The sequence below is a fragment of the Thalassophryne amazonica genome, chromosome 10, assembly GCF_902500255.1.
Source record: "Thalassophryne amazonica chromosome 10, fThaAma1.1, whole genome shotgun sequence".
NCBI classification, from domain to species: Eukaryota; Metazoa; Chordata; class Actinopteri; order Batrachoidiformes; family Batrachoididae; genus Thalassophryne; species Thalassophryne amazonica.
In genome coordinates this window covers 25433528-25967083 of record NC_047112.1, presented here as the reverse complement: position 1 = coordinate 25967083, position 533556 = coordinate 25433528, and the positions used below count along the sequence as shown (strand labels likewise).

General features: G+C 41.6%; 6 protein-coding genes and 1 long non-coding RNA gene across 7 annotated transcripts in view; 5 read left to right on the top strand and 2 right to left on the bottom strand.

Annotated features, from left to right (window-relative positions):
• The first annotated feature begins 28905 nt into the window (after positions 1 to 28905).
• Positions 28906 to 32051, top strand: LOC117518472. Its single transcript, XR_004562996.1, has 3 exons — positions 28906 to 29067; positions 29187 to 29193; positions 32041 to 32051. It is a non-coding gene; the product is annotated as an uncharacterized LOC117518472 (long non-coding RNA).
• A 15878-nt stretch (positions 32052 to 47929) lies between these two features.
• On the bottom strand, positions 47930 to 53942 carry ptgs2b (prostaglandin-endoperoxide synthase 2b). The gene is made up of 10 exons (XM_034179599.1): positions 53792 to 53942; positions 53568 to 53684; positions 53334 to 53477; positions 53102 to 53245; positions 52737 to 52918; positions 52566 to 52649; positions 52233 to 52479; positions 50851 to 51137; positions 50612 to 50759; positions 47930 to 49024 (listed from the first exon to the last, which is right to left on the bottom strand). Exons 1-10 carry the CDS (start codon positions 53850 to 53852, stop codon positions 48615 to 48617), a joined length of 1824 nt encoding a protein of 607 aa, XP_034035490.1. The 5' UTR covers positions 53853 to 53942; the 3' UTR covers positions 47930 to 48614.
• Positions 53943 to 54971: 1029 nt separating this feature from the next.
• On the top strand, positions 54972 to 76646 carry LOC117519484 (cytosolic phospholipase A2-like). Its single transcript, XM_034180814.1, has 7 exons — positions 54972 to 55289; positions 63537 to 63624; positions 66043 to 66124; positions 68479 to 68627; positions 70698 to 70811; positions 72029 to 72066; positions 76271 to 76646. The coding sequence occupies exons 2-7, from the start codon at positions 63607 to 63609 to the stop codon at positions 76581 to 76583; spliced, it is 714 nt and encodes a 237-aa protein (XP_034036705.1). The 5' UTR covers positions 54972 to 55289; positions 63537 to 63606; the 3' UTR covers positions 76584 to 76646.
• A 15268-nt stretch (positions 76647 to 91914) lies between these two features.
• LOC117518469 (cytosolic phospholipase A2-like) lies at positions 91915 to 164035 on the top strand. Its single transcript, XM_034179598.1, has 18 exons — positions 91915 to 92005; positions 94411 to 94492; positions 96841 to 96989; positions 99059 to 99172; positions 100387 to 100424; positions 104617 to 104761; positions 112165 to 112301; positions 113239 to 113461; positions 116364 to 116478; positions 126296 to 126433; positions 126523 to 126612; positions 133788 to 133853; positions 144725 to 144855; positions 146731 to 146842; positions 147937 to 148121; positions 148205 to 148394; positions 154818 to 154975; positions 161421 to 164035. The coding sequence occupies exons 1-18, from the start codon at positions 91988 to 91990 to the stop codon at positions 161574 to 161576; spliced, it is 2247 nt and encodes a 748-aa protein (XP_034035489.1). The 5' UTR covers positions 91915 to 91987; the 3' UTR covers positions 161577 to 164035.
• An 11227-nt stretch (positions 164036 to 175262) lies between these two features.
• arpc5b (actin related protein 2/3 complex, subunit 5B) lies at positions 175263 to 186402 on the top strand. The gene is made up of 4 exons (XM_034179596.1): positions 175263 to 175521; positions 178248 to 178320; positions 181846 to 182022; positions 183857 to 186402. Exons 1-4 carry the CDS (start codon positions 175382 to 175384, stop codon positions 183917 to 183919), a joined length of 453 nt encoding a protein of 150 aa, XP_034035487.1. The 5' UTR covers positions 175263 to 175381; the 3' UTR covers positions 183920 to 186402.
• hmcn1 (hemicentin 1) lies at positions 186116 to 463100 on the bottom strand. The gene is made up of 107 exons (XM_034179597.1): positions 462610 to 463100; positions 421365 to 421435; positions 417019 to 417177; positions 416806 to 416928; positions 413817 to 413988; positions 412370 to 412476; positions 397106 to 397226; positions 396729 to 396992; positions 395904 to 396048; positions 395705 to 395826; positions 391116 to 391385; positions 382524 to 382665; positions 380519 to 380646; positions 379916 to 380029; positions 377520 to 377678; positions 375345 to 375536; positions 375144 to 375239; positions 374846 to 374973; positions 371387 to 371531; positions 365191 to 365303; positions 364473 to 364632; positions 358776 to 358938; positions 349706 to 349833; positions 348930 to 349181; positions 347609 to 347704; positions 347266 to 347460; positions 344345 to 344475; positions 340013 to 340160; positions 337566 to 337689; positions 337316 to 337470; positions 335301 to 335579; positions 334744 to 335025; positions 333057 to 333165; positions 332812 to 332981; positions 332464 to 332618; positions 331390 to 331513; positions 331187 to 331288; positions 330559 to 330735; positions 330212 to 330363; positions 329875 to 329998; positions 326397 to 326572; positions 326139 to 326235; positions 324315 to 324437; positions 324016 to 324171; positions 321800 to 322081; positions 316356 to 316523; positions 313732 to 313845; positions 309909 to 309995; positions 309628 to 309819; positions 309360 to 309533; positions 309174 to 309287; positions 307440 to 307585; positions 307131 to 307281; positions 306681 to 306878; positions 306485 to 306598; positions 306207 to 306394; positions 304956 to 305052; positions 304580 to 304741; positions 303365 to 303478; positions 303059 to 303261; positions 297581 to 297662; positions 297347 to 297478; positions 295443 to 295592; positions 295127 to 295286; positions 292566 to 292690; positions 292277 to 292460; positions 261188 to 261285; positions 260662 to 260940; positions 260361 to 260557; positions 260165 to 260246; positions 257721 to 257857; positions 257358 to 257499; positions 256816 to 256960; positions 255097 to 255224; positions 254860 to 255016; positions 252085 to 252206; positions 248913 to 249077; positions 247872 to 247979; positions 245248 to 245385; positions 244880 to 245014; positions 238475 to 238744; positions 233568 to 233758; positions 233247 to 233460; positions 232987 to 233121; positions 232669 to 232859; positions 226206 to 226287; positions 225837 to 226106; positions 213254 to 213424; positions 212989 to 213159; positions 211623 to 211793; positions 211191 to 211361; positions 210933 to 211103; positions 209610 to 209780; positions 209380 to 209526; positions 209098 to 209235; positions 206349 to 206470; positions 205826 to 206063; positions 205298 to 205360; positions 204606 to 204725; positions 203924 to 204058; positions 203687 to 203800; positions 200940 to 201065; positions 200733 to 200861; positions 192676 to 193032; positions 192445 to 192564; positions 190979 to 191105; positions 186116 to 187484 (listed from the first exon to the last, which is right to left on the bottom strand). The coding sequence occupies exons 1-107, from the start codon at positions 462863 to 462865 to the stop codon at positions 187118 to 187120; spliced, it is 16857 nt and encodes a 5618-aa protein (XP_034035488.1). The 5' UTR covers positions 462866 to 463100; the 3' UTR covers positions 186116 to 187117.
• Positions 463101 to 532205: 69105 nt separating this feature from the next.
• Positions 532206 to 533556, top strand: part of ivns1abpa (influenza virus NS1A binding protein a) — a 15338-nt gene continuing 13987 nt past the window's right edge. The window contains exon 1 of the mRNA XM_034179595.1: positions 532206 to 532384. The gene's annotated coding sequence lies outside the window, so the exon portion shown is untranslated. The remainder of the gene's footprint in view (positions 532385 to 533556) is intronic.

Below are 533556 nucleotides of genomic sequence, written 5' to 3'. Positions count from 1 at the left end.
GTGAGCAAAACAAAAGGGGCAAACCTAAGAACTAACATGACAGGTAAAAAAAGGGGAAAACAAGAAAACTAATGATTATAACTAAAACTAGAATGGAACTGTTACAGAAAAGTGAATACAATAAAAATGTTAAAACTATTGGTTAAACAGAGAATAAGTGATGAACAGAAAACAAAACCAGTGACTACTGAATAATGCAATAAATGACAAACGGAATATAATCTGATGAGCAACACCAAAGATAAATAAAAAACAAAAACCTGTGACTAAGCATTATACAATAAATGTGATAAACAGAACTAAACTAAGACTAAAGTAACTTAAAGGACCCAGAGTGAACAAATACAAAAACAAACTACACAATAAATGATAAGCAAAGAATCAACCAGTGGTGAAAGTGTAACACAAGGAAAAACAATGAATAACTGAATGGCTCCAAATTAAATGAGGTGCTGAATGAAACCAGTGACTAAATAGTAAACAAAGCAAAACAATAAACAGAACCAAACAGAGACTAAAATGATAATATATATACGATGTCTGTTAGAAAAGTATCCGACCTTTTTATTTTTTTCAAAAAACATATGGATTTGAATCACGTGTGATTGCATCAGCCAAGCTTGAACCTTTATGCGCATGCGTGGGTTTTTCACGCCTGTCGGTTGCGTCATTCGCCTGTGAGCAGGCTTTGTGTGAGCAGTGGTCCACCCCTCTCGTTGTTTTTGTATTGCGAATAAATGTCTGAACGATTTGGAGCTTTGCTGCATCAATTTTTTTTCCAGAAACTGTGAGAGACCTCCAGGTGGACACCGTTCCGAAAATTAATATGGCTTTCAGGGACGATTTTATGGGGATTACACAGATTAAGGAGTGATCCAGACGGTTTAAAGACCACCCACAACTGCTGAGAGCGCGCCACACTCCGAGCGCCGATCGACAGGCTCAAACCCCGCTGAAACAACCAGATCATTTCCAACGTGAAGGCTTTGTTGATCCGGGACGTCGTCTGACTTTCACAAAAAGGCAGAAGGCGTGGACATCAGCACTTTTTCGGCACATTCCACTGTTACAGGAGTTTTTTCATGGAACGAAAAGCGGAGGGACGCGCCACAGAGCCGTTCATTACGCGGCACAAAACCACCTCCGTGTTGGTCTCACAGGACGGCTTTCAGGTGGATTTCAGACGGCTGTCGGTTGCTTTTCAGTCGTGTGATTATCCGAGAAATTGAGCATGAACTGGACATGCCCCAACATGTCCTGTGAGGCTTCATCACGGCGTTGCTTTGCGCCATGCGGCTCCACCGCGACACGCGGAATTCCGCTCCTCTTTCCATGACAAAAACTCCTGTAACAGTGGAATGTGCCGTTCATTTCTAAACTGGACGCTGTCTTGATCCGGTATGTCGTCTGACTAGCACAGGAATTGTGAAAAGATGTGGACATCAGCACTTTTTCGGCATATTGAGACAGATGTGCGGAGGAGTTCCGCGCGTCGCGGTGGAGCCAATGAGCAAATATTTGCACAAAACAATAAAGTTTATTAGCTTGAACGTAAAATATCTTGTCTTTGTGGTGTATTCAATACAGAATATATTGAATATAGGTTGAAGAGGATTTGCAAATCATTGTATTCTGTTTTTATTTACATTTTACACAAAGTCTCTACTTCATTGGAATTGAGGTTGTATCTAACTGTAATTAGGATGGGTCAAATTTCATTGTATGCATGTATATATGTACAATGACAATAAAGGCTCTATTCTATTCTATAGTTTCTATTCTATTCTTTCTATTCTTAATTGTTAATTTTATGAATTGGTTACAGATACACCTATGGACACTATTAAACGAATATGAAGCCGTTTATCACATTTCTGTTGCTTGCATGACCTTTGGCCTTGGAAGGTCAAACTCAGGGTTGCAACTGTTTAACTCAAACAGTTCGGAGCCAGTATGGACTGTGTTACAGTCAAGAATGAGGTGCTTTACTTTTGGACAGAAGTGATCAAATGTCGTAGCCACACATAACTTTTTACAACAGGAACACTGAAATTATAAAGAATGAATTTACATGAATCTGTGTTAAAAGTATAAGGTGCACACACTGGCTGGTAAATGTGTGACCATTCACACTATTAACACAACAACAGTCAGCAGACAATCACTGTTGTGCTGGCAGTGAAATTTGTCTAATTGCCCCACGAGTGTGGCTTTGGTCTGTGCACTGAACAGACAAGGGGTGTGTCCGCTGACAGCAGTGGCTGTGGAGATCTGTGGTTCTGGACGTCAGCTGGACAACACGCACTGTGTTTGGACGGACATGGACTAACAACTGCCCACTGTGAAGCACGTGTGTCTGCTTGATGTCATCATGTGGGCATAAATAAAAACATATATCACTGTGGCGATGGGCAGCAGCAAGCACGCGCATGCTGCGGCCCATTGACTGGCTGCCCCTGGGTTGAAACGGACTGTCAGATCATAACACGCAGCGAGTGATCTGACTGTCACGTCACCCACGTGAGCTCTGCTCCACATGACCCAGTGTCAGTCCTGTGGCACACCGGCAGGACACACGTGCGGGCCAGCGAGACACGAGCAAACTGCTTCTCATTCATGTCATTTCATGACTGTGCATGCATGACCATGGGTCATCTATAGAGGAAGAGACGGATCATATTGTTATTGCCCGCATCATAAGAGGGATTAAATATCATGCAATGTTTTTATATGGTATGTGATTTTTTTTTTTTAAATACGTCCATGTCCTTCCTGATATCAAGCATTTTTCTGTACCTTTTATAGGCCAGCAATGGTAGCTCAGTGGTAAAGTTTCTGACTGGCAACCAGACCTACTGGAAAGTGTGTGTTTGAATCCCATGGGTGACATGTATTTTTTTTTTCACAGCAGCTGCGCGATGTGGTTACACATTGCACTGATGCTCGCATTGTGTTCCCACGTGCACGAACCGTCACACCGGCATCGTGGTGTGCTCATACGAGCTTTACCTCCGTGAGTTGCCCTGAGTTGTACGTATTTGCACTATGTGTGAAGGGGCCCTTATGGAGTTATGGGGTAAAAATCGCAAAGGTGACCTCCACATTAGAGATATTATGAGGAGTGCTTTCTTTCAACTGCGAAATATAGCGAAGCAGAAAGTTTGACCACATTACACCCATTTTGGCATCCCTTCATTGGCGTCCTGTCCATGTGAAATCAGATTTTAAGGCTGTGCTACTAACCTATAAAGTTGTTCACAGACTGGCACCTCCTTACTTAGCTGACCTAATTAAACCCGATGTACCAGCCCAGGCTTTGTGTTCTCAGGGTGCAGGACTACTTTGTCTCCCTAGAGTGAATAAAACGTCTGCGGGTCATAGATCTTTCTCTTATCGTGCCCCTGTTCTTTGGAATGGCCTCTCTGCGTCAATAAAAGTCAAATTGTCAGACTTGAGACTTATTTTCCCTTTTGTATGGCTAGCATACTGGCATAGTACGTTACTATGTTTTTTACCCTTTTAAATTCATTTTATTAGGAAATGGAGTGGGCCGCGGCCTCAACGTTTTCTAAATTCTGGGTCTTTTAGTGAAGCTTGGGGCTAGTGGCCAGCGATCACCTTAGTATTTCTTCTGTTTTTCTTGTAGCTTAATGCTGCCAAATTATACTGTATTTGTTGTCTTTCCGATGCCTGATTCTGTTTTTTCTCTCTGAGGTGCGGCTCCATTCAGTGATGGGAGTGGTGTCTATTTCTGCAACCTTCCCATTCTGCCGGCAAACTTTCCTGTTTACTTGTTTTGTAAATTGTTTTTGTAATTTGTGTCTGTAGCATGGCCCAAGCAGAGGGTCACCCCTTTGAGTCTTGTCTGCTTGAGGTTTCTTCCTCAAATCATCAGAGGGAGTTTTTCTTTACCACTGTCGCCTGTATACTTGCTCTGGGGGTTGGTAAGGTTAGCCCTTACTTGTGTGGTGCGCCTTGAGGCAACTTTGTTGTGATCTGGCACTATATAAATGAAATTGAAATTGAAAGGTGACAAAGGTCAATTCAAGTTTGTACAGGTTCAAAAGTTAAAGTTGCTCCAGTTCTGGTAAAAGTAATGCAACTTATTGGTTGAGCTAATGGAATTAATAAATGGAATAATTTTGACTATGTTGAAAACTTGGCCTCCAAAATAATGGTCAAACAAGGTTAACGTCCATTGGAGTCTATGACATGATGTGACATATGTTACCCCATAACATGATAACTAAGCATGACACATGGTGCAAACTATTCCTTTTTAAAACCTTATTAACTCAGCCAATAATTTGTATCACTTTTTACCAAAATTGGAGCAACTTTAATTTTTCACTCCTGTACAAACTGAAATTGAACATTGTCACCATTTTTGCTGTTTTTACCCCATAACTCCATAACATTCAGTCATGGATAGCTCATACTGTACCATTTAGGAATTTTTTATGGTCAGACAAATAATATGGTATACCTTTCAATATAATTGGAACATTTTAAAATTTGACCCCTTTGTAATTCTTCATTGACCCATGTAGGTCATAAGAGGTCAGCTCCAGGATGCCTCGACATCTGAAATAAACATTAGTTAATTTAGAATATGCGTGCCAAATTTGGTGCTTTTATGACATAATGAACAATTTCAATTTATTTTCATTTATATAGCACCAAATCAAACACAGTTGCCTCAAGGCGCTTCACACAAGTAAGATCTATCCTTACCAACCATACCAACAATTGTTATGGAAATTTTACAGTTGTTGATACTTTGCGTCTGGAACAACCTGGGAACCCACCAGGAGGACAAACATCTCACGATTGCCCTTAAAATGTAGCAGCTTCAGTTTAAGACACCCGGTATAGTCTAGAATCAAAGGCACTCCTTCAGAAGACTGAAAGCAGCATCCACACATTCCAGCATAGGAGGTGCGTCACACCTAAAATTTCATAAACCTTTAAGCCGTGCCCTCCTTTTCCCGCAACCCAGTGAGCTCAGGTGTAAAAGTAGGCAGACCTCCAAATGGCAGCCAATTTAATGGGCTCCATTCCATTCTGCTACTGCCTCTTCCTCACCTTTCCCTCCTTCTCTGGAGGCTCTTCTGAGATGCTGAGGCCACAAAAACAGATATGAACCCCCCTGGTGGTTTCTTTGATCAACATATAAATCAATGTTGAACTTACTAAAGAGCAGATCTGCTGCTTCAGTTGCAAAATTTACATCTGGATTTCATGGCTTAAAGCAGAGAGTGCATGTTCACTTTTTGAAGCAAGCAGTGATCAAAGGCTGCAAGCCCTGGTGGAAAATGAGGCTGCGGTTAATTTAATAGAATGCTTTCTCACACAGAAGATGATGTTTGTGAAGGTTATTGCGTGCTGCGTGTGTACATCTGCCTGAATGTCTGCATGTGAGCACTGGGAAATGCACGGAGACCCGTCTGGTCTTTTGGTGTAAATGAGAAAATAATCTGTTGTTCCTTCTAAAAGCTTCATTGCGGGTACGACTTTTTTCTTTCTTTCCGAAAGGTTCCCCCTGTGTGTTTAGTGGCATGAACATCCTGCATGCGACGTCAAGGCAAGGTGGCAAAAGAGCAAACCGAGAAAAACACCCCATCACTATGCATCAGTAAACAGAACCTCTGAGGAACTAAATAATGGGGCTTTTTTTGTGCATGAAAAATGTATTTATTGTCTTTTATGTTGACTCACTGGTGTGCACATATGCTTAAAAAAATGTTCTTTTTAAGGGGATAGAAGAAATCCTGGCAGTTGTGATTACCAGAAAAATACCTTTACAACAACAGAACAACTTGTAAATTTTACAAAATAAACTGCTGTAATTTGCAAACTATATAAATTACATTTTAAACAAGTAAATCCAACAGCCTTTGTCTGTTGGATTAACATGATCCTGCTGCTTTTAAACTAATTATTTCTGCACAATTTTAATGCAGCAGCTGTCACTTATTGTACATTGAATCCTAATCAGTAAGATTTTTTTGGGCTTCTTTTGCTCTGGGTCTGTCTGTTATTAGATGGTTGGTAACTTTTACTGAGTAAACAATCTCAACTGAGTAATATGAAAGTAACTGAGTTGTTTAGCGTAACCAAGGGGCTAATTGATCCTGATTTCTTTGGTTTTGATCCTTCCTGCCTGTCTGTCTGTCTGTCTGTCTGTCTGTCTGTCTGTCTGTCTGTTATTGGATGGTAGATAACCTTTACTGAGTAAATAATGGTTAGTAATTAAGACCCATTCAGACTGGAGTTGGCAATGGTTTTTTTTATTTTATTTTCTCTTATTAATCTGAACAGAAACATGAAATCAGATTTAAGACTGTTTACTTTCTACCTGGCTCAATCTACTTTCAAGAGTTGGGCTGAGCCAGATTTGAGCCGGATTCACCAAGGTCTGAACGCAAAGGCAGCTAGAATCATGGCGTCAAACGTTCTCACTAGGTCCATGTGCCCACAGCATCCTCTCCTCTGTGAGAGGATGACCAGCCCGAGTCTGAAGGGGGTCTAAGTAAGTACCATAAGTAAGTATTGTAAGTAACTAAATAAGTACTGTGAGTAATTACCGTAAGGCAGTATGTAAGTAAGTATGTAAGCAAGTACCTTAAGTAAGTACAAAAGTCAATAAGTACTGTCAGTAACTACATAAGTAAGTACTGTAAGTAAGAAAATAAGTACTGTAAGTAAGCACAAAAATAATTACAGTAAGTATTTATAGGTAAGTACTGTAAGTATGAAAATAAGTACTGTAAGTAAGCACATAAATAATTACAGCAAGTATGTAAGTAAGTACTGTAAGTAAGTAAGTACCATAAGTAAGCATGTAATTACTGTAAGTCAGTTTGTAAGTAAGTATCGTAAGTAATTACCGTAAGACAGTTTGTAAGTAAGTACTGTAAGTAAGCATGTATGTAAGTATGTAAGTACTGTAAGTAAGTACCAAAGTAAGTATGTAAATGAGTAAGTTAGTAAGGACTGTAAGTACATACTGTAATTAAGTACCGTAAGTAAAATTTATTTGTATTGTACCCTTCAAGATAAAATCACAAAAGTCTATACAAAAAACAAAGAAAAAACTAAAACAAAACAACAAACAATAAAAACCACAACCACATAAAACTAGTTATAAATAAAAACCAAGCTTGCCTGTACCAGTAGGTTCTTAACAATGTAACCAGTAAGTCTTAACAATGTCCACAGATCTCAAATGTACTGGAAACACATTCCAGAGTTTGGGAGCTACAACCTCGGAAATAGTTTCCTTTGGTTTTCAGTCTGGACTGAGGAACCAGGAGGTGTTTGACCACAGAGAGCTCTGAAAGTGATCCCCAAAATCCTAAACTGAAGTCTGAACTTTACCGAGTGATTGAGTCATTTAAAGTCATTGTAAAGTTGTAGAAAGTGAGTGAGTTATGGGACAAATAAAAGTACCAAAATAACTGTAATTTAGTGAAGAAACAAATGGTGCGGGTAAGTCACTAAATAACAGATTTGTGTAATTTCATAGCAATTAAGTGATTGAGAGAAACAGTATCTGAGTGACTGTAATTGATTAACCTGTAAGTAACTAATAGTATAAATGGAACCTAATCCTGATCAGGATTTGGATTAAGATCACATGTCGTTAATCCAGATCAACGATCAGCGATCATTGAGAATGTTACAGAAGACATCATATAAGTTAATCTCACATCAAAATAAAGTGGTGAGTATTGGTCCTGAAGGTGGGTCCGTTGGACCTGAGTGGTCTTGTAGTTTTCCTTTGTCATCATCATCATCATCATCATCATCATCATCATCATCATCATCATCATTATTCATCGTGTTGGGAAAGAAGAGAAAGTTGTGACATAGAACGATGTGCAATTTGTGGTTGAGTGGTTTAATATCTACACAGGAAACCCTGATTCACACTGTGTGTGTGTGTGTGTTTGTTTTTTACACAACACCAAAGTTGACTGTGGTAGCAACAGAAGTGCAGGACAGCCGGAGACAGCAGTCACTCACAGCTGCTATCCAGACTCATTCACAAACATTGCTCATCCAACAGCAATGTTTGTCTTTTCAAATCAGAGCCTTCCTCGATTCAATTCTGATTCGAGTCCAAAGAGGAAGAAAATGAGGCTGGATAGGCATGTTTGACATGCCACTAGGAGGCGATGTGGGAACACAGAGCATATGTAATTTCTCTGCATGTTACTAAACTGCAGCAGCTCAATGAGCAGGTGAACTTGACTTATTCTTAATTATTCTCTTAAGGAGCTCTACTTGGATTTTCAAAAGTAAAGCTTTTTACATTGATGCTATCCATCAGGAATTAATATTGGAGGATAATAATAATAATAATAATAATAATAATAAATGACAGCATTACTGAATATGCTTGTGCACACAGAGACTCTGTCCTGATCCTGCCTTTAACTATGTAATTCATAATTCATAATTTGATATGAATGTACAAGGGGCAATTGAGAAGTTTTGACTTAGGGCATAGGTGTCAAACTGATTCCAGAAAGGGCCAAGAGGGTGCAGGTTTTCTTTGTAACCACCCACTGCACCAGGTGATTTCACTGATTAACATCACTTTGAGCAGATGGAATCAGTTAATCAGTGAAATCACCTGGTGCAGTGGGTGGTTACAAAGAAAACCTGTACCCTCTTGGCCCTTTCTGGAATCAGTTTGACACCTATGACTAAGGGCGTGGTTCTCCATCTTTAGCATTGTGAGAAAGCAACATTTCTCAACATTGCACCCCCGTGTTCTCCAGAAATGTTAGTTTCTGGGAATGCAGAAGATGGAGAACCACGCCCTACTTTCTTTGAGTCAGACTCAAAACTTCTCAATCGGCCTTTGTATATCACCAAACTGTCTAGTAGGTGACAGTGTACAGTGTAACAACTTCAATTTCATGCAATGTTTAAAAAAATGTTTGAAGCACAGTTGTTTCTAAAGATTTGAAATGTTTTGAAACAGTGTTTCAACAGATAAAATATTTTGGCACCATCCCCTGCCACACCTTCTATCTACTCTATAATTTCAGTTTTACATCAAGTTTCACCCTCCACTTGCTAGCTCAACTCTGCTCATTAGTTGACACTGAAGTGAGGTGTGGAGCAGACACGTCACGGGGGGCTGGAGCCTATCCCAGTATTCGTACATTGTAGACAGACCGCCAGTCTATCACATTCACAATCTCAGTCACGCCTGCAGTCAATTTCGAGTCACCAGTTCACCTATAGTGCAGCAGATAACTGGAACCTGAAAATGGTGATACAAGCACCAAAGTCAGCACAAATACGATTGGCCACTTGAATTTTCAATAGGGGCCAGGTAGGGGTCAGATGAAGAATTACACAGGGGTCAAAATTAAAAATGCTCCAATCAAATTAAAAACTACACTACATTATTTGTCTGGTCATAACAATTCGAAAAAAGGTATAGTTTAGACTATTTGTGACTGAATGTTCAGAGGTTATGGGGTAAAAACAGCAAAAATGGTGACAAAGGTGAGTTTCAGTTTGTACAGAGGTCAAAAGTTAAAGTTCCTTCAATTTTGGTAAAAAGTGATGCAAATTATTGGTTGAGCTAATAGGATTAATAAATGGAATAGTTTTGACTGTGCTGAATGTCTCTAAAATAAAGGTCAAACAAGGTCCGTGACGATTGGATTCTATGACATGTGAAATATGTTAACCTGTAACATGATAACTAAGCATCATACATGGTCCAAACTATTCATTTTTAAAACCATGTTAACTCAACTTATAATTTACACTACAATAATTTATAATTTACCCTGTACAAACTGAAACTAACCTTTGTCATCATTTTTGCTGTTTTTACCACAAAACTCCAGGACATTCAGTCACAGATAGTCCAAACTGTACCTTTTTGGAATCATTATGATCAGACAAATAATGTAGTGTAGTTTTCAATTTGATTGGAGTATTTTTAAATTTTGACCCCTGTGTAATTCTTCAATTGCCCCCTACCTGGCCACCTATTGAAAATTCAAGTGGCTAGTCGTTTTTTTTTTCAAAAGAGTAGTGTCTAAGGAGTATTTGTGCCAAATTTTATGCTTGTATCACCATTTGCAGAATTTTGCTCTAAATATTCTCTTATCTGCTGCACTACTAACGTGCATGTCTTTGGAAGTGGGAGGAAGCCGGAGAACCCAGAGGGACCCGAGGCAAACATGGGGACAACATGTAGACTTTACCCAGAAAGCACCAGTTCGGAAGCAAACTTGGGACCTTGTCACTCCGAGGCAACAGTGCTAGTCACTAAGCCATTATGCTGCTCATTGTCACGTAATGCAAGAGGGAATCATTTTAAGTTTGGCTAATAATTTGACACAACTTGTAAAAGTATTTGTAACGTATGTTGCTGGGGTACACTAGTCTGGCCTAAGTCTTCTGTTATAAAGACTGCAGCAAACCCAGGAGAATTTCTTGTCTCTTTTGATAAATCCACACTATGCAAACCATACAATGGTTGAAGTGTTGTGTCATGGTTTTCTATAACAAGTCAAATATATACATAATTAGTAAAGAATATAAATCAGTGTGCAAATAGTAAACATCACTGATAATTAACACTAAACCATGTACTGTATACAATCAAACCAATACTGGCCAGATAGAAGCCACTCCTTAGTAAAAGGCACATGGCAGCCCACCTGGAGTTTGCCAAAAGGCACCTGAAGGACTCTCAGACCATGAGAAACAAAATTCTCTGGTCTGATGAGACAAAGATTGAACTCTCTGGCAGGAATGACAGGCATCATGTTTGGAGGAAACCAGGCTCCATCCCTACAGTGAAGCAAGTTGGAGGCAGCATGCTGTGGGGCCGTTTTTCAGCAGCAGGAACTGGGAGACTAGTCAGGATTGAGGGAAAGATGAATGCAGCAATGTACAGAGACATCCTGGATGAAAACCTGCTCCAGAGCGCTCTTGACCTCAGACTGGGGCGACAGTTCATCTTTCAGCAGGACAATGACCCTAAGCACACAGGAAAGATATCAAAGGAGGGTTAAATGCACTGCGCTGCGGTGGTTTGAATCATATTTGTCTAATAGATTACAATTTGTTCATGTAAATGGGGAATCTTCTTCACAGACTAAAGTTAATTATGGAGTTCCACAAGGTTCTGTGCTAGGACCAATTTTATTCACTTTATACATGCTTCCCTTAGGCAGTATTATTAGACGGCATTGCTTAAATTTTCATTGTTACGCAGATGATACCCAGCTTTATCTATCCATGAAGCCAGAGGACACACACCAATTAGCTAAACTGCAGGATTGTCTTACACACATAAAGACATGGATAACCTCTAATTTCCTGCATTTAAACTCAGATAAAACTGAAGTTATTGTACTTGGCCCCACAAATCTTAGAAACATGGTGTCTAACCAGATCCTTACTCTGGATGGCATTACCCTGACCTCTAGTAATACTATGAGAAATCTTGGAGTCATTTTTGATCAGGATATGTCATTCAATGTGCATATTAAACAAATATGTAGGACTGCTTTTTTGCATTTATGCAATATCTCTAAAATTAGAAAGGTCTTGTCTCAGAGTGATGCTGAAAAACTAATTCATGCATTTATTTCCTCTAGGCTGGACTATTGTAATTCATTATTATCAGGTTGTCCTAAAAGTTCCCTGAAAAGCCTTCAGTTAATTCAAAATGCTGCAGCTAGAGTACTAACGGGGACTAGAAGGAGAGAGCATATCTCACCCATATTGGCCTCTCTTCATTGGCTTCCTGTTAATTCTAGAATAGAATTTAAAATTCTTCTTCTTACTTATAAGGTTTTGAATAATCAGGTCCCATCTTATCTTAGGGACCTCATAGTACCATATCACCCCAATAGAGCGCTTCGCTCTCAGACTGCATGCTTACTTGTAGTTCCTAGGGTTTGTAGGAGTAGAATGGGAGGCAGAGCCTTCAGCTTTCAGGCTCCTCTCCTGTGGAACCAGCTCCCAATTCAGATCAGGGAGACAGACACCCTCTCTACTTTTAAGATTAGGCTTAAAACTTTCCTTTTTGCTAAAGCTTATAGTTAGGGCTGGATCAGGTGACCCTGAACCATCCCTTAGTTATGCTGCTATAGACTTAGACTGCTGGGGGTTTCCCATGATGCACTGAGTGTTTCTTTCTCTTTTTGCTCTGTATGCACCACTCTGCATTTAATCATTAGTGATTGATCTCTGCTCCCCTCCACAGCATGTCTTTTTCCTGGTTCTCTCCCTCAGCTCCAACCAGTCCTAGCAGAAGACTGCCCCTCCCTGAGCCTGGTTCTGCTGGAGGTTTCTTCCTGTTAAAAGGGAGTTTTTCCTTCCCACTGTCGCCAAGTGCTTGCTCACAGGGGGTTGTTTTGACCGTTGGGGTTTTTACGTAATTATTGTATGGCCTTGCCTTACAATATAAAGCACCTTGGGGCAACTGTTTGTTGTGATTTGGCGCTATATAAATAAAATTGATTGATTGATTGAAGGAGCGGCTTCAGGACAACTCTGTGAACGTCCTTGAGTGGCCCAGCCAAAGCCCAGACCTGAAAGCGATTGAACATCTCTGGAGAGATCTGAAAATGGCTGTGCACCGATGCTCCCCATCCAACCTGATGGCGCTTGAGAGGTGCTGGAAAGATGAAAGGGTAAAATTGCCCAAAGATAGGTGCACCAATCTAGTGGCATCATTTTCAAGAAGACTAGAGGCTGTAATTGCTGTCAAAGGTCCATCAATGAAGTATTGAGCAAAGGGTGTGAATTCATACGTACATGTGATTTCTTAGATTAAATTTCAAAAAACAAATTTTATGTTGTCTTTATGGGGTGTTGTGAGTGGAATGTTGAGGGGAAAAATTAATTTACTCCATTTTGGAATAAGGCTCTAACGTAACAAAAGCTGAAAAAAGTGAAGTGCCATGAATACTTTCCGGATGTACTGTAACACCGTAATGGTCCCACTCTTGACACAAAAGGCTTTCTACCTGCCTTGAGGTTGCATCAACACCGAATGTGTTTACATGCAGTCGCTACACAACGCCTCTGCCCTTCATGACTCATCCACTAGAGTCATGCACGCAATTCCTGAGGGCTTAATTAGATCATCATAACTTAACCAGAAGACATTCCTGAATCACACTGCTAAATATATTACAATAAACACATGACCTAAATAGTACTAAATAGTACTATAGGCTTGCCTTTTGGAAATTATAATATGCACATCATCATAATCCCCAGTGAAACCTAAAACTAGAAGGTGCTCTCAAGGAACACGTTCTTTTGCCAGGTTAATTACGTACATCCAACCACTGACAACAGAGGGATTTAAAATTATATTATGATGCGCAAAAGAGTATGTATAGACTAGAGCTTTATAATAACATAACGGAAATCATCTCTCACAAAGCTAAAGAAAAGATGAGTTGAGTCTTTTTGCAAACTCTATGCAATTATAGACTTTTGATTTTGATGTACCCATGATTATGTGGACCTGTTCAGGGTGGGGTTCACCGGTGAACCCCACCCTGAACAGGTCCACAAGAGTTTGTCAAACATACTAAAAGTGAAAAATCAATCTCAAGTTTCAACTCTTTATTATTACTGTCATACTGCACCGTCATCCCTTCGATCAACTGGAGATGCCTGTTAAGTCCGTGACGAAGAGTCATCAGGCTTGTTTTCTTATAAAGTTCGCCATTCGCCTGTATAGCTTCCGCGTAAAATCGACCGAGTACTCCGTCAAGCATCCGTCTGTCATAAGTTTCAAAGTTGGGCTTATGTCCCTTTTCAGTGACTTATTTGCGAAACAGGTTGGCTGCTGACTGTGTATGTCTGCGGGTGTTCTTCGCATCTTTTTTGTGTAAAATTCGTTTTAAGTCAGCATCACTAACAGACGCAAGCCTGTCTTCTGCCATCTTGTCAACAAACTGACAGCCAAAGTAGGCGTTGTATCTGATTGGTCGTTATTGATAGGTGTCGCTCAATTAGCTATCTCTACACTGCGCACGAGGTGTGCTCGTTTCACGCACGCGGTCTACTCGGCTCCACCAGCGGTCAACTCCGCATGTGGTACAGCTCAGAAAGTGACGAATGGGCCAATCAGAAGTTGGCAAAATCACTTACCATATAATAATTCCCTGAATTACCTTGGGTGTTTGTTTTACTGTGTGCACAACTCAAAAGGTGTCAATGAAATTTTGTGGATTTTCCGGTCAGGCTGGGATTTGAACCAAGAATCTTCTGATCTCAAGCCCAACGCTTTAACCACTAGATCATCACCTCCCCAGCCATCAGAAGTGTACCTCTATGCGGTGAAAGTGTTGAAACATTCACATATCTTGACAGTAACACTAAGTCCTCAACCTTAGAGATCGAGAGAGGCCTAGGAAGAGCTTGTGGAGCCATAAGATCACCACTGATGTCTTTGCAGGAAAATGAAGGTGCTGCCAGTCTTACTGTATGGTTGTAAGACTTGGATGCTAACCAGTGACCCAAGGTAACAACTGCATGTCTTTGATCCTTGGTCTCTTGAGTACCACTGGAATATCTTTGTACCAAACAAGCAGTTCCTGAGGGATACTAAGATGAGGAGTATCGCTTACATTGTGAGGGAGCGTCAGCATAAACATTTTGGCCATGTGGTGCATTTCACTGTGTGTGTGAGATCCAGCACATAGGCGCCTGAGTGTTGAGCACCCCAGTGGCTGCAAAAGGCCAAGGGGGTGTCCATGTTTCACCTGGGTGCAGCATATAGATGGTTATTTTACGTATGCACACCATCTAGTGGTAGAACAGGTAACCTGCTAATAAAACACTGAGCATGCAACCTCATATCAATAATTACACGATTAGTAATTATGTCAAGTTAAAAACAGACATGCAGCCTCATTAGTGCAAAAGTGAGTCCCTTCGGCTTCTCCTTTGTTTTATTCACTTGGGGTCACCACAGAAGAGGTGGGTCTGCATGTTGATTTGGCCCAGGATGCCCTTCTTGACGCAACTCCACGTGACATGGAGAATGGGCAGGAGTGGTCTTGAACTGGGAACCTTCCGCAGTGTAAACATGCCCACTTAACCGCTTTTTTGACCGAGTTTCATTCATGAAGTCAGTGGTGCTGGTGCACATCTCTGTGTGAGCGTGTGACTGTGAGCGGCACAGCACAGGTCATTATAATCTACGAGCAGTGGCTCATTATTTTAAGGTGCAAATTAAAAAACGTTGGTCTTTTCGAACAATTTTAATCACTAACGACAAGTATTCTAACTAGATATCGGTCTAGCAGGGGAAAATATCAACTAGACATAAAGTAAAGAGTTAATGGCCCGTGTCCTCGAACGACACAAGGCACGGCAGGCAACATACACCTGTTTATCGACCAAATGTCACGGACAAAGTGACAAGAATAACCAAAACCACTTACTTATGGAAGGAAATGTTGTCTTCCTTGTTCCTCCGTTTGTGGCATTGCCCTCATATTCCATCTGTTTCTTGACTAGACTAATTGAGCGTCTCTGGGCGCTGCCTAATGACTTGCCCGGTATTAAAATGGCAACCACACCTCCTTGCTGGGACACGGCTCAGTGTGAGTGTGGCCTCTATAGTTCTCATATATAACCTCTTTGGTTTTATGCTAGTTCTTGTGGTGAGCTTGTTAAAACTATGTCCATGAGTGACACACACTCACTCACACACACACACACACACACACACCTTCAACCGCCTAGTCCAATTGAGGGTCGTGGGGGGCTGGAGCCTATCCCAGCAGTCATAGAGCGCGAGGTGGGGTACACCACAGGGCCACAAACAGACAAACAAACACAGTCACACACACACCTACGGACAATTTAAAGATTCCAATCCACCTAACCTGCATGTCTTTGGATGTGGGAGGAAACCGGAACACCCGGAGGAAACCCATGCAAACACGGGGAGAACATGCAAACTCCACACAGAAAGGCCACAGGCGGGAATTGAACCCATGATCTTCTCGCTGTGAGGCAACGGTGCTAACCACTAAGCCCCATGGATGACAGTGATGTCTAATTTCAAAAGCAACATGCAATGCCGTGAGCAAATGATCATTCGGTATTGTTGGGTTCCAAACAACTGGTGGGCACATTGCTGCCACTCACTGCTTTTATTTTTGTGATTCCACTGCTATGACAACACATGACACACACATTTTGTAAAAGCTGATTTTCTTCTATATTTTTTCCATTATTCCAGTGAGAACACAAGCAACGCATGCTTTTTAAATGGATGCTTTATTACCATGGTTACTTGAGGACATTTCTGAATGCAAATGACTGTGAACATGCATGAACATCATAGGTTACAACATGTGGAATTTATCAACAGCTGATACTTATACGACCTGATTTTTTGTACTTGCATGCATACGAAATCTTGTTTGTACGCCAACATTTAGAACCTTTTCTACACATAATTTGATAAATGAGTATAAGTGATGGCGCAGGACTCCAGACATGACCATCTATGATAAAAATCAACACAATTACAAGCTCATTTGTGCAAATTTTACAAAAGTCACCAGGTTTTGTGAACAGTGGTTCGAACTTCCAAAACAAAAGAATCAGAATTAAAATCTGTCAAAAACTGAGGGACAGATTTCTGAAATGTGGACGCACGATGCATACCTTATGACGGTAACAGCTCATTTGGCCTTTGGCTCAGGAGGAGCTAAAAAACCTCTTGACGTTGAGAATATGAGAAGTGATCAGTTAACAGGGTCTCTATTGTCTTTAAACCAACACTGACTGAGGTAAAATAAAGAAGTATATAATTGTGCACTAATGACGTACTTTGAGCAGAAAGGACGCCACTTTGTTAACAGTCTGCAGATGCTGTGACAACACATTACACCTGTCATGGAAGCTTTTGTCGCAGTGGTAAACTGTATTGCAGGTAGAGTCTCTGTGACAGTTAATTGTTATGGAGTAAGCCACGCCCACCATTACCTGTGTGTCTTTAGGACACATATGAGGTCTGTTAGAAAAGTATCCGACCTTTTTATTTTTTGCAAAAACTATATGAATTTGAATCACGTGCACTTGCATCAGACAAGCTTGAACCTTCGTGCGCATGCATGAGTTTTTTCACGCGTCAGTTGCGTCATTTGCCTGTGAGCACGCTTTGAGTGAGCACTGGTCCTCCCCCCTCGTCGGATTTTCATTGTGAGGAAAATGTATGAACGGCTGGAGCAGCGCTGCATCAAATTTTTCCAGAAACTGTGAGAGACAGCCAGGTGGAAACCATTCGGAAAATTCAGATGGCTTTCAGGGACGATTTTATGGGCATCACACAGATTAAGGAGTGTTACAGCTGGTTTAAAGACGGCGCACAATGGCGGAGGGCGCACCGCGCTCCGAGCGGTGATCGACAGGCTGAAACGACCAGATCATTTCCAAACTGAATGCTGTGTTGATCCAGGACGTCATCTGACTACCAGAGAAATGGCAGAAAAGGTGGACATCAGCACTTTTCTGGCACATTCCACTGTTAAAGGAGATTTTGTCATGAAAACAGGAGCAGAGGAATTTGCCACGGAGCCGCTAATGGCACGGAACGAAAGCACCTCCGTGTTGGTCTCACAGGACATGTGACATGCGCAGATACTCACTTGACTGAAAAGCCACCCAAAGCCATCTGAATCTTCCAAATGGTGGAAGAGCTGGGCATGTCCCGTGAGACTTCCAACACGGAGGTGCTTTTTGTTCTGCGCCATTACGCGGCTCCGTCCTGATGCGCAAATTCTGCCGCACGTCTTTCATTACAAAATCTCCTGTAACAGTTTAATGTGCCGAAAAAGTGCTATGTCCACCTTTTCTGCCATTTCTCTGGTAGTCAGACGACAACCAACACAGCCTTCAGTTTGGAAATGATCTGGTCATTTCAGCCTGTCGATGGCCGCTCAAAGCGCGGCGCGCCCTCAGCCGCTGTGGGCCGTCTTTAATCCAGTTGTAATGCTCCTTAATCTGTGTGATGCCCATAAGATCTTCACCGAAAGCCATCTGAATTTTCCGAATGGTTTCCACCTGGCTGTCTCTCACAGTTTCTGAAAAAATTTGATGCAGCGCTGCTCCAATCGTTCAGACATTTTCCTCACAATGAAAATCCAACGAGGGGGGTGGACCAGTGCTCACTCAAAGCGTGCTCACAGGTGAATGATGCAACTGACAGGCGTGAAAAAACTCACGCATGTGCACGAAGGTTCAAGCTTGGCTGATGCAAGCGCACGTGATTCAAATCCATATGGTTTTTGCAAAAAATAAAAGGTCGGATACTTTTCTAACAGACCTCGTACATATCTGTCTTTGTGCAAAGGACATATTTCTTCATGTTTTTTTCCCCTGCTGTTTATTACATAACAGTAAAAACTGCATTGCCAGGTGAGTTTTGGGCTCCTCACACTTTCAGAGTTTGCTGTTCAAATTCCTGAGAAAATATAGATGTCATTTGACATATTATACATTAAAATAAATACATTTTTCATTGATTATCTTGTTCTCATGCAGCCATTTTCAGAGGAAGTGGGCTTCTTTTTAGAGGTATAAAACATAGATTTATGTCATTTGACATATACTCAACAAAAATATAAACGCAACACTTTTGATTTTGCTCCCATTTTGTATGAGATGAGCTCAAAGATCTAAAACTTTTTCCACATATACAATATCACCATTTCTCTCAAATATTGTTCACAAACCAGTCTAAATCTGTGATAGTGAGCACTTCTCCTTTGCTGAGATAATCCATCCCACCTCACAGGTGTGCCATATCAAGATGCTGATTAGACACCATGATTAGTGCACAGGTGTGCCTTAGACTGCCCACAATAAAGGCCACTCTGAAAGGTGCAGTTTTATCACACAGCACAATGCCACAGATGTCGCAAGATTTGAGGGAGTGTGCAATTGGCATGCTGACAGCAGGAATGTCAACCAGAGCTGTTGCTCGTGTCTTGAATGTTCATTTCTCTACCATAAGCTGTCTCCAAAGGCGTTTCAGAGAATTTGGCAGTACATCCAACCAGCCTCACAACCGCAGACCACGTGTAACCACACCAGCCCAGGACCTCCACATCCAGCATGTTCACCTCCAAGATCATCTGAGACCAGCCACTCGGACAGCTACTGAAACAATCGGTTTGCATAACCAAAGAATTTCTGCACAAACTGTCAGAAACCGTCTCAGGGAAGCTCATCTGCATGCTCGTCGTCCTCATTGGGGTCTCGACCTGACTCCAGTTCGTCGTCGAAACCGACTTGAGTGGGCAAATGCTCACATTCACTGGCGTTTGGCACGTTGGAGAGGTGTTCTCTTCACGGATGATGCGAAGGAGATGTGTTGCACTGCATGAGGCAAATGGTGGTCACACCAGATACTGACTGGTATCCCCCCTCCCCCCCCCAATAAAACAAAACTGCACCTTTCAGAGTGGCCTTTTATTGTGGGCAGTCTAAGGCACACCTGTGCACTAATCATGGTGTCTAATCAGCATCTTGATATGGCACACCTGTGAGGTGGGATGGATTATCTCAGCAAAGGAGAAGTGCTCACTATCACAGATTTGGACTGGTTTGTGAACAATATTTGAGGGAAATGGTGATATTGTGTATGTGGAAAAAGTTTTAGATCTTTGAGTTCATCTCATACAAAATGGGAGCAAAACCAAAAGTGTTGCGTTTATATTTTTGTTGAGTATATGACCCTTGAGAGTGGTTTTGTCACCAGTGGGTGCCTTAACAGTTAACATTCAGGCCTCATCTATAAACTTTTCCACATGACATCTGTGGCAGTGTTACCTTGTTCAAATTTACAGAAATAACTCCTAAGTGGTTCTACACTTAGTGTGAAAATTGTGTTTATAATTGAAAGCACAAAAATTTGGCATTTTTGTACATTACAGGATGTCTGCCTATAAAAAAATGTGCATCTGTGACTGAGTTTAAATTCACTAAAACAAACAAAACAAAACATAGATATTATTTCCTGGTGGTCAGAACTGTTTAGAAAGTAATTACCTTTTTTCATATAAAGTTTATGCCTATATACAAAATAGAGTCTACATGGACATAAGATTCTTTCCTGCTTAATTTACACTGAGATCCTGATTTCATTTTTTTATGATTATCAAAAAGTGACCTCTAAACACAGTTGATCCTTTGGGAAATAGTGTCCCTGTGTCATCCATTACCTCATCTGGTAAGAAAATAGAACTTCCACATGTAACTTTGAACAAGAAACAGTCATAGATTGAGTTAATTGTGGGATAAACTGCTACTATGCTGTCCTCTGTCCCTCTCAGTTAGATCTTTTTTCTTCTCCCTGTAGTCCGGCGGCTAAGGGACAAATTCTAGGGGAATCATGCACTTTTTTACAAAAGCGCAAAAACTTTATCAGAGGTACTTTATAGTGTCCTGAAGTATATAAGATCGGGAGACATTGAATCCATAAACGTCTACACTCTAAAAACTTGGGTTTAAGAGAATAACCATTTTTAGCCTTCTACAGCATATAATTCATGACAAATGCTTACCTAAATGTCTATTTAAGTTTATAATATAAACTTGAAGGTTATGAAAAATGTATTAAGGCTAAGTAGGGATGCTTCGAAGTGACTAAATATTGTATTACTCATTGTGAATTGTTGGGAAAGTGTAAGACACGGACCCACACAGGGGGCGTAATTGAACGGACAATAGAGATGCCAATAAATACAATTTAATATTGCAAATGTGCACCACAGGTCAAAAACTGCTTTAGTCTGTCAATCAAAGTTCCACTAAAAGGTGAAGTGTGGGCAGGCCCGAGGATAGGAGACGCCTGTCCAGAGAAGAGCCAGGACCCACAAGGTTCCACCACCAATGGAGACCTGCAGTACACTGGAGCCGCCAAATTCCGAGTCCCCAGGTGGCCACTGCTCCCAGCTGTCAGACCCGGTACTGCTGGCAGGGAAAACAAACAGGTTACGGTGGGTGTGTGTACACCCAGCAACAGTCAGCAAAAAGTTCAGTTCCTCTCCTGAGGGAAAACTCCACCACTCCCAGAAAACAGGAACACTGAAAACGTGCAGTACCAACAGTATACTTTAGAGTTAAGGAAAGTGAGGAGTGGAAACACCAACTCCCTCCAACTTCCACAAACCCAGCTCCAAGCTGCAAGTATACCAAAGGTTTACTTTCTGCAGAAATCAGAAGCAATAAATGTGCGAACGGCACAAAGCAGCTGAGTAGGTTACTTGTCTGGTAAGCTGATAACTCGGCAGGGTTCTGATGATTCTCCCAGGCTTTTATGGTGGTGATGATGATGACGATGATGACTGACAGCTGTCAGTGTCGGTGCACCTGGAGCTCCTGTGAGGCGGCTGCGCCCTCTGGTGCCTGAAACCCGACAACAGGCAGGGCGCCCTCTGGTGGTGAGCCAGCAGTACCTCCTCTTCGGGCGGCCCACACAACAGGACCCCCCCCCCCCCACCGGGTGCCTCCTGGTGCCCGACCAGGCTTGTCGGGGTGTTGTTGGTAGAAGTCGGCCAGGAGGGCCGGATCCAGGATGAAGCGCCTCTTCACCCAGGAGCGCTCTTCAGGGCCGTACCCTCCCAATCCACCAAATACTGGAACCCCCTTCCCCTCCGGCGAACATCAAGGAGCCTTCTCACCGTCCATGCAGGCTCCCCGTCGATGATGCGGGCAGGAGGCGGCGCTGGTCCGGGGGTGCAGAGGTCGGATGTGTGGCAGGGCTTGACTTTGGAGATATGAAATACCGGATGGATCCGCAGTGAAGCTTAAACTCCCAGCTTCACTGCGGCTGGACTGATGACTTTGAGGATGGGAAATGGTCCGATAAATCTGTCTGTCAACTTTTGTGAGTCTGTGTGCAGAGGAATGTGCATCCCTGACGATGTTTTCCACGTCCCACGTGAAGGTGGCGACGATAGTGGACTCCGGGATGATGGTGTCAGGTGGATCCGACAGCTCTGTTCTGACCTCCTCTTCATGCATCTTAGACACTCCCAGTGGCAGGTTTCGCTCCATTGAGCCACAACCCCAGTCGGCCAATCGATCCGGGGATTGTGCTTACTCATCCATGGATAACCCAAAATGATTCTGGAGGTAGAAGGTGTTACAAAAAACACAATCTCCTCCCTGTGGTTTCCAGACACATCCAGTGTTAAGGGCTGTGTCTGGTGTGTTATTAATGGAAGAAGGGTGACATCTAGTGCCCGTACCTTCAAAGGTGAAGGAAGGGCCTCTAGAGGGAGCCCTACTTCCTTCGCCCATCTGATATCAAGCAGATTCCCCTCTGACCCCATGTCGATGAGTGCTGGGGCATGAAGGGTTAAATCCCCACAGAGGATCTTGACTGGGAATCGTGCAGATTTTCGTGCATTTCCCGCGTGTGTGTTATGGCCCACCCTTAGCCCAGTCTCTAAGGGTGAGCGTTGGTGTTTAACCGCTTGGGGCAATTCTTCTGCAAATGCTCACTCGAGCCGCAGATAAAACACTCTCCGCGGGCCAGCCTCCTTTGTCTGTTGGCTGATCTCATTTTCGCCCTGCTCGTGTCCATAGCTTCGTCAGCAGGGGAAGCTGTCGTCACGCGGAGCGCTTTGGCTTTGGAGCGTGGGGAAGGCGGCACTGTTTCGGACCTGGAAGGGAGAGCCGGCCACGCCCTTCGTCTCACTCCCGTCGTCTTTCCTCTAATCGGTTGTCTAACCGTATAACGAGGTCAATAAGCCCGTCTAATTCCCACAGCTCATCCTTAGCCACCAGGTGCTCCTTAAGGACCGGCGACAGTCCGTTTACAAAGGCGGCGCGGAGCGCTACCGTATTCCAGCCGGCTCTCGCTGCCGCGACGTGGAAGTCGACTGCATACTCAACAGCGCTCTGTCGCCCCTATCGAATCGACAGCAGCAAGTTGGAAGCAGTTTCGCCTCGGTTCGGGTGATCGAAGACCTGAACTCCCTCACAAACCCAGTGTATGTCGTTAGGAGCCGTGAGTTCTGTTCCCAAAGCACCGTAGCCCAGGCGCGTGCCTCACCTCGAAGCAAATTAACGACATAAGCCACCCGGCTGGAGTCTGATGCGTACATAATGGGGCGTTGTGCAAAGACGAGCAGGCACTGCATTAAGAAGTCCACGCACGTCTCGACACAACCCCTGTACGGTTCCGGGGGGCTAATGTAAGCTTCAGGGGATGGGGGGAGGTTCGTTGAACAACCACTGGAGGTTCTCTGTTCAGCAACAGGTCCGCAGGAGGAGGAGCTGCAGCCGCGCCCTGTCCGCGCGCTATCATATCATGATGCTTGCACCACCATGCTTCACTGTCTTCACTGTGAACTGTGGCTTGAATTCAGAGTTTGGGGGTCATCTCACAAACTGTCTGCGGCCCAAAAACAACAATTTTACTGTCATCAGTCCACAGAATATTCCTCCATTTCTCTTTAGGCCAGTTGATGTGTTCTTTGGCAAATTGTAACCTCTTCTGCACATGTCTTTTATTTAACAGAGGGACTTTGCAAAGAGATTCTTGCATAAATTAGCTTCACACAGGCGTCTTCTAACTGTCACAGCACTTACAGGTAACTCCAGACTGTCTTTGATCATCCTGGAGCTGATCAATGGGTGAGCCTTTGCCATTCTGGTTATTCTTCTATCCATTTTGATGGTTGTTTTCCATTTCCTTCCATGCATCTCTGTTTTTTTGTTCATTTTAAAGCATTGGAGATCATTGTAGATGAACAGCCTATAATTTTGTGCACCTACATATAAGTTTCCCCCTCTCCAATCAACTTTTTAATCTATCTACGCTGTTCTTCTGAACAATGTCTTGAACGTCCCATTTTCCTCAGGCTTTCAAAGAGAAAAGCATGTTCAACAGGTGCTGGCTTCATCCTTAAATAGGGGACACCTGATTCACACTTGTTTGTTGCACAAAATTGACGACCTCACTGACTGAATGCCACACTACTATTATTGTGAACACCCCCTTTTCTACTTTTTTTTTAATAATAGCCCAATTTCATAGCCTTAAGAGTGTGCATATCATGAATGCTTGGTCTTGTTGGATTTGTGAGAATCTACTGTATCTACTGGTACCTTGTTTCCCATGTAACAATAAGAAATATACTCAAAACCTGGATTAATCTTCTTAGTCACATAGCATTACTATTATTCTGAACACTACTGTACATACAGACATACATGCATATGGCTATACATGCATTCATACATACAGACAGACATACATACGGTACAGACATACAAGTAAGTCCCTTCAGCTGCTCCCTTGTTTTGCACTTGGAATTGCTACAGTAAATCCGAGGTGGAACTGCATGTTGAATTGGCAGACGTTTTATGTCAGATGGCCTTCCTGACGCAACTCCACATTACATAGACAAATGTGGCAGGGGTGGGGTTTGAACCAGGAACCTTCTGCACTGAAACCAAGCGCACTAACCACTTAGCCCCTACCCTAAAGACATACGTGCACACAGACATATATATGGACATACATACTGCTGTCTTTAATATATGATTTATTATGACTTACGGTATCCTTGTGACTAATGAATCGAGGCAAAGTTTAAAGGTGGTAGAGAGAGGTTGAATGGGGCATTAATCCTTGTTCTGTGATGTGATATGTATCCCAAAAAAATTTGGTTGGGTCTGTAATGGCGCAGAACCTTCCTAAAAGGCTCTCTGAAACAGCTATGTTACTATGTTGGGTTTAGAATGCCTCGTTTGCCCTTAATGGCGTCGTTTCGGAGCTTATTTGGCAACCTCATTATGAAATGCACGTAGGTGTTGGCGCTGATCGGTTGCCGTTGTTTGACTGGCTGCCCTTGCTCTCACTGAAAACCCTGAAAACCACTCTGAAAACGAGACGACAGTAATCTTCACTAACTTCACTAACACAGATCACGTTTCATCATTGCTGTTGAGTGATAAATCTTGTTCCTCGCCCACCAACATGAAGTCAGCCAGAGGCTGACTGTGACATAAAGTCCAGTCACAAAATAATAATGATACTAAAAAAACACCTGTAGCTCGCCATTGCTCCAATGGGTGGGCACAACCTTATGAATAATTAATTTTGAAGGGGCATGTGTGAAAGGGGGTGGGTGTGGGTATGTGTGTGTGGGGGCTATTGGTGAAAATGTGACGCAATGTTTCCCTCAAACATGGATTGGCCAATTTTCTGGCGGCAATTCAAAAAAGGAGAAATACTTGAAACAGAGGTTCTGACACTTGCTGGCACTTCGTGTGTATTCCCCACAGCGGGGAGACTCTGAACTAACACCAAAAACATGAAAAAGATGATTTTGATTCTCTATCCCCTTTAAAGGACCAGTAGTAGAAGACCAGTAATCATGTATAGGGCTGAGACATGGGCAGTGAAGGGAGTGCAGGAGAAGTTGGGTGTTGTGCAAATCAAAGTGTTGATATGGATATGTGCATTTACAAAGCAAAAGAAATGAGAGACTCAGATCTATAACAGAAGAAGGAGAGAAAGTAATGAATAGAGATAAGGAGTACATCAATAAAACAGCAATGCATAGAAGTATAGCGTAAGAGGAAGAGGAGAAGGCCAAAGTGGATGTGGGCAGACAGCTTGACAGAAGAAGAAGAAAAAGAAAAGGTGCTGCCAGTATGTCCAGATTGCTGCAACCACCCATTTACTGTTCACCCATTACCCCACGTATCACATACCAACGGTTACCTTCAGTGTCAGTATGAAACGCCATGGGCGCTGACAAAGCCTCATGATTTCACACTTTGGGAATGACAGCAAGCAAATACTTGAGTCTCTTTCATTCTCCAGCAGACATACATAGACTTGTTAGTTTACTATGTGCTCATGTGGGTGCTGCTCTTATTAGGTTTGTGAATCATGCACAGACTATTTCACGTACTGTCATTACTGTACCAACTACAAAAACTTCTCATCAATGCTTGCATTTTGATTTGATCCATGATTTTGAAGGGCACTAGGGTTGATAGTCAGCCCTCCATCTATTTAACAGACAGGCCCAAAGTGACTAGCTGCCATTCATTTTCAGTCTTTGACTTTGTACTTTGTAAAAAGTAATTCCAGATGGCGGAATACTCTCCTAGACAGCTGTATTTTGATATAAATCTAATATGTTTAGCATATTTTCCCCCTTAAATTTGATTAACATCTTTCATTATTGATTGCCGTGCCGATGTAGAGTATCACTGTCCATGTGAACGTAACCTCCAGGAAAAACACTAGTAAGTGGCAATAATGTTTGTTTCACTCGACACCTGGTTCCACCTGTGTTCGCTCCCTCTGAATCACCTGGTTTTATTCCTAGTAAGTATGCCCCTTCAGGTGCTCCCTTGTTTGTACTTGAGGTCGCCACAGCAAATCCGCCATGCCAGATGCCCTTCCTGATGCAACTCCAGTGGAGAAATGGGGCAGGGTGGGGTTGAAACTGGGAACCTTCCACACTGAAACCAAGCACACTAACCACTTGACCACCACCCCTGCTCACTAATTTTATTCATACCAAGTCATAAACCGCAACCTATTTTTGCAATGATTTACTAGTGCAGTCTGTTTGGCTGAGACTCTGATCTTTGTGTCCCGGTTGTCTTTTCATCCAGTTGTTATTGTGAACACTGGACTGCATACATTTGCTTAGCAGCATCATCTCCGTCACTCTATGTTCCGACGTTTCTTTGTGTTTTTATTTGATTTTATTAGTATAGCCAAAGCAGATGGTCATGACACTGAGTCTGGTCTGGTCTAGTTGAGGTTTCTTCCTTAAATTTAAAAGAAAAAAAATACCAAAAGGCTTTTTCCGTATCACTGTCACCAATGTGCTTGCTCAGCGGATGGGCAAGGATTAAACTGTGCTCTTGTGATGCACCTTGGGGTAACGTATGTTGGAATTTCATGCTCCATAAATAAACTGAAATGAAAATAATTTGTTTTATGAATACATGACAGAGGTGTCAGAGGTAGAAAGCAGGGTGAGAATAGTGAAAGGGCTGAGAAAATATGTAACAGGTAATACAGGGTGTGTCAAAGGTATGACAAGCACGGGATATCCTGTTACTAAAACGGGATACATGGGAAACACCATCGTAAATAACAGATATTTTGCAGGTCAGTTATATTCTGTTAGTCACCACAATGATGTATGAGAATGGCATTGAACATGCCCATACCTGCAACTGCAGGTGACAGGAAGTGACAATAATCCCTGCTGGCATGAATGATTAGAGTCATATATAAATGGGAAATGTCCTTATTTGGAAGGACAGCAGTGAGCGCACCTTAAATGATCGCATTCCTTCCACTGCATGTCAAACCTATGACTGCAAAACTCACACTACCTTATTTCAAAATAGTCTTTACCACTGAGGAGGTTGTCATCAAAATTCAAACTTCTATCTTTATTGACATGATTCACCTTAAATAAAAACAACTTAAAACAATTACCTGCTATTTTCTTCCTTTTATAACTACTTGCATTATTGGTGTGAGGTGTGGGTCAAACCTTGGAATCAAATTTTGTTCACACAGATGTCCAGTTTACATACAGTTGCATACGCTAGTATTCTTGTCTACATCTCTATTAGAATATTCTTATTCTTTCAGTTGTGTATTTATGGCGTTTTTCTGTAACGTATGAAGGGCTCAGATGCAAAACCCAGTAAGTCCAGTTATTTAATGGAAAATGCATTAGAAAATGTCCAAATTTCCATAAATAAAATGAAAACGGTATGTTCAAATTTATTAATATTTTGCACAATGGTAGTTCCAGGCTTTTCGCACTTTTATTTTTGTGATACCGTCACAAAATGCGTCACATTTTTGTGACGCGGTCAAGTTTATTTCATTATTTTTAACCCTACTCATAATCCTAACCGTAACCATATTCCTAACCCATCCCCTCTCCCAGTGTCACCCCACCTTTCATGATACCATCATTAATTAATTTTGTGATACCGTCATGAAATTGTGACGCATTTGGTGACACTATCACAAACTAATAGAATAAATCACTTTTCATGATGCTATCATGAACTGGCATGACATTGGGTTGCAGTCAAATGCATCTTGGTCTCAACTAAAAAATGTGGTTTTGGACTAAAGACATTTTGCATCAGAATTCTTCATATGCTTCTTTAAAAACAAACAAACAAACAAACAAACTATGCCTTAATGTTTACTTGTGACTTTTAGCACACATTCATCTACTAAATGTATGCCCCGTACTGTTTGCAAAAGAACTGAATCATGCATTAACTAGCTCATTGTTCTCAGTTTGCATCAACAATAATCATATTTACTCACAAACAGGCCTAGTCTTTGGAAATAAACTGACAATCAATCTAATTCCAAGCTACATATAACTTCCAAACTGAAGAAGGCACTTGTATAAGTGATGAAATGTCTTGAAGTCCAACAGAAAGCCCATTTGCTGCGGCGTAAACTTTTAGGTTTCTCTTACCTGGGTGACACTGAACTTTCATCAACCATTAACAATAGCATTCATTGTTTGGAATCCATAGCAGTTACTCATCTGATATGACATGCAAATTTAGAAAATTTATGATAGCGCAGTGGTAGAACAAGAGAGAAACTACACGTAACACTAAATGACTCAGGGCAGACACTTCTCTCCTTTAGGTGAGGCCATTCTTTATGGTTTACCCTCTCTGAATGTTGGACTGACTGACAGGTCATTGCCCCATTTCTCAATTCAACAACACTGTGGTTCCTTTTCTAATTACACTGGTCTACAAATTTTAAGAAGTTGTCTGCTTCAGAAATATAATGTGCTATTTACGATGGATTCTACGATTGATTACACTGTTCTACAGATTTTAAGAAGTTGTCTGCTTCAGAAATATAATGAGCTATTTATGATGGATTTTGGCATGCTGAATTCAAATATGACAATAAAAATGACTAGTTTGTTACTGTTTCTAAGATATTTAAGTTTTTACATTTTAAGTCTACATAATTATATTGTGATGATAGTAGAGTTTTCATGATAAATCGTACATATGTTTCTCTGACTGTTCATATAATAATATTTCACCTGTTTTTTGTAACACTTTAAAAATCATCAAAAGGTAACCCTTAGTAGCATAGTAGTAACATATCTTAAAACTAGTCAACCATTTCAATTTTTCATTTTCATTCTCAGTGGCCCAAAATTAGCAAAGTTTGACTGCATTTATTTTAGAAGCATTTCGGCTGTAGACCAGTGTTATGCTTTTGCTATTATAAAAAAGCAAATTTAATACTGGTAACGGGGGAAAATCTTGCATTATGTTAGTGTTGTGAACTGGTTCAGATGTTGCCAGAGCAGCACACAAACAATATCTGAGGGGTACACTGCAAAAACTGACATCTAAGAAAGTAAAAAAAAAAAAAGACTTATTTAAAGAAAATTTGGCTTAATTTTTATCTAAATAGAAAAATAATCTTGTCAAGCATTTTACATAAGAAAAAATGTCTTATTTTGGGAAAATGTATCTCACTTTTTCTTAATACTTTTTTCCAGCTAATATCAAGCTGTATTTAACCAGTAACAAGGAAAGGCAATGGATTTCAAATATCCAAGCAAAGCACAAGATTGTTTTCCTTATTTTAAGACAGAAGCTAATCTTAAAATAAGAATTCTGTCTAGTTTTAAGGCACATTTTGATTATTCAGTGCCTAGACATTTTGCTGGTTTTGAGAATTCTAAGCAGGTAATTTTTTTCTTACTCCATTGGCAGATTTTTTTTTGCTTAATACAAGACAATTTGGCTAGATTTTGGATTTTTTTGGCTTATTTTGAGAGGGACAGTTTTTGCAGTGTACTGTGGAAAGTGGGGTTAATGGTGGTGGTGATGTGAGAAACTGAGGATCCAGACCTTGGATTTTGATTGGCAGATGTCAGTTTTCTTGGGTGGTTATGGTGGGTTACTGAAGTCCTTGGAGGGGCTCGAACCCTATCTTAGAGGGACATGTACCTCCTTTGTAACCATTGTGAGATAACGCTCTTCTACATGATGGCAATCAGGGTTGGACTGTTGCTGCTTTTTAACTTCTTTGCCAAGCTCTATCCTGCTGTCTGAGGATCAGTTCAGCAACTCTCTAGTTACAAATCCCACTCCACTGATCTTAAAGCTGCGACTGGCCAAAACTGCCTTGTAGTTTGACAAAGCGCTGTGCACATGTATTAGCAAACACAGTAGGAAATTGTGGTGAGATGATTGTTACTTGTTTGAGTCTAACAAAATGATAAATTAAAACTTCACACTTCTGCCAAGGCCAAGCATTTCTCAGTCGGTCACTGGGTAGTGCCACGTCTCTTTTCCTGCTGATTTGATGTTTCTTTCCAGCTCAGTCTAATACCAGTGAGATACTAATAGATTCTTTTCTGACCCAATGATGTCTTGTACAGAGACACAGACAGGAGATTATACAACCTGACTGGCAGAGGCCATAAAAATAAAAGTTCAGTACTTTAAATACACACTGTCTAACAACCCAAGTGTAAACTGAAGCGTTGGCACATGAGGAAGAAATGTCTAACATAAAACAGAGACCTGCATGACTTTGATTAACAACGGTCAGTAGATAATGACGCTCTAGTGAGTGCAAATCCTGCTGCCATAGGGATACTGGATCAGTGGGGAAAGTGTATTCTGCTGGGTCTGTCATTCAGTATGTTCAAAGTCACACAATGTCAAACTAGAAGTTGTATAATACACAAATTAAGAATCTTTATGGCTGCAAGGGAAATAATATTTGCTCGAGCTGAAAGACGGAATGTCCCATTCAACAAATTACCAGCTGTGGTAAGTTGGCTGGTATGTTCCATCGTTTGGTGAATGAAAATAGTCTATCCAATGCGCAAATAGAAAAACATTCATTATTTGTTTTATGTGACATTTAAATGATATTAGACAGGTTTTTCTTCTCAGAGCAGGGAGCGGAAAACAATGCTGCCCAGAGCCATCTGTGTGTCTGCCTGGCAGTTGACTCTATCCTGCAGGCAACTTGTTAACATACATGGGGGAGGTGATGGTCTTGTGGTTAAGCAATGGGCTTGAGACCAGAGGATCCTCAGTTCAAATCCCAGCCTGACTGGAAAATCACTAAGGGCTCTTGGGTAAGGTCCTTAATTCCCCTAGTTGTGCCCGGTGAGTAGTGAGCATCTTGTATGGCAGCACCCTGACATAGGGGTGAATGTCAGACATGATTGTAAAGTGCTTTGAGCATCTGATGCAGATGGAAAAGTGCTATATAAATGTGGAAACACTTGTTTGCTTTTCTTTAATTCAAAGTGCTTCTATAGCTGCTGAAGACATCCCCGCAAACACTGCAGCTAGTGGATTTAGCTTCCTTGTATGATGGAAGTATTTTTTGAAAAGCTAATGGAGGCATCCAATAGAGCAAAACATATGGGAGAAAAATGCATGGTAAATAGAACAGTGGGACAAATAATGAATGTCACATATCATACAATCCACAAGTCAAATGACAAGGATTAATGCTTGGGTGACCTTGAGTGTGACATTCAAGGCCACTCAAGGTCAAAGTCAATGGTGTGTTTCAAAAGGTTATATATGGCTTCTTATCCATGTCTAAGTGTGGTTGTGGGTCTATCTGACACCGTATGGCCACAACGAACAAACAAAGGTTGAGCTGCCTTGATTGTGACCTTTCACAGTTTCACTCAAGTTGAAATGTGGTGGTATATTTTGAAAGGCCATATATCACTTTCTATTTATGTCTAATAGTAACAATGGGCCCATCTTGCACTGTTCAGCCACTATAAACTATCAAACAATCACAATACAATGACCGATTCATGTCTAATAGCCTCAGACAAGACTTAAACCCTATTCTCATTGAGCAAAATTTTGACATTGTGCTCTGACCTTGACCTTTGACCTTTGAACCTGAAAAGTTAATACGTTCATCTTTGGGCAGAACTTAATTAGTGTTCAAAATTGTCTTAAAATTATTTTTAACGGACGCTCACTTGCATTATTATTTATGAATTATTATTTATGAGCAGAGTAGCTACCTAAACTCTGTAAGGGAGTTAGAGTATCTTGTCAATAGTTTTACATCCTCATTGAAGACAACTTTGGATGCTGTAGCTCCTCTGAAAAGAGAGCTTTAAATCAGAAGTGTCTGACTCCGTGGTATAACTCACAAACTCGTAGCTTAAAGCAGATAACCCGTAAGTTGGAGAGGAAATGGCGTCTCACTAATTTAGAAGATCTTCACTTAGCCTGGAAAAAGAGTTTGTTGCTCTATAAGAAAGCCCGTCGTGAAGCTAGGACATCTTTCTACTCATCACTAATTGAAGAAAATAAGAACAACCCCAGGTTTCTTTTCAGCACTGTAGCCAGGCTGACAAAGAGTCAGAGCTCTATTGAGCTGAGTATTCCATTAACTTTAACTAGTAATGACTTCATGACTTTCTTTGCTAACAAAATTTTGACTATTAGAGAAAAAATTACTCATAACCATCCCAAAGATGTATCGTTATCTTTGGCTGCTTTCAGTGATGCCGGTATTTGGTTAGACTCTTTCTCTCCGATTGTTCTGTCTGAGTTATTTTCATTAGTTACTTCATCCAAACCATCAACATGCTTATTAGACCCCATTCCTGCCAGGCTGCTCAAGGAAGTCCTACCATTATTTAATGCTTCAATCTTAAATATGATCAATCTATCTTTGTTAGTTGGTTATGTACCACAGGCCTTTAAGGTGGCAGTAATTAAACCATTACTTAAAAAGCCATCACTTGACCCAGCTATCTTAGCTAATTATAGGCCAATCTCCAACCTTCCTTTTCTCTCAAAGATTCTTGAGAGGGTAGTTGTAAAACAGCTAACTGATCACCTGCAGAGGAATGGTCTATTTGAAGAGTTTCAGTCAGGTTTTAGAATTCATCATAGTACAGAAACAGCATTAGTGAAGGTTACAAATGATCTTCTTATGGCTTCGGACAGTGGACTTATCTCTGTGCTTGTTCTGTTGGACCTCAGTGCTGCTTTGATACTGTTGACCATAAAATTTTATTACAGAGATTAGAGCATGTCATAGGTATTAAAGGCATTGCGCTGCGGTGGTTTGAATCATATTTGTCTAATAGATTACAGTTTGTTCATGTAAATGGGGAATCTTCTTCACAGACTAAAGTTAATTATGGAGTTCCACAAGGTTCTGTGCTAGGACCAATTTTATTCACTTTATACATGCTTCCCTTGGGCAGTATTATTAGACGGTATTGCTTAAATTTTCATTGTTACGCAGATGATACCCAGCTTTATCTATCCATGAAGCCAGAGGATACGCACCAATTAGCTAAACTGCAGGATTGTCTTACAGACATAAAGACATGGATGACCTCTAATTTCCTGCTTTTAAACTCAGATAAAACTGAAGTTATTGTACTTGGCCCCACAAATCTTAGAAGCATGGTGTCTAACCAGATCGTTACTCTGGATGGCATTTCCCTGATCTCTAGTAATACTGTGAGAAATCTTGGAGTTATTTTGATCAGGATATGTCATTCAAAGCGCATATTAAACAAATATGTAGGACTGCCTTTTTGCATTTACGCAATATCTCTAAAATCAGAAAGGTCTTGTCTCAGAGTGATGCTGAAAAACTAATTCATGCATTTATTTCCTCTAGGCTGGACTATTGTAATTCATTATTATCAGGTTGTCCTAAAAGTTCCCTAAAAAGCCTTCAGTTGGTTCAGAATGCTGCAGCTAGAGTACTGACGGGGACTAGCAGGAGAGAGCATATCTCACCCGTGTTGGCCTCTCTTCATTGGCTTCCTGTTAATGCTAGAATAGAATTTAAAATTCTTCTTCTTACTTATAAGGTTTTGAATAATCAGGTCCCATCTTATCTTAGGGACCTCGTAGTACCATATTACCCCATTAGAGCGCTTCGCTCTCAGACTGCGGGCTTACTTGTAGTTCCTAGGGTTTGTAAGAGTAGAATGGGAGGCAGAGCCTTCAGCTTTCAGGCTCCTCTCCTGTGGAACCAGCTCCCAATTCAGATCAGGGAGACAGATACCCTCTCTACTTTTAAGATTAGGCTTAAAACTTTCCTTTTCGCTAAGGCTTATAGTTAGGGCTGGATCGGGTGACCCTGGACCATCCCTTGGTTATGTTGCTTTAGACGTAGACTGTGTTTCATAATTATTGTATGGCCTTGCGTTGCAATGTGGAGCGCCTTGGGGCAACTGTTTGTTGTGATTTGGCGCTATACAAGAAAAAAGTTGATTGATTGATTGATTGATGAATGTATTTTCATGCCGATAAACATTTGTTTACCTGTGTTGTGTTTGTAAACAGAGAATAGTGTATTTTCGTGTGACGTTATAAGTGAAACACAGGTCAGACGATAAAGCGAAGCAGAGATCATCTGTAATATGTCTGGTATGTGATGCCATCATCATCTGCTTTAGGCTCTCACGTGGTTTTGTGTAATAATGAAACTAATATGTACAGCTGTTTCATCATAAGTGGCACTTTCAGCATCACACCTGTTTCTTTTCTCAACTTGTCACACATTTTCACAGATTCCCTGGCTCTTCGTGATATCACAGATGAGTCGATTCTATCTGTGAGATGCCCCTCAGGGTGAAAGAACCGGCTCTGCAATGATATAAATATTAAATGTAGATCAAAAACAGGTTTTCAGTCTTGGTCACAAAGACACATCCAAGAAAGGAAAAATACCCAAAATTCTCACAGCATTATACTATTTTTTAGACATCATAAAGTTATAATCAAATGTACTTAAATTCACTTTTGATACAAAATAAAAGTATTCATGCATCAAATTGATTTTCAAAGTGTAATTCTAACCCATTCCTCTACTTTGGCAAAGGTGAGTAGAGCATCCATTAGGATTTGAATGTGAATAAAAGAAGTGGACTTGTCCTCAACAAAAACAGCCTCCTTGGTTTCATTTTGACCCCCCCGGACAGACCATATCTGGCACGGATCTGGGACAGATGTGGACCGCATCACAGCACCGTGGCAGGAACATGGGGCATAACGATAAGCAGTTTTATCTGCACTCGGTAGAAACTATCCATTAGCAGTTGTAAACTCTGTACTCTGTAATCGTGATCGTCACTGAGGCTTTTTTAAATGCTTATTGCAAAGCGGTTTGTTTCTTTACGACAATCAAGTTTTATAAGTCCAGGGACACTGATGTGTGTGTTATAGATACAAATCAGTTTCCTCGGATCCATGGAACTTACCCCTGTAAAACTTGTTCCTGCCACGGTGCTGTGATGCGGTCCACATCTGCCCCAGATCCGTGCCAAATATGGTCGGTAAACAGTTGGTCTTTTGCAGATCCAGTTCAGATCTGGTCCGGATCTGTTCCAGAACTGTAAAGCGGAGCTGTGCCGGATCTGGGCCAGGGTGCAAAAACTGTCTGGACCGGATCTGTTTTCAGGATTGGTACCAGATGTTGGACTACATCTGGTCCGGATCTATTTGCTGTCTGGGCAGGCAGGTAGCCCCTTGAAAGGTTCCTTAATCATCCCTGAACTATGTCAATTGGTCAGTCAGACACTTTGTGGCAACATGGTGGTGCAAAACTACTCCTGTCTCTCAGTAAGCAGGTCCTGGTTTCAAAGTTCAGTTTTCCTTGAATATTTGGAGTCGTGGAGAATCAAAGATGTGTGAGGAATCTGCGTGTCTGGGTTGGTGATTGTCCTGGATTGGGAGTAAGATCCAGGCTTTCAATGACTTCCTGGACTCAGGCAGCAGAAGTGTATCTGCATGTGGTGAAAGCGTTGAGCTTGTAGAGGCATTCACTTATCTCGGCAGTGACATTCTTGTCTCTGGCTCCCTGGCCTTTGAGATCTGGATTCACCTGACAAAAGCTGATGGAGTCACGAGGTGTTTGTCGATGCCTTTATCTTTGCAGGAGAATGAAGGTCCAAGTCTTGAGGGTCCTGGGGCTTCTTGTGTGTTTGTGAGACTTGGGCACTAAGTAGTGACCTAAGTTGATGACTAAAGAAGAAGGTCTACATTGCCATCTAGCAGATACCTCACATTTTCTTTGCCAGCCAAGCTTGTACCCATTTTTACAGATGGGTGGACAATGCAGATTAAGGGCACAGACAGATACCATGAGCAGGATTCTAAATCAGTTATACATATTGGCAGACCATCTCCTCATCCACTGAGCTACCTATTCTGTAACTACACGGGATGTCTTTGGTACTAGATCTCTTCAGAGAACACTTGGTAGCACTGGAATGACTTTTTGTCAAATGAACAGTTACGTAGGGAGATTCAGATGAGGAATATCGCCCTTTGGCTTCTCCCTTGTTTCTCTCAGGGTCACTACAGTAGATCGGAATGTTGAATTGTTTTACAGTTTTATAAGAGATGCTTTTCTCATCACAATTCCACATTACGTGGAGAATGGCCAGGTGGTCTTGAACTGGGAAATGGCACTAGAAACAAGTGCACTAACCATTTGGCCACCACCCCTAATTGGCCTATCACATGTATTGTTTCATAAAATGGAATATCTGCAATATTAGAAAATGAAATTTGAATGTTTCTAGCTGGTTCAAGGTGCATGTAAACCTAGTCTTTATCTGCACGTATTGTATTTTCAAAGAATGAGATTTCCTTTCTTTCTTTCTTTTTTCACACACATAGCTTCTGTTGTTGTTGTGGTGGTGGGTATTCCCTTCATCACCTACTTCCTGATTCCTGATCCTGATTGGTGTCACACATTGTGTTTATGTGTATTTTAAGAACATTTATTGTTGTCACGATAATCGTGATGGACTGCATGAAGATACACTCTTTGATTGGCAGACTTTCTTTGATTTAATGTTCATTCTTGCCTGACGCTGCCTGGAATGCCACAAAGCAAGGAAACATAAACGGGTGTGAACAGGTAGATAAAATGACTCATCAAATTTTCTGCTTCCTTTTACAAAGACAATGTTTCTTTGTGTGTTTACTTTAATCCTTTGCCTTTCATTTCCTTCCTGTGGTGATTTATGAAAATAAATTAAAAATCTCATAAGCTTGCCTCATTGGTGCATAAGATTTACTTCTGGTTTTCTTTCTTCCTTCTACAGAAAATTTACTGTATGTGTTAACAGTAAAATATGTGACCAGGTAAATTAAAACCAAAACTATGTCGAAACTGCATGAACACATTATGCAAGGTCACCAGTATCTGTCGTTTGGCAAAAGCAGTATTGTGTCTCTTACAGAAATCCTCAGCTTGCAACATGTTTTCACTCCGATGTATGTCCGCTTGGACTTGAACACATTTGATGATCTATCTGTCTGGAGTAAATACCATGTGGCACTCTCACGGATGTTCAGCGCCACTGGCGTGGCTGAAATGTTGAAAACGTTTGCGCACACAGTGCTCAAGATAGCTGTGGACCATTGCATTATTGTTATGTGAAAGAGGTTGTGAAAATTCCCCGACTTTCAGCAGAAAAATCACAGACATTAATAATTAAATACATAAATAAAAATAAGAAAAGCATGAACAACCACAACCAGGGAGTTCATTGCTGCAATTTTTTGGTTTGTTCAAAAATCAAGCAACGCGTGGGTGCTGCCCTGCAACTGAGGCGAGGGGACAGTGAAAGGCTACGAGCCTCGTGCTGAACTGTGCGAATTTCCTTGTGGATGCCGTTTGCAGGCCGTTGCAGCCCAGCGAGATACTAGCCTAAGTTATCCCTTTCAGCCTTGTAGGTATCATATCGTCACCTTCCTAAAATAATGGCCTAAGTCATATTTTCCAAAACATGACCTAGGCCATTATTTTAGGAAGGTGACGATATCAAAAATAACTCCTCCTACATCTTCTCCACTTAGGCCACCCTGCACACATTCCCTTCTTCACTTCTCTACCACACTCTCAAGGACTTGGAGCAGTAGATACCAACTCTTTAAACCAAGCTACCTTCACTACCTCTGCTCCTTGTAATATGACCATTTTGCCGTACTCTGTCTCATTCACATGGATGTACTTTGTCTTGCTTCTCTCCCAGTGATTTTCATTCCCATCCTCTCCACAGCATACCTCCCCTTCTCCAGGCGTGCCTCACTCTACTCTCTACTTCCACTAAACTTAAAAATGTCATCTGCAAATACCAGGATAAACGGTCAAGGCTCACAATTAAAGGTCACGATCAGGTTTAACTTGTCACTCAATGTGAACAGAAAGTTTTTTTTTTTCCCAGAAATGTTTCTTTACCACAGTTACTATGATACAAACAGTTATGGCACATGCTATGCAGTCAGTGACAAGTGGTATGAATGAAATGCTTTTAGTGTGAGTGTGTCAAGAGTCAAGTGAAACCATGATCATTTAGTAAGAATGACATCAGTGACATGACAAATGGAGCTCTTGCCTGTGGCAATATGATCACAAGTTACTACGCAGCAGTAACAAAAACACACATCATCAGCATAGAGTCTCAGCGTTAGACATATTGGCCATAAGAAATATCAGTGACAGCGTATGTTTCTTGAATTTCTGTATTCTTGCACAATAAGTTCTATATGTGGACAACTGCTTTTCCTAATTGGTATCAGTTTTTTCTCACTGGCAACATGTTACATAACGCCAGAGCAAGTCAGCATAGCAGGAGTCTCATGAAATATCCTGGTCTTCATCAATACTGCACCCTGCTCATGCTTATCACACAAGCACAATGCAAAGTTTTTTCTCTCTCTCTCTCTCTTGTACATTAGTTTTACACACCTGAAACATTTCTATACAGAGAAACAACAACGCTCAGCCTCAGGTGACTGACAGGATGGAAGTAAATTATGTGCACAAGTATTTAGGTCTATTTCATGCCATAATGGACCTCTGACAGGCAATCCTACACTCGCCTTTTGAGGTGAAGGGCTAACATTATGAGATAATAACTGATGCACATGACTTAATTAATGTAATTTCCTCAGTTGAGTGCCTGCTTTTGTGAACGTGGATGTTCTTTTGCCGTAAGGAATGTTTGAACGGTCTATGTTTAGGAGAGCCAATGCCTGGAGCCCTGAATCATCGCTCGCTGTGCTGCCAGTCACGTCAACATTTTTTTCATCTTCTCTCTTGTATGTTTCTAATCCCCCATGTTTACTTTGGACTGGGCACCCACAGTCAGTCCACACCAGCCTATACCGCTGAGGCACGGTTTCCTGGTACTGTAGCTCTAGTATTCACACCTCATATAAAATGGCCTTTCTGTCTCTCTCTGTGTGTGTGTGTGTGTGTGTGTGTGTGTGTGTGTGTGTGTGTGTGTGTGTGTGTGTGTGTGTGTGTGTGTGTGTGTGTGTGTGTGTGTGTGTGTGTGTGTGTGTGTGTGTGTTTCCCGTCAGTTTGGAGGTCAAATAATGGAAATTCTTTATGTGTCAGTTTCATCTTCTCGCTTCTGATGCAGGCCATTGAGTGTGAGAATCACTCAGAAGGTTTTCTTTGGCCATCACATTCTATTTTTCTTCCAACATAGTCTTACTTTCCTTCAGCGACATGGTCTGATAAATTCATTCCTGTAATTGGTGCATCACTGAGAACGGGAAGGTTTCAGCTAAACAGGAAGGTTTCAACTCCACCTAAACCAACATCTGAAGGCTGTGAAACAGAAACTCCTGCTGTTTTTCTAGAAGCACAAGTGTCAGCATGTTTCACTGTATATGATGTGTTGAGAGGTGAAATCTCTTCAGTTCCAAGGGACTATCTCATTTATTCATCTGTTTGAAAATACATTTGTGCAGATTTAAAAAAAACAACAACCCCAAAACCAGATAACTGATTAAGGTAAGGTGCCTTTGTAGCAGTTTTAAATAATAAATTAGAAGGTCTTCAGACTTTTATCGCATTCATCAATATTATTTCAATTTCAATTTCAATTTATTTTCATTTATTTTATTTCATTTATCACAACAGAGTTGCCTCAAAGCGCTTCACACAGGTAAGGTTAGGGTTATGGTTAGGAGCAACAGTGATAAGGAAAAACTCCCTCTGAGGAAGAATCCTCAAGCAGACCAGACTCAAAGGGGTGACCCTCTGCTTGGGCCATGCTACAAACATAAATTACAGAACAATTCACAGAACAATTCATGGACGAATATACAAGAAATGCTATTGGTGCACAGGACAGGAGGATCGCCAACACAAATACAACTCCCATCTCTGGATGGAGTTGCGCCTTAAACAGAGAAAAAAAAACAGAATCAGGCATCAGAAAGACAAAAAATACTGCATAATTTGCCAGCATTAAACAACAAGAAAACAGAGAAATACTAAGGTGATCGCCGGCCACTAGCCCTAAACTTCACTAAAAGACCCAGAATTTAGGTAAAGTTGGGGCCGCAGCCCGCTCCAATTACTAATAAATGAATTAAAAGCGTAAAACAAAACTGTACCAGTATGCTAGCCATATGAAAGGGAAAATAAGTGCGTCTTAAGTCTGGACTTGAAAATCTCCACAGAATCTGACTGTTTTATTGAGATCATTCCACAGAACAGGGGCACGATAAGAGAAAGCTCTGTGACCTGCAGACTTCTTATTCACCTTAGGGACACAAAGTAGTCCTGCACCCTGAGAACGTAAAACCCGGGCCGGTACGTAAGGTTTAATTAGGTCAGCTAGGTAGGGAGGTGCCAGTCCATGAATAATTTTATAGGTTAGTAGCAGAACCTTAGAAAAGCATGATAAAAGCATGATTATCATGATAAATGTCTCTGACTTTTTTCATAAACCTCTATGTAATCCTGTGAAATGAAAGATTTCACGTTACCTTCACTTTGTGAATGATTCTGTGGTCTTTATGGAATCAATGAATACCCTGACTGTTGCACTTGAGAAGCTGAGTGAGGAGACGGGACATCTGAGTTTGCAATATTCATGCATCAATACTAAGACAGTGACTCACTGGACTCAGCCAATAAATGTATATCTGTTTGTGGTGAAACTGTTGAACTTGGAGAGAAATTGAGTTATCTTTGTAGTAACATTCGTATCTTTGGGTCCTTGGCTTTTGAGAGTTATAGATGTCTGAGCATATGGAGTCATGAGGTCACTGGACAGAGATGTTTTTGCAATGCTGATAACTATGCAGAAGAATGAAAGTTCAAGTCTTTAGAGTCCTGGTATTCCTGTATTCCTGTATAGTTGTGAGACTTGGATGCTAATCAATGATCTCAGGCAATGACAAGATGTCTTGAAACTAGGTTTCTTTGGATGAGCCCTGGGTACTGCTGGAGTGATTTTTTTTGTGAAGCAAATGGTTGCTAAAAGTAGCACATTCTCACGGCCACCTTGTCATATTTTTGCCCTTGTACAGTGTCCCTTTCCATTATGATATGACGAGTTACGTAAGCTAAATTCAATTAAGCTAAGATAATCCTTTAATAGTCCCACGACGGGGAAATTTAAATGTTACAGCAGCACAGGAACAGTCACAGAACAACAGTGCAAGTATGCAAAAATAAGGTAGAAGAAAAATTATTACCAAAATACAGAAGTCATGTTCCGTGCGGAATAGCAATATATACAGTAGAATATAGTATACTATGTACAAGCAGAAAGAATGTTTCATAATATTGCACATGAGTGTTCAAGTGATGTTGTACACGACTGTACAAGTATTACTGCACAGAATGTGTAGTATTATTGCAAATGGCTGAAAAAGGTAGCCCCACTGCGTCATTTAGTGATGGGTGGGGAGATCCATTTTTTGACAGCTGCTTCATTTCTCTCTGACAGTGCATGGAACGACTCAATTGACAATTTGTATACTTGCATTGTGAGAGAATGTCAGCAATGACATTGTGTCCATGTGGCATAGTGTTGATACATTGTTATCACAAGGCCACCAAATCCCTGGTCTAAATTCCATCACAATTTTCCTGCTATTCTCATGGTACAATATTTAGATATGCCTTACTTAGATGGATTCATGCAAGGAAACGACAGTGAAACAAAATAACATTAAATGCTAATGATGAGACAAAACTTCACCTTACTGCTTCACCTCAGGGAGCTGTGGTGGCTGTTCTCTTCTCACACTGTGATGATGTGCACAGAGATCCATTAACTCACCAGAAAAGCTCCCAGTTGAGTTTGCTTCTAAATAACAAAGCACCAGGTTCTAGTTGTACCCTGGGGATGCACCAGAACATCAAACAGGATGACAGATGACAACCTGATTAGCTTAATTTATGGTAAAATGACTACTTATTCAACTCTTTTTGTTCCATGCGCTTTAATTTGCACATCATGGGCCTGATGTACTAAGATCCAGGATAATGAAGACAAAATTGCATGGGCATTCTAAAATTTTGCACAGTGGGTTGGTGAACATTTTGCAGATAATGTATGAAAAATAAGTGTGCAAATATGTGGTAATATGACAGAAACAGGAGTATGTCATTGACGATTTTGCCTGTGTTAATGGTCTTAAGGGAAAAAACAAATTCAATACGCCTCTTACAGGTATGCCTAAATAACACAAACACACACTTTATTATTTATTGAACAGTTACCAAATCAAAAATGATGGTGCCTTGGTTTTTTGCTTTTTCAAGGGAGGTGCAACGTGTGTGGCACAGGTCCAGATTCAGCATCTCTGCCACAGAAGCTTGAAACAGTCAGTTTAAGGAGACAATCTTGAAATGCACCTTCCCACAATGGAGGTGTTTTTCATGGCATGGATACAGACTCCAATGTTAATATATTGTCTTAAGTTCACATAACTGGAGGGAATATGTGGGAAGATGGAAATCACATACATTGGTATTTGGTTTACTTGTAGGTGGAGCTAGAACAGCAGTTTCTGCTGTTGTTGCACATTCTGTTGAAGGAACATGGAGGTCCCAAAAAGGTTTAGCCTCCAAAGAGAAAACCCCAAGGGAAAGGGAACACTGGCACAAAAAAAAAACAACAACAACAACAACAAAAAAAAGTAAGAAAGATATGATAAATGTCACATTTAATTTTCTTTATGCTGTGGATGTTTAATTACTTTTCTTTAAAAATAGGCTGCAATAAATGAATGTTTATTGTGTCTTCTGTGTGATTATTAAATGAAAATAATGAATTGCATACCCTAAACAGCTCAGGGTTACTTTGAATCAGATTTATGTGTGTCTACAATCCTGCAGCACTCTGCACCCATTTAGCACCCTGCTTTCAAATGTGCAATCCCTCTCGGCATCCGTCCGTCTCGAGAGACGATGGTGTAGACCCTAGTTGGTTCCTCTGCACTTTGTGGCTGTGAAGTCCGATCCTTGAATGGCAGTCTCTGCCACACCTGGCGCAGGCGAAGTGAGTGGGTTTCTGGGGCTCGTGTTGGCGCTCTTTCCGCTTTGCTCTCTTGTTGATGGCGACTGATTTCCGTGTTGCCTCCGAGGCTTTTGTGCCCTGTTTGATAGAAAGACGCCAAGCGGGGCGGTTGTCTGCACAGCTATCCCACGTCTGGACATCGATGTTGCAGTTTTTCATGTCTCTCTTGCAGATGTCCTTGTAGTGCAGTTTTGGGCGCCCTGTCATCCTAGAGCCTTCTGCCAGCTCGCCGTAGAGGAGGTCTTTGGGGATGCAGCCTGTGTCCATCTGCCTGATGTGGCCGAGCCAACGGAGCCGTCTCTCACAAAGCATGGAGTGTATGCTGCCCATGCTGGCACGTTCCAGCACCACGGTGTTGGGGATCATGTCTTGCCACTTGATCTGGAGGATGCGTCGCAGGCACCTCATGTGGAAGCTGTTTATTTTCCGCTCATGCCTTGCGTAGGTGGTCCATGACTTGCTGCCATAGATGAGAGTGCTGAGCATGCAGACCCCGGTAGACTCGCATCTTGGTCTTCTTAGTGAGGTTGGAATTGTTCCACACTCGCTGGTTCAGTTTGGCCATAACTGCTGCTGCCTTGGCAATCCTGCTGTTGATTTCTGCGTCAATGGACAGTGTGCTACAGATGATAGATCCAAGGTAGATGAAGTTGTCGACCACTTCCAGGGTGTACCCGTCAATGGTGATTGCTGGTGGGAGCTGGGCACCCTGTGCCATGACGTTGATTTTCTTGAGGCTGATGGTCAGACCAAACTCCTTGCAGGCGAGAGAGAGGCGACTGACAAGCTGCTGGGGGCCGTCTACTGTGTGTGATGCCAAGGCTGCATCGTCAGCAAACAACATCTCACGAATGAGAACTTTGATGACCTTGGTCTTAGCGCGGAGTCGGGCGATGTTAAAGAGCTTGCCGTCGGACCTGGTATGGATGTAGACACCCTCGTTGCAGTCTTGGAAGGCAAACTGGAGCAGCATGGAGAAAAAGATGCCGAACAGTGTTGGTGCGAGGACACAGCCTTGTTTCACTCCGCTGCTGACTGGAAATGCCTCGGACATTGCGCCGTTGTAGCAGACCATGCTGTGCATGTTCTCGTGGAATGACATTACCACTGCAAGCAGGTGTGGGGGACAGCCAATCTTCCGAAGCAGGTTGAAGAGTCTGCTGCAGCTGACCAGATCAAATGCCTTTGTTAGATCAATAAAGGTGATGTAAAGTGGCATTTGCTGCTCCTGGTACTTCTCCTGCAGCTGGCATAGCGAAAAGATCATGTCCACTGTTGATTGACCGGCCCTGAAGCCACACTGGGACTCGGGGAAGACACGGGCGGCGAGAGGTTGCAGGCGCGCCAGCACGACACGGGGCAAATGCTTTGCCAACATGCTGAGGAGGGAGATGCCCCGGTAATTGTTGCAGTCGCTGCGGTCTCCTTTGTTCTTATACAGGGTGACGATGTTCACGTCCCGCATATCCTGGGGGATGTAGCCCTGTTCCCAGCAGAGGCAAAGTAGGTCGTGCAGTGGCTGAAGCAGTGCAGGTTTCCCGCTCTTTGAGGCCTCTGGTGGTATGCCATCGCTTCCAGGGGCCTTCCCACAAGCAAGGCAGTCTATAGCTTTACTTAGCTCTTCCACAGTGAGTAGGGTGTCTAGCTCCTCCGAGACCGGCATGTCTGGGATGGCATTGAGAGCAGTGTCTGTAACGACATTCTGTGTTGCGTACAGTTCCAGGTAGTGCTCGGTCCACCGCTGCATCTGCTTCTCCTGGTCGATGATGACTTCGCCCATCTTGGACTTAAGGGGAGCTGTCTTGGTGGGTGCTGGGCCCGTTGCCTTCTTTATGCCCTCGTACATCCCTCTCGCGTTCCCTGTGTCAGCGGCGGATTGAATGCTGCTGCAGAGCTTCAGCCAGTAGATGTTGGCGCAGTGGCAAGCAGTCTGCTGAGCCTCTTTCTTGGCAGTTCTAAGGGCTTGTAGAGTGCCGGGGCTTGGCTTGGATTTGTAAGCCAGGAGGGCTTTCCTTTTGCTTCAACTGCAGGTTCCATTTCCTCCCAATGGGCCTCAAACCAGTCGGTGCCTGTCCACTCTTTCTTCCCGTAGGCAGTGATGGCAGAGTTGTAAACAGTGTCAATGAAGGTGGGACCAGTTGGAGTCAATGGTGTCGTCTGTAGGAGTTTTTTCAGCCAGCGTTGCTTCCAACTTGCTGACGAACTGCTGGGCTTTTTCTGGATTGCTTGCGCAGCGAGTGTTGATGCGGGGACAACCCTTCTTCCTGGAGTGGTGCAGCTTCTTTGGTGTTACACACACCTTGCTGGCGATGAGGGCATGATCCATGTCGCAGTCTGCACTATGATAGCTGTGGGTGAGGAGCACACTGGCGAGGTCCGAACGCCTGGTGATGACTAGGTCAAGCTGGTGCCAGTGGCGGGAGCGCAGGTGCCTCCAGGACACCTGATGGATCTGCTTGCAGTTGAAGAAGGTGTTAGTCATGCATAAGCCATGAAAGCAGCACGGCTCCAACAGTCTTTGTCCATTCTCGTTGATTTTTCCCTTCCCGAATCTTCCAAGGCATGTAGGCCAAGCCTCGTGATCAGCTCCAACTCTGGCATTGAAGTCTCCCAGGAGGTAAAGGCCTTCAGCGCTGGGGATCCTAGATATAACTTCATCCAGAGCCTGGTAGAACTGATCTTTCACCTCGGGTGTGGCACAGAGGGTAGGGGCGTACACGCTGATGATGTTGACGGGGTCTGAGGATGTTGATAGCCGGAGGCTGAGGATCCTCTATGAGCCTGCTACTGGGGGCTCGATGTAGTCGACGAGAGAGTTCTTCACAGCAAAGCCCAGAGGCTTCCCTTGCCAGTAGAAGGTGTAGTTTGCTTCCCTGATGATGCCGTTGTCTGCCAGCCGTGTTTCCTGTAGGCACGCGATATCGATGTTTAGTCGTGCAAGCTCTTTATCGATGACTGCGGTCTTCCTTGCATTATCAATCTGTTGAGGGCCTGTGGAGAGACCGGGACACATTGTCCTGACATTCCAGCTAGCAATGCGGAGTGCAGGGGACTTTTTGTTGTTGTTTTTTGTTGTGCCTGTTGCAGAAGTTTTTGGCCCACTTGTGGAGGAGGTTCTCTAATCTCCACGCACCCAGTGGAGCAGGTGAGCCATGGCGGGACAGCACCTTACTGGCTGGGGGCTGCCCAGCTTAAAGCGGGCGGTAGCTGTCCAATGAGGCGCGATGACCTCTCCCACCGTCAGAGGTAACCCCTGGCGCTCGTTTCCTTCACCAATCGGATTGATCTTATAACCGGTGACTGCCCCCTCCCGTGTTGTGCTGGCATCTGGCGATGTCGCTGGAGTGACCTCTCCAGTGGGACTACAGTAGCCTGGGCGGGTATGTATGGAGAGTCAGCTGTCGCCCAAGCAGCAAACCCCCTTCTCCATGCAGCTGGCAGATCCAAGGGAGCGAAAGAATCGATACAGCTTGGCACCAACTGCGTCGCAGGAGTTGCCGGTGTTGACGATACAGTGTCAGGCCGCCTTAGGAACTCCAGCTCCTGATTTTCTGTTGGGGTTTACTCCCTTAGCCTTCCCTTGAAAGGGTATGCCTGCAAGGCAGCGGGGGTTTGAAATCAGAGTTGCCTTCTCCTAGATGGGCTACCGCACAGAGTTAACGAGCCCCATCTACCCGAAGCAGCTGGTTAAGGCGCCAGCGGACCGCCTTTGCCCCTTCTCCTGTCAGTAGAAACAGTTTCGCCGGACTTAGAAGCTAAGTCACACTTGAAGGCCAGGAGCTGGACTTAGTTGTCAGAGGCTTTTTGAGACACACGCCTTGGGAGCATTTTGTAGGGAGTGGGAGCTTATCCCCACTACCACCCCCGGCTTAACAACCTTGAAACCAAATGTGCAATATACAAACCCAATCACGAGCTACTTAAATTTCTTTTGGGCTTGACAAATCATTGCATGTGCTAAATTAACCAAATTAACCTATTGTATGTTCGCCGAGTATTTGGCACTCAGGTAGACACACCCTAAACTGCATATTCTTTAAGACAAACATATTAAATGGACATCTTATTTTGCTAATTTGAAAGATGCAAACCTCTGTGTACACATTGTTTTTTACCCCTGGGTGATATGGATTTTGCATATTTTCATACACGCAAACCTTTAGTAAATCAGGCCCATGTAAATAGCAAAGTGGCATGCTTCAAATACACCATGCTTGAGACTGTGTACCACATTGTCAAGATATGGCCACATTTATGTTTTCCTTTTATTCATACACTTTTTAGAAACTAAACAATACTCCACAATTTTGCTTTGACTCTTCAATGAAAATTCAGAAACTCAAGCTCACTGATTCCACTTGAATTACTATGTGACATAAAAGTTACTTAGTAAAATCAGACTCTGTTTGTGCTTCTCCAAGAAAAAGCACATTTTTAGAATTCACTCTATGCAATGAAGCAATCATCCAAAAGGTTCAATAAAAACAGTGAGAACATTGTTTGAAAAAAACGTGCATCAGTTCCTGGTCCGTCCCATTTATTAGTAAAATATTCCTGCATGAGAACAGGCATTTCCAGCAGAGTAAGGAATGGTTTCATCACAATCATACAATATATTTCTCTGTAGGTCAAAAATGAAGTTCTGAACAGAAGTGCAGTTGACATGTATATTGATGACACAGCCGACAAGTAGAAAAACAAAAGCAATACTGAAGAAAGAATCCACTTTGAGCATGTGCACTGTGATTATTGTGAGTATTAATGTGTTAATGATGTTGGAATCGAAGATTGCTGTAGTGTAGTTGTACTATATAACAGTCAGACAGTCATTTCATGTACACATCGTGAAAATGAGCAGCAATTTTTTTTTAAGGCAGCACAACCAGTAGACTCTATATTTAGCTGAATCTGTAAACTAAATTTCAAGTATCGTGTCGTAGAAAACAATAATAACAATAACAACACTGCATCGACTGAGATTGCCAGTTACTGTACCAACATAAAACATACATACATACATAAAATATTTCAATAAATAAAAAACCTAACATATTTTGTCTTATTAATCAAAAAATATATAGTATCCAATATTATTAAAAATTACATTAGCACTTTTCCATTATGTTATAAATAGAAAAATAAATAAAATAAATAAATAAATAAATACATTATTATTTTAAAAAGTTATAGCTCAGTCCTTTCTTTCAGAATGACTGTGGGGTTGATGTCACCTCTTTGGGACTGGGATGTGCTCGAGTTGATCACAGTGGAACCTGTATCATTAATGTCAGGCACGTGAAAGGACGCCACGGGACAGGGGCCTTGCACGTTATTGCAGACTAGCTTCTGCAGGGAGGCAGTGTTGACTATGTCAAAACCCACACTCCCACCAAAGGTGCTCGGTTTCCAGTACTCTGGCGAGCAGATGGGGTTTCCCATCAGGCCCTTGAGGGAGAAAGGAGCTCCCATCTCCACCATGGTCTCCCCAAAGATGCCGTTGGTTCTGGGTTTCTCCACCAGCAGGCCCGGGTAGAGTTCCACGGCGTCTACGTGTCCGTACAGCTCCTCCAGAATGGCAGCCATTTCTTTCTCTCCTGAGCAACACAGAAAGCAGAAAAAGTTAGATTTAACATCACTGTGGGTTTTGTCACCAGCTTAGCAGCTTCCTTCTCTTTTTCCGGTGCGTTTTACAATTCATTCTTTAAAAGGGTCCTATTTCTGCAAAAGCAGAAGTAGGTCCTATAGGCCCCGAGGTCCATCGGTGCAGCTGCTTCTCCCCAGATTACGCATTGGCAAGCAAATAAGAATCTCCAACTCTCCATGGACAGGTTGCCAGTCCATCACAGGTTACTTCCCAACCAAAGCTGGTACCCATATAGAGCTGGGTGGACTAGAACAATGCAGATGAAGTGTCTTGTCCAAGGACACAGACAGGTAGCACAACTGGGAATCAAAACCAGGTCTTCATATTGGCAGTGGTACTTGCTTCAACAACTGTGAATCTAACTGCTGAAACATTCAGATATAGCTACTGCTATTGACCAACATTTATTAAATTAATTTAGTTTTTGGTTTGTTTTTATTTGGAGGGGGGTGGCTCTAAAACTCAGATAAACAGACATAAAATACTGAAATTTTAAAATGTTGTGATGTAAACATGGAGGTCCCAAAAAGGTTTAGCATGCCAAGATCAGATGATGCTCATGATGAAAATGAATGATTAAATGAACAAATTTAATTAAACAGTATCTTACATTTGAGATATGAAAAATAATTTTTATAATATACTTGACCTCCTGTGTCTGCATCCTCTGGAAGTGATGCATGTTACATTCATGCAATGTGTCAATTTCACTTATTGGATTAGCATATGAGCTCCAAAAGGAACAAACATGTATGAATTTAGGATTTACTAATTAAGCTAATCAGCTAACAAAAGCGTTAGCTTTGCTAATTAGCTGTTAGCTTAACTGTGCCCACAACCACCAATATGCAGTGGATGGCACAGTTCGGCTAATTAGCTGATCGCTAATTAGCAAAAATTAGCTTGGTAGTCCAACTCCTTAATCACTTAGCCACCAGAATTTTTTAAAAATCTGTTTTAGTGTCAAATATTTGAGATTTCATGTTTCATTTCTACAGAAATTAAGGTAAAAACTAAAATGTAATGGGTCTGTGTTACGTATAACATCTGCACACTCTAAATCAATATGCACATAAAAGAAGCTATTTCTGAGACAGTAAGAAGTGTATAAAATAACAACTTTAAAAATATTTCAATCTGTTAGTTGAAATCCCTTGCTGAAAAGCAGGACTTCTCTCTCTTTCTGTGTGTTTATGCCTCACTCTTGTGTCATGACAGCCTGATTACACTATGTGGAGCTAAATGGAACATTTGTTTTTCTTTAAAAAAAAAAAGTTCCAAACCTCCCACGCTGCAGGGACTAAAACATTTCCTCAATAATAACAAGCACGTTTCATTTTATCTTCAAATCGGCAGCATTTATGTTGCTTAAGCTTAAATCTAATCAGCCCACAACAGCGTCACCAACACGTCCATAATGACCGTTCTTGGCCAGAAGCAACATTTTGTGTCATGTTGACGGATTGACAACTAATCATGAAATTGGCTCTGTTCAACCTTACAGGAGCAATTTGAAGTAATTTTCACTTTGTCTCACCTGTGAGGTCTTCAAAAGAGCTGTAGGGCTTCATGGAGAATCGTTTCCTGTAGGCGTTTAGAGACTGGTAACGCATTTCCCTGCTGTGCTCTATGGATTTGATGGACACGTACACGATAGCTCCAGGGACGTTTCGACCACCAGCAACCTGAAACAGTGAGAAAGACGTCAGTCAGTGGCGGGCGCCGTAACAAATAAAAGCTGTGGCGTTAAGGCTTTCAAATGCCGCGGTAACTTACCCGTCCAGCTATCTGCTTGGTGAAGGACTCCACCAGGTTGTTGATCCCGTGCTCAGTCACAACAGAGGTGTTAAAGACAAACTGTTTGTAGCTGTAATCCGTCTCCTCAATGCGGAAAGAGTCAGGCATCAGCGGGTGCCAGTGGTACAGGGTGTTAAACTCGGATGCAATGCGGTTCTGATACTGGAATTTCTGGTTGAACAGCAGCTCGGGGTCAAACTTCAGCTTGAAGTGATACCCGCTCAAGTGCTGCACGTAGTCCTCAATCACGATCTTAATGGTCTCTCCTACAGGGGAGAAAAAAAAAATCATGCATTCCCATTTAATGAAAACGAACAATTAATGCAGTTACTTAATAAATATGTAATTACTGCCAGCATGATCTGGGCCCGGATAAGCAGTAGAAAACGAATGAATGAATAATTAAGAGAAGCTACAGTATTCTGCAGTATTCTTTTGCATGTGCAATCCCAAAATAAAACAACTTCCTCTTTTCAGCAATTCAAATGGTTTACTTATTAAAACTGTGAATCATAGTTTGCCTGTTGGAAATTTCACATGCAGCATGGTGACGTTGCCCCAACAGTAACCTACAACTTCCTCCTTTCATACCTCCTGTGGTTACTGCAGAAGTACATCAAACTCGTGGTCCGAGGGCAGGATGAGTCCACAAACAGAAGATTGTGGCCCCTGACATGGCTTATCATTTATTAATATGGCCTCTGTGATAACTATCTTCCTCCTTAGCTATTGCATGAGAGGACTGGGCAATAATGGAGAGAATATCAGAGTTGCCCCTTAAAGAGAAGTAAATGTAAGACCTATATATATAGACCTCTTCCCAGATTCCAATTGGTCAAAAATATTTTACTGAAAAATGTGAGCTTTTGATCAAATCTCTAGACACACTGGTATCAGCAATATTATGGTATTTTTTTTTTGGGGGGGGGGGGGGGGGGGGGGGGGGGGGGGGGGGGGGGGGGGGGGGGGGGGGGGGGGGGGGGGGGGGGGGGGGGGGTGGGGGGGGGGTTATGTTATCCTTGACCTTGACCAATCTGTTCCAAAAGTTAATCATGTGGAGGCACGAACCCAAACAATATTCCCCAACATCTTTAGCGGAAATTTTCATGGCATTGCACAGGGTATTGAATTATTCCAGAGGAAACATTCAGCAGTCCACTTTAAGGAGTTGAAGTAGTGGTGCTGAAATCAGCTCACTGGGTCACTACCTCAGTTATACTTTTACAGTAAAATCATTGTGCTTTTGCAGTAAAAATACATGCAAAAAATACAATGTTTTTGGAATACTTGTAATTTCCTAGAACTGGTTTTGCAGTTGCTTAAATGTTGCACCAAGGGAGGGTACATTCTCATGAACTCACCAATCAGAATGAGGCGTGTGGTCTGGAAGAGCCGCTCATCATCCCAGTCAGGGTGGACCTCCTTTAAGACGTCACACACCCGGTTGTGTTCCCGCAGCCAGATGGTGGCGTACATCATCAGACCAGGCACCAGGCCGAACGCCTCGTGGCCCACTGCAAAACGGTGCGACTCAGGGACGTGGGGAGGATAGTGCATTTCAATGTCTACGTCCTTCACCGTAGGGGGGTAGACCTCTCCATCACGAATCTGTGTGCAACATGGGAAGCAGCTGTCAGACACTTTGACACGAGAAGCATTTGAAAGTCTACAAATTTGTCTGTTTCATCATGTACCTGATAGCGAAGCTTGCCATCCTTAAACAGGCGGAGCTTGTGTTGTCTCTCCAGGTCATCTCCATAAATGTGGCTGAGATCCACCTGAGATAGAAGGAAAGGAAACAGCACCATTAAAACGTGTTTAACTACATGGGATGCACAATGAAATTAAGGTTCAGGTTTGCTTACCCCGTGACCTTTGGCTTGAGTGAAAGCGGGTCCTTTCTTGAAGTCGGTTTTGAAGAACTGGTGGGTAAAGTGCTGCGCGAAGAATGCAAACATCAGACTGGTGCCCTGAGGGTCGGGGATGAATTTTCTCCTCATCAGGAGCTTCTCAGCCAACACCTTAGGATCTGGCAGCTCCTTTTTACCTGCGGATGCAAATCAGAGTGTACAGTTTATAAGTCGGGTTTTGGCTTTGATTTTGCTTTTTCATGCACAGTGACCAATTACACTAAGTGAGCGGGAAGTGTAACGTAATGAGGCCAAGCCTTTGCTTGGTATTGAAGAATCTGAAAAAACAGGTTTCCTGAAGACTGGGAGTGTTCTCTCACCTACTACTCCCATAGGTGTTGGGCAATCCTGCGGCACAGGGGGAAGGGCGCGCGTGTAATAGGAGAGGTTGGAGTAGGCTTCCCAGCTTTTGTAGCCATAATCCGCATTGAAAGTTGGAGGGCTGTCAATCAGGTGGGATCGAGCTACAGAGAGAAAGAAGACAGTGTCATTCCTTCACGGTTAAACGCTGCGGGTGTATTTTTTGACAGAGGTATTTTTTTCGGGTCTTACATATCAGCACGTATCTCATGATGGCATCCCTGAGAAACGAGATGCTGTTGATGATGTTCCAGAAGCCCTTGAAGTGAGTGAGAAGGTAGTGGACAGTGCTGGGCGTTGGCTTCAGGGATACTTTGATCCATGTGAGGAATTCCGCTGTGACGGTCAAAGGGGAAAATGAGTCCGTGACGAAAAATAAATACACTTGCAAAGAAACCCCAATGTGTGGCTGCCATGAGTACTCACGTGTTGTGCAGTTCTGCCCGTAGTAACCTGTACGCGTGCAGTCACATTCGTAACCATCTGACCCGAGCGCTGTGCAAATGCCTCGGTTCTGGCATGGCTCTGAGCAACATGGGTTACCTGGAAGACAATGTCAGGCTGCATTACTATTCACACAAATCACAACCTCACAATGCAATTTTTCCATCTTTATGCATTATTTCTTGAAAAATAATGCCCTTGCTCACCTCCTTCGCAGATGAGAAAAGCCAATGCCAAAAGAAAAAGAGTAGCTGTGCTTCTGTTCATGCTCTTCAGACTGTTGGGGAACTTCACCTCTTCCTGATGAACTGGCTCTGAGGCTGAAACTTGAGTCTCCGGGATCTGGTTCCGGGCTGCACGTTTTTATACCCTGCTCTGATCTGACGTGGGATGATGTCATGTAATAGCAACCCCCCCCCCCCCCTCCCACACGTGCCCCACTCAACCCCTCCTCCCCTCACTCCGTAATAAGTGCAGCACTTCCGCCCGCTGTGGAATCTTATTTGTTTCACAATCTATTTTCTGACATTGCTGTTAGGGGTGTCATCACAACCAACGGATGATTTTTGAACGTGGAATTAAAAAAAAAAAAAATCTATTGGGGGGGGCTTACATGGACATGGGCTATTTCTATTGTTTTAAAACATTTTCCAATGTTAAAAATAGCAGCACTCATCTCCCTTGATGTGAACAGATTTAATTTCTACATTGTTTTATGTATTTTTTGTGAACATGTACTTTTATTGCCAAATAAACCGAATCCCATATAATGCACACACAGACACTATATATATAGGAAGTAAGTCCCTTCGGCTGCTCCCTTGTTTGCACTCGGGGTCGCCACAGCAAATCCAAGGTGGATCTGCACGTTGAATTGGCGCAGGTGCCGGATGCCCTTCCTGACGCAACTCCACATTACATGGAGAAATGTGGCAGGGGTGGGATTTGATATATATATATATATATATATATAATGGATTGCATGTGAATTTAAAAATAATTTTTACAAAGAAATTAATAATAATAATAATAATAACAACAACAACAACAGCACCAACAACCCCGCGATAAACTAAATAGATTAGTTGAAATCAAAAGTATACAAAGGTCACTTCTCTAATGAGTCAGTCATCATGCGTTCGTGTGTTTGTAATGACTCCATACTTTCTATAGGACTTTTTTTGGGAATATGATAAAAAATGAAACATTTGTAACTGCGCCAGGCTTAAAAAAAAACATGAATCCCAAAGTGTTTGTCATAGAACCCGCAGCGGAACCGAACTCATCGAAGTGAATGAAAGGAAATTTTTAGCTTTTTCTTGCGTCCAAAGTGAGACGTCAAAGCTGCGTCACGTCCAAAAGCTCCTGGTTTTTTTTTTTGTTTTTTCTTTTTGCGCCGTCTGGTGGACAGCTGTGCGTACTGGTGGTGCGCGTTTGGAAAAGTGTAGACGCACCGCAATCACTGTGTGATTGATTCCTGCGCGAAATATCGCCAATCCGTGTTGCCTGTCGAGTACTTTGTGCATCTTCTCTCGTGTTTTTCGTCGACTTGTATTTTTCGTGCTTGTTGTGGCGCGCTGTCTGCTGTGCGCAGCGCACGGACGAACTGTAGCACCTCCTCCAGCGACGCTCTTCTGCTGCCGACTCTCGATCAGCATGGCACAGTTTTCAGACTTTGTGAGTTGATCGCACCTTCCTGCTCAGGTACGTTGCCTTTCTTTTAAAAGTTCGCTGTAGATTTGCTGGTCAATAGGCCTGAAGATGAATGTGGATCGAGATGAACCAGCGCCAGGCGCGCGTCCGGCGGCTGCGCGTCTTCGAGCTGCTGAATTTACGCAGACGAGGAAACTAACTTTCACTTCAGAGATCACTGAATGAATCGAACCTGAAGTTTGTTTGTACATGATGGGCAGATCAGTGCTTTTCGCACGGAGGAATCAGTCTGCAGCAGACAGATCCACCTTAAATAACACAAATAAGATAATATTATTGCAGCAGCTGTAGTATCTTTACTTTGTACTCCGTCCTTATGGCACACACTCATCATGCCACCTTGTTGCACATCTGTCCAGTCAATAAGGAGCAGAGAAAACCACGCGCAACAAACCACCCATGCCAAATCAAACTGAGACTGTTACATTTTAATATCATAATCATCATACATCTGCATTTTAAGCAGAACGTCTTTATAATGCATTTGCATTATGTTGTGTATTTCTTTGTAATGGATCATATGCACAAAGAGAGATCAAGTATGAGTTCTATTTGTAATCAAATGATCATACTGTTGTTTCTGGACATGATGCACTCAAAAACTGACTCATTGGATTGCATTTCCATCGAATAAATATATGTAGTCCCAACTAAATTTAATTAAATTGTCTTGCATGGATTTTTTTTTTTTTTTTGAGTTGGGGCTACATATATTGATTATTAGATGGAAATCCTGCACTGAGTTCATCCAATGAGTCATTTTGTGATCATTGTTTCCTCTGACGTTTTTATATGGTCGTGGCTTGACTGTTGTTGGGTTTTTGAGTGCCAGAGAGACAAAACAAAACTAATATCCAACTCCCCCCCCCCCCTTTTTTTTTTATTCATTTGAGATTTTGTCATGTTAAATCTGCTGCATCATAGTGTTAAATCAATTACAGTCTTTTGTTCCAATCTAGAGTTGATTTCAGCCCAAAAAAGCTTTTTAGAGTGGGCCCAAATGTACTCCCTGCAGAGTTAATTATACTTTGCAAAATGTGCATTGTTCAAGAAGAGGGAATTAACACTGTAAGGAGGTGTACATGGTCCATTTCAAAATAGTGTTAAATCAAGATGTTAAGAGTACACTGTACATGAACACAGTACAGTACAGTGTTCATGTACCATTCTGGTGTAGCAGCCGTCCAATACTTTTTCACCTTGCTTGATGTATTGATCTGGGAAGTGCTGAATAATACACCTTTTTTATGCCCTGCGCAGCACTTGCGCTGCGAGGCGGGGCATTTAGCATCTGAGTTGTCCGTCTGCAATTCGTTTGCCGCAACGTAGCTCGGCACCTATTGCTCGCAAAAACTTCATATTTGGTGGGTACATGCCTTGGAGGAGTACTTCACATGGGTTCCAAGGCCGGTGACCTTGACCTACTTTTCAAGGTCACCAGTGGTCACAACTGTCAACTCCTTCGCTGCAACGTAGATTTGCACCTATTGCTCGCAGAAACTTCATATTTGGTGGGTACATGCCTTGGAGGAGTACTTCGCATGGGTTCGAAGACTGGTGTCCTTTGGTCACCAGTGGTTGCATTTGTTTTGAAGGCTGGCGACCATGACCGACTTTTTATGGTCACTCACTGTTTGTCACATCCTCTAAATAAATATTATGCCAATCTCCAATTTTTTTCATTGTATATCCCAGTTTACATCAAACACATAAGGCTTCAACCAAATACCCACCCCATACAAGTACATGTTAATGCACTTTGCATGGAAAATAATACTGCGCGCGGGGCATTTTGTGATGAATGTCTCTAGTTTAAGCTTGTTACAGGCTTTGCATACCAAAGCTTTTTTTATTTTACTTTATTGTTTTAAGGTGCTTTGACACTTGCACAACTTTGATCCGCACACTTGCACGCACTCTGCTGTGCAGGAGCAACCTGGTCTCACAGCAAGTTGTGATTCAGCAGCATGAAATGTACATTAATCCATTGGTTTGAAATTGTGACGAAAAGCGCCTCATTTTCATCATGGCAGCACAAATTCATTCTAATTCATTCCGTGATGGCTGCAAGAAATTAAAAGTGAAGCAGGGGGTGGGGGGGTCGGGGTGGTTAAGGTTAGGGTGGGGGGGAAGAGTAACATTAGGTTATGGTTAAGGTTAGGGTTGGGGGTAGGAGTAGGGTTAGGAATAGTGAGTTAAAAAAAATCCTGTCACGAACATTTGACTCAATTCATCACGGGAGCACAAAAAAAAAAAAAAAAAAACATGACTGGGCTGGCAGGAGAGTAAACTCATTGCAAACCATTGTAAACCATTGCAAACTGTATGTGGCTTCATGCAAGTGCGCAAAGAAAATTTTGAAATGTTCAGAATCTCCATCATGCATTAATCATGTGGACTTCATGTGAACATTGCACAAACAATTAAAAATACTGCGAGTGCGAGTGATTGCGTCAGTGCACCGCATCACAGCACAACTCATCTGAAGGATTATAACAAGATGTTAAATCTACCATAAACATAATTTTACAGCTACTTATAAGGCGGAATGAACCTTGCAACTGTTTTACCAAGCTATTACAATATAAACATTACATATAATTACCTTTTAGGCAGTTTCAAATGTGTTCACCTCATGGTGCGCATGAGAGGGAGAGAAAAAAACTGCAGATGAAATGGTCTCCTCTGTGATTCCGAACCTGATTAGAGGCGTTTTCAACAGCCAACTCTGTGAGAAAATGATTAATCCGCTACGAAATAATTATTTTATATATGCAGCATACAGCGCACAAAGCGCAGCGTCCAGTGTAACAAAGCACGGCGTCCAACTGGGAACACAGCGGGTGGGATCTTCATGAGGAAATGTGTGCAAGTACGCGGCTCAAAGTTGTGCAAGTGTCAGGGCACCTTTACTCACTCTTGCTTACCCAAGATCCCAAATATCTGAACCTTGATCCTCAAGTGAGCTGCCATTTTCTGCTTGGATTCCAACTCTACTACTCTACTAGTACTCTACAGCTACTACTACTACTACTACTACTAGTAATCTATTAGTGTTTATCAGCTCAATTTAAATCTGTAATAGAGCTGTTTTAACACTATTCTGAATGGGACGTTTTTCATTCACTGCAGTGTTAATTTAGCACTGTCAGGTTTACAGTGCACCTCCCATCACAACCAAGGTACCAAGGTGGACGAGAATATCACATCCACAACCGCCTCATTAGAGTTTTTGCTGCGTTGACTGACTGGAATGATTCACTTGGTTCCTCATTCACTGTGTATTGATGTGAAGATTTTGAGTTGTGTAGATGGTGCTGTGTCAGCACACACTAACAAACGACACTCATTGTGAGAAGTTGGACTATGGCTCACGCTACGTGACCAGCGCTGTGAACGTTCAGACTCTACGTGCTTGCCGTCCCCTCAGTAATGACACGCTTTGCTAAGCACAAGAGCCTCACTGACCTTGATGTGCGACTGCACCGCACACATGCAGTACGTAAATTTTTCACTCATAATGCAGGCGTAATGCATCCAAAAATAACATTTGCACAAACAGCACATGCACACTTTATGATGCATCTGCAGCCAAACACAAGTACACATGCAAATGTTGTGTGTTTGTTAGGTTCTGTCGGAACTTTTCTGCTTCGGAGTGTTTACCCTCGCGGTCTGTGAATTTCAAAGCCAAGTATTTTAAGAATGCTGCTGGCACAGTTTAATAGAATAAAAGTGTTTTTTAACTGCAGTAACTTTGCTCTCTCTTGACTAAGTCATTTGTTGTTAAGCTGCATAGATTTTCATGTTGCAGTGGGTATACATCATCCCGGACTCTCTCCATTTAAATGTGTGTCTTGTCAGGTGGGTAGCAATTTTTGTTTTAAAAATGACAGTAGCTACTGTTAGGGCAGCCTGGTGACCAAGTGGTCAGTACAGTTGCTTCCAAAACAGAAGGTTCACAGTTCAAGCCCATTCTCTGTGTAATGTAGAGTTGCGTCAGGAAGGGTGCAGGTCTGTAGTGGATCTGCTGTGGTGACCCCAAGTAAAAAGGAGAAGCTGAAAGGATGAACTATATAATTGTTATTGTTACTTTTATCTGTTGTGTATTGTTTGTGTGAATTTATAAAATGTATGTAGCAGCAGGCACCTGAAATTTACTAAAAACTGCATTGTCCCACGACTAAATATATATGCAGGTATCTTAGTGACCTGCCATTATGTAGGCTTGGGTTCAAATTTTGTTCACGCTGCCTGTCTGGGTAAGTAGCCTGTATCGAACTGGTGTCCAGTCCAGGGACTTTCTAGACTCTCAACGGCTTCATGCTAAAGAATCCGGAGGTAAGCACTTGCACCAAAGAAGGGAAGAAGGGCCTTTATGGTTGACATATGGTTGACATCTACATGTAACCCATCCTAATTACCGTTAGACATAATCCCACTACTAGGAGAAGTGGGTAGCCACAGTCCGGCGCCCGGGGACCAGCAGAAACACTGCCTTGGTCAAGGGCAGAGAAAAAAGCAAAACCTAAGGAGCATGTTTTTGATAGTGGGAGGAAACCAGAGTACCCAGAGGAAACCCACACAGACATGGGGATAACATGCAAAGTCCTTACAAGGAACTGGGCATGCAGGGAATTGAATCCTAGACCTTCTTTCTGTGATACAAGAATGCTGGCTGCTGAGCCACCGTGGACCAATGGGCCTCTGGGCCTATATAGGGCTTACTTGACAACTAAATAATCACTCCCACATGCAGGCCAAGTCCAGGTCCAGGAGCATGCCTCAATGCCACGCTTCACAGCATCCACCACACTAGGAACCACCCAGGCAGGCAAAAGATCCACCTATCGAAAGTAGCCATCTAGTAAGTAAGTCCCTTCGGCTGCTCCCTTGTTTGCACTTGGGGTCGCCACAGCAAATCCAAGGTGGATCTGCATGTTGAATTGGCACAGGTTTTACGCCGGATGCCCTTCCTGACGCAACTCCACATTACATGGACAAATGTGGCAGGGGTGGGATTTGAACCCGGAAACTTCTGCACTGAAACCAAGCACATTAACCACTTGGCCACCAGCCCTATCGAAAGTAGCCATCTATAGTAGAGAAGCTTGAATCTTCGACTGGACTGGGTTGCTTGACGCGAGGAAGTTTCGCTTCAAATCGCAAAAGCTTCATCAGCTAAAATTCTTGCTCTGGTAGTCTGACTTCTGTCTTGACTCTTGTAGAGAAGAATAAACAGAAGCCAACAAAAGCTGGAGTTTTTTTAAACCTAACCAGACCCCTCCTACCGGGAGGCCGACTGCTATAGGCTAGTGACTAAACAATAGCTCTAATTAGCACCTATTGTGCTCTAGTTAGCACTTCTAATGACAGGGCAGCTGTCCCTCCTAATGATGGGACGGAAGCCTCTCCTGATGGCTCCCTTGACGACTCTCTTGATGACGTGAATGACTCATTACCATGAACAAAAGACTGAAACTGCTTTGACCTGAGTACCCCATTGTAAACAGGGGACAAAGCGTGTCTCAGACCCCCTCCCCAGTTAAGGCTGGGTTTCAACTGTTTCACATAGAATGCTTCCTTGACACCTCTCTCAAACCATTTCTTCTCTCTGGCTAAGATTTTAACTTCCTTGTCCTCAAACGTGTGGTTAGTGTCTTTCAGGTGGAGATGAACTGCAGACTGAGGTCCATTTGCGCCCTCTCTGCGGTGCTGGTATAGCCTTTTGTGTAAAGGTTGCTTAGTCTCACCTATGTAGTGTTCATTACAGTTTTCCTGACATCTGATATAATACACTACATTGCTCTGTTTGTAACTAGGGATCCTGTCCTTAGGGTGAACTTTCTGTCTCAAGGTGTTAACCGGTTTAAAGTAAACTGGGATTTTGTGCTGTCTGAAGATCCTCTGTAGTTTTTCCCCTACTCCTGCTAAATAAAGGAGAGACACTCCTCTTCTTCTTGTCTCCATCTCCTGTCTATCTGGTCTCTTTGTTTTCTGGGACTTCAGCACTTTGTCCAGGGACCATCGTGGGTACCCACATACTGTGAGGGTCCCTGGGTGCCCACGAGCGTCCCTGGACAAAGTGCAGAAGAAAAAAAACTACAGAAGAAAAACTACAGAGGATCTTCAGTACAGTTCAGACAGACAATTGAGCTTTTCTTTCAATTGCAGCTATAATTATTTTCAACCAATTCTATAAGTGCTAAGATCATTGAGATCTGAATCCATAGTTTTTCGCTAATTAATTTACAATGTTTCTCTAAAAAATTGGTTAGTTTTTGAGTGAACCATTTTTCAAAAACTTTAGAAAACTGTGAGAGCTGCGAAATTTGTGTTCATGCCCATTTTTGAAGATAGCGATTACTTTGGCAACTTTCATTTCTCTGGAAAAACACCAGTTTTTATGGAAAGATTACAAATGAAGGTCAGCAGTTTAACAATACAGTCAGTGGTTGCTTTAATAATTGTCATATCTAGTCCATCACTGTCTGTAAATGTTTTACTTTTACATTCCCTTAAAATAGATAAGACTTCCTGTTCACTGACTTCCCCATAAACATAAACTGCATTATTCTACTTCCCATTTCAGATGTTTTCTTTTGGTTAATTGCATTCAATGAATTTGCAATATTAGCTCCAATATTTGTTAAAAAGAAACAAGTTAAATTCATTAGCAATATTTTTGCTGTTGATATACACAAAATCATTCTCAATAAAATAATTTGGTAGCTGTTTGTGTTTAGATTTCAGTCTGATTGCTTTATTTAATACATTCCATGTCTTTCATATTTGAGAGCGGTTATATAGGATGGTATCCTTTATCGACTGACAAAGTTTGGTCCGGATCTGATCCAGATTACAGATTCTGGGGCCATTTAAATTTAACATTGAAAACCCCATTTGATGTATATTTTAGACAACCCAGTCTCACGGCAGTTCATGTTGGCATTATGAAAAGTACATTAATCTATTGTTGGTTTTTATTCATTTAACATGCTTTAATTTAAATTCAGTTCAATTTATTTCATTTATATAACACCAGATCACAACAAAGTTGCCTCAAGGTGCTTCACACAAATAAGGTCTAACCTTACAACCCCTAGAGCAAGCACACAGGCGACAGTGGTAAGGAAAAACTCCCTCTGATGATTTGAGGAAGAAACTTCAAGCAGACCAGACTCAAAGAGTTGACCCTCTGCTTGGGCCATGCTACTTGACAATACAAATACTGAGGAAATTGTGGGAGTCCATGCTGGTGTCCAGGACGGGAGGCTTGCAGAAGAAGATATCCACTCCCACTTCTGGATGGAGCCGTACCACAAGCAGAGAAAGAATAAAAAAAAACAGAATCAGGCAGCAGAAAGACAACAAATAAGGTATAATTTGTCAGCATTAAGCAACAAGAAAAACAGAAGAAATACTAAGGTGATCGCCGGCCACTAAGCTCTAAGCTTCACTAAAAGCCCCAGACTTTAGATAAAGTTGAGGCCGCAGCCCGCTTCATTTACTAATGAAATTAATTTAAAAGGGTAGGAAGCATAGTACCATACTATGCCAGTATGCTAGCCATACGAAAGGGAAAATAAGTGCATCATAAGACTGGACTTGAAAGTTTCTATAGAATCTTACTGTTTTATTGATGCAGGGAGATCATTCCACAGAACAGGGGCATGATAAGAGAAAGGTCTGTGACCCACAGACTTCTTATTCACCCTAGGGACACAAAGTAGTCTTGCACCCTGATAACGCAAAGCCCGGGGCGGTACGTAAGGTTTAATTAGGTCAGCTAGGTAGGGAGGTGCCAGTCCGTGAACAATTTTATAGACTAGTAGCAGAACCTTAAAATCTGATCACACTGGGACAGGAAGCCAGTGAAGAGATGCCAAAATGGGTGTAATGTGGTCAAACTTTCTGCTTTCTGTCAAATGTCTGGCAGCAGCATTTTGAACCATTTGGAGAGCCCTAATGCTGGGCTATAGTAAACCAGAAAACAGAACATTGCAGTAGTCCAATCTAGAAGAGAAAAATGCATGAATCAGGGTCTTAGCATCAGCCATAGACAAGATGTGGCTGTATTTATTACAGTATTTATAAATACATTTATTATTATCATTTGTGTCAAAGACTCAAGTGCATTTCATTTTAATGTCCTACCTTTCTGAAGTGCATTTTCTTGTGTAAAATGTTAAAAACTGTAAATGCACTCACATTTCTCACATTTGTGTCATTGTGCAGGATACTACATTGAGATGTCTTCTTGATTCTACAAAGACTTTGTTGAGAAGTTCTGTCCTGACGACTTATAATGGCTTCTAATATCATTGTGAGTATTAATGTGCAGCTTTAATCCTGTGTGCACCGTCACAGAAGTGAAGAGATTCTAGTTGTTTAGGCACAATTTAGTCTGTCATGCTCAGTTTTGTTTTAAGTCAACTGTAAAACTGAAGTGAAAATGCTTTGGAATGCACTTCTCACTCACTTCTGCTGAGTTTGGGCGTTACTGGGTCAAACCAAAAGCTTTCCGGAAGATTTATCAAGGTTGTGTTTTTTATCACTGCAAGTTTGCAAATAAGAGTGTGACAAGAGTTAATGTGAGGATGTTTTTTTAGGCAGCACAGAGAAGTATGATGTCAGTGGTACTGTTTTTTTAAAACATCTGTGAGTCTTTATACTGCAGCGGATAAGTGAAAAAGTCTTTCAAATGGTGATGCAAGCATCAAATATGGCACAACAACACCTTAGACATTGCCCTTTTGAAAAGGCAGGGTATCCACTTGAATTTTTAATCGGCAGCCAGGTAGGGGTCAATATATATATATATGATATGTAATATATGCATAGCCATGCCTATGTTTATATATGCATTGTTGTGGTTAGGGGTCTGGACAAGACCGGAATGGCTCAGGTGATAGACTCAAATGCTGGGAGCAAGGATGAGACAGGAGTGAACAAAAGGAGATTTATTTACAATAATGGATTACCAAAGGAGTAAATAGTGCTGAAGCTGGAGCTGGTGCCTGCAGAGCAGAGACAGGGCTTGCTTGTAGCGGTGGAAAGCCAGGAGCTGCAGTGCACACGGAGCCATGCTTGAGAGTTAGTGAGTGGGATAAAACCCAGGGGTGTGGTACTGGAACCGGAGCCAGGTGGGACGCTCAGAGCTGAGGATGGAGGAACGGTCTGAGAAATGAGGAGAACAATGGTGAGTGATTGCACTCATAACACTGGAAGCCTTTAACAACAGAATGTTCACAGCATAACTGAATGCAGGAATGTTCACAGTTCAGGAATTGTTCACAGAGGTCAGCAGCGGTGTGTCTTATGACGCAGTTCAGTTAAGCTTGACTTGGCTTCAGGAATGACTTGGAAGTTCTTAGTAGTTCTGCATAACAGTTCATACCAGATTATCTTTGAGGGGAGCTGCAGGAAGCTCAGACGTTGCACAGAAGCATCTCAGTGAATCTCTCAGAAGACAGAGCGCATGGAAGCATCAGAGTCGAAGTAACGGTATCTCAAAGTAGTATCTGCCCATGCAGACTGAGAATCTGATGTAGGCAAGGTCATGAAGGAATCTGGCAAAAACTGAGCTCAAAGCCGGGGTTTAAGTAACCCGCTCCTGATCAGGAGCTCATGAGCCTCAGGTGCGAGGAGATGATGAGTTGCAGGTGCTCCTCGACTCTGCCACCTGGAGGGAAAACAGACAAACAACAGACAGGGACAGACAGGGCAAGGACAAAGGGCAACCACAACATGCATGGGGATAGTACTTCAAGTCGAGGTGCACTAATTCTTTATTTTTAAGGGCTGCAAAACCGATGGGCCATGGGTCAAACCTAAATGTTGATGTCGTGAAGTACATACGTACAAGTACATTATATTATAATTTTGTGTATTATTTTGTCACGGTGGTGCAGCCGTAGTACTCTTGCCTAATAGCAAGAAGGTCAAGAATGATAAATGGACTGCATTTATATCACACTTTTCCATCTGAATCTGAAAATCAAACTGCTTTACAATGATGCCTTGCATTCACCCATTCACACACACTGATGTCAGGGTGCTGCTATGCAAGGCGCTCAACTGTACACCGGGAACATCTGGGGTGGTTAAGGACCTTTCCCAAGGGCCCTTAGTGACTTTCCAGTCTGGCAGTGGTTTGAATCGAGGATCCTCTGGTCTCCAGCCCACTGCTGAACCACTAGACGATCACCTCGAAGGCTACTTGTGCCCTGATCTCCTTACACATGTGCAACTCCATCAGAAAAACTAGAGGCAAATCAACATGTGGATCCATACCAGATCAACTGCAGTTGACCCCGACCAAGATTTGAGTTTTTAATCTGCTTAATTGGTTATTTGTTCATTTTCAGAGACCTTGCCACTTGCTGTGGTCCACCAAAACAAAAAGAAGGTGGTCCAGATGTGGCCCGAGGGACCCAAATCGAGCTCCCCTGTTATAATAAGAAGTGCATTTTTTTAAATCATTTTTAGCAGGAGTCTTAATCAGTTTAATTTCCCAAGAATTATGAGTATTCATGGCTAACACTCTAAAAAGAACAGTGATTTGCATAATCTAGTTATGTCTCCTTACAGTTTGTTATAATTAGCTTTTACCATTTAAACAAATAGCTGACATAACTCGATTCGGTGAATATAACATTTCCTTTCTTAGAATGAATGTGAATTTACTGTTGTAAAATTTGTTTTTGAATCTGAACCAAACTGAACAAATTTTGCTTTGCAGGTGGAGCAACAGTTTTCACACAAATTCACAGTGACGGTAGTTCAAGCTGAGCGTGTCACCAAGGGAGCGCTGGGTGACCTGTGTGAGTCCAAATACGTTACATGTTTTATTTTACCTGTGTTAAAAGTGAGCATTGAGAAGAAGCCAGATCAATGCTGTGTGGGACTCAGTCAGGTAAAGTATATGTTAATTTACAAGTAAAATTATTTTACATTGGTCATGAAAACAAATATTTACTGGTCAGACGATACGGATCCTAACTGAATAGTTTCTTGGGTACTATGCAAATACATTTTGTTTTTTTTTTTTCTGCCACAGCATCCAGTTTGTGTTTCTTTTTAAAGTATGAAAATTTACTCCAAAGGTGTAGCTGCAGGGGGGTTGTTCAGGTTACTCCCCCCCCCAACACACACACCTTCCCCAGTTACTACACAAATACTGATGATATAAACAAGACCTTTTGAACCAAATCAATTTGTTGGTTCAGAAACTGTTTCAAAAAGCTCAACACTAAGCAAAACAATTATGTCAGAAAATGGTCCACTGTTTCAACGCACCCAAAACACAAATTTAAGGAAATACTTCAGAGCGTGGTTTATTGTTTTGAAGCGTGTACAAAGCACAGAATGAAGTGGCTTCAGAAAAATATTTGTTGCTTTAAAGCGTGCAGACGTCTATGATAGCAACATACCCAGAATGTTTCTTTTGTGAGGTTGAGTTTTTTATTTTTTTCAAAAACCATATGGATTTGAATCATGTGTGATTGCATCAGCCAAGCTTGAACCTTCGTGTGCATGCATGAGTTTTTTCACGCCTGTCGGTTGCGTCATTCGCCTGTGAGCAGGCTTTGTGTGAGCAGTGGTCCACCCCTCTCGTCGTTTTTTTTATTGCGAATAAATGTCTGAACGATTTGGAGCTTTGCTGCATCAATTTTTTTTCCAGAAACTGTGAGAGACCTCCAGGTGGACACCGTTCCGAAAATTAATATGGCTTTCAGGGACGATTTTATGGGGATTACACAGATTAAGGAGTGATCCAGACGGTTTAAAGACCGCCCACAACTGCTGAGAGCACGCCGCGGTCCGAGCGCCGATTGACAGGCTCAAACCCCACTGAAACAACCAGATCATTTCCAACGTGAAGGCTTTGTTGATCCGGGACGTCATCTGACTTTCACAAAAAGGCAGAAGGCGTGGACATCAGCACTTTTTCGGCACATTCCACTGTTACAGGAGTTTTTTTCATGGAAAGAAAAGCGGAGGGACGCGCCACGGAGCCGTTCATTACGCGGCTCAAAACCACCTCCATGTTGGTCTCATAGGATGGCTTTCAGGTGGATTTCAGACGGTTGTCGGTTGCTTTTCAGGCGTTGCTTTGTGCCATGCGGCTCCACCGCGATGCACGGAACTCCTCCGCACGTCTGTCTCAATGTGCTGAAAAAGTGCTGATGTCCACGTCTTTTCACAATTCTGTGCTAGTAAGATGACATACCGGATCAAGACAGCGTCCAGTTTTGAAATGAACGGCACATTCCACTGTTACAGGAGTTTTTGTCATGGAAAGTGGAGCGGAATTCCGCGCATCGCGGTGGAGCCGGATGGCGCAAAGCAACGCCGTGATGAAGCCTCACAGGACATGTTGGGGCATGTCCAGCTCATGCTCAATTTCTCGGATAATCACACGACTGAAAAGCAACCGACAGCCGTCTGAAATCCACCTGAAAGCCGTCCTGTGAGACCAACACGGAGGTGGTTTTGTGCTGCGTAATGAACGGCTCCGTGGTGCGTCCCTCCGCTTTTCTTTCCATGAAAAAAACTCCTGTAACAGTAGAATGTGCCAAAAAAATGCTGATGTCCACGCCTTCTGCCTTTTTGTGAAAGTCAGACGACGTCCCGGATCAACAAAGCCTTCACGTTGGAAATTATCTGGTTGTTTCAGTGGGGTTTGAGCCTGTCGATTGGCGCTCGGAGTGCGCCGCGCTCTCAGCAGTTGTGGGCGGTCTTTAAACTGTCTGGATCACTCCTTAATCTGTGTAATCCCCATAAAATCGTCCCTGAAAGCCATATTAATTTTCCGAACAGTGTCCACCTGGAGGTCTCTCACAAAAAAATTGATGCAGCAAAGCTCCAAATCATTCAGACATTTATTTGCAATAAAAATCCGACGAGAGGGGCTGACCAGTGCTCACACAAAGTCTGCTCACAAGCGAATGACGCAACCGACAGGCGTGAAAAAACTCACGCATGCGCACGAAGGTTCAAGATTGCCTGATGTAATCACACGTGATTCAAATCCATATGGTTTTTGAAAAAAATAAAAAGGTTGGATACTTTTCTAACAGACCTCGTATAGTTTTATATATACTGGTATATAGTTTACATCCCATAATCTGAATCCAGACAGAAGAAACCTGATCGGTGCATTGTGTCTCTGCAGTGGACACCCCAGATCCATATGTGGAGCTCTTCATTCCCACGGCCCCAGAGAGCAGGAAGAAGACCCGACACATCGACAACGACATCAACCCAAAATGGAACGAGACCTTTCACTTCATCTTAGACCCAAACCAGCAGAACGTCCTGAAGGTGAGGATACTTGAGTTTTCTAGTGTACTTCCATCTACTACCTAACGGGGCACTCAGAGTGCATTCCTCCTGTGGGAACCCATAGTCCCCTTATATTTAAGTCTCAAAACATAGTCCAAATTAGTGGATCATCTCTGTCCAAAACCACATTTTTGTTCACCAGATCCAGTTCACTATCGTTTTTAAATTTATTTTGGTTCAGGTCACTATGCGGATGTGGAACAAAGTAAAGTAGTGGACAGACAATCGTGGAATTCTCAACATCCACCTTTTACCCGATTGTGAATTTAACCCTGATGTCTCACTTTTGTTTCTGAATGCTGACCTGTGATATTGATCTTTGATCCTGATGGCCTGTCTGTGAAGCTAGTATGTGTGTCGAACAGGTAGCTCAGTCAGGAAAGCAGTTGGACTAGTGATGTGTGGGCCTTCAACTGAGTCCCAGTCATGCTACTTGTCTGTGTCCTTGGACATGGCATCTTGCAATGTGTTAGGAAAATTACCTAAAAACACTGACACAGACCACAAATGAGACACCGGGGGAAACAGGTTTCAGTTTCTAAGCTCTTTCTTCATTTAAAGCTTTAAAGGTAGATGTCATACAGAGTGCAACGTATGAAAGACAAATATGAGTACATTCAGTTTTCATGCCACTTATATACAGTCCCAATGTGTTACAAAGTCCATTCAGTTAATCATTTGATAGTATAAGACAGTCACTCTCAAAAGTCCGTTCCTTGATCGTATATTATACATGGATGAAACATTGTCTCCTCTCATCACATAGCATAAGACAATCAGACAAAATAGTCATTTCCTTCTTGCTCATCATGCACTGTTGAACGCCTCATCAATCTTATCTGTGCCCTGTGTACACTTCCTCTTCCATGGCATTGTTCAATCAATTACTAAGACAGTTATAATGGTAAATATACTTGACAGAGCTTTGACACCATGAACTTTTCTAACATATTGTCTTTCATAAATCTAGCAGTAAATAGGTACCACTTTTGGCTGGGAATTAACGTTTGTTGGACTGGCATCCTGTTGAGGTGGAATCATAGACTTTCACCTGCTTCATTCTCTGGAATTTGGAGATAAGCACCAGTGCCAACAGACTTGAGGGCCTATATAGGGCTTCCTCATCTGTGAACCTGATTAATGATCTTTCATTCTGACTAGTCATTTTTGTAACTGGAACTTCATCTTTGATCATAATATTGGTTCTCAAATCCTCATCCTTGGCCCTGATCTTTGAACCTGAACATTGATTTTTGATCCTGAGTTCTGACCTTTGATCATGATCACTTATCTTGACAGCTGACCTCTGATGCTGAAATTACAATTTGGGGCTCTACAACCCTGTTCTAGGAGATCACCTGCCCTGCATGTTCTCCATGTCGACCTGCTCTACTCACACCTGATTAATTAACTCGGGCATTTGCCAGTTCTTGATTGGCTGGGCACACCTGACTTTGTTAATTTGCTGTGGGTGGATGGAATAGGGACAGATGGAAAACATACAGGGAATGTGGTCCCCAGGAACAGGGTTGGTGATCCCTGTTCTAATTCCTGATTGCTTTGATACTCTAATCAAGATTAAAGATCAATGGCGGCATCAGAATCAAAGCTCAACGGCAGGATCTTGTCATTGATCCATATTTACATGAAAATTTAATGGCTTCTTTCTTGGCCCAGGGTCTAGTTTTCCATCATTTAAAACAACAACAATTAAAAGTATTTTTTAGATATCCTGCTGATGAACAAACACACATACATATAAACAAACAGATAGGCAAACATACAGATAGTGAAAGAGAAACAAAAATACAACTCCTTCATACATTTAAAGTATTCAACACAGATAGTATGAACAAAATCAACGAGATCCATTAGGGTCACTTATGGCAAAACAGATATTTTTGGAGTAAAGATTTATTTATGGCTGCTAGTTGTTTAACTTATTAAAAAGATAATGTTTATTTCATTACTTGACTGGCTGTTAATGTCCTGGAATAACAAAAGTGTTGCTCTATTTCACTGAGAACTATTGATGTTTATTCCAATTAGATAACATTAATGGACGCCAATTATGTGATGGATGAGACTCTTGGGACGGCTTCCTTTGAAATCTCCAAACTCAGTGTGGGCCAGAAAAAGATGGAGGCTTTCCGCATCGGCAAAGTAAGAGACTCGTCATGGACATTAAACATGTCAATTTGAATTACATTGACAAATGGAAGAAAAGATGCATAAAACATACCATTTCCCCCCTCATTTTATATAATGGTGCAGCGGAAATTATCCTAAAGTGTGTGTGGACAGTACAAGTCCACACTTGACCTGGTGGATTCGAGTTTGTCCTTTCTGAGTATTTTATTACAAATATCTGAGATCATATAACTTGCTGAGCAGTTAATAGGACTAATGGACCATCTAAGAAATCTGTTTAGCAAAATATTAGTAAAATTTAATTTATATGTTAGCACCATTAGCACCAGGTTAACACTAGTTAGCAGGTAGCTTGATGACATGAGATACACTGATGGTGCAATGGATACTAAGGCATGTGGTGGTCATATGTTTTAATATGGGTGGCACTGGGATCCAAAATATTAAGGGGCACATAGTAAATTTTGCAGAGTAAAATCTACTCTGCCAGGATAACATTTGGTCCTAGTCCAAATAGAGTTAAATAAACTCTATTACAGAGTGAAATCAGCCCTACTGTCTTGTGAAATCAGATTTTCCAACTCCAATAAGAGTCATTCACAGCATGATAGAGTTGATTTTACACTGTGATAGAATTGATTTAGCACTGTGATAGAGTATATTTAACTCTATTTGGACTGAGACCAGATGTTATCCTGGCAGAGTATATCTTACTCTGTAGAATTTACTGTGTAGGTGTATATAAGCTTTTGCTTCTACCTACACCCTTTCAGTTATTTAGGTTAACTGAGAAATCAGTTTTGTTTTGAACTGAATAGTTTCTCTTTTTTTTTCTTGTACCAAAATAAACTTATTTATTAATTCATTCATTCATTATAATGAGATGACATTCATATCTGTATCTGCCAACAGCAAATTTGGCCAGTTTGGCCAGTTTCAGACACTATAACCGACTGTCAAAAATTAGAATTCCTCGCCAGACTGAAAATCGCTAGGGTCCCATGGGTGAGGTCTTTAATACGCCAATTGCTTCCAGCTTGCAGTTGAGCGCAGTGCATGGCAGCGTCCCTGACTATATGGGTGAATGTGAAGCATCATTGTAAAGTGCTTTGAATTTCTGATTCAAATGGAAAAAACTCTACAGAAAGGCAGTCATTTTACTCTTCCTGAATGCATCATAACCGACAACTGCTTTACTACAATAACTACATATTCCATTACTTTTACAGGCAACCAAAGTGTATTTAGAGATGTCCCTGGAGATCTGGTGAGTATTCCTTTCAAACCCACCTCTTTAATTATTATAATTTTATTTTAGTGTTAGGTTGTACCAATAACTGTTATGTGCCGACGCGGGTTGAGGAGCGGACCTGCGTCTGACTGAACCCAGCGCTAAATAACCAGAAAGCGGTTCCAAAAACAAAACATTTATTTCCCTTTCGTGCAATAATTGTGTACAACATAAAAGTGCGTTTGTCTGGCGGAGTGAAGGACGGCGCGCTCTCCAGCGCCCAAAGGGATCGAAGCCCGGCGCTTCTGGACTCAAGTTCACCGCCAAACACCCCCCAGGTGGACACAACAAACTGACTCTGTGAAGAATAGAAGAGGTGAGGTAAGTCAACCGCTACAACTAATATCCTTCAAAGGCACACACTATCAGCAACACATTCAGGTCTGATTTTAAGCTTTATGTAAATGAGCAGCTTCTCACAACAGGTGGAGGATCATCAGTCCGCACGCCACGGCCGTGAGAAGCGAGCTGCACTATTCTCATCAATGTTCAAATATACTGCGTAACAAAATACCAAATTACTATTAACACTTATTCAGACAATCAATCACCTCTGATGTGTGCTGACAGCATGTGTCCCTCACCCGTCCTCCTTCACAGGCACGATGTGTCAAACCCAGACGCGGTCCTCAGCGTCTCACAAACGAACGTCACAAGGTCGAGTTCCCGGCAATTCTGCTTGAACCACTCATGGCTTAAATGCAGAACGCCATCTAATTATCTGCTTCAGCTGAAAGTCCTTAAGTCCGCACGTGAGCATCATCCACAGGTGCTGCGAGTCATTAGGCCTGCACGTGGACATCCTCCACAAGTGCAGCCAATAATGTTGATGAGGGTGAAGGATTCTTCTGCCAGCACCTTCTCCACAGACAAAAACCAGTTTGCATACCACCTGGAGAGCAAAGAAAAGAAAACAACACAAAAACATCCAGCCAAACCCCCCAACACACAACAGTACCCCCCCCATCAACGGGAAGCCTCCCGGCGACCGAACAGACCAGGCCCGAGAACAGCACCTCCCTCTGGGGTCCATAACAGCAAGCAGACGGCGTAACGCTCCCAAGGTCCACAGCAGACAGCAGGACAGGGCACCGTGGCTGGAAGGCCGGCTGGCATCAACAAAACCCCAAAAAAAGACCCATATACAACCCAACATACAAGAAAAACACAAAACCCACCCAAAACCTCCCCAGGGGACCGTCCCATCCAACCCCGGGAAGAAAAAAAAACCCCCAAATGCAAAAACCCAACACAGCCCCAACAACACAATACAAACACAAATTCACAAAGAAAAAAAACAACCACCCCCCCCCCCCCCAGAACGATATGCAGAGCCCAAACCCCCCCCCCCCCCCCCCCCCCCCCCCAGAAGACCTTTACCGCCAGTTCCAGGAGAGACAACCAAAGCCGGAATCCTACAGAGGTCCCCAGGTTTACATGGAGGAGCAGCGCCCCCCAGAGGACCGTACCATCAACCCCAGGAGGCCCCCACCCCACAACCCAGGAACCCCAGACCCGACCACACTTGGTTAGTCGGCACCACAATCAATTCCCCCCCAGAGGACCGTCCCATCAACCCTGGAGGTGGAACCTGTAATGAAGCATAAAAACACAAAAATCCAACCCCCGGCGGACTTCATTAAAACACCCCGGGGGTAAATAAAACAACTGGAAAACCCTGTTACCTCCCCCAGCACCCCGAAAGACCCCAGATCACTCCCAGAGCCAGTCGTTAGCTCCATTTTGGCGAAAGGCACAAAATTACTAAGCCGGGGAAGGAAACAGGAAAAACTAACCCGGTCCCAACCCCGAAGCGCAGCGGAAAACCGGAAATACGTCCGGTGCCCCTACCCTACCATACCACCAGCCTATCGGGAGGGGCGGAACTACCGAAATGGCGAACGGCAACAGATCGGCCCACCCCTCCGACTGAGGTATGTTTCCGCTGCACCACACCCCGGTAAGACCAATGACGAACGGTCAAAGGCCCACCGAGGCTGGAGTGGAACCGGGCCCTAACCAAACCCAAAAAAATGCCCCTGACAACCCCCCCCCTAGGTGCAGAGGTCTTCTATGAGAAACTCAGCGTGACCAACCTGCACCACCCCACAACCCACAAGACGAACGGTCTTAGGGCAAGTGAGGTTGGGGTTAGGGAAGCAGGGAAATAAAAAACAACAAAACAAAATTACCCAATCCCAAACAGAAAATACCTAAGTTCAAATGATAAAAACCAACGATTGGCTGAGTCCAGCCGAGCTCCGAACCGCCAGTCGTTCACCTCCACCAGAACCGCCTCTAAACACCCAAACAATTTATAACCCCTTACAAAAAAAAACAAAAACAGCCCAAATAACTAATTATGTTTTTTTTTTTGTTTTTTTTGTGTGTCCATTATTGTGCCTGTCCAAGAACACCTGGAGATATACTTAAGGATCCTAACAATGGAGAGTCATTACTCCACAACGCAATGCAGTGACCCAAGCTAAGGCGTCACCTCGGAGCAAATTTGTCACATATGAGACACGGCTACCATCAGAAGAGAAGGAAGCCGAATCTCTGGGTGACGGAGTTATCTGCAACGGTATCGATAGTGCCGCAGCTGGAGCAGCAGGAAGCGGAACGGCTTGCACTGCAAGCTCCGTAGTGCGAGCATCTGTTTGTTTAATTTGATTTACAAGAGGCCGTAATTGCTCCCATATCTTCTCCAAGTATTCTTGAACTTTTTCAGCAAGAGGAACCGCTTCTGCCGCTGGGTCCATTTTGGAATGGCCGGGAACTACTGTTATGTGCCGACGCGGGTTGAGGAGCGGACCTGCGTCTGACTGAACCCAGCGCTAAATAACCAGAAAGCGGTTCCAAAAACAAAACATTTATTTCCCTTTCGTGCAATAATTGTGTACAACATAAAAGTGTGTTTGTCTGGCGGAGTGAAGGACGGCGCGCTCTCCAGCACCCAAAGGGATTGAAGCCCGGCGCTTCTGGACTCAAGTTCACTGCCAAACACCCCCCAGGTGGACACAACAAACTGACTCTGTGAAGGATAGAAGAGGTGAGGTAAGTCAGCCACTACAACTAATATCCTTCAAAGGCACACACTATCAGCAACACATTCAGGTCTGATTTTAAGCTTTATGTAAATGAGCAGCTTCTCACAACAGGTGGAGGATCATCAGTCCGTACGCCACGGCCGTGAGAAGCGAGCTGCACTATTCTCATGAATGTTCAAATATACTGCGTAACAAAATACCAAATTACTATTAACACTTATTCAGACAATCAGTCACCTCTGATGTGTGCTGACAGCATGTGTCCCTCACCCGTCCTCCTTCACAGGCACGATGTGTCAAACCCAGGCGCGGTCCTCAGCGTCTCACAAACGAACGTCACAAGGTCGAGTTCCTGGCAATTCTGCTTGAACCACTCATGGCTTAAATGCAGAACGCCATCTCATTATCTGCTTCAGCTGAAAGTCCTTAAGTCCGCACGTGAGCATCATCCACAGGTGCTGCGAGTCATTAGGCCTGCACGTGGACATCCTCCACAAGTGCAGCCAATAATATTGATGAGGGTGAAGGATTCTTCTGCCAGCACCTTCTCCACAGACAAAAACCAGTTTGCATACCACCTGGAGAGCAAAGAAAAGAAAACAACACCAAAATGTCCAGCCAAACCCCCCAACACACAACAATAACTGTATGAGATCACCTTGAAAGCTCTTATCTGACAAGGAAGTCTTGGTAATTGTGAAAAAAAAAAATCAGTCACATGTTGAGTTGTAGGAATTCACCTGATGCTGCACAGAAGGTAAAATTAGAATATACAACTAAGTGTGTTGTTAATAATAGGACATTGTTGTAAGTTAATATCAGGTGGAAAACAAACACAGTGGCCATGGTGTGACTGTGCAGAGGTGAGTGGGAGTTTTAGAACCTGCCAAGAATTTCTAAAGAAAGGTGAGTAAAAAGGGAGAGGCCATGACAGTTATTCTGTAAATACCTATATGTCTACGAGATTGGTTCACCTGAATACATATCTTATCACACGTAAAGATGAACAGTTTCACTGTGTATCATCCAGGTTTCATGATCAGTTAAGAGAGCGCGTCATGTCTCAGAAACAAAAGGGTAAAGAGAATTTACTTCATGTTTTATGATGTTTGCATTGTTTGTACCTGCAGTACTAAACTGGACCTGCGGTTCAGCCTGGCCCTGTGTGACAAAGAGAAGCAGTTCAGACACGATCGCAGAGAACGAGTGATGCTGGCCATCAAGAAGCTGTTACACATGGAAAAGCCTCGCTTCCTCCCCAGCTCACCAGAAGAGGTGGGAAAACTCAAACCTGTATTTTTTTTTCTTCCATTCATTCATTTCGACAAGAATCACTTTTTTCTCCATCAATTTCAATTTTTTTTCTATTTATATCACGCCAATTCGCAACAACGTCGCCTCAAGGCGTCTCGCACAAAAGAGTTTAAAGACAATGTAAAATAAAATTAAAACATCAAAAGCACAATTAAAAGTAAAAAAAAAAAAAAAAAAAAAAAAAAAAAAAAACACGATAAAGAGTAAAAGAAATTAAAAGAATTTAAAAAAAGATGCTAGTATAGGACTGGGTAAAAAGATGTGTCTTCAGTCTTTCTTAAAAGTCTCCACAGAATCCGAATGTCTCACTGAGGCTGGGAGAGCATTCCACAAAACAGGAGCATGGTACGAGAAGGCTCACTGTCCCGCAGACTTTGTCCTCACCCTTGGGACACAGAGCAGTCCTGCATCCTGTGAACGCAAAGCCCGGGTCGGTACATAGGGTTTACCTAAATCAGCCAAATAGGCCAGTGCCAGTCCATGAACAATTTTTGAATTTTGAGTTCCACCTTGAAAATTATGGAGTTTTTCAGAGACCCATAATGTAACACGTATTTAGAATAGAGCTCAACAGCGACTGCCAACGTTTTTAAGGGGCCCATTCCCCAAGTAAAAATCCCATTCATTTTTTTCCCTTGACATTTAAAAAAAAATCATGATATGAAACATTTTAAGCACTGAACCAAGCCAGTCAGCGACAACCTGAGTCATGATCAAAAAAGTTTTGATCCAAATCAAAACTTTTATATGGTTAGTAATAGTTTTGTATATATTTTATGGTTATGTTGTGTGTACAGTGCTTCGACTGTAATCACTGTTTACATCTACGTCACAGCAAAAACTTTTGTCACCTGGTTCGTCATGCACTCATAAACACATTTCTGCTCACTGCCAAGTCGCATACCACATCTTCGGAGGTGATTATGGTTGTTTAGTGAGACATGAATTACAAAGATGACAAAAAATGTCAAAATGAACAAGCTTGTTGTTGGAATTCTGTAAACTTCTAATGAACTAGATTCAAACTTAACACAGCAAAAGCACTCACATGCACACCAGCTCCTCTGCTCTGCAAGGTGAGCCACTGAGCTGCGCATTTTAACAGCGTTTCCCATGTCTTATTAACTCAGTTCACCAGCAGCAAAACAACCAAGCCCGGTTTCATAAAGCAGTCTAATCTTATTGTAGTTGACAAAACGTCAGTGTCTTACCTTAAAAACGGCGGCTGTCATGTACCACCACTTGATGGAACACTCAAGAGCACTCCTACGTCGCTCGTATTCCTCCAAAAGGAGAGCTTCCTCCACTTTTGGTCATGGTTGCTGTAGACGACTGTCATGATGTGTTTGTGACAGTTCTCACATTAGCCACCAGGTGCCGCTATTACGCTGAGCAGTGTTGTGTGCACAAAAAGGCTTGACGGAAGTGTAGAAGAAGACCTGCTAAGCTAAGAGCTAATCGCATCGTTCTGCAGTTCGTATGTGTCTGTAAATGTTAATAAAGCCAGTTAATGAAACAAAGGCTGGACAGTTCATGACAACGATCAACTCCGAAGTAAACAAAACTGTCACACATTGGAGGCGTGAAAATCGTCGACTAACATAAAACGGCTAATCTATAAGTTTAACCGTTGATGTGAAACGGTGATTAGAAGAATAATGTTGGGTGACTAACCGTAGTCAACTAAGTAAGTTTAATAAAAGACTGGACTGCTTTATGAAACCGGGCCCTGTTTCTCCTGCAGTTTGCAAGCTTTAAAAAAAAATGTACTCTAACAGCGACATCCACCAGTCATCCACCATTGCTGTTTCAATTATAGATTGTGGGTAGTGGTATTTCTTTTTGCTGACATCACGAATAAAAACACATTTTGTTAAAATAAGGTTAATATCACACAGACTTGTGGGCTCTAAAGCAGCACAACATTGTCCTTAGTTAGTCGTTTGGATAGGTACGGTCACACTTCCGCTTAGGGGTCAAAAGTTGAAGTTGCTCCAATTTTGGTAGAAAGTGGTGCAAATTATTGGTTGAACTAATACGATTAATAATGGAACACTTTGACTGTGCTGATGCTTTGTCTGCAAGCTAAAGGTCAAACAGTGTCGATGTTCATTGGATTCTGTGGCATGTGACATACCCTGTAATGTGATAACTAACTATAATAACTGTGTGATGACACATGGTGGAAACTATTCCTTTTTAAAACCCTATTAACTCAATCACGTTAAATACTGTACAGGTATATTCAGGGTGTTGGCATTTCACAACACTTTATTTAGAATTCAGTTGGTCTGGTGATGATGTTTGCCATTATTATGTGATCTTGATTTGGTGATGGTCTTTTTTAATTACCTTTTTTAGCTCCCAATTGTCGATTGGAACACAAACCTCCAGGCACTGCACTAGTTGTATCAAATTACCGTGAAGGATCTGGAACATTTACAAAAACAATTCTGGTTTCATTTTTATTCCAGTAATTATGTCAGTTGGTTCCGTTTTTTATTTTAATTTCCTTCCTTTCCTTTTGTTTTGTGTCTACATTTGCTTGGGCAACACAGTGTGTTTCTGATTAGTGAACCTGACTTAGATTAAGAACAGGTTAACAAAGTGGAGGAAGTTTTGCTGCAACAGTTGACACCAGTAGTGAGTGTAAATCCATTTCAAATAGTGTATTTTGTAGCTGAGGATGAATATGATTGATAGTGTGAGTCAGCTCACCATCCAACCATTATTATGAATGATGGTAATGTGTTTTTATATTATTTTTAAGCTGTAGGAAGTAGGTGATATTCATTAAACACAATTTAAGTACACTGAAAAAGTGAAACATCAGTGCACTTCATTCAAAGTACTTATTTACATTGGTCTAATGGAAAATCATGGTTTCCAGTTTAAATCTGCTGGAATCACTTTACAAAATCATAAATATACATTGTGAGAAACTAAAAAATAGCTGTAACAAATTACATCAATTTTTTTTAAGTTGAACCAAAGTATCTTTTTTTCAGTGTAGATGGGTAGGATCAGCCAATGGTTTGTTACTTCAGCACTCCACTTGAACTGACACAGTCTTTAATTTTGGACAATATCAAAAAGTGACTCAAGCGATCAATGTACTCAAGTCTTGACACTCAGTGTGATGTGGTCATCCATGAAGAGTCAAAAGATGTTCCAAGTGCCTACCTGCATGATCCGATGAGGATTGGACTTGGACTCTGCCATGTAGGGGATGACATCTGAGCACCACACCAGTGTAGTGTCCTGTGGCTTCAGCTTTTCTGCAGATGAGGCTCCGCGTGGGTTGCCATGCTCCCGTGAAAAGTGAAACTGAGCTTGATGAAGTATTCACAGTGGTTGAAGTGCCATTCCCAAACTAAACCCCCCCCCCCCCCTCAAAAAAAGTGGATGGAGGACCACCCCTCTGCCTTCTGTGCATGCATCATTTCAGAGCGTCAGCAGTAATTCACCAATTATTGACTTGTTTCTGCTTAAAACTGCACTCCAGTCATCTTCTATCTCAGCGACAGATATCTGAAGCATCTGAATCATTTCCACATAAATTCAGCATATTTCATAATAAAGATGGGAGAGTGATCAGAGCACGACAGCAGCACGTCTGAGTCTGACTCTGAGTCTGACTCTCTACACCCAAAGTGATCAAAGGGAATAATGTGATTATTAAGCATCAGATGACAAAATAAAACCTCTTAAATCATTCTAAAGTCAATTTGATCAGAAACGAGGCGATAATCGGTGAATCGTTGCTGATGCTCCGAAATGACGCATGCACAGTGAAGGCAGGGGGGACCGACTTTTAAGGGGAGACCGTTCGGTCGGCGACACTGGCTCTTCTGCCAAGTGGTTTCATAGTGTAGTGGATATGGTGACGTGTGACTCCCAACGTGAGCTCCCAGGCCTAATCTGACCTCAAACCCATGACCCTGACTATCATTCTGAAACAGGTTCAGTGTGACCTACTTTGTAAATGATGGTATGTGTTGCATTCTTGTTATCATGTGGGTAAGATAATTATCTCAGCGTGTGTTTAGTTCCCATGTAAAACAAGTCATTGAGTGCCAGCAGGAACTCTTTTGATTTCTGCGTGTCTTTCTTATCATTTAATAAATGTGCCATGTTTAGTTTACAGTGAGGTCAAAGTTATTTCAGCTGTCGTATTTAATGAAAGGCATCCTGAGATGTTTCCATGTCTGAGAGCTCATGGTAGTTGTAGTGCATGCCAGCTTTTGAGTGTGCACATTGATTTAATTGATGATCAAGATGTTTATGTTCAGAAAACATGTTTTTGCTGCATGTTTTTTTTGTTGTTGTTGTTTTTTGTTTTTTGCCTTGTCCTTTGTCTGATCCTCTTCAAAACTTAATCATCTTGAGATGTCTGCCCGACTAATATTAATATTCCCACCAAGTTTAGTGAAAATCCATCTATTTTTTTAGTTATCTTGTTCACACACACACCACACACACACACACACACACACACACACACACACACACACACACACACACACACACACACACACCACACACACAACTGATTGAAGTCTGCAATGGTCAACTCTGGAAATTTGGAAACTTGAACTGTTCCAATAACAGTCATCTAGGTAGTCTGTTAAAACTGCTGGAAAAATCTCAGGAAGTCAGCAGGCCGGGGTGTCGATCTACAAGAGACAGGTCCTGAGAAAGGCTAATGCAATTCTGGATTGTCCTAATCACCTACTGAAAAAAGAGTTTGGGCTTTTACCCTCAGGCCGTCATTTTAATGCTCCTATGAGGAGGACTAAAAGATTTCAGGTCTTGTTTATCCTCAATGCAATTTTATGACTTAATGGCAATTAGCCCTTAGGTGAGCTTGTCTTCTTGCACTACCATTTCTTATTTGCACATCCACACATTGTGCTTTTGCAATACTTTGTAGTTTTGGTTTTTCAGTTTTGGCATGAATTCTGGATTGAACATTTGACATTTGATAGTGATTTTGTGTATGTGTATGGTGCTTTTTAATATTGTATTGTTTTATTATGTCTGATTTTAGACTTTTAATTGGGTCTTATTTTCACTGTCATATTATTGTCTTTGTGTACCTCGTCTTTTGTGTGCTCCTGCTGCAACACTAATTTCCCTTTAAGGGACAATAAAGAAATTCTGATTCTGATTCTGATTCTGATTCTGATGTAGCCATAGCAGATGTTTTGATCATTTGTATAATTCTTGCAACTGATTTTTTTTTTGTCTTAATATTTATTTATTTATTTGTCTTTACAATTTTTTTTATTGTTTTTGTCTTTTTAGCATGAGTTTTCTACAATCATATGAAATTCACAGGAATATACAGTAGTGTTCAGAATAATAGTAGTGCTATGTGACTAAAAAGATTAATCCAGGTTTTGAGTATATTTCTTATTGTTACATAGGAAACAAGGTACCAGTAGATTCAGTAGATTCTCACAAATCCAACAAGACCAAGCATTCATGATATGCACACTCTTAAGGCTATGAAATTGGGCTATTAGTAAAAAAAAAAAGTAGAAAAGGGGGTGTTCACAATAATAGTAGCATCTGCTGTTGACGCTACAAACTCAAAACTATTATGTTCAAACGGCTTTTTTAGCAATCCTGTGAATCACTAAACTAGTATTTAGTTGTATAACCACAGTTGTTCATGATTTTTTCACATCTGTGAGGCATTAATTTTGTTGGTTTGGAACCATGAATTTGCTTGTTTACTAGTGTGCTGGGGGTCATTGTCTTGTTGAAACACCCATTTCAAGGGCATGTCCTTTTCAGCATAAGGCAACATGACCTCTTCAAGTATTTTGACATCCAAACTGATCCATGATACCTGGTATGCGATATATAGGCCCAACACCATAGTAGGAGAAACATGCCCATATCATGATGCTTGCACCACCATGCTTCACTGTCTTCACTGTGAACTGTGGCTTGAATTCAGAGTTTGGGGTCGTCTCACAAACTGTCTGCAGCCCTTGGACCCAAAAAGAACAATTTTACTCTCATCAGTCCACAAAATATTCCTCCATTTCTCTTTAGGCCAGTTGATGTGTTCTTTGCCAAACTGTAACCTCTTTTGCACATGTCTTATTTAACAGAGGGACTTTGCAGGGGATTCTTGCAATAAATGAGCTTCACACAGGCATCTTCTAACTGTCACAGCACTTACAGGTAACTCCAGACTGTCTTGATCATCCTGGAGCTGATCAATGGCTGAGCCTTTGCCATTCTGGTTATTCTTCTATCCATTTTGATGGTTGTTTTCTGTTTTCTTCCATGCGTCTCTGGTTTTTTTGTCCATTTCAAGCATTGGAGATCATTGTAGATGAACAGCCTATAATTTTTTGCACCTGCGTATAAGTTTTCCCCTCTCCAATCAACTTTTTATGAAACTGCACTGTTCTTCTGAACAATGTCTTGAACGTCCCATTTTCCTCAGGCTTTCAAAGCGAAAAGCATGTTCAACAGGTGCTGGCTTCATCCTTAAATAGGGGACACCTGATTCACACCTGTTTGTTCCACAAAACTGACGAACTCACTGACTGAATGCCACACTACTATTATTGTGAACACCCCCTTTTCTACTTTTTTTTTTTACTAATAGCCCAATTTCATAGCCTTAAGAGTGTGCATATCATGAATGCTTGGTCTTGTTGGATTTGTGAGAATCTACTGAATCTACTGGTACCTTGTTTCCCATGTAACAATAAGAAATATACTCAAAACCTGGATTAATCTTTTTAGTCACATAGCGATACTATTATTCTGAACACTACTGTAACTTGACCACAGAAAGTTTTTCCATTGACAAATGTCCACATTATCTTCTGCTGCTCTGAGACAAATAGTTTTATTGTCTTCTTGGAGTGGTTTTTTTTTCCGGGCACCCTCGGGGTTAGCTGAACACTCGCTGTAATCTCCGACCAGTCCTGTTTTATGCCATTAACATTTCCTGGAAGCTTGAAACCAGCTACTGCATGCATATCAGTTCACTTTCTACTATGTTACACACCCCAAAAGCACTGCCCTGGAGGACTGTCATGGGACTATGTCTGTCACAACACTCTTGAACTGACCTGGAGATAAACACAGACCACAGACGGATGTTACTCAGTGAGAATTATGAAATAGGTGAAAATTCTCAAAGCACAAGTTTAAAGAAGCAGGTGTTGCAAATGTATGACACAAGTGGCCTGGCATCCTCGCACCACAGAGAGCAGGGGAAATTGCTCAAGCCTAAAGAATGAATGTAATATGTGTAATGATGCCATAGCACGCCAGCATTTCTCCGTCGTCCTATGCTGGCTTCACAGGTGCCAGTCATGCCATAGCCGGATCAGGAGGTGGTTTTCCGTGCCATGGGTGGGCCTTCTCAGGCGTGATGAGGCTCTGTTGAGTCCCGGGTCCTGACCGGTGCTACCTATCGTAGCTGGCCTCATCTGGTCCAACGGTCAATCATTTATTTCTATCACAGTCTTTATCCACGACCTCTTGTATTTCTGATGTTTATCTCAGCTTACCCCTGTTACTATTGTTGTTGTTTTGTTTCTCTTCTGTAACCTGTCTGTGGTTATTGTCATATCTTGACGCATTTGTCCACCACACAGAAAAGTCTGAGGCCTAGTATGAACCCAGAACCCTTCTTTTTATGAGCAGTAGACCGAATCACTTGCATCATGATTACCGCAGCATCATTTGCAAAAAAAAAAAAAAAAAAAAAAAATCAATCTACGCTTTCAAATCCCTTACATTTAAGCATCTTTAGATATAATAATAAGTTGTATGAAATTGTGATGTACTTGAAGCTCAAGATCTTACAGTAGTCCACCATTGCCAATTTTTGACACTCAATTGTGTATGTTTTTGACTGAAAAGCCCAAACAAAACACCATTTACCCAATCAGGGCTTGAAACAAGTGTAATCTGTGGTAAAAGTAGTGTTGTAGAATATTGTGAGCAATCTCAAAGTTAAAAAAAAATTGTCACATTAGGATAAATCTTGATCCACACAACATAAAGAACCAAATTTAATTGATGCCATTTGGGGGTACAGGTGTGTAAAACAGGTGAAAGTGAACAAGCAGGGACAATCACAGCTTTCTGGTCTCTGAGCAGAAGTCTCCTTCTGATCCTTCTCCACTACGGGAGACCTATGAAAACATGCCATGCTCTTCAGCAGAAGACAGCTTTGAAATGATAAGAAAGACATTTAGCTGTTTGGAAAAGTGTGGGGGGAAATAAGGAAATAGTATGGGAATCGTGCATACGCTGTGTTTTTGTCAATACTCAAATGTAAGTGTGTAGTAAGCAGTGTTTTGTCTTCAGTTTAGATGGTTTTTTAAAACCTTTTCTCTGCATCTCCTTTTTTTTTTGTTTCTATAGGTACATGTCCACTCTGTACTCCCACCCAGACTTTCCAACAAAGGGCCCAAAAGAGATCAACCAGGAGCTGATGAAAGAGTTAGCAGTAACCCGCTGAGGCTATTGCTGCCCAAACACATTACAAACTACATCCAGGCCCTGTGGACCAAGAAAGCCGCAGGGCAGCCTGTTACCTTTACTGATATCTTTGGTATGCTAATAGGAGAGACACTTATACCTGCGGTAAGACGCACATCACTGCTACATCAATCATCTTCCATTCAGCCCATCTTTCATTTCCTCTCTTTCCTGCTTTTATGTCCATTACACACTGACATTCTACATCATAGAAATTGTACCATAGTCTCATTGAACCCTGCATGATATTGCGGGATTTGACCACTTACAGGGTCCTCCGCAGCCATTGCGCAATATATACACAGCATAACTTATGGATAAATGGTGTACTGTTTTGTTTTCGGCTGTAATCACAGAAGCAGTGATGAAAAGTGTTTTTTTTCAGTTCCCAGTGGAGAAGGGAAGACAAAGCGAGTGGGAGACATCATGTCCGTATATGTTAGCCTACACAGCTAACCAGAGTAGCGCCATTCTCTCGCCTGCAAAACTGCCTGTTGAGATCTCTGGTTCTGGATGTCCCAGCTAGAGAACATGTACTGTGTTTAGACGGACATGAACTTACAACTGCCCACTGTGACACGTGTGTCTGCTTGCTGTCCTCACGTGGGCATACATAAAAACATATATCGCTGTTGCGACGGGCTGCAGCGAGTGAGCGCACGGCACGCACATTGACAGGGTGCCCCAGGTGATACGAACCGTCAGATCATAACACGCAGCGGACAATCTGAATGTCACACCACCCACTTGAGCTCTGTTCCACATGACACTGTGTCTGTCCCATGGCGCGCCGTCCAGAAGACACACGTGTCGGGCCGGACATGTGCGCTCGACCAGTAGGTGTGGACATGATAAGAGCACCCTGCTTCTCATTCATGTCATTTCATGACTGTACGTCTGTGACCATAGGTCATCTACAGAGGAACAGACGGTCCATACTTGTATTGCCTGCTTGATAAGAGGGATTCAACAAAATGCATTTTTTTTAATGGTTTGTGATTTTACTTTTTTTAAATACATCTACAGTGGTCCCTCGTTTATTGCGGGAGTTACGTTATAAAAATAACCCACGATAAGCGAAATGCAAAGTAGTCAGCGAGATTTTTTGCAATTATAGATGTTTTAAGGCTGTAAAACCCCTCACTACACACTTTATATATTTTCTCAAACAGGCATTAACATTTTCTCACTTTTCTCTCCTGTGTAAACATTGTCTTTTTTCTTCTGGGCGAGAAGATTATTAACAGACACATGCAGAACTCTCCCTTCGCTCACTGCCTCCAGAGGTACGGATGCGGGACCTGCAAAGAATCTAAGTCCTCTCAGTGGCCACGGAGCTCTGCTGCTGCGGTCAACATCCGCATCAAAACAGCGAGCATAGTCTCTGGACTTGTTGCCAGATTTGGCGCAGCTCCGCACAGCAGACAGGAGGCGGTGTGAGTGGCCCGCTGCTGCCTTTACCAAGCCCCAGACTCAGTAAGTGCATCGGAAGCAGTGAGAGCAATCACGTTGATGGCGACCGGTGCCGTGACCGGCCCGCCTGATAAGGACGCAGAACACAATGCGCTGTTAAAAAAAAAGCATGCAAAATTGCACTAAAAATCCGCGAAACTCTGATGCCGCGAAAGGTGAACTGCGTTATAGCGACCACTGTATCTCCTTGTTGATTTCAGGCATTTTTCCACACCATTTACATTACAATGATGGTAGCGCAGTGGTGAAGTTTCTGGCTGGCAGTCAGAGCTTTTGTTAATTGCAGGTTCGAATCCTGTGGTTGGCGTGTATTTTTTTCACAGCAGCTGCGCGATGTGGTTGCATCTGAAGCAGTTGCTGCAGCTGCTCGCATTGTGTTCCCATTGTGACTGTGTCGTGCACAAAACCATCGCAGCAGGATCGTTCATGCCTGCCCGTTGGCTCAATGTTTTTGTGGTTCGCTCATACGAGCTGTTCTGCTGTGATTCGCCCTGATTTGTATTTATTCGTACTATGCGTGAAGTCAACTAACATTGTTTGAATAAAGTTTTATGGTTAAAACATTTGTAAACCCTAAAATCGTACATTTTCATTCCTGTTGGAGCTTATACACTAATCCAATAAGCAAAATTGACACATTGTGTGAAGGCAAGAAGCATCACCTCGAGGAGATGAGGGAGCAGGTCCAGCCAGAGTAAATGCATTAATTATATTATAAAATTATTTTCTGAATGTGTTTTAAATTTCTTAATGTTGTTTGTTTCATACTTTTGTACTGTGAAGAAACTATATGTTGATGTTGGAAACTACTGTTTAATTTCAGTTGTTCATTTAATTATTTACAACTTGGATCTTCATCTGATTCAAAGTTGTAGGACTGGGTTGCTTGATGCAAGGATGTTTCGCTTCAAATCGCAGAAGCTTCCTCAGCTAAAATTCTTGCTCTGGTAGTCTGACTTCTGTCTTGACTCTTGTAGAGAAGAATAACAGAAGCTAGAAAAGCTGGAGTATTAAACCTAACCAGACCCCTCCTACTGAGAGGCAGACTGCTATTGGCTAGTGACTAAACAGTTGTTCTAATTAGCACCTATTGTGCTCTAGTTAGCACTTTCCTAATGACAGGGTAGCTGTCCCTCCTAATGATGGGACTGACGCCTCTCCTGACGGCTCTCCTGACAGCTCTCCTGAAGACTCAAGCAACCCAGTCCCATTGAAGATTCAAGTTTCTCTACTATGGAAACCACCTGGGCAACTGAGAGCCTTCACAGAAACCCAAGCCAAAGTTAAATTCATATAGTAAAACTTAGCAGTTAGCTTCAGCTACATGTTTTAGCAGTTTATTGGTTTTGCATTATCGCTGTCAACTTTTGAGGTAGTGGATTTGCGGTTATTGAAGCTAACTTTTTATGTTATTTGTGCGCACCCCTGCATATTGTCAACAAAGGGTTCTGACAGTGTTACAATTTGACCACCTGGCAATAAATGACTGAAATAAAATAATACATTGTCTTTTGACAGAGGATGGACCTCAAGCTAAGTGACATTCAGGAGAAAATTAACCAGGCTCAGAGTCCACTTCCTCTCTTCACATGTCTCCATGTCAAGCCAGACGTCTCTGAGCTCATGTTTGCAGGTAAATGTCTCTTTTTGCATCATTTCTAAGTAATAAGTATTGCATGTTCCTCTGTAGGCTTTGCAGAACAATTTTACACATCTAAAAAGAGGTGAGCAGATAAGTTTGGACATTTGAAAAACCACCACAGGCCACATGTTTCCTTGTAAAGTTCCAGTTTTACTCTCAGAGAGGATGTGTCGTGACACGATGGGCTGCTGTGTGGTGCAAGATAACAGCTATACTTTGTCCAGTAATTGTGTATCTGCACAAGTGACAGTGATAGACCATGTCTAAGTCCTCACCCTTACCAAAAAATAGTACTGATAAGTATATAAAAAGTAAACTAGAAGTATACTTGAAACATACTTGCATGTACTACTTTTTGGTAAGGGCAGTTCATCAAATATCAATCAATCAATCAATCAATCAATCAATTTTTTTATATAGCGTCAAATCACAACAAACAGTTGCCCCAAGGCGCTTTATATTGTAAGGCAAGGCCATACAATAATTATGTAAAACCCCAACGGTCAAAACGACCCCCTGTGAGCAAGCACTTGGCTACAGTGGGAAGGAAAAACTCCCTTTTAACAGGAAGAAACCTCCAGCAGAACCAGGCTCAGGGAGGGGCAGTCTTCTGCTGGGACTGGTTGGGGCTGAGGGAGAGAACCAGGAAAAACATGCTGTGGAGGGGAGCAGAGATCGATCACTAATGATTAAATGCAGAGTGGTGCATACAGAGCAAAAAGAGAAAGAAACAGTGCATCATGGGAACCCCCCAGCAGTCTACGTCTATAGCAGCATAACTAAGGGATGGTTCAGGGTCACCTGATCCAGCCCTAACTATAAGCTTTAGCAAAAAGGAAAGTTTTAAGCCTAATCTTAAAAGTAGAGGGTGTCTGTCTCCCTGATCTGAATTGGGAGCTGGTTCCACATGTTGATGGTTTGGATGAAGTAACTAATGAAAATAACTCACAGAACAATCGGAGAGAAAGAGTCTAACCAAATACCGGCATCACTGAAAGCAGCCAAAGATAACGATACGTCTTTGGGATGGTTATGAGTAATTTTTTCTCTAATAGTTAAAATTTTGTTAGCAAAGAAAGTCATGAAGTCATTACTAGTTAAAGTTAATGGAATACTCAGCTCAATAGAGCTCTGACTCTTTGTCAGCCTGGCTACAGTGCTGAAAAGAAACCTGGGGTTGTTCTTATTTTCTTCAATTAGTGATGAGTAGAAAGATGTCCTAGCTTTACGGAGGGCTTTTTTATAGCAACAGACTCTTTTTCCAGGCTAAGTGAAGATCTTCTAAATTAGTGAGACGCCATTTCCTCTCCAACTTACGGGTTATCTGCTTTAAGCTACGGGTTTGTGAGTTATACCACGGAGTCAGGCACTTCTGATTTAAAGCTCTCTTTTTCAGAGGAGCTACAGCATCCAAAGTTGTCTTCAATGAGGATGTAAAACTATTGACGAGATACTCTATCTCACTTACAGAGTTTAGGTAGCTACTCTGCACTGTGTTGGTATATGGCATTAGAGAACATAAAGAAGGAATCATATCCTTAAACCTAGTTACAGCGCTTTCTGAAAGACTTCTAGTGTAATGAAACTTATTCCCCACTGCTGGGTAGTCCATCAGAGTAAATGTAAATGTTATTAAGAAATGATCTGACAGAAGGGAGTTTTCAGGGAATACTGTTAAGTCTTCTATTTCCATACCATAAGTCAGAACAAGATCTAAGATATGATTAAAGTGGTGGGTGGACTCATTTACTTTTTGAGCAAAGCCAATAGAGTCTAATAAGATTAAATGCAGTGTTGAGGCTGTCATTCTCAGCATCTGTGTGGATGTTAAAATCGCCCACTATAATTATCTTATCTGAGCTAAGCACTAAGTCAGACAAAAAGTCTGAAAATTCACAGAGAAACTCACAGTAACGACCAGGTGGACGATAGATAATACAAATAAAACTGGTTTTTGGGACTTCCAATTTGGATGGACAAGACTAAGAGTCAAGCTTTCAAATGAATTAAAGCTCTGTCTGGGTTTTTGATTAATTAATAATGGAATGGAAGATTGCTGCTAATCCTCCGCCCCGGCCCGTGCTACGAGCATTCTGACAGTTAGTGTGACTCGGGGTGTTGACTCATTTAAACTAACATATTCATCCTGCTGTAACCAGGTTTCTGTAAGGCAGAATAAATCAATATATTGATCAATTATTATCATTTACCACAGGGACTTAGAAGAGAGAGACCTAATGTTTAATAGACCACATTTAACTGTTTTAGTCTGTGGTGCAGTTGAAGGTGCTATATTATTTTTTCTTTTTGAATTTTTATGGTTATGCTCCATCAACATGTTTATTAGACCCCATTCCTACCAGGCTGCTCAAGAGCCCTACCATTATTTAATGCTTCGATCTTAATTATGATCAATCTATCTTTGTTAGTTGGCTATGTACCACAGGCTTTTAAGGTGGCAGTAATTAAACCATTACTTAAAAAGCCATCACTTGACCCAGCTATCTTAGCTAATTAGGCCAATCTCCACCTTCCTTTTCTCTCAAAATTCTTGAAGGGTAGTTGTAAAACGCTAACTGATCATCTGCAGAGGAATGGTCTATTTGAAGAGTTTCATCAGGTTTTAGAATTCATCATATACAGAAACAGCATTAGTGAAGGTTACAAATGACTTCTTATGGCCTCGGACAGTGTCTCATCTCTGTGCTTGTTCTGTTAGACCTCGTGCTGCTTTTGATACTGTTGACCATAAAATTTTATTACAGAGATAGAGCATGCCATAGGTAATTAAAGGCACTGCGCTGCGGTGGTTTGAATCATATTGTGTAATGATTACAATTTGTTCATGTATATGGGGAATCTTCCTCACAGACTAAAGTTAATTATGGAGTTCCACAAGGTTCTGTGCTAGGACCAATTTTATTCACTTTATACATGCTTCCCTTAGGCATATTATTAGACGGTATGCTTAAATTTTCATTGTTACGCAGATGATACCCAGCTTTAAAGAAATACTAAGGTGATCGCCGGCCACTAAGCTCTAAGCTTCACTAAAAGCCCCAGACTTTAGATAAAGTTGAGGCCGCAGCCGCTTCATTACTAATGAATTAATTTAAAAGGGTAGGAAGCATAGTACCATACTATGCCAGTATGCTAGCCATACGAAAGGGAAAATAAGTGCATCATAAGACTGGACTTGAAAGTTTCTATAGAATCTTACTGTTTTATTGATGCAGGGAGATCATTCCACAGAACAGGGGCATGATAAGAGAAAGGTCTGTGACCCACAGACTTCTTATTCACCCTAGGGACACAAGTAGTCTTGCACCCTGATAACGCAAGCCCGGGGCGGTACGTAAGGTTTAATTAGGTCAGCTAGGTAGGGAGGTGCCAGTCCGTGAACAATTTTATAGACTAGTAGCAGAACCTTAAAATCTGATCACACTGGGACAGGAAGCCAGTGAAGAGATGCCAAAATGGGTGTAATGTGGTCAAACTTTCTGCTTTCTGTCAAATGTCTGGCAGCAGCATTTTGAACCATTGGAGAGCCCTAATGCTGGGCTATAGTAAACCAGAAAACAGAACATTGCAGTAGTCCAATCTAGAAGAGAAAATGCATGAATCAGGGTCTTAGCATCAGCCATAGACAAGATGTGGCTGTATTTATTACAGTATTTATAAATACATTTATTATTATCATTTGTGTCAAAGACTCAAGTGCATTTCATTTTAATGTCCTACCTTTCTGAAGTGCATTTTCTTGTGTAAAATGTTAAAAACTGTAAATGCACTCACATTTCTCACATTTGTGTCATTGTGCAGGATACTACATTGAGATGTCTTCTTGATTCTACAAAGACTTTGTTGAGAAGTTCTGTCCTGACGACTTATAATGGCTTCTAATATCATTGTGAGTATTAATGTGCAGCTTTAATCCTGTGTGCACCGTCACAGAAGTGAAGAGATTCTAGTTGTTTAGGCACAATTTAGTCTGTCATGCTCAGTTTTGTTTTAAGTCAACTGTAAAACTGAAGTGAAAATGCTTTGGAATGCACTTCTCACTCACTTCTGCTGAGTTTGGGCGTTACTGGGTCAAACCAAAAGCTTTCCGGAAGATTTATCAAGGTTGTGTTTTTTCACTGCAAGTTTGCAAATAAGAGTGTGACAAGAGTTAATGTGAGGATGTTTTTTTAGGCAGCACAGAGAAGTATGATGTCAGTGGTACTGTTTTTTTAAAACATCTGTGAGTCTTTATACTGCAGCGGATAAGTGAAAAAGTCTTTCAAATGGTGATGCAAGCATCAAATGGGCACAACAACACCTTAGACATTGCCCTTTTGAAAAGGCAGGGTATCCACTTGAATTTTTAATCGGCAGCCAGGTAGGGGTCAATATATATATATGATATGTAATATATGCATAGCCATGCCTATTTATATATGCATTGTTGTGGTTAGGGGTCTGGACAAGACCGGAATGGCTCAGGTGATAGACTCAAATGCTGGGAGCAAGGATGAGACAGGAGTGAACAAAAGGAGATTTATTTACAATAATGGATTACCAAAGGAGTAAATAGTGCTGAAGCTGGAGCTGGTGCCTGCAGAGCAGACAGGGCTTGCTTGTAGCGGTGGAAAGCCAGGAGCTGCAGTGCACACGGAGCCATGCTTGAGAGTTAGTGAGTGGGATAAAACCCAGGGTGTGGTACTGGAACCGGAGCCAGGTGGGACGCTCAGAGCTGAGGATGGAGGAACGGTCTGAGAAATGAGGAGAACAATGGTGAGTGATTGCACTCATAACACTGGAAGCCTTTAACAACAGAATGTTCACAGCATAACTGAATGCAGGAATGTTCACAGTTCAGGAATTGTTCACAGAGGTCAGCAGCGGTGTGTCTTATGACGCAGTTCAGTTAAGCTTGACTTGGCTTCAGGAATGACTTGGAAGTTCTTAGTAGTTCTGCATAACAGTTCATACCAGATTATCTTTGAGGGGAGCTGCAGGAAGCTCAGACGTTGCACAGAAGCATCTCAGTGAATCTCTCAGAAGACAGAGCGCATGGAAGCATCAGAGTCGAAGTAACGGTATCTCAAGTAGTATCTGCCCATGCAGACTGAGAATCTGATGTAGGCAAGGTCATGAAGGAATCTGGCAAAAACTGAGCTCAAAGCCGGGGTTTAAGTAACCCGCTCCTGATCAGGAGCTCATGAGCCTCAGGTGCGAGGAGATGATGAGTTGCAGGTGCTCCTCGACTCTGCCACCTGGAGGGAAAACAGACAAACAACAGACAGGGACAGACAGGGCAAGGACAAAGGGCAACCACAACATGCATGGGGATAGTACTTCAAGTCGAGGTGCACTAATTCTTTATTTTTAAGGGCTGCAAAACCGATGGGCCATGGGTCAAACCTAAATGTTGATGTCGTGAAGTACATACGTACAAGTACATTATATTATAATTTTGTGTATTATTTTGTCACGGTGGTGCAGCCGTAGTACTCTTGCCTAATAGCAAGAAGGTCAAGAATGATAAATGGACTGCATTTATATCACACTTTTCCATCTGAATCTGAAAATCAAACTGCTTTACAATGATGCCTTGCATTCACCCATTCACACACACTGATGTCAGGGTGCTGCTATGCAAGGCGCTCAACTGTACACCGGGAACATCTGGGGTGGTTAAGGACCTTTCCCAAGGGCCCTTAGTGACTTTCCAGTCTGGCAGTGGTTTGAATCGAGGATCCTCTGGTCTCCAGCCCACTGCTGAACCACTAGACGATCACCTCGAAGGCTACTTGTGCCCTGATCTCCTTACACATGTGCAACTCCATCAGAAAACTAGAGGCAAATCAACATGTGGATCCATACCAGATCAACTGCAGTTGACCCCGACCAAGATTTGAGTTTTTAATCTGCTTAATTGGTTATTTGTTCATTTTCAGAGACCTTGCCACTTGCTGTGGTCCACCAAAACAAAAAGAAGGTGGTCCAGATGTGGCCCGAGGGACCCAAATCGAGCTCCCCTGTTATAATAAGAAGTGCATTTTTTTAAATCATTTTTAGCAGGAGTCTTAATCAGTTTAATTTCCCAAGAATTATGAGTATTCATGGCTAACACTCTAAAAAGAACAGTGATTTGCATAATCTAGTTATGTCTCCTTACAGTTTGTTATAATTAGCTTTTACCATTTAAACAAATAGCTGACATAACTCGATTCGGTGAATATAACATTTCCTTTCTTAGAATGAATGTGAATTTACTGTTGTAAAATTTGTTTTTGAATCTGAACCAAACTGACAAATTTTGCTTTGCAGGTGGAGCAACAGTTTTCACACAAATTCACAGTGACGGTAGTTCAAGCTGAGCGTGTCACCAAGGGAGCGCTGGGTGACCTGTGTGAGTCCAAATACGTTACATGTTTTATTTTACCTGTGTTAAAAGTGAGCATTGAGAAGAAGCCAGATCAATGCTGTGTGGGACTCAGTCAGGTAAAGTATATGTTAATTTACAAGTAAAATTATTTTACATTGGTCATGAAAACAAATATTTACTGGTCAGACGATACGGATCCTAACTGAATAGTTTCTTGGGTACTATGCAAATACATTTTGTTTTTTTTTTTCTGCCACAGCATCCAGTTTGTGTTTCTTTTTAAAGTATGAAAATTTACTCCAAAGGTGTAGCTGCAGGGGGTTGTTCAGGTTACTCCCCCCCCCCCACACACCTTCCCCAGTTACTACACAAATACTGATGATATAAACAAGACCTTTTGAAACCAAATCAATTTGTTGGTTTCAGAAACTGTTTCAAAAGCTCAACACTAAGCAAAACAATTATGTCAGAAAATGGTCCACTGTTTCAACGCACCAAAACACAAATTTAAGGAAATACTTCAGAGCGTGGTTATTGTTTTGAAGCGTGTACAAAGCACAGAATGAAGTGGCTTCAGAAAAATATTTGTTGCTTTAAAGCGTGCAGACGTCTATGATAGCAACATACCCAGAATGTTTCTTTTGTGAGGTTGAGTTTTTTATTTTTTCAAAAAACCATATGGATTTGAATCATGTGTGATTGCATCAGCCAAGCTTGAACCTTCGTGTGCATGCATGAGTTTTTTCACGCCTGTCGTTGCGTCATTCGCCTGTGAGCAGGCTTTGTGTGAGCAGTGGTCCACCCCTCTCGTCGTTTTTTTTATTGCGAATAAATGTCTGAAACGATTTGGAGCTTTGCTGCATCAATTTTTTTTCCAGAACTGTGAGAGACCTCCAGGTGGACACCGTTCCGAAAATTAATATGGCTTTCAGGGACGATTTTATGGGGATTACACAGATTAAGGAGTGATCCAGACGGTTTAAAGACCGCCCACAACTGCTGAGAGCACGCACGCGGTCCGGCGCCGATTGACAGGCTCAAACCCCACTGAAACAACCAGATCATTTCCACGTGAAGGCTTTGTTGATCCGGGACGTCATCTGACTTTCACAAAAAGGCAGAAGGCTTGGACATCAGCACTTTTCGGCACATTCCACTGTTACAGGAGTTTTTTTCATGGAAAGAAAAGCGGACGGGACGCGCCACGGAGCCGTTCATTACGCGGCTCAAAACCACCTCCATGTTGGTCTCATAGGATGGCTTTCAGGTGGATTTCAGACGGTTGTCGGTTGCTTTTCAGGCGTTGCTTTGGTGCCATGCGGCTCCACCGCGATGCACGGAACTCCTCCGCACGTCTGTCTCAATGTGCTGAAAAAGTGCTGATGTCCACGTCTTTTCACAATTCTGTGCTAGTAAGATGACATACCGGATCAAGACAGCGTCCAGGTTTGAAATGAACGGCACATTCCACTGTTACAGGAGTTTTTGTCATGGAAAGTGGAGCGGAATTCCGCGCATCGCGGTGGAGCCGGATGGCGCAAAGCAACGCCGTGATGAAGCCTCACAGGACATGTTTGGGGCATGTCCAGCTCATGCTCAATTTCTCGGATAATCACACGACTGAAAAGCAACCGACAGCCGTCTGAAATCCACCTGAAAGCCGTCCTGTGAGACCAACACGGAGGTGGTTTTGTGCTGCGTAATGAACGGCTCCGTGGTGCGTCCCTCCGCTTTTCTTTCCATGAAAAAAACTCCTGTAACAGTAGAATGTGCCAAAAAAATGCTGATGTCCACGCCTTCTGCCTTTTTGTGAAAGTCAGACGACGTCCCGGATCAACAAAGCCTTCACGTTGGAAATTATCTGGTTGTTTCAGTGGGGTTTGAGCCTGTCGATTGGCGCTCGGAGTGCGCCGCGCTCTCAGCAGTTGTGGGCGGTCTTTAAACTGTCTGGATCACTCCTTAATCTGTGTAATCCCCATAAAATCGTCCCTGAAAGCCATATTAATTTTCCGAACAGTGTCCACCTGGAGGTCTCTCACAAAAAAATTGATGCAGCAAAGCTCCAAATCATTCAGACATTTATTTGCAATAAAAATCCGACGAGAGGGGCTGACCAGTGCTCACACAAAGTCTGCTCACAAGCGAATGACGCAACCGACAGGCGTGAAAAAACTCACGCATGCGCACGAAGGTTCAAGATTGCCTGATGTAATCACACGTGATTCAAATCCATATGGTTTTTGAAAAAAATAAAAAGGTTGGATACTTTTCTAACAGACCTCGTATAGTTTTATATATACTGGTATATAGTTTACATCCCATAATCTGAATCCAGACAGAAGAAACCTGATCGGTGCATTGTGTCTCTGCAGTGGACACCCCAGATCCATATGTGGAGCTCTTCATTCCCACGGCCCCAGAGAGCAGGAAGAAGACCCGACACATCGACAACGACATCAACCCAAAATGGAACGAGACCTTTCACTTCATCTTAGACCCAAACCAGCAGAACGTCCTGAAGGTGAGGATACTTGAGTTTTCTAGTGTACTTCCATCTACTACCTAACGGGGCACTCAGAGTGCATTCCTCCTGTGGGAACCCATAGTCCCCTTATATTTAAGTCTCAAAACATAGTCCAAATTAGTGGATCATCTCTGTCCAAAACCACATTTTTGTTCACCAGATCCAGTTCACTATCGTTTTAAATTTATTTTGGTTCAGGTCACTATGCGGATGTGGAACAAAGTAAAGTAGTGGACAGACAATCGTGGAATTCTCAACATCCACCTTTTACCCGATTGTGAATTTAACCCTGATGTCTCACTTTTGTTTCTGAATGCTGACCTGTGATATTGATCTTTGATCCTGATGGCCTGTCTGTGAAGCTAGTATGTGTGTCGAACAGGTAGCTCAGTCAGGAAAGCAGTTGGACTAGTGATGTGTGGGCCTTCAACTGAGTCCCAGTCATGCTACTTGTCTGTGTCCTTGGACATGGCATCTTGCAATGTGTTAGGAAAATTACCTAAAAACACTGACACAGACCACAAATGAGACACCGGGGGAAACAGGTTTCAGTTTCTAAGCTCTTTCTTCATTTAAAGCTTTAAAGGTAGATGTCATACAGAGTGCAACGTATGAAAGACAAATATGAGTACATTCAGTTTTCATGCCACTTATATACAGTCCCAATGTGTTACAAAGTCCATTCAGTTAATCATTTGATAGTATAAGACAGTCACTCTCAAAAGTCCGTTCCTTGATCGTATATTATACATGGATGAAACATTGTCTCCTCTCATCACATAGCATAAGACAATCAGACAAAATAGTCATTTCCTTCTTGCTCATCATGCACTGTTGAACGCCTCATCAATCTTATCTGTGCCCTGTGTACACTTCCTCTTCCATGGCATTGTTCAATCAATTACTAAGACAGTTATAATGGTAAATATACTTGACAGAGCTTTGACACCATGAACTTTTCTAACATATTGTCTTTCATAAATCTAGCAGTAAATAGGTACCACTTTTGGCTGGGAATTAACGTTTGTTGGACTGGCATCCTGTTGAGGTGGAATCATAGACTTTCACCTGCTTCATTCTCTGGAATTTGGAGATAAGCACCAGTGCCAACAGACTTGAGGGCCTATATAGGGCTTCCTCATCTGTGAACCTGATTAATGATCTTTCATTCTGACTAGTCATTTTTGTAACTGGAACTTCATCTTTGATCATAATATTGGTTCTCAAATCCTCATCCTTGGCCCTGATCTTTGAACCTGAACATTGATTTTTGATCCTGAGTTCTGACCTTTGATCATGATCACTTATCTTGACAGCTGACCTCTGATGCTGAAATTACAATTTGGGGCTCTACAACCCTGTTCTAGGAGATCACCTGCCCTGCATGTTCTCCATGTCGACCTGCTCTACTCACACCTGATTAATTAACTCGGGCATTTGCCAGTTCTTGATTGGCTGGGCACACCTGACTTTGTTAATTTGCTGTGGGTGGATGGAATAGGGACAGATGGAAAACATACAGGGAATGTGGTCCCCAGGAACAGGGTTGGTGATCCCTGTTCTAATTCCTGATTGCTTTGATACTCTAATCAAGATTAAAGATCAATGGCGGCATCAGAATCAAAGCTCAACGGCAGGATCTTGTCATTGATCCATATTTACATGAAAATTTAATGGCTTCTTTCTTGGCCCAGGGTCTAGTTTTCCATCATTTAAAACAACAACAATTAAAAGTATTTTTTAGATATCCTGCTGATGAACAAACACACATACATATAAACAAACAGATAGGCAAACATACAGATAGTGAAAGAGAAACAAAAATACAACTCCTTCATACATTTAAAGTATTCAACACAGATAGTATGAACAAAATCAACGAGATCCATTAGGGTCACTTATGGCAAAACAGATATTTTTGGAGTAAAGATTTATTTATGGCTGCTAGTTGTTTAACTTATTAAAAAGATAATGTTTATTTCATTACTTGACTGGCTGTTAATGTCCTGGAATAACAAAAGTGTTGCTCTATTTCACTGAGAACTATTGATGTTTATTCCAATTAGATAACATTAATGGACGCCAATTATGTGATGGATGAGACTCTTGGGACGGCTTCCTTTGAAATCTCCAAACTCAGTGTGGGCCAGAAAAAGATGGAGGCTTTCCGCATCGGCAAAGTAAGAGACTCGTCATGGACATTAAACATGTCAATTTGAATTACATTGACAAATGGAAGAAAAGATGCATAAAACATACCATTTCCCCCCTCATTTTATATAATGGTGCAGCGGAAATTATCCTAAAGTGTGTGTGGACAGTACAAGTCCACACTTGACCTGGTGGATTCGAGTTTGTCCTTTCGAGTATTTTATTACAAATATCTGAGATCATATAACTTGCTGAGCAGTTAATAGGACTAATGGACCATCTAAGAAATCTGTTTAGCAAATATTAGTAAAATTTAATTTATATGTTAGCACCATTAGCACCAGGTTAACACTAGTTAGCAGGTAGCTTGATGACATGAGATACACTGATGGTGCAATGGATACTAAGGCATGTGGTGGTCATATGTTTTAATATGGGTGGCACTGGGATCCAAAATATTAAGGGGCACATAGTAAATTTTGCAGAGTAAAATCTACTCTGCCAGGATAACATTTGGTCCTAGTCCAAATAGAGTTAAATAAACTCTATTACAGAGTGAAATCAGCCCTACTGTCTTGTGAAATCAGATTTTCCAACTCCAATAAGAGTCATTCACAGCATGATAGAGTTGATTTTACACTGTGATAGAATTGATTTAGCACTGTGATAGAGTATATTTAACTCTATTTGGACTGAGACCAGATGTTATCCTGGCAGAGTATATCTTACTCTGTAGAATTTACTGTGTAGGTGTATATAAGCTTTTGCTTCTACCTACACCCTTTCAGTTATTTAGGTTAACTGAGAAATCAGTTTTGTTTTGAACTGAATAGTTTCTCTTTTTTTTTCTTGTACCAAAATAAACTTATTTATTAATTCATTCATTCATTATAATGAGATGACATTCATATCTGTATCTGCCAACAGCAAATTTGGCCAGTTTGGCCAGTTTCAGACACTATAACCGACTGTCAAAAATTAGAATTCCTCGCCAGACTGAAAATCGCTAGGGTCCCATGGGTGAGGTCTTTAATACGCCAATTGCTTCCAGCTTGCAGTTGAGCGCAGTGCATGGCAGCGTCCCTGACTATATGGGTGAATGTGAAGCATCATTGTAAGTGCTTTGAATTTCTGATTCAAATGGAAAAAACTCTACAGAAAGGCAGTCATTTTACTCTTCCTGAATGCATCATAACCGACAACTGCTTTACTACAATAACTACATATTCCATTACTTTTACAGGCAACCAAAGTGTATTTAGAGATGTCCCTGGAGATCTGGTGAGTATTCCTTTCAAACCCACCTCTTTAATTATTATAATTTTATTTTAGTGTTAGGTTGTACCAATAACTGTTATGTGCCGACGCGGGTTGAGGAGCGGACCTGCGTCTGACTGAACCCAGCGCTAAATAACCAGAAAGCGGTTCCAAAAACAAAACATTTATTTCCCTTTCGTGCAATAATTGTGTACAACATAAAAGTGCGTTTGTCTGGCGGAGTGAAGGACGGCGCGCTCTCCAGCGCCCAAAGGGATCGAAGCCCGGCGCTTCTGGACTCAAGTTCACCGCCAAACACCCCCCCAGGTGGACACAACAAACTGACTCTGTGAAGAATAGAAGAGGTGAGGTAAGTCAACCGCTACAACTAATATCCTTCAAAGGCACACACTATCAGCAACACATTCAGGTCTGATTTTAAGCTTTATGTAAATGAGCAGCTTCTCACAACAGGTGGAGGATCATCAGTCCGCATGCCACGGCCGTGAGAAGCGAGCTGCACTATTCTCATCAATGTTCAAATATACTGCGTAACAAAATACCAAATTACTATTAACACTTATTCAGACAATCAATCACCTCTGATGTGTGCTGACAGCATGTGTCCCTCACCCGTCCTCCTTCACAGGCACGATGTGTCAAACCCAGACGCGGTCCTCAGCGTCTCACAAACGAACGTCACAAGGTCGAGTTCCCGGCAATTCTGCTTGAACCACTCATGGCTTAAATGCAGAACGCCATCTAATTATCTGCTTCAGCTGAAAGTCCTTAAGTCCGCACGTGAGCATCATCCACAGGTGCTGCGAGTCATTAGGCCTGCACGTGGACATCCTCCACAAGTGCAGCCAATAATGTTGATGAGGGTGAAGGATTCTTCTGCCAGCACCTTCTCCACAGACAAAAACCAGTTTGCATACCACCTGGAGAACAAAGAAAAGAAAACAACACAAAAACATCCAGCCAAACCCCCCAACACACAACAGTACCCCCCCCATCAACGGGAAGCCTCCCGGCGACCGAACAGACCAGGCCCGAGAACAGCACCTCCCTCTGGGGTCCATAACAGCAAGCAGACGGCGTAACTCTCCCAAGGTCCACAGCAGACAGCAGGACAGGGCACCGTGGCTGGAAGGCCGGCTGGCATCAACAAAACCCCAAAAAAGACCCATATACAACCCAACATACAAGAAAAACACAAAACCCACCCAAAACCTCCCCAGGGGACCGTCCCATCCAACCCCGGGAAGAAAAGAAAAACTCCCAAATGCAAAAACCCAACACAGCCCCAACAACACAATACAAACACAAATTCACAAAGAAAAATAACAACCACCCCCCCCCCCCCCCAGAACGATATGCAGAGCCCAAACCCCCCCCCCCCAGAAGACCTTTACCGCCAGTTCCAGGAGAGACAACCAAAGCCGGAATCCTACAGAGGTCCCCAGGTTTACATGGAGGAGCAGCGCCCCCCAGAGGACCGTACCATCAACCCCAGGAGGCCCCCACCCCACAACCCAGGAACCCCAGACCCGACCACACTTGGTTAGTCGGCCCCACAATCAATTCCCCCCCAGTGGACCGTCCCATCAACCCTGGAGGTGGAACCTGTAATGAAGCATAAAAACACAAAAATCCAACCCCCGGCGGACTTCATTAAAACACCCCGGGGGTAAATAAAACAACTGGAAAACCCTGTTACCTCCCCCAGCACCCCGAAAGACCCCAGATCACTCCCAGAGCCAGTCGTTAGCTCCATTTTGGCGAAAGGCACAAAATTACTAAGCCGGGGAAGGAAACAGGAAAAACTAACCCGGTCCCAACCCCGAAGCGCAGCGGAAAACCGGAAATACGTCCGGTGCCCCTACCCTACCATACCACCAGCCTATCGGGAGGGGCGGAACTACCGAAATGGCGAACGGCAACAGATCGGCCCACCCCTCCGACTGAGGTATGTTTCCGCTGCACCACACCCCGGTAAGACCAATGACGAACGGTCAAAGGCCCACCGAGGCTGGAGTGGAACCGGGCCCTAACCAAACCCAAAAAAATGCCCCTGACAACCCCCCCCCTAGGTGCAGAGGTCTTCTATGAGAAACTCAGCGTGACCAACCTGCACCACCCCACAACCCACAAGACGAACGGTCTTAGGGCAAGTGAGGTTGGGGTTAGGGAAGCAGGGAAATAAAAAACAACAAAACAAAATTACCCAATCCCAAACAGAAAATACCTAAGTTCAAATGATAAAAACCAACGATTGGCTGAGTCCAGCCGAGCTCCGAACCGCCAGTCGTTCACTCCACCAGAACCGCCTCTAAACACCCAAACAATTTATAACCCCTTACAAAAAAAACAAAAACAGCCCAAATAACTAATTATGTTTTTTTTTTTGTTTTTTTTGTGTGTCCATTATTGTGCCTGTCCAAGAACACCTGGAGATATACTTAAGGATCCTAACAATGGAGAGTCATTACTCCACAACGCAATGCAGTGACCCAAGCTAAGGCGTCACCTCGGAGCAAATTTGTCACATATGAGACACGGCTACCATCAGAAGAGAAGGAAGCCGAATCTCTGGGTGACGGAGTTATCTGCAACGGTATCGATAGTGCCGCAGCTGGAGCAGCAGGAAGCGGAACGGCTTGCACTGCAAGCTCCGTAGTGCGAGCATCTGTTTGTTTAATTTGATTTACAAGAGGCCGTAATTGCTCCCATATCTTCTCCAAGTATTCTTGAACTTTTTCAGCAAGAGGAACCGCTTCTGCCGCTGGGTCCATTTTGGAATGGCCGGGAACTACTGTTATGTGCCGACGCGGGTTGAGGAGCGGACCTGCGTCTGACTGAACCCAGCGCTAAATAACCAGAAAGCGGTTCCAAAAACAAAACATTTATTTCCCTTTCGTGCAATAATTGTGTACAACATAAAAGTGCGTTTGTCTGGCGGAGTGAAGGACGGCGCGCTCTCCAGCGCCCAAAGGGATCGAAGCCCGGCGCTTCTGGACTCAAGTTCACCGCCAAACACCCCCCCAGGTGGACACAACAAACTGACTCTGTGAAGAATAGAAGAGGTGAGGTAAGTCAACCGCTACAACTAATATCCTTCAAAGGCACACACTATCAGCAACACATTCAGGTCTGATTTTAAGCTTTATGTAAATGAGCAGCTTCTCACAACAGGTGGAGGATCATCAGTCCGCATGCCACGGCCGTGAGAAGCGAGCTGCACTATTCTCATCAATGTTCAAATATACTGCGTAACAAAATACCAAATTACTATTAACACTTATTCAGACAATCAATCACCTCTGATGTGTGCTGACAGCATGTGTCCCTCACCCGTCCTCCTTCACAGGCACGATGTGTCAAACCCAGACGCGGTCCTCAGCGTCTCACAAACGAACGTCACAAGGTCGAGTTCCTGGCAATTCTGCTTGAACCACTCATGGCTTAAATGCAGAACGCCATCTCATTATCTGCTTCAGCTGAAAGTCCTTAAGTCCGCACGTGAGCATCATCCACAGGTGCTGCGAGTCATTAGGCCTGCACATGGACATCCTCCACAAGTGCAGCCAATAATGTTGATGAGGGTGAAGGATTCTTCTGCCAGCACCTTCTCCACAGACAAAAAACCAGTTTGCATACCACCTGGAGAGCAAAGAAAAGAAAACAACACCAAAATGTCCAGCCAAACCCCCCAACACACAACAATAACTGTATGAGATCACCTTGAAAGCTCTTATCTGACAAGGAAGTCTTGGTAATTGTGAAAAAAAAAAAATCAGTCACATGTTGAGTTGTAGGAATTCACCTGATGCTGCACAGAAGGTAAAATTAGAATATACAACTAAGTGTGTTGTTAATAATAGGACATTGTTGTAAGTTAATATCAGGTGGAAAACAAACACAGTGGCCATGGTGTGACTGTGCAGAGGTGAGTGGGAGTTTTAGAACCTGCCAAGAATTTCTAAAGAAAGGTGAGTAAAAAGGGAGAGGCCATGACAGTTATTCTGTAAATACCTATATGTCTACGAGATTGGTTCACCTGAATACATATCTTATCACACGTAAAGATGAACAGTTTCACTGTGTATCATCCAGGTTTCATGATCAGTTAAGAGAGCGCGTCATGTCTCAGAAACAAAAGGGTAAAGAGAATTTACTTCATGTTTTATGATGTTTGCATTGTTTGTACCTGCAGTACTAAACTGGACCTGCGGTTCAGCCTGGCCCTGTGTGACAAAGAGAAGCAGTTCAGACACGATCGCAGAGAACGAGTGATGCTGGCCATCAAGAAGCTGTTACACATGGAAAAGCCTCGCTTCCTCCCCAGCTCACCAGAAGAGGTGGGAAAACTCAAACCTGTATTTTTTTTTCTTCCATTCATTCATTTCGACAAGAATCACTTTTTTCTCCATCAATTTCAATTTTTTTTCTATTTATATCACGCCAATTCGCAACAACGTCGCCTCAAGGCGTCTCGCACAAAGAGTTTAAAGACAATGTAAAATAAAATTAAAACATCAAAAGCACAATTAAAAGTAAAAAAAAAAAAAAAAAAAAAAAAAAAAAAAAAACACGATAAAGAGTAAAAGAAATTAAAAGAATTTAAAAAAGATGCTAGTATAGGACTGGGTAAAAAGATGTGTCTTCAGTCTTTTCTTAAAAGTCTCCACAGAATCCGAATGTCTCACTGAGGCTGGGAGAGCATTCCACAAAACAGGAGCATGGTACGAGAAGGCTCACTGTCCCGCAGACTTTGTCCTCACCCTTGGGACACAGAGCAGTCCTGCATCCTGTGAACGCAAAGCCCGGGTCGGTACATAGGGTTTACCTAAATCAGCCAAATAGGCCAGTGCCAGTCCATGAACAATTTTTGAATTTTGAGTTCCACCTTGAAAATTATGGAGTTTTTCAGAGACCCATAATGTAACACGTATTTAGAACAGAGCTCAACAGCGACTGCCAACGTTTTTAAGGGGCCCATTCCCCAAGTAAAAATCCCATTCATTTTTTTCCCTTGACATTTAAAAAAAAATCATGATATGAAACATTTTAAGCACTGAACCAAGCCAGTCAGCGACAACCTGAGTCATGATCAAAAAAGTTTTGATCCAAATCAAAACTTTTTATATGGTTAGTAATAGTTTTGTATATATTTTATGGTTTATGTTGTGTGTACAGTGCTTCGACTGTAATCACTGTTTACATCTACGTCACAGCAAAAACTTTTGTCACCTGGTTCGTCATGCACTCATAAACACATTTCTGCTCACTGCCAAGTCGCATACCACATCTTCGGAGGTGATTATGGTTGTTTAGTGAGACATGAATTACAAAGATGACAAAAAATGTCAAAATGAACAAGCGTGTTGTTGGAATTCTGTAAACTTCTAATGAACTAGATTCAAACTTAACACAGCAAAAGCACTCACATGCACACCAGCTCCTCTGCTCTGCAAGGTGAGCCACTGAGCTGCGCATTTTAACAGCGTTTCCCATGTCTTATTAACTCAGTTCACCAGCAGCAAAACAACCAAGCCCGGTTTCATAAAGCAGTCTAATCTTATTGTAGTTGACAAAACGTCAGTGTCTTACCTTAAAAACGGCGGCTGTCATGTACCACCACTTGATGGAACACTCAAGAGCACTCCTACGTCGCTCGTATTCCTCCAAAAGGAGAGCTTCCTCCACTTTTGGTCATGGTTGCTGTAGACGACTGTCATGATGTGTTTGTGACAGTTCTCACATTAGCCACCAGGTGCCGCTATTACGCTGAGCAGTGTTGTGTGCACAAAAAGGCTTGACGGAAGTGTAGAAGAAGACCTGCTAAGCTAAGAGCTAATCGCATCGTTCTGCAGTTCGTATGTGTCTGTAAATGTTAATAAAGCCAGTTAATGAAACAAAGGCTGGACAGTTCATGACAACGATCAACTCCGAAGTAAACAAAACTGTCACACATTGGAGGCGTGAAAATCGTCGACTAACATAAAACGGCTAATCTATAAGTTTAACCGTTGATGTGAAACGGTGATTAGAAGAATAATGTTGGGTGACTAACCGTAGTCAACTAAGTAAGTTTAATAAAAGACTGGACTGCTTTATGAAACCGGGCCCTGTTTCTCCCTGCAGTTTGCAAGCTTTAAAAAAAATGTACTCTAACAGCGACATCCACCAGTCATCCACCATTGCTGTTTCAATTATAGATTGTGGGTAGTGTATTTCTTTTTGCTGACATCACGAATAAAAAACACATTTTTGTTAAAATAAGGTTAATATCACACAGACTTGTGGGCTCTAAAGCAGCACAACATTGTCCTTAGTTAGTCTGTTTTGGATAGGTACGGTCACACTTCCGCTTAGGGGTCAAAAGTTGAAGTTGCTCCAATTTTGGTAGAAAGTGGTGCAAATTATTGGTTGAACTAATACGATTAATAAATGGAACACTTTGACTGTGCTGAATGCTTTGTCTGCAAGCTAAAGGTCAAACAGTGTCGATGTTCATTGGATTCTGTGGCATGTGACATACCCTGTAATGTGATAACTAACTATAATAACTGTGTGATGACACATGGTGGAAACTATTCCTTTTTAAAACCCTATTAACTCAATCACGTTAAATACTGTACAGGTATATTCAGGTGTTGGCATTTCACAACACTTTATTTAGAATTCAGTTGGTCTGGTGATGATGTTTGCCATTATTATGTGATCTTGATTTGGTGATGGTCTTTTTTAATTACCTTTTTTAGCTCCCAATTTTCGATTGGAACACAAACCTCCAGGCACTGCACTAGTTGTATCAAATTACCGTGAAGGATCTGGAACATTTACAAAAAACAATTCTGGTTTCATTTTTATTCCAGTAATATGTCAGTTGGTTCCGTTTTTTATTTTAATTCCTTCCTTTCCTTTTGTTTTGTGTCTACATTTGCTTGGGCAAACACAGTGTGTTTCTGATTAGTGAACCTTGACTTAGATTAAGAACAGGTTAACAAAGTGGAGGAAGTTTTGCTGCAACAGTTGACACCAGTAGTGAGTGTAAATCCATTTCAAATAGTGTATTTTGTAGCTGAGGATGAATATGATTGGATAGTGTGAGTCAGCTCACCATCCAACCATTATTATGAATGATGGTAATGTTTTTTATATTATTTTTAAGCTGTAGGAAGTAGGTGATATTCATTAAACACAATTTAAGTACACTGAAAAAGTGAAACATCAGTGCACTTCATTCAAAGTACTTATTTACATTGGTCTAATGGAAAATCATGGTTTCCAGTTTAAATCTGCTGGAATCACTTTACAAAATCATAAATATACATTGTGAGAAACTAAAAAAATAGCTGTAACAAATTACATCAATTTTTTTTAAGTTGAACCAAAGTATCTTTTTTTCAGTGTAGATGGGTAGGATCAGCCAATGGTTTGTTACTTCAGCACTCCACTTGAACTGACACAGTCTTTAATTTTGGACAATATCAAAAAGTGACTCAAGCGATCAATGTACTCAAGTCTTGACACTCAGTGTGATGTGGTCATCCATGAAGAGTCAAAAGATGTTCCAAGTGCCTACCTGCATGATCCGATGAGGATTGGACTTGGACTCTGCCATGTAGGGGATGACATCTGAGCACCACACCAGTGGTAGTGTCCTGTGGCTTCAGCTTTTCTGCAGATGAGGCTCCGCGTGGGTTGCCATGCTCCCGTGAAAAGTGAAACTGAGCTTGATGAAGTATTTCACAGTGGTTGAAGTGCCATTCCCAAAACTAAACCCCCCCCCCCCCCTCAAAAAAAGTGGATGGAGGACCACCCCTCTGCCTTCTGTGCATGCATCATTTCAGAGCGTCAGCAGTAATTCACCAATTATTGACTTGTTTCTGCTTAAAACTGCACTCCAGTCATCTTCTATCTCAGCGACAGATATCTGAAGCATCTGAATCATTTCCACATAAATTCAGCATTATTTCATAATAAAAGATGGGAGAGTGATCAGAGCACGACAGCAGCACGTCTGAGTCTGACTCTGAGTCTGACTCTCTACACCCAAAGTGATCAAAGGGAATAATGTGATTATTAAGCATCAGATGACAAAATAAAACCTCTTAAATCATTCTAAAGTCAATTTGATCAGAAACGAGGCGATAATCGGTGAATCGTTGCTGATGCTCCGAAATGACGCATGCACAGTGAAGGCAGGGGGGACCGACTTTTAAGGGGAGACCGTTCGGTCGGCGACACTGGCTCTTCTGCCAAGTGGTTTCATAGTGTAGTGGATATGGTGACGTGTGACTCCCAACGTGAGCTCCCAGGCCTAATCTGACCTCAAACCCATGACCCTGACTATCATTCTGAAACAGGTTCAGTGTGACCTACTTTGTAAATGATGGTATGTGTTGCATTCTTGTTATCATGTGGGTAAGATAATTATCTCAGCGTGTGTTTAGTTCCCATGTAAAACAAGTCATTGAGTGCCAGCAGGAACTCTTTTGATTTCTGCGTGTCTTTCTTATCATTTAATAAATGTGCCATGTTTAGTTTACAGTGAGGTCAAAGTTATTTCAGCTGTCGTATTTAATGAAAGGCATCCTGAGATGTTTCCATGTCTGAGAGCTCATGGTAGTTGTAGTGCATGCCAGCTTTTGAGTGTGCACATTGATTTAATTGATGATCAAGATGTTTATGTTCAGAAAACATGTTTTTTGCTGCATGTTTTTTTTGTTGTTGTTGTTTTTTGTTTTTTGCCTTGTCCTTTGTCTGATCCTCTTCAAAACTTAATCATCTTGAGATGTCTGCCCGACTAATATTAATATTCCCACCAAGTTTAGTGAAAATCCATCTATTTTTTTTAGTTATCTTGTTCACACACACACACACACACACACACACACACACACACACACACACACACACACACACACACACACACACACACACACACACACACACACAACTGATTGAAGTCTGCAATGGTCAACTCTGGAAATTTGGAAACTTGAACTGTTCCAATAACAGTCATCTAGGTAGTCTTGTTAAAACTGCTGGAAAAATCTCAGGAAGTCAGCAGGCCGGGGTGTCGATCTACAAGAGACAGGTCCTGAGAAAGGCTAATGCAATTCTGGATTGTCCTAATCACCTACTGAAAAAAAGAGTTTGGGCTTTTACCCTCAGGCCGTCATTTTAATGCTCCTATGAGGAGGACTAAAAGATTTCAGGTCTTGTTTATCCTCAATGCAATTTTATGACTTAATGGCAATTAGCCCTTAGGTGAGCTTGTCTTCTTGCACTACCATTTCTTATTTGCACATCCACACATTGTGCTTTTGCAATACTTTGTAGTTTTGGTTTTTCAGTTTTGGCATGAATTCTGGATTGAACATTTGACATTTGATAGTGATTTTGTGTATGTGTATGGTGCTTTTTAATATTGTATTGTTTTTATTATGTCTGATTTTAGACTTTTAATTGGGTCTTATTTTCACTGTCATATTATTGTCTTTGTGTACCTCGTCTTTTGTGTGCTCCTGCTGCAACACTAATTTCCCTTTAAGGGACAATAAAGAAATTCTGATTCTGATTCTGATTCTGATTCTGATGTAGCCATAGCAGATGTTTTGATCATTTGTATAATTCTTGCAACTGATTTTTTTTTTTGTCTTAATATTTATTTATTTATTTGTCTTTACAATTTTTTTTATTGTTTTTGTCTTTTTAGCATGAGTTTTCTACAATCATATGAAATTCACAGGAATATACAGTAGTGTTCAGAATAATAGTAGTGCTATGTGACTAAAAAGATTAATCCAGGTTTTGAGTATATTTCTTATTGTTACATAGGAAACAAGGTACCAGTAGATTCAGTAGATTCTCACAAATCCAACAAGACCAAGCATTCATGATATGCACACTCTTAAGGCTATGAAATTGGGCTATTAGTAAAAAAAAAAAGTAGAAAAGGGGGTGTTCACAATAATAGTAGCATCTGCTGTTGACGCTACAAACTCAAAACTATTATGTTCAAACGGCTTTTTTTAGCAATCCTGTGAATCACTAAACTAGTATTTAGTTGTATAACCACAGTTGTTCATGATTTTTTCACATCTGTGAGGCATTAATTTTGTTGGTTTGGAACCATGAATTTGCTTGTTTACTAGTGTGCTGGGGGTCATTGTCTTGTTGAAACACCCATTTCAAGGGCATGTCCTTTTCAGCATAAGGCAACATGACCTCTTCAAGTATTTTGACATCCAAACTGATCCATGATACCTGGTATGCGATATATAGGCCCAACACCATAGTAGGAGAAACATGCCCATATCATGATGCTTGCACCACCATGCATCACTGTCTTCACTGTGAACTGTGGCTTGAATTCAGAGTTTGGGGGTCGTCTCACAAACTGTCTGCAGCCCTTGGACCCAAAAAGAACAATTTTACTCTCATCAGTCCACAAAATATTCCTCCATTTCTCTTTAGGCCAGTTGATGTGTTCTTTGGCAAATTGTAACCTCTTCTGCACGTCTTTTATTTAACAGAGGGACTTTGCAGGGGATTCTTGCAAATAAATGAGCTTCACACAGGCATCTTCTAACTGTCACAGCACTTACAGGTAACTCCAGACTGTCTTTGATCATCCTGGAGCTGATCAATGGCTGAGCCTTTGCCATTCTGGTTATTCTTCTATCCATTTTGATGGTTGTTTTCTGTTTTCTTCCATGCGTCTCTGGTTTTTTTGTCCATTTCAAAGCATTGGAGATCATTGTAGATGAACAGCCTATAATTTTTTGCACCTGCGTATAAGTTTTCCCCTCTCCAATCAACTTTTTAATGAAACTGCACTGTTCTTCTGAACAATGTCTTGAACGTCCCATTTTCCTCAGGCTTTCAAAGCGAAAAGCATGTTCAACAGGTGCTGGCTTCATCCTTAAATAGGGGACACCTGATTCACACCTGTTTGTTCCACAAAACTGACGAACTCACTGACTGAATGCCACACTACTATTATTGTGAACACCCCCTTTTCTACTTTTTTTTTTTACTAATAGCCCAATTTCATAGCCTTAAGAGTGTGCATATCATGAATGCTTGGTCTTGTTGGATTTGTGAGAATCTACTGAATCTACTGGTACCTTGTTTCCCATGTAACAATAAGAAATATACTCAAAACCTGGATTAATCTTTTTAGTCACATAGCGATACTATTATTCTGAACACTACTGTAACTTGACCACAGAAAGTTTTTCCATTGACAAATGTCCACATTATCTTCTGCTGCTCTGAGACAAATAGTTTTATTGTCTTCTTGGAGTGTTTTTTTCCGGGCACCCTCGGGGTTAGCTGAACACTCGCTGTAATCTCCGACCAGTCCTGTTTATGCCATTAACATTTCCTGGAAGCTTGAAACCAGCTACTGCATGCATATCAGTTCACTTTCTACTATGTTACACACCCCAAAAGCACTGCCCTGGAGGACTGTCATGGGACTATGTCTGTCACAACACTCTTGAACTGACCTGGAGATAAACACAGACCACAGACGGATGTTACTCAGTGAGAATTATGAAATAGGTGAAAATTCTCAAAGCACAAGTTTAAAGAAGCAGTGTTGCAAATGTATGACACAAGTGGCCTGGCATCCTCGCACCACAGAGAGCAGGGGAAATTGCTCAAGCCTAAAGAATGAATGTAATATGTGTAATGATGCCATAGCACGCCATCATTTCTCCGTCGTCCTATGCTTGCTTCACAGGTGCCAGTCATTGCCATAGCCGGATCAGGAGGTGGTTTCCGTGCCATGGTGGGCTTCTCAGGCGTGATGAAGGCTCTGTTTGAGTCCGGGGTCCTGGACTGTGCTACCTATGTCGCTGGCCTCTCTGGATCCACCTGGTCAATTTATTTCTATCACAGTCTTTATCCACACCTCTTGTATTTCTGATGTTTTATCTCAGCTTACCCCGTGTTACTATTGTTGTTGTTTTGTTTCTCTTCTGTAACCATCTGTCTGTGGTTATTGTCATATCTTGACGCATTTGTCCACCACACAGAAAAGTCTGAGGCCTAGTATGAACCCAGAACCCTTCTTTTTATGAGCAGTAGACCGAATCACTTGCATCATGATTACCGCAGCATCATTTGCAAAAAAAAAAAAAAAAAAAAAAAAATCAATCTACGCTTTCAAATCCCTTACATTTAAGCATCTTTAGATATAATAATAAGTTGTATGACAAATTGTGATGTACTTGAAGCTCAAGATCTTACAGTAGTCCACCATTGCCAATTTTTGACACTCAATTGTGTATGTTTTTGACTGAAAAGCCCAAACAAAACACCATTTACCCAATCAGGGCTTGAAAACAAGTGTAATCTGTGGTAAAAGTAGTGTTGTAGAATATTGTGAGCAATCTCAAAGTTAAAAAAAAAATTGTCACATTAGGATAAATCTTGATCCACACAACATAAAGAACCAAATTTAATTGATGCCATTTGGGGGTACAGGTGTGTAAAACAGGTGAAAGTGAACAAGCAGGGACAATCACAGCTTTCTGGTCTCTGAGCAGAAGTCTCCTTCTGATCCTTCTCCACTACGGGAGACCTATGAAAACATGCCATGCTCTTCAGCAGAAGACAGCTTTGAAATGATAAGAAAGACATTTAGCTGTTTGGAAAAGTGTGGGGGGAAATAAGGAAATAGTATGGGAATCGTGCATACGCTGTGTTTTTGTCAATACTCAAATGTAAGTGTGTAGTAAGCAGTGTTTTGTCTTCAGTTTAGATGGTTTTTTAAAACCTTTTCTCTGCATCTCCTTTTTTTTTGTTTCTATAGGTACATGTCCACTCTGTACTCCCACCCAGACTTTCCAACAAAGGGCCCAAAAGAGATCAACCAGGAGCTGATGAAGAGAGTTAGCAGTAACCCGCTGAGGCTATTGCTGCCCAAACACATTACAAACTACATCCAGGCCCTGTGGACCAAGAAAGCCGCAGGGCAGCCTGTTACCTTTACTGATATCTTTGGTATGCTAATAGGAGAGACACTTATACCTGCGGTAAGACGCACATCACTGCTACATCAATCATCTTCCATTCAGCCCATCTTTCATTTCCTCTCTTTCCTGCTTTTATGTCCATTACACACTGACATTCTACATCATAGAAATTGTACCATAGTCTCATTTGAACCCTGCATGATATTGCGGGATTTGACCACTTACAGGGTCCTCCGCAGCCATTGCGCAATATATACACAGCATAACTTATGGATAAATGGTGTACTGTTTTGTTTTCGGCTGTAATCACAGAAGCAGTGATGAAAAGTGTTTTTTTTTTCAGTTCCCAGTGGAGAAGGGAAGACAAAGCGAGTGGGAGACATCATGTCCGTATATGTTAGCCTACACAGCTAACCAGAGTAGCGCCATTCTCTCGCCTGCAAAACTGCCTGTTGAGATCTCTGGTTCTGGATGTCCCAGCTAGAGAACATGTACTGTGTTTAGACGGACATGAACTTACAACTGCCCACTGTGACACGTGTGTCTGCTTGCTGTCCTCACGTGGGCATACATAAAAACATATATCGCTGTTGCGACGGGCTGCAGCGAGTGAGCGCACGGCACGCACATTGACAGGGTGCCCCAGGTGATACGAACCGTCAGATCATAACACGCAGCGGACAATCTGAATGTCACACCACCCACTTGAGCTCTGTTCCACATGACACTGTGTCTGTCCCATGGCGCGCCGTCCAGAAGACACACGTGTCGGGCCGGACATGTGCGCTCGACCAGTAGGTGTGGACATGATAAGAGCACCCTGCTTCTCATTCATGTCATTTCATGACTGTACGTCTGTGACCATAGGTCATCTACAGAGGAACAGACGGTCCATACTTGTATTGCCTGCTTGATAAGAGGGATTCAACAAAATGCATTTTTTTTAATGGTTTGTGATTTTACTTTTTTTAAATACATCTACAGTGGTCCCTCGTTTATTGCGGGAGTTACGTTATAAAAATAACCCACGATAAGCGAAATCCGCAAAGTAGTCAGCGAGATTTTTTGCAATTATAGATGTTTTAAGGCTGTAAAACCCCTCACTACACACTTTATATACTTTTCTCAAACAGGCATTAACATTTTCTCACTTTTCTCTCCTGTGTAAACATTGTCTTTTTTCTTCTGGGCGAGAAGATTATTAACAGACACATGCAGAACTCTCCCTTCGCTCACTGCCTCCAGAGGTACGGATGCGGGACCTGCAAAGAATCTAAGTCCTCTCTCAGTGGCCACGGAGCTCTGCTGCTGCGGTCAACATCCGCATCAAAACAGCGAGCATAGTCTCTGGACTTGTTGCCAGATTTGGCGCAGCTCCGCACAGCAGACAGGAGGGCGGTGTGAGTGGCCCGCTGCTGCCTTTACCAAGCCCACAGACTCAGTAAGTGCATCGGAAGCAGTGAGAGCAATCACGTTGATGGCGACCGGTGCCGTGACCGGCCCGCCTGATAAGGACGCAGAACACAATGCGCTGTTAAAAAAAAAGCATGCAAAATTGCACTAAAAATCCGCGAAACTCTGATGCCGCGAAAGGTGAACTGCGTTATAGCGAGGGACCACTGTATCTCCTTGTTGATTTCAGGCATTTTTCCACACCATTTACATTACAATGATGGTAGCGCAGTGGTGAAGTTTCTGGCTGGCAGTCAGAGCTTTTGTTAATTGCAGGTTCGAATCCTGTGGTTGGCGTGTATTTTTTTCACAGCAGCTGCGCGATGTGGTTGCATCTGAAGCAGTTGCTGCAGCTGCTCGCATTGTGTTCCCATTGTGACTGTGTCGTGCACGAAACCATCGCAGCAGGATCGTTCATGCCTGCCCGTTGGCTCAATGTTTTTGTGGTTCGCTCATACGAGCTGTTCTGCTGTGATTCGCCCTGATTTGTATTTATTCGTACTATGCGTGAAGTCAACTAACATTGTTTGAATAAAGTTTTATGGTTAAAAACATTTGTAAACCCTAAAATCGTACATTTTCATTCCTGTTGGAGCTTATACACTAATCCAATAAGCAAAATTGACACATTGTGTGAAGGCAAGAAGCATCACCTCGAGGAGATGAGGGAGCAGGTCCAGCCAGAGTAAATGCATTAATTATATTATAAAAATTATTTTCTGAATGTGTTTTAAATTTCTTAATGTTGTTTGTTTCATACTTTTGTACTGTGAAGAAACTATATGTTGATGTTGGAAACTACTGTTTAATTTCAGTTGTTCATTTAATTATTTACAACTTGGATCTTCATCTGATTCAAAGTTGTAGGACTGGGTTGCTTGACGCAAGGATGTTTCGCTTCAAATCGCAGAAGCTTCCTCAGCTAAAATTCTTGCTCTGGTAGTCTGACTTCTGTCTTGACTCTTGTAGAGAAGAATAACAGAAGCTAGAAAAGCTGGAGTATTAAACCTAACCAGACCCCTCCTACTGAGAGGCAGACTGCTATTGGCTAGTGACTAAACAGTTGTTCTAATTAGCACCTATTGTGCTCTAGTTAGCACTTTCCTAATGACAGGGTAGCTGTCCCTCCTAATGATGGGACTGACGCCTCTCCTGACGGCTCTCCTGACAGCTCTCCTGAAGACTCAAGCAACCCAGTCCCATCGAAGATTCAAGTTTCTCTACTATGGAAACCACCTGGGCAACTGAGAGCCTTCACAGAAACCCAAGCCAAAGCTAAATTCATATAGTAAAACTTAGCAGTTAGCTTCAGCTACATGTTTTAGCAGTTTATTGGTTTTGCATTATCGCTGTCAACTTTTGAGGTAGTGGATTTGCTGTTATTGAAGCTAACTTTTTATGTTATTTGTGCGCACCCCTGCATATTGTCAACAAAGGGTTCTGACAGTGTTACAATTTGACCACCTGGCAATAAATGACTGAAATAAAATAATACATTGTCTTTTGACAGAGGATGGACCTCAAGCTAAGTGACATTCAGGAGAAAATTAACCAGGCTCAGAGTCCACTTCCTCTCTTCACATGTCTCCATGTCAAGCCAGACGTCTCTGAGCTCATGTTTGCAGGTAAATGTCTCTTTTTGCATCATTTCTAAGTAATAAGTATTGCATGTTCCTCTGTAGGCTTTGCAGAACAATTTTACACATCTAAAAAGAGGTGAGCAGATAAGTTTGGACATTTGAAAAACCACCACAGGCCACATGTTTCCTTGTAAAGTTCCAGTTTTACTCTCAGAGAGGATGTGTCGTGACACGATGGGCTGCTGTGTGGTGCAAGATAACAGCTATACTTTGTCCAGTAATTGTGTATCTGCACAAGTGACAGTGATAGACCATGTCTAAGTCCTCACCCTTACCAAAAAATAGTACTGATAAGTATATAAAAAGTAAACTAGAAGTATACTTGAAACATACTTGCATGTACTACTTTTGGTAAGGGCAGTTCATCAAATATCAATCAATCAATAAATCAATCAATCAATTTTTTTATATAGCGTCAAATCACAACAAACAGTTGCCCCAAGGCGCTTTATATTGTAAGGCAAGGCCATACAATAATTATGTAAAACCCCAACGGTCAAAACGACCCCCTGTGAGCAAGCACTTGGCTACAGTGGGAAGGAAAAACTCCCTTTTAACAGGAAGAAACCTCCAGCAGAACCAGGCTCAGGGAGGGGCAGTCTTCTGCTGGGACTGGTTGGGGCTGAGGGAGAGAACCAGGAAAAAGACATGCTGTGGAGGGGAGCAGAGATCGATCACTAATGATTAAATGCAGAGTGGTGCATACAGAGCAAAAAGAGAAAGAAACAGTGCATCATGGGAACCCCCCAGCAGTCTACGTCTATAGCAGCATAACTAAGGGATGGTTCAGGGTCACCTGATCCAGCCCTAACTATAAGCTTTAGCAAAAAGGAAAGTTTTAAGCCTAATCTTAAAAGTAGAGAGGGTGTCTGTCTCCCTGATCTGAATTGGGAGCTGGTTCCACATGTTGATGGTTTGGATGAAGTAACTAATGAAAATAACTCAGACAGAACAATCGGAGAGAAAGAGTCTAACCAAATACCGGCATCACTGAAAGCAGCCAAAGATAACGATACGTCTTTGGGATGGTTATGAGTAATTTTTTCTCTAATAGTTAAAATTTTGTTAGCAAAGAAAGTCATGAAGTCATTACTAGTTAAAGTTAATGGAATACTCAGCTCAATAGAGCTCTGACTCTTTGTCAGCCTGGCTACAGTGCTGAAAAGAAACCTGGGGTTGTTCTTATTTTCTTCAATTAGTGATGAGTAGAAAGATGTCCTAGCTTTACGGAGGGCTTTTTTATAGAGCAACAGACTCTTTTTCCAGGCTAAGTGAAGATCTTCTAAATTAGTGAGACGCCATTTCCTCTCCAACTTACGGGTTATCTGCTTTAAGCTACGGGTTTGTGAGTTATACCACGGAGTCAGGCACTTCTGATTTAAAGCTCTCTTTTTCAGAGGAGCTACAGCATCCAAAGTTGTCTTCAATGAGGATGTAAAACTATTGACGAGATACTCTATCTCACTTACAGAGTTTAGGTAGCTACTCTGCACTGTGTTGGTATATGGCATTAGAGAACATAAAGAAGGAATCATATCCTTAAACCTAGTTACAGCGCTTTCTGAAAGACTTCTAGTGTAATGAAACTTATTCCCCACTGCTGGGTAGTCCATCAGAGTAAATGTAAATGTTATTAAGAAATGATCAGACAGAAGGGAGTTTTCAGGGAATACTGTTAAGTCTTCTATTTCCATACCATAAGTCAGAACAAGATCTAAGATATGATTAAAGTGGTGGGTGGACTCATTTACTTTTTGAGCAAAGCCAATAGAGTCTAATAATAGATTAAATGCAGTGTTGAGGCTGTCATTCTCAGCATCTGTGTGGATGTTAAAATCGCCCACTATAATTATCTTATCTGAGCTAAGCACTAAGTCAGACAAAAAGTCTGAAAATTCACAGAGAAACTCACAGTAACGACCAGGTGGACGATAGATAATAACAAATAAAACTGGTTTTTGGGACTTCCAATTTGGATGGACAAGACTAAGAGTCAAGCTTTCAAATGAATTAAAGCTCTGTCTGGGTTTTTGATTAATTAATAAGATGGAATGGAAGATTGCTGCTAATCCTCCGCCCCGGCCCGTGCTACGAGCATTCTGACAGTTAGTGTGACTCGGGGGTGTTGACTCATTTAAACTAACATATTCATCCTGCTGTAACCAGGTTTCTGTAAGGCAGAATAAATCAATATATTGATCAATTATTATATCATTTACCAACAGGGACTTAGAAGAGAGAGACCTAATGTTTAATAGACCACATTTAACTGTTTTAGTCTGTGGTGCAGTTGAAGGTGCTATATTATTTTTTCTTTTTGAATTTTTATGGTTATGCTCCATCAACATGTTTATTAGACCCCATTCCTACCAGGCTGCTCAAGGAAGCCCTACCATTATTTAATGCTTCGATCTTAATTATGATCAATCTATCTTTGTTAGTTGGCTATGTACCACAGGCTTTTAAGGTGGCAGTAATTAAACCATTACTTAAAAAGCCATCACTTGACCCAGCTATCTTAGCTAATTATAGGCCAATCTCCTACCTTCCTTTTCTCTCAAAAATTCTTGAAAGGGTAGTTGTAAAACAGCTAACTGATCATCTGCAGAGGAATGGTCTATTTGAAGAGTTTCAGTCAGGTTTTAGAATTCATCATAGTACAGAAACAGCATTAGTGAAGGTTACAAATGATCTTCTTATGGCCTCGGACAGTGGTCTCATCTCTGTGCTTGTTCTGTTAGACCTCAGTGCTGCTTTTGATACTGTTGACCATAAAATTTTATTACAGAGATTAGAGCATGCCATAGGTATTAAAGGCACTGCGCTGCGGTGGTTTGAATCATATTTGTGTAATAGATTACAATTTGTTCATGTATATGGGGAATCTTCCTCACAGACTAAAGTTAATTATGGAGTTCCACAAGGTTCTGTGCTAGGACCAATTTTATTCACTTTATACATGCTTCCCTTAGGCAGTATTATTAGACGGTATTGCTTAAATTTTCATTGTTACGCAGATGATACCCAGCTTTATCTATCCATGAAGCCAGAGGACACACACCAATTAGCTAAACTGCAGGATTGTCTTACAGACATAAAGACATGGATGACCTCTAATTTCCTGCTTTTAAACTCAGATAAAACTGAAGTTATTGTACTTGGCCCCACAAATCTTAGAAACATGGTGTCTAACCAGATCCTTACTCTGGATGGCATTACCCTGACCTCTAGTAATACTGTGAGAAATCTTGGAGTCATTTTTGATCAGGATATGTCATTCAAAGCGCATATTAAACAAATATGTAGGACTGCTTTTTTGCATTTACGCAGTATCTCTAAAATCAGAAAGGTCTTGTCTCAGAGTGATGCTGAAAAAACTAATTCATGCATTTATTTCCTCTAGGCTGGACTATTCATTATTATCAGGTTGTCCTAAAAGTTCCCTAAAAAGCCTTCAGTTAATTCAAAATGCTGCAGCTAGAGTACTGACGGGGACTAGAAGGAGAGAGCATATCTCACCCATATTGGCCTCTCTTCATTGGCTTCCTGTTAATTCTAGAATAGAATTTAAAATTCTTCTTCTTACTTATAAGGTTTTGAATAATCAGGTCCCATCTTATCTTAGGGACCTCGTAGTACCATATCACCCCAATAGAGCGCTTCGCTCTCAGACTGCAGGCTTACTTGTAGTTCCTAGGGTTTGTAGGAGTAGAATGGGAGGCAGAGCCTTCGGCTTTCAGGCTCCTCTCCTGTGGAACCAGCTCCCAATTCAGATCAGGGAGACAGACACCCTCTCTACTTTTAAGATTAGGCTTAAAACTTTCCTTTTTGCTAAAGCTTATAGTTAGGGCTGGATCAGGTGACCCTAAACCATCCCTTAGTTATGCTGCTATAGACGTAGACTGCTGGGGGGTTCCCATGATGCACTGTTTCTTTCTCTTTTTGCTCTGTATGCACCACTCTGCATTTAATCATTAGTGATCGATCTCTGCTCCCCTCCAGAGCATGTCTTTTTCCTGGTTCTCTCCCTCAGCCCCAACCAGTCCCAGCAGAAGACTGCCCCTCCCTGAGCCTGGTTCTGCTGGAGGTTTCTTCCTGTTAAAAGGGAGTTTTTCCTTCCCACTGTAGCCAAGTGCTTGCTCACAGGGGGTCGTTTTGACCGTTGGGGTTTTACATAATTATTGTATGGCCTTGCCTTACAATATAAAGCGCCTTGGGGCAACTGTTTGTTGTGATTTGGCGCTATATAAAAAAAATTGATTGATTGATTGATTGATTGATTAAATAGATTTTTGCTGGTTATTGGTAGTCTGGGAGCAGGCACCGTCTCTACGGGGATGGGGTAATGAGCGGATGGCAGGGGGAGAGAAGCTGCAGAGAGGTGTGTAAGACTACAACTCTGCTTCCTGGTCCCAACCCTGGATAGTCACGGTTTGGAGGATTTAAGAAAATTGGCCAGATTTCTAGAAATGAGAGCTGCTCCATCCAAAGTGGGATGGATGCCGTCTCTCCTAACAAGACCAGGTTTTCCCCAGAAGCTTTGCCAATTATCTATGAAGCCCACCTCATTTTTTGGACACCACTCAGACAGCCAGCAATTCAAGGAGAACATGCGGCTAAACATGTCGCTCCCGGTCTGATTGGGGAGGGGCCCAGAGAAAACTACAGAGTCCGACATTGTTTTTGCAAAGTTACACACCGATTTAATGTTAATTTTAGTGACCTCCGATTGGCGGAACCGGGTGTCATTACTGCCGACGTGAATTACAATCTTACCAAATTTACGCTTAGCCTTAGCCAGCAGTTTCAAATTTCCTTCAATGTCGCCTGCTCTGGCCCCCGGAAGACAATTGACTATGGTTGCTGGTGTCGCTAACTTCACATTTCGCAAAACAGAGTCGCCAATAACCAGAGTTTGATCCTAGGCGGGTGTGTCGTCGAGTGGGGAAAAACGGTTAGCGGTGTACACGGGGCTTCTGTTTAGGGCTACGCTTCATCCTCACAGTCACCCAGTCAGCCTGCTTTCCCGGCTGCTCGGGATCTGCCAGGGGGTAACTAACGGCAGCTAAGCTACCTTGGTCCACACCGACTACAGGGGCCTGGCTAGCTGTAGCATTTTCCACGGTGCGGAGCCGAGTCTCCAATTCGCCCAGCCTGGCCTCCAAAGCTATGAATAAGCTACACTTATTACAAGTACCGTTACTGCTAAAGGAGGCCGAGGAATAACTAAACATTTCACACCCAGAGCAGAAAAGTGCGGGAGAGACAGGAGAAGCCGCCATGCTAAATCGGCTAAGAGCTAGTAGCTACGCTAAGCTAGCGGATTCCTAAAAACACGCAAAGTGAATAATGTGTAAATAATTTAGAGGTGATTCAGCAGAAGGAGTGCTTTAGTTAAGGCACGTAAAGATTACACTGGGAAACAAATCATAATCTAGATAACTAGATCAATCTAACTGCGCAGATTAAACAGCTAACAGATACAGAAAAACACCGCTGTGCTCCGGAACAGGAAGTGATACAATACCGCAGTGAGAGCCAACCACCAGAATATCTACTACATTGTACTGGAAATGTAGAAAATTGTCTTTTTTCCCTGTTTTGTCTCTTACCTGTCTTTTGTTTCTGTCTCAAGCACAATTTAGGTTTGCACCTTTCACGATCCTTATCTTTGTCACTGTTTGTTTAATGGTGGTTCTGTGTGTCACCCCTTTAATTTAGGTAAAACTAAGGGGAAAGCAAATTGCTGTTGCCATATTAAAACTGTATGAATACTTCATGGTATGAGCTGTCTGTGACTCACACTTAAGTGACATCTACAGACAAGGGGTTAAAAAAGGTATGGTTTGATGCTTGGATCAGTAGAATTTCCGTAGCCATCTTGGAAAATGGCTGCCTTTTTGAATGGGCTTTTCCAAAGTCGTATCTAAGGAAAAATAATTTATTTATTTTTTGTCAGATTTGGTGTTTAACCACCATTTGAAAGATTCCCCTCAAATACTCTGCTGTCTGCTCCACTAATCAAGTTCTTACAGAATCATACAAGAATTTCTGCACATTTACGGAGTTTTTGAATTATTGTCCAGACATCATACAAAGGGTTAAATTATATTTTAAACATGACAGTGTCATACACAAACTACAAAAAAGTAAACAAAAATGGTCTTGATCCACATATGAATCCAATTCAAAATCTTTCTTGAGGCAATGACTATGTCTTTATTCACCAGTTCAAACTTTTTTGAGGTTTTTTTTTTTGTTGTTGTTCCTAAGACAGAGGGATACAATCAAACCGAAAAGATTTCCTCCTTGGCAGAGTTAGTAATAACACTTAGAACATCTGTAATCTTTCTCGTGTAGGGTGGAGTATTTGACAACAGTTACAAAAGTGTAGCTGGGTTTTTTTTTCCTTTCTTTTTTGGTGAAGAGCCACTAATGTGCAGTCTACTTTTAGTGGCGCCTCACTTTGATATACTACCTGAGGGTGTGGCCGAGCTTATTGTTCCCAAGTACCTTATCTAGAATATCATGGGGTTTTTATTCCATTGTTAGTTCTCACGCATGCACTATGAAAAGTGACCTTCAGGTATGAAATAAAAACTTGTGCGTCACTCAGAATATGAAAGAACTTGCTTGTGTCTATTTGTGGAGCTACTCTTGGTTTAAATCCCCAGTTTATTTATGGCCAGGTTCAATGGAAAATACCTTGTTGTCAACAGAAAGTTGTTATAATTGTGAGCTGTTGTTGGCCAAACCGAGGCAGCACGGTGGATTAGTGGTTAGCACTGTTGCCTCACAGCGAGAAGGTCATGGGTTCAATTCCCGCCTGTGGCCTTTCTGTGTGGAGTTTGCATGTTCTCCCCGTGTTTGCGTGGGTTTCCTCCGGGTCCCACATCCAAAGACATGGGGGTTACGTGGATTGGTTAAGGTTTAGGTTGGGGGTAGGAGAGTTGGGTTAGTAGTGAGTTAAAAAAAATTACCCTGTCATGAAAATTTGAATCATTTTGTGACGGGAGAACGAAAAAAATGTGAGACTGGGCTGGTTTTAGTATGTTTCTAAATTGTTCTATTCTGTTCCCCTCATTGCTGTGTTCCATGTGCCAATTGATTTGATTGATTTGATTTGTTTATTTAGCATAGAATAAAACTCATACAAAAATAATGTATAAACATAAAACAATAAAAGTGAGAGAGAAAAAAAATCCAATATGAGTAATGTGCAACTGAGTGGTGGAAGCCAAAAAGGCTTATCGAGAACCCACTCCTGAACAAAACAAACACAGCAACAGTATATGACAGTATTATTTTATCATTTTATCCAGATTTTAAATACTCCTGCAGGATGTTTGCTTTTAGTCTACTTTTATATCTGTATAAAATGATGGATGGATTTACAAGATGTACTGTATCATTCCAAGATTTAACACCATGATATCTGATGTGACGCTGATAAGGATTCACTCTATGAAAAGGTAAATGCAAATGTGCAGCCTGCCTGGTCGGATAATTATGAATTTGATGGTTATGCACAAAATAATATTTGATGAAGGAAGGCCACTTAATATCATAGAGATCTCTGAAAACAAAAGTCCAGGTCAGGAAAATATTTATATGGAAAATATTTAAGAGCTGCAATTTCAAAAACAAAGGTGCAGGTTTTGAACGAGTAGTTATTGAAACAATTTTTTTCTGTAGAAGAAATATTTTGTTTATATAAGTTGCAAAGGTACATCCCCATACAATATTACAATGAATTAAATATGGATAAACTAAACTATAATATAATGTTAAAAGACATTTGTGATGTACTAAATGTCTTATTGTGCTTACAACCCCTGGCAAAAATTATGGAATCACCGGCCTCCGAGGATGTTCATTCAGTTGTTTAATTTTGTGGAAAAAAAGCAGATCACAGACATGACACAAAACTAAAGTCATTTCAAATGGCAACTTTCTGGCTTTAAGAAACACTATAAGAAATCAAGAAAAAAAGATTGTGACAGTCAGTAACGGTTACTTTTTTAGACCAAGCAGAGGAAAAAAATATGGAATCACTCAATTCTGAGGAATAAATTATGGAATCACCCTGTAAATTTCCATCCCCCAAACTAAAACCTGCATCAAATCAGATCTGCTCGTTGACATTAACCCTATGCCATGACATTGATCCTATGTGTCTTTTTGCAAGGAACGTTTTCACAGTTTTTGCTCTATGGCAAGATGCATTATCATCTTGAAAAATGATTTCATCATCCCCAAACATCCTTTCAATTGTCCAAAATATCAATGTAAACTTGTGCATTTATTGATGATGTAATGACAGCCATCTCCCCAGTGCCTTTACCTGACATGCAGCCCCATATCATCAATGACTGTGGAAATTTAGATGTTCTCTTCAGGCAATCATCTTTATAAATCTCATTGGAACGGCACTAAACAAAAGTTCCAGCATCATCACCTTGCCCAATGCAGATTTGAGATTCATCACTGAATATCACTTTCATCCAGTCATCCACAGTCCACGATTGCTTTTCCTTAGCCCATTGTAACCTTGTTTATTCTGTTTAGGTGTTAATGATGGCTTTTGTTTAGCTTTTCTGTATGTAAATCCCATTTCCTTTAGGCGGTTTCTTATAGTTCAGTCATAGACGTTGACTCCAGTTTCCTCCCATTCGTTCCTCATTTATTTTGTTGTGCATTTTTGGATTTTTGAGACATATTGCTTTAAGTTTTCTGTCTTGACGCTTTGATGTCTTCCTTGGTCTACCAGTATGTTTGCCTTTAACAACCTTCCCATGTTTTTTGTATTTGGTCCTGAGTTTAGACACAGCTGACTGTGAACAACCAACATCTTTTGCAACATTGCATGATGATTTACTCTCTTTTAAGAGTTTGATAATCCTCTCCTTTGTTTCAACTGACATCTCTCGTGTTGGAGCCATGATTCATGTCAGTCCACTTGGTGCAACAGCTCTCCAAGGTGTGATCACTCCTTTTTAGATGCAGACTAATGAGCAGATCTGATTTGATGCAGGTTTTAGTTTGGGGGATGGAAATTTACAGGGTGATTCCATAATTTATTCCTCAGAATTGAGTGATTCCATATTTTTTTCCTCTGCTTGGTCTAAAAAAGTAACCGTTACTGACTGCCACAATCTTTTTTTCTTGATTTCTTATAGTGTTTCTTAAAGCCAGAAAGTTGCCATTTGAAATGACTTTAGTTTTGTGTCATGTGTGTGATCTGCTTTTTTCTACAAAATTAAACAACTGAATGAACATCCTCCGAGGCCAGTGATTGCCAGGGGTTGTATGATTCCTATTGACTTGGCTATTTTTTATTTTTTTTTACAAACATGATCAATATGTTCTTCCAAGACAGTTTCTCATCTATCCACACACCCAGTTGTGAATGAAATCATTCAGCTTCTGAATTTTTTTAAGCTTTTAATGGGTAATTTCGTCAGCAAAGATGAGTTTTATTTAAAATGGTAAATAGACTTTTTATTTATTTATATAGCGCTTTTCCATCTGCATCAGACACTCAGAGCGCTTTACACTGAGAGCAACTAGGGGATTAAGGACCTTGTCCAAAGGCACTTAGTGATTTTCCGGTCAGGCTGGGATTTGAACTGAGGATCCTCTGATCTCAAGCCCAACACTTTAACCACTAGTCAATCACTTCCCCTAATTTACCATTATTATGGAGGTACAAAAGAGTTCTGTACAACTTTAAATTCATGAATATTGTGTTGATTATGTCAGCTCAACATGTTTCTGTTGCATTGGCATGTTTATCCTGCAGACTGGGTGGAGTTCAGCCCTTATGAAATTGGGATGGCAAAGTATGGCACGTTCATGACTCCCGACTTGTTTGGAAGCAAGTTTTTCATGGGAACTGTGGTCAAGAAATGTGAAGAAAACCCTCTCCATTTTCTAATGGGTAAGTAAGACATTTTTTTTTTATCATCTATAACACCACAGTCTGATCTTTTTTTCCCCGATAGTGATGGTGTGTTTTTGTTTCCACAGGTGTGTGGGGCAGTGCCTTCTCAATTCTGTTCAACAGAGTGCTGGGGGTGAAAGACACAGCAGGTGGCAGCACTATGGAGGAGGAGTTAGGTAATTTTTCTGTTATACTTTGTGTTTTATATCAGGCATCATTATCGTGGCAAACATGATGTGATGAATACACATAATTTGTTTTAGTGATTCTAAATCCAGATGGCACCAGCACTGCATGCTGTGCAGCAGGGACAACAGTGCAATCAGTGTTCTAATGTAATCAATTCAAGTCACTTTATTTAGAAGACAGCAAACTAAAAACATGTTACTTTAAAGCGCTTTACATGAGTGATGTCCCCTGTGAACAAGCACCCCGCTGAGAGTGACAGTAAGGAAAAACTCCCACAGGAGGAAACCTCAAGCAGACCAGAATCAGTGGGGTGACCATCTCCTTTGGTCAAACTAAGAAATAAAACAAAAGCACAACAAGATCAACAGAACATACAATGACAGAAATGCTGCAGTTAAACAACCCTTACTCGTGATTAACCATAAGCCCTATAGCTTGATGTTTCTTCCCTGTTTAAACAGTGTAGAATATCAGCACATCCAGTGCAGTGGGTGCAAAAGGCTGGGATAAAATGATTGAGTTAATAGAGCATTTTTTGAGACTCCACCTGTAATGGAATGTCCTTTGTTGACAACCAAACCTCCTGCCCGGGCTGGTATGCAGGGGCTGGGGATCGCCGGCGGTCTGCATGGGCCTTGGCCCTCGTCCGGGCTTTGAGCAGGGCAGAGCGGGCAGAGCGCCACACCCGACGGCACCTCCTCAGATGGGCCGGGACCGAGGGCACCCCGACCTCTCCCTCCACAAGCGGAAACAATGGGGGCTGGTACCCCAAACATACTTCAAACGGGGAGAGGCCGGTGGCAGATGAAACCTGGCTGTTGTGTGCGTACTCGATCCAGGCCAGATGGTTGCTTCAGGCCGTCGGGTGCGCTGAGGACACGCAGCGAAGGGCCTGCTCCAATTCCTGGTTGGCCCGCTCTGCCTGTCCGTTCGTCTGGGGATGGTACCCGGACGAGAGGCTCATGGTGGCCCCCAGTTCCCTACAGAAACTCCTCCAGACTTGCGAGGAGAACTGGGGACCATGGTCAGAGACGACGTCGGATGGAATCCCATGCAGACGTATGACATGGTGGACCAGGAGGTCTGTGGTCTCCTGGGCCATCGGGAGCTTCAGGAGGGCCACGAAGTGGGCCGCCTTGGAGAACCGGTCCACTATCGTGAAGATGGTGATCATGCCCTGGGACGACGGGAGGCCTGTGACGAAGTCCAGGCCGATGTGGGACCAGGGGCGGTGAGGCACAGGTAACGGCTGGAGGAGTCCCTGTGCCCGTTGGTGGTCAGCTTTTCCCCTGGCGCAGGTGGTGCAGGCCTGGACGTACTCTCGGATGTCGGCTTCCACCAGAAGCGCTGCCAGACCACTGCCACGGTTCTTCGCACCCCTGGATGACAGGAGAGCTTGGACCCGTGACAGAAGTCCAGGACTGCAGCTCTGGCTTCTGGTGGGACATAAAGTCTGTTCTTTGGGTCGGTCCCCGGGTCCGGGTTCCGTGCCAGGGCCTCCCGGATGGTTTTCTCCATGTCCCAGGTGAGGGCGGCCATGATAGTGGACTCTGGGATGATGGATTCCGGTGGATCTGACAGCTCGACCTTGACTTCCTCTTCGTGGACCCGGGACAGGGCGTCAGATCGCTGGTTTTTGGTCCCGGGGCGGTAGGTGATCCGGAAGTCAAAACGCCCGAAGAACAGTGACCAGCGGGCTTGCCTGGGGTTCAGACGCTTGGCGGTCCGGATGTACTCCAGGTTCCGATGGTCCGTGAAAACCGTGAAGGGTAACGTTGCTCCCTCCAACAGGTGTCTCCACTCCTCAAGAGCCTCTTTCACCGCTAGGAGTTCCCGATTGCCGACGTCGTAGTTCCGCTCTGCTGGGGTCAACTTACGGGAAAAATAGGCACAAGGATGGAGAACCTTATCAGACTCCCTGCTCTGGGACAGCACAGCTCCTATCCCTGAGTCAGAGGCATTCACTTCGACTACAAACTGGCGATTGGGATCGGGCTGCACCAGAACGGGTGCAGTCGAGAACCGACGTTTCAACTCCTTAAACGCGGCTTCGCACCGATCCGACCAGGTGAAGGGACTTCAGTGGAGGTTAGGGCCGTCAGGGGGCTAACTACCTGGCTATAGCCCTTTATGAACCTCCGGTAGAAATTTGCAAAACCACGGAACTGCTGTAATTTCCTACGGCTTGTCGGTTGGGGCCAATCCCTCACCGCCGCAACCTTGGCCGGATCAGGGGCGACGGAGTTGGAGGAGATTATGAACCCCAGGAAGGACAAAGAAGTGCGGTGGAACTCGCACTTCTCATCCTTCACAAACAGCTGGTTCTCCAACAACCGCTGCAGGACCTGACGTACATGCTGCACATGAGTCTCAGGATCCGGGGAGAAGATGAGGATATCGTCCAGGTATACGAAGACGAACTGGTGCAGGAAGTCCCACAAGACGTCATTAACCAACGCTTGGAACGTCGCGGGCGCATAGGTGAGGCCGAACGGCATGACCAGGTACTAAAAGTGACCTAACGGAGTGTTAAATGCCGTCTTCCACTCGTCTCCCTTCCGGATCCGAACCAGGTGATACGCATTCCTAAGATCTAGTTTGGTGAAGATTTGGGCTCCATGCAAGGGCATGAACACAGAATCTAGCAGAGGCAGCGGGTATCGAGTGCGAACCGTGACTTCGTTCAGCCCTCTGTACTCAATGCATGGACGGAGTCCGCCGTCCTTTTTGCCCATGAAAAAGAAACCTGCACCCATCGGGGAAGTGGAGTTCCGGATCAACCTGGCAGCTAAGGAGTCCCGGATGTAGGTCTCCATTGATTCGGGCTCAGGACGAGAGAGATTGTACAACCTGCTGGACGGGTACTCAGCGCCCGGGATCAAATCAATGGCACAATCATACGGACGGTGCAGGGGAAGAGTGAGTGCCAGATCTTTGCTGAAGACGCCAGCAAGATCATGGTACTCCTCAGGCACCACCGACAGATTGGGGGGGGCTTTAACCTCCTCGTTAGCTGTCACACCGGGTGGAACCGAGGATCCTAAACATTCCCGGTGGCAGGTGTTGCTCCACTGTGTCACTGCCCCAGACGGCCAATCAATCCGGGGATTGTGCTTAATCATCCATGGCAATCCCAAAATCACTCGGGAGGTAGAAGGTGTTACATAGAACACAATCTCCTCCCTGTGATTCCCAGACACCACCAAAGTCACGGGTGGTGTCTGGTGTGTGATTAATGGGAGAAGGGTGCCATCTAGTGCCTGTACCTTCAATGGTGACGGTAGAGCCACTAGAGGGAGCCCTACCTCCCTGGCCCATCTGCTGTCCAGCAGATTCCCTTCAGACCCCGTGTCCACCAGTGCTGGAGCGTGAAGGGTAAGATCCCCACTCAGGATCATCACTGGGATGCGTGCGGATCTACGGGCTTTCCCCGCGTGAATGTTATGACCCACCCTTAACCCAGTCTCTAAGGGCGGGCGTTGAAGTTTAACCGCTTGGGGCAGTTTCTTTGTATGTGCTCATTCGAGCCACAAAAAAAAACATTCTCCACGAGCCAGCCTCCGTTGTCTGTCATGTGATTTTACTTTAGCCCTGCTCGTGTCCATAGCTTCGTCAGCAGGGGGAGCTGTTGCCCCACGGAGCTCTCCGACTGTGGAGCGTGGGGACGGCGGCAACCTTTCGGACCCGGAAGGAAGAGGGACGGCTTGCGCCCGGCCATGCCCTTCGCCCCGCTCCCGACGGTGTTCTTCTAACAGGTTGTCTAACTGTATGACCAGGTCGACAAGGCCACGGCTCATCCTTAGCCAGCAGGTGCTCCTTCAGGACCGGAGACAGTCCATTTACGAATGCAGCGCGGAGTGCAACGTTATTCCAGCCGGACCTCGCAGCCGCGATGCGGAAGTCGACTGCATACTCGGCTGCACTCCGACGTCCCTGTCTCATTGACAGCAGCACGGTCGAAGCGGTCTCGCCTCTATTGGGATGATCAAACACCTGTTTAAACTCCCTCACAAACCCAGTATATGTCGTTAGGGGCCGTGAATTTTGCTCCCAGAGCGCCGTAGCCCAGGCGCGTGCCTCTCCTCGAAGCAAATTAATAACATAAGCCACCCGGCTGGCATCTGACGCGTACATAATGGGACGCTGTGCAAAGACGAGCGAACACTGCATTAAGAAGTCTGCACACATCTCGACACAACCTCCGTACGGTTCCGGAGGGCTTATGTATGCTTCAGGGGATGGGGGGGGTTCGTTGAATCACCACTGGAATGTCTGTATTCAGTGCTCGGTCAGCAGGAGGAGGTGCTGCAGCAGCGCCCTGAGTGCGTGCTTCCACCTGGGCGGTCAGAGCCTCCATCCTCCAGTTTAGTATAGCGTTCTGCTCGGTTACCAAGTCCAACCGAGCAGTGAAGGCAGTTAAGATTTGCTGCAGTTCACCTAACACGCCTCCTGCCGACGCCTGTGCACCCTGTGTTTCCATTGGTGGTTCACTCTATGGTTGACGCCCCTCGGGATCCATGAGCTGGCCGAGAAATCCTGTTGTGAAAGTGTAGGTACACGGACCCACAACAGGGGGCGTAAATGAACGGACAATGGAATAAGCCAAAATATAACAATTTAATGTTGTGAATGTGCACAACAGAACAACATACAACACAATTTAGATTAACAGTCAATAATTCACAGTAACGTGTGGGCAGGCTCAAGGATAGAAGACGCCCGTCCAGAGAAGAGCCGGATCCCACACGCTTTCCACTGCCACCGGATCTGAAGCACCCCGGAGCCAGTACCCTTGGGTACTGCTGGCAGGAAGAACAGACAGGTGATGGTGGGTGCGTGAACACCCAGCAAACAGTCAGAAAGGGTGGGTAACACCTCCACCACTTAAGCACAGTCACGCAGGAACAATAACGTGCAGCGCCTGAAAGACTACTTATCCTAGGAGTGAAGAGCATCGTCTCCTCCCAGCTTCCAGCTGCTGACCAGTCAACAGGAATGCCTGCAAATGTTCAGAACGATTGTACGGCACAAAACTACGGCTGAGTGTTTACCTGATTGGTAGACGATTTCTCGGCAGTGAGGTGAAGATGCTGCCCGGCTTTTATGAAGATGTGGTTGTGGTGATGATGAGTGACAGCTGGTGCTGGTGATGAATGCCAGCTGCCACTCCCGGTTGCTCCGGCGCCCTCTAGTGCCTGAAGCCCACACTTCAGGCAGGGCGCCCTCTGGTGGTGGGCCAGCAGTACCTCCTCTTCAGCGGCCCACACAACAGCATTGCCTTTAAGACAGTAACAAATATCAAGAGTTTAAGTGTGAGGTTTTCTGACAAAGGAATGTTTTTGTGGATATATGGAGCAGGCAAAAGTAGCACAAAAACAGCAAGAGTATTGATTGCAATGACACATGGAATAACATGTTGCCTCCACTGCTATGTTCACTATCCAACATGCAGTGATTGAAGAGAAGGAACAAGAAAATGCCATGTTTCCTTCCTGTAAGTCTGTAGGTGTTTTTCCATCAGATGGCTTCATGATTAATCAAACTTTTCACAGCAACAGGTTCTGCAAATAACGGCTGATTACTTTATAGAGTGAACTAAAGTGGTTTTTAAATCTAGGGTAAGTGTACCCATTAAGCCCACCACAATTTAAGTTTTGCCATTTTTCCTATATATTGACATAATTTATAAGTGACATCATTTGTTAAAGGGCAAGATTTACCTTTCATTTGAATATTTAATAATTAGTTGATATACAATTCAGAGGTGGTGGCAAAGTGGTTAAGGCACTTGGTTTCAGTGTGGAAGGTTCCTGGTTCGAATCCTACCCTTACCACATTTCTCCATGTAATGTAGAGTTGCGTCAGGAAGGGCATCCGGTGTAAAATTTCTGCCAATTCAACATGCAGATCCACCTTGGATTTGATGTGGCGACCCCGAGTACAAAACAAGGGAGCAGCCGAAGGGACTTACTAGTTGATATACAATTCAAAAGACATAATTAAGAAATTTTAGGGAAAAAGTCAAAAGTCTGGAATGGGCTTAAATGGTACCACGGTACGGTATATGACAGTGAAAATATTTTTTAAAAAATCCCTTTTGAACAAGATCATCTGAACAAATGAAATAAATGACAAATAGTGCAGTACACAACACAGAACAATGAACCTGTAAAAAAAAAAGTTAATTTATGAAATTAATCAGCTCCACAGAACAATTTATGATGCATTTATCTAAATATCTATGTCAAATGAATAACAAATAATAACAAAATGCTTAATATTTGTAGCTGACAACCTTAGTTCTTGTGGCAAAGTAGCAGTAACAGGGCTCGGTGTGTTAACCTGGCATCAGCTATCTATGCTTGCCCATAAAACTCATCTTTCCATTTGAAGGGAAATTGTATAATTTGGCAAAATACGATTTATCTATAAATCAAAATTAGTACATTTACCTCTTATTTGACATAATATTAATGTACTTACCAAAGATGTGGCTGAAAATGAGTGAAACCTGACAGGTCCCAAAACACCTACGTTTTTGGTTATCTTCTAGTCAAGGGTCCCAAGACTGTACACTTTTGGGCGGAGCTAAATCAACAATGGAAAATGAGATTTGTATACAATAAAAAAATGTCATAGAAGTAACAAACCATTTGATTGGATGAAGTAATGGATGGCAAAATGTATGTTTTCCTTTATTGTAAATTGACATCAAAGTTGAAAGTGGACTTAATGGGTACACTTACCCTAGATTTAAGACATTTTTGTTATTGATTTCCTACAATCAGTAATTCTTCATAAATTCTTTATATTTTATTATATTATTATTTAATTTATTTTGTATTTAGGAATATTTCATTTTTATATAGTTCCTATTTTATCAATTGTTTTTTGTGAATTATATGGTGGTATTTTTTATTGTATTTTACTTTGTACAGATCTACAACTGAGGCTGTGTACATAATAATAATTATTATTAGTTTGAATTATTTTTGAAAATTACAAAATAATACCTATGAGCACGAAGACAGTACAGCTACAGCATAGTGACATTTGACCTCAGTGACCTTGGCCCCAAGGGCCATTCCATAATGAACCTACATATGTGTAGGTGTGAGAGCATTAAATTCAGCATAATGTGGTTGTCTTGTCTTTCTTACAGAGCAGATCAAACCGCAGCACATCGTTGGAGACGACAGTCTGGACAATGAGGAAGAGCCACGCAGTAGTGAGCTGAGACAGTGCTTACAACATACTTCTTATTGTGCAGTCCAGTTTAATTTTAAGTGGTGGAACAGAGATGTGAAACTCTGACTTGTTGACGCCTTCACACCTTTTGAAAAATGTGTTGGTGTTGCTGTGCATGTTGTTGCTGCTGTACATGTTGGCACAGTGAGGCTGCACAATATAAAGGAGCATCTGCAGTGACCACAAGGTTGTGAAAATGTGCGAAAACACCAAGGTTTAATTTAAATGCCGGTGATAAATAATGAAATTTAAGGTGTGTTTGATAATTATGTCTAAAACTTTTGCACAGCACTGTATGCTTGGGCAGAGCAGGGGATTTACAGTGAGGAACTTAATGATGTTTTCATGAATGTTCCAAAAAGTGAGAAGTGGAGAAGTGATCATTTTGACCTATCTGGTCACGGGACTTAAGGGGACTAAGTGACACTTGCAGTACAGCCTCAGTATACCATGTCCTACACAGATTTTGTGGCGGCCATCCCAGAGTCCCAGCCACATCCAGGGAGGGGGTCAATGAAGGTTTACACAGGGGTCAGCATTTAAAAATGCTCCAATCATTTTGAGAACACCACAATATACAGCTGATCATTGCCATTCCAAAATGTACATTTTGGACTATCTGTGACTGAATGTTAAGGAGTTATCCCATGTATACAGTAGTGTTCAGAATAATAGTAGTGCTATGTGACTAAAAGATTAATCCAGGTTTTGAGTATATTTCTTATTGTTACATGGGAAACAAGGTACCAGTAGATTCAGTAGATTCTCACAAATCCAACAAGACCAAGCATTCATGATATGCACACTCTTAAGGCTATGAAATTGGGCTATTAGTAAAAAAAAGTAGAAAAGGGGGTGTTCACAATAATAGTAGTGTGGCATTCAGTCAGTGAGTTTGTCAGTTTTGTGGAACAAACAGGTGTGAATCAGATGTCCCCTATTTAAGGATGAAGCCAGCACCTGTTGAACATGCTTTTCTCTTTGAAAGCCTGAGGAAAATGGGACGTTCAAGACATTGTTCAGAAGAACAGCGTAGTTTGATTAAAAAGTTGATTGGAGAGGGGAAAACATATATGCAGGTGCAAAAAATTATAGGCTGTTCATCTACAATGATCTCCAGTGCTTTGAAATGGACAAAAAAAACAGAATGGAAGAAAATGGAAAACAACCATCAAAATGGATAGAAGAATAACCAGAATGGCAAAGGCTCACCCATTGATCAGCTCCAGGATGATCAAAGACAGTCTGGAGTTACCTGTAAGTGCTGTGACAGTTAGAAGACGCCTGTGTGAAGCTAATTTATTTGCAAGAATCCCCCGCAAAGTCCCTCTGTTAAATAAAAGACATGTGCAGAAGAGGTTTCAATTTGCCAAAGAACACATCAACTGGCCTAAAGAGAAATGGAGGAATATTTTATGGAGTGATGAGAGTAAAATTGTTCTTTTTCAGTCCAAGGGCCACAGACAGTTTGTGAGATGACCCCCAAACTCTGAATTCAAGCCACAGTTCACAGTGAAGACAGTGAAGCATGGTGGTGCAAGCATCATGATATGGGCATGTTTCTCCTACTATGGTGTTGGGCCTATATATCGCATACCAGGTATCATGGATCAGTCTGGATATGTCAAAATACTTGAAGAGGTCATGTTGCCTTATGCTGAAGAGGACATGCCTTTGAAATGGGTGTTTCAACAAGACAATGACCCCAAGCACACTAGTAAACCAACAAAATCTTGGTTCCAAACCAACAAAATTAATGCCTCGCAGATGTGAAGAAATCATGAAGAACTGTGGTTATACAACTAAATACTAGTTTAGCGATTCACAGGATTGCTAAAAAAGCAGTTTGAACATAATAGTTTTGAGTTTGTAGCATCAACAGCAGATGCTACTTTTATTGTGAACACCCCCTTTTCTACTTTTTTTACTAATAGCCAAATTTCATAGCCTTAAGAGTGTGCATATCATGAATGCTTGGTCTTGTTGGATTTGTGAGAATCTACTGAATCTACTGGTACCTTGTTTCCCATGTAACAATAAGAAATATACTGAAAACCTGGATTCATCTTTTTAGTCACATAGCACTACTATTATTTTGAACACTACTGTATGTGTGTGCGTGTGTCCACAGGCCAGATATAGGTACAAAGGTGGGACATAGGTGAGACATCAGGCCTGGATCCAGATCAGTTTGGACCGATGCAGTTGCATTGGTCAGATTTTTTACGCATTGTTCGTCATCGGGGAAAAAAAAATCTTGAATAATCCTGAATAGTGCCGAACGTGTCCCCGCGGTGAACACCTTTTGATTTGATCCCACAATGCACCACGCAGGTGTACACATTCAGTCCATTTGAGTCGATGATCATGGCATCCAGGAAAAAAAGTTGTGCAAGGAAAATTAGGCACTTATTTCAGCTAGAAACGGTGAGTGGTTTCTAAATAGTTTTCAGACAATAGTGTGTGGCATTCTATGATGACTGAAATTACATTTTCGGTGGTTTTCCGACCATACATGTCAACCTATACGGATTGTCCATAAATTACACGGATTTTTCCGAGTTTCACAGTCACACGGACATACAAATAAAGTCGGATATTCAGGGTTTGGTCTGCAGCGGGTCTGTAATCAACCGTTTCTGCAGCGCAACTCCACTTTGAGCCGTGAACCACTGAAGCAATGCTTCGATCCACAAGCTCATTGGTTCTTTGATTTGCTGCTCTTCAGAAATGGCAAGTCTGCTTCTTAACCCCTCTCAAAGCCATTAAAATGCCATGAGTCACTTTTCTGTGTTAATTAAATTAATTTAAATTTCTGTGTTAATCAATCAATCAATCAATTTTTTATATAGCGCCAAATCACAACAAACAGTTGCCCCAAGGCACTTTATATTGTAAGGCAAGGCCATACAATAATTATGTAAAACCCCAACGGTCAAAACGACCCCCTGTGAGCAAGCACTTGGCTACAGTGGGAAGGAAAAACTCCCTTTTAACAGGAAGAAACCTCCAGCAGAACCAGGCTCAGGGAGGGGCAGTCTTCTGCTGGGACTGGTTGGGGCTGAGGGAGAGAACCAGGAAAAAGACATGCTGTGGAGGGGAGCAGAGATCGATCACTAATGATTAAATGCAGAGTGGTGCATACAGAGCAAAAAGAGAAAGAAACAGTGCATCATGGGAACCCCCCAGCAGTCTACGTCTATAGCAGCATAACTAAGGGATGGTTCAGGGTCACCCGATCCAGCCCTAACTATAAGCTTTAGCAAAAAGGAAAGTTTTAAGCCTAATCTTAAAAGTAGAGAGGGTGTCTGTCTCCCTGATCTGAATTGGGAGCTGGTTCCACAGGAGAGGAGCCTGAAAGCTGAAGGCTCTGCCTCCCATTCTACTCTTACAAACCCTAGGAACTACAAGTAAGCCTGCAGTCTGAGAGCGAAGCGCTCTATTGGGGTGATATGGTACTACGAGGTCCCTAAGATAAGATGGGACCTCATTATTCAAAACCTTATAAGTAAGAAGAAGAATTTTAAATTCTATTCTAGAATTAACAGGAAGGCAATGAAGAGAGGCCAATATGGGTGAGATATGCTCTCTCCTTCTAGTCCCCGTCAGTACTCTAGCTGCAGCATTTTGAATTAACTGAAGGCTTTTTAAGGAACTTTTAGGACAACCTGATAATAATGAATTACAATAGTCCAGCCTAGAGGAAATAAATGCATGAATTAATTTTTCAGCATCACTCTGAGACAAGACCTTTCTGATTTTAGAGATATTGCGTAAATGCAAAAAAGCAGTCCTACATATTTGTTTAATATGCACTTTGAATGACATATCCTGATCAAAAATGACTCCAAGATTTCTCACAGTATTACTAGAGGTCAGGGTAATGCCATCCAGAGTAAGGATCTGGTTAGACACCATGTTTCTAAGATTTGTGGGGCCAAGTACAATAACTTCAGTTTTATCTGAGTTTAAAAGCAGGAAATTAGAGGTCATCCATGTCTTTATGTCTGTAAGACAATCCTGCAGTTTAGCTAATTGGTGTGTGTCCTCTGGCTTCATGGATAGATAAAGCTGGGTATCATCTGCGTAACAATGAAAATTTAAGCAATACCGTCTAATAATACTACCTAAGGGAAGCATGTATAAAGTGAATAAAATTGGTCCTAGCACAGAACCTTGTGGAACTCCATAATTAACTTTAGTCTGTGAAGAAGATTCCCCATTTACATGAACAAATTGTAATCTATTAGACAAATATGATTCAAACCACCGCAGCACAGTGCCTTTAATACCTATGGCATGCTCTAATCTCTGTAATAAAATTTTATGGTCAACAGTATCAAAAGCAGCACTGAGGTCTAACAGAACAAGCACAGAGATGAGTCCACTGTCCGAGGCCGTAAGAAGATCATTTGTAACCTTCACTAATGCTGTTTCTGTACTATGATGAATTCTAAAACCTGACTGAAACTCTTCAAATAGACCATTCCTCTGCAGATGATCAGTTAGCTGTTTTACAACTACCCTTTCAAGAATTTTTGAGAGAAAAGGAAGGTTGGAGATTGGCCTATAATTAGCTAAGATAGCTGGGTCAAGTGATGGCTTTTTAAGTAATGGTTTAATTACTGCCACCTTAAAAGCCTGTGGTACATAGCCAACTAACAAAGATAGATTGATCATATTTAAGATCGAAGCATTAAATAATGGTAGGGCTTCCTTGAGCAGCCTGGTAGGAATGGGGTCTAATAAACATGTTGATGGTTTGGATAAAGTAACTAATGAAAATAACTCAGACAGAACAATCGGAGAGAAAGAGTCTAACCAAATACCGGCATCACTGAAAGCAGCCAAAGATAACGATACGTCTTTGGGATGGTTATGAGTAATTTTTTCTCTAATAGTTAAAATTTTGTTAGCAAAGAAAGTCATGAAGTCATTACTAGTTAAAGTTAATGGAATACTCAGCTCAATAGAGCTCTGACTCTTTGTCAGCCTGGCTACAGTGCTGAAAAGAAACCTGGGGTTGTTCTTATTTTCTTCAATTAGTGATGAGTAGAAAGATGTCCTAGCTTTACGGAGGGCTTTTTTTTATAGAGCAACAGACTCTTTTTCCAGGCTAAGTGAAGATCTTCTAAATTAGTGAGACGCCATTTCCTCTCCAACTTACGGGTTATCTGCTTTAAGCTACAAGTTTGTGAGTTATACCATGGAGTCAGGCACTTCTGATTTAAAGCTCTCTTTTTTAGAGGAGCTACAGCATCCAAAGTTGTCTTCAATGAGGATGTAAAACTATTGACGAGATACTCTATCTCACTTACAGAGTTTAGGTAGCTACTCTGCACTGTGTTGGTATATGGCATTAGAGAACATAAAGAAGGAATCATATCCTTAAACCTAGTTACAGCGCTTTCTGAAAGACTTCTAGTGTAATGAAACTTATTCCCCACTGCTGGGTAGTCCATCAGAGTAAATGTAAATGTTATTAAGAAATGATCAGACAGAAGGGAGTTTTCAGGGAATACTGTTAAGTCTTCTATTTCCATACCATAAGTCAGAACAAGATCTAAGATATGATTAAAGTGGTGGGTGGACTCATTTACTTTTTGAGCAAAGCCAATAGAGTCTAATAATAGATTAAATGCAGTGTTGAGGCTGTCATTCTCAGCATCTGTGTGGATGTTAAAATCGCCCACTATAATTATCTTATCTGAGCTAAGCACTAAGTCAGACAAAAGGTCTGAAAATTCACAGAGAAACTCACAGTAACGACCAGGTGGACGATAGATAATAACAAATAAAACTGGTTTTTGGGACTTCCAATTTGGATGGACAAGACTAAGAGACAAGCTTTCAAATGAATTAAAGCTCTGTCTGGGTTTTTGATTAATTAATAAGCTGGAATGGAAGATTGCTGCTAATCCTCCGCCCCGGCCCGTGCTACGAGCATTCTGACAGTTAGTGTGACTCGGGGGTGTTGACTCATTTAAACTAACATATTCATCCTGCTGTAACCAGGTTTCTGTAAGGCAGAATAAATCAATATGTTGATCAATTATTATATCATTTACCAACAGGGACTTAGAAGAGAGAGACCTAATGTTTAATAGACCACATTTAACTGTTTTAGTCTGTGGTGCAGTTGAAGGTGCTATATTATTTTTTCTTTTTGAATTTTTATGCTTAAATAGATTTTTGCTGGTTATTGGTAGTCTGGGAGCAGGCACCGTCTCTACGGGGATGGCAGGGGGAGAGAAGCTGCAGAGAGGTGTGTAAGACTACAATTAAACTGTAATTAAAGTACAGTTGACTGTTAATTAAAGTAATTTAGTTAGTGACTTTAATTAAATTAATTAAAGTCACTAAATTAATTAAATTAATTAAAGTCACTAACTGGGACTCTTGTCTTGTTGCCGTCAAGAAACGAGAATCGTCCTCTGTTCCGTTGGCACAGCGTCAAACGCTGCGCGGCTCTCTGCCAAGACAGAGTCTGGTCTGTATTAATAACTTCAAAATGAATTGCCGCTTTAAATAAAATGACACCTCTTACAAACGTTGTAATACAGACAAGAAACTACAATCGACTAAAACGTTTTTTTCCTCCCAAAATGAGACGTGCTGTATTTCTTTACAAATTCCTGACATGCAGCACAGCACAGCTGCAAGAGCTCAGCTCAGATATATGGAAAGATATTCATGCCAATAATGTCTGAAAGGAAATGCTTTTGAAAAAAACTACAGATTTGTTTATTCCTATTTATGTCCAGAGATCAAGGATCCACCATGTAGAGTTTATTATGTCCAAAGTTTAAGGATCCAGTAACCAATTTCATATTTATTTACTTTAAGACTCAATAAAATGTTGTTCAATTTCAATTTAATCGGCTTATAAAGCGCCAAATCATAACAAAATCCATCTCAGGGCGCCTCACATAGAACAGTTCAACATAAAAAAAATTCAAATAAATAAATAAAAATTTAAAAAATTCAAATACATAAATAAAAATTTAAAAAATTCAAATACATAATTAAAAACAGAAATAAAAGAATAAAACAGATACAAAATAAAAACTACTCATAAGAAAGAGAATAAAAATAGGCTTTAAGTCTTGACTTTAAAATGTCCACGGACTCCGACTGTCTCACGGTCACAGGAAGACCGTTCCACAGAGCGGGTGCACGATAAGAAAAAGCCAAATAAAAGAATGAAATTACTGAATAACAAGACGTGTACGATTTTCATTTTATCATTGGGTAAAAATGCATCTGTCAGATTTTCACTCTCGATCCAGCCCTGAGACATGTATGACCCGTGTAGGACAAATGGAGCCTGAACACAGACAGGATCAGCTAACAGGCTAACCTCAGTTTGGGTGTTTAATAATTTTTTTTTTCTATCAGGAACCTGCACCCAAAAAGGCTGGACACAAATGTGAGACTCACACAGAGCCAGAGAGTGTAAAAATCGATTTACTGAAACATCAAGCAAAGGTCGGTACACAGGAAGGCAAGCCAAAATCAGCAACGCTATCCAAATCAAGAGACTAAATTGAGGTCAAAAACAGGCAAAAAGGTTCAATACATGGCAAGACAAAAACAAGATCAAGAACTGTGACAAAAAGGCTGGAACAAAGACACGAGGAACAACAAAATGCCAAACAGAGGAGGGAAAAAAGAGGGTTTAAATAACAGTTGCGATTAGAGAAAATGAGACCCAGGTGTGGGAGAACAACCAGGAAGAGGGTGTGGCAAGCAAAAGGGACAAGACACACCCAGACCCAACCCCAAACACAAGACAAGAGCAAGCAGTCAGACAAACACAAAGCAGACAAAGCCTGAACATTTAGAAAAATCCAAACATGAATACAAAGAAATTACAAAAACCCACACATGAAATCACCATGCACATGACATCTTCGGACTGAGCAGTAGTTCTCCTAAAGGTTTAGCTTTGGTGTGGGCATTAAAAATTATGGCCTACTTGTTTCCTCAGTGATCGTGGATTAACGGGACCTAACGTCTTGATAGCTGCTACAAATGCTAATGCCGTTAGCATCTTATCAGCAAGGTCAGCCAACAGACTAACAGTTTAGGTATTTATTACGTTATTATTTTGGGAGCTGGGCTGTGTTTCTCATAACGGGTTTGCATTGGAGTGGGCATTAAAAATTATAACCTGCTTATTTCCTCAGTAACTGTGGATTAATGACCTAACATCCAATAGCTGCTACAAATGCTACTACAGTTGACATCCAGAATTATATCACATGATAATTTCACTTGATGCAAATATCAGCACACATTGTTTGTAGATGATCTGTTCGAAGAATTAACCACATAACAAGTGATATTATTACAGATATTGGTAATAAAATGCTCAAGCAGCATCAACACATGAGCAAAACAAAAAAAAAGAAAAGAAAAAAGCAACATGAGCTGTAACTCTAAATGGCATTGTGAACATGATAATGAACGTGATGATAACATCTCCAAGTCAATAGATACATATTTACATAATTACCATCATTTATAATGTCATCAAGTTGAAATGCATATGTGTACATATGTATACCTGTGATATACATATGAAATCCACAACCCAGTCTCACGTTTTGTTTTGTTTTTGTTGTTGTTGTTTTGTTTTTTTTGTGATCCCATCATGAAATTATTCAAATTTTCGTGACGGGGTTTTTTATTTAACTCACTATTGCTAACCCTACTCCTACCCCCAACCCTAACCATAACCACCCCGACCCCCCCCCCCCCCCACTTCACTTTTAATTTTGTGCAGCCGTCACAGAATGTATTAGAATGAATTTGTGCTCCTGTTATAAAAATGTGGCGCTTTTCGTGACAATATCACAAACCAATAGATTAATGTATATTTCGTGCTGCTGAATCACAACACGCCGTGAGATATGGTAGGGAAGACATATAACAGCACCCATGACCAGAATTTACAGTGTCTTTTTCAAATAATTCGTTCCCTGAGTAATATGGTCACTGCATGTATTTATTTATATATTTTGTATTATGCATTCTGTTAAAACAGCAAAAATGGTGACAGTGACAAAGGACATTTTGAGTTTGTACAGGGGTCAAAAGTTAAAGTTCTTCCAATTTTAGTAAAAAAAAAATGCAAATTATTGGTTAACCACATAGGATTAAAAAGTAGAATAGTTTTGACCATGTTGAATGCTTGGTCTCCAAAGTAATGGTCAAACAACGTCAACATCCATTGGATTCTGTGACATACGAGGTCTATTAGAAAAGAAACCGACCTTTTTATTTTTTCAAAAACTATATGGATTTGAATCACGTGCCACCTCCGTTGGAAGCATTACAGGACAAGTTTGAACGTGCCCAGCTGTTAAACAGTTTCTCGGATACTTACTCGACTGAAAGCCATCGAAAACTGCCTGAATCTTATGAATGGTTATCAACACGGAGGTGTTTTGCTGTGGCGCCGCGCCATGAGGGGCTGGGTGCCGACACGCGAATCTGTCCGCACATCTTTCATTACAAAATCTCCTTTAACAGTGGAATGTCCGGAAAAACTGCTGATCCCGACCTCTTCTGAAACTTCTCTGCTCTCTCACGACGTCCTGGGTCAACAGAGGCTTAAATTTGGGAGTTTTCAGCTCGAAACAGGCTGACGACGGCGGCTCGGGGCACGGCGCGCCGTCCGGCTCCGTGGGCAGTCCTTAAAGCGACAGTAACACTCCATAATCTCTCATCAGCCCTTAAAATTTTCACCGAAAACCGTCTGAATTTCTCGAATGGTGTCCACTTGGATGTGCCTTACAGTTTCTGAAAAAATTTTGATCAAGCAAAGCGCCAGTCTCTCAGGAAGAAGGACAAAGGAATTCTGACGAGGGGGGTGGACCAGTGCTCACTCAAAGCCTGCCCACAGGCGAATGACACAACCGACAGGTGTGAAAAAACTCACGCATGTGCACGAGGGTTCAAGCTTTTCTGACGTAATCGCACGTGATTCAAATCCATATAGTTTTTTTTTTAAATAAAAAGGTCGGTTTCTTTTCTAATAGACCTCGTATATTTCCCTGTAACATGATCGATAAGCATAACAGATGGCGCAAACTATTTTTTAACAAAATTTAAGCAAATTTTGACCCCTGTACAAATTGAAATTGACCTTTGTTGCCATTTTTTGTTGTTAATACGCCATAACTCTAATATTCCATCATAGAAAGTACAAACTATACCTTTTGGGGATCTTTATAATCAGACAAATAATGTGGTGTACTTCTCAATTTTATTGGAGCATATTTAAAAGTTGACCCCAACATGGCTATTGCTGCCACCCTGGGATGGCCACCATACATTTTTTGTTTCGGCCATGGTATACTGAGGTTGGATTGCAAGTGTTGTTTATGCCCCTTAAATGGTACCAAAAATCAGCTTTCTCCATTGAACTTGTGGATTCATGGATGAATGTGATTGCAGATTGATTAACACATGCATAAATCCTATATAGGCTGTGAGGCCCATCAGGCCCATAACTCATCTCCAGATTATGTAACTATAGAGAGTTTACAACTCCTCCTGGATAGGAGGCCAGTCCATCACAGGTTACTTCCCCATCACAAGTTACTTCCCCAGCCATTTACAGCTAGGTGAACTGAGACAGTGCACATTGTTTTGTCCAAGGTCACAGACAGGTCACAGACAGGTGGCACATGGAGGAATCAAACTCAGGTCTACATATTGGTAGCTCAACCTCTACCCCACTGATCTACCTGCAATGCAAGTTTGGTTATTGAAAAAATAGTTTTCTGGAAGTCAAATTGTTGGTATTGCATTTGCTGATGGTGCTGTTTTGTTGGTGTTCAGGTGGCACCGAGAACCAGGAGGCAGAAGACGAGTACTACCGCAAAGCTCAGAACAGCTGGGCCCAGCGAATGCTCACATCGTTCCTGGGTGATTCGGCCCTGTTCAACACAAGAGAGGGCCGGGCTGGCAAGGTACCTGAATACGAGGTCTGTCCAAAAAGTATCGGACCTTTTTATTTTTTGCAAAAACCATATTTATTTATTTATTAGTTTATGGATTTATTAGTTTATGGATTTGAATCACGTGTGATTGCATCAGCCAAGCTTGAACCTTTGTGCGCATGCGTGAGTTTTTTCACGCCTGTAGGTTACGTCATTCGCCTGTGAGCAGGCTTTGTGTGAGCAGTGGTCCACCCCTCTCGTTGGATTTTTATTGCAAATAAATGTCTGAACGATTTGGAGCTATGCTGCATCTAATTTTTCCAGAAACTGTGAGAGACCTCCAGCTGGACACCATTCGGAAAATTCAGATGGCTTTCAGCGACGATTTTATGGAGATTACACAGATTAAGGAGTGCTCCAGCCGGTTTAAAGACCACCCACAGTGTCTGAGAGAGCGCCGCGCTCCGAGCGCCGATCGACAGGCTGACACCCCGCTGAAACAACCAGATCATTTCCAACGTGAAGGTTTTGTTGATCCGGGACGTCGTCTGACTTACACAAAAAAGGCAGAAGGCGTGGACATCAGCACTTTTTCGGCACATTCTGCTGTTACAGGAGTTTTTTTCATGGAAAGAGAAGTGAAGGATTGCGCTACCATGCCGCTCATGGCGCGGGACAAAACCACCTCCGTGTTGGTCTCACAGGACGGCTTTCAGGTGGCTTTCAGACGGCTTCCGGTTGCTTTTCAGTCGTGTGAGTATCCGAGAAATTGTGCATGAGCTGGACATGCCCCAACATGTCCTGTGAGGCTTCATCACGGCGTTGCTTTGCACCATGCGGCTCTGCCGCGATGCGCGGAATTCCTCCACTCCTCTTTCCATGACAAAAACTCCTGTAACAGTGGAATGTGCCGTTCATTTCTAAACTTGACGCCATGTTGATCCGGTATGTCGTCTGACTAGCACAGGAATTGCGGAAGACGTGGACATCAGCACTTTTTCGGCACATTGAGACAGACGTGCGGAGGAATTCCGCGTGTCGCGGCGGAGCCGCATGGCGCAAAGCAACGCCGTGATGAAGCCTCACAGGACATGTTGGGGCATGTCCAGGCTCATCCACAATTTCTCGGTTAGTCACACGACTGAAAACCCACCGACAGCCGTCTGAAAGCCATCTCAAAGCCGTCCTGTGAGACCAACACGGAGGTGGTTTTGTGCCACGCCATGAGTGGCACGGTGGCGCATCCGTCCGCTTTTCTTTCCATGAAAAAAACTCCTGGAACAGTGGAATATGCCGAAAAAGTACTGATGTCCACGTCTCCTGCCATTTTTGTGTAAGTCAGACGACGTCCCGGATCAACAAAGCCTTCACGTTGGAAATGATCTGGTTGTTTCAGGGGGGTTTCAGCCTGTCGATCGGTGCTCGGAGCGCGGCGCGCTCTCAGCAGCTGTGGGCGGTCTTTAAACTGGCTGGAGCACTCCTTAATCTGTGTAATCCCCATAAAATCGTCCCTGAAAGCCATTTGAATTTTCCGAATGGTTACCACCTGGAGGTCTCGCACAGATTCTGGAAAAAATTGATGCAGCAAAGCTCCAAATCATTCAGACATTTATTCGCAATAAAAATCCGACGAGAGGGGTGGACCACTGCTCACACAAAGCCTGCTCACAGGCGAATGACGCAAGCGACAGGTGTGAAAAAACACACATGCGCACGAAGGTTCAAGCTTGGCTGATGCAATCACACGTGATTCAAATCCATATGGTTTTTGCAAAAAATAAAAAGGTCCGATACTTTTTGGACAGACCCCGTATGGTCACTCATCTTCAAAGTGTGTACCTTAACTCCAGATCCTAATTTTCAATAATCACTGTGGGTTGTTTTCTATCTGTCCTGTTTGATCAGGTGCATAATTTCATGCTTGGGCTGAACCTGAACACCAGTATGCCTTTCTCCCCCATCAGTGAGGTTACCTACAGGGCAGTTACACCGGAGGAAGAGGTGGACGCCGTCACTGGTAAGGACAATATAGTGCACCCAGATGTATTCACAGTGCTTCACTTTTTCAACATGTTGTTATGTTACAGCCTTATTCCAAAATGGATTAAATTAATTTTTTTCCTCAAAATTCTCCACACAATACCCCATAAGGCAGTGTGAAAGGTTTTTTTTTTTTGTAAATTTATTAAAAACTAGAGCACCATGCTTGTAGAGCGCAAACCTCTGCCAACACTAGTTTCCATCCATCCATCCATTTTCTTCCGCTTTATCCGGAGTCGGGTCGCGGGGGCAGCAGCTCAAGCAAAGCCGCCCAGACCTCCCGATCCACACACACCTCCCCCCCTATTGAAATTGGTGCATAGCACTGATGAAACAGGGAAGGGGCATGCAGCCCATTCCAGTTAGATTGTTATAAGTTACCCCAAGTCCCCCAAAATTTTGACTGGTAGTCTATGTAAAAATTATATTCCATTTGCAAAACAGAGTGTAATCTGGGAGCGCACATTGTATTCTGTGGTGCATCCTAATACATCTGCACATATTTTCTGCTTTGTTTTTTTTTTATTTCTCTTATTAATTTTATTAACATGCAAATCTAATTAATCAACTCTTTAAATTTGTTTTTAGTTTTGTTTCTACATGCTTCCTTTGCAAATTTTTAATTTGTCTTCATTTTAATCATTATTGTCTTAACTGAATGTTGGTTTAAATTGCTTATTTCAATATAAAGTAATTTGTATTGCATTTCTTACATGAAAAGTTACATTGTAATAAAATTGTTATTGTTATTCAAAATACAATTATTAGACCTGTGATATCAGACAATTTTTAACCCACAAAAAAGAACAGATTTTAAAAAGAACCATTTTAACATACTTGTTAAAATGGTCACACGTGTTTCTTTATATATAGCATTTACAATTTTGTGAAATACCATTAGCTACATGTATTTAAACAATGTTCAAAAAGTTCAAAAAGTGTAGCCGAACGTCATTTTGGGAACGTTATTTACATATTGGACTGTCTTCAGTCTTGTACCGTAAAATAAGCTGTGGCATCAAGAGAAATCCTGTATTAGAGATTGATATTATTTTGGGGGGGTTTTCTCAGACCCGGATGAGTTTGATCGTATCTATGAACCTCTGGATGTGAAGAGTAAGAAGATCCATGTGGTGGACAGTGGCCTGACCTATAACCTTCCATATCCACTCATCCTGCGGCCCCAGCGAGGCGTCGACCTCATCATCTCCTTTGACTTTTCAGCACGACCAAGTGATTCCAGCCCTCCGTTTAAGGTCAGAGTGTTTCCCAGTTGTGCACTACTAAATAGCAAAAATAAGAAAAAGGCTTTGCTAATTTCTCTCACATTACACTTCAGGAGCTTCTGCTTGCAGAAAAGTGGGCTCGAATGAACAAACTCCCATTTCCTAAGATTGATCCCAAGGTTTTCGATCGTGAGGGCCTAAAGGAATGTTATGTCTTCAAACCGAGGAATGGGGAAAAGAACTGTCCCACTGTCATCCACTTTGTTCTGGTCAACATCAACTTCAGGCAGTTTGTAGCGCCTGGTAGGTATTTGCATGAGTGAGGTTTCCACAGTATGTGTGAGGAGGAAAATGTTCCTTTGTGCAAATTGGGTTTACTGTCATATGAGGTATTTCTTCCTCGAAGCGGCACCCTGAAATTTCCCTCTTCAGTTGGCAAAAACAGCTTCCAGTTTTTCATCTAAAGCCAAAAGTTCCTTCCTTGTGTGACAAAACGGTCCTGCTGAAGGTCACTGAGGTCCAGCAGTGGAGACGGTGTGCAACAGCAGATGTGACCACAGCGTGCATGTTAAAGTAGACCTGCATTGAAATAAATGTGGTCAGATCTCAGAAAGAAATAGCTGATATGTATTTATAAGACCCTTATGAATGCAGTAAAGTAAATCTGTAAGCCCAAATTTGTAATTCAGCAGAGAAATCTTCATTTAAAAATGACAAAATTGCAGCTAAAATTTAGCCCTCCGCGACATCCGGGTCATTTCCATGATGTCGGGGAGAAGACGGAGCGCTTGCGCCTTCAGTCTGATCCCGCATTGAAATTGATTTTATCTGTTAGTAATGTTACTGTTATACACATCCTGGTTTCAACATCCAAAAGTAAGCTGCAATGAATGTGAGATACAGCTCTGCATGCTCAGATTAGCGGCGACATCGACAGCGGGCGACGTTCTTCTCTGACGCCTTGCTCTCACTGCCTCCGATGCGCTTACCGAGTCTGAGGGCTCGGTAAACACCGCAGCGGGACACTCACACCGCCCTCGTGTCTGCTGTGCAGCCGGCACCACCTCCCTGTCTACTGAATGGAGGTGCGGCCAACTTGGCAGCAACTCCAGAGACTAAGCTCGCTGTTTTAATGCGGAGCGGCCGGTGACACCTGTTGCTCGCAAGGACAGACTTCTTGCGGCAAAATCCGCAGCGCCGCACGGTCTCGGTAATCGGAGTCGCAGAGCTCCGTGGCCACTGAGAGAGGTTTATATCTTTTTAATGACTTGAATTCTTTGCGGGTCCCACATCCGTACCCCGCGACCGTAACACCAGAGGCTAAAGACAGTAGATTTTCAATGCGAGAACACTCAATCAAATGGGCGTATGAAAAAGTCCCCAAAAATCATTTTCAAGCAACAATAAAAGAAATGTATACTCACCAAACGTACCACAAGACAATGTGAAGTTTTAAAAAAAGTCGATCCTTCTGTATATGACAATAAAAGGTGCTTTTGTAAGAGATGCAAACTGACATAAATCCACAAATTACAGTTGGCACGCACAATGCATGCTGGGATAGGGTCTTCTCTCTGACGTCTCAGCAGTGTCCAGGATGTGCCGAAAGTTTTGCGGAGGGCTAAATTTTAGCTGTAAATTTGTCATTTTTAAACTAAGATTTCTCCATTGAATGACAGATCTGGACTTGCAGATTTACTTTACTACATTCAGAAGGATCTTATGTGTAAATATGAGGTCTATTAGAAAAGTATCCGACCTTATTATTTTTTTCAAAAACCATATGGATTTGAATCACGTGTGATTACATCAGACATGCTTGAACCCTCGTGGGCATGCAAGAGTTTTTTCACGCCTGTCGGTTACGTCATTCGCCTGTGGGCAGTCTTTGAGTGAGGAGTCGCCCACCCTCTCGTCGATTTTTTCATTGTTTAGGAATGGCTCAGAGACTGCTGCTTTGTTTGATCAAAATTTTTTCAAAACTGTAAGGCACAACTGAGTGGACACCATTCGATAAATTCAACTGGTTTTCGGTAAAAATTTTAACGGCTGATGAGAGATTTTGGTCTGGTAGTGTCGCTGTAAGGACGGCCCACGGCGCCTGACGGCGATCTGCGCTTCGAGGTGGCAGCGTCTCGCCGTTTCAAGTTGAAAACTTCCACATTTCAGGCTCTGTTGACCCAGTAAGTCGTCAGAGAACAGAGAACTTTCAGAAGAAGTCGGCATGAGGAGTTTATTCGGACATTCCATTGTTAACAGACATTTTGTAATGAAAGAACATGCGGGCAGAGTCGCATGTCGGGCCGGACCCGACCGCGGGGGGTCGCGACAGGAAAACACCTCCGTTGGAAACCTTAACGGGCAAGTTGGAACATGCCCAAGCTGTTAAACAATTTCTCAGTTACTCACTTGTTGAAAGCCATCAAAAGCCGCCTGAATTTTACAAATGGTTTTCAACATGGAGGTGTTTTTCCTGTCGCGGCGCACACAGATTTGCCGAGTCGTCACGGAAACGACTCGACGAATTTGCGCGAACGTCTTTCATTAAAAAATGGCCTTAAACAGTGGAATGTCCGTATAAAGTCCTCATGCCGGCCTCTTCTGAATCTTCTCTGTTCTCTCACGACGTCCTGGGTGAATTAAGCCTTAAATTAGGATGTTTTCAGCTCGAAACAGGCCGACGACGGAGCCTGGAAGCGCTGCACGACGTCCCGCTCCGTGGGAAGTCCTTACACCGACAGAAACACCCCATAATCTCTCATCAGCCGTTAAACGTTTCACCGAAAACCAGCTTAATTTCTCGAATAGTGTCCACTCGGATATTCCTCACAGGTCCAGAAAACATTTTGATAAAGCAACGCGCGCCGTCTCGAGCAGCGTGTGAAACAAAGGAATTCAGCCGAGAGGGCTAAACCACATCTCACTCAAGGCCTGCCCACAGGGAAATGACGTCACCGACGCGTGAAAAAACTCACGCATGCGCACGAGTGTTCAAGCATGATTGGTGTAATCGCACGTCATTCAAATCCATATAGTTAAAAAAAAATAAAAGGGTCGGTTTATTATGTAAGAGACCTCGTATGTCATTTTTTGGTCCAAAGATCTGACTGCATTTATTTCAATGCAGGTCTACTTTAAGTCTTTTATGAGTTCTTGGGGTGAGTTATGGTTCCTTAAGGAGCCAGGTGCCAGAAGGGAATCTCTGGCTGAAGTGGGAGTGCTCTGCGTGTAAACACAACGTACATCATGAGCCATACAAAGACACGATACTCATGGCTTCATCTCCCATCAGCCCACTTACTTCCTCTGCATGTTTATGTTGTTATATAAGCTTTTTGTTTGGCACGCAAAAAAAAAAAAAAAAAAAAAAAATGCATTAAAAGGAAGTGTACAAAAATGGACTTCCATCTGTGGAAATTGCATTACCATATCAGTTTACTTTCACTCAGGGTTTCATTTAATTTCACTATTTGCAGTGCAGGGCAGCATCCTCATAACTACTGTACAAGGTTTTAAGTTGCACAAATACCAAAAATAGGAATACAGTACTAATAATTAATAAATATTTTGCAGAGGTTATTAACCCTCAAGCGACCAAACTATTTTAGCAACTAATATGATAGAGTGAGGTTATTTATGACCCCACTGACTTTATATTGGAATGCTTTTGTATAAATGATTGTTTGAGGGTTGTTCATATTTATTTCACTCTAATATATTTGTTCATCATCCTTTTCATCCTCACTCTGGGCATCAAGAATCAGTCTTAATGCTTGTGCAGCTGTAAATCTTGCTATTTTAGGTCTGTTGGCCAAGCTTCCTTGCAAAACAGTAAAATATGATTAGAGTTGGCAAATTATAATACCATCTGAAAGTATAATGTTTAAAATCTCATAGATCTTCCCGGGGTCATAAGTGACCCTGCACAAGTTTGTAGTTGTCACATGGCTCGGCTGATCCTTGCAAAATTCTATGAACAAATGCAGGACAAATAGATTGACAAGATCATGGTACATGAATTTGTCAACATTTTTCTGATTAAAATGAGAAAACTGGTGCTCAAAAATATATGCCCGGGGTCATAAATGACCCCACCTGGTTGCTTGAGGGTTAAATATGCTAAAAAGGAAGTTGGCAGCTGAACCACAGAATTGTATGAACACAGGGAAAGGATACTGTTTGCTGAGTGAATGGTTATGAATGAAAGTTAAAGTGTCCTTGAGTATCCTGCACTTTTAAAACCCCTGTCACGCCTTGATGATTTAGCCAGCTTATGCTGAGCGTATTAAACACACTGACATACGCTGGCGTACGTCTAATAAGTTACGTTTGGAATAAGTTAAGAGCACATTGAAGCATGCTGATATTGTTGAGGATACCACCCTTCCCCTGGTCCCGAAGGACCTGGAAGTGTTCCTCGCGTGTTCGTGAACCATGAGAGACACAAAAAACTGAGAATTCAATTTGCACTTATACAGACCTTAAAAGGGTTTATTGAAGAATACAGCAGAACAAATCAGGAGATTGTCATCAATCACCGAGTGCCGGGTGGGTTCAATGCAACACACTTTATTACGCAACAACGATACCAACAGGTTGTGTGATCAGCATAAAACCTTGAAAGCCAGAAACACACAGTCTTTATACAGTTCAGTTCAGTTCAGTTGAGGTGTTACCATCTTCTGATTGGTGGCTGGGGGCAAGGCTGGGATGTGGGCCATGAAAGGTCTTTGGGAAGTTGGGAGGGGGAGGGGAAGGGTCTTCGGGAAATGGCATGATGCAGGTGTGTGGGGCAAACTAGTTGGTCCTCTTCAAATCGTCCATTTTTGTGGTTAACTGGTTCTGCAATCTAAGAGCGAAGAGGTTTCAAGCACATCACGCTCAATCAGATGTCCTGAGAACACCTGCTCCCTAAAACCATCTTAAACCAGCTTGACAGTCCATCTATAGAAGTGTTTTCAGTCTTTGTCACACCATCACGCAGACAGCAAGAAACCACAGTTCTAATATCAGCACAGTCAACAGAAAAAGGTCACATCAGAGTTCAGTCAACAACAGTAATAATACATCTGAACAGTTTATAATGATGAAACATTATTCCATCAGCATGATAAATCATCCAAAACATTTCCAAAACATTATGTGCACTTTAGCAAAACATCATATCCTTAAACATATTATTGCAGAAGCATCACGCTGGCGTCAGGTAATGACTTTATTCAAAGTGGTCAATGCCGGGCTTACCTACAGGAAGTCAACAACAACATCAGCAATTACACATGGTCAGTACAATTCATCATAAGCACATATTACAATTCTTAACCAGTTAATACTGTATCATTTCAAAACCATCATAAATTGATTAAACACCCATCAAAGCATACGCATACACATTTTCATTCATTTGGCATCATGATAAATCTCTTAAACACATTATGGCAAAAATATCACACCGAAGCCTAAAATCAACTTTATTCAATCCATACATTACCTAGTTTACTAGAACCAGACAGTGCACATACTTCAAAGCATTTGTTACTTTTTCAAAATAATGAACAAGAAACATTTTATTCACTGTGGTAACTTTTAGCATTGTTAGCATGCAAAGCTAATTATGAGCAAAATAACACATCGTATCTTCAATATACGTTGTAATATGGTGAGTGCATTGAATCATTTTGGGCATGCACAATATTTTCAATGTATGCCAGCGTATGTCTGATGCATCCCGCATATGTGGACCATAGGTTGTAGGTAAGTTATGCGATTGTTACTCATGAGTCGAAATATGTCTATTAATTGGCTGGAAAAACTGAAAGCTTCAGTCCTCATGTCAGCAGTTCAAACTGTTACAAATATTAAAACCATTTACACATTGAGAAAATATAAAGTCTTAATCTTACCTGCTCATTTCAGTTGGATTCATCATCGCAGCCTGACGAAAACATATCCATGTAAAGTGTCCTGATTATGGAAAACAATGTCTGAAAATAATTTAGTTCCTTGTGGTGGCTGAAGAAACATAGCATTTTAAAACAAGTCCCACTGTGTTTGTCTGCTCCCGGTGCATTTTTTAAACCTGGACCAGAGAACACCAGTGCTTTCTGCCACAACAAGACAATTAACTTATTTTAAATGAAGGAATAAAATCTGATTATGTAAACATAGCCAATTAAACAGTATATATGGTAATACCATATGGTATTAATGGTATTAATACGGTATTAATGGATTGGAGTGGTAGTATGGTATGGTAGTAATGGATTGAAAACAGCAAGTATGTGTCTTCTTCAGACCAGCTTGGACTCCCAAAATGTCCTGTATATTTGTATTGTCGGTTGTGTTGGTAGCATGGCCCAAACAGAGGGTCACCCCTCTGAGCCTGGTCTGCTTGAGATTTCTTCCTCAAATCATCAGAGGGAGTTTTTCCTTACCCCTGTTGCCTGTGTGCTTGTTCTAGGGGTTGGTAAGATTTAGACCTTACTTCTGTGAAGCACCTTGCGGCAGCTTTGTTGTGATTTGGCACTATATAAATGAAATAAATTGAAATTGAAAACATCTGACCAATACCCGGGTCAGGACTGAAGCAGTTTTTTTTTTTTCATTTAACAACAAATGTTATATGTCCCCATGCCTCTCATATTTATTTATTTATTTGTTCACTCATTCTGCCATTATCCAGGTCTGGGTCACAGTGGTATTATTTTTTTGTGTCTTCATTTACAGGAGTTCCCAGAACAACTGAGAAGGAGCAGAATTTGGCAGATTTTGACATATTTGACGACCCTGAGACGCCATTCTCCACGTTTAACTTCAAGTACTCTAACGAGGCCTTCACACGGCTGCATGACCTCATGGAGTTCAACACTCTGAACAACCTCGAGGTCAGTTCTGCTTTTACACTTTTATTACAGGATGCTGACTTGAAAAGATGTTTTGGACAAACATCATAAAACAATGATTTACGTTGCACATTTGGCTGAATCATGAAATCATAATTTAGGACTTTATGTATGACGCATTTTATGACACTGCTGGTTTTCCTTCATTGCATCCGGCTTCACTCTTAACCTAAAATCACCTCTATGATCATTTCATGCCAAGGAGTCATGATTTTTTATGTTCTGACAATACAAATATCAGTTTATTGTGCAATATTGAAAAATTTCAGACCCCTGTTGCTGGTTAGAACAAGTTTTGACTGACCTTCACTTCCTGACTCACTTCCTTTATGAGTAAAAATGTGATTCTTGCTCTACATTGTCAAATAAGAGATTTTTTTGGACCCTGATATTGGTGGATTTGAACTCATGTTCCAGCTTCAAGGTCATTATATATCCAGTGCAAAAAATTAAGTACTCTAAAGGAGAACAAGGCACTGGGTCCAGACTTACTCTACCCTAAAATGCTAAGGGAATGTGCGGATATACTGGCAACCCCTCTGAGTATTATCTACCAGAGGAGCTTAGCTGAAGGAATAGTTCCCTCAGACTGGAGGAGCGCAAATGTGATGCGTATATACAAAAAGGGCTCAAAGGCACTACCCTCGAATTACAGACCAGTAAGCTTAACAAGCACTGTCTGTAAGATATTAGAGTGTATTATTAAGGAGAGGATAATTAACACCCACTCTTTAATAAGGGATTCCCAGCATGGCTTCATCAAAGGCACATCCTGCCTTACCAATCTCCTTGTCTTCCTGGAATAAATAACTGAAGCACTTGATAAAGGCATGCCAGTGGACACTATTTATCTTGATTTTGCCAAAGCATTTGATAAGGTCCCACATATTCGCCTCAAGGCAAAAGTTGAAGCACACGGGATAAGTGAACAGGTTTCAAAATGGATAGAAAAGTGACTATCAAATAGGACCCAGAGAGTAGTATTACATGGGAAGAAATCAACCAATACACCGGTCCTAAGTGGAGTACCCCAGGGCTTGGTCCTGGGACCGACACTCTTCATTATATGTATCAATGATATTGATGAGAATACATCATCTCATAATCAAATTCGCTGATGACACTAAAATTTATTTGGAAGTCCCTAGCTCATATCATAGGCAACAACTTCAAAATGATCTTGACACTTTAAGGAAGTGGTCCGAAGACTGGCAAATGGTCTTCAACATTGAAAAATGTAAGACGATGCACATGGGAAACAAAAACAACCACTACTAATATTCAATGGAAGGGGTAAATCTAAATTCTACTATTGCAGAGAAAGACCTGGGGATAATCATAACCAGCGACCTGAAACCAACTCAACAATGTATTGCGAGTGTGAAGAAGGCCAACCAGATCCTAGGAATGCTCAGACGTAATATATCTAATAAGACGACATACATAATGGGCAAATTGTATAAACAACTAGTTAGGCCACACCTTGAATATGCAATACAAGCCTGGTCCCCTTGGTATAGAAAGGCCATAAACTTGCTAGAGAGAGTACAAAGAGCAGCAACAAAGATGATTCCTGACTTGAAGAACCTCGATTATGAAGCAAGACTAAAAAAACTGAGGCTGACTACATTAGAATTACGTAGAACAAGAGGAGACCTAATCGAGCCATTAAAATCATGGGAGGTTTTGAATGCGTTGAATCGGGCAAGTTCTTCTGCAGAGCAGCTAATACCCACGGGACCAGAGGCCACACAATGAAACTGGAAAAGACAAGATGTAATCTTGATTTGAGGAAAAATTACTTCAGCCAACAAGTTATAAACCAATGGAATTCGCTCCCCGCCCACGTAGTCACAGCAACTTCAGTTAATGGCTTCAAGAAGCAATTGGATAGCGGAACGCGGATGGCGCTAAGAGCCAGAAGGCTTACTAGCCCGACTACCGTGAGGGTTGTCCTCGCAGTACAGGTGAATACAGTGCACAATGCTGGACAAAATTTCAGTTGCAACTACAAGATACTGGTTCATAATGTAGGCTTTTGATAATGTCAGTTAAGACATTCAGTCAGGCAACATTTGGCTCAAAGGCCAGTTAGTTCTCAGAAATTATTCCTCTAGCCAGCTGAGCTAAGATGATAGAATGATTGAAAACACTTGTGCAAAGCAGTTGTTTAGTTATGTTGTTAGTCATAGGTCTGCCAGCTTAAATCAACTCAGAAGGTGACAGAAGTGAGAGGTTTTCTGGCGAAGAAGTGAACTGAACATCAACAGGTGGTTTATGTTATGGGAGCAGCAGTCAGCCACCACAGCTCCCTGCAGCTGAAGTAATTCAGCAACTCATTCCTGCAACACTTCCATCTCAGACCATCCAACCTCCTCCATAGCCCATGTCTGCTCTTGGACTAACCACACCTCATTTTGAAACTAACAGCCTTCTCCCACTGCAGATCTTTGGCCACAAAATCAGACCTGAAAGAAAAAAATCATACCCAAAATTTGTATGTAAACACAGTTCTTACATATTACCTGCTAATAAATATCTGATTACATATTAATGTAACAGATTATTGCTGATTACAACATATATACAATTCCCATTATATGATAAAAAGAAAAAAATGACCTAGTGGTTAGTGCGCTTGGTTTTCATGTGGAAGGTTCCCGGTTTAAATCCCAACCCTGCCACATTTCTCCATGTAATGTGGAGCTGCGTCTGGAAGGGCATCCGGCGTAAAACTTGTGCCAAATCAACATGCAGATCCACCTTGGATCTGCTGTGGCAACCCCGAGTGTAAACAAGGGAGCAGCAGAAGGGACTTAGGACCCCATCACACATAGCATGGCACACGCATAGGGCTGCAATTATCACTCAGCCATGTGTGTGTGTGTGTGTGTGTGTGTGTGTGTGTGTGTGTGTGTGTGTGTGTGTGTGTGTGTGTGTGCATAATGTTGCATGGGTCACTGAGCACGTGCCACTAGACAGTTTCACTCAAAGTTTGCTGGCATTGGGCCATGCCGTCCCCTGCTTCTGACGGAGCGCCTTTCCAGGGAACCTTCATTTTTCTTTTTTGCACACTTCAGGAGCACAACGCAACTCTGGACAACACAATGGTTGTATTATCACATGGGATTAATATTTTTATTTTGGGTGAGAGGATTCTAACCGCAGGCTGCTGTCCAGGCTTCATGTCCACGTAGGCGCTGTGAAACACTCCTTGTCCGCTGTTGGAGGTGAGATACATGTTTATTAATGGTGTAATGGCCTGGCACAAGTTCCGCATCATATCTGCTACAGAGTTAGAAGGTGATCATTTATTACAGGGTGAGATCTGTTCAGCTCCTGACGTGTGCAATGACACATTACTGCATACCACAGAGAGGCGCAGCTGCCTGTGTTATTATGGAGACAATAGTTCACATTATTTACATCGCCCATGGGAATGAATAGACAAATATCTGTACTGTAAGGTCTATTGTGGATATAACAGCCTGTTCAGATTTGTGGCAGCATGCGCACAGAGCTTTCAGTTTGATAGCCGCTGTTCATATTCACTGTACATGATAATAATTCATAACTATTACTGTGATAAAGCGTGCCACATACATTTCAACAGTTCCTTTGCGCTCGGGGGTGGACATTATTGTACGTGAGACTTGCAGGTCATACCGGCAGGCTTTGTGATGCCAGATCCTTCTCGAGGTTCCCGCGTATGTGTTCAAATCATTTCGGATCCCGTTTTGCCGCCATCGGAATATGTAAATTGTAGTCAGATGGTCGTCAGATTACACATGGACCGCCGTTGGATAGGTGTCCCATCTTGACCATGCCCAGAGAGTTCTGAGCATGTGCATCACACTCAGGGTCGCCAGCCAATTTTGACCAACTGTGTCAACTTCCGCAGATGGCTGTCAGAACGTTTTGGAAATGAAATGCGACACTTTTTGGATGTGCGCTGATTCATAATTCTGCGTGATTCTGGCTATGAGTGATGGGGGTATAACTATTTAGCAATTGACAGTGGTGGGCACAGCTAACCAAAAAGTTAGCTTTTATAACAGTTAATCCGCTAACTGAAAATTATCTTTTATAAAGTTAAACCGATAAACCCCTAAAAAAAATTAGTGGAAGTTACAGGTAAAAGCTAAACTAACTTTCAGTATTGATTTCAGTACACTAGCAGCTACTGACACAACGACGAGCCAGCGCTTCTGTCAGATTAGCTTTCTCTCAGCAAAGGAGACCAAGTGACTGAGGAGGAGGAGGAAAATAAACACAATTTCTCTTTACACCATAATGACTTGCCGGCATCACAGAAGTCACCAACAGGCATACAGTTTTAACTTATGGTTAAAACTGTAACTAAACTATTTCGAGACAAGTTATTTAACGTCATGTCTGGGTTTTATAAAGTGAAAATATCAGCAATATGTTTTAGTTTTAAAGTAATGCACTAATGTTGAAGGTTTTAGTGTTTGGGCCACACATGCTGCAGTGCATTTTGGGTAAAGTTTTCAAGACAGGAGAAATGCATTGAGACGCACTGATGAGGCTGCACTTTAACCACTACACACAGGCAACAGTATTAAACGCTTTGTATATTGTGCCTAAAACTCTCATGAATATATTCTCTGGATTTATAGAAGTTATTATTGTGTTTGTTTTATGCAAACCTGCCAGAAGCTCAGGTTTATTAAAAGTTTTATTATCAAAACATTAGCTTTGATAATTAGTGGTTAGTGGATTAGCGGAACTGTGCCCACCACTGGTAATCGGGAATCAAAAATTGGTAATGGGAGACGAGCTTAACACGCCCATTGGTGCACAGATGAGTGCATGTACACTTGCTATTAAACAATGTGGGCACAGAACATGAAAATGTCAGTTAGAAACTAGCAGCAACTGTTGGTGCTGAACCGAGTGTAAAACTAGACCCTTAATCTCTGTGTCGAACAAAGGCAGGGGTGGTGGCGCTTGTTTTCAGTGTAAAAGGTTCCTGGTTCAAGGCCAACCTTGCCAAAACTTGTGCCAAATCAACATGCAGATCCACCGTGACTCTGCTGTGGTGACCCGAGTCAGAATAAGGGAAAAGCCGAAGGGACTTACTTAATCTCTGCGTCAAACAAAGAACATTTTCATACTTTCAACTTAGTGTTGGATATGCACATATTATGTTACATTTTATGTTCTTTTTTGTAAGAAAATGGACATGTTTAGCATGAAACTCTTGCCATATGTAATTGGAAAAGGACTTTTTTGCACAGCGGGGCTCCAACACTCTGAGCAGTTACAGTAAAACCCAACACTGCCACGCAGTGGTTAACAGTGTACTGCAGTACTACTACTTTATGAACGGTTTTGTTAAAAAAAAAAAAAAAAAGTAAAACTATTGATCTTTTTGTGGAACTTGTGTTGCTGTTTTGAATTATGGCAGAAAAAAATTCAGTGAATGATGTCAGATCGGACACTTGCACTCACACACCTCTTCCAGAGGTGCTGGGCTGTAACCGTTCAACAAAGACAGAAGAACGTGGAACTAATTCTCTCAGACTTACACATTGATAAAGATTAGACCAACCGGCTTTCACGGCACCTGCCAGCCGCTGTGCTTTAACTTTGGTGAGGTGTTGCTTTGGAGCAGACTCTCTACCCACTGGAAGCACCTGCATTGAACAAGTGTACCGTCCACACAATGAGCCAGAGACAACCGGGGTGTGCCACTGGGTTGGTGGAGGATTACTATGAAGCACTGACTTGAAACAGGACGACATGCCCCGGTTCAGTTCTCTCAGCCTCCTGTGGCTTTTCATGTGAAGAGGTGTATTTTATTTTATTTTTTTTAAATAATGCTTAAACAGATGGGGTTTCTTTAAAGAACTAAAATGGAAAATCCCTGTTTATAACATAAAATAAAAACCCTGTGCGCCTGTGGACCAATCTGTTATTACATTTATGCTGGCAAAATCCTGGAATACTATATAATTAATATTTATTAAATACAAATGACAATTTAATATTGTTAGGCTGTTGTAAATCTTAGGAAATTACATTCATGTCCCCTGTGTCCCTGTCAGTTTGGTATTTGTCATCTGCTTCAGATTCATTATTTGACTCAAACCTGTGATGTGATCACAAAATATAACTTTATAGCTTTCAGAAGGCTTTTCCTCTGAGCTGCTTGTGGGGATACACATTGTTTGCAGTGGCCTGACTGCAGCACACACACACACACACACACACACACACACACAAAAATCATAGCATCAGTTGCACTTTAATACTACTATTTCCTGTAATAGCTGCTCAGTGTCAGAGCGCTACTGTGTGGAAATGTCTCATTCATGTAGCTGTGTCCAATGTAAAAGGTAGCTCAAAGAAACCATTCTGCACAATATAACGCCTTTCATAAATGTGTGCTTGCCCCCTGCAGGTGATTAAAGAGGCCATCAAAGACTGCATCGTGTCTCGGAAGGAGAACCCCTCGTGTCTGTCTTTTCCCATCACCCTCAGCGAGCTCCAGAAAAAGAGATCTTTCAAAAGAAATTCTCGAGCAAAACCTGCAAATCACCTCACAAGTGATCTGTAAGGCGAAGACTTTGCATAGATGGACTTTAAAATAGTTTTAAAATCATGCATTTTCTTTTTGGAAAATGCTACTTTTGTTTGTTTTATGTGTATAATTTCAGCCTGGAGGTTTGCGATAGATAGATCTTTATCATCGTTGCAACTTATACAACAAACTTCAGATTTTTTCTTCGGAAATATGTTTAAATCTCTTAAAAGGACCACAAATCAGGATGCACTCATAACTTAACTTGCACAGATTTAACAGCAGAGAAAGTTTTTTTTTCTGTTGCTGTTTATTCATATTTTTCTTTTGCTTTTTTTTGCTGGCTGAGAGGGAACAGACTAAATGATGAAAATCGAGGTGTGAAAAACTCGACAAGGTGCCTGCTCGCAGTTGTGCTGCCGGTATACACGTATATGTTTAATTTTACTGCATTTTTGAATGAAATTGCACAAATCGGAGTTAAAGCAAATACCTTTTTGCGTAATTTCGTGCACCCTCAACTAAATGTGCACACTGACTTTTGCTTGCATCCTTATGTTGACTTCATATGCATTTTTACTTGTGCAAAAAGCTGCTTTAAGTTGTTTGAATGCACTATCGTAACTGTTTAACATATTTAAAGTATAGCAACACAAAATGGAAATGTCTTCTTTTTTTCTTCTTCTTCTTGCTGGACGGCTTGTCTAAACATGTAATCTTGTTTGGAAACATACAAGAGGAGTTCGTAACCATCGGTTTTGTTTAATGGTAACTCCTAAACATGCGAAGTACTCCCCCACCGCTGGATACTTCAAACATCTGGATGATGTTTACCTGCCTACAGGGCAGGAGATCCCCTATAGGGAGTGTCTCACGGGAAAGCGACCATGTTGGACAAACAAAACTTCACACCATGGCAACGGCCCTCTGTTGGGATAAAGGTGTGTTTATTTTCCTGACCGTGTTGGTTCAGGCTTCCTTTCTGACAAGACTTGTTTTTGCTGAAGCATTTCCGCTCCTCGATTAACTGCGGGAGTCCTCCAACGCCCCCAGAGGACTAAGTGCAGCTTAGCCTGGAGCGAGGGAATGCTGGGTGGAGTGATGAGTGCGGCGGTGCAGTCACGAGACAGTTTTTTTATGATCTTTAAAGTGGTGGCTCTCCGTGGAATGTTGCACACTACACCTACACCTGCAGCATTGGACTCCTGGAATCTGACACACTACACCTCGCCCTGCAGGGGCCCAAAGGCCGCACGGAGAGCAGTGGAATTTTACACAGAAGCAACTCCGAGCCTGATGTGCTCCGTTTTCAGTCCTGCTGTCAGCAAGAAACTGAGAAAACAGTTTTGCTGCAGGCCGGTAGACTTTTTTTTTTTTTTTGTAATGTGTTAAATCGTTAGCTGTATTGCCAAACATCATATCTGGGTGGAGAATAGATCCAATTACTTTTTCAGCTGGAGGGTGTAAGTACTGGGTTTGACAGTCAAAATTTTATAAAAGGTTTTATGTTGTTGTTGTTTGTTTGTTTGTTTGTTTTTTGCATTGCAAAATTGATCATTTTCTGTGGTCATCTCATTAGCAGACTGATTTAACTTTATGTATCTGATAATAGAGAGTTCAATACACAACAAAAAAACATGTTTTTGTGTTATTGTTTTTCTGGGTGGGGTTGCCCACAACATTTCTCAAACTCAGAACTTTCTGCGTTTTCGTTTATGCCAAGTTTGGAGCTAAATTAGGGACTGCTTGAACTATCCTGAATATGATGTTTTGCAGTGAGTTACTTGGTCTCGGTCACAATGTGCCACAAGATTTCGAATCATTTGAAAAATTAACAACAATACCTTCATGTCCAAGGCTGTGTAATGGTTCATTTATTCATTCTCCATCCCTGTTTATTCCTTGTTGGAACCTGTCCTAGCTGCCACTGGGTGAGAGGCGGGGTACACCCTGGACAGGACGTCAGTCTATCGCAGGGTCACCATACCAGTTCAAGGGACAAAAATTAAATGTTTTTTAATGTTCCAGAACAGAAACTTTAAAAACAAAATAATGGTAAACAATTAATAACATTAGTTTTATTTTATTTTTTTTTAAGTTAACACCCTGTTTACACCGAGTCCACAACCAAGTTGTGATTAAAAAATAGTGGTCAGGGCTTTCCTTATGTGGGATATGTTAACTTTGAAAAACATTTAAAATAATGCTCTACTTTTTTGACGTTTTAAGTATATTTCTGTTCATTATATAATTATGTAGTAGTAATAATAATAATACTAATAATTTATTTATGTTTTTCATTTCATTTGGCATGAAAACCATTTCCATCTCCACTCCAAAAGTGAGTTCTACCACCGCTGCTCACGTTGTCCACCACATTTGCGTTACTACTGTACATCCACTTGTATTTTTAAATAAAACATCTGGGTTTTTAATTTGGCACTTTTTCTCATGCACAGATGTAAAAGAATGAAAAAAAAAACACGTTAGCAGTGTACATACGCCACAGAAAACAGAATGTAACTCCAAAAATCAGACAATCAGTTTATTAGTGTACCTGTAAACAGGAGCTTGTGCACTCTTTGATAGAAATGGACCAGTGGCAGGCGACTAAAATAAAATGTGAGATGATCTCTCTGTTTCCAGCCAGAGCAGGTAAATATTGTGTCACTTATCTCATAAATGTTGTCGTTGAATATAAACTGCATCAGTGTTTGGTGGACAGGCAAAAACGAAAAGAGAAATATTGTTGGAAATAGTTATCGAACTCCAGTTAGGCTGAACAACGTGCCCAGCGTAGCCTAGCTTGTTAACAGGCATTATAGGGTAAAATATGGCCTATGTCAGTACATATTGTTAAATCACATATGTGAAACATTATTAACTGATATTTCACTTGGTTCTAACCAGTTTGGGAAGGACCGTTTTAAGGCCGAACCCAAACTTAAAAATGTTAATATACTGATTCTACTGGGAATGAACCAACTGGAGAAAATAAATAATTTTTTGAAGCCCTGAATTGAACAAATTTGATGACAGTATTATTTATTTTGTTTGCATTCTGTTTTATACTGAACTCATGTAAAACACCAAATGCTGGTGCCCCCCCCCCCCCCCCCCCCCAATGTTTGTCTGCATAAGGAGTTAGATCTCTATGCCAGTCAACACCATTGCTGTGTTTTCCTCTTTCTCTGGACCATGCTTGTGTTAACGACGTAAAGATGTTGTGTTATGAGAGGAAGATTGCATCTGACCACTCACCCATTATATTTCTTGCAAACTATTTAATCTTCCTGGTACCACTGAATGACTCCCTTCTGCTTATGCGTCAATCCATGTATTTTCAAATCAGTTATCCTAGTTGAGGGTCACGGGGGGCTGGAACCTATCTTAGCAGTCAATAGGCTAAAAATCTTTGCAGGAACCTAAATAAAATGGTTCTTTAGTCCTTTGTGCACAGCAATGAAAAAGTTCTTGAAATGGTTCTTTATTCCTGGGGTCATTCCTGTAGTGTGCAAAATACCGTTGTGTTACTTTCCTTCTGGGATTGATTTAATGATTTTAAATCGTATACAAGAGCTGCATAAAAGTTTACTTTCCAGTTCTTTTGTCCATTTAACAACAACAACAAAAAAAACTTAAAATTAACAATGTTTACAAATGTCTTGCACACGAGTCAATCCTACGGAGCTATGTTGTGTGCTTAAACATTCTTTTGTTCACTAACTGTTATTGTTGCTGATAAAGTATGCCAAACATGATGTCTATTGTCATTGTACACAAAAATCAATAAATCAATTAAAAAAAAACTTTTCTTGGTGTTATTTGGCTAAATATTTGCCATTTGTTAACTGCCACACTAAAAACAAGTAAAAAATTATGCAAATTATTGGTTATTAAAAAAGGATTAATAAATGGAATAGTTTTGACTATGTTGGATGTTTGGCCTCCAAAGTGAAGGTCAAACAATGTCAACGTCCATTGGATTCTATGACTTGTGACATATGTTACGCTGTAACATGATAACTAAGCATGCCAGATGGTGCAAACTATTCCTTTTTAGAACCCTATTAACCCAAACAATAATTTGCATCACTTCTTACCAAAATTGGAGCAACTTTAATTTTTGACCCCTGTACAAACTGAACCTGACCTTTGACACCATTTTTGATGGTTTTACCCCATAACTCCAGAACATTCAGTAATAGATAGTCCAAACTATCCACACCTTTTTGGAATAATTATGAACAGATAAATAATGTGGTATAGTTTTCAATATAATTGGAACACTGAAAGGTACTGTACATCTGTACTCCAATTACCTGTTCTTGCACTGTCCCGTTCCATTATGCTTTATTTATTTAACAATGAATATAGTTTTGTCTACTTGGCTCTTTTCACTTTTTATAGAAGTGTTTTCTTATTGTTTATGCACCAATAACACCAGATCAAACTCCTTATGTGTGTGAGCTTACTTGGAAATAAATTTGATTCTTATTCTGATTCTGAAGCATTTCTGCTGCTTTGAAGGTCCCAACAGGCAAACTGGCCTCCATCAGCCATAAATGGACTAAGTATGGATACACCAGGCCTCTTCCTAGAGCTGGCCGCCCATCTAAACGGAGCGATCAGGGGAGAAGAGCCTTAGAGAGGTGACAAAGAACCTGATGGTCACTCCGTCAGAGCTTCACTATTCCTCTGAGAGAGGAGAACCTACCAGAAGGACAACCATCTCTGCAGCAATCCACCAATCAGGCCTGTATGGTAGAGCAGCCGGACAGAAGCCACTCCTTGGCAAAAGGTACATGGCAGCCCGCCTGGAGTTTGCCAAAAGGCACCTGAATGACTCTCAGACCATGAGAAACAAAATTCTCTTGTCTGATAAGACAAAGATTAAACTCTTTGGTGTGAATGCCAAGCGTCATGATTGGAGGAAACCAGACACCATCCCTACAGTGAAGCATGGTGGTGGCAGCATCATGCTTTGGGAATGTTTTTCAGTGGCAGGAACTGAGGAACTAGTCAGGATTGAGGGAAAGATGAATGCAGCAATGTACAGAGACATCCTGGATGAAAACCTGCTCCAGAGCGCTCTTGACCTCAGATTGGGGCAAAAGTTCATCTTTCAGCAGGACAATGACCCTAAACACACAGCCAAGATATCAAATGAGTGGCTTCATGACAACTCTGTGAATGTCCTTGAGTTGCCCAGCCTGAGTCCAGACCTGAATCTGATTGAACATCTCTGGAGAGATCTGAAAATGACTGTGCACCGACGCTCCCCATGCAACCTGATGGAGCTTGAGAGGTGCTGCAAAGAGGAATGGGCCAAACTGCCCAAAGATAGATGCACCAAGCTTGTGGCATCATATTCAAGAAGACTTGAGGCTGTAATTGTATAGTATTATCTTCACAAGCAAAAATAAGAGATGCAGAACTCTTTCAGTTCAGAAGACCAGCGTGTTATTTGGTCCTGTTGTGATTTCTAAATATGAGGTGACCTGATGACTATTTTAACCACATAAAATGAGGTGTTAAGGGTATAAGGTCACATCCCAGTGTCTTTCCTATCTTTACTTATGGCTAACCTCAGATTCAGAACTAATCAGTGAGTCAACAAATCCCACAGTCAAAATACATTTAATTTGAGAAATAATCCCAACATGCTGTAAAGCAGACAATGTTATAAAACAACACGAGTAGCACTTTCACCTCCACACAGGCGGAAGCCACCCACAGCCTGTGTGCAGCCTCAAGACCTGCTGCAACACAACGCCCCCTAAATCATTACATTCTGCAATTAAATCATTATCCAGGAGCAATATTCTCATTTTATGAGAAAACTAATTATGTGCTTAGGATCTTTTGCTGTAGTGTTATTCTTGCTCTGTGGCACGGAAGCGCCAGGCCCATCGCCCTGCAGGTTTGCTCTGATGCTCACACCTGCACACTTTGCAGACAGCATCAATACCGTTCCATCTGCATCGCCTGACTGTCTCACTGCGCCATACGGGAGACATCACAGTATTGCATTTTTTCTGAGATTTGTTAATTGCACGTTCACGTGAAGGTCATGTATGTGCCTGTATGTTGCCTTTTGATGTGTGACTCATTCACATAGCACAGACGGGCTGGGGCGCTCCACAAAGCTCACGATGAGGACACTCGTGACCAATGCACGCAACTCTCTCTGTGTACTCAAACGTCTAACTTTACAACGTGGAAACTGTTTTCCTCACCTTCTCAAAGCACTCCATAGACCTGTTTGTGGGTTACGAAGGTCAAAATAAGGGCAAAATGATGTTTGTTATTTGCAGATCACTTTTTAATTGAGCTTTTTACTGTTAAGAATTGTTTTAAAAGTATGTCACAAATTAATGTTTGCATGTTAGGTGCCTCTATTCTGATTTGGGGGTCAGAAGGTCAAAACCTCTGCTGCACAACTCCAGTTGCTGTCAAACTAGATGTGTATGTTAGATAACCAGAAACAATTATTTATTTTGTGGTTGAAGGTCAACATGGATTCCATGTTTTGTCGGGTTCAGGTGCCTTTGTTGGCGATGAATGGTTTACTGACCTTGACTTGGTGGGCAATACTTTGATCTTTGTTGAAATGAAGTAAATTATTGGTTGTCATTAGCTTTGAAAAATGACTTTACCTCACATCCTCACCTACAGTCTGCCACTGCAGACAACATGAATTCTGCTATGACAAGTGGTATGAACGTTTTTCTCCCGAAAACATGTGAGCGCAACATAAATGCAGTCAATGTCAAGCAGCGCAGAGCGCACCCTTTGGTGTGTGTATGAGGGAGGAAAGGGGAAGAGAAGTTTGCCATTTAGAAAGTCTGTAATATGTCTGTAAACCGTTAATTACTTAGTGTGAAATCTGCTTTGTCACTTTTTGACTCACCCCACCTGCACCCATAATTTTTTTTGACCAAACTCGGCCCATAACAACGGTCCAATAACAAAGTGTTAAACCATATGTACTCCTGCAGTGCCAATTTTATCCTGCACTGGTCAGCCATCAGAATCAAAGGGGCCGAGCAAGTATAGGTAAGCTTGGTCAAAAAATATTATAGGTGCGGGTGAGCCATAAAGTGACAAAGCAGAGTTCCCATGAAGTAATTAACAATTTTCAGACATATTACAGACTCTCTAAATGCCATCTTCTCTTCCCCTTTCCTCCCTCACACACACACCAAAGAGTGTGCTCTGCACTGCTTGACATTGACTGCATTTATGCTGCACTCACGTTTTTGGTAGAAAAACTTTCATACCACTTGTCATGTTGTCTGCAGTGGCAGACTGGAGGTGACGGTGTGAGGCAAAGTCATTTTTCAAAGCCAAAGACAACCAATAATTTACTTAATGAATGATACAGGCCCTGTGACAGACTGGAGTGCTGTCCAGGGTGTGCCCTGTGTCGCGCCCTATGACTACTGGGATAGGTTCCACCCCCATGATCCTTAACTGGAGTAAGTGGGTATAGAAAATGGGTGAATGGGTGAAGGATACAGTGTTTTGCACATTAAAACAGGAAACCCTGGCTGTTATTGCACCTTAAATGTTAACATTTTGGCGTGGTGCACGCTCACACGCGGGAAGGCACGTGTGCATGTGTACTACCAAAAAAAGACTGAGAGTGGATCCACTCAGCCATTGTATAATTTTTGATAACAAACCAACCAACCAGGTCAAAGTACTCAGACATCAGTCATGTAGAGAAAGCAATAGAATATTTGAAATAATTTCCAGGAATTTTGTCACTTTTCTACACATACACTCGACCTCTGACCATGATTATTGACTGATCTTTACCCAAATCAAAGCAGGTCTTACTGTCAATAAGCCCAATGTAGCTGCCAACTTTGATCAAAATGGGGTTAGATGTTTGAAAGATATCTTTATAAAACACATAGAAGCAGAGTAACATAGAGACCAATGTGACCAAGAGGGCAAACCTTTAACAAACAAACGTGGGTGATTGCATAGCTTCCTTGACAGAGGTAATAAATGTCATTATATGTTACATTTGATGAGCCTTGCATAGCTTCCTTGACAGAGGTAATAAATGTCATTATATGTTACATTTGATGAGCCTTTGGGGGATTTTTACTCCTTTATTTCACAGTAAAACCACCCTGGTACTCTAATTGTGCTACTGAGCTTCAGGTTTTACTCACGGAAAGTGAGCAGAGTTTCCTCCTTTTGCTTCACTCGGTTAATATTTTGCCTTTAGATACGGTAGCTGTGCGTGTGCTGGGAGTGTGGGAAATCCTGAATGGCTTTAGTAATCCTTTGTCCTCCAGTGGCAAACAACCAGGAGTCCAGAAAAAGCAGATAAGGAAATTAAAGACTCCACTCCTAAAAAGCCTTTAGTAAGGCGTAGGCATGTTCCATTTTCTCTTTTCGCTTCCCAGAAAAGACCTCTGACTTTCTGAACTCATTAAATAAATTGTTCATGTGCATCAGAACCAATGCTGCCTGTGCATGTTTAGGGGCAAATATCACTCACCAGGGCTCGGTATGATAAAATAAATACTCCCAGGCAGAGGGTGAGATGAATCAGTGAGCTGGCAAAGACTTCAATCGTGTCTCTGCAAAGATAATGAATTATTAGGAGGATAACGTGACTTCATCACATTTCAACAAGCAGACTTTAGTGTTTAGTCTCATTTCTGGTCAGATAACACAAAGACGTCAGTTTTATCAAAGCATCCTGCATCCTCACTAAGTATATTTTTATCACTCGCTATTATCAACTTGTGTGCTTTTTTTTCTCTTTCTGTCTTAGCAGGATAGCTCAACTGACTTTTATACAACTAGGTGGAAATGTTGTTTGTTACAAGAGGTGGAAACAATTAGATGTTGGCGATGATCTGAATCTGGATGGTTATTTAGTTTCATTGCAATTAGCCAAATAAAGTGGTTTAGGTCTTTTTTTTTCCCTTGGTGGCCACCAGACCAAGGGTTTGAAACTGAAAGAAAGTGACAAACCAGTTCATTCCTTCATCAAGCATCCACCAACCATCCAGCAGATGGCAATGTTCAGCAGGTGACACATTTCGTTTAATAATAAGTTCTTCAGCTGCTCCCTTGTTTGCACTCGGCGTCGCCACAGCAAATCCAAGGTGGATCTGCACATGTTGAATTGGCACAAGTTTTACGCCGGATGCCCTTCCTGGCACAACTCCACATTACATGGAGAAATGTGGCAGGGGTGGTATTTGAACACGGAACCTTCTGAACTGAAACCAAGCGCATTAACCACTTGGCCACCACCCCTGTTGAGATGTTTCGTTTAATGTGGTTCATAAACGTTAACCACATTTTAACTGGTTTATTCTCATTACATAACCTTTTAATTTCTTTGAGTTCTGATACTGAAGCAACATTGTGGTTTAAGACCGTATCTCACAGAGTGGAGAATGCTAACAAAAGTAGCGAATTTTGGTTTTGTTTGGGTTCGTAAAAGTTTGCAGGAGTTCATAACAGTTTGCAGTTTTTAGGGTTGTAAACAGTATCTCTTGTCGTAAATACATTTGAACATGTTCAAAACTTCTTAATGAATTCATTTTTCCGCAAACAGCTGCAATCATTTGTGAAACAGTTTTAAGCATTTGTAAGCGGTTGTGACACCTATCGCTAAAGTTCTCTTTGGTTCACAACCACTCTGATCCAAATAGTGTATCTTTTCTTCTTCTTTTATTGCTCGCTTCTGCAGCATGATAGCTGCAGCAGTTGTTGGACTCCCTATTGTGGACTCCCTACATCTGTAGTTTCTGATCATTTTATTGCAGATGTTTTTAATAGTAAGGCCTGTTGTGCAGTTAATCTTCCTAACAGATCATCTAAAATGCCTGTGCCATAGGATTTCCATCGAGTGACTTTTTTTGTGTGTGTGTGAGTGCGTGTTGTTTAATTTTGTATGCTAATGGAATTAGCACTTTTAGCAGCTATCGATAGCGTGGTGACATTAGGCCAGGGTTGCCAACTCTCATCGCATCTGGCAACTGTCACGCGTCAATCTCATGCTCTCACACACAAGCAAGAAATGTCATGCCAAAATAAAAAAAAATTTCCCGTTAATTTTCTGTTGATTAGACTAGACCAGACCACAGCTCATTGTTTCTTAATGAAAGGAGAGGAGTTTAAAGCCCACACAGAAACAGCTGTTAACATCTGCTTACGATGTTCTCACTGCAATATTCTGTAATCGTTGATTCGCTGGAAACCTTGCACCTGATACATTAGCTGTGCGTGAAGAGTTCAGAGAGTTCGACACGTTGGAGCGACATCTCTGGTATTTTGGCATTGTGGGATGGCACTGAATTTGCTGACATGAGAAGATGCTGCTGGATGAGTGTATTGACTTATAATCATTTAGGCAGAAAAACACACGAGATACACAAGTCCTTGTGCCAAATATACTCCTTCTGTTTTCGTTGCCCATGAAAACACACTGTAATCGCAAATACAGCATTGTTTTGGAACTACTTTTTGCGCAGGAATTCATCAAGCACATCGGCCGCAGAATAGCACAGGCACAAAAACTGTATAGTAGTTCGGCCAAAATGAGAGCGTCCACTTTTAGCTTGCCATAAGCTAAGTTAGTGGTGCTCGTGAGAGTATGAGAATTCGAGCATCCAGCGTTTTCATGTATCCCATAATCCCTTGCGCGCCAGAGAGTCGCTGCAGTCAAAACAACATAGAGAATCCACATGATGGCAATTGTAAATGAATATTATACTACAAAAATGTATTTTTTATGCTTTTCATCACGTTAATAAGAGACTGCATGCATGATACCCTGAAAACTTGCTAAAACAATTATAACGAATAATCCGTGTCTGCTACGTTTAATCTGCGTGGAATTTAATAAACGCAAACCGAATTTCATACTTATTATATATATATTAGTCTGGAACAAAAAGGACAAACAGATTTGTAAAGAACAATAATCAAGACGTTAAACAGCAAACTTCACTTTCCGACATGAACAGGAAGCGAGCGTAGCTCACAGCCGCTCTCATTTAAAATAACGGAGAGACAGCCTGTGATTCTCGCATGTTTACATAAACGCAATAGCAACATCTATAAACCCAGAGAATATATTCATGAGAGTTTTAGGCACAATATAAAAATAGTTTTATGTTGCGATGTTAATGGTGTTGTCCGTGTGCAGCGGTTAAAGTGCAGCGTGATCAGAGCATCTCAATGCAGTTCTCAATGTTACTGAGATCTTGCAACGCGGTGACCTCTCTGAGGTTTTGCGGGATTTGAAACCTGAAAAGGGTGGATGGGTTCGGACCTTGGTTCTGAGTCGAATAATCTATTGTTTAATAAAACTAGGTCCCTTGTCACTACAGATGTAGCCTACTCAGTCTAATTGTGTGTTGAGACAGTTACAAACGTCTGATATGCGATATATGTAGGGGCTAGGTAATTTAAAGGGCACGTCACACATTATTTAATGTCCTGGTTAGCAAGTATTCATGACTGTAAGTCTATCCATGCACATGTGGTCGCTTGTGTATTTTAATTGTTAATATTAGTGATGGAGAAACAGAAGCGTTTTGAACCACTGCACCAGTATGAAGCCATTGTGCTGAAATGGTTGTGTTTTGAAGCATTTGATATAATTAAATATGGCGACATCTGCTGGCCAATCTTCAACATAGCACTTGCGTGGAACTGAAACAGTCAAGCAGTTATGTATGTTACATAATAAAGGTTCTGTGTGTATCTTGAAATTTTTGACTATATTTTTGTTTAAAGACATCAATAATATACTTGTGTTATAATGTGATTGTGCCATCATAAAATACTGTATGTAACAGAGACGTAAATGGTGAAATGCTTGTGCAACTAGGGACTGTTATGACCACAGTTGTACAAAATGAAGGGGATTTGGGGGCTTCAAGGGTTTTTATTGAAAAACAAGATAATTTCAGTGGTGTTAAGGCCCCCTGACACTTGCATTGTCGTGCAAGAGAGTAAACTCGTCGTTAACGTGTGTAGATTGAACGTGAGAGGGGCGCCGGCACGTGCAATTGCGCAAATAGAATCTTGAAATCTTCAAAAAAAATCATTCATGTATAAATGTCTAGAAATGTTGTGCAGTAAATGTGAAGTGGTAGTGAATGTTGTGCAACCTACTCGCCACCACTACGAAGCACATCGTCGAGTAAAGAAGAAGTGAACAGTGTGAGTGATTGCGTCAGTGCACCGCATCACAGCGCAGCTCGTCTGAACAATTATAACAAGATGTTAAATCTATCATAAACATACTTTTACAGCTGCAAATAAGAAGGAAAGAACATGCAACTGTTTTACCAAGCCATTACAATGGCTCCAAATGCCAAATGCCAGCTCCAAATGCTTTCTCCACCTCGTTCAGTGCATGTGTGAGAAAAGCAGCAGCTGGAGCGCTCATCTGTGATTCCGGAAGCGATTAGAGCCATTGTCAACAGCTAACTTGGACAGAAAATGATTAATCTGCTACAAAATAATTATTTTATATACACAGTGTCTAGCGCACAACGTGTGGCAGCCAGTGGAACAAAGCACACCGTCCAGCTGGGAACACAGCGGGTGGGATTGTCACGACGATGTGAGTGCAAGTGCGTGGATCAAAGTCGTGCAAGTGTCAGGGCACCTTTAGGCTTGAGTCTGTTCCTCTTCTCTTCAGTTTTGGAGACTTACACAGCACAGAAGTTGCTGGCATTTTGTCCATCTTGTAAAGAGTTGGCGAAACAGCTGCCTCCATCCTCCCTATCTCTACTTGCAAATTCACCAAAATGTTCAGGGGAGCATTAGCATGGCTAAAACCCTTCAGCTTCTGGGGGGCTTTGCTTTGGATTTTCTCACTTGGTTATACAGGTGGACCCTCAAAGGGGTTGACATGTATAAGATGTGGAGAGGAGAAGAATCAAGCAGAGTTTCCCTTCTATTATTTTTATTAGTAAAGGAGGGCTTGTTTTTTTTTTTTTTTTTTTTTTTAGGGTTAGAGTTACCAAAAAACTTTGGGACTTTGGCTGGAGTCTTCCTCCAGCCAGAGTTCCAAAATTGGCAACCCTGCATTAGGTCCAGTTAATCCATGATTACTGAGGAAATAAATGGGTCCTAATTTTGAATGCTCACATCCAACCAAACTGTTATGAGGCCCACCACCCACTCTCCCAAAAAATTATTTAATAAACACCCAAACTAAGGTTAGCTTATTAGCTTGTTCAGTAACTCAAAGATGCGAGAGTGTTTAAGTGTTTAATTTTTCCCACTCAGATCACCTCTATATTGTTTATTGGTTTGTCATGATATAGGCAGAGAAAGTACTGCCAAAATGGTGACACCCAAGCCAGCACTTTTTGGGCTTCAAAATGGCTCTTCCGGGTCTCTATAGAAACCTACGGGTGCCATTGCACAGGCTTTGTCCAGTATTTATATAGTATACGCCATCAAAATTACTAAACGTACTGCATTTAGTCTGACTTAGTTCAGTGACTTATTATAGAATTTAAGTTTGTTTTTAATAAAATTTTTAAAACACACACAAAATTGCCAAGGTTGATATTTATTTTAATTAAGTTTTTTTTTTCTACCAGAAAGAGGCTTTTCATATCCTAGTGAGGCGTTGTCATCGGATTTCTTATGTTTTGGCTCCCCCTGGTGGTCACAGAGGGACAAATAGGCGACCACCTGCAGTGTCACACGTCGACCGCTGCGCGGCGGCGATGCGGAAGTAAAACCCCACTGAGGAAGCTGACAGCCGACTTGCAAAAAAGGCCGGAGTTTAGCTTCAATTCTTGAGCTTTTCTGTCACAACAGTCACCAAAATGTCGAAGAATACAGTGTCTGCCCGCTTTAGAAAAGTGGACGTGGATGAATACGACGAGAACAAGTTTGTGGACGAAGAGGACGGCGGAGAGAACCAGCTGGGTCCTGACGAGGCGGAGGTGGATTCGCTCATCAGACAATATCCTTTAGCAGCTAGCCTGCCTGTTAGCATAAAGAAAAAGAACCAAGACGCGCTTGTACGTGCTGTCAGGGTTATTATTTCGTTTACACACTCCAGCTAGACGCGTCCTTTGCCCTCCTGTGTGAACGGGCTTTTGTTTTTTTTAGGGAGGTTGTTTAGACTTGCCTGGCAGTCACATTCCAGGGATTACTGACACTACAGGCTCTCTCTAAATTTTCCCTGCAAACACAAATCTTATATTTTAGCGAACAGTGTAACATTTGTCATTTTTCGTGCAGTAACATTATCAAGATGTAAATCAGTCTAGGCGAGGGCTTTACAGGATTAACACTGTCGATATGCTTTAGTTTGGTTTTGAAATTACAAATGCATGTGAGGAAGGAAAAATCCTGTATATTGTTGAAAATATCAACTCCATTGCCAGTATCCATCTGAGGCTTTGCTTTCAGCCTTACAGGCCTTATAAGGCATGAAAATGCTGCACTTCCTCATTGAATAAATCTGTTAACTCCCACTTTAGCTCACAAGAAGCTGCAAGTCATTTTATCTCTAACCTGAGATGTTTTCACATTATGTTCATGCTTTTTGGGTTCATAACTATGGTCACAGGCTGCTCATTCATTCTATTCACCAACTTAACATTGGGGAGGCTTTTGGGGGGTTTTTTGATCACAGGAAATGAGAGTTTCTCCTATCTTTCTCTTCATTTAAATCCTTAAATGTTACTACTTCATTTTTTAGCTGTAGAAAGTAAAATGCTCAAACTCATTTTACCTCTGCACGTCGCTCTTGAAATGAATCAAAATCTGCCTGTAGTGTCGACTTTGAGTTAACTATTTAAGAATTTAGGGGGAGGTGATGGTCTAGTGGTTAAGTGTTGAGCTTGAGAATAGAGGATCCTCTGTTCAAATACCACCCTGACCAGAAAATCACTAAGGGCCATTGGGCAAGGTTCATAATCCCCTAGTTGCTCCCAGTGTGTAGTGCGTACCTTGTATGGCAGCGCCCTCACATCGAGGTGAATGTGAGGCATTAGTGTGTAAAGCGCTTTGAGCGTTAGATGGAAAAGCGCTATATAAATGCAGTCCATTTATTTATTTAAGAATTGGGCAGCATAGTCTCGTTTGAGGCTGGGCGATAAAGGGGTTAAATGAAAGAGCATATGTCTCAATAATCTTACTTCCCGGGACAGCCCCATTATCTTTATACACATTAAATTGTGCAAAAATTTACCGACACCACCTCTCCCATTTGCCTCGTCTTCCCTTCTCCACAGGGAACTGAAAAACACTGCACTTTTCGCGACTGCTTCGGTGATTGCAGTGAAAAACAAAATGCTACACCAGCTTTCCATGTGAAGTGATGCTTGCAATGGTAGGCTGTCCTAGGAAGTGGCCAAATCCTGCGATATCACGCAGGGGTTCAAACGAGACTGCGCTGCCCCTTTACAGCCACTTTTATACAAAATCCTTCCATTTTCTGAGCCCTTAGGTAATTGGACAAACTAAGTATTATTGCTAATACAAATTAGGGATGGAAAGACACATATTGCCATAATTGTATGGGGAGGTGATGGTCTAGTGGTTAAGCGGTGGGCTTGAGAGGATCCTTGATTCCAACCCCTGTCAGGCTGGAAAATCACTCAGGGCCCTTGGGCAATGTCCTTAATCCCAAAGTTGCTCCCGGTGTGTAGTGAGTACCTTGCACAGCAGCACCCTGACATTGGTGTGTGAATGTGCGGCATCATTGTAAAGCCATTTGAGCTTCTGATTTACATGGAAAAGTGCTATAAATGCATTCCATGTGTAATGAGTATTGTGATACCATGAACTGTCTACTACTCCATGGAAGAAATAATGATCGCTTTCAGAAGAATCATAAATGATTTATAAAAATATAAAAATCAGACATTGATAATATCAGGGAATACAATTTATACTTAAACAGTATTTTTTCTTTAAACATTCATCACAGATTACTTTAAACATAATCAGTGTATGTATCGAATCGCAATAGGTTTATTGTGAAATGTACTGTATCATGGAGTTAGTGAATTGTTCTTCCGCTCTAATACAAGTCATCACTTTAAGAGCTGGTGTCATTTGTTTTTCAAGTCTGTGAGCCTGTCTTGAACTTAATTTATGTCAGTCATAAAGAAATTCAAACTGTGAGACTATCGCAAATCTCAGTGGGGTAGACTGTTCTCACAAACTGTGTGAAGGTGCATGAAGTGAGGGAAGCCACCAAGATACGTGTGACAACTCCATTCTGCAGTAAAGGAATTACAATGACAGGAAAATCTGGCCATATTTGAGTTTACCATTAAAAATTTGTGCTGATTGTAATTCCATTACTGTAGAATTACCCAACTGCGTACAGTGCAACTTTGGCGTGGTTTCATTACCAGTCACAGCTTCATGGTAGAGCAGAAAACCCCAGTCATCCATGTGCCTTTTGACAGTCTAAGCTGAAACTTCATATCTTTTTAATTAATTAATTTATTTTTTATGAAAGTCCTCTCTGCTATAGGTTCTCATAAAATAAGAACAGAGATGTGAGGTTTTTTTGTTTGTTTTTTGTTTGTTTTTTAGATTGAGTTCTAAAGGGAAGAAATTGAATTTCTTAAAGCTTCCTGGAGTTGAGGAGTGAGTTTGCCAGTGGTTATGTTCATAGTTTGTGTCAGTTTTAATTGTTTGTGGTATCATCCTTAACCTTCCTTGCACAGGAAATTTCATGGAGGCTTTACATGCAGTTCTGAAGAACCCGCCCATCAACACAAAGAACCAGAATGTCAAGGTTGGTTTGCTTCATTTTGTCATATTACTAAAAAAAGTACTAATTGCTTCCATTATTGCTCCTGTTAATTATCTTTCCATTAATAATTTAGTCTAGTGGTTCCTCACAGGAGTTGGGGGGTGTGTGTCATTTCTTAGGACAATTAGAGCAAAAATTATGCAGTCATAATGGTCTCATTTATAAATAACCCACTTTGAGACTTAACAGTATTCCCTGAAAACTCCCTTTTGTCTGATCATTTTTTAATAACATTTACATTTACCCTGATGGACTACCCTGCAGTGGGGAATAAGTTTCATTACACTAGAAGTCTTTCAGAAAGCGCTGTAACTAGGTTTAAGGATATGATTCCTTCTTTATGTTCTCTAATGTCATATACCAACACAGAGCAGAGTAGCTACCTAAACTCTGTAAGGGAGTTAGAGTATCTTGTCAATAGTTTTACATCCTCATTGAAGACAACTTTGGATGCTGTAGCTCCTCTGAAAAAGAGAGCTTTAAATCAGAAGTGTCTGACTCCGTGGTATAACTCACAAACTCGTAGCTTAAAGCAGATAACCCGTAAGTTGGAGAGGAAATGGCGTCTCACTAATTTAGAAGATCTTCACTTAGCCTGGAAAAAGAGTTTGTTGCTCTATAAGAAAGCCCTTCGTGAAGCTAGGACATCTTTCTACTCATCACTAATTGAAGAAAATAAGAACAACCCCAGGTTTCTTTTCAGCACTGTAGCCAGGCTGACAAAGAGTCAGAGCTCTATTGAGCTGAGTATTCCATTAACTTTAACTAGTAATGACTTCATGACTTTCTTTGCTAACAAAATTTTGACTATTAGAGAAAAAATTACTCATAACCATCCCAAAGATGTATCGTTATCTTTGGCTGCTTTCAGTGATGCCGGTATTTGGTTAGACTCTTTCTCTCCGATTGTTCTGTCTGAGTTATTTTCATTAGTTACTTCATCCAAACCATCAACATGCTTATTAGACCCCATTCCTGCCAGGTTGCTCAAGGAAGTCCTACCATTATTTAATGCTTCAATCTTAAATATGATCAATCTATCTTTGTTAGTTGGTTATGTACCACAGGCCTTTAAGGTGACAGTAATTAAACCATTACTTAAAAAGCCATCACTTGACCCAGCTATCTTAGCTAATTATAGGCCAATCTCCAACCTTCCTTTTCTCTCAAAGATTCTTGAGAGGGTAGTTGTAAAACAGCTAACTGATCACCTGCAGAGGAATGGTCTATTTGAAGAGTTTCAGTCAGGTTTTAGAATTCATCATAGTACAGAAACGGCATTAGTGAAGGTTACAAATGATCTTCTTATGGCTTCGGACAGTGGACTTATCTCTGTGCTTGTTCTGTTGGACCTCAGTGCTGCTTTTGATACTGTTGACCATAACATTTTATTACAGAGATTAGAGCATGTCATAGGTATTAAAGGCATTGCGCTGCGGTGGTTTGAATCATATTTGTCTAATAGATTACAGTTTGTTCATGTAAATGGGGAATCTTCTTCACAGACTAAAGTTAATTATGGAGTTCCACAAGGTTCTGTGCTAGGACCAATTTTATTCACTTTATACATGCTTCCCTTGGGCAGTATTATTAGACGGTATTGCTTAAATTTTCATTGTTACGCAGATGATACCCAGCTTTATCTATCCATGAAGCCAGAGGATACACACCAATTAGCTAAACTGCAGGATTGTCTTACAGACATAAAGACATGGATGACCTCTAATTTCCTGCTTTTAAACTCAGATAAAACTGAAGTTATTGTACTTGGCCCCACAAATCTTAGAAGCATGGTGTCTAACCAGATCGTTACTCTGGATGGCATTTCCCTGATCTCTAGTAATACTGTGAGAAATCTTGGAGTTATTTTTGATCAGGATATGTCATTCAAAGCGCATATTAAACAAATATGTAGGACTGCCTTTTTGCATTTACGCAATATCTCTAAAATCAGAAAGGTCTTGTCTCAGAGTGATGCTGAAAAATTAATTCATGCATTTATTTCCTCTAGGCTGGACTATTGTAATTCATTATTATCAGGTTGTCCTAAAAGTTCCCTAAAAAGCCTTCAGTTGGTTCAGAATGCTGCAGTTAGAGTACTGACGGGGACTAGCAGGAGAGAGCATATCTCACCCGTGTTGGCCTCCCTTCATTGGCTTCCTGTTAATGCTAGAATAGAATTTAAAATTCTTCTTCTTACTTATAAGGTTTTGAATAATCAGGTCCCATCTTATCTTAGGGACCTCGTAGTACCATATTACCCCATTAGAGCGCTTCGCTCTCAGACTGCGGGCTTACTTGTAGTTCCTAGGGTTTGTAAGAGTAGAATGGGAGGCAGAGCCTTCAGCTTTCAGGCTCCTCTCCTGTGGAACCAGCTCCCAATTCAGATCAGGGAGACAGATACCCTCTCTACTTTTAAGATTAGGCTTAAAACTTTCCTTTTCGCTAAGGCTTATAGTTAGGGCTGGATCGGGTGACCCTGGACCATCCCTTGGTTATGTTGCTTTAGACGTAGACTGTGGGGGGGTTCCCATGATGCACTGTTTCTTTCTCTTTTTGCTCCGTATGCATCACTCTGCATTTAATCATTAGTGATCGATCTCTTTTTCCTGGTTCTTTCCCTCAGCCCCAACCAGTCTCAGCAGAAGACTGCCCCTCCCTGAGCCTGGTTCTGCTGGAGGTTTCTTCCTGTTAAAAGGGAGTTTTTCCTTCCCACTGTGGCCAAGTGCTTGCTCATAGGGGGTCGTTTTGACCGTTGGGGTTTTTCATAATTATTGTATGGCCTTGCCTTGCAATGTGGAGCGCCTTGGGGCAACTGTTTGTTGTGATTTGGCGCTATATAAGAAAAAAGTTGATTGAGTTGATTGATTGATTTGAGGTCATTGTGTGTTGTCTTTGTCTGAGCACAAAACATAAGGTTAGCTTTCAGTTGCATCAGTTCATGATATTTCAGGCTGTTACTGGTTGTCTTCCACTTTTATCAACATCACATTTGAGCCACAAAAAGCTGATTATTTTTATAACCAGTTAACTGAGAAAATATTCAGTTGATTATCCGATTAGTTGTTTGGTCCAAAAAAAATGTCAGAAAATGCTGAAAAATGTTGATCACTGTTTTCCACGGGCCACAACCCAAAGATAATCAGTTTATTACTGACAGGAGTAAAGAAACTAATTAAATAAACCATAAAGTATTCATGTTTAAAAGCTGAAATCAGAGAATTTGAATATTTAAAAAATAAAAGACTCAAAATGATTATTATCAAAATAGGTGTCAACTAATTTAATAACCGATTAATCGTTGCGACACTGCTGGTAAAATATTCCAAAATCATGTAAGTGCTCTTCCACCACTCAGGCTGTTTTTTTCTCTCATTACTCAATCATTTGTCTCTTATTAAGTAATCATTTAATCCAACTGTGGCTGAAATCCAAAAGCAGCTCAGGTCAAGAAGACGTTTGGATTTTAGTTGCGAGTCTGACGGAGTGTTCTATGTTTTCTTGCAGGATCATGCTGAGGGTCTGGTGCTGAAAGTGCTCAGTGCCTTTAAGAGCAGCGACATTGAGAAAGCAGTGCAGTCCCTTGACAAGAATGGGGTCGACCTGCTGATGAAATACATCTACAAAGGCTTTGAGAGGCCGTCAGAAAACAGCAGTGCTGTTCTGCTGCAGTGGCATGAAAAGGTAGCTCACACGTAATGTTTTAAAAAGACTGTCAGAAATTTAAAACGCTGCACCGCGCACCATGGGCTGTATGAGGATAAACAGTTTCAGTGGTTCCCAAACTTTTTTTTGCAGGGCCCCTGTTTTGTAGATCCACCCGGATTCACACATACGCTTATTTTGCTTCCAAACTCCACTGGAATTCATTTTAAACATTGTATTTTGTGCAAACAACAACTTCTTATTAAGCAAAACAAAATTACTCAAGTGACGAATCACTTTGACAGTGGAATTATTAAAAGTGATATCTTAATTTTTTTCATTTATTTCTCATAAACATGCCCATGTTCTACGAGCAGTGTTCAAGCATGATCAGTCATCATCAATGTTGCCAGATACAGCTGATGTTTTCCAGCCCAAAAACTGTTCAAAACATCGAAAAGGCACAAAAAACTATATAACTATGAAAAGACTAGTTAATACATAAATATTTTTGACTCTCCCATTTGCTTAGTGTATCATGAAAAGCAAGGCACCCAAAGCATACATAAGAATCCTACAGCAACAGCCCATTTGTTTGCAACAAATGGAATTCATCTGCCTTGCCACGCCCCTCCTGCAATACTGCTGATCTCCCCCTAGGGGGCATACCCCTAGCACTTTGGGAACCACTGTTAACCAGACAGGTTTAAAGCTGCAACTATCAGATGTTGTTAGGAAATCTTCATGTTATTGTTTAGATTATAAATGAAAATGTGCTACAACTAACCATTATTTTCCAATTGATTATTGATTATTTTCTGATTTACTCTATTGAACCTTTTGTTATCTTACTAATAAATGTCTACTGTTAACCTCTTAGACTTTTATTTGTTTACTTATACAACATTTCTTTAATGCTGAATTTAACAAATCCCAATGTTAAAAAAAAGATGACAACACCCTGTTGACGAACATGTGCAGACGGTTGGTGTAGCTGGAGGCAGTCACACACAATGTAGCAAAAAATGCAGCATAGAAAGCCAAAGTGCGAAACACATTTTAGTCTTAGTTTGCATCTGAACGCTCTCGAGGATATGATGTACTGTAATGTTTATTTTTTATCAGCATTTGCCTGGGCGTCCTGCATGTAAATATCAAATGCCTACTGCATTTACTCTAATAAATGCCACGGGGTGTGAAATTTTCATGAAGTGGGGGGTGTTTATTGATAATCGTTTGCGTATGCGTGTATGCATCCTGTACACAGTAACCCTTACATTATGTATGTACATGCGTACTGCATGCAAGACAAGCAGTGGAGACTCTAAATGAATGTTTTTCTGCATGCGGTAGCTGCTACACAATTACATAAAATGGCTCAGTGCAAATGTCTTTAGTTGGCAGCATTTAAGATAAAAGTTGTGAGGGAAGGGGAAGCACCATGCCGCTTGTATTTTCCTAGTCCATAGGAAATGCAATCAGGAGTGGTGTAGGAGCAAGGATAAGCTTGCAACCCTGGCCAAAACAGCAAAACGGCTGCCCGTGGGGGGTGGTTGGCGTTGTGTGACAGGGAAGGGTCTGAAATACAAGACACTGCGGCTGCATAAGCAACATGGAAACCAGAACAGACTTGATGAGATTTTGTGGCAATGAGGTAGAACTGTTTCATTTTCATTTTACTCTGCTCTCTCAGGAATTCACAATTTCACTACATGCAATGTGACAAAAACATTGGGGGGAGGGTGCTTTCATTAGAGAGAGAACATTTATTAGAGTAAATACGGTATATTTTCTCTGTTTCTTTGTTGCTGTTCACGCCTGACTGCTGTTTTGCGACTCAAGGGAATTTTTTGCTGTGTTTGTGTGTTCCCAGGCACTGGCGGCTGGCGGAGTGGGCAGCATCGTTCGGGTCCTAACAGCGAGGAGAACTGTGTAAAAGAGGACCGGTTCAGTGCTGTACATGTAAACTCACACACGGCATATGGACTCAAAGAAAAAACAGACGTTTAACCCAATGAGAACCAGTTTAAGGCTCGACTTGATCACATCAAATCTGGATCACATTTGGTTTAAAAAGAAAAAAGCAAAAAAACTCCCTACTAAACCCTCACAGGCTGCAACAGACGGTTCCACCAGGTCTGTGCTGCATCCATTTATCCCCCCCTGCTGCATTTCATTCACGTGCTCTCGTTCCGTACACAGCACCCTCCCTCTAAATTACTCATTCTTCGTTTCTAGCACAGGAAGGTTCAGCTTTGTTTCTCTCAGGAAAAATCTTTCTTTCACCTCGCACGCTCGTATTCTCTGTGCGGAATCGTCTCAGTGAATCCACTTTAGCGGCGGGAGTCTCCTGAAAAGTACAGTCACAGATGGACGGTTGCTATTAACCCTGGGGGAGTGGGTTGACATCTTCCATCCATTCTGCCACTCTGTCTGCCCAAATACAGGATTATTACCCATAATGCAGCTCAGGCTGCTATCCTCATCACCACTTTTTACTAATCCATTTTTGCCATTCTTTTAATCCTGCAGAGGGCACTAATGTTCTCTGCTTGTACTCTTTATGGGAGCTGCAGCTTTAGTAAATTGGGATACTGATTGCAAATGTTTAAAGGAAATAAAAATGACTTAGAATCACACACACACTTTGCAGTAAAAACTAATTTTGACTTTCTGCTGAATCAAAGCAAAGATTTGGTAGGGGTTTTTTTGTTGCAAATTTGGTGTGCTGGATCCACCCCTTTTATATACTGTGGCCTCTGTAAGCAGAAATCTGTAACTGTTAAAAAAAAAAAAATCATGTGCATGATTCCAGTTCTGTCAGGCTTTTCATACATGTCTTTTGTACGTTATTTGTGTTTTTCCACAAAGGGCAAAAAAAAAAAATTCTTGTGTTAAATTCATGGTGTAGGATTTTTCTACCATTCTTCCATTCAGTGTTGTCTTGCAGGAGGGAGATGTCGTGTTACTCCATTTATATGAATGTCAGATTTTTTTTTTTTTTTAATAAAGAGGTAATCCAGATTACTTTTGTCTGCCTTATCAGGTAGATTACTTCTGTTGCCAAACGCTTAATTTTGCTTTCACTGGAAAACTGTCCCTTACATTGTCAATTTAACCACATCTTTATTAAAGAAAAACTAAGTCCTAATTAGCATACAGAGACCTAAATCCTCAGCTCCATTATGTAATTTCACTGGAATTTTGTGGAGATTATTAAAAATGTACATTTTCGGAATGTGCATACAATAGACAATCAGAAGCTGGATGATTGTGTTTTCCAGGGAGGCTTCATGGTGGCCATTTTGAATTCGTAAAAAATGGTGGCTTAAAATTGTGGTATTTCAATATTTTGGCTTCTAGATAGCCTAGGACCTTGAGTCCAGTGGCTAAATACACATTTTCGGGGCCAAAGAATCCAGTGGTGGTAAGTACGAAAACTGTACATGCGGGCAGAGTCATGTTTATGGGTGTACATCTTGGATTTGTATATGGGGAAAATCCACCATTTTAACCTGCCATCTTTAAAAATCCAAGATGGCTGACATCATGGCTTCCAGCAAAATGGAATCATGCATTTTCTCATTGGGTATATTGCAGGTAATTTTCAAAAATGTATCATTTTACTCATGTCCACAAAATTCTTGCTAATACCTGAACATGGTGAACCTGACAAAAAGCAAAGTGCATCACAGTTCAGTAGGTCACTTTGAAACATAAAATTCAGTGTTTTGTCATTACCCATAATGCAATATCTTGCTAGTGTAACAGTGGCACTTGGGTTTTGGTCTGGTGGTTAGAATACCTGCCTCCCATGTTGGTGATTCTGAGTTCAAGTCCAGAAAGGGGCAGAAGGGGTTCACCTTTTCAGTGGTAATGTTTCTGATCTTTCAGCAATGTGACTATCTTAACATCGGCCGAGCTTAGACGACTGTCAGCAACACAAACTGCAACTATTCGTAGGTTCTCCTCATCGCATTTTTGCTTGAATACTTAATGGATGGAATACAACTCTTCCAACATTTTGCATGCATGGATGGTTCCGTAGCAATGCATTGCATTATGGGTAGTGATGAAAGACAGAATTGCTCCCTTCCTGAAAAACGCCACGTGAGTGGATGTTACTTTTTCTAAGAGAGTCGCCATCGTTTCAGTCACATTAACACCACTTGGTCTTTAAACATGAGTTTTCATGAATTGTGTCATCAGTGATGATGCGTCAAGTTTTTCTAATGCAGTAACGGCTGACGACAGGAGAACAGCCCGTTTCATGTCTACCTAGTCAGAGATGCTCTTCTAGCCCAGTGCCAGAAGATGAGGAAACAAACCAAACTGATGTACAAACTGCCTTACTAGAATATTCCTTTGTTTTTAATGTTTATGCTTTTTTTGACAAAAATAAAAGAGTATGAATGCTAACTGTAACTTGTCTTAATTATATTAAACACTTATTTAACATGTTTCATTTTCCTTATGTTTTATTTAAAAAGATACATTAGAGTATAACACATGAGGTCCAAATGTCTATGTACAAGTCATACAAATAAAATACATCTTAGTTATCTGGTTGGAGCATTAATTAATGGTCAGTATAACAATTGACATTATTTTACGTACTTGTCGAGGCCACTTCCTGAGGATGTAAATGTGACAGTCAAGTATTCAAAATAAGCACCACTTCCAAACAGTCTCAACTCCACTTTGGTCCCTGATTAGAAAAGGGCCGAAACACGGGAACAGATGTTTTTCAAGTTTAATAATTTAATGATTGGTGGATGGAATCCTGTAGTTGCTAGTGTGAGCCATTGGTGGGCGCTTCAGGTTTGAGGACTAAAATCATTCATCCTTAAATAAATTGGTAGGGGTGAGGAAAATGTCATATCAAACATTTGAATAACATGCTGGCTGAAGTAAATATTTCATGAATTGGAGGCAGTAATCAGCCAGTTTAGTTCCAGCCTGATATTTGCAGTGTTTACAAGACCATATATTGACTATCTGTGGGGGTTTTGTTTCTCTTTGCAGAAGTCTATATACTGGCCTCGAAGTCTTTTTGTTTCAGTCTCATTACTGATGTGGCTGCTTTCCCAAAGCCACGCCCACTCATTGATGTCTCGCCTTAGTTAAAGTGCTCTTAGTAGGGGTAAGCAGAGACGGCAATGTACACAATGAAGGTCGTCTGGTACTCGATGCCCCCGTTTTTGCTGTAGGATAGGGCTCGAACCTTCATGTGGTACGTGTGGGGCTCCCGTAGCGGCCGTGTGGTGAACAGCACTCCCTTCATGTTCTCATCTCGCAGAGCAAACGGCAAAGTGACATCATCATCGATCACTAGGAACGTAGTTCTCGGGTGCATCACGCCATCCTGAGTGTAGGCCACTAGTCTGATGAGATCCTGGTTGGCTGCAATGCCAAAAGGAAGTGACAGCAGCTTGTACTCCAGGGCATAAGGGCTCAAGGTGCACTCCAGGTCCTTTGGTTGGCAGCTCTTCAGGCAAAACCTACAACATATAAGACAGATGGAAAAGCCATAACATCTTAGTTATTACACCACCCCCTACAAGGCATCAGGGAGGGGGGGTGACATCAGTTTAGGCCCTTCAGCAGCTCAAAGGGCTCTCCATCTGGGAAGACCCAGACCATTGTTGACTCTAGTCTGACCATGTTCTTGGTCAGTTTTTTTTTTTTTTTTTAATCCTCCATTGGCCGAAGACCCAAAGTCGTGTCAGTTATGTTGTGTCCATTTACGCCTGTCTGTTTGTCTGTCTGTCCCAATAATATAAGCATTCCCAAATCAACTCTTCTCATGTTGTTAGGAGGAATTTTGTGAAACTTGCTACAAGTCCTTGTTATAGGTTGGTAATACGCACATTACCATATAATTCGAGTTGGGCCCCTTTTAGCAGAATATGGACCTCGATGAACAAATCTAGACTGTCGGTTTCATGAGTGGGTGCCTACATTCTGAAATCAACTTCACTCACATTTTTAGGAGGAAATTTGTGAAACATGGTACAAGTCTTTCTTATAGGTTGGTAATACGCACATTATCATATCCTTCAACTTCAGGCACATGATGGGAAATTCCTTTTCATTTATGTTTTTCAGTGCAGAGTCTGAATCTACATTTTAAGTTTGAGAAGTAATATATATTATTCTATCCTGTTATTCATTAGCAGGAAATGTTTCTCTTGATTTATGAAAGAACTTCACTAAAATTAGCTCATTTTACTGTACGAGGTAGAAGTGCAAATAGCTGATATGTGTTGACAAAACAAATGTTATCAGAATGTACCAAGTACTTGTAGCAATGCAGCATTTGCAAGCAGGGGATATTGTGCTCTCAGAGCACTCTTATGGGTTTTTTTTTTTTTATAAACCTTCGAACATCGTTTCCTCAGGGGCGTAATCTCTGGAATGTTGTGACTGCCTGCCGTCTTGAATGTGTAGAACTATGTGGGTGTCCAGTACTACTGTCGCTTTAGAAATCTTGGGATGCGCATTAGCTTCACAGCATGGGGCTCAGGTGCTAAACATGCACTTGTGGCCTAGTCCAACGATGTGAACAAGTGACAGAAAAGGTCCCATTACAACACAAACAGGACTTTCATATGTTTGAACAAATGTAGCAGAGATGTATCGCCACAGCTTATTCTAAGTGTTTTTTTTCTGCTTCAGATAGCATAGGCATAAGTTAGCACATATCAATATTTCTGTCTCTTATCCTCTGATGTAGTTTCAGCACAGACAGCAAGATCGCCAGAAATACTGCATACATAAAGGACGCAAGGCTCGCAATCTAGAAATGTTCTAGTTATGCTGTTGATATCACCATTTGTGTGCCTATACAGTTAAGCTAACTAGTCTGGAATATTATTAAATCAAGGCTAGGACAAGTAAGATCTTTTGACTTCAACATCTTTATTTATTTGCTCTGTCACTACCGCAAATCTGGCATGGATCTGCTTGTTGATTTTGCACGTTGTCCTTCCTGACATAACTCTGCACTTTATGGAGAATGGGCATGAGTGGTCTTGAACCAGGAACCTTTTGTTTTGGAATCACCTAAATATTCTCTAGGACTACTGTTAATTAAATGATATTAAGTACCCAGAACAGCCTAGTTTGAGGGACATTTGACTCCTGGACATTTAACTCCTTGACATTTGTTCTGGGTAACCATTGGTCTCGTCATCAGATCTGGTCTATTTTCCTTGATACAGTAGTGTTCAGAATAATAGTAGTGCTATGTGACTAAAAAGATTAATCCAGGTTTTGAGTATATTTCTTATTGTTACATGGGAAACAAGGTACCAGTAGATTCAGTAGATTCTCACAAATCCAACAAGACCAAGCATTCATGATATGCACACTCTTAAGGCTATGAAATTGGGCTAGTAGTTAAAAAAGTAGAAAAGGGGGTGTTCACAATAATAGTAGTGTGGCATTCAGTCGGTGAGTTTGTCAATTTTGTGGAACAAACAGGTGTGAATCAGGTGTCCCCTATTTAAGGATAAAGCCAGCACCTGTTGAACATGCTTTTCTCTTTGAAAGCCTGAGGAAAATGGGACATTCAAGACATTGTTCAGAAGAACAGCGTAGTTTGATTAAAAAGTTGATTGGAGAGGGGAAAACGTATACGCAGGTGCAAAAAATTATAGGCTGTTTATCTACAATGATCTCCAATGCTTTAAAATGGACAAAAAACCAGAGACGTGTGGACGAAAAGGGAAAACAACCATCAAAAGGAATAGAAGAATAACCAGAATGGCAAAGGCTCACCCATTGATTAGCTCCAGGATGATCAAAGACAGTCTGGAGTTACCTGTAAGTGCTGTGACAGTTAGAAGATGCCTGTGTGAAGCTAATTTATTTGCAAGAATCCCCCGCAAAGTCCCTCTGTTAAATAAAAGACGTGCAGAAGAGGTTACAATTTGCCAAAGAACACATCAACTGGCCTAAAGAGAAATGGAGGAATATTTTGTGGACTGATGAGAGTAAAATTGTTCTTTTTGGGTCCAAGGGCCGCAGATAGTTTGTGAGATGACCCCCAAACTCAGACAGTGAAGCATGGTGGTGCAAGCATCATGATATGGGCATGTTTCTCCTACTATGGTGTTGGGCCTATATATCGCATACCAGGTATCATGGATCAGTTTGGATATGTCAAAATACTAGAAGAGGTCATGTTGCCTTATGTTGAAGAGGACATGCCCTTGAAATGGGTGTTTCAACAAGATAATGACCCCAAGCACACTAGTAAACAAGCAAAATCTTGGTTCCAAACCAACAAAATTAATGCCTCGCAGATGTGATGAAATCATGAAAAACTGTGGTTATACAACTAAATACTAGTTTAGTAATTCACAGGATTGCTAAAAAAAAGCAGTTTGAACATAATAGTTTTGAGTTTGTAGCGTCAACAGAAGATGCTAATGTTATTGTGAACACCCCCTTTTCTACTTTTTTTTTACTAACAGCCCAATTTTATAGCCTTAAGAGTGTGCATATCATGAATGCTTGGTTTTGTTGGATTTGTGAGAATCTACTGAATCTACTGGTACCTTGTTTCCCATGTAACAATAAGAAATATACTCAAAACCTGGATTAATCTTTTTAGTCACATAGCACTACTATTATTCTGAACACTAACAACGAAAGGCAGGACATTCCGTGGCCTATTCCATGCTATTTCTGCAACCCTAACCCATACCTCCGCAGACATCAACCACATTAAACCATAAGACGTGACACCAACATGCAACAATGCAAAAGATGATGGCTTATGATGTGTAATCCTGCTTTATGTACTTCCCATGTGGCTGTACCCGTCACCTGACATATGGGAAGGGTGTTTTAAACTCATAAAGTGATAAAACAGAGCTCTTGCATTAACTGGATCTGTATTTTCTTACAACTAAACATCCCACGCAGAATGGCCATTTTATTCTTGCACTTTGTAATGAGTGTTGGAATGACTTGTGTGGCATTTTACCCTGTGGCTGCATCCCTCTGATAATTTGGAGGACAAGGTGTGTCAATACACTGATAACTCCCCCTCATGTTGAAGCACATTCGGTTGACTCCACACTGGATATCTTGTTCGAGACATTCATCCACATCTAAACAAACAAAACACAGATTGTCACACAGGTGAATCAGAAGAAGACCCAGCACGGTCACAGTGTAGACTTTGACAAATAAGACATCCAGGAAAAGCTGAAGTCTGAGCCTTATAATAGTCTCACTGACCGTGGTGATTTGACACCATTGGAAACAGTCAATGTAACACACTCTCAGTACGCCAACCACTGCTTCAGGCAGACCAAATGTCAGTAAATCCACGCACTGAGATCTGCCCACTTCTTCCAAGGCAGAGTTTCCCAACCTCCCTCGACAGGAGTAGATGGTGATCATCCTTGTTGCAAGCAAGACTTTTCTATGAGCCCAACCACATGTACAACCTCAGGTTTGGACATGGGCACTGTTGTGCAGTGGATGACCCCAAACCTTTGTGAAAAAATTGTAGACTTTAACAGATGATGCACCTGATTCTTGTGTGTTGTATACATTACTACCTCCATCAGGGAAGTTGTGTTTTTGCTGTTGGTCTGTCTGTTAGATATTCAATAGAATGTCTCAAAAGACCACGAGACGTGATATAAATGGATGTCAAATAAATTTGGTGAAGCAGTTAATTTTGGAGTGGATTTGGATGAACTGGTGGATCTTGCTTCCTTTCATCCTGATGCCTTTGATGATGTAATCAGGACTGCAATTAGTTCAATGAACAGGATCGACCCCTTCATCCTGACTGGAGGGCAAAAACAAAACAAAGTGGCAAGCATCAAAGACCATCAATCAGGATCAAAGATAAGTACTCGAGATTAAAGGTGGGTGATCACGATCATGGGGATCGGCCCCTTCTAAATATAGGATCAAAGCAAGAAAACCAAAGTCAGCAGAAACGTAACACCTTAGCAAGTGTGAATCAAAGATAACTGATCAGGACCAAAGATCTGGATCAAATATGGGTGATCAGGTTAGCAAGCAGAAACAAAGGTCAGGATCAAAGGTCAATTAGGATCTAAGAATGTTACACAACAGATCAGAGGAAGAGTACACTCCCAATCCAAAACAAAGATAACAGGAAAATGTCAAGATTAAACAGAACTGTTGGTTCTTGACTGAGGTATAAACTAAGTGTATGTGTTCCTTTGTATTAATTTTCGATAGTTAATGTGATTGTTACTGCCAGATTTCACCTAAATAACTGGAAGTGGTGGAAACTTTCATTGGACAAACAAATGTCAAATCCAAAAAAGGTTTGCTAGTGAATCATGTTTTTAACAATTCAACATGTCCAAGTAGTGGAGCATAACATGAACACATCAGTTGGCTGATTCTTTACATTTCCCAAAGTTTGAAGTGCACTGATATGTGGACACAGACATTTCTCACCTTGACACGTCTTGCTGTTGGTCATGAGGCGATAACCAGAAGGACAGAGGCACCTGTGACTCCCCGGTGTGTTCACACACTCGTGCTGGCAGATGTCTCTCACCTCACACTCGTTTATGTCTGTTGATGTCACACACACAGAATAACGTGGACAGATGTTATAGGACCAGACTCCATGTTGAACTGTCCAGCCTCTCCCTCATCTAAACCCTGCCTGACCTCCATAGTTACCTAAGCAGCGGCCTCCCCTGGCCTCAAACCCCTGCTGACATGCGAGGAAGCCCTGCCGCTTAGCCTCTCTACGGCTACGCGCTCTATTTCGCCCCCTTGTGGTGGCTGAGTGGGAGTGGTAGCTCTGAGAGGCCAAGTTGTGGTAGTGGTGATGGTAGGAGCTCCGCTCCGTAGAGGACTGTGACGTCCGGTAGCCGTACGAGTAAGTCTCGTAGCTGTGGAGCCTCTCCAGCCCAGCGCAGGATTTACCATCTCCCAGCAGGTGGTGCCCCAGCGGGCAGGTGCATTCGAAGCTGCCGGGAGTGTTGATGCAGCGGTGGGCGCAGGGCTGCGGAAGCCGCTCGCACTCATTTATGTCTGCCCTCAGTGCAAAGAAAGACCAGCACCAGAAAAGGATGAAGAGATTAGTTTAAAGAAAAACTTATATTTGGTTGGAAAAGAAAGGATTGAGAAAGCAAAGGCCATGACAGTTAAGGGGGGAATGGGGGGGAAAAGGGACATATGAATTACCTCACTGTACAAAACATAAGACAGCTTTATTGAGACATTTGACTTATTTGGGCTTGAAAATACAAACATGCAAAATTTTGTCTCTCATTGTCGATAAGTGATTTGATGATGACTTTTGTCAAGTCTGAATCTCATTTTTTTTGTTTATTAGAGGGAACAACATGGAATAACTGCCCTCACCAATGGCAGATATTTGACAGACAGACCTCAGCGTCCACTGTTAATGATGTCACAAAAGGAATGTGTGCCATTACAAAGCAATGCCAGGAAGTAGCCAGACCCAAACAGGAAGGCCACAGGTTGAAAAGTGAAAGGAAGACAGTAGTCAACAGTGAGCTGGTGCTGGTCTTACTGTTGTGGATTTCCCTTTGTCTCTTGTCCTTTCTTAGTCTTTCTCAAATCTGAAACAATGAGCTTCATAGGACCTGATAACATGCAGCAGATCCATTTCTGCAACCAGTACAGTCACTTGCCCAGTTCCGGATCACTGCTGTAGTATTTGCCCCGCCGTTTCTCATAATCAGCACGAATAAGGTAATACTTGGTACCAATGGAAAGATTGATGTTTTGTCTACAAACGACCAGAAGCTCGACCGGATCCAGCCATCCTTGTGATCAGAAGAGGAATCAAAACATCCGGGCAAAGTGATCCATTTCTGGCAAATGTTTGCACCACACATAATGTGGCTTCACACTTTACGTAGAAGGGCTACACCATCCAGACTTTTTCAGCGAGATAACATCCAAATAGCCAATACAACAATACACAATTAAAGGACATTCAGTTGCATTATGGCTCCGTATAGCGGAACTTTAAAAAAGGTGATCCGGAACTGGGCAACCGTCTGTATCATGGGTTAGGCAGAGATCTGTTGCAGGGGTTTTAGTAAGGTGAGGGAAAAAAAAGCAAGAGAGAGATACAATGTTGCAGATGAATTTCTGGAGTTTAGAAAGGCACGAAAGCAAAGAGAGTTCCTAAGCTGATGCGTGAAGGAAGCCCTGGCATGTGCAGAGCAGCGGTGCTTCATGTATTACACTTGCATAACATGCCAGTATTACTTCATAAAAGTCTCAGTCGACATCCATCTATCTGATTTAGGTGTAAATTCTGCCTGTACTGATTTATAGAAATTTATGGAAGATTTCCAAGTCTTATGTTTGTTTAAGTCCAGCAGTCACATGTACAGTCTGAATGAGTGGAAGCTTAAATTCAGTACGTCATGTATTCTACAGCTGTACGCCAATATTTCCTAAGCATCAGGAGTATGAAAATACAAGGGGTATAAATCATGCATGACACAGCCAATGTTGCGAGATTGGGTGGCTTCGTAGCTAGGTGGGGTACTGATGATTGCCATATTTTCCAGACTGTGTCACACCTTTTTAACTTGTTTGGCTAGTCCTGTGACTTATGTTCTTAAAAAAATACTGCATTTTCATCTACAGGTGACAAGCTGCTCCTTTATACTGATCTGAATGACACTGATCCACACTCTGGAATAGAAGGTGGTGGTAATGCAGCATTATGCTGGATGCCAATCACCGTAAAAGAAAGAGAAAAAGAAGCTCTGAATGAGGATGACATGCTGGGTCTTAGAGAACAAGTGAAATTAATAAAGCATGCTCTCAAACTGAGAGATCCCCACCTTTAATAAAGAGAGGTAATAACCTTCATACTACTTGGCACTCCAGTTGTTTGCACTTTGTGGGACCACCATAGAACAATAATGAGGATGGTTAGACTAAGGTACAGCTAACCATATTTTAAAAATGTCTAATCACTTAAAAAAAAGTTGATTACTTTTAGTGTGGCCAACATGCACATTTTGCTCCTTGATATTTGTTTCTGATTAGTGGTGACAAGATGCAGTTTATAGTCTTTTTTGTGCTTTTTAAAATAATATTAATTAGCCCAATAGCTTCTGCTTGCTAATGTGGGTTTGCATTGCAAATAAATAATGCACCAATTAAATACATTTTGGATCTTGCTACCTGAAGCAGTAGCACTATGTTTCAAAAAATAAATGTGACTTGTAGGCCAATGTGATCCCCTTCTCCCTTCACAGGCAGGGTAACTAATATTCTGGTATGACATATGTTGTTGTTGTTGGCAGCTTCCTCGCTTGCGAGGATAGTGGGAAGGCCTTTTTTTTTTTCTTTTTTTTTTTTTCTACAAGCCCTCTGGTGGCTGAGAAGTCCGATGCGGGATGCACAAGACCTGTTACACTTGGGGCAAATGAACACTTGAGTAGGCTGGGCTTGTGCTGCTGCCCGCTCTTTCTGTCTATAACGCTTCTGGCGTGAGGCCTCACTTCTTTCTGCCTGGCGGATTTGATGCTGGAACGCCAGCTGAGGCTATCTGTAGCTAGATGCTGCCATGACTGATGCTGAATGCCTGCAAGGGAGAGCTGTTTCTTCAGCTGGTCCTTATAGCGCTTTTTGGGGGCCCCTTGGTTTCATCTCCCTTCCTTGAGCTCGCCAAAGAGAATTAATTTCGGCATGCGTGTATCATCCATCCTGGCTATGTGACCTGCCCAACGAAGCTGTTGTTTGAGTATAATAGACTCCATGCTGGGCAATTTGGCTCTGGTAAGGATGTCCTCATTTGAGACGTAGTCCTGCCACTTGATCCCGAAAATGTTTCGGAGACAACGCTAATGAAAGCGTTCCAGTAATCTGATCTGCTGGCGATACAGAACCCAGGTTTCAGCTCCATACAGGAGGGTAGGGACCACAATGGCTCTGTAGACCTGCACTTTTGTGGAAAGGCGCAGTGCATGATTCTGCCAGACTTTCTTTGAGAGTCGACCAAAAGAACTGCTGGCCTTGGCAAGGTGACTGTCTAGGTCCTTGGCAACAGATGCGTCGTTTGAGATAACACTACCGAGATACGTGAAGTGCTCTACTGCATTCAGGCTGGTACCCTCGATGTTGATTTGGGGTGGGGTATATGCTGTATGGGGGACCGGTTGATATAGCACTTCTGTCTTTCTCAGGCTGATGGTGAGGCCGAAGGCTCTTGCTGCTTCAGCAAAACAGTTGACAATGTGCTGCAAGGCTTGCTCCGTATGGGCGATGAGGGCGCAGTCATCTGCGAAGAGCAGCTCCATGATTAGCTGTTCTGTGATCTTAGTGTGGGACAGAAGGCGCCGCAAGTTAAACAGACTTCCGTCGGTTCTGAAGCGGATATAGATGCCGTCTGTCAAGTCTTCTTTGGCCTCACGAAGCATCATGCTGAAGAAGATGGAGAACAGAGTGGGCGCGAAGATGCAACCTTGTTTGACGCCATTTGAGATGGGGAAGCTGCCGGACAGAGTCCTGTTGTACTTCACTTGTCCCATCTGGCCTTCATGCAGCTGGCGGATGATGGTGAGGAGCTTTGGAGGGCAGCCAAGGTGTGCAAGAATCTTCCACAAACCCTCACGACTGACCGTGTCAAAAGTCTTGGTTAGGTCTATGAAGGCTGCATAAAGGGCCATGTTCTGTTCTCTGCAATTCTCCTGGATCTGTCTCAGGACGAAGAGCATGTCGGTGGTTTCCCTGTTGGCCCGAAATCCGCACAGACTCTCTGGAGTATTTTCATGCACTATGGTAGGGATAAGCCTGTTGAGCAGCACTCGAGCCAAAATCTTACCTGCTATTGAGAGGAGAGTGATGCCCCGGTAATTAGAACAGTCGGATTTGTCGCCCTTGTTCTTGTACAGGGAGACAATGACCGCATCCCGAAGGTCATGTGGAACCATTTCCTTTTCCCAGCAACTGGAGAAGAGAATCTCAAGCTTGTCGAGGACTGCCTCACCTCCATTTAGTACACCTCTGCTGGGATGCCATCTATGCCAGGAGACTTCCCTGGATTCAGCTGCGTGGTGGCCTTTCGGATCTCTTCAAGTGTTGGGGGGTCATCAAGTTCCCATTTCACCTCCACCTGGGGAATCTTCTCGATTGATGACTCTTGCACAGTGCGCTTGTCACTGAAGAGGTTTTCAAAGTGTTCTGACCAACGTTGCATAATGGTTTCCTTGTCCGTCAGAAGGGTGGAGCCATCTGAGGAGCGCAGGGGTGCTTGCACTTGATATGCTGGCCCATGGATGGTCTTAAGGGCTTCATAAAAGGAGCACATGTCTCCGGCATCGGCATGTTGTTGTGTCTTCTCCGCAAAAGCTAGCCACCAGTCGTTCTGCAGTATGCGGAGCTTGCTTTGCAGTGTGGAGCAGGCATTTCTGTAAGCTGTCTTGGCAGAGTGGTCATCAGGTTTAGCTAAAAAAGTCTTGTGGCATGCACGTTTCTTTTCTAGTAGTTTCTGGATCTGTGCATCAGACTCATCAAACCAGTCTTTATTTTTCCTGGCTGAGAAGCCCACTACTTCTGCTGCTGTCTCCTGAAGGATGGTCTTTAATCTCATCCACTGTTGTTCAGGGTCGTCAGGCAGGCCCTCTTCTCCACCCAGTCTCTCTAGTTTGGCCTGGAACTCCATTTTTGTGTCTATGTCTTGCAGCTTGTGGACTTGTAGCTTCTTAAACTGTGGGCCTTTCTTCTTAGGAGGGTGCTTGAAAGTGAAAGCAATCTTGGAACGGACCAAGCGATGATCCGTATAGCAATCCGCGCTAGGCATCACCCTGGTATGTAGTACGTCTCTTCTATCACGCTGCCGCGTCAGAACGTAGTCCAGAAGGTGCCAGTGTTTGGAGCGTGGGTGTCTCCAGGTTGCTTTGAATCTCTCTTTCTGTTGGAACAGGCTGTTTGTGATCATCAAGTCATGTGCAGAGCAGAACTCCAGCAGCAGGCGGCCACTGTCATTACAGTTGCCTATGCCATGTTTCCCTAGCACGTCCTTCCATACATCAGAGTCGCGGCCCACTCTGGCATTGAAATCTCCCATGATGAGGAGCTTGTCCTGGGTGTCGACGCGCTGTAGAAGGTTGTGCAGATCACTATAGAAAGCCTCCTTAACTCCGATGTCGGCCTGCATGGTTGGGGCATATACACTAACAATAGTGGCAAAATCCTTGTTGTTGATGGGGAGCCGGAGTGACATGAGTCGGTCAGAATGTCCAACTGGCAAACTGTGTAACCTATGTGCTATGGCACTCTTAATCATGAACCCGACCCCTGAGAGTCGACGATCTTCTTTAGCCTTCCCTGACCAGAACAGTGTGTAGGCTGTACCTTCCTCGGTGAGTGACCCTTGGTCTGCAAAGCGCACCTCGCAGCAATGTCTATGTCAAGCCTTGCTAGCTCTTTGGCGACTAAGGCTGAGCGTCTTCAAGGACGAGCGCTATTGTCTGAGTCCATCATTGTGCGTACATTCCAGCACGCAATTTTCAGGTTCTTTGTTTTTCTTTTCGCACCATGTGTAGTGATGCCTGTTGGCAGCGGTGAGCCAACCGGGTCTAGTGAGACAAGCCATGTTTAGACCACCTTTTCTAGGTCTGTCTCCATGTTGAGCAAGCAGGGCTATCCCTAAACAGGGCTGCTTGGTCACCCAGGGCCCTGCCAAATGATGCTGTTGTCTCGGGTCAGCAATCAAACGACCATAGCTCCTGAGCCGCCTGCATGCAGGATCGAGACTGCAGCTCCCAGTGCCATCATGCACCTGCTGTTTTCACCTCATCCCATCGCTGCAGGGCTTTCCTTCCCGCCTGCGCTCGTTGCTTAAAGTGGGGATGAGCTTGCGCACACCAATTCCACTCTTTAGGCAAGGTGGCACTCCACAGTGGCACAGACAAGCTGAGACGGCTGTGGCGACCACCAGGCTGTAGGTTTTACATCAGAGTGACCTTCTCCTAGCCTCTGGCTAAAGAACCTTCCTCGGAGGCACGGGGGCAGTAACCCAGGCTGGGGGTTTAACATCAGGGTTTTCCTTCCCCTAGGTGGACCGCCTTAACAGGGCTAATGAGTCCCATCTACCCACTGCTATAACCCAGTCAGCTGGGAGGCTCGTGATGGCAGGAGCGCCTAGATCCTGTATAGGTCATGGACCTACCACTGCCATAATGAAATATAGTCCACAAAAAAGGCACAGTGGCATGGAAATAGCATTGTGGGAGTAGATAAAATTTGGTGCGTTTTCCACCTTCAGTCTTATGAATCTGTGGGTGTCATATTTGGTTCTAAAGAAGGCTGGTGTATTGACATACAAATAGGTGGCAGTGTGCACCATAAGGAAATTATTTTGAAGTTGCATGACCACTAAAGTATGAATACTATTTGAGTACTGTCCCTTTAATGAAGTTCAACGCATCTCCTCCAACACACACACTTCAAACATGTTTCTCTTCTAAACTGTAATCTTTAATTGCTGCACTTTTGTGTCAAACATTTACTTTGTGCTTTCAAACACAGTAGTTTGGGCACCCTTGGGCTGTATGGAAACTGAGGATTTTGTTCATTTATTTATGTTGTGTGTGATTTTTTTTTAAGGGAGTAGAATTCTCAGGTACATGTTGCCAGAAGGAACATTGCAGACTTGAGCCTAGATTTGATCTCTCTTGTCACAAAGTTCTCTCTTACATTCTACCATGAAGCCATGTAATAGGTGATGCAACAGACAAATATTGCACTATGCACAATCTCCAATCACAGCCACAGAAGCCTGTAACATCTTCAGGGTTATCATGAGCATCTTGGTGGCTTCCCTCACTCGTCTGTTTCTTGCAGTCACTCAGTTTTAGAGAACAGCTTTCTACAGACGTTTACCATACAGTGCCGTACTGTTTGCATTTTTTAAAAAGGTCCTATGAATGATTCCCCCTGCAAATAGATGTCACACATGTGCCAAAATTCACAATGTAAACAATGCTTCCCTCCTTGGCCACTCCTCCTCCCGCCTCCCCCTCCCATTTTATTAAAATAGGCATCTGTATTTATGTATTCCATAATTTTGAGTTTGTAATTTTTATTTAATTCAAAACATGCTGGATAGATTTGTTTTCACTGAGTTAAAAGCGCATAATTTTAGACATTTTAATATGGGAAAGCTTTGATTTAAAAAAAATGTAAAAGCCCACAAACACCTAAACGTTTGCATACTATTTTGCAGACATAAATAATTTCAAATGGGAATTAGTCTATTGTTAGTGGAATTTTGTCACTGGATCACAGAATCAGATGGGTCACGGGATCAGTTGGAGCAGGACCAGGTGGGAAAATATCAATCTGCATTTATTTGGAGGTTCGTCTTTTAGTTTTGCTAATGCCATTATGCCACCATCACGTACAGATGGCCGCAGATGTAATGAGTTCAAATGAATTCACCTGTTTGATCACGAGAGATATATAAAAGAGAAGCAACAAAGATGACTGAAAGAACCTGAAGTACCTCAACCTCAGTCATGACAGGTGCCATTTTGCCTTGGACATCTCTTTTTGAGGTATACTGGCACATTTTTGCCAAATACTCTGAAGTAAGCAGCATTATTCATTAACAAGTGGAAGCATCGCTGCCTGACCAGTCAATTCAGATAATAAATAAATGGTAAAAAAAGCCCATGTGCTCAACTCTTTTGACGAGGAGATGACAGTGTATAAAATATAAGAGGCATACGCACCAGCACATGGTTGTCCCATTCCTTGTGTCCGGTAGCCATGTGGACACGTACAGTGGTAGCTCCCTCTGGTGTTCTCACAGATCTGGTTGTATCTGCACTGATGGGTGCCGTCTCTGCACTCATTGATGTCTGCAGAACGACAAAGACAAGCAATATATCAGAGAGCAAAAACTTGTTTTTTTTTCATTGCAGTGAGGTGATGCTCACCTACACAGGTTTCATTGGAACCTTTGGTCATACCACTGGGGCACAGGTCAATACAGGTGTAACCACCCCGTGTGTTTTTACACTGCTGGTCTGATCGACAGACACGCTGTCTGCACTCATTTATATCTGTGGAGACGAGACAGAAGAGGGGTGCAAAACCTCTAAAACAAAATTAAGCATTCTTTACAAAACAGCTCTTAAAGGTCTGCCACTAGATGTCAGACTAGCTGTACATTTCAGGACATAAACAAAGGTCAACTTCCCCCAACATACATTCTAAGCAGAACAAATCTCAGTTGGAAAAGCCAGACGTATGTGGATTTTAGTCCAACCAAATTCTTGGTCAGAGGAATATTTAGCCTCTGAATTTGATTTTTGGACATATTTCTGAAAAGTGGCTGGCGTCTGAAAAGTTTTGCAGTGGGTACTGATGTCTCTTTATAAAAGTGGGTAGTGGCGATGTTTTATGGAGTGGAACTTGCATACAATAAATGTGCACGTGAGGCCAGATCCAGACCTTTATTTAACAAACTGTGCGTCAAACAGGTTATAAATGCTGTTATATGAACAAAATCTAGTATGTGTGAAAGCACAAAAGAAACTGTATTCATCAAACAGATGGACGCTGGTCGTGAGCACCTCAGTAAGTATCAGCTGTTGATAAAACCCACATGTTCTAAAGCACCTGCTTGTGCATGTTCATGGTCATTTGCATTCAGAAATGCAGTCAGTTAGCCATATATGGTAACAAAACATGCTTGTTTTCCTCCCAGGAATAATGGGCAACAGAGCGAAGAAAACTAACTTTAATGAAATGGGAATCAAGGTGCTTGTGTGTGGGCACAGCAGGGATGAAAAATATAAAAAAAACTAGAGCTCTTGCTGAAATTGTATCTCTATTAACGGTCACTGTCCACCAGATGGAGGCATTTCTCCATGTCAAGAACCTTGGGACACAACAACGACCAACCTGTTGCTTATAGTAGTAGATGAATAAATGCACCACTCATTGATGATGATCCATCCACCAGTAGTTTTGAACCCAACCATTTGTAACAACCATTCACTCATAGTGTCATGTTGCTCCTTAATTTAGACATTAAACCCACTTATGGACATAATTTTAACAAACTTTAAGAAGATTTAACATGCTCACCACAACAACTAGCATAAAACCTTTCACTTTCCAGAATAAGTAGACAATTATTAATCTTTACATTTGTCGCAGAATCATTTGTGTCCTTGTGATGTCACCACCTTGATGTCTTTATTAAGATCAAAGCTCTCCAAATGAAATACAAACAGAGAAAATAATGTGGGTCCATTTTAAATATAAGATTAAACGAGGGAAACTGTTTGCTTCCTGCCTTGTAGCAGCAGGCAGAGATTGAGGTGCCTGTTGATTGTAAAGGTTTTATTTATTTATTTATTTTATCAAAATTCATTGCTCATTACATATATGACCTGTTGTATTGAGGTTTGGGAAAATACATATAAAACTACAAATAAAATAAAATATACTAATCCAATATTTTTGTTGCCAAGAAAGCTATAAGAATTATCTGTAACAAATCATATTGTGAGCCAATGACTCCATATTTGACTGTTTAAATATTTTAAAATTCTGGGACTTGGTTGATGACATCACAATGGAAATTGTATATGTATAAAGTTAAAAATAAACTGTTGCCACAACATGTCCAGGATCTGTTTAAACTGAGGTGCTCCAGTTATAATTTAATTTGAGAGGAATATTATTTTTTTGGGAAATTAACGATCTGGACTACTGCAAAAAGTCACTGTGTTTCTATTAAAAGTGTTAACATCTGGAATAACTGTCCTGACGATATTAAATTACTTGGTATTTTAGTTGGTTTTAAAAGGCTTTACAAGAATGATAAAATTGCTTGTTATAGTTTGAAGACTTAGCTTTATCAATTTTGTTATTGTTTTTGGGCTTGTGTGTTGTGCACCATTGTTTGTCTGGCTGTGTTTTGAAATTCATTTCATTGATTAATTTTGCACGGTTTTTTTTGGTATTTGTCACCGTGTGTGTATATGTATATGTGTGTCTGTGTGTATACATGTATTTATGTATCTGTGTTTCTGTGTGCATGTTTGTGTATATGTGTGTATACAATTCTTATTTTTATAGTATAAGGGGTGGGTATTTATAAGCTTCTGCCCACACCCTTTCGGCCACACGGGTACTTTGTTGAGTTGTTTTGTTATGAGTTTTTGTTCCTGTTTATTTGTGTGGCAAATAAATAAATTCATTCATTCATACAAAAATAATGAGGTCAAAATCTGTCTTCTGTAGATTTCGACAACAATGAGGTTAACGGTGTGACAGCAGCATCGCTTTCTAGTTATAGTTTAGCTGTTCTACCACTACATGCTGTGCGCACACATGGTCAGAGCTGTGTGTATATTTACACAAACAAGACGATGTGGCACCGCCAGCAGAAGCCAACATTTCAAGAAAAGTTTTCAATAATTAGAACTGCAATAAATTAAACATTATTGTAGTCACAAGATCAGTTGTGATGATGTGCAAAGATTAGCAATGTGATACACTTGTTCAAGCTGAAACGTGACAAAAACACATATGACTAAATTACCAGACAAAAGTAAAAGTAGGATTTTACAGTGACTGCAAAGCAGTAGGCGTGAAGCTGTGATTGAATTCACATTATTTGTTACTGGTGTTTGTAGGGTCTACGTTCACTGTAATATCAATGTGTCACCTATACAGCGTCTGTTCCTCAGCTGGTACCCCGGCTCACAGGCGCAGCGATAGCTGCCGATTGTGTTCAGACACTGTTGATTGCAGGGGTTGGACTCCTGACACTCATTTACATCTGAGCAACCAACAACGACAACAGTGAAAGGTTACGTGTCAGCAGCCTTTAGCCACATGTAGAAACAGCAAGAAACACTAAAATCACTCATTCCCAGCTGTCAAGGAAAGCCTGTCCTTGTACCTGCGCAACTGAGACCATCTGATGTTCTTCTGAAGCCCCGTCCACAGCGCATAAGGCATCGATAAGATCCAATGGTGTTCTCACAGTCCTGTCCGTCACTGCACATGACCCCACCCAATGAGCACTCGTCAATATCTGAGACAAGGAATAGAGAAAAGGAGAAGCTGGCTTGGATCAAAGAAAACTCATTCAGTGTTGACTTGGATCCATATCATGGGGCGGATCCTTCCTTTGATCTTTGGATCTTTGATCCAATTAATGTGATCCTGTTTGCTGAGCTTAGATCCTTACTGCAGATTGCTTTGATCCTGCACTCGTAAAGGCCGATATAATATATATTAGGATCAAAGATGGATAGTTAGGATTAAAAAAAAAAATCAAGACCAAAGGCCAACAATTCCAGCTGACCAAGATGAAAAGTCAGAATAACACATCAGGACCAAAAATCTGGATCAAAAGTAAATGTTCCAAATTTCATAATTATCTATCCATAGGTGGTCCAGATCCAGGTCATGATCTGGAACTGGAGGTCAAACATATTTCTAGATAGGGGTGTTCCACTAGAATGGACCAAGGATTGGAATTTGATTTTGGGGCTGAAATTAAATTAAAGGGCACTGTAGGCAACTGGGGTAGTTTGAGGTCTGTAAGTGCTGCTGTGGGTGAAACCACGTGATTGTACCCTGACAGGTGCGACCGTCAGCGGAGATGGCAAGACCTCGGGGACAGGAGCAGTAGTAGGTGCCTATGGTGTTGTGGCAGGTGTGAGAACAAGGGTTCCCCTCCTCACACTCATTCTCATCTGCAGAACAAAAATAATGCAAAAAACAACAATAATATAAAATCACATTCACAAAGTTCACATAATGATACTTAAAGATTAATTTTCCAAAACAGATACCATCAAAGTAGCTTGAAAGCACAATTGTGAGCTCGACCGCGTTGCTGTTTTGGTTATTGTTGTAGACATTTCAATGGAAATGATAACATTCCGATCACTTAAGTTTTGAGTATATTCACCAGACTGGAGAAACTGTTGCATGTGTAGTGTAGAAGTAAAGATAGCAATGTTTGACCAGTGACGTGTAGAAATAATGTCATTTGATTGGCTGTTTGATTAAGAATGTCACGGAACAGTCAGAAGCCACTGCACTTACACTCACGTTAGTTAATTTGTTAGAAAAGTCAAGTGTCTAAGTTTTCCTTTTGTAATATTAAGTTCTTAAGTAACCACACAAAAAGAAGAATTCTGGATTCCAGGCTTTTATTTTGACGTTTGGTTGAGTGCAAAGAACTTTGAGGTCCTAAGCTAATGAGTCAGCATTGCTGCACTCACAGTTATTCTTCAGCATTCTGTTGAAAATAAAATGTTACCTGCACAATGAGGCCCAGCAGACACCAGACTGAAACCCTGTGGACACTGATTACTGCGCTCACCTGCAATCACACCAACATTTAAGCTTTCAATTTACAATATTAAGATCGACAAATGCCAGAAAAAAGTGACAGAGCAACATGAAAGTCAGTTTAGTGCCTCTCTCACACACAGTTAATATCACTGTACATCCACCAAAGAAGTTATATTGGTTTACTCAAATTAATTACCAACTGATTTTAATAAAATTTGAGGAAAGACTCAGAATAGACATTGTGGTGATCCAGACCGTTGAATTAAATGATAACTTCATTCAAGAAATAATAATGAATCTCAACTTAATGTTAATTAAAAACAGGCACATGTAATCTATTGACATCTATGAACATGTACAATTTAGAACATTTCTGAAAAACGATCAAGATCCAGTAGATCCAAAAACATAGTTTGAAGCGACTGATTTTTAGTGACCTTGTAAGAGCTGTACAGAAAAGTCTTAACACAAACACTGGAATCAGGATCCTCACCCTTGGCGATTGTGGCGTGGATGGTATACTCCAAGACCTCCTCCAGGGGGAAGTAGTGAGCACTGATGGCCGTGCCATGCAGCACCTGCACCAGGTAGGGCATTTTACCCTTTGACAGGTCGTAGGAGATGGTGTGGTTCCAAGAGTAGGGCACACTGTCCCTGTTGATGCTGAACATTCGAGTGGACAGAGCGTACAGCTGTCCCATCCCAATCTGGATGTAGTCCTCTGTGTAGTCCTGAGGTCAATGCAACAAATATTTTCTACACTTTAAAGCAGTGGTATTCAAAGTCACTCCACAAAGGACCAAGAGGGTGCAGATTTTCTTTGCAGCCACTGACTCCAGCAGGTGATTTCTCTGATTAACATCACTTTAAGCAGATTTGATAAGTTCATCAGTGAAATCACCTGCTGGAGCTAGTAGGCTCATACAGATAGATAAATTCCAATTTTTAACTTTTTCATTTTATAATATTCATGATTTCACCTACAAATAGGCATTAAATTGGTGAAAATGTTGAACCTTGATATTGATGTTTGCATGTGACGGTAGCTGCAGTACGTGACCGTTCACTACGATGTCCAATAACAACACTCCATCTGAGTCCAGGCCTCGGGCGATTTGAGTCATTTTCAGAATTTCACCTTAAAAACACACAGTTACATCACAGAACTGGTCAGGTTTTTGAACTGCTTCAAAGAATGAAAGCCAGAAAACAAAAACAAAACCAGAAACTTTTATATTTATGAATGTTACAGAATGGAAACGTTGATTTGAAATAATGTAACCCCCTAATAATGTGTATTTGTTGTATTTGTTTGACACATTAAAATATTTTATGCTTGCAGTCACTCGCTGCTGAGTTCACTCCCTGGCTTTCTGTGAGCGTCATGCACGTCTGAAGTTATTGTACTTGGCCCCACAAATCTTAGAAACATGGTGTCTAACCAGATCCTTACTCTGGATGGCATTACCCTGACCTCTAGTAATACTGTGAGAAATCTTGGAGTCATTTTTGATCAGGATATGTCATTCAAAGCGCATATTAAACAAATATGTAGGACTGCTTTTTTGCATTTACGCAATATCTCTAAAATCAGAAAGGTCTTGTCTCAGAGTGATGCTGAAAAACTAATTCATGCATTTATTTCCTCTAGGCTGGACTATTGTAATTCATTATTATCAGGTTGTCCTAAAAGTTCCCTAAAAAGCCTTCAGTTAATTCAAAATGCTGCAGCTAGAGTACTGACGGGGACTAGAAGGAGAGAGCATATCTCACCCATATTGGCCTCTCTTCATTGGCTTCCTGTTAATTCTAGAATAGAATTTAAAATTCTTCTTCTTACTTATAAGGTTTTGAATAATCAGGTCCCATCTTATGTTAGGGACCTCGTAGTACCATATCACCCCAATAGAGCGCTTCGCTCTCAGACTGCAGGCTTACTTGTAGTTCCTATGGTTTGTAAGAGTAGAATGGGAGGCAGAGCCTTCAGCTTTCAGGCTCCTCTCCTGTGGAACCAGCTCCCAATTCAGATCAGGGAGACAGACACCCTCTCTACTTTTAAGATTAGGCTTAAAACTTTCCTTTTTGCTAAAGCTTATAGTTAGGGCTGGATCAGGTGACCCTGAACCATCCCTTAGTTATGCTGCTATAGACGTAGACTGCTGGGGGGTTCCCATGATGCACTGTTTCTTTCTCTTTTTGCTCTGTATGCACCACTCTGCATTTAATCATTAGTGATCGATCTCTGCTCCCCTCCACAGCATGTCTTTTTCCTGGTTCGCTCCCTCAGCCCCAACCAGTCCCAGCAGAAGACTGCCCCTCCCTGAGCCTGGTTCTGCTGGAGGTTTCTTCCTGTTAAAAGGGAGTTTTTCCTTCCCACTGTAGCCAAGTGCTTGCTCACAGGGGGTCGTTTTGACCGTTGGGGTTTTACATAATTATTGTATGGCCTTGCCTTACAATATAAAGCGCCTTGGGGCGACTGTTTGTTGTGATTTGGCGCTATATAAAAAAAATTGATTGATTGATTGATTGATCTTGGAGAGAAATCTACCAGCAGCAGGTGATGAAACTGTGGTGTTGTTTTGCTGTTTCCTACCAGTGGAAGTAAATATTGCACTACATAGAATAACTGATGGTCTTTGGCTATGTAAAGAAAACTAAATTTGGAAATAGTTAGCTAGGTCCAAACCGTGTACCCAGCATAGCCTAGCTTGTTAACTGCTGCATTAGCAGTAGACTACAGAGTAAAGTATAGCCTATAGCAGTAGACATTTTTATATCGTCTGACAGATGCATACTGGTAATTTACGTAGTCTTTCATGGAATGTTTTGAAGTGATATTTCATTTCATGCTAACCGGTTTAAGATAGACCAGCTAGCTGAATGGATAAAGAGCTGGTGTGTCAATATGTAGACTTTGGTTTGAATCCCGCTCACACTATCTGTCTGTGTCTTTGGACAAGACGTTAAATCTACATTGTCTCAGGCCACCCAGCTGTAAATGGGTACTGGACTTTCCTGAGGAAGTAACCTGCGTTGGACTGGTATCACGTCCAGAGGTAGACGTAGACTCTCATCCACTTGACGCTATGGAATCAACAGGCCTCAGAGCCTATATAGGTTTAAGGTGGAGCCCAAAACTGGGAACTTTGTAATACAGATTCTTCTTAGAATAAATCAGTTATTTATTTCTTAAGCTGACTGAAGCCTTGCATTAAACACATTTATAAGCATCATAACAGGATTTGACAGAATGGACAAATTTACAATTTTAGCATTCTACAAGTCACAATCATTTAATAAGAATGTACTTTTTGTCAAACCAGATTTTTAGGATAGAAAGTACCATGTTCCCTTTTTAGGAGCCACGTAGCTAAGGTGGAAAAGTGACAAAAATAAAACCTTCATATGAAAAGTTCAGTTTTAAAATTAAGTTACCACCTACAAGTGGATTGACTCAGGGTGTAATTCACTGTCAGCAGTTGAAGCATTTGTTTTTAAAGTATAAGAATCACAGATCAATAGATGTACAGAGAGATGTAGAGTTATAGACAGAACTTTTTTTTTCCTTCTTCAGTAGATCAACAGAATATCAAGTTTGTAATGCCATTCTTATTCCAACAAAAATAAAATGGAACCCCCCTCCTCCCTGTTTAATTTAAAAACCCTTCAAACTTAATTTTTCACCAAATTTTAAAAATAAAGAAGAAAATCATTCTGTGAGACAGGGTGGTTTTCTCGAGCACTGAGTTCTTTTCTAGTTCTTACCTGTGGCAAACTCCACCTGCGTCTCTCGTCTGAAGACGCCACCTGTTAGCGTGTAGCCATTGACGGCCTCACCAACTTCCTTTGCGGTGGTCCAGTAGACAGGGTTCAGGATGGAGATGAGCTTCCTCATTGCAGGACCTTGTATCAAAAGGCAGGAGAACCAGGTGTTCAATTTTATTTAGACATATGAGGCTTGATGGCAATGTTTAAGGAGCATAGTGGCCACATGCTGGCAGGGCTGAAGTAGACGCTGTGCATGTTGTGATGGTTTTAAAAGCTGACCTAATGTCCTGGGGATGTTTGAGATTGTGGCCTGGATGATTCTGGCACCAGATCTGCCATCTGAGATGGTTGCATTGAGGACAGCGACACCAAACTCGATATCATTGATGTTCCCTGTGATGCTACCTCGTGCCTTATTGGGCCCACCTGGAAAGAGAACATTTATTTGAGTGTTAAATGTCCTTTAAAAGCTGCATCATGATTTACTGTAGATGCAGGGGGAGCCTTACCTGGGCAGGCTTGAATCTTACACCTGGACAGCTGGGAGGAGTCTCCTGGACATGGCCGACCTCCATCACCAGGAGACGGGCTATTACAGAGCCGCACCCGAGTTCTCTCGCCGCTCCCACAGGAGGTGGAGCATTCGCCCCATGGTTGCCATGGTCCCCAGTTAGCATCAACTACAATGATACATCAAACAAACATCTCCTTTTAGTGTATTATTGCCATTGTTAAATTATGAACTACCTCACATACTTGAAGATAAAACACATTCTATTTGTTTTCTTCCCTCAGAAACAACCGAAACATGATTCTTCCCCTTATAACAACCAGTACTTAATGCCAATACCAAAATTCATAAACACCAAGTAAAACCTTGAGAGGAAATCAAGTTAAAGGAGTCATGTTGTGCAAAATTGGTTTTAGCTGCTTTTAACAATCACATATTTTTGAAGTTTCATGCTAGACATAGTTAAACTCCAGCAATTCTACAACTGTAGAATGTACATGCAGGAATTCACCTGCTTTGAGGAAAAATGCAGGTCTGAAACGGTTCATTTTTGAGTTCTGTTTTTACACTGTGAACCACACACTGAGATGTGATGCGCTCTGTGTGAGACCATGTTGAAGCTTTGTTTTGTGGCTACAAACTTTTACACACTTTTTTTTTTAGCAGCCAACAATTATGTTCTATGTAAAGATTTAGTTGCTTAACGGTGCACTGTGCAGAGAAGGAAGCACTCCCTCTGTGCTTTGAGCTTTTCCATCCCTCATTTATCTTGTCAGCCAGATTGTGTGTGCACGTCTACTGTGTGAAATTTCAGCGTGTGCATGCTCCTGGCATTCTGCCGTGTGAAAGCAATGTCCCTCTCCACAGTTATAAAGAGGCACCTCTGTACTCACTGTATTGCTGTTGGGTTTTTTTTTCCAAGATGGCACATGGCCGCTACGTTCCAGAAATATGATGTATGTTGTAAACTCACTGTTTCATGTTTAAACACAGGATAAAAATGACTCTGACCACGAATATGGTCAGACCCCCAAAGAGAGCTGCTAGGACTCTTAACAGGCTCCAACTGCTCTTCCTTCTGCTCAGTGTGGAGGGGACATGATTAAGGAGTAGTGGTGGAGGAGAGAAGCTTTATATACATAGTGTTTGTGGTACTAATGCAACATCTAGTGCCAAAATAATTCATAGAAGCCTTGTTGATTATAACTTGACCATTTTAATAAAACAGCAACAACAGGTTGTATTACTTGATGGTTTTTGCAGCCACTTCACTTGTTATTTTTATTGTATATTTTTGTTCTTATTGCTGAAATATACTTACCAGGGCAGCTGGCTGTGCTGCATCTCTGTATTTGTGTGTCTGCGCCTGCACATGCTCTCCCACCATTGGCTGGTCTGGGGTTGTCACATGTCCTGTAGCGCCTCATCTGGCCTCCATTACATGTCTTGCTGCAGCTGCCCCAGCTATTCCATGGACCCCAGTTACCACTGACTGACAAAACAAAAGGGCAACATATCAGAAGATGAGCGACTAAAAGATTGGCATGTAAACGTCACACATGTGGCATGTAAGACTCACTGGGGCAGGGGTCACTGTTACAGAAGTCAACGTGCACATCATTTCCCTCACAGGGCCAGCCGCCATGCTGAGGGTTAGGGCTGGCACAGAGGCGTGTCCTCTGTCTGGTACCACCCCCACAGGAGACACTGCAGGCTCCCCAGCTCATCCATGCTGACCACCTCCCATCCACTAGAGGGCATTAGAGGGCATTGTTTTCTTAGTATTGTGTAACTGTCACACCCAGAAGAAAAGGATATTTGCTTTAATGTTGTAACAAGTTAATGCAAGTGTCAAGTGTTGACTTCATATTCTGCCATTTCATTATATTATTTTGCATCACTGTATGATTTCACTTTCATGCTGCCTTGCCTAGGTGCCACTTCTGAGAAGTTATTTTTACTTATTAATTATTATAATTATTACGTACAGTAGAATTCACAGTGCTCTCACCGGGACATGGCCTGTCCTTGCACACTTGTGTCTGTGCATCTGTACCCTCACACTGCACACCATCAAATGCTGGAGGGGGGTTGTTGCACAGCCGGATTCTGGACTGCATTCCCTGACCACAGGTCTCACTGCATGTGCTCCATGGGAGCCAAGACCCCCAGTTTCCTGCAACTGCAACATTACATACAGGTTGACATTTTTGCACAAGAGTCAAGCCAAGTGAAATCTGGAATAAAAGTGAATGCACAGGCTGTGTGTGTTGACAGTTGCAAACAGTGTTGTAGTGTCTTGATGCTTAGTGTTCGCTTTAATGCACTGTAAGCCCCCCCCCGCCCTTCAGGTCTTGCTGTTGGTTGCCTTGGCCTTCAGGGTTCAACGCCTTGATTATCTCAAGAAAATTCAAAGATTTTTCAACGTAATTTTGCTATTTTCAAGTACAATTTAAGTTCCAAACAGCATGTAAAATACAGAATGTTAACTAGAAACTGCTGTTCTTGAAGTTACTTTATTAACATACATGTTATTGACATAAAAGACTATGTTCTTGGTCTCATTTTATATGATCCATTTTCACATTTTTTTTTCTTTATTTATGCCTTGGCCTTGAGTGATAAAGCCTTGACTTGAGGTTTTTGGCATCAAATCCTTGACCTTGGTTTTTCGGCGTTAAAGCCTTGGATTGAGACCTTTGGTGTCAAAGCCTTGGCTTGAGCCTTTTGGGGTCAAAGGCATCAAAGCCTTGGTTTAAGTTTTTTGGTGTCCAGGCCTTGGCTTGACCCTGTGGGATCAAAGCTTTGACCTAGGCCTTGAAAAGGGATGAGACTTGAGAACCAGTTCTAGCTGAGAACAGTTGAATCAAAGTTTTTCATTCAGCAGGAATCATATGTCTTTAGACATTATCAATTCCGCTTATCAATGCAGCCATGTTTTTCTGACAGTTCGGCATTGTAAAAACAAATGTGTCATAACAGATGTGATATCATAATGCAAAAGTCTGGATTTAGCAACTAAGAAAACAGCTACATTATTGCTGAAAACCTATGTGGATCTTCATTTTTCCACAATTAAAATGAATCAGGACTCAATAAGGGAATCGGATCAATAATCATAATCAGTGATGGCATTGATATCAGTAAAGTCTCAACAATTCCCATCCCTAGCCTTGAGTAGTCAAGGCCTTGGCCTAGCCCTTGAGGAGTCTAAACCAAAACCTTGAAGGCTTGGGACTTAACAACAGTGGCTGAAAAACTGAGAAAATGATTTTTAATTTTTAAGACAGGTATGCACCAACATGTGAATATTAGACATGTAAGAGTTCTAAATGTTTTCAAACCTTGTTTTTAGACATGTATACCTAGTGGCTCACCTGGACACAGTCTAACGCTGCACATGATGATCTCTACTGCCTTTCCCTCGCACTGCCTCCCTCCATGCAGAGCTGGTGGGTTAATGCAGGTCCGGACTCTGGTTCTATTGCCCTCACCACAGGTGCGTGAACACTGTTCCCACAGAGACCATTCTGACCACCTACCATCCACTGCGCAAAGGTAAAACATATAGCGTTTACCAAAATCTAAAAATGATAAAAGAACAGGCCAAATCCTCTCTCAGATTCTGCAATCTATCCTCACCTGGACAAGGCTTTCCCTGACAGACACGTGTCTCTGATTCTGATCCTGTACAGTGATGCCCTCCATTGGCAGGTAGAGGATTGTTACATTGTCTCATCCTCTTCTGGGTCCCAGCACCGCAGGACACACTGCAGGGATGCCATTCCATCCACTCTGAATACACCCCATGGACTGAAAAACAAATTAGATTGTGGGTATTGTAGCTATGCCCTGCGATAGACTGGTGTCCTGTCCAGGGTGTACCCTGCCTCACAACCTAAGACTGCTGGAATGGGCTAATTGGAGTAATTGGGTATCGAAAATGGATGGCTATTGTAGATATTTTGCTGCCGATTGCAACTCATTGTAGGACTGAAGCCAACTGAAAAACACCTGAGCAGCAGGGCTCTTCCAGAAGCCCAGAGGTGCAACTCCTGTATATAACACAGTATAATATCACATCATGGACCATATCAGGATTTGTAAGAGTTGTAATCTGATTTGGATAACATGGTAGAATGACTGAGGATCAGGTAAAAAGAACAAGAGTGCTCTAAGAGCATAATAACCTCCACTGGTAAATGCTGCTTTGGTACAAGTGCTTGATATATTCTGATAACATTTCAAGGACTTGTACCAAATTTCATGAACTTCATCCTACATATGTGAGGAGTTGATTTCAGAATGCACGCACAACTCATAAAACTGGCAGTGTTTAGGTTTGTTAATCGAAGGCCATATCTCTGCCAATCAATCAATCAATCAATCAATCAATTTTTTTATATAGCGCCAAATCACAACAAACAGTTGCCCCAAGGCGCTTTATATTGTAAGGCAAGGCCATACAATAATTATGTAAAACCCCAACGGTCAAAACGACCCCCTGTGAGCAAGCACTTGGCTACAGTGGGAAGGAAAAACTCCCTTTTAACAGGAAGAAACCTCCAGCAGAACCAGGCTCAGGGAGGGGCAGTCTTCTGCTGGGACTGGTTGGGGCTGAGGGAGAGAACCAGGAAAAAGACATGCTGTGGAGGGGAGCAGAGATCGATCACTAATGATTAAATGCAGAGTGGTGCATACAGAGCAAAAAGAGAAAGAAACAGTGCATCATGGGAACCCCCCAGCAGTCTACGTCTATAGCAGCATAACTAAGGGATGGTTCAGGGTCACCTGATCCAGCCCTAACTATAAGCTTTAGCAAAAAGGAAAGTTTTAAGCCTAATCTTAAAAGTAGAGAGGGTGTCTGTCTCCCTGATCTGAATTGGGAGCTGGTTCCACAGGAGAGGAGCCTGAAAGCTGAAGGCTCTGCCTCCCATTCTACTCTTACAAACCATAGGAACTACAAGTAAGCCTGCAGTCTGAGAGCGAAGCGCTCTATTGGGGTGATATGGTACTACGAGGTCCCTAACATAAGATGGGACCTGATTATTCAAAACCTTATAAGTAAGAAGAAGAATTTTAAATTCTATTCTAGAATTAACAGGAAGCCAATGAAGAGAGGCCAATATGGGTGAGATATGCTCTCTCCTTCTAGTCCCCGTCAGTACTCTAGCTGCAGCATTTTGAATTAACTGAAGGCTTTTTAGGGAACTTTTAGGACAACCTGATAATAATGAATTACAATAGTCCAGCCTAGAGGAAATAAATGCATGAATTAGTTTTTCAGCATCACTCTGAGACAAGACCTTTCTGATTTTAGAGATATTGCGTAAATGCAAAAAAGCAGTCCTACATATTTGTTTAATATGCGCTTTGAATGACATATCCTGATCAAAAATGACTCCAAGATTTCTCACAGTATTACTAGAGGTCAGGGTAATGCCATCCAGAGTAAGGATCTGGTTAGACACCATGTTTCTAAGATTTGTGGGGCCAAGTACAATAACTTCAGTTTTATCTGAGTTTAAAAGCAGGAAATTAGAGGTCATCCATGTCTTTATGTCTGTAAGACAATCCTGCAGTTTAGCTAATTGGTGTGTGTCCTCTGGCTTCATGGATAGATAAAGCTGGGTATCATCATTAGTTACTTCATCCAAACCATCAACATGTTTATTAGACCCCATTCCTGCCAGGCTGCTCAAGGAAGTCCTACCATTATTTAATGCTTCAATCTTAAATATGATCAATCTATCTTTGTTAGTTGGTTATGTACCACAGGCCTTTAAGGTGGCAGTAATTAAACCATTACTTAAAAAGCCATCACTTGACCCAGCTATCTTAGCTAATTATAGGCCAATCTCCAACCTTCCTTTTCTCTCAAAGATTCTTGAGAGGGTAGTTGTAAAACAGCTAACTGATCACCTGCAGAGGAATGGTCTATTTGAAGAGTTTCAGTCAGGTTTTAGAATTCATCATAGTACAGAAACAGCATTAGTGAAGGTTACAAATGATCTTCTTATGGCTTCGGACAGTGGACTTATCTCTGTGCTTGTTCTGTTGGACCTCAGTGCTGCTTTTGATACTGTTGACCATAAAATTTTATTACAGAGATTAGAGCATGTCATAGGTATTAAAGGCACTGCGCTGCGGTGGTTTGAATCATATTTGTCTAATAGATTACAGTTTGTTCATGTAAATGGGGAATCTTCTTCACAGACTAAAGTTAATTATGGAGTTCCACAAGGTTCTGTGCTAGGACCAATTTTATTCACTTTATACATGCTTCCCTTAGGCAGTATTATTAGACGGTATTGCTTAAATTTTCATTGTTACGCAGATGATACCCAGCTTTATCTATCCATGAAGCCAGAGGATACACACCAATTAGCTAAACTGCAGGATTGTCTTACAGACATAAAGACATGGATGACCTCTAATTTCCTGCTTTTAAACTCAGATAAAACTGAAGTTATTGTACTTGGCCCCACAAATCTTAGAAGCATGGTGTCTAACCAGATCGTTACTCTGGATGGCATTTCCCTGATCTCTAGTAATACTGTGAGAAATCTTGGAGTCATTTTTGATCAGGATATGTCATTCAAAGCGCATATTAAACAAATATGTAGGACTGCCTTTTTGCATTTACGCAATATCTCTAAAATCAGAAAGGTCTTGTCTCAGAGTGATGCTGAAAAACTAATTCATGCATTTATTTCCTCTAGGCTGGACTATTGTAATTCATTATTATCAGGTTGTCCTAAAAGTTCCCTAAAAAGCCTTCAGTTGGTTCAGAATGCTGCAGCTAGAGTACTGACGGGGACTAGCAGGAGAGAGCATATCTCACCCGCGTTGGCCTCTCTTCATTGGCTTCCTGTTAATTCTAGAATAGAATTTAAAATTCTTCTTCTTACTTATAAGGTTTTGAATAATCAGGTCCCATCTTATCTTAGGGACCTCGTAGTACCATATTACCCCATTAGAGCGCTTCGCTCTCAGACTGCGGGCTTACTTGTAGTTCCTAGGGTTTGTAAGAGTAGAATGGGAGGCAGAGCCTTCAGCTTTCAGGCTCCTCTCCTGTGGAACCAGCTCCCAATTCAGATCAGGGAGACAGATACCCTCTCTACTTTTAAGATTAGGCTTAAAACTTTCCTTTTCGCTAAGGCTTATAGTTAGGGCTGGATCGGGTGACCCTGGACCATCCCTTGGTTATGCTGCTTTAGACGTAGATTGTGGGGGGGTTCCCATGATGCACTGTTTCTTTCTCTTTTGCTCCGTATGCATCACTCTGCATTTAATCATTAGTGATCGATCTCTGCCCCCCTTCACGGCATGTCTTTTTCCTGTTTTTTTCCCTCAGCCCCAACCAGTCTCAGCAGAAGACTGCCCCTCCCTGAGCCTGGTTCTGCTGGAGGTTTCTTCCTGTTAAAAGGGAGTTTTTCCTTCCCACTGTGGCCAAGTGCTTGCTCATAGGGGGTCGTTTTGACCGTTGGGGTTTTTCATAATTATTGTATGGCCTTGCCTTACAATATGGAGCGCCTTGGGGCAACTGTTTGTTGTGATTTGGCGCTATATAAGAAGAAAGTTGATTGATTGATTGATCTGCGTAACAATGAAAATTTAAGCAATACCGTCTAATAATACTGCCTAAGGGAAGCATGTATAAAGTGAATAAAATTGGTCCTAGCACAGAACCTTGTGGAACTCCATAATTAACTTTAGTCTGTGAAGAAGATTCCCCATTTACATGAACAAATTGTAATCTATTAGACAAATATGATTCAAACCACCGCAGCGCAGTGCCTTTAATACCTATGGCATGCTCTAATCTCTGTAATAAAATTTTATGGTCAACAGTATCAAAAGCAGCACTGAGGTCTAACAGAACAAGCACAGAGATGAGTCCACTGTCTGAGGCCATAAGAAGATCATTTGTAACCTTCACTAATGCTGTTTCTGTACTATGATGAATTCTAAAACCTGACTGAAACTCTTCAAATAGACCATTCCTCTGCAGATGATCAGTTAGCTGTTTTACAACTACCCTTTCAAGAATTTATGAGAGAAAAGGAAGGTTGGAGATTGGCCTATAATTAGCTAAGATAGCTGGGTCAAGTGATGGCTTTTTAAGTAATGGTTTAATTACTGCCACCTTAAAAGCCTCAGGTACATAGCCAACTAACAAAGATAGATTGATCATATTTAAGATCAAAGCATTAAATAATGGTAGGGCTTCCTTGAGCAGCCTGGTAGGAATGGGGTCTAATAAACATGTTGATGGTTTGGATGAAGTAACTAATGAAAATAACTCAGACAGAACAATCGGCGAGAAAGAGTCTAACCAAATACCGGCATCACTGAAAGCAGCCAAAGATAACGATACGTCTTTGGGATGGTTATGAGTAATTTTTTCTCTAATAGTTAAAATTTTGTTAGCAAAGAAAGTCATTACTAGTTAAAGTTAATGGAATACTCAGCTCAATAGAGCTCTGACTCTTTGTCAGCCTGGCTACAGTGCTGAAAAGAAACCTGGGGTTGTTCTTATTTTCTTCAATTAGTGATGAGTAGAAAGATGTCCTAGCTTTACGGAGGGCTTTTTTATAGAGCAACAGACTCTTTTTCCAGGCTAAGTGAAGATCTTCTAAATTAGTGAGACGCCATTTCCTCTCCAACTTACGGGTTATCTGCTTTAAGCTACGAGTTTGTGAGTTATACCACGGAGTCAGACACTTCTGATTTAAAGATCTCTTTTTCAGAGGAGCTACAGCATCCAAAGTTGTCTTCAATGAGGATGTAAAACTATTGACGAGATACTCTATCTCACTTACAGAGTTTAGGTAGCTACTCTGCACTGTGTTGGTATATGGCATTAGAGAACATAAAGAAGGAATCATATCCTTAAACCTAGTTACAGCGCTTTCTGAAAGATTTCTAGTGTAATGAAACTTATTCCCCACTGCTGGGTAGTCCATCAGAGTAAATGTAAATGTTATTAAGAAATGATTAGACAGAAGGGAGTTTTCAGGGAATACTGTTAAGTCTTCTATTTCCATACCATAAGTCAGAACAAGATCTAAGATATGATTAAAGTGGTGGGTGGACTCATTTACTTTTTGAGCAAAGCCAATAGAGTCTAATAATAGATTAAATGCAGTGTTGAGGCTGTCATTCTCAGCATCTGTGTGGATGTTAAAATCGCCCACTATAATTAACTTATCTGAGCTAAGCACTAAGTCAGACAAAAGGTCTGAAAATTCACAGAGAAACTCACAGTAACGACCAGGTGGACGATAGATAATAACAAATAAAACTGGTTTTTGGGACTTCCAATTTGGATGGACAAGACTAAGAGACAAGCTTTCAAATGAATTAAAGCTCTGTCTAGGTTTTTGATTAATTAATAAGCTGGAATGGAAGATTGCTGCTAATCCTCCGCCCCGGCCCGTGCTACGAGCATTCTGACAGTTAGTGTAACTCGGGGGTGTTGACTCATTTAAACTAACATATTCATCCTGCTGTAACCAGGTTTCTGTAAGGCAGAATAAATCAATATGTTGATCAATTATTATATCATTTACCAACAGGGACTTAGAAGAGAGAGACCTAATGTTTAATAGACCACATTTAACTGTTTTAGTCTGTGGTGCAGTTGAAGGTGCTATATTATTTTTTATTTTTGAATTTTTATGCTTAAATAGATTTTTGCTGGTTATTGGTAGTCTGGGAGCAGGCACCGTCTCTACGGGGATGGGGTAATGAGGGGATGGCAGGGGGAGAGAAGCTGCAGAGAGGTGTGTAAGACTACAACTCTGCTTCCTGGTCCCAACCCTGGATAGTCACGGTTTGGAGGATTTAAGAAAATTGGCCAGATTTCTAGAAATGAGAGCTGCTCCATCCAAAGTGGGATGGATGCCGTCTCTCCTAACAAGACCAGGTTTTCCCCAGAAGCTTTGCCAATTATCTATGAAGCCCACCTCATTTTTTGGACACCACTCAGACAGCCAGCAATTCAAGGAGAACATGCGGCTAAACATGTCACTCCCGGTCTGATTGGGGAGGGGCCCAGAGAAAACTACAGAGTCCGACATTGTTTTTGCAAAGTTACACACCGATTTAATGTTAATTTTAGTGACCTCCGATTGGCGTAACCGGGTGTCATTACTGCCGACGTGAATTACAATCTTACCAAATTTACGCTTAGCCTTAGCCAGCAGTTTCAAATTTCCTTCAATGTCGCCTGCTCTGGCCCCCGGAAGACAATTGACTATGGTTGCTGGTGTCGCTAACTTCACATTTCTCAAAACAGAGTCGCCAATAACCAGAGTTTGATCCTCGGCGGGTGTGTCGTCGAGTGGGGAAAAACGGTTAGAAATGTGAACGGGTTGGCGGTGTACACGGGGCTTCTGTTTAGGGCTACGCTTCCTCCTCACAGTCACCCAGTCAGCCTGCTTTCCCGGCTGCTCGGGATCTGCCAGGGGGGAACTAACGGCGGCTAAGCTACCTTGGTCCGCACCGACTACAGGGGCCTGGCTAGCTGTAGAATTTTCCACGGTGCGGAGCCGAGTCTCCAATTCGCCCAGCCTGGCCTCCAAAGCTACAAATAAGCTACACTTATTACAAGTACCGTTACTGCTAAAGGAGGCCGAGGAATAACTAAACATTTCACACCCAGAGCAGAAAAGTGCGGGAGAGACAGGAGAAGCTAAATCGGCTAAGAGCTAGTAGCTACGCTAAGCTAGCGGATTCCTAAAGACACGCAAAGTGAATAATGTGTAAATAATTTAGAGGTGATTCAGCAGAAGGAGTGCTTTAGTTAAGGCACATAAAGATTACACTGGGAAACAAATCGTAATCTAGATAACTAGATCAATCTAACTGCACAGATTAAACAGCTAACAGATACAGAAAAACACCGCTGTGCTCCGGAACAGGAAGTGATACAATACCGCAGTGAGAGCCAACCACCAGTAGAGGGTAAAGAGCAAAAATGTATCAATCTTGTACAGTATGCATATTACCAACCTATAACAAGGATTTTTGCCATGTTACATGAAATTCCATCTGAAATTGTGAATGGAGTTGATTTCAGAATGCAAGCACCCAAGCATGAATCTGAAGGAGTCTAGCTTTGTTGATCAAGGTCCATAACTCTGGTAAAATGAGCCCAGCTCAAAAATGATACAGTATTAAAAATGTGTATTACCAACCTATAACAATGATTTGTACCAACTTTCCCCAAATTCCTTAATTTGAATCTGTGTCAGACATGGAAGGTGCGGGTACTGCACTTTTTAAGTTGTCCATTTTTTCAGGGTAAATGCTATAGTTTTTAAGTTTTATATTTTTAAGGCATTGACAGTAATGCTCAAAGCCATAGTGCCAAAATATTAAAGAACACGATATTTATGCAGTTATGCAAAACCAAGAATTTTATCACAAAGTCATCTTGCTTTCTGTGCACATCTTGTGAGTAATTGGCTCTAGATTATCATAAAATTTTAAGAGTATACTTTCCTTCCCATAATTATTGTATTTGGGGAGGTGATGGTCTAGTGGTTAAGCATTGGGCTTGAGACCAGAGGATCCTTGGTTCAAATCCTGGCCTGAATGGAAAATCACTAAGGGCCATTTAGCCTAAACACACGGTGACCCTGATTATAAGATGGCCCTGTGTTTTTCAGATATATTTTCTGGACCCCCCGCATATTCTGGCCAATATGGTACTATATCCGCAATTATCTATATTTGCAACGCAAAACATGCCATATGTGACCGCTCGTATGTTAAGCTGGTGTATGTTTTTATAGCAGACGTGATAATGAAATCTGGAAATCATTTATATAGCAAAACACCTGTTATGTGTCGGACGCAGCCCGGAGAACCGACCAGCGTTTGAAGGACCCAGTATAAAATAAGCAGAGCACGGTACAAAGGATAACAGAGTTTAATGAACATAACAGTGCTGTGAAAAATATAAAAGTGCGCGGTCTGGCGTGGTGGATTGCGGTGCGCTCCCAGCAGCGCTAACGGTCCGGAGCCAGAACTGGTTCGGACCCAAGGACCCCGCCGACACCCCCCAGGTGGCCGCGACAAACCGAGTCTGTGAAAGAAGGAATCATTATGTGAGTCCACACTCAACACACAGAGAGAACGCTCAAAGGTGTACAAACAGCAAACACTTCCTGGCTTAATTACTAATCAGCTTCCCACCCTGCAGGCATGGAACATCCAGTTCACAAAACTCCACAGCAGTGGAAGCTGATTAAACGACTACATACAGCTCAATATAATAAAGGTGTGAGGGACACCATATTTACTGACTGTATAAATGTTAGTCACAAAATCTAACGTACCTCAGGAAGTGTGCTGACGAGCGTGAGACCTCACCCCCTCCTCTTTCACAGACCATGCATCAAACCTGGACGTTCTCTGCATCCACTGATGATGAGATGGCTCTCGAGACGACGATCTCACCCGTCTGGTCACAAGGTCGAGTCTCTGGCAAATACACACTGTGTACTCCAGTCTTAAATGCCACCATGTTCCAATCCATGAAGATGCACCACAGCTGTGAGTCCTGACGAGCCGCAGGTGATCAGCCTCAGGTGATCAGGGTGAGGTCCTGATAACCTCAGCTACACAGCCACTCAGTCCCAAATGCAAGCCACCTGGAAGGAAAAACAAAAGACAGAAACAAAAAGGCAGCCAGGCCCCCCAGCCATACAACAGTACCCCACCCTCACGGGAAGCCTCCCGGCGACCACACAAACCTGGCCCAGGAGAAACACCCCCCTCCAGGGACCATGGCTGGAAACCGTATCCGCATTCATCTTCCAACAGAATCCTCATCTACAGAACGGTAGGTGTCTTCTCTGGCTGTATCTTTGCCCTTGTTTCTATCAGTCAATTAGCACAGGTGTGGCCAGGAGTTCTTGAACCTGTGCGGTCAGCCTTTGTCCAACCATGTTCACAGTCTGATTAGTCATAAAACAAAAAAGACAAACACAAACAGCCAAAACACCCCCCCCCCCACCCCCCCACCCCCAGAGGACCGTTCCATCAAACCCCGGGAAGGGGAGAAAAGAAAAACAACCCAAACTTAAGTTTGCAAATAAAACTGCTAACGCCCCCCCCCCCAACGACATGTAGGGACCAACACCCCCCAGAGGACATCCCGCCAGCTCCAGGAGTAATAACCACAGCCGAGGTCCCTCTGGGATCCAACGTCACCCACGGGGACTCTCAGCGCCTCCCAGAGGACCATTCCATCAACCCCAGGAGACGCCTCCCCTCATGACCAACGGACCCAGCCCCGGCCGTCTATGGCTAGATGGACCCACAGCCCTTTCCCCCCCAGAGGACACCACAGTCAAACCCTGAGGGCGGAAACTGGGGGGAAAAACAAAAGGAGAAAAAAAAACATACAAACAAAACAACCCCAACCCCACCCCCTTGGCACAGTGGAAACTGGAAGCATGTCCAGTGTCACCAACCGTGACTATACCCCAGAAGCCAACCGGGAGGAGTGGAACAGCGGTTATGGCAGACAGCACAAAACGGCGCCACTCCTCCGACTTCTAAACCAGCCACTAGCTGCGGGTATATCCCACTGCCCCAAACCTCAGCCACGCCGATGGCAGACGGCTCAAAGGCGTGCTGAAGCCGGAGGTGGAACAGGGAAACAACAAACAAAAACATCCCCCCCCCCCCCCAGGTGCAGAGGTTACCTGGGAAACGCCCAGCATAACCAAACTGCACCACTCCAGCAACGCCGACACTACGGCTCACACGGCTGGAGCCAGAGGAGAAGAGAGGGAACAAAAAGAAAATACCCCAAACCCCCCCCCTCCCCTCCCGGGTGCAGAGGTTACCTGGGAAACGCCCAGCACAACCAAACTGCACCACTCCAGCAACGCCGACACTACGGCTCACACGGCTGGAGTCAGTGGAGAAGAGAGGGCATAACAAAAAACAAAACAAAAAAAAGAAAAAAGAAAAAACAACCCAAATACCCCCCCATGACCCCCAGGGGACCGTCCCATCAAACCCCGGGAGGCGAAACCGAAAGAAACAAAAAGAAAGACCAACAGACTAGCACAAAGTTGCTTGGGTCCTTTTTTTTTCCAGACAGACTGCAGGGTCACAACCCCAGACCCTAATAGTGAAAAACAAAAAATAAAATCCCACACAAAAACCAACTCAAAAAACACCCACACAAAATGAACTAACACAAAACAAATAAGTGATTTATACCGTCAAGCTCAAACAAATGGAACACACCTGTTCCAACTTAAGAGCTTGACGGTAATGTGACTCAGTCACCAACAGAGGGAGCCAGAGTGCTAAAAATAAAAAACCCCTTTGGTGACAGAAAATAATTCATGCTGCTTTTCCTGTGAGCAGCACACAACCAAAAATGTGATTCAACTAAATAACACCGGAGCTGACAACAGACGCAGTAGCTATCATTACCCGGGGAAACGGGGCTACGACTGTAACACAGGAAGCACCGCGACCCGTGCCACAGAGCTCCGGCGTGCGCGTTCACCCATTACAGACCCACTCCTGCAGCTCCCGTTCAAACCTCTTATCCGGTCGAAGTGCGACGCGAAGCCGTCGCCAGTCACACTCCACCACGACCCACGGATAAGGCACAAACACAGGAACACGGCTGCACGAGCGCTCAAATCAGTATTCAGTAATGGGTTCTCCAACGCGCACCATCCGGGCGGAGAGCACCCGCAACTGATCCGGATAACTTCTGAACGTCTGCTGCCGCCTTCCCGGCGCGTTACCGTCTCTGCTACCGCTGGGTCCGTGATGTTTGGCCAGAGACTACTGTTATGTGTCGGACGCAGCCCGGAGAACCGACCAGCGTTTGAAGGACCCAGTATAAAATAAGCAGAGCACGGTACAAAGGATAACAGAGTTTAATGAACATAACAGTGCTGTGAAAAATATAAAAGTGCGCGGTCTGGCGTGGTGGACTGCGGTGCGCTCCCAGCAGCGCTAACGGTCCGGAGCCAGAACTGGTTCGGACCCAAGGACCCCGCCGACACCCCCCAGGTGGCCGCGACAAACCGAGTCTGTGAAAGAAGGAATCATTATGTGAGTCCACACTCAACACACAGAGAGAACGCTCAAAGGTGTACAAACAGCAAACACTTCCTGGCTTAATTACTAATCAGCTTCCCACCCTGCAGGCATGGAACATCCAGTTCACAAAACTCCACAGCAGTGGAAGCTGATTAAACGACTACATACAGCTCAATATAATAAAGGTGTGAGGGACACCATATTTACTGACTGTATAAATGTTAGTCACAAAATCTAACGTACCTCAGGAAGTGTGCTGACGAGCGTGAGACCTCACCCCCTCCTCTTTCACAGACCATGCATCAAACCTGGACGTTCTCTGCATCCACTGATGATGAGATGGCTCTCGAGACGATGATCTCACCCGTCTGGTCACAAGGTCGAGTCTCTGGCAAATACACACTGTGTACTCCAGTCTTAAATGCCACCATGTTCCAATCCATGAAGATGCACCACAGCTGTGAGTCCTGACGAGCCGCAGGTGATCAGCCTCAGGTGATCAGGGTGAGGTCCTGATAAACTCAGCTACACAGCCACTCAGTCCCAAATGCAAGCCACCTGGAAGGAAAAACAAAAGACAGAAACAAAAAGGCAGCCAGGCCCCCCAGCCATACAACAACACCAGTGATTTAATGATGGTATATGGTGTATTTGTATTGTGAACACCACCAAGAAATGGTTTCAATAAGACAAGGCATTCTTTAGTTATTGCGTAGACCCAAAAATCAAGATGGCAGCCACACTGAATGACAGATGACCCCTCTTTTTTTAAAAGAACTTCTCTCTATCCTCCCCAATTTACCACCAAGTAATGGTTTCAATGAGATGTGTTCTTTGGTGATTGCACAGAAAAGTAAATCAAGATGCCTTCCGTTGTGACCATATTGCATAATTGACTATGGCCATTTTTTAAAGGAACTTTCCTCAAGCTTCCCCCAGTACAACACCAAGAAATTGTTTCAATCATACAAAGTTTTCTTTAGTTGTTGAGCAGAAATGAAAAGTTTACAGAAAATAAGAAAGTAGTTTATAAAAAGTCTGTTAAGAAAAAATTAAATAAAAACAGGCAAAATTATAACTTTCTTGACGTAGGTAAAAATATTTGCGTAAATCCCTAAAATACTTAGTTCACCTCGTACAGTTAGAGTGACTCTGGCCAGTACCGATCCCAGCATGTTTCTGGCCACACATTCATATTCGTCAGTGTCCTCCTTCTGCACACTGTTAATCCTGAGCGAGCCATTGGACAGCGTGGAGAAGTGATTGTTGTTAACTAACGGACGCCCCTGACGGGACCACTCTATGATGGGGGTCGGCTCTCCGTTCGCCTGGCAGTTCAGCACAATTGTGCTGCCTGCATCCGCCACAGTCTCTGCTGGGTCTGTCGTGATGGTGGGCACACCTGAAAGAGGAGGAGACTGCCATGTGCTCAAACCTTAGAGTTAAAGTACTCATTTTGTTCACGTTGAAATGTTTGACATTGAACAAGAATGGCACTTACTCTGCAAAGTCAGTGTGACGCTCCTTTCAACCACCCCTGCGACATTTGCTGCCACACACATATAACTGCCTGCATCTTCATTCTGTTTAAAATACAGTTACAAACACATTATCATCATATTTGTAACAGAATTCCCACATTACTTCATTAATACTACATCTACTGTAAGCAGCAAGTTTATCATTGTGCCTCAGCAGCCTGTACTCAAAGTTCTTAAAATGGAGCAATATCTCCACCTGGTGGAGATTTACCATTAATGCCGGTACAGTTGAATTTTGCCAAGAGCTCTAGTTACTAAAATTTGTAGTTTCGATATGCTTCTTGTGATCAGGCTACTTTACACACATGAAGACGGCAGTCAAAAGCTGCCAAGCTGAAAATCCAATTTGATCCCAAATGAATCAGACCACATATCCTACAGACATTGATCTGATCAAATATCATGTGTGGAGGACATACAGGTGACAAATGTGACAATACCGCTCCAGCTTTGGTGTGTTGAGCAGCTAAAAAGGTATAAACAATGTAAAATTGTGTTTATGTAATATACACATCAAAAGTTTGAAAGTCCTCTATTTTTTAATGTTTAATTTTAACCAGCATGTATGCACATATATACAGTAGTGTTCAGAATAATAGTAGTGCTATGTGACTAAAAAGATTAATCCAGGTTTTGAGTATATTTCTTATTGTTACATGGGAAACAAGGTACCAGTAGATTCAGTAGATTCTCACAAATCCAACAAGACCAAGCATTCATGATATGCACACTCTTAAGGCTATGAAATTGGGCTATTATTAAAAAAAGTAGAAAAGGGGGTGTTCACAGTAATAGTAGCATCTGCTGTTGACGCTACAAACTCAAAACTATTATGTTCAAACTGCTTTTTTAGCAATCCTGTGAATCACTAAACTAGTATTTAGTTGAATAACCACAGTTTTTCCTGATTTCTTCACATCTGTGAGGCATTAATTTTGTTGGTTTGGAACCAAGATTTTGCTTGTTTACTAGTGTGCTTGGGGTCATTGTCTTGTTGAAACACCCATTTCAAGGGCATATCCTCTTCAGCATAAGACAACATGACCTCTTCAAGTATTTTGACATATCCAAACTGATCCATGATACCTGGTATGCGATATATAGGCCCAACACCATAGTAGGAGAAACATATCATGATGTTTAGACCACCATGCTTCACTGTCTTCACTGTGAACTGTGGTTTGAATTCAGAGTTTGGGGGTCATCTCACAAACTGTCTGCGGCCCTTGGACCCAAAAAGAACAATTTTACTCTCATCAGTCCACAAAATATTCCTCCATTTCTCTTTAGGCCAGTTGATGTGTTCTTTGGCAAATTGTAACCTCTTCTGCACGTCTTTTATTTAACAGAGGGACTTTGCGGGGGATTCTTGCAAATAAATTAGCTTCACACAGGCATCTTCTAACTGTCACAGCGCTTACAGGTAACTCCAGACTGTCTGTGATCATCCTGGAGCTGATCAATGGGTGAGCCTTTGCCATTCTGGTTATTCTTCTATCCATTTTGATGGTTGTTTTCCGTTTTCTTACACGCGTCTCTGTTTTTTTTGTCCATTTTAAAGCATTGGAGATCACTGTAGATGAACAGCCTATAATTTTTTGCACCTGCCTCTCCAATCAACTTTTTAATCAAACTACGCTGTTCTTCTGAACAATGTCTTGAACGTCCCATTTTCCTCAGGCTTTCAAAGAGAAAAGCATGTTCAACAGGCGCTGGCTTCATCCTTAAATAGGGGACACCTGATTCACACCTGTTTGTTCCACAAAATTGACGAACTCACTGACTGAATGCCACACTACTATTATTGTGAACACCCCCTTTTCTACTTTTTTTAATAATAGCCCAATTTCATAGCCTTAAGTGTATGCATATCATGAATGCTTGGTCTTGTTGGATTTGTGAGAATCTACTGAATCTACTGGTACCTTGTTTCCCATGTAACAATAAGAAATATACTCAAAACCTGGATTAATCTTTTTAGTCACATAGCACTACTATTATACTGAACACTAATGTAAGTGACAATTCTCAGACATCCAGGTCATGGTTCATCTACTAGGTGTATGAGAGTAAATGGACTTGGTTGTGTTTCTAAAACACATTCTGTTTGTCATCTAAGGGGGTGGTGGCCAAGTGGTTAATGCACTTGGTTTCAGTGCAGAAGGTTCCGGGTTCAAATCCCACCCCCGCCGCCACCTTTCTCCATGTAATGTGGAGTTGCCTCAGGAAGGGCATCCGGCATAAAACCTGTGCCAATTCAACATGCAGATCCACCTTGGATTTGCTGTGGTGACCCCGAGTGCAAACAAGGGAGCAGCCGAAGGGACTTACTATTCTGTTTGTCATCTGACAGATGTCTTCAGTTCTACACTGAAAAAAAATGTGAAGTTAAATTTTCTTTAAAAAACAAACACAATGGGAAAATACCCTCGGCTGTATGAGCCTTGTGTTATTTATAATTTGCAGTTGTTTAATTAACTATTAAGATCCTGTTGTCTTACATACAATTTGTACATTAAAATTCAGTATGTCTTGTATAATATATTCCAATTCTAAAGTAGAACTCTACTAGTGTATACTAAGGTATATCTCAATATCTAAAAAAAGAAAAGAAGAATTGAGTAGAGTAGAGCCACTTAGGTGCCTGGTCTTGAGAGCCAGGGATGGTAGGTTGAAAAGCTTTTTTAGCCCATGGGAACTCTCCCTACCCACCCAAGCGGCTCAAGAAATGTTCAATAAAGATCAATAAATACATGTTCAATAAAAAAAAAACATATTTACATTTTAACAGTACCTGCAGGAGGCTTTGCGTGTGCGTGTACGAGCTTTTGGCAAAACAGAAGTTATGCAAATCAAGGAATATTTATAGACCACCCTCTGTGCATTTGCTGGTATTAATGACACAAATTTAACTCCAAAGGAAGTTAGCTTTGAGTTAGCGGAAGTTAGCGTGCACCCAGTGGCGGTCCTAGAGTGATTTACTCCCCGGGGCACACTAACGTGGCCACCACCTCCGCCCCACCACCCATGAAAACACTAACTTCATCCAGAACACCCACAATCCCACAAATTAAGTCACAACAGCTATTTTCAAGAACAAATTTCCAGTTTTAATGACTACTGCAATAACAAACACAAAGAAATTGGCACAGTCTAATGTGTCATCATCCATGGACTTATATGATCATCTCAAAAGTTTGCAGGAGGCATCATAATTGTTTGCCCCAGTGCTCACTATCCGTGATGTGAAATTCCATCGAGTAGGAGCATTTCTGGGCAGCCTTGAGCAGCCTGCAGACTCAAGAAAAGACATCCTGTTTGTGGATTTTGAGAAAAATGTGGCAAACCCAGAGAGTGATGCAAAAAATATTCTGCACTCAGATAAGCATTTAGCCCCCTGAGACAGAACCAGATTCAGTCTGTGTGCATAGCAATGCACAAACATTGCACTGGGGGCTGTTGCTTTAACTTTGGCCTGCAAACCACAGAGCTGAAGCCATGACAGCAGCCATGGCTTCTTCGTAAGGAAGACTATCAAATGGCTTTGCCAAAATCCGGTCCACAACATTCAAATTGTCTGCCATTATGTGCAGCTTGCTACCTATCTAGCTCGCTAGCTGGGACTGGCGCGAGGCTAGTGTGAAGTTTGTCCGCCTTTGAGTGCTTTGTGACGGTGAAGGAGCTCAGCAGCACCTGCTGCTCGGTAGGGACAGAAACTGCGATAGAAGTCAGAAAGAGTGATAGAAGTCAGTCTCCAAACACAAGCAGCTACAAAAACCACCAGAAATAGAAGATCGATTTGTCGCTAGTCATTTTTAACAAAGAAAATGCCGCTAAGAGGATTAGGAAAGTCTCCAGTTCAACTCAGAACAGAATGAAAATTAAAAAATGCTCCCACGGATGTTTACACCAAAAGATCGCTGATTCGCTCATTTCGCTGTCAATCAAAAAGGGATTCAGCCTCAGACAGATCATCCAATCATCATGCAGAAGCTGAGCGTCCGGGCCAGCCGAGGCCAGCCCACTGCCCCATAGACCCCCAGACACGCTGAGCGTCCGATGGGCGGGACAAAGCCCAGTATTTATCCAATCACTCGTCTCGTTTCGCTGCAGTCTTTGCTTCGCTACTGTTTATAGCACTGTGAAGCTGCGGGAATGAGTGAGAAGAAAGCCGCCATGAGACGGGAAGGTGGGGGTGCCGCTCTGCCGTAACATAACGAAACCACGAACCCCCTCGTCAGGACAACTCCCCCCACCACGTTTTTTGTTTTTTTTTTGACCGTTTTTTTTTTCCGCACAGTCGTGCCCCCCCCCCCCCCCCCCTGCGATGCCGCCCCGGGCGGCTGCCGGTCGGCCCGCCTCCAGGACCGCCCCTGCGTGCACCCTAATGCCGCAAAATGTGTTATCAGGTTACAAAAACAGCGTTTTCAGTTTTAGAAGTGTTTATTTTTCACTATCTTTTACATAATATATGATAAAGAGGTTGTATTTACACACAAACGAAACAGAGTTTTGCAGCTAGCTACCAGCCTGTGACGTCACCATGCTAACGTTCTCAAAATAAGTTCAGGGTTGTTATTAGGTTCCAAAAATTGCGTTTTCGGTTTTAGAAGTGATTATTTCTCGCTAGCTTTTACATAATATGTGAGTGACATGCATACGAGGTCTGTGAGAAAAGTATCTGACCTTTTTATTTTTTTCAAAAACCATATGGATTTGAATCACGTGTGATTGCATCAGACAAGCTTGAACCTTCGTGCGCATGCGTGAGTTTTTTCACGCCAGTCGGTTGCGTCATTCGCCTGTGAGCAGGCTTTGTGTGAGCAGTGGTCCACCTCTCTCGTCGGATTTTTATTGCGAATAAATGTCTGAATGATTTGGAGCTTTGCTGCATCAATTTTTTCCAGAAACTGTGAGAGACCTCCAGGTGGACACCATTCGGAAAATTCAAATGGCTTTCAGGGACAATTTTATGGGGATTACACAGATTAAGGAGTGCTCCAGCCGGTTTAAAGACCGCCCACAGCTGCTGAGAGCGCGCCGCGCTCCGAGCGCCGATCGACAGGCTCAAACCCCGCTGAAACAACCAGATCATTTCCAACGTGAAGGCTTTGTTGATCCGGGACGTCGTCTGACTTACACAAAAATGGCAGGAGACGTGGACATCAGTACTTTTTTGGCACATTCCACTGTTAAGGAGTTTTTTTCATGGAAAGAAAAGCGGACGGATGCGCCACCGTGCTGCTCATGGCGCGGCACAAAACCACCTCCGTGTTGGTCTCACAGGACGGCTTTGAGATGGCTTTCAGACGGCTGTCGGTGGGTTTTCAGTCGTGTGACTAACCGAGAAATTGTGGATGAGCCTGGACATGCCAGAACATGTCCTGTGAGGCTTCATCACGGCGTTGCTTTGCGCCATGCGGCTCCGTCCCGACGCGCGGAATTCCTCTGCTCCTCTTTCCATGACAAAAACTCCTGTAACAGTGGAATGTGCCGTTAATTTCCAAACTGGACGCTATGTTTTATCCGGGACGTCCTCTGACTAGCACAGGAATTGATGAAGATGTGGACATCAGCACTTTTTCGGCACATTGAGACAGCCGTGCGGAGGAATTCCGTGTGTTGCGGTGGAGCCGCATGGTGCAAAAAATAAAATAAAATAAAATAAATATATATATATATATATATATATATAGAATTCTTTTAAGTTCTCCATTATCTTTATTCTCAAACCACTGTGCAGTGATGCTTCCCTTCCATTCATCCCAGGAACTTTAAGCTTCTTTCATTTTTTGGCTCAAGGAAATTTGGATAGAGAAGTGGGAATCAAACTACCAACTTTATCAGTGGGTAACTGGCTCTGCCAACTGAGCCACTGATCTAAATCCAACCAGGATGTGAAAAAGATCCATCTGAACTTCACTTGGCAAACCCGGAGTGTTACTGCCAAACTCAAATTTCTTGGAATAAGAACCCCATATGATTGCAACTCAAATAACTGAACCAGGTATCCATGAACTATAAAGTTAGTGGTTCAAATCCTGGTTGTATGTGAATGTCCTTCATCCACAGGCAGGAGGTGTTAAATGTGATGCCTCACATTCAGAGAGTCTGCTCGAAGATGAGAAACCACTATGTAAAAGTACCTTTTGCAGATTTTACTAATGACAAGTGAGTAACATTTACTTACAAATCAAGAGAATATACCCAGTTAAACGTACTCCAAATTTCTGTGTGGAAATCATTCCCAATCTTTTTTTTTATTTTTTTTAGTAAATGTCACTCCACCTGATTGGCGGCACACTTCACCAGTCCTTTCAAACTGAAGATGCCTGTCAGGTGAGACGTGAACATCTTCAAGATACTATAGTATGTTTGTACGTGGCAACTCTGAGCCATAGTACTCTTGTGTGTTTTTCTTACCATTGTGCCATATATGGCCAGAGAGCCGTTATCAAGTTGACGGATGCGGTTGCTAATCTGGATGTTTATTCCATTTTTACTCCACTGGATGGTGGGCATGGGTTCGCCTCGTACTTCACAGTTCAGGATAGCGTTTCCACCCAAAGGTTCGATACGGTTGGAGTGGAGGTCCCCATCAATGATGGGAGGCTCTGGAGACAGAATGGGACATGTAAACTTTCACATAGCAAGAAAAAAGGTGTACGCTCATGTTTTAACTCGATCTATGAAGGCAGGTAAAACCAAACTGAGTTTAATAGTTCTACGGCAGGTTTCTACCTTTGACATAGACAAAACCCAGTGACTTCACAGCTCCAACTTTATTTTCTGCCACGCAGGAGTAGGTGCCGGAATCATCTTTGCCCACTCTCTCTATCACCAACTCACTGCGCCCGTTCATGTGATCATAGTGAACTACACCATTGAAAAAATACAAATAAAGGACAAAAGAAAATAATAATTTTTAAAATTAGTGGTTTGTCTTTTTTATTCTTATTATCTTCTCAGATTTTTTGAAATAACTGTTTCTCGATCACTACCTGGAATGACTTTGTTGTTGAAGGACCATGTGATCGTAGGTGTGGGGATGCCACTAACGCCACATACAAGCAGGAGGCGCTCTCCCTTATTGAGGGCCACATCTCCCAGCAGCTCAGTAAAGACAGGGTAGGTATGAACGGACAAGGTAATGGTCCGACTGTCTTGTCCGACTTCATTAGTGGCAATGCAAGTGTAGCTTCCTGCATCGACAGGCTGAGGCAGGAGTGTCAGGAGGTGATATTAATAAGACAAATTATCCAACACAATCATAAATTTACACACAATAACAAACCAAAAAATACCACACATTTATAGATTACCTGAACAAAATCTATAAACAACTCTCCAGAGGGCAGGATGTCGTACTCCCCGGTACTTTCATTGATAGGATTACCATCTTTCTCCCAGGACACACTGGGCTGAGGGACTCCCTCTGACACACACACCAGTTGGGCCTGGCTGTTTTCCACTACAGATACCTCCTGCTGATTGATACGAATGGAAGGTGGAACTGCAACAGAGGTGAGATAAAAATCACATCAGGCCAAAATATTGCAATCCAACGAGTCAATGTCCAGTCTGTGTGTAACAATATATGGCCAACGATGAGCATTGGTGGCCTCTCCTTTACATTTTCTCACATTATTCATACTAAAAGTTGTGTTATTTATTTATCTTTTTAATGAGTTTGAGAGGTCCTGCAACTAATATTCTGAAGTGACTTAAATGTAAAAAAAAAAGTGGGGTGTAATGGCACACAAAAATCACAGCTCGGTATATTATATATTCTAATCCAATTACTTTTTTCTGTGAATTTGATTGGTTAAGCGTGCGAGATTTCAGACCATATAATATCAAGATAACGGTGGCAAAATATTAGAGCGTTTCACATTTGGATGTGTTACTCCACACCCTGACCGGTGTTCTGACGACATTCCTGTCGAATGTCATTCCTGTCCTCCGCGCAATTGCACATGCAATACTGTCAGGACACGGAGCTGTTGATTTATGCGATGAGACGCACAATTCAACAGAACACCAGCTGCGCGCTGCTAGCTGTTTGCGCTGTTAGCTGAAAGCAAGAGAAAGTTGCGTACCAACACCGCAGCCTAAATGGGTGAATTTAAGCTACCATACAAAAGTATTGATGTGGATTCTGATACAGAATTACAGTTTCACATTTGATGGATTTTCATGTTTGATGGATTACTCCTCGCCCTGACTGCTGTTGGAGTGACGCTGCCTCACAGTAAGCCTCACCGACTGAATTACCTACAGAAAAATAAACCATGCAAACGATGGAATTGAATTATAATGGGAATAACCCCCTTGTGTCTGATGATTTGATAGCCGTTTCATGGCTCCACTAACGCATCACCGTAAAACTCCTTTTTACCAGCTCCACTAACGCATCGTCGGTAAAGCTCTATTTGCGACCATATAACCAGCATGAACATCCGCAAATCATAAGACAGAATAGGGTTATTCCCTAAGTATATTACACCGGATGCCCTTCCTGACGCAACTCCAGTTTTACCTGGAGAAACACACACAGCCCCTGGTGTTCCGAAGAGGTCTCCCATCCAAGTACTAACCAGGTCCCACACTGCTTAGTTTCTGAGATCTGACAGGATCAGGCTCACACAGCGCAAACTGGCTGCATAATACACTAACAGCTTAGTCAAAAATATAACACTAACTGTTCAGTTGTGTCTGGAAGCACCTAATTTGGCACAGATCTAGACTAATATAGTTTAAGAACATCTTCATTATTGAGCCTTCTGAGATTTTGCCCAGAAGCCATGGATGGCCACCATTCAGAAATGCAGTTTTATGGGGACTCTTCATCATCTAAATATTTGTCTTACCAACACTTGCAATTTCCTCCAAACTATTTGGCTAAGATTGATAAGATTGATTGTTCATGACAGTCATGTTGTTTAAACAGCAATACGGTTTCCATTTTGGTGGCTATTTTGAAAAATCGCTTCAGTTTTTTAATCAGTTATTTCTGGAAGGTCTGTCAGATATGTAGTGTTCATGGTGCCAACACCACATTTGTAAATAGTATTCATTGGGAACAGAGCTTTAAATACTTGAGACCTTTTTATGTCAGCCATTTTACCAAAACAGCATCATATTGGCCTTTTTTTTTTTAATTTCATGTAAGAGTTACTCCTGTGAGTGTCAAGGCTTGAAGATGCATGGCACAGAATATGGGAGGGCACAAAATGCAGACTCGAGGACAAGGTGTTATCAGTAGAAAATAAGCAGGGGTACAGTACACGGGAAGGCAGGCAGCAAAGCAGAGGTACAGATAAGTGCTAGGCAAAAACGTGGTCAAGAGGCAGGCTGGGTTCAAAAACACGGTGAGATACTGTATCAAAGGCAGAGGCAAAAAAAAAAAAAGGTCCGGTACACAAAGCAAGGTCGTAACACACTGGGGCAAAAACAATACAGAATCAGGAGGCTGGAATGTGGATACATGGATCCCAAGGAACTGACAAAGGAGTGGAGAAAGTGAAGGCCTTAAATACACAGGTGATGTAATTAAGTCAACAAGGTGCATGTGTGGATGAAAGTTCCAGAAGGGAGGTGTGGTCGGGTGAATCCAAGAGGAGTGAAAAGATGCAAGAGAGTGAGGGAGTGATTCAGGGGGACTGTGACAAAGATGAAACAGATAAGTGCAAGAGAGTAAGTGAACCTAAGGAGAAAACAGAGACAAAGATGAAACAAGCACGTGCAAGAGTGTAAGTGAACACACGGGGGGGGGGGGGGGGGGGGCAAAGAAGAAACAGACAGGTGCAAGAGTGTAAGTGAAGGAAATGCAATCAGTGACCAAAATCAGTGACAATAAGGGAACAAACTAAACACATGGCTAAAGTCAAGAAGATAATAAACATAGCAAAGAACCTATAAATTACCATCTGAACTGTAAAACAGAAAACAAAACACAAGACAACTATATAAGCTACGTGAAGAACACAAGAGAACTGAAACAACTAAAGACTACATTATAAGAATCAGGAGACAAACCAGAATGGCTAACACAATGGAAACAACCATAACTGGACAGAAACAATGAATGAATAAACCACATGACTAAAATATGAAAAATAGAAAATCCAAAAATAAACAGAAAACAAAACCAGAGACTACAGAATATAGAACAGAAAAAATATGAAATCAGAATGAAACTAATAACTAGAAAATTGAGCTGTGGAAAGGGGAAATAAGAGAACTAACCCCACCCCGGGGTCGGAACCTGACAGTGAGTAGCAGTATATGCAGTAGAATGTACTACCACTTCTGCTGCTTCATTGTAGCCAGAGCTGGTTTACAAACTAAAGGACTAAGTAATTCCTTACTGAGAAAATAAACTGGGAAAAATGTGTTACCTTTTAGCTTTTTTTTTCTTTTTCACATTTTACTTATTCATATAATTAAATATAAAAATTTAAAATATGTTTGCTTCCAGTTATTATCCCTGAATGCCTTCTATGCTTAATTGTATCAAATATTGAGTGATTTTTTCGAAATGGGGACCATATCTGCAACAAACAAACTAACATCAAAAATTTATTATCAGTTCTATCACCATATTTGATGCACCTGGCTCCTTTTAATAGTGCAATAATAATGATGGATCCCTTATAACTGTGAATGGTAGCCATTTTGGAAAATGGCTGCCATGGCCCTCCTCTGCAAAATTTTATAAGGCTAAATATCTTGATTTGCTAATAATACATTACGTGTGTTTAAGTGCTTCTAGTCAAAACTGAACAACTGTTTTTTTAATTATTTTTTATGGTGGTGGAGTATAAAAGCGAAAATACTGGATGACACAAAACTCAAGGAGACATCATTCTTATAGCCAATCAATCAATCAATCAATCAAGTTTTATTTCTATAGCACTTTACAACAGTTTTCACTGAACCAAAGTGCTTTCCAATAGCACCAGCTAGAGATAAAATAAAAAGAAAAGTACGAAAAACACAATAAAACACAATAAGAGCATCCAAAATAGAATAAAAATAGACAAAAAAGTGTCAAAGCAATTATGTGCAAAAAGCTGCCCTGAACAAGTATGTTTTTAACTTAGCTTTAAACAGAGGCAAGCTATTAATGGACCTCAGTTCAGGAGGTAATGCATTCCACAACTTAGGACCTGCTACTGCAAAAGAATGGTCACCCCATTGTTTGGACCTGGACCTGGGAGCCTCAAGAAAGTTTTGGTCAGCAGACCGAAGTGCTCTGACAGGGTTGTGTGTTTTTAACAGGTCACATAAATAAGAAGGTGCAATGCCATTTACAGCTTTAAAAACAAACATTAACAGTTTAAAATCAACTCTAAAACGGACTGGAAGCCAGTGCAGGGAGTAAAGTACAGGAGTGATGTGGCTGTGCTTCCTGGTATTGGTCAACAGGCGATCAGCAGCATTCTAGACCAGTTGGAGTCGGTTTAGAGAGCCTTGAGTGATACCAACATAAAGTGCATTGCAATAGTCAATCCGGGAGCTGATAAAAGCATGCATAGCCTTTTCAAGGTCCTTTTGGCTTAGAAAGGGTTTGACTTTTGCCAGGAGTCTCAGCTGGAAAAAACTGGCTCTCACCACACTGTCAATTTGTTTCTCAGATTTTAAACAGTCGTCAAACCGCACACCAAGGTTCCTTACCACAGCCCTACGATAAGGAGCCAGGGAGCCAAGATCTGGATCAGAGTTAGTTTTAGCTCCAAACAGAATACACTCTGTTTTGGCTTCATTAAGGTGCAGAAAATTCTGAGCCAGCCAGTCCTTAATATCCTTAAAAAAGCTATGTATGGAGTCCAAAACACTTGTATTACGCACAACTGGCATATAAATCTGGAGGTCATCGGCGTAAAAATGAAACTGAAGATTATGTTTGGTGATGACTGAACTCAGTGGAAGCATGTACAAAGAGAACAAGAGCAGTCCGAGGATACTGCCCTGGGGCACACCAGTGGTCAGAGGAACTGTGGAGGAGGAGAAGTCATTAACCATCACCCTGAAAGTCCTGTTGGTCAAATAAGACTGAAACCACTCCAAGCCAAACATCTGTCAACTCACAGAGGGTAGAATTAATGCTTAACCTGTAAAAAATAATCCACAGTGAAGTGAAATCAATAACAGGGCTCACATTTCAAATTTTTACAACACATCGCAATAAGATTGCATTACACACAGAAAGGCAGAACAAACTTACTCTGTACAGTGAGGCTCATCTCCAGGCTGGAGGTTCCCGCCACGTTGGCAACAGTGCACGTGTAGCGTCCGGCATCACTTGGCTGGATAAAAGCGATCTGCAGGGATCCTGAACCCAGCACCCTCTGGTGTACAGATTCACTCAGTGGCTGACCGTCTTTATGCCACGTGGCTGAGGGAAGAGGCGAGCCCTCAGCTTGGCACTGTAGTGTCACAGACGAGTCCACGGGTGCGAGGTAGGCTTGAGTCTCAGAGCTGATCACCGGAGGGACTGCAGTGGAAATACAAGCATACATACTTCTTTAATAACGCATTAAAACATGTGCATGCTGGGCCAATATGAAGCTGGAGGGAGGGCAAGTAAAAACCTAAAAACATTACCGCTACTTTACCAGAGATACATTTGATAAGTTTAATGTTGCTGTCATTCCTTCCTGCTTCCTCGAGGTAAAATCCAAGAGAGATAAAATCACTACATGAAAAAACAAATTAGTGAGTATAAAATGCAGTTGCTCAAATGCAATATAACTGGCAAATGGACTGGCACTTTTCCATCTGATACAGACACTCAAGGCTCTTTACCATCAAGCTTAATATTCACCAGGAGGAACTTGGGGATTAAGGACCTTGCTCGTACATTTGAAACTTCACAAAAAACATTTCTGTTCTCGTCTGGCTCCCGCACTGAGCAGATGACACTTTGATCGCTGTATTTAGTAGAATATAAATCACTCCAGAGTGTAAGGCAGATCTGTCAAAAAATGCATTGTGAAGAGTAAAAAAAACTGCATATAAGTAGCACCTTTTTTTTCTGTATGTGGAAATGACTTTGTAACATAGCATTTCCCTGTGGGCACGTTTAACAATGGAGAGAAACTCATTGTAGCACATGTGCACACCACAGCCTGTGCTGTTACATAATGGAAGGACTTTTAAATTCCAGAAATAAGTAAGATAGACAAATAAACATGCTTCGGACAATGTATTGGATAGTATTTGACACAGTTAGGACAAAATAAATTGTCAGATGGACACAACTGTGGCCCACAGCATTGGAAACACTACAATAAACACGTGAGTCTACTTGATTTTTTAATATATATATATCAGCTCTTTAATATGGAGTTTTTGTGCATTGTTGTCGTGAACTTCTATTATTGTTATGTTTTCTTTTATTAGTAGAGTTTGTGTTGTGTGGGCCGCCCGAAGAGGAGGTACTGCTGGCCCAACGCCAGAGGGCGCCCTGCCTGAAGGCGGGCTTCAGGCACCAGAGGGCGCAGTCGCCGCCAGGAACTGGAATTGACAGCTGTCACTCATCACCTTCATCACACCTCACCCATAAAGGCCGGGAGAAGACACCACATCTCTGCCGAGAAATCGTAAAACCATTCAGGTAGACACTCAGCCGTTTCGTAATTCAGCTAAGCTGAGTTGTGAAGTCTTTTGCATCTGAGCTGGTAGCTGAATTGTATCTGTATCCGTTGTGCACTTTTCACAACATTAAATTGTTACTTCGTATTTCCATTGACCTTTCATTTACGCCCCCTGTTGTGGGTCCGTGTCATCACACTTTTCACAAAAGGATTTCTCGGCCACGTCATGGATCCCGAGGGGCATCAACCATCAGGTGAACCACCAATGGAAACACAGGGTGCACAGGGACCAGCAGGAGGCGTACTAGGTGAGCTGCAGCAAATCTTAACCGCCTTCACTGCTCGGTTGGACTTGGTAACCGAGCAGAACGTTATACTCAATCGGAGGATGGAGGCTCTCAACGCTCAGGTGGAAGTGCACGAGTGCCAGATACAGATATTCCATTGGTTGTTCAACGAACCCCCCCGTCCCCTGAAGCATACATAAGTCTCCCGGAGCCGTATGGAGGCTGTGTCGAGACGTGCGCTGACTTTTTAATGCAATGTTCGCTCGTCTTTTCACAGCGTCCTGTTATGTACGCGTCGGATGCCAGCCGGGTGGCTTATGTTATAAATTTGCTTCGAGGAGAGGCACGCGCCTGGGATACGGCGCTCTGGGAGCACAATTCACGGCTCCTAACGACGTATACTGGGTTTGTGCGGGAGTTCAAACAAGTGTTTGATCACCCCAACAGGGGCGAGGCCGCTTCAAACATGCTGCTGTCAATGAGACAGGGGCATTGGAGTGCAGCCGAATATGCAGTCGACTTCCGCATCGCGGCTGCGAGGTCCGGCTGGAATAATGGTACACTCCGCACCGCCTTCGTAAACGGACTGTCTCCGGTCCTGAAGGAGCATCTGCTGGTGAAGGATGAACCGCGGGATTTCGATGGGCTTATTGATCTGGTTATATGGTTAGACAACCAATTGGAGGAACATCGTCGGGAGCGAGGCGAAGGGCGTGGCCGGGCACGAGTCGTCCCTCTCCCTTCCAGGTCCGAAAGGGTGCCGCCGTCCCCCCGCTCCACTGCCAGAGAGCTCCGTGTGGCAACAGCTCCCCCTGCTGATGATGCTATGGACACGAGCAGGGCTAAAGTAAAATCAGAGAATAGACAACGGAGGCTGGCCCACGGGGAATGCTTTTTCTGTGGCTCGAGTGAGCACATACAGAAAAATTGCCCCAAGCGGTTAAACTACAATGCCCGCCCTTAGAGACTGGGCTAAGGGTGGGCCATAACAATCACGAGGGGAGACCCCGAAAATCCGCACGCATCCCAGTGACGATCCTGAGTGGGGATCTCACCCTTCACGCCCCAGCACTGGTGGACACGGGGTCGGAGGGGAATCTGCTGGATAGCAGATGGGAAAAGGAGGTTGGGCTCCCTCTGGTGGCCTTACCGTCACCTTTGTCGGTACGGGCATTAGATGGCACCCTTCTCCCATTAATCACTCACCAGACACAGCCAGTGACATTGGTCGTGTCTGGGAATCACAGGGAGGAGATGGTGTTTTTTGTAACACCGTCTACCTCCCGGGTGATTTTGGGTTATCCTTGGATGTTAAAACACAATCCCCGGATTGATTGGCCGTCTGGAGCTGTGATGCAGTGGAGCGAAACATGCCACCGGGTGTGTTTAGGATCCTCGGTTCCACCCGGTGTAATAGCTAGGAAGGAGGTTCAAGTCCCCCCCAATCTCACGGCGGTGCCAGCTGAGTACCATGATATTGCTGACGTTTTCAGCAAGGATCTGGCGCTCACGCTGCCCCCGCACCGTCCGTATGATTGTGCCATTGATTTGGTACTGGGCGCTGAGTATCCGTAAAGCAGGTTGTACAACCTCTCATGTCCAGAACGCGAATCAATGGAGACCTACATCTGGGACTCCCTAGCTGCCGGGTTGATCCGGAATTCCACATCCCCGATGGGGGCTGGTTTCTTTTTTGTGGGCAAGAAGGATGGCGGACTCCGCCCATGCATTGATTACAGAGGGCTGAACGAGATCACGGTTCGCAACCGATACCTGTTACCTCTGTTAGATTCAGTGTTCACGCCCCTGCATGGAGCCCAAATCTTTACAAAATTGGATCTTAGAAATGCGTATCACCTGGTTCGGATCCGGAAGGGAGACGAGTGGAAGACGGCATTTAATACCCCCTTAGGTCATTTTGAGTACCTGGTCATGCCGTTCAGCCTCACCAATGCGCCCGCGACGTTCCAAGCTTTGGTTAATGACGTCTTGCGGGACTTCCTGCATCGGTTCATCTTCGTATATCTTGATGATATTCTCATCTTCTCCCCGGATCCTGAGACCCATGTTAAGCATGTACGTCAGGTCCTGCAGCAGTTGTTGGAGAACCGGCTGTTCGTGAAGGGCGAGAAGTGTGAATTCCACCGCACTTCTTTGTCCTTCCTGGGGTTCATTATCTCCTCCAACTCCGTCGCCCCTGATCCAGCCAAGGTTGCGGCGGTGAGAGATTGGCCCCAACCAACAAGCCGTAGGAAACTGCAACAGTTCCTTGGTTTTGCAAATTTCTATCGGAGGTTCATTAAGGGCTACAGTCAGGTTGTTAGCCCCCTGACAGCCCTGGCCTCCACTAAAGTCCCTTTCACCTGGTCGGATCGGTGCAAAGCCACGTTTAAGGAGTTAAAACGTCGGTTCTCAACTGCACCAGTTCTGGTGCAGCCTGACCCTGATCACCAGTTTATAGTCAAAGTGGATGCCTCTGACTCAGGGATAGGAGCCGTGCTGTCCCAGAGTGGGGAGTCCGATAAGGTTCTCCATCCTTGTGCCGCAGGTTGACCCCGGCTGAAAGGAACTATGACGTCGGCAATCGGGAACTTCTGGCAGTGAAAGAGGCTCTTGAGGAGTGGAGACACCTTCTGGAGGGAGCCACGGTCCACTTCACGGTTTTCACGGACCATCGGACACTGGAATACATCCGGACCGCTAAGCGTCTGAACCCTGTTGGTCATTGTTCTTCGGTCGGTTTGACTTCCAGATCACGCATCGCCCCGGGACCAAGAACCAACGGTCCGATGCACTGTCCCGGCTACATGAAGAGGAGGTCAAGCCAGAGCTGTCAGATCCACCGGATACCATCATCCCCAAGTCCACTGTCATAGCAACCCTCACCTGGGACGTGGAGAAGACCGTCCGGGAGGCCCTGATATGACACCCGGACCCCGGAGATGGACCTAAAAACAGGCTATACGTCCCACCAGAAGCCAGGGCTGCGGTCTTGGACTTCTGTCACGGTTCCAAACTCTCCTGCCACCCAGGGATGCGAAGAACCGTGGCAGTGGTCCGGCAGCGCTTCTGGTGGGCGTCACTGGAAACCGACGTCCGGGAGTACGTCCAGGCCTGCACCACCTGTGCCAGGGGCAAGGCTGAACATAGAAAGGCCCAAGGACTCCTCCAACCGCTGCCAGTGCCTCATCGCCCCTGGTCCCACATAGGCCTGGACTTCGTCACAGGTCTCCCTGCGTCCCAGGGAATGACAACCATCCTGACGATAGTGGACCGGTTTTCCAAGGCGGCCCACTTCGTGGCCCTCCCGAAGCTCCCGACGGCCCAGGAGACTGCTGACCTCCTGGTCCACCACGTCGTGTGTCTGCATAGTATCCCCACGAACATAGTCTCGGATCGTGGTCCCCAGTTCTCCTTGCAAGTCTGGAGGAGTTTCTGTAGGGAACTGGGGGCCACCGTGAGCCTCTCGTCCGGGTACCACCCTCAGACCAATGGACAGGCAGAGCGGGCGAATCAAGACCTGGAGCAGGCCCTGCGGTGTGTAACTGCGGCGCACCCGACAGCTTGGAGTCAACATCTGACCCGGATCGAGTACGCCCATAATAGTCAGATCTCCTCGGCTACCGGCCTCTCCCCCTTTGAGGTGTGTTTGGGGTATCAGCCCCCATTGTTCCCAGCCATAGAGGGAGAGGTCGAGGTCCCCTCGGTCCAGGCCCACCTCAGGAGGTGCCGTCGGGTGTGGCACACAGCCCGCTCTGCCCTGCTGAAAGCCCGGACGAGGGCTAAGGACCATGCAGACCACCGGCGGAGCCCGGCTCCTGCATACCAGCCCATGCAGGAGGTATGGCTGTCAACCAAGGACATCCCTCTGCAGGTCGAGTCACAAAAACTGAAGGACAGATGGATTGGACCGTTCACGATCACCAAAGTCCTCAGTCCGGCCACAGTGAAGCTGAGGCTGCCAGCTTCACTGCGGATACATCCAGTCTTCCACGTGTCCCGGATCAAGCCTTGTCACTCCTCCACCCTCTGCACTCCCGGACCAGCGCCGCCTCCTGCCCGTATCATCGATGGAGAGCCTGCGTGGACCGTCCGCAGGCTCCTGGACGTTCGTCGACGGGGCCGGGGATTACAATATCTGGTGGACTGGGAGGGGTACAGACCCGAGGAATGCTCCTGGGTAAAGCGGAGCTTCATCCTTGACCTGGCCCTCCTGGCCGACTTCTACGACCGTCACCCCGACAAGCCGGGTCGGGCGCCAGGAGGCACCCGTTAAGGGGGGTGTGTGACAGAAACAGTCACTCTTGACTGTTTCTGTTTCCTGCCAGCAGTACCCGATCTGACAGCTGGAGACGGTGGCCACCTGGGGACTCAGGACTTGGCGGCTCCGGGGTGTTCCAGATCCGTTGGCAGTGGAAATCGTGTGGGTTCCGACTCTTCTCTGGACAGGCGTCTCCTATCCTCGAGCCTGCCAACACGACTCAACTTCATAATTGACTGTAGTATTGAATTGTATCTGTATCCGTTTCGTATTTCCATTGACCTTTCATTTACGCCCCCTGTTGTGGGTCCGTGTCATCACACTTTTCACAACAGTTTGTTATGTTGCTTGATAAAGGGAAAGCCCTACATAAATTGTTATTATTATTAGAATTATTATTATCGAACGCATGAGGCACCATCCCTGCAGTAAAAAAAAAAAAAAAAAGATTTATATGCCAGAAATATGGTACTCTTATCACTTACCTTGTACTCTGAGTTTGGTTTTTCCCAGCGCTGTCCCCGCCGGGTTTTGAGCCACACACATGTATGTTCCAGAGTCTGAAACAGAAGCCTTGTTGATCTGCAGACTTCCATTAGGTAGGACTGTGAAACTACCACCTAGAACAGAACAGAAGAGGCCTCACTAACAACAGGCAAAAAGTCTGCAGGTTTTTGTTGCATTCCATCACCTCAGCAGGTGATCTGACTGATGAAGTCCTCCCTTCAGCTCAAAGAGCTGTTCGCTGGGGAAATCACCTGGTGAGGTGAGCGATGGGAATGCAAACACGCTGACTGTTAATCGCCTCTCATGGCCTTCGTAGCTGCTTCATATTAGACTCATTAGGAAGTACCTGTTGTGGGTATATTGATGCCCTCCTTCTGCCAGGTGATGGTCGGTCTGGGTGAACCTGTGGCCCTGCAGGGCAGCGTGATGGGATTATTTAGGATCACATCCAGCATGTGTGGATGGGACTGGATCACTGGCAGCTCTGAGGACAGACGTGAGGAAAGCTCATTCAGATATGACCAGAACAAGAAAGATTCTTACAGCAATTTGGCTCGTTGAAAAATGTCCACCTGTTAGTGCAATTACCTACAGTATATATATATATATTTTTTTTTACGCACTTAGTAATAATTAATTATGCCATGAGGAAATAAAGGAGACTAAATAAGACCATTCTAGCTGGTTTGGAAAGATCCTGTTAAGCATATTTGCGTATAATTAACTCCAGACAGAGAACACAGTGTAGATAATTTCTTTGTTTGTTACCTTTGCCAATGAAGTTGGGAGATTGTATGTTTTCATCCCTGCTTGTTTGTTGGTTTGTCTGTTTGCTTGATTGTGAACAGCCTGCAGCCCACAATTCATATATCGTTATAATTTTTTTTTTTTTTTTTTTTTACTGAAGACTCATATCCTCATAGGCAAGAACTGATTCAATTTTCAAGGTCAAAGTCAGGAAAAGTCCTGGAAAAATCCCTATCTTTAACATTCAACAAATGTTCAAAAATTCCTAACTCTGTCAAAAAAGATCAAATTCCTTTCATGTTTGAGAGCATTACGTAGGGTGCTAGCATTACGTAGCATTATGTATTGACTGACAAAGTTTGATCTGGATCTGATCCAGATTACAGATTTTGTGGCCATTTAAATTTAACATTGAAAGCCCAATTTAATGTATATATTACATTATATCATAAACAAACGTGCCCCAATCACTGTCATATTTGAACGTGGGGTGCAGACTGATACTTACTATCGCCTGACAAAGTTTGATTTGGATCTGATCAGGATTGTGGATTTTGTGGACATTCAAATTTAATATTAAAAAGCCCATTTGGTGTACATTTTACATTATATCTCAATCAAAAGTGCCTCAATAACTCTCATTTGTGATAATGAGGTGCAAACTAAAGAATAGACTAATTTTGATACCTGATCTGTATTGTGGATTTAGCAGATATTTGATTTTAACACTGAAAAGCTGTTTTGATTTATACTTTGTATGATTTTTAGCTTATGAAAATCCACTTCTAACAGGACTTTGACCTTGAAAATTTGAAAAACTAGTGTTGGCAGAGGTTTGTGCTCTACAAGTCCGGTGGTCTAGTTTTTTCATTTTAATGACAACAGCATAAATCCACCATAATCGTAAGATCTTTTTAAAACAAGAATGGTTGTAGTGCCTTACTAAACACTGGGCTAAGGGCCCTGTCCCACTGGGGACAGGATTAATTGCGCATGAATTGAGTACACAAATTGCGGGCATTCGTTGTCGTCCGCAACAAAAATGGCAAAAAATGACAAATGTCCCAGTATGAATTACGGATATATTAATAATATATAGCGAATATATGATGAACAATCACGGTTATATAACGCATGTAGTGAGGAAACTGATCTGACACACTGAGATTATCACAGCAGTATGACGGGTGTATTATGCATCGCGCACGTGTTGTGTGTGCACGGCATCCGCATTGCGGTCATAAAAGAAGCGCACTCGGGCCGTCGGCATCACTATTCACACCAACAATACAGCCTCTGGAGCATTTGCTGGACTTGGACAAGTTGATCACAGAGTTAATGTTCATTTTGTCATGCGAGGGTTAACTGTTCATGAGTTTGGGGAGCGGGAGGGGGGAAGCCGCTGGGGGTGTGAGACGGTGTTTTTTTTTTTTTGAGTGAGTTGTGGGTAAACAGCAACTCTTCCTTTTGTTGGTGTTAAATAAAAGTCCTGGACTGCAGCAGCTACGTCTTTGTGGATTTACACAGCCGGACCGGCATTGACTGGCAGGTATGTCGCTTTCTGCCACATATAGTACTTTGGGTTTACGTGATGCATTCACAGATTGTCCGCAAATCAGCTGCAAAGCAGATATAATAAAAACGCTTTATTCGTGGCCAATTTGTATGCATTCACTACAACATATTTTAGTTTGTGATGTGGACGTGATGGGCACGATATATATATCTGTTTTACACACTGTCCCAGTCCGCTGCCAAGCCGCAAATCTTCATCAGTTGCGGATATCAGCGGTTAACGGCAGATATACAGCGCATACAGTGAGTATGTATTGTGTATGAATTGCGTATATATGGAGTATGTAAGGCAGATGTCATCCACTTCCAGATTTTTGAGCTACTCAAAAATCCTGGCTGCGGACATGCGTGCCTCTGTGGATGATCACGGGTGTGTTCGGATTACGGCCGACTCATACAGGCATGTTACATGGATATTGCGGATGTTTGGTGAATATGGGCCAATTTTGGAGGAAATCCATACACAAATCCTTCTAAACGCCAGTGGGACAGGGCCCTAAATGACTGATCTTACATTTATCAATAAGAATCCACAGTCATGCTATTAAGAAATATCTGTTTTATTGCTGTGCAAACTGACTTTTGCAGATCTACCAAAACCCAAACAAGATTGTCTACTTGTTTTTGTAAATCTCAGCCTCCTCTTACCCTGAACTGTGAGCTGCACTTGGCGGTGGGTGGAGCCTGCATCATTTTTGGCCGTACACAAGTAGTGTCCAGCGTGGTTGAGCTCTGCAGAGGTGATCTCTACTGGACCTGAGTCCACATCACCACACAACAAATTAACACATGCATCAAAAAATGATAAAAACCACTTTGTCTCTCAAAAAACAAACAGACACACACAGACATAAATAAAAATAAATCTTAACACCACATAACCTCATCAAAAAACTGACATTTGCAATTCAAAATCTTACATTTTTTCAGCCTCAGCTTCACTTATTCTTTCACTCCTCGGGCTCTAGTGATTTTCTTTAGTGTCCATGAAATATTAGAAAGTTCACTGTTATGAGTTTTTAAACATCTGCTCTTGTTTGTTCTATCCGTTGTACATTGTATTAAACTAACATGTATGTAATATGAACTTAAAATGTACTTTTAAATGCATCTTAACACACATGCTACAAATTCTCTGATGCTCCCATGCTCCACCAAATAAATACATAAAATAAATAAATAACCCTCTTAACAGTTATGCTGCAAATAACAGAAGTATTATGGAGACATTGCAGAAAGTTAAACTTATTTCTTCTGTTTTTCTTGTTGCTAAATGCTGATAAATTATACTGTATTTGTTGTCTTTCTGCCACCTGATTCTGTTTTTTCTCTCTGTTTAAGGTGCGGCTCCATCCAGAGATGGAAGTGGGTGTTTTCTTCTGCAGGCCTCCCGTTTTGTGTACCAGCATGGACTCCCAAAATCTCCAAACATTTCCTGTATAATTTCCTGTATTGTCTATTGTGTTGGTAGCATGGTCCAAGCAGAGGGTCACCCCTTTGAGTCTGGTCTGCTTGAGGTTTCTTCCTCAAAACATCAGAGGGAGTTTTTCCTTACCACTGACACCTGTGTGCTTGCTCTGGGGTTAGACCTTACTTGTGTGAAGTGCCTTGAGGCAACTTTGTTGTGATTTAGCGATATACAAATGAAATAAATTGAATTAAATTGAATTGAATGTTTATGGTAGCGACCTGTGGGTAGGATTCTGTATCCTCGTCCCTCTTTGGGCAGCTTCATGCCATCTTTGCTCCAGTGGACTGTGGGCTCTGGCACACCAGATGCAGTACAAGCAATGACCACAGGGGACAGTCTGGATACAACTAGCTCTGTGGGTTCATCTGCTATAGATGGAGGAACTAGAAAGACAACAGCAATTATAACATTTAACTTTATTATTTATTTTTGCTATGGAAGAAAAATTTGTTTAAGGTAAAAAAAACGAGAGAAATTTTGGAGACAGATGAAAACTAGAAGGACACTCAGGGATCACAAGACTCTCAGATGTCCCATGGTATCATGGTCAAAGGCAGGATTAGGATCAAAAGAATCAGAATTAAAGGTCAAGGACTAAAGGTAGGATTCACCTCTGGGGATTAAAGCTATTAGAATCAAAGATCAAATGCAGATTCAAGATTAACATAATCAAAATCATAGATCAAAGTAAAGCCCCTGTCACACATACCAAGAACGTGCAGGAACCAGCCCGACACTGCAAATATTGCCATAATTCGGTACAGTCGGGAGGAAAAGTGGCGTGGTTAGCAGTGTCATCAGAGCGCATCAGGAGTACCTCGTCCACACCTGCATGATGGCATCCAAAGCACATGTAGACAACAGGTGGATGACACTGCTGTCAGACGGCTATAAAAGGTGCTGAAGACTGCCTGATGTCCAAGTGTCTGGATGGCAAACACGGGATGGAGTGGTAGTGAGCACTGTGTTCCTCTCTTTGCACAGGACCTGCCGGTACTGGACACCGGAGTACAACCATCGCATGGACCGGACTCACGCCATATGTGTCAAATCCGGCATGGTGCGGTCACTCACTCACTCATGCAATCACATCTCTGCTCATCCTCCCCTTCACAGCACTACTGACCTCACGTGCGCGTGCGTAGAGCAGAGGTGCTGGACTGATGACATAATCGGTGGGTGTGTGTGAGTGTTCACAATGGTTGAATGAGCAGCAATGTGTGCGCACAGTGCACGTGCGTGACGTTGCCAGCTGCTGGACACTGCTGGCAGTGGGCCATGCTGTCCCATGTGTCAGACGCTGCCTTTCCAGGGAACTTTAATTTCTTTTTTTGTGTGTGTTTTGCCATCCCAGTCTCACATTTTTTTTCGTGCTCCTGTGATGAAATTTTCGTGACTGAGCTTTTTTTAATCCACTATTCCTAACCCTACTCCCACCCCCAACCCTAACCTTAAACATAACCTAATCTTACTTCCCCCCCCCCCACCGCTTCACTTTTAATTTCGTGCAGCCATCACGGAATGAATGAGAATGAATTTGTGCTGCTGTGACAAAAATGAGGCGCTTTTCGTCACAATATCACAAACCAATAGATTAATGTATATTTCGTGCGGCTGAAGCACGACTTGCCGTGAGACCAGGTTGTTTTGGCTCACTTCAGCAGCACAGCACAACTCTGTACACTGCGATTGTTGGATTATCACATAGGATTTATTTTTGCCATGGTTGATTCCAGCATACAGCAGCTGGGTGAGAGGATTTTAACCACAGGCCGGTTCCACATCCACATCTGCACTATGAAACACTCCTGGACTGCTGTAGGAGGTGAGATTCATGTTTATTAATGCTGTCACGGCCTGGCACAACAGTTCCATGACATATCTCGTACAGAGTTAGAAGGTGATCATATATTACAGCGTGACATCCGTTCAGCTCCGAGCCTGACGTGTGCAATGATGCGTTACTGAGCATGAGACCACAGAGAGGCCCAGCTGCCTGTGGTATATACAGATATAATGGAGACAATAGTTTACATTATTTACGTCACCCATGGGAAGGAATGGACAAATATCTGTACTGTAAGGTCTATTGTGGATATAACAGCCTGTTCAGATTTGTGGCGGTATGCGCGCAGTAGCAAATGGTGCTTTCGGTTTGATAGCCGCTGTTCACATTCACTGTACATGATAATAACTCATATTCATTATCATGATGAAGCGTGCCACATGCATTTAACCCCTTAAGCCCTAGAGCCTATTTCACCAAACACATACCCATACATTATGATTTATTTCTCAGCTTGTACAAGGTCAAAAATGCAAAACTTTGGCTCAGCTAAAAGACAGATCCTAAGGGATGTTGTGGATGTAAAAAAATTGAAAGTAAATAATACTTGGTAGGAGAAAATGAGGTTTTTTCCCAAAAATGAATTCCGATTTATGTCTTTATTTGCTTGGCGTTTCAGCTGTGGTTAGTTGATATGTGATTGAAGTGGATACTTTTGTAGAGGAGACTTTGCTTGACATTTTGATGTATAATAAGTGTATGTTGGTGTCAGCATTGGTTAGTTATGAGTGTTCAAATGTTCCAAAACAGGACAAATCCCCAAATTTGGGGACTCTAGGGTTTAAGAGGTTAAACAGTTCCTTTGTAATGGAGGTGGACATTATTATGCATGGCATGTGCAGATGATACCGGCAGACTTTGCCGTGCCAGATCCACCTTGAGGTTTCATCATACACGTTCAAATAGTTTTGGGTCCTGTTTTGCCGCAATCAGAATATGTAAATTGCGGTCAGATGGTGCTCAGATTGCACATGGACCGCCGTCGGCTAGGTGTCCCATCTTGACGGCGCCCAGAGGGTTTTGAACATGTGCATCATGCTCGGGGCTGCCGCCCGATTTTGACCATCTGTGTGGACTCTTGCAGATGGCTGTCAGAGCATTTTCGGACTGCAACTGGACACTTTTCGGATGTGTGTTAAATTGTCATTCTGTCACCAATCTGCCTCATTCTGGCTATGTGTGACAGGGGTTTAAGATTTACTCTGTTGTTCAGGATAAAAATAAAAAATCAGGGTCAAAAGTAAAAGAATCAGGAGCAAAGGAGTCAGGATCAAAGCTCAAATTCAAGATCCTCCCCTCAAACTGAATCTGCACCAAAATTGTAACCAGCTCTTCCATGTCCCAAGATCTACTTGTCCATCAAATTTAAAACTGTTCAAGTCCTGCTGATAGCTCAACCTACAGACATACGGCACTGAAAACATCATGTCGTGAATCAGAGGTAAAAATTCACATAGTAAACAAAAGGAATGTGGGTTTTATTTACTTCAATCTGAAATTCATATGCTGGTAAAATGATCAGTCATTGAGTGTTGTGTGCTCACCATGAACAGTGAGGTTAACAGATCTGATGTCTTCTCCTGCCTCATTAGAGGCCACACACTCATATAGTGCTGTGTCCTCCACTGTGGGCACAATGACCACCAGTGAGCCTGATGACAGTAATCTGCAGTAACAAAAGACAGTAATACCATTACTGAGTCCTGCTTAACCATGCAAAATGTCAAAAATAATATACACCCTCTAAACAACTGAATCACTTATTAAATAGCTACTCATACAAACTTTATTATTGAGAAACGTCTAACAGAGAGAACATAGAGAGGGCCGACTCCCACAAAATGATGTAATCTGGACGCCATTTTGATTGTGTATAACTGGGGCAGCTTGGCTGTTGCAGTGGAGTGACATTTTGTAAACAAAACTCTTGAGTGAGCTACAAGCTACTGTAATGCACTATTTGACTTTAGAACACTAGGAACTACTATTACAAATGTTTATTTAAACAGCTGTTATGATTGTGTACAGAGTGTAGAATAAGGCGCTGTAAGTATTTTATAACCTAGACAGCCTGATCTTTTATATTTTTAGTTTTAGATTTTATATTTAGTTTTATATTTTCTGTTGTGTTTTTAATCAGGTTCTTTTTGTCTCTTTCTCTAAAACTGTAGCATTATTAGTTATTATTACTATTATTGTTGTTGCCATTGTTATGATTAATATATAAACAAAAGTAAATTTTAAAATATTACAGTTTGTAAGACATTTGACTCTTTCACGACAACAAACGCTGAGCCATTATTATACAGAAAACAAATGCTTGGGACTCCAGCGAGGGCGGATGCATCTCCTCCTCTCTCCTCTATCTCTTCTCCAACCTTCAAAGTCCCTACTTCACCAGGCTGTGAATTTTTAAAACTATACTGGATTAACCATGGAATTGATCAGCTGGTCTCTGAATGCTATTGACACCATTTTTCTACAAGAAAATCAGGGCCAGGGGACCTTGCGTGCCCAGATGGAACCTACCCTGCGGGCTATGTTCTTGACGCTTTGCGCCATTCTCTGTGGAGGACGTCGAGGATTTATTCATATTTGTTTTCATAGTAGGAGGGCTGGTACTTATTGGCTTATGTGCTGCCCTGAACTACCGGAAAATTGGCAAGACGGCTGCCACCAGAACCACAACCCCTCACTTGTCCGTCATGATTAATGAGTTGGGCAAGGTGATGCATTCGCAGACTGCGTTAACCCTTGAACTCAGACGCAAATTGGATGGCATCTTGGAGCAAATGCGCACCTTGCAAAGGAAGATGAAGATTTCAGAGACCGGGGAATATTCATAATTTGGGATCTGGTTTGTTCATGTGAGACTGTAAAAGTGTTTTTCACTGCTTAACCACAAACACGGCAGGCTTATCAGCCTCTGAAGATAAAATGCCCCGTTGTTTTCCTCCAGAAGAATCTCTACGGCCTTGGGGATCATTGGCTGCCTCCTTATCTCTCTAATTCCAGTACGCAAGAACAGAAACTGACTCACACATGGACAAAGACTGAAGCATGCTCCACCTCCCCTCCTGCCCCCATGTCACACCCCATCCTGGCCACCGCTCACGCCACCCCTTTTCCCCTCCAGGGGCTGCAACTCCTGTTGCTGCGGCTACCACACACTCACATCACCTCAATTCGGAAAACAGACTGTTTCGTTTAGTGCACATAAACAATGTTAAATGTATATATGTTGTCTTAATTCTGATGTGTGCCATTATTATGGTAAACAAGTAATAATTGTGGATTAATTGCTGTATCTTGTCTGTGGCAATTTGAGTGTGGTAATCTCACTGTTGTTGCACTTGTAATGACAATGACAATAAATCTCATCCATCCATCTATCCATCCAAATGCACACAAACGTGCTGACAGCTGCAACAGCTTAATGCTAACTTTAGCATTGAAAATGCCATAAACATGCTAACGCGTTAGCATCGGTCCTATTTTTAAGTGATAAAATACATCTATCAACTGTTTCAGAAGACCATGACAGGTTGGCTTAACATAAAAAAGCTAAATATTACTCACAGACATATGCTCTTTAGGGTTTTAGCAGGGGAAAATTAAGATTAAGTGAAATAAAACAATGAATCAAGGAAGCATTAGATTGAAGCAGTGCTTCGATCTGCGAATCACTGCTTCGATTGGTTCAAGGTTCAAAGCAAAGCCGCGCTGCAGAAAAGGTGATTACAGACCCGCTGCAGAGCCTGTAATCAATGGAGTGAAATGATCATTTTCCTAACCAACACCCCCAAAAACAACAGCCACTCTGAAAGGCCAATAAGGGAATCGTTAAGCAAAAATGTTATTGATGTCGGTGGATCGAATCATTTCTTAACGATACCCTTTGGAAAGGAGTAGATTGCCACTTCCTTGTTTGTTTTAGTGTACTTGGTGCAGTTGATAGCGGAACACTCAGTTCCTTTAGACCTTCATGTTTGTTTTAGTGTACTTGGTGCAGTTGATAGCGGAACACTCAGTTCCTTTAGATCTTCATGTTTTTCTGATGTTGCTGGTATGATATTTATGATCCATGGACATGAAAAATACACATAAACAGAAACTTTTGTCTCTAATAGAGTGACACAAAGACTGCCATTGTGCGTCTATAGCAACACCCAGTTACACACATTCAAAATGGCGGCCGGCGCTCAGTCAATTACAATGCAGCAAATAGGAAGTCGGCCCTCTCTGTGTTCTCTCTGCATCTAATATGACCTGTCTAATATCATGAATTAGGAACCAGAGAGGGGAAAACCTGGATCAACCTGTACATGTTCTGGTTGTGGTCAGTATTGATTTCTCGACCATTTTTTGTCCATCGAACGGTGGGTTTTGGAATGCCGGTGGCTTCACAGGACAGTGTGGTCTGAATGTTGACTGTAACAGTGACATCAGTGCGACCTCCGGCTATAGAAGGAGGCACTGGAAAAACAATATCCAGGGATGAATATGTGAAACATTTTATTCTGTACACATGCTTGGACGTGGTGCACCATCCTCACCTTGAACTTGCAGATCAACTCTCTTACGTTCTGTCCCGGCCTGATTGGTCACCATGCACAGGTAGCGGCCCGTGTCGGTCACCTGAGCAGAGTGGATGTGTAAAGATCCATCCTCTGCAAGCGTATACCTGCACACAGGTTCATGCAGACTGAGTGATAAACCATGACAGCATGGCAACAGGAAAAACAACAAAATTGAATTTTACTAGAAGGTTTAGAGTCATCATATGTTGTGATTTATACAGGATGTTCTTTCAGTCAGAGAAACATCAAGTACTGGAGAATTTGTTCCTTGTGCTTGTGCATGTTATATTTGGTGTAATTGGTTTGATATCTGAAAATTGTTCTTTGGAGAATAATGCAGAATCCAGATGTTGCATTAGTGGTAACATTATTCTAATATGGATTGGGGCAAAATCCATTTTAATTGGCTGCCATGGCTGTATGTATGGCTGACCATTTTCCTTTCAAGCATTAGAGTTCAAAGAACTCTTTTAGTGCATGGACAAACGTCTTCCATCAATTGTTGCAGGCCCCGTCCCACGAATGCAAAATGAAAGAAATGATCTGCTCTGTGTAAACCTGATCCCATCAGATGGCAGAAGCTGTGTGTGTTTCTCTGGGTGAAACTAGAGTTGCGTCAGGAAGGGCATCCGGTGCAAAACTTGTGCCAAATACCAGTGCAGCTCTGGTTGCATCCGCTGTGGAGACCCCGTACACAACGGGAGTGACCAAAGGGATAACAACAACACAGTGAAAAAAACACCTCCATGTTGGAAGTCTCACAGGACATGTTGTGGCATGTCCAGCTGTTACACAATTTCTCAGATGCTCACTCGACTGAAAAGCCATCAAAAGCCATCTGAATCTTCCGAATGGTTTCCAACACGGAGGTGTTTTTTGTTGCGCGCCATGAGCGGCTCCGTGCCGACGCGCGAATTCCTCCGCACGTCTTTCATTACAAAATCTCCTGTAACAGTGGAATGTGCCACAAAAGTGCTATATCCAGCTGTCTTGCCATTTTTGTGGTAGTCACATGATGTCCCGGATCAACACAGCATTCAGTTTGGAAATGATCTGGTCGATCCAGCCTGTCGATGGCCGTTCGGTGCGCCGCGCGCCCTCCGCCACTGTGGGCCGTCTTTAAAAAGGTTTTAACACTCCTTAATCCGTGTGACACCGACAGAATCTTCACCGAAAGCCATCTGAATCTTTCGAATGGTTTCCAACTGGCTGTCTCTAACAGTTTCTGAAAAAAATTTCATGGAGCAAAGCGGCAGCCTCTCAGCCATTTCCCTGACAATGAAAATCCGACGAGGGGGCTGGACCAGTGCTCACTCAAAGCCTGCCCACAGGCGAATGACGCAACCGACAGGCGTGAAAAAACTCACGCATGTGCACGAAGGTTCAAGCTTGGCTGATGCAAGCGCACATGATTCAAATCCATCTAGTTTTTGAAAAAAATAAAAAGGTCCGTTACTTTTCGGACAGACCTCGTATGGTTAGTAATCTGTTTAAACAAATGCAAAAATATAAGATTAACTGATACAAAATGTTTTTTAAATCTGTGAGCTTTATTTATATGGTTGAACCTTTTGTTGACTAGAATACGCTTGGTATTGACATATAAATGTCTGATTCTGTGAGTATTTTACAATCATCTGAATGAAGAACAGGTTTACGACATCCGTAACATTATCATACAGCACCTGGGCTTACCTGGGGTTGTTTTCTACCAAGATGGCACCATGTTTCCTCCAGATTATGCGAGGCGGTGGTATTCCACTTACAGTGCACTCAAGCACGGCTGGCTTGTTGATGTGCACGGACACAGTCTGCGGGCTATCTTTGATTGTCGGGGCCACTGAAGAGAAAAGTGGACAGATTGATTAGCCACATTTTTATATTCCTCTTTTCCACTTTAGTGATAAAGTTGACTCTGAAAATAACTGGGGAGGGATATGGAAAGAAAACTCAGTTTGAATAAATAGGTCCTTAGCCTTATTGGAGTCACATTATACACCTTACAAAATACCTTCAAACCAGATATGCTGAATTCCACAACTTGGAGATTAAAAACCTTGCCCAAAGGACCTTAGTGATTTTCTAGTGTGACAGGGATTTGAACCAAGGACCCTCTGGCCACACTTGACCATCGCTTTCCTCCTTCCTTAATCTTATGTTTGCGCTTCAAATTGCAGGGACATGTTTTGCAGGGAATTTTTCACATTATGATTTACAGACACAAACTGTAACTTTACCATTGACAGTGAGGTTAAACTGTCGTGTGCTCTTGCCAGCAATGTTGATGGCCTCGCAGGTATACTGAGCCCTGTCGCTGAGCTCAGCCGCGTTGATCTGTAAGTAACGGCTACCAGACAGAATGCGAATCCGTGCAGAGGCCTAGACAAGGAAAAAAGCAATTCATTATTTTACAAGTATATTAAAAACAAAAAAAACAGTTATATCAGGAGATAAAGTACACAAAGTACTTGTGTACTTTATCTCCTTGCAATGAATATAATTGCAATAAATGCAATGAATATAATAAGTACTTGCAATGAATATCATTTATACTTCACAGTGTAAGCTGTGTTACAACACTACATTGTGAGGTGTTTCACCTGCAGCGGATGACCATCTTTGAGCCAGGCCAGAGTGGGAGGAGGAACAGCATCGGACTTACACTCCAGTGTGACCTGCCTGCCCTGCAGCACAGACACATCCTGGGGGGCGCGCTCTCCCACAATATTAGGAGGAACTGTTGCAGAAAAACAATATGGACGACACCAGCATGGAATATGGCATGTGCATTTTACTCACCAACTTACAGCCCTTCAATTATTTGTCATATCAAAACAAATAATTGTACATGCAACTACACCACTGCACACCAGTTGAGCAATGTAGCATTAACTTGGTAAGAGCAAGAGCATTTTTTTTTTCCTTTCAAGGGAACTAAAAAGATACAGTTTTGTTTTAAAATGCCTGGTATGCTATCACAAATTGTGAATAATGCAAAAACACTACTTGTTTGTTTGATCCATTACCAATTAAATTGTGTAAGGACCTATGGTCTTCGCTTCTACCTACTATGCTGAAAATTATTAATAAAAAATATGGAATCACTCAATTCCGAGGAAAAAATTATGGAATCATGAAAAACAAAAGAACGCTCCAACACATCACTAGTATTTTGTTGCACCACCTCTGGCTTTTATAACAGCTTGCAGTCTCTGAGGCATGGACTTAATGAGTGACAAACAGTACTCTTCATCAATCTGGCTCCAACTTTCTCTGATTGCTGTTGCCAGATCAGCTTTGCAGGTTGGAGCCTTGTCATGGACCATTTTCTTCAACTTCCACCAAATATTTTCAATTGGATTAAGATCCAGACTATTTGCAGGCCATGACATTGACCCTATGTGTCTTTTGCAAGGAATGTTTTCACAGTTTTTGCTCTATGGCAAGATGCATTATCATCTTGAAAAATGACTTCATCATCCCCAAACATCCTTTCAATTGAAGGGATAAGAAAAGTGTCCAAAATATCAACGTAAACTTGTGCATTTATTGATGATGTAATGACAGCCATCTCCCCAGTGCCTTTACCTGACATGCAGCCCCATATAATCAATGACTGTGGAAATTTACATGTTCTCTTCAGGCAGTCATCTTTATAAATCTTATTGGAATGGCACCAAACAAAAGTTCCAGCATCATCACCTTGCCCAATGCAGATTTGAGATTCATCACTGAATATGACTTTCATCCAGTCATCCACAGTCCACAATTGCTTTTCCTTAGCCCATTGTAACCTTGTTTTTTCTGTTTAGGTGTTAATGATGGCTTTCGTTTAGCTTTTCTGTATGTAAATCCCATTTCCTTTAGGCGGTTTCTTACAGTTCGGTCACAGACGTTGACTCCAGTTTCCTCTCATTCGTTCCTCATTTGTTTTGTTGTGCATTTTCGATTTTTGAGACATATTGCTTTAAGTTTTCTGTCTTGACGCTTTGATGTCTTCCTTGGCCTACCAGTATGTTCCATAATTATTGCCAGGGGTTGTATATTCTTTTCATCCTCACCCTGGGCATCAAAAATCATTCTTGTTGCTTGTGCAGTTGTGAATGTTGCTATTTCAGGTCTGTTGGCCATGCTTCATTGCGAGATACTAAAATATAATGATTAGAGTTGGCAAATTACAATACCATCTGAAGCTATAACATTGAAAATATCATAGATCTTCCTGGGGTCATAAGTGACCTTGCACAAGTTTGGATTATACTTGCCACACAGATTGGCCAATCCATGCAAAAATCTATGAGAAAATGCAGGACAAATAGATTGACAAATTCATGGTAGGAAACTTTTTTCCGAATTGGAAAAATGGCTAATTAAAATGGCTAAATATAGACCGGTATTGAATCTAACTTTCTGCTCAAAATTTCTTGTAAAACCACTTTCACAGCAGCATGTGGCTTTTCTTGCTGATAAGCTCTAAGGGTCAGTGCAGTTGGGGTTTCAAACATATCACTCTGTGGAGACGACACTTACTAAAGTGATAAGTGATCTGCTGGCAATTTACTCAGATACTGGATCTCAGTGCAGCGTTCAATCCAGTTGATCCCTGTATATTGTTCGATAGGCTTGAAAAGTATTTTGGCAGTACTGGTTGGGCTCTCTCATGGTTAAGAACTTCTTGCACAACAGTATTACTTCAAAACTTTCTCTGGTAGAATATGGGGTAACGCAGGGTTCTGTATTAGGCCCTCTGGTGTTCTCTTTCACATAACACCTCTTGGACAGATAGTGTGATACTGTGGAATTACTATTCACTATTACGATCATGACACTCAGCTTTACTTGTCAATTAAAGCAAATAATCACATTCAAAATATGGATTTTAGAGGATTGTCTAACATCAGTGAAAAACTGGACCAGTTTTTCCAAATCTGGACCAATTTTTCCAAATCTTCTGTTTTGTATCTGTGTAATAATGTACCAGTCATTTGTTTCTGCAACATCATGTAAAATCCACAATGTGGCATTATGACAAGAAATTACCCACCATGCACTTGAACCAGAAACTCCTTGTCATCATCTCCTGCTGGACTGTTGGCTAGGCAGCTATACCTCCCTGCATCTTCCATCTGAACACAGTTGCATAGTGAGTGAAAAAAATGTGATGCTGGGACCTCGTGTTTGAGAGAAAATGACAACAAATCTTTTAAAATATGAGAAACAGTTTCACTGGTCACTCTGACCTGCACGGAGGCCAGCCTGAGCACTTCTCCTCCCTGGAGGAGGCGCAGGCTCTCTGTCTGTGGCAGAGGTCGCCCATTCTTCAGCCAGGTCAGGGAAGGTGCAGGGATTCCTGAGGCCTCACACCGAAGCTCCAGGACATTATTAACCACCACAAATATTTCAGATGCGGAATCAGAGCCTTTAATACGTGGAGGATCTGACAAAGAAATAGTTTTTTTTTCTCATTTGGGTGAAAAACACTGAGTTTGTGGCCACATGCATGTGCATGTGTTAAAAATAAAACAAAGCTGTTCTGCTTACCCAGCACTTTCACTTTAAAGTGTCGACTAGCTTGACCAGCAGTGTTGTTAACCACGCAGGTATAGAGGCCTGTATCATTGACTCGGACCTGTTTGATCTGGACAGTAGAGTTCAGGCTGAGGAAGGCGAGATGGGGGTCAGGAACCAGAGCTACACCCCCTCTGAACCAGGACATGGTCGGGCTCGGGGTCCCATCAGCGACACAGCGCAAAGACACCAGATTTCCTCTCACTACAGTCACATCCTCTGTGCTTCCAGCTCCATCCAGACCTGGAGGGACTGAAGGGAGCAGTGAAAAAAGAACTTTATAGATTGTTGACTCTTTGCCCAAAATAACATGGTACATCCATCAATTTTCTATGCTTGTTTACTCCAATTAAGGGGCAGGGGAGCCTATCCCAGCAGTCATATGGTGTGAGGAGGGATACAGCCTAATTATTATTTAAAAGTGATGGTGAACAGAAGCCTATGGAGGACTTGATTTGTCTTACCTCAGAACCAAGTGTCTGAGTGTTTGAAGGCTCACCGTGAACCCGTAGGTTATAGTGTCTGTTGTCCACTCCTGCCCTGTTTGATGCAACACAGGTGTAGGTACCAGCATCAGACACCTGCGTGCGTGTAATCCTGAGAAACACAAATAATAACGTATAAGTCCCATAATACAGAGTATATCTCACTCTAAGCATAAATGTAGAGCATAAAAACTGGTTTTGCTCAATATACAGTAGTGTTCAGAATAATAGTAGACCTATGTGACTAAAAAGATTAATCCCCTTTTCTACTTTTTTTTACTAATAGCCCAATTTCATAGCCTTAAGAGTGTGCATATCATGAATGCTTGGTCTTGTTGGATTTGTGATAATCTACTGAATCTACTGGTACCTTGTTTCCCATGTAACAAGAAATATACTCAAAACCTGGATTAATCTTTTTAGTCACATAGCACTATTATTCTGAACACTACTGTATCTTACAGCAGATAGCTCAGGTGTATTACGAGTCAGGGTATTATGAGTACATTGGTATACTACGAGCATACTCGTGACTGCTGCATGTGCATTTAGGGGCGGGGTCAGTGGCGTTTAATGTAGCATGTAGTCTGCTGTTTCCTGGTCTGTGTCAGTCAACTTTCTCTGTTTTTTCCTCCTGTTTCATCATGGAATTGGAGTTTCTGAACAACCTGCTTTCCAGCCTGTCACACAAACGGTGTGCGTGAAAGGTACGATGGCACGACTAGTGAAGTAGAGTGGTGAGTGGTTTGAACATGACAGAAACACCCGCCACACTCTGGCGAGTACCGGTATCACCAACCTAAAAATTGGTCCACCCTGCCTCCACTGCGCATGCTTCATTTCGGACCTCAGCAGCTCATCTGAAACAGAGTCTCTTCACTCACAGTGATCAAATGGATTAATGTGATTATTAACCATCAGATGACAAGTTAAAACCTCTTAAATTATTCTAAAGTCAGTTTTAAGGAGAAATGAGGCAGTTTTAAGCAGAAACAGCCTAGTTATACTCTGACATTTGGAAATGACCGACGTGCAGTGAATGCATCAGCTAGCAGCTTGTGTAGCCGTAGCACTCTGATCACTTCCTCCACCTTTCATGATGAAATAATGCTGAATTTATGTGGAAATTATTGTTGTCTAAAAGCTTCAGAAATCTGTCGCCGAGACAGATGATGACTGGAGTGCTGATTGAAGCAGAAATGAGGTGATAATCCGTGAACCGCGGCTAATGATGCATGCACAGTGAAGGCAGGGCGGACCTATTTTTTGGGGGGGGACCGTTCAGTCAGTGGGACCGTTCAGTCGGTGACACCGGCAACCACAACCATGTGGTGTTGTGTGATGTGTTTGTGGCAGATACTGGTGAGTTGGGTGGCAAGTTGTACACACCCCTCTAAACGCCACAACCATGTTATTTCTGTAAAAGTAGCTTAAGTGACAAGGCGCAAAAAGTCACATGTGCTTGAAACTGGCGCATTAGCTAGTTAGATGGTGGACTTTGAAGTGAGAGGTCTTCTGGTGAGAAAGGGGATCTTCAGGTGTTTTCAGTTAATCAAGAGCAAACAGACACTTGAATGAGTTTGTCAACTATTAGCAGAGCAAGGAGAGATGAAAATGTGTCAAGTATTTTCTGGACTATAAGTCACGCTTATTTTATTAGTTTGGGAGGTCCTGCAACTTATTCTGTAATAGATTACAATTTGTTCATGTAAATGGGGAATCTTCTTCACAGACTAAAGTTAATTATGGAGTTCCACAAGGTTCTGTGCTAGGACCAATTTTATTCACTTTATACATGCTTCCCTTAGGCAGTATTATTAGACGGTATTGCTTAAATTTTCATTGTTACGCAGATGATACCCAGCTTTATCTATCCATGAAGCCAGAGGACACACACCAATTAGCTAAACTGCAGGATTGTCTTACAGACATAAAGACATGGATGACCTCTAATTTCCTGCTTTTTAAACTCAGATAAAACTGAAGTTATTGTACTTGGCCCCACAAATCTTAGAAACATGGTGTCTAACCAGATCCTTACTCTGGATGGCATTACCCTGACCTCTAGTAATACTGTGAGAAATCTTGGAGTCATTTTTTGATCAGGATATGTCATTCAAAGCGCATATTAAACAAATATGTAGGACTGCTTTTTTGCATTTACGCAATATCTCTAAAATCAGAAAGGTCTTGTCTCAGAGTGATGCTGAAAAAGTAATTCATGCATTTATTTCCTCTAGGCTGGACTATTGTAATTCATTATTATCAGGTTGTCCTAAAAGTTCCCTAAAAAGCCTTCAGTTAATTCAAAATGCTGCAGCTAGAGTACTGACGGGGACTAGAAGGAGAGAGCATATCTCACCCATATTGGCCTCTCTTCATTGGCTTCCTGTTAATTCTAGAATAGAATTTAAAATTCTTCTTCTTACTTATAAGGTTTTGAATAATCAGGTCCCATCTTATCTTAGGGACCTCGTAGTACCATATCACCCCAATAGAGCGCTTCGCTCTCAGACTGCAGCTTACTTGTAGTTCCTAGGGTTTGTAAGAGTAGAATGGAGGCAGAGCTTCAGCTTTCAGGCTCCTCTCCTGTGGAACCAGCTCCCAATTCAGATCAGGGAGACAGACACCCTCTCTACTTTTAAGATTAGGCTTAAAACTTTCCTTTTTGCTAAAGCTTATAGTTAGGGCTGGATCAGGTGACCCTGAACCATCCCTTAGTTATGCTGCTATAGACGTAGACTGCTGGGGGGGTTCCCATGATGCACTGTTTCTTTCTCTTTTTGCTCTGTATGCACCACTCTGCATTTAATCATTAGTGATCGATCTCTGCTCCCCTCCACAGCATGTCTTTTTCCTGGTTCTCTCCCTCAGCCCCAACCAGTCCAGCAGAAGACTGCCCCTCCCTGAGCCTGGTTCTGCTGGAGGTTTCTTCCTGTTAAAAGGGAGTTTTTCCTTCCACTGTAGCCAAGTGCTGTGCTCACAGGGGGTCGTTTTGACCGTTGGGCTTTTACATAATTATTGTATGGCCTTGCCTTACAATATAAAGCGCCTTGGGGCAACTGTTTGTTGTGATTTGGCGCTATATAAAAAAATTGATTGATTGATTGATTAGTCATAACTAGAAGCACTCAGAGAGTGCAAACCTCCGGCCATGGGGTCACTGACACCATAACATCTACACGCCGTGGCATCATTGAACCTAAAAAAGTCTAACGATGTTTGCTCAGTAGTAAAAAATGTTTCATCTGCTGTGACTGGATAGCATGTATCCTTAGCGCTTGGCATCACAGTTTATTGCAACTTGCACCTTTCCCAGAAGCTACTGTCATCTGGGCATTGATATTGATATTGCATGTGGTTATAGACAAAAACAAATAAGAGACAAAATTCAATTTATTATTCAACTAAACTGCAAATATATGAATTTTTTTTAACATTTATGAAACACTTAAAGAGATTCCCTCCTTGGCACAGTGATCTATTCAACAATTCAGTGTTACAACCAAAAACTATGATACATACCACTTTTCTTTCCTTTATATTTGACATCCTTTGACCATGAAAACATACCCACTAGAACTTGGAATCACTTTATGTCTTTATTAGTTCAAACGTTATTGTATAAAAACGATTTTTTTGGTAATGGCTTTCTTCTGGATCTAGCTCCATAACATTTGAAGCTACATCAAATCTGATGACACCTTACTGAATCAGTACAGATTCAGCTACAATTTGGTGTTAGTTGTGCATCTCTAGCTTCATTTGTCACCTCACACTGACACATTTTCTATTGTCCCTATATTTTTGCATATTCTGGATCACCAGATCTGGAATCCGGATCCGATCATCACCAAACTTTGTTGTTTGATAGAACATTTGACTATGTTACACCCTAATTTTTTTCAAGCCTTTCTGCCTTGTTTTTGTGGAGTTAGAAACTATAATGTCAAAATTCCCCCTATCCCGCAATGGTGAAGAATCCTTCAAAAAATTCCTGGATCTGGATCGTGATCCGGATCACCAGTAAAATTTAATCAGTTGTTCCTCTTATCATTTCTAACCACTCCACAAATTTCATCAAAATCCGTTCAAACCTTTTGAGTTATCCTGCTGACAACAGACAGACAGACAAACAACAAACGCGACCAAAAACATAACCTCCTTGGCGGAGGTAATTATTATTATTATGAAACCCATTTATATGGGACTTTTCTGGAAACTGAAGGCACTAAATAAATCAACTCCATTGATAAAATGTCAGGAATAAAAAGTATATGACAACAAAGCACACAATTTCAAATTAAAGAGCTGACAATACAGAATAAAGGTGGGACTTTTACTCGGGAAATACGACAGGTTAAAGCATCCCAGAGGACCAGGGTTGGAAATCATGATTGAGATGGCTTTACCATTCCCAGGGGTATAAGCCTCTATCGTCTGTGTATTTTTGCTCTGTGATGGACTGGAACCAGGATAGACTCTAGCTCTGGTGCCCTCATAGGATACTTAAGTGAAAGAAAGATGATAGACAACAACAACAAAGCCTCTAGTCTGTACTACTTCCAAACAACACACAACACGATCATCCATTCTTTACCTATGATCTTGGCTTCTTTTGGGGAGGGGGGGTGGCAGCCCCTCCCAGTGGACATCATTCTTAACTACTGTGTGTTGAAGTGGATGCATGCTATATGTACACTGCCATGAGCCATGTCCACTGACCTACCGGAGCACCTGTCCAGCGGACAGGAGGCGTATGTGGGAGGAGACAGGCAGGAGGAAACCATTCCTCAGCCAGCTGAGTTGAGGAGGAGGGGATCCCGTGGCAACACACTCAATATTGACAGAACTGTCCAGGACTGTGGTCAACTCCTTTGCAGTTTTGCTGTTGCCCTCTATGACAGGAGGTACTGAAGATGCCAATGTAAAGGAAGATCAATGATGCCAACAAACAGAGCAGGGTATCTGTGTGTGTTCTGCAATAAATCCAGGATTTTTCAAAAATAAAACCCACCATATACATTCAAATTAAATATCCTGTCCTCCTCCCCGGCAGCGTTCGTGGCTACACAGGTGTACTTTCCACTGTCAGTGGTGTGTGCTGCGGCCACAGTGAGTGTGCTGCCGTCTGGACTGATCCTGAACACAAAGAAAACAAATATCAGCACAAACATCAAAGAGCATGCAGTCACCTGTGCAGCAGGTCAGGTGAGGTGAGGTGAGGTGAGGTGAGGTGTCCAACATCTTTCTAAATGGTCACACTAACATTATCATGCTGTTTTTAAATTCATTATTTCTTTGGAATCTAAATGCAGTTGTTACTTATTGTACACCTAATCTCATTCAATGAGATGTTGTGCTGCTCCCTTTTTGTTCAGGACCACCACAGGAGAGATCCACATTATGATCTGGTTTTTCACCACAACTCCAACTGTATGAGGAGAATAGTGCTTGGGCACACTTGAACCTGGGATATTTTCCTTCGGAGGCAAGCACAATTACTCTTTGCACCAATGTGCTGCCACACAATAATAATAATAATAATAATAATAATAATAATACATTTTATTTGTATTGCACCTTACATTTCAAAGAAATCTCAAAGTGCTACAGCAAGGATTTAAAAACAGATTTAAAAACAGATTTTAAAAACAGATTTTGTACAACCATTTCAAAAGATAAAATATCTAGAAGGCCTTTTGAAATAAAAATGTCTAAAGACCTCCACACTTTGTGGGGCCCTCAGGGTCTCTGGGAGGGAGTTCCAGAGCCGAGGGGCCACTGCCTGGAAGGCCTTGTCTCCCATGGTGGAGAGTCTGGTCCTGAGTTGGTGAAGGCAGTGTGAGGAGGTGGTGGAGCGAAGAGATTTTGAGGCGGTGTGTGGGGTGAGGAGTTCACTGAGGTAGGCAGGGGCGGTTCCGTGTATGCACTGATAAGTAAGGAGGCAGAGTTTGTACTCTATTCTGTATTTGATGGGCAGCCAGTGGAGGGATCTGAGGACAGGGGTGATGTGGTCAAACTTGCGCCTCCTCATCAGGACCTGGGCAGCACAGTTCTGGATGTGCTGCAGCTTTTGCAGGTTTTTACCAGGGGTCCCAATGAGGAGGGCAGTGCAATAGTCCAACCTGGAGGAGACAAAAGCATGGACCAACCTCTCAGCATCCGGTGGGAAAGGGAGGGGCGGAGTTTGGCGATGTTTTGAGGTGATGGAAAGAGACTTTGCATAGGTGACGGATGTGGGTGTCAAAGGTGAGATGTGGGTCAAATCTGACTCCAAGGTTGGTGATGGAAGTGGACAGGGGAATGTTGTGGCAGAGAATGGGAATACTGGTGAGGGAGGAGGACTGGGTTGATGTGGGGTACCGATGAGGATGGCTTGAGTTTTGTCAGTGTTTAGTTTGAGAAAGTTATCAGTCATCCATGCCTCTATCTCCTCCAGGCAAGCCTGAAGGGCAGACGGCAGAGCTGAGGGGAGTGTGGAGTCCATTTTGATGTATAACTGTGTGTCGTCTGCGTAGCAATGAAATGAAACCTTGTGTTTACGGATGATTTGACCAAGGGGGAGCATGTAGATGGTAAAAAGGGTTGGACCAAGGACGGACCCTTGTGGCATTCCACAGCTGACAATATGGGTTTTGGATTTGGATTGTCCGAGTGTAACACATTCTGTCCTGTTCGTGAGATATGAGCGGAACCAGTTGAGAGTTGTGCCAGTGAGTCCTATTTCATTGTTGAGGCGGTGGAGCAGGATGGTGTGGTCAATGGTGTTAAAAGCGGCTGATAGATCCAATAGGAGGAGGAGAGATGGTGAGCCCTGGTCCGCAGTCATGAGAAGGTCGTTCATGATGCGGACCAGGGCTGTTTCTGTACTATGTGCTGAACGGAAACCAGACTGAAATATTCATATAGGTTATGGGTGTGGAGGTGATCATGGAGTTGAACTGATACACAATAGGAACTCCTCTGAAAATATAATGAATTGTATATCATATCAACAAAAATCATGTCTGTTTAGAATTGAGAAGGCTGTATATCAATAGGATAAAACAGATTTTGCAATTCATTACATTTTCAGACTAACTCTTACCAGTTCATAGAATGGTGGCACAAGCAGTTAGTGTGTTTGCTTTCCAAACAGAATGCTCCTGGTTCCAGTCTGTCTGTAGCTCATTTTCCTCATATTATTATTAGTTTTGTTTGTTTGTTTGTTTGTTTGTTTTTGGCAAATTACAGCAATTTTATGCTGTAAAATGTACAGTAGTTTCTATGAAATACTTTGTATCTTTGTGTGAAATACCTTTTGTAGCTCTCACTAGAATATGTACCCAGGATTTATCACCTGCAATCAAGCCTGGGTGTATATTCATAGCCCAACTCCTATGTTTGTTGGACTGGGGTCCTATCCAGGGGGAGTCATTGACTCTTAACCTTTTTATGCAATGGAACCTTTATGTGGAAAAGCACTAGCACCACTGGTCCTATATAGGTCATTTTCCTTTCTTCAACTCTTCTACCACAGAGTCACCTGCTAAAATAAATATTTTATTGTTCTCTTTGTGGCAGTCATACCTGAATCTTTGTTCCCTGTACTTTTGATGACTTCTCCATCTTTCAGCCATTGCAACAGTCGGAGGCGGCGTTCCCTGGACTTGACAGGCGAGCTGGATGCTGTCATTCAGCAGGACTCCGATTTCAGTGGGCAGCTCTGATCCAGAGATACTCGGAGGGACTGTGAGAGAATTACTAACATTTAGCTGCATTCCAGTCAAATACAAGAAATTCTGATGTTGATGCATAAACATGGATACTACACATATTTGCTGCAGTTCTATGTTTTAAAAGCCATTTCTGTGAATGCTTTTAACATTTAAAACTGTTCATCTACCTTGTATGGTGAGGTGGTAGCTCTTGAGTGCTTTGCCTTCCACATTGGAGGCTACACACGTGTAAGTACCGCTGTCGGAGAGCTGCGACCGAGCAATCTGCAGCTTGCTGCCTCCTGAGAAGATGTGCATTTCCAGAGATGCCGAATTCTCTATAGAAATGTCAGATTCATCTATTAGACTTTACATATTCGTCCCACCTCTGCTAACACATATTCTCGACTTCAGGGTTTCATGATCCTTTGTGCATGTGGAGGCGTTCCGGTCCTGTGGCAGAATGGTGTCTGATAGAGTTTTCTATATATTGTCAATATTATTATCAAATATTAATGTCTTTGTCTTTACTTTGATGCCTTTACTTTGATGAACTGCCTTTCATCTTGTTTTGATTCTGTTCTCTGTTTTTTCATATATACATATATGCAGGTGTAAGAGTTCATGCACCATTATTCTTCTAAATAATCACTCATTGTTAAAACAGTAATACAAACTGAACTGTTGAAGTAACATTTGTTCTTTTGCTTAATGAATGCTTAGACTGTTTTGCTAAAGCTATGTTTTTGTCCAGCACAGATTAATATTTCGGCCTTGAGCAGAGAATAACACAGCCTATACACTAGTTCAAGGCTGGGCGCTGTAATGTTTCAATTTGAAGAACAATTATCAGTCTGAGCAAGACTGCAGGGCGCCTTCCAGGTGCGAAGTGATACAAAATGAATTGACTGAAGAAACACAGTTGTGCCTTGTATATTGTTTTGTAATATGTCTGTGTGTTAATAAATTCGGCTGCTGTCTTGGCCAGGTCACTCTTGGAAAAGAGATGTCAATCTCAATGAGTTTTTTACCTGGGTAAAATAAAGGAAATAAAAAAAAAAAAAAAAAAAAAATTCAGGAGCAAAGTGAGCGGGCCCTTCAGAGCTGACTGACGGACAGTGACGAGGGGTCACGCTGGCTCTCCCTGATCAGGAAATGAAATTCAGTATCTGGCGTGATCATTCTTTGTGTTTAGTTAACTGAGTTGCTTTTTACAGATTTCAACTCTGACAGTGTCACACGAAGATTTGTTGTTTCCTTGCAGTTATTGGGAAATAAGGACCTTCTGGAACAGGAATATCGATGGCATGCAATCTGGGTGTGATTCATGGTGGAATTTGATAAAGAGAACAAAATTAAATTTAAAAAAATCTATATAATGCCTTTGGTGACCGCATTTCATCCTGGTTTGCATTTTTGTTTGTGTTCTCTTGTGCATGACGACTGCTGACGTGATTTTTGTTTTTTTACAACTGGTGAGTCGAACCGGAACTGCTCTGAGTGTGCAGGGGATGATGGGACCCTGAAAGACTCTATTATGTGAACCTGCAGTAGCTTATGATTTGTGCCATATGCTACTGTAGGCTAATGTAAGTAGCTAACCAGATATTACCACTGATCTGTATATAACACAGATCAGTGGTTATTACGTTAGCCTATAGTAGCTTATGACTTGTGCCATATGCTACCATAGGCTAATGGATGTAGCTAACTAGATATTACCACTGATCTGTATATAACACAGATCAGTGGTTATTACGTTAGCCTATAGTAGCTTATGGCTTGTGTCATATGCTATTGTAGGCTAATGTAAGTAGCTAACTAGCTTGTTTAACGTACTTTTTTACCATTCTGTGTTCTGAATTAGATTGTGTCATGTCCAATGATGAATACTAATGTCAGCTAGTTTCTAAATGTTGTGTTACAGTTTAACTAATAACTTTAGCTAGATAATGCTTGTCTTGTCTAACATTTGATAAGTAACATTAGGTAAGGGCTCCCCGTCAAATTACGGCTGAATAATTCACACAAGGGCATTAACTGAAAACAAAGTAGTGTTCTGATTTGTGTACCGAACATAAATCACTTTCAGGCTCACCTATAACATGTCCATTTTTCAGCCACGTGAGACTCGGAGGAGGAATCCCAGTGGCATCACAGGCAAATGTGACCGCGTTATTAATCGTCTCCACCACACTCTCCTCCACTGCACCATCAATACTGGGAGGTACTGGAGGTGGATTTTTCATTATTGTGAAAGCAAAACATTATTTCACTATATAATGTTTTTTATTTTATAAAATAACAACTTTAATAATATGAGATGAGATACCATATATATTCAAGTGAAAGTTCTTGTCCACCTGTCCAGCAACGTTCGTGGCCTTACACAAATACTGTCCAGTATCGGACACCTAGAGAAAAGAGGGCATGGATAAGGCAAATTTCAAGTTATTTACTTAATTACAAAATATATTAAAAACAATATGCATGATGAAAGAATAAATTGTAACATTTATTTGCAACACTTCACACAAAAAATGCAATTCTCAGTGGTTTGAGTTTAAGATAAAATTGTTTGAGACAGAAATAAAAAGACTGGAAAGAAGAGTAATATGTACTAAACTATAGTAAGTAAGTAAGTAAGTAAGTAAGTAAGGTTTATTATATAGCACCTTTCAAGATAGAAATCACAAAGTGCTTCACATAAGAACAGAGAAATTAAAAATAGCAGAAACATAAAACCATAAAAACTAGGTAAAAGCCAGCCTATACAAAAGGGTCTTTAGCTTCACTTTAAATGTTTCAACAGAGCCCACGGAGCGTAGGTCCAAAGGCAATGCATTCCACATTTTAGGTGCCACCACCTCGAAAGCACAGTCTCCCCTGGTCTTCAGTCTTGTCCTAGGCACAACCAATAGGCCAGGTCCGAAGACCTCAGAGACCTACTTGTCACATATGGATGTAATAGCTCGGTGATATAAGATGGCATTTGACCATGCAGAGCTCTAAAAGTCAGTACTAGAATTTTAAATTGGAGTCTGAAATGGATGGGGAGCCAGTGCAAGGAGGAGAGGATTGGGGTTATATGTGACCTCTTTGATGACCTCGTCAGCAGCCTCGCAGCCGCATTCTGAACCGTTTGTAAGCGGTCCAAAGAGGACTTGCTAAGGCTAAAAAATAGAGAGTTACAGTAATCCAAACGTGATGACACAAATGCATGAATGATCATCTCCATCTCCGCCCGAGACACAATGCTGCGCAGACTGGCAATATTGCGCAAATGGAAAAAACAAGACTGTGCCAGGCGGGTAACATATGCGTCAAAATTGAGGGAGTGGTCGAACGTAACACCCAAGTTCCTCACTGCTGAGCGAACAAAAGGGGCCAGAGAACCAAGATTCCCAACCACAGTGGGAACAAACTCGTCAGGGGCACAAACAAGGACCTCAGTCTTTGCTATATTTAAGGACAAATAGTTGGCCGCCATCCGGTCACCAATAACCTCAACACAGTTCTGAAGAGCAGATACCCTAGAAGCCGTTTGAGGAGTGAATGAGATGTACAGCTGGATGTCATCCGCCATAACAGTGGTAGGAGACATCTTTAAAACTACTCAAGACATGACCAAGTGGGAGCAAATATAGAGCAAACAATATAGGTCCCAGAACAGAACCCTGAGGCACACCACAGGATAGCATGGCAGAGGAGGACATACATTTACCAGCAGCAACAGCGAAAGTCCTGTGTGAAAGATAAGACAAAAACCAGTCCAGAGCAGACCCAGAAATGCCCACCCAAGTCCTTAGTCTCTCAACTAAGACTCCATGATCCACCGTGTCAAAAGCTGCAGAGAGATCCAAAAGGACAAGCACAGAATATTCACCTGCATCTCTGTGTCCTCTGACTCTGACCCTGCCCTGACCAGCCTTTGATTATAAAATTCAAAAACAGCGCAATCCCACAGTAATTCTACTTCAATTCACTTGTGTTTTTAACGAGTCAACACTAAATCAGTTGGAATGTTTCGAAGCAGTTCTTTTGAATGACTTTCGAGAGCCCCCATATAGCACAGCTTTTGATACGAACTCCAGGTCAATGTCCAAAACAGGTTTCAATATGCTTCACAGCAGTACTTCAAGTTAGGATCGCTATTTTGCAGAACTGGTGAAAACCTTTGGCACTATCCCCAGCCATACTACTGTTTAATTCCCATTTTAGTTCACCTTTCTGTTTTATATTTCATCTCGAACTTGTCCACACTGTGGGTATTATGTTTCTTCCTGTAGTTTCTGGCTTACTGCACCAAGCACACGTGTGCAGATTTCAGGAAAAAAACTACCTGAGAGTTTTAACCACAGCTGCTCATAAATTTCAACAATTTATCCCACATCCACAAATAATGTATAACTTAACTGATAATACAAATAACTTAACTAATACAAAATGGCTAATGCACATCCAAATGTCCTTGTAACTATCTGATATTGACCTAACTGCTTTTCAAAATGGCTGACGCACAAAATGTCCTCATATTTGGTAAAACTATCTGATCGTTTTACAGCTGTCTAATTGATAAAACCATCTGATCTTTTTATAGATGTTTAAGTGATAAAACCAAAGTATTCACATCTATTTGGGAAAGAATCAACATGATGGAACGCTCTGAAATTGCACTGGCCATACATAGACCACTGAACTATACACTACATGGAATGGCCGTCACGGCTGAGCGAGTGAAGCCAGGCCGCTGCATTGTCGGCCATCTTACGTCCCCCAAAAGGCGCAAACGCCTCACAGTGGAATCAGGTCGATAGTATAGGGTCAAACTCACCAATTTTTGCAGAATGAAGCCCTTTGTCGAGTTGTTATGTAATATTATTAAGCTCTGTTAAGGCCATTTATAAGACTTGTACATGCAGTGTAGTTTTTGATAGATTACTAAAGTAAATAGAAACAAAAACTTGTTAAATCTATGGACATTATAAGCTCTTGCAATGCAACACTATTTGAATACTTTCTATCATATTATACACTTGTGAGCACCACGGCACAAAGAAGCCCCCCCCCCCCACACACACATAATGTTCATTTGACACACACACACACACACACTCAAACACCCCCCAAACAGTGCATATCAACCACAATCAAATGCACAAATACTTTTTAATGTCGTGCCACACACAGAAAGGCACACAAGTATTTTTTCAATCAGTTAAAGTAAATATTAGAATGTATTTTAGTTTTGCAGAAGTAGGAACATTGGAACAAATCACAATCACAGTTGATGTAAAGCAGTCAATCCATTCACACATGTCAAGGTACACTCTATCAAACTGAAAATTAACTATGTGACAGCTTCAGTGTCTGAAACACAAAACAACTAGAGCAATGGCCCAATTTTAAATGAGTTGTTTACAGTTTTTACATATCAAAACTTTACAGCATCTGATTAACACATTTTGAAAAATACCTTTTTATGTATGTACAGAGCGTGTACGCACTTTCATCATCAGATGGAGCAGCATCTTATTTGGATCCAAATAAAAAGTATAGTATATTATTTGATAATGCTCTATAGAAGTTGACATTTTCAAAGAAGCCAGACCAAGTTAGAGGCAGAAAATTTAAAAATGTATATTACATGTATTATATGTATATATATTATTATTATTATATCATATTACATATATTATATATTATATTATATATATTATATTAAATGTTTTACTGTATATGTATTATATTCAGTGATGCCGGTAACGCGTTACTTAGTAACGCGTTACTCTAATCTGACCACTTTTTTTAGTAACGAGTAATCTAACGCGTTAATCTTTCCAAATCAGTAATCAGATTAAAGTTACTTCTCCATGTCACTGTGCGTTACTATTATTTTCATTGTGGGTCGACAGCAGCATTAAACTTGGTCTGTGGGCAGGAGGTCGGGGTTCGACTGAACTGCCCACTTTAAGCGAACTGTGAGCTTGTCATCCGCGTTTTTTTGCAGCTGCTCGACTCGTCCTCACCTCTTAAAGCGCGGTGATCAGCACCCCACCTGAGCTTTACAAAGACATTTTTATACTTTTTTTCCTCCTTTATTTAGAATTCTGAGCTGAGCCGCTCTGTATCTGGTCATTAAAAACAGCTGATCCTCCGCGACGTGTCAACAACTACACTATTTTCCACTCAAATGCACCTAAACTCTCTTTCTGAGGACCACCATGTGAAACGCAATAAAACTTTCTTACCTGTAATCTGGTCATGTTTTCTCCATAAATAATGTAATCCATTCTTTGTGCTCAAACGCCAAAGCAGGGGCGAATCCAGATGGAATGGGGGCGTGGGGCAAGGATGTGCCCCCCTCACAACACCCCTAGATTAAAGGTCCAGTTTTGAAGCCGTTTTTTACTACAACTACTAATATTGCTTAAAATAATATTTCGACAAGTAAATGTTTAGAGAGAATTTAAATGTTAGAAAAATGTTAGAATTTAATAGTTACATTTATAAAAATATAGGTTCGAAATTGCAAGTTTTACTGTTACAGGGTTCATCTGCTATAGATGGGGACTAGAAAACAACCGCAATTATAACATTTAACTTTATTATTTATTTTTGCTATGGAAGAAAAATTTGTTTAAGGTAAAAAAAACGAGAGAAATTTTGGAGACAGATGAAAACTAGAAGGACACTCAGGGATCACAAGACTCTCAGATGTCCCATGGTATCATGGTCAAAGGCAGGATTAGGATCAAAAGAATCAGAATTAAAGGTCAAGGACTAAAGGTAGGATTCACCTCTGGGGATTAAAGCTATTAGAATCAAAGATCAAATGCAGATTCAAGATTAACATAATCAAAATCATAGATCAAAGTAAAGCCCCTGTCACACATACCAAGAACGTGCAGGAACCAGCCCGACACTGCAAATATTGCCATAATTCGGTACAGTCGGGAGGAAAAGTGGCGTGGTTAGCAGTGTCATCAGAGCGCATCAGGAGTACCTCGTCCACCCTGCATGATGGCATCCAAAGCACATGTAGACAACAGGTGGATGACACTGCTGTCAGACGGCTATAAAAGGTGCTGAAGACTGCCTGATGTCCAAGTGTCTGGATGGCAAACACGGGATGGAGTGGTAGTGAGCACTGTGTTCCTCTCTTTGCACAGGACCTGCCGGTACTGGACACCGGAGTACAACCATCGCATGGACCGGACTCACGCCATATGTGTCAAATCCGGCATGGTGCGGTCACTCACTCACTCATGCAATCACATCTCTGCTCATCCTCCCCTTCACAGCACTACTGACCTCACGTGCGCGTGCGTAGAGCAGAGGTGCTGGACTGATGACATAATCGGTGGGTGTGTGTGAGTGTTCACAATGGTTGAATGAGCAGCAATGTGTGCGCACAGTGCACGTGCGTGACGTTGCCAGCTGCTGGACACTGCTGGCAGTGGGCCATGCTGTCCCATGTGTCAGACGCTGCCTTTCCAGGGAACTTTAATTTCTTTTTTTTGTGTGTGTTTTGCCATCCCAGTCTCACATTTTTTTTCGTGCTCCTGTGATGAAATTTTCGTGACTGAGCTTTTTTTAATCCACTATTCCTACCCCTCCTCCCCCCCCCAACCCTAACCTTAAACATAACCTAATCTTACTTCCCCCCCCCCACCGCTTCACTTTTAATTTCGTGCAGCCATCACGGAATGAATGAGAATGAATTTGTGCTGCTGTGACAAAAATGAGGCGCTTTTCGTCACAATATCACAAACCAATAGATTAATGTATATTTCGTGCGGCTGAAGCACGACTTGCCGTGAGACCAGGTTGTTTTGGCTCACTTCAGCAGCACAGCACAACTCTGTACACTGCGATTGTTGGATTATCACATAGGATTTATTTTTGCCATGGTTGATTCCAGCATACAGCAGCTGGGTGAGAGGATTTTAACCACAGGCCGGTTCCACATCCACATCTGCACTATGAAACACTCCTGGACTGCTGTAGGAGGTGAGATTCATGTTTATTAATGCTGTCACGGCCTGGCACAACAGTTCCATGACATATCTCGTACAGAGTTAGAAGGTGATCATATATTACAGCGTGACATCCGTTCAGCTCCGAGCCTGACGTGTGCAATGATGCGTTACTGAGCATGAGACCACAGAGAGGCCCAGCTGCCTGTGGTATATACAGATATAATGGAGACAATAGTTTACATTATTTACGTCACCCATGGGAAGGAATGGACAAATATCTGTACTGTAAGGTCTATTGTGGATATAACAGCCTGTTCAGATTTGTGGCGGTATGCGCGCAGTAGCAAATGGTGCTTTCGGTTTGATAGCCGCTGTTCACATTCACTGTACATGATAATAACTCATATTCATTATCATGATGAAGCGTGCCACACATTTAACCCCTTAAGCCCTAGAGCCTATTTCACCAAACACATACCCATACATTATGATTTATTTCTCAGCTTGTACAAGGTCAAAAATGCAAAACTTTGGCTCAGCTAAAAGACAGATCCTAAGGGATGTTGTGGATGTAAAAAAATTGAAAGTAAATAATACTTGGTAGGAGAAAATGAGGTTTTTTCCCAAAAAATGAATTCCGATTTATGTCTTTATTTGCTTGGCGTTTCAGCTGTGGTTAGTTGATATGTGATTGAAGTGGATACTTTTGTAGAGGAGACTTTGCTTGACATTTTGATGTATAATAAGTGTATGTTGGTGTCAGCATTGGTTAGTTATGAGTGTTCAAATGTTCCAAAACAGGACAAATCCCCAAATTTGGGGACTCTAGGGTTTAAGAGGTTAAACAGTTCCTTTGTAATGGAGGTGGACATTATTATGCATGGCATGTGCAGATGATACCGGCAGACTTTGCCGTGCCAGATCCACCTTGAGGTTTCATCATACACGTTCAAATAGTTTTGGGTCCTGTTTTGCCGCAATCAGAATATGTAAATTGCGGTCAGATGGTGCTCAGATTGCACATGGACCGCCGTCGGCTAGGTGTCCCATCTTGACGGCGCCCAGAGGGTTTTGAACATGTGCATCATGCTCGGGGCTGCCGCCCGATTTGACCATCTGTGTGGACTCTTGCAGATGGCTGTCAGAGCATTTTCGGACTGCAACTGGACACTTTTCGGATGTGTGTTAAATTGTCATTCTGTCACCAATCTGCCTCATTCTGGCTATGTGTGACAGGGGTTTAAGATTTACTCTGTTGTTCAGGATAAAAATAAAAAATCAGGGTCAAAAGTAAAAGAATCAGGAGCAAAGGAGTCAGGATCAAAGCTCAAATTCAAGATCCTCCCCTCAAACTGAATCTGCACCAAAATTGTAACCAGCTCTTCCATGTCCCAAGATCTACTTGTCCATCAAATTTAAAACTGTTCAAGTCCTGCTGATAGCTCAACCTACAGACATACGGCACTGAAAACATCATGTCGTGAATCAGAGGTAAAAATTCACATAGTAAACAAAAGGAATGTGGGTTTTATTTACTTCAATCTGAAATTCATATGCTGGTAAAATGATCAGTCATTGAGTGTTGTGTGCTCACCATGAACAGTGAGGTTAACAGATCTGATGTCTTCTCCTGCCTCATTAGAGGCCACACACTCATATAGTGCTGTGTCCTCCACTGTGGGCACAATGACCACCAGTGAGCCTGATGACAGTAATCTGCAGTAACAAAAGACAGTAATACCATTACTGAGTCCTGCTTAACCATGCAAAATGTCAAAAATAATATACACCCTCTAAACAACTGAATCACTTATTAAATAGCTACTCATACAAACTTTATTATTGAGAAACGTCTAACAGAGAGAACATAGAGAGGGCCGACTCCCACAAAATGATGTAATCTGGACGCCATTTTGATTGTGTATAACTGGGGCAGCTTGGCTGTTGCAGTGGAGTGACATTTTGTAAACAAAACTCTTGAGTGAGCTACAAGCTACTGTAATGCACTATTTGACTTTAGAACACTAGGAACTACTATTACAAATGTTTATTTAAACAGCTGTTATGATTGTGTACAGAGTGTAGAATAAGGCGCTGTAAGTATTTTATAACCTAGACAGCCTGATCTTTTATATTTTTAGTTTTAGATTTATATTTAGTTTTATTTTTCTGTTGTGTTTTTAATCAGGTTCTTTTTGTCTCTTTCTCTAAAACTGTAGCATTATTAGTTATTATTACTATTATTGTTGTTGCCATTGTTATGATTAATATATAAACAAAAGTAAATTTTAAAATATTACAGTTTGTAAGACATTTGACTCTTTCACGACAACAAACGCTGAGCCATTATTATACAGAAAACAAATGCTTGGGACTCCAGCGAGGGCGGATGCATCTCCTCCTCCTCCTCTATCTCTTCTCCAACCTTCAAAGTCCCTACTTCACCAGGCTGTGAATTTTTAAAACTATACTGGATTAACCATGGAATTGATCAGCTGGTCTCTGAATGCTATTGACACCATTTTTCTACAAGAAAATCAGGGCCAGGGGACCTTGCGTGCCCAGATGGAACCTACCCTGCGGGCTATGTTCTTGACGCTTTGCGCCATTCTCTGTGGAGGACGTCGAGGATTTATTCATATTTGTTTTCATAGTAGGAGGGCTGGTACTTATTGGCTTATGTGCTGCCCTGAACTACCGGAAAATTGGCAAGACGGCTGCCACCAGAACCACAACCCCTCACTTGTCCGTCATGATTAATGAGTTGGGCAAGGTGATGCATTCGCAGACTGCGTTAACCCTTGAACTCAGACGCAAATTGGATGGCATCTTGGAGCAAATGCGCACCTTGCAAAGGAAGATGAAGATTCAGAGACCGGGGAATATTCATAATTTGGGATCTGGTTTGTTCATGTGAGACTGTAAAGTGTTTTTCACTGCTTAACCACAAACACGGCAGGCTTATCAGCCTCTGAAGATAAAATGCCCCGTTGTTTTCCTCCAGAAGAATCTCTACGGCCTTGGGGATCATTGGCTGCCTCCTTATCTCTCTAATCCAGTACGCAAGAACAGAAACTGACTCACACATGGACAAAGACTGAAGCATGCTCCACCTCCCCTCCTGCCCCCATGTCACACCCCATCCTGGCCACCGCTCACGCCACCCCTTTTCCCCTCCAGGGGCTGCAACTCCTGTTGCTGCGGCTACCACACACTCACATCACCTCAATTCGGAAAACAGACTGTTTCGTTTAGTGCACATAAACAATGTTAAATGTATATATGTTGTCTTAATTCTGATGTGTGCCATTATTATGGTAAACAAGTAATAATTGTGGATTAATTGCTGTATCTTGTCTGTGGCAATTTGAGTGTGGTAATCTCACTGTTGTTGCACTTGTAATGACAATGACAATAAATCTCATCCATCCATCTATCCATCCAAATGCACACAAACGTGCTGACAGCTGCAACAGCTTAATGCTAACTTTAGCATTGAAATGCCATAAACATGCTAACGCGTTAGCATCGGTCCTATTTTTAAGTGATAAAATACATCTATCAACTGTTTCAGAAGACCATGGACAGGTTGGCTTAACATAAAAAAGCTAAATATTACTCACAGACATATGCTCTTAGGGTTTTAGCAGGGGAAAATTAAGATTAAGTGAAATAAAACAATGAATCAAGGAAGCATTAGATTGAAGCAGTGCTTCGATCTGCGAATCACTGCTTCGATTGGTTCAAGGTTCAAAGCAAAGCCGCGCTGCAGAAAAGGTGATTACAGACCCGCTGCAGAGCCTGTAATCAATGGAGTGAAATGATCATTTTCCTAACCAACACCCCCAAAAACAACAGCCACTCTGAAAGGCCAATAAGGGAATCGTTAAGCAAAATGTTATTGATGTCGGTGGATCGAATCATTTCTTAACGATACCCTTTGAAAGGAGTAGATTGCCACTTCCTTGTTTGTTTTTAGTGTACTTGGTGCAGTTGATAGCGGAACACTCAGTTCCTTTAGACCTTCATGTTTGTTTTAGTGTACTTGGTGCAGTTGATAGCGGAACACTCAGTTCCTTTAGATCTTCATGTTTTTCTGATTGTTGCTGGTATGATATTTATGATCCATGGACATGAAAAATACACATAAACAGAAACTTTTGTCTCTAATAGAGTGACACAAAGACTGCCATTGTGCGTCTATAGCAACACCCAGTTACACACATTCAAATGGCGGCCGGCGCTCAGTCAATTACAATGCAGCAAATAGGAAGTCGGCCCTCTCTGTGTTCTCTCTGCATCTAATATGACCTGTCTAATATCATGAATTAGGAACCAGAGAGGGGAAAACCTGGATCAACCTGTACATGTTCTGGTTGTGGTCAGTATTGATTTCTCGACCATTTTTTGTCCATCGAACGGTGGGTTTGGAATGCCGGTGGCTTCACAGGACAGTGTGGTCTGAATGTGACTGTAACAGTGACATCAGTGCGACCTCCGGCTATAGAAGGAGGCACTGGAAAAAACAATATCCAGGGATGAATATGTGAAACATTTTATTCTGTACACATGCTTGGACGTGGTGCACCATCCTCACCTTGAACTTGCAGATCAACTCTCTTACGTTCTGTCCCGGCCTGATTGGTCACCATGCACAGGTAGCGGCCCGTGTCGGTCACCTGAGCAGAGTGGATGTGTAAAGATCCATCCTCTGCAAGCGTATACCTGCACACAGGTTCATGCAGACTGAGTGATAAACCATGACAGCATGGCAACAGGAAAAACAACAAAATTGAATTTTACTAGAAGGTTTAGAGTCATCATATGTTGTGATTTATACAGGATGTTCTTTCAGTCAGAGAAACATCAAGTACTGGAGAATTTGTTCCTTGTGCTTGTGCATGTTATATTTGGTGTAATTGGTTTGATATCTGAAAATTGTTCTTGGAGAATAATGCAGAATCCAGAGGTTGCATTAGTGGTAACATTATTCTAATATGGATTGGGGCAAAATCCATTTTAATTGGCTGCCATGGCTGTATGTATGGCTGACCATTTTCCTTTCAAGCATTAGAGTTCAAAGAACTCTTTTAGTGCATGGACAAACGTCTTCCATCAATTGTTGCAGGCCCCGTCCCACGAATGCAAAATGAAAGAATGATCTGCTCTGTGTAAACCTGATCCCATCAGATGCAGAAGCTGTGTGTGTTTCTCTGGGTGAAACTAGAGTTGCGTCAGGAAGGGCATCCGGTGCAAAACTTGTGCCAAATACCAGTGCAGCTCTGGTTGCATCCGCTGTGGAGACCCCGTACACAACGGGAGTGACCAAAGGGATAACAACAACACAGTGAAAAAAACACCTCCATGTTGGAAGTCTCACAGGACATGTTGTGGCATGTCCAGCTGTTACACAATTTCTCAGATGCTCACTCGACTGAAAAGCCATCAAAAGCCATCTGAATCTTCCGAATGGTTTCCAACACGGAGGTGTTTTTTGTTGCGCGCCATGAGCGGCTCCGTGCCGACGCGCGAATTCCTCCGCACGTCTTTCATTACAAAATCTCCTGTAACAGTGGAATGTGCCACAAAAGTGCTATATCCAGCTGTCTTGCCATTTTTGTGGTAGTCACATGATGTCCCGGATCAACACAGCATTCAGTTTGGAAATGATCTGGTCGATCCAGCCTGTCGATGGCCGTTCGGTGCGCCGCGCGCCCTCCGCCACTGTGGGCCGTCTTTTAAAAAGGTTTTAACACTCCTTAATCCGTGTGACACCGACAGAATCTTCACCGAAAGCCATCTGAATCTTTCGAATGGTTTCCAACTGGCTGTCTCTAACAGTTTCTGAAAAAAATTTCATGGAGCAAAGCGGCAGCCTCTCAGCCATTTCCCTGACAATGAAAATCCGACGAGGGGGCTGGACCAGTGCTCACTCAAAGCCTGCCCACAGGCGAATGACGCAACCGACAGGCTGTGAAAAAACTCACGCATGTGCACGAAGGTTCAAGCTTGGCTGATGCAAGCGCACATGATTCAAATCCATCTAGTTTTTGAAAAAAATAAAAAGGTCCGTTACTTTTCGGACAGACCTCGTATGGTTAGTAATCTGTTTAAACAAATGCAAAAATATAAGATTAACTGATACAAAATGTTTTTTAAATCTGTGAGCTTTATTTATATGGTTGAACCTTTGTTGACTAGAATACGCTTGGTATTGACATATAAATGTCTGATTCTGTGAGTATTTTACAATCATCTGAATGAAGAACAGGTTTACGACATCCGTAACATTATCATACAGCACCTGGGCTTACCTGGGTTGTTTTCTACCAAGATGGCACCATGTTTCCTCCAGATTATGCGAGGCGGTGGTATTCCACTTACAGTGCACTCAAGCACGGCTGGCTTGTTGATGTGCACGGACACAGTCTGCGGGCTATCTTTGATTGTCGGGGCCACTGAAGAGAAAAGTGGACAGATTGATTAGCCACATTTTTATATTCCTCTTTTCCACTTTAGTGATAAAGTTGACTCTGAAAATAACTGGGGAGGGATATGGAAAGAAACTCAGTTTGAATAATAGGTCCTTAGCCTTATTGGAGTCACATTATACACCTTACAAAATACCTTCAAACCAGATATGCTGAATTCCACAACTTGGAGATTAAAAACCTTGCCCAAAGGACCTTAGTGATTTTCTAGTGTGACAGGGATTTGAACCAAGGACCCTCTGGCCACACTTGACCATCGCTTTCCTCCTTCCTTAATCTTATGTTTGCGCTTCAAATTGCAGGGACATGTTTTGCAGGGAATTTTTCACATTATGATTTACAGACACAAACTGTAACTTTACCATTGACAGTGAGGTTAAACTGTCGTGTGCTCTTGCCAGCAATGTTGATGGCCTCGCAGGTATACTGAGCCCTGTCGCTGAGCTCAGCCGCGTTGATCTGTAAGTAACGGCTACCAGACAGAATGCGAATCCGTGCAGAGGCCTAGACAAGGAAAAAAAGCAATTCATTATTTTACAAGTATATTAAAAACAAAAAAAAACAGTTATATCAGGAGATAAAGTACACAAAGTACTTGTGTACTTTATCTCCTGCAATGAATATAATTGCAATAAATGCAATGAATATAATAAGTACTTGCAATGAATATCATTTATACTTCACAGTGTAAGCTGTGTTACAACACTACATTGTGAGGTGTTTCACCTGCAGCGGATGACCATCTTTGAGCCAGGCCAGAGTGGGAGGAGGAACAGCATCGGACTTACACTCCAGTGTGACCTGCCTGCCCTGCAGCACAGACACATCCTGGGGGGCGCGCTCTCCCACAATATTAGGAGGAACTGTTGCAGAAAAACAATATGGACGACACCAGCATGGAATATGGCATGTGCATTTTACTCACCAACTTACAGCCCTTCAATTATTTGTCATATCAAAACAAATAATTGTACATGCAACTACACCACTGCACACCAGTTGAGCAATGTAGCATTAACTTGGTAAGAGCAAGAGCATTTTTTTTTTTCCTTTCAAGGGAACTAAAAAGATACAGTTTTGTTTTAAAATGCCTGGTATGCTATCACAAATTGTGAATAATGCAAAAACACTACTTGTTTGTTTGATCCATTACCAATTAAATTGTGTAAGGACCTATGGTCTTCGCTTCTACCTACTATGCTGAAAATTATTAATAAAAAATATGGAATCACTCAATTCCGAGGAAAAAATTATGGAATCATGAAAAACAAAAGAACGCTCCAACACATCACTAGTATTTTGTTGCACCACCTCTGGCTTTTATAACAGCTTGCAGTCTCTGAGGCATGGACTTAATGAGTGACAAACAGTACTCTTCATCAATCTGGCTCCAACTTTCTCTGATTGCTGTTGCCAGATCAGCTTTGCAGGTTGGAGCCTTGTCATGGACCATTTTCTTCAACTTCCACCAAATATTTTCAATTGGATTAAGATCCAGACTATTTGCAGGCCATGACATTGACCCTATGTGTCTTTTTGCAAGGAATGTTTTCACAGTTTTTGCTCTATGGCAAGATGCATTATCATCTTGAAAAATGACTTCATCATCCCCAAACATCCTTTCAATTGAAGGGATAAGAAAAGTGTCCAAAATATCAACGTAAACTTGTGCATTTATTGATGATGTAATGACAGCCATCTCCCCAGTGCCTTTACCTGACATGCAGCCCCATATAATCAATGACTGTGGAAATTTACATGTTCTCTTCAGGCAGTCATCTTTATAAATCTTATTGGAATGGCACCAAACAAAAGTTCCAGCATCATCACCTTGCCCAATGCAGATTTGAGATTCATCACTGAATATGACTTTCATCCAGTCATCCACAGTCCACAATTGCTTTTCCTTAGCCCATTGTAACCTTGTTTTTTCTGTTTAGGTGTTAATGATGGCTTTCGTTTAGCTTTTCTGTATGTAAATCCATTTCCTTTAGGCGGTTTCTTACAGTTCGGTCACAGACGTTGACTCCAGTTTCCTCCCATCGTTCCTCATTTGTTTTGTTGTGCATTTTCGATTTTTGAGACATATTGCTTTAAGTTTTCTGTCTTGACGCTTTGATGTCTTCCTTGGCCTACCAGTATGTTCCATAATTATTGCCAGGGGTTGTATATTCTTTTCATCCTCACCCTGGGCATCAAAAATCATTCTTGTTGCTTGTGCAGTTGTGAATGTTGCTATTTCAGGTCTGTTGGCCATGCTTCATTGCGAGATACTAAAATATAATGATTAGAGTTGGCAAATTACAATACCATCTGAAGCTATAACATTGAAAATATCATAGATCTTCCTGGGGTCATAAGTGACCTTGCACAAGTTTGGATTATACTTGCCACACAGATTGGCCAATCCATGCAAAAATCTATGAGAAAATGCAGGACAAATAGATTGACAAATTCATGGTAGGAAACTTTTTTCCGAATTGGAAAAATGGCTAATTAAAATGGCTAAATATAGACCGGTATTGAATCTAACTTTCTGCTCAAAATTTCTTGTAAAACCACTTTCACAGCAGCATGTGGCTTTTCTTGCTGATAAGCTCTAAGGGTCAGTGCAGTTGGGGTTTCAAACATATCACTCTGTGGAGACGACACTTACTAAAGTGATAAGTGATCTGCTGGCAATTTACTCAGATACTGGATCTCAGTGCAGCGTTCAATCCAGTTGATCCCTGTATATTGTTCGATAGGCTTGAAAAGTATTTTGGCAGTACTGGTTGGGCTCTCTCATGGTTAAGAACTTCTTGCACAACAGTATTACTTCAAAACTTTCTCTGGTAGAATATGGGGTAACGCAGGGTTCTGTATTAGGCCCTCTGGTGTTCTCTTTCACATAACACCTCTTGGACAGATAGTGTGATACTGTGGAATTACTATTCACTATTACGATCATGACACTCAGCTTTACTTGTCAATTAAAGCAAATAATCACATTCAAAATATGGATTTTAGAGGATTGTCTAACATCAGTGAAAAACTGGACCAGTTTTTCAAATCTGGACCAATTTTTCCAAATCTTCTGTTTTGTATCTGTGTAATAATGTACCAGTCATTTGTTTCTGCAACATCATGTAAAATCCACAATGTGGCATTATGACAAGAAATTACCCACCATGCACTTGAACCAGAAACTCCTTGTCATCATCTCCTGCTGGACTGTTGGCTAGGCAGCTATACCTCCCTGCATCTTCCATCTGAACACAGTTGCATAGTGATGTGAAAAAAATGTGATGCTGGGACCTCGTGTTTGAGAGAAAATGACAACAAATCTTTTAAAATATGAGAAACAGTTTCACTGGTCACTCTGACCTGCACGGAGGCCAGCCTGAGCACTTCTCCTCCCTGGAGGAGGCGCAGGCTCTCTGTCTGTGGCAGAGGTCGCCCATTCTTCAGCCAGGTCAGGGAAGGTGCAGGGATTCCTGAGGCCTCACACCGAAGCTCCAGGACATTATTAACCACCACAAATATTTCAGATGCGGAATCAGAGCCTTTAATACGTGGAGGATCTGACAAAGAAATAGTTTTTTTTTCTCATTTGGGTGAAAAACACTGAGTTTGTGGCCACATGCATGTGCATGTGTTAAAAATAAAACAAAGCTGTTCTGCTTACCCAGCACTTTCACTTTAAAGTGTCGACTAGCTTGACCAGCAGTGTTGTTAACCACGCAGGTATAGAGGCCTGTATCATTGACTCGGACCTGTTTGATCTGGACAGTAGAGTTCAGGCTGAGGAAGGCGAGATGGGGGTCAGGAACCAGAGCTACACCCCCTCTGAACCAGGACATGGTCGGGCTCGGGGTCCCATCAGCGACACAGCGCAAAGACACCAGATTTCCTCTCACTACAGTCACATCCTCTGTGCTTCCAGCTCCATCCAGACCTGGAGGGACTGAAGGGAGCAGTGAAAAAAGAACTTTATAGATTGTTGACTCTTTGCCCAAAATAACATGGTACATCCATCAATTTTCTATGCTTGTTTACTCCAATTAAGGGGCAGGGGAGCCTATCCCAGCAGTCATATGGTGTGAGGAGGGATACAGCCTAATTATTATTTAAAAGTGATGGTGAACAGAAGCCTATGGAGGACTTGATTTGTCTTACCTCAGAACCAAGTGTCTGAGTGTTTGAAGGCTCACCGTGAACCCGTAGGTTATAGTGTCTGTTGTCCACTCCTGCCTGTTTGATGCAACACAGGTGTAGGTACCAGCATCAGACACCTGCGTGCGTGTAATCCTGAGAAACACAAATAATAACGTATAAGTCCATAATACAGAGTATATCTCACTCTAAGCATAAAGTAGAGCATAAAAACTGGTTTTGCTCAATATACAGTAGTGTTCAGAATAATAGTAGACCTATGTGACTAAAAAAGATTAATCCCCTTTTCTACTTTTTTTTACTAATAGCCCAATTTCATAGCCTTAAGAGTGTGCATATCATGAATGCTTGGTCTTGTTGGATTTGTGATAATCTACTGAATCTACTGGGTACCTTGTTTCCCATGTAACAAGAAATATACTCAAAACCTGGATTAATCTTTTAGTCACATAGCACTATTATTCTGAACACTACTGTATCTTACAGCAGATAGCTCAGGTGTATTACGAGTCAGGGTATTATGAGTACATTGGTATACTACGAGCATACTCGTGACTGCTGCATGTGCATTTAGGGGCGGGGTCCAGTGGCGTTTAATGTAGCATGTAGTCTGCTGTTTCTGGTCTGTGTCAGTCCAACGTTTCTCTGTTTTTTCCTCCTGTTTCATCATGGAATTGGAGTTTCTGAACAACCTGCTTTCCAGCCTGTCACAACAAACGGTGGGCGTGAAAGGGTACGATGGCACGACTAGTGAAGTAGAGTGGTGAGTGGTTTGAACATGACAGAAACACCCGCCCACTCTGGCGAGTACCGGTATCACCAACCTAAAATTGGTCCACCCTGCCTCCACTGCGCATGCTTCATTTCGGACCTCAGCAGCTCATCTGAAACAGAGTCTCTTCACTCACAGTGATCAAATGGATTAATGTGATTATTAACCATCAGATGACAAGTTAAAACCTCTTAAATTATTCTAAAGTCAGTTTTAAGGAGAAATGAGGCAGTTTTAAGCAGAAACAGCCTAGTTATACTCTGACATTTGGAAATGACCGACGTGCAGTGAATGCATCAGCTAGCAGCTCTGTGTAGCCGTAGCACTCTGATCACTTCCTCCACCTTTCATGATGAAATAATGCTGAATATTATGTGGAAATTATTGTTGTCTAAAAGGCTTCAGAAATCTGTCGCCGAGACAGATGATGACTGGAGTGCTGATTGAAGCAGAAATGAGGTGATAATCCGTGAACCGCGGCTAATGATGCATGCACAGTGAAGGCAGGGCGGACCTATTTTTTGGGGGGGGGACCGTTCAGTCAGTGGGACCGTTCAGTCGGTGACACCGGCAACCACAACCATGTGGTGTTGTGTGATGTGTTTGTGGCAGATACTGGTGAGTTGGGTGGCAAGTTGTACACACCCCTCTAAACGCCACAACCATGTTATTTCTGTAAAAGTAGCTTAAGTGACCAGGCGCAAAAAGTCACATGTGCTTGAAACTGGCGCATTAGCTAGTTAGATGGTGGACTTTAAGTGAGAGGTCTTCTGGTGAGAAAGGGGATCTTCAGGTGTTTTTCAGTTAATCAAGAGCAAACAGACACTTGAATGAGTTTGTCAACTATTAGCAGAGCAAGGAGAGATGAAAAAATGTGTCAAGTATTTTCTGGACTATAAGTCACGCTTATTTTATTAGTTTGGGAGGTCCCTGCAACTTATTCTGTAATAGATTACAATTTGTTCATGTTAAATGGGGAATCTTCTTCACAGGACTAAAGTAATTATGGAGTCCACAAGGTTCTGTGCTAGGACCAATTTATTCACTTTATACATGCTTCCCTTATGGCAGTATTATTAGACGGTATTGCTTAAATTTTCATTGTTACGCAGATGATACCCAGCTTTATCTATCCATGAAGCCAGAGGACACACACCAATTAGCTAAACTGCAGGATTGTCTTACAGACATAAAGACATGGGATGACCTCTAATTTCCTGCTTTTAACCTCAGATAAAACTGAAGTTATTGTACTTGGCCCCACAAATCTTAGAAACATGGTGTCTAACCAGATCCTTACTCTGGATGGCATTACCCCTGACCTCTAGTAATACTGTGAGAAATCTTGGAGTCATTTTGATCAGGATATGTCATTCAAAGCGCATATTAAACAAATATGTAGGACTGCTTTTTTGCATTTACGCAATATCTCTAAAATCAGAAAGGTCTTGTCTCAGAGTGATGCTGAAAAAGTAATTCATGCATTTATTTCCTCTAGGCTGGACTATTGTAATTCATTATTATCAGGTTGTCCTAAAAGTTCCCTAAAAAGCCTTCAGTTAATTCAAAATGCTGCAGCTAGAGTACTGACGGGGACTAGAAGGAGAGAGCATATCTCACCCATATTGGCCTCTCTTCATTGGCTTCCTGTTAATTCTAGAATAGAATTTAAAATTCTTCTTCTTACTTATAAGGTTTTGAATAATCAGGTCCCATCTTATCTTAGGGACCTCGTAGTACCATATCACCCCAATAGAGCGCTTCGCTCCAGACTGCAGGCTTACTTGTAGTTCCTAGGGTTTGTAAGAGTAGAATGGGAGGCAGAGCCTTCAGCTTTCAGGCTCCTCTCCTTGGAACCAGCTCCCAATTCAGATCAGGGAGACAGACACCCTCTCTACTTTTAAGATTAGGCTTAAAACTTTCCTTTTTGCTAAAGCTTATAGTTAGGGCTGGATCAGGTGACCCTGAAACCATCCCTTAGTTATGCTGCTATAGACGTAGACTGCTGGGGGGGTTCCCATGATGCACTGTTTCTTTATCTTTTTTGCTCTGTATGCACCACTCTGCATTTAATCATTAGTGATCGATCTCTGCTCCCCTCCACAGCATGTCCTTTTTCCTGGTTCTCTCCCTCAGCCCCAACCAGTCCCAGCAGAAGACTGCCCCTCCCTGAGCCTGGTTCTGCTGGAGGTTTCTTTCCTGTTAAAAGGGAGTTTTTCCTTCCCACTGTAGCCAAGTGCTTGCTCACAGGGGGTCGTTTTGACCGTTGGGGTTTTACATAATTATTGTATGGCCTTGCCTTACAATATAAAGCGCCTTGGGGCAACTGTTTGTTGTGATTTGGCGCTATATAAAAAAATTGATTGATTGATTGATTAGTCATAACTAGAAGCACTCAGAGAGTGCAAACCTCCGGCCATGGGGTCACTGACACCATAACATCTACACGCCGTGGAATCATTGAACCTAAAAAAGTCTAACGATGTTTGCTCAGTAGTAAAAAATGTTTCATCTGCTGTGACTGGATAGCATGTATCCTTAGCGCTTGGCATCACAGTTTATTGCAACTTGCACCTTTCCCAGAAGCTACTGTCATCTGGGCATTGATATTGATATTGCATGTGGTTATAGACAAAAACAAATAAGAGACAAAATTCAATTTATTATTCAACTAAACTGCAAATATATGAATTTTTTTTAACATTTATGAAACACTAAAGAGATTCCCTCCTTGGCACAGTGATCTATTCAACAATTCAGTGTTACAACCAAAACTATGATACATACACTTTTCTTTCCTTTATATTTGACATCCTTGACCATGAAAACATACCACTAGAACTTGGAATCACTTTTATGTCTTTATTAGTTCAAACGTTATTGTATAAAAACGATTTTTTTGGTAATGGCTTTCTTCTGGATCTAGCTCCATAACATTTGAAGCTACATCAAATCTGATGACACCTTACTGATCAGTACAGATTCAGCTACAATTTGGTGTTAGTTGTGCATCTCTAGCTTCATTTGTCACCTCACACTGACACATTTTCTATTGTCCCTATATTTTTGCATATTCTGGATCACCAGATCTGGAATCCGGATCCCGATCCATCACCAAACTTTGTTGTTTGATAGAACATTTGACTATGTTACACCCTAATTTTTTCAAAGCCTTTCTGCCTTGTTTTGTGGAGTTAGAAACTATAATGTCAAAATTCCCCCTATCCCGCAATGGTGAAGAATCCTTCAAAAAATTCCTGGATCTGGATCGTGATCCGGATCACCAGTAAAATTTAATCAGTTGTTCCTCTTATCATTTCTAACCACTCCACAAAATTTCATCAAAATCCGTTCAAACCTTTTGAGTTATCCTGCTGACAAACAGACAGACAGACAAACAAACAAACGCGACCAAAAACATAACCTCCTTGGCGGAGGTAATTATTATTATTATGAAACCCATTTATATGGGACTTTTCTGGAAATGAAGGCACTAAATAAAATCAACTCCATTGATAAAATGTCAGGAATAAAAAGTATATGACAACAAAGCACAAATTTCAAATTAAAGAGCTGACAATACAGAATAAAGGTGGGACTTTTACTCTGGGAAATACGACAGGTTAAAGCATCCCAGAGGAACAGGGTTGGAAATCACTGATTGAGATGGCTTTACCATTCCCAGGGGTATAAGCCTCTATCTGTCTGTGTATTTTTGCTCTGTGATGGACTGGAAACCAGGGATAGACTCTAGCTCTTGGTGACCCTCATAGGATACGTAAGTGAAAGAAAGATGATAGACAACAACAACAAAGCCTCTAGTCTGTACTTAATTCCAAACAACACACAACACGATCATCCATTTCTTTACCTATGATCTTGGCTTCTTTTGGGGAGGGGGGGGGTGGCAGCCCCTCCCAGTGGACATCATTCTTACTACTGTGTGTTGGAAGTGGATGCATGCTATATGTTACACTGCCATGAGCCCTGTCCACTGACCTACCGGAGCACCTGTCCAGCGGACAGGAGGCGTATGTGGGAGGAGACAGGCAGGAGGAAACCATTCCTCAGCCAGCTGAGTTGAGGAGGAGGGGATCCCGTGGCAACACACTCAATATTGACAGAACTGTCCAGGACTGTGGTCAACTCCTTTGCAGTTTTGCTGTTGCCCTCTATGACAGGAGGTACTGAAGATGCCAATGTAAAGGAAGATCAATGATGCCAACAAACAGAGCAGGGTATCTGTGTGTGTTCTGCAATAAATCCAGGATTTTTTCAAAAATAAAACCCACCATATACATTCAAATTAAATATCCTGTCCTCCTCCCCGGCAGCGTTCGTGGCTACACAGGTGTACTTTCCACTGTCAGTGGTGTGTGCTGCGGCCACAGTGAGTGTGCTGCCGTCTGGACTGATCCTGAACACAAAGAAAACAAATATCAGCACAAACATCAAAGAGCATGCAGTCACCTGTGCAGCAGGTCAGGTGAGGTGAGGTGAGGTGAGGTGAGGTGTCCAACATCTTTCTAAATGGTCACACTAACATTATCATGCTGTTTTTAAATTCATTATTTCTTTGGAATCTAAATGCAGTTGTTACTTATTGTACACCTAATCTCATTCAATGAGATGTTGTGCTGCTCCCTTTTTGTTCAGGACCACCACAGGAGAGATCCACATTATGATCTGGTTTTTCACCACAACTCCAACTGTATGAGGAGAATAGTGCTTGGGCACACTTGAACCTGGGATATTTTCCTTCGGAGGCAAGCACAATTACTCTTTGCACCAATGTGCTGCCACACAATAATAATAATAATAATAATAATAATAATAATACATTTTATTTGTATTGCACCTTACATTTCAAAGAAATCTCAAAGTGCTACAGCAAGGATTTAAAAACAGATTTAAAAACAGATTTTAAAAACAGATTTTGTACAACCATTTCAAAAGATAAAATATCTAGAAGGCCTTTTGAAATAAAAATGTCTAAAGACCTCCACACTTTGTGGGGCCCTCAGGGTCTCTGGGAGGGAGTTCCAGAGCCGAGGGGCCACTGCCTGGAAGGCCTTGTCTCCCATGGTGGAGAGTCTGGTCCTGAGTTGGTGAAGGCAGTGTGAGGAGGTGGTGGAGCGAAGAGATTTTGAGGCGGTGTGTGGGGTGAGGAGTTCACTGAGGTAGGCAGGGGCGGTTCCGTGTATGCACTGATAAGTAAGGAGGCAGAGTTTGTACTCTATTCTGTATTTGATGGGCAGCCAGTGGAGGGATCTGAGGACAGGGGTGATGTGGTCAAACTTGCGCCTCCTCATCAGGACCTGGGCAGCACAGTTCTGGATGTGCTGCAGCTTTTGCAGGTTTTTACCAGGGGTCCCAATGAGGAGGGCAGTGCAATAGTCCAACCTGGAGGAGACAAAAGCATGGACCAACCTCTCAGCATCCGGTTGGGAAAGGGAGGGGCGGAGTTTGGCGATGTTTTTGAGGTGATGGAAAGAGACTTTGCATAGGTGACGGATGTGGGTGTCAAAGGTGAGATGTGGGTCAAATCTGACTCCAAGGTTGGTGATGGAAGTGGACAGGGGAATGTTGTGGCAGAGAATGGGAATACTGGTGAGGGAGGAGGACTGGGTTTGATGTGGGGTACCGATGAGGATGGCTTGAGTTTTGTCAGTGTTTAGTTTGAGAAAGTTATCAGTCATCCATGCCTCTATCTCCTCCAGGCAAGCCTGAAGGGCAGACGGCAGAGCTGAGGGGAGTGTGGAGTCCATTTTGATGTATAACTGTGTGTCGTCTGCGTAGCAATGAAATGAAACCTTGTGTTTACGGATGATTTGACCAAGGGGGAGCATGTAGATGGTAAAAAGGGTTGGACCAAGGACGGACCCTTGTGGCATTCCACAGCTGACAATATGGGTTTTGGATTTGGATTGTCCGAGTGTAACACATTCTGTCCTGTTCGTGAGATATGAGCGGAACCAGTTGAGAGTTGTGCCAGTGAGTCCTATTTCATTGTTGAGGCGGTGGAGCAGGATGGTGTGGTCAATGGTGTTAAAAGCGGCTGATAGATCCAATAGGAGGAGGAGAGATGGTGAGCCCTGGTCCGCAGTCATGAGAAGGTCGTTCATGATGCGGACCAGGGCTGTTTCTGTACTATGTGCTGAACGGAAACCAGACTGAAATATTTCATATAGGTTATGGGTGTGGAGGTGATCATGGAGTTGAACTGATACACAATAGGAACTCCTCTGAAAATATAATGAATTGTATATCATATCAACAAAAATCATGTCTGTTTAGAATTGAGAAGGCTGTATATCAATAGGATAAAACAGATTTTGCAATTCATTACATTTTCAGACTAACTCTTACCAGTTCATAGAATGGTGGCACAAGCAGTTAGTGTGTTTGCTTTCCAAACAGAATGCTCCTGGTTCCAGTCTGTCTGTAGCTCATTTTCCTCATATTATTATTAGTTTTGTTTGTTTGTTTGTTTGTTTGTTTTTGGCAAATTACAGCAATTTTATGCTGTAAAATGTACAGTAGTTTCTATGAAATACTTTGTATCTTTGTGTGAAATACCTTTTGTAGCTCTCACTAGAATATGTACCCAGGATTTATCACCTGCAATCAAGCCTGGGTGTATATTCATAGCCCAACTCCTATGTTTGTTGGACTGGGGTCCTATCCAGGGGGAGTCATTGACTCTTAACCTTTTTATGCAATGGAACCTTTTATGTGGAAAAGCACTAGCACCACTGGTCCTATATAGGTCATTTTCCTTTCTTCAACTCTTCTACCACAGAGTCACCTGCTAAAATAAATATTTTTATTGTTCTCTTTGTGGCAGTCATACCTGAATCTTTTGTTCCCTGTACTTTTGATGACTTCTCCATCTTTCAGCCATTGCACAGTCGGAGGCGGCGTTCCCTGGACTTGACAGGCGAGCTGGATGCTGTCATTCAGCAGGACTCCGATTTCAGTGGGCAGCTCTGATCCAGAGATACTCGGAGGGACTGTGAGAGAATTACTAACATTTAGCTGCATTCCAGTCAAATACAAGAAATTCTGATGTTGATGCATAAACATGGATACTACACATATTTGCTGCAGTTCTATGTTTTAAAAGCCATTTCTGTGAATGCTTTTAACATTTAAAACTGTTCATCTACCTTGTATGGTGAGGTGGTAGCTCTTGAGTGCTTTGCCTTCCACATTGGAGGCTACACACGTGTAAGTACCGCTGTCGGAGAGCTGCGACCGAGCAATCTGCAGCTTGCTGCCTCCTGAGAAGATGTGCATTTCCAGAGATGCCGAATTCTCTATAGAAATGTCAGATTCATCTATTAGACTTTACATATTCGTCCCACCTCTGCTAACACATATTCTCGACTTCAGGGTTTCATGATCCTTTGTGCATGTGGAGGCGTTCCGGTCCTGTGGCAGAATGGTGTCTGATAGAGTTTTCTATATATTGTCAATATTATTATCAAATATTAATGTCTTTGTCTTTACTTTGATGCCTTTACTTTGATGAACTGCCTTTCATCTTGTTTTGATTCTGTTCTCTGTTTTTCATATATACATATATGCAGGTGTAAGAGTTCATGCACCATTATTCTTCTAAATAATCACTCATTGTTAAAACAGTAATACAAACTGAACTGTTGAAGTAACATTTGTTCTTTTGCTTAATGAATGCTTAGACTGTTTTGCTAAAGCTATGTTTTTGTCCAGCACAGATTAATATTTCGGCCTTGAGCAGAGAATAACACAGCCTATACACTAGTTCAAGGCTGGCGCTGTAATGTTTCAATTTGAAGAACAATTATCAGTCTGAGCAAGACTGCAGGGCGCCTTCCAGGTGCGAAGTGATACAAAATGAATTGACTGAAGAAACACAGTTGTGCCTTGTATATTGTTTTGTAATATGTCTGTGTGTTAATAAATTCGGCTGCTGTCTTGGCCAGGTCACTCTTGGAAAAGAGATGTCAATCTCAATGAGTTTTTTACCTGGGTAAATAAAGGAAATAAAAAAAAAAAAAAAAAAAATTCAGGAGCAAAGTGAGCGGGCCCTTCAGAGCTGACTGACGGACAGTGACGAGGGGTCACGCTGGCTCTCCCTGATCAGGAAATGAAATTCAGTATCTGGCGTGATCATTCTTTGTGTTTAGTTAACTGAGTTGCTTTTTACAGATTTCAACTCTGACAGTGTCACACGAAGATTTGTTGTTTCCTTGCAGTTATTGGGAAATAAGGACCTTCTGGAACAGGAATATCGATGGCATGCAATCTGGGTGTGATTCATGGTGGAATTTGATAAAGAAACAAAATTAAATTTAAAAAAATCTATATAATGCCTTTGGTGACCGCATTTCATCCTGGTTTGCATTTTTGTTTGTGTTCTCTTGTGCATGACGACTGCTGACGTGATTTTTGTTTTTTTACAACTGGTGAGTCGAACCGGAACTGCTCTGAGTGTGCAGGGGATGATGGGACCCTGAAAGACTCTATTATGTGAACCTGCAGTAGCTTATGATTTGTGCCATATGCTACTGTAGGCTAATGTAAGTAGCTAACCAGATATTACCACTGATCTGTATATAACACAGATCAGTGGTTATTACGTTAGCCTATAGTAGCTTATGACTTGTGCCATATGCTACCATAGGCTAATGGATGTAGCTAACTAGATATTACCACTGATCTGTATATAACACAGATCAGTGGTTATTACGTTAGCCTATAGTAGCTTATGGCTTGTGTCATATGCTATTGTAGGCTAATGTAAGTAGCTAACTAGCTTGTTTAACGTACTTTTTTACCATTCTGTGTTCTGAATTAGATTGTGTCATGTCCAATGATGAATACTAATGTCAGCTAGTTTCTAAATGTTGTGTTACAGTTTAACTAATAACTTTAGCTAGATAATGCTTGTCTTGTCTAACATTTGATAAGTAACATTAGGTAAGGGCTCCCCGTCAAATTACGGCTGAATAATTCACACAAGGGCATTAACTGAAAACAAAGTAGTGTTCTGATTTGTGTACCGAACATAAATCACTTTCAGGCTCACCTATAACATGTCCATTTTTCAGCCACGTGAGACTCGGAGGAGGAATCCCAGTGGCATCACAGGCAAATGTGACCGCGTTATTAATCGTCTCCACCACACTCTCCTCCACTGCACCATCAATACTGGGAGGTACTGGAGGTGGATTTTTCATTATTGTGAAAGCAAAACATTATTTCACTATATAATGTTTTTTATTTTATAAAATAACAACTTTAATAATATGAGATGAGATACCATATATATTCAAGTGAAAGTTCTTGTCCACCTGTCCAGCAACGTTCGTGGCCTTACACAAATACTGTCCAGTATCGGACACCTAGAGAAAAGAGGGCATGGATAAGGCAAATTTCAAGTTATTTACTTAATTACAAAATATATTAAAAACAATATGCATGATGAAAGAATAAAATTGTAACATTTATTTGCAACACTTCACACAAAAAATGCAATTCTCAGTGGTTTGAGTTAAGATAAAATTGTTTGAGACAGAAATAAAAAGACTGGAAAGAAGAGTAATATGTACTAAACTATAGTAAGTAAGTAAGTAAGTAAGTAAGTAAGGTTTATTTATATAGCACCTTTCAAGATAGAAATCACAAAGTGCTTCACATAAGAACAGAGAAATTAAAAATAGCAGAAACATAAAACCATAAAAACTAGGTAAAAGCCAGCCTATACAAAAGGGTCTTTAGCTTCACTTTAAATGTTTCAACAGAGCCCACGGAGCGTAGGTCCAAAGGCAATGCATTCCACATTTTAGGTGCCACCACCTCGAAAGCACAGTCTCCCCTGGTCTTCAGTCTTGTCCTAGGCACAACCAATAGGCCCAGGTCCGAAGACCTCAGAGACCTACTTGTCACATATGGATGTAATAGCTCGGTGATATAAGATGGCATTTGACCATGCAGAGCTCTAAAAGTCAGTACTAGAATTTTAAATTGGAGTCTGAAATGGATGGGGAGCCAGTGCAAGGAGGAGAGGATTGGGGTTATATGTGACCTCTTTGATGACCTCGTCAGCAGCCTCGCAGCCGCATTCTGAACCGTTTGTAAGCGGTCCAAAGAGGACTTGCTAAGGCTAAAAAATAGAGAGTTACAGTAATCCAAACGTGATGACACAAATGCATGAATGATCATCTCCATCTCCGCCCGAGACACAATGCTGCGCAGACTGGCAATATTGCGCAAATGGAAAAAACAAGACTGTGCCAGGCGGGTAACATATGCGTCAAAATTGAGGGAGTGGTCGAACGTAACACCCAAGTTCCTCACTGCTGAGCGAACAAAAGGGGCCAGAGAACCAAGATTCCCAACCACAGTGGGAACAAACTCGTCAGGGGCACAAACAAGGACCTCAGTCTTTGCTATATTTAAGGACAAATAGTTGGCCGCCATCCGGTCACCAATAACCTCAACACAGTTCTGAAGAGCAGATACCCTAGAGACCGTTTGAGGAGTGAATGAGATGTACAGCTGGATGTCATCCGCATAACAGTGGTAGGAGACATCTTTAAAACTACTCAAGACATGACCAAGTGGGAGCAAATATAGAGCAAACAATATAGGTCCCAGAACAGAACCCTGAGGCACACCACAGGATAGCATGGCAGAGGAGGACATACATTTACCAGCAGCAACAGCGAAAGTCCTGTGTGAAAGATAAGACAAAAACCAGTCCAGAGCAGACCCAGAAATGCCCACCCAAGTCCTTAGTCTCTCAACTAAGACTCCATGATCCACCGTGTCAAAAGCTGCAGAGAGATCCAAAAGGACAAGCACAGAATATTCACCTGCATCTCTGTGTCTCTGACTCTGACCCTGCCCTGACCAGCCTTTGATTATAAAATTCAAAAACAGCGCAATCCCACAGTAATTCTACTTCATTCACTTGTGTTTTTAACGAGTCAACACTAAATCAGTTGGAATGTTTCGAAGCAGTTCTTTTGAATGACTTTCGAGAGCCCCCATATAGCACAGCTTTTGATACGAACTCCAGGTCAATGTCCAAAACAGGTTTCAATATGCTTCACAGCAGTACTTCAAGTTAGGATCGCTATTTTGCAGAACTGGTGAAAACCTTTGGCACTATCCCCAGCCATACTACTGTTTAATTCCCATTTTAGTTCACCTTTCTGTTTTATATTTCATCTCGAACTTGTCCACACTGTGGGTATTATGTTTCTTCCTGTAGTTTCTGGCTTACTGCACCAAGCACACGTGTGCAGATTTCAGGAAAAAAACTACCTGAGAGTTTTAACCACAGCTGCTCATAAATTTCAACAATTTATCCCACATCCACAAATAATGTATAACTTAACTGATAATACAAATAACTTAACTAATACAAAATGGCTAATGCACATCCAAAATGTCCTTGTAACTATCTGATATTGACCTAACTGCTTTTCAAAATGGCTGACGCACAAAATGTCCTCATATTTGGTAAAACTATCTGATCGTTTTACAGCTGTCTAATTGATAAAACCATCTGATCTTTTTATAGATGTTTAAGTGATAAAACCAAAGTATTCACATCTATTTGGGAAAGAATCAACATGATGGAACGCTCTGAATATTGCACTGGCATACATAGACCACTGAACTATACACTACATGGAATGGCCGTCACGGCTGAGCGAGTGAAGCCAGGCCGCTGCATTGTCGGCCATCTTACGTCCCCCAAAAGGCGCAAACGCCTCACAGTGGAATCAGGTCGATAGTATAGGGTCAAACTCACCAATTTTTGCAGAATGAAGCCCTTTGTCGAGTTGTTATGTAATATTATTAAGCTCTGTTAAGGCCATTTATAAGACTTGTACATGCAGTGTAGTTTTTGATAGATTACTAAAGTAAATAGAAACAAAAACTTGTTAAATCTATGGACATTATAAGCTCTTGCAATGCAACACTATTTGAATACTTTCTATCATATTATACACTTGTGAGCACGCACAAAGCCCCCCCCCCCACACACACACATAATGTTCATTTGACACACACACACACACACACACTCAAAACACCCCCCAAACAGTGCATATCAACCACAATCAAATGCACAAATACTTTTTAATGTCGTGCACACACACAGAAAGGCACACAAGTATTTTTTCAATCAGTTAAAGTAAATATTAGAATGTATTTTAGTTTTGCAGAAGTAGGAACATTGGAACAAATCACAATCACAGTTGATGTAAAGCAGTCAATCCATTCACACATGTCAAGGTACACTCTATCAAACTGAAAATTAACTATGTGACAGCTTCAGTGTCTGAAACAACAAAATACAACTAGAGCAATGGCCCAATTTTAAATGAGTTGTTTACAGTTGTTTACATATCAAAACTTTACAGCATCTGATTAACACATTTTGAAAAATACCTTTTTATGTATGTACAGAGCGTGTACGCACTTTCATCATCAGATGGAGCAGCATCTTATTTGGATCCAAAATAAAAATAGTATAGTAATATTATTTGATAATGCTCTATAGAAGTTGACATTTTCAAAGAAGCCAGACCAAGTTAGAGGCAGAAAATTTAAAAATGTATATTACATGTATTATATGTATTATATATATATTATTATTATATCATATTACATATATTATATATTATATTATATATATTATATTAAATGTTTTACTGTATATGTATTATATTCAGTGATGCCGGTAACGCGTTACTTAGTAACGCGTTACTCTAATCTGACCACTTTTTTTAGTAACGAGTAATCTAACGCGTTAATCTTTCCAAATCAGTAATCAGATTAAAGTTACTTCTCCATGTCACTGTGCGTTACTATTATTTTTCATTGTGGGTCGACAGCAGCATTAAACTTGGTCTGTGGGCAGGAGGTCGGGGTTCGACTGAACTGCCCACTTTAAGCGAACTGTGAGCTTGTCATCCGCGTTTTTTTGCAGCTGCTCGACTCGTCCTCACCTCTTAAAGCGCGGTGATCAGCACACCTGCACTGAGCTTTACAAAGACATTTTTATACTTTTTTTCCTCCTTTATTTAGAATTCTGAGCTGAGCCGCTCTGTATCTGGTCATTAAAAACAGCTGATCCTCCGCGACGTGTCAACAACTAACACTATTTTCCACTCAAATGCACCTAAACTCTCTTTCTGAGGACCACATCATGTGAAAACGCAATAAAACTTTCTTACCTGTAAATCTGGTCATGTTTTCTCCATAAATAAATGTAATCCATTCTTTGTGCTCAAACGCCAAAGCAGGGGCGAATCCAGATGGAATGGGGGCGTGGGGCAAGGATGTGCCCCCCTCACAACACCCCTAGATTAAAGGTCCAGTTTTGAAGCCGTTTTTTACTACAACTACTAATATTGCTTAAAATAATAATTTCGACAAGTAAAATGTTTAGAGAGAATTTAAATGTTAGAAAAATGTTAGAATTTAATAGTTACATTTATAAAAAATATAGGTTCGAAATTGCAAGTTTTACTGTTACAGTGCTGTCAACAGTTAAATATGAGGTCAAGAAAGAGGTATTTATTTTACTTTTTATAAAACAAGTATTTATTTTCATTGAAGTCAAGAAAAGGTGACTATAAAGTGAATTTTGGCAAAACAGGTATCATTGTCATGTTGAGGTGGCAGAGGGTTGTTGTCGACAGCTGGGAAAAGTAACTAAAAAAGTAACTAGTAATCTAACTTAGTTACTTTTACAATTGAGTAATCAGTAAAGTAACTAAGTTACTTTTTCAAGGAGTAATCAGTAATCAGTAATTGGATTACTTTTTCAAAGTAACTGTGGCAACACTGATTATATTATATGTATATTACTGAATCTGGCCTGACAACTTCATGGAAAACTCATAATAATAAAGCAAAACTGAAAATCCTGAAAGTCCTCTCCCACGATTTTCACGAGTATCATGATTCATGCAATTAATTGCAGCGCCAGTCAAGGTACAGTGATCGATCGGGCCCATTCCATGTAGTGTATAGTTCAGTGACATAGACGCACACTATAAGATTTTTTACATAACAACCTTGAACGCAACACACCCGCCTACTTCACTCTTGTAGCCAATCACATAGCCATTGATTCACGACAGGCTAAGGACCGCCTACCCACATGGGGCTGGCCTTGACTCAGGAATAAAGTTAGAGGACAAAGAAAATCTGGATTCTTTGTTCCAGATGTTTGCATGTGATCTGGAAAAAGATCCCAGCGCTGCAGATAATGCTCTGTATCAGTGTACGAACTTTTTCAATACATCTCAACTTTGAAGTCTATTTCCTGTTCAATTTTTTTGAGATTACTCACTGCAATAAAAAACCTAACACACTTTTGATTGATTTGGTACATTTTCATCACTCCATGCTGTTTTAATTTGTTTAGTTACAAGATGATCACATTTACTGTTTTTGAGTTTTTATCTACACAAGGTAGCTGGAATGGACTGACTTGCTCGCTCGCTCACTCACTCACTCACTCACTCACTCACTCACTCACTCATCAATGTCTTTACATTTTTTGCTTTTCAAGCCCTACACAGTTAAAAACATAGTGAAAATGAAGCCAGAGTGGATTGAAAATGCGGGAAAATGATGACAAAAGATGTCTAATCAGTGAAAACTAGAGAAAATGCTGCATTTTTTCAATACAAAATGCATGAAAAAAGATAGCCGGCCTCCTCAAAGATGATCAGAAAGATGCAGACACAACTGCATCATTTTATTTCACCTCTGATGCTTTGATCTGAAGCATCTGACCCTCTGCCAGAATCTGCAGGTTTTCCGATTCCATCACCACTCTTCCATTCTTATACCAGGTGATTGTGGGGGGAGGTACAGCGTTGGACTCACACTCCAGGGTTACCGACCTACCAACGAGCACACTCTCCACCACGGGGGAGTCGCCACCACTGTCCCGAATACGAGGAGGAACTGCGAAACCCATTCAAGGAGAGTAAACACGGTTAACAATATATCACCATCAAAGTTGACATCACAGTGGGCACACGCACACATACAATGGACATGGACTGACCTAAAACAGCGAGGTGGAAGAGTTTGTGAACCTCTCCTGCTGCGTTCATGGCTACACAGCTGTACTTTCCTCCATCAGACACTTTTGCTCTAAGAATTTGTAGAGTACGACCGCCTAAAGATCCAAAACAAATAAAATAAAATACAAAGCACACTCTACTCTAACAAGTAGATATGTGATTGATTGATTGTTTGATTGATTGATTTAGAAATTCCATACAAAACATATGCCTAATACATTTCATGAAATTTCAAGGATAACACAAGAAAGCCAAACTTATTTCCTTTGTAGTTCTTACTTAAAACAGACACAATAGGCAACAAAGATAAAATCTAGATAAATAAATAAAAATAATAAAAACACTAAAGGAATTTTAAAAACTAAGAAGCAAATAAAATAATACACACTTATACAAATTGGCTAGACTGACTTTCTAGAATACTTTTGAGCAGAAATGACTTGATCATTCTCTTAAAACAGTTAAGATTATCACAAATTTGTGCACACTTGTTATAGTATATATTTATAATTTATTAGTAGTATGTACAGTATGTTAGCTGCTAGCTAAATAGCTAGCTATTATCGATCTGTCTGTTTAGCTAGCTAGCTAAATAACTAGCTTTTAGCAATCTATTTAGCTAGCTATTACTTGAGGTACGTATGTATCATGCTCTGTAACCAGACAGACCAAGCATCCTCTGAATCAAATACTGTATTTACAGCTGTAGACTGTTGTATATTTGTAACAGCAAGATTTCCTGAGCTAATCTCTGCTATCGCTTCATAGATTTCACTGAAATTTAGCACAGTAGCCAACTATAGTCTGGACAAGTGTATACTTTAATTTTTTGCAATCCTACAACAAACCTCAATGTCATTAAAGTTCAAACTTTTTATTATAGGACCTAAGGTTATTGGGATTGCCACCTTGTTCCTGTTTGATGCATCAATTCTGAAATTGGCCCATGGCTTCACCTCAGTGTTGGTCAGTGCATACTTAATTTACACTGCAACCCTACCACATATGTAACACTTATTGGGGTTCCACAAAATCCTACTTTTGTCTTGTTGGAAATACATCTTTCTGGAGTCTCACATCATACCTTTATGATGCATCACCTTCAAATTTTCCACCCAGATTTACCTCTACACCTTAATTCTACATGTCAATATGTCCCCGCAGGTGTACCATAGGTGATACCATAGGTGCGTTACCTGGCATGATCAATGAATTGGCATTGGGCTGAATGGGACTGCTGTCCTTTAGCCAGCTCAGTGTGGGAGGGGGAAAACCAGTAGTTTCACAAGATAGAGACACAAAGTTGTTCACCACCACAGTCACTTTCTCCAGTTGTGGTCCAATAATGGCAGGAGGCACTGACAGAAAAACAGAAACACTGTTCAGCATGGCAAGCAGTAATTTTAGATTTATAACTTTTAAAAAAAAACTATCTTTAAAATCTTTTGAAGCAATCAGAAAACATGTAAACTTGAAATGTTATACAAATAATGCACTTTATTCAACTACATGAAATGATATGTTTTTACAAATTAAACAAAGTGAGACAATAAATTTGGCCACAAGGCTCACCGTGAACATTGAGATTAAACGATTTTTCTGCACTGCCGGCCACGTTGTCTGCCACACACACATAACGCCCTGTGTCAGACACCTGAGCAGTCAATACCTGGTGGATAGAATGTAGAAAATTTTGATCCAAATGTGAATACAGATCTCACTGTATTCATATTATGAATATTAAAACAAAGAACACAAATTACACATGAATATATGACCATGTATGCCATAATATTGAATTCTCTGCCTTTTGCATTCTGAGAAACCAACATTTCTTCAGAATGTGTAAAGTTTTAACTCACTGGTACAATGTTGGGAAAAGTTGGTTTCACAAAATGCAAAAATGAAGAACCACATCCTACTTTTTCTGGGTTGAAATTTTACCCCTCCCCTGAGCAAGCAGACTGGCAACAGTGGTGAGGAAAAAACTACTTCAGGCATATTTTGACAATAGGAAGAAAGCTCAAGTAGACCAGAGTCAGTGGGGTGGCCATCTGCTGTGGTCGTACTAATGGAACAAAATAAAACAATAGCACAACGAGGAATTGCCAAACATGACAGGACAGATATGCTGCAGCTAAAAGAAACCATAGAGTACAGTGATCACAACGAGTGATGGCTCAAAAGACAACCAAGAGATGAACAGCAGACTCCCAGTTAAATGGACTATAGTTGTAGAGTCAGTGTTTGTATTATTAAATCAGGACATTCACCAAACAGTTTTATTCCACATGATCAGTTAGCATTATGTATGCCCACCCTGTCATAATATTTTAGGAAAAAGTCATACTGTATTTAGGCCCTGAGACCCATTGGTGCTGGTGCCCATCCCACTGAATGGTATACCAGTTTGATGCAGGTGACTTCCTTAGCTGAGGCTGGTACCCATTTACAGCTTGGTGGGCTGTGACTATACAGATGAAGTGTCTTGTCCAAGGACACACACAGGTAGTATGATCAGGAATCAAAACCAAGTCTACATATTGATAGTTCAACTCCTTATCCAACTGAGCTCCCTGCTCTACAATACATATTATATTATATTATATTATATTATATTATATTATTAACTATGATGAAAAATAGTATTGGTTTCAGGGCTGTTCATTGTATTGCACTTGTGTTTGTCACTCAGAGCACAGGCTCTGAATGTATGAATACCTGACCCAATTAGTCCTTGAATGCAATCCATGTTTAAAAAAAAATGTCACCCCATTTTGTTATACCATTGTCCAACTCTCTTCTGTGTTTCTTGGTCTTTACCTGTAGTCGTCGTCCGTTGGAGAGGATTCTATATGGACCATCAGAGCTGATTGGCTGGCTGTCCTTAATCCAGGTGATCTTTGGGATGGGGTTTCCTTCTACATGACATTCCAGTTGGGCAGTTTTATTTACCAGGACTGTTACTTCGTCAGGCAGGTCGCTCTTTGCTCCATGTATGGACGGGGGCACTGATGCAAAGATTACAATGAATGAAATTACAACTTAAAACACCCCTTTGTCTTTGAATTTCTAACACAAAATGAAATTGGTTGACTCACATAATACTCTAAGATCGTACTGAATGGAGTCTTCTCCTGCTTCATTGACAGCCACACATGTGTACCTGCCCGAGTCTTCGGCCTGGGCCCTGGGAATCTGTAACACTCGGCCCCCTGAGAAACAAATCCTGAAGGATTGGTATGAACTCACTGCCTGTCTTACTGTGTCACTCACTGTTTTCTTTGTCCATCTCACCTGGCAGGATCAGAACTTTGTCATTGGAGGTCAGCAGTCTTCCATCTTTGTACCAGGTGAGTGTTGGAGGCGGGACCGCATTGGTCTCACAATACAGCGAAATGGGATTGTTGAGTATCACATCCCAAATGTCCTGTATATGTCCTGGCCCAGATGTGGCACCGCCAACTCCCCCAGGCCTGTTAAAATTCGGCGGAACTGAATTTGAAAAAAAAAAAAAGAAGAAGAAAGTATTTTTTTAAATAATTCTTCAAGCAAAAGTTGAACAGACAGTTCCAGACTGTTGGACAGTTCTGTATTTAAATCGAATGATCTTGGTCTAATTATTGAAAGGTGCAAATCGTTTTAGACAATTTTTTTTTAAAACCACAACCGACATTCAAATGTGAGAAATATCACATGGAATGCATCATAGTCTGAATTACTTTACATTTAGTCAACCCAGTTCACCTTGTATATTTACATCAAAGTCCTTCTCATCCTCTCCAGCTATGTTGGTTGCTACGCACGTGTAGCGGCCTGTGTCTGAAACCTGAGCATACTTGATCTGAACAATACGACCATTGGCTGTGATGGACACATGATCATCTGCTTGCAGGATCTGTGAAGACATCAAAATGACAGTGAGCAGCAATGATGGCTCAGTTTAAAGCCAATAATGCACTGTAGTTATAGCTGCTACAGAAAACGTCTTAATACCAGTTGGGCAGATGTAAACAATAAAAGTGTTTTCATTGGTGAAGCAGGAACATTTGCTACCTGCCCATCTTTGTACCACTCCAGTGCTGGGGTTGGAATTGCCTCTGCTGCACATTCCAGGGTCAGCGTGCTGTTGACGTTGATTTTGACCTCTTTAGGCACCAGTCCTTCCCCGGGGATATCATTCTTATTGATCTGTGGGGGAACTGGAAGCATGTTTTAGATTACATTGTCAATTAATGGGATGCATTTTCAATTTACATTTAGTTCAATGAAAAATAGTAAGAGCGGGTAGTAGTATAATTGTAGATAACTCCCATTTCACATAAGCATAAGCACGCAATTAAGTACAGTGAATTGAAATCGCAAAATCTAGTGGGTTCAAAGTTAAATTACCACAAGGCAAAGAAATGTGTCCTATGTAGGTCTTGAGGCCCATTTGTGCCGGTGCTTATCCCCTGATTCTGCAGCATCAAGTGGAAGTCTGGGACTCCCCATGGATGAGATACCAGTCCATTACAGGGTACGTCACCACATCAGGCTGGTATACATTTACAGCTGGGTGGACTGGGACAATGCCAATGAAATGTCTTATTCAAGGACACAGAAAGACAGGATGATTGGGAATCAAATTCAGGTCTACATTATTGGTAGGCAGTCTGAGCTACCTACTACTGTAAGGCTAAAAACAAACCAAACAAAAAACAAGATGGCTTCACTGTAGTTAAGTATACGCGTCGACAACAAAACTGTTGACGCTACAACCTCCCTTGATTACATGGATCATACCATGGAACTGCCTTGAGCCCTGAATGTCAACCACCTGGTCAGACACCCAGTCCATCCCCATCTCTTGAAAGTAATCACCTATCGGCTGTATCCATCTGAAATGACGGCCTTGGCCTTCTCCAGCTGCTGGAGCCCTCAGTACAGAGGCACCTGCATGCTTGACATGCCCAGAGAAACACACCACATGGAAAAAATGTTGCAGTTGTCACAAAGGTTGACAGCTATGACATTTGACAGAAAAATTATTTCAGTGGTACCCAAGGATTCTCTGAACAGACCTAGTACCAAAGGCATTGCGTCGTTGTAGATCACTCATTGGCATCCAGTCTCACAATAATTCAGTAACTCGGAAAACACCAGGACTCTAAAGACTTGGACCTTCCTTCTCCTGCAAAGATATTGGCATCACCAAAACCACTGTCCAGCATCCTCCTGAGTCCATGAGCTTGTCACCTTGTAACTTACCACATTAAAAGGGTTTATAGTGAAGACAAACTGATTCGACATTGGTTAACTTTGATGCACTTGATCAATACAAATATATATATATATATATATCACCTCTTTTCACTTTCACTGCCAGATACTGATATGTACATGTGTATAAATGTTACAGGGAACAATTTTATCATCATATGCACAAGTTAAATTAGGAGCAGGTGTAGTTAAAGTTCTTTGGAACGAGCTTGTTTTTGTGCTTTGTCAGTTCATTTTCCATATCCAAAGCCAAGGTCTGTCGTCCACTGCTGCTATGTTTAACAACTCACAGATGTGTTCTGTTACAATGTATGCAAGCTGCTATTCTAAATAAAACTGCTTTACCTTCGGAGACAGTTTTAGCTACCTGAAGCAGACGCTCTAGAACAAAATTTGATGATCTCAAGCAGAAACATCTCAAACTGACAGCTGGCAGATTGAGACCTCACCAGTCAAGTGCGCTGTGCTGTCTGTCTCTGCAGACCATGGATATTTGAAAGCATTTCAAGTGATTTGCCATCAACTCACTGTAAACTTTGACTTCATAGTTCTTCAGTGTCTCTCCAGCCTCATTCGTGGCCACACAGGTGTATCTCCCAGCATCCTCTTCTTTTGCATTGAGAATCTGCAAGCTTCTCCCACCTGTTGAAGAAGGTCAAGAATTCCAAAAACTGTACCACAAGAATCTGTTGTATTCCATTTCTGTTATTTGACCTGGAAGGACTCGGATGTTGCGGCGGGACTCAAATACAGTGCCGTCCTTGTACCAGGTGATGATAGCAGGAGGGAAGGACTGGACTTCACACACCAGTGAGGTGGGGTTGCTCAGGGTTACAGTCACCTCTTCTGCAGAGCCATCAGAAGTCAACCCAACAATGGTAGGAGACACTGCGAAGAGAAAACTGGTCACAGTGCAATCAAACCCAGTTCAGTTAAGAAACAATGGTTGGTCTCTTTAAAAGAGCAAGTGCGGTGGCTGTACCAAGTACATTGACGTTGTAATGGCGGCTACGATCCCCCGCACTGTTAGATGCCAAGCAGCTGTACCGACCGGTCTCTGCAACTTGGGCAAAATATATTTGAAGGAAACGGCCATGAGATAACACCTGGTGGTGACTGTCCGGCACCAGCAGCTGTCCGTCCTTCAGCCATTGAATGTTTGGTGTCGGATTACCTGAGAAACCATAAGGTGACATGTGGCATCATTATTGTGGTCATCAACAGAATACTGATCAGAAGGAGAATGTTGATGAAGCGATTTACCTGAGGCCTCACAGGTGAGAGTGATGTTGTGCTTCTCCTTGACTTTAACATCCAGTACGGTTTCTTCATCCACAATGCTCGGTGGAACTGTCAAATCAGACTGAAAATCAATCAAACGGATCTCACCATCAACCCCCCCCCCCCCCCCCCCAAAAAAAAAAACATGCGTGCACTGAACATCCTCTGTCAGTAATTCATAACCAGTGGTGGGCAGAGTTCCGCTAATCTGCTAATTAGCAAAGCTAACTTATTCGATTAGCTTTTCAGCTAACTTTGAAAACCATCAGCAGATTAATTAGCTTCTGCTAACTTTCAGTCTGCTTGCTGGCATAGTGAGTAAACCCAAATGGTCAAAAACACATTACTTAGCGCATTACTTTAAAATATATATGCGATATTTTCACTTTGTAAAAATGACAGAGTTGCTGTTAATGTTGATAAACTGTCCGGAATTATTCTGTTTATAAATAAAAATACCCATGAGTCAAAACTACCTTGCATTTGATCTACACTGCCATCGTCTGTAGTATTGTGTGTTAAAGTTAAGTGAGATGTCTTTGCAGCAGCCGACAGGGTGCTTAAAGACAAAAGCGTTGGCTCGTTGTTTGTTTTAGGTTTGTGATCGCCTCACATTTAATTTACTCGGAAGCCTCTGCGGTGCTTAAACTCGAAACTGGTTTATCAATCGCCGACAGTGTGCCAAGTCAGTACTAAAAGTTAGCAGTTAGTGTTTAGCTGTAACTTCTGCTAAATTTTTAGCAGTTTAACAGTTTAGCGTTATAAAAGTTAACTTTTCACTTAGCAGATTAGCGGGTTTTTTTCGGTTTTCAGTTAGTTGTGCCCACCACTGTTCATGCCACGGCATTCCATTGGCTGAGTGATGGCTTGATCACTTAGGTAGAAAATTAGATTACTCACTGACACTTGTGTTCTGATACTGTATTTGGATGTAAAAGCAGCCAGCTATGTTGTGGGCCTAAACTCTACTGCATTGGGATTAGGATAAATAGAAGATTAAGAGTTCTGCTTTCAAAAGATGGAAAATTTGTCATTTATGTTGACAACATTTTGGTGTGATTTTCATGGCTGATTGGTTAGAATTGGTATATTAAAAGATGCAGCTGATGCTGACAAAAACAAACAGAAAAACTACAACTGCCACAAATTACAATAATCATTCCTTATTCAGGAGAGTGTAGTCTTGCAGCATCCCAATCATGCTTTAATTCAAATTTGCCCATAACACATTAATCCCTTCAGATGTCCAAGTGAAATTTGGTAAAAAACTGAATGTGGTGTATAGTGGGCCTTGGCAGGGGCGTGCTGGGAACATTTTTCAGCCCGGCAGTTTCATATCCAACCGGCCCACAAACCGCCAGCTCACAGGGATAATAAGAGTTCTGCTGTGGCATTTATGTGCTGACTGACTGTGAAAATTGGGTGGCTTATAATAGAAAGTAAAAGTTAGTAAGTTAAAACAAGAACGGTATTGTTAACTCACCAGTACACCACCTAAGGCTGGTGTACAGTGTGAGGCCATGAATCGTGCGCTCTGAACTTTTAAACCCTGCGGTTTTGGCGCACAATTTGAGCTGGAGCCAAGTACAACGATTGAAAATATCGTACAGTGTATGCCCAGCTTAAGTCAGTGAAGTCTGTAAGTAGCTGGAAGAGGTGGTACTGTACTACAAATGTTGATATGGCTGACAACATGGCATCAACAGGCACGTAGCCTGTTATGTTCTGCCCTATTTACCATTTCCCACTTCGCTCTGTCTTCTTGAAAAAATATCTGTGAGCTTTGCACACTTGGCAGCATCTTGCTCCAAAGCTTTTCTTTTTCTTAATCTAGCTTTTTCAGCTCCACCTGGATTGTTTCTGTCCATCTTTTCACTCACGGGCCACTCCTCCTATACTTGCTAGTAGCACAAGTCCCATCTGAGCGCACAGGGCTTGGTTGGACTGAACTAACTGTAATGAATGCATAGGAGTGTTAAACATGTAATGGTATGTCCCTACCTTAGGCTTTGGAAAAGATAACAGCGTTGCAAAAGAAGCAGTCTTAAGTTATTTTCTTGTGAATACCGGCGTGAAGTTAGACAGTAGACAGTAGTTCATTATTCAGACAGTAATTCGCAATGAAGCAGTTCTGCTTGTATTATGGGCAAAAAATGTTTTTAAAATGGAAATAAATGTGCCCTGTTGAATTCTACCTTTAAAAAAAATCCAAAATAAAACAATGATTTGGTTTTGATGCTTAAACCAAAAATACAACGACAGAATATGGAAAGCGTAAACAGACATATACTCATTTATTAGGCTTGTGCTTTGAATTACACCTGCCCAGATATGTCGAGTGCCCTTGCGCCATGCCCACCAACTTGTGGTGCCAAAATGCTCTTGCCCATGTAAAAGCTATTACTGCGTAAGTGTGGACAGTTATTCAGTATCTGGACAGTGATTCAAATTCCAGACAGTAGTTCGCCATATCATTAAATACAGTGAAATTGAGGGGTGGGAGGGGGTGAAATGGAGGTTGGTGGGCATGGGGCAAGGACACTCGACATATCTGGGCATGTGGCGCCAAAATGCACTTGCCCATGTAGAATCTATTACTGTTTAAATGTGGACAGTTATTCAGCGCAGAAAATCAGAATTTTCGAAATATTATTTGTACAGTAGTCACTTGTCATCTTGACTATTTTTTTAATTTTTAAATTGTTCTTGTCATTCTTGTATTTTTAGTTGTTTTTTGATGTTTAACTGTAAATTTTTTCATAACTGTTTTTGCAGCACTATTTTAACTAAAGTTGTGACTAGAGTGAGGTGTAAGGAGTTGACAGATTTAATTCAAAGCACAAGCCTAATAAATGAGTATATGTCTGTTTACGCTTTCCATATTTTGTCGTTGTATTTTTGGTTTAAGCATCAAAACCAAATCATAGTTTTATTTTGGATTTTTTTAAAGGTAGAATTCAACAGGGCACGTTTATTTCCATTTTAAAAACATTTTTTGCCCATAATACAACCAGAACTGCTTCATCGTGAATTACTGTCTGAATAATGAACTACTGTCTACTGTCTAACTTCACGTCGGTCTTGTGAATTTTCGTGATTGTAAAACATTTATAACACTTAATGTCTTCTCTTTAAGATACAGCAGTCCAAGTGTCTTGCTGTGTAGCCTAACAGTTAGTGGTGGTCATATATGTATGCATATATTAACACCCCCTCACAACGGCCCCAGGTTGGACCAGTCCACCGGGAAAACTCCAGACTCTCCCGATTACCCAGCACGCGGTAGGGCCTTGGTAAAACCTAATCATGTTTGCAATCATCCAAGATATAATCATGTGGAATGTCTGGTTCCAATTTGGTGAAAATTCAGTCATTTTTGTGTAAGTTATCATTGGCACAAACATCAATAATGTGTTCAGTAAAATGTGTGGTCCTTAGGGGATCTTTGTGAAACCTGATCATGCTCAAATTCAAACTCATTTGGGATGTTAAGGTAATTTTTTTTCCCCAAGTTATTCTGGTCTAAAGAAAGTGAATTATGCATGGTCGCATGGACACGTGGATTTCTATCAATATGGAATTTCTGGAAAAAAAAAAACTTTTTCAGAGTAAGATCAATTCTCATGCCAATTTTTAGTTAATGCCACTGAAAACTCAATGTTCCAGGGAGAATTTAAACTTGTTCTCACTCATATAAATTGCAAGTTTTAATTTAACAACATTCATTTGTGCATTTTAATTCAGTATAAAGTTCAACAAAATATGATTCAACAAAATATGATGACAGTAGTCATTTTGTTTTTACCAAGAATGTCAAGGTGAAAGTTCTTTCTTTCCTCTCCCACGCTGTTTGACACAATACAGGTGTATGTTCCAGCATCCTCGACTCCGGTATGCATTAGACGTAGACTCCGCCCACCTTGGGATTAAACAGCCTCATTATATTTTTTGCATGAAATGTATTTTGAAGATAATGTATATGAGAAAAACACAAACAAACACTATATGATATATATATATATATATATATATATATATATATATATATATATATATATATATATATATATATATATATATATATATATATATATATATATATAAACAACATTTCCATATCACAGCCTCATATCATCTGTTTTCGCAATCAAATTATCAACCACAAAGAATGATCTTGGATTTAAGACATGACCTGGTCAATCAAATGGGATCCGTGTTAATTTCTTAAATGGCCTAACGGGTACAAAGTAACAGACAAATGTAATGTTATTTTGCTCAGAACAAAGCAAATAGTTGCAAATACCAAAGATACGTATGAATGAATGTAAAAGGATTTATGGTTCTATTGGTTAGGATTGGGTTGGGTATTTAGGGGCAGGAGGGGATTAGGTCTAGGGACTGAAATGGAAGAGTTTTGGGTTGATGTTTGGGATGGGGAAAGAGTTAAAATTCAAAGTAAGAAGACAAATGGGCTGTGGATTGGCATTAGAGTCAGATGGACTGCATTTATATAGCGCTTTTCCATCTGCATCAGACGCTCAAAGCGCTTTACAATAATGACTCACATTCACCCCGATGTCAGGCTGCTGCCATGCAAGGCGCCCACTACACACCGGGAGCAACTAGGGGATTAAGGACCTTGCCCAAGGGCCCTTAGCAATTTTCAGACCAGGCTGGGATTTGAACAGAGGATCCTCTGGTCTCAAGCCCAATGCTTAACCACTAGACCATCACCTCCCCACGCACACTGCCACAAAAGAGACAGAGTCAGGATTAGGGTTATGAAGAGGGATTAACCCTAAAAGGTTAAAGAACATACACAGGGTGGGCTGGGACTCATGAGGGTAAGGAAGAGTCAAAAATAAAGTGTTGGAGGATTTAAAATTAGGGCTCCCCGTTAGTTTTGACTTTCTTACTGTCATGTAAACTAAACAGCAAACACAGGAATTCTGCAGAGAACAGAACTTTTAATACCACATTGTATTAGTTTGCCGCACTACATTTGACATATGTGCAAATGAAAGGCATCAGAGGACATATCAATGTATAAGTAAATATACATCTGTCTGTGATGGTGTTTTTGACTATGTGCGATTATATCAATCAATCACAAGTACTTTGTTGATCAATGCATGCTTCAGCTCATCTACTGCATCTCTGCTTCTTGGTTGTTGAGATATACAACAACAAAAATGTGTTTTTCAGATCATGCTTTCCTTGACCTTTGACAAACTACTCCAAAATCTGTTCACCTATAGATACCTATTCAAGTAATATTCCCACCACGTTTGATTAATCTTGGCTTCTTGGTTGTTGCAATATCTAAAAAAAGTTTTTTTTCAGACCATGCTTTCCCTGACCTTAGCTTTGACTTTTGAGAAAACTACTCACTACTTCAAAATCTAATCATGTTTTAGGGGTAGTCACACTGTGACTGAGTAAACTGATTGAAATAATTTGTCTGGTGCGAGAAACTGCCTAATCCATTGGTCTCTGCTGGATTTGGGATTAGAATGTAATGAGTGGAAAACCACCGAATGAGGGTGCGCAATGCTTCTGGGCGTGAAAAGAAAGTGAACAGATAACACAAGGATTAAATTAACATCTACCGGACATCCACTGGCAACCTATGAACAAGTACTGGACAAAACGGTAAACAATCGTGCAACCAATGGGCAAGCTGAAGTCTGCACAAAGTTTTGAGCTTGCACAAAACTTTCCAACAGACTCGCCAGGCATCAGCTAACAAAGAACACATGTAACGAATGAGTAAAAAAATTCACAGGACAATAACAAAATGGTATCAAAATTTCATATCTGTTAGTCATGTTTCTTCAATCCGTCACAGTGTGACAGCTGCTTTAGAGATCGAGCCAAGTAATAGTCACGCCACGCTTGAAGGAAATTCATCCAGTCGTTTTTTTATGTATCTTGCCCACAGATATACGCCAGTGAAAACAATACCTTGCATTCCCTGCTTCACTGACCCAGAGGGTAAATAACACACAGGGCCTTACTAGTCACCTTGACATGTACTTTTACCTCTTAAAAAATGTATATAACCTCCCAAACAGTTTAAGCCTATGTTTTGTATGGCAATACATCATCCTGGACAACTGTTAGAAAGGTTTCATGGAACAATAATGCACAATAAATTAACTTTGAGAGGTTTGATTAATTGCACAAATTCCCGTTAATTCTGCTGTGGAGTTTGATCTCAGGCTGATCATTTCCCATCGAATTATTGGTAATGTATTGCAAGTACCTGGCTCCGAAATGATGATGATCCTTAGTCAAGTTTATACTATCTGTCAAACATACACAGACTGGCTCATGATCCTTTAGTCTGGTTGTACTTGTATTGCAAATGGTTGCAAACTAAACTAAGACAATGTAGAGCAAGACTCTTATTCAAAAAGCAGGGCTCACCTGAGAGCACGTGTACTGAGCTGGTGGATTTAACCGGCCGTCCGTCCTTTTGCCAGGTAATAGCAGGCAGAGGGATGCCAGAAGCTTCACAACTCAGAACAACCGGGTTCTTGACAATGACACTGATGTTGTGTGGAAACAGAACTTGACCAATGATAGATGGTGGCACTGGACAAAGAAGAGTCAACAAGATATGATGACAGAAACAAGTTTAGACTTTGCAATCAATAGAAATAAGAGAAACAGAATATACAGCAGGACCCAAAAATGACCAGAACTGGCCTTTAGGGGGCGATATATATGCACATGTGGCAACATTGTTTTCTGTGTGTGCAAACTTCATTTCTGATTTCAAAGGAGATGATGGTGAAAGAGGAGTATGTGAATTTGTGGCCTCTTTAAGAGAAGTGGTCCCAGTAAATGGCATGAATCTTTAAAGGATTCAGTGAAATATTTAAAGAATAAATGTGGTCTGTTTCTCTGTGATGATGTGATCAGAACAACCCCAATATTATTTTAAATGTCATCAATGTTCTGACAGTGATGGCAGGGGCAGACTCTGACTCAAATAGTCTGAATCCCATTTGCCCTATAGTACAGTGCACTATGTCACAAAAACAGCTCCCGTAGGATATGCCTGCCAAAATTGATTTCTTTGTTCTAATGGCTCCCTATGGGTGTAAAAAAGAGAAAAATATCAGGGTCCGAATTTTTGGACCCCCCCAGACCCCCCAAAATGGGCCCCCAAAGCCGATATATAGTGAAATAATGGACTTTGGCATGGCTTTCTTAGGATATGCTTGCCAAAATTAATTCCTCTGTTCTAATGGCTCCCTATGGGTGTATAAAGTGAAAAATATTGGGGTCCAAATTTTTGGACCCAAATAGAATTATTAACAGTTTATTAATAATAATAATAATAATTATTATTATTAATTATTATTAACAGAATTATTAGCAGCAGATCTACTTCAACACTTTGAAGGTAGACAGAATTTCAAGCTTTTTGTTGTGTATGACAACAAGATTAAATCCATCAACATGGAGGAGACACATAACCATGAAGAAGCTGACACCTTGATACCACACCAGGTCTTAGCCTCAGTCAACGAAAAGCCATGCAAAAAAGTGTGTGTTTGGTCCCCAGACACTGATGTCCTAACAATTCTCATGGACCTTGCCTCCAATCATCTTGACTCATCAAAAACAAGTCTGCATTTTCTGACTGGCAAGGGATCAAGACACAGAACAATTGATGTAGTTGAAAAAGTAAGCATAATTGGAAAGGAGAAAAGTCAAGGCCTCATTGGCATTCACAACTTTTCTGGTGCTGACTGGGGAGGCAAATTTGTAGGAGTAACCAAAAAGACTTGGGTAAATGCATACATGGAACTTAAGGATAATGATCCTGCTCTACAGTGCTTCTCTGATCTTGGTTGTGGTCCTATTCCTATGAACCTAATTGATGGTGAGCTGCCACAACAGGTCAGACCTTTGAAGAGGTTTGTTTGTCATTTCTATTCATCCACTGGCCCTTACACCTTACCTGTACTGCGATGGGAGCTGTTTAGATCAAAGAATCTGGAAGGAGAAATGCTGCCTCCTACTCGTGCTGCATTGCTTCCACATATAGCAAGGGTCAACTTTGTCTGCATGAGAGATAAATCCTATGATGACAAAAATGCATCTCTCCCCTCTGTGGAAGGAAATGGATGGAACATTCAGAATGAGATGTATGTGCCTCTGAAATGCCTTGACCTCCCAGCACCTCGAGCAGTCATTGAACTAACCAAGTGTGGGTGCAAATCAGGATGGAAAGAAATAAGATGGTGTGTTTGTCTGAGGAACAATATTCCATGCACCCCTCTATGTAAATGCTTCTCAATGTGCTGTAAAAATGTTGATAGAAATGATGAACAGGAGGATGATGATGATTAGGACACTGTTTCTCTAATTTACATGCCTGTGTAAATTTATATGTCCATATGATACTTAAAATGTACTTATTATACTGAAGTATTTATGCACTGCGTTATGTAAGATGTTATTACCTTAAATAAAATCTTAGCTTTAATGGTATTTTTTTATTTTTATTATGTGTTCAGTATGGGTAAATAATGCTTCTGAATTTCCATCATATTCTGAAATAAAGTAATTTCTTGTCCTAAGAAAGTTAAAGAAATTAGGTGCTTTTTGTTCTAATTTTCTTATATTTAATGCTAAAATGTTAACAAAATTGTTAAAAAAATACCAAAATATGTCTTTTATTTGGTAGCCTGATATCATGTTACCCCTTAAATTTCTCATAAACACCTTTATATTACCAAGATTAACTTACAATTTAGAAATATTACCGAAAATCGGACCTTTTTGGTAGGAAACTTAAGGGGCATCCCCAGAGTGGGCTTCAGGGGTCTGAAAATTCAGACCCTGACATTTTTTATTTATTGGCACCCAAATAAAGCCATTTAAAAAAAAAAAAAAAAAAAAAAAAAAAAAAAAATCAGTTTTGGCAAGCAAATCCTACGGAATTACATAGTGCACTGTACTACTACTGAGGTTTAAAATCTCGTAGAGTTCGCTGCTCTGCAAGATGTCAGTAACATTGAGAAATGCACAGAGAAGCTCAGATAACAATGCGATTTACCCGCTGCAAATGGGCAACAGCATTAACATCACAAGGTAAAACTGTTTTTATATTGTGCTTAAAACTCTTGTGAATATATTATCTAGGTTTTTAGAAGTTGTTATTGTGTTTGTTTTATGCAAACGTGAGAATCTCGGGTTGTTTCTCTATTATTTTCAATGGGAATTGCTGTGAGCTGCGATCACTTCTTGTTTATGTAATTCTGAGGGAAAGTGAAGTTTGCTTTTTAACGTCCTGCTTATTGTTCTTTTCAACACTGTTTGTGCTGTTTGTTCCAGAGTAATACATACGAGGTCTGTCAATAAAGTATAGGTCCTTTTTATTTTTTTCAAAAACTATATGGATTTCATTCATGTATTTTTACGTCAGACATGCTTAACCCTCGTGCGCATGCGTGAGTTTTTCCACGCCTGTCGGTGACGTCATTCGCCTGTGAGCACTCCTTGTGGGAGGAGTCATCCAGCCCCTCGTCGGAATTCCTTTGTCTGAGAAGTTGCTGAGAGACTGGCGCTTTGTTTGATCAAAATTTTTTCTAAACCTGTGAGACACATCGAAGTGGACATGGTTTGAAAAATTAAGCTGGTTTTTGGTGAAAATTTTAACGGCTGATGAGAGATTTTGAAGTGATACTGTCGCTTTAAGGACTTCCCACGGAGCGAGACGTCGCGCAGCGCTCCCAGGCGCCGTAGTCAGCCTGTTTCAAGCTGAAAACCTCCACATTTCAGGCTCTATTGATCCAGGATGTCGTGAGAGAACAGAGAAGTTTCAGAAGAAGTCGGTTTCAGCATTTTATCCGGATATTCCACTGTTAAAGGAGATTTTTTTAATGAAAGACGTGCGGACGGGTCCGCGCGTCGGGACGCAGCCGGTGCGGTGTGGCGGCACAGGAAAAACACCTCCGTGTTGATAACCATTTGTAAAATCCAGGCGGCTTTTGATGGCTTTCAGTGGAGTGAGTATATGAGAAATTGTTTAACAGCTGGACATGTTCCAACTTGTCCTTAAGGCTTCCAGCGGAGGTGTTTTTCCTGTGGCGGAGCGTCGCGGCGGCTGCAGTGAACTTTGCACTGGTAACAATCTGGATGGTCTTTTTCCTCTTTTGTCCAGAGGACACGATGTCCATGATTTCCAAAAACAATTGACATGTAGACTCATCAGACCACAGCACACTTTTCACTTTGCGTCTGTCCATTTCAAATGAGCTCAGTCCCAGAGAAGGCGGCAGCGTTTCTGGATGTTGTTGATGTATGGCTTTCACTATGCATGGTAGAGTTTTAACTTGCACTTGCAGATGTAGCGACAAACTGTGTTAACTGACAATGGTTTTCTGAAGTGTTCCTGAGCCCACGCGGTAAGATCCTTTACGCAATGATGTAAGTTTTTAATGCAGTGCCACCTGAGGGATCAAAGGTCATGGGCATTCAGTGTTGGTTTTCAGCCTTGCCGCTTACATGTAGAAAGTTCTCCAGATTCTCTGAATCTTCTGATTATATTATGGACTGTAGATGATGGAATCCCTAAATTCCTTGCAATTGAATGTTGAGAAACATTGTTCTTAAACTGTTGGACTATTTTTTCACACAGTTGTTCACAAAGTGGTGATCCTCACCCCATCTTTGCTTGTGAACGGCTGAGCCTTTTGGGAATGCTCCTTTTACACCCAATCATGACACTCAAAATTAGTGTCCTTAGTTCCCTAAAGCTTATTGAGTGTTGTTAGAAGGAAAGGTGATGTAACACAGTGGTAAACATACCACTGTCCCAGCTTTTTTTAAATGTGTGGCAGGCATCCATTTCAAAATGAGCAAATACTTGCACAAAAACAATAAAGTTTATCAGTTTGAACATTAAATATCTTGTCTTTGTGGTGTATTCAATCGAATATATCGAATATAGGTTAAAGAGGATTTGCAAATCATTGTATTCTGTTTTTATTTACATTTCACTGAAACAGTTCCGTACCATCCGAACCCCTAACCATAACAGTGTTGGATGGATTCCTACGCCAAATCCTGTCAGCGGCGGGGGAATTCTATAGGTTTTAAAAAAACAAAATCCTACTGGAGTCCAACAGGAAAATGTCTTATAACATTCCTCAAGGAATTCTTATAAAATCCCAATTGATGGAAGTCCCAGAGGATTCCTATAGGACTTTGAGTAGGGAACAAGCAGAAAATCCAGCAACACAAGTTGTATTTTCCTGGTATTAAATCCACTTTGCATGTTTGTTAGAAGAAAAGCTTTTCTTATTTCTGTCAGATCCTATAGCATTCCTTGGCAGGTGTCATCTGGTGTATCACTTCTGCCAAATCAACATGTGGAGGTGCTGTGGGGATGGGGACACCCCCCCCCCCCTCCCCCTGAGAAACATAGTAGAAGCTGAATGGGTTTACTTCATCCTATGGGATTCCTAGTGAATTTTTTCATTCTGCTGGAACAAACGTATGGAGTTGCTTCTTTAGCTCAGAAAATGGATGTGAATCAGTGGCGGTCCTCTGCTGTGTGTGTCTGTGGAGATTAATGATGTGGACTGATGGTTGCTCAGTCAGTCACTCAAAAAGCTCTGCAAAATGACAGACAAGACTCCAGTGAGAAAAAATTTCTATGAAGCAGGGAACAACCTATACTGCCTCCTATAGCTACGTTATGGTTATTTTTTAGGTCCCCTTTATAAGAAGGTGAATTTTCATATGCTTCATATCTTGGCACAGACAAAACAATCCCACCCTGGACTGGAGATAAGAAAATTGCAAATGAAGACTGATGACATGAAAAGAAAACAGTTGATGATTTGTACCATGTACACTGATGTCATGCTTGCTGTCAGCCTGTCCTGCCACATTAACAGCGATACAGGTGTAGCGTCCCGTGTCTGACACCTTAGCGTCTTTGATTTGTAGCAGCCTCCCCTCATTCAGAACTTTGGCGCCATTCTGGCCTGTGATAGGTCGCCCATCCTTTAGCCATGTGACTGCAGGTCGAGGTACTCCATCCGCAACACATTGCAGGGTAACACTGCCACCTTTAGTGACGGTAACATCATCAGTGCCCTCCTCACTACGCCTGATAGTAGGACGGACTGAAGTGAGAAAAGCAGGGGAGATGGTGCACGTGACAGGAGATAAGCACTTATTCAAGAAGTAACATACATGCTCAAAATGCTGTTGTTATTATCATTATTATTACTATTATGCTGTATTCTAAAAGTTCTCTTAATCTTCACAATGTGAATTTCATCATAAATGTGGAATAAGTTCTTCTGGGTCATATTTAACTTGGAAAATGAGAACTGTTCTGCAGTAACGTAGCAATACTTAGTACCGTGAGTAATGATGGTTTTCAAAAATTGCCTTCTGTCCAATGCTCCTGTGATCAGTACATTAAAAACAGTACATTGTCTTTATGCTTTTAACACCCAGGGCCCTATATTAACAGTCTCGCCCCAGTTGCGGTTCATTGACTGTCCACTTGAGGCTGGCTCCAAAAGTGAGCATATTGCCATAGAAGCCCATGTTAAAATGTCCAACCTTAGAGGAAAAATACACATTTACAGTCTGGTACAAAAATGGGTTCCCTCTTCATGACAATTATACGTGGGGTTAATTTTAACATCACTTTAACATATTTAGGCCATAAAGTTATGAAGGGAGTGGGTATTTTGAATTGTAGGGAGGACGTACGGCTGAACTAAGTCAGAGCTCAGGTCACAGACACCACTTAACTGTGGCTGCCCATTTATGTGTTGGCCGGGACACAGGTAGAATAAGCACTGCCAACATGGTGACTCCCAGTGCAGCACTTTTTGAGCTTCAGAATGGCTCTTCTGCATGGGCCTATCCAGTAAACTTGATGTCACAGAGGGTTTGTCTAGTATATATACAGTGTATGATGGTGCACGTGCATTTAGGGCATGTCCAAATCCACTTTGTGGTTTGCATGGTAAAGTGAGGCACAGGGTTCATTTTTCCAATTAATCATTAGATGGAACATGAAACAAACCACTGAGATTGTCATACATGGTGCATTGCTATTTAGATGGTAGACTCAGTAGATGACATAAGTGAGAGGTTTTCTAGCAAGGAAACATAATTAGCTCCCTGACATAAAACAATTGGATACCTCATTATTGCAATACCTCCTCCTCTTTTCCATATCCCAGGCTTGTGTCAAGCAGAGCCAGCTCTCCTCACAAGCTTCTCCAGTTGCTTGGCATCTCTCTTCTTAATACAACCTCCTAAACAGACCTATGGCCTATGTGCTTGGTCAGTGGGGGGGTTGGTAAGGTTAGATATTAGGTCTAGCGTTAGGGTCCACATGTGGAGAGGATGAAGAAGGCATGGGAAAGTATCCTGTGGTGCACAGTTGCTCCTGTCCCCAGTCTCAGAGGAGCAGCCTCATATTTTTTATTTCAGTTCAGTTTTGTTGTCATTTGACGAGCGGTGATAATGAACTTGCCTTTGTAGGGTGTATTCTCTGCCATTAGCAGGGCAACCACAGGATTAATGGAGTCAGTCAGTCAGTGGGGCTGCAAATTTTCATTACCTTAACTGTAAATTTTTGGTTCTGACAGATGCAGGTGAGGACTGCTGCACCTCATATTTTGGACCATGGCATCTTTGAACATAAAATAAAACAGAATAGCCTGGCTGCTCATCGTCAGATCCCGGTGGCCATTAAGGCCCTGATGCTGGTTTGAACATTACTCTGTGAGATATTAGAAAACCTTTGTGCTCCAATTCAGATGAGGCTTTTGTAGGTCTATGGCACAACAAAACCTTATGATGATTTTAAGACCAACACACCCAAGGGCTCACAGATGAGCTTATGTACACCTGCTATTTAAAGACTGTGGGTGGTAGGTGTGAAAACAACAACCATGACTGTGATGTGTGCTGGGTGTACGGTGAGGACTTCATCGTGCCTTCCGGTCTAGCCTTCTGTATAACAATGTGTTCTAAGGCTTCTTTGTCCTTGAATAAATGCTGCAGCTCTGTTGAGGTGGTGTCGATGTACCGTAAACCTGCAGGCTGAACTCCTTGGAGGTGCTGCCAGCTTCACTGGAGGCTGTGCAGGTGTAGGAGGCTGTGTCCGTGCTTTCTGCACTGGAGATCTGCAGGTGACGACCTCCTGACAAAATCCTGAGCCGGTGGTCAGACTGCAGCTCCACACCTGAGAACAAAACATGAAATAGAGGCACTCCTAAGATGCATCCAGGTAGTACTCAGGTCATTATGCTTTCACAGACTCCATACAGTCTTGTTATTTTTTGCTCTTATTTCTTGACATTTGGTCCCCATCTCTTCCACACTCACCATCCTTCCTCCAGCTAAGACTGGGAGGCGGTATGCCGCTGGATTCACACACGAGGGCAACGAGGCTTCCTTCCATCGCAGTTACAGGAGACATCTCCTCTGAGTCGTGGATACGGGGTGAAACTGCAGTGATGACAGTAGAACAAAAGGAGGCGCTCACATATCTCATTCAAGCTATGCTGCTTTTAGGGTTTACATTCAGTTCAACAGAAGCCCATTTTTAAGCAAAGAACTGAAAAATAAAAACAACATCCTGAGAGTCACATTTCTTAAGAATTGTGATGCGCATCAAACTGGCACCCGCTTATTGTGATATTTGTCATACTGGGAGATAAAGGCAATATCTCAGCACCACTTAGCGGGGCAAATAACTGAAAATATCAGAAGGATCATTCAAATTGTCATGAAAACAATCAAATGTCTAAGATGGGTGCTTATTCATAAAACAATGTTCGCCAGGCAAAAGTCCAAGACGGCTGCCGTTTTCCAAGATGGCCACCATTTCTGCTGTGAATATTCATAAAACATAACACTGAGCAAATTTTCTTTAAAAAAAAGCCAATTTTATAATTTTGATGTCACCACATGTGTATATTAATGTGTAGATTGTAATTTTCATGTTTCGGCCTATAAACACACTTGTAGTGTAATTGGCACATTTTATTTAAAAATATAAAGACATTTGAAAAGCAGACCATAGCTGTAGTTATGGCCAAGTCACATGGCATACGACAATTCCTGAATGAAGGGAAAAGGTAAAAATAAAAAAATAAAAAAAATCACAATTTGTTGAGAAAAGGTGGATGAACGAGCTTTAATCAGAATAGCCTGGGAATCAAGAGCGCAAAATGGACGACAGAAGAACAAAACAAAACCGAAGCTAATGATCTCAACGCCTTAAACGAAACGCGCCTGGAGCCACTGCTGGAGCAGTGTGTGTCTGCATCTCTGCGTTCCAGGACTCGGCGCTGGAACGGCACTGCAGCTCCTCCACAAAAGTGCTCAAAAACCAGCTTTTGTACTGTGTGAAAACATTCAGCTGGTTGAACGAAGTCAAACGAAAGGCTAACGTTCCAAAAAACTAAGCAAACGATAGGTTAACGTTACAAAAACTAAGCAAATGATAAGAAACCATAAAGAACAACAGCAAAACGAAATACAGATGAATTGAGGTTTTCGTTGCCCTTCATTCAAATTTTTCGACAGTTTAAAAATCCTGATGAAGCGACCGCTGCAGGAACGAAGCTGAGCGAAGGTTAAACAATGCCAATGAAAGTCAACAAAAGTCCAGATTTCTTGTTTCGTTAGGGCTTCGTTAGGGCTTCGTTGCCCTTCGTTAAGTGCCGTGTGACTGGGCCTTTAACTAATATGCATTGTGTGTTGGGGTTTAGCAGTAGAATTAGCGCTTTGTTTCAGCAGCCAGCCACATCCTTCAGATGGAGTACTAGCACTAGCCACTACTAACTAACTTAACTATGGGCCCACAAAGTTGTTTGTGCACAGCAATAGCCACCGCCTGTCTGGTCCACCAGCATGAATCCGTAAATCGTGGAACACAAAAATGTTTTCCATTGTCAAAATAAATCTGTTTTTGTGCACATTTGTGTGTATAATTGTTAGGGCAGGGATATACATCTGGAGCTGGGTCCCCGGGCGCCACAAAGGTGACCTCTACTCCTAACTGGCAGTTAGGATGTGTAAAAATGCAGTAAACACATTTCATTGTGCAGGGAACATGTTCCTATGTGCATATGACAATAAACTTCTTTTGAATCCTTGAATCCTTGAATAATTAAACAGGCCAATAAAAATGGTGAAACTCACCCCAGACATTGAGATTATAGTTCTTCTCTGTTTTTCCAGCAACATTGGTGGCTTCACACGTATATCTGCCTGAATCCTGCACCTGGGCACTCTCAACCTAACAGGTAAATTAACAGTCAAATTAAGAAATGTAAAAGATGTACCAGCACAACAACAACTCTCACGCTAACATGGGATGCATGTTATATTAAAAATGAGTTGGGATTACACTGGCAGACACTTTAGATGACGGTAAAACGTGTATACATATGACTGTACCTTGAGTAAACTGCTGTCAGCTGAGACACTCAGACCAGGTTTCCGGAATAGTGGGCGGCCATCTTTGCGCCAGGACAGGGTAGGTGGAGGGATCGCATCGCTCTGGCAGTGCAGCTCCACTGGATGACCAAACATCACTGTGGTGTTCACCTCCTCACCCTTGATATTAGGTGGCACTGTGGCAGACATGAAGATAGAAGGTCAGGTCAGAGAGCATGCAGTGTTGCTACGCATCTACCACACAAAGCAACCATCTTTGGTCTTGGATGGCAACTACCCAGTCAGATGACCAGTCCATCTACAATTCTCAAAATTCTCAGCCATCAATCTGCTGCAGCCAAGTGAATCATGGGTGTACCCTTGGTCGTCTCCATCTGCTCGGATCCTCAACCCAGAGGCACCTGCATTGTTAAGATCTTTGTGGAGTTCTCAGAGGTAGCAGAGATGGATCCATGCCCTGAACCCATGCTGGTTTGTAGTTTGCAAGATGGAGAGGTGTGCAAGTAGGAATGCTTTGCAAGAGATTGTCAAAGAAAAATTCAGGATTTGCTATGTACACATCCCAGAATGTAATGGTTTCAATTCCTGACCAGTATCTACCTTTTCACTACATTTTGTGGTAACTGACTTATCATTTTGCTAATAAGCGGACAGATATAGTCTCACTGGCATTGATTTAAATATTACTTTGACAGCTAAAACTATTTTGTGCACACACAGATCCTCTATTCAGCACATGTAGAAATGCATGTTTAAATAGTCATAACCATTCTGAACATGCTCAGAATGCGGTCAGGTTTGCTATGATTTCTTGGAGGATGAGGGAAACTATACACTTTCGAAAAGTGTATTGTGTAAGCAAATGGAAATCAATGTGTCCATTTGCCTGGATACCTATATGGCTGCCAGCTTGGATTTTCCAAATTTTGACCAGAAACGTGGATTTGTCAATATCTCAGCTTCTGCACAACCTAGACCTTTAATTTAAACAGCTAAACTTACATTTTAAGGGCCAAGGAATGCAATGGTATCAAATGAAAGAAGCTTAACATATCCATATGGTGGTCATTTTAGATTCTACAAAATAGCAACCACAAAACTAATGTTTTCATTATCTCTGCTTCTAAATGACCTACAGCTGTGACTTTAATGGCTAAACCTAACTTTTCTGGAATGACAATCAAAATGAATGTGTACTTGCTGCATCGATGTCATGGTCCCCATGATGACAAAAAAGCTGCCCTCTTCATAATCAACAGAGCTGGTGCCTAGGCACATCTTTCCTGCTTCCAACTCATTGGCAATAGACACTTTTGGCTTTAGTTATCATGGGTTTTCTTTCATGAAAACCATCTAAAAATGTATAGTCTATTATTAACACTTTTTACATAATGTCTAAATACATCCCTGTCATTTGATTGGTGGTTTGTATGTCACATGATATGGATCATTCATCCCATTTGCCATTGTGTTCCATTGACTGTGAAAACTTGGTTCCATTTACTGTACATATTTGGTTCCATAGGTTTTGTACCATTGCACGGCGCAACCACTGCACACACTCACACTAGCAGTGACGGCTCTTAGCTTAAAAACAAACATGGTGGGGTTTGTTTTATTGACGTGCTCATTCTTGTAACACAAGAAAACAAATTTAGTACGCCATAAGCCGTCTAGAGGCATTTGCAGTATTCGCCAAGACATCTCTACCTGAAGTACAAGCATTGTCAGATTAAGAGCTGTCACGATTTTTTGCTGGACTGAGGAAAGCCGACAGCAGTCTGTACACAAAGAAGTGAATGCACGGCATCAGGTACGGGCTACATCGTCAGGATTGTTAGGCGTTATATAAAACAAATAATGAATGAATAATGAATGGAACGTTCTATCTTTCACCTCATGAAATATTCTTACCATTGCACTCATAAACATTCATTATTTGTATATCACTGGCCAATAACACTGAAGAAAAAAAATTCTAATGTAAATTGAAACACTGGTTTTCTGACTTCTTACAAAATACACTTTCCCAAAATGATGGTAGATTTCTGAATCACCTCCAAAAAAGTCAACAAAATTACATTGTGAACATGACTAATATGTGAATCTGGTGGCACCTCTATAGTAGCAACTCTGAAAACCTGGCTTGCAAGGAGCATTCCTTAACTAGACTGTTGTGTAGACTGAAAAAACAAAATCCTCCTGGCTTCACTTTTGCCTTGTCAGTGCCATTCTTCTGGCTCAATGAACAGTTGGCATTGCTGATTCTCTGCAAATACAACATCGAAACTCTCCACCCCAAAATGTCCGTCTGGTACTGCACGGTCATGGTGGAGGTATGTAGCAATTGGTAAACCAAATGGTCCATGGTTTCATTGAGGGGACGATGGAAGGTTCTGCCTCCAGTGTCTGAACTTCAGACAGAAAAGTTCAAATCTTTGGGTGTGACGACTCAGGAAATACTGTGTTCTTTGTCTATTTCATACCATCTTGCAAATATGCTCTGATCTACAGTATGAAATGCATCCATTTCCTACTGCATTATATTAATGCTGGACGGACAAAGCACAAGTCATCTGTGAAGGACAGAAACAGAACAACAGCTCAGTGTTTGAGGTTGATGGAGAACAGTAGCAATTATTACAACAAATCTGCCTTTATTTCTGAGGACAAACTCTTTTTGACCCTCCTGAGGCATGAAGGATGTTTGTGTTCTGAATATATTAAGCTCAATTCAGACGCACCAAGTGACAGCTTTGTTGGATTTACACAATGGATGATTTGTGATGAGTCTCAACTTGTAGCAGAATACTGACAAGATTTACTGAAATGCTGCACTCAATAAAACCATGCTGCATTTCTATTCACGTTTTGTGCAAAGCCTCTTTCAAAATATAATTCCAGAAACATAAAAAGATGTTAAACACATGAACCAGAAGATCATGTTGAAGGTTTTTATTTTTTCTCAAAAAATCCCCTAAGTAGCCGGTCAGCACTGTTTAATGAAAGCACTATTTAACAATTTTAATTTTAACAGTAAAATTCAAAACTAATCTCAAAGTGTTACATTTTTACGCAAGGCCAAAATATGGCTGTTGGGTATTGCGAAGACTTTGCATCCGTCCGTCTGTCTGTCTATGTGTGCTCAGCATAGGTCCAGTCCTATTACTGCCAGTGTCTTCAAAATCACAGAGACCATTCTCAGGACACAGACCTTAGACAAGTTCAAAGATAGCTAACCTTGACCTATTTTAAGAGGTCAAAAGGTCACATTCTTTCTACACACTCTTTTATTAATTACATCCTCATATGGCTGAGGGAATTTCAGCATTGTGTTATATCTAATTACTATGGTAATTATTAGTTGTCAATGCTACCACCAAAATCCCAAAACAGCCCAATTTTACAGATGTGTAAAACTGCTAAATTTTATGGCTCTGTTGAGTGGGTTTTGCGTACTGTCCAGTGAGTTACTCACCATAAACCTGCAGCTCATAGTCTCGGTGCTGTTCTCCTCCGGCGTTGACAGCCACACAGGTGTATCTGCCTGTATCGGTAATTTGTGCACTGCTCAGAGATAGCAGCCTGCCGTCAGATGACACCTGAAATAGAGGTATACACAGGTCAAAGGTCATAAAAAAACCTGAGGAAAAAGGCCAGTTTCCCTGAATACAACCATGTAACATGGACAGAATTTAGATTACTGCATATTTGTCTACAATCTTCCACCAAGAATGTGCTTAAACCTTTATGCATGATGCATCCATGGAATTATTTCATTCAAACAGGAATGCTTTAAATCAATCTGTGGGCACCTGTATACCATGTGATACACTGGCCACGGGGCTGCCGTCTTTGAGCCACGTCAGGCTGGGCAAGGGCACACCGGTGGCCTGGCATTCCAGCCTGGCCGCTTCATTCACTACCACTGTTACTGCTCCGCCTCGGCTGGAGATGACCGGAGGTACTACAAAGCAGACAAGGAAGTCTGGTGCTGCAATGCTTGCATTGTCAATGCTGACATAATTATACTACAACCGCATGGTTAACCTATTTAATAAATCCATCATACGCAATGAGCACATATCAGCAGTATACATTATTTTCCATAATAATAACAAAAGAGGTTTTTTTGTGAAGGACCAACTGAAAAGTCACTCACCAAACACCTGCAGACTGTGGGATATCTCAGCCACTCCAGCCAGGTTGATTGCTGTGCATCGGTATATCCCGGCGTCGGACAGTTGAGCCTGTCCAATCTCCAGTACCTGGCCACGCTTCATTATTGTCACCCCAGCTGCACTCGTCAGAGGTCGACCATCTTTGTACCAAGTGATAGCTGAAACAAATTAAGGTGAGTTTACTTTGAAGTTATCTTTCAAACATAAAGTCAATGGCGCCCTGCAGATGTTCAATCTTCACCTCGTGACACATGCAGACGTCTGACCATGCGACTTGTGCTATAAGGCATTGTACTTTACTTTAAAAATGACGACTGTAAGGTAATGCAGATGCTGTCTTTAGAACGACTAGAGAGGTAAACTTATGATTTGTGTTCCATTTCTCATTCAAACAAGAAAATCACTAAGGTGGTCAAATTCTTTAATCCCTGAATTGCTCCCTGTGTTCAGTTGAGGACTTACTTGGCAGCAGCCTGACATCAGTGTGTGAATGGGTGAATGTAAAGCATCATTGTAAAGTGCTTTGAGTGTCTGCATCAGATGGAAGAGTGATACATTTATGGAGTCCATCACAACAAGATTGAGAAAGGTGTTTGTTAGGCAGCTGACCGGGTAATGGGCTCCCTGAGGCTTTGCATTCAAACTCTGTGGAGAAGCCTGACAACACCGTCTGGTTGATTGTCTCCGCAGAATTGGGAATGCTTGGAGGCTCTGAGGAACAGAAAAAACAACCCATCAGTATCCACCCCAGCTACTCAAAGTCAAAATTTCAAAAAGAGAATTCACGATGCACAGAGTTACATGCAACTTACCGTGGACACTGAGGCGTATGTGCTGTAGCGTTTCCCCAGCTGCATTAGTGGCTACACAGGTGTACCTCCCAGAATCCTCATGTCTTGCCTCTGTGATCTTGAGCATTCTGCCTCCTGACTCCAGCTGTGACAGATACGAACACACATTTCACTGATGGGGCAAGTAAGTAAGTAAGTATTAAATTTTGATGCTGATCCTCAAGTCCACTTTGGCATGGTATGTGGTGCCATTATCTACACTAGCAAAAAAAAAAAAAAAAAAAAGATCCTATTGGCCGTCTGTGTGGCCTGGGTGGAGTGTGTGAGGGCAAGGTTGTTGCATACGAGGTCTATTAGAAAAGTATCCGACCTTATTATTTTTTTCAAAAACCATATGGATTTGAATCACGTGTGATTGCGACAAGCTTGAACCCTTGTGCGCATGCGTGAGTTTTTCCATGCCTGTCGGTTGCGTCATTTGCCTGTGAGCAGGCTTTGAGTGAGGAGTGGTCCAGCCCCCTTGGCAGATTTTCATTGTCAGGAAATGGCGGAATGATTTGGGCTTTTTTTCCATCAGAATTTTTTCAGAAACTGTTAGAGACTGGCAGCTGGAAACCATTAGAAAAATTTATCTGGCTTTCGGTGAAAATGTTACGGGCTTGGTAGAGAATAAGGAGTGTTACTGTCGCTTTAAGGACGGCCCCCAGCGGCTCCAAAGCCGCCATCGACAGGCTGAACGACCATTTCATTTCTAAACGGATGGCTGTCTGGATCCGTGACCATCGTGTGCCATTTCTCTGGTTATCACAAGAGCTGGACATGAAAATAATAAGGTCGGATACTTTTCTAATAGACCTCGTATATACAGTATATCAATGGATGGCTTGCTGACTGCTTGTGATGGATGGATGGATGGATGGATGGATGGATGGATGGATGGATGGATGGATGGATGGATGGATGGATGGATGGATGGATGGATGGATGGATGGATGGATGGAGATTTTTACTGTATTCCCATGGAGCAATGCTGCACTAACCCATGTTTTAGAAGTTCAAAGGTTACAAAAGACTAAACAAATGAAGTGAACCAACCTTAAGGTGATCTTGTGCTATGTTAACAGGTCGGCCATTTATAAGCCAGGTAATGCTGGGAGGAGGGACGCCAGTGGAGATGCACTGCAGGCTGATGTGTTTGTGGAGAACCACTGAACGTTCAACAGGCCCAATGGTGTGGATGGAAGGAGGGACTAAAGAGGTGCAGATGGTAATCCAATTTACAATAGGTATTTACAAATGAGCAAATGTGAAAAAGAGGGTGCGAGCAACCCTGTGGCTTACATTTAGATTATAAATTACATTTATCACAGAGAAAAACTCCTGAGTTTATGCATCAGTTGTAACTCAAAACAAAAACCTTCACTCTACTATAGTTTGCTTTACCGTGGATGACCACGTTGAAGTCCCTCTTGTGGTCTCCTGCTTCGTTAGTGGCCACACACTGAAAGCGAGCCGTGTCAGAGACCTGAGCGCGAGACACGATCAGTCGTCGCCCTTTGGCCGCCACCCGCAAACCCTCCCCCTGTGTGACTGGTTTTCCATCTTTAAACCACCTGGAAAAGAACAAAGCCACTGTCAGTGTGACTGTGTGTTTGTGTTTGTGTGGTTGTAGGAAATGTGGCTCTTACGTAACAGTCGGTGCAGGTGTTCCTGTGGCGTGACATTCCAGCTCCAGAGGGTTGTTGATTATCACTGTGCGATCTGTCAAGTCATCTCCTCCATTGATGAAAGGCGGCACTAAGAGCAAATAATTATATAATTATCTGTCAGACTTGGTGTTTTTTGCCTGCTGTTTGTTGAGCTATTGTTCTTTTGGCAGAATTAATCAAAAACTCATGAACTAATATTCATAGAATTGGGGAAAAGATTGGGTCTGGGATGGAATAAATCACGTAAGAATGTTTTAACCTTCATATGATTTATCCAGAGGGGTTATTCTGACAGGAATGCTTTCTCTTTCATCCACGCCCTGTTCATGCCGGTTCATCAAAACACCTGGAAGCCGCCAAGCACATCTACAAGCCAGATCTGTTAGCCAATGAATAGCTCCATGGGAACCAATGACGACTGTTCACCTTGTTCAAGGATAATAAGAGTTTGACAACCATGTGGTTGTTTCGGGCTCTGAACCCATAACTTGGTCACAACCTTAATCCTCTATATATACCCAGTGGTTCACAATCTCGGCCCCTGAAGCACCTTTAGCTTGCACATTTTCTATCTCTTCTAGCCAAGAACTGACTTTCTCATTTATGTGTGCTCAGCCAATCAAACCCAAGCCCACACCCACCACCCCTTGGATGGACCAATCAGATGTGGATATAGCAGGTAGAGGTATGAAATGTGCAGGTTAGGGGTCCCTGGCAACCAGAATTGGAAACCACAGACCACCTCAGCCCCAGGGTCAGGGGCAGATCTGGAGGAAGTAGTGAAGTCAGGAAACTTTAAGATACTTTTTGGGGTCTCCATCGGGCTCTCCTCAGTTTGAATTCCACTGATAAAGCTTTTAAAGCACTGGAGATAAAATGTAACAGTTAAGAAAGAAAGCAGCTGCACAAGCCACAAAGTATTCTTCACGATAAAAAGCCAAATTAAAGGCAGAGAGATTCTTTAAAATTTAATTTTGTGAGTTTGTACTCATTCTTTTTGAGTGGAGTTTCAGTAAAATATGCAGAACCACCATCAACAGCCAGGTGCCTGTTTCTCATTTGGAATACGCAGGCAGGACTGATCACAAAAAACAACAGTGGAGCTCAGTTTTTCATGTGTGCTGTTGCAGTTGAGTGGTTAAGGTGATGGACTACATGTCCTCTGGGATTTCCTCCTGCAGGTTTGAGTCCTGCCAACAACAGTGCTTTGGTTTGTCAGAGTAAGACGAACGGAAGTTTTCAGGGTCATTTGTTTACTTCGATGCTGTTTAAAGACCAGATGGGAAAGTCCTCATTTGAAGCCCATGTGGTTTCTCCATTTCGAGAGAATCGCTGTGCCAAGTGGGGCAAATTCCAACAAGTCCACCGATTTCTTACAGCGGCAGTAAAACCACATGTTCCACAAACTCTGGCTTTCCTGACAAACACTGAAAGAGCTATAGGTGAAGACACATACTCTACTGCAGAACATTTACTGGCTATGAGTTGAGGTAACTAATCAGATACTTTGGCAGGGTAATAGTGGTGGCTCAAGATGCAAGTGTGTTTGTTTCAAAAACAGAAGGCACAAACACCACTGCAGTGACCCCAAGCAAAAAAAAAAAAAAGGAAATTACTTTTATTTCATTTTGGTACTCTGCAACTTTGGCTTTGGGTCTTTATATACCTAAAACACTGACGTCGTACTTAATCTCCTTCTCCCCGGCAATGCTTGTTGCCATGCAGATGTAGCGTCCTGAGTCTGAGACTGTAGCTGAGACAATTTCTAGTTTTCTCCCATCCTGGAGGACACGGACACTTTCCCCATCATGAACCGGAATGCCGTCCTTCAGCCAGGTGAGAAAGGGGGGAGGGTGACCTCCGGCCTCACACTTCAAAGTGAGAGGATTACTGAGGACCACTTTCTGCTCAGTGGGCCCGGCATCGCCCCCTGCAATGGTGGGAGGCACTGTGGGAAAATATATATCAAAAATATACACAAAATATCAGTATGTTTGAAGCTTTGGGGTTCTTTCTACTGATAGCTGATATCATATTTGTATCTAATGTAATGCAATGCAAACCTTTTGTTATCCAAAAACATCTAAAATGTTCTTCATGATTCAATACCATGCAGTCTACCCACTATTTGTTCTCTTCCAACATCATTACCTGATGTTTCCCATTTATTCACAATTATTTGAAATCATTCTTGACTATTACAAACATCTAATCACTTCTTACCGTAGACGTCCAACTCATATCTCTTCTCAGCGCTGCCGGCCGCACTGGTCACCTTACAGGTGTACAGTCCAGTATCCAACACCTGCACCCGGTGGACCTTCAGGTAGTGGCCTTGCTCTGTATACCGAGTCTGTTGGTTGGAAAGGATCACCTCTTCGTTGTGGTACCAGGTGATGCTTGGTAGTGGCACCCCGCGAGCCTCACACTCCAGTGTGACCAGTGTATCCAGCAGTGCCGTAACCTGTGTGGTTATGTTGCCCCCTTTGATGGAAGGGGGCACTGAAGAAAAATGATGAAAAACAATCAAATGCTGTGGCTAAACCTTCTATTCATGTGTCACTGTTCCCGCTACAACTCAAAATGTCCCATCAGTACCAAGACATTCTCAACTGTTAAGCACCTGACTGCCCTGTACAACCCAGTTTGCCTTCCTGTCTGAATACATTGATTTTATGTTTGTAAAATTGCAATGTAAAAACAGTGAAATACACCACTACCTCAATTTTGATTCATTGATATTTACATTTACTGTTCCTTACCTTTTGTGTGTAATTTTGTTATAAATTTGATTGCAAAACAAAGTCTGCATGAAGGACTTCAAATGTGTTTGTCTTTTAACCAAGTATTTCCACTTAGTTTGGGGAGTCCAGGTCTTATAGTTCTGCTGGACAAACTTTAGCCCATTAACTATTATATTTATAAGACATCAGCATTACAAAAACAAATGTTGGGCAATTGTTTTGATTAAAATGATTGGCATTTGGCTTATGTCTAAAACAGGTTAACCCGAGCTGCGCTACCCCAGCTAGTTAATCAATAAAAGCGATTCAGTTGTATTTGAAGAGCATTTTGGCCATGTCAGGTCTGTACATGTTCTACACTAATCGGCTAATTCATTAGGTACGTCTGTCCAACCATTCATTAACATCAAACATCAAATAAGCCAATCACCTGGCAGAAGCCCAGCACAATTAGTCATATAGATGTGGTCAAGAGGATCCAAGCATCAGAAAGGAGATGAAATTTAAGTGTCTTTGAACATGGCATGATTGTTAGTGTCAGGTTGGCCAGTTTAAGTATTTTACCATCTGAGATTTTCACACATAAGTATCTCTCAGGTCTACAGAGAATGATCCGAAAAATGAAAAAGACCAAGTAAGCAGGTGTGTATCTAGCTTCAGGTGAAGCAGAGAGTTGTAATTTAGTCAGATGTGCTGAAGGCATGTCCCTACTAGGGGGATCTGGGGACATGGCCCCTGAAAAATTAAAAATCTGTAGCCTTTTTCCTGCATTCTAAGGCAATCTGGGAAGCTAAATCCTGACTCTATAGTCATGGTTTTTAATACGGAATTTTTATTTTAGACACTGGAAATGAATTTTGATCACAGCATTGGTAAGTGGCTCTTTATATCCACCATTGTTGGGCGAGCAGCGAAGAATGGCCAGACTCCAGATGGGCAACAATAACTTCAAAAAGCATGTCTAAATGTATAGCATGTCAGACCTTGAAGCAGATTGGCTATAGTGGCAGCAAGCCACAGTGGCTGCCACTTTCTGTCAGCTAAGAACAGGAAACTACGGCTGCAGCGGGCACAGGTTCACCAAAATAGTAGAATGGAAGATTACAAAAACATTGCCTCGTCTATTAGTCCTAATTTAGATGGTAGAGTCAGAACTTGGCAAAAACAACATGAAAGCTTGGATCCATCCTGCCCTATGTCAACAATTCAGGGAGGTGGTGGTGTAATGGGTTAGCATCTAGATGATGCTGTCAGTTTAATCTGGCTCAAAATCTCAGAAAAATTGTTTCTGGGACCTTGTTGAATCTATGCCACAAAGACCTAAGGCAGTTCTGATGGCAAAAGTGAGTTAAACCTCATATAAGCACGGTATATACGTATGCCTAATGAACTGACCAGAGCCCAGACCTGAATCCAACTGAACATCTCTGGAGTGAGTGTGCACTTCCATTAAGACCCAGAAGCTTGGTATGGTTCCATCAAACTCACACTCACCGTAAACATTCACATTGAAGTCTCTGGCCTGTTTCCCAGCTGTATTAGCGATGCTGCATTGGTAGCGTGCCTGATCTCCGAGACGGGCACTTTTTATCATCAATACTTGACCCTGATTAGTGACTTCAACATTAGGATCACCAAGAAACACGGGTCTAAACAAACAGCGGAAGTATAACAGAAACATCTAAAACAGTTTGATGATTTTTATCATGTGAACACTAAATACTGAATGTTAGAAGACACTCACTTCCGGTCTTTGTACCACTGGATTGTGGGAAAGGGCACTCCCTTAACAATGCACTCCAGGCTGATCTCCTGTTTCACAATGGCTGAAATATCTTGAAGGTCTGACCCTGTGATGGTTGGGGGGACTGGAGCACATGCAGAGTAAGAGGGCTGTACAGCAAACTGATTATATATTATTTACCTTTGACATAAAATCTTATATAACAAAGTAAGTCAAGTGACCATAGTGTAGTGGATGCAGTTACATCCTAGACTTAACCTCAGCATACTGTTGTTCCAAGAATGTTGAATGTATTTTGATGATAAAAAAAAAAAGGTGTACTGCAGGGCTTTGTTCTTGGTCCTTTGGTGTTCACTTTCTATACATCACCTTATAGCCAAATTATTTGCATTTGTAGAAAGTTGTAAAGCCCTGTGAGAAATTCTAGTGATACTGGGTGACATAAATAAAATTTACTTCACTCTTTGCACAATGTTCATTGCAATTAGCAGGGCAAGCATAGGATTTATGGATGCAGTGACAAAGTGGGGCTGCAAAATTTCCAGAGATTCAACAACATATTCAGCTCTGACACAGGTGAGCCTGGTTTCTTTTGACACACACACACGCGCGCACACACACACACACACACACACACACATTTGTTGCTTGTGAAACCTTGTTGCTAATAGCAGGGTCTTCGTGGCCACTAGAGGCCACTGTTGCTTATACAACCCCTGGCAAAATTTATAGAATCACCGGCCTTGGAGGATGTTCATTCAGTTGTTTAATTTTGTAGAAAAAAAGCAGATCACAGACAAGACACAAAACTAAAGTCATTTCAAATGGCAACTTTCTGGCTTTAAGAAACACTATAAGAAATCAGGAAAAAAAAAATTGTGGCAGTCAGTAACGGTTACTTTTTTAGACCAAGCAGAGGGGAAAAAAATATGGAATCACTCAATTCTGAGGAAAAAATTATGGAATCATGAAAAACAAAAGAACGCTCCAACACATCATTAGTATTTTGTTGCACCACCTCTGGCTTTTATAACAGCTTGCAGTCTCTGAGGCATGGACTTAATGAGTGACAAACAGTACTCTTCATCAATCTGGCTCCAACTTTCTCTGATTGCTGTTGCCAAATCAGCTTTGCAGGTTGGAGCCTTGTCATGGACCATTTTCTTCAACTTCCACCAAAGATTTTCAATTGGATTAAGATCCGGACTATTTGCAGGCCATGACATTGACCCTATGTGTCTTTTTGCAAGGAATGTTTTCACAGTTTTTGCTCTATGGCAAGATGCATTATCATCTTGAAAAATGATTTCATCATCCCCAAACATCCTTTCAATTAATGGGATAAGAAAAGTGTCCAAAATATCAACGTAAACTTGTGCATTTATTGATGATGTAATGACAGCCATCTCCCCAGTGCCTTTACCTGACATGCAGCCCCATATCATCAATGACTGTGGAAATTTACATGTTCTCTTCAGGCAGTCATCTTTATAAATCTTATTGGAACGGCACCAAACAAAAGTTCCAGCATCATCACCTTGCCCAATGCAGATTCGAGATTCATCACTGAATATGACTTTCATCCAGTCATCCACAGTCCACGATTGCTTTTCCTTAGCCCATTGTAACCTTGTTTTTTCTGTTTAGGTGTTAATGATGGCTTTCGTTTAGCTTTTCTGTATGTAAATCTCATGTCCTTTAGGCGGTTCCTTACAGTTCGGTCACAGACGTTGACTCCAGTTTCCTCCAATTCATTCCTCATTTGTTTTGTTGTGCATTTTTGATTTTTGAGACATATTGCTGTTTTTTTTTGTTTTCTGTCTTGATGCTTTGATGTCTTCCTTGGTCTACCAGTATGTTTGCCTTTAACAACCTTCCCATGTTGTTTGTATTTGGTTCAGAGTTTAGACACAGCTGACTGTGACCAACCAACATCTTTTGCAACATTGCGTGATGATTTACCCTCTTTTAAGAGTTTGATAATCCTCTCCTTTGTTTCAATTGACATCTCTCATGTTGGAGCCATGATTCATGTCAGTCCACTTGGTGCAACAGCTCTCCAAGGTGTGATCACTCCTTTTTAGATGCAGACTAATGAGCAGATCTGATTTGATGCAGGTGTTAGTTTTGGGGATGAAAATTTACAGGGTGATTCCATAATTTATTCCTCAGAATTGAGTGAGTCCATATTTTTTTCCCTCTGCTTGGTCTAAAAAAGTAACCATTACTGACTGCCACAATTATTTTTCCTGATTTCTTATAGTGTTTCTTAAAGCCAGAAAGTTGCCATTTGAAATGACTTTAGTTTTGTGTCATGTCTGTGATCTGCTTTTTTTCTACAAAATTAAACAACTGAATGAACATCCTCTGAGGCCGGTGATTCCAGAATTATTGCCAGGGGTTGTATTAAGAGGTACAAGAGATGAAACATCAGCGCTCTCACTCACCCAGTACATCCAAAAAAAGGTGCTTTTCTGCACTGCCTGCAATGTTGACAGCTTGACAGGTATAACTGCCTGCATCTGCTGGTCCTGCCTTCAGTAGCCTCAAGTTTTTCCCATTATCAAGAATTTGAACATTGTTACTGGAAAGTACCTGCAAATGACATAAGGCAATCAAATGCCAAAGCAAAAACATCAACACAACTAACATAATTCAAATATTGTAAACACTGTAAATATCATCTGAACATTTATAAACTGCAAATGCACATTCTTGGAAAAATATTCTATAAAATAATATTCTTTAAAAAAATAAAAAAAAAAGCCCTCAAACAGAAACCACCATTTGCAACTATCAATGGATTAACTGGAGAAACAGAATTTTACAAAACAAACAAGCAGAAATAGTTATGAATTCTTGCTTTGACCCAAAATCATAACATCTTCATTCACACTGCTTATAATTAGCGCGCTAAAAAATAAATGCTGAAATTTTCCCATCTGAGCCTTGAGAGAAAAAAAAACTGTGCTGTAGCCAAGTGATCAAAAAGCAGCCACTTAACTGAGAGGCTCTGTTTTTAAATTCATACCAATTTTCTGTCATTACAGCTCAGGTGGTCTAATACTGTGCTGTATGATGTATTTCACCCTTGACAATGTACAATTGCTCAAATACGGTACATCCGGAAAGTATTCACAGCACTTCACTTTTTCCACATTTTTTTATGTTACAGCTTTATTCCAAAATGGATGAAATTCTTTTTTTTTTTCATCAAAATGTGACACACAGTACCCCACAATAACAATAGGAAAAGTTTTTTTTTTTTTTTTTTGGAATTTTGCAAATTTATTAAAAATAAAATAAAAAACTAAGAAATCACATATACGTAAGTATTCACACGCTTTGCTCAATACATTGTTGATGCACCTTTGGCAGCAATTACACCCTCAAGTCCTCTTGAATATGATGCCATATATTTGGCGCACCTATCTTTGGCCAGTTTTGCCCATTCCTTTTTGCAGCACCTCTAAAGCTCCATCAGGTTGGATGGGGAATGTTAGTGCACAGCCATTTTCAGATCTCTTCAGAGATGTTCACTCAGATTCAGGTCTGGGCTCTGGCTGGGAGATGACTTGGAAAGGCACACACCTGTCTACATATAAAGTCCCACAGTTGACAGTGTATGTCTCAGCAAAAATCAAGCAGGAAGTCAGAGGAATTGTCTGTAGACCTCCAAGACAGGATTGTCTCGTGGCACAAATCTGGGCAAGGGTAAAGAAACATTTCTTCTGCTTTGAAGGTCCCAGTGAGCACAGTGGCCTCCATCATCCATAAATAGAAGAAGTTTGTATCCAACAGGACTCTTCCTAGAGCTGGCCTCTCATCTAAACTGAGTGATCGGAATAGAAGGGCCTTAGGGAGGTGACCAAGAACCTGATGGTCACTCAGTCGGAGTGCCAGCATTCCTCTGTGAAGAGAGGAGAACCGTCCAGAAAGACAACCATCTCTGCAACAATCCTCCAATCAGGCCTGCATGGTAGAGTCACCAGACAGAAGCCACTCCTTAGTAAAAGGCACATGGCAGCCGGCCTGAAGGTGCCAAAAGGCACCTGAAGGACTCTAAGACCATGAGAAGCAAAATTGTCTGGTCTGATGAGACAAAGATTAACTCTTTGGTGTGAATGCCAGATGCCATGTTTGGAGGAAACCAGGCACCATCCCTCAGTGAAGCATGGTGGTGGCAGCATCTTGCTGTGGGAATGATTTTCAGCGGCACAAACTGGGAGACTAGTCAGGATTGAGGTAAAGATTAATGCAGAAAAGTACAGAGACATCCTGGATGAAATCCTGCTCCAGAGCGCTCTTGACCTCAACCTGGGGTGACGATTCATCTTTCAGCAGGACAGTGACCCTAAGCACACAGCCAAGATATCAAAGGAATGGCTTCAGGACAACTCTGTGAATGTCCTTGAGTGGCCCAGCCAGAGCCCAGACCTGAATCTGACTGAACATCTCTGGAGAGATCTGAAAATGGCTGTGCACCGACGCTTCCCATCCAACCTGATGGAGCTTGAGAGGTGCTGCAAAGAGGAATGGACAAAACTGCCCAAAGATGGGTGCGCCAAGCTTGTGGCATCATATTCAAGAAGACCTGAGGCTGTAATTGCTGCCAAAGGTATTGAGCAAAGGGTGTGAATACTTATGTACACGTCTGTCTTTTTTTTAAACTAATAACACTTTCTGTAATTGTGTATTTAACTAACCATTGTTTACTGCTTCTGTACTGTGGCAAAATAATTTCCTTTGGGATAAATGAAGTTGATCTTTATCTTTTGATTTTTTATTTTTATTTAATTTGCAAAAAAAAAAAAAAACTTTTGTTCATGTTGTCATTATGGGGTGTTGTGAGTAGAATTTTGAGGGGGAAAACTGAGGGGGAATTTACTCTATTTGGAATAAGGTTGTAACATAAATGCGGAAAAAGTGATGTTGTGAATACCAGATCCACCGTATTTGCATTAAAACAATTTTAAATAACCAAAGGAAAGAAAGGAAAGGTCGTCAGTATTTCCTATGACTCTTCTGCATATAAAAATACGAGGTCTGTTAGAAAAGTATCGGACCTTTTTATTTTTTGTAAAAACCTGATGGATTTGAATCACGTGTGTTTGCTTGCATGAGCAAACCTTGAACCTTTGAGCGCATGCGTGAATTTTTTCACGCCTGTTGACTGCGTCATTTGCTGGTAAGCAGCCTTTGTGTGAGGTCGTGTGTAGTGCTCTTGACAGATTTTCATTGCAAGGAAAATGGCGGAACGACTGGAGCAGCGCTGCATCAAATTTTACCAGAAACTGGGCGACAGCCAGGTGGAAACCATTTGGAAGATTCAGACGGCTTTCGGAGGCTTTTCAGTCGTGTGACTATCCAAGAAATTGTGGAAGAGGTGGGCATCATTTTGTCAGAGTCCAGCATGTCCTGTGAGACTTCAACACGGAGGCGCTTTTGCTCTGCCGTCAGCAGCTTCGGCACAAATTTCGCCACCACTTTTTTCATGGCCACATCTTCTGTCACAGTGGAATGTGCCGAAAAAGTGCTGATGTCCACCACTTCTGCAATTTCTCGGATAGTCACACGACGGTCCCGCATCACCATAGCGTTCACTTTGGAAATGATCTGGTCATTTCAGCATGTTGATGGCCGACCGGAGCGCGGCTCGCTCTCCACCGTTGTGCGGACGTCTTTAAACCGGTTGTACTGCTCCTTAATCTGTGTGATGCCCATAGGATCGTCACCAAAAGCCGTCTGAATCTTCCGAATGGTTTCCATCTGGCTGTCACTCAGTTTCTGGCAAAATTTGATGCAGTGCTGCTCCAGTCGTTCCGCCATTTTCCTTGCAATGAAAATCCGCCGAGAGCACTACACATGTCCTCACACAAAGGCTGCTTGCCAGCAAATGATGCAATCGACAGGCATGAAAAAATTCACGCATGCGCACAAAGGTTCAAGGTTGGCTCATGCAAGCACACTTGATTCAAATCCATCAGGTTTTGCAAAAAATAAAAAGGTCCAATACTTTTCTAATAGACCTCATATATATCCACATATCCCAACCGTGATCCAATCCTTGTACAGAACCTCTTAGAACACAGATTAACATATTCTAACACAGGGGTGGCCAAGTTCGGTCCTCGGTCCTGACACTCTTAGTTGTCTCCCTGCTCCAACACACCTGAATCCAATGAAAGACTCGAAGCAGACTTTTAATGAGCCTTGCATTGGATTCAGGTGTGTTGGAGCAGGGAGACAACTAAGAGTGTCAGGAAGGTGGCTCTCGAGGACCGAACTTGGCCACCCCAAGATATTACAAGAATGGATATAATTTTACTTCCAACACTGTGTTTAATTTTGTGGCAGGGATGGTGACCAAGTGGTTAGTGTGCTTGGTTAGACTGGTTAGTGTCCAAAGGGATTTACTTCCAAAGACTGTCTTCAATTTTGTGTTGACAAATACGAGTAATGGTTCTGCAAATCAAAGAAAACAGAAAAATTGGAAACATGAAAGATTAATGTAGAATTTGTTGAGAGGTGAATTTGAGATGGTCTGGACATGTGCAGAGGAGGGACCCAGGGTATATAGGGAGAAGGATGGTGAGGATGGAGTCACCAGGCAAGAGCAGAACAAAGAGGAGGTTTATGGATGTGTGAACATGCAGAGGACAGGGTGAGTTGGAGATGAATGGTCAGCCGTCATGAAAAAAGCAGCCGAAAGAAGAACATTCTAAAAAAATAACTTAAATTAAATTAATTAAACAGCAGCCAAATATAATTTCACCTACAAGTGTCCCATCCTTGTACCACGTGATTATTGGGGTTGGACTTCCTATGACATCACATATTAAGTTGGTGTGCTGGTTCAGGATCACTGTCATGTTGCCTGATGGGTCACCGTCACGGAAATCTGGGGGCACTGTGGACATATCAGAGGCGATTACTGAACTTTAACGGTAAATTTCATGAACATTCTTCAGCATTAACTCTATTCAGGACTTTAGTGAGCACAGTATGGAGAAAGCAATTGCCATTGGGTCCAATGGACCCCAAAAGTCCTGAATAGGTTAAGTACGCACTGAATGTTTGGTGGAAGGTAATGTTGTTGCTAAAAAGGTGCTTTGAAGTGTCAGAACATTTTGCACCAACATATATCAACGCCAGCATTGTCCAAATTATTTTCACTGCTAGCATTTGAACACTGTGGAAGGAAAACAGTTCATGTTCAAAATGAAAATCACACAACCCATGAAAACAAAATCAAACGATGAAAATGGAGTAGACTGTGAAAATGGAGTAAACTGGAGTAGACTGTTGTTTAGCTTCTGCTCAAAATAAATAAAATTTGAGGTATAATACTAGTGATGGGGAAATGGCTGATAATTACACAAGGAATGCATGCATGTGCTGTTCCCTGGCCAGACCTATCATATTCCTAACCCACCCGGTGTTTCCCTGTGTTCACTGGGTGGCTGCACCACACAATACCTTCCTATTCATGCAGAGCCTGAACTAATGTACCAATGCATGGCTGTTTCAAAAGGTTTAAAAGCAGTGTTATGAGTTATCATCACTAATTTTTAGTAGCAACAAAAAGTTCTGGCACCATCCCCAGTCAAACATTCTATCAGTTTGAATAATTCTCCAGTTAAATAAACAAACAAATGTAATCTTACTTACAGAACTAATTGGTTACTAGTAGTATTGTGCCAGCATGGTGACTTAGTGGCTAGCACTGTTGCCTCACAGCAAGAACGTCATGGGTTCGATTCCCACCTGTGACCTTTCTGTGTGGACTTTGCATGTTCTCCCCGTGTTTGCGTGGGTTTCCTCTGGGTGCTCCGGTTTCCTCCCACATTTAAAAGACATGCAGGTTAAGTGAATTGGAAACTTTATAATTGTCCAGGTCTCCCTTGCAAAAGAGGTCTTAATCTCAATGGGACAAACCTGGTTAAATAAAGGTTAAATTAAATTAAAAAATTGGCAGAGAATTGTAGATACACAAAAGAATAAATCACTCTCTATTTATAAACAGATAAGTCAGAAACATGCAACAATATGCTCAACATTTGTGAGCTACTGGGTTTGCGCTAATACATCTAATCCTCAGATACAGAAGAAGTAAGTCTTATGTCAGCCATAAGACCCCTTGGTGCTCGTGCTTATCCCCAAATTCCTTATACCCCCATCACACATAGCTGGAATCACACAGAGTAGTGTCGGACTTATGCATCAGTGCACATCCGAAAGGTGTCGGATTTCAGTTCCAAAATGTTCTGACGGTTGGTCAAAATCTGCCGGCGGCCCCAAGTGTGATGCACATGTTCAAAGCTCTCTGGGTGCGGTTGAGATGGGACGCCTATGTGACCGTGGTCCATGTGTGATCTGAGGACCATCTAACCGCAATTTACATATTCCGATGGTGGCGAAACGGGATCCGAAATGATTTGAGCGCATATGAAAGAACCTCGAGATAGATCTGGCACTGTATGCCTGCTGGTATGACCTGCCACGTAATGTCCACCCGGAGCGCAAAAAAACTGTTGAAATGTATGTGGCACACTTCATCACGATAATAATTATGAATTATTATTATGTACAGTGAATGTGAACAGCGGTTTTCAAACCAAAAGCTTTGCGCACTAATGCGCACACGCCGCTGCAAATCTGAACAGGCTGTTATATCCAGAATTGACCTTACAATATAGATATTTGTCCGTTCCTTCCCATGGGCGATGTAAATAATGTGAACTACTGTCTCCGTCACACAGGCAGCTGCGCCTCTCTGTGGTGCACAGTTACGCTTCATTGCACACGTCAGGCTCGGAGCTGAACGGATCTCATGCTGTAGTAAACAAATTATTGCTTGATCGCATTTAATTCTGTTGGACATATGACATAACTGTTTCGCCATGACAACATATGAAACATGAATCTCACCTCCTGGAGCATTTCACTGCACAGTGCGTCAGGAGCCAGGACCACACAACCTGTGTTGGAATGCTGGAAACAACGACGCCAAACATAAATCCCATAGGATAATCCAACCAGAAATCACGATGTAGAGTTGCATAGTGGGGGGATAAAGTTTGCTGCCACGAATATCGTGGGAAAGCTCACTGCAAATTTTTTGAAGCAACACACACACACTGAGCAGTCATTTCCTCATTTCCAGTCCATACATTGGTTGTTCTTTGATGTCCAGTACAGGTCCTGTGCAAAGGGAGGAACACAGCGCTCCGATCCTGTGTTTGCCATCCAGACATTTGGAGATCAGGCAGTCTGCAGCGCCTTTTTTGGCCATCTGACAGCAGTCTGTACAGTCTACATATGTTCTGGATGTGATCTGACAGATGTGGACGAGGCAGCCTGTCTGCGTCGGATTATGGCAATATTTTCGGTATCGAGCATGCTTCCGGCACATTCTTGCTATGTGTGACGGGGGTTTAGCATGAAGCAGATGACAATCTACAACTCCCCCTGGATTGGATGCCAGTCCATCACAGATTATTGCAGCCAAAGCTGGTACCCATTTATAGCTGGGTGGACTGGGACAATGTAGATGAAGTCTGTTGTCCGCAGACATAAGCAGGTGACTGGGAATAAAATCCAAGTCTACTTATTGGTAGCCCGACTCCGTATCCCACTGAGCTTCCTGCTCTATTAATCTACAGTTAGAGGTCAATTGTATATTCTAGAAAAGAATCACCATTGACTTTGAGCTGGTATTTCTTCTCAGTGGATCCAGCGTCATTGGTCGCAGTGCAGACGTACTCCCCGCTGTCCAGCGGTGACACAGAGGCCAGAACCAGCAGAGTGCCATCCTCCAGAATGGTCACACCAGGCTCATTACCTGTCAGTTCCTGACCATTACGCGTCCATCGTATGACAGGTTTGGGAAAGCCTGGAATAAGAAATAAGGACAAGGAAAAAGCTTGATTGGATATTGTATTTTACATCAGTAAATCATTGTTTGTGCAATTACAGCCACTCTGTGGCTGAACATGAAAACAATTGCATTTCTCTTTACAGTTTTAGTTTTTAGACTATACCTTTGGCAGGACATGGAAAGGCGATACGCTGGTTTTCCACTATCTCCTGCAAAGGACTATTGAAGGGCGGTTCCAACACTTCCACTACAGGCGGCACTGAAAACAAGCACACATAAAGAATTTAGTGCATATGCACAATAAAAAGCATCTGGAACAGAAATCAAAGATCTGCAAATGGTAAATGGACTACATTTATATAGCACTTTTCCATTTGCATTACACACTCAAAGCGCTTTACAATAAAACCTCACATTCACACTGATGTAGGGGCTGCCATACAAGGTGCTCACTACACACCGGGAGCAACTTTGGATATTAAGGACCTCACCCAAGGGCCCTTAGTGATTTTCCGGTCAGACTGGGATTTGAACCAAGGATCCTCTGGTCTCGAGCCCAACACTTAACCACTAGACCATCACCTCCCCTGCTTTACTGATTGATTAAAGATCATTCAGTAAGGGCCCCTTCACACAGTGGAAATATGTACAACTCAAGGCAACTCCCGTCGGAACAGTGCGAGCAGCAATGGTCAGCGGAGGTGCACCTGACCTTTTTAACATCAGTGTATGTGCGCTGTTCTTCGTGTCAGCCTCATAAACACGCTCCATAGCTCCCACAAACATTTTCCCAGTTTCATGATTAATCCATTTAACAGCATACCGAATAAACTACCCCTGCATGTCTCCACGTAATTTCTAGTCATTTAGCATAATTTCTTTTCTGTGTTCATGTTGTCTGATGTGACAGCGTGGGGAATCCCTGCTCAAAGGGCCTATTTACATGAAATTGCATGTTTAAATGGGGCGTGGCCTGTGAGGAGTTTGGTTCCATGCTCAATTCCACGTTCAGTGGAATGTACAAACGGAACGTGCGCGGATCCACGCCTATGCACACTTTGATACATCTGAATATTTTTGTGCTTATGCCAGTTTCTGGGATTTGGCATACGCCATGTTTTAGTAGGAAATCCACTCAAGTCTTTGTACATGAGGTCCCTAACACTACCTCCTCCACCCCACCGCCACCAGTTGGTCCCTGTCATGTGATTATTCACCTTTCTCTGACCTGGGGTAGGCGCCGTCCCTGCCTTCTTCTGACAGCAGGATTTGAGATCTATGCAACCCTATACCATTGTAACTGGGACCTCGACCACAGACTGTTCTAACATTCTGCACAATATCACTTTAAATTAAAATCTTTAACTTTTTCTTGCCTCCTGAGTCTTTATGATAAAACTTACTTTGATATTTTCATTAAATGAAAAGAAAAATAACTATTTGAATACATTTTACAAGGTGACAGTAAAGGATTAGAGCTGAACCTTGCACTAGAAGCTGGACTTGAGCTTCATCTCTGCCTGCAATGTTGATTGCAGTGCACGTGTAGGTTCCTTCGTCATGCGACTCCACGTGGCTCAAAGCCAGACTGCCATCAGGAGACACTGAGTACCTTTGACCATCCTTTGTCCAGGTGATGCTGGGTTTAGGGACCCCTCGAACTACACAGGTTAGCTCCACGTGGTGACCCACCTGCACCTTCATCACCCTAGGACCGGCCTGGATTCTGGGAGGAACTGGAGGGCAGATGGAGAGCAGAAGGTCAAATTTACCAAAGGTGAATCATTGGCGTCAAAGCCATTGCAGTCAAACACCAACAGTTACCTATTCCACCCTGATTTGCACCAAATCAATCACACATGTGGATGTGGATTCCAGATCTGCACAGCAGGGTCAAATTTGCCAAGAGTTAATCATTGGGGCAGAAGTCATGCCTGCCTGTCTATTTGTGAATTTACTTCTCCCATGTTCATATGCTGATTTCTACCAAACTTGGTAGGTCAATGAAGGTTGACCACAAATGTGCCCTTAAAGTATTAATTTTCGCAAAGGTCAAGGTCAAGAAGTTTGATTTTCATAAGGTGGATTATCCTGGCAGATGTCAATCATTTAAGTCAAGGTCAAGGTGACTAGGGTCAAATGTCAGACTGCCATATCTCTTAGTGTCTTCATACCCACGGGTACTATGACTCAATAGTACCTGTAGCCTAATAGTCGGATCAATATGCACTTTTGTCAGCATGTGACCTTTTGATCTTACCCAATACATCCAGCTCCACTGACTGCGTTAGATTTCCTGCAATGTTGGAAGCGACACACACGTACAGTCCGCTGTCTGATGCTCTGGTCTCAGAGATCCTCATAGATCCAGAGGGAAGATGTGTGTGTCTGGAAAGATGACATGAAATGCAAACTGTAAAGAGACACTACATGACTGCGCTCAGGGGTGTCGGACTGGGGGGGTAAAGGGTACTATGTACCTAGGGCCCAGAGCATGGGGGGGCCCACAAAAAAACTGGCATTAAATACATTTTTGTGTTGCATGTTATTAATGTCCATACAATTCATGTTGTAAAAGAATATAATTAGAATGAATGTATAAATGTTGCAAAACATAATTCTGCTCTAACAATAATATTGAAAGATCTCTGAGGGCCCTTTCCCACCCCTGCACAGTTGTACAATGGTTTAGTCCAGCCCCACACGCTGCCACACACACACACACACACACACACACACACACACACACACAAACACACACACACACACACATACACACACACACACACACACACACACATCCCAAACGGGATCTGACAGAAAGAGGAGGTGTGTAGTAGTGCTGAAACAACTAATCGATTTAATCGATTATTAAAATAGTTGTCAACTAATTTAGTCATCAATTAGTTGTTAAATAACTTTGTTTTACTGCAAATGTTTCGTTTCTTCCATGTAAATCAACCGTTTCTGCAGCGCGGCTTTGCTTTGAACCTTGAACCAATTGAAGCAGTGATTTGCAGATCGAAGTAGTGCTTTGATCTGGTGCTTTGTTGATTCAGTGTTTTATTTTGCTTAATCTTAATTTTTCCCCGCTAAAACCCCAAAGAGCATATGTCTGTGAGTAATATTTACCTTTTTATGTTAATCTGACCTGTTATGGTCTTCTGAAACAGTTGATAGATGTATTTTATAACTTAAAAACGGGACCGATGCTAACGCGTTAGCATGTCTATGGCGTTTTCATGTTGATTAAGCTGTTGCAGCTGTCAGCACATTTCAATCAATCAATCAATCAATTTTTTTTTATATAGCGCCAAATCACAACAAACAGTTGCCCCAAGGCGCTTTATATTGTAAGGCAAGGCCATACATTAATTATGTAAAACCCCAACGGTCAAAACGACCCCCTGTGAGCAAGCACTTGGCTACAGTGGGAAGGAAAAACTCCCTTTTAACAGGAAGAAACCTCCAGCAGAACCAGGCTCAGGGAGGGGCAGTCTTCTGCTGGGACTGGTTGGGGCTGAGGGAGAGAACCAGGAAAAAGACATGCTGTGGAGGGGAGCAGAGATCGATCACTAATGATTAAATGCAGAGTGGTGCATACAGAGCAAAAAGAGAAAGAAACAGTGCATCATGGGAACCCCCCAGCAGTCTACGTCTATAGCAGCATAACTAAGGGATGGTTCAGGGTCACCTGATCCAGCCCTAACTATAAGCTTTAGCAAAAAGGAAAGTTTTAAGCCTAATCTTAAAAGTAGAGAGGGTGTCTGTCTCCCTGATCTGAATTGGGAGCAGGTTCCACAGGAGAGGAGCCTGAAAGCTGAAGGCTCTGCCTCCCATTCTACTCTTACAAACCCTAGGAACTACAAGTAAGCCTGCAGTCTGAGAGCGAAGCGCTCTATTGGGGTGATATGGTACTACGAGGTCCCTAAGATAAGATGGGACCTGATTATTCAAAACCTTATAAGTAAGAAGAAGAATTTTAAATTCTATTCTAGAATTAACAGGAAGCCAATGAAGAGAGGCCAATATGGGTGAGATATGCTCTCTCCTTCTAGTCCCCGTCAGCACTCTAGCTGCAGCATTTTGAATTAACTGAAGGCTTTTTAGGGAACTTTTAGGACAACCTGATAATAATGAATTACAATAGTCCAGCCTAGAGGAAATAAATGCATGAATTAGTTTTTCAGCATCACTCTGAGACAAGACCTTTCTGATTTTAGAGATATTGCGTAAATGCAAAAAAGCAGTCCTACATATTTGTTTAATATGCGCTTTGAATGACATATCCTGATCAAAAATGACTCCAAGATTTCTCACAGTATTACTAGAGGTCAGGGTAATGCCATCCAGAGTAAGGATCTGGTTAGACACCATGTTTCTAAGATTTGTGGGGCCAAGTACAATAACTTCAGTTTTATCTGAGTTTAAAAGCAGGAAATTAGAGGTCATCCATGTCTTTATGTCTGTAAGACAATCCTGCAGTTTAGCTAATTGGTGTGTGTCGTCTGGCTTCATGGATAGATAAAGCTGGGTATCATCTGCGTAACAATGAAAATTTAAGCAATACCGTCTAATAATACTGCCTAAGGGAAGCATATATAAAGTGAATAAAATTGGTCCTAGCACAGAACCTTGTGGAACTCCATAATTAACTTTAGTCTGTGAAGAAGATTCCCCATTTACATGAACAAATTGTAATCTATTAGACAAATATGATTCAAACCACCGCAGCGCAGTGCCTTTAATACCTATGGCATGCTCTAATCTCTGTAATAAAATTTTATGGTCAACAGTATCAAAAGCAGCACTGAGGTCTAACAGAACAAGCACAGAGATGAGTCCACTATCCGAGGCCATAAGAAGATCATTTGTAACCTTCACTAATGCTGTTTCTGTACTATGATGAATTCTAAAACCTGACTGAAACTCTTCAAATAGACCATTCCTCTGCAGATGATCAGTTAGCTGTTTTACAACTACCCTTTCAAGAATTTTTGAGAGAAAAGGAAGGTTGGAGATTGGCCTATAATTAGCTAAGATAGCTGGGTCAAGTGATGGCTTTTTAAGTAATGGTTTAATTACTGCCACCTTAAAAGCCTGTGGTACATAGCCAACTAACAAAGATAGATTGATCATATTTAAGATCGAAGCATTAAATAATGGTAGGGCTTCCTTGAGCAGCCTGGTAGGAATGGGGTCTAATAAACATGTTGATGGTTTGGATGAAGTAACTAATGAAAATAACTCAGACAGAACAATCGGAGAGAAAGAGTCTAACCAAATACCGGCATCACTGAAAGCAGCCAAAGATAACGATACGTCTTTGGGATGGTTATGAGTAATTTTTTCTCTAATAGTTAAAATTTTGTTAGCAAAGAAAGTCATGAACTCATTACTAGTTAAAGTTAATGGAATACTCAGCTCAATAGAGCTCTGACTCTTTGTCAGCCTGGCTACAGTGCTGAAAAGAAACCTGGGGTTGTTCTTATTTTCTTCAATTAGTGATGAGTAGAAAGATGTCCTAGCTTTACGGAGGGCTTTTTTATAGAGCAACAGACTCTTTTTCCAGGCTAAGTGAAGATCTTCTAAATTAGTGAGACGCCATTTCCTCTCCAACTTACGGGTTATCTGCTTTAAGCTACGAGTTTGAGAGTTATACCATGGAGTCAGACACTTTTGATTTAAAGCTCTCTTTTTCAGAGGAGCTACAGCATCCAAAGCTGTCTTCAATGAGGATGTAAAACTATTGACGAGATACTCTATCTCCCTTACAGAGTTTAGGTAGCTATTCTGCACTGTGTTGTTATATGGCATTAGAGAACATAAAGAAGGAATCATATCCTTAAACCTAGTTACAGCGCTTTCTGAAAGACTTCTAGTGTAATGAAACTTATTCCCTACTGCTGGGTAGTCCATCAGAGTAAATGTAAATGTTATTAAAAAATGATCAGACAGAAGGGAGTTTTCAGGGAATACTGTTAAGTCTTCTATTTCCATACCATAAGTCAGAACAAGATCTAAGATATGATTAAAGTGGTGGGTGGACTCATTTACTTTTTGAGCAAAGCCAATAGAGTCTAATAATAGATTAAATGCAGTGTTGAGGCTGTCATTCTCAGCATCTGTGTGGATGTTAAAATCGCCCACTATAATTATCTTATCTGAGCTAAGCACTAAGTCAGACAAAAGGTCTGAAAATTCACAGAGAAACTCACAGTAACGACCAGGTGGACGATAGATAATAACAAATAAAACTGGTTTTTGGGACTTCCAATTTGGATGGACAAGACTAAGAGACAAGCTTTCAAATGAATTAAAGCTCTGTCTGGGTTTTTGATTAATTAATAAGCTGGAATGGAAGATTGCTGCTAATCCACCGCCCCGGCCCGTGCTACGAGCATTCTGACAGTTAGTGTGACTCGGGGGTGTTGACTCATTTAAACTAACATATTCATCCTGCTGTAACCAGGTTTCTGTTAGGCAGAATAAATCAATATGTTGATCAATTATTATATCATTTACCAACAGGGACTTAGAAGAGAGAGACCTAATGTTTAATAGACCACATTTAACTGTTTTAGTCTGTGGTGCAGTTGAAGGTGCTATATTATTTTTTCTTTTTGAATTTTTATGCTTAAATAGATTTTTGCTGGTTATTGGTAGTCTGGGAGCAGGCACCGTCTCTACGGGGATGGGGTAATGAGGGGATGGCAGGGGGAGTGAAGCTGCAGAGAGGTGTGTAAGACTACAACTCTGCTTCCTGGTCCCAACCCTGGATAGTCACGGTTTGGAGGATTTAAGAAAATTAGCCAGATTTCTAGAAATGAGAGCTGCTCCATCCAAAGTGGGATGGATGCCGTCTCTCCTAACAAGACCAGGTTTTCCCCAGAAGCTTTGCCAATTATCTATGAAGCCCACCTCATTTTGTTTTCTGTATAATAATTCATGGCTCAGCATTTGTTTTAAAAGAGTCAAATGTATTACAAATTGTAATATTTTATTCATTTATTTTTATTTATATGTCAATAATAATAATAGTAGAAACAACAATAATAGTAATAATAACTAATAATGCCACAATACAGTTTTAGAGAAACGGACAAAAAGAATCTGATAAAACAAAACAGAAAAGATTAAACCAACTAACAATGAACATAAATAAATACAGAAATAACTGTTTCCTGTGAACACATAGTGACTCTTAAACCTCCACTTCATCCCTGTTTTATTTAAGTTTAATGAGAATTTGTTTCGGTCAAACCACATCTAAGCTGTGTTTTTACACAACAAAAAATAAAATGCAGTAAACTGCACATTTGTGTCTTTTTTCATGAAAATATGTTTTTAAAGATCACATATTACACTTTAGTCAGGCCTTTAAAATAGTTTTGTGGACTCTTGCTGTAATATGTTGTCAGTGGTTGAGATAGTTGCTGTAGGCATCTAAAAATGCTCATAATCGGGTGAAACCTGATAGAAATCTCTTTGCGGTGTGTCGGTGATGTATGTATGTGCAAAATAAAATAAAACACTACTCCAGGTATGTTTTTGACGAGAATATAACATAACTTTGTTACAAGGTCAATGTTGATGTTGCGTGATAAAGGCCTTTTAATAATAACTCATTTAAAGAAATAATGGCAAAACTCACATGTAAGTAAAAAAAACAAACAAAAACAAAAACAATTAATTGAAAAAATAATCGACCGATGAACTGACTAGTAAAATAATCGTTAGTTGCAGCCCTAGTGTTTAGGCTGAAATAAAATATGCCTTAAAAAATCAAAGTCCGGATTTCAAAAAAGAAGAGAAAAAAGGACAGGGAAAGAAAACTAAATGAGGGAAAGCAGCTGCTAACCAAATTCTTTGAAAAGAGAGGTGAGCTTGAAAGCTAGCTATATTGAGTTGGGGGGTTTGGGGGACCAAATTGCACCATTTTCTAGAAAAAATGGTGCAATTTGGTGCATTCCTGTGCATTTTAACAGACGGGAATGCACCAAATTGCACCACTTTTCTAGAAAATGGTCCAATTTGGTCCCCCCGACCCCCCAACTCAATATTGCTCCCCCAACTTTAAAAAGGGTTCTGGCTCCCAGGTGTGATCTAAGGTACACATGATTTAGACCTGGTTTGACTACGCATTAGAAATTTGGTGTTTGCATTAATAAAAAAGAACATAACAGTGGGGGGGGGGGGGGGGTCTTCAATATGGCTAGTACCTAGAATTTGGTGCTACACCCCTGACTGCACTCATACATAAAACAAACAGCAGATCAGAATGGTCTGCGCACACTGTGCACAGACAATGGAGTAAGTCTCATTTAACATCAGCCACAATTACAGCTGCTGTTGCAACGGCACAGCAGGTAGAAGAAATCACAGAGATGATGTGATTACGGAGCAGTCTGATAAAACCACAGACTACTGGATACCTCCAGGTGATAAACAGTCAGGAGAGACAGCACACCACTTGAGACAGATTCCATCTTAGAAACTCAAATCGCACTTCGTTTTTATAGCCAACTTTCACTGTTACGCAGATGATACCCAGCTTTATCTATCCATGAAGCCAGAGGACACACACCAATTAGCTAAACTGCAGGATTGTCTTACAGACATAAAGACATGGATGACCTCTAATTTCCTGCTTTTAAACTCAGATAAAACTGAAGTTATTGTACTTGGCCCCACAAATCTTAGAAACATGGTGTCTAACCAGATCCTTACTCTGGATGGCATTACCCTGACCTCTAGTAATACTGTGAGAAATCTTGGAGTCATTTTTGATCAGGATATGTCCTTCATTGCGCATATTAAACAAATATGTAGGACTGCTTTTTTGCATTTACGCAATACGAGGTCTGTCAATAAAGTATAGGTCCTTTTTATTTTTTTCAAAAACTATATGGATTTCATTCATATGTTTTTACGTCAGACATGCTTGAACCCTCGTGCGCATGCGTGAATTTTTCCACGCCTGTCGGTGACGTCATTCGCCTGTGAGCACTCGTGGGAGGAGTCGTCCAGCCCCTCGTCGGAATTCCTTTGTCTGAGAAGTTGCTGAGAGACTGGCACTTTGTTTGATCAAAATTTTTTCTAAACCTGTGAGACACATCGGAGTGGACACGGTTCGAAAAATTAAGCTGGTTTTCAGTGAAAATTTTAACGGCTGATGAGAGATTTTGAGGTGATACTGTCGCTTTAAGGACTTCCCACGGAGGGAGACGTCGCGCAGCGCTCCCAGGTGCCGTCGTCAGCCTGTTTCAAGCTGAAAACCTCCACATTTCAGGCTCTATTGATCCAGGACGTCGTGAGAGAACAGAGAAGTTTCAGAAGAAGTCGGTTTCAGCATTTTATCCGGATATTCCACTGTTAAAGCAGATTTTTTTAATGAAAGATGTGTGGACGGATTGCAGCGTTGGCTTGCAGCTGCTGCGATGCTCCGCCACAGGAAAAACACCTCTGTTGGAAGCCTTAAGGACAAGTTGGAACATGTCCAGCTGTTAAACAATTTCTCATATACTCACTCCAATGAAAGCCATCAAAAGCCGCCTGGATTTTACAAATGGTTATCAACACGGAGGTGTTTTTCCTGTGCCGCCGCACCGCGCCAGCTGCGTCCCGACGCGCGGACCCGTCCACACGTCTTTCATTAAAAAAATCTCCTTTAACAGTGGAATATCTGGATAAAATGCTGAAACAGACTTCTTCTGAAACTTCTCTGTTCTATCACGACGTCCTGGATCAATAGAGCCTGAAATGTGGTTTTCAGCTTGAAACAGGCTGACGACGGCGCCTGGGAGCGCTGCGCGACGTCCCACTGCGTGGGAAGTCCTTAAAGCGACAGTATCACCTCAAAATCTCTCATCAGCCGTTAAAATTTTCACCGAAAACCAGCTTAATTTTTCGAACCGTGTCCACTTCGATGCGTCTCACAGGTTTAGAAAAAATTTTGATCAAACAAAGCGCCAGTCTCTCAGCAACTTCTCAGACAAAGGAATTCCGACGAGGGGCTGGACGACTCCTCCCACGAGTGCTCACAGGCGAATGACGTCACCAACAGGCGTGGAAAAACGAGGTTCAAGCATGTCTCACGTAAAAACATATGAATGAAATCCATAATAGTTTTTGAAAAAAATAAAAAGGACCTATACTTTATTGACAGCCCTCGTATCTCTAAAATTAGAAAGGTCTTGTCTCAGAGTGATGCTGAAAAACTAATTCATGCATTTATTTCCTCTAGGCTGGACTATTGTAATTCATTATTATCAGGTTGTCCTAAAAGGTCCCTGAAAAGCCTTCAGTTAATTCAAAATGAAGCAGCTAGAGTACTAACAGGGACTAGAAGGAGAGAGCATATCTCACCCATATTGGCCTCTCTTCATTGGCTTCCTGTTAATTCTAGAATAGAATTTAAAATTCTTCTTCTTACTTATAAGGTTTTGAATAATCAGGTCCCATCTTATCTTAGGACCTCATAGTACCATATCACCCCAATAGAGGGGTGATATGGTGGCTTCGCTCTCAGACTGCAGGCTTACTTGTAGTTCCTAGGGTTTGTAAGAGTAGAATGGGAGGCAGAGCCTTCAGCTTTCAGGCTCCTCTCCTGTGGAACCAGCTCCCAATTCAGATCAGGGAGACAGACACCCTCTCTACTTTTAAGATTAGGCTTAAAACTTTCCTTTTTGCTAAAGCTTATAGTTAGGGCTGGATCAGGTGACCCTGACCCATCCCTTAGTTATGCTGCTATAGACTTAGACTGCTGGGGGGTTCCCATGATGCACTGAGTGTTTCTTTCTCTTTTTGCTCTGTATGCACCACTCTGCATTTAATCATTAGTGATTGATCTCTGCTCCCCTCCACAGCATGTCTTTTTCGTGGTTCTCTCCCTCAGCCCCAACCAGTCCCAGCAGAGGACTGCCCCTCCCTGAGCCTGGTTCTGCTGGAGGTTTCTTCCTGTTAAAAGGGAGTTTTTCCTTCCCACTGTCGCCAAGTGCTTGCTCACAGTGGGTCGTTTTGACCGTTGGGGTTTTTACGTAATTATTGTATGGCCTTGCCTTACAATATAAAGTGCCTTGGGGCAACTGTTTGTTGTGATTTGGCGCTATATAAATAAAATTGATTTGATTTGAACTCAAACAGACGTTGCAATACAGGTTCTATAATTTTGACAAAACGGTATTGATTGGGGGCATTTCAAGGCTGCGGCTTTTCTTTATGCACGCGCATGGAGTTGAGCAGTACAAAGCATGGTTTAAATGCTGTGATGGTGTATACGTGTCAGCTACAGTAAACTGTTGAGTTTATCTGAGTTATGTGCGTTTTACCGTGGTGAGAATGGGGAGATGAGCTGTCTCTCTTTGGCCCAGCTGATGGTGGGAAGTGGGAAGCTGTGTACCACACACGGCAAAATGACATCCTCACCCTCAATTGCTGACACCCTCGATGGCTCCGAGGACCCTCCGGCGTTGCTGCTGGACCTTGGACGGACTGGACATACAGGACATAGACACAGGCAGACAAACCCAGAAACATCAGGCAGAATTTATGTAGCAGCAATTCAAATCTTTAGATTCATTAGAATCATACTAACATTTGAGCAATGTTTGTTTGTTTGTTTGTTTGTTTGACCATCGTTTGAGTTCTGGAATCTAGATGAAGGTTAAAGGGTGAGTTTTGGCAAAGGTTGAGGTAATTGGGTCAAAGGTCAGAATTTTCATTTTCACTACAATATCCACCAAGCTCAGCGCACATATGTTGGTGAATTCTGGAATCACCAAGATGAGAACAAATTTACCAAAGGTAAGTGTCATGGGGTCAAAGGTTTTTAAAAAATGACCTTTTACACTACATTTGGCACCAGACTTAGCACAGATATGCACTCTGGTGATGCCAAATTTGCCATAGGGTGATGACTGGTATCAATGTTAATCCCCTTTCACATCGGCCCTGCATACGAGGTCTGTCCGAAAAGTAACGGACCTTTTTATTTTTTTCAAAAACTATATGGATTTGAATTATGTGCGCTTGCATCAGCCAAGCTTGAACCTTCGTGCGCATGCGTGAGTTTTTTCACGCCTGTCGGTTGCATCATTCGCCTGTGGGCAGGCTTTGAGTGAGCACTGGTCCAGCCCCCTCGTCGGATTTTCATTGTCAGGGAAATGGCTGAGCGACTGCCGCTTTGCTCCATGAAAATTTTTTCAGAAACTGTGTCAGACAGCCAGGTGGAAACCATTCGGAAAATTCAGATGGCTTACGGTGAAGATTCTATCGGCGTCACACAGATTAAGGACCATTACAACCGGATTAAAGACGGCCGACACCGGCGGAGGGCGCACCGCGCTCCGAGCGGCCATCGACAGGCTGAAACGACCAGATCATTTCCAAAGTGAAGGCTGTGTTGATCCGGGACGTCGTGTGACTACCAGAGAAATCGCAGAAAATGTGGACATCAGCACTTTTGCGGCACATTCCACTGTTACAGGAGATTTTGTAATGAAAGACGTGCGGAGGAATTCACGCGTCGGGATGGAGCCGCTCATGGCGCACAACAAAAAGCACGTCCGTGTTGGAAGTCTCACAGGACAAGTTGTGACATGCCCAGCTGTTACACAATTTCTCGGATACTCACTCGACTGAAAAGCCACCGAAAGCCGTCTGAATCTTCCGAATGGTTTCCAACACGGACGTGCTTTTTGTTGTGCACCATTGCGGCTCCGTCCCGACGCACGAATTCCTCCGCACGTCTTTCATTACAAAATCTCCGGTAACAGTGGAATGTGCCGCAAAAGTGCTGATGTCCACCTCTTCTGCAATTTCTCTGGTAGTCAGATGACATCCCGGATCAACACAGCCTTCACTTTGGAAATGATCTGGTCGTTTCAGCCTGTCGATGGCCGCTCGGAGCGCGGCACACCCTGCACCGCTGTGGGCCGTCTTTAATCCAGTTGTAATGGTCCTTAATCTGTGTGACGCCAATAGAATCTTCACCGAAAGCCATCTGAATTTTCCGAATGGTTTCCACCTGGCTGTCTCACACAGTTTCTGAAAAACTTTTCATGGAGCAAAGCGGCAGTCGCTCAGCCATTTCCCTGACAATGAAAATCCGACGAGGGGGCTGGACCAGTGCTCACTCAAAGCCTGCCCACAGGCAAATGACGCAACCGACAGGCGTGAAAAAACTCACGCATGCGCACGAAGGTTCAAGCTTGGGTGATGCAAGCGCACATGATTCAAATCCACACAGTTTTTGAAAAAAATAAAAAGGTCCGTTACTTTTCGGACAAACCTCATAGAGTTCCATTGTGTTGCATAGCTAGTACACAGGAATGGCTGCATAAGCTCGGCTCCATGATGCTGTTTTTACACACTGCCTGGACATGCAGATGAATTTGATGAATTGGATAATGTCAGAATACGAGGTCTGTTAGAAAAGTATCCGACCTTTTTATTTTTTTCAAAAACCTGATGGATTTGAATCACGTGTGCTTGCATGAGCCAACCTTGAACCTTCGTGCACATGCGTGAGTTTTTTCAGGCCTGTCGATTGCGTCATTTACTTGTAAGCAGCCTTTGTGTGAGGATGGGTGTAGTCTCTCGTCGTTTTTTTCTTTGCAAGGAAAATGGTGGAACGACTGGAGCAGCGCAACTGCATCAAATTTTGCCAGAAACTGGGCACAGCCAGGTGGAAACCATTCGAATTATTCAGACGGCTTTCGGTGACGATCCTCTGAGCATCACACAGATTAAGGAGCAGTACAACCAGTTTAAAGACGGCCGCACAACGATGAAGAGTGAGCCGCGCTCCGGGCGGCCATCAACATGCCGAAATGACCAGATCATTTCCAAAGTGAACGCTGTGGTGATGCGGGACCATCGTGTGACTATCCGAGAAATTGTGGAAGAGGTGGACATCAGCACTTTTTCGGCACATTCCACTGTGACAGAAGATTTTGCCCTGAAAAGGAGTGGCGGCGAAATTTGTGCCGATGGCTTCGGCACAAAGCTGATGACGGAGCAAAAGTGCCACCGTGTTGAATTCTCACAGGACATGCTGGACTCCAAAAAAATGATGCCCACCTCTTCCACCATTCGGAAGATTCAGACGGCTTTCGGTGGCTTTTCAGTCGTGTGACTATCCGAGAAATGGTGGAAGAGGTGAGCATGTCACAACATGTCCTGTGAGGCATGCGAACGAAGGTTCAAGGTTGGCTCATGCAAGCACACGTGATTCAAATCCATCAGGTTTTTGAAAAAAATAAAAAAGGTCAGATACTTTTCTAACAGACCTCGTACATTATTTCCAGGAGTCACTGAACTTGAGGAGGTGAAAATGGAGGTGAAGATGGAGCTGCAGCCAGCGATCGCACACGATTCATCCGTAAAGAGTTATAGTGCACATGGACATGTTCGTGAGGAGTTATAGTGGACGTGGACATGTTCTCCCGCTGACGATCCGTCCGTGAGGAGTTATAATGGACGTGGAAGCTTGACCCGCCTCTTCTTCTTGCAAAATTTTGAAGCTTCACTGCCAGCAAAGTTCAGTGGGATGAATAAAATCTAGCAATGCAGGTACAGTATGTACTGATGTTGTTCATTCGGCTGCTCCCGGTTCTTTGTTCAGGGTCACCACAGCGGATACAGCCATACCCGCATTGGTAACTGGCACAAGTTTTACGCCGGATGCCCTTCCTGAAGCAACTCCAGTTTTACCTGGAGAAACACACACATCCGCCAGTGTCAGTCTACGCAAGTCCACAGTGTTGCATAGACTTACATACAATAGTGGAGTGTTGTGTAGACTTGCGTAGAGCTCTACACCGAAAGGCCGCTTGTTTAATTTTTTTGCAGCCTTTCGGCTGTTTGTTTAATGTTTTACGTCCATTTCGTGGACCCCTTTGCATCCCTCAGTGTATTGCCACATAAGGCTGCATAAGCTCAGTGTATATTCAGTACGCTGCATTACGCAAATCTACATTGGCCCTGTGTGAAAGGGGCTTTATTGTGGTTATTGTGATTTTCACCAACCACGGAGGTGAGTTTTGGAATTGTGTCGGTGAGATCACATTTGCCAAAGGTCAGTCACTTGGATCAAGATCATTGGGGTTAAAGGTCAAAATTTAAGTTTGATGTAGGTTTTGCAATTCCTCAGGCTCAATCAGAAGGTTGCAGAAGGTCAATCACTGAGGCCAAGGTCATGTCTGTTGTCCTGCTCCTCCAAGGTCCTTTTGCTGATTTCTAACAAACCTGTGTATCAGTGAAGGTTGTCCTCGAAATTGCCCAAAAAATTAATTTTGGCTAAGGTCAAGATCAAGAAATTTGATTTTCAACCTGACTTGGACCAAATGTGGCACTTACTTACATTACACAACTGCCCTGGGAAGGTCAGCTGGAGGTCAGTCATTTGAGTGAAGGTCAAGGTTGTTGGGGTCAAATGTCAGATTGCTTCAATCCTTACTCTCTTCATGTCCATTATTATTAGAGGTATTATTAGAGGTCAGGTCTGGGACCCTACACTAATCATACCTATCACACATGTTATTTGGTATGTAAAATAGTAAGGAAAAGTAGGAAAATGTGTTGAAATAAGCTTCTCACATCTTTATAATGTCTGGAAAACACTTCTGTTAAAATACATTGCAGAGTTGGCATCATACTATAAATCTGTACAGGATAAATAATTTTCTTGTAAAATATGTATGGATGGGGTATTGTTCACCCGCATAGTAGAGAAGCTTGAATCTTCGACTGGACTGGGTTGCTTGACGCGAGGACGTTTCGCTACAAATCACAGAAGCTTCCTCAGCTAAAATTCTTGCTCTGGTAATCTGACTTCTGTCTTGACTCTTGTAGAGAAGAACAAACAGAAGCCACAAAAGCTGGAGTTTTAAACCTAACCAGACCCCTCTAACCGAGAGGCAGACTGCTATAGGCTAGTGACTAAACAATAGCTCTAATTAGCACCTATTGTGCTCTAGTTAGCACCCTCCTAATGACAGGGCAGCTGTCCCTCCTAATGATGGGACAGACACCTCTCCTGATGGCGTGAATGACTCATTACCATGAACAAAAGACTGAAACTGCTTTGACCTGAGTACCCCATTGTAAATAGGGGACAAAGCGTGTCTCAGACCCCCTCCCCGGTTGACCTGAGGGGTCAAGGAGGCATTCTATGTGAAACAGTTGAAACCCAGCCATCATTATGAGGGACAGCTGCCCTGTCATTAGGAGGGTGCTAACTAGAGCACAATAGGTGCTAATCAGAGCTATTGTTTAGTCTCTAGCCTATAGCAGTCTGCCTCTCGGTAGGAGGGGTCTGGTTAGGTTTAAAACTCCAGATTTTGTGGCTTCTGTTTATTCTTCTCTACAAGAGTCAAGACAGAAGTCAGATTACCAGAGCAAGAATTTTAGCTGAGGAAGCTTCTGCGATTTGAAGCAAAACGTCCTCGCGTCAAGCAACCCAGTCCAGTCGAAGATTCAAGCTTCTCCACTATGGAAACCACCTAGACAACTGAGAGCCTACACAGAAACAGTTCACCCGCATCTGTAAGGAAGACACTTAGCAGTGTGATGCCAGGTGCACATGTAAATACAGAATTATATCCTCTTATTTAAAAAATGAAATAAATTAACATTTATTGATCCAATCTGATTAATAATACTGAGTGCAACTGTGAGAAAATCAACAAATTAATATATTGGAATGGTTTCATAAACTCAATCAGCATTAGCTTTTTTTTTAATTTTCTTCCATGTAATTTATTTGAAAAAGTCCATTTCTACCCTAAATGTCTACTGGCTGTGTCAGTTAAAGCTGCTGTTTTATTATTGATCAGCCTTCAGAATTGTGCCCACATTAATCAGCTTCAGTTTATTTCTGCTGTGCTTCCACTTCTTGGCCCGTTTATCTGTGCACTCCCTTCAGTGGCTCTGCAGGCCCGAGCTGGGGTTCCCTCCAAAGTTTGATAACCATTAATGTCATTAGGTAGAAATTTCTTTGAACTTAATGTTTTGTTTGTCTGTACCATAGACTGTGAGCTGAACCTTCCTGGAGGCGTAGCCGGCAGCGTTGGCAGCCGTGCACGTGAACTCTCCGGTCTCGTTTCCAGAAGGGGAGGTGATGAGGAGGCTGCCGTCAGCATCCACCAAGAATGTTGGACCACCCAAGTCCAGCAGCTCTCCACCCTAAAAACAAATGGCAGTGTGGGGAAATGCCAAAGGTTGGACTTTATTATACTGAGTCAGCTGACACAGTATCCAAGAGAATGAACAGCACAGGTCACATGGGAACCAACCTGCTCCATTGTACGTGCCCAAAGTTATTATTTGATTTCCTGTGCTGCTATAAAATTGGCAGTTATTGCAATTTAATGTTGTTTTCTTTTTTTTCATCCAATATCGCTTAATATCAGATTGAAGCGCCACAGGGTGAGTGTCTCTGGACTGTCTTTACATATTTGACATGTCACATGATTGATGCTGCAGAGGAAACAAACCAGAGGAAATCATATTTAACAGCTGGCGCACATCTTAGGTTTCATGTGTCCCCATAGCCCCGTTCACTTTAACAGCATCGTTTTTACAGGGCCAAGAAATCAGTGGGCGTGGCTGTGCACATACCGGGGTGCAGCGCACGCACACAAATCAAAAGAAGACAGTCCGCTTCAATCAATTGCACATAAGGCACACATATGTGCACGGAAAGAGATGATGAGTGTTTTGTCACTGCAGAGTGCTGCTGACCTTGACCCAGGTGATGTCGGGGGTTGGCACGCCACCGGCACGACATGGCAGAGAGATGGGCGTACCCTCAATCGTGCTGAACACCGGAGGTCCGTGCTGAATAGTGGGAATCACTAAAAGAAATGGAGAAAGTAAGAACACTGAAGCCACTTCTTCCTCGCTATCTACAACCCCAAATAAAAAAAAGCATTGGGACAATATCGAAAATGAGCTTGAGCGGTGCTGCAAAGAGGAATGAGCAAAACTACCCAAAGATAGGTGCACCAAGCTTGTGGCATCATATTCAAGTAGACTTGAGGCTGCAATTGCTGCCAAAGGTGCATCAACAAACTATTGTGCAAAGGGTGTGAATACTTAAAGTGATTTCTTAGTTTTTTATTTTAATAAATTTGCAAAAACATTTTTTCATGTTGTCATTATGGGGTGTTTTGAGTGGAATGTTGAGGGGGAAAAAATGAATTTAGGAGCAGCACAGAACACTCCAAAACACAGTAGAAGCAGAAGTTTGTGATGTAACCCTTGTGTAATAGCAGACAGAAATTGCTTTGAGATGAAGACCAAAAAAACCCCTGCATAGACCATTTTGTATATATATCGTTCAAAATGTGCATTTGTGTTTATTGTTTGAACCTTTTTGTTGTGCAGTCGTTCACACAAGACCTCAACTTACCTTTTTAAAGTGTCAAAACAGTTGTTTATTATATTTGCTGTGTGTTTTGAATAAATGTGTGTGTAAAATTATTTTCCGCTTTACTTTTTCCTTTCTTACTTCTGATTGTAAACCTTTATTACACTTATAAAACACAACAAAAGCATATACGAGGTCTGTTAGAAAAGTAACGGACCTTTTTATTTTTTGCAAACACTTGATGGATTTGAATCACCTGTGCTTGCATGAGCAAACCTTGAACCTTCGTGCGCATGCGTGAACGTTTTCACGCCTGTCGATTGCATCATTTTCTGTAAGCAGCCTTTGTGTGGGACGTGTGCTGTGCACTCGATGGATTTTCATTTCAAGGAAAAAGACGGAACGACTGGAGCAGCGCCGCATCAAATTTTGCCAGAAACTGGGCGACAGCCAGGTGGAAACCATTCGGATGATTCAGTTTTAATGAGTTTTAATTTTTGTGCTTATACCATTGAGTAAAAGATCATTTTCTTGGAAAAGTAAATGAAGATGAGGGATTAAACAAAATGAAACACTGTGTGCATAATTTCATAGACAGGATGAAAAGAAACAACAAGCATTTGGAGAATTCATCGTCCTGCCCCCTAACCATCTCACCGTACATAGGTGAGTGAATATTGCAAACACAGCATCAGTGATGGAAAATTATTATTGAGTTGATTGCAAAAAAGTGAGTAAAGTTAGTAAATACTGGTTTATAGAACAGACTTGTACACATAATGATCATACAGATGAGACTTACAGGCCACTGCAAACCACAAATATACAAGATGTGCATCACAATCAGAAAAATGACATTTTTTCATAAGTGATAGCCGCCATAAATGAAAATGACTGGACCATCAAATGTGACATTAAGTAGCTGAAAAACAAAACACATTTTCCATAATATGTAACTTTGAAACAAACAGAAGTTGAAGGATGTTCTGAAGTGCTTACGAATCATCAGATTGCCTTATGCTGATTTGTATGTGATGTCATTATGATGTCACCATATGCCATTATTAAAACCACATTTGTCACAGTAAATGTGAAACTACAAGCACTAGAAGGATAATCTAGAGCAGACATGGCATTTTATTTTCATATGATGCCCAAACTTTGGTTCTGGGTGTGCCCCAGACAATTTTCAGATTGTCCGGGGCACACCCAAAACCAAAGTTTGGGCATCATATAAAATTTAATCACAATTTTGATGCATGAGCTGAAGGTGAAGTATTTCCATATACACAATATGTTAAACTGGGCCAGAGAAAGGCAGAATAACATACAGTGGGGAAAATAAGTATTTGACCCCTTGTCAGTTTTGCAGGTTTTCCCAACTACAAAGAATGGAGAGGTCTGTAATTTTTATCATAAGTACACTTCAACTGTGAGAGACAGAATCTAAAAAACAAAATCCAGAAAATCACATTGTATGATTTTTAATTAATTAATTTGCATTTTATTGCTTGAAATAAGTATTTGACCCCCAAGAAAAATAGAGCTTAACAATTGGTACAGAAACATTTGTCTGCCATTACAGAGGTCAGACGTTTCTTGAGTTTCACAAGTTCTTGACCAAGTTTTCACACACTGCAGCAGGGATTTTGGTCCACCCCTCCATACAGATCTTCTCCAAATCTTTCAGGTTTGGAGTTTCAGCTCCCTCCAAAGATTTTCTATTGAGTTCAGGTCTGGAGACTGGCCAGGCCACTCCAGGACCTTGAAATGCTTCTTACCGAGCCCCTCCTTAGTTGCCCTGGCTGTGTGTTTGGGGTCATTGTCATGCTGGAAGACCCAGCCATGACCCATCTTCAATGCTCTTACTGAGGGAAGGAGGCTGTTTGCCAAAATCTCGTATACATGACCCCATCCATCCTCCCTTCAATATGGTGCAGTCGTCCTGTCCCCTTTGCAGAAGAGCACCCCCAGAGTATGATGTTTCCATCCCCATGCTTCACGGTTGGGACAGTTTTCTTATGGCTGTTCTCATCCTCTAAACATGGTAAGTGGAGTTGATTCCAAAAAGCTCTATTTTGGTCTCATCTGACCACATGACCTTCTCCCATGCCTCCTCTGGATCATCCAGATGGTCACTGGTGAACTTCAAACGGACCTGGACATGTGCTAGCTTGAGCAGGAGGACCTTGCTGCCCTGCAGGATTTTAAACCATGACAGCATCATGTGTTACTAATGTAATCTTTGTGACTGTGGTCCCAGCTCTCTTCAGGTCATTAACCAGGTCCTCCTGTGTAGTTCTGAGCTTTCTTAGAATCATCCTTACCCCACAAAGTGAGATCTTGCATGGAATCCCAGACCGAGGGAGATTGACAGTCATCTTGTGTTTCTTCCACTTTCTAATAAATAATCATAACAGTTGTTGTCTTCTACCAAGCTACATGCCTGTTATCCTGTAGTCCATCCCAGCCTTGTGCAGGTCTACAGTTTTGTCCCTGGTGTCCTTAGACAGCTATTTGGTCTTGGCTATGGTGGACAGGTTGGAGTGTGATTGATGGAGTGTGTGAACAGGTGTCTTTTATACAGGTAACAAGTTCAAACAGGTGCAATTAATACAGGTAAAGAGTGCAGAATAAGAGGGCTTCTTAAAGAAAAATTAACAGGTCTGTCAGAGCCAGAATTCTTGCTGGTTGGTAGGGGATCAAATATTTATTTCATGCAATAAAATGCAAATTTATTATTTAAAAGAATCATACAATGTGATTTTCTGGATTTTTAGATTCTGTCTCTCACAGTTGAAGTGTACCTATGATAAAAATTACAGACCTCTCCATTCTTTGTAGGTGGGAAAACCTGCAAAACTGACAGGGGATCAAATACTTATTTTCCCCACTGTATTACTGAAACCCCATTGCTTTGGTTTATTACTTCTAACTACATTTTTTATTTTTTTATTTTTTTGGTCATTTTAAATTTTATTCCAAATTTGAAAATCAAATACTTTTGTTTCAGTTTATTTTTAATGACCTCTCATGGTTCACCTACAGTCCCTTCATGGACCTCTAGGGAGTAGTGGCCCATTTGTATTGCCTTCCCAGCCCTTCAGGGGGCAGAGGCCCACACTTTGGGAACCACTGATTATGCATGCATATAAATTAGAATACAACGTAATGCTAAAATACCCTCGGCTGTATGAGCATTGTGTTCTTTATAATTTGCAGTGGTTTAACTATTAAGATCCTGTTGTCTTACGTACAATTTGTACATGTTCAATAAAGCCCCTCTATTAGTCAATCAAAAACAATATTTATGTTTAAAGAGCAGAAGTTGTGCAAATCAAGGAATATTTGTAGCTCACCCTCTGTACATTTTCAAGTATCACTGACACAAATTTAACTTGACAGGAAGTTAGCTTTGAGTTAGTGAAAGTTAGCATGCACGCTAACATCTGCAAAATGACTCCTGAGGTGTTATCAGGTTACAAAAACAGCATTTTAAATTTTAGAAGCATTTATTTCACGCTAGCTTTTACAAAATCTATGACGAGGATATATTTACACACAAACAAAAGTGGGTTTGCAGCTAGCTACTAGCCTGTGATGTCACCATGCTAACGTCCGTGAAATGTCTTGTAAATAAGATAAGAGCTAGTACTAGGTTCCAAAAACAGCAGTTTCAATTTTAGAAGTTTTTTTTCCTCGCTAACTTTTTCATAATATATGAGAAACTTGTAAATAAACCCACCAAATAAAGCAATTTTGGAGAGACCAGCCACTGATGTCGCGGTGCAGCTCTACTCTGATTAACTGTCACACCCAGCGCACAAAAACAAAACTGAACAGATTGAAACAGAATGTGACTTTTTAACCTCTTAAAACAAGACAAGGTTAGTCATCTTTGAACTTGTCCAAGGTCTGTGTCCCAAGAACGTTCCCTGTAAATCTGAAGATGTAGCAATAGGACTGGACTTATGCTGAGCACGGACAAATGGACAGACAGACGCAAAGCCTTCGCAATACCCGATGACCATATTTGATGGCCTCAGGAAAAAATGGAATGTCATATTCTGATATCAGATGACGGCATCATCGTGACATCACATATTCAAATATGGTGTCCTAATTTTCATATGATGCCTTATGACATCATTGTGACATCACATATGCACTCCTACATGACATTTTCATATGATGTCAAATGACGAACTCATCATGATGTCACATGTACATTCAAATGTGGAATTCTGTTTTCTGATTTACATGCACTTTAGATCAATTCTCCCTCTTGTACTTTCAGGGTTACTGAGAAAATTGTGGTTTTCAGACTATTCAATTATCTTGATCTACTTTGACCTTCATATTAATGCCATCCTGAGATATTATCATTAGGAATTCAAATGTTCATTAATTAATTTATTTTCTGATGCTTATCCGTCCACTTGGCAGTAGACCAAGCAGCTCAGTCCACTCTTCCCTATCCTCAGCCAAGTCCTGTAACTCTTCCTGGGAGATCCCGCGGTGTTCCTAAGCCAGCTGGGAAATATAACCCATCCAGCATGTCCATGGTCTTCCCCAGGGCCTCCTAGTTGGACATGTCTGGAAGACCTCCCTAGAGAGACAACCAAGAGGCATCCTCACAAGATGCCTGAACTACCTCAGCTGGCTCCTTTTGATGAGAAGAAGCAGCGGCTCTACTCTGAGTCCCTCCCAGATAGTCAGGTTTCTCACCTTGTCCTGGAGAGTAAGCCCAGATACCCAAGAGAATCTCATTTTCAATGCGTACATATCAGCGACCTTGTTCTTTTGGTCATTACCCAAAGCTCATGACCATAGATGAGGATAGGAGTGCAAATCGAGTAGTAAATTGAGAGTCTCGCCTTCTGGCTCAGCTGCTTCTTCGCCACAACTATCCACTTACATGTGCACTATGAATGGAATCAGCTAAATGGCTCCTGCGATACACATTGCGACACACAAATACTCAATTGTGCACACACACACACACACACACATACGTGCATGAGTGCAGTGTGACAAACTGTTTTGACAGTCTAATACAGCTGTTGCTTGGTTCTACTTGTACTGTTTGTTAATGTATGAGTACTTCACAATAAGTACTCTGTACAGAAAGTATTTCTCACTGTGATACAGGTAACTGAAGCATACACTTGCCTACAGAGTATAAATGTCCAGTGTACTGTGTATGAAATCCAAAAAGATACTGACCTAATTTGAAGCGAGAAGCAGTGCCTTTATTGCAGTGTTACAATCTGGTTTTAATATAAATAGGAAACATATTTCCCCTTTGATGGCAGTCCAAGCTCTGCTAGTACTCTCAGCCACTCCTGGTTTTAATGTAACCTCAACGATAATCCTGTTCATGATGTTAAAAAACTTTCCACAGTGTAACGCAGGGACATTAAAGAAGCTGTTACTCTGTGCAGCAACGACACAGAGTGAAAACACTCATAACATATGGCATAAACTGAGGACTTAAACTTCAAAGGGTATCTTTATATTTCTGAGGTCGGGCACCTGTGTTTCTCTCATGTATGTATATTTGCGTACCATAGACATTGACGGTGGTGGTACGGTTGGTGGCTCCGATCACATTTTCAGCCAGACAGACGTAGTCCCCTGCATCCTCCAGCTGAACTCTCTCAATGTGCAGGCTGCCGTCCTTCCTGACCGTCACATACTGGTCTGACATCACCTAGGACATTATGCAAATGAAATCAGCCAATCACGCTGCAGCAATAATAAATTTGGGCTTCGAGACATCACAGCAAAGGATCTGCTGATGGTGTAGTGATTTGATAACTGCATGAACCAAAAACTTTGGAGTGTTTCCAGCACCTTGTTGGTTCTATGCCAAGAAGGAATGAGGCAGTTCTAAAAGCAAAGGGGTCCAACCCTGCACTTACAAGGTGTGTCCAGTGCAGTGGCCAGTGAAAACACGGTACATGTTCTGCAGCTGTGACGTCTAGGACCAGAGTTGTCAACAGCTCTTAGTGTTGGAAGCCAGCTACGCCCCCTGTCCATTCCGCGCACAGACCAAGGTGTCAGTCACTCTGTGATCAGATGAGAGGCACCTCACCTGCGCACGTGTTGGGGGGGGAGCAGGGGGAGAGCACGTAACACAAGCACACGTGTTGTGGGTGGAGTTGACACTCTGGCACGCCATATGTGTACTCGGCAACTCCACAGTCATGGGGGCACTTAGACAAATTTCACCGCCAGCTCGAAAGTGATTGTCTGCTGACTGTTGTCGTGCTAATAGCGCGAATGGCCACACATTTTCTATGTTTGTGTGTGTCACCTGGAATTTGGCCGACACCTGCCGCGAGAGAGATCGAATGGGCTCTCACAGGGCACTCTCTGTTTTTCAGCCGCTGGTGTGCGCAAGTAGTTGTAGCAACAGGTGTACGAGGTGTTGGAGGCAGCTCCGATTTTACACGTATTGCATACGGGTCCTGCTTCACGCACAATTTATGCACAATTCGACCACATTCGTACTATGTATGAAGGGACCCTCACTGTTGTTACCTAATGTCCCTAATTTCTCCAAAAATATCAGTCCTATCAACTTTCTGTTGTCACGGCGTTCATCATTGATCCAGCAATGTCAAATTTGATGCCTGTCTGGTCTCGGTCCTTTTGCTGAATTTTGCCAAACTTAATATATCAAAGAAGGTTGTCCCCAAAAGTGCCAATTAAAAATTAATTTTGGGAAGGGTCAAGATCAAGAAATTTGATCTTCAAACCCAATGTAGACCAACTGATTTGGATTCCAAAACTGCCTTGGCTGGGTGAGCCAGAAGTCAATCATTTGGGTTAAGACCAAGGTCTTTGGGGTCAAATGTTAGTTTACTGTAGCATTACTGTCTTCGTGTTCATTGGTAATATTACCGAATGTTGTCTACAATGGACACACTTCACGGGCCCATTAGCTTTATTGCTTCTTTGTTTGGACAAATTGATCACTATGACCACTGGATTTGATAAGTGACAGGATGCTTAGATACATGTCGAACATGTTGTCCTAGTTTATTTAGCTATCTTAGCTAATCCCGGCTATCTTAGCTAATTATAGGCCAATCTCCAACCTTCTTTTTCTCTCAAAAATTCTTGAAAGGGTAGTTGTAAAACAGCTAACTGATCATCTGCAGAGGAATGGTCTATTTGAAGAGTTTCAGTCAGGGTTTAGAATTCATCATAGTACAGAAACAGCATTAGTGAAGGTTACAAATGATCTTCTTATGGCCTCAGACAGTGGACTCATCTCTGTGCTTGTTCTGTTAGACCTCAGTGCTGCTTTTGATACTGTTGACCATAAAATTTTATTACAGAGATTAGAGCATGCCATAGGTATTACAGGCACTGCGCTGCGGTGGTTTGAATCATATTTATCTAATAGATTACAATTTTTTCATGTAAATGGGGAATCTTCTTCACAGACTAAGGTTAATTATGGAGTTCCACAAGGTTCTGTGCTAGGACCAATTTTATTCACTTTATACATGCTTCCCTTAGGCAGTATTATTAGACAGCATTGCTTAAATGTTCATTGTTACGCAGATGATACCCAGCTTTATCTATCCATGAAGCCAGAGGACACACACCAATTAGCTAAACTGCAGGATTGTCTTACAGACATAAAGACATGGATGACCTCTAATTTCCTGCTTTTAAACTCAGATAAAACTGAAGTTATTGTACTTGGCCCCACAAATCTTAGAAAAATGGTGTCTAACCAGATCCTTACTCTGGATGGCATTACCCTGACCTCTAGTAATACCGTGAGAAATCTTGGAGTCATTTTTGATCAGGATATGTCATTCAAAGCGCATATTAAACAAATATGTAGGACTGCTTTTTTGCATTTACGCAATATCTCTAAAATTAGAAAGGTCTTGTCTCAGAGTGATGCTGAAAAACTAATTCATGCATTTATTTCCTCTAGGCTGGACTATTGTAATTCATTATTATCAGGTTGTCCTAAAAGTTCCCTGAAAAGCCTTCAGTTAATTCAAAATGCTGCAGCTAGAGTGCTGACAGGGACTAGAAGGAGAGAGCATATCTCACCCGTATTGGCCTCTCTTCATTGGCTTCCTGTTAATTCTAGAATAGAATTTAAAATTATTCTTCTTACTTACAAGGTTTTGAATAATCAGGTCGCATCTTATCTTAGGACCTCATAGTACCATATCACCCCAATAGAGCGCTTCGCTCTCAGACTGCAGGCTTACTTGTAGTTCCTAGGGTTTGTAAGAGTAGAATGGGAGGCAGAGCCTTCAGCTTTCAGGCTCCTCTCCTGTGGAACCAGCTCCCAATTCAGATCAGGGAGACAGACACCCTCTCTACTTTTAAGATTAGGCTTAAAACTTTCCTTTTTGCTAAAGCTTATAGTTAGGGCTGGATCAGGTGACCCTGAACCATCCCTTAGTTATGCTGCTATAGACTTAGACTGCTGGGGGGTTCCCATGATGCACTGAGTGTTTCTTTCTCTTTTTGCTCTGTATGCACCACTCTGCATTTAATCATTAGTGATTGATCTCTGCTCCCCTCCACAGCATGTCTTTTTCCTGGTTCTCTCCCTCAGTCCCAACCAGTCCCAGCAGAAGACTGCCCCTCCCTGAGCCTGGTTCTGCTGGAGGTTTCTTCCTGTTAAAAGGGAGTTTTTCCTTCCCACTGTCGCCAAGTGCTTGCTCACAGGGGGTCGTTTTGACCGTTGGGGTTTTTCCGTAATTATTGTATCGCTTTGCCTTACAATATAAAGCGCCTTGGGGCAACTGTTTGTTGTGATTTGGCGCTATATAAATAAAATTGATTTGATTAGATTTTTTTTTTTTGTAAAGTGGCCAAAGCAGATGGTCAGCCCTCTGAGTCTGGTCTGCCGGAGGTTTCTTCCTACAACCAAAAAACACTCAAGGCAGTTTTTCCTCCCCATTGCTGACTATGGGCTTCCTCTGGGTATTTACTCTGGTCTGGGTGTTGTCTATTTACTGTACATGTGCGTCCCCTCACCAGGCCGTAGTTATGCAGCCACTGTCTTTCGGGGAGCGGATTCCCAGCCAGCAGTACACATGGCAGGGTCAGCTGCTGGTCCTCGATCACACTGAGCACGGTCGGACTAATTGCGATGACAGGTGAGACTGCAGATATCGATACAATAATAAAATATCAAATCAGACAGCTCAAGTGTTAATTAAAAGAAACTACATTCTGTAGGAACTCTATGTTGTTTTCACTGGACATACAACAAATATTGCAGTGAAACATATTGTACGTAGGCGTCCAAACAAGCAGAGTCCGAGACACTTACCCAGTCCAGTCACTGTGACTCTGGCTTTTGTCTGAATAATGCCAAAGTGGTTCTTGGCCTCACAGATGTATGTTGCCTCATCCTCCACCCACAAGTCTAAGAAAACAAAAGATATTAAACTATAAACAAAGACTATTTGCATGCAATCTTGGTGCTGGAACACATGCTTATGGACACATGGTATCAAACTAAAACACTCACTGGTGATATGTAGACCTCCTCTGCTCTGGGTCACTGTGCTATGTGGGTGAGGCCTGTTGAAAAGGGGTACACCGTCCTCTCTCCTCCAGCTGACCTGTGGCTCGGGGTAACCTTGGACGTGGCATAGTAGAGTCACATTTGAGCCGATGTCTTCTGCCACATCAGATGGCTCGCGCACAAACCTGGGTGCAGCTGGAGCAGTCAAGAGGTCACAAATTTTAAGGATGCTAATGCATCTGTACTGCATTCAACAGAAAACCTTTACCCACTACATATTTTAGGAGCAGATGTAGAGAAATCTATGAAGCTTTATCTAAGTTACTGCTACAAAACAAATGAACATGTGACGTAATTAGGAATAGTATGCTTTGGTAGTCATTTTGCATGTGCAAATGTTTAACTTTAATTCTCACAGATTTCTAGGACTGAACATGGGCAGACGTCTTTTTAACCTGGTGCAGATGTAAAACAGAGGACTGTGTTCTGGGTCTGAAAACATCAATGACCGCCAACACAACAGTGTGTGCTATGAGCCACTGACACACACATCAGTGTCAGGGTGCTACCATGCAAGGTGCTCAACTGCACACCAGGGGAAACTAGTTGATTAAGGACTTTACCCAAGGGACCTTAATGATTTTTACATCTGATGGGGATTTGAATCAAGGACCCTTTGTTTGTAAGCCAACTACTTTAACCTTTTGCCCATCATCTCCAGTAAAGCTGTTAGACAGAGATGTTTAATGATGCTGATATATTTTCAGGAGCAGGAAGGGCAAGTCTTTGGGTCGCGGTATTTCCTGTCTTGCTCTGTGGTTATTAGACTTGGATGCTAATCAGTGTTCTCAGGCAATGACTGGATGTCTTTGGTGCTAGGTTTCTTCAGCAAATGCTTGGGTACCACTGGAATGACTTTGTACCAAAAGAAGAGTTATTTCCAGTGTGAGTAAATGTCACCACATCTTTTTGGCCATGTGGTGAATTTCTCTAAGCATGACCCAGCAGGCAGGTGCCTCAACATCGATGACTCCAGCAGCTGGAAAAATCCAACGAGATGCCAGCATCTACACAGCTGCAGCAGATACTAGAGGTGGGCGAATCGATCCTAATATCGATAATATCGATACCACCGCTGGTATCGATATTGAACGATCCTGGTGTAAAAAGATCAATACTCAAGCTTTTTTTCTCTCCCACACACTGACTGCTGCGTACGCAGCTTCATCAAAGTCTACTCTCTGTCTGTAAGAGCAGCGCTGCACTGTGTCACACAACACGGAGCAGCGCACCCTTGTATTGTGGTTTGTCAGCCCTCTACCTCAGGAGATTTTGTTTTAAGTTGTGTTGATTGTGATAATAAAGTATTTTGTTGTCATGTACAATGTTTGGCGAAATTCTATCCTAGGTGTTTTGGATCTATGAAGCTTAAATATGAAAAAGTATCGATATCGATATTGGCGATACTGGGCCTGTATTTACTTGGTATCGCATCAATACCAAAATTCCCGGTATCACCCACCTCTAGCAGATAGACTGTTACTTTTATTTTATTCCTGTTTGGAATGTCTGATAATTCTTTGTCGCACTTTATGTGATCACTGTTACTGTTAGAATAGGTCACCACTCTGAGGCTGGTCTGCTTGAGCTTTCTTCCTCAAGAACGCCAGAGGAAATTTTTCCTTACCACTGTCGCCTATGTGCTTGCTCAGAGGGGTTGGTAAGGTTCGACCTTACCCTTGTGAAACACCTTGGGGTGACTTATGTTGTGATTTGGCACTATATAAATACAATGATTTGCTTACTCTTGAGTGGTGGGGATGGACCACTTGTCTAATTTGGTGGCCATCCAGAATCCAGGCAGTTCCTTAGTGAGGTGGCTCTGGCAACAAGTGTCACCAGAGCCTGCTTCTGACCTGACCTTGCAGAAATAAGTAATATTATTGGTGATATCTACAAATGTTATTGTATAAACCTCTGCTGACACCTGGTTCAGACATTACGAGCTGAAAAGAAAAGTTGTCAACATCTCAATATGAAAACACTGATGACTCCAATTTCTGTTAACCTCCTAAAAAGCAACGTAGTGCTCTGCAGACTTACAGCAGGCAGGGTAACTGTGTTTAATGCCGTTCACTCTCCTTCTATAAGGTTAACTAAACTTTGCAAACCTATTACCTCCGACACTGAGAGACATCTTTCCTGATGAGGAGCCAACAGCGTTGACAGCCACACAGGTGTATTCTCCAGCATCAGCATCCTGGGTCTCCATAATGGTCAGGGTCCCTCCAAATGCATCCACATTAAAGAAGGAAGACGACTGCAGCTGAAGGTCACCTTGGATTTAGAACAATTCATCATTAAAAGAAAAATATATTTTGACTGTCTTTTCATTCATCCATCCATTCATTTATTCATTAGCTGCCACACTGTCTATACTGCTCTCATTTGTATCTATTAATTATCTTATTCCAAGTGAGCTCTAAGGTACTCTAAACGTACAACCCCAATTCCAATGAAGTTGGGACACTGAGTAAACTGTAAATAAAAACAGAATACAATGATTTACAAATCCTCTTCAACCTATATTCAACTGAATACACCACAAAGACAAGATCTTTAATGTTCAAACTGATAAACTTTTTTGTTTTTCTGCAAATATTTGCTCATTTTGAAATGGATGCCTGCAACACATTTCAAAAAAGCTGGGACAGTGGTATGTTTCCCACTGTGTTACATCACCTTTCCTTCTAACAACACTCAATAAGTGTTTGAGAGCTGAGGACATTAATTGTTGAAGCTTTGTAGGTGGAATTCTTTCCTATTCTTGCTTGATGTACGACTTCAGTTGTTCAACAGTCCGGGGTCTCCATTGTCGTATTTTGCGCTTCATAATGCGCCACACATTTTCAATGGGCGAGGTCTGGACTGCAGGCAGGCCAGTCTAATACCCGCACTCTTTTACTACGAAGCCACGCTGTTGTAACACGTGCAGAATGTGGCTTGGCATTGTCTTGCTGAAATAAGCAGGGACGTCCCTGAAAAAGACGTTGCTTGGATGGCAGCATGTGTTGCTCCAAAATTTGGATGTACCTTTCAGCATTGATGGTGCCATCACAGATGTGTAAGTTGGCCTGCCATGGGCACTAACACACCCCCATACCATCACAGATGCTGGCTTTTGAACACTGCGCTGGTAACAATCTGGATGATCTCTTTCCTCTTTTGTCCGGAGGACACGACGTCCATGATTTCCAAAAACAATTTGAAATGTGGACTCATCAGACCACAGCACACTTTTCCACTTTGCGTCTGTCCATTTCAAATGAGCTCGAGCCCAGAGAAGGTGGCGGGGTTTGTGGATGGTGTTGATGTATGGCTTTCACTTTGCATGGTAGAGTTTTAACTCGCACTTGTAGATGTAGCGATGAACTATGTTAACTGACAATGGTTTTCTGAAGTGTTCCTGAGCCCACGCGGTAAGATCCTTTACACTATGATGTTGGCTTTTAATGCAGTGCCACCTGAGAAATCGAAGGTCACGGGCATTCAGTGTTGGTTTTTGGCCTTGCCGCTAACGTGTGGAAAGTTCTCTAGATTCTCCGAATCTTCTGATTATATTATGGACTGTTATGATGGAATCTCTAAATTCCTTGCAATTGAAAGTTGAGAAACTGTTGGACTATTTATTCATGCAGTTGTTCACAAAGTGGTGATCCTCACCCCATCTTTGCTTGTGAATGGCTGAGCCTTTTGGGGATGTTCCTTTTATACCCAATCATGACACTCACCTGTTTCCAATTACGTGTTCTTTGAGCATTCATCAACTTTCCCAGTCTTTTGTTGCCCCATCCCAACTTTTTTGAAATGTGTTGTAGGCATCCATTTCAAAATGAGCAAATATTTGCAGAAAAACAAAAACGTTTATCAGTTTGAACATTAAATATCTTGTCTTTGTGGTGTATTCTATTGAATATAGGTTGAAAAGGATTTGCAAATCATTGTATTCTGTTATTTACATTTTACACAACATCCCAACATGACTGGAATTGAGGTTGTATTATTTTATGTATTTATTTTTTTGTTTGATTGATTTTTAAGCCACTGTGTTATTTGTAAAAGATGTAACACTTCATAATACTAGTGATTAAAAAGCTCAAAATGAGTTTAATTTTTGCAGCTAATTTCAAGATCTTAAGTGAATTTTCACTTATCCAGTTGACTGATTTATCTATTTATTTTATTTTTAATATGAAAGCAAGGTGTCTTTAACTTATAACAAGTAAACAAAAAAGATGCATCTTTGAAAAACAAGTATATCTTTCAAGAAATTATACAAATATACTTGGTAAATTTTTTAATTTTTGCATTGCATATTTCAAAACACCTCTACCCATTTCCGTCCAAAAATACTAATACTTGATTCTTTAACAGCCACATAATTTTACCCAAAATGGCCCTAATGGTTGTCATTTTTAGCCCCAAGTTGATCCTTTATGCCAACTCAAACACATTTCGTCTGTCTTCAAGTCTACACAACTGTGTCTGCCTTTCACCTGTTTCTGAGGTCTTACCTTTGTACCACCTGACCTCAGGCACAGGGATTCCAGTTGCTAAACAAGTCATCACAGTGGTTTCTCTGACAGCAACGAGAATCTCACTAAAAGCCACGGTCACCTGAGGAGATTCTAAAGAACAGGAGTGACAACAAAAGCATACATTATCTGCTTTTGTGCATGCACTTCTATGATATACTGTATAGTATGTGCTTTGGTGTGTGTGTGTGCGTGCACACCCTGTTTCTATCTGTGCACATCGGATTCTATTTTAGCATATGTTTGCTTGTTAGTCAAATTGGTAGCAGAATCACCGCAAACAACTAAACTCTATCGGGACTAATATATACTCATGTATATATATATATATATATATATATATATATATATATATATATATATATATATATATATATATATACACACACACTTTGCGGAGTAACAGTGTTTTAGACTCCGCGTCGTGCATTCAAACCGTGTAATACACGGCTTCTCATTGTTTAATCCTTACACACACACACACATATATATATATATATATATATATATTTTTTTTTTTTTTTTTTTTTAATTATTTTTTTTTTTTTTTTCTTTTCACTTTGCCTGTTAAGTGACGCTCACCAACGTAGGAGATGACAGAGGTCATTTTGTGTGTTCCAGCATTGTTAGTGGCCAGACAGCTGTACACTCCTCCATCTTTCTTCTGCATGTTCCTTATAAGCAGTGTGCCATCAGGAGTCATCCTGTACCTGAACATGCAACATACACTGTTTAGTATGATCATGACAACTATCCACTCTGCTTGAAGAAAGAGATGCACTGATGCACTGGGCAGAACACACAGACCTACGGACAATTTAAAGTTTCCAATCAAGGTGCTAAGTGAGGTACATGTATGAGTCACTGGTTGACAAGATATTGCCGAACACTGTGTATTGCAAAAATCGTAAGCGCACAACAGTAGTAACAGTACCAGAAACACTCTGTTGCCATACTGCGTGAACATTGTGTTTTACACATTATGAGAGCAGTAGACCATCAGATGCGGAAGATCAAAGTGCTTTACTATGGTGCCTCAAATTCCCACTTTGCCCTGTAAGGTGTTGATCTGCACACTGGAAGAAAATGGGCGATTGAGGTCTTTAGCCAAAGGACCTTTGTCATTTTCTTGTGTGAACGAAAATCGATCCAAAGAGGGCTTGTCATCCTTTGACACAAGCCTTCTTCTCTACGCTCTCCCCAAAAGTAACAATTAACAATTCCATCTATTAAGACACAGCCTACAAAATGTAACAATTTTGCTATAATTACAATTCTATAAAATCATACACAGACATAGCAGGGACTGAACTGTTTGTATTTTTTGGTGGCGCTGTCATATTGGTCATTTAGGAGGGATTTGTGTAGCAACCTTCAGAAATAAGCTTTCAATTTTGAGGAAAAAAAACACTGTCTTTTTAGCATTTGCTATTGTTGGTCTCCAGTTGTTTGATGATGTTAATGCAGATAATTATTTCTGCAGTGCCAAATCATAACATAAGGTGTTTCAAGGTGCTACACATGAGTAAGGTCTAGACCTTACTCACCAGCACACTGGTGACACTGGGAAGGAAAGTCTCCCTCAGGGTGTTTTTTGATTATCAGAAAAAACCTCAGGAATTCCAGACTTGATTAGTCATTGATGCAGGAGATTCCCCATAGCTCACCCCAACACAGACGTACCTCCAACCTCTCCCCAAGATGTCCCGTCATCCAACAAAGTCAGTACCCAAAATCAAAACTTCCACTGTCGACGGCACTCATATCGATGTGAGTTCATGAAATAACTTTTCAAACTCCTAAATTATTTCAATGTTGACACTCAATAAAGTGTCCAAATGACATCCTGTGAGTCCTGTTCACTCCCTCCAGGAGTCGATTCTCTCTAACAAATGTTTTGAGACCATCTTGGGAATTTGTTTTCTGCAGCTCAGTGAGTAAAACTGAAGCACGTATAGTTTATAGCTCAAATAAACAGCGAGAAAGTCTGGAAGTTAGATTTGATTTCTAAATGTTTAGAAACTCAGTTTCACTGGAGCCCCTGTTGGATTGCAGCAGCCAATTTCAAACTTACTTGTTCACATTTTGGAGCCACTGGAGGCAACCCTTTTATTATCATTCAAATGAACCAATTTGAACCCACGTGAAGCACCGTTCACTGTTTATTTATTCTAAAGTATACTGCTTTTATGGAGTCATGGTTCCACTTGAGACCACAATTTTTTTGCAGCATCTTAGATAAACAGCTGGTTCTTCTTAATTTTACTTTGCTATCTGTGGAGGAAAAGCAGTGTTATGAAGGCAAACTAAAGGTTACCATGGCCAGAGCTTTACTTCACTCAGTTGTATGCCTGAAACCTAAATCCTTATACTTTGAAACTATGTCACAAATTTTAATTTTATACAGCTCCAACATCTGGAAGTTTTTTAGAGAACAGAGACGCAACAAATAAAATGAAAATCACAACACAATACTACAAAGTTCCTCAGCAGATTCAGAAGCAAACCCCAAAACAGAGCAATATCTACAATTTAAAATTCAGATGTGCCGAAAGGCATCAAATCTGTAAAATGAGGCTGAATTTACCGGCTGGAGGCCATGATGAACATGTCATTGTGGGTCCAAATCAGGCGAGGTGTAGGGTAGCCGCTGGCTGAGCACCTGATCCTCACTTCAGCTCCTGCCACAAAGGTTTGGTTCATAGGCTCTAACGAAACCCTGGGAACCTCTGTAAGACACAAGGAGTGATCAAATGATAAAATTATTCACTAAATTAACCAATCAATGAATGAATCACTACTTTAATTACTCTGGAAGCTACTGCTGTCAACACTGGTAAACATGGCTATTTCAGGCACAATGCACTCTTGGTTCACATCCTATCTTTGTGGGCACTCGTGCAATGTATCATGGCATCGACCTAATCCCATCAACTGTCCACAGGTGTACTCCAAGGTTCTGTGCCTTGTATACCTACGCACTGGGTCCACTTGCACAGGTTTTCATATCACTGCTACGCAGACGATACCCAGCTTTACCTAGCATTCCTGCCAGCCAACGCTACCATCTCACGTTTCTTAATCAGATCCACATGAATGAAGAAACACCACCTTCAACTCTATCGTTCATCCGAGCCAATAAATCAATCCATCACAATAGTAATTCCATTTGGCTCGTTTCACTACGGGTCACCAAAACAGATATGAAATGGACCTGCATGTTGATTTGGCAAAGTTTTCTACACTGGGTGACCTTCCTGATGATTTGAGTGCATCCAGAAAGTATTCACAGCGCTGCAATTTTTCCACATTTTTTTTATGTTACAGCCTTATTCCAAAATGAATGACATTCATTTTTTTTCCCTCAAACTTCTACACACAATACTCCATAATGACAATGTTAATTTTTTGTGACATTTTTGCAAATTTATGAAAAATAAAAAACTAAGAAATCATGTGTACCTAAGTATTCACAGCCTTTGCCATTAAGCTCAAAATTGTGCTCAGGTGTATCCTGTTTCCACTCATCATCCTTGAGATGTTTCTACAACTTAATTGGAGTCCACCTGGGATAAATTAAGTGGATTGGACATGATTTGGAAAGACACACACCTGTCCTATAAGGTCCCACATTTGACAGTGCACGTCAGAGCACAAACCAAGCATGAAGTCAAAGGAATTATCTGTAGACCTCCGATACAGGATTGTCTCATACAGAGACACCTTGGATGAAAACGTGAGCTAAACTATTTAAAGGACCAATGAGGAAAACTATTCGTTTGGACAATAGAAAGTCAGTAAAAGACTGACAAGCAACAAATTTCATTGTGAAGAGTGTTCAGAGTTTTCCATCAGGTTTGAATTCTTTACACTTCAAACATAAGGCTCCTTGAAGGGAAGATGAATTCTTCTATCCTGACTCATCAACCAGCCTTTATGTGTCATTCCCTCATTCATCGTCATTTTCTCTCATGCATCTGTCTTTACTTTGATTGACTTTCTGCCACACAGCTTCTATTCCTTGGTTCCACTGCACTGAGTTCACATGATTTAAGGTATCAGCAGACCTGACGTACTTCAAAGTGAGACTAATGACTAGTGTAGAACTGACCACGGGGTAATTACTAAACCCTGGGGCTTGTAACAGCTGTTTGAGAGAGAGAGAGAGAGAGAGAGAGAGAGAGAGAGAGAGAGAGAGAGAGAGAGAGAGAGAGAGAGATATTAAAATTATAGCACTGTAGGAGAATCATGAAAAAGGTAAAAACCAGAATTGAATTGAATTGAAATTGAATTCTACTCTTACAAACCCTAGGACCTACAAGTAAGCCTGCAGTCTGAGAGCGAAGCGCTCTATTGGGGTGATATGGTACTATGAGGTCCCTAAGATAAGATGGGACCTGATTATTCAAAACCTTATAAGTAAGAAGAAGAATTTTAAATTCTATTCTAGAATTAACAGGAAGCCAATGAAGAGAGGCCAATATGGGTGAGATATGCTCTCTCCTTCTAGTCCCTGTCAGCACTCTAGCGGCAGCATTTTTAATTAACTGAAGGCTTTTCAGGGAACTTTTAGGACAACCTGATAATAATGAATTACAATAGTCCAGCCTAGAGGAAATAAATGCATGAATTAGTTTTTCAGCATCACTCTGAGACAAGACCTTTCTAATTTTAGAGATATTGTTGGGAAAGTGTAGTGACACGGACCCACAACAGGGGGCATAAATGAACGGACAATAGAAGGAGTTAAATTTGAACACTTTACTGCTGTGAATGCCACAACCACACACAGCAGATTATAGAATAAATACAAAGTCAATGGATAAAGGTGTCGTGTGGGCAGGCTCGACGATAGGAGATGCCCGTCTAGAGAAGAACCGGAACCACACGATTTCCTCCACCACCGAACCCGAAGGATACTGGAGCCGCCAGGTCCCGAGTCCCCCAGGTGGCCACCGTCTCCGCGTGTCGGATCTGGTACTGCTGGCGAAGAGCAAAGACAGTCAAGTGTGGGTGTGTGTACACCCAGTAACAACAACGGTGGGAATTCCACCTCCACCTCTAACACACTCGTGCAGCTCCTGTCTCAAACACTTATCTGACGGGAAGCAGAGCGAAGCAGTCGCGGCCCATGCCGGTTCTCCGGGGAGACAGCTGCAACAATGTATCTACTGGAATCAATATTGGAATATTCAGGCTGAGAGTATTACCTCCGTAGGAGAACGATATCTCGGCGACGTGGTGGAGGTGTCATCCTGCTTTTATCCGGGTGAAGTGCAGATGATCAGTGACAGCTGTCATAGTTGATGAGTGACAGCTATCACCTCGGCTGTTCCTGTGAGGCGGCAGCGCCCTCTCGTGCCTGAAGCCCGCACTTCAGGCAGGGCGCCCTCTGGTGGTGGGCCAGCAGTACCTCCTCTTCTGGCGGCCCACACAACAGGACCCCCCCCCCCCCCTCAACCAGGCTTGTCCGGGTGGCGATGGTAGAAATCGGCCAGGAGGGCCGGGTCCAGGATGAAGCTCCTCTTCACCCAGGAGCGTTCTTTGGGTCCATACCCCTCCCAGTCCACCAAATACTGGAAACCCCGGCCCATTCGACGGACGTCCAGGAGCCGGTGCACTGTCCAAGCCGGCTCCCCGTCGATGATACGGGCAGGAGGCGGCGCCGGACCGGGTGTACAGAGGGGTGAGGTGTGATGTGGTTTCAATCTTGAAACGTGGAAAACTAGATGGATCCGCAGTGAGACCGGGAGTTGGAGCCTCACTGCGGCGGGACTGAGGACCTTGAGGATCTTGAAGGGCCCTATGTACCGGTCCTTCAACTTGGGGGAATCCACCTGGAGGGGAATGTCCCTTGTGGATAACCACACCTCCTGCCCGTGCTGATATGCGGGGGCCGGGGACCGTCGACGGTCTGCATGGGTCTTTGCCCTCATCCGGGCCCTCAACAAGGCCGAACGGGCGGTGCACCACACCCGACGGCATCTCCGCAGGTGGGCCTGGACCGAGGGTACACTGACCTCTCCCTCCACCACAGGAAACGAAGGGGGCTGGTACCCCAGACACACCTCGAACAGGGAGAAGCCGGTGGCAGAGGACACTTGGCTGTTATGCGCATACTCGATCCAGGCCAGGTGTTCACTCCAAGCCGTCGGGTGTGCAGATGTGGTACATCGCAGGGCCTGCTCCAGCTCTTGGTTAGCCCGTTCAGCCTGTCCGTTGGTCTGAGGGTGATACCCAGACGAGAGGCTCACGGTGGCCCCCAGCTCCTGGCAGAAACTTCTCCAAACCTGCGAGGAAAACTGGGGACAACGATCTGAGACGATGTCTGTTGGTATCCCGTGCAGACGTACGACATGGTGGACCAGGACATCCGCTGTCTCCTGGGCCGACGGGAGCTTCGGGAGGGCCACGAAGTGGGCCGCCTTGGAGAACCGGTCCACTATCGTGAGGATGGTGATGTGCCCCCGGGACAGCAGGAGGCCCGTGACGAAATCCAGACCAATGTGGGACCAGGGGGATGAGGCACAGGAAGCGGCTGAAGGAGTCCCTGTGCCTTTTGGTGGTCCGTCTTGCCCCTGGCGCAGGTGGTGCAGGCCTGGATGTAAGCCCGGACGTCAGCCTCCAGGGACGCCCACCAGAAGTGCTGCCGGACCACTGCCATGGTCCTACGCACCCCTGGGTGGCAGGAGAGCTTGGACCCGTGACAGAAGTCCAGGACGGCAGCCCTGGCCTCTGGTGGGACGTATAGTCTGTTCTTTGGCCCTGTTCCGGGATCCGGGCTCCGTGCCAGGGCCTCCGGACAGTCTTCTCCACGTCCCAGGTAAGGGTGGCCACGATAGTGGACTCCGGTACGATGGGTTCCGGTGGATCCGACAGCTCGGTTTTGACTTCATGTTCATGCACCCGGGACAAGGCATCCGACCTCTGGTTCTTGGTCCCGGGGCGGTAGGTGATTCGGAAGTCAAAATGACCGAAGAACAGTGACCAGCGGGCTTGCCTGGGGTTCAGCCGCCTGGCGGTCCTGATATACTCCAGGTTCCGGTGGTCAGTAAAAACCGTGAATGGCACTGACGCTCCCTCCAACAGGTGTCTCCACTCCTCAAGAGCCTCTTTCACCACTAGGAGTTCTCGATTGCCCACGTTATAGTTCCGTTCTGCTGGGGTCAACCTGCGGGAGAAATAGGCACACGGGTGAAGAACCTTATCGGTCTCTCCGCTCTGGGATAGCACGGCTCCTATCCCTGAGTCAGAGGCATCCACTTCAACCACAAACTGGCGACTGGGATCGGGCTACACCAAGACGGGTGCAGTTGAGAAGCGCTGTTTCAACTCCCTGAATGCGGCATCGCACCGATCCGACCAGGTGAAGGGAACTTTTGGTGAGGTCAGGGCTGTCAGGGGGCTAACTACCTGACTATACCCCTTAATGAACCTCCTGTAAAAATTTGCGCAGCCGAGGAACTGTTGCAGCTTCCGACGGCTCGTAGGTTGGGGCCAGTCTCTCACCGCCGCGACCTTGGCCGGATCCAGGGCGACGGAGTTGGAGGAGATGATAAACCCCAGGAAGGACAAAGAGGTGCGATGAAACTCACACTTCTCACCCTTCACAAACAGCCGGTTCTCCAACAACCGCTGCAGGACCTGACGTACATGCCGTACGTGAGTCTCAGGGTCCGGAGAAAAAATTAGTATATCGTCCAGATACACGAAGACGAATCAGTGCAGAAAGTCCCGCAAGACGTCATTTACCAAAGCTTGGAACGTCGCGGGGGCATTAGTGAGGCCGAACGGCATGACCAGGTACTCAAAATGACCTAACGGGGTGTTGAATACCGTCTTCCACTCGTCTCCCTTCCGGACCCGAACTAGGTGATATGCGTTCCTAAGATCCAGCTTTGTGAATATTTTGGCTCCATGCAGGGGGGTGAACACCAAATCCAATAAAGGCAACGTGTATCTGTTGCGAACCGTGATCTCATTCAGCCCCCAATAATCAATGCATGGACGAAGTCCACCATCTTTCTTGCCCACAAAAAAGAAACCTGCACCCATCGGGGAGGTGGAGTTCCGGATCAGCCCAGCAGCTAAGGAGTCCCAGATGTAGGTCTCCATCGCTTCGCGCTCAGGACGTGAGAGGTTGTACAGCCTGCTGGACGGGAACTCCACGCCTGGAATCAAATCGATGGCACAATCGTACGGACGGTGCGGGGGAAGGGTGAGTGCCCGATCCTTGCTGAAAACGTCAGCAAGATCGTGGTACTCAACCGGCACCGCCGACAGATTGGGAGGGTCTTTGACCTGCTCCTTAGCCTGGGAACCGGGAGGGACCGAGGATCCTAAACACACCCGATAGCAGGTCTCGCTCCACTGTACCACCACCCCGGACGGCCAATCAATCCGGGGATTGTGTTTTAGCATCCATGGGAACCCCAGAATCACATGGGAGGTAGAGGGAGTCACAAAAAACTCTATCTCCTCCCGGTGATTCCCAGACACTACCAGGGTTACAGGTAGTGTCCTGTGTGTGATTAAAGGGAGTAGGGTGACATCTAGTGCTCGCACCTGCAATGGCGAAGGCAGCGCCACCAGAGGGAGCCCTACTTTCCTGGCCCATCTGCTGTCTAGCAGATTCCCTTCTGACCCTGTGTCTACCAGTGCTGGGGCCTGAAGGGTTAAATCCCCGCTCAGGATTGTAACTGGGAGCCGTGTGGAAATATGTGTGTGTCTCATGTGAATTTCTTGGCCCACCCTAAGCCCAGTTTCTAGGGGCGGGCATTGGTGTTTAACCGTTCGGGGCAGTCTCTCAATGTGGTGGTCTGAATGTGGCCCTGCTCGTGTCCATAACTTCGTCAGCAGGGGGAGCTGTAGCCACACGGGGTGTAGAGGCCATGGAGCGTGGGAAGGGCGGACTTTTTTCGGACCCGGAAGGAAGAGGGACGGCGCATGCCCGGCCACGCCCCTCGTCTCGTTCCCGACGGCGTTCCTCCAACCGATTGTCTAACCGTATAACAAGGTCGATAAGCCCATCTAATTCCCGCGGTTCGTCCTTGGCCACCAGATGCTCCTTCAGGACCGACGACAGTCCGTTTACAAAGGCGGCGCGGAGCGCAGCATTATTCCAGCCGGACCTCGCAGCCGCAATGCGGAAGTCGACTGCATAAGCGGCTGCGCTCCGGCGTCCCTGTCTCATTGACAGCAGCACAGCTGAAGCGGTCTCTCCCCTGTTAGGGTGATCAAACATGGTTTTGAACTCCCTCACAAACCCAGTGTACGTATGAAGGAGCCGTGAATTTTGCTCTCAAAGCGCCGTAGCCCAAGCGCGTGCCTCTCCTCGAAGCAGATTTATTACATAAGCTACTTTACTAGCATCGGATGCGTACATGACGGGACGTTGTGCAAAGACGAGTGAACACTGCATGAGAAAGTCCGCGCACGTCTCCACACAACCTCCGTACGGCTCTGGGGGGCTTATGTATGCTTCAGGGGATGGTGGGAGGGGTTGTTGAATGACCACTGGAACATTCATATCGTGCACAGGATCGGCAGGAGGAGGAGCTGCAGCAGCGCCCTGAGCGCTCGCTGCCACCTGTGCAGAGAGAGCCTCCACCCTGCAGTTCAGGAGGATGTTTTGCTCGGTCATCTGGTCCAACCGAGCCGTAAAGGCGGTGAGGATGTGCTGCAACTCACCAATCATGCCTCCTGCAGACGCCTGTGCACCCTGCTCTCCCATTGGCCGTTCAATCGCTGGATGACGCCCCTCGGAGTCCATGACGCTGGCCGAGATATCCTGTTGGGAAAGTGTAGTGACACGGACCCACAACAGGGGGCGTAAATGAACGGACAATAGAAGGAGATAAATTTGAACACTTTACTGTTGTGAATGCCACAACCACACACAGCAGATTATAGAATAAATACAAAGTCAATGGATAAAGGTGTCGTGTGGGCAGGCTCGACGATAGGAGACGCCCGTCTAGAGAAGAACCGGAACCACACGATTTCCTCCGCCACCGAACCCGAAGGATACTGGAGCCGCCAGGTCCCGAGTCCCCCAGGTGGCCACCATCTCCGCGTGTCGGATCTGGTACTGCTGGCGAAGAACAAAGACAGTCAAGTGTGGGTGTGTGTACACCCAGTAACAACAACGGTGGGAATTCCACCTCCACCTCTAACACACTCGTGCAGCTCCTGTCTCAAACACTTATCTGATGGGAAGCAGAGCGAAGCAGTCGCGGCCCACGCCGGTCCTCCGGGGAGACAGCTGCAACAATGTATCTACTGGAATCAATATTGGAATATTCAGGCTGAGAGTATTACCTCCGTAGGAGAACGATATCTCGGCGACGTGGTGGAGGTGTCATCCTGCTTTTATCCGAAGTGCAGATGATCGGTGACAGCTGTCATAGCTGATGAGTGACAGCTGTCACCTCGGCTGTTCCTGTGAGGCGGCAGCGCCCTCTCGTGCCTGAAGCCCGCACTTCAGGCAGGGCGCCCTCTGGTGGTGGGCCAGCAGTACCTCCTCTTCTGGCAGCCCACACAACAGATATTGCGCAAATGCAAAAAAGCAGTCCTACATATTTGTTTAATATGCGCATTGAATGACATATCCTGATCAAAAATGACTCCAAGATTTCTCACAGTATTACTAGAGGTCAGGGTAATGCCATCCAGAGTAAGGATCTGGTTAGCAATGAGAGTGAGATCATACTAGGTAGCCAGACAGCCAGGTCAATGAGCAATTTACAGTCAGTGAAGTGTTACAAACAGGATTAGAACTGTCTGGATGTTGAGCAATTCCTCAGAGTCAAGCACAATTTACTTTTACACTTCCCGCAATGCATTAGGGTTAATTATATAGGCAGCAGGGAAGCAGGGAACACTTGGAAGATAATCATGCAAGGGAGTCGGGTTTGCAAGGAGTCCTGTTTTTACTGCATAAAACACACAAGAAACATATGCATGTAAGTGCACAAACAGACACGTCAGACACTAAATGAAACACACATTAACAGGAATGTGGTAACATTAAAACAACTGAGGGTAGTTGTGGTTGACGAACACTTCTCTACTGTACCAACAATGTGAAAACACCTTGATTTTCTATAAATGTCACTTTATGAACACTTCATACAATATGTTGTACTACATTCTGGTACTGTAAAATTACACTGCTTACCTTGCACAGTGAGGTAGACTCGAGCTGCAGCCACTCCTCCTTCATTTGCAGCGATGCATTCATACCAGCCCGAATGATCTGGAGTTACAGGGAACACCTGCAGCGAATGGTTGGTCAGGATGTACACGCGTGGGTCCAGGCGAGCACTGTGGCCGCCCCTCAGCCAGGTGAGATTGAAGCTGACTGTGCTCACAACATGACAGGTGAGGACAGCGCGAGAGTTAGGTGACACTGTTACGTTGCCCTCGATGGTGATGCCTGGAGGCGGCTCTGTGGGATGAAGTTATATTCATGTTGTCACCTGCTAGAACGTATGCACCACGATGGAACTACCTTTACATAAAACCTAGAAAAACTAAATGCACAACTATCAGTGTTTGTAATAATAACATCCAAAGAAACGTTACATTTTTAAATATGTCTGATTGTATCTACAATGTAGGGTTAAACTAAACTAGAGCACTACACTCGTAGACCACAAACCTCCGCCAACACTAGTTTCCAATTCCACAATTTTTTAACTAGGAAAACAGTTTCAAGGTCAAACTCTTGTTAGAAGTGACTTTTTTGTCTAAATAGAAAAATAATCTTGTCACAGTTAGGGCATATGTGAGGTGTAATGGCTGAAAATTGTTTTACAAGAACAACAGATTGATTGTAAAAAAAAAAAAAAACTCACCATGAGCCTCAGTGAGCTGTTGGTCATGTTTCAGAGGCAAACAACAGCTAAAGAGCAGAAAGGTCAGCAGTCGTGTGATAAGGAGAGAAAATCAAGCTGAGGGAGATAAGATGTAGCAGAGGTTTTGGCTCTGGGAAGAGGAGGATGCTGGGGAATGCAGTACAGATCTTTGGGATTAGGATGAGACAAATCTGATAGATGAGTCTGTGTGTATGTATATGAATGTGTGCGTCCACGTATCCATAAGCATGTTGTATCCATAAGCATGTTGTCCTGCTAAAAGCATCACTGGCCCAGAAACAGAGGTTTGAACTGTGGAGGCTCAGTTTCAGCAGGTTTCCAGACTAAAGGTAACCGTTGGACAAACTGTCCTCACGGTAACTTTGTGAACACATCGCTGTGGTTACAGACATAAGTTACAGCCACCCAGAGTATTACCCAGACACATCTCTTTCCAGCACCATTTCTCCTTCTCCTGTTCCACAAAACATTTTTCAAGTGCTCCTCATTATCTTATTCCCTGCAGGTTTTCTCTTCAGCTTGGTTTTTATCAGGTGCCTGAAGCGCCAGTGAATTCCGAGGAGCAGGAATTCTGTCGAGGAGCAAATGTACGACTTGTGCTGAATGGACTGGGACTCCTGTTGCCTGCTCTGGTTTCTTGTAATGGGCTTCAGATTAAAAAGTAAATGCAACAGTGTGGATTCCAAGCAAGGAAACAAAACTCCCCCCACCCCCATGAGTGAGGTACATAAGGAGGATTCGTTATCTGTACACATTACTGCAAATGACAACATCATGTTCAGAGTTGGGGGGGGTCACATGTTTCTTGCAGTTTGGTCGTCAGCCTTTGTGGGAACATTAGGCCAGGTCAGGTCAGTGAGCATGCACGGACACCCCACATCATTCTATTGATCACAATATGAAACCCGATTGGGTTCTGGATGGCAACAACCCTTGCAGACAACTGATCTATCCCCACCTCTTGAAACTACCTAACTATCTGCTGCAGGCAGGTGAAACGTGAGCATCACTTTGGCCTGATGCACCCATGTGCTGGATCATGCTCAAAGAATGGTACCACATGGTCAGATTGTTGTCACTGATGCTCACTCAGAATAATACAATAACATGCTTTTGGAGGGTGGCATGCATTTTCAGAGGCCCGACGTTCATGCCCAGTCGCCCAAAATGACAGATATTCGCCCGAGTTAGTCGAGGGCGAATATCTGTCATTGCGGGCAACGACACAGACGGAGGGACTTGGAAAATGCATACCGCACGACAACAGCATGTTATTTGCATTATTATCACTTACTGAGATACACAACACCTAACGCTCACTTTAACTTTTGTCGTGTTGGCTGGCGCGCGCTGCTCTCCAAATTCGGCAGTCATCAAGCTGGCTGCTGTTCATTGTTGTACTATCCATGAGAAAATCATCCAGAATATCCATATTGGGACCAAAACACAGTTCTCGACTTTTATCTTTTCCTCTCCGGACAGTTTTTTTCCCCCCCTCTGCGGACAGTTCTTGGGCTGCGCGCGCTATGTCGTCATTTGTTTACGCACAGTGGGCAGGTATAGCCAGGTAGCGTCGACGTAAATCTACGATACCGGCCTAGCGGTAAAGTAATAATAATGCACAGTACCCCTCATCAGAGTCTCACTAAATACACTTCGCTTGACAAAATGTCCTTCTAGCGGTATCCAAGGCTCCTCTAAAGAGATGTGGCATCAAAGACATCCAGGCATTCCTTTGGATCACTGGTTAGCACCCACGTCTCACAACCATACATTAAGCAGGAAGCACCAGGACCCTAAAAACATGGCTCTTCATTCTCCTGCAAAGGTACCCGCATCTCCAAACATCTCTGCTGCATGACCTCATGACTCCATAAGCTCTTCTCAGACGTCTTTCAATCTCAAAAGCCGAGGACCCAGAGAGACGAATGTCACTGCTGACATAAACTGAAATCCAGCTCAAGTGATGTCTAACTTGAAGTCTTTAGACTGCGTGTAAAACTCCACTCCACTTGCCATGATATAAACTGCAGTGTTCCCTTCACTGCACTATTTCACTTGAGGCATTCTGAGTGTATTTGTGTGTCCTTCATATGTTTCTTATATACAGTGCGATGTGAGACATTTAAAATCATCACGTAAATCACTTGTGTCCTTCCAAGTGCATCCATCATACTCTACCTTTGTTGACAGGCTAATTCCTGCCATCTGCTCAACCTTACACATTCCAGTGCAACAGTTCTGGATCATTACACACAGTGAGGGAGATAAACTGCAATACATGATATTTGACCTGACTGCATTCTGACTTTACTTCAACCAAAGTCAACACTTGTGTGTTGGCAACAAAGAGAAGGCATGAATATTATTGCAGTAAGCAACAGGAGCTGAAATGATTCATCATTAAGAAAAATGATCAGAAACTATTTTGACAAGTGATTTATCACTTTCTGTTTATCAAAAAATTGCATATTTTGTTATATACGAGGTGTAATGGCTTAAAAATATTTTACAAGAACAACAGATTGGTTAAAAGGTGCTGTTACACATAACGACGACAAGTCATGAATGCCACAAAGTATACATTCTCCGCCGTTGATCACGAATGTGATGATTTGGGGCAGAGGCGTCAGGTGTCCTCAAGAAATGCTGCAACCTGTTTCCACATGTTACCATTAATGGAACGTGTTTCTGGAGAATTATCAGGAACCATTATGCACGGTCAAGAATAATGTTCCATGTTGTTGCGCGTTGTTGCTCATTGTTGCACACTGTTGTGCGCGATAACCCACAACAGCGCATCGTTAAGTTCTGTCACGTTGTGAATGAGGCGCATTGTCTCCACACACACCGTCATATTCATCCATCAGCTGCTGAACAATTCAGATCGCTCCAGTTTGCTCCTCAAAATCCACAGCAAGAGAACTTTGTGATTGCATGCTTAGTTGGGCTCTGTGCCATAGAGTGGCACAAACAGGAGGAGGAGGTGGAGAAAGCTAGATGTGTGGCTCCACGCGGCTCTCATCTCGCTCCATTTCCCAAACATCAGGCACATGCAGCAGGTGGAACACCTGCAGGTGTGTACTGATGAGCACTGGAACAAAACGTTTAGCTGACTTGGCATCACTGTACTCCTTCAGCATACTGTAGCAATGAAACTGAATGCAATGCAGTAGGGTTTAATTGTGCGCACATCAGAGAAGAGCGCTGTCATGCGCTCTTCTCTCGCTTAAGGATCTCTCTCGCTTAAGGATCATCACTAATCAAGACGTATCAACATGCTCAGCTGCGACCTCCACGACATGAGGTGAAATGAGGGTGGTGTGTGACATTCGTGGAAGATTTTTTGACAGCCAAAAACATGCTCCACAAAAATCACGAATATCACACACCAACGCGCACTATTAATAAACCTATTCAGATGCGTTAAGTCACATTAAGAATGTCAGGAATGTGCCAAGAGTGACGCAAACATGACATTCGTAACGCGTCTTGTCTATGTGTAAATGCACCATAAAGCACTTTTAATATCAAACATGCTTTGAATTAGTTCAAATCCGATAAGCTCTTATTTTCACTAACTTTGACCTGCTCGAAACCAACAGGAAAATGTTCAGAACTGCTGCTTTATGCTTGTTCAGAGAAACTAAATGATTCATGAAACAGCTGCTAAAATAATTGACAAATGCATCATTAATGAAACTAATCGTTAGTTGCAACTACACAAACCACATATTGTTTTGCAAAAAACTGAGCTTAACTTTTCGTGAACTTTGATTTTGGGTTTGTTTCCTATAATTACAAGTATAATGTCATTATTGTATTAAAATTAAATGAGAAAAGTAAATGTGTTTAGAGGATGAGAGTCAACTTTGGAACATTTGCTTACCTGACACGTCCAAGAAGGTGCGGGCTCGACCTGTGCCCGCACTGCTGATGGCAATACACTCATAATATCCTTCGTCTTTCAGAGTTACCTGGGTTATTTCCCATAATGCACCGTCTGACTCACTGAGATCAAAAGAACCACAGGACATTACTACTGTTGGGCTTTTTCTTTTGCAAAACCTCTCCCAAACCCTGCTCACCTAAAGAGCTGGTCGACTCCAAGTCGCTTCCCATCCCTACTGAAGCGCAGCGTGAAGGGGATCAGGCTCTCCACCCAGCAGCTGATCGTCCCTTTCTGGAGGTAGTACCCACGAGTTGTAGGTGACATCTTCACCTGAGGGGCATCTAAAAGAGAGATATGGAAAAGTTTTTTTCAAAAAAAATCCTCAAGAAATCAACAGACCTGATTTTAAACCACAAAATGCAGCATGCCCTTTGTTTCTAATAAATCATCGATAATAGAAATCTACATAAGCATCAAAGTTTGAACAGCAGCTCGTCTTGTTATCTTATGATACTTTTCGACTAGATGGTACCAGCTCAACTTGACTTGCTTTTGGCATCAGGTGTTTCCTTTTCCTCTGTGAATTGCAGTGAATCCTGAACTTGTCATAGTGACACCGCATGAAAGTACTGTGATGTTACTGTCAACACGACACAACAGCAGAAGATCAAGACACAAACTAATCAGTGAATAGTTTAACTCTTGCCCTATTTTGTGGTACAGATGCTTCTCGCCTAATATTATATTAAAAAAGGGTTTGTTCCGTTTGTCAGAATGATGACACAGTTATAATGACCAATTAGTAGTTTGCAGTATCTTCACATCACCTTTTGCTATTGCCTCAGTTCACTTGTATCTTCAACGAAGGTGATACCAGAAACAGCACATGGTAACAGATACTAGGTACCAAGTTTGGCCAACAAAAAAGTGAAAAAGACAGATATAGTCAATTCTAGTCATGCAGGTGCCATGCAGTGAAAAAGCCATTGGTTCCTACTAGGTGATAGTCTCCATCACTGACCAGGCACGATACTCGAGAAGGAAACACTGGAGACTCTCTGGAACAGGAAACCATCCCGGTCATATCCAGTCACCCGCAAGAAGAAGGCCTCATCAGGTGGAATAAACTCCGTAATGTTCCAGAGCCCATATGGCAGGCGTTCAGGGAAGTAGCGGATTGGCAAAGTTTTGACCACATGGCCTGTGATTGATAGCAACTCTAGCCTATCGGCACGAGCAGGAGGGGAGAGCCCAGTGGTGTTCAAAAGGATGTGGGTGGGAATGCCTGCAGAGTAGATAATATAACAGATACTAGTCTACCACAAAGTAGCAAGATGAAGCTGAAGAAGACAACAAGGGAAAGTAAACATTTTGAATGCGTTATTCAACCTCGCTGACCTTGAATGGGCCGACTGAAGGTTTTTTTGAAGTCTAAGGTGGGTGTCCTGGAAAATCCAGCCCGGAAGTCGATGGTGCTGAGACCTGAGATACGGACTGAATGTCTTCCTTCACTAGAGGTCTGTATTTATAAAAAAAAAATGGAACATACATAATGTAGGTCTTCTCTATAATTGCACCCCAGAACTACTAATCAACTGCATCCACTTGTTTTGTTTGTTTGTTTGTTTTGTTTTGTTTTTTTGGCTTTTTTATCTTTACGAGGTGAGAAATTACATCATCTATGGTCCAAAACCCAGACTGGTAAATGATGGCTACTTATTTTACTCAATAAAACATCAGCATAACTGCATCAAAGGCAAGACTGAACACTGAGTAACCGTCTTTTGTATGCCAACTATCTGGCATGTATAAACATGCCACATGAGTGTGCCCAGGCAGACAGCCAAAAATCTCAAACATATAAAACAGTCACAAATCAGAGATGACCCATTTAGTCAGGTGCAACATACTTTAATTAGGCAAACATGATTGCTATAATCAGTGGGGCCAATGGCACATGTGGTTGTTGTCATATAGAAGTGTTTTGAAGCTTGGCAACAACAGAGTCAGAGTAATTACAAAGAACCATAAGGTTGTTAAAAGGTGGAAACTCCTCATTTTAGGTAATGTACCTTAGATATGACAGAGGCGCTGACTCAGTGTAGACTGAGGCATGCAAACCTAAACTGTTACATGCAGTTGCCTGAGATGAAAAAGCATGTGTGGACAGAAATATAGCATCAAATACTAAAGCCTGCTGTCAAGTCTGTGAGCATGCACTGACACCATTTATCACCAAATCCACCATACCTCAGAACCACCCCAGGTCCAGGGTGGCAAACACCCAAGCTGACAACCGTTCATCCCCAACTATTTAAATTATTCAACTTTATGTCACGGCCAGGTATAATATGGGCATCCCTTTGGTCTTCTCCAGCCGCTGGGGTTCTCATCAATAAGATACATGTGTGCCCAGTTGTCATAACTTGTTGTTGTTGTCATAACTGATTTACCCTCAAAATGCAAGTGATACTCCTCATCTGAGTCTTTCGAAGTAACCACTCTTTTGACACAAATATTTTCCAGCTGTAACCAAAGACCCACCAGAGACACCTGATACATGGTCACCTTAGGTCAAAGTAAGACAGGAAGTCCCAGGAACCTAAAGAATGGGTCCTTCATTCGCTTCCATTTGCAAAATCCTCTGCCCAGTGATGTAATGGCTCCATCAGCTCTTGCCAAAAGTCTCTGGCCTCTCTGGAACAAACATCAAACATCAACGTCCCCCAGACATTACTGTCACTGTTAAGTGTCAGTCACACTATGACAGACTGAGGAAACGTATGAGTAACATATATGAAATTTTGATATCCTTTCATGTCCATCTTTGTTCTGTACAAGTCCTTTTTGCATTTCTTAAATGTGTTCCTTGTCAGCTGATATCCGGGAAGTCCATTGGAAAGTTTTGTGCTTGCTCAAAACTTTGAGCAGACATTAGATGGAGAGTTTTCCTGGTGGTTAAATGGACTGCATTTATATAGCGCTTTTCAATTTTTTTCAATTTCAATTTATTTTCATTTATATAGCGCCAAATCACAACAGAGATGCCTCAAGGCACTTCACACAAATAAGGTCTAATCTTACTAACCCCCAGAGCAGCAGTGGTAAGGAAAAACTCCCTCTGAGGAAGAAACCTCAAGCAGACCAGAATCAAAGGGGTGACCCTCTGCTTGGGCCATGCTACAGATAAATTACAGAACAATTCACAAAACGAATATACAGGAAATGCTGTTGGTGCACAGGACAGGCTTTTCCATCTGCATCAGACGTTCAAAGTGCTTTACACACTAATGCCTCACATTCATCTTGATGTGAGGGTGCTGCCATACAAGGTACTCACTACACAGCGGGAGCAACTAGGGGATTAAGGACCTTGCCGAAGGGCCGTTAGTGATTTTCCGGTTAGGCTAGGATTTGAACCGAGGATCCTCTTGTCTCAAGGCCAACACTTAACCACTAGATCATCACCTCCCCACATTTGTTTACCATTTTGACCTCTACTTATTTCTTACTCCTACAGTACTCATGCTTTCATATCCTGCAGTTGTCTGATGCTTTAGAATGGGCTTCTGATTGGCCAAAGCTCCAGCATGGAGTGTTAATTCAGCACGAGGGGAGAGAGGACAGTTCTGGATGCAGCAACATGCAGCACAGCTGTTCATTTAACCAAGGTCAGACCAAAGAAAAAGACAGTGCAGCTGTGTGCATTTTTATCTGGACATCAGAGCGCACCTAGTGGATTCTCTTGGTAAGAAGGCACTGCAGAGAAAGCAGGTTGTTTGTTGTCTTGAATGCCCAGCCCAGTCTCAAGTGTTTTTTTTTTTTGTGTGTGTGTGTGATTCCATCACGAAAGGAGTCAAATTTTCATGACAGGTTTTTTTTAACTCATTATTACTAACCCTACTCCTACCCCCAACCCTAACCTTAACCATAACCTAACCCTACTCCTTCCCCCGCTTCACTTTTAATTTTGTGCAGCCATCACAGAACGTATTAGAATGAATTTGTGCTGCTGTGGCAAAAATGAGGTGCTTTTCGTCACAATATCACAAACCAATAGAATAATGTATATTTCGTGCTCCTGAATCACAAAATGCCGTGAGACTGGGTTGGAATGCCAGCACAGTGGAAAGGATGCTGTCACTGCATGAATATAGTTAGGAAGTATGATGATCCTCCATGATCCTCGAGCTAGCTGGATTCTAGCCACATCTGTGTTCAGACTTTGGCAAATCCAACTCAAATCCAGTTCCCCCAGAGCACATATCTGTCTTGAAACCGTGAAAATCATTCTGCTGAATGCGGCTTTTTGTGTTGCCAGTGGAAATGTAACATCCATCCAACAGAACCCCAAATCCACAGGCAATCAATGGACTAAGCAATATTTGTCACCGGACAAATGATTTAAATCCATTACCAATCAGTTTGCTCAATCCATCATAGTGTTACAACACCTTTAAGATAAAATTCTCTTTCAACAAGTTTGACGCTTTCACCACAAAGAGATAAACCTCTGATGGTCAAGTCTAGGAGGCCACTGAAAGCAGAGTCCAACAGAATCGCAAACCCAGACATAACATCTAATTAAAGACAGATTAAAAAGGACCACATTCCTTTTCACGTATAATCTAAAGCCAACACCATGTTGGTGTCATGTGCCATTAGCTCAGAATCTCAGAAGAGTGAAATTCCTCTTGTTTTCTGCATTTCTATGAAAAACAGTCATAGCTGAGAAGTTCTAGGCTGCACTATAAGGGTGTATGGATGAATAAAGATAATGCACAAGAAGATACATGTTGGGATGAAGAAAAAGAAAACGTGACAAAGAAATTCAAGTGCACAGTGTGAGCGAGTGAGCAATGAAGGTTATAACTAAGGGATGTAAGCACTGGATAGAAATAACATAGAAGGATACTGTTTTATATCTGTTTTACATCTCTCATCACTTTTATGAGGGTTTTTCGTGAAACAGCTGCTCATACTGACTGAAGCCTGACAGCACCGAGAACATTCAGAGTCCTCTGATGTGGTTTACAGCTGATATTAAACAGATGGCAAACTGATGTGTAGATACTTATCTTTTAGCATTGTTTAATCCCTAAATTTCACTTTGTAACTGTTCCCAATTGGCTGAACAGAGGACATTGCATGCAATCAAATCACAAGTTTGGGGAGTAATGGAATACATGGAATGGCATTACATAATCTGGATACTGGTTTATTTGCTAGCAACACAAAACAAATGGCACACTGCATGTTTGTACATGAGCAGGATGTTTTAAACTTTTTCAGCAAGGTAATATACGTGTCTTATAAAACACATATTACAGATCGTACCTAAAAAAAAATACCTCAGAGGCACTGAAGTGATGCATCATATTTAAAAGAGCATTTCAGTTGTCTAAGAGTGGTCTCCCACTACAGTTTCTTGGCCCAAATTGGGCCTGATGGGTTTTTTTTTAACAGCAAGCAAAATTTGCATTACCTACTATTTTATACTTGCTTGTATGCAAGTGTAACTGATTATTGCTGAATGCAACAGAGTACATACGATTCCCATTCGCAATGGTTCAGTTTCTTTCCAGAAAAAGTTCCCGGAAAGTTCCCGGTTCAAGGCCACTTCTGCCCATTCTCCGTGTAATGCGGAGTTTCATCAGAATGGTCATCCAGCGTAAAACTTGGACCAAATCAACAAGCAGATCCATCTTGGATCTGCTGTGGACAAGCTGAAAGAACTTACTTACATACAATTCCCATTATACGAGGTCTGTTAGAAAAGTATTGAACCTTTTTATGTTTTGCAAAAACCTGATGGTGTTGTGTGGGCCGCCAGAAGAGGAGGTACTGCTGGCCCACCACCAGAGGGTGCCCTGCCTGAAGTGCGGGCTTCAGGCACGAGAGGGCGCTGCCGGCTTACTGGAACAGCCGAGGTGACAGCTGTCACTCATCAACTATGACAGCTGTCACAGATCATCTGCATCTCACCCTGGATAAAAGCAGGATGACACCTCCACCACGTCGCCGAGATATCGACTTCTGTGAGAGGTAACTTTCTCTGCCAGCATTAATTGATTCCAAGAGCTATTGTGTTGCAGCTGTCAACCAGAGGACCGGCGTGGGTCGCGACTGTTTCGTCCTACTTCCCGTCAGATAAGTGGTTAAACAGACGCTGCACGAGTGTGTGTTAGAGGTGGAGGTGGAATTCCCCCCGTTATTGTTATGGGGTGTACACACACCCACACTTGACTGTCTTTGTTCTCCGCCAGCAGTACCACATTCGACACGCTGAGACGGTGGCCACCTGGGGACTTCGGGACTTGGCGGCTCCAGTATCCTTCAGGTTCGGTGGCGGTGGAAATCGTGTGGTTCCGGTTCATCTCCAGACGGGCATCTCCTATCGTCGAGCCTGCCCACACGACACCTTCATTAATTGACTTGTATTTATTCTGTAATCTGCTGTGTGTGGTTGTGACATTCACAACAGTGAAGTGTTCTAATTTAACTCCCTCTATTGTCCGTTCATTTACGCCCCCTGTTGTGGGTCCGTGTCACTACACTTTCACAACAGGATATTCAGCCAGCGTCATGGACTCCGAGAGGCGTCACCCAGCTGTTAAACGACCAATGGGAGAGCATGGAGCGCAGGCGTCTGCAGGAGGCGTGATTGGTGAGCTGCAGCACATCCTCACCGCCTTTACGGCTTGGTTGGATCAGATGACCGAGCAAAACATCCTCCTGAACCGCAGGGTGGAGGCTCTCTCCGCACAGGTGGCGGCGAGCGCTCAGGGCGCTGCTGCAGCTCCTCCTCCTGCCGACCCTGTGCAGGATATGAATGTTCCAGTGGTTGTTCAACAACCCCTCCCACCATCCCCTGAAGCATACATAAGCCCTCCTGAGCCGTACGGAGGTTGTGTGGAGATGTGCGCGGACTTTCTCATGCAGTGTTCGCTCGTCTTTGCACAGCGTCCCGTCATGTACGCGTCAGATGCTAGTAAAGTAGCTTATGTGATTAATCTGCTTCGAGGAGAGGCACGCGCTTGGGCTACAGCACTTTGGGAGCAAAATTCACGGCTCCTTCACACGTACACTGGGTTTGTGAGGGAGTTCAAGACTGTGTTTCATCACCCTAACAGGGGAGAGACCGCTTCGACTGTGCTGCTGTCAATGAGACAGGGACGCCGGAGTGCAGCCGCTTATGCAGTCGACTTCCGCATCGCGGCTGCGAGGTCCGGCTGGAATAACGCTGCGCTCCGCGCCGCCTTCGTAAACGGACTGTCGTCGGTCCTGAAGGAGCACCTGGTGGCCAAGGATGAACCGCGGGAACTAGATGGGCTTATCGATCTTGTTATACGGTTAGACAATCGGTTGGAAGAACGCCGTCGGGAACGAGACGAAGGGCGTGGCCGGGCATGCGCCGTCCCTCTTCCTTCCGGGTCCGAAAAAGGTCCGCCCTTCCCACGCTCCCTGGCCTCTACGCCCCGTGTGGCGACAGCTCCCCCTGCTGACGAAGCTATGGACACGAGCAGGGCCACATTCAGACCACCGAATAGACAGAGGAGGCTTCCCCACGGGGCGTGTTTTGTTTGCGGCTCAATTGAGCACCAATTGAGTAATTGCCCCGAACGGTTAAAACACCAACGCCCGCCCCTAGAAACTGGGCTTAGGGTGGGCCAAGAAATTCACATGGGACACACACACATTTCCACACAGCTCCCAGTTACAATCCTTAGCGGGGATTTAACCCTTCAGGCCCCAGCACTGGTAGACACAGGGTCAGAAGGGAATCTGCTAGACAGCAGATGGGCCAGGGAGGTAGGGCTCCCTCTGGTGGCGCTTCCTTCACCATTGCAGGTGCGAGCACTAGATGGCACCCTACTCCCTTTAATCACACACAGGACGCTACCAGTAACTAAGGTGGTGTCAGGGAATCATCGGGAGGAGATAGAGTTTTTTGTGACTCCCTCTACCTCCCGTGTGATTCTGGGGTTCCCCTGGATGCTAAAACACAATCACCGGATTGATTGGCCGTCCGGGGTGGTGGTACAGTGGAGCGAGACCTGCCATCGGGTGTGTTTGGGATCCTCGGTCCCTCCCGGTTCCCAGGCTAAGGAGCAGGTCAAAGTTCCCCCCAATCTGTCGGCGGTGCCGGTTGAGTACCACGATCTTGCTGACGTTTTTAGCAAGGATCGGGCACTCACCCTTCCCCCGCACCATCCGTACGATTGTGCCATCGATTTGATTCCAGGCGTGGAGTTCCCGTCCAGCAGGCTGTACAACCTCTCCCGACCTGAGCGCGAATCGATGGAGACCTACATCCGGGACTCCTTACCTGCCGGGCTGATCCGTAACTCCACCTCCCCGATGGGAGCAGGTTTCTTTTTTGTGGGCAAGAAAGATGGCGGTCTTCGTCCATGCATTGATTATTGGGGGCTGAACGAGATCACGGTTCGCAACCGATACCCGTTGCCTTTGTTGGATTCGGTGTTCACCCCCCTGCATGGAGCCAAAATATTCACAAAGCTGGATCTTAGGAACGCATATCACCTAGTTCGGGTCCGGAAGGGAGACGAATGGAAGACGGCATTCAACACCCCGTTAGGTCATTTTGAGTACCTGGTCATGCCGTTCGGCCTCACTAACGCCCCCGCGACATTCCAAGCTTTGGTAAATGACGTCTTGCGGGACTTCCTGCACCGATTCGTCTTCGTATATCTGGACGATATACTCATCTTTTCTCCGGACCCTGAGACTCATGTCCGGCATGTACGTCAGGTCCTGCAGCGGTTGTTAGAGAACCGGCTGTTTGTGAAGGGCGAGAAGTGTGAGTTTCACCGCACCTGTTTGTCCTTCCTGGGGTTTATCATCTCCTCCAACTCCGTCGCCCCGGATCCGGCCAAGGTCGCAGCGGTGAGAGACTGGCCCCAACCTACGAGCTGTAGGAAGCTGCAACAGTTCCTCGGCTTCGCAAATTTTTACAGGAGGTTCATTAAGGGGTATAGTCAGGTAGCTAGCCCCCTGACAGCCCTGACCTCACCAAAAGTTCCTTTCACCTGGTCGGATCGGTGTGATGCCGCGTTCAGGGAGTTGAAACAGCGCTTCTCGACTGCACCCGTCTTGGTGCAGCCCGATCCTAGTCGCCAGGTTGTGGTCGAAGTGGACGCCTCTGACTCAGGGATAGGAGCTGTGCTATCCCAGAGCGGAGAGACCGATAAGGTTCTTCACCCGTGTGCCTATTTCTCCCGCAGGTTGACCCCAGCAGAGCGGAACTATGACGTGGGCAATCGAGAGCTCCTTGCGGTGAAAGAGGCTCTTGAGGAGTGGAGACACCTGCTGGAGGGGGCGTCAGTGCCTTTCACGGTTTTTACTGACCACCGGAACCTGGAATATATCAGGACCGCCAAACGACTGAACCCCAGGCAATCCCGCTGGTCACTGTTTTTCGGCCGTTTTGACTTCCGGATCACTTACTGCCCCGGGACCAAAAACCAGAGGTCGGATGCCCTGTCCCGGGTGCACGAACATGAAGTCAAGACCGAGCTGTCGGATCCACCGGAACCCATCGTACCGGAGTCCACTATCGTGGCTACCCTTACCTGGGACGTGGAGAAGACCGTCCGGAAGGCCCTGGCACGGAGCCCGGATCCCGGAACAGGGCCGAAAAATAGACTATACGTCCCACCAGAGGCCAGGGCTGCCGTCCTGGACTTCTGTCACGGGTCCAAGCTCTCCTGCCACCCAGGGGTGCGTAGGACCGTGGCAGTGGTCCGGCAGCGCTTCTGGTGGGCGTCTCTGGAGGCTGACGTCCGGGCTTATATCCAGGCCTGCACCACTTGCGCTAGGGGCAAGGCGGACCACCAGAAGGCACAGGGACTCCTTCAGCCGCTTCCTGTGCCTCATCGCCCCTGGTCCCACATCGGTCTGGATTTCGTCACGGGCCTCCCGCCGTCCCGGGGGCACACCACCATCTTCACGATAGTGGACCGGTTCTCCAAGGCGGCCCACTTCGTGGCCCTCCCGAAGCTCCCATCGGCCCAGGAGACAGCGGATCTCCTGGTCCACCATGTCGTCCGTCTGCATGGGATACCAACAGACATCGTCTCGGATCGCGGTCCCCAGTTCTCCTCGCAGGTGTGGAGAAGTTTCTGCCGGGAACTGGGGGCCACCGTGAGCCTCTCGTCTGGGTATCACCCTCAGACTAACGGACAGGCTGAACGGGCCAATCAAGAGTTGGAGCAGGCCCTGCGTTGTACGACATCCGCACACCCGACGGCTTGGAGTGAACACCTGGCCTGGATCGAGTACGCCCATAACAGCCAAGTGTCCTCTGCCACTGGCCTCTCCCCATTTGAGGTGTGTCTGGGGTACCAACCCCCTTTGTTTCCTGTGGTGGAGGGAGAGGTCGGTGTGCCCTCGGTCCAGGCCCACCTGCGGAGATGCCGTCGGGTGTGGCGCACCGCCCGTTCGGCCTTGTTGAGGGCCTGGACGAGGGCAAAGGCCCATGCAGGCCGTCGACAGTCCCCAGCCCCCGCATACCAGCCCGGGCAGGAGGTATGGCTATCTACGAGGGACATACCTCTCCAGGTGGCTTCCCCAAAATTAAAGGACTGCTATATTGGGCCATTCCGTATCCTCAAGGTCCTCAGTCCCACCGCAGTGAGGCTCCAACTCCTGGCCTCACTGCGGATCCACCCAGTCTTTCATGTCTCCCGGTTGAAACCACATCACACCTCACCTCTCTGTGCACCCGGTCCGGTGCCGCCTCCTGCCCGTATCATCGACGGGGAGCCAGCTTGGACAGTACGCCGGCTCTTGGATGTCCGTCGAATGGGCCGGGGCTTCCAATATTTGGTCGATTTTTACCGACGCCACCCGGACAAGCCTGGTCTGGTCCTGTTGTGTGGGCCGCCAGAAGAGGAGGTACTGCTGGCCCACCACCAGAGGGTGCCCTGCCTGAAGTGCGGGCTTCAGGCACGAGAGGGCGCTGCCGCCTTACAGGAACAGCCGAGGTGACAGCTGTCACTCATCAACTATGACAGCTATCACCGATCATCTGCATCTCACCCTGGATAAAAGCAGGATGACACCTCCACCACATCGCCGAGATATCGACTTCTGTGAGAGGTAACTTTCTCTGCCAGCATTAATTGATTCCAAGAGCTATTGTGTTGCAGCTGTCAACCAGAGGACCGGCGTGGGTTTCGTCCTACTTCCCGTCAGATAAGTGGTTAAACAGACGCTGCACGAGTGTGTGTTAGAGGTGGAGGTGGAATTCCCACCGTTATTGTTACGGGGTGTACACACACCCACACTTGACTGTCTTTGTTCTCCACCAGCAGTACCAGATCCGACACGCTGAGACGGTGGCCACCTGGGGACTTCGGGACTTGGCGGCTCCAGTATCATTCGGGTTCGGTGGCGGTGGAAATCGTGTGGTTCCGGTTCATCTCCAGACGGGCGTCTCCTATCGTCGAGCCTGCCCACATGACACCTTCATTAATTGACTTGTATTTATTCTGTAATCTGCTGTGTGTGGTTGTGACATTCACAACAGTAAAGTGTTCTAATTTAACTCCCTCTATTGTCCATTCATTTACGCCCCCTGTTGTGGGTCCGTGTCACTACACTTTCACAACAGATGGATTTGAATCACATGTGCTTGCATGAGCAAACCTTGAACCTTCGTGCGCATGCGTGAACTTTTTCACGCCTGTCGATTGCATCATTTGCTGGTAAGCTGCCTTTGTGTGAGGGCATGTGTAGTGTGCTCGGCGGATTTCCATTTCAAGGAAAAAGACAGAACGACTGGAGCAGCGCCTCATCAAATTTTGCCAGAAACTGGGCGACAGCCAGGTGGAAACCATTCGGATGATTCAGATGGCTTTCGGTGACTTTTCAGTCGTGTGACTATCTAAGAAATTGTGGAAGAGGTGGGCATGTCACAGCATGTCCTGTGAGACTTCAACACAAAGGCGCTTTTGCTCCGCCGTTAGCAGCAGCATGAATTTCACCGCCACTGTTTTCATGCCCAAATCTTCAGTCACAGTGGAATTTACCGAAAAAGTGCTGATGTCCAGCTGTTCCGCAATTTCTCGGATAGTCACACGACAGTCTCGCATCACCACAGCGTTCACTTTGGAAATGATCTGGTCATTTCAGCATGTTGATGGCCGACCGGAGCGTGGCTCGCTCTCCACCGCTGTGCAGACGTCTTTAAAGCGGTTGTACTACTCCTTAATCTGTGTGATGCCCATAGGATCATCACCGAAAGCCATCTGAATCTTCTGAATGGTTCCCACCTGGCTGTCGCCCAGTTTCTGGCAAAATTTGATGCGGCACTGCTCCAGTCCAGTTCCTTGAAATGAAAATCCGCTGAGCGCACAACACACGTCCCACACAAAGGCTGTTTACCAGGAAATGATGCAATCGACAGGCGTGAAAAAGTTCACGCATGCGCACAAAGGTTCAAGGTTTGCTCATGCAAGCACACATGATTCAAATCCATCAGGTTTTTGCAAAAAATAAAATGGTCCGATACTTTTCTAACAGACCTCGTATGATGGCTTTTGCACATGTCCCGGAGGCAAAACCCTTCTGCATTTTCCCACACTTTTCCGAAAATGTAAAATGTCTCTGTTGACATCTCAAAACTGTCTTCTGTTGAAGAGCATGACATCGTTTTCATGGATTTCATTTTGCAGAAGAGGATTAGGAGACACCCGCTCAGCAAACGGTAGGTTCCAATGAACACATATTGTACGTGCTTGCCCACTTTCACCTGTTACACCCATTAAGCTTAGCGGTTAGCATTGGTGTCTCACAGCAACAAGGTCGTGCGATTGCTTCCTGCCTTTTCTGTGTGGACTTTGCATGTTCTCCCCATGTCAGCGTGGTTTCCTCCAGGCACTCCAGTTTCCTCCCACAATCAAAACATGCTTATGTAGGGTCTGCTCCTTTCTCTGCCCCTGACCAAGGCAGCGTCTCTACATGTGGAGCTAGTCCCCGGGCGTCGGACCGTGGCTGCCCACTGCTCCTAGTGGTTGGATCGAGTCTAACTGTAATTAGGATGGGTTAAATGCAGTGGACAAATTTCATTGAACAACCACTGATTATACCTACATTCAGATCCTGATTAGGTATCCAGTTTTCTTTGTCCAAATGTAGACAATCAGATATCCAAAATCAACAGTGGGAGAACGCACCTCTGCCAAAAACTGTTTTTGTGCTTAGTTCATTAAATGGAAAATAGCTGCTCCTTAAAGGGAGAGGGTGTTGTCTTTCTGTTTCTCTTCCACAGACTGCATGGTTGTGTCACTTAAAACATGCAGAAGTCCACCTACTTAATTCTACAGCCCTTTTGCACTTAAAATGCACTAAAATGCACTACACAATAAATTTTTGCTGAGTAAAATTTACTCTGCCGTGATAACATTTTGTCCCAGTCTAAATAGAGTAAAATACACTATTATAGGGTGAAATCAGCTCTACTGTCTTGTCAAATCAAGTGTTTCTACTCCAATAAGAGTTGATTTTACACTGTGATAGAGTTGATTTAGCACTGTGATAGAGTATATTTAACTCTATTTAGATGGGACCAAATGTTACCCCAGCAGAGTAAATTTTACTCTGCAAAATTTACTGTGTTGTTGGTAGAGCAGAGCAGGTAGCAAGACCCAGGCTGACAGCAGGTATAATCCATCTACCAGTCTCAAGCTCTTTCTTTCCCCCTACTCATGACTAAGATCCTGAGATACTTAAACTCCTCCGCTTGGGGCAATAACTCTTCCCTGACACAGAGGAGGCAATCCATCCTTTTACAACAGAGGACCATGGTCTCAAATATGGAGGTACTGATCCTTATCCCAATCACTTCACAATGGACGTCGAACCCACCAAGTGCTCAGTGCTCAACAGAACAGCATCATCCCCAAAAAGCAGAGATGCGAATCTGAGGTCACTAAACTGGAAAGCCTCCAGTCCCTGACTGAGGTCACCAAACTGGAGACCCTCCAATCCCTGACTGAGGTCACCAAACTGGAAATCCTCCAATTCCTGACTGAGGTCAACAAACTGGAGACCTTCCAATCCCCGACTGAGGTCACCAAAGTAAAGACCCTCCAATCCCTGACTGAGGTCACCAAACTAGATATTCTCTATTCCCTGACTGGCCCTCGAAATCCTTTCCATGAAAATCACAAACAGGACTGACGACAACAGGTAGCCCTGGCGGAGTCCAACACCCACCAGAAACAGGTCTGATGAGATCCCAAGAGTGTGGACACAGCTTGTAATTTGGTTATATAGAGACCAGAGTACGTGTTGCATTGGACTCGGTACCCCATACTCCCACCAACATCACCCACAAGACACCTGATATATAACCAGCTGAGTGTGTGAAAGGGGCTTATGGTGTATGCCAAAGAAATCTAAAATCACCCTCTTATCGGAGGTGAAAAACAAGTGTAAAAGCAAGTCCTACTCTATGTATTCAAATCCTTAAAACATCTTACATCCATACTCATCTTCTCACACAAACACTTTCCGTTGAGATATGAGGAGTGATTGAAAAGTTTTGGGCCTGATCAAGAAGTAACTACAACTGACTTAATGTAATGCCTTATTTTTCAACATAATCCCATTAAAAATCCACACACCTTTTCCATCTTCGCTCCCATGCCTTAATACCATTCTCATAAAAGGTCTTATTCTGGAGCTTAAGGAAGACTTCCAATGCGGATTTGACATCATTATCAGTCCTATAATGACTTTCAGCAAAATTACTTTTATTGTTTAAAAACAGATGGAAGTGCGAAGGTGCCAAATTAGGGGAATAAGCCACATTCATGAATGGGAGCCATTGCACTGACCCACGTGTGGACCAGAGCATTGTCCTGATGAAACAGAACACCTCGTTGGAGCATTCCACGCCGCTTCTGCTTCATTGTCTTCCTCAGTTGTCTCAAAAAGGAAGCATAATAAGAAACACTGATGGTGTATTCCTTCGGCAGATAGTTCACCATTGTGATGCCTCAGCATCCCAGAAGACAGATGCCATGACCTTTTCAGCAGGTGAGACAGCTTTGGATTTCTTTGGCGGGGAAGAACCCACATTTCCATGGCTTTGACTGTTTGTTGGACTCCGGTTCAAAGTGCTGGACTTATGTCTCATCCCAAGACCCAAGTCACGAATCGTTGCATGAAGTCATCCAGATCTGCCTCAAAAAGCCGAAAATTCTCCCTGGACATCTGGAACTTCATGTGTTTCTAAACAGTCGTGAGAAGCCTTGTGACCCATCGTACTGAAAGTTTCATCATTCTCAGTTCTTCCGTCTCTCTCTTGGAAAATGCCTAAAGTACCAAATATGTGATGCTCACTTACTCTTCTTTCAGTGAGGACCATATCATGGATCATCTGGATCATATCAGTCGAGGTGGCAGTTCTGGATCTTCCTGATCTTGCTCCATCTTCTATGCTTATTCTGCCCCTCCTGAATTTGGCTGCCCAACGTATAACTGTAGCATAAGATGGAGCATCCTCCCTGTAATGTCAATACCACGTCCTCACATATCTCCTTTGGAGACACTCCCTTTTTTGTGAGATACTGAATCAATCAATCAATCAATCAATCAATCAATAAACATTCATTAATAAAGTGCTTTACAGCACCAGATGGTGTCCAAAGTTCTTAACAGTAAAAACACAGATTCACAAAAATAAAACACACATACAATAAATTTAAAACAGCACATAAAAACAGAACATGTCACCTCCCCACTAGGTGTTAAAAGCCAGTTTAAATAAATAAGTCTTTAACTTAGATTTAAAAAGTGCTAGGTCAGGAATAATGCGTAAGTCGAGAGGTAGCTTGTTCCATAGTCTGTGGCCAGCTACCGCAAAAGCACGATCACCCCAAAATTTATATCTTGGCCTCGGAACATCTAAGTAAAGTTGGCCAGATGCCCGTAATGTCCTACTGTAGGTGCGCAAAGTTAAAATTTCAGACATGCAAGGAGGTGCAAGGCCATAAATAGCTTTAAAAACATTAAAATCTTAAAATCAATTCTAAAACGAACTGGAAGTCAGTGGATTGAATACAGGACAGGTGTAATATCCTCACATCTAAAAGTGTATGTTAAAAGATGAGCAGCAGCATTCTGCACCAATTGGAGACGTGCAAGAGAAGCACGATTAATGCCAGAATAAAGTGCATTACAAGAATCAAGTCTAGAGCTGATGAAAGCTGATGAATCACAGGACGCCCACCAGCTTTGTCCATTTTGCCAATATGACACACCTTTCCTTACTTCACTGAAAATATTGTGTTTAGATGCAAAAGATGGAGAACCACGTCCTACTTTTTCTGGGCCAAGCTCAAAACTTTTCATTCACCCCTCATAACAGTTTGTTTTACATCTGATGTCAGATCACTATTTGGTGACAGCAAAAATATAACAGGTTCACATGTAAGACGTCCAACAGGTGTTCACAGAGAACACAGCAGTCAGCACAGACCTAAATCAGTCAGGTAAAAATGTTTGTCATTTCCCAAGGTCTGGCACTGAATGTGCAGGCAGCCAAAGCGTTTAAACTTTTTTTTTTTTGCATTATCTGCAACAGTGTGACAGGTTGTGTTGCCATTTCCACATAGTGATTAAATTGCTTACCTTAATAGACCACATCCCAGGGTGTGGATCCTTGATGTTGACAACTTTGGCAGAGTTAGGAATGTGCAAGAGCTCTGTCAGGCCATCACTTTTCCCAATGAGCTTCCCTAGAGATCAAATGTGCACATGTTCTGCAGTTGTAACTGGTACATATGAATTCTTAAACCTCTTGATGCACATTAGGAAGTTCTGGTTATATATAAACACAAATGTTTCTGTGTAGGCTCTCAGTTGTCCAGGTGGTTTCCATAGTAGAGAAGCTTGAATCTTCGACTGGACTGGGTTGCTTGACGTGAGGACGTTTCGCTTCAAATCGCAGAAGCTTCCTCAGCTAAAATTCTTGCTCTGGTAGTATCACTTCCGTCTTGACTCTTGTAGAGAAGAATAAAACAGAAGCCAACAAAAGCTGAAGTTTTTAACCTAACCAGACCCCTCCTACCGAGAGGCCGACTGCTACAGCCTAGTGACTAAACAATAGCTCTAATTAGCACCTATTGTGCTCTAGTTAGCACCCTCCTAATGACAGGGCAGCTGTCCCTCCTAATGATGGGACGGAAATCTCTCCTGATGGCTCCCTTGACGACTCTCCTGATGACGTGAATGACTCATTACCATGATTAGATTAGCATTACCATGCTAAGATTTGGCTAGGAAGTTAAAATCTTAGCCAGAGAGAAGAAATGGTTTGAAAGAGGTGTCAAGGAAGCATTCTTTGTAAAACAGTTGAAACCCAGCCTTAACCGGGGAGGGGGTCTCAGACACGCTTTGTCCCTTGTTTACAATGGGGTACTCAGGTCAAAGCAGTTTCAGTCTTTTGTTCATGGTAATGAGTCATTCACGTCATCAGGAGAGTTGTCAAGGGAGCCATCAGGAGAGACTTCCGTCCCATCATTAGGAGGGACAGCTGCCCTCTCATTAGGAGGGTGCTAACTAGAGCACAATAGGTGCTAATTAGAACTATTGTTTAGTCACTAGCCTGTAGCAGTTGGCCTCTCGGTAGGAGGGAGCAGTTGGCCTCTCAGTAGGAGGGAGCCAGCTTTTGTTGGCTTCTGTTTTATTCTTCTCTGCAAGAGTCAAGACGGAAGTCAGACTACCAGAGCAAGAATTTTAGCTGACGAAGCTTCTGCGATTTGAAGCGAAACGTTCTTACGTCAAGCAACCCAGTCCAGTCGAAGATTCAAGCTTCTCTAAAATAAACACAAATGCTAATTGGCCTGAATTGAAGGCTGCTGTGTATGTTTTAACCATTAACCATGACATCGCAAATGAATCAAACATATGCTGAATGCGAAGACCTCAGACGACAATAGAATCAGTGGAAAATTCTTTGTTTACTCACTCAGTCTCAGTCTACATTCGACGATTACTAAAAACCATCAGATAAAAGAAGCTGAATACTGAATTTTAATCTTTAAAACTTGTGACTGTTTGATATCGCTGATCATACCCTGGGGGCTTTGTATCTCAATGTCAGGTGCTGGGCCACTGAGCGCCACAGTGACTTCCTTCAAACTGAGGTCAAAGGGCATTTGCCATGTGTTGTTGACTCCGCTGTTGTGATCGGTGGAAAGCAGGTGGACCTTGGACGATTGTACAGCTTCCTCCACCCACTTCAGAACCTGCAAAATAATGTGACAAACTTAATTCATAGTGTGTAAAATATCTGCTGTCTGATGAAAAGCCATTAAAGTGACAGCTGATTTTAAAGTTCTACTACAAATTTACATAATTCTAAACAGTTATGTGCCATGTTATCTTTTGGAGCTCATCGAGCCTTATGTGCCATCTCATACACTGCATTCTGCAGGTTTACGCTTTGTTCCTAAGATTACAAAGATTTCTGCTTATTGTGCTTCCACTTTATGGAAAAATTTGCTCTAATCACTAATCATGATGTCTAATCAGCATCTTGATATGGCACACCTGTGAGGTGGGATGGATTATCTCAGCAAAGGAGAAGTGCTCACTATCACAGATTTAGACTGGTTTGTGAACAATATTTGAGGGAAATGGTGATATTGTGTATGTGGAAAAAGTTTTAGATCTTTGAGTTCATCTCATACAAAATGGGAGCAAAACCAAAAGTGTTGCGTTTATATTTTTGTTGAGTGTACTTGAAGGCCAATCACAAAATATATCCGTTTTAACCATTTACACTCACTGGCCACTTTATTAAGTTCACCTTGCTAGTACCGGGTTCGACTCTCTTTTTCCTTCAAAACTGCCTTAATTCTTCATAGTATAGCTTCAACAAGGCTTTGGAAACAGTCCTCAGAGATGTTGACCCATATTTCTATTTATTTCTTTTTTTATAGCACCAAATCACAAAAAAAGTTGCCTCAACGCGCTTCACACAACTACCTCGTAAGGTCTAACCTTACCAACCCCTAGAGCAAGCACACAGGTGACAGTGGTAAGGAAAAACTCCCTCTGATGATTTGAGGAAGAAACCTCAAGCAGACCAGACTCAAAGGGTGAACCTCTGCTTGGGACATGCTACCTACACACTTGACAATACAAAAACAGGAAATTTTGAGAAATTACCTACTCCCATCTCAGGATGGAGCCGCACCTCAACTAGAGAGAAAAAGCAGAATCGGGCAGCAGAAAGACAACAAATACAGTATAATTTGTCAGCATTAAGCAACAACATATTAACATGATAGCATCACACAGTCGCCCATTCTCCCCTGACCTCTGACATCAGCAAGGCATTTTCATCCACAGAACCGCCCTTCACTGGATATCTTCTCTTTTTTGTACCATTTTCTGTTAACCTGAGAGATGGCTGTGTGTGAAAATCCCAGTGGATCAGCAGTTTCTGAAACACTCAGACCAGCCTGTATGGTACCAACAACCATGTCAAGTTCAAAGTCACTTAAATCCGTTCTGATGCCCGGTTTGAACTTCAACAAGTCATCTTCATCACATCTAGATTCCTAAATGTATTGAGTTGTTGCCATATGTGACTGGCTGATTAGCAATTTGTGTTAACATGCAATTGAACAGGTGTACCTAATAAAGTGGCTAGTGAGTGCATAATTAACATATGTTTTTTTAAATCATCTTAACTAATTTTTCTGATTAGTTATGTGTGTTTGAATTTCTACGTTGCTTGATGGTTGTTACATTTTAATGTTGCATGGAAAATGAATGTGCTGTAGAAATTAATAAATGATGATGGTGATGATCATGTGGTACAGTATTACCTGTTAAATAAACTTAATTAATACCTTTATATTAAACAATAAACTACCTAGTAATATGCAGCTGCATAAAAGGCTGTTCTCTCAACATTTGCAAAGCCTTGATCAGGAAGTTACCAACATTCCCTCTGTGTCATTACCCAACTTAATCCCTCCAGTCTGTGAGCAAAAAGCAGCAGTTACTGTTTGAGGCACAAATGCCCTTAAAGAATTCATTTTGGCCAAGGTCAATGAGTTTGATTTTCAACCTGATTTGGACCAAACGCGGCACACATTCTCCACCTACAACCACCAAAGCCTATAACTCTGTCTGAGTTGTCTAGTTGTCTTGGAGGCTTCCCTCAGCAGTCTCCTTCCAACACTGTAATTCAAATGTTGAGAAATACCTACTTGACACAGATTTACCATACAGTACCCTACTGTTTATATTTCTTAATGATTGATATAACTAAAGTCCAAGACATATTCATTGACTTGGAAATGTACATGTATCCATCCCATGACTTGTCTCCAGAAAAGTGGCTGCAAAAGTGATGATTTAAATCTTATATTTAGAATAAATTATCCTTGTCCCAACTTTTTTGAGAATGTGTTGCACGCCTCAAATGCAGAAATGGATGCGCAATATTAACAAATGAAATTTAGTTGACCACACAAAACATGAAATATGGGCAATTCTACGGTAACGGAATTACAATCTGAGCTAATCTGTCATATTAGATGCCATATGTCCAGATTTTGCTGCTGTTGTAATTCCATTACCATAGAATTGCCCATATCTTGCCTTCATACACTGTGCCGTGAAACAGAAATCAAAGTAAATGTAAGGATCACTGTGTTTTTGTTTTGTATTTTTCCCCATATCACCCAACTTTTTCTGATTTAAGGTTTTATTACCTGGTGTTAAATGGTGTCATTCTTGTGTATGAAGGAGTCTTATTCTCTTTCAGCAACAAAATAGTAAAACTATTCCTGCCTTTGGTTTGGACTCACCGCCTGGTACAACACTGCTGATTTACATTTCTTGGCAATGTTGGAAAGAAGCTAAAGCATGCATCGGGGAATGAAATGCTTTTTGCACATCTGATGTGGAGTCCAGACAAAACGTGGACTCAGCGAAGGGCATGGAAGAGGCAGTAAAATTTAACAAGCATTTATTTTTTCTGAAACCAGAAAATCTTTGAAGCAAAGAAGAAGAAAAAATGCGTAGCTTCATAATGATCTTCGTACCTCGTTGACCTGTTTTTTGTCGAGGTGGAAGACCTGACCAGAGCTAGTGGAGGCGATCTCTTCGTAAACCTTGTAGCCGATGTGATTCCTGTCGTCGCAGTCCCCGGTCAGCACAAACACCACCTACATGCACGAACGTGCACAATCACAGATGAGACGTCTGTGCATCGGAGTCGGCAAACACAATATAATACAGATAACATTTCTTCAAACCTGTGACTGTTTCTGCTGAATGAGCTGCAGCACTTCATGCGTCAGTTTGTAATCTTTGGAACGGGCATCTGTGAAAACGTATATATAGGAGCCTGGCAAGGAGATCTCCAAGGCAATTTTAATAGCACCGATGCTCATCTCAGGACAGTCACCCCCTCCCTGCAAATTACAGCAACAATTAGAACAGCATCGGGACCATGTACATGCAATTAGCATGTGTGTATGTAAATTTGTGCCTCACCACCATAGGTTCCTGGATTGTGCAGCAATAATGTTAATATGTTATCATTTAACATGCTCAGGGCCAATATTGGTTCACGATTGATGCAAATGGAGACTAATACATATTCAGCACCTTGGAAATATTCAAAAGAAAAATGACTGTATAAGATAAGAGTCATATTAAAAATACTCCTTATAATTACTTTGTCCAGTTACTTACATCCTCTGAAAACAGACGGACTGTGTAAAAAAAAATTGCTGTAGTTCCTAAATGGTTAATGTGACATTTTTTTGTTCAACCCCTTGAATTAAAGTTAAAAGTCTTCACTACCAAAACATTTTGATTGTATAATTTTAAGACCATTGTGATGGTGTATAGAAGCAAAATAAAAAATTGGTCACTGTGCAAATACTTATGGAAATTCATGATAAACAGTAAACTTTAATTGTTAATTTAAGCTCACTGGTGTTGTCCCGACCTGTGTTGTATCATCTATGTATTTTATTCATCATACTATAATTTGAGCAATGATGTGTCTGTTCCCAGGTCCTTTGTGCGATTCCTAACGAAGTTGGATTGTGTATGAAGGCCAACCCCAGAAAAGCCCTTGAAGGGTTGGTTTTGGCAAAGGAAAAGGTCTTTTTTTATTTTGATTTCTTATGTCAGTTTACATCAAACTTGGCACACGTGTTGGTAGGTCCCAGAATTGCCAAGGTCAGGTCAACTTTGTCAGAGGTCAGTCTTTGGGGTTACGTTTAAAGTTAAGGTTGTGTGTATCTGTTTGTTTGTTATTCAACGCCTCCCAGGTTCTTTAGCTGATTTCTACCAAATTTGGTATGTGGTTTTAGGTCCACCATGGAACTGCACTATCAGGGTTTGTTTTAGCAAAAAGGTCATGATGATTGGAGTCAAGATCAACAAATTTCTATTTTAAATCAGATTAGGGCCAAACCTGGCACATGTACATAGTTGGGTCTTGAGTTGGCCTGGACAGATCGGTCTTTGGGGTTAAGGTTAAGGTCATGTCTGTCTTTCTGTTTGCTGGTTGACTCCAAGGTTCTTTAGCTGATTTCTACCAAATTTGGAATGTGGTTTTAGGTCCACCATGGAACTGCACTTTCAGGGTTTGTTTTAGCAAAAAGGTCATGATGATTGGGGTCAAGGTCACCAAATTTCTATTTTAAATCAGATTAAGGCCAAACCTGGCACATGCACATAGCTGGGTCTTGAATTGGCCTGGACAGATCAGTCTTTGGTGTTAAGGTTAAGGTCATGTCTGTCTTTCTGTTTGTTGGTTGACTCCTCCGAGGTTCTTTGGCTGATTTCTACCAAATTTGGTATGTGGCTTTACGTCTATGCCAGAATTATACTTAAAGGACTCATTTTAGCAAAGATAATGTTTTTTTATGGTCAAGGTCAATAAAATTCATTTTAAATCAGGTTAGGGTCAAACCTGCCACATGTGGTCAATCATTTTGTTGAAGGTCATGCACACTGAGGTCAAACATGCAGATTTCCTACAGGCAAAGAATCATGTAATTTTTCTGTAAGTTTGATCCTAGACAAGGTGTCCACGTCCTTACCTAACTGAACTGCCTTCATGACTGCATGTACATGGGTACTATTACATCTAATTTTAATTTAATTATTACATCAACACAATAGATTGGATGTGGTTACGGCTCACTGGAATTACATGACAAACTGTTTGCAAGGAAAATTTTTTAAATGCATAAAAATGTACATAATCATAATTCAGCAATTGCGCCGTGTGAACCTTTGCATACGGCACACAGGAGCACAGCGCAAATTGCATCTGAATAAAAAGAATTACAGGCCTTGTGTAAATTCTACACGATCAATATCAAATTCTGCTCAATAGACAAAGAGGGAAAAACATAACTTTGTTTCTAATCATACTGATAGAGAAAACATATGTGAGGGTTTTCATCACCTACTCTGTGCCTGTGTCTGACCTATGGGGTCAGAGGTCAATATATTCTAGCAGACACATGTCTCTTAGTGTGTCTGAAGGGATCAGTAATTTTAGCACTGATGTGCATCAAACCCCAAGAGTAACATCTGGAAATGAGTGACCCGTGATTGCACGTCAAGACTGATGGAATGTGCAGAGAATCCACCTTTTACCACCTTACTAACACCAGATAAATTGATGCAATGATAAGTAACATCTTGCCTCCATAATAACACAACAGAATTTGTGTCAGAGGTGTTTTTTTTTTTTTTTCAAGAAGATTTTCAGTTTCGCCAAACATCTTTTCCATGCAGTGTAGCCAAAACCTGTCAGGGGTTGTTTGCAGGTGAAGAGCTGAGGGGACAAAAAGCAGAGTGGAGAAGGAAAGAGCAAGTGAAAAGAAGCTGGGTCTGTTCCATGCTGCACTACAGAGTGCACTCAGCAGCATATTCTCAGCAGCACATGCCAGGGATGCAAGAACGTGCCAAAGTTTTGGTCTTCAAAGGGCAGGCCTCTGAAAGCTTATCTTTGTCCGACTCACTGATCTTCACACAGCGTTTCTACTTTACACACGATGAGGATTTTCTTTGTTTCTCCCCAAACAAATACACAAATAAATAATAATAGTAATAATTATTATTTGGTAGTTTACTGCCATTGTGAGGTTTTGTTTGTTTGTTTGTTTAGAAGGAAAATAAATATGGAAAATAAGCAGCAATAATATCATATGAAATGTAGACACTCTCATGACAGACACACTGTCTGTCTGTCTGTCTGTATTCCCCTCATCCTACTAGGGCCTTTAGTTGATTTCAATCAAACCTGGCATGTGGATGAATGTCAACTCTAGAATTTAGCCTTAAAGCTTTTGTCTTGGCAAAAGTCAAGGTCATTGGTGACAAATGTCAATTTCTTTAATTTCACTGCAACATCCATCGAACGTGGCGCACATACTGTGTGTAGGTGGATTCTGGAAATGCCCAGGCAACATCAAATTTACCACTGAGGTCAAAGGTCAAAAATTTATTAAATTACTTTTTACTCCCCAGTTTGCACCAAACGTAGCACCCATATGGAGGTGGCAAGGTCAAATTTACCAAAGGCCAATTATTGGGTAAAAGGTCAAATTTATTTCTTTATTTATTTCACTCTGATTTGCAACAATGGAGTTGTGTCAGGAGGGCAACTGGCATAAAACATCTGCAAAATCCCAATGCAAATCTGTACAGGACTCATTGTGCCAACCCAGAACAACCAGGTACTGCCAAAAGATGATAACAATCACTGTAACTTGGATCAAACGTGGCACACATTTGGAGGTGGGTTCTGGAACTGCCCAAGCGAGGGCAACTTTGCTGAAGGTAAATCACCGGGGCCAAGGTCATGTCAGCCTGGCTCTTCATTGGCCTACTCCTCCCAGGTCCTTTTGCTGATTCCTACCAAGCTTGGTATGGGGTTTAAGGTTGACCATGAAATTGCCCTTTAAAAAGGGAGCAAACCTGTGAGCTACTTATGGCAGACAACTCAAGATCAAGCCTTGAGTCATGTTCACTCTCCTCATAATCTCCACAAACCCTACCTGCAAATTCGGAGGACTTTTTAAGACTAAATTTCCCAGCTCTCCCCTCTGCCTGTGAATCCCACCATCACTGCATCAATGTTGCTGCCTGCTGCCAGCCGTGCTTCTACCCCAGCATCCCCCTTTGGGCTCCAAAGGGTGAATGATTTGTTTAGCTAATATCACTCCCCAATATTGCAAGTAATAATCTGCGGGGAGTGATGAGGTCAAGGCCTAGATGCCAAACCTCATCATTCCCTAATATTACAAGTACTAATTTGCGGGGAGTGATGAGGTCAGGGCCTAGACGCCAAACTGTAAGTATGTGCGGCTGTCGCAATAAAGACGATCATATGTGGGTTGTCTGACTTGCAAAGGTCAAGGTCTAGGAATTGGCTTTGAAACAAATGTGGCACACGCTTAGGTGGATTCCACAACTGCCCTGGCAAGGACAGCCGGGGTCAATCATTTGGGTGAAGGTCAAGGTCACTGTAGCCTTTATTGTATTCATGCCCATGGGTACTATTACAGAGTTCCATAAAGAAGAAAGGACGACTTAAAGTCGGCACAGTAACTTTTACGGAACCCACCTGAACGTAAAGCTCTCTCAGCTCATACTGGAACTTCTTTGGGTCGGTTGTGATTGTTACAGGTCCAATTTCTGCAGAGAAACAACAGTTAGAAGCTCTGTGATGATTTCAGGCTGAAGTCAGCATTAGAAGAATAACTAAAAGTATTCTTGTTACCAAAATCTTTCCTTTCAGGCAAATATTAGTGTTGGCAAATGCATACAGATGTCCAGATTAATATATCAAAACATGAAACTAGATGTGGAAAACTTTAATATTGTGAACTGACAGAACAGGAAGGAACAAAATGTGAGAACGGTGAATGCAAACAGAAAAAAAAAAACAAAGAAAATCTTAAATGAGCAACAGCAAAAATTGAAATTCTCATATTATTGCACAGATCAAATTTGATGACTCAAGATTAATTTTGTCAGGTTCCTTTTAGTTTACGATACAAAATGCTTTTATTTTGACTAGAAAACTGAATTATAATTCCTTGTACTATGGCTTCTACTATTTCAGTTTCTTGTGACATTGCTCAGATTGTGGGCCCTATCTTGATGATCTCTAAAGTGCAACTGGAAAAATGCATTTGGGGCTATTTATACAATGCAAAATCTGGCCACAACGCAGGATGCAGAGTTCAAACAGGCAGAATTTGGTAATCTAGTGAATTATGGGCATGTTTGGATTATTGTATATGAAATAAACAAATCAGATTATCACCACTCATTCCACCAGCATCTGGCACATGGCTATTCAGAGGGTAAACTCAGAAGTGAGAGGTTTTCTGGCGAGTAAAAGTGCCTGTGCTCATGAAGCATGTGAGCAGAAAAAAAATACATGACCAGCACAAAAACTCCAAAGTACAGCTCAGCCTCTCTTAGATACATATAGGGGGAGGCCCAAATAAAAAAGATTACAAACCACTAATTAAAATGATCGCTTTGCGGTCTTGGCCAAAAAATGCAGCCTTAAGGCCATCTATTTTTTGTGCATTTTAAATACAAATATTGTGTGTTTTTGTGTCAATAGCCCAAATCCCAGGTACTAAAGCCTGTGTCCTGTACATCAACAGCCAGTGTTGGTCATCATAACTTTGTTCCATCCATTAACTAGAAGCACTCGGAGAGCGCAAACCTCCGCCAAGGCCATAGAGTCACTGATGTCACACAGAATACCCTTTGGCAAAGTAACTTATTCCATGTTGTTTCACACATCTACCGTCATGTTTCAGATTCAGTGGTTAACCCTCTGGGGTCCAAGGGCATTTTTTGGACAGTTCACTCGCCTGGCAGAAATGTTTTATTATTGCTGTTAACAGCTCTCCCTGCATCCCACTGTCACATTTTATGTCTCTTTTTTTTCAGGACAACCTGTACTTTCAAAATATATATGCTATAGTTGTGTTTTATAAGTGTAATAAAGGTTTACAATCAGAAATAAGAAAGGAAAAAGTAAAGAGGAAATAATTTTCCACACACATTTATTCAAAACACACAGCAAACTATAAAAACTAGTAACACATCACTCCTAAAAACAATCTTTGGTGTGTCATGTAAGGTGAATCTGCCCTACGATTGGATTTTGGAAAACCATGTGACGGTGAACCAATTCTGATTGGACACTCACATTGCTCACGTCATCACACGGCTTCTATGAGGAGTACAAAGATGGTGGACGGTGGCTTGAAAGTCTGCGGAGTTAACTTTTCAGGGAAAAAAAAGTTTCTATCTCATATTATTAAAAAGTTATTTATAATTTAGTAAAGCTTGGTCTCAGCCGTCGTATACAATGGCGTCGGCCCAGAGGGTTAAAAACTTAGATCTTCAGCAAATGTATTTATAAAGAGAAACTGCAAAACTACACAGGTTTTTTTTTTAATTTTCTAATAACATAGAAATTATTGTTGTGTCGTAACTTAATTTTTGTTCAGCCTTTGTGACCTGTCTTCATGAAGTTAGATACAAAAATGTTGAAATTGGCTCTATCCTGCAATGATAAATAATCCTTTAAAAAATTACTGGATCCGGATCGTGTTCCGGATCATTACCAGACTTTAATGACTTCTAAGTTAGGCCAAGATACACCCCTGGTAAAAATTTCATTGAAATCCATTGAGGATTTTTTGAGTAATCCTGCTAACAAACCAACCAACCAACCAACAAACAAACGGACACGACCGAACACATAACCTCCTTGGCGGTAATAAGCCGCTGAGTCACTTTTGTTTTTCATGTTTCATTCTGACAATCTTAGAATAGAATAGAATAGAATAGAATAGAATAGAATAATTATTTATTGTCCACCGATGTGGAAAATTGTCTTCAGCTCACCAGCACAAAAAAGACAAAAAAAAAACAGTCATACAAACACACGAATAAAACAAAAATAAGATACATAAAATACATGGAAGTAAAGGAAGAAGTAGAATAAGACCTAGTAAGATAAATAAAACGTACAGTAAGACCTAATAAAATCAAATAAAACAGAAGTAAAGCAGTTCAGGTTTAATTTGTGGAGTGGTCACTTTTTTGAGTTCATTATGGTGACGGCATTCAGTATAAAAGATTTTTTGAAAGAACCTTTGGCCAGAGGAGCTCTGTAGCACCTCCCAGACTTCAAGAGCTGAAACTGACAGGACAGAGGATGAGAGCTGTCTGCCAGGACTCTCTCAGCTTTCCTCCTCATCCTGTCAGTGTAAATGTGGGCCAGAGTCTTCTGGGGTTTTCCCACAATTTTCCCCGCCATTTTTACAATTCTATTTAATTTGTCCTTACATTTACAACTCAAGTGACCAAACCAAACACAAAGATGAAATGTTAAAATACTCTTAAAAAATCTTATAGTAGAGAATTTCCTATTTTTCTCTTAATTTGTGCACACATACTTGTAATGAACAGGAATATTGCAGCTCACGCAACAAAGAATAGGGCAGCGCAGTCTCATCTGGGGGCGAGCGCAAAAGGGGACACATATGACGTAATTTCTCTACTTCCGGGGTACAAACCACAGCATTTTCAATGGGGTTTTGGAAAAATTATACGCAAACAAAGTGAAAATGCACAAAAAAAGTGACGATGCGGTGGGAAACTGGGCAGGTGTTGCGGTTTGTTTATGATCCGGAGCACAAACGTGTCGAGGTGGTTTTGCAGGTTAGAGAACAGAGCTACTCTGGTTAGCTAACACTTACCGACACAACGTCTCCTACCTCCTCGCCGTTTCTTCTCCACTGGGAACCCCCCAAAAAAAACCTTTTCGCGACTGCTTCGGTGATTGCAGCCAAAAACAAAACCATACACCATTATCCATGTAAAGTCACGTTGTGTATATATTAAATGGAGGTCCCCATAAGTGGTCAAATCCCGCAATATCACGGAGGGTTCAAATGAGACTACGGTCTCCTATTACTGCCAAATTCCTTGTTTGGCAGCTAATTCCTGTCAATTTATCCACAAGAATTATTCCCTGTGGATGAATCCACTCTAACGTAGCCAAAATTCCCTAAAATTAACAAAATACTTAATCTACTCGTATGTTTAACTAAATTTCTTAAATGAAATTAAGTATATAAAATCTTCAAAATGGCAATAGCTAACTATTTTAATAGTAGTAGGAGCAGCAGCAGCAGTAGCAGTAATAATACTTTCTTTTGTCATAGCATTTATGAAATATGAGTTGATGAATAAAATGTACTTTATTATGATCACAGCCAGTAAGGTTGGCTATAATTAGTTGAATCATACCATATTCCTTGAAGCAGTTATTGGGGAAATCTTGAGAAACACGGTCCAAGGTCTTTCTAAATTATATGTATTTAATCCAGTTGCAGTTCATCATTGGTAAATGCTGTCATTGCGGCACAGCACTGTTTCCTTAGTTCAGTAAAGTTACAGTCTTCATATGTTGTATAATTGATTGGTAGCTACTAGCTTGGCTTTAGGTGCTGTCATCACAGTCTGTGTTAGCATGAGCTGTGTGCCTCCATTGTGAGTAATGAGTTTTTTAATGTGCTCCAAAAATACATACTTGCGGAGGCTAAGGACCTGAGTGAGGGGAGCGCCTTAAAGTGTGATTCATGATGGATTTAATGATTAAAAACTGTATGAAAACTCCCTAGTGTCACATATACAATGCTGACTGGCTAACGTTAGCATGAAAAGACAAGACTCACATAACATGAGGCTAATGGGTGTCACGTAATGTGATGCTAACAGACCAACGTTAGCATAAGCTCTGAGTGCCTCCATTGTGCACAAAAGGATTAATAACGTGTTTTTAAAAAAAACATACATACAATTTTGGAAAGAAAAATTTTAGTGCACATCTTCAGACAATTTTACATGTTACCTGAGAAGATATGACTATAACTATGTGGGTTTTTTTTAGTTTTTGCCAGACTAACTAACTAATATGGGCCTGAGAGAATGGTACAGATGCTCAAACTATGATTGTCATGTTTTTTTAGTAAAAAATTACCCCAAAACCTTCTTCAGTTTCTCTGATTACACAGTAAAAGCATCAAGTCGTTTTCTAAATGAGCTGCATTTTGACAGCTTTATAACTCCTAAAGATAGGGGGAAACATCCATGGCCATCAGACATGGTTTTTCAAAACTAACATGGAAATGTATCTGCCTGCTGTAAACGGAATATGGATCTGGAGCCAAACTTTACAGAGGTGGAAAAGCTGACATCTCCTTCCTAAGGGAGAAGTTCCCATGGCTGTCATAAGTATTCTTTAGAGCGTTTTGGCTACGCTGCCTGGAACCACAACAACCCTCCTTGTACCAGCCCCATGGAAAACCACTGCTAATACTCATGGACTCTCAGCAATATAAATTAAAATAAATCTGCGCAATCATTCAAAAGCTAATGTAATATAACCAATGAATGATGCACATCAACATAAAGATCTTGCACAGTTTATTCAGGAAACCTGAAAAAGCATGTGTGCCATTTCTTAGTTCTACCACACGGGTCATATGGCTAACACTTACATTATGCGGGAAAGTTGGATGCAGTGAACCACTACTGTTTTTGGTTGTTAAGTACCATTCTTAAGGGCACCTGATGAACAGTAATCAGGTTAGGTCAGGTCAGGGGGCACTGCACCAATGATACCACAACACAGAACCACCCCTGGTACTGGATAGAAACCACTTGTGTTATAGTACTTGAGACTGGTCTTGGACTCAAGACCTCCTTTTCTTACATAGTCTTGTCTCAGAACTGAAAACAATTCTACTTGATCCTGACTCTGTCTCACACAAGAATAAGTATACACATCAATGAATAAATGAATTCACATTGTGTTGAATGGCACAATATATGATAGGAAATAGTACAACGCTCTGTTGACTGCATTAGTTGCAGTGAGCGCCAAGAACAACCGAATTAAAGAATAAGTGAAGAATGAGCAGAATGCAAGTTCAGTAAGTTCAAACGTGTTTTATAGGTCTCAGGATCAACTCCTCCAAAGATTCACTCTTGACTTGGTCTCAACAATTCTAAAAACGCAAAGTCTTGGTCTTGACTCACAACCGAGCATTTAAGGTCTTACTCTTGACTCGGAATAGGTGGTCTTGTCCCCATCCCTATAACCACCCAGGCATACAGCGGTCTTCTTTACAGTATCTATCTATTTGCTCAATTGTGGACATCCCCTTGGCATTCTTCAACTGCTGGGGTCCTCAACACTGAGGTAACTACATCCTGGATCATGCTTTGGGAAACATGCCACATGGCCAACATGATCTGATATTCTCTCACAATACATGTGATACTCCTCATCTTAGTCTTAGCATCTTGGTAGTTAAAAATTGATGGAACATAATCACAGCTCATGTAAGTGGCCTCATAAAGCCCAAAGGAATTAATTTATCGTGAAGGAATTCAGTCATGAAACAACAACAAAGATCAACAAATATCCAAAACGACTGACCACCAGGCTTGGGGAGTAACGGAATACATGTAACGGCGTTATGTAATTAGGATCCAAAAAAGGTAACTGTATTCCGCTACAGTTACAGAAAAAAAAGACGTATTCAGATTACAGGTATATTTAGTAAAAATGGGGATTACTTTCGCAGGATTACAATTTTAATGCATTTTATGATATTATCCAGGGTTCTAGCTAGCGCAAACTTGCGTTATGGCCCGTTACACTATAATTTTGGACCGTTACGCTTATTTTGGACCATTACGATTTTCAATACAGCGTCTGTAATCAACCAATTCTGCAGCGCGACTCTAGTTTGAAGTGTGAATCGAAGCAATGCTTCGATTCAATGGCTCGTGGCTCTTTGATTCGCTGCTCTTCAGAAGCGGCAAGTCCGCTTCTTAACCCCTCTGAAAGCCATTAAAATATCATGAGTCACTTTTGTGTGGATTAAAGTCACTAACTGGGACTCTGGTTTTGTTACAGTCGAGAAACGAAAATCGGCCTCCGTTTTGTCACAGCTTCAAATGCTGCGCTGCTCTTTGACTCTCCGCTCGGAATTAATAACTTCAAAAGGAATCGCCGCTTTAAATAAAATGACACCTCTTACAAACATTGCAATACAGTCAATAAACTACAGTCGACTAAAACGTTTTTTCCTCCCAAAATGAGACGTCCTGCATTCTTTATAAACCTGACCTGCAGCACATCTGCAAGACCTCAGCTCATAGGTATGGAAAGACATTCATGGCAATAACGGCTGAAAGGAAATGCTTTTGACAAAAACTAACAGATTTTATTTCTGTTTATGTCCAGAGATCAAGGATCCACCATGTAGAGTTTATTATGCCCAGAGTTTAAGGATCCAGTGACCAATTTCATATTTATTTACTTTAAGACTCAATAAAATGTTGTTCAATTTCAATTTAATCAGCTTATAAAGCGCCAAATTACAATGAAAGCCGTCTCAAGGTGCCTCACACAGAACAGTTCAACATAAAAAATTTAAATAAATAAATAAAAATTAAAAAATCAAATACCTAATTAAAAACAGAAGTAAAATAATAAAACATAACAAAATGAAAACTAATCATAAGAAAGAATAAAAATAGGTTTTAAGTCTTGACTTAAAAATGTCCACGGACTCCGACTGCCTCACTGAGGGCCATGTACTGGCTAACCCAGAATGAGATTGCCCACTCAACAAACTTCCCCAGCCTTCTGGACATGATGAAGGAACTTGGGCTGTCGTACCTGGCTTTTCCCCTTTGGGTAGCCCTAGAATGGCCAATTTTTAGCTTAAATTCTCAAAAACTGCCCCCCTTAAAATTTTATCCTAGCTAGAACCCTGTTATCTGTATATAATATTTTTTTTTCTTTGAAACAAAAACGTCCCTTCATGAACAGCGATGTGACGTCTCTCGTAACCGGGCAAAATATTGATGAAGTACACGGATGTTAACGCATTTTCAATGGAGATCCGCGACTGGACACACTCAGAAAAATGCTCACAAAATCCGTGTTAAAAAATGACCTGGATATCGAGCCAGTAAAATTAAATTACATTAAATTATGTCAGGAAAGTATTAAACTTACCCTGACACACACACATTCCCAAATATTAGTGTTGAAAGTTACACGGATCTGCGCCATTCAAGCTGCTGAGCTGAGGCGTCCTGCTGCAGCTGCTGTTCAACGCAGCTCCTAAAACCATTACAATACATTTATATATATATTATATTTTTACACAATTATCCTTTATTGACCGAGTTTCATTCATGAAGTCAGTGGTGTGGGTACACATCTCTATGTGTGGGTGTGACTGTGAGCGGCACAGCGCGGGTCATTATAATCTCATTATTTTAAGGTACAAATTAAAAAAAAATCCCCAGTCTCATCGAATAATTTTAATCACTAACGACAAGTATTTTAACTAGACATTGGTCTAGCAGTGGAAAATATCAACTAGACATAAGTGAAGAGTTAATGGTCCGTGTCATCGGGCGACACAGGAAACATACAGCTGTTTATCAATCAATCAACTTCAATCAACTTTTTTCTTGTATAGCGCCAAATCACAACAAACAGTTGCCCCAAGGCGCTCCACATTGCAAGGCAAGGCCATACAATAATTATGAAACACAGTCTACGTCTAAAGCAACATAACCAAGGGATGGTCCAGGGTCACCCGATCCAGCCCTAACTATAAGCCTTAGCGAAAAGGAAAGTTTTAAGCCTAATCTTAAAAGTAGAGAGGGTATCTGTCTCCCTGATCTGAATTGGGAGCTGGTTCCACAGGAGAGGAGCCTGAAAGCTGAAGGCTCTGCCTCCCATTCTACTCTTACAAACCCTAGGAACTACAAGTAAGCCCGCAGTCTGAGAGCGAAGCGCTCTAATGGGGTAATATGGTACTACGAGGTCCCTAAGATAAGATGGGACCTGATTATTCAAAACCTTATAAGTAAGAAGAAGAATTTTAAATTCTATTCTAGCATTAACAGGAAGCCAATGAAGGGAGGCCAACACGGGTGAGATATGCTCTCTCCTGCTAGTCCCCGTCAGTACTCTAGCTGCAGCATTCTGAACCAACTGAAGGCTTTTTAGGGAACTTTTAGGACAACCTGATAATAATGAATTACAATAGTCCAGCCTAGAGGAAATAAATGCATGAATTAGTTTTTCAGCATCACTCTGAGACAAGACCTTTCTGATTTTAGAGATATTGCGTAAATGCAAAAAGGCAGTCCTACATATTTGTTTAATATGCGCTTTGAATGACATATCCTGATCAAAAATAACTCCAAGATTTCTCACAGTATTACTAGAGATCAGGGAAATGCCATCCAGAGTAACGATCTGGTTAGACACCATGCTTCTAAGATTTGTGGGGCCAAGTACAATAACTTCAGTTTTATCTGAGTTTAAAAGCAGGAAATTAGAGGTCATCCATGTCTTTATGTCTGTAAGACAATCCTGCAGTTTAGCTATTTGGTGCGTATCCTCTGGCTTCATGGATAGATAAAGCTGGGTATCATCTGCGTAACAATGAAAATTTAAGCAATACCGTCTAATAATACTGCCCAAGGGAAGCATGTATAAAGTGAATAAAATTGGTCCTAGCACAGAACCTTGTGGAACTCCATAATTAACTTTAGTCTGTGAAGAAGATTCCCCATTTACATGAACAAACTGTAATCTATTAGACAAATATGATTCAAACCACCGCAGCGGTTTGTCATCCAAATATCACGGACAAAGTGACAAGAAGAACCAAAACCACTTACTTATGGGGGAGGTTTGTGGCTTTGCCAACATGCGCAGCTTTCCAGCATATTCCACCTGTTTCTTTAACTTCTATGCACGCAAATCACTAACTTGCCCGGAATTAAAATGGCGATCACGCCTCCTTACTGACAGTATTTACGTAATGGTTTTCATTATGCTTTTGTTCTTATTTTGAAAGTTCAACAAGTGGACTGATATGTTAAACATGGTGCGAATGCTAGGTGAAAGATTAAAGTAAGATCATTTTATATTTACTGAACAAGTAGTAGACTTTTTTTTTGTTTTGTATATTGTTCTGCCACTTTTAATTACAAATTCATCCACACACCGCCTGAGTTTTCATTATCCTTCATTTGTTTGGCATTTTTTGTTGAAAATTTAGCAGGTGAACACTGGGTGTGTTTAAAACAATATTGAGGGTGCTCTTAATTCATAATGTGAAGTAAAACAGAGCATGCCATGTAAAAGAAACAGTTTTATTTTTGCTTAATAAACTGTACTATGTAGTCAAGACTATTTATGTTTAGTTTCTTTTGTCTGTATTAGCATATTTGATATTGGAGTAATCCAGAAGTAACTGAAAGTAATCAAATGACATTACTTTAATATTATGGTACTTGGATTACGTTACTGACTACATTTTTCAACAGGTAACTAGTAACTGTATCGGAATACATTTTTAAAGTAACCCTCCCAACCCTGGTTACCACAAATAAAGAGTTCATGCTGTTGCCTGTTTTCTGAACTCGTGTAATAATGACAGCGACTCCAGCTTCTGCTTTGATGTCCATTCTTACAGCATTCATCTGAGGTAATACTGGGTGTATAGCATAGATCTATAAATCAAGTACATGTTTAAACACTTAAGGCGAGTCTAATGGAATGGGACAAACTGGGAAGTTGTCCAACTGTGATCTCTCTTTCACCTCCCCAACTTTCAGCCTTAATCTAATTTACTGAGATTCATTCACTGTACAGCGAGCATCTCCTCCCTGACAACACCAACAGCGTGGAATTCCAAGGCAAATCACATTAAAGGTCACAGCAGCCAGGTTTGGCAACAGTACCCAGGATGCTGGAATTTTGCAGGAGATCTAACCCCCGCAAAAAAGTGTGTTACTGATATTTTTACAAATGTGCTTGTGATGGTGGAGTGAGTATGATAGAATTTCACTGATTAACCCTCTGGGCCTCCTTCTCCAAGAAAAATAATGGGCGGAAAGACTTCTCCAATAATTGATTTTATTTTTTATGTTTTAATTAAGAATTCAATCAGAAATGATTGCACTTACAGCCAGGAGACCACCAGAGCAAGTTGTGAATATTATGTCCTCACCTTTGATTGTGGACACAATATCTTGAAAAGCAATGGTCGGATTTGCCCAATATTTTACAGGGAAATGTTCCAGGGCTGCACGATGGAGCCTCGGAGATCTTGGGTTGATCTCCAGTAGAGGTCTTCCTGTGTGGACTTTGAATGTTCTTCCACATGGAATAGTCAACCATTATGACAATGACGTCAGGTCCACAAGTATATGGGCAGTGATGTAATTTCTATAACTTTGCCTCTGTACACTAAGACAATGATCTTCTAAGATGTGCTTGTAGTGTTGACTTTCATCCTTAATTCAAGGGGTTTAATAAAAAATACTGCATAACTTACAAGTGCTTTTCATTTTAATTAAAAAGACGTTTCTTTCACCTGTGATCATCACAGATGAAAGAAACGTAATGTACCATTGTCATGAAGGAACAAGCTGATATGGGTTTATTAATATATACATTTGTGAAGATTTCCTGTTAATCTAATTCATAGGAATGCGGACGGGCTTACTGTTATAAGGTCAAACTAAAAAAAATAAATAAATAAAAACTACAGTAACAATCATAATATTGAAAACAGTCATTAAGTATTTCAGGTATCAACTTATTGCCACCCCTATGTGAGTAATGGTCTCACCCTGGCCACCCCAATGAAACATTTCTGGCTCCGCCACTGCTGTGATGCGACAGTGAATGTTACTTTAATAAAAAATAAAAAAAAGTCACTTGGTTTTAAACTTCACTGGTTATAAAGATGCAGCTTACAAAGTAAATGTCATACACAATATTACATAATTAAGACTTTGGCATTTAATTCAAATGACAGTTATCCAACCTTCGCGGGTGACTGGATTGTGACAGTTGGCTTAATTTGGAGTAAATACACACACAGAGAAGTGAACCTTCAGGCTAGTAACTGTTAGATAATATCTGTGCTAATTCCGAATTCTATGTTAGTTATCAAGTGTTTGTCTGTTATTTGTTTGGACGTTTCTGAGAAATATAAGAGTTAAGTTTCACTTCCATCATATGTGGAAGTTTCAGAAACAGGGAGATATCCCCCTGTTTGTGACAGCCAGTAACATTAGAAATGTGAGACTAAACCACACCCACTGTAACTGCCTACATTGAATAAAAAATGCTGTATGACCCGTTTTCTGGGCCTTTCACAAGATGAACACTGTGAGGGTCCCAGGCCTGGTTTTCACGTGACCTTTAATAAACTCAGAATGAGGAAAATAATGGTAAGGGGCAGTAAATTACATAACAAACCGGGGTAAAAATTACAGAACCTTAGGACTAGTATACCTTTGGACTAGTGACCCTTCCCATGAAGCAGCATAACTGGTGATGCAAGAGACAAAAGTTGCATGATGCACAGTTTGTCCAATCACAGCCACAAAAGTATATATCTTCTTGAATTACAGGTTCCAATCTACACTACAGTGGACCCAAGTGTAGATTGCAGCACCTATCAGGATGGTTTTACAGTGGAGGGTGGCTGATCAATCTCCCTGCTCCAACCAGAGAAGCACACAAGTCCAAAAACCCTTTAGGCTGAAATGTTGGATGCCTTCATGTCTTATGACCCTGAGGCACCAACTAAAGGATTGCACTAGATCTTGTTACCTTTAATATAATGAAAACTAAATCATTACAAACGGTATGACACAGCATGGTGTCATACCATTGGTGAACTTGGAAAGCAGGTCAAGGCCACTGGCCTTCAAACCCATGCGAAGTACTCCTTCAAAGCATGTGCCTACCAAATATGAAGTTTCTGCGAGCAATTGGTGTCGAGCAATGTTGTGGCGAAGGATTTGACAGTTGTGACCATTGGTGACCTTAAAAAGTAGGTAAAGGTCCCCAGCCTTCGAACTCATGCGAAGTACTCCTCCAAGACAAATACCCAGCAAATATGAAGTTTTTGTGAGCAACAGGTGCCGAGCTACGTTGCAGCAAAGGATATGACAGTTGTGACCATTGGTGACCTTCAAAAGTAGGTCAAGGTGACTGACCTTCAAACCCATGCGAAGTATTCCTCCAAGGCATGTACCCACCAAATGTGAAATTTTTGCGAGCAATAGGTGCCGAGCTACGTTGCGACGAAGGATTTGACAGTTGTGACCACTGGTGACCTTCAAAGGTAGGTCAAGGTCACTGGCCTTCGAACTCATGCGAAGTACTCCTCCAAGGCATGTACCCACCAAATGTGACATTTTTGCGAGCAATAGGTGCCAAGCTACACTGCGGCGAATGAATTGCGGCCAGACAGACAGACGAACAGACGGATGGACGGACAACCCGGATGCTATATGCCTCGCCTCGCGGCGCAAGCGCAGCGCGGGGCATAAAAATACTGCTATATCAGCTGTCAGGCTGCTCCTGTATACTATCTGAAGTGTGATCCAGGCTTCAGATGGAACCTGAAATGTTCCGTGGTGCTTTTACCACTAAAACAAAGTTAACACTGAACGATTCACACACGTGCAGCACACTCTAAAGTTACACAGCATGTATAGTCACAGTGCTGAACAGCAGCAGAGGCTGTAAACTTTGTGCTTTCTGCCATTCTGCTGACAAAGTGTGAGGATTGGCAGAATAAGAGTGGCTGTCCTCCAGCAACGAGACCTAATTCACTTAACCAGCCGTACGGAGGAAACGCATGTGAAACAACACACTGTGCAATGAGTGTGTCTCTATGAGAAATCTGTCTGCTGTGCACAAACACACACATACACATGCACAATGTTTCACCTGTATTCCTACATCTATCCATGCACATTCACACTTCTCTGCAGTGCAGAACATAGGGCTAACATTTGGAAAAAAAAAAAGAAGGAATATCCGCCTTTTTTGTCACCATCATCACAACAGCTCGCAGCACATTGGTCATGTGATCACAGCATCCTGCCTGATGATTACCTGGGTGACATGCAAATTACTGTGCATTACTTTTCACATGTTGAATAAGAACAGCCCACTTTGCAACCTACGATAAGTTTCATCAAGCATTTGATACAGTTGACTTGGCTACTCTGTGATATTCTGTGAATTTGCAGGAAACCTGTAAGCTGGTGGACATCATACACGGCTGACAGGTACTATGCTGTGTTTCTAGCTTCCTCTCAGTGAATTCTGGCATTCATCAAGGATGTGTTCTGGCTTCTACTCTTCAGTACTGCATGGTCCAGATGTTGGGCAAGATCGTGGAATCCAAATACTTGGGTGTCTTTAACCCTTAGTTTAGCAGTGGTTTTTATCCAGTCCAAATGTGCCGTTTCCAAATGCAGTCATTTTTACTGACTGTGCATTCACCTGTTGGTAAGAAATCCGGTGCATTTTACCTTCTGTAAAACAGTCCTTAAAAATTGCCTTAGGTTATATTAATCCCGTGTGAACACAAACATCAGTAATGTCACCTGGAAAAGGAATTTTCCGCCATTTATCTCAAGTGTTGAGGTGCTTTAAAAAGGCATTTTAAAGACAGTCATTGCACCAAAAACAGATAGAATTTCTGAATCAGGCAGCTCACGCATCACGGTTACACAATCATGTGATCATTTCATTTCAGAGCCTCACATCTATGCATTTCCTCACTGTGTGTCTTTGGACCACCTGCTCTGCTTTAGAGCATGCACCCCAGTCCAAACAGCCAAAAAAATAAAGAAAGAAGTGAAACCAATAGACAACTAGACAGAAGCTAGATGGTATAAAGTAACCATACAAATGAATTCATTAATTTCAGTTTCAATTTATTTTTATTTATATAGTGCCAAATCACAACAAAGTTGCCTCAAGGCGCTTCACACAAGTAAGGTCTAACCTTACCACCCCCAGAGCAAGCACACAGGTGACAGTGGTAAGGAAAAAAGTCCCTCTGATGATTTGAGGAAGAAACCTCAAGCAGACCAAACTCAAAGGGATGACCCTCTGCGTGGGCCATGCTAGCGACACAATTGACAAAACAATTCACAAAACGAACATAAAGGAAGTGTTGCCGGTGCACAGGACAAGAGGGTTACACCACACCAATCTCTGGATGGAGCCACACCTCAAACAGAAAGAAAAAACAGAATCAGGCATCAGAAAGACAACAAATACAGTATAATTTGACAGCATTAAGCAACAAGAAAAACAGAAGAAATACTAAGGTGAACCCAGAAATTAGATAAAGTTGAGGTCGCGGCCCCCTCCATTTCCTAATAAAATGAATTTAAAATAGTAAAAAGCATAGTAACATACGAAAGGGAAAACAAGTGCATCTTAAGTCTGGACTTGAAAGTCATTATTTTTATTATAGTCAATTTATTTTCTTTGCCACACTCCCACCAGGCCATTTTTAGATGAGGATCAACCATGCATCAAACCTGTTTATTGAGTAACCACTCCCATCTTTGTCATTTATAACAGGGTTTCTTATCCCATGCAACATTGCCCGTAATACACATTACAGTCATCTTGTGGTCAAATTGCATTACGCCACCTCCCCATACAAAATTACTACCATCTGAATATGGCTTTAGTGACTGAAGAAAGGTTTCATCATCAGCAGCCTTTTGTCCTCCATTTGTTGAGTGTTGTTTGAGTGGTTTCTGAAATTTTGCACTCTCTGTTTTTTGTTTTATTCCTTGGCCATTTTTGAGTTCTGCTTTGGTTTCACTGCACAAGTCTTGTCTCTGTCTTTGACGGGGTTCCTCATGTGTGGTTGATGTCAAGAGTGTTTGTTCATCGTTTGTTTTATACTAACTGCTGCTTTGTTGAACTTTCTAACAGTTGAAGTTTGTCTGTTTCTCCATGTGTGTCTGTTGCCATGATCCTTTCACCTTGTCTTGTCTTCTGCACAGCAGCACATCATTTAGTCATCACACCTGTCTTGAATTATTTTGATTTACCCCACAGTATTTAGTTCCTGCTTTTTCACTTGCTCTTTGCTTGGACGTTATGTTTGCAATACCAGTCTTCTATGTGGTGTTCCTGATTTTTACTTGCTCTGCTTTTTAGATTTTGGACTGATATTATTTCACAATAAGGCTGTTAAATAAAGTATTTTGTTTCACCTTATCCACAATGTGCTCAGGTCGTGCATTTAGAAGTTCAGTTTCACTTAAACCTTGATGGGTTTAACTTCTCTCACAACTCTTTGCCTGTGCCGCCAAGGACTGCGTGCTCATCGAAATAATGCACATTATTTTTGATGCTATTCTGGTTTTTGTGTTTCCTGTTTCTTCAGCTTGGTAAAACTTTGTAAAAAACCTTGTACCTGTTAGAATGTCCTAAACAATGTGTCACCCCTCCGAGTCTGGTCTGCTTGATGATGCTGAGGAAGAAACCTCAAAGGAAGGTTTTCCTTATCACTGTCATCTGTGTGCTTGCTAAACAGGGTTTGGTAAGGTTAGACCTTACTCATGTTAAGTGCCTTGAGGCAGCTTTGTTGTGATTTGGTGCTGTATAAATAAAGTAAATTTAAATTAACCCTGACTTGGTGCATGATGCTGTGATCTTTGAGAAAACAATGGATGTCCTGCATGTAGCGTTTGAGACGGCAACTGAAGAATTAGAGTGTCTAGGTTTACAATCATCCTGGTTGAAGACTAAGGTATGTAACAGGGATATGGGACTAATCTGGGACTACATCGGCTTGGCCTTAATGTTGGTCTTTACACTATCATGTAACTGCTTGTAACTTTGTAACTGTTAGAATGGCCTAAGCAGTGGTTCACCCCTCTGAGTCTGGTCTGCTTGAGGTCTCTTCCTCAAGAACACCAGAGGGAGTTTTTCCTAACCACTGTCACTTATGTACTTGCTCAGAGGGGTTGGTAAGGTCAGACTTTACCCTTGTGAAGCACAATGGGGCAACTTTGTTGTGATTTGAAGCTATATAAATAAAATCATTTGAATTGAAGATCCAGGCTTTCAATGACTCCCTGAACTCAGCCATCAGAAATGTATCTATATTGTGAAAGTGCTGATGGTGAGATCAAGACATGCCTGGGAAGAGCTTATGGTGTTATAAGGTCACTGGACCATTGGTTTTTCATGGTATATGGTATATGGTAATATCTTTTCAGGAGAAAGAGGGTCCAAGTCTTTCGGGTGAGACAATGGCCCAGTCCCAATACTCGACCCATTTTGCACAGATTGTGCAAAATGAAGGAAAAGTGGTAGGGCGAAAGGAGAGTATCAGGATTGAGCCTAAGTAATGGGTGTACGGGAAGACTGGTATCACCTGCCTGCAGCAGCAGTTCCATAGTTGGGTGAATGAGGTGACAAATGGCACTAGTGCAACAGAGCTGACCTGACCTGGTCATATCATGTACCTTTTCAGCAAGTTAGTCAGTGGTTTTGCAAAACAGACAGTAAAGTTTGTAGTTAAAATAGCCCATATCACTAAAAAAAAAAAAAAAAACCCATAACGCAATCCTAAAATACCCTCTGCTGTATGAGAATATAAATAGGAAACAGAATGTGAACTTTTGACCCCTTAAAATAGGTCAAGGTTAGCCATCTTTGAACTTGTCCAAGGTCTGAGTCCCAAGAATGGTCCCTGTGAATTTGAAGACCCTGGCAGTAATAGGACTAGACTTATGCTGAGCACAGTTGGCGAGACAGATGGATAGACACAAAGTCTTTGCAGTACCCGATGGCCATATAAAAATAATAATAAACACGAGAGAAAGAGAGCAAGAGAGAGATGTGACTGTGCCTGTAGCTTTAAGCCCTTAAATATGTAGCAGCCCATGGGCAGGCCAAGTGCCCTGGAAGGTGAGTTCAGAACTTCATAGAAACTTCAACTTCTCCAAGCCAAAATAAGTTCAACTGCAACATTTTCTGATGCTTTGATCCCAGTGTAAATAAACAAGATAGCATCCAGGCTAAAACATAATTTCCTCACTTTGTGTGATAACATGACTGTTTTTCTGACATATAAGTTGCACCAGAGTATAAGTCACAGGAACGCCCAAACTACTAAAAAACTGCAAACTGAAACTTTTGAATATACAACCCCAATTCCAATGAAGTTGGGACGTTGTGTGAAATGTAAATAAAAACAGAATATAATGATTTGCAAATCCTCTTCAACATATATTCGATTGAATACACCACAAAGATAAGATACTTAATGTTCAAACTGATAAACTTTATTGTTTTGTGCAAATATTTGTTCATTTTGAAATGGATGCCTGCAACACGTTTCAAAAAAGCTGGGACAGTGATATGTTTACCACTGTGTTAAATCACCTTTCCTTCTAACAACACTCAAAAAGTATTTGGGAACTGAGGACACTAACTGTGAGTGTCATGATTGGGTATAAAAGGAGCATCCCCAAACGTCGCAGCCGTTCACAAGCAAAAATGGGGCAAGGATCACCACTTTGTGAACAACTACGTCAAAAAATAGTCCAACAGTTTAAGAACAATGTTTCTTAACGTTCAATTGCAAGGAATTTAGGGATTCCATCATCTACAGTCCATAATATAATCAGAAAATTCAGAGAATCTGGAGAACTTTCTACACGTAAGCGGCAAGGCCGAAAACCAACACTGAATGCCCATGACCTTTGATCCCTCGGGTGGCACTGCATTAAAAACCGACATCATTGTGTAAAGGATCTTACCGCATGGGCTCAGGAACACTTCAGAAAACCATTGTCAGTTAACACAGTTTGTTGCCACGTCTACAAGTGCAAGTTAAAACTCTACCATGCAAAGTGGAAGCCATACATCAACAACATCCAGAAACGCTGCCGCCTTTTCTGGGCCCGAGCTCATTTGAAATGGACAGACACAAAGTGGAAAAGTGTGCTGTGGTCTGATGAGTCCACATTTCAAATTGGTTTTGGAAATCATGGACGTCGTGTCCTTTGGACAAAAGAGGAAAAAGACCATCCAGATTGTTACCAGCGCTCAGTTCAAAAGACAGCATCTGTGATGGTATGGGGGTGTGTTAGTGCCCATGGCATGGGAAACTTACACATCTGTGATGGCACCATCATTGCTAAAAGGTACATCCAGGTTTTGGAGCAACACATGCTGCCATCCAAGCAACGTCTTTTTCAGGGACGTCCCTGCTTATTTCAGCAAGACGATGCCAAGCCACATTCTGCATGTGCAACAGCGTGGCTTTGTAGTAAGAGTGCGGGTACTAGACTGGCCTGCCTGCAGTCCAGACCTGTCGTCCACTGAAAATGTGTGGCTCATTATGAAGTGCAAAATACGACAATAGAGACCCTGGACTGTAGAACAACTGAAGTCGTACATCAAGCGTGAGAAAGAATTCCACCTACAAAGATTCAGCAATTAGTGTCCTCAGTTCCCAAACGCTTATTGAGTGTTGTTAGAAGGAAAGGTGATGTAACACAGTGATAAACATACCACTGTCCCAGCTTTTTTGAAACGTGTTGCAGGCATCCATTTCAAAATGAGAAAATATTTGCACAAAAACAATAAAGTTTATCAGTTTGAACATTAAATATCTTGTCTTTGTGGTGTATTCAATTGAATATAGGTTGAAGAGGATTTGCAAATCATTGTATTCTGTTTTTATTTACATTTTACACAACGTCCCAACTTCATTGAAATTTGGGTTGTACTAAATATGGGGGAATTTTAAATTTTAAAGTCTTTCACTCTTTTCTGACAGAACAGCAGTGAACCTGACTGATGGGTCAATGGCTCTATCAGCTTTTATTTAGTGATGGCAACAGGCTTGGATTCCTGTGTGTAAATTAGGTGTCGATCGATGAATCCGTGGGATAAACAGTGATGCTGAATGGAGGAAAAGTTTAAGTTTAGGGGATGTGATGGTCTAGTGGTTAAGGCGTTGGGCTTGAGACCAGAAGATCCTTGGTTCAAATCCCAGCCTGACTGGAAAATCACTAAGGGCCCTTGTGCAAGGTCATTAATCCCCTATTGCTCCAGGTGTGTAGTGAACACCTTGTATGACAGCAGCCTCATATCGGGGTGAATGTGAGGCATAATTTGTAAAGCGTTATTTGTAAAGCTTTGAGCGTCTGATGCAGATGGAAAAGCGCGAATATAAATGCAGTCCATTTACCATTTACAGGAGACTTTTTTGGTAGGAAAAAAGAAAACGATGTGACTTTTCACTCCTTTGTTTTTGTGCAAAAATCAGGTTTGGCACAAAACGGACACCATACACATTTTGTTCCAAAACAGGGACAAAATCCATCTCCAATACCCGCTTAATCCAATTAAGGGTTAGGTGGCTGGAGCCTATCCCAGCAGTTACAGAGCATCAGGCATGGTACACACAAACAAACACATCACCCATTTTAAATTTTCCAGTTCACCTAACACGTATATGTTTTTGGATGTTGGATGAAGCCAGAGCACCCGGAGAGAACCCACAAACACACAGAAAGGCCCCAGGTGGGAATCGAACCCACAACCTTCCATCTGTGAGGTAATAGTGTTGACCACTAAGCCATCGTGCTGCACAGGCCAAATTCTATAACATGTTTTCAGTTTGTTCAGCCAGTTAACTCCATTTACCTTGTTTTCTTCATCAGCTCCTTTCACATCACCCATTTTTCACATTTTTCTTTCCCACCTTTTTTCTTCTGCTTCATTTTCTCTTGCTTCCTCCCTGTCTGACTTCATCAGCTTCCATCTAATGACTAAGAAGCCCAGAACAACATAGTTGACAACAGGCCAGATTTCAAACCACGACAGGCCATACTTGTGATGGAAAGTCCTCCCAGCATCCATCTGAGACATGAGACAACATGGACCACCGTGACATTAAACTCTGCCCCTCCCGATTCACGTCACTTTCAGCCAATGGATGTGTCCTTTGGTGATGGTCCACAAAAACCACAGAAGTCTAATAATGGTGATCAAGAATTCAATATAATCACACACAGCCACGTACATGCACACTGGTAGATATAACTGATGTGCACGCCACCCACAGGCCTGTAATCCCTCCCAGATGTACGGACTCAGGAGGAGGAACATGTTCCTGATCTTTGCACCATTTGTTCTTGTGAGTGGATAAACTGCTACTGGAGACAGAACACAGGAGAGTCCATCTCCTGAGGAGAAGTTCATGCCCTTGTGTGTAAAGTCATGATGGGGTGCAGCCATTCATTCAGTCAATCAAAGAAACACAGCAAAACTGACAGTGTTAACTTTAACACTGACAGTATTAAAGTTAACACTAGTACTGTGTATTTTTATGTCCCCTCTTTTCAGTTTTAGATTAACACTGGCAGTTACTGTTAACACTATGTTGATTTAAAACTGAAAAGAATTCTCTTAAATTAACACAGAAAAAACACAGAAACTCTTCTACACAGTAAAATCAACAGTGTTAAATTAACACTGACGGTGAACATATTTTAATTTATTTTCATTTATATAGCGCCAAATCACAAAAAAAGTTGCCTCAAGGCGCTTCACACAAGTAAGGTCTAACCTTACCAACCCCCAAAGCAAGCACACAGGCGACAGTGGTAAGAAAAAACTCCCTCTGATGATTTGAGGTAGAAACCTCAAGCAGACCAGACTCAAAGGGGTGACCCTCTGCATGGCCCATGCTACAGACACAAATTACAGAACAATTCACAAAACGATACAGAAGAAATGTTGCCGGTGGACAGGACAGGAGGGTTTCCAAAGCAGACACCACTCCCATCTCTGGATGGAGCCGCACCTCAAACAGAGATTAAAAAAAGCAGAATCAGGCATCAGAAAGACAACAAATACAGTATAATTTGTCAGCATTAAACAACAAGAAAAACAAGAAATACTAAGGTGATCGCCGGCCACTAGCCCTAAACTTCACTAAAAGACCCAGAATTTAGATGAAGTTGAAGCTGTAGCCCGCTCTGTTTCCTAATAAAATGAATTTAAATGTGTAAAAAGCATAGTAACATACGATGCCAGTATGCTAGCCATATGAAATGGAAAATAAGTGCGTCTTAAGTCTGGACTTGAAAGTCTCCACAGAATCTGACTTTTATTGATGCAGGGAGAGCATTCCACAGAACAGGGGCACGATAAGAGAAAGCCCTTTGACCCGCAGACTTCTTATTCATCCTAGGGACACAAAGTAGTCCTGCACCCTGAGAACGCAAAGCCTGGGCCGGTATGTAAGGTTTAATTAGGTCAGCTAGGTAGGGAGGTGCCAATCCGTGAACAATATAGACTAGTAGCAGAACTTTAAAATCTGATCTCACAGAGACAGGAAGCCAATGAAGAGATGCCAAAATGAGTGTAATGTGGTCAAACTTTCTGCTTTGTGTCAAAAATCTGGCAGCAGCATTTTGAACCAATTGGAGAGCCCTAATGCTGAACTGCGGTAAACCAGAAAATAGAACAGTGCAGTAGTCCAATCTTGAAGAGACTAACGCATGAAGGTCTCAGTATCAGCCATAGACAGGATGGGACGAATCTGCGCTATGGTCCCACTCTGACTAGAGTAGGACCATAGATACTCCGGCAGTGCTAATTTAACACTGTCAGTGTTAGTTTTACACTGGTGAATTTACTGTGTAGTTTTGAATTTAACACTGCCAGTGTTGATGTTAACACTGGAAGAGCGTCTATATGTTACAGCAGTTAGTGTTAACACAGACAGTGTTAAAGTTAACACTAGAATGGTGTATTTATGTGTCCGCACTTTTCAGTGTTAAAATAACACTGATAGTTATTGTTAAAACTGTTAATTGCACTGTCATTGTTTAACACTGAAAGAACACTGTTAATTTTACTCTGAAAACAGACACATAGAAACGTTCTAATGTTAATTTATCATGGTCAGTGTTAAGATTAACACTAAAACAGTGTCTACATGTGGCAGCAGTCAGTGTTAATTTAGCATGAACAGTGTTAAAGTTAACACTAGAGCCGTGTATTTATGTGTCCACTCTTTTCCATGTTAAATTAGCAATATCAGTGTTGATGTTAACACTAAAACACAAAAGTGTCTATATGTGACAGCAGTTAGTGTTAACATAGACTGTGTTAAAGTTAACACCACACAGTAAATTTTTCAGAGTAAAATTTACTCTGCTGGGAAAACATTTGGTCCATGTCCAAATAGAGTTAAATATACTGTATCACAGTGTAAAATCAATTCCATCATGCTGTGAATGACTCTTGTTGGAGTAGAAAAACTTGATTTGAGAAGACAGTAGAGCTGATTTCACTCTATAATAGAGTGCATTTTACTCTATTTAAACTGGGACCAAATGTTATCCAGGCAAATTATATTTTACTCTGCAAAATTTACTGTATAGAACCGTGTATTTATGTGCCCGCTCTTTTCATGGTTAAACTGACACTGGCAGTTATTGTTAACACTGTTAATTACATTGCCAGTATGAATTTAACACTCAATCAATCAATTCAATCAATTTTATTTATATAGCGCCAAATCACAACAAACAGTTGCCCCAAGGCGCTTTATATTGTAAGGCAAGGCCATACAATAATTACGCAAAAACCCCAACGGTCAAAACGACCCCCTGTGAGCAAGCACTTGGCGACAGTGGGAAGGAAAAACTCCCTTTTAACAGGAAGAAACCTCCAGCAGAACCAGGCTCAGGGAGGGGCAGTCTTCTGCTGGGACTGGTTGGGGCTGAGGGAGAGAACAAGGAAAAAGACATGCTGTGGAGGGGAGCAGAGATACAGCGCTTTCTGAAAGACACTGTTAATGTTACTCCGAAAAGACACTTTCTAATGGTTATTTAACATGGTCAGTGTTAAGGTTAACATTCGAGGAGTGTCTATATGTGATAGCAGTTAATGTTAATTTAAGACAGACCATGTTAAATTCAACATGAGTGCAATATATTTGTGTGTCACTCTTTTCAGTGTTAAATTAATACTGGCAGTTATTATTGAGTCTGTTAATAACACTACCAGTGTTAATTTAAGACAGAAAAGAACAGTGTTAATTTTATTATGAAAAGACACACATAGAAATTTTCTAGTGTTAACTTTAACACTGAGTGTCTATGTGACAACAGCGAGTGTGAATTAAACAAGGACAGTGTTAAATTTACACTAGTATTAATTTCAAAAGTGTTAATTTAAGGCTGAAAAGAATAGTTTAACACTGAAAAGATGCATAGACACTCTCTAGAATTTAACAACTTATCGCCGTCAGTGTTAATACTGGCGATTTTGAAAAATGCATACTTACAGTGAACAAATATTATTTGCTTGTACATGGAAACAAAAATGTAATATAGCGGAGCCACTACTAATATTCATCATTCTCTCTGCTTCCAACCCCTCTTGTTACTGCCCTCCCCAAATGTATATGAGTAGTAAATATTGGCCTTGGCCTTGTAGCTCATTGCTAAAAGAAGAACTTGCTTTAATTATTTTCTGTTTTTGTATATAAAATGATCTCACAAACCTTTCTCATATTTCCAACCACCACTGTGCTGGCCGGATGTCAGCTGTGCAGGCCAGTGAGTAACATTAACCCACATGTTTCAATGCAAATGTTGTAACCATCAACAATGTTGGAACAGACTTCGTGGAAAGTTATTGAGGCCAAATATGACATCCACATATGTTGGAAGAGCTTTACTATAAATTTGTTATTGGAAGCTACGACCCCAACAGCTTCACTCAGATCAAGTCCATCTGGACAGTTTCACCTGCACTGTAAAATATATCAGAAAAGCAGTGAAGCAGGGTTTAATTTACAGTACACAACCAGGATGGCGCACGCATTGCTCCTTCTGAATCTGAGGAACTACCAGTCTAAGTCTTCTCTGTAGCATTTTGGAATTTGGCTTTCCCAAAGAGTTGTTTTTCGGTGCTTGGTATTTAAAATCAAGAATTGTGTCTTCTGTACCTAATATACTACCAACACCACAGATAATGTTCCATTTTCAGAATTTTGGTTGCGACTTGGTACCAAAGTATTGTTATTGCGACATCGCTAGTCGGGGTCAACCAATTATCGATGCCAATAATCGGCCAGGCCGATAATCAGTCAATCCCTAATATATATATGGATTATTAAACGAGTGCCAGGTCTGTATGGGAAAATATCACACCGAGGTGTTGACAGTACAGCCCAGCATCACAGCAAGCAAAGTAAATAATTTGTTTATTATATGGCTAGTATGTATATAAACACACAAACTTACGGGATCACTCGAATACGAACGTTGCTGACAGTTTTGGCCTCGTAGTCAGACCTGTTCGCTTTCTTCACCTCTTAACAGATGGTCAGGTCGTTAGCTGGTAAAACGACTTGGATTTTCTAATCATGTTTTTAGCTTTCTGGTTTGTAACGAATGTCATACGAGATCCAGACCGTTTGTCATGGTAACTGTCTGATATGGGAAATATCGGACTGGAAATCAGGCAATCAGAGCATGCGTAGCATTGTAGCCTAGCCATATGATAATAAAGATTACTGGCCTGGGGTTGAGCAATTATAGATACCGATATAGCAAAGCCATGAAGACATTTAAAAACAAATAAAAGAATTTTAAAATCAATTCTAAAACGAATGGAGAGCCAATGAAGTGAGGCCAAAACCGGTGTAATGTGCTCGCACCTTCTAACACCAGCTAAAAGTCGAGCAACAGCATTTTGCACCATCTGTAGGCGAGTAAGCAGAGTCTGATTCAGCCCAATATAAAGTGCATTGCAACAGTCCAGGCGATTAGTGATTAAAGCATGGATTAAAATCTCAAAATGATGCCGTGAAAGAAATCGCTTCACCTTGGCCAGTTGTCTAAGTTGACAGAAACTAGACTTGACTACTGACCTAATCTGAGCATCGAATTTAAGATCACTGTCCAGTTTTACACCCAGGTTTATTGCTGTCTGTGTCAGATACTGACTTATGGCACCCAGATCAACATTGATTTTGGAAGTGTCACTAGGTCCAAACAGCAACACCTCAGTCTTTTTATCATTCAGGTGTAGAAAATTTATGGACAACCATGCCTTAATGTCACCAATGCACTCTAGGAGATGGTTCGCAGAGTATGCATTTTGCTGCTTCAGTGGCAAATAAATTTGACAGTCATCGGCAAAAAAATATAAAGAGATCTCATGTCTCCTAAAAATTTATCCCATTGGGAGTAGATACAAAGAAAAAAGAAGCGGACCAAGTATGGAGCCTTGAGGCACCCCACATGTAAGGGGCGCTGCACAAGATTCAACAGCTCCAATACGGACACAAAAACTTCTCTCTGATAGGTAGGATCTAAACCAGTCTAAAACAACACACTTAATGCCCACCCAGTTTTCCAGGCGAGACAAGAGGATCTGATGGTCCACTGTATCGAAGGCCACTGTTAGATCCAACAGGACCAAAACAACACAGTGACCAGAATCAGTAGCTACACAAATGTCATTAAAAACCCGCAGCAGTGCCGACTCAGTACTGTGACGGGATTTAAAACCAGACTGAAACAACTCCAGGGTGTCATGATTATTTAGAAAAGAACTCAACTGGCAGTATACAATTTTCTCCAAAGTTTTAGAGAGAAAAGGAAGTTTGGAAATTGGCCTAAAATTAGAAAGTTCAGAAGAATCTAAGCCAGATTTCTTAATAAGTGGGGTCAACACTGCATTCTTGAAACTGGTAGGCACTATACCATTAACCAAACTCCCATTAATAATATTCAATACAAATGGTGCCGACATGGAAAAAGGTGGCAAGGGGTCATTTGGAGAACCAACAGGCTTCATATGATCAATAATATCTCTCAAAAAACGGCAAACTGACAGACTCAAACTGGTCAAAAACAGCTGAGCATGTCACAGAGATAGAAGGGTCATAAGCAGGAGAACTAATGAGGGCCCTGATACCAGCAACCTTTTTAAGAAAAAACTCATAAAATTCTCACACAATTCAGTGGAGCTCTCCAGACAATCCAATTGTGGTGCACTTAAAACAGAATTTACAATCTTAAAAAGAACACGAGGATTATGACAGTTCGAAGCAATAACATCAGAAAAGTACTTAAATTTAGCAGCCTTCATAGTTTTCTGATAAAACGCCAACAGTCACGCAGTAACTGGAAGGACAACTGAGATCTGTCCTTCTTCCACCTTCGCTCAGCTCTCCTACACTCGCGCCTGACAGTGCGCGTAACATCATTCATCCAAGGCTCAGATCAACATTTGGAAGATCTAAGTTTCAATGGAGCTACAGTATCTAAGACAGTCTGACAGATCAAGTTGAATTCAGAGGTGAAGGAGTCAACATCTAAATTAAAGCTCAGACACTCAGAAGAGCTGATCACAGCGTTAAAAGCAGTGGAGAACTGAGCAGCAGTGGAAGAATTAAGAACACGACAGTGCTGAGTAGGACAAAAAGGAGGCATGTCAAAAACAATAGGCATACGGTCTGCGAAAGCAGCATCATAAACCTCTAAATTAGAAACAGTAAAACCATAAGTTAAAACGAAATCAAGAATGTGCCCATGTTCCTGTGTTGGACTAGGCACAGACTGCACAAAATTAAAAGAATCAATCAAATCTAAAAAATCACTGGCCAGCGGCTTCAGAGGACAACAAACATGAATATTAAAATCACCAACTATTAAAATCCGATCATAGTTTGGCATTATTTGTGACAGAAAATTGGCAAAATCACTGATAAAATCTTTGTTATACTTAGGGGGTCTGTAAACAACAGCGCACAACACCGGGAGGTCAGAGCGGTCCAGGCGGCCCCGCGCGCATGTCCTGCCCGACACACGTGTCTTGTGGACAGCGGGCCACAGGGCAGACACCGCGTCATGTGGAACGGAGCTCACGTGGGTGACGTGACATTCAGATCACCTGCTGTGTGTTATGATCTGACGATCCGTTTCACCTGGGGTAGCCTGTCAATGTGCACGGCGTTGGAGGCAGCTACGATTTTACACATATTGAATACGATTCCTGCTTCATGCGCAATTCAACCAAATTCGCAACATGTGTGAAGGCGCCCTAAAATGTGCATGAGAAGACTCGGATCTGATTGGATTTTTTTTAAATAATTTTCAATATCTGAAACAACCATTTTAGCCAAAATGGGACCGATACCGATCCAAAATATTGTGTCAAGTACACCCATAGATAGAGCGACACCTTACAAAACCAACTACCGAGTGCTGAAAAACTCTGGCTAAGTGACTTGATTGGTGCACGTAGCAGAAACTCTCTCAAAAACTGCTGGAGGTACCGAAGGTCCTGGCACATATCCGAGAGAGGTTTGGGGCTCCATGGCAGGAACACAATGATTAAAAAAGACTTGAGATGTGGTTAAAGTTTTTTACCATTTACTCCCACTCGCTCACCGAAATGCGAAATTTGGAAAAGAATGTGGCTTTTTAATTGTTGAAATTACATAAAATTTCCAGAAACTATAAGCTTTAACAGTAAGTGGTAACTACCATAAAACTGTAAAGTTCATGACCATTTATTTTATGAGCAATGGTTTAATCCCAGATTGCCCAAAAGTGACTGGGTTGTATTTTCTACACCTCTATTGTTTTACTGAGGAATTGTGCGTTCATCAGACAGAGAAAGTTCAGATGCAGCACATCCAGACTGTCGACCACACACAGGCGCTTAGGTCTGAGGTTTCCAAAGAGTGAGCCACGGCCCACTTGCTAAAACATGCTGTTAAAACTGAAAATTAAAGTTAACAAACACTGAGCAATGCATCTTTTTCACTCTGTCTTTAACTGAAATACTTCAATGAAATATAATTAGTAATTATGAAAGGTCAAGTGAGTCATGTGACCATAAAAACAGATGATCACCCCCCCCCCCCCCCCCCCCCCCCCAAAAAAAAAAAAATCAAAGCTATCCAATCCTGTAATTTTGGATTACGTGAACTCATGATGTGAATGGGGATTCATCAGAAATCAGAAAACAAAAACCTTCTTTGAATGGCTCATCTGTTCTACATGATCTTAAACAACGGGAACAAACATGTAGGATTTAAACAAATGTTTTTCACTGTTAAAACCTCATCCAAAAGAACTTTAACTGATTCAAACTGAGTGGAGCTAAATTTAAGATACTTGAGCCACTATTTGTGCAGCACGGTGGCTTAGTGGTTAGCACTGTTGCCTCACAGGAAGAAGGTGATGGGTTTGATTCCCAACTGTGGCCTTTCTGTGTGGAGTTTGCATGTTCTCCCCGTGTTTGCGTGGGTTCCCTCCGGGTGCTCCGGCTTCCTCCCACATCCAATACATGCAGGTTAGGTGGATTGGAAACTTTAAATTGTCCGTAGGTGTGCGTGCGGGTGTGACTGTGTTTGTCTATATGTGTCCCTGTCCAGGGTGTACCCTACCTCACGGTCTATGACTGCTGGGATAGGCTCCAGCCCCCTGCAACCCTTAATTGGAGTAAGTGGTTATTAGCTAATTAGCAAAGCTAACATTTTCATTAGCACCAGCAAACGTGAGTCTCACTGGGATTCTGAACAATTAGCGACCACACGGTGTACATCTCAGCAGGCACAGTTAACACATCACACATACGTTGTAGGGATAAAAGGTTGACAAAACAGGCTGCCTCCATAAGTGAACTTATTAGTCGGTTTTTAGCATGTTAAACTAACCCTGCCTCACAAACTATATCTAAGTTGACATCAAATCACATCAATGAGCAAATACAGTTAATGTATGCATTTTTTAATTGCTTTCAAAATAAATTAACCAATGTTCCCAATAAAGAAACATCAGTTTCTGTAAGTAGCTCTAGGGTAGGATTTGCTTAGGGCTGTAGTCCCCGTGAATACCAGTAACCCCAATAGAAAAGTGATATTTGCATTCAAAATCCCATGGGACCATTCACATGATGATGTGAGTGGCTGATGCCGGCCAGTTCAACAGATTTTCAAAAATGTCTGAAAATCCTGAGAAGGCTACCTCCAGGGGTCCAAGTTCCATGTCTTCAATGCAGGTTGACATAGCTCAGCAGAGGGTAACGTTGTACTAGCGGAGCTTGACGTTTGGTGACGGTCTACTGACTTACTATGGGACATAGTTCAACTTTTGCAGTCGGAGGATGGTCTCATTGGTAGCACAGTCCGCAGAGCAGTGGTGGAGCTGATTAGTTAGTTTAAATGAGTCAACACCCCCGAGTCACACTAACTGTCAGAATGCTCGTAGCACGGGCCGGGGCGGAGGATTAGCAGCAATCTTCCATTCCAGCTTATTAATTAATCAAAAACCCAGACAGAGCTTTAATTCATTTGAAAGCTTGACTCTTAGTCTTGTCCATCCAAATTGGAAGTCCCAAAAACTAGTTTTATTTGTTATTATCTATCGTCCACCTGGTCGTTACTGTGAGTTTCTCTGTGAATTTTCAGACCTTTTGTCTGACTTAGTGCTTAGCTCAGATAAGATAATTATAGTGGGCGATTTTAACATCCACACAGATGCTGAGAATGACAGCCTCAACACTGCATTTAATCTATTATTAGACTCTATTGGCTTTGCTCAAAAAGTAAATGAGTCCACCCACCACTTTAATCATATCTTAGATCTTGTTCTGACTTATGGTATGGAAATAGAAGATTTAACAGTATTCCCTGAAAACTCCCTTCTGTCTGATCATTTCTTAATAACATTTACATTTACTCTGATGGACTACCCAGCAGTGGGGAATAAGTTTCATTACACTAGAAGTCTTTCAGAAAGCGCTGTAACTAGGTTTAAGGATATGATTCCTTCTTTATGTTCTCTAATGCCATATACCAACACAGTGCAGAGTAGCTACCTAAACTCTGTAAGTGAGATAGAGTATCTCGTCAGTAGTTTTACATCCTCATTGAAGACAACTTTGGATGCTGTAGCTCCTCTAAAAAAGAGAGCTTTAAATCAGAAGTGCCTGACTCCGTGGTATAACTCACAAACTCGTAGCTTAAAGCAGATAACCCGTAAGTTGGAGAGGAAATGGCGTCTCACTAATTTAGAAGATCTTCACTTAGCCTGGAAAAAGAGTCTGTTGCTCTATAAAAAAGCCCTCCGTAAAGCTAGGACATCTTTCTACTCATCACTAATTGAAGAAAATAAGAACAACCCCAGGTTTCTTTTCAGCACTGTAGCCAGGCTGACAAAGAGTCAGAGCTCTATTGAGCTGAGTATTCCATTAACTTTAACTAGTAATGACTTCATGACTTTCTTTGCTAACAAAATTTTAACTATTAGAGAAAAAATTACTCATAACCATCCCAAAGACGTATCGTTATCTTTGGCTGCTTTCAGTGATGCCGGTATTTGGTTAGACTCTTTCTCTCCGAGTGTTCTGTCTGAGTTATTTTCATTAGTTACTTCATCCAAACCATCAACATGTTTATTAGACCCCATTCCTACCAGGCTGCTCAAGGAAGCCCTACCATTATTTAATGCTTTGATCTTAAATATGATCAATCTATCTTTGTTAGTTGGCTATGTACCACAGGCTTTTAAGGTGGCAGTAATTAAACCATTACTTAAAAAGCCATCACTTGACCCAGCTATCTTAGCTAATTATAGGCCAATCTCCAACCTTCCTTTTCTCTCAAAAATTCTTGAAAGGGTAGTTGTAAAACAGCTAACTGATCATCTGCAGAGGAATGGTCTATTTGAAGAGTTTCAGTCAGGTTTTAGAATTCATCATAGTACAGAAACAGCAATAGTGAAGGTTACAAATGATCTTCTTATGGCCTCGGACAGTGGACTCATCTCTGTGCTTGTTCTGTTAGACCTCAGTGCTGCTTTTGATACTGTTGACCATAAAATTTTATTACAGAGATTAGAGCATGCCATAGGTATTAAAGGCACTGCGCTGCGGTGGTTTGAATCATATTTATCTAATAGATTACAATTTGTTCATGTAAATGGGGAATCTTCTTCACAGACTAAAGTTAATTATGGAGTTCCGCAAGGTTCTGTGCTAGGACCAATTTTATTCACTTTATACATGCTTCCCTTAGGCAGTATTATTAGACGGTATTGCTTAAATTTTCATTGTTACGCAGATGATACCCAGCTTTATCTATCCATGAAGCCAGAGGACACACACCAATTAGCTAAACTGCAGGATTGTCTTACAGACATAAAGACATGGATGACCTCTAATTTCCTGCTTTTAAACTCAGATAAAACTGAAGTTATTGTACTTGGCCCCACAAATCTTAGAAACATGGTGTCTAACCAGATCCTTACTCTGGATGGCATTACCCTGACCTCTAGTAATACTGTGAGAAATCTTGGAGTCATTTTTGATCAGGATATGTCATTCAAAGCGCATATTAAACAAATATGTAGGACTGCTTTTTTGCATTTACGCAATATCTCTAAAATCAGAAAGGTCTTGTCTCAGAGTGATGCTGAAAAACTAATTCATGCATTTATTTCCTCTAGGCTGGACTATTGTAATTCATTATTATCAGGTTGTCCTAAAAGTTCCCTAAAAAGCCTTCAGTTAATTCAAAATGCTGCAGCTAGAGTACTGACGGGGACTAGAAGGAGAGAGCATATCTCACCCATATTGGCCTCTCTTCATTGGCTTCCTGTTAATTCTAGAATAGAATTTAAAATTCTTCTTCTTACTTATAAGGTTTTGAATAATCAGGTCCCATCTTATCTTAGGGACCTCGTAGTACCATATCACCCCAATAGAGCGCTTCGCTCTCAGACTGCAGGCTTACTTGTAGTTCCTAGGGTTTGTAAGAGTAGAATGGGAGGCAGAGCCTTCAGCTTTCAGGCTCCTCTCCTGTGGAACCAGCTCCCAATTCAGATCAGGGAGACAGACACCCTCTCTACTTTTAAGATTAGGCTTAAAACTTTCCTTTTTGCTAAAGCTTATAGTTAGGGCTGGATCAGGTGACCCTGAACCATCAATTAGTTATGCTGCTATAGACGTAGACTGCTGGGGGGTTCCCATGATGCACTGTTTCTTTCTCTTTTTGCTCTGTATGCACCACTCTGCATTTAATCATTAGTGATCGATCTCTGCTCCCCTCCACAGCATGTCTTTTTCCTGGTTCTCTCCCTCAGCCCCAACCAGTCCCAGCAGAAGACTGCCCCTCCCTGAGCCTGGTTCTGCTGGAGGTTTCTTCCTGTTAAAAGGGAGTTTTTCCTTCCCACTGTAGCCAAGTGCTTGCTCACAGGGGGTCGTTTTGACCGTTGGGGTTTTACATAATTAATGTATGGCCTTGCCTTACAATATAAAGCGCCTTGGGGCAACTGTTTGTTGTGATTTGGCGCTATATAAAAAAATTGATTGATTGATTGATTGATTGATTATTGAGTCAATGTTTGAGATGTTATGTGACCCAGCCTATATTAACCCAACGTAATTCTGTAATTACGTGCTACTGGTGCACTGTCAAGACAGGTTACACAAATTCGTTCATGCCCAAGGGATCCAAAGGAGGTGATGCCTCCGACATTGGCCAGCGGAGGCCGGCAGAAGCAAACTGAGAAGTAACGGTGTACTAGCAGAGGTGACAGCGGAAGCTCAGTTCTTTCTGACATTTTAGCATGAACATCGAAGTTGCGAAGTATGTTGAAAATTTTTTCCAAGACTACAACAAATATCAGCATTGCCCAACTTCCATCGACTTAGCTTCTGCAGAGTCTGGCAAACCTTGGCGCTGGTCACCGTTAATCAACTTTTCATTCTCCATCGCCAACCACTAGGCTAAACATCAGAGTGTGCAGGCGCGGCGCACCCTGTGTTCATTATCAGTTTCTCAACACCATCACTATTCTCTGACTGATCAGTTCTTATTGCATCTCCAGTTTTGATAGCACTATCATTTGATAACACTTGTTTACACACTATGTAGGGATCATCTAAGTTCAAGCCACTCACACATTTCAAAATGTGTCAATTATATTTGTTTATTTATTTATGTATAATTTATTTATATTCATTACTCGATTTGCTTTGGTATGCTGTTCTGTGATGCAATGAATCCAAGTTGATCCAGGATCTGTATGGATCGTCCTCCTATGGTGCAACGCTCATATGAACCTTAAATTAATTGGAAATTTGCATAATGGCGTTAAATACAGATTTGTTGTTGTGTGGATTTTTTTTTTTTTACAATTATAGATGGTCTTGATGATACAGTTTTGTAATGGACATCAAAGCAGATATGCATTCATGTGAATGGAAGGAAGCAGTCTCATGCAAGCTCATCTCACGTCAAGGTCCAAACATGCATGGAAACAATCCTTATGAAATGTGAGGAGCTGAGGATAGAACTTGCACAATGATGTCATTAAGATCATTCAGATCACTGAGTGCATGCTGCCGTTTCACCACCCCGCCCAGAGACGAGGGCTGGGAGTTATTCTCTATATAATGTTGTCATATTAAATGCTTCACAGCAGTGCAACATTCATGATTTTTTTTATCTAGAGGCCAACAACTGTTTACAGCAGTTTTACTGCATTTTACACAACTGACAGCAAATGTGAAACCAACCTGCAGAGCTTTAGCTATGGACAGTTCATATACACTGTAGATTTCTCCTTCACTAGAAGCTGACCTATAGTAGACTAAGCCACTGACACGTAGTTTGGGTTCCAACAAGACGAAACAAAAAACAACTTATCAAAAGATATAATCAGTTCAAACACCCTGTAACATGTATTGCTGCATGTTTTGCATCAGGCTACACAGAAAATACCTTTTAAATCTAATATTTAAAAAATGGGTGGATGTTAGGCCTAGAACTAGGCTACTACCAAAATGGTAGAAAATATAAGTTTTTTTAGTTGATTTTTTTCCCCCTTGCAGGTACAGCTCATTACCATCAGGGTGTGCTGTAGCCCCCTAAGCACCCCTACTTCCACGTCCCTGGAGTCTTGATGCCAATCCTTGAATTGGCTCACTGTGCTGGTATAGAATGAAGAAGTTTTCAAGTCTTCGGACAGCAGGCCTGAGGCATTTGTTGTCCAAGATGAAAGCCCGAGGAATAACCCCTGACCAACACTCACAACGCTCAATGGAACTGAAAAACATTGGTCAAAGATGGCCTAGGGGCACTTCAGGGTGTACAGTTCCAAAAATTAAAGGCTGTTTTAACAGCCGAGAGTCGATGTGTAACAAAATGAAACACACTAGTCTCCACACTCTTCCTCTAATTCCCCAAAATCTCCATCTCGCTCCTGGCATTCCTGCATCATTATTGACTCTGTCCAGCTAAGCACAGACTCCCTGTAATCTCACACAGTCGGGGCGGCTCAGACAAAAACTGCTGCTCCGGGGAAAAAAAGAGAAAGAAAACAAAGGGAAGAGGGGATAGAGGAAAATGAGGCCAAACACCAACAAAGGCAGCTCTGAGATGAGCACCTTTGATCATGTGGAGAAGGTAAAAGCCCTCCAGTCATCTGCCGTCATCGCTCCACGCCCAGGGCTTTGGTCCTTCTCCGTCTAACTACACACCAGGAAAAGCCAAAGGCAGGTCACCAACCGAGTGGAACCAATCTCCAGAGCACAAAACTAAAGTAAGCCTTAAATTCCAATAGAACAGTAGTAAGAATCCAACGACTGGTATTTGGTTTAATTTGCAGAATGTCAAAAGACTGAGCTGAATTCTCAGAAAATGTAACCCTAAGAATTAGTCAGAGATTCAACAGTTTAGTGCACCTCACTATGACCTGTTCACTGGTGGTAGTTGTAGGAGTTGGGTCGATTTTAAAATAATGATTTCTCAACATCATGACTCCTACTTTACCTACAATCATGATTCCAAAGGATAAACCTGCATTTTGCGGGAGAAAGGAATCCAGTGGTGCTCATTAGAAATCACAATGATCAATGACAGAAGTATCATCTAAGAAGTAAGTGTGGACTTTAATGTCCATAGCTTTATTCTTATCTCCCTGTTGAGGCTTCAAAATGACCAAAGAAACGAGACCCAGAGGGCATTTCAGCAATAGGAATCTAGTGGAGAGATCAGCTACTATAAACAACAGGTTGGTTGTCATGTCTCACAACAGCCTGTACTCAAGGTTCTTGAAATGGAGGGATATCTCCACCTGGTGGACATTCACCATTTATGCAGATACAATAGAGTTTGCACATGCATGCACAGAAAGCTCTACTTCTGAGGGAATTGACTAGGCATGATAATCTGTGGACCCATGGTAGGCCAATTTGCACTGTTTATTGTAGTACTGCTTTCTAGCCTATTTAGTTTCTCGTGCTTTTATTAGTATCATTTCCAAATGCATTTTCCAATTCCAAAAGCATTTTCTTTGCAAGAAACATCTGGTCTTCAGAAAGTAGTTTTCCAAATATATGTCTTGAAAAATGGGGGCACGTCTTATATTTAGGCCAATATGATGCCTACTTAATTCTATGCTGTGATAGAGCTGATTTAACACTATTTTGAATGTGGTGCTTGCCATCCAGGACCCAAGGCAGTTCCAGATTAGATTAGATTAGATACAACTTTATTGATCCCTTGGGAAGACTCCCTCTGGGAAATTGAGGTTCCACCAGCATTGTATATCAGCACATGGGGTAAGAAGCACACAGAGTATCAAAAGTGAAAGAAAAAGTAAAAAAAAAAAAAAAATAGTGTGGTGGATCTGGCAATACTTGACATCACTGCATGCTCCCAGACTACTCCCAACCATATGCACATGCATGAGTGTTAATTCAACACTTTAAATTTTACTGTGCATATAGAAAGCTGCATCTTGCAAATATTTTGACTCCTTTTTATTAAGACAGCAGTGACCTATGTGGTATTTATTTAGTTCTTTATTTTTAGTGGGGCTCATAGGTGGATTGTGCAATAAGTGCCACTTTCTAAAGCGTCTGCAACAACAATGCAGCTGGAAACTGTTTCATGAAAGCGGCTTCTAAGCCTTTGGTGTTAAATACACAACCCCTGTGCCTCAGTAAAAAGGACTTGTGAAGTATCCTCTTGCTTTCTTTCTTTCTCTCCCTGCAGGATGGGGGGGGGGGGGGGGGGGGTGCTGCTTCCTGACTGGCCTGACCCGGGCATCCTCCTGACACTCATGACTTGCACATGACTACACTAATGAATGCACGAACCCAGTGTTTGTGGTGTTAGAGTGCAGATAAAAAGTGAGCTCCAATCACTGATTTGCATGCAGTATGTTTTTTTTTATATATAAACAAGCAAATGTCACTTTTTCACACACAGATCAATGCTGACACGCGGAGCTGTCTCCGCTCACTCCAAGAGGAAAATCCTATAATTGTCTGCTGTGGGGTCACATTTGCTAAGATTTATGTCTGCAGTGTGTACTCGAACTATAATCACAGTATCGCTTTACTTCTGCGGCTTTGTCCAACTTTGCAGCTCTTTTATCATCTCATAATGATCAACACCACCACCGCCACCACCTAGAGTCCCCCCCCCCCCCCCCCCCCCCACAAAGAGGTGAGCAGTAACTGATTCGTCATTTGTTACACACATCATATGTCTTTCTTATCTGTAATTATTATTCTGGGCACAAATCTACAACTGAGGAATTCTGCTTCATAAATTTCTGACATGCTGAGAGTTTAGCGAGAACAGCAAACATCTGGAACTGGAATTTATCTCCAAACCACAGATCATCTCTGTCCATTCATCTTTTTCCTCCCTCTATCGCTCTCGTTCTCACAGTTTTACGTGACAACATTTTTTAAAAATGCACATAATGAAGAAGTTCCAGCACATCTTGACATGAACCTACACCAGCCACACCCAAATTTAAGACATTTAATAAACTTCTCAGCTCCATCCAAAATCTTTTTGATTGATATGACAGGTGAAATATTTCAATATATACATTTATATACATATGTAATTTAAATCCAATGGCTTTGTTCTATTATTTCTAGTAACTCGGGATGTATCGATCAGGTTTTTTTTTTCCAATCCCGAGCTGATGTTTGTGTTTTTGTAGATATTACAGCTGCACAGAGCAGAATGCAAACACATTAAAGGCCATTCATTGCATATGTTTGTCACTTAACAGCTCTGCCATGCATTAAAAAAATTCACTTTCACTTTTTATTTATTTAGGTATTTATTTATTTATTTATTTATTTGTTTCCAAAAAATCCATTAACTAGGACACTCAGAGTAATAGTGAGTGAACAATGTTTTAGTTTTTGAAAATATATTAATTCTCATTATTATTGTTGTTGTAGATGTATATATGTAAAAAAAAAAAATGTCTTCAAAAGTGAATCTTTACTCAGAAATTGGTTGGTGGGGGACGGGGGGACTTTCAATCCCTCACCCCTCTTTCTACGCCCCTGTGCTGTCTCTATAATTAGGAAGAAAACAGCCACAATGATGGGAAAAACTCATTTTCTGTATGTGGAAATCACTACCGCCTGTCACAAACAGATCTGAAGTTTGAATTCTAGAATAGAATTTAAAATTCTTCTTCTTACTTATAAGGTTTTGAATAATCAGGTCACATCTTATCTTAGGGACCTCGTAGTACCATATCACCCCAATAGAGCGCTTCGCTCTCAGACTGCAGGCTTACTTGTAGTTCCTAGGGTTTGTAAGAGTAGAATGGGAGGCAGAGCCTTCAGCTTTCAGGCTCCTCTCCTGTGGAACCAGCTCCCAATTCAGATCAGGGAGACAGACACCCTCTCTACTTTTAAGATTAGGCTTAAAACTTTCCTTTTTGCTAAAGCTTATACTTAGGGCTGGATCAGGTGACCCTGAACCATCCCTTAGTTATGCTGCTATAGACGTAGACTGCTGGGGGGTTCCCATGATGCACTGTTTCTTTCTCTTTTTGCTCTGTATGCACCACTCTGCATTTAATCATTAGTGATCGATCTCTGCTCCCCTCCACAGCATGTCTTTTTCCTGGTTCTCTCCCTCAGCCCCAACCAGTCCCACCAGAAGACTGCCCTTCCCTGAGCCTGGTTCTGCTGGAGGTTTCTTCCTGTTAAAAGGGAGTTTTTCCTTCCCACTGTAGCCAAGTGCTTGCTCACAGGGGGTCGTTTTGACCGTTGGGGTTTTACATAATTATTGTATGGCCTTGCCTTACAATATAAAGCTAAACTGTTTGTTGTGATTTGGCGCTATATAAAAAAATTGATTGATTGATTGATTGAAGTGTATTTTAAGTGAAATGTGTTTTTTAAACTGGCAGAGCGGCGGCACCATAGGGCACCATTGACTGATCTACTGCTGTCTGTTACCGCCCTGCATGTTGTCAGGCTTACTGGAATGGCGTGGCTGGACACAAATGCTGGATTCGGATGTCATTAAAACAGGGTTTAATAAAAGTTTAGGCAGGGTTCCGTACACAGGTAGGCAGGCCAAGATAAGCAACAGGATCCGAAGCATTAGGCAGAGACAACGTCAAAAACAGGCAGGCAGGTCAAAACACAAGTAAGCAAAAAAACAGGACAAAAATGCTCAGAGGAATAAGTGCTCAAAAGTGGCTCAAGGCTAGAGGGAGTGATTAGCAGGAAATGCAGGATAGTTGTGTGTGGTAGAGGTGGGCGGATCGATCCTAATATCGATAATATCGATTCCAACGCTGGTATTGATATTGAACGATCCTCGTGTAAAAAGATCGATATTCAAGCTTTTTTCTCTCCCGCATGTACTGACTGCTGCGCACGCAGATTCATCAAAGTCTACTCTCTGTCTGTAAGAGCAGCGCTGCGCTGTGTCACACAACACAGAACAGCGCACCCTCCCCCCTCTGGTCTTTTGTTGTTGCGCCGTTACGTAGCACAGCGGCGCCAGCCAACAGCCATGCAGGTAGGCTCAACCTGGCCCGCCCACTCAGCGCTATCCTCGAGTCAGCCCTCTACCTCAGGAGATTTTCTTTTAAGTTGTGTTGAGTGATATTTTTTAAACAAAAATGTTGATTGTGATAAATAAAGTATTTTGTTGTCACATACAGTGTTTGGCGAAATTCTATCCTAGGTCTTTTGGATCCTTTGGATCTATGAAGCTTAAATATGAAAAAGTATCGGTATCGGTAACAATATTGGCGATACTGGGCCTGTATTTACTTGGTATCAGAACAATACCAAAATTCCCAGTATCGCCCACCTCTAGTGTGTGGAAGGATCTGGAAAGGGGTGTGGCAAGCAGGAGAGAGGATCACAGGGACACGCCCAACACCAAGCAGAAGACAGCATACAAGAAAGATCCCTCCACTAAACCCCAAGCAAACATGACAGTGACAAAAAATTGTCAACAACAAAATGAAAACAAAAGGACAATACATACAAACCCCAATCATGACACATGTATGAAACACAGTAAGACTGACATGCACTGTTGATGATCTGTGTGAATAAAATAGGCTTGTTGTGTATTTATAGCAGAGTACAGTGTTAAGGTGCTTTTAAAATGTGCTTTCCGTAGTGAAGCAGAAGCTGCCACAACTCTGTTCAGTGGTGGCAGAGGGAATGCATACTTTGGTGACTCAGGTTTATTTGGGTTTAATTTATCAGATACTGGTCATTTAAAAAACTGCCTCAATCAGGCCAATTCTGATTAGTTTCAATCAGACTGGGACATCTTAGCAATTTTAACTTTGCAAATATATCACAAAATTGTAAATGAAATGGTTTTTAAATTCATTTTGAATAACCTCTCATGACCCACCTGCAGTACCTTCATTGTCCAACCGGGAGTGGGGGCTGTGGTCCACACTTTGGGAACCACTGACCTACACACATGCAGCAAAACTGAAAACTCGCTCTAGAATCCCAAAGTTTTAGTGAAATCACTGCCTGAATAAATGGGCTTTCCCTCAGCCCTCGGTGTGTTGTTTCTTTGCTGACCTTTGATAAGGTTTGTTCTCGTATGTTCCTGCTGTATGTTCTGCACCACACCTTCTGATCCTCATTCCACAGCTGCTGCAAGATGAAGTATCCAGAGACACTATGGCCTCTGCCACGGGCGTTTATGTGATCACACGCTTTTCTCCATTTGCTTATTAAGCGGGATTATTCAAAAGATTACCAGACGATCTACATCGAACTCAGTGGTTGACAATTTTAATGGAGTATATCAAAAAATAAATAAGATACCATCATGTCAACCAAATCTGGAGAATTTTCATGTTCCCAATAGAGTGAAAATGCAACTTTGTGTAGCCTAAGTATATATCCCAAAGACATGTCTGCCACCTGGTGGATGGTTAGTAGATGTTGGATTGCTGATGGATTAGGGGCAGGTGTGGTCATCAATGATAATTACAGACCCTTCCTACACACAATTGTGCTAAATCAGATAATTGTCATTTTCAAAGCCTGTAGGTCTCCTCGCAAAAGATGTAGGTCACCAAATATGAGGAACGGCCTGGAAGGAATGACTCAAAATCACTGACATATTCAAAGAATCGACTCATCAAACACACTTATTTTCAGTGATATTTTGGTACTAGACGTTGTGAATGGCAGAGCACCTCTGGGTGCGTTGTTGAAGCTGTTTGCGCACCCAGACTGAACATATGTGCGCGCAAACATCCACCACAACCCTTCCTCTGGAGGAACATTTCAAAGCAAACCACATTTCTCACTTGTGTGTGTGTGTGTGTGTGTGTGTGTGTGTGTGTGTGTGTGTGTGTGTGTGTGTGTGTGTGTGTGTGTGTGTGTGTGTGTGTGTGTGTGTGTGTGTGTGTGTGGCGGGGGGGGGGGGGGGGGCTTTTAGTGCAAACTGTAAATAATACAGAACGTACTGATATGTTAAAGAAAAGAACGTTTAAAAAAATGAGGACTGAGTGTGAAGGTGCGTAATTACCCGGGTCATGGAAGGGCACCAGAGCAAAGTTGTACAGGGGTCTCTTCGGTCTGCTCAGGGACGTTTCCAAAATCTTGGACGCGCCCTCGATGACCTGGACGAGGTCGTCGTACATGGAACCGGTCACGTCAAAGACGAACGCCAGGGTGGATGCGCCCTCCGGGATTTCCTCCTCTGTGGCCGCGGTCCATGCGTCCTGCGCGCTGGAAAAAGACAATGACACCGCAAGAGCCAGACACACAAACCCGATCCCCATTTCAGGGTCCAAAGTTCTCCTCAAGATTAGGTTTTTTTTGTTTTTGTTTTTTGTTTTTTTGGTTGTCTTGTTCCAGTCAGAGCTTCAGGATGAACTTCGAAGTGAAGACATGGGGCTCTCAGAAATGGACTGACGCGTGTTTTAAAAAGAGGAATAAAGGAGTTCTGTGCGCTGGAGCTGCAACCGTTCTCCGGATCGGCACTGCACGATCTGCACACTCAGGAGACTTGGTTTGGGTCTGTCATACACAAAGCCCACCTCAGTCTCACTCTCAGCTGGTCTCCAACAATCCGTGCGCCCTGTGCGTGCACCCTGTCCAGAAAGCCAGCGTTCTGATTGGACGAGATGTTTTTGGTGTTTTAAATACCACCAAAGCGTTTTAACATTAAATTTGACTCCAAAATATAATAACTTCTCTCTGCTCTCAGTTGGACTTCATGCACATTAAAATTTTCTTTGTCTTCCCTCAGATCGTCCCACCTGACAGTGGCGTCCCCAGAAGTTGTTTTCTTGGTGGGTTTAGAGCAGAATTATTTAGTGTTGCATGTGTTTTAATGCCAGTTTCATGTCCCTGTGCACATTTGATGAATTTACTCATACTATAAATTAGTGTTTAATAGGGTGCTAAACTGTGGATTTCTCATCTAGCAAAAAAAAAAAGTTTTAAAAGATGTTTAAAAACTCATTTAACTGATGTCTCATTACTGTTTTCTGCAGTTTTGTCTTTGTTTGGACGTATTTCTTTTATTATTATTTCTATTGTGACTAAAGCTTTGTCATGATGCCTATGTGCATTATTTTCAATAGTTTTGTTTTTTTTTTTCAGGTGGAGGCTACATATAACCCTGTTGGGTTTTCTGCCTCTCCATGCACTGTGTTCTTTGTCATTCTCTGTTTTTATGGTAAATTTTAAAATGTGCAAAATAAATATAACTATAATAGTAAATAAAAATAATACTGGGCCATGAAGGTACTACAGCTGGGCTGTGAGAGCTCATTAAAAATAAACTTAAACTTATTTTCTTTTCAGTTCTGTTATAAAGCTGATTATATTTCAAATTTAATCAAAGGGATGAAAACAAACAAAGCTGTGTGATTTAAATTATGTGTTATTCTTAATGTATTTGACTAATTTTAACATAATACATGTATGTACATATACAAATACTGCTGAATCACAAACTGATCAATGGTTGAGGGAGCGTGCAATTGGCAAGCTGACTGCAGAAATGTCCACCAGAGCTGTTGCCCGTGAATTGAATGTTCATTTCTATACCATAAGCCGTGTCCAAAGGCGTTTCAGAGAATTTAGCAGCACATCAAAACCAGCCTCACAATCGCAGACCACGTGTAACCACACCAGCCTAGGACCTCAACATCCAGCATGTTCACCTGCAAGATCATCTGAGACCAGCCACCCAGACAGCTGCTGAAACAATTGATTTACAGAACCAAAGAATTTCTATCAGAAGCCATCTCAGAGAAGCTCATCTGCATGCTTGTCGTCCTCATGGGGATTTCAGCCTGACTGCAGTTCGCTGTCGTAACAGACTTGGGTGGGCAAATGCTCTCATTCCATGGCAGAGGTGTTCTCTTCACAGATGAATCCCAGTTTTCACTGTTCAGGGCAGATGGCAGATAGTGTGTGTGGGTCAGTGGTTTGCTGATGTCAGCGTGGAGGATGGAGTGGCCCATGGTGGTGGTGGGGTTATGGTATGGGCAGGCATATGTTATGGACAACGACCACAGGTGCATTTTATTGATTGCACTATAAATGCACAAAGATACTGTGATGAGATCCTGAGGCCCATTGTTGTGCCATTCATTCACAACCATCACCTCATGTTGCAGAATGATAATTCACAGCTTCATGCTGCAAGGATCTGAACACAATTCCTGGAAGCTGAAAACATCCCAGTTCTTGCGTGGTCAGCATACTCACCGGACATGTCACCCATTGAGCATGTCTGGGAGGCCCTGGATCGATGCATACGATAGCATGTTCCAGTTCCTGCCAATATCCAGCAACTTCGCACAGCCATAGAAGAGGAATGGATCAACAATCCACAGGCCACAAACCTGATCAACTCTATGGGAAACAGATGTGTTGCACTGCTTGAAGTAAATGGTGGTCACACCAGATAATGACTGGTTTTCAGACCCCCCGTGCAATAAAGCAAAACTGTACATTTCAGTGGCCTTTTATTGTGGCCAGCCTAAGACACATGCGCAATAATCATGGTGTCTAATCAGCATCTTGATATTCCACACCTGTGACGTGGGATGGATTAGTGCTCACTAACAGATTTAGACAGATTTGTGAACAATATGTGAGAGAAATAGGTATTTTGTGTATATAGATAAATGTATATAAATGTTTTAGATCTTTGAGTTCAGCTTATGTAAAATGGGAGCAAAAACAAAAGTGTTGCATACATATTTTGGTTCATTGTGTGTGTTTGTATATATATATATATATATATATATATATATATATATATATATATATATATATATATATATATATATATATATATATATATATAGTTACAACCCTGGCTCGATAAGGAAGTAACAAAAGAGGGGGGACGACACATGGAACAGGTTTAACAATATTTATTTAAACAAAATAACGTGTACGTGTGAGTCAGTATGTGTGCAAGTGTTGCAGTGCGTGTGGTGTGTGGAAGTGTAAATTAATCAAATAAACAGAAGAACTTAAAAGTCCATGGCTGGCTTCAGCAGGGCTCCGACGGTCCAAGCCCTGTGTGCATGGTGGAAACAGGAGTGCTACTACACACACAACTGCACTCAGGTTTTAATGAGGCCGCAATCAGATACAGGTGGAGCCACAGCCAGACAAGAAGGGAGGAGGTGAAGCAGGAGCACCTGGGCAGAGAGCAGAGGCAGGAGCGGCCACACAAACAACCAAGCCCTCCCCAACCTCCAAACCAAACAACACGGGCCAGGGCCGTGACTATATATATACGAGGGTAGGCTGAAAGTTCTCTATAATGTAAGTGCAAGTAACTATAATGCAGTTAATGCATTATTTCTTCATGGGGAGCCTTAGAACTTTTCAGTCTACCCTCGTGTATATATATATATATATATATATATATATATTTTTTTTTTTTTTTCAAAAACTATATGTATTTGATTCATATGTTTTTACGTCAGACAAGCTTGAACCCTCGTGCGCATGCGTGAGTTTTTCCACGCCTGTCGGTGACGTCATTCGCCTGTGAGCACGCCTTGTGGAAGGAGTGGTCCCGCCCCTTGTCGGATTTTCATTGTCTGGAAATGGCGGAATGAAAAGGACTTTTTTCCATCAGAATTTTTTCAGAAGCTGTTAGAGACTGGCACCTGGAAACCATTTGAAAAATGTATCTGACTTTCAGGGAAAATTTTACGGGCTCTTACCTCTGCCAACGAGGTTATGTTTTCACCCCTGTTTGTTTGTTTGTTTGTGAGCAGACTGGAACCCACAGGTTTTCATATACTGTTATGAAATTTTTACAGAGGATTCATACCCTGATAGGCAAGAACTGATTAAATTTTCAAGGTCATAAGTCAAAGGTCAAACTCAGGTAAAATCTTGGAAAAATCCCTATCCTTTAACATTGAATCCATTACCAATTTTACAGCCATTAAAATGTACGTAACATTGAAAACCCCATTTAATGTATATTTTACATTATATCTTAATCAAACGTGCCCCAAACACTCTCATATTTGAAACTGAGGTGCAGACTGACACTCACTATCGCCTGACAAAGTTTGATCCAGCTCTGATCTGGATTGTGGATTTTGTGGACATTTGAATTTAATATTGAAAAGCCCATTTGGTGAACATTTTGAATCATATCTCGACCAAAAGTGCCTCAATAACCCAATAACTTTTTTTCTGTTATGGATTTAACTACACCACCTAAATTAGATGGAGGTTCCAGTTTTATGCATGTTCCAGTTATCAGTCAGAAAACAAGTGCCAAAAAGCAATGACAAATTCTGCATAGCAGAGATAGCCAATGTTCTGTGAAAATTATCTAAAAAAGAATTCAGAAATGGAAAAAGTTGTGGGGAAAAACTGACAATGCCACAACAAAAACTTTGGCTCAAGTGCATGGGCTACATACATACTCCTGACTTTAGCTTATGAAAAGCCATTTCCAACAGGAATTTGACCTTGAAAATTTTTTTCCAAGGTAAAAATTTGTGGAATTGGAAACAAGTGTTGGCGGAGGTTTGCACTCTATGAGCGCGGTGCTCTAGTTATTATTATTATGATTATTATCATCATCATCATCATCATTTAGCAATCTGTTTGAAGCTTTTAATTGATTTTTTTATTATTAATATTAACATTGATTTTAATATTAACAATAAATAATCAATTCTAAATTTTATTTTCTCAGGAACACCAAGTCTCTGTTTTACAGTTAGACATTGTTGTTGTTGGTTGTTATTATTAGTATTAGCAGTAGTATTTATTATCAATCTGGGTTTGAAGTTTTTGATGAATTCTGATTATTTTTTCATGTGGCCCTCACATAGTGTTTTCATCCTCTTTGCTCGATGCTGCAATGCCACAAAAGATTATGCTGCCACCTACTGGCTAAAAGTAAAATGACACAATTACATTTAAAAGTACTGGCAAGTGTAATTTAATTTTTCTCAGAACTGTGCAATTGGGTCATTTCAGCACTAGAGGGAGTCAGACCACCACTGGCATAAAACTGTTTGGCTTGCAGGGTTTGCAGACGTAATGAGAGTGAATTCATCAAATGTTCTGGTTCTTTCAGCTGCTCCCCTTCTGAGTCATCACAGCACGTCATCATACATTTCTGTCTCACCCTGTCCTCTGTATCTTCCTGTCACACCAACCACCTGCATGTCCTCCCTCACCACATCCATAAACGTCCTCTTTGGCCTCCCTCTTCTCCTCCTGTCTGTTGGCTCCATCCTCAGCATCCTTCTCCCTATATACCCTGGGTCAGTTCTCTGCGCATGTCCAAACCATCTCAATCTTCCTTCTCTAACTTTGTGTCCAAACCGTCCTACCTGTGCTGTGCTGTCCCTCTGACATGCTAATTCCTAATGCTGCCACTTCCATGAAAAATCACAGCATCTCCAACTCTGCCTCTTGTTTTTTTGTTCGTGCCACTGCCTCCACCTCTAAGCTGTACAGCAAAGCTGGTCTCACTTGTAAACCTTCACTGTCATTCTTGCAGATCACTCCTGTCACCTTTCTCCACCCACTCCACCCTGCCTGCACTCTTCTTCACCAACACTGATTGACCCCAAATATTTAAACTCATCTACCTTCACCACATCTACCATGCTATTCCAACGGGCTCCCCCTCATTCTCACATATGTATTCCGTCTTGCTCCGACTGACTTTCATTCCTCTTCTATCTAGAGCATATCTCCACCTCTCCAGGCTCGTCTCAAACTGCTCTTTTGCCTCACTGCAGGTCATAATCCCATTTGCATACATGATAGAACATGGAAACACCTGTCTGATCTCATCCGTCAACCTGTCCATCAGCACTATTAACCAGAAAAGGCTCAGAGTCCATCACTGATGCAATCCTACCTTCACCTTGGGTACATCCACACTCAAAAAACTGATGGATGAACTCAATTCAATTACACTAATAAATATATAACTAATAAATATATGTAGCCCCAACTCAAATAAAGTGCATCCATGCAAGATAATTGAATTTAATTTAGTTGAGGCTACATATATTTTTTTGTATGGAAATCCTGCCCATAATTGAAGTGAGTTCATCCAATGAGTCACTTCTTTGTGTGATACACTCAAAAAACTGACTCACTGGATTGGATTCCATCTAATAAATATATCACTGCTGCTGCAATGTCCTCATACACATCCTGCACCGCCTTCATACAACCCCTGGCAAAAATTATGGAATCACCGGCCTTGGAGGATGTTCATTCAGTTGTTTAATTTTGTAGAAAAAAAGCAGATCACAGACATGACACAAAACTAAAGTCATTTCAAATGGCAACTTTCTGGCTTTAAGAAACACTATAAGAAATCAAGAAAAAAAGATTGTGGCAGTCAGTAACGGTTACTTTTTTAGACCAAGCAGAGGAAAAAAATATGGAATCACTCAATTCTGAGGAAAAAATTATGGAATCACCCTGTAAATTTTCATCCCCAAAACTAACACCTGCATCAAATCAGATCTGCTCGTTGACATTGACCCTATGCCATGACACTGACCCTATGTGTCTTTTTGCAAGGAATGTTTTTGCAATTTTTGCTCTATGGCAAGATGCATTATCAGCTTGAAAAATGATTTCATCATCCCCAAACATCCTTTCAATTGTCCAAAATATCAACATAAACTTGTGCATTTATTGATGATGTAATGACAGCCATCTCCCCAGTGCCTTTACCTGACATGCAGCCCCATATCATCAATGACTGTGGAAATTTACATGTTCTCTTCAGGCAGTCATCTTTATAAATCTCATTGGAAAGGCACCAAACAAAAGTTCCAGCATCATCACCTTGCCCAATGCAGATTCGAGATTCATCACTGAATATGACTTTCATCCAGTCATCCACAGTCCACAATTGCTTTTCCTTAGCCCATTGTAACCTTGTTTTTTTCTGTTTAGGTGTTAATGATGCCTTTTGTTTAGCTTTTCTGTATGTAAATCCCATTTCCTTTAGGCGGTTTCTTACAGTTCAGTCACAGACGTTGACTCCAGTTTCCTCCCATTCGTTCCTCATTTGTTTTGTTGTACATTTTTCGATTTTTGAGACATATTGCTTTAAGTTTTCTGTCTTGACGCTTTGATGTCTTCCTTGGTCTACCAGTATGTTTGCCTTTAACAACCTTCCCATGTTGTTTGTATTTGGTCCAGAGTTTAGACACAGCTGACTGTGAACAACCAACATCTTTTGCAACTTTGTTTCAATTGACATCTCTCGTGTTGGAGCCATGATTCATGTCAGTCCACTTGGTGCAACAGCTCTCCAAGGTGTGTTCACTCCTTTTTAGATGCAGACTAGCGAGCAGATCTGATATGATGCAGGTGTTAGTTTTTGGGATGAAAATTTACAGGGTGATTCCATAATTTTTTCCTCAGAATTGAGTGATTCCATATTTTTTTCCTCTGCTTGGTCTAAAAAAGTAACCATTACTGACTGCCACAATCTTTTTTTTTCTTGATTTCTTATAGTGTTTCTTAAAACCAGAAAGTTGTCATTTGAAATCACTTTAGTTTTGTGTCATGTCTGTGATCTGCTTTTTTTCTACAAAATTAAACAACTGAATGAACATCCTCCGAGGCCGGTGATTCCATAATTTTTGCCAGGGGTTGTATACTTCTCTCTCATTTCCAGCTTCCTCATAAAATACCACAACTCTTCTCTTAGCATCCTGTCATAAGCTTCCTCTAAATCCACAAACACAGTGTAATTCCTTCTGGCCTTCTCTATACTTCTCCCTCAGCATTCTCAAATTAAACTACATCTGTGGCTTTCTTTGTCAGCATCGAGCCATATTGCTGCTCACAGATGGAATGGATCAGGCTGTTAAAGGTCTGGAAATAGCATGTAAAAAAAGTCAGCTTTTCTAAAAAAAAAGGAATTTAACCTAAAGTTTACTGGAGTTACTGGTTGGAAAGTTACATGGAAACATTCAAATCAGAGTCCAAACCATCCAGACTGAGACACACTCAAATGATGAGTGGCTGCACGTGGCCATTTTGCATGGTAAACAAATCAGGAGGATAAACCATTGTGAAAATGCACCGCGGCAAATCTAGCACGCAGACGGAGATTACACAACACAAAGCACAGCTCAAGCTGAAATAATAGCAGACGCATCCTGTTCCAGGAAAATATAATGAAGGGACGGTAACACACAGACAGGCATTTAAACAGTTTAAACAACTTTCCCTTCTTTGTAATGTGGAATTGACTCATCTCAAAGCAACGTGAGAAAACAGTTATGTGGAAATAATGCAAGCTCACTCATATACTTGTTTTGCAGAAAAGGTGTGTGTGCAACCTAAGAGCAAAGTAAAGGATTTGTTTCTGTATGTACATATTTAGACAGAAGGTCTGTGTCAATCAACTTTTTTTGTTGTTTTTTTGTTGTTGTTGTTTTTAACTGGTCAGAAACCACGTCAGTTCAGTTAATAGACATCATTCAGTCATATATTAATTTATGTGGGTGTAATATTAACCTGACTAAATATTAAACCTGCTTTAATGTTCATTTTGGGCAGGTGGCAGTTAGAATGAAAGACTTAGGGGTCAAAGCCTTCCAGACAGGATTACTTCAACTTGCAATCTATTGTTGTACAAAATGTAAAATAAGATTCAATAAATGAGGAGCACAGAGATTATCACTGCGGTAAAGGGGATTTTTTTTTTTCTTAGGGTTTTGGAAAAGCATGTACCCTCTAGAATGCAATGAATGAGTGAAAGGCAGCAGAGAGCTGATGCATACATACCCTGCACACGCGACACACCACAATATAAATGTAGAAGTAAATAGACATGTCTGAAATTGTGTTTTTCTCTATGTATAACTTCATCACATGACTTCTGTGTGACTTCATTATAAAGTCATTCATACCAATCAATCACAAATATTTCTATCTCTCAACCAGTGTTGCCCAATGTAAGGCCTGTGGGCCACATTTGAACAGCACTCCCTTTGATTCATCTACTGTACAAACAGAAAAATCCACAAATCATTAATATTTAGTGTTAGCCCACAGACGTCTATAAAGTGAAAAAAAGTAAAAAGTGATGGTCTAGTGGTTAAGGTGTTGGGTTTGAGTCCAGAAGATCATAGGTTCAAATCCCTGCCTGACTGGAAAATCACTAAGGGCCCTTGGGCAAGGCCTTTAATCCCCTATTGCTCCCGGTGTGTAGTGAGCGCCTTGTATGGCAGCACCCTGACATCGGGGTGAATGTGAGGCATAATTGTAAAGCGCTTTGAGCATCTGATACAGATGGAAAAGCGCTATATAACTGCAGGCCATTTACCATTTACCATTTAAAAAGATTGGCATCTGTGGTTTTGCAGTTACACTGTAAAGGTGCATTGACACTTGCATGACTTTGATCTGCGCACTTACACGCACTGCATGACTTTGATCCATGCACTTGCACGCACATCGTCGTGACGATTCCACCCCTTGTGTTCCTAGCTGAATGACGTGCTTTGTTCCACTGGCTGCCACACCTTGTGCGCTGGACGCTGAGTATATAACATAATTATTTTGTAGCAGATTAATCATTTTCTGTTCGAGTTGGCTGTTGAAAAATGGCTCTAATCGCTTCCGGAATCACAGAAGAGCGCTCCAGCTGCTGCTTTTCTCACGCGCGCACTTAATGAGGTAGAGAACATATTTGGAGCCATCTAAAAAGGTAATTATTTGTCATGTTTATATTGTAATGGCTTGGTAAAACAGTTGCATGTTCTTTCCCTCTTGTGTCCAGTTGTAAAAATATGTTTATGATAGATTTACCATCTCGTTATAATCGTTCAGATGAGCTGCACTCTGATGCGGTGCACTGACACAATCACTCATACTCAAAGTGTTTTTGACTTGCTTGCATAATGTTCACGTGAAAGTCACGTAATTAATGTGTGATAGAGATTTTGAACATTTCAAAATTTTCTTTGCGCACTTGCATGAAGCTGCACACAGTTTACAACAGTTTACAGCGAGTTTGAGACGAGTTTACTCTCACGCACGGCAGAGTGCGTGCAAGTGCGCAGATCAAAGTCGTGCAAGTGTCAAGGAGCCTTAAGATTATTTTATTTTCAAAGTGAGCCACCACTGCTTGTTATAAAATGTTTTGGGGGGGGGGGGGGGGGGATTTGTACACAATATTTAGAATTTCAGAAAAATACAAAATAAAGAAAATAATAGTGTTGCATTGATTACAAGGATTATGTTGTTCATTACAATGCAAAACACAAGGCTTGTTTTGAACTCTGTTTCAAGATAAATATCCTACTCTGTATCTCTTCAGTTACTTGTTCCAAAACTCTGAAAATCAACAATGAATTTTAAAGCATTTAAAACAGCTCTGAGCAAACATTAATGTCAAGTTCAGCTGAAGCCAGCATATTTATTTCAGCAGATAAACAATGAGCAAACTGACAGACAGAATTCTTCACCTTCTGAGTGTGTCGCAAATAGTCCATCCAGAAAGTATTCACAGCACTCGCTTTTCCATATTTTATTATGTTACAGCCCTATTCCAAAATGGAGCAAATTCATTTTTGCCTCAAAACTCTACTCACTACACCTCATAATGACAGCATGAAAAAAGCTTCTTTTTGGCAAATTTATTAAAAATAAAAACCTAAAACAATCGCCTGTACATAAGTATTCACGCCCTTTACGCAATACTTTGCGCACTTTTGTCAGCAGTTACAGCCTCAATTCTTCTAGAATATGATGCCACAAGCTTGGTGCACCTATCTTTGGGTAATTTTGGCCATTCCTCTTTGCAGCTTCATCAGGCTGGATGGGGAACGTCGGTGCACAGCCATTTTCAGAGCTCTCCAGAGATGTTCAACCAGATTCAGGTCTGGGCTCTGGCTGGGCCACTCAAGGACATTCACAGAGTTGTTCTAAAGTCACTCCTTTGATATCTTGGCTGTGTGCTTAGGGTCATTGTCCTGCTGAAAGATGAACCCTCACCCCAGTCTGAGGTCAAGCGCTCTGGAGCAGGTTTTCATTCAGGATGTCTCTGTACATTGCTGCATTCATCTTTCCCGCAATCCTGACTAGTCTCCCAGTTCCTGCTGCTGAAAAACATTCCCACAGTATGATGCTGCCACCACCATGCTTCACTGTAGGGATGGTGCCTGGTTTCCTCCAAACATGACACCTGTCATTCACAACAAAAAGTTCAATCTTTGTTTCATCAAACCAGAGAATTTTGTTTCTAATGGTCTGAAAGTCCTTCAGGTGACTTTTGTCAAATTCCAGGTGGGCTGCCATGTGCCGTTTTCCTTAGGAGTGGCTTCCATCTAGCCACTCTACCATACAGGCCTGATTGTTGGATTGCTGCAGAAATGGTTGTCCTTCTGGAAGGTTCTCCTCTATCCACAGAGGAATGCTGGAGCTCTGACAGAGTGGCCATCGGGTTCTTGGTCACCTCCCTGACTTCTCCGATCAGTCACTTTAGATCGGCGGCCAGCTCTAGGAAGAGTGGCAGATCTGAACTTCTTCTATTTATGGATGTTGGAGGCATCTGTGCTCATTTGGGACGTTCAAAGCAGCAGAAATGTTTCTGTACCTTCACCAGATTTGTGTCTTGAGACAATCCTGTCTCAGAGGTCTACAGACAATTCCTTTGACTTCATGCTTTCCTGCTTTTAAACTCAGATAAAACTGAAGTTATTGTACTTGGCCCCACAAATCTTAGAAACATGGTGTCTAACCAGATCCTTACTCTGGATGGCATTACCCTGACCTCTAGTAATACTGTGAGAAATCTTGGAGTCATTTTTGATCAGGATATGTCATTCAATGCGCATATTAAACAAATATGTAGGACTGCTTTTTTGCATTTGCGCAATATCTCTAAAATTAGAAAGGTCTTGTCTCAGAGTGATGCTGAAAAGCTAATTCATGCATTTATTTCCACTAGGCTGGACTATTGTAATTCATTATTATCAGGTTGTCCTAAAAGTTCCCTGAAAAGCCTTCAGTTAATTCAAAATGCTGCAGCTAGAGTGCTGACAGGGACTAGAAGGAGAGAGCATATCTCACCCATATTGGCCTCTCTTCATTGGCTTCCTGTTAATTCTAGAATAGAATTTAAAATTCTTCTTCTTACTTATAAGGTTTTGAATAATCAGGTCCCATCCTATCTTAGGGACCTCATAGTACCATATCACCCCAATAGAGCGCTTCGCTCTCAGACTGCAGGCTTACTTGTAGTTCCTAGGGTTTGTAAATCAAATCAAATCAATTTTATTTATATAGCACCAAATCACAACAAACAGTTGCCCCAAGGCGCTTTATATTGTAAGGCAAGGCCATACAATAATTACGGAAAAACCCCAACGGTCAAAACGACCCCCTGTGAGCAAGCACTTGGCGACAGTGGGAAGGAAAAACTCCCTTTTAACAGGAAGAAACCTCCAGCAGAACCAGGCTCAGGGAGGGGCAGTCTTCTGCTGGGACTTGTTGGGGCTGAGGGGAGAGAATCAGGAAAAAGACATGCTGTGGAGGGGAGCAGAGATCAATCACTAATGATTAAATGCAGAGTGGTGCATACAGAGCAAAAAGAGAAAGAAACACTCAGTGCATCATGGGAACCCCCCACCAGTCTAAGTCTATAGCAGCATAACTAAGGGATGGTTCAGGGTCACCTGATCCAGCCCTAACTATAAGCTTTAGCAAAAAGGAAAGTTTTAAGCCTAATCTTAAAAGTAGAGAGGGTGTCTGTCTCCCTGATCTGAATTGGGAGCTGATTCCACAGGAGAGGAGCCTGAAAGCTGAAGGCTCTGCCTCCCATTCTACTCTTACAAACCCTAGGAACTACAAGTAAGCCTGCAGTCTAGGAGCGAAGCGCTCTATTGGGGTGATATGGTACTATGAGGTACCTAAGATAAGATGGGACCTGATTATTCAAAACCTTTCTAAGATTTGTGGGGCCAAGTACAATAACTTCAGTTTTATCTGAGTTTAAAAGCAGGAAATTAGAGGTCATCCATTTCTTTATGTCTGTAAGACAATCCTGCAGTTTAGCTAATTGGTGTGTGTCCTCTGGCGTCATGGATAGATAAAGCTGAGTATCATCTGCGTAACAATGAAAATTTAAGCAATGCCGTCTAATAATACTGCCTAAGGGAAACATGTATAAAGTGAATAAAATTGGTCCTAGCACAGAACCTTGTGGAACTCCATAATTAACCTTAGTCTGTGAAGAAGATTCCCCATTTACATGAACAAATTGTAATCTATTAGATAAATATGATTCAAACCACCGCAGTGCAGTGCCTTTAATACCTATGGCATGCTCTAATCTCTGTAATAAAATTTTATGGTCAACAGTATCAAAAGCAGCACTGAGGTCTAACAGAACAAGCACAGAGATGAGTCCACTGTCTGAGGCCATAAGAAGATAATTTTGTTGTATAGCTGGGGGGGCCTGGCTGCCTTTTTGTTTCTGTCTTTTGGTTTTCCTTCCAGGTGGCTTGCATTTGGGACTGAGTGGCTGTGTAGCTGAGGTTATCAGGACCTCACCCTGATCACCTGCGGCTCGTCAGGACTCACAGCTGTGGTGCATCTATATGGATTGGAACATGGTGGCATTTAAGACTGGAGTATACAGTGTGTATTTGCCAGAGACTCGACCTTGTGACCAGACGGGTGAGATCGTCGTCTCGGGAGCCATCTCATCATCAGTGGATGCAGAGAACGTCCAGGGTTTGATGCACGGTCTGTGAAAGAGGAGGGGGTGAGGTCTCACGCTCGTCAGCACACTTCCTGAGGTACGTTAGATTTTGTGACTAACATTTATACAGTCAGTAAATGTGGTGTCCCTCACACCTTTATTATATTGAGCTGTATGTTAGTCATGTATTGGCTTCCACTGCAGTGGAGTTTTGTGAACTGGATGTTCCATGCCTGCAGGTTGGGAAGCTGATTAGTAATCAAGCCAGGAAGTGTTTGCTGTTTGTACACCTTTAAGTGTTCTCTCTGTGTGTAGAGTGTGGACTCACATAATGGTTCCTTCTTTCACAGACTCGGTTTGTTGCGGCCACCTGGGGGGTGTCGGCGGGGTCCTTGGGTCCGAACAGCTTCTGGCTCCAGACCGTTAGCGCTGCTGGGAGTGCACCACGCCAGACCGCACTTTCTTTTGTTATTTTTTGTATCACTGTTATGTATTAAATTCAGTTAGCCTTTGTACCGTGCTCTGCTTATTTCATACTGGGTCCTTCAAACGCTGGTCGGTTCTCCGAGCTGCGTCCGACACATAACACATTTGTAACCTTCACTAATGCTGTTTCTGTACTATGATGAATTCTAAAACCTGACTGAAACTCTTCAAATAGACCATTCCTCTGCAGATGATCAGTTAGCTGTTTTACAACTACCCTTTCAAGAATTTTTGAGAGAAAAGGAAGGTTGGAGATTGGCCTATAATTAGCTAAGATAGCTGGGTCAAGTGATGGCTTTTTAAGTAATGGTTTAATTACTGCCACCTTAAAAGCCTGTGGTACATAGCCAACTAATAAAGATAGATTGATCATATTTAAGATCGAAGCATTAATTAATGGTAGGGCTTCCTTGAGCAGCCTGGTAGGAATGGGGTCTAATAGACATGTTGATGGTTTGGAGGAAATAACTAATGAAAATAACTCAGACAGAACAATTGGAGAGAAAGAGTCTAACCAAATACCGGCATCACTGAAAGCAGCCAAAGATAACGATACGTCTTTGGGATGGTTATGAGTAATTTTTTCTCTAATAGTTAAAATTTTATTAGCAAAGAAAGTCATGAAGTCATTACTAGTTAAAGTTAAAGGAATACTCAGCTCAATAGAGCTCTGACTCTTTGTCAGCCTGGCTACAGTGCTGAAAAGAAACCTGGGGTTGTTCTTATTTTCTTCAATTAGTGATGAGTAGTAAGATGTCCTAGCTTTACGGAGGGCTTTTTTATAGAGCAACAGACTCTTTTTCAAGGCTAAGTGAAGATCTTCTAAATTAGTGAGACGCCATTTCCTCTCCAACGTATGGGTTATCTGCTTTAAGCTGCGAGTTTGTGAGTTATAGAACGGAGTCAGGCACTTCTGATTTAAAGCTCTCTTTTTCAGAGGAGCTACAGCATCCAAAGTTGTCTTCAATAAGGATGTAAAACTATTGACGAGATACTCTATCTCACTTACAGAGTTTAGGTAGCTACTCTGCACTGTGTTGGTATATGGCATTAGAGAACATAAAGAAGGAATCATATCCTTAAACCTAGTTACAGCGCTTTCTGAAAGACTTCTAGTGTAATGAAACTTATTCCCCACTGCTGGGTAGTCCATCAGAGTAAATGTAAATGTTATTAAGAAATGATCAGACAGAAGGGAGTTTTCAGGGAATACTGTTAAGTCTTCAATTTCCATACCATAAGTCAGAACAAGATCTAAGATATGATTAAAGTGGTGGGTGGACTCATTTACATTTTGAGCAAAGCCAATTGAGTCTAATAATAGATTAAATGCAGTGTTGAGGCTGTCATTCTCAGCATCTGTGTGGATGTTAAAATCGCCCACTATAATTATCTTATCTGAGCTAAGCACTAAGTCAGACAAAAGGTCTGAAAATTCACAGAGAAACTCACAGTAACGACCAGGTGGACGATAGATAATAACAAATAAAACTGGTTTTTGGGACTTCCAATTTGGATGGACAAGACTAAGAGTCAAGCTTTCAAATGAATTAAAGCTCTGTCTGGGTTTTTGATTAATTAATAAGCTGGAATGGAAGATTGCTGCTATTCCTCCGCCTCGGCCTGTGCTACGAGCGTTCTGACAGTTAGTGTGACTTGGGGGTGTTGACTCATTTAAACTAACATATTCATCCTGCTGTAACCAGGTTTCTGTAAGGCAGAATAAATCAATATGTTGATCAATTATTATATCATTTACCAACAGGGCCTTAGAAGAGAGAGACCTCATGTTTAATAGACCACATTTAACTGTTTTAGTCTGTGGTGCAGTTGAAGGTGCTATATTATTTTTCTTTTTGAATTTTTATGCTTAAATAGATTTTTACTGGTTATTGGTGGTCTGGGAGCAGGCACCGTCTCTACGGGGATGGGGTAATGAGCGGATGGCAGGGGGAGAGAAGCTGCAGAGAGGTGTGTAAGACTACAACTCTGTTTCCTGGTCCCAACCCTGGATAGTCACGGTTTGGAGGATTTAAGAAAATTGGCCAGATTTCTAGAAATGAGAGCTGCTCCATCCAAAGTGGGATGGATGCCGTCTCTCCTAACAAGACCAGGTTTTCCCCAGAAGCTTTGCCAATTATCTATGAAGCCCACCTCATTTTTTGGACACCACTCAGACAGCCAGCAATTCAAGGAGAACATGCGGCTAAACATGTCACTCCCGGTCCGATTGGGGAGGGGCCCAGAGAAAACTACAGAGTCCGACATTGTTTTTGCAAAGTTACACACCGATTCAATGTTAATTTTAGTGACCTCCGATTGGCGTAACCGGGTGTCATTACTGCCGACGTGAATTACAATCTTACCAAATTTACTCTTAGCCTTAGCCGGCAGTTTCAAATTTCCTTCAATGTCACCTGCTCTGGCCCCCGGAAGACAATTGACTATGGTTGCTGGTGTCGCTAACTTCACATTTCTCAAAACAGAGTCGCCAATAACCAGAGTTTGATCCTCGGTGGGTGTGTCGCCGAGTGGGGAAAAAGGGTTAGAAATGTGAATGGGTTGGCGGTGTACACGGGGCTTCTGTTTAGGGCTACGCTTCCTCCTCACAGTCACCCAGTTGGCCTGCTTTCCCGGCTGCTCGGGATCTGCTGGAAGGGAACTAACGGCGGCTAAGCTACCTTGGTCCGCACCGACTACAGGGGCCTGGCTAGCTGTAGAATTTTCCACGGTGCGGAGCCGAGTCTCCAATTCGCCCAGCCTGGCCTCCAAAGCTATGAATAAGCTACACTTATTACAAGTACCGTTACTGCTAAAGGAGGCCGAGGAATAACAAAACATTTCACACCCAGAGCAGAAAAGTGCGGGAGAGACAGGAGAAGCCGCCATGCTAAACCGGCTAAGAGCTAGTAGCTGTGCTAAGCTAGCGGATTCCTAAAAACACACAAAGTGAATAATGTGTAAATAATTTAGAGGTGATTCAGAAGAGGGAGTGCTTTAGTTAAGGCACGTGAAGATAACACTGTGAAACAAATCCTTATCTAGATCAATCAAACTGCGCAGATTAAACAGCTAACAGATACAGCAAAACACTGCTGCTCCGGAACAGGAAGTGATACAATACCACAGTGAGAGCCAACCACCAGTAGAGGTGTAAGAGTAGAATGGGAGGCAGAGCCTTCAGCTTTCAGGCTCCTCTCCTGTGGAACCAGCTCCTAATTCAGATCAGGGATACAGACACCCTCTCTACTTTTAAGATTAGGCTTAAAACTTTCCTTTTTGCTAAAGCTTATAGTTAGGGCTGGATCAGGTGACCCTGAACCATCCCTTAGTTATGCTGCTATAGACTTAGACTGCTGGGGGGTTCCCATGATGCACTGAGTGTTTCTTTCTCTTTTTGCTCTGTATGCACCACTCTGCATTTAATCATTAGTGATTGATCTCTGCTCTCTTCCACAGCATGTCTTTTTCCTGATTCTCTCCCCTCAGCCCCAACCAGTCCCAGCAGAAGACTGCCCCTCCCTGAGCCTGGTTCTGCTGGAGGTTTCTTCCTGTTAAAAGGGAGTTTTTCCTTCCCACTGTCGCCAAGTGCTTGCTCACAGGGGGTCGTTTTGACCATTGTGTTTTTTCCGTAATTATTGTATGGCTTTGCCTTACAATATAAAGTGCCTTGGGGCAACTGTTTGTTGTGATTTCACACTATATAAATAAAATTGATTTGATTTGATTTGATGCTTGGTTTGTGCTCTGACATGCACTGTCAACTGTGAGACCTTACATGTAGACAGGTGTATCTTTCCAAATCATGTCTGATCAAATGAGTTTACCCCCAGGTGGACTTCAATTAAGCTGTAGAAACATCTCAAGAATGATCAATGGAAACAGGATGCACATGACCTCAATTTTGAGCTTCATGGCAAAGGCTGACACTTATGTACATATGATATCTTAGCTTTTTTATTTTTAATAAATTTGCAAACATCTAAAAAAAAAAAACTTTTTTACGTTATCATTATGGGTTACTGTATGTAGAATTTTGAGGAAAAATTAATTTAATCCATTTTGGAATAAGGCTGTTTGGGCTGTCCCCTTGTTTGCACTCGGGGTCATCACAGCAAATCCAAGGTGGATCTGTATGTTGAATTGTCACACGTTTTGCATCAGCTGCCCTTCCTGTCACAAGTTCACATTACATGAAGAAACATGGCAGAGGTAGGGTTTGAACTGTTAATCTTCCACACTGAAACAAAGTACACTAACCACTTGGCCACCACCCTTGCCTTTGGCATAAGGCTGTTACATAACAAAATGTGGAAAAACTGAAGCACTGTGAATACTTTCCGGATGCACTGTAAATGATTAAATAGACTGAGACGTTCAGCCTGAACAGCTTTTGCACAGTGTACGTGCAAAGGACATGTATGCAGTGACTACAAAACAAGAGAAAAAGAGCCACAGCTCCAGGGATGGATCCGAGGGGTGGTGCACCCCCTACCCCCACCCCTAGCCAAAAATCTTAAAAAAGAAAAGATGCAAAGAAAAAATATATGAAGAAAAAATAAAATAAATGAAAATTAAGTAAAAGTAAGTCGCCTCGGCTTCTCCCTTGCTTTTACTCAGGGTCGCCACAGCAGATCCAAGGTGGTTCTACAAGTTGATTTGGCACAAATTTTGTGCCAGATGCCCTTCCTGATGTAGCGCCACAAGAAATGGAGAATGGGCAGGGGTGGGATTTGAATTGAGAACCTTATGCACTGAAACCAAGGGCACTAACCATTTACAATAAAAATAAAACATTTACTTTGCAAATTTGACTTTATTATGTTAGTATTCAAAATGGAGAGAGTTGCTTACTACTAGTACAATAATAATTGTTATTATTTTTAATATCAGTGACAATATTACGCTGTCATTTCATGAATGAGCGAAATCCACTCAGCAGATTGCCCAATTGCGATTAATAAGATCCCCCATCACACGTTTCTAGATCGACCCCTGCAGAGCTTTGATCTAAAACAAAAGAATCAGAAATTGATTGTGGTTTATTTAAGCCTCTGTTGTTCATGGCGCAAAGCCATGCACAAGTGTAATAGGTACTGCACAACAGATGGAGTGTTTTTTTTAATGCCCAGCGCCAATATCAAATGCAGAAAAAACAAATAAAACACCACCAATTCTACAACAGGAACTTACATTAAGAAAAACATCTTGCCCTTTAAGAAAATTACATTTTTTTTTTATCAAATGTAATTTCATTAAGCAACAACATGCAAAAACACAGATGGTCTGCAAAGCTCCAAAAAAAAGGAACAAAAAACAGAAGTGCTAACAACACAAAAAAGAGATTCCGTTTACTGAATTGTGTGGTTCAATTCAATACAAATAAAACAAGTGCAATCCGAGACTTCTGACATCTGCCAATCCGGATCCGCATCACCTCCAAAATTCAGTAAGTCAGTCCCTTCGGCTGCTCCCTTGTTTGCACTCGGGGTCGCCACAGCAAATCAAAGGTGGATCTGCATGTTGAATTGTCACATGTTTTACGTTGGATGCCCTTCCTGAGGCAACTCCACATTACATGGAGAAATGTGGCAGGGGTGGGATTTGAACCCCGAACCTTCTGCACTGGAGTCTTCAATTCCCTAATATCTATCTGTGGTGCAAATGTGGTGAGAATCCACACTGTCCAGCTGCACTTACGCTGTGCACGTGCAATCACATTGGATGAAAACTCTGAATACAGATGTGCAATTACAGCGACATAGAATATTAGCACAGTATGAGCCCAGTTTAAGTGTGTGAAATTGAACTACTTTTCACAAAGGTTTGTGAAACCTTTGAGTCTGGGACAAGTAGGAGACCTGAAGTGCAGAAAAAGCTTGACCAGTCTAACAATTTGTCCTTTTGTGTGTGTGTGTGTGTGTGTGTGTGTGTGTGTGTGTGTGTGTGTGTGTGTGTGTGTGTGTGTGTGTGTGTGTGTGTGTGTGTGTGTGTGTGTGTGTGTGTGTGTGTGTGTGTGTGTGTGTGTGTGAGAGAGAGAGAGAGTCTCCGTGTTTCCTTCAAAATAAAGGCCAAATACATGCATGAGGGTCATATCCAAAGATCCAGACATTTTGGAAAAAGATACATGAGAGTATCACAGAAATCACAAGTGTGAACTAGAATTTTTTTTTTTTTTTTTTTGCCCTAGTCTCCATATATTAGGTAATCCACCCATATTACAAAACCTCTGTCTAATTGGATTCAAATAAGTATAATGACTGGCAAACAGATGATAATGAGAAAGAGCCCAGTATTTCAATAATGGCTTACAGAATTAAGTAAAGTTGCAGCTTTTGAGAGAGTATTCTACACTATAGGAGGCATGAGTGGTGGCCAAGTGGTTAGTGTGCTTGGTTTCAGTACAGAAGGTTCCCAGTTCAAACCCCAGCCCTACCACATTTTCTCATGCAATGAGGGGTTGTGCCAGAAAGGGCATCTGGCATAATGTTTGTGCCAACTCAACATGTGGATCCACCTTGGATCTGCTGTGGTGGATGTGACCCTGAGTGAGAACCTCTACAGTACAGTAGAAGAGACTGAGAAATGGAGCACATTCTTAAGATTTTTTTCTCAACAGGGCAGCTGAATTGCATGGTTCTGCACTCTGATTTGGTCTAAGTGTCTGAGATGCTATAAAGCCAAGGATGTGGATGATACTGGTGCATGAAAAGGATCATCAGCTAGAGGCAATCTAAGGAGAAGCAGCCTCTGAAATAGACTGTTGGTGCATGTGTCACGTTTTGGGGCTTAACAGGATGTCTTATATGCACCTGTTATGAGTCAGCAAGCAGTGTACCCTTGATTTCTTTTTATTTATTTATTTATTAGTAAGGTTTGATGTTCTATTTGAGGTGTGTGGTGTTCGTTTGGTTTTGAAAAAAAAAAAATCCATAAGTTCGAGTAAAAAAAAAGAAATATAGGCCAAACGCACAAATGCAGAAATGCATATGACCCTCTCCATGACACAAAGAAAAAACATTGCAAAAGACATTGACATTCAGTTGCAAAAATCAGTGAATACATAATAGAAATTTAACTTTAATTTAAAAATTGGATTTTTTACAACACTATAAATCATTATGTCAATTTCAATTTAAGCACATTTTGATTTGCATTGAAATGCTGCAGCAAGAATTCTATGATTGTTGTGCAGAATGGAGTCTTCTGTGCAGAAAAGAGCTGACGTAACGACAGGAAGGAAAGAGCGAGAAGGTCAAACCACGAGACACAGTTTAACACAAGCTGCTTTCTCTGCAGGGCTCTTCTTCATTCTCAGTCTCTCCTTTTCCCTGTAAGATGCATCATGACAAGGACAAAAAATTATATATTTTTATATTTTATATATATATTTTTGTTGTTGTTTTTTTCATTTTTTGCAGATTTATTAACAATAAAAAAAACTAAGAAGTCACATGTACATAAGTATTCAAACCCTTGGCTCAATACTTTGTTGATGCACCTTTGGCAGCAATTACAGTCTCAAGTCTTCTTGAATATGATGCCACAAGCTTGGCACAACTATCTTTGGGCAGTTTTGCGTATTCCTTTTGGCAGCACCTCTCAAGGTCATTGTCCTGCTGAACAATGAACTACTGCCCCAGTCTGAGGTCAGCAGCAGGATGTCTCTGTGCATTGCTGTATTGATCATTCCCAAGGGCGGCACGGTGGGTTAGTGATTAGCACTGGTACCTCACAGCAAGAAGGTCGTCGGATCAATTCCCAGCCTTTCTGTGTGGAGTTTGTCTGTTCTCCACACAATCTGGGTATTCTGGTTTCCTCCCACAATCAAAATCAAAAACATGCTTATTTAAGGTCTGCTCCTTTCTCTGCCCCTGATAAAGGCAGTGTCTACATCTGGAGTTGGTCCCAGGTCACTGGACTGTAGCTGTCCACTGCTCCTAGTGGTTGGATTGTGTCTAACTGTAATCAGGATGGGTTAGAGGCAGAGGACAAGTTTCGTTGTATGTATGTATATATGTGCAATGACAATAAAGTTTTTTATTCTATTCTGTTCTATTCTATTAAATGGACTGCATTTATATAGCACTTTTCCATCTGCATCAGATGCTCAAAGCGCTTTACAATTATGCCTCACATTCATCCCGATGTCAGGGTGCTGCCATACAAGGCGCTCACTACACACAGGGACCAATAGGGGATTAAAGACCTTGCCCAAGGGCCCTTAGTGATTTTCCAGTTAGGTGGGGATTTGAACCGAGGATCTTCTGGTCTCAAGCCCAACACCTTAACCATGAGACCATCACCTCCCCTCAATCCTGACTAGGCTCCCATTTTCTGCCACTGGAAAACATCCCCACAGCATGATACTACCACTACCATGCTTTACTGTAGGGATGGTACCTGGTTTCCTCCAAACATGACACCTGGCATTCACGCCAAGTTCAATCTTTGTCTCATCAGACCAGAGAATTTTGTTTCTCATGGTCTGAGAGTCCTTCAAGTGCCTTTTGGCAAACTCCAGGCGGGCGGCCATGTGCCTTTCACTATGGACTGACCTGCATCTGGCCACTCTACCATAAAGAGCTTCTCCCTGATTACTAAATGTAGACGGGTGGCCAGCTCTAGGAAGAGTCCTGATGGATGATCTAGGCCACTGTGCTCATTGGGACCGTCAAAGCTTCCGTACCCTTTCCCAGATTTGTGCCTCAAGACAATGCTGTCTAGGAGGTCTACAGACAATTTATGTGCTCTGATATGCACTGTCAACTGTGAGACCAGGTTTGTGCCTTTCCAAATCATGTCCAATCAGCTGAATTTACCTCAGGTGGACTCCAATTAAAATGTAGAAACATCTCATGGATGATCAGTGGAAACAAGCTTTTGGAGATCAATCAATCAATCAACTTTTTTCTTATATAGCGCCAAATCACAACAAACAGTTGCCCCAAGGCGCTCCACATTGTAAGGCAAGGCCATACAATAATTATGAAAAACCCCAACGGTCAAAACGACCCCCTATGAGCAAGCACTTGGCCACAGTGGGAAGGAAAAACTCCCTTTTAACAGGAAGAAACCTCCAGCAGAACCAGGCTCAGGGAGGGGCAGTCTTCTGCTGAGACTGGTTGGGGCTGAGGGAAAGAACCAGGAAAAAGACATGCCGAGAAGGGGGGCAGAGATCGATCACTAATGATTAAATGCAGAGTGATGCATACGGAGCAAAAAGAGAAAGAAACAGTGCATCATGGGAACTCCCCCACAGTCTACGTCTAAAGCAACATAACCAAGGGATGTTCCAGGGTCACCCGATCCAGCCCTAACTATAAGCCTTAGCGAAAAGGAAAGTTTTAAGCCTAATCTTAAAAGTAGAGAGGGTATCTGTCTCCCTGATCTGAATTGGGAGCTGGTTCCACAGGAGAGGAGCCTGAAAGCTGAAGGCTCTGCCTCCCATTCCTCCATTCTACTCTTACAAACCCTAGGAACCACAAGTAAGCCCGCAGTCTGAGAGCGAAGCGCTCTAATGGGGTAATATGGTACTACGAGGTCCCTAAGATAAGATAGGACCTGATTATTCAAAACCTTATAAGTAAGAAGAAGAATTTTAAATTCTATTCTAGAATTAACAGGAAGCCAATGAAGAGAGGCCAACACGGGTGAGATATGCTCTCTCCTTCTAGTCCCCGTCAGTACTCTAGCTGCAGCATTCTGAACCAACTGAAGGCTTTTTAGGGAACTTTTAGGACAACCTGATAATAATGAATTACAATAGTCCAGCCTAGAGGAAATAAATGCATGAATTAGTTTTTCAGCATCACTCTGAGACAAGACCTTTCTGATTTTAGAGATATTGCGTAAATGCAAAAGGCAGTCCTACATATTTGTTTAATATGCGCTTTGAATGACATATCCTGATCAAAAATGACTCCAAGATTTCTCACAGTATTACTAGAGATCAGGGAAATGCCATCCAGAGTAACGATCTGGTTAGACACCATGCTTCTAAGATTTGTGGGGCCAAGTACAACAACTTCAGTTTTATCTGAGTTTAAAAGCAGGAAATTAGAGGTCATCCATGTCTTTATGTCTGTAAGACAATCCTGCAGTTTAGCTAATTGGTGTGTATCCTCTGGCTTCATGGATAGATAAAGCTGGGTATCATCTGCGTAACAATGAAAATTTAAGCAATACCGTCTAATAATACTGCCCAAGGGAAGCATGTACAAAGTGAACAAAATTGGTCCTAGCACAGAACCTTGTGGAACTCCATAATTAACTTCAGTCTGTGAAGAAGATTCCCCATTTACATGAACAAACTGTAATCTATTAGACAAATATGATTCAAACCACCGCAGCGCAGTGCCCTTAATACCTATGACATGCTCTAATCTCTGTAATAAAATTTTATGGTCAACAGTATCAAAAGCAGCACTGAGGTCCAACAGAACAAGCACAGAGATAAGTCCACTGTCCGAAGCCATAAGAAGATCATTTGTAACCTTCACTAATGCTGTTTCTGTACTATGATGAATTCTAAAACCTGACTGAAACTCTTCAAATAGACCATTCCTCTGCAGGTGATCAGTTAGCTGTTTTACAACTACCCTCTCAAGAATCTTTGAGAGAAAAGGAAGGTTGGAGATTGGCCTATAATTAGCTAAGATAGCTGGGTCAAGTGATGGCTTTTTAAGTAATGGTTTAATTACTGCCACCTTAAAGGCCTGTGGTACATAACCAACTAACAAAGATAGATTGATCATATTTAAGATTGAAGCATTAAATAATGGTAGGACTTCCTTGAGCAGCCTGGCAGGAATGGGGTCTAATAAACATGTTGATGGTTTGGATGAAGTAACTATTGAAAATAACTCAGACAGAACAATCGGAGAGAAAGAGTCTAACCAAATACCGGCATCACTGAAAGCAGCCAAAGATAACGATACATCTTTGGGATGGTTATGAGTAATTTTTTCTCTAATAGTCAAAATTTTGTTAGCAAAGAAAGTCATGAAGTCATTACTAGTTAAAGTTAATGGAATACTCAGCTCAATAGAGCTCTGACTCTTTGTCAGCCTGGCTACAGTGCTGAAAAGAAACCTGGGGTTGTTCTTATTTTCTTCAATTAGTGATGAGTAGAAAGATGTCCTAGCTTTACGGAGGGCTTTTTTATAGAGCAACAATCTCTTTTTCCAGGCTAAGTGAAGATCTTCTAAATTAGTGAGACGCCATTTCCTCTCCAACTTACGGGTTATCTGCTTTAAGCTACGAGTTTGTGAGTTATACCACGGAGTCAGACACTTCTGATTTAAAGCTCTCTTTTTCAGAGGAGCTACAGCATCCAAAGTTGTCTTCAATGAGGATGTAAAACTATTGACGAGATACTCTAACTCCCTTACAGAGTTTAGGTAGCTACTCTGCTCTGTGAGATGTTGACATCATTGTAAGAAAACAAAGGTCCATGATTTTCTGTTTCTGTTTTCTGGTCTTGGTGCTTCCTGTCTTACTGTATGATTGTGAGACTTGGTTGCTAACCAGTGACCTAATGCAAGGATGATTTCTTTGGAGGAGGTCTGGGTACTCACGTTGTGTCAAACAAGCAGTTACTTACTGAGAAGATGAAGATGGAACATCAGCGGTGACATTTTTTACGTATGGTACATCTATGAATACAAGCAGCTGAAGAACACCAAGAAGACACTTGCGTTCATGCCGTGACATTACCGGGAAGTATTACAGACGTGGCAAGGTTGCGCTAACGTTATACTACAGCTAGGATGAGGTTGTTTTTGAGCAAGTAACATGCTTCATCTCACACGTTAGGTCATCAATATGTGCAGTAAGTCAGATTCATGAGCAACAATAATCTTTATACATTGGTATGTCATGGTTATAAACTGTGACCTTCTGGGATGCAAATCCGTGAAAGCAAAAATGGGGCTTAAAGAAAATCTGCAGGCTGTTCACTGTTCATGGCACATTAAAGAGTGCTGGTCTAGTCGTACTCTATTAAAGTGCACATTCAAGGATGCTGGCTTGTCACTTGACATGTGTGATCGCAGCACACAAATGTGAGGCCTCCTCGCCTGTACAAACAAAATAAATGATGCGCGGGCTGCACACAGAAGGCCTGCCGGGAACAAGGCGTGTCTAATCCCTACGGGTTTACTGCGCCTTGTCTCTCTAACGTTGGCCTTTTGTAGCAAGCACAACTGATCCAGCCAGTAAAACTCTGCAGTAGAACAGACACAGATCATTTATAATCCCCCTCCATTCTTTCTCTTTCTCTCTCTTTCTCACACTCTGGGTTTCACATGCAAGCTGTTGACAGTGTGTATGTGGGTAACCACGCGGACAGCAGAGTGTTCACCTCCTCTCATTCTCCATCTCCCCCTCAGACACCAGCACAAGAGGAGCAGCCATGACACACAGTCTGTGTTCCTCTGCTTTTTTTTTTTTATCCTCAGCTTTATTATAAATAATGAAAGATAAGTGACAGAACAGGAAGAGACCGATCTGAAGGCACGAAGGTGGTGGATGAAAGGTTGGACGAATGACAGCACAGTGTAACCAAACACAATGATGTACTGTTCCAAAACAAGTGGGAAGTCAGAAATTCCCTGCTAAAAATTCCAACTTCAGTGCCATCCATCTCTCTGACACTAAGAGTAAACAAGAAAAATTGCTGATTGTCATTTTATTAATCAGTACGTTTGTCTTTCGGCTGCCCCCTTTTTTTAATTCTGGGTCACCACATTGGAGCCAGTTCAGATCTGCATTGGGATTTGGCACAAGTTTTACACCTGGTGACTTATACCTGGAGAAACACGCACAGCCCCTGGTCTTCCTAAGAGGTCTTTGATCCAAGTACTAATAAGGACCGACTGTGGTTAGCCTGAGATCTGACGGTATCACCCACACACAAAGTAGAGTGGCTGCATTCCTGTGTGCTCATAAACAGTTAACCAGCAACACTGGTGAAACGTGTTAACACCAGTATTGGTTTCTAATATTTGCACTAATTTTTTATTTTAGTCACACTCAGGCTTATGTCACTTTTTTTCTTTGCTAACATGTCTGTGTTTATGGAGAACATAATGGACAGATATCTATTTATTTATAAGAGTTGAATTTGAAGTTTGAAAGAAAAATTTGGTGTTGAGATCCAAAGATGAGCTGATTTAAGACCATAACAGAACTGTGACATAGTTGATTTAACTCTATGATAGAGCTGCTTTAAAACTATTGTAGAAGTGATTTAACACTATAATATAGCTGATTTGACACAGTGATAGAGCTGATTTAACTCTATGATAGAGTTGATTTAATTCAGTGATAGAGTTGATTTAACACTATGATAGATTTGATTTAACAGTACGACAGAAACTATTTAACACTATCATAGAGCTGATTTAACACTATGACAGAGCTGACTTAAACACTATGATACGGCTGATTCAACACTATGATACAGCTGATTTAACGCTGTGACAGAGCTGATTTTACACGATGATAGAGTTGATTTAACACTATGATAGAGTTGATTTAATTCAGTGATAGAGCTGATTTAACACTATGATAGATTTGATTTAACAGTATGACAGAAACAATTTAACACTATCATAGAGCTGATTTAACACTATGACAGAGCTGACTTAAACACTATGATACAACTGATGTGACAGAGCTGATTTTACACTATGATAGAGCTGATTTAACACTGTGACAGAGCTGATTTAACACTGTGACAGAGCTGATTTAACACAATGATACAGCTGATTTAACACTATGATAGAGCTGATTTAACACTGTGACAGATCTGACTTAACATTATGATAGAGCTGATTTAACACTGTGACAGAGTTGATTTAACACTATGATACAGCAGATTTAGCACTGTGACAGAGCTGATTTAACACAATGTTAGAGCTGATTTAACACTATGATACAGCAGATTTAGCACTGTGACAGAGCTGATTTAACACTATGATAGTGCTGATTTAACACTATGATACAGCTGATTTAACACTATGATTGAGCTGATTTAACATTATGATACAGCTGATTTAACTGTGACAGAGCTGATTTAACACTATGATAGAGCTGATTTAACACTGTGATAGAGCTGATTTAACATGGTGATAGAGCAAATATGGTCACTGCAGAGTTCATTTTACTCTAAAATTTACTGTGTATGCACTCAGTGTATTCAGGTGAAGGAGCTGTTGCATGTACATGTTCCTTTCCTTCTAACAACACTCAAGCATTTGGGAACTGAGGACACTAATTGTTGTACGAAGCTGCACAAAAGGTTAAACGATGGCAAGAAAAGTCAACAAAAGTCCAGATTTCTTGTTTCCTCAGGGCTTCGTTGCCCTTCATTAAGTGCCGTGTGACTGGGCCATAATTGGCATTGTGTATCATATTAGTAACCAAACACTACTATTGACAGTACTATGTGGAAAATGTATCCAGAGTAGACAGCTGTCAAAAACTATGCAAGTGTGCAAGAAGGAGACGAGTGCAGGAAACCACCAATGTGTTCATGATAACTTAGACTTCTGAGGCTGTGACTGGAGAAACTGTGGATAGCACAAATTTAGTGTGTGGCAATGTGGCATTGTACTGTGAGTACTGTGTGTCTTCTCAATGCAATTTGAGGAAATGCTGAAATCTTGTGATCTCACGTCTGTTTCACTGGAAAGATGTGAGAACTTTAAAGCGAGAATGAAAGCGCTCACTCTGTCTGGTGCAAACTCCTGATCTAACACAGTGTGTGTGTGTGTGTGTGTGTGTGTGTGTGTGTGTGTGTGTGTGTGTGTGTGTGTGTGTGTGTGTGTGTGTGTGTGTGTGTGTGTGTGTGTGTGCGTGTGTGTGTGTGTGTGTGTGTGTGTGTGTGTGTGTGTGTAACTTGGCCCATAAGTACAACCCTAATTCCAATGAAGTTGGGACATTGTGTAAAATGTAAATGAAAATATATATATATATATATATATATATATATATATATATATATATATACCACGCTGTTGTAACACGTGCAGAATGTGGCTTAGCATCGTCTTGCTGAAATAAGCAGGGACGTCCCTGAAAAAGACGTTGCTTGGATGGCAGCATGTGTTGCTCCAAAACCTGGATGTACCTTTCAGCATTGATGGTGCCATCACAGATGTGTAAGTTGTCCATGCCATGGGCACTAACACACCCCCATACCATCACAGATGCTGGTTTTTGAACTTAGCGCTGGTAAAAATCTGGATGGTCGTTTTCCTCTTTTATCCGGAGGGCACAATGTCCATGATTTCCAAAAGCAATTTGAAATGTGGACTCATCAGACCACAGCACACTTTTCCACTTTGTGTCTGTCCATTTCAAATGAGCTCGGGCCCAGAGAAGGCGGTGGCATTTCTGGATGTTGTTGATGTATGGCTTTCGCTTTGCATGGTAGAGTTTTAACTTGCACTTTTAGATGTAGTGACAAACTGTGTTAACTGACAATGGTTTTCTGAAGTGTTCCTGAGCCCACGTGGTAAGATCCTTTACACAATGATATCGGTTTTTAATGCAGTTCCACCTGAGGGATCAAAGGTCACGGGCATTCAATGTTGGTTTTCGGCCTTGCCGCTTACGTGTAGAAAGTTCTCCAGATTCTCTGAATTTTCTGATTATGTTATGGACTGTAGATGATGGAATCCCTAAATTCCTTGCAATTGAATGTTGAGAAACATTGTTCTTAAACAGTTGGACTATTTTTTCATGTAGTTGTTCACAAAGTGGTGATCCTTGCCCCATCTTTGCTTGTGAATGGATGAGACTTTGGGGATGCTCCTTTTATACCCAATCATGACACTCACAATTAGTGTCCTCAGTTCCCAAACGCTTATTGAGTGTTGTTAGAAGAAAAGGTGATGTAACACAGTGGTAAACATATCACTGTCCCAGCTTTTTTGAAAAGTGTTGCAGGCATCTATTTCAAAATGAACAAATTTACACAACGTCCCAACTTCATTGGAATTGGGGTTGTATTTGGACAGTGGTACAATTATTGTAATTTTGCCTCAGTGAACCACCACAATGAGGTGACTGGTTGCAAGGAAATCCTACAACATCTTGATGCCTTGCTGCCCACTTCTGCAATAGAAGAATTTCATATGATTTAAGAAAATGGACACTTTACTCTCCAGTGTGCCTTCTGGCAAATTTCATCTGAAATTTCACATTTTCTTTAGAGGAAAATCCTTCTCTGTGTCACTCCCCCGTGAACTTGTGAGCGGTGGCGCAACAGACGAAAACTGTACCATGTCCAGTCTCTCACAGCCACAGAAGCATATAACTTCTTCAAAATTGTCATGTGACCACTCAGTTTTTGAAAACTGTGTTCCCCCTACTCACTGACCACATCATACCATCCTGTTTGTATTTGTTATTGACTGATGTAGATAAAATCCAAAACATGTTTGGTGACTTGGAAATATATATGTGTCATCCCCTGATGTCACACACTGGGAACACACACACTCATAGACTTTACGAGATGTACGTGTGTGTGTGTGTACGTGCGAGTGTGCAGGAGTACATGGGACTGTGCAAGTGTCAGCAGGTTCTGCAAAGATAAAGAAAAATAAGGGTGTGAGTGAGCGAGAGAGAGAGAGAGAGAGAGAGAGAGAGAGAGAGAGAGAGAGAGAGAGAGAGAGAGAGAGAGAGCGAGAGAGAGAGAGAGCGAAGGAGCTGCGGCACACTGATGCAAGGACAACACCTTTGACCTAAAGTGTCTTATGTCATTCTTTGGTGTTAATAAATACACCCCAAGAGGTCCCCACAGATGAATGGGCTGGAGTCCAATCCATCCTATGAAAATGAGAAAGGTTCCAAACTGGAATAAAATTTGTTTGTAGCAGGTGAGTTTCTACCTGCACAGACAAATAATTATTGGACATTGAAAATGTTCATCTTAAAACCCCAAAAATATTTACTTAAATAGAGGGATAAAGACAGAGTTTTCACAGTGCAAGTATGTACTTCTTATCATAATGTAAGTGCTATGATAAAGCTGATTTAACACTATGATAAAGCTGATTTAACACTATGTTAGAGCTGATTTAACACTATGATTAAGCTGACTTAACACTATCATAAAGCTGATTTAACACTATGATAAAGCTGATTTAACACTATGTTAGAGCTGATTTAACACTATGATTAAGCTGACTTAACACTATCATAAAGCTGATTTAACACTATGATAGAGCTGACTTAACACTATGTTAGAGCTGATTTAACACTATGATTAAGCTGACTTAACACTATCATAAAGCTGATTTAACACTATGATAAAGCTGATTTAACACTATGATAGAGCTAACTTAACAGTATCATAAAGCTGATTTAACACTATGATAAATCTGATTTAACACTATGTTAGAGCTGATTTAACACTATGATTAAGCTGACTTAACACTATCATAAAGCTGATTTAACACTATGATTACGCTGACTTAACACTATCATAAAGCTGATTTAACACTATGATTAAGCTGACTTAACACTATCATAAAGCTGATTTAACACTATGATAAAGCTGATTTAACACTATGATAGAGCTGATTTAACACTATGTTAGAGCTGATTTAACACTATGATTAAGCTGACTTAACACTATCATAAAGCTGATTTAACACTATGATAGAGCTGACTTAACACTATGTTAGAGCTGATTTAACACTATGATTACGCTGACTTAACACTATCATAAAGCTGATTTAGCACTGATAGAGCTGACTTAACACTATCATAAAGCTGATTTAACACTATGATTAAGCTGACTTAACACTATCATAAAGCTGATTTAGCACTATGATAGAGCTGACTTAACACTATGTTAGAGCTGATTTAACACTATGATTAAGCTGACTTAACACTATCATAAAGCTGATTTAACACTATGATAGAGCTAACAACACTATGTTAGAGCTGATTTAACACTATGATTAAGCTGACTTAACACTATCATAAAGCTGATTTAACACTATGATAGAGCTAACTCAACACTATGTTAGAGCTGATTTAACACTATGATTAAGCTGACTTAACACTATCATAAAGCTGATTTAACACTATGATTAAGCTGACTTAACACTATCATAAAGCTGATTTATCACTATGATAGAGCTGACTTAACACTATCATAAAGCTGATTTAACACTATGATTAAGCTGACTTAACACTATGTTAGAGCTGATTTAACACTATGATTTAGCTGACTTAACACTATCATAAAGCTGATTTAACACTATGATAGAGCTAACTTAACACTATGTTAGAGCTGATTTAACACTATAATTAAGCTGACTTAACACTATCATAAAGCTGATTTAACACTATGATTAAGCTGACTTAACACTATCATAAAGCTGATTTAACACTATGATAGAGCTGACTTAACACTATGTTAGAGCTGATTTAACACTATGATTAAGCTGACTTAACACTATCATAAAGCTGATTTAACACTATGATAGAGCTGACTTAACACTATGTTAGAGCTGATTTAACACTATGATTAAGCTGACTTAACACTATCATAAAGCTGATTTAACACTATGATAAAGCTGATTTAACACTATGATAGAGCTGATTTAACACTATGTTAGAGCTGATTTAACACTATGATTAAGCTGACTTAACACTATCATAAAGCTGATTTAACACTATGATAGAGCTGACTTAACACTATGTTAGAGCTGATTTAACACTATGATTAAGCTGACTTAACACTATCATAAAGCTGATTTAACACTATTATAGAGCTAACTTAACACTATGTCAGAGCTGATTTAACACTATGATTAAGCTGACTTAACACTATCATAAAGCTGATTTAACACTATGATAGAGCTAACTTAACACTATGTTAGAGCTGATTTAACACTATGATTAAGCTGACTTAACACTATCATAAAGCTGATTTAACACTATGATAGAGCTAACTTAACACTATGTTAGAGCTGATTTAACGCTATGATTAAGCTGACTTAACACTATCATAAAGCTGATTTATCACTATGATTAAGCTGACTTATCACTATCATAAAGCTGATTTATCACTATGATAGAGCTGACTTAACACTATCATAAAGCTGATTTATCACTATGATTAAGCTGACTTAACACTATCATAAAGCTGATTTATCACTATGATAGAGCTGACTTAACACTATCATAAAGCTGATTTATCACTATGATTAAGCTGACTTAACACTATCATAAAGCTGATTTATCACTATGATAGAGCTGACTTAACACTATCATAAAGCTGATTTATCACTATGATTAAGCTGACTTAACACTATCATAAAGCTGATTTAACACTATGATAGAGCTAACTTAACACTATGTTAGAGCTGATTTAACGCTATGATTAAGCTGACTTAACACTATCATAAAGCTGATTTATCACTATGATTAAGCTGACTTAACACTATCATAAAGCTGATTTATCACTATGATAGAGCTGACTTAACACTATCATAAAGCTGATTTATCACTATGATTAAGCTGACTTAACACTATCATAAAGCTGATTTAACGCTATGATTAAGCTGACTTAACACTATCATAAAGCTGATTTATCACTATGATAGAGCTGACTTAACACTATCATAAAGCTGATTTAACACTATGATAAAGCTGATTTAACACTATGATAGAGCTAACTTAACAGTATCATAAAGCTGATTTAACACTATGATAAATCTGATTTAACACTATGTTAGAGCTGATTTAACACTATGATTAAGCTGACTTAACACTATCATAAAGCTGATTTAACACTATGATTACGCTGACTTAACACTATCATAAAGCTGATTTAACACTATGATTAAGCTGACTTAACACTATCATAAAGCTGATTTAACACTATGATAAAGCTGATTTAACACTATGATAGAGCTGATTTAACACTATGTTAGAGCTGATTTAACACTATGATTAAGCTGACTTAACACTATCATAAAGCTGATTTAACACTATGATAGAGCTGACTTAACACTATGTTAGAGCTGATTTAACACTATGATTACGCTGACTTAACACTATCATAAAGCTGATTTAGCACTGATAGAGCTGACTTAACACTATCATAAAGCTGATTTAACACTATGATTAAGCTGACTTAACACTATCATAAAGCTGATTTAGCACTATGATAGAGCTGACTTAACACTATGTTAGAGCTGATTTAACACTATGATTAAGCTGACTTAACACTATCATAAAGCTGATTTAACACTATGATAGAGCTAACAACACTATGTTAGAGCTGATTTAACACTATGATTAAGCTGACTTAACACTATCATAAAGCTGATTTAACACTATGATAGAGCTAACTTAACACTATGTTAGAGCTGATTTAACACTATAATTAAGCTGACTTAACACTATCATAAAGCTGATTTAACACTATGATTAAGCTGACTTAACACTATCATAAAGCTGATTTAACACTATGATAGAGCTGACTTAACACTATGTTAGAGCTGATTTAACACTATGATTAAGCTGACTTAACACTATCATAAAGCTGATTTAACACTATGATAGAGCTGACTTAACACTATGTTAGAGCTGATTTAACACTATGATTAAGCTGACTTAACACTATCATAAAGCTGATTTAACACTATGATAAAGCTGATTTAACACTATGATAGAGCTGATTTAACACTATGTTAGAGCTGATTTAACACTATGATTAAGCTGACTTAACACTATCATAAAGCTGATTTAACACTATGATAGAGCTGACTTAACACTATGTTAGAGCTGATTTAACACTATGATTAAGCTGACTTAACACTATCATAAAGCTGATTTAACACTATTATAGAGCTAACTTAACACTATGTCAGAGCTGATTTAACACTATGATTAAGCTGACTTAACACTATCATAAAGCTGATTTAACACTATGATAGAGCTAACTTAACACTATGTTAGAGCTGATTTAACACTATGATTAAGCTGACTTAACACTATCATAAAGCTGATTTAACACTATGATAGAGCTAACTTAACACTATGTTAGAGCTGATTTAACGCTATGATTAAGCTGACTTAACACTATCATAAAGCTGATTTATCACTATGATTAAGCTGACTTATCACTATCATAAAGCTGATTTATCACTATGATAGAGCTGACTTAACACTATCATAAAGCTGATTTATCACTATGATTAAGCTGACTTAACACTATCATAAAGCTGATTTATCACTATGATAGAGCTGACTTAACACTATCATAAAGCTGATTTATCACTATGATTAAGCTGACTTAACACTATCATAAAGCTGATTTATCACTATGATAGAGCTGACTTAACACTATCATAAAGCTGATTTATCACTATGATTAAGCTGACTTAACACTATCATAAAGCTGATTTAACACTATGATAGAGCTAACTTAACACTATGTTAGAGCTGATTTAACGCTATGATTAAGCTGACTTAACACTATCATAAAGCTGATTTATCACTATGATTAAGCTGACTTAACACTATCATAAAGCTGATTTATCACTATGATAGAGCTGACTTAACACTATCATAAAGCTGATTTATCACTATGATTAAGCTGACTTAACACTATCATAAAGCTGATTTAACGCTATGATTAAGCTGACTTAACACTATCATAAAGCTGATTTATCACTATGATAGAGCTGACTTAACACTATCATAAAGCTGATTTAACACTATGATTAAGCTGACTTAACACTATGTTAGAGCTGATTTAACACTATGATTTAGCTGACTTAACACTATCATAAAGCTGATTTAACACTATAATAGAGCTGATTTAACACTATGATTTAGCTGACTTAACACTATCATAAAGCTGATTTAACACTATGATAGAGCTAACTTAACACTATGTTAGAGCTGATTTAACACTATGATTAAGCTGACTTAACACTATCATAAAGCTGATTTAACACAATGATTAAGCTGACTTAACACTATCATAAAGCTGATTTATCACTATGATAGAGCTGACTTAACACTATCATAAAGCTGATTTAACACTATGATTAAGTTGACTTAACACTATGTTAGAGCTGATTTAACACTATGATTTAGCTGACTTAACACTATCATAAAGCTGATTTAACACTATAATAGAGCTGATTTAACACTATGATTTAGCTGACTTAACACTATCATAAAGCTGATTTAACACTATGATAGAGCTAACTTAACACTATGTTAGAGCTGATTTAACACTATGATTAAGCTGACTTAACACTATCATAAAGCTGATTTAACACTATGATTAAGCTGACTTAACACTATCATAAAGCTGATTTAACACTATGATAGAGCTGACTTAACACTATAATAAAGCTGATTTAACACTATGATAGAGCTGATTTAACACTATGATTAAGCTGACTTAACACTATCATAAAGCTGATTTAACACTATGATAAAGCTGATTTAACACTATGATAGAGCTGATTTAACACTATGTTAGAGCTGATTTAACACTATGATTAAGCTGACTTAACACTATCATAAAGCTGATTTAACACTATGATAGAGCTGACTTAACACTATGTTAGAGCTGATTTAACACTATGATTAAGCTGACTTAACACTATCATAAAGCTGATTTAACACTATTATAGAGCTAACTTAACACTATGTCAGAGCTGATTTAACACTATGATTAAGCTGACTTAACACTATCATAAAGCTGATTTAACACTATGATAGAGCTAACTTAACACTATGTTAGAGCTGATTTAACACTATGATTAAGCTGACTTAACACTATCATAAAGCTGATTTAACACTATGATAGAGCTAACTTAACACTATGTTAGAGCTGATTTAACGCTATGATTAAGCTGACTTAACACTATCATAAAGCTGATTTATCACTATGATTAAGCTGACTTAACACTATCATAAAGCTGATTTATCACTATGATAGAGCTGACTTAACGCTATCATAAAGCTGATTTATCACTATGATTAAGCTGACTTAACACTATCATAAAGCTGATTTATCACTATGATAGAGCTGACTTAACACTATCATAAAGCTGATTTATCACTATGATTAAGCTGACTTAACACTATCATAAAGCTGATTTATCACTATGATAGAGCTGACTTAACACTATCATAAAGCTGATTTATCACTATTATTAAGCTGACTTAACACTATCATAAAGCTGATTTAACACTATGATAGAGCTAACTTAACACTATGTTAGAGCTGATTTAACGCTATGATTAAGCTGACTTAACACTATCATAAAGCTGATTTATCACTATGATTAAGCTGACTTAACACTATCATAAAGCTGATTTATCACTATGATAGAGCTGACTTAACACTATCATAAAGCTGATTTATCACTATGATTAAGCTGACTTAACACTATCATAAAGCTGATTTAACGCTATGATTAAGCTGACTTAACACTATCATAAAGCTGATTTATCACTATGATTAAGCTGACTTAACACTATCATAAAGCTGATTTAACACTATGATTAAGCTGACGTAACACTATGTTAGAGCTGATTTAACACTATGATTTAGCTGACTTAACACTATCATAAAGCTGATTTAACACTATAATAGAGCTGATTTAACACTATGATTTAGCTGACTTAACACTATCATAAAACTGATTTAACACTATGATAGAGCTAACTTAACACTATGTTAGAGCTGATTTAACACTATGATTAAGCTGACTTAACACTATCATAAAGCTGATTTAACACTATGATTAAGCTGACTTAACACTATCATAAAGCTGATTTATCACTATGATAGAGCTGACTTAACACTATCATAAAGCTGATTTAACACTATGATTAAGTTGACTTAACACTATGTTAGAGCTGATTTAACACTATGATTTAGCTGACTTAACACTATCATAAAGCTGATTTAACACTATAATAGAGCTGATTTAACACTATGATTTAGCTGACTTAACACTATCATAAAGCTGATTTAACACTATGATAGAGCTAACTTAACACTATGTTAGAGCTGATTTAACACTATGATTAAACTGACTTAACACTATCATAAAGCTGATTTAACACTATGATTAAGCTGACGTAACACTATGTTAGAGCTGATTTAACACTATGATTTAGCTGACTTAACACTATCATAAAGCTGATTTAACACTATGATAGAGCTAACTTAACACTATGTTAGAGCTGATTTAACACTATGATTAAACTGACTTAACACTATCATAAAGCTGATTTAACACTATGATTAAGCTGACGTAACACTATGTTAGAGCTGATTTAACACTATGATTTAGCTGACTTAACACTATCATAAAGCTGATTTAACACTATGATAGAGCTAACTTAACACTATGTTAGAGCTGATTTAACACTATGATTAAACTGACTTAACACTATCATAAAGCTGATTTAACACTATGATTAAGCTGACTTAACACTATCATAAAGCTGATTTAACACTATGATAGAGCTGACTTAACACTATAATAAAGCTGATTTAACACTATGATAGAGCTGATTTAACACTATGACAGAGCTAATTTAACACTATGATAGAGCTGATTTTGGACCACAATAGTGTTGACGTCACTCAGTTTGGAGTGAGACCAAATATAGTCACGCAGAGTTGATTTAACTCTAAAATTTTCTGTGTATTCTGATGATGGAGCTGTTGCATGCAAATGTGTTGCTGTCATTGTGTATCATATTAGTAACTAAGAAATACAAACACTATCTACAATACTGTGTGACAGACAGCTGTCAAGAAGGAGACTAGTGTGGGAAACCACCAAGATGCCCATGATAACTCTGAAGGATTTAGAGATTTCTGAGGCTGTGACTGCAGAAACTGTGGATAGCACAAATTTAGTGTGTGGCAAAGTGGCATTGTACTGTGTGTACTGAGAGTACTGTATGTATTGTGTGACAGTACATCACATAACATACAGTAAATGTTATTATCTTGTACATCTGCACATTTTGAAACGGCATATAATGAGGGTCAACTTATTAAAATATTGTGAACTTTGATGCATAAGATCGAAAGAAAAAGCAACTTTCTTCTGCTTAATAAACATATACCAGTCTACCACCTGCAGGAAACCATCATCACATTCAAGATAGAAATTGGGACATGTGACTTGACTATTACAACTGCCGAGTCCAAAAAAGAGAAAAGATTCAGGGGGCGTATTTAAATCAATATGTGGTCAGTCTGTTTGGTCTTGTCGACACTTTTATAATCCCGCACTCCGGTATGCAAGTAGCCAGCCCTCGTTCAAACATGTGGATGGATATTATGGGAAAGAGATATTTATCTCTTCTCATTCAGCCACACTCTCAAAACATTCCCTCGTCCTTATCGCTCTGAAACAGTTCTGCCTTCAGCAAGTTGATTCTCAGAAAAATACATTCTGCCACAGCTTCATTCTGCTCTTTTTGAAATCTAAATGTTTTGCAGTTTTAAGTTTTGATCCCCAAATGCCTCCCTATGACCTCTCAGTAAACAACCTTACTTTTTCCATGCAAAATCAACTTAAAGAGAATTCCAGATCACACTAGGACAAAACAGTGCCCCCTAGATCACAGTTTTCAGCCCCAGCAGGAGCAGAAATACATTAACATCAGGTAGGTCGGGTAAGTACAGCATACGTAGCACCAATTAGAATGAGCGTGTTTAGGAGAGAATTTCCAAATGTTAATAATGCCTGTGAACGTGAGCTGTTCACAGACAGAATTCTCTGTTTAGGATTAGAATTGTGATGCTGTTCCTGCTTGGAATTCTAAACATGTCCAAGGTAGAAGAAGTCCTGTGACAGGGAGATGCATACTCTGGATAGTGTCTGCCCTTGTGATTTGTTGGCAGTCATTACAAAACACATTTTCATTGGGTGGAAATCTGACATTTGACCCTGATGATGTTGACCTTCACCCGAATAACTGATTTTTGACTCCTTTGCAATTCAGGAATCCAGTTTCATATAGGTGTGTCATGTTTGCTGCAAATTGAAGTCAAATGTTTTTTCCCCCTTTGATCCAATAAGCTTGGCCTTCATGTGAATAATAGAAAGTGGGCTGAACATGCCTTATACAATTCAAGAATACAAGTTTGACCTTTGACCCCCAGTGACCTTGATATTCACCTGAATATCTGGCCTTTGGCTGACTTTGCCTCAGTGATTCCAGTATCCGCCTACACAGTGTGTGTGTACCAGGTTTGGTGCAGGTTTGACCTTTGGCCCCAATGACTTTGACCTTCACCTGAATAAAGGTTTGTTGGCTAATTTTCCCCGGTCAACTCAGGAATCCAACTACACAGATGTGTCATTTTTTGGTGTATTTTTGCGAAGAGCAGGGAAACGGACAAAACCGGCTCAAACTACAGTCCGACGTCGGCCCACGTTCAGAAACTTGTTTAGTGGTGGGTCAAGTGGTGCTTTTTCACTTCTCCCAAAAACACTTCTCCTCTCCACTTCTCCACTTCTCCACTTCTCCTGAGCCAGGAAGCAAAACAGTGACCTTCCAGCCATGAGACCACTTCTGTAAATTTTTAAACTACTACTTCCTCAAAATAACAATAAAGAGGAGATGACTCTTTCCAAATTGCTACACTATTAACAAATGCAACACATGCAAAAAAAAATAAATAAAATAAAATAAACCTATTCTGCAAACATTTATGTCTTTTTGTATGTAAATGTGTCAGATTTGACAGAAAAGGTCAGTGTTCGTCCTTATCACACTCTCTGCTTGGATCTGCCCTGGAAACGCAGAAGGAGGAAGAAGGAGGGACATAATAACAATGTCTTCAGACTGCAGTCCCACACCAGAAAGCATCAGTAAATATTACAGCTGCCCTTCCCACGACTGTGAGGAAACAGAGCTGCAGGTGCTCGTCTTGCATAATAAATAAGAATGTGTGCATGTGTGAAAACTCCTGGTTAGAAAATGCTGGAGTTTTATACTTGAACACAAATGAATGAAATGAGTGAAAGCATTTTTTTTTTCTAGGCATTAGATTCGATTAGAGATTACATAGAATTTTATTAATCCCTTGGGAAGTCTCCCTCAGGGAAACTGAGGTTCCAGCAGCATTGTCTAGCAGCACACAGGGTAAGAAGCACACAGAGTATCAAAGGTAAAAGTAAAAAACAATTTGCAAAATGTAAATACAGATATAAATACCAGAAATTCTGTTCGCTACTGGCTACTACCGTTCCTCTCCTTCCCATTCCCTGTCTTCCTGTTACTCCTCCCCCAGAGTGAGGAGTTATACAGTCTGATGGCCTGAGGGACAAAGGGGTTTTTCAGTCTGATGGTCCTGTACTTGGGAAGGAACAGTCTGTGGTATTGGCACTATCCTAGGCATGGGTACTAGCCTAGGCATATACCCTGTAAAAAGCAGTGAATGGAGATGTAGATAAATTAATGCGTCCTTAAAAATCCATTTTGTTGACACAATAACTCAAAAACAATAAATGCAGTAGTTTGGTTTGCTTATTTAAAATACTATATCACATGCATGATGGAAATTCAGAGCAGGTGCAGCTTTTATTTCATCAAGAAGTGTGGTTGAAGTGTCTTAAAATAAGCTTTTTGACAGTTCTTTTCAGTTACATGCTTTAAATGAGCCTAATTTTATTACTAAGTGTTCCACTTACACTGAAAAAAATGCTACTTTGGATCAACTTATAAAAATTGAAAAAAATGTTTTAGTTTCTCACAATGTGTATTTAGGATTTTGTAAAGTGATTCCAGCAGATTTAAACTGGAAACCACAATTTTCCATTAGAACAATGTGAATAAGTACTTTGAATGAAATGCACTGTTTCACTTTTTTCAGTGTAGCCCACACCACAGCCAATGACAAACAATCACACTTGCCTACAGCAAGGAAACAGAGCGACATGCAGCTGGTGAGCAAACAACCTGTAAAATCGCAATCCAACCATTCTCCAAGCACAACAGAAAAAACTCACAATGTTAAAATGTGATTCTGAAACAGTCGTCCTCTAAAAGGCCACTCGCACAGACACTAACGTGTGCAGGTCCCAGGTTCATAACATTCCATGCAACAGCACGCGGTCACAAAATAATGAGCAGAACGATATGAGCACAAACATTACCACACGGGTGACGTGACAAAGTGACACGTCGTAACACACCTGCTGACCTCTGCTGTGCTGTAAACACCATTATTCTTAGAATCAAGCATGACCTCATAATACTTCAAACCACTGCCCCCGACTCTCTGTGTGCTGGGCGATAAACCAGTTAGAACCAGTTCACATGTACGTTTAAACAGATAACGAGAACCCATAAGAAGTATGACCATTTAATGATAGCAAATACTTGATACCAAACCAAAACAGCAAAATAGAAAATAAACACACAGATATATCTAACAGTGTATTTGAGATATTCTCCTTGAGATTTCAGAATAAAGACTGGAATAGTGTTACAGATTGTGTGCTTTTAGTTGTTTTTACCTGAAGCCATCAACTATGGCCATTGGGTATTGCAAAGGCTTTGCGTTCATCCGTCCGTCCATCTGTCTGTGCTCAGCATAAGTCCAGTCCTATTACTACCAGGGTCTTCAAATTCACTGGGAACATTCTTGGGATACAGACTTTGGACAAGTTCAAAGACGGCTAACCTTTAACTATTTTAAGAGGTGTTTTAAGAGGTTAAAATGTCACATTCTATTCCTATTTTTATGGTATAATCTCGCAGACGTTAGCATGGTAACGTCATTTCCTAGCTGCTAACGCCGCTTCATTTTTGGCTAAATATAACATCTTCCGCATATAATATGTAAAAGCTAGTGAAAAATAAACACTTCTACAACTGAAAATGATGTTTTTTGGAACCTAATATCTACAACAGCGTTTTAGGGCCACATTGAGTTTTGTTGTTGTTGTTGTTGTTGTTTTTTTTTTAAGACTTTGAGAATAAAGTTGTAATATTACGAGAATAAAGTCATAATTTATGAGAATAAAGTTGTAATTTTGCGAGAACAAATCTGTAATATTATGAGAATAAAGTCATAATATTACAAAAAAACTTGTAACATTACGAGAATAAAGTCATATTTTTATGAGAAAAAAAACTCATTATGTTACAAGAATCAAGTCATATTATTATGATAATAAAGATTTAATTTTATGAGAGAAAAACTCTGCATCTCAAAATGAGATCTGTGGAGCACTTTAAGTTGTACTACAGTACAGGTTTTACGAATAAGGGAGTGAGATAGAGGTTCTTTTTGAACGTGGGTAGCCAACGAAAGCCTGAGGGTTGTTTCCAAAAGGGCCCACAGCACGTCTCTCTCTCCTCCCCAGCACTCCTGTTGAAAGTGCCAGTTGGAAGCATAGTTGCAATCGAGATTCAAACCCAGATCGCTGGCATCACAGGCCAACGTCCAAACCATTACACCACACCCTCCCAAAGTACTTTATCTTTTGGCCCATCTGCAGCACATTATCATTAGTATCAGAACTTTGAAAAGAATATGCAAGAAAATGTGTTTATTCCGCAGGAGGAACCACATGGACTTCGCCTGTAGTTCCCATGCCCGGATCCAGACCGGTTTGGACCGATGCAGTTGCATCGGACAGATATTTTGAAGCAATGCTTCGATCCACTAGCTCATTGGTTCTTTGATTCACTGCTCTTCAGAAATGGTAAGTACGCTTTTAACCCCTCTCAAAGCCATTAAAATACCGTGAGTCACTTTTGTGTGGATTAAAGTCACTAACTGGGACTCTTGTCTTTTGCAGTCAAGAAACGAGAATCATCCTCCGTTCCGTTGGCACAGTTCCAAACGTTGCGCGGCTCTCTGCCGAGAGTCCGGTTGGAATTAATAACTTCAAAACGAATTGCCACTTTAAATAAAATGACACCTCTTACAAATGTTGTAATACAGACAAGAAACTACAATTGACTAAAACGTTTTTTTCCTCCCAAAATGAGATGTGCTGTATTTCTTTACAAATTACATCCTGAAGTGCAGCACAGCAGAGCTCAGCTCAGATATATGGAAACACATTTATGCCAATAATGTCTGAAAGGAAATGCTTTTGACAAAAACTACAGATTTTGTTTATTCCTATTTATGTCCAGAGATCAAGGATCCACCATGTAGAGTTTATTATGTCCAAAGTTTAAGGATCCAGTGACCAATTTCGTATTTATTTACTTTAAGACAATAAAATGTTCAATTTCAATTTAATTTCAATTTAAGAGGCTTATAAAGTGCCAAATCACAACAAAATCTAAATATACCAAAACAAATACATCACAATTGTACATATATCACAATTGTGACATGATGAATATTGTTACCTGCTGGACTGTTTCTAATTTTGATTGGTATCAATGGAAAATGTCTTCTGTGAACTGTCTGTATCTCAATATATTATTATTAAGAATATATGCAGTCATATTTTTATTGATTTTATCAATTAAAAAAAATCATATATAGATTCAGGTATAACTGAAAGATTTTGGCAATAAATTTGATCCTGTTTACAGTCAATTTTTGTTATAGTGTTGTTTTTTTAGGACATCATATTTATGCAAATAAGAAGTGTTCACTATGGTCCATGAATTATAATAAATATATTAAAAGAAGTGTGACAGTGTATGTTGCACATGAGTAAAAGAATAAAGATTATTGAATAACAAGACGCGTACGATTTTTATTTTACCATTGGGCAAAAATGCATCTGTCAGATTTTCACTCTGGATCCAGCCCTGGTTCCGGCGCTTAGTAGCTCTCAAAATCACCTCTATCATAGAGGAGGAGATGGCTAGTATGAGTTTTTTTTTCTCATAATATTACAAGTTTTTTTCTAGTAATATTACGACTGTATTCTCGCAATATTACGACTTTATTCTCGATGTGTAAAAAAAAAAAAAAAAAACAATGTGGCCCTAAAATGCCATCGTAAAAAACATCTCTGAAGTGATTTACAAAGACATTTAACATCACAGGCTGGTAGCTAGCTGCAAACTTTCCTTTATGTGTAAATATAACCTCTGTGTCATATATTATATAAAAGCTAGTGAGAAATAAACACTTCTAAAACTGAATACACTGCTTTAAAACTTGATAACACCTGTAGAGTGATTTACAAGACATTTCGCAGACGTCAGCATGCACACTAACTTCTGCTAACCCAAAGCTAACTTCCGCTCTTATCAAAAGCGCATGTAAACATACACATGCCTCCTACAGATGCCATTAAAATGTAAATATTGTTTGATTGATAGAGGGGCTTTATTGTACATGTACAAATTGTATGTAAGACAATATCTTAATAATTAATTAAACTATTGCAAATTATCAAGTTCATACAGTAGAGGGTATTTTAGCAGTGCGTTATATATTTTTTAATCTTCATCTTGTGTGTGCTGTTTGTCACACTCAACATATATGGAGCATTAATGTTGCTCAAGCCACAATTTATTTCATTTATTTTAAGCTCAAAAGGAATTTGCATGACAGTTTTTGAGAAATTATCACACAACAGCATCATACATGTCACACTGTTACAAAAGTATACGTGCTGCTGCTGTATGAGATTGTGTACTTGCTCTCTACTGAAAAGGGTGAAAATCATAACAATGACCTAGAAAACATGTAAAACTTCAGCCATATGTCAATAAGGTTTTTGGCTCATTTATCTCTGTTTAGCCTTCAAACAGCTCAGTGAGAACTTTTACACGGTTGATTGTGGTCAAAACATGAAGATGATTTTCACTGAGGAAAAACAAAACCTTGGACCTTACACAAAGGTCACTTTACACAAAGCAAGTGATGTCAGTCTGAGGAATTATTAAAGACTATAGTGCAGTGCCTGTGGGGATCCATGGGCTCTAGATTGGGTAGTGAAAATAGAGAGCTGACATTTTTCAAGGGTGGTAATAAATTATGCAAAATTTCTATAATGAGTTGGAATGGTGTGCGAGTCCAGAATGATTTTAGAACCTTATACCTTACACCTCAACATTTTTTAGAAGAAGAACTCAACCCTGTTATTTCCTGTTAATTATGTAATTTTTAATTTACTGTCTTAATGTATTTGTAAATTGTTTAGGTTCTTGTTATCATATATACACTATCATTATTAGTATTACTTCTATTTTGTCATTTGATTTTTAAGTGGGATGGAATTAAGTGTTTTCACTTTCTTGTGCATCCATGTATTTTTACTGTATGTACAATTATACCATGTACTTACATTAATAAGTAAGTCCCTTCAGCTGCACTCGGGGTCGCCACAGCAAATCCAAGGTGGATCTACATGTTGAATTGGCACACGTTTTACGCCGGATATCCTTCCTGATGCAGCTTCACATTCCATTAAGAAATGTGGCAGGGGTGGGGTTTGAACCAGGAATCTTCCACACTGCAACCAAGTGCAATAACCACTTGGCCACCACCCCTGTCCGTTATGTACTTACATTGAACATACTAAATAAAATCACGCTTTTAATATATAGATGATTTACTGCCCCTTGCTGGAATGGCGTGTGAGTCTAGAATGCAATTATCAATGCTGTGTGTTGGGGGGTTTGGCTGGATGTTTTTGTGTTGTTTTCTTTTCTTTGCTCTCCAGGTGGCATGCAAACTGGTTTGTGTCTGTGGAGAAGGTGCTGGCAGAAGAATCCTTCACCCTCATCAGCATAACTGGCTGCACTTGTGGAGGATGTTCATGTGCAGGCCTAATGACTCACAGCACCTGTGGATGATGCTCACGTGCAGACTTAAAGACTTTCAGCTGAAGCAGATAATGAGATGGCGTTCTGCATTTAAGCCATGAGTGATTCAAGCAGAATTGCCGGGAACTCGACCTTGTGACGTTCGTTTGTGAGACGCTGAGGACCGCGCCTGGGTTTGACACATCGTGCCTGTGAAGGAGGACGGGTGAGGGACACATGCTGTCAGCACACATCAGAGGTGATTGATTGTCTGAATAAGTGTTAATAGTAATTTGGTATTTTGTTACGCAGTATATTTGAACATTGATGAGAATTGTGCAGCTCGCTTCTCACAGCCGTGGCGTGCGGACTGATGATCCTCCACCTGTTGTGAGAAGCTGCTCATTTACATAAAGCTTAAATTCAGACCTGAATGTGTTGCTGATAGTGTGTGCCTTTGAAGGATATTAGTTGTAGCTGTTGACTTACCTCACCTCTTCTATCCTTCACAGAGTCAGTTTGTCGTGTCCACCTGGGGGGTGTTTGGCGGTGAATGTGAGTCCAGGAGCGCCGGGCTTCGATCCCTTTGGGCGCTGGAGAGCGCGCCGTCCTTCACTCCGCCAGACAAACGCACTTTTATGTTGTACACCGAGTATTGCACAAGAGGGGGAAAATAAAATTGTTTTGTTTTTTGGAACTGCTTTCTGGTTATTTAGCGCTGGGTTCAGTCAGACGCAGGTCCGCTCCTCAACCCACGTCGGCACATAACAATCAAAGTTCATTGTTCAGTGTTGTAAGCTAATATCCGTAGTTTCTTCAAAAATATTAGTCTTAACACCAACACACGACACACGTCACATTAATGTGTTGGTTTACATAATGAATGACTCAACCAAATCAGTGTTAGCGGAGGCACATTTTACCCTGAATCCTTTGCGATCTGTCTGTGTTTGTTACAAAACTTCAGAATTAGTGCATTATTCAACATTAAAAGATATATGTTATATTTTAACTTTATACAAATGACAGAATTGACATTAATGGAGTTATTCTATCGGTATTCATTTTATTTTTACACCAAACCATAACTCAGCATTGCTTTATTTTCCAAGACCTCCGCCTGACGGATGCATTGCGATTGAGTAGAGAGCTGAGCTTTGTGGCTCCTCTCAGCTTGCTTCTATGCTGGAAGCCTTGTAGTAAACAGGAGCTTCCAGCAGGGGGCAGGGCCACTCAAAGACAGAAGTGCCTGCTCATTGTTTGGGTCTGTTGTCGCGTTTGATGCTACCAGAAGCGATCGTGGTGTTAAAACTCAAAATTAGCTTGTTAGTAGTTGCAGGTGTACCAGAGACAATACTAGAATGTATCAGTTATCTGTAACTTCCGATACATTTTTGGGTGGTTTATCGTTTTATCTTTATCAAAGATAACGTTTCAGTTATCGAAGTAAATTTTTTGGTTATCTGTGCCCACCACTGGTCCTATCAATGTTATGACACCGTCATAATATTTAGAACGCAGTCAGATTGGGGTCAGACTGCACGCCGACCGCCATTCAAGATTTTTACACCTCTAACACATTTTAAGAGTTGAGAGCATGTTCTTTAGGGCCCTGTTCCACCCTAACCCACTGGGGAGAGGATTAATTGCGCATGAATTGAGTATACAAATTGCGGGCGTTCGTTGTCGTCTGCAACAAAAATGGCCAAAAATGACAAATGTCCCAGTATAATTACGGATATATTAATAATATATAGCAAATATATGATGAACAATCATGGTTATATAACGCATGTAGTGAGGAAACTCAGACCCGGCGACACGAGGGGGCATTTGGGGGTGACGCCCCCTCACGTCATCAACCTCGCCCCCTCGGATGTGAGAGTTATCAAAGAATAAACATAAAAAAGAAAGAAAAAGAAATACTGGAAAATATAGCAAAATATTAGTTATTCAATAATATCACATATTTAACAAATAAACCAAATTAATTAACTAAAGTAATTCATTTTAAAACAAACGGATATGGCGTGTGTCTGTGTTCAAGCGATTTGATAGGTTGAGGGTTGCGCTTGTCAGTGCGGCAGAGGGCAAGGATCCTGAGTCCAGCAATTATGGCAAGGTGGATGAACTAAAGCATGCTCAATTTATTCAAGCAGTGTCAGAGCTGGAGTTCCTGGGGTTCGTCAAGTCTGCCAAGCAAAAGGCAGATCATGCAGCACGACTCACTTGGGGAGGGTGTTAATGCTGCATTTAAACATAACGATGGCACATAACGAATGACACGAAATACACATTCTTGGAAGCTGATCACGAATGTGATGATTCGGGGCAGAGGCGTCAGGTGTCCTCAGGAACTGCTGCAACCTGTTACCACACATTACGATTAATGGCACGTGTTGCTGTAGAATTATCAGGAACCATTACGCATGGTCAGGAATAGTGTTCCGTGTTGTTGCATGCTATTGCACGCTATTGCATGCCATTGCGTGTAACAGCGCATCGTTAAGTTCTGTCACGTTGTGAACAAGGTGAATTGTCTCCACACACAACCACCCATATTCATCCAACCAAATTCAGATCTCTCCAGTTTTTCAGAAGAACTTGTGACTGCATGCATAGTTGGGCTCTGTGCCATGAAGTGGAGCACATGCCCAATTGCGCTGTGTTTGCGCTTGTGATGGAGGGCTGTATGTGGGGTTAATCTACTGTCTCGTGTCGTTTCTCAGATCAGTTGTTGGTTTGGTTTTGTGGTATGCAGGAGATCACTTGACTGAGGGTCTCTACGTTCAAATAGTAATTAAAAAAATACTGTCATCACTCTTTACTCTTACTCAGTCAGTCTCTTACAACGATGTAGCCTAAATACATGAGCTTTCCAGGAGCACACACAATTCATGACGCACGCTCAGAGGCACCTCCCCTCCGGTGTGCACTTTTTTTGAGGGGGGGGGGGGCGGTGACCCCGCCCCCTGTGATAAACTCATCGCCCCCTTAATATTTTTTTTCTGGCGCCAGGCTTGAGGAAACTGATCCGACATATTGAGATTATCACAGCAGTATTATGGGTGTATTATGAATGCATCACACACGTGTTGTGTGTGCACGGCATCTGCATTGCGGTCATAAAAGAAGCGCACTCGGGCCGTCGGCATCACTATTCACACCAACAATACAGCCTCTGGAGCATTTGCTGGACTTGGACAAGTTGATCACAGAGTTAATGTTCATGTTGTCATGCGAGGGTTGTTCATGAGTTTGGGGAGGGGGAGGGGGGAAGCTGCTCGGGGTGTGAGACGGTGTTTTGGTTTTTTTGGGGGGGGTTTTTAGTGAGTTGTGGGTAAACAGCAACTCTTCCTTTTGTTTGTGTTAAATAAAAGTCCTGGATTGCAGCAGCTACGTCATTGTGGATTTACACAGCCGGACTGGCACTGACTGGCAGGTATGTCGCTTTCTGCCACATATAGTACTTTGGGTTTACGTGACGTGTTTGTTATGCATTCACAGATTGTCCGCAAATCAGCTGCAAAGCAGATGTAATAAAAACGCTTTATTCGTGGCCAATTTGTATGCATTCGCTGCAACATATTTTAGTTTGTGATGTGGACGTGATGGGTACTATATATATCTGTTTTACACACTGTCCCGGTCCACTGCCAAGCCGCAAATCCCCGTCAGTTGCGGATATTAGTGGGTAACAGCAGATATACAGCACATAGAGTGAGTATGTATTGTGTATGAATTGATTATGAAGTATGTAAGGCGGATGTCATCCGCATTCAGATTTTTAAACATCTCAAAAATCCTGGCTGCGGACATGTGTGCCTCTGTAGATGATCACGGGCGTGTTCGGCTGACGGGCGACTCATACAGGCATGTTACACAGATATTGCGGATGTTTGGCGAATATGGGACAATTTTGTGCGCAATCCATACGCAAATCCTTCTAAATGCCAGTGGGACAGGGCCCTTACATTCGGGCTGGTTGCATAACTGTGCCTGAGTGTTTGGAATGCACTCAGGCTGCTGTCGAAGGTTTTTGAGTGCGCCTTGAGTTTGCCTGAATGTACATTGAATTTTCATTTGGCCTCTAGTTTGATGGGGGTTTAACAACTTGCAGAGACCATCTCTTGACACCTGCTAGATCCTGGTGTGCATGCACATAACTAATGTGAAGTCTGAGGGGTAAGGCTGGTGTCTTGTTGATTAATAACCTCTATGGTGGTTCAGATAGAAAAATCCTACTGCAACTTGTTTTCGCACAGTGGATATTTCTTTTTGAAAGATGCACAGTGATGACTAACAGTGCAGTGAAAATACAGATGATCTCATCATAGAATGTATCATTAAAATCACTTTAGGAAGCAGCCACACCTCAGGCTGGTCTGACTGTTTGTACTGTGTGAAATACAGTATGGTTTGAGTTCAGGCTGGTAAAAATCTCCTCATACAGCACAAGTGTTTGATGCACTGGCAGCTTCAGTGCAAAGAAATCATGTTTTATCACGTCTCTGGTGTCTCTTGTTAGTGTTTTCTCTCTAGTATGTTGTCTTACTGTTCTCCATTCTTTGCCTTGTTCTTTACTGATTTCTTTTCAGTGATGATTTTTTTGTGGTACATCTGCTTCTTGTGTACAACCCCTGGCAAAAATTATGGAATCACCGGCCTCGGAGGATGTTCATTCAGTTGTTTAATTTTGTAGAAAAAAAGCAGATCACAGACATGACACAAAACTAAAGTCATTTCAAATGGCAACTTTCTGGCTTTAAGAAACACTATAAGAAATCAAGAAAAGAAATTGTGGCAGTCAGTAACGGTTACTTTTTTAGACCAAGCAGAGGGAAAAAAATATGGACTCACTCAATTCTGAGGAATAAATTATGGAATCACCCTGTAAATTTTCATCACCAAAACTAACACCTGCATCAAATCAGATCTGATGTCGATTGAAACAAAGGAGAGGATTATCAAACTCTTAAAAGAGGGTAAATCATCACGCAATGTTGCAAAAGATGTTGGTTGTTCACAGCCAGCTGTGTCTAAACTCTGGACCAAATACAAACAACATGGGAAGGTTGTTAAAGGCAAACATACTGGTAGACCAAGGAAGACATCAAAGCGTCAAGACAGAAAATTTAAAGCAATATGTCTCAAAAATAGAAAATGCACAACAAAACAAATGAGGAATGAATGGGAGGAAACTGGAGTCAACGTCTGTGACTGAACTGTAAGAAACCGCCCAAAGGAAATGGGATTTACATACAGAAAAGCTAAACGAAAGCCATCAACACCTAAACAGAAAAAAACAAGGATACAATGGGCTAAGGAAAAGCAATCGTGGACTGTGGATGTCTGGATGAAAGTCATATTCAATGATGAATCTCTAATCTGCATTGAGCAAGGTGATGATGCTGGAACTTTTGTTTGGTGCCGTTCCAATGAGATTTATAAAGAAGACTGCCTGAAGAGAACATGTAAATTTCCACAGTCATTGATGATATGGGGCTGCATATCAGGTAAAGGCACTGGGGAGATGGCTGTCATTACATCATCAATAAATGCACAAGTTTATGTTGATATTTTGGACACTTTTCTTATCTCATCAATTGAAAGGATGTTTGGGGATGATGAAATCATTTTTCAAGATGATAATGCATCTTGCCATAGAGCAAAAACTGTGAAAACATTCCTTGCAAAAAGACACATAGGGTCAATGTCATGGCCTGCAAATAGTCCGGATCTTAATCCAATTGAAAATCTTTGGAAGTTGAAGAAAATGGTCCATGACAAGGCTCCAACCTGCAAAGCTGATCTGGCAACAGCAATCAGAGAAAGTTGGAGCCAGATTGATGAAGAGTACTGTTTGTTACTCATTAAGACCATGCCTCAGAGACTGCAAGCTGTTATAAAAGCCAGAGGTGGTGCAACAAAATACTAGTGATGTGTTTGGAGCGTTCTTTTGTTTTTCATGATTCCATAATTTTTTCCTCAGAATTGAGTGATTCCATTTTTTTTTTTCCCTCTGCTTGGTCTAAAAAAGTAACCGTTACTGACTGCCACAATTTTTTTCCTGATTTCTTATAGTGTTTCTTAAAGCCAGAAAGATGCCATTTGAAATGACTTTAGTTTTGTGTCATGTCTGTGATCTGCTTTTTTGTCTACAAAATTAAACAACTGAATGAACATCCTCCGAGGCTGGTGATTCCATAATTTTTGCCAGGGGTTGTATTTCTTCCTGTCCATGGGCTCACTTCCTCAGCTGATTTAGCCACACAATATTTAGCCATCCACATCCCGTCACTCTAGCGCCAGATTGTCTTGCTCCCATGCCTGCTTTCTCACCTCCCTTTTCCATTTGTCTCTCAGTTGCTGACCTATGCTGTCTCCTTGTGTTCATTGAGTTTTAGCTTGATTCATTTGTTGCTCCCACATTGACACTCTTGTTTCGTGGACTGACTTCATGGTTTATCCTGATCTTCTGCCTGATTCAACACTTAACCATTCTGCCTGTTGACACAGAGATATTTGTTGTACGGTATCATCTCCTCCAGTGTTTTGAACTCTGCCATCACCACAGCTGTTATTAACTGTTCAGATTTTACATCTGTGCGGTTCTCTGCTCTGGGGTCTCTAGTTGTGCTAATTCCGTTACAGCCCCCACCTGACCCCACCAAGAAAAACACGCTCTGGAGCTGAAATTTGAACTGTCCAAAGATTCCAAATTCATCACAAATCAAATGTGACTGGGATTTATTTGAATTCGCTGGGAATAGCAAGGCAAGCATAATATTAGTGGAGTCAGTCGGTCAGTCAGTGTGTGTGCAAATAGGAATGTTGGCAAAATGCGATGTGCTTGATCCTGTTCTGGTTGCCACATGTAAAATAGACCTTTTGTGCATGTCATTTATCAAGACTTGTTGCTCATCACAGCATCCTGATGGCTACAAAAATCACTTTACTTATGAAAGAAACAATCAATTTTAAGATTAAAAACATGATTGAAAAAAATTTGCAACATGCGCACACACACACATACACACACACACAAATCTTGAAAAATCTTGCTTTCTTTCCAATGGAACTTTCCAGTAAATGGCAAAATATACATTTGCTACAATACATTAGACAAACTAAAATAATGTTGCATTTTTAAATATGAATAAAGGTCACATTGTGGCATCAATGTGCTCCCCACGATAATAACAGATTTTGGAAACTGCTTTATATCTGACGTATATTTCTATTCACAAAGGTGAATAATGCTTACACTTTTTTGTTATTTTCTGTTATTTCTAAATACATTATTTCTTGTTTTTTTTATATTAATACATTTATATAAATATCACCAGTTTAAGTTGTGCTTGTCAAGAGAATTGCTATCCTTCAGTCTATTCTTAAGGGCAAAACCTTCCACATCCTAAAACTGAAAAAACTGAACAAACTCTCAAAATCAAATTTTTTATACATTACTGTAATACTGGAGTGGTCACAGCTCTACATGACAAACAAATCATACACTTCTGACATTTAGAAATGCCTTTTTTACTGAATTTTGGGTTTCAATTGGGAAATATACCAGAAGCCCTGAAATGCTCATGTTGTCCACTCAATGGTGACAAAAGCTGCTCAAATGTGCAGCAATATCTCAACTGTTTATTCATTTGACACGTTAACTTTTGGTGAAACTTACTTGTATTTATAAATAAATAAATATTAACTGTGAGCGCAATATTCACTGCTATAAATATAAATATCAAATATTTCGTTTTTTGTATCATTGGGGAAAAAGAGAGATTTGGTCATATTTAATGAGTGGGACTTAATAATAATAATTTATTTTATTGAGTTGACATAAATTAAGTCATATCTGTAGTTTTAGTTTCTTGATCTTCTTTCCATGTGGCTCGTCAAGTAATCATCAATCTCCGAGAAGTCTGCTGACAACGTAATGAATACTGACTTGATTTAAAAAATAATAATAATGGTAATTTATTGTTGAGAACATTCAGTGCAGCAGATAACAGAATATTTTCAGAGGACTCCTTCAAATGGTGATGCAAACACCAAATTTGGCACAAATCCTTCTTAGGTATTACTCTTTTGAAAGAATGGACTGGCCACTTGAATTTTTAATAGGCGTCCAGGTAGGGGTCAATTGAAGAATTACACAAGGTCAAAATTTAAAAAATGTTCCAGTCATATTATATAACTATACAAGGTCTATTAGAAAAGCATCCGACCTTATTCATTTTTTTAAAAACCATATGGATTTGAATCACGTGTGATTGCATCAGACAAGCTTGAACCTTCGTGCGCATGCGTGAGTTTTTCACGCCTGTCGGTTGCGTCATTTGCCTGTGAGCAGGCTTTGAGTGAGGAGTGGTCCACCCCCTCTTGTCGTTTTTTTCATTGTTTAGGAATGGCTCAGAGACTGACATTTTGCTTGATCAAAATTTTTTCAGAAACTGTGAGGCACATCCAAGTGGACACCATTCGAGAAATTCAGATGGTTTTTGGTGAAAATTTTATGGGCTTCAAAGAGATTACGGAGTGTTACTGTTGCTTTAAGGACGGCCCAGAGCGACTGGTGGTGCGCCGCGCTCTGAAGCCGCCATCGACAGGCTGAGCGACCATTTCATTTCATGGCGTTCAGACAGCTGTCGGTGGTTTTTCCATCGAGTGATTATCCGAGAAATTGTGGATGTGCCTGGACATGCCAGAACATGTCCCGTGAGGCTTCATCACGGCGCTGCTTTGCGCCATGCGGCACCGCCGCGACACGCGAAGCCTCTGCTCCTCTTTCCATGACAACAACTCCTGTAACAGTGGAATGTGCCGTTCATTTCCAAACTGGACGCTGTGTTTTATCCGGGATGTCATCTGGCTAGCACAGGAATTGTGAAAAGACGTGGACATCAGCACTTTTTCGAACATAAAGATTCCAAAACAGTGTAGTTTGGACAACCCAGTCTCACGGATTGCCGTGATTCAGCAGCACAAAATATACAGTAATCTATTTGTTCATCATATTGTCACGAAAAGTGCAAAATTTTTGTCATGGCAGCACAAATTCATTCTAATTCATTCCGTGATGGCTGCACGCAATTAAAAGTGCAGCGGGGGGGGCTATGGTTAGAGTTAGGGGAAGGAGTAGGGTTAGGTTATGGTTAAGGTTAGGGTTGGGGTAGGAGTAGGGTTAGTAATACTGAGTTAAGAAAAAATGTCAAGAAAATTTGAATCATTTCGTGACGGGAGGACCAAAAAATATGTGACAGTGGGCTACGTTTGGACTAACCATGACTGACTGTTATGGGGTAAACACAGCAAGAATTGTGACAAAAGTCAATTTCATTTCGTACAGGGGTGAAAAGTTAAAGATGCTTTAATTTTGGTAAAACGTGATGTAATAATTGCTTGAGTTAATAGGGTTTTAAAAAGGAATATTTTGCACCATGTATCATGCTTAGTTGTCACGTTACAGGGTAGCATATGTCACATGCCATAGAATCCAATGGTTGTTGACCTTGTTTGTCTTTTACTTTGGAGACCAAACATTCAACACAGTCAAATGAAATTAACCTTTGTCACCATTCTTGCTGTTTTTACTCCATAACTCCACAGAATTCAGTCATAGATAGTTCAACCTTTTTGGAATCTTTATGATCAAACAAATAATGTGGTGTAGTTTTCAATATGACTGGTGCATTTTTAAATTTTGACCCCTGTGTAATTCTTCAATTGAACCCTACTTGCCAGCCTATTGAAAATTCAAGTGACCAGTCGGTCTTTTAAAAGAGTAATTTGTGCAGAATTTCATGCTTGCATCACCATCTGAAGGATTGTTTCAGTTATCTGCTGCCCTAATGATGGATTTTCCTTTCGGCTCCCCCACTAGTGATTTGAGGTTTTCATGCAAAGTCCGCGAGGTAATTTATTTATTTATTTATTTTTATAAAAACAAAATGGCTCACGGTACAGTATCTGTGAAGTGTATGTGGTTTTATGAGTCCCACAGTGTTTCCAGCATTGACTGGAAATACTACAGTGTTATGAACAGAAATGCAACAGGAAAAAGAAATATACTTGTAAAATCCTCCAAAATTCAGGTGTTGAAAATGAAAAAAATGAGAAACTAGAAGCACTTGGAGAGCGCAAACCTCCATCAAGGCCATAGGGTCAATGACGCCAAAGCGATCCCCAACGGCAAAGTGACCTATCTGATGTCATTAACTAAATATCATAACATAATGCACGTTTTCATATACAATTAATGTAATAAATAAACATAAAGGATGGAAGACAAAATTTCAATTTATATAGCATGACAGGTACAATAATCAGTTAATTGAATAATACAGGTTTATATGAAATACAACCATACATATTCTGTGTCCATACACACATTAAGTGTTATGACAAATGCTGAGTACAGTAAATACATAAAATACATGAAAAATAAAAATAAAAAATCCTGGATCCAGATTCTCTTCCGGATCATCACCAAAATTTAATCACCTCTAAGTTAGACCAAAATACACCTCTGGTAAAAATTTCACTGAAATCCATTGAGGATTTTTTGAGTAATCCTGCTAACAAACCAACCAACAAACAAACAAACGGACGTGACCGAAAACATAACCTCCTTGGCAGAGGTAATGACTCCAACAATTAGAAGAAACAGAAAGGAAAAGTTCAACACTCAGATCAAGCACAAGTTTACATGAATACTTTGCATGTTTTCAAACTTCTGCCATCTAAACTGGTCACATGAGCAGTTTGAATGTGGGAAAGTAAAGCTGGAGGGTCATCAGGACCCAATCCCAGCCAGGACCTGAACCGGTCACCTACTGCATAGGAGGCCAGAGCTGTAACCACACACACACACACACACACACACACACACACACACACACACACACACACACACACACACACACACACACACACACACACACACACACACAAAGAGATCTTTACACACAGATTTCTGTCATCACACTTGGACGATTGATTTGATGATGAGTCAGAGTCACTGAATATATTTGTTTTGGATTCCCCATTTGTGCTTTGTGGCTCTAACCAGAAACGTGCAGGTGAGGCCCTATGACTGCTTTTCTGTTACTGTCAATTCCAGAAAATCCTGAAAAACAAAAGCAGGCATGACACTATTAGTGCTACTTCCTTTTTGGCATTTGTCAAATATATCACATGGAATTTTGGTCTGTTCACCTTCAGGTGATGCAGTCTTAAAAATTCCTGACTGTGTCTAATCTATTCAAAAACAAGAATGGGCATTCAGAATGCCCGACATGTTTGACACAGATGGACACAAATGAATTCTTTGTGATTCAGTGATACCGTAACGTGGTACTGTGTGGTCATGTAATTTCAACAGTCCTGTCCAAAATTTAAGCACTTTATCCCTGATGAATACAAAATCTTTCCACCATTTTTAATCCATACTGGTGCCAAAGTGTTTGAATTAAACAAATATGACCTTTAGTTTGATCTTTCATGGTCGCCCAAGGTCAAAGGTCACACCAAAGCCCACACCAAAGCAAAACCCTTATGAGAAAAATGATATGATAAACACCCGAACTGAGATTAGCCTGTTAGCAGAGTTTGTCTGTAGGATGCTAACAGCCTGAGCATTTGTAGCAGCTATAACTAGCTTGAGGACATTAGGTTGAGTTAATCCACATTTACTGAGGAAATAAATGGGCCATAATTTTTAATGACCACACCAAAGCAAAGCCGTGATGAGACCATATGATTTAATAAACACCCCAACTGAGGTTAGCCTGTTAGCTGAGGTTGTCTGTAGAATGCTAACAGCCTAGCATTTTTAGCAGATATAAGTAGCTTGAGGATGTTAGATTTTGATTTATTTGATATAACCTTTATTTAACCAGGTAAGTTATTAAGAAAAAAAAAATATTATTTATAATAACGACCTGGTGGATAGAGAAAACACAAAGGTAAATCACAAACAGTACATGTGGATCAAACAACACAGACAATAACATATAAACATGTAATAGACAATAACATTCTCAGTCATTAAAAAAAACAAATTACTTCATTTTAGCCAAAGCATGAGCATGATTCAGCCAGCAGATTCTTTAGAATATGCTTAAAATTTCCTAACGACACAAAGGTGCTCATTTTTAATGCCTTTTGAATTTAGCTTTATTGTCATTGCATAAAATACAACGAAATTCCGTGTGGTACCTCTTAACAAAAGAGCACAACATATGACAACAAAAGACAACAGAGGAAACCATACAACCACATACAATAACATATTACAACAGAAGACAACATACAGCACTTTAGTATAATAAAATAGGAAAATAAAAATAAAAATACAAAATAATAATAATAGCAACATACAAGTGGTGCAAAATGGCAGAGAGAAATTAGTGCAAGATATGGAATTAGTGCAAGATATAAATGAATAAGTTATTGAATTGAATTCAGTTGAATTGAGCTTTTATTGTCCTTATATATGATGCAACAAAATTCCGAGTAGTACCTTTTTAACAAAGGAAGACAACATATGACAGTATTTATTTTTAAGTGTTATGTAATGCAAAAGGAGTAATGGATTATACAGCTCTGGGAAAGAAGCTGTTCCTCAGCCTCCTAGTCTGAGATTTTATTGTTCTGTATCTCCGTCCAGAAGGAAGAGGAACAAAAGATCATGTCCTGGGTGGGTGGGATCTTTGATAATGCTGTTGGCTTTCTTGCATAGGCGGTCAGCATACACTGAGTCCACATCTGGAAGTGGACTTCCAATGATCCTCTGCGCTGTTCTCACCTCCCGGGTCAGGTCCTTTCTGTCTTGCACTGTACAGCTGGAATACCATACAGTCATGCAGAGACAAAGGATACTTTCGATTGTGCTCTTAGTTGTGGGGGGAGTCCAGTCCGCTTGAGTTTCCTCAAAAAGAAAAGTCTTTGATGGGCCTTCTTAATGAGGTATGAGGTGTTAAGAGTCCAGGTGAGATCAGCTGTGATATGGAGGCCGAGGTACTTGATGTCGTTCACACGCTCCACTTCAACACCATGTATGAAGAGGGGTGTATGTGCAGTTCTTTTAGTTGTCCTGTAGTCCACGATAATCTCCTTGGTTTTGGTGGCGTTCAGAACTAGGTTGTTGTCTGAGCACCACCGTGCCAGATGGTGAATCTCCTCTCTGTAGTGGGTCTCATCATTGTTGGTTATGCAGCCTATCACTACAGTGTCATCAGCATATTTTACAAAGGTATTGGAGGCATAATTGGGGGTGCAGTCGTGTGTAAAGAGTGTGAAGAGTACTGGACTGAGCACACAGCCCTGCGATGTACCAGTGTTTAAAATGATTGTGGACGATGTGTGGTCCCCTATTCTCACCACTTGTGGTCTGTTGGTAAGAAAGTCTCTGATCCATGAACACAGTGAGGGGGTCAGTCCTAGATTGCAGAGTTTAGCTACCAGTTTATGAGGGATTATTGTGTTAAACGCAGAGCTATAGTCAATGAATAGCATCCTGACATATGTGCCGGGTTGCTCCAGATGAGACAGGCCCGTATGAAGTGCAATGGAGACGGCATCCTTTGTGGAACGATTCCTCCTGTAGGCAAACTGGTGTTTGTCTAGATTAAGTGGAATGCTGTTCCCGATGTGTTTCAGGATAAGTCTCTCAAAGCATTTTGTGATAACAGGAGTCAGAGCCACTGGTCTGTAGTCATTAAGACAGGTTACTGCTGACTTTTTAGGCACAGGTATAATGACAGATGATTTAAGGCAGTTGGGGACTACAGCCTGCTACAAGGAGATATTGAAGATGTCCAGAAATACTCCTGCTAGTTTTGAATCTCATTCCAGTCTTTTGCTGCAGCATAAGTAATAGATAGTTCTCCATATTTTGATTTGATTTTAGGTACATTAAGCTGAGTGGGCTGAGTGTGTACTATATAGAGTTATAGAAACTTGCAGTAAATTACTAAGGGCGGTTAAAAAACATTTACTCAGGAAATAAATTGATCACAATTTTTAATAATCACACCAAAGCAAAGCTGTTATGATACCAACTGCTCAGCCCCCAACATATGATTTAATAAACACCCCAACTGAGGTTAGCTTGTTAGCTGAGTTTGTCTGCAGGATGCTAACAGCCTAGCATTTTTAGCAGCTACCAGTACGTTGAGGGCATTAGGCTGAGTTAATCCACATTTCCTGAGGAAATAAGTGGTGCATTTAAATGGCATTAGGAAAGCCACAAAAGTACACCAGTTGATCAGCTTAGTGTGAAGCCAATCAAGTACTTTATTCTCCCAAGATCCAGTTTGACTACACTCAGGTGGGTGACTGGAAAATTAAGCGTCTCTGGTGCTTCACTAAAGTGTGAGGAGGAGCTTTGTATACTTCCATAGACAGTCAGACTCCTGTGAGTATGTTGTGACACATTTTCTTTGGAAGCTCGAGTAGAACCTGGCACTGTCCTGTGGAAAAAAGCTTCACAGGGTGTGAAGGCAGAGAGCTTTTGCCAGTCTATAATCTTCTTTATCAGTTTCTCCACAGGTGTTAGTTGTTGCTCTCCATGTGTAAAAACTGACAACTCAAACTGCCACCTGTTTGACACCTAGAGCAACTAGGGGATTAAGGACCTTGCCCAAGGGCCCTTAGTGATTTTTGAGTCAGGCTGGGATTTGAACCAAGGATCCTTTGGTCTTAAGTCCAATGCTTAACCACTAGACCATCACCTCCCCAACCCATAGGGACTAATGTAGTCCCTATGGGTCAAAAGAGGATTTGGGTTCACTGACCCCCTGAGCTAATTAAAACCCCAATTCCAGTGAAGTTGGGATGTTGTGTAAAATGTAAATAAAAACAGAATACAATGATTTGTAAATCCTCTTCAACCTATATTTAATTGAATACACCACAAAGACAAAATATTTAATGTTCAAACTGATAAACTTTATTGTTTTTGTGCAAATATTTACTCATTTTGAAATGGATGCCTGCCACACATTTCAAAAAAGCTTGGGACAGTGGCAACAAAAGACTGGGAAAGTTGATGAATGCTCAAAGAACTCCTGTTTGGAACATTCCACAGGTGAACAAGTTAATTGGAAACAGGTGAGTGTCATGATTGGGTGTAAAAGGAGCATTCCCAAAAGGCTCAGCCGTTCACAACCAAAGATCGGGCAAGGATCACCACTTTGTGAACAACTGCGTGAAAAAAATAGTCCAACAGTTTAAGAACAATGTTTCTCAATGTTCAATTGCAAGGAATTCAGAGATTCCATCATCTACAGTCCATAATATAATCAGAAGATTCAGAGAATCTGGAGAACTTTCTAGACGTAAGCAGCAAGGCCACAAACCAACATTGAATGCCCATGACCTTCGAGCCCTCAGGCGGTACTGCATTAAAAACGGACATCATTGTGTAAAAGATCTTACCGCATGGGCTCAGGAACACTTCAGAAAACCACTGTCAGTTAACACAGTTTGTCGCTACATCTACAAGTGCAAGTTAAAACTCTACTGTGCAAAGCAAAAGCCATACATCAACAACATCCCGAAATGCTGCCGCCTTCTCTGGGCCCAAGGTCATTTCAAATGGGCAGATGCAAAGTGGAAAAGTGTGCTGTGGTCTGATGAGTCCACATTTCAAATTGTTTTTGGAAATCATGGAAGTTGTGTCCTCCGGACAAAAGAGGAAAAAGACTATCCAGACTGTTACCAGCGCAAAGTTCAAAAGCCAGCATCTGTGATGGTATGGGGGTGTGTTACTGCCTATTGCATGGGTAACTTACACATCTGTGATGGCACCATCATTGCTGAAAGGTACATCCAGGTTTTGGAGCAACACATGCTGCCATCCAAGCAACACCTTTTTCAGGGACGTCCCTGTTTATTTCAGCAAGACAATGCCAAGCCACATTCTGCATGTGTTACAACAGTGTACGATACGATACGATACGATACACTTTATTGTCCCTTCCGGGAAATTTGTCTTAGACTCTAAGAGCTGCACAAGTAAAAAGTAAAACTGCCATGACATAATTACATGACTCATACATATTACATAACTTAATACACACATCAATCATACATATTGCACATCCCTAATACACATATCCAAATTGTACATACCCGTGCACCCCGAGTGCAAACAAGTAAGACAACTGAAGTCGTACATCAAGCAAGAATGGGAAAGAATCCCACCTACAAAGGTTCAACAATTAGTGTCCTCAGTTTGCAAATGCTTATTGAGTGTTGTTAGAAGGAAAGGTGATGTAACACAGTGGTAAACATACCACTGTCCCAGCTTTTTTGAACGTGTTGCAGGCATCCATTTCAAAATGAGCAAATATTTGCACAAAAACAATAAAGTTTATCAGTTTGAACATAAAAATATCTTGTCTTTGTGGTGTATTCAACTGAATATAGGTTTAAGAGGATTTGCAAATCATTGTATTCTGTTTTCATTTACATTTTACACAACGTCCCAACTTCATTGGAATCGGGGTTGTAATATACAAATTAGGTTACTGATTTGTATATTGCTAGGCTTGCAGAGAAAATAATCACTATTTCTATTTTTTTAAGGCAAATACAGGATTATGTATGGAAATCTTACCTTTTCTGAAACAAAAACAACATTTTATCATATAATGCTGAGATAAATCCAACAACATCCTCTGGGCTATAGCCTTCTTCATCACATTTTCTTCACTTCTGGAGATATTTTAAATATTATAAACCCAGCTGCTGTTCCCTCACAGATTGTCTTCCTGTGTTTCTAACCTCTGTGTGTGTCCACAGTTGATCAGCCTGTTCCCACATGGATTCTATTAGTGTACGGACTGCTGTTGTAGTGTGCACTGAATCCTTCAGTTCCATCGGCTGCTAATATTAAAGGATTATTAACCATGAAGCACGAGGTCTGTACGGGGAAATATCAGACCGACATGTTGTCAGTACGGTCTGAGCGTACCGAGATCCGTGCGAAAAACAGGGAGGTCTGATATCCCTGTACAGACCAAGCAAGTGAGGTTAATAATTCGTTTATTATATGGCTGTTATATACATATAAACACGCAAACTTACAGTATCGCACAAATATGCTGCTGACAGTGTTGAGCTGGTTTGATTTCTTCACCTCTATGAAGAACTTGCTAACAGGTGGTCCGGTTGTTAGCTGGTAAACTTTCAATCTGTGTGTTTTTTCAATACTATTGAGATTTTTATGAAGTACATTCATGTCCAACTTGCTTTTTCTAATTGTGTTTTTAGCTTCCTGGTTTATAAAGAAAATACGTGTTGTGGACTGATTGTCATGGAAACCATTCTGATATTATCAGACAGGCAATCAGCCAATCAGAGCCCTCGGAGCGTCACAGCCATATAATAAAGGCTGTTTATTTTTACATCAGTGTGGTTCTCTACTCTGGGGTCCCCAATTGCTTTGAACATTATACCTCACAGTTACTCATACTTTCTGAACTCATGTTTTTTGGGAATCTAATCATTCCTGACTTGTGTCAGTCCATGAAATCCATTATCTTTTTACTCAGATCTCTACTCACTGTCTTTGGCTTTCCCATTGTGATGTGTGTTGGACAAGCCAACTTGTGCAGTCAAATGAACAGGTTTTTTGTATGTTGGTACAGAGAAGCTACCGGTGGTAGTCAAACCTGATCACAAGTAGAACATTAATAGGACATGGCAAGTATACATTTTGTAAGTCCCTTCGCCTGCTCCCTTGTTTGCACTTGGGGTCGCCACAGCAAATCCAAGGTGGATCTGCATGTTGAATTGGCACAAGTTTTACGCCGGATGCCCTTCCTGACGCAACTCCACATTACATGGAGAAATGTGGCAGGAGTGGGATTTGAACCCGGAACCTTCTGAACTGAAACCAAGTGCATTAACCACTTGGCCACCACCCCTGCGGGAAGTATACATTTTACATATTTCAAAACACATTTTACAACTTTCAGCATCAATTAATAATTTAAGTAAGTGTATGTATATTTGTGACCCGATGATGATCAGAAAAAAAATCACAAATAAATTAAAACTTGTACATCAAATTATAATTTATTTCTTGATTAAATATGTATATGCCTCAGAAAAAAGAACAATTCAAAGAAATGATTAAAAGTTCAATAATGAAAATTCATCAAGTTCATATCCGTGATGTGTATGTAAACTTCTGATGAGAATAAAATGCTTTGAAGTAAAACCAAAGTGTTTTTATATCTGTTTTAAGACACTTGGTGACCTATAATAGCTTTCTGAAAAGCTCTATTTGTGCTGGAATAAAGAACAAGAGTGCAGGATCATTAACAAAGCAATAAATGTTTGAACCCACACTGAGAAATAACCCACATTCTCACCTTCGTTAAGGTGAGTTCTCTGACCTTGAAGACTATAAAGTGTTGCGAAAGTGGCCACAACAACTAAAAGAGGACATTTGTTTCACCATGAAGAGGATACGATAAACTCGTGCTTCTCTGAGATCACAGTGTGGCCTCAGAATGTTAACTTGAGGAATTTCACAAATGATCAAACTTTTATTATTTAATGACACACTCATGTGGCAACTGTTGTTTGTGTCTCTGAGGTATTTGCTGGGGAGGCTGAGGTAATAAAACTGCCTCACCTAATTACTATATCACCCACAACAAAAGTTAAATGAGCTGTGAAGGAACTGTGCGAACCCTGAGACCATGTTTGAAGTATGTCATGGCTTGGTGCACATTTCCACTGTGATCCAAGAACACTCCTCACTCTCAACTTCAGCTATTTTTTTTTTTTTTTTTTTTGACAGCATCCACATCTCAAATGAAACTGTCTCATCACTGTTTTGTTTTTGTTTTTTTTTCAATCTCCTAGTTTGGATTTATAAATTACACTAACCACGGTCAGTGTGTTTAATTTACTTTAATCCTTTTTTTTTTTTTTAACTTCTCCATCTGGGCTGTGAACCCTCTCACTCACATGTACATCTGTTCATTGAAAAAAGTGAAACTTGGACAAACTTAAAAAAAATTGAAACCTTAAATGATAAATCTAGTTTGAGGAAAAGTATTACATTTAAGTGTAACAAATTACAGTAATTTTTTTTAAGTTTGTCCAACTTTTATCCCTGCAACGAGTCAAGAAAAAAGTTTCTTATTTTCAGACGTTCATCCAAACTTCACAAAAGTACAGTAATATTAAAACATTTAGGAGCAACTTTAGAGTATCCATATAATGAGACATCTCCTTGTGTGCGAGCGTGTGTGTGTGTGTGTGTGTGTGTCCCGCTCCTGCCCAAACGGCACCTCAGAACTGAGCAAACTTGGCACACATATACTTTAATATACGGGGAGTGACATAGGCTTTTGAGCACTTTAGTAATATCATAGTAGTAGTAGTTAAGGGGTGAGACACTTTTGTGCTGCATCATCATCTGCAAGTGTACTGAAAGGTGTCACACTTTTCTAATCGCTTCTTTTTCCTTTGACATTTTTACCTCTTCATTTTTGCAAGTAACAGTAGTAGTAGTAGTAGTAGTAGTAGTAATAGCAGCTGTCTCTTCTTGAGGTTGCTTTAGTCACACCCTACAGTTCTCTGGAATCCGGGATAGGTGGGAGGTGATAGCTTTGTTGGTGAAGAAAATGACATCTTCATTTCAGTCTCTGATTCAAACCTGTCCTTGGGCAGGTTAATTGAATAGTTTTCTATAAGAACATTTTTTTTTTTTCCATCTCTGCTGTGTCACTTTTAGCAAAGCTCCCATGAGCACAAACACCTAAAACATACATATTGTCCTTGTCAGAACACATTTTTGCAGCCTCACTAAGCAAATCTCTGTAGAATTAAAGAATGAAGTGGATGCTGGAGTTTAGAAGATGACTCAGCAAAATGAACGCTGTGTTGGAATCTGAATAAAACAACACAAAACCACACACCGTTTTTGTTGCAGTTGGCTAGGAAAGGTAAACTTTGTAATGAAAAATGTCAATTGTGTAGAAGATTGTTGTACTTGCATGTCAACATATTTGTGGATTTCTTTTTGGAAAGTCTGTTTTTACAACGAGAATAACCTTTGGTGATGCCAATCAAAAACATCGAACATTGGCAAACCACCAGAGGAACCTTTATAGAACACAATCTACTATGAAGCGAAATGATTGACCACAGTATTCAATCAATATGTGTCTGGACCAATTTTGACAAAAATGAAACTGAAATATTAAAATAGTTTTTTTTTTTTTTCATTTTTGTAGCCAGAATATATATATATATATATATATATATATATATATATATATATATATATATATATATATATATATATATATATATATATATATATTAGTTTTATTTATTTATTTTGCTCTCACTGGACCGCATGCAACAACATTTTTGTAAATTTCTTACATTTTTAGTATGATCAACTTGTATGTAACACCAAGTTTGCATTCCAGTGTCTTTGTCCTCTGCACATGATGATTTGGACTACAGCCCATCTGCCCTCCATTTGTCCCCTGTACTGGTCTCATGTTACACCCAGACACGCCCATGAATAATTCAGTAAACAAATCCAACCCCTTTTCACTGTATGTCACACTTTGTGCACAGATTACACAACCTGTAAATAGCAAAGAGGAGTAGGACATGCCCCAAAGTGCATCAAGATAGGGCCCTTCATGTCACAAGTCAGTCCCAAGTTATTGCCAGTTATGAACATGATGGTTAAGTGGCAACTCAAAGCAAGCAATCTTCCAGGACACCCTGACAGTAGGCATTGGACTTGGCTACCATGATGCATTGGTGCTGATGGCATTTATTTGAAAATGTTTTGAACACATTCTTTTTGATATGACCTTAAAATACTGTTTCCTTTCCCACATGACCAGTTTTCACGGAGGCATGTCCTCTGTAGTACAAGCACACACAGATACTACAACAACAAACAGAAAAAAATAGAGGTGAATTATGATACGGGTGTCAGTCTTTGACAACCATAGATTCCTTTTATTGCCCATGAGCCAAAAATAACTGCCTCACTTTGAACTTGTCAGCAATATCACACCTACGTGGATGGAAGCACGTATCCTGATGAATGAAATACTGGCACAGGAGTTGTCACAAGGAGATTGTACTGATGAACTTAATCTATGTTGGCTGAACTTCTGGTTTTGGTTGTTATTACTGCAGGCCTCAGTGCACATCTGGTGTTAGTTGTTCTTAGAAGCTCTTATGTTGCTGTCACATATTATACACCAATCCTTTACAAGCGGCTGCAACGTGTGACTGAGTTGCTCGTGCTGATGCAATTCTGATCCATCACTAATCTTATCACTGATGTAGTCAGGCAGTACAAATCTCCGTCCAGTCATGGGAGTTGAATGGGCTCCTCTTCTTACGGTACCATGACGTCTGTTCAGCAGTGGACAAGGCTGAGCCTAGATATACCTTCTTAATTTATGGCAAGTGACTCAGGCAGTGTATAATAGAGAGGGCAAGCAAAAGAAAAGAGCAGACAAGCAAAGCTGGCCTTCATCCAACACCAAGCCGGCCAAGTAGACTGAGATTATAGTCAGCAGTCACTGACCCTGCTGATGTGTCGTTAAGCAAATTGCTGAACACTACTTGGCAGACAGTCTTATTCAGCTGACCTGATTTCTCACACCACTGTTGAATGCAGAAAGAGAAATAAATGGCAGGCTTAAAAATAAAAATGCATTTATTTAAAATGAATTATAAAGCAGAATCACTCAAAGCTGATGAACCAGTTTCCACAGAGCTTACTGAAAGGATTGAGCACAGCCCTCAGCAGATACCACTACATTTTAGGGTGCATGTACCATATCTGTTTATGTATGTATTTATTACACACTGGATTTATTGGCAGTTATGTATTTAGATTTATGCATGTAATTATGTGTTACACATGGCATTTATTTTTATTTAAGTATTTATTACACACTGGATTTATTTATGCATTTATAGTATTCAGCACAGTCTGTTTACTTTTATTCATGTTTGTATTAGATTTATTTTATTTTTATTCAAGTATTTCTTATACACTGCATTTGTTTTATATTTATTGATTATGATTTATTTTTTACACGCTAGAATGTATTAATTTATTAACTGCACACAAAATTTATTATGCATTTATTACGTACTGGATTTGTATTTATGTATGTATGTATTATTACACACTGGATTTATTTATGCATTTATATTATTCATCACAGTCTGTTTACTTTTATTCATGTTTGTATTAGATTTATTTTATTTTTATTCAAGTATTTCTTACACACTGCATTTGTTTTATATTTATTGATTATTTAGATTTATTTTTTACATACTAGAATGTATTAATTTGTAACTGCACACAAATTTATTATGCATTTATTACATACTGGATTTGTATTTATTTATGTTTTATTACACACTGAATTTAAAAGTTTAAAGTTAAAATTAAAAGTTTTGTGTTGAGAATGGTTAATTTATTACATGCTTGATTTGTATTTTGTCTCTTCCAGATTGTTCCAGAGTCACTTTGGTGCGGTTGGGCGGAGCCACAGAGGGCTGGCCGTTTTTTTTTTTTCTGTCGATGACGTCACCACGACGTGGCATGGACATAGGCTTTGTCGCGAGCGCGCAGGCAGAGTAGGTCGCGAGCAGCTGCTGAGTGGACGCGCTTCGTTTTTGCAGATTCTACAAAGCACTGCTTCAGCAACGGTGTTGCGTTTTTTCTTTCCTCCAACCAACCAACTTTGAATTCGCCTTAAATATGTCTAATATCGCTCGTTCTCAAACGCCTCAGGTAAGAACCTGCTCCCCCTTTGTCGCGTTTTATGTTTGTTAGCTACTGTATCGTAACATGCGGTGAAGCTTTCGATTACTGATTTGGTTGTTAGTGCGTCAGACACTGCTAAGCCTGATATTTCGTTGTTTTATTGTAAAACTGAATTAAGTGTTTGTTATCCTAATGGAAGTGACGCGCGGGTTATTTGCGCGCACTCAGACTGACGGCGCCTTTTCGCGGCTAAGCTAAAACTGCGGGACACGCTTCATTGTTCATTCCGTGATTCGAAGACCGAAATGTTGGAGGGTAAAATACTTAATTGTTTTCTCAATTCTGCCATTGTTTTCCACTTTTGTGTTTTTTTTTTCTTTTCTTTTTTTTTCAGTTAAGCAGCAGATTCTGTCTAGTTAGCGTGGCTAACGCGCTAGCGAAACGTGTCAAACCTCTGTCTTTTCCGTTCGGTTGCTGACTGTGCCGTCGCAGCTGAGTATCAGATTCCTTTAAAAAATGTTCTCTGCTTTTAATGCTGACGTAAAAGTGGGATATTTACGGTTTTCGTCATTGACATAGTTTTGTTGGCGGGATGTAGAGGCATATTACCGGTGTATTGTTTATGGCCATTTGCCAGATGTCACGGCCTTAGTTGGCCCTGTACACCAGGAGGCGGAGTCAGGATTATGAATGACACTTCTTTGCAGCCAACAGACAATTAAGAAATTCTACAGAATGTTATGTTGGATAAAACTGAAAACGTGCTGTACAGGTAACAGGTAAATTCCATGCGGAGTTGAGATACAAAATAGCTGGATTATATTTTAACGAGGAGAGGTGATTGTCTAGTTGTTAAGCATTGGGCTTGAGACCAAAGGATCCTTGGTTCATATCCCAGTCTGAACGGAAAATCACTAAGGGCCTTTGGGCAAGGTCCTTAATCCCTAGTTGCTCCTGGTGTGTAATAAACACCTTGTATGGCAGCACCCTGACTTGGGGGTGAATGTGAAGCATTATTGTAAAGCAATTTGAGTGCTTTAGATGGAAAAGCACTAATATAAATGCAATCCATTTACCATTTGGGAAATGCTGGGTTTGGTATTACTATTCAGTGGCATTGATCAATTTTGCTTTTTTTTTTTTTTTTTTTTTTTTTAAATATATATATATTCTGGAAATAGCGGTCATTGCTGATGGTG

Coding starts and splice junctions, on each gene's coding strand:
- ptgs2b (XM_034179599.1), bottom strand. CDS start 53,852: ATGAACAGAAGCACAGCTACTCTTTTTCTTTTGGCATTGGCTTTTCTC. Junction 52,919..53,101: donor AACACCTATGGGAGTAGTAG/GTGAGAGAACAC, acceptor TTGCATCCGCAG/GTAAAAAGGAGCTGCCAGAT. Junction 50,760..50,850: donor CCAAGCAGATAGCTGGACGG/GTAAGTTACCGC, acceptor TCACTGTTTCAG/GTTGCTGGTGGTCGAAACGT.
- LOC117519484 (XM_034180814.1), top strand. Junction 66,125..68,478: donor GGGAGCGCTGGGTGACCTGT/GTGAGTCCAAAT, acceptor GTGTCTCTGCAG/TGGACACCCCAGATCCATAT. Junction 72,067..76,270: donor GAGATGTCCCTGGAGATCTG/GTGAGTATTCCT, acceptor TTGTACCTGCAG/TACTAAACTGGACCTGCGGT.
- LOC117518469 (XM_034179598.1), top strand. Junction 104,762..112,164: donor TCCCCAGCTCACCAGAAGAG/GTGGGAAAACTC, acceptor CTTGCTTCACAG/GTGCCAGTCATTGCCATAGC. Junction 154,976..161,420: donor ACACTCTGAACAACCTCGAG/GTCAGTTCTGCT, acceptor TGCCCCCTGCAG/GTGATTAAAGAGGCCATCAA.
- arpc5b (XM_034179596.1), top strand. CDS start 175,382: ATGTCGAAGAATACAGTGTCTGCCCGCTTTAGAAAAGTGGACGTGGAT. Junction 175,522..178,247: donor GTGGATTCGCTCATCAGACA/ATATCCTTTAGC, acceptor CCTTCCTTGCAC/AGGAAATTTCATGGAGGCTT. Junction 182,023..183,856: donor TGCTGCAGTGGCATGAAAAG/GTAGCTCACACG, acceptor GTGTGTTCCCAG/GCACTGGCGGCTGGCGGAGT.
- hmcn1 (XM_034179597.1), bottom strand. CDS start 462,865: ATGGGGATCGGGTTTGTGTGTCTGGCTCTTGCGGTGTCATTGTCTTTT. Junction 416,929..417,018: donor TTCAGCAGAAACAGTCACAG/GTTTGAAGAAAT, acceptor TCGTGCATGTAG/GTGGTGTTTGTGCTGACCGG. Junction 309,996..313,731: donor CTTTCACCTTGACATTCTTG/GTAAAAACAAAA, acceptor CTGATTTGACAG/TTCCACCGAGCATTGTGGAT.